We start from the raw sequence: 576,716 nt of genomic DNA on the forward strand, positions 1-576,716 counted from the left end.
ATATGGAAAGAATATTTACCTTATGTAATTAATGTGAGATTATATGAGAGAAGAAGGTAAAACCCCTTAGCATAGTGCTCAGGATATAATGTATACTAAATAATGATACCTGTTATTAAAATAGCGTTCACAAGATTAACAAATAAATACACTACGATACTTTTTTTCATTTCTCATCCCCTAATAAGAATTTTTAAATAATATAGTTAAACTAATTTTTAAAACAAACAAAAACCCCAAAGCCTAACCATTAAGTCTCAGACCTCAAGTTGTAGCTGATTTCATGGCCTTTTAATTTCATAATTAAGACGACTTACGTGACATAAAATAGGGTTTCCTTTCTAAGAACATAAAGCCACTGTTGAAATATTGATTTATACATCAGGACAGCAAGTTCTAAGGTGTAAATTGTGAAATGTTCAAAGGCCATTTAGGAAATAGGAGCATTTTTTATTTTGTGATTCATACACATGTGCTTTGTAGGGTGAGGATGATAGCTCTATAGAAAGAATTCATCTGCTCGCTCTTTTATTTTTCCTAAAGAGCAGTGGTTATTTTTCTGAAATGACCAGTTTTTGCATCTCCAACTCTTTAACTGCTCAAAGAAGAGGCTTCAAACTGAACTTGATGGCTCTTTCAGAATTCTGGCCGGAAAATGAAGAAAGGACTGCTTGTCTGGAGAGAGGCCTGCCCAAGGATGGAGAGAACTTCAGGGAAAGAATTTTGCATTAACTGTCCACCTCGCATGTCACCTGCCCGCTCCCTTGGCTCCCTCACCTTTCCTCTGTGTCAGCCCTGCTACACCCAGCCAGTGGCTGTGTGTACCTTCCTTCAGCTCCAACCTACCTTACTGCCTAGGCACATTAACAGGGAGCTTGTTCAGAAACGGAGCAGTTAGGACTCAAACTGGCACCCATAGGGATTCCAGCATTGCAAATGGCAACCTAAACCACTACACCATAACACCAGCCCCTCAAACAAAATTTTATTGAAGGAGCCAGTGCTGTGGCGCAGCAGATAAAGCCACTGCCTGTAGTGCTGGCATCCCATATGGGCGCCAGTTCAAGTCTCAGCTGCTACATTTCCAATCCAGCTCTCTGCTATGGAAAGCAATAGAAGATGGCCCAAGTTCTTGGGCCCCTGCTCCCACATGGGAGACCTGGAAGAAGCTCCTGACTCCTGGCTTCCGATCAGCACAGCTCTGGCCATTGCTGCCAACTGGGGAGTGAACCATCGGATAGAAGACGCCCCATCCCCACCTCTCCTCTCTGTGTAATTCTGACTTTCAAATAAATAAATAAATCTTTTTAAAATTTTTTATTAAAAAAAGGAAAAATATATCTTAAAAAGCTCTTAAATTTTACTTTATGTATTTAAATTTAATAAATTTATTTAAAATTTAATTTTAAAATTAATTTTGTAGTGATTGACCATTAGGAAAATAATACTGCAAATCTAAAACCAGGATTCCTTTAAGAAATCTCAATAGTGGTGGCCGGTGCTGTGGTGCAGCGGGTTAACACTCTGGCCTGAAGTACCAGCATTCCATTTGAGCGCCGGTTCTAGTCCTGGCTGCTCCTCTTCCAGTCCAGCTCTCTGCAATGGCCTGGGAAGGTGGTGGAGGATAGCCCAAGTGCTTGGGCCGCTGACATGGGAGGCCAGGAAGAAGCACCTGCCTCCCCAGGGCAGCAGCTGGATAGCAAGCAGAGCCAGGATTCAAACCTAGGCGCTCCTGGGACTAGGGGATGTTAGTATCCTTGCAGATTTTTACTTGCTACACCCAATGCCCCGCCTTGGTAAACTGGTTTTTGAACATGTTCTTTTCCTTCCACTGTATCTGTTTCATCCTTCACTTCTTTACCATTTTTCTATTTTTTAATGTGTCATCTTTTTAATTAAATATTTATATATGTATTTATTGGGAATGTAGATAGAGAAAAAGAGACAGAGAGAGAAAGAGATATTCTATCTGCTGGTTTACTCCCCAAATGCCTGCAACAGCTGGTACTGGACCAAGCCAAACCCAGAAGCCCAGAACACAACCTAGGTCTTGGGTCTTCCACATGGGTGGCAGGGACCCAAGGACTTAGGTCATCATCCTTCCAGGTGTATTAACAGGAAACTGAAACAAGCTGAGTAGCCGGGATTCAAACAGGCGCTCCTATGTGGGATGACGGTATTCCAATTGGCAGCTTAATCCCCTGCACCACAACACCCGCTGCCTCCACTCGTTTTCTGTTTTGAAATCTCTAATGAATGAAAGCTCTACTCACCAAATTGTTGTTTCCTTTTCACAACTAAGATGTCCCCATTTTCTAAGCTAGGAACTGAAGTGCAAATAATTAATGTAATCTTCAGAGTATAAAAATAACCATGTGTGTGTAAGAACATTTTTTAAAAAGATTTATTTATTTATTTGAAAGTCAGAGTTACACAGAGCGATGACAGGCAGAGAGAGAGAGGTCTTCCATCCGATGGCTCACTTCCCAGATGGCCGCAACAGTCAGAGCTGTGCTGATCCAAAGCCAGGAGCCAGGAACTTCCTCTGGGTTTCCCACTTGCGAGCAAGGGCCCAAGGACTTGGGTCATCTTCTACGGCCTTCCAAGGCCATAGCAGAGATCTGGATTGGAAGAGGAGCAGCTGGGACTAGAATCGGCACCCATATGGTATGCTGAGGCTTCAGGCATGGGCGTTAACCCACTGAGCCACAGTGCCAGCTCCTGTAAGAACGTTTTTAGGCCAGCACTCACTAGGCTAATCCTCTGCCTGCGTTGCCAGCACCCTGAGTTCTAGTCCCAGTCAGGGTGCTGGATTCTGTCCCGGTTGCTCCTCTTCCAGGCCAGCTCTCTGCTATGGCCCAGGAGTGCAGTGGAGAATGGCCCGAGTCCTTGGGCCATGCACCCCATGGGAGACCAGGAGAAGCACCTGGCTCCTGACTTCGGATCAGCACGGTGCGCTGGCCACAGTGCACCGACCACGGCGGCCATTGGAGGGTGAACCACTCTCACTGTCCACTCTGCCTGTCAAAAAAAAAAAAAAAGTTTTTATAAGCTAGCTATTCCTGCCGACTGTGCAACTGAGACACATTAAATACCCAATCTTCATTTAGGTTTGAGTTGCTCAGAATAGCACATCCTCCCCAAATTCCCACCTGGTATTCTTAAGCCATCAATTTAGTTGGCCCTCAAAAGAATTACAGAGAGGTGTATATATTTTTTGTTTTTCACAGACTTAAGAGTGGAAAAATCTAGGCATTGTGCCAGGAAAAAAATGAATGAAGCTAAAGATGTTCAGTACATTTTTAATCTTTGAAAATATATGCTTTTTCTCCTATTCCTTACAACAGGATTGAACCTGTTTTGCATGTACTACATTTCTCTCCCTCTACTCTGCAAGCCCTCAATATGCTACTCTTGTTGACTGCGTGTTAATTATAGTCCATGCAGTTGTTCTCTGGGATGGAAAATTCTACCATTATCTATGTTATCTCCTTTCCCAGATTTCCCCTCAGTGGCAGGACATGAAGCAACAAGGGTAGGAGGGCAGGAGTGGCTTGAATGAGGTTCACATACACATTCACATGAATTCATATTATCTAACACTAAGCCGATTGTATTCAAGTTTATACAGCTCATACTCACAAATTCATTATATCAAAAAGGGAAGAGCAAACTGATATGGTATGATATGGCATAGGGCAATAACTGAACTAATGCCACAGTATTTTTATTAGAAGGTAATCAGATTAAAACATAAAAGGCAACAGGGGTGTTGTGGCACAGCAGGTTAAGCTGCTACTTGCAATATCAGAGTGTCCCACATCAGAGTGTCAGTGCGAGTCCCGGCTGCTCTGCTTCTGGTACAGCTCTCTGCCAATGTGCCTGGGAAGGGAGTGGAGGATGGCCAACATACTTGGGCCCCTGTCACCCATATGAGAGACTCAGATGAGGCCCTGGGCTAGTGGCTTCAGCCTGGATGAGCCATGACTGTAAAAGACTTTTGGGGACCAAACCAAAACTCTCTATCTCCACACCCCTTCTTAAAATAAATAAAACTTAAAAAAAAAAGACACAGTGTATTTGATTTGTTGAAAGAAGTACAACGTGGGTGGCACATAAAGAGCAAAACTAAAGTAATAATTATTATTTTTATAACTGATAATTCTTGAGCCTTTACTCAAGAAAGTAGTGCATTTTGCATGCATTAATTAAATTGTTGTAATGCCCCTATAATATACAGACTAACCTTATCTTCATTTGACAGACAAGAACAATACTATAGGCACTGGCATGAAATAGTGAGGGGGTGAGGGAGGCAGGGTCGGATTATTAAGCAGGGCTTTCAGAATCACATCAAGAAATTGCTCTTGATGTTAAGGCAACCATCTGAGAAGTTTTCAACAGGGGCTCCTTTCATTTCCTGAAGGCAAATATATATTTTTAGCAAACATTTCTAAATTCTTTTCTAAGGGCCAGGCATTATTTCAGGGCCCTTTGCCAGCATTTGCTCATTTCATCCAGAGCTACTCTGAGACAGATATTGCAAGCCTCATCTTACAGATGCAGAAACTGACGTAAAAGAGGAAAAGTGACTTGCCCAAGGTTACACAGGTTGTAAATGACAGAACCAAATTCTAACCTAGGCAGTCCAACCCTACCATCTTACACTCTTAACCGCTTTGCTAGGCACATGCTCCTCTGTTGACAATGGAGCTACATTCCAATATGCATATTAAATTGGAAATGCTGTAATTTCAAAGTGCATTTAATACACCTAACCTATCAAACACCCCCGCATGGCAACACAGTACACAGTAGGCTGTCAGCTGTTTCCCCTCGTGATTTCTGGGCATGACTAGCAGCCATGGCCACTGCTCAGCACTGCAAAGAAGGATTGGACCATGTGTTGTCAGTCTGGGGAAAAGATCAAAATCTAAAATTTGGAGTAGTTTTTACCAAATGCTTATTGCTTTTGCACCCTTGGAAAGTCCCAAGAATTCTAAGTTGAACCATTGGACATCAAGGACCATCTCTCCTGCAAATGAATATGATCACTTGGGCTGAGGTAGTAACAATTGCAAAAAAGACACATGGAAGAATGTGATAAGATATTGAGCAGACTTGGTGATGAACTAAATACAGTGAGAGAGAATGTGAGGATTGTCAGGGGTGATACCAACCAAGGTTAATGGCTTAAGGAAGAGGATAAGATAGTTGGCGTGCTGATGGGGGAGATTATGGGTTAAAAAGCATGTTTAGATAAGAAGGTGAAGAGTTTATTTTAAATTAATTGAGTTTGAGGACTGACATACTCAATGAGTAGGTAGTTACATAAGCAAATCAGAAGATCAGAGAAGCAAAGGCTCCACACAGCTCCTCCTATTCTCAGTCACATCATACATCATACCAATCCTTCCTAGTTGTCACAATCTGTGATCACTTTATTATGTCTGTCTCTAAGTAGAACGTAAGCCTAACATGACAGATTCTTTGCTTGACTATTCACTATTATATTGCCAATGCCTGACATATATGAGAGGTCTTTAAAATGCCATGAACAATGTACATAATATAAAAAAAAACTATGCATGGATTTCAACATTTTTGCAACAAAATTAACTTGATTTTAATTCAATTTTCCATAAATCTTTAATGCATTCTTTTTTTTTTTTACTTTTTTTTTGACAGGCAGAATTAGACAGTGAGAGAGAGAGACAGAGAGAGAAAGATCTTCCTTTAAGTGGTTCACCCCCCAAATGGCTGCTACGGCCAGCGCGCTGCGCCGATCCGAAGCCAGGAGCCAGGTGCTTCCTCCTGGTCTCCCATGGGGTGCAGGGCCCAAGCACTTGGGCCATCCTCCACTGCACTCCCGGGCCACAGCAGAGAGCTGGCCTGGAAGAGGGGCAACCGGGATAGAATCCAGCACCCCAACCGGGACTAGAACCCGGGTGCCAGCGCTGCAGGAGGAGGATTAGCCTAGTGAGATGCGGCTCCAGCTAAGGTATTCTTGTAGTGGAGGTTGTATAAATTAATTGTTCAATGAATGAATAAATGACAGCATTAGAGGATAGGCATTATGACATCCTGGGAGGCATAGGCATCCTGGGAGGCAGCAGATGATGCCTTAAGTGCTTTGGCCCCTGCCACCCTCGTGAGAGTTCCTGGCTCCAGGTTTCAGCCTGGTCCAGACCTGGCTATTGTGGGCATTTGAGAAGTTAATCAGTAGATGAATGATCTCTCTCTGTCACTTTTTTTTTTTTTTTTTGGACAGGCAGAGTAGACAATGAGAGAGAGAGACAGACAGAGAGGAAGGTCTTCCTTCCGTTGGTTCACTCCCTGGGCCACAGCAGAGAGCTGGACTGGAAGAGGAGCAACCAGGACAGAATCCGGCACCCCAACCGGGACTAGAACCTGGAGCGCTGGCGCTGCAGGTGGAGGATTAGCCTAGTGAGCCGCAGCGCCAGCCTCTATCACTCTTTCCAGTAGAAGAAAATAAATATTTTTAAAAATATACAGCATTAGAGAATCATATTACAAAATGTTTGACAAGCAGGAATTCAAGTTCTCCTTCTACATGTCCAGTGTCAAGGAATGCAGAATCAAAGGCTGCTGTTTTATTTATTTTAACAACTTTCTTATAAGGCTTTCTTTCACGTTCATTTGCCAACCACTTACTTTAAATGTTGACCTGTTGTTGCAGGTGGGCTGTCTGTTCTTCCCACCTAAAGACTGCTGATCATGTGGCCTTCTTCGCATCCAGTTCCTCTGGCTCACTGGGCTTGGATGCCTATCAGTTGTCCTTGCCCTTGATATGATGTACCCAAATCTGAGCCTCCGATCCCTCTTCTACATGTACACACATTGGGGTCACAGTGCATATAGCAGGACCATAATTTTCCTGTTTTAAATAGTGTACTTTCCCTTTAAAAAATCTACATTGCATTAAGCATTTATATTAAGCAATAAGAAGCTAGCTTCTTAATGGACTTTTTTTTTTTTTTTTTTTTTTTTTGGACAGGCAGAGTGGACAGTGAGAGAGAGAAACAGAGAGAAAGGTCTTCCTTTTTGCTGTTGGTTCACCCTCCAATGGCCCCCAAGGCCGGTGTGTTGCGGCCGGCGCACCGCGCTGATCCAAAGGCAGGAGCCAGGTGCTTTTCCTGGTCTCCCATGGGGTGCAGGGCCCAAGCACTTGGGCCATCCTCCACTGCACTCCCGGGCCACAGCAGAGAGCTAGCCTGGAAGAGGGGCAACCGGGACAGAATCCGGCGCCCCGACCAGGACTAGAACCCGGGGTGCCAGCGCTGCTAGGCAGAGGATTAGCCTGTTGAGCTGCGGCGCCGGCCTCTTAATGGACTTTATAATCAACTCAATGACACTTAAAAATATGTTTAGGTATATCAAATTGTGGAGTTTTAAGAGCTCTCCTAGCCATTTTCTTGGAATTTGGGAAACAATGACCTGGTTTCATTTTCAATTCTGTTCACTCCAAAAAGAATCACTTGCTAAGATTTAGCAATCTGTAACAAAACTCAGACCTGTTGTATTTTTTAAAACCTCTTTAGGAAAACTATTTCAAGGTAATCATCTACAAAGTTTCATTTTTTGTAAGATTTAGTTACTTATTTGAAAGGCAGAGTTAGAGAGAGAGAGATCGATCCTCCATCTGCTGGTTCACTCCCCAAGCAGCTGCAACAGCCTGAGCTGGGTCAATCTGAAGCTAGGAGCCAGGAGCCTCTTTTGGGTCTCCCACGTCGTGCAGGGGCCCAAGCACTTGGACCATCTTGTGTTGCTTTCCCAGGCACATTAGCAGGGAGCTGAGCTGGAAATGGAACAGCTGGGACTCAAACCTGCACCCATGTAGAATGCTGGTGACACAGTCAGCAGCTTAACCCACTACCACAGCACTGGCCCCTGAAGTTTCATTTTAAAAATTCAAATGCAATGTTATTTATCAAAATGTAAAAACTGGAAATAGTACTCATGTATAGGGTAATAGCCAAATTAATAATCGTACAATCACTATTAAGTGGATATTTTAAAACTGGTAGTTATTAGGGGTCAGCATTGTGGCATAGCAGGAAAAACCACTACCTACAGTGTTGCCATCCCATATGGGTACAAGTTCGAGTCCCAGTTGTTCCACTTCTGATAGCGCTCCCTGCTAATGGCCTATGAAGAGCAGTGGAGGATGGCCCAAGTGTTTGGGTCCCTGCTATCCATGTGGGAGACTGGGACAAAGCTCCTGGATTAGGCCAGTCCCAGTGCTGGCTTTTGTGGCCATTTGGGTAGTGAAGCAGCAGAGGGAAGATTTCTGTCTTTCCTTCTCTCTGTAACTCTTTCAAATTACATAAATATATAAAAAGAAAGGAAGAAAGAAAGAAAATGACCATTACTAAAGGTATCTCATATCCCGATTTGAGTAACAGGATGGGAAAATGCTTATAAAATAAATGGAGGAAAGCAGGATACAACATCCTCTGTGTAGAATGATTACAGCTATGGGAAAAGGGACTAAAATATCCACATTAATTTAGTCTGAGTGTTGAATTGTAATTTTCCCAAAATATTAATGAATGCAGATTTTATTATTAAAATCCATTAACTCAGGGCAAGGTACAAAAATGACTTTCCTTTTCCCTCTGACTCTACTTGTACACTCAGAGATTAAAAGCTTCTTTTTTTATTGCTTGACAAATAAAAAGAAGTATTTTCATCTTGTTGGAAATAAATTGCAAAGAAGAGATTTAAAGGGGCCGGCACTGTGGCGTAGCAGGAAAAGCCACCGCTTACAGAGCCTGCATCCCTTATGGGCACTGGTTTGAGTCTAGGCTGCTCCACTACTACTAGGAAAGCTGTAGAAGATGGCTCAAGTGTTTAGTCTGGTGCACCCATGAGAGACCTGGAAGAAGCTCCTGGCTCCTGGCTTTGGATTGGCCCAACTGTAGCTGTTGCCACCATTTGGGGAGCGAACCAGCAGATGAAAGACCTCTATTTCTCTCTTCCTCTGCCTGTTTTTTTTTGTTGTTGTTGTTTTTTTTGTTTTGTTTTGTTTTTTACAGGCAGAGTGGATAGTGAGAGAGAGAGACAGAGAGAAAGGTCTTCCTTTGCCATTGGTTCACCCTCCAATGGCTGCCGCGGCCGGCGCACCGCGCTGATCCGAAGCCAGGAGCCAGGTGCTTCTCCTGGTCTCCCATGGGGTGCAGGGCCCAAGCATTTGGGCCATCCTCCACTGCACTCCTGGGCCACAGCAGAGAGCTGGACTGGAAGAGGAGCAACCAGGACAGAATCCGGCACCCGGACCGGGACTAGAACCCAGGGTGCCGGCGCCGGATTAGCCTGTTGAGCCACGGCGCCGGCCCTGCCTCACTGTTAACTCTACCTTTCAAATAAATAAATAAATAAATATTCAAAAAATATATTTAAAGTAGAATCAATTATTAACTTTTACAAGTCCATGGATTCCACTTAAACTTCCAGATTATTTGATTAGAATTGAAAGTAAAGGTGAAAAAGGGAACAGAGAAGTATATGTATAAGTGAAAAGCAACGCCTGAAATAGAAACTCATGAGTTCCAAAGACAAAAAGAATTGTGGACCTGGGACAAAGGCTGTGAAAAAAATCCCTTAAAGGAAAAGTTTGAGATACTTATTCATACATTCTTGATTTTCACATATTTGTTTAGTGATAGCACCAAACACTTAGTTGAGGATAACTTTTCTAAATTATGATTACAATGAGAAATTCTTGCTTAAGTGTGTTAAGTTCACAAGTAATAATTTCGTAAACATCTAGATATAACTAGAGTTCATAATTATTAAAAATAAGGCATCTATGGGCCGCTGGTGCTATGGCATAGTGGGTAAAGCAGCTGCCTGAAGGGCTGGCATCCCATATGGGCGCCAGTACAAGTGCTGGCTGCTCCACTTCCAATCCAGCTCTGCACTATGGCCTGAGAAAGCAGGAGAAGATGGCCCAAGTCCTTGGGCCCCTGCACCCACGTGTGAGACCTGGAAGAAGCTCCTGGCTCCTGGCTTTGGATTGGCACAACTCCGGCTGTTGTGGCCATTTGGGGAGTAAACCAGTAGATGGAAGACCTCTCTCTCTCTGCCTCTGCTTCTCTGTAACTCTGCCTTTCAAAAAATAATCTTTCTTTTCTGACATCAACCTAAAAATTCCAATTAAGAATGAAGCAAATGTGAGGCACTATACTGCACACAAAAAATTTGACAGTTGGGCTAATTATATCTATCATTTGGTGTTGTTTGCATAAAAAGAAATAACAGATATAAAGTGTCTTGCACAGTTCCTGGCACACAAGAGAATGTCATCTCTTATTCAACAATTTACAGTATTTTATCTTCTGTGTCTGGTCTGTATTTTATACTGTCACTCTGATAGCAATTTTACATACATTTAAAAACAACTGATTAGACTAAATAATATTATATGCCAATATTAAAGGACCAAAGATTCACACATGATAAAAATAAGCAGGATAACTATAGATGTATGTACTTTATAGATGTGTGAACAACTAGAGAGAGAATATCTACTAAGTTTTTCTCATTTTATAGATGAGGAAATAGAAGTTCCAAAGAGTGAGGCTGTCTTAAGTTCTATCTGTTGTTTGTAGAAGAACCTATTTAGAGCAAGGACACCTGAGTTCAGAGCTGACTTTTCTCTGACTAAATTGATAACTCAAATGTATCATATTGATTATTCTAAAGAGCACTTGGAAAGCAAACAGAAGATACTTTATTTTTTGTAGTATTAAAACTACTTAGATAATGCTTCAAAAACAATCTACTGGCTATAATGGTGTTTTTCCTTTTACCTTCATGATACTGAATGTTTATAACCAAGTAAATATGATTATTTAGTTTGAGAAAAATCTCATGGGTTGGGAAGTTAAACAAACATATACAAAATTTCAAACATCTTCCTTTTATGGATACACTCAGAAACTAGAAGTTGTCGATAGATTAGAAGGATTCAAAGAAAGTATTAAGGACATACTGAGAGGGAAAGAGGGAGGGAGAGGAGGAAAGGAGAACCTTTGCTAACGTCTGACACAATATTCAGTCAAGAGGGAAATGATGGGGAAAGCCTTGGAGGTACCAAGAACAGCACTTTGTGTTTCTGTGTGGGTGCAAACTGTTGAAATCTTAATATATGCTAAATTGATCTTCTGTATATAAAGATAATTGAAAATGAATCTTGATGTGAATGGAATGGGAGAGGGAGCGGGAGATGGGAGGGTTGTGGGTGGGAGGGAAGTTATGGGGGGGAAAGCCACTGTAATCCATAAGCTGTACGTTGGGAATTTATATTTATTAAATAAAAGTTAAAAAAAATAATAGCTAGTTACAAAGGGCTACATATTTTATGATCTCATTTATACAAAATGGCAGTGATAAGAAAAACTGTAGAGATAAAAAGCAGATTAGCAGCAGCCTACACAAAGGGTGGGAGGTGGAAATACAACGATTGTATAATGATAGCTGAAGGGAATGGAGTTTCCTTTTGGGATAATGAACACGTGCAAGATTGAGGTGGTGACAGTTCACTTCTCTGTGAATTTATTATTGAATTGTACACTATAAATGAGTGACCTGCATAGCATGTGAATTGGATCTTAACAAAGTCATTAATGAAAATGAAAACAGGGGCTGACACTGAGGCATGATGGGTAAAGCCACCTGCAGTGCCAGCATCCCCATGGGTCCCAGCTGCTCCACTTTCGATCGCCCAAGAACTTGGGCCATCCTAAATCCATGTGGGATGCCCAGAAGAAGCTCCTGGATCCTGGCTTCAGACAGGCCCAGTTTGGGGAGTAAACCAGCAGACTGAAGATCCTGCTCTCTCTTTCTGTAACTTTGCCTTTCAAATAAACAAATAGATCTTAATACAATAAAAAATTTTAAAAAATGAAAACAAAAAACCCCAGTAACTCTGGAAACCCAAGTCACTAATGAAAGATCCTGTAGAAATAAATGTTAGTGAGAAAATAGGTAAGAGAAAGTCTCTATTTGAGGTATCTAAAACACTAAGGAAGAAAAACAATATTTTAGCTACTGATTGGCACAGGTATGTGAGTAAATAAACAGCAGGTTGCAGGTGACAGTTATACAAGTTTGAATGTTCAGAAAAATAATCTGTTTTTAATGATACAGTCTATGTTACAGTCTGGTAAAATTTGGTGTTTAAAATTTGCTAAATGCTGTGGTAAATATTCCTTTTTCTACTACCTATTTGCTGTGGTATATAAGCATTGCATGAGAGAATGGGATAACTATAATTATGACTAATTCATTTTTGTATCCCCTGCAGCATTGAGCTTGATGCCTTATACACGGTAGGCATTCAATAAATATTTGATGAACAAAATTAACCATCACAGCCAGACTTGAGGCTGTGTAATTACAAAATATAACTGAGGCTATTAAAAAAAAAGCAGAACATTATATAACACTTGAAACATTTTAATGGAGCTATAAATGAGAATTTTGTTAACAACTAAAATATACACAAGCATAATTTAGTAATTTAATACGAAAGTAAAAACATCCATCAGAAAGATAAGGACAGTTGGGGAAATGCTTACAAAATGTGATTTTATTCATAGTATATACACCACAAAACAGATACTTCCCATATTTTGCAATTTATTTCAAAATTTAAAACCTACTTGTTTTTCAGCTGAAATTTTTTCATGACAGATGCTGAAGCTTGACTTATATTCCCTAACAATATCTACAGGCTGCCCAACAACATGATAGAATTATGTTTTTAGAATTTAAAAGACCATGGCTCAGGGTTTAAAAAATAAATTAATAAAAGAGAAACATTATTAGAATAAAAATGAAAACATATTCACTACATGATAAAAATTCATTCCTTAAAAATCAGTATGTGGGGTGAGCATTATTTCACTTAACCTATTCGGAAGCACTATAACACCAATATACAAATAAAACAGAACCCGCAGCCTGAAATGATACAGTGGCTAACACTACTTAGGTGCTAGCTCACAATATAAATAAACATGAATGGAAGAGCAAGTTTAAAAAAAGCTCGTTTTCAGCTTAATAGTCGGTGCAGAATGTATGGCAGGGGCCGGCTGCCTGGCAGCTGCTTTGGCTTTGCTAGCCTGGCTTGCTCGAACAGCAGTTTCTAGACGTACTTTCAATTCAGGAGCAGCCCCCATTACTGTCTTGAAGGCAAGAGGATACAGAGGTCCGATATGCATTAAATTCTGGAGTGCAAACTCATGAAGATCTTTGGAAGCTGCATTTGCTGAGGCAAAAGAATTTTCATCCAGCAGGTAAGAGATTAAAGTGGGAACTAAGAGAGCAAGTAACTGGACTCCTGTAAAACACAGAGAGAAAGGATGATGAATCTGAGGATTCTGATAAACTTTCATCTAAAACCTAGGCAATTACGACTGAAGAGTAAATTAAAAGTAAATAACATGTAACCTATTTTAGACCTCAATGATAACTTATAATTAATGTTAAATATTTACTTAATGCCCAAGTCACATGGTAGGGTTGGAGAGCAGGTAGGTTAAGTTTCTGAACTTTACTTTTCATTTGCTTTATAAAACATTGCTGGCTATAAAGTTAAAAAGGAAGAAAATGCTTTATAATTACCATTTGGTACAATGTATTTTGAGTAAGATTATCAAGTGTTTAAGGTTAGAATCAAGACGCTGGAATAGGGGACAGGAACCAGAAAAACATTTGTTTGCCAATATTTGAAATTACTTGTTGCTTTCTTTCTTAGGTAGAAATATAATACAAATGTTATACTATTTGATTGCCTCCCAAACTCCAAGTAAGTGAGGAGAAATTCCTCAGATATATGGAAATATATAAACCTTAGGGTTAAGCAACAAGAACTCATGTCTGATGACACAAATTCTAAGCCCTTTCAAATGAATTTATTTGGAGGCTTAATCTACTTTGCTAATCTCTTTTTCTTTTTAAATCATCAACTCCACTCTGGTATATACATTTTTATATTTTCATTAAAGGTGATATTGTTTTTTTTTTTTTTTTTTGACAGGCAGAGTGGATAGTGAGAGAGAGAGACAGAGAGAAAGGTCTTCCTTTTTGCCATTGCGGCCGGCGCATCTCGCTGATTTGAAGCCAGGAGTCAGGTGCTTCTCCTGGTCTCCCATGGGGTGCAGGGCCCAAGGACTTGGGCCATCCTCCACTGCCTTCCCGGGCCATAGCAGAGAGCTGGCCTGGAAGAGAGGCAACCGGGATAGAATCCGGCGCCCCAACCGGGACTAGAACCGGGTGTGCTGGTGCCGCAAGGCGGAGGATTAGCCTGTTAAGCCACGGCGCTGGCCGGTCTTTTTTTTTTTTTTTCTAAGATTTATTTATTTACTTGAAAGGCAGTTACAGAGAGAGAGAGAGAGAGACAGACAGACAGACAGACATCTTCCTTAGGCTAGTTCACTTGTCAAATGGCCACAATGGCTGGGGTTGGGCTAAGCAGAAACCAGGAGACCAGAGCTCCATCCAGGATTCCCACATGAGTGACAGGGGTCCAAGTAGTTGGCTATTCTCTGCTGCCTTCCCAGCCACATCAGCAGGCAGCTGGATCAGAAGTGGAGCAGTTGGGGCTCATGTGTATGGGTGTCAGCAGGCAGCTGCTTAAGCCACAAGGCCACAATGCCAGCCACAAAGGTGGTATTTTTCTAAAAAATTACCTTTCATGTATAATCATCTGTGTGTGTTTGAATCTCTTATTTATGTAACATGTATATATCTATATAAAGATGCAGAGGCTTTCATGAAAAATGGAAATCAAAGATAAGTTTGTTTTTGGTATAAACAAATTTAGAACTCTGCAGTTTAGGTATATATACATTTTCCATGGACTTTCTGAAGATTCCCCCTGTAGATCAAATAGATACAGATATAGCTGGGAGGGGTGCATTGTTTATGTATATCTGTGTTTTCTTACATGATGTAAGTTTCATAAAAGTAGGTACCTTTGTATGTTTTATTTCAAACTGAATCTTCAATGCCTCAAACACTGGCTGGCATATGGTAGGCATTCAATAAATATTTTTGAATGAATAAACTTATATACATTCTTTCCATTGGAAACACCCCATTAGTTTTTAACTAATTAGGTTTTTTCCATATTAAACTTTCAGAAGAAGGTAATAAAATAGTATTTCCTCTCCAATCTACTAGTTAGCTAAATTCCTCATTCCTTTATTTATGTGATGGTATCATTTTAATAAATGCTGTATTTCATCAACATAATTTGCATATCTTTGGTTTTTGCATAGCATTTAGTTTTATATTTAGTTTTAATTTTTCAACTAAACCAGCTACTTATTCCACTTATTGAAAGTCTTGCTATATTGGGGCTGGTGCTGGGGTGCAGTGGGTTAAGCCTCCATCTGCCTTGCCAGCAACAGTTTGAATCTCAGCTACTCCACTTCCGATCCAGTTCCCTGTGAATGGCCTGGGAAAGCAGCGGAGGATGGCTCAAGTGTTTGGGCCCGAGCACTCAAGTGAGAGGCCTGGAAGAAGCTCCTGGCTTTGGTCTAGCTGTTACAGACATCTGGGGAGTGAACCAGGGGATAGAAGATCTCTCTCTCTCCTTCTTTCTCTCTGCAACCGTCTTTCAAATAAATAAATAAATAAATAACTCTTAAAATTAAAAAAAGTCTTGTTGTAGTACAAAAAAATTTGTTATCAGAGTGAAATAGTCCACCAAACAGTGAAAAAACTGAAGTGGGCATTTAGCCTAGTTGGTAAGACACTGGATTAGACACCTGGGGCCCACATGGGAGTGCCTGGGTTCAATAACCACCTTCAGTTTGTGATTCCATTTCTTGCAACTGTGCACCCTGGGAGGCAACATTGACAGCTCAAGTAATTGGGTTCCTGCTACCCAAGTGGGAGGCCTAGATTGTGATCTATCATCCCAGTTTCAGACTGGCCCAGTTTTAGCCACTGCCCATTTGAAGAGTGACCCGGAGGACAGGCACTCTCTCTGTGTCCCTGGCTCTCAAGAGGAAGGAAGGAAGGACTCATAATGCTACTTACTGACACATATCACTAACAATACTATAACTTGATCTAGTTGAGAGCTGAAATGACAGTGCTTGGTTATTTTATACCTTAAAGTAATTAATTCTTATTTAGCAAGTGTCATTTATTTCAGGGACATGGCTGAAGACTAGTTTTAGACTATATTAAATTATACAAATAATACATACATACTTTTTTTTTTTTTTTTTGACAAGCAGAGTAGACAGTGAGAGAGAGAGAGACAGACAGACAGAGAGAAAGGTCTTCCTTTGCTGTTGGTTCACCCTCCAATGGCCACTGCAGCTGGCGCACCGCGCTCCTGGCTTCCCATGTGGGTGCAGGGCCATCCTCTACTGCAATCCTGGGCCACAGCAGAAAGCTGGACTGGAAGAGGAGCAACCAGGACAGAATCCGGCACCTCAACTGGAACTAGAACCCAGGGTGCTGGCAACGCAGGCGGAGGATTAGCCTATTGAGCTGCGGCACCAGCCAATACATTCTTATTTTTAAAAAGCTCAAACAAGATAATTTTTATTTTAAGGCATAAGATTCCCTTCCCTACCTGTCCTTATGTTAACTTTGAAACTAAATGAGAATCTGCTCAGGAATCAATTCTGATTTTGAGTCAACTCAAAAACAAATTATTTATTTATTTGAAAGTTAGTGGTACGGGAAGAGAAGGAGAGACAGAGAAGGAGGTCTTCCACCTGCTAGTTCACTCTCCAAATGGCCACAATGGCTAGGGTTGGGCTAGGCCAAAACCAGGAGCCAGGAGCTTCATTCAGGTCTCTCACATGGGTAGCAGGGGCCCAAGCACTTGGGCCATCTTCCACTGCTTTTCCCAGGCCATTAGCAGGTAGCTGGATCAGAAGTGGAGTAGCCAGGACTTGAACCAGTATGCATATGGGATGCTGTCCCAACTCAAAAATATTTTAAATTCTAAATGGTAAAGAGAGGGAGGAGATGTATAGTTCGGCACACATTCCCTTGGACTAACCCCTAACGGTAAAGCTAAAAACTTGACATGGAACTCCAAATCCCATTAAGTTGGCAGGTACCAATGTCCTCTTACTAGTTAAAGTGATCAGTTTAAGTTCATAATTTATCATAAAGATAGGTTTAAGTATCAAAGGGATCACATAAATAAGACTAGTGTTTGCTAATAATAATAGAATTGAAAAGGAGAGAACAACCCAACATGGGAAGCAGACCACACAGCAGACTCAGAATGACAAATGCACTCTGGCCTCAGAACCAGCCCTTAAGGCATCCAGATCTGGTTAAAAAGCCTATGAGAGCATTTCAGGCATGGAAAGCCAAGACACTGTGGCAAAAAATGACCTAAATGAAAGATCTCTGCGAGCAAGATCCCAGTGGAAAGAACGGGCCATCAAAGGAGGAGGTACCTTTCTCTGAAGGGAGGAGAGAACTTCCACTTTGATTATGGCCTTGTCTAAATAATGTCAGAGTTTGTGGACTCAAAAGGCTTGGCAGCTCATGACAAGAGCCTCGGGTGATCACTGACATCATAAAAGAGAGTCAGTTGTTAAATCAATAACAGGAGTCACTGTGCACTTGCTGCCCATGTTGTACTATGAGAATTACTGGTAAAACTAGTCTTCAAACAGTAGTTTATACTTTGTGTGTCTGTATGGGTGCAAACTGTTGAAATCTTTACTTAGTATAGAGTTGATCTTCTGTACATAAAGATAATTAAAAATGAATCTTAAGAATTGGATGGAAGAGATAGTAGGAGGTAAGATGGTTTGGGGATATAAGGACGGGTATGGGGTAAGAACCACTATAATCAAAAGTTGTACTTTTGAAATTTATATTTATTAAATAAAAGCTTTCTATAAAAAATACTAAATGGTGATATGCTCAGTGCTAGACTTATAAAATGAGAAAGACTTAGTTTCATCTTACTAAAATAAAAATATAAATAAAATATGTAATATATTTTAATAAAATAGTAAAATAAGGCCAGTGCCACGGCTCACTTGGCTAATCCTCTGCCTGAAGCACCGGCATCCCGGGTTCTAGTCCTGGTTGCTCCTCTTCTAGTCCAGCTCTCTGCTGTGGCCTGGGAAGGCAGTGGAGGATGGCTCAAATGCTTGGGCCCTGCACCCACATGGGAGACCAGGAGGAAGCACCTGGCTTCTGGCCATTTGGGGGGTGAACCAACGGAAGGAAGACCTTTCTCTCTTTCTCTCTCTCACTGTCTAACTCTGCCTGTCAAAAAAAAAAAAAAAAAAAAAGTAAAATAAAATTATGTTGAGTTGTCAAATACAGCCAATGACATAAAATTTAGACTCAAATAATCCGTATATTATTAGTAATTTTAGTTTTCATTAATATTAATAATTTCAACTAATTTCATTAACTTCTAATAACAGTCATTTCTTCATGATTTTCCCAGTTTTGATAGCACTTCCATGTAACACAGTAATATTGACCTTTTTTTCTTCTCTTTAAACAGTTAATCATTAAATAAATTTTCTGTCACATTCATCTCTGTGTTCTTCCATTATCATAGTTCTGCATTATAATTTTTGGAGAGCCATTATAATAGCTTTTCAAATGCCTCTCTTACTTATCCTAACTTTTTCAAGAGAAGAAGAAAGAGGTTATAAAAATTGATACTTTTTTTATCTGGAAGGCAATTTGGCAACACATAGTAAAGGTCCTAAAAATATACATTTCCTTCATTCCCAGTAATTTCACTTTCAGAAATTTATCTGAAAGAAATTTTTAAAAATGAATGCACAGATAATATATACCAGGATGTTCATCTCATTAAGATCCTTAAAACTGGAAAAAATATAACAATCATAAAATACTAGTGTAAAAAGTATAGTCTTACTATGTGAAAAGACCCCAGTGGAAAGAAGTAGTCATCAAAGAAGGATGTACTTTTCTCTGAAGGGAGTAGAGAACTTTCACTTTGCTTATGGCCTTGTCTAAATACTGACAGAATTTGTGGATTCAAAAGGCTTCCATAGCCTTGGCAGCTCATTGTCAGGGGCCTCAGGTGATCACTGAAGTCATACATAAGAGTGTTAAATGTTAAATTAACAATAGGAATCACTGTGCACTAACTTCTCATGTAGAACCTCTGTACTCAAAGAGTTGTATTATGAGAGTTAATAGTAAAACTTGTTCTCAAAGATTTACTTCGTTTTAGTGTATTAAGTAGAGGATATTCTTATGTCTCATAAGTTATACTATGTCTAAGTGCTCGCCAAAGATGTATCATTCTTGGGTTCTTCTTTAAAGTTAATCAAGTTTCTCAAAAAAAAAAAAAAAAGAATGCTTAAAAATATTTAAAAAAAGAAGTGGAAAAAAGTATAGTCTTACTACAATTATAATATTATACTTAAAGGTAAATATTTAATTATGATGAAATCAAGACTTAAGCATTAAGGAAATAAAGTACATATGAAACTACATAAGTTCGGTTAAGTAGATGGATATGTATAGTTTTTCATGTTACAAACATTAATAATTTAAAGTATCAAATGAGGTATTTTAATAATGTTTGATATTAATATCACTCTGGCTATATTTGTAATAAAGCTTTTGTACCTCTATTATAAAGACTAGAATATGATTTTTAACCTTTATTAAATATCCATATATTTCCTAGTTCTTAAAAGGACATAGTGTTGAAATGCCATCAATAATTCACTTACTTCCTGCTCATAAAAAATAAATATAAATCAACTCATACATTATGTTAGTAACATAAGCAAGTACATTATGTTTTCAGATATTAAGTGCTCTTTAGTAATGTTTATGTTATAAAAGCCTGTGTCTAATATCAAAAAGATGTAATACAGATCTTCATTTTTGGACTTAGTGGCCTTTTATAAGGAAATACTTACTGTTCTGTTCTTCACCAAGAGCAACCAATGTTTCAAGAACTTTTATTCCTTCTTGAACAGCTAAAAGTTCTGTGTTACTGGCCGGTCTGTTTCTTTCAACAGCTTTTAGCTTTTCAACCACTATTGGAGCTAATGAATGGATATAGGGAGTAGAAAGGGCACGATTGGAATGCTGAAAGACGGAGAGGAGCAGCTGGTAACATTTGGCTTGAACCTATATAAGAAGATCATTTTATCAATTAATATGTGATGGTTCTTATTTACTCTAAATCACACTGCATCTTAATAGGCATTGAAAAGAAGTGAAACAGCAGGATGAAAACAGAATGTCATTTTTGCCTTAAAGAAATGTAGAAAAATAGAACTTTCAATAAGCTAAGTAAATAAAATTGTAAAGAAATTAATAAGAAAAACACTTTGGGTAAATTACCAAATCACCACACTTATATAATTTATATATTTCTACAATGTGTAAGAAAACAGGAACCAGGAATTCCAATTTGTTTTAAATTTTTCTTTTAATGTATAATTGTCCCTCCCAAAATTAGGCTTCAAAAAGTTAGTGAAAAAAAATAGAATAAAAAGAGAATGTACATGTCTCACGAACTTTCCGAGTCCCCCTAGTATTTAGGAAGGAAGGCTAATTATTTGAATGATCTGAAATAAAGCTATAAAAGTACACTGCTTAGATACTTCGAACCCATTTGATTTGATTTCCTGGAAATGACTGCTTGTACCAACTTAGTCTAAAAAGAAAAGTATATCTGGTTATTAGAGAAAGACTTCATAACAATTTTTTTTTAAAGGAAGGAAGGTCCATCAATACATGGAACAAATGACAGAACAAAAATTGCTTCAGTGCTTTGGTAGAATACAAGTTGCCAAACCTTGCTGGACTTCAGATATATCCAGGAAATAGTATAGAAATAGAGATCCTTGAGGCACAAATCTGGAGACTGATTCAGGAAAATAGTGGTAGAGTTCAGAAATATTTATAAACTGCTTTTCTTACTTTTGTACAGAAGGTCTAAGAATCATCAGTTTAGACACTGACACTGTGAAGCAACAAAACTTATTTTCTAGACAAACTAGTTTCTAAGAGGTACATTAAAACACAAACTAATATATCTATTAATGCCCTTGATGTCACTTCAATAAACATTAGAAAACATAATCACAGACTCATGTAAAGTCTTTAGCAATGTGACCTCAGGCTAATTAAATACTCGAGTGATGGAGAATTTCTGCATATGTGAATAAACATACTGTCTCTCCTAGTGTTTAACCTCATGGACCTTTTCCAGCTTTTCCATTTAAAAGCCATACCACAAATACTTGAGCTTTCATTACATCACGCATTTTAATGATTTAATCTGAAATTTTCTTAATAAAATAGAATATCTGTGTTAAGTATAACTTACCCATGGGTCACATGAATTTAATGCATTTTTAAATCTGTTCATACAGCCATTCTGTAATGACTGGACTCCTATTATTTCACTACTAGCAGACCACAGGAAGAGTGCAATGGCTGTTAGCATGCTTACTTCATCAGGCGGAGGCATTGAATCTTCTGAAAAGGAAAAATGAAAGCAGTGTGTTGTTTCTAAAGCATTTTGGAATTTTAATCTTGAAAAACAACTCTCTCTCTTCAACATTTATAGCAATGTGTGTACAATCTAATACAGTTCACAAATAACTGTATGAAAAGAAGTCGTCTACTACTGAGGAAACAGGGAATGTTTTACCAGAAGTTCTCCTTAGTATTCTAGAAGATACAATATTACTGGAAAAAAATTCCAGGCAAAAATCCTAATAAGAACAATAATATGGAAAAAAATTAAAATATAAAAGATCACATGGAAACATAACATTACAATAAAAGTCACTTAACTTCTGTGGAGTGCAAGTGGATCAAAAATTTTCATTCTCCTTGCAACAAGGTAAATTATAACTTAAAAATTCAAGGTAGACTTTCTTAGTGATATCTTTCCATTTAATAGATATGAAAAACTGTAAATCTCATACAATCATTAAAGAAAAAAATTTTGTACAATATCTTGAAGACAGTGTTCTAACAATTTTAAAGAATTTATTGGGGCCAGCAACAGCGGCATCCCATATGAGCATGGGTTCAAGCCTGAGTCTGCTCTACTTCTCATCTAGCTCCTTGCTAATGTGCCTGGAAAACAGTGGAAGATGGCCCAAGCACTTGGGCTCCTGCCATCCATATGGAAGACCTGGATGGTATTCCAGGCTCCTGGCTCAGTCCTGGCCCAGTCCTGGCTGTTGCAGCGATTTAGGGAGAAAACCAGCAAATGGAAGATCTCTCTCTATCTATGCCTCTCTCTAACTCTGCCTTTCAAATAAAAAAATTTTTAAAAAAGCAGGAAACTAAACTCTACCTTTTAAATAAATAAATAAATCTCTAAAATAAACAGGAAAAATAACATTGCTGTTACAATAATTTATTCAAGAATGGATACAACTTCAACTTAAAAGAAATATAGTATGTAATTAGGAATACAGGAAATATGGACATTTATTCTAAAGAACAATACCATCAAACATATAAAATAAGAGACCCAAAGTATTTTGTGATTCTCATTGCTTCAACAATTGAACTTATCAGCATTTTATGTAATAATCTGGGTTAATCTGACAACTCTAGACACCCAATAATAATTAATACTTTATTAGGATTATGAACATAGTTGATATATTATGTTTTCCTGAAGTAAAAAGTTCTAAGAAACAGTCTAGAAGTTCATTAACATAAAGCAAAAAAGTTAAGGAAATAAAGAGATGTAAAATTTGATGGATTTAACTAATTTATAATAACCTGAGTCATAAATGCAAAAAATCTGAGAACTACATAGTAGAAATACTATTCTAGGTAGAACGAGAACAATCTCTTATTTAGAGTTTGTGATATCTCAAGCAATCTTTAGTCAGAAAATTATCATATCATTTTAAAATTGTCATTTTAAGATGAAGCATCTAAATATGATTCTCTACTACAAGGAACTAGGAGTTTTTGGAGAAGTAACTGATTCTAGAATAAAAACAGAGAAAACAAAAGATGTTTGCTATTAATTAGGACATATTGAAATAACAGTAATGGACCAACTTAAGTAAAAAAAAAACATCATCAATCTCCACTGCTGATAGTAAATATTACAACAGTAAAGGGAAAGTGAAAAGAAAGCTCCTCCTTTTAGTAGAATGCTAGCTAATAAGTTTAAAAGGAATAAATTACAGATTACAAAATTAATAATTTGAAGCTATCATAGTAATACATAATTCAGGCAAAATGGATGCTAGAAATACTATGTAAAAGTTGGCTGGGGAATAGACAATTGAGATACTCTCAGATTATCTCCCCACACGTAACTTATTAATCATAAAAGGAAGAAATGGCAACTTTATATGGAGAAACATGGTAAAAACCATCTTAAAAAAGTAATTAAAATTAAGGTTCCCATTAATTGGACAAAGCAACATTATATGTCTCCTTACATGATGCACTGGTAAAGAATGTAACTTTTACAGTGTTCTGGTCAAAAATGCATAAACTGAATCTAATCTAAGATGAAAAACATTCTATAAAATATATGGCCTATACTCTTAAACAAAAACAAAAACAAAACACCGATGTCATGAAAGATAAAGGCTGAGAAACTGTCCCAGATTAAAGGAGACCAAATGGGTTGGCATTTATCCTACTAGTTAAGAGGCTGATGTCTCCTATCAGAGTGCCTTCATTCAATGTCTGGCTCTGGCTCCTAAATTCAATTTTCTGCTAAAGCAAATCTTGGGAGACAGTTGTGAGGGCTTAAGCAATTGGGTTCCTGCCACCCATATGGAAAAAATGGATTGGGTTCCTGGCTCCCAGATTCTAGTCAGCCCAATCTCAGCTGTTGTGAGCATTTAGGGCGTGGATCAGCAGATAGTCATGCTCTTTCTCTCTCTTCTGCTCAAATAAATTAAGAATTTGAAGGGGCCAGTGCTGTGGCACAGCAGGTTAAAGCCCCAGCCTGCAGCACCGGCATCCCATATGGGTGCTGGTTCGAATCCCAGCTGCTCTTCTTCTGATCCAGCTCTCTGCTATGGTTTGGGAATACAGTGGAACATGGCCCAAGTCCTTGGGCCCCTGTACCCACATGGGAGACCTAGAAGAAGCTCTTGGCTCCTGGCTTTGGATCAGCTCAGCTCTGGCTGTTGCAGTCATTTGGGTAGTGAACCAGCAGAATGGAAGACCTCTCTCTCTCTGGCTCTACTTCTCTCTGTAACCCTCTGTCTTTCAAATAAATAAAATAATTACTTTTAAAAAAATTAAAAAAAAAGAATTTTAAATAAATAATCTTCATTGTCAAAAAAGGACACTAAAGCAATGAAATGACTGAAGAAAAAAATGTTCTATGAAGTTCATTAGGACAACTGGAGAAACTTGCATATGAACAATAAAAGCACTGCATCCAAGCTAAATTGCATAAATTTGATAATCCTGTGGTTATGTAAAAGCATGTCATGTTCTTAGGATATCCATGAAATATTTAAGAGTAAAGAGTCATGAAGACTTCAACATATTCTCAAAGAGATCAGAAAAATTAATAATGATAAGATTAGCAATAATGACAGCCAGATTATTCTTGTCTGTTTTCAGTTCTTTTCTATTTTTTTTTACAACAGACAGCAAACAGGAGAAAAAGCCAAATACCGAAGAAACATGTGTTAAGTATTTCCCCTAATAATAAACATGAAAAATGCTTAAATTCACCAGGAAAATGAGAACTGCAAATTATAGTATGATGGGGCCAGCACCATGGCACAGCAGATTAAAGCCTTGGGCTGTAGCACCAGCATCCCATATGGGCATCAATTTGAATTCCGGCTGCTCCACTTCTGATCCAGCGCCCTGCTAATGCACCTGGGAAAGCAGCGAAAAATGGCCCAACTCCTTGGGCTCCTGCATCCATGTGGGAGACCCAGAAGAACTCCTAATTCCTGGTTTCGGATTGATTCTGTTCCAGCCATTGCGGCCATATGGGGAGTGAATCAGTGGATGGAAGACCTGTGTCTACCTCTCTCTATAACTTTGTGCTTCAAATAAATAAAATAAATCTTTTAAAAAGAGCTTAATTTTTTTTAAAAAAAAGTATGATAGCAAAATTTAAGTCTGACGATACCAGGTATTACTGAGGATGTGTGGAAACAGAGATTATCATATGCTGTCAATGGGAGTATAAATTCACATAGCTATGTTGGAGAGCCATTTGGCAATGTTTGATAAAATAAAAACTGAAAACACCTTCAAATTCCCTTCTAGGTGTATGTCCTAGGAATGTCTTATAGCAAGTGTACATGATGAATTTACAAAAAAACCTCTCTGCAGCCAGCACTGTGGTGCAGTGGGTTAAGCCACCACTTGCAACACCAGCATTCCATAAGTGTGCCGGTTCAAGTCTTAGCTGTTCTACTTCCAATCCAGCTTCCTGATAATGTGTCTGAGAAAGCAGCAGAAAATGGCCCAAGTAGTTGGATCTCTGCCACATATGTGGGAGATCCAGATGAAACTCTTGCCTCCTAGCTTCAGTCTTGCCCAGCCATTGTGGCCATTTGGGGAGTGAACCAGAGGATGGAATGGAATCGCTCTCTCTCTCTCTCTACCTCTGTCTTTCAAATAAATAAATAAACCTTAAAAAAAAAAAAAAGAATGCTCTCTGAAGCAATGTTTGTAACTGGATAAATGATAGATTGCAAAAATATCCTTTAATAGGACAATGGATAATTGTTGACAATACATGTGCTAGAAAACTATATGAGTTAAAAGAAAGTCTTATATATGTCCATATTAATAAATCTTAATACTATATATTGCTCCTAGTTACTTATTACACTCTCTATATAATGCATAAACATATTAAAATATATGTGTACTTATTAACATAGGTGATAACTATTAATAGTGTCTCTATATTTAGATATTCCTAGAAAGAAATATATCAATATCCAGATTGTAGTTCCACTTGGTGAAACGTGAGGGTAAGGACAAGTACTTCACTTTACTCTTTTTTCTATATCTTTTATTGAAACAACTTGAAGTAAACATAAATATATCAGAGCTTGTCAATTCTGGGTCTTTTTATTTGTACCTAAATTCTAAGAAAAGTACATTAAGTTAACAATGCAGAAAGGGATATTAAAGTTAATATCTGAAAGATGTGACTAAAACATTTAAGATGATTCGGCTATTTTCTGACAAGTTTATTCAAATAATTAATTAGCCAACAGATATCCTAAAAGCTTAAATTTTACAACTCCATTAGATTACCTGGTTGAGAATATTCCAGGATGCACGCAAGAGTGCTACGAATCAGAGCTGTCCACTGTTTTTGGGTTTCCTCAGTTTTGGCCAATGAAAGTGTCACAATACTTTTAATTCCCTGAAGAGCTGCACTGACTGGTGGAGGAACCTGATTATCTGCAGACTTTATTGCTGTGTCTTTCAATATTCTTGCAATCAAAAACAGAACTGTGGGCAGGATTGTCATACATCCTGAAACAAAAACAAATCAGATTACCTCGTAACTATTGCAGTTCCAATATTGTAATTTTTTCCATTGTTCATATTTTGTGGCTTAGTATTACTTTTCCTTGTTTTCATATAAAATTTACTGCATTACTACTACTATAATTCAGTGTTTGAAAAAGAAAATATGAAAGATTCATGTTATAGAGCTGGTGCTGTGGCATAGTAGGCTAGACCTCCACCTGCTAGCATCCCATGTGGGTGCCAGTTTGTGTTCCAGTTGCTCCTTTTCCCATTCAGCTCTGCCTGTGGCCTGGGAAAGCAGTGGAGGATGGCCTAAGTGCTTGGGTCCCTGCACCTGTGTGGTGGACTGAGAAGAAGCTCCTGGCTCCCGACTTCAGATCAGCTCAGCTCTGGCCACTGCAGTCATTTAGGGAGTGAACCAGCAGACAGAAGAGCTCGCTCGCTCTCTCTAACTCTACCTCTAAAATAAATAGATAAAATCTTTAAAAACAAACAAGAAAGAAAGTGTCATACTATTTTAAAGAAGACACAGTTAATATTTTCTTTTTACACCAGCCTTGTTTGTATAACCTCCATTATTTCATTTATTTAATACTGCATGCCCTTAATAAAGAAAATGAGAAAGGAAGATAGAAAAATAGAAGCAGCCAACTGCAATATACTTTGAGAATCATCTGAGTAACTTAAGGGCTTTTACAGCAATTCTAAGACATGCAATCAACCCTCAGTGACTAAAGTCAGACTAATAAGCCAGGTAAATGAAAAGACTACTGGGTGGGGGTGGGGGGGTGGAATAAAAGGCCCCCAGCCTTGTGGCTTAACGAGTTAAGCCACCTCTGGCAATATTGTCATTCCATGTGGGTGCCAGTTCATGTCCCAGCTGCTCTACTTCTAATCCAGCTCCCAGTTAATATGCCTGGGAAAGCAGTAGAGGATGGATTAAGTCCTTGGTCCTCTGTACTCATGTGGGAGATCCAGATGTAGCTCCTGGTTTCGGCCTGGCCCAGCACCAGCCATGGTAGCCATTTGGGAATTGAACCAGAGGATGGAAGATTTCTTTTTCTTTTTCTTTTTTTTTTTTTTTTATTTTTGACAGGCAGAGTGGACAGTGAGAGAGAGGGACAGAGAGAAAGGTCTTCCTTTTGCCGTTGGTTCACCCTCCAATGGCCGCCGCGGTAGTGTGCTGCGGCCGGCGCACCACGCTGATCCGATGGCAGGAGCCAGGTGCTTCTCCTGGTCTCCCATGCGGGTGCAGGGCCCAAGGACTTGGGCCATCCTCCACTGCCCTCCTGGTCCACAGCAGAGAGCTGGCCTGGAAGAGGGGCAACCGGGACAGGATTGGTGCCCCGACCGGGACTAGAACCCGGTGTGCCGGCACCACAAGGCGGAGGATTAGCCTAGTGAGCCACGGTGCCGGCCTGTTTTTTTTTTTTTTTTTAAGATTTATTTATTTATTTAAAATTCAGAATTACACACAGAGAGAAGTTAGAGGCAGAGAGAGAGGTCTTCCATCCACTGGTTCACTCCCCGATTGGCCACAATGACCAGAGCTGTGCCGATCTGAAGCCAGGAGCTTCTGGGTCTTCCACTTGGGTGCAGGGGTCCAAAGACTTGGGCCATCTTTCACTGCTTTCCCAGGCCATAGCAGAGAGCTGGATAGGAAGTGGAGCAGCCAGGATCCGAATCGGCACCCATATGGGATGCCAGCCCTGTGGGCGGTGGCTTTATCTGCCACAGCACTGGCCCCAGGATGGAAGATTTCTTTCTCTCCCTCCCTTTCTCTCTGTTCTAGGCCTTTCAAAAAATAAAATAAATCTTTAGAAAAAAAGACTTCTGGGTTAGCCAAAGAAGAAATGAAAGGACCCTAAAATTTGTAGCTGAAAAAACTTTTAGGGGTCCAGCATTATCTATCTCTCCTTTTCTCTGTGTAATTCTGTCAAACAAATAAATCTAAAACAAAAACCAACCTTCTAGGTTATCAAAATCAATGAGAAAATCCCTTCCCTATTCTCAGATGCAGTCATTGTAGCCTCTGCCTGCAAAACTTTAATAATGGAAAATTTATCATTTTCCCATACATAGGGTACCTCTAAGAGTTAGAAAGGTATTCATTGTGTTGAGCTGAAATTTGCCTATATAACAATTGATGCTGATTTTACCTTCCTGGTAAGATATGAGAAAAGAATACTTTTCCCTACAATAACTTTTCAGTCCCCGCAGAGAGCTACTATCTTTAAGAATTACACATAATTTTCTTAGTTACTCATAAGAATTGGCTGTCACTCTGCTTTGACATTCGGTTTTTCAGTGATGCTCAAGAGTGGCACGAGATTAGGAATAAAGAGGTTGGTAATTCCACCTTACAGCCACCTGCTGACAGTCAATGTCTTTCTCCAATCTGCAGTTCTCTCTCGTTTGAAACTTATCTGAAAAGAGGACTTCAGATTCCTGAGTTTTCTGAATCTTTAATCTTTATAGGCTCCTAAAGGTAAACAAACCCTTAAGACCAACTTCTCATTTCACACTTGAGATCGAAGAGAAGAATAAATTATAACCATGCTTAAAATCATAGGCAAGCTTATCTTTGTCTACTGTAATATTTCTAAATACTGTACCAGCAGGTGAACAAAGGGATGGTAAATCAGAGAGTATGGTAACTGTGGCTGCAACCAAACGAGCACTTTCTTCTGAGAGTCGCGTTTTAACGGCTACATGACTGGGAGAGTCCGACATCTTGGTACTGAGATGTGGCATATGACGTACTAAAATGAACATCAACAGCTCCATAGTTGCAAACACAAGAGATTTTCCAGGAACAAGACCACCGCTGTCACCTCCTTCTCCTAATATAGCACAGGACTCTTTTTCCATATCATCTTCATCTTAGATAAGAGAGAATTTGGTGAAATTCCCAGCAGAAAAACAAATAGCACACACTATGTAAAACAACACAATAAAGTATATTTAATAAATTATTTCAAAATTATTTACAAGTAAATGTCTAACTGATGCCACATATTTTTATTAGTATAATTATCTGCCTTACTAGAATTTTGTACTGACTATTCCTTAAAAATAATTTATTTTTTATTTGGAAAATCATCATTAGGTATACATTTAATAATAGGGATAACATATATGCTAGGTTGAATCATATGAAATTGGCATGTTTGAAGATGAAAAACAGTTGATTTGGTACTTTGGCAATTTCATTTGATACTTTCTAACAAAAGCAAAATCAATTTCCAATCATCTCCATGTAGGAAATAACTTCAAAAGTTCATGGAAAATGCCTATTATGAAACAACCATGTTATATTTCAAAATATCTTTGTACCAAAATAAACATCATTTAATTCCATTTTTCCATAAATGTTCTGAAGTCTCCTCATATGATTTTATTTTTCATTATTAAAAACTTACTGTCATTACTATTGAAAAACGTAGAGTGTAGCCAAGACACTTTGGCAAAAAAAAAAAAAAAGGCCTAAATGAAAGATCTCTGCGAGCAAGATCCCAGTGGAAAGAACGGGCCACCAAAGAAGGAGGTGCCTTTCTCTGAAGGGAGGAGGGAGGAGAGAAATTCCACTTCGATTATGACCTTGTCTAAATAAGATCAGAGTTGGCGAACTCAAAATGCTTCTATAGCCTTGGCAACTCATGACAAGAGTCTAGGGAAATTACTGACCCCATAAATAAGAGGGTCAATTGTTAAGTCAACGATGGGAGTCACTGTGCACTTACTCCCCATGTAGGATCTCTGTCCTTAATGTGTTGTACAATGTGAATTAATGCTATAACTAGTACTCAAACAGTACTTTATACTTTGTCTGTATGGGTGCAAACTGTTGAAATCTTTACTTAATATATACTAAATTGATCTTCTGTATATAAAGATAATTGAAAATGAATCTTGATGTGAATGGAATGGGAGAAGGAGCAGGAGATGGGAGGGTTGAGGGTGGGAGAGGAGTTATGGGGGGGGGAAAGCCACTGTAATCCAAAAGTTGTACTTTGGAAATTTATATTTATTAAATAAAAGTTAAAAAAAAAAAAGATAAGCTGACAAACCCATTTAGAAGCCAACATTTACTAAAAAAAAAAAAAAAAGAAAAAAAAAGATTTTTTACATGGCTGAAAACCATTGCATTGTGCAAATAAATCATGTTTGTTCATCCAAAAAAAACAAACAAAAAAAAGAAAAAATTAGAGTGCAAATAAGATTTATTTTAAGTTAGTGTAATTTCCAATGCTTACTTAGAGTGTTTCTTTTTTCTTCCAAATAATCCTGGGCAGCTCTTACTATTTGTTGTACAACTCCAGTAACCAAGAGCTGAACAGATGACGGATTCCAGGTCAACAGGAGGCGGTGTAGAACACTCAGCAACTCCACACCAATCAGCTATCATAAAGTAACACAAATATAATTAATTTTCAGTTCAAAGGACAAACACACATGTAAAAATAAAGAAATATGGTGGTGGGGCCAGCGTTGTGGCACAGCAGGTTAAGCTGCTGCCTGAGATGCAGGCATCCCATATGGGCACCAGTTCAAGTACCAGCTGCTCCACTTCAGATCCAGCTCCGGCCACTGTGGCCATTTGGGGAATGAACCAGTGGATGGAAAACTTGTCTTTCTGTCTCTTCTTCTCCTGTGTAAATCTGACTTTCAAATAAATACACAAATCTTTAAAAAAGAAAAAAAAAAAGCCGGCGCCGTGGCTTAACAGGCTAATCCTCCGCCTTGTGGCGCCAGCACACCGGGTTCTAGTCCCGGTCGGGGCACCAATCCTGTCCTGGTTGCTCCTCTTCCAGTCCAGCTCTCTGCTATAGCCCGGGAAGGCAGTGGAGGATGGCCCAAGTGCTTGGGCCCTGCACCTGCAAGGGAGACCAGGAGAAGCACCTGGCTCCTGGCTTCGGATCAGCGAGATGCGCCAACCGCGGTGGCCATTGGAGGGTGAACCAACGGCAAAAAGGAAGACCTTCCTCTCTGTCTCTCTCACTAATCACTCTGCATGTCAAAAAAAAAAAAAAAAGAAATTTGGTGGTAAAAACTAATACATGGGACTATCTAACAAGAATATTATGACAATCTTGAGAAATGATCATATTTTATTCCAACAGATTTTCAAGCAAAAACAACTATTATTTATTTAAATAAGTTTTATTATCAAAGATGATCATTCTCCTATTGGAAGGAAACACTTGGGCTAAACAGTACTGCTAGAATTTTGTGCCACTAAGATTTATAATTTCCAACCCAAGAATTTCTGTTAAGTCCCTCTATCATTCACCTTAGTACCTATCACAAACTCTTACCACAGACTTCAACCTCTAAGTCACAATCTTCCACATTAAAATCCACCCAATGAATCTGCCTCAGATTTCAAAGAGGGGAAAAAAACTTAACTGCAGTCAAAGCCAGCTTTACCTCTTACCTTAAGTAAGTGTCCAGCCTCAGCTAAGGCTGATTAATCTTTCTGCAGGTACTCCCTATCTCATCCTGTTTGGCTTTCCAGGGATTCTTCAAGATCCTGAATCATATCTTATCTTATCACGTCTATTAGGCTACTCTCCTTAGTACAAGGAGAAAAAGTTAGACTTTGTTATTCAATGTCCACACACCCTGCCAAGCTCTCTGAGTCGTCATGCCCTCTTCCATCAGTCTTGCTCGCTGCTATCCTTCCTATGATGCTCTTACTTCCTCCACTCTCTCATCCTAGCTTTATTTCCTACAATGCGGCTTCTACCCACCTAGGAAAATCCTCTGCAGGAGGTCACTTATAATATCTGCTGGACGCTTTCCTTATTTTCTGCCTTCCTTCTTTCGATATTATCGTCCTACTTCAATCCATAACTGCTATTAATCTCCATTCTTGATTCTTGGTTCCATTCTTGACTCTCTTTTTCCTTTGTTTGGTTCTCCCAGGCTAGTTCATTTGTAATTCTTAAGGAACTATGAAAAGAGCCTTATAAATAGCCTCCCTTCTCATCTCATTCAAACCAATCTCTATAAGGTTAACAGAATGACCCTTTGAAATATAAAGCTAATTATGCCATTCCTCTATTTAAACATTTTAATCATCTCCTATCATTTAAAGAACAGACTTCGAATTTCTTTACATGGCATAAAGAAATCTTTACCCTCAGCCCCACTTCATCTCTAGATGCTCCATTCACATCAGCCATGGTAAATGACTGCAGCAACCTTGAACTTATCATGTTCTCCCATCCGCCAAGCTCGGCTTGGTATTGAGTGCTCCTTCTGGGAGGTAAATGTGAGGCTTCTGTTCTGCTTCAATACTGCCTCTGCAAGGTTTGATTCTTCTGAGAAGCCATCCTTTATGTCCCCATCATAATGCTGGTGTCCCTACTCTCCAATCTCATTGTGTTCTGACCACACAGCACTTCTCATTCTTTACTTATCTCCTAATCCAGGTACTGTAACACTGTTTCTGGCTTCTATAGTTTCAAATGTGTCACAGGCAGACAGACACACAGCAAAAGCAGTTGGGTGAATGAATGAATACAATACCAGTCAGTGCACTCTGACAATGCTGAAATCAGAGCATTCAAAACAATCTATTTTTCCATTTTAAAGCAATATTTGAATAAATATTACTAAATCAAAAAAGCAGCTAGCCATATGGATCAAAACCAAAATAACTGATTTTAAATATACTAGGCCATTTTCTTTCACAGCTTATTTATTTGAAAACAATCTGGAAGATTCTTGAAGTAAAATATGAGTTTCTAGCTAAAACATAAGCTTCAGGCTACAAGGTTGCGGTACAAAAAGAGTTAACCAGTGAGTGATTCTTATATTAAGAATACATTTTTGTTTATAAAAAATTTGATATTTTTAAAAATTATTTCTTTTTTTATTTTCATTTTATTGAGAGGCAGAGAGAGAGACGGATATCTTCCATCAATTGATTCATTCCCCAAATACCCAAAACAGCCAGCTCTGTGCCAGGCCAGGGACAAGAAGGGCTTCAAATCCAGGTCTCTCACATGATGGCAAGTACTTGAGCCATCCCTGTTGCCTCTCAGTGTGTGCATTAGCAGAGCCAGGAATCCAACTCAGGTACTCTGAAATGCAATGTGGGTGTCCCAGGTGGCATCTAACTACTACAACAAACACCTGCTCCTGTGTTGGTTTTGGTTAACATAAGGTGTAAAACTAATTTTGATGCACTAAAATGATATTAACTTTGCATTTTATCTGCTTGTGTTTTATTTATGGAAAACTTATGGAAAATTACCCCAACTGATACTATGTGATAGCAGCCACATCTAAAGAGATGGCTGGGGTCAGCACTGTGGTGAATCGGGTAAAGCTGCCGCCTGCAGTGCCGGCATCCCATATGGTTCAAGTCCCAGCTGCTCTACTTCCCATCCAGCTCTCTACTATGTCCTGGGAAAGCAGTAGAAGATGGCCCAAGTCCTTGGCCCCTGCACTCACATGGGAGACCTGGAAGAAGCTCCTGGCTCCTGGCTTCGGATCAGTGCTGCTCTGGCCATTGCAGCCATCTGGGGAATGAATCAAGTAGAGGGAAGACCTCTCTCGCTATGCCTCTGCCTCTCTGTAACTCTGCCTTTAAATCAATCTTTGAAAAAAGAAAATAAAATAAAGAGATGGTTCTGGGGCCAGCGCTGTGGCACAGTGGGTTAAACAGCTGCCTGTGATGCTGGCATCCCATATGGGTGCTGGTTCAAAACCTGGTTATTCCACTTCCAAATCAGTTCCCCACTAATGTGCCAGGAAAGCAGTGGAAGATGGCCCAAGAATCTAGGACTTTGCTACCCATATGGAAAACCTGGATGGAGTTCCAGGCTCCTGGCTTTGGCCTGGCACAGCCCTGGCAGTTATGGTCATTTATGGAGTGAATCAGTGGATTGAAGATTCCTTCTCTCTTTCTAACTCTGCCTTTCAAATAAATAAAAAGCTAAATCTTAAAAAAGAGAAAGAGAGAGAGAGACGGTTCTTACTTTGAAAATTTAAAAATTCCTAATTAAAAAATAACAAATGTAGAAGTAGCTTTGTTCTGTAATACAAATAAAATCAACTAAATATTCCATAATGAAATTAGAAAAAGTAATTCATAAAACCTTACTTGAGTGTTTGAGACAATGTAAGAAAACATTTATTAAATGTGAGATGAAATTTTACCAAACTTTGGGCTGGCGTTGTGGCCTGGAAAAGCAGTAGAAGATGGCCAAGTGTTTGGGCCCCTGCACTCACGTGGGAGACCAAGATGGAGTTTCAGACTCCAGGCTCCAAGCCTCTGCCACTGTGGCCATTAGGGCAGTGAATCAGCAGACAGAAGATCTCTCTTTCTCTCTCGTTATCTCTCATTCTCTCTATGTAACTCTTTCAAATAAAATAAATAATTAAAACAAAAATGCTGTCAAATCATTTGGGCCCACATTGTTGCAGTGGGTTAAGCAGCCTTTTGTGATGCCAACATTCTGTATCAGAGCACCAGTTTGATTCGCAGCTGCTCTGCTTCTGGCCAGCAATTGGGAAAGCAGGTAATGATGGCCCAAGTACTTGGGTCCCTACCATTCATGTGGGAGACTAGGATTTAGTTCCTGGCTCCTGACTTCGGCCTGGCCCAGACATGGCTATTGTGGCCATTTGAGGAATGAACCAATGAATGGAAGGTTTCTCTCTCTCTGTCTCTGTCCTGTTTGTTGCTCTTTCAAATAAATAAACAAATATCTTTTTAAAACTTTATCAAACATTTAAAATTGGCATAATTTATTTAATGGCCTTGTAAGCTACTTTAGCTTTTAACAGTAGAATCACTAACTGGAACTAAAGATATCCCCTAAGTTTTACATGACTGTCGATGAACAAAATCAAAGGTATAATGACATTCTCTAGTCTAGTTGTGTCTGATCTTCCAAGGTTCAGCAGAACCACAATCCTGAGTAATTATAGAGTATATTGTCATTAATAAAGTAAAACACTACAGCATATCATGTATAAAATAATATATATATAGGAACTGGCACCGCCTGTAGTGCTGGCATCCCATTGGTTCAAGTCCCAGCTGCTCCACTTCCAATCCAGCTCTCTGCTGGTGGCCTGCGAAAGCAGCAGAAGATGGCTCCAGTCCTTGGGCTCCTACACCCACATGGGAGACCCGGAAGAAGCTCCTAGCTTTGGTTTGGCCCAGCTTTGGCCATTGAAGCCATTTTGGGGAGTGAATCAGCAGATGGAAGACCTCTCTCTCTGCTTCTCTGTAACTATGCCTTTCAAAATACATTAATAAATCTTTATGATAAAAAATATATAAAATAATAAAATTATCTCACATAGGAACTGATATTAAGGTAAATATGATTAAAACAAAACATACAATTAGTTATCTACTATAGAAATATACTGTACCTGATCTTCTGCAATATGGATTCGGGCATAAGGAGAATCTAGCAAAGTATGCAAGGCTTGTAGACATGCTGTAACATGCTCAACAGGCTCTTCAGGTCTAGGGGAACAAAGAAACTGTATACTCACACCTAAAATGTACAAAATAAAAACATGAGGTTTTCAATACAAAATATTCTATGCTGCTTTGACTCACTTCTTCTCTGATTTTTTTAGATTACTTTAACATAGATTTATTAATGCACTAGAGTTCAAAATGTTTCCCACCTAAGCAGCCAAACTCAGCATAAGGTTGTAGCTGTGCAATTGGATTAATATTCTAATTAGGTTGTGAGAAGGAAGGCATTCTCATGCTATCAGGCTGATATGAAGATATTCAGTATTTTATTTCTAGGACTTTAAAAATAATATATTAAGAATAAATTGATGAACACTATAAAAATTCATTAAATGGTTACAAAACAAGTTTGTATACACAGTTTTTTACACAGCAAGGTATAGAACCAAAATGGATATGAATGGAGAAACAGCTCTTAATTTTAACAAGGGTAGCGTCATTGCTCTGAAAACTTTTCACATTTTATAAGATCTACAGAGGAATTCTATAATTATGACTTATCATGTGTATTCCTTCTAACCCTCAGAAAACACAAAATCACTACAGCTTCTTTAGAATGGACAAATCTTTAGATGTTAAATGAACACCTATTTTTTAAAAAATATTTTAATTATTTATTTGAGATAGAGTTACAGAAAGAGGTGGATAAAGAGAGAAAGCTCTTCCATCTGCTGGTTCACATGCCAAATGGCCGAAACCACTGGAGCTGAGCCAATCCGAAGCCAGGAGCTAGGACCTTTTTCCAGGTCTCCCATACGGGGATGAAGAGGCCCAAGTACTTGGGCCTTCTTGTACTGCCTTCTCAAGCCATAAGCAGAGAGCTGGATGGAAAGAGGAGCAGCCAGGACAGGAACCAGCACCTATATGCTGGCGCCACAGGCAGAGGCTTAACCTACTGCACCACAGTGTCAGCCCCTAAGAGAATATCTGTTAATCTATGAAGGCTTACATATGGTTTGTCCCACAAGAATTTGTGTGTGGGAGGCTTGGTTCTCAGTGTGGCAGACAGGAGGTGGTGAGACCATTGGAGTTGCAGCTTAGTGGAAGTCTGCAACACTGATCCCTTCCCCTGGCTCTGGCTCCCTGTCTCACCAGATGTTCTCTCCCTTTTACTTGTGCTCCTGCCTTGGTAGAGCTATCCACCATGAGGTGCTGTGGCCCAGGGGTCCTCAGCAGAACCAGCACCATGCTGTTTTGCCTCTCAGTCTCCAAAACTGTGAATTAAATAAACCTCATTTATTTTTAAGTACCCAGCCTCAGGTACATAGTAACAAAAGACAAGACTAATACAAAAGCAATTATAAACTAGGATGCATTTAGATTTCTTTGTGGCACAATCTATTAAGTGCCAAGTAAAAAGAAAACCTGCTGTTAAATAAAAATATATTAAAATTTTTCCTTGAATATCATTCAGTATTGCTCTGTGAGTAAATAACAGCTAAAATTTTCAGAGTAATTTCTTAATAATTTAATTTAGATAATATTCAGTTAATAGTTTATAACATGAGCTGTCATTTTACTATTTCTTCTGAGTTATGCTAAACCAGACTTTGCTATAACATTAAAACGAAAGATGAATTTTCAGAAGTGAGACATCTTGAAACACACGAACATGACACACCTACCTAAAATCAGATGCATTCTGTCCTTGTTGACTTCTGGCAAAGATTTAGCACAAGCCGTTGTTCCTGATGCCTGGTTTAAACTGGCAGATGTAGAACGTTTTTGCAACCCAGATATTGTTGCTGCTTCTGTGGACTCTGAACATGTAAACCCTGTGCTATTTAACCAAAGTGCTACCGCATGGAGAATTGGGGCCCAGGAATTCCTATAGTGAAGTCTGGCTGTATCAATAGTCTCAGGAGTGTAAAATGCTCCACCTATGAAATGACCAATCAATTAAAAGCATTACTTTTCATTATAAATATCCACTCATTTAAGAAGAATTAACTAAAACATCTGTTACATACAAAATGAACAATCTGGCCATAAAGTTGCTCCTCTTTACAGGCCACTAACACTAACCACTTCCCGGTAGCAGCCTTTCTCGTCCTTACTAATGCTATGTTTCCAGCCTTCTGCTGCTGCTGCTGCGAGATTTCCTTACCCTTTCCTATCCTTTGTCACAGGATTTACCTCTTCATTGTCGCCAGTGACTCCTAAAACCCCTATTGTCTCCTTCTCTTTCTACATTTTCTTTTTTCTCTTCTGCATCTCCTCCCCCTCCCATTCGACCAATATACAGGACTTTCGTATCTCTTCTTGCTGTCATGATGGTTGAAAGAAGGGGAAAAAAATTGGGGCACTCTATTATCATTATCACTAATATATGGGAAGACGAATGGATTTTTTGAGTAGGATGTGATAGTACCTTTACTAAATATGAAAAACATTAGGAAAACTCTACAGGAGAAGAAAAAAGTTTTCCCAATGACCACCTTTTCCCAAGCTTTGCCTTCCAGAAATTTTCCCTCCCAAGATGATACTCTCTTTCACACAGATTAATTATGGTGTTTGCCTTTTAAATGTGCTTTGGCATCAAAATGTTTGTTTGGAAAATTGTTAGTGTTGAGCTGATTCTGAGAAGAAATATGTACATAGTTCCACATGAAGTTTCCTAAATACTAAGTTTAGTTATAAAATTGTACATGTAAAAATTAAAAAAAAAGAAAAACATTAATGATTCCTACATTTATTTTAATAGGAAAACTAAGTAGAATATAAACAATTTGCATAAGACTTTAGGAACACAATTCATGGGCTGACTAGGGAAATGCATACAATGACTACAACAGCTGTAAACTTCATCATGGTTGTTATGGTTTGGAAGTGTCTCCCAAAGGTTCATGCACTAGAACTCTGGTTCTCAGTGTGGCACTGTCAACATGGTAGAACCTTTAAGAGGTGGGGCTTAGTGGAAAGAATTAGGTCATGAGGGGCCGGCACACTGGCGCAACCAAGTGCTTGGGCCCCTGCACCCACATGGGAGACCCAGAAGAAGCTCCTGGCTCCTGGCTTTGGATCAGCCCAGTTCTGGCCACTGTGGCCATTTAGGGAGTGAACCAGTGAATGGAAGACTTCTCTCTCTGTCTCTCCCTTTCACTGTCTGTAACTCTATCTGTTAAATAAATAAATAAAAATCTTAAAAAAAAAAACAAAAAACAAAACGAAAAACTAGGTCATGAGGATTCCAACCTGATAAATGAATTAATGCTATCTCTTAGGAGTGGACCAAGTTTCATGGAACTGAGTTAGTTCTCCTGAGAACTGGTTGTTACGAAGTGAATTAGACTTTATTGGCTCGCTCTCTTGCATCCTATCTCATCTCTGATAATCTCTATTACACACGATTGTGCCATGTGATACTATCAGCCACGAGGTCTTCATTAGAAGTCAATGCTAGTTCCATGCTCCTGGGCCTCCAAAACCATGTGTAATACCCAGCCTCACGTATCTTGTCATAGCAACACAAAATAGACCAAGACAATGCTTATGAATAATGACTTGTTATCCTGTTATTTTAAGCATCCTAGGTTATACAGCTATTACTATAACAGTGTAAACATTTTTGCTTTAGCTAACAAAAAAGTTTTGTGCTATATGATCATGAATCCAAAATCCAACATGGAGAACATGCTCTTATCTCATGTTGAAGTCTACAGAAATTTAGGATGTTTTACATATATATATATATATATATATATATTTATATATTTAATATTTATTTATTTGAAAGGCAGAGATACAGCGAGGAGGAGAGAGAGATCTTTTCTCTGCTGATTCACTCCCCAAATGGCCACAACAGCTGGGACTGGGCCAGGCCAAAATCAGTACCCAGGAGCTTGTTCTGGGTCTCCCACATGGGTGCAGAGGCCCAACCACTTGAGCAATTTTCCACTGCTTTCCCAGGCTCATTAGCAGGGAGTTGGATCAGAAGTGGAGCAGCCAGGACTTGAACTGGTGCCCATATGGGATTCTGACACTCTAAACGGAGGCTTAACCTTTTATGAGTTGACTCCATAAGATGTTATATTATTACTACTGCTGTTAGTCTCCACTAAGTCCATTTTGTTTAACTGCCACTTTGGACTCCATAAAATAAAACTCTGTGGGCCAGCGTTGTGGTGTAGTGAATTAAGCCAGCGCCTGTGATACCAGCACCTATGAGTGCCCGTTCAAGTCCCTGCTACTCCATTTCTGATCCAGTTCCCTGCTAATGTGCCTGGGAAAGCAACAGAAGATAATCCAAGTATCTAGGCCTCTGCCATCCATGTGGGCGAAGCTCTTAGCTCTTGGCTTCAGAGCAGGCCCAGTCCTGGTCATTGTGGCCTTTTGGGGGAGTGCCCCAGAGGATGAAAGAGCTCTCTCTCTAATTCTACCTTTCAAATAAATAAATAAATCTTTAAATAAATAAGTAAAAAAGTAAAACTTTGAGTATACTACTTACCATCTGGGGGGAGCTGACTAGCGAATTCAGCTGGCAAAGTTAAAAGTGCATAGTCTTTCAATGCTGCCAACCACAGGCGGCTCAGTGTTGGCAGTTCAGGTTGTACCAGTGTTATTAAACTATCTGGTGGGAGTTCATCTATCGTCCCATAGTCATCCTCATCATCATCAGTATTTTTAATTGTTCTTTTTGGTTTGGACTCAGCTTCCTTTTTAATATTCATAGCAACCACATATACCTAACGAGATATTTAGGAAGTGAAAATAACAAGACATTACATTAGACAGAAAATTAGACATTTTAATTCTTTATAATCAAACAACTGAGTCATCAAAGGTAACTGAGTGGAGAAGTTAGAAAACATACAATTTAATGATTTGCTGATAACTACAAGAGAGTATTTTCACTTGCTTTGGAGGCCACTCTCTTTTTTAATCAACCTGACTTGTGACTATTCCTCTCACAGCATATTCCTTGAGTAAAACTTATCGGAGACTTTGCTGGCTTCCCTCGTTCTGCTTCACAAAGCCCCTCTTTTGGTTTTCATTTTTGCCACAGGGTATAACTTCCTGTTTACTGCCCTCACTTTTCTGGACTTACTAGACACAATCAGACAGCATTCAAAGAAAAAAAAAAAGGTTGAGATGAGAGGAGGGAGGTGGCCAGAGAAAGGATTTCTATAAATATCATTCCAAACCCCTTCTTACAAAGCCCTTAAATGATATTTGGCAATCTAGTGTTTACAACAGAGAGATGAGCCAAGAATACAATTTTTGAGTCACACACATGATCTCTATCTTTTCCTCTCTAGTTCGTGAACCAAAAAGACTTTCCTAAAACACGATTTTAAAGACTCTTCTTTACTGAGTTATATTTGTTCATTTTCCTCTGTTTTTGTATACACATTTAGGCTTTGGCAACTTGCATGTACAAAGCTGAAATACATACTAATGTAAAAACTAAATAAAGAAAGAAATAAAATTGGGGTCGGCACTGTGGCACAGTGGGTTACAGCCCCAGCCTGCAGCGCTGGCATCCCATATGGTCACCAGTTCGAGTCCCAGCTGCTCCTCTTCCAATCCAGCTCTCTGCTATGGCCTGGGAAAGCAGTGAAAGATGGCCCAAGTCCTTGGGCCCCTGTACCCACGGGGGAGACCCAGAAGAAGCTCCTGGCTCCTGGCTTTGGATCAGCTCAGCTCTGGCCATTGCAGTCATTTGGGGAGTGAACCAACAGAATGGAAGACCTCTCTCTGGTGCTACCTCTCTCTGTAACTCTCTTTCAAATAAATAAAATAATTCTTAAAAAAAAAAAAAAAAAGAAAGAAAGAAAATCAACAAAGAAAAAACTGCACCAGATAAAAATCTTGAGAAAACTGCTTTCCCTGCACAGTGTTGTTCCCATTTTATCTTCAGAGGAAGCTATGCATCTGTACAGGTACACTGTAGACTTCCTGATGGGAGCGACCCGTCTTCCCTCTACCCCTACACTGAGCACACAGCACAGAGAAAGTATACTGTAAGTGACTACATTCTAAAGTAGGGACTATGGATCTGAAGTTATAAATATGCCACATACATATTTTCTAGTGGTAATAAGCTTGTATTGGACCGGCGCTGTGGCATAGTGTGTAAAGCATCAGTATTCCATTTGGGTGCTGGTTCAAGTCCCAACTGCTCCTGTTCTGATCCAGCTCTCTACTATGGCTTGGGAAAGCAGACAATGACCCAAGTCTCTAGTCTAATCTAGTCACTGTGTGGGAGATCGGGAAGAAGCTCCTGGCTCCTGGCTTCAGATCAGCCCAGCTCCGGCACTGAGGCCATTTGGGGAGTGAACCAGCAGATAGAAGATCTTTCTCTCTGTCTTTCCCTCTTTCTCTAACTCTACCTCTCAAATAAATAACTCAAAAACAAAATAAGCTGTCTTTCCTTCTAAACTTGTTATTACACTGATATTTTAAGAAAATGCCTCAATAAGCACTATATTTAGCCATTCACTCCTCAGCTCCTTACTAGGCACTTTTTGCCTTGCTTCTGTTATTATGCAAAGCTCTGGAGCCAAAAACACAAATAATACATGATTTTTTTCTTTCCATGAAACTCACAGACTAATGTAAATAGAGTGGAGCAGGAAAGTGCTGAGAAAAGGAATTTTAAAAAATTATTATTATTATTTTTTTTTTTAATTTTTGACAGGCAGAGTGGACAGTGAGAGAGAGACAGAGAGAAAGGTCTTCCTTTTGCCGTTGGTTCACCCTCCAATGGCCGCCGCGGTAGCGCGCTGCGGCCGGCGCACCGCGCTGTTCCGATGGCAGGAGCCAGGTGCTTCTCCTGGTCTCCCATGGGGTGCAGGGCCCAAGGACTTAGGCCATCCTCCACTGCACTACCTGGCCACAGCAGAGAGCTGGCCTGGAAGAGGGGCAACCGGGACAGGATCGGTGCCCCGACCGGGACTAGAACCCGGTGTGCCGGCGCCGCAAGGCGGAGGATTAGCCTGTTGAGCCACGGCGCCGGCCTTAAAAAATTATTTCTAATAATTTATCTTCCTTACTCCACTTCATTAATGCCAATGTAGTGTCAGGCACCTAACAAGCATCCCAAATTTTGTATAGTGAAGGAATGAATCAAGGCCGGCGCTGCAGCTCAATAGGCTAATCCTCTGCCCGCGGTGCCGGCACACCAGGTTCTAGTCCCAGTCGGGGCGCCGGATTTTGTCCCGGTTGCCCCTCTTCCAGGCCAGCTCTCTGCTGTGGCCCGGGAGTGCAGTGGAGGATGGCCCAAGTGCTTGAGCCCTGCACCCGCATGGGAGACCAGGATAAGCACCTGGCTCCTGGCTTCGGATCAGTGCGGTGTGCTGGCAGTGGCGGCCACTGGAGGGTGAACCAACGGCAAAACGAAGACCCTTCTCTCTGTCTCTCTCTCTCTCTGTCCACTCTGCCTGTCCAAAAACAAACAAACAAACAACAACAAACAAACAACAACAAAAAAAAGGAATGAATCAAAGGGAACACCGAGGACAGACAGGTCTCAACCTTGAGAGCTAGAAATAGGTAAGATGGAGTTAACCTGCTCGGGGCTGGTGCTGTGGTGTAGCAGATAAAACCATCGCCTGCAACACCGGAATCCAGTGCCAGTTTGAGTTAGCTGCTCCACTTCTGATCCAGCTCCCTGCTAATGAGCCTGGGAAAGGAGTGGAAGATAGTACAAGTATACTTGGAAGACCAGGAGGTGGCTCCTGGCTTAGGTCTGGCTCACATTAGCTGTTGTAGCCATTTGAATATTTAACCAGTGAAAGGAAGCTCTCTCTCTCTCTCTCTCTCTACCTCTCTCTGCTAAGTGGGCCTTTCAAGTAAATAAAATAAATCTTAAAAAAAAAAAAAAAGAATTCACTTGCTCACAGTCAAAGATGGAAAGGAGGATGGTTATCAGAGGGGATAGCAAGAGCAAGATCATAAAAACAGGAACTGGCTCTTTGAACAAATGGCAAGTTTTGAGGATAGCTCAAACATAGGATATAAGCTGGAAGTAGCTGACACTTTTATTCTGCAGACAATGGGGGAAAGGGGAAGTATCACTGCAGGATTTCCTCTTTAAAATTTTTATTTATTTATTTGAGCGAGAAAGAGAGAGAAAGAGAGAGAGAGAGATACAAAGACAAAGACAAAGCCAAACAGAAAGACAGCAAACTCTCATCTGCCAGTTCATTCCCCAAAGGCCACTGATGGTCAGGGCACATGGCAGTGCTGGGCCTAACCTGGGGGACAGGAGTATAATTGAGGTCTCCCATGACAGTAGCAGGAACTCAGTTAGTTGAGCCATCACAGCTGTTTCCTAGGGTACGCTTTGTAGGAGGCTAGAATCAGGAGCCAGAACTGGGAATTAAACATAAATAGTCTAATGTGGGAAGCAGGCAACTTAATCAGTAGGCTAAATGTCTGCCCCAACTACAAGATTTTAAGGGCACACATATACATTTTCTCCACCTCTTTTATCTGAATAACTGTGCTATATAAATTTCTGAAAATAAAAGCTTAAAAATGACTAATAATTCCAGTTTCTAGGTTTTCAAATTCTGTCTTTGATGCTGTACAGAGAATTTTGTATTGGTTTTATTGACTGAAATATCATGAAGTTTTCCCATGTAAATATATTTCATAACCATTATTCTAATGGCTGCAGTGAATGACCCACAATTTATCTAATAATTTCCCTACAGTTAAAATCTTACATTTACTTCTTTATTTAACTTGGGAAATCTTAGATAAGATACATTTTTCAAAAACAAAAGGTATTCACTTATTCACATATTAATGTAGCAAAACAAATTTTCATAAGCTTATCTTTTCCCTGTTTTAGACATTTCTCCTACAATAATGGCCCAGAAATAGAATTACAAGGTCAGTTATTATAAATATTTTTATGGCTCTGACTAGCCACTGCCAGATGTTTTATAAAAGGCTTCTATATTTTATATCATTACCTGCAATAAATGGAACATATTTTTAGACTAGTTTTTACACAAAATTTTTAGGCTGTTTCCTTATTAGGTATAAGAAAAACCAGAAGCATAAGCAAAACAAAGAATAGAAAAACTACACCCAATCCTACTACTCAGACACACCACTGTGAAGATTCTAGACGTTTTCTATATGTATATGCAGACTTCTAAATATTGCGTATGAATGATTCACTTATAATGGAATTTTCTATTCCCTTAATACCACCATCTTTCATGATCAAGAACTATATTTAGGCTATCTCTACTTCTCTAGAAAAATATAAAAAATACCTCAATAAACATCCTTGTGGCAGAATCTTGCTGCACATCCTTTAATATTCCTTAGGATAAAACAGTCAACCAATGTGTAAAGTTTTAAAAAGTGTTTAAAGACATACTACCATTGGAAAAGTTTTACTAACACTGTCATTTTAAAAATTAGGTTAATTTAGCTGGGGAATATTTTTATACTTCTCTTTCTCCTAACTGTTTATTTGTAGGTTGGTTTTCACTTTGTGAATTGTCAATTCATGCTCTTTGCCAAGAGTCTGCATTTTAGAAGGACTGTTTTGAGAAACTGTTGGCTGGAGGATAAAACTGCATAGTCTAGATAAGAGGTAATGACGACTCAAACTAAGGCAGTGAGGAGAGAGAAAGTATTTATAGGTATGGAAAAGGTATACAGGAGCTATTACCTAGCTTAAAAACCAGTTGCCATGTTGAATAGAACTCCATTTTTATTTTGAAACTATAGATACATAGGTACACACACACACATATATGTACAGCATATAGACATATACAGAGCACAGTGATATATATGAAAATTTTACCAGTGACTATCTTTAGGTGATAATACTACAGATGAGTTTCATTTTCATTTTTATACCTTTTCTCTATATTCTGAACTTGTATAGAAAGCACAGACATTGGGGCTGGCACTATGGCACAGAGCGTAAAACTGCCACCCGTGGTGCCAGCATTCTGTATGGGGGTTAGTTGGAGTGCCAGCTGCTCCACTTCCAATTCAGCTCCCTGCTAATGTACCTGGAAAAGCAGCAGAAGATGATCCAAGTTCCTAGGCCCCTCACCCACATGAGAGACCTGGAAGAAGCTTCTGACTCCTGGCTTCAGATTGGCCCAGCTCTGGCTGTTGTGGCCATTCTGGGTAATGAACCAGAAGATGGAAGATCTCTCTCTCTCTCTCTCTTTCAAATAAATAAATAAATAAATAAATCTTAAAAAAAAGAAAAGGACAGATATATCTATCTTTGAAGATAATCATTAAGTAAAAGAAACAGTAATTACTTATTATATATAAGGTGATGAGGTTAAGCAAAGGAAGGAGTCCGGACTCATATTCTGGCTTTGATCTAAAGCTGGGGTAAAACCATTTGTCGGAGGAAAGAGAAAACAGACTTATTTAGATATGCTGAATCTACAGTTCATCCAAATGGAAATTATTTTTTTTAAAAAACATTTATTTACTTATTTGAAAGGAACGTTACAGAGAGAGAGAGGCAGAGGCAGAGGCAGAGGCAGAGGCGCAGAGAGAGAGAGAGAGAGAGAGAGGAGAGAGAGGTCTTCCATCCACTGGTTCACTCCCCAGATGACCACAACGGCCGGAGTTGTGCTGATCTGAAGCCAGGAGCTTCTTCTGGGTCTCCCTCATGGGTGCAGGAGAGCAATCACTGGGGCCAACTTCTACTGCTTTCCCAGGTCATAGCAGAGAGCTGGATTGGAAGTAGAGCAGATAGGACTTGAACTGGTGCCCGTATGGGATGCTGGTACTGCAGGCGACAGCTTTACATGCTAAGCCACAGCACAGTCCCCCTAAATGGATATTGTAACAACTAAAACTACGGGATTTAAGTTTGGGACAGAGATACAGGTGGAAATATATTTTAAATCTTTCAATGTACAAGTAAAAGCTATAAGCTATGGGTGTGGATGAGGCTGTCCATAAAGTATGAGAACTAAAAAAAAAAAAGTGTGTGTGGGGGGGACAAGAAAAATACCAACATTTAAAGAGGAGGCCATTTAAACAGAAGCTAGCAAATGACACTGAGAATGAAGAATGAAAAAAGGGGCTGCCGCTGTGGCTCAGTGGGTTAACGCACTGGCCTTAAGCACCAGCATCCCATATGGTTTGAGTCCCGGCTGCTCCTCTTCCAATTCCAGCTCTCTGCTATGGCCTGGGAAAGCACTAGAAGATGGCCCAAGTCCTTGGCCCCTGCACCCATGTGGGAGACCCAGAAGAAGCTCCTGGCTCCTGACTTCGGATTGGTGCAGCTTGGGCCATTGCGGCCAACTGGGGAGTGAACCAGCGGATGGAAGGCCTCTCTCTCTCTGCCTCTCCTCTCTCTGTGTAACTCTTTCCAGTAAATAAATAAATCTTAAAAAAAAAAAAAAAAAAGAATGAAAAGGAAAGAGGAAAACCAAAAGAGATTAGTGTCATAGAAGTCACAAAAAGCAAAAAGTTTCTATAGGACACAATAGCCAACGCTGTAGAGAAGCCAAGTAAGACAAGGATTAGAAAGTGTCCATTGATTTGAATAATTATGTAATTAGTAATTTTAATCAAAGTAATCTCAATGGAGTGAGAGTAACACACATTGTAGGCAACTGAAACATGAATGATTCAATAGTTGAGGTAGTGAAGATAATGGAACAACTTCAATAAATACAGATGTGAAGAGAAACGATGCTAAGACAGGAGAATATGGGCACAGAGAAGACACTGAAGAGCCAGGATGGGGGAAACCAACAGCACATAACTTTAACCAGTCTCTTCCTCTTCCTCCAAGTTTTGGTTTAATTGTCACTTTCCCCAGGAAGCCTACCCTGAGTCTTCTATTTCAAGTGCCTCTGTCCTGGGCTTCATAACACTCCATTTCTCCTATGATACCACGCCTTACATTTTGTTACATCTACTTGTTGACTAGTTTGTCTTGCTCAGAAAATAGTACATCTATCTTGTTCACCAGTGAATTCTCAACTGCCAACCTAGCACAGAACTGATGCTTAATAACATTTTGTTGAGTGGATCACAAAATGGAATGAGAAGACTCATATTTGAGATTTTTGAAATAATAACATGAATAACAGCAAGTGACATTCATTGTGCATGTAAAATGTGAAAGTCCTTTACATTGATTTATCTCATTTAATTCACAATATAATCCAGTCATCCTTACTTTTAGAGAAAAGAGGCTTTTAACAGGCAGTTAAATAATTCATCCAATACCAGATAGGTAAAAGGACAGTTAATGATTCATACAAATTGAAGGATTTAAAGGTAACCATCTGAGGAGCTGGAAAACTTACAGCCTCAATTTTCTAAATGAAAAAGTAGAAGCATAGATAGATCTTAAGTAAATAAAAGTAGGATGTGCTGGGCATTTGAGAATGTTGGGAGAAAGGAAGCTAAGCAGGGAGAATTCCTAAGCAACATTAAAAGCTGGGCTTGAGGTGCAGTCACTAAATAGTACATAATTACCCTCAAAATAAGAACAGGATTCCAAATAAAAACATACACATTGATTTAGTTGTGATCTAAATTTTAAAAGCAATGATCTTCCATTTAGTGACAGACACAATGCCTGACCCTTCTGTGTATGTATGTATGTATGTGTGTATGTATGTACATTTGTATGTAGTCTTAGAAGTAGAAATTATTTCCATCCTGTAATAAGAAAACTGGGGTTCACAGAGATCAGATCACTTGACTAAGTACACAGATGGTGAACTGTAGAAACAGAACTTGTTCTAGGGCCTCTGATTCAACATTTAATGTTTTATATACTTAACTGTGCCAAATTTTCTAGTAAATGAATCAAACACATTACATAAGTGAGCAAAGATCCAACAGATAACTGATCTAATGATTTATAAAGTAGATGATAATCTTTATATTTGGAGAAATGAATAAATGTGTTGGAGAATTAAGGACAATCTTGAGGATTTTTTTTTATAAAAGCACTAAATCAGACACAATGTAATTTCCTCAGAAACGAAAAGTAGGAGAAAATTCCAGTTAAAAATTTAGGTACTTAAAGATTAACAAAGAATTTGAATTAATTTCAAAGTGAAATAACAAAATCATATTTTCCATCTAAAATTTAATCAGTAAAAATACTGTATGAATGCAAGAGAAAATGCTATTTTACTTGTCCAAGCCCAAAATGGCAGTAGAATAAAATAAAGGGAACTGCAGGAATACTCTAGAGCTTAACCTATAATCTAAAAATCAGAGAGAAAACTAATTCCTCTGCTATCTTACTGAGATCTACATTTTCCCATTTTTTAAACATCCCTCCAGCAACTGCCTATCTGGTGGTCATAGGATGCTGATGCCATGGAAAAAGGGAAGTGAGACTGGGCAGGGCTGGTTGAGGAAGGAATTAGTTACATGAAATATGGGAGGGCAGATGATAAGAATTCTAAAGCAAATGAGGCCGGCGCAGTGGCTTAACAGGCTAATCCTCCACCTTGCGGCGCCGGCACACCGGGTTCTAGTCCCGGTTGGGGTGCCGGATTCTAGCCCGGTTGTCCCTCTTCCAGGCCAGCTCTCTGCTATGGCCCGGGAAGGCAGTGGAGGATGGCCCAAGTGCTTGGGCCCTGCACCTGCATGGGAGACCAGGAGAAGTACCTGGCTCCTGGCTTCGGATCAGCGAGATGCGCCGGCCGCAGCGGCCATTGGAGGGTGAACCAACGGCAAAAAGGAAGACCTTTCTCTCTGTTTCTCTCTCTCTCACTATCCACTCTGCCTGTCAAAAAAAAAAAAAAAAAAAAAAAAAAGCAAATGGAGGAGGAATTTAGAAAAGTGAATTTAAAACAATATAGTTACACATTTTTTAAAAGGGGATTGTGGGAGTCAAAAAAATAAAGCCAATGATTACAAAAACAGAACTGCAGTTTTGATACCAAGTAGGTAAGTCTTCAGAAATTTAATCAGATAAGAGTATTTCTGGGTTTTCCTTGTCTACCTTGCCCACATTAAATAAGGAAAGCCCTTCCTCACTATGAATTTTTTAAAAAACTAATTAACAGATATTCAAAAAGCATTCCAATGACAAGAGTTGTTTTTTTTCAACCAATGGGAGTTGGGAAACTTTTTATTGCAATGGAGAAATGGTTCAAAACAACAGACCATGGTTACCTCTGCCCATGCTTTGAGAACAGCAAGTTTTTCCATGGTTGTGGCACTCTCCCGGTATAGTTGGCTTGAAGATCCTTTTCCAGCCTGAACTTTGTCCAGAGAAGAAACAAGAAGATTGTGTACTCGACGGAGATCATTGAGGTCACTGACCACTCCACTTCCAATCCATGCACTACACACCTAACCAAAGAGATATAAAAATTTTTGTGGACACAAAAAAAGCTTAATACTGTATATATGAAAATGGAATAATTATGATTTTTCTTTCTTGGAGGAAAAACACAAAACAAAAGAAAAAACAGAAACTACACAATACTATGTTTTAAAATTATTATTTATAACAAATTAACAGCAAGAATAGATTTTATAGTACTCTTATAAATAAAACAGTAAGTATTTACTTATCAGGTTGCCATTGTCTAATTTAATAGCACTCATTTTCCACCCAAAGTAGTACAATCTTGAATAATTCTTCAATAAAATTTCTGCTTACTGTAGGCAAAAGGTTATCCTGGCTGCTATGGAAGATTTTAAAAAAAATATGTAAAAGGGGAAAACTTAGTCTCTACTCTGAAGTAAGAAAACACAGATTGAGTGAACATATGGGAACATTTTATGACTGTGATATTTCACTTAAAAACAGAGAGGAAGAGATTAATTCTAGCAGGAGAAATGGGGGTGTTTAGGTATCAAGAAGGCGTGTGTGTATAGACATAGAGGAGCTACATGAGGAAGAGATGTAATTAGGAACGATAATTGGGATCAGATTATGGTAATAGGTAAATTCCATGTGAACTGAATTCAGATTTCATTCTATAGGCAGTCATGAGTTCCTATGGCTTCTGAGCTGGGAGATGATATTATTGGAACTGTACTTCAGGAAAGTTGTGTCAGTGCTTATGCAGAGGAAGTAGTGTGTATAGGTAGTAAGCAGTACATTCAGTAAGTCCTATTACAATACTTGGAATGTATGGCAGATCTGGAGGTAGAAGTTAAAAAGATTTGGAAATCAATTAGACACTTTTAGGGGGCTGAGGCAGAGAGATGCAAAACAAGTAAGGAGGGGCCAGCATTGTGGCATAAAAAGTAAAGCTGCCACCTGCTATGCTGGCACCCACTATGGGGGCCAGTTCGAATCCCAGCTGCTCCACTTCTGATCCAGCACCATGCTATCACCTGGGAAGGCAGCGGAAGATGGCCCAAGTCCTTGGGACTCTGCACCCATGAGGGAGACTCAGAAGAAGTTCCTGACTCCTGGCTTCAGATCCGCCCAGCTCTAGTCATTGTGGCCGTATGGAGAGTGAAGCAGCAGATGGAAGATCTCTTTCTTTCTCCCTCTCTATAAAACTCTGCCTTTCAAATAAACAAACAAATCTTAAAAAAAAGAAAACAAGTGAGGAACCAAAGATTGCCCAATTTGTATTGTCAAAGTGTTTGAACTTGGATGAATGAAAGTGCTGCCACTGCTAAAGAGAGATAATAGAGAAAAACAGGGAAGCTTAGTGGAGAAGTCAGCATGATTTTGATTCCAAACATTTTTACATGCTGAAGTCCAAGTGCCACTTAAGGGACTTGTGGAAAGATATTCAGCAGCCCTCAGTAAACTTGAGTCTGGATTTCAGGAACAAAGTCAAGGGTGTCCAAATAAACCTGGAGATTTCTGCACAAAGGTGATACTAAAGTCACGTTACTAAGTAAACTTTGTTCCAGGACAATTTTCCCCCAAACAGCCTTAAAGCCATACCACAGGGAAAATATTTATACTTAAGGGGCCAGTGAAACAAGTATAAAAAAAGAAAGCAATTGAAAGGAACACCCCCAAAAAACGAGAGAGCAAGCAAGTATAGTGGTAATGGAGCCAAGGGAAGAATTTCAGGAAGGAAGGAGGGTCTGATAGTCACCTTTCTCAACAACAGTTACAAGTTTCCACACTCTTATCTGAAATCCCTGGGCCTAGATATGTGTCACAACTCACAAACTTTGGGTAACAGATAATAAGGTACCTGAATCTCATTGAAGAATATACCTGGCAATATGTGTGACAGCACCTCATAATTACTATAGGTATTTCTGGAGTGGAACAGATTATGAATCACGCTAAGAGACATTAATCAATATGGATAGCCTCCCTCAGCTTCATGTCAGAGCCAAATGAACACAAGTCAGTTCAGCTTCTGCTACCAAATAAATCATGAAGACAGTTTTTTAGTTTTCAGAGCATTTGGCTTTTGAATCACGGAGACAGAACATGTGTTCACGTATTTAATACTTTTTAAAAGTGGAGAACAAACATTTATGTAAATGATTTTATTCTCCCAAAATCTATTCTCAAAGAAGTAAAAACTAAATTTTAAAAAATTAATAAGGGAATTTTAAAAAGTATCAATTAAGGATGTAATGAGATCAAAATAAAAATGGTTGTGGCCAGCACTGTGGCTTAGCAGGTAAAGCCGCTGCCTGAGATGCAGCATCCCATATGGGTACCGGTTTGAGTCCCGGCTGCCCCACCCCTGATCCAGCTCTCTGCTATGGCCTGGGAAAGCAGCAGCAGATGACTCCAGTCCTTGGGCCCCTGCACCTGCATGGGAGGCCCAAGCAGAGGAAGCTGCTGGCTCCTGCCTTTGGATCAGTGCAGCTCTGGCCATTAAGGTCAGTTGGGGAGTGAACCAGCGGATGGAAGACTCTTTCTCTCTCTCTCTGCCTCTCCTTCTCTCTCTGGGTAACTCTGACTTTCAAATAAATAAATCTTTAAAAAAATAAAATAATGTTTGTATGTCAGTTTCCCAAACCAAATAACCTACTTTAATCCCAAGCTTTGTTATATGATCCAGAGATCTATCTCTTTTATTTAAATTTTTTTTTTTTTTTTTTTGGACAGGCAGAGTGGATAGTGAGAGAGAGAGAGACAGAGAGAAGGGTCTTCCTTTTTGCTATTGGTTCACCCTCTAATGGCCGCTGCGGCCGGCGCATCTCGCTGATCCGAAGCCAGGAGCCAGGTGCTTCTCCTGGTCTCCCATGCGGGTGCAGGGCCCAAGCACTTGGGCCATCCTCCACTGCACTCCCGGGCCATAGCAGAGAGCTGGCCTGGAAGAGGGGCAACCGGGACAGAATCCGGCGCCCCAACCGGGACTAGAACCCGGTGTGCCAGCACCGCAAGGCGGAGGATTAGCCTGTTAAGCCACGGCACCGGCCAAGATCTATCTCTTATAAATAAATAATATTTCCTCTTCTCTCTCAGTAGAAAGAGTTCATTTTCTCTGAAGGCCACTGTTAATTAAGGCAGAAGGCTTCATAGAAACATCTTAATAATGGAAAGAGGAAGCAAAACTACACATCCACAAAGAAAGCAGAATTTCAAACCTATCACTGAAGATAGCAGAATCTTCTCTGAAAAAATGATGGGCCACAGCCTTGTACTGCAGAAAGTGGGAAAGAGCTGCTTCTCCTCTATTCTTAGGTAAGCAGATAAAGCATCTGACTTTTGGGGCCAGCGCTGTGGTGCAGTGGGTTAAAGCTCTAGCCTGAAGAGCCGGCATCCCATATGGAAGCTAGTTCTAGTCCAGGCTGCTCCTCTTCCGACCCAGCTCTTGGCTATGGCCTGGGGAAGCAGTAGAAGATGGCCCAAGTCCTTGGTCCCCTGCAACCACATGGGAGACCTAGAAGAGGTTCCTGGCTCCTGACTTCAGATTGGTTCAGCTCTGGCTGTTGTGGCCAACTGGGGAGTGAACCAGCGGATAGAAGACCTCTCTGTCTGTCTCTACCTCTCTCTGTAACTCTTTCAAATAAATAAAATAAAACTTAAAAAAAAAGCAAAAAAACAGAAGCTGATTTTTTGGAGAGGGCAGAGCTTAATGCATGAATCCTTTTTCAGGATGAGGTATATAAAAAAGAGGAATTTAAATGAAAAGTATAGGAACACATGTGTGTGTGGTGGTTTTGTGACTCATTAAAGATACAATAATGTAAGAATAGCCTCCGGGGGCCAGCACCATGGCATAGTGGGTAAAGCCGCCACATGCAGTGCTGGCATCCCAGATGCTCCACTTCCGATCCAGCTCTCTGCTATAGTCTGGGAAAATAGTAGAAGATGGCTCAAGTCCTTGGGCCCCTGCTCCTGCGTGGGGTCAGTTCCTGGCTCCTGGCTTCGGATGGGCACAGCTCTGGCCATTGCAGCCATTTGGGGAGTTAACCAGTGGATGGAAGACCTCTCTCTCTGCGCCTCTACTTCTCTGAAATTCCACCTTTCAAATAAATAAATAGATCTTTAAAAAACATCTCCCACAAAATAAATTAGGAAACTCACACTGTTGTATTTCCAAGATAAAATTAAATATTGCTTTCTGTTTTTTCCTGGTACAGAAATTCAAAGATATCTACAAATTTACAGAAGACAATTATAGCGAGCCCTGTTTTTCCTCTTACCTGGCAAGCTTTTGCTATTATATCAGATGGTGTATCTTGTGAAAAGGCTGGTCTCAAGGCAGCTCCCACCTAGAAAAATGAATAAAGCATTTTATTTTTAGAGATAAGTAGTAAAAAAAAAAAAAAGAAGCTTCTTGTAACTTTAGAGGTGAAAAAGCACCAAACACATCTTCGTTCCTTTCCTTTTTATCTCCCTTATCTCTCTACAGTTACAATAAACTAAACCCAAACAACCTTTCCTTTGCTTTCTGGCAGGTTATCATTATCAAATCTATATGAGTGCTATATCAAATAGACAATCTTGTCAATTATTCCTTTGTTTTTTAAATTAATAATAAGCAGGATTCTGTGTCAAAGTCACACATTATCAGAGAAAAGAAAAAAACTGCTATTCTGTATATTTTTTTGTTTGCATTTTTCTAAACATATTTCTAACTATACTTTTGCCATGGGTAAATCTCAAATAACTGGATCAATTTCTTTAAAAAACTGAATAGTACTAAAAATTCACATTGTCACTTAAAGACCTTAAAGATGACTTGGACTCAACAAGAGATGCTTTAAAACACTACTCAATATTTATATTTGGGCCAGCCTATGATGTAGCAGGTAAAGGTGCTGCCTGATCCAGCTCCCTACTGTGGCCTGGGAAAGCAGAAGTTGGCCCAAGTCCTTGGGCCCCTGCACCCACGTGGGAGACCCTGAGGAAGCTCCTGACTCCTGGCTTCGGATTGGCTCAGCTCTGGCCATTGTGGTGAATTGGGGAGATGGGGAGTGAATAAACAGAAGGAAGACCTCTCTCTCTCTCTCTCTGTAACTCTGATGTTCAAAGAAATAAAAAATAATAAATAAATAAGACTACTCAAAATTATTAATATAGGGTTTGATGATGTATCAATAAGGAGGCAAAGGAATATGAGCTTTGATTTTAAATAAAAAAATCAGTCACAGAATCTCAGATTAGTAGATTTAATATGTATGAGCTGAATAAAAGGCATAACAACAGTAGCTGGCAAATGGATCTCTGTGATAAAGATACATAATAACTAACTGTAATATGTAAACTGGTATAGAATCCTGTCTTGGAGGACAAAAAATACCATAGAAGAAGCTATAGGGTCAACTGACACAAGTGGAATATGATAAATTATATAAAATAATAATCTCAATGTTGAATTTCCTGAAGTCAGGAAATGTTCTGTGACCACATAAGACAAGGTTTGTAGAATGAAATGTTCAAGGAGAAAAGTATATACTTTAAATACTTTTAAATGGCTTAGGAAAAATTTTTATGTGTGCTGAGAGAGGGAGAGGGTGGGAAGAGGGAAAGAGATAGGGTTGGGAGGGAGAATATCATAGTTAAAGCAAATGAGGCAAAATTAGTAACTGTCAAATATCAATAAAGGGGGGGCTGGCACTGTGGCATAGCAGATAAAGCCGCCACCTGCAGTACTGGCATCCCAAATGGGTGCCTGTTCATGTCCCAGCTGCTCTTCTTCCAATCCAGTTCTCTGTTATGGCCTGGGAAAGCAGCAGCAGATGGCCCAAGTCCTTGGGCCCCTGCATCCACATGGGAGACCTGGAAGAAGCTCCTGGCTCCTGGCTTCAGATCAGCTCAGCTCTGGCCATTGCGGCCATCTGGGAGGTGAACCAGTGGATGGAAGACCTCTCTCACTCTATCTTTCAAATAAAATAAATAAATCTTTAAAAAATATTAATAAAGAGAATGAAAGACTTTTTGTGCTATTCTTTCAACTTTTCTGTAAATTTGAAGTTATTTCTAAATAAAAGTTTTTTAAAAGATCCTTATTCTGGAGCTGGTGCTGTGGTGCAGTAGTTTAATCCTCCACCTGCAGCACCAGCATCCCATATGGGCGCCAGTTCAAGACCCAGCTGCTCCTTTTCCAATCCAGCTCTCTGCTGTGGCCTGGGAAAGCAGTAGAAGCTTGCCCAAGTCCTTGGGCCCCTGCATCCACATGGGAGACCTGGAAGAAGCACCTGGCTCCTGGCTTCGGATTGGCTCAGCTCTGGCCATTGCAGCCATTTGGGGAATGAACCAACGGGTGTAAGATCTTTATCTCTGTCTCTCCCTCTCACTCTCTGTAACTCTACCTCTCAAATAAATAAATACAATCTTAAAAAAAAAAAAATCTTATTCTAATAGACTTGGTATGTGGGAGTAAATAACTACTTCCAGGTTTTCTAGAGCCAGTTGGGCTAGAAGCTGTAACTTTCTCATCTGTAGTTATAAAAAAAAAGAATTATACATTTTTCATGTTTTAAATTTTTGTACATTTAAGAACAATTTTTAGATGATGTATGGTGACCTGGAATCAAGATTTTGGCATAATTACAATAAAAACAATTTATTTTTTCCTTGTTAATATAATTTTAATTTTTTACCCAAACATAGCCTCTGTTGCTAGGATTAGTTTATTGTGTTTCATTTGAAGGACATAATTAAGGGTATAAATCTGAAGAAAAACAAGTATGTATGTTTGGAATGCAATAAAAATTCTATTAAGAGTTTCTAATTCCTTCCATATTAGGTTGTTTTGTTTTGTTTTTTGTTTTTTTTTTTGTTTTGTTTTGTTTTGACAGGCAGAGTGGACAGTGAGAGAGAGAGACAGAGAGAAAGGTCTTCTTTGGCCGTTGGTTCACCCTCCAATGGCTGCTGCAGCCGGCGTGCTGTGGCCGGCGCACCGCGCTGATCCGATGGCAGGAGCCAGGTACTTCTCCTGGTCTCCCATGGGGTGCAGGGCCCAAGGACCTGGGCCATCCTCCACTGCACTCCCGGGCCACAGCAGAGAGCTGGCCTGGAAGAGGGGCAACCAGGACAGAATCTAGTGCCCCAACCGGGACTAGAACCCAGTGTGCCTGCGCTGCAAGGCGGAGGATTAGCCTATTGAGCCGTGGCGCTGGCCCCTTCCATATTAGTTTTAACAGTTATTTTTAAAAATATTTATTTGTTTATTTGAAAGGCAGAGAGAGAGAGAGAGAGAGATCTTTCACCTGCTGGTTCATTGCCCAAATATCTACAACAGTATGAACTGGGACAGGCAGAAGCCAAGAGGCTGGATCTCTGTACAGGTCCTCCCATGTGGGTACAGGGGCCCAAGTATTTGAGCCATCTTCTGCTGCTTTTCCAGGCACACATTAACAGGAAGCTGGATCAGAAGTGGAGCAGCCAGAATTTGAACCTAGCACTCATACGGGATGCCAGCATCACAGGCCATGGCTTAATCAACTACAGCAAAATGTTGGCCCAAAACTGCTGTCATTAAGAGTTAATTTATCCTGGGGCCAGTGTTGTGGCTTAGCTGGTAAAGCCGTCACTTGCAGCAGCTCCATTTTTGATCCAGCTCACTGCTATGGCCTGGGAAAGAAGTGGAAGATGGCCCAAGTGCTTGGGCCCTGTACCCACATGGGCGATCTGGAAGAAGCTCCTAGCTCCTGGCTTTGGCCTGGCCCAGTCCTGACCAATGTGGCCAATTGGGGAGTGAACCAGTGTATGGAAAATCTGTCTCTCTGCCTCTGCCTCTCCTTTTCTTTAACTCTTTCAAATAAACAAACGAATAAATATTTTTAAAAAGGGTTAATTTATCCTTCAGTATAGAAGGAGCAATTGCTTTTTTTTATTTCTAAAAATGCTTATCAAGCCTTGACATATAAATAATGGCAGCAAATCCACAACATCCTTTTGAAAAATGTTCCTTTTATCTTGTACATGGCATGGCTAAATATTTCAATGCAAGACTGGGAAGTCAGGAGTTTCTATTCTAGTTTTATCACTAATATGCTATCACAACTTGAAAAGAGTGACAACAGTTTAACATTATTTTTTCTTTCATTGTGGGTTGACTGAAACAATGTTAGAGACAATGGAAGCAAAAGTATGCATTCTACATGCAAAAACTAGTTGCACTCCCAATACATTTCTCCAGGGAGTCTTCACTCCTTCACAGGTTACTCAAAAGATTGATGTCAGTTTCCAAATAAATAGAAAAAAATCTCACATTAGCTTGATACTGCTCCAGAATCACATGACCTGGAAATTCTGGCTCAGGGACAGATGCAAATTTCTTGATAATGTCTTCAAGTGCCTGGAGCCCAGCCATTCGCAGTTGGTTACTATGATCAGTTGCAGCCATAAATGCCATGCGAATCAGGTCAGAGAGATGAAGTACCAAAAGGTCATCTAAAAATAAAAATAGAGTGTATAAAGGAAAACTTCTCCAAAAATAAAGATAATAACATAAATACATGAAATAATTTCTGAAAAAGCACTTATGAAGTTTTAATATAACAATATTTAAAAAATAACAATATTCTTTCAAGAGAACTTTTATATCACTCTTTATTTTTTTTTAACATTTCTGGTTTTTTTTTTTTTTTTTTTTAAATTTTTGACAGGCAGAGGGGACAGTGAGAGAGAGACAGAGAGAAAGGTCTTCCTTTTGCCGTTGGTTCACCCTCCAATGGCCGCCGCGGTTGGTGCGCTGCGGCCGGCGCACCGCGCTGATCCGATGGCAGGAGCCAGGTGCTTCTCCTGGTCTCCCATGCAGGTGCAGGGCCCAAGCACTTGGGCCATCCTCCAGGGCACTCCCGGGCCACAGCAGAGAGCTGGCCCTTGGAAGAGGGGCAACCGGGACAGGATCGGTGCCCCGACCGGGACTAGAACCCGGTGTGCCGGCGCCGCAAGGCGGAGGATTAGCCTAGTGAGCCGCGGCGCCGGCCTATATCACTCTTTAAAAAACAGAAATAAACAGTAATATTGATGATTGAAGGATGCAAAATGACCCCTGGAACAGAACTTTCCCCAAACAAGTCTGTACTTCTTTTAAAACTTTTAAAAACGTTGGCAGACTTTTTCTGCAAAGGACTAGATAATAATCATTTTTGGCTTTGTAAGCTATGTGGTCTCTAGTGCAACTACTCAATTCTGCTGTTATACTACAAAATCAACCACATACAATATGTATACAATATGTGTGTGCTGTGCCCAAATAAAACCTTATTTACAAAAACAGGCTGTGGGTTGGATTTGGACTGCAGGCTGCAGTCTGCCAATCCCTAACCTTAAAAAACTCAGATTTGGGCCAGCGCCGTGGCTCAATAGGCTAATCCTCTGCCTTGCAGCACCGGCACAACGGGTTCTAGTCCCAGTCGGGACGCCGGATTCTGTCCTGGTTGCCCCTCTTCCAGGGCAGCTCTCTGCTGTGGCCCGGGAGTGCAGTGGAGGATGGCCCAAGTGCTTGGGCCCTGCACCCCATGGGAGACCAGGAGAAGCACCTGGCTCCTGGCTTTGGATCAGCGCGGTGCGCCAGCTGCAGGGCGCCGGCTGCAGGGCGCCGGCTGCAGCGCGCTCGCCACAGCGGCCATTGGAGGGTGAACCAACGGCCAAAGAAGACCTTTCTCTCTGTCTCTCTCTCTCACTGTCCACTCTGCCTGTAAAACAAACAAACAAACAAAGAAACAAAAAAAACACAAAACTCAGATTTGTAGTCAGGAAAATTAAATCCACAAAATAAGATGAAAAAGATTTTAATAAGAACAAAATGGGGGAAAGCCATGTGGGTTGCTTTAGATATTTTCTAACAAAATGTGAAAGCAAACCTTGAAAGAATTCAAAGGATACCAAGTAATTTACCTAAATCCCAGAACAAAGTCCAACACTATTTAAGGGAACATAGCAAAATCCAGCATTAGCACCATAAAAGTAGCAGTGTCTGTCATCTAATAAAAAGTTATGAAGCATGCAAAGTAGGGGAATATGTCGAAAGAGAGAGTGAGAGAGAGAAGGAAAATCAATAAACAGAAAAAGGTCCAGAAATGAAAGCATATTAGCAGATAAGGACTTTAAACAGCTTCTATAAATATGTTTTCTATACTTAACAAGGGAAAGAAAAGCAAGAGCATGATCAAGACAGAATGAAATGAAGGGAGGGAAAAACACAAAAGGGGTGTTTAGATATATAAAATGTCTGAAATGAAAAACATACTATATTAAATAGATTAGACACTAAACAGTAGTGAACTTAAAAAGACACCAACAGAAATTATCAAAAGAATTTATCAACTTCAAGTACTTAAAGTTCTTCAGGAAGCTGCAAGATTCTCAGAGTCTTTTGATACAGTAGCAATTCTGTGGCTCCATCTGATCCACAATCAGCTTCAACTTAAATAGGTTTCTATTGTTGGCACTGTTGTCCTCAAGGTTATAATGTGAGTATCTTCACATTTGCTCATGTTCCTACCTAGAATACCACTTTCAAATCTTCAGCCTGAGAGGGGAAAGCATTTGGCTAGAGCTTTCTCATCTAAAGGAGGCAAAACCACACATAAGGCATTGTGGTGTAGTGGATAAAGCCACTGCCTGCAGTGCTGGCATCCCATATGGACGCCAGTTCAAGACCCAGCTGCTCTACTTTCAATCCAGCGCTCTGCTGTGGCCTGGGAAAGCAGTAGAAGATGGTCCAAGTCCTTGGGCCCCTGCACTCGTGCGGGAGACCTGGAAGAAGCTCTGGCTCCTGGCTTTGGATCGGCACAGCTCCGGCCATTAAGGCCAATTGGGGAGTGAACCAGTGGATGGAAGATCCCACCCCCTCCCCTGCCTCTCTTCTCTGTGTAACTCATTCAAATAAATAAATAAATCTTTTAAAAAAAAATACAACCCATAAGAAAAATCAAGGTACAATATAGACCAGGATTTGGGGAGAAATTTCCAAGGCAGAAGTTGGATTAAAATGAGTCTAATCATATTATACCAACCTAATAATAAATAAAAAGACCTATTACTCCTCTTGGATTTTCAGTTACCTAATTCACAAAGTCTAAGACTACATCAGCCTACCAAGTCCAGACCTAAGCAACTGTCCTTGGAATGCTGCTTTCCCCAACAATCTGAATCCTTCTCTTCATATCTCTACTTCCAACAGTCTTCCTCTTAAAATCCAAGGAGATGAACTTCCAGAGTTGCGAGTGAGAAGAGAGACTGCATAGAAACTCACAAAAGGAGGTTGAAGGAACTAGTACAAAAATTATTTATTCTGGAAGTAGTCATTCCCTACGACTAAAGCACATTAGATAGGGAGGTAGGGAGATGAGGGTGAAATAAAATTTTTGTATACTTTTCCACGACTGTTTAGAATCAGAACAGTAGGCAGTGACACTAGAAAGGATCCTGTTTCAGTTACAAAAACTAGAACATGCCAAACCCTGGCCTCTGGGTGAGGAACTATTATAGCAGGGTACCATTCACCAACAGATATAAAGTGCTCAGGAAGCAAAGATAGAGAACATGGGCAAACCCTCACTCACACAGCACACTGTTAGCAAATTCCAAATACACAGAACATTCTTCTTTTTCAAGGATTTACAAATAAAGCTATGAAAAAACACAACCAGGAAAAAAGATTCTCAAGATTCAAAATACAGCTAACGTCTGAATATCCTTTATTTTAGTTTTTGTATTAAGGTAATACAAGTTATGAGTTATGAAATGAGATCATTCTGAATTACCTAGATGAGCCCAATCTAATAACATGAGTCCTGGTCACATCAACTAATTCTTTTCAGCATCTACACATGGGAAAGAGCATGTGGTATTTGTCTTTCTTGTCTGGCCATTTCACCTAACAGACTAACCCTTTGTTCTATCCATTGTGCTGCACATGTCAGGACTCTTGTTCTTTTTTATTGGCTGAATAATATTACACAACGTAAGACATTCTCTTTATCCATTCATCCATTGATGGGGCTATTGTGAATATTGCTTCAATAAACATGGGAGTGGAGGTATCACTTTTTTTTTTTTAGATTTATTTATTTGAAAAGCAGATTTACAGAGAGGCAGAGGCAGAGACAGAGGTAGAGAGAGAGAGGAAGATAGAGAGAGAAAGGTCTTCCATCTGATGGTTCACTCCCCAAATAGCTGCAATGGCCAGAGCTGGGCCAGGCCGAAGCCAGGAGCCAGGAGCTTCTTTCATGTCTCCCACCCTGGTGCAGGGGCCCAATCACTTGGCCCATCTTCCACTGCTTTCCCAGGCCATAGCAGCGAGCTGGATCAGAAGTGGAGCAGCTGGGACTCGAACCAGCGCTCATATGGGATGCCGGCACTGCAGGCAGTGGCTGCACAGCACTGACCCCAAGAGACCACTTTCATGTGCAGATTTCCTTTAGAAATTTACCCAGAAGTAGGATAACTGTCATACAGTAGTTCTATTTTTAATTTTTTTGAAGAATTTCCATAGTGGCTATAACTAATTTGCATTCCCATCCAACAAATATGTAAGGATTCCCTTTTCTCTACATCCTTGCCAGCATTTGTTACTTTGTCTTTTTGATAATGGTCCTTAAAACTTTAATGAGATGTTATCCCAATATGATTTTGATTTACATTTCCCTGATGACTAGTGACACTGAGCAATTTTTCAAGAACTGAGAATAGTGATTACTAGGGGGTTGGCATTGTAGTGTAGTGGGTAACACCACGGCCTGAGACACACTGCTCCACTTCCAAGCCAGCTCTGTGCTAATGGGCCTGGGAAAGCGGTGGACGGTGGCCCAAGTGCTTGAGTCCCTAGTACCCACGTGCAAGACCTAGAAGAAACTCCTGGCTCCTGGCTTCAGCCTGGCCCAGTTCCTGCCATTGCAGTCATTTGGGGAGTGAACCAGCGGATGGAAGATCTATGACTCCCTGCGACCCCTCTCTGTAAACTCTGCCTTTCAAAAAGCAAATAAATCTTAAAAAAAAAAAAAAAATGAGATTACTAAAGTATGGGCAGGGTAGTGTGAAGGGGTATAGAGGGAGATTAGATAATGGCTATCAAAACAGAATCAGATAAAAGTAACAAGTTCTAGTGTTCCATAGCTCAGCGGAACAGCTATTGTTCACAATCATGTATTAGCTTCTCTCCCTGTGTATAGTATACTGAACTGGACAGAGGAGAGGAGCTTAACTTAAAGATAAGGAATTGGAAATTTTAATTGCCTCATTTGATCAGTTTACACTGTGTGTAAGTGTTGAAATACTGCACTGTACCCCATAAAAATGTGCAAGTATTACATAGTAATTGACAAATTAAACAAATAATTGCTAAAAATCAGAGCACCATTCCAGGCTGTAGTCAAGGAGAGAGGTTTTAAGTCTAAACAGACATCACAGAGTGATTCAATACTGCTGGCTTTGAAAACAGACAAAGCCATGAGTACAAGAATGTAGACAATGGGCTAAAGCTGGGAAACAAAAGGAAACGGATTTCCCCACAGTGTCCGGAAAGGAAGACAGACCTGTTGGGCCTTGCTTTTAGTCCACTGACACTCATGTTGGACTTTAGACCTATGGAGTTGTAAGATAATAACTTGAGGGGCCGGCGCTGTGGAGCAGTGGGTTAACGCCCTGGCCTGAAGCACCGGCATCCCATGTGGTCGCCATTTCTAGTCCCGGCTGCTCCACTTCCGATCCAGCTCTCTGCTATGGCCTGGGAAAGAAGTAGAAGATGGCCCAGGTCCTTCGGCCCCTGCACTCGCATAGGAGACCCGGAAGAAGCTCTGGTTCCTGGCTCCGGATCAGCACAGCTCCAGTTTTTGAGGCCAATTGGGGAGTGAACCATCAGATAGAAGACCTCTCTCTCTGCCTCTCTTCTCTCTCTGTGTAACTCTTTCAAATAAATAAATACAAATCTTTAAAAAAATAAATAAACTTGAGGGGTTTTTGTTTTAAAAAGCAAAAAGATCCTAACAATAATTGAATGGAAAAATGACCATTTACCCATATACATTAAATTTTAAAGTAATCACAGATAACGTTCTTAACCACTGGTTTGAAAAAAGTATAGAACAAAGTTTTACAAAACTATATTTGCAGCAATACTGATATACACAGGCATTTATTTCTTCCTTTTTTAAATATTAGCTCCGATGTCTAAGGGAAAATATGCGGTATTTGTCTTTCTGTGTTTGGCTTATTTTATTCAACATAATGTCCTCCAGTTGTATCCATTTTAACTGTATTGTCTTGAATCAAATTTTGCAGTCATTTGTTACAACAGCAACAGCAAACTAACATGTCCGTGCAGGTTTGAGTCCCAGCTGCTCTACTTCCAATCCAGCTCCCTGTTTTTTTTTTTTTTTTTTTTTACACTGGCAGAGAGAAAGGTCTTTCTTTTTCCGTTGGTTCACCCCCCAAGTGGCTGCTACAGCTGGTGTGTTGCAGCTGGCGCGCTGTGCTGATCCAAAGCCAGGAGCCAGGTGCCCCCTCCTGTACTCCCATGCGGGTGCAGGGCCCAAGGACCTGGGCCATCCTCCACTGCCTTCCCGGGCAGTAGCAGAGAGCTGGATTGGAAGAGGGGCAACTGGGACAGAATCCGGCGCCCCAACCGGGACTAGAGCCTGTTGTTCCAGCACCACAGGCAGAGGATTAACCTAGTGAACCGTGGAGCCGGCCCCAGCTCCCTGCTAATGCACCTGGGAAAGCAGAGGAGGATGGCCCAAGTGGTTAGGACCTTGCACCAAAGTGGAAGACCAAGATGAGACTCCTGGCTTCGGCCTGGCTCAGCCCTGGCTGTTGCGGCCACTTCTGGAGTGAACCAGCAGATGGAAGATCTCTCTGTCTCTCCCTCTCTGTAACCCTGCCTTTCAAATAAAAAACTAAATCTTTAACAAAAAGCAAACAAACAAAAAAACCCAGCTTCAAAATATCTTCTGGGAAGTCTTTCCTGTCTCTTCAGGAAATGAATACTCTCTTCAAAATATTCCCAAAGTGTTCTATTATACTACTACTGAGGCAAATCATAATTATTGGACAGATAAGTCTTTTTTCTGTCTTCTAGACGTAACATTCTCCCAGGCTAGAACCATGGTTTTTACCTTCTTTGTATTTCCAATATATAGCCAAAAATAGGATTCTGTAAATATTTGCTAAATAATGACATGTTGGGCCAGAGCAGTGGCATAGCAGGTAAAGCCTCTGCCTGTAGTGCCAGCATCTCATATGGGCACCAGTTCGAAATCCGGCTGCTCCACTTCCCATCCAGCTTTCTGCTGTAGCCTGGGAAAGCAGTAGGAGATGGCCCAAGTCCTTGGGCCCCTGCACCAGCGTGGGAGACCCAGAAGAAGCTCCTGCTCCAGCCGTTGCAGTCAATTGGGAAGTAAACCAGCAGATGAAGTCCTCTCTCTCTCGCTCTCTCTGCCTCTCCATCTCTCTGTGTAACTCTGACTCTCAAGTAAAATAAATAAATCCTTTAAAAATAATAGTAATGACATGTAAAAATGACATGGTGTGCTTTACTGAATTCTATATTTAGAGTCACATTTTATACATGGTATACTCCTGTTTTAATTTTGTTTTTAAATCTAGTTGTGAGCTCTGCTGCTTCCAGACACAGTAACATAACTTAACAAGCATGTTTAGTTGATAGACTTCAGTAATGTTCATTCACACACTTGTCTTCAGATATTTAACAGATGGCAAGGCAAGGGAAAGACAACAAAGTACAGGATAGGGAGCCTATGCACTTGTCTACCTCTCTTAGCTCCTCAGGGCCTCCTCAACCATACTAAGATGACACTGGGCTTGATGGTCTCTTTGCAAATTCCCTATGATATCTGAACCAGGGAAATATGTGCTAGAAAAAACTTACGAAAGATAAAGAACAGTGAGGATTTCCAATAATAAATAATTTCTAGCTTTTCAAAAATACCCAGTGGCATTTCTAAAATCTGAGAGTTTGAAAATCTACCATGGCACTCATGAAATCTGACATTTTCCATGGCTGGGGACCACAAAGCTCATTTTATTTATGCACCTTGAAAATTTATGATCTCTTATACTGAAGTTCCAAAACTAGGACAACACGCTGAGAAGTTACTGCCACTGTCACGCTTAGGGGAAGTTATATACCCATGGCTCTGGACTACTTTCTGCAACTTATGTTCCAAATAAGGACTAGAAGACAGTAGGGAGAGGGGATGGAAAACTAAGGCAGAAGGCAAGGAAACTTACAATAAATGAAAGGCACAGACTGAAGCAGGCTACTTAATAGTAGAATAGCTCAAATCTATAAAAAATACTTGGGGAAAAGAAGTACTGATTTAAATTTACTTGTAGGGTTTCGTAGTTTAGCAGAACGTGCCATGGCTAGATCAAAGTGAGCCTGGTCTGCATTCTCACACAAATTGATGATTCGACACAGGCAATCAGCAGCAAATACCCGAGTGGCCCAGCGCGGTGCCACAAAGGGCTTTGATTTATCTTCTTCACCTAGGGTGGTAAACATGGTATCATCGTCCATCTCATCTTTCTTTTCAGATTCTTCATCTTTTCCACTACTTAAAGGAGTTGCGGTACTCATATCTATTAAAAAAAATAACAAATATTATAACCTCACATAAGGCAAAAATGATGCTTTAGAAAAAACGTTGTAAGATTTCAAATTTTTCAAAAACACTAAATTCTTATTCTCTGGAAAACAGTAGAACTGACAAGCTTTTATTTTAACAATCAAAAACCAGGAAGGGTAATATAAATTACTATTTATGTAAAATACACTCACATATTATGATAGTTTTACATGCTATGGTGTACTAGAGAATAATTTAGGATTTTTACATATGAAAATTCAGTTTTATTTTCCAAAAAAGTTTACAATACATATTCTAAATAATACAGATGGATTACTGTTTATAATATGATTTAACCATCAACATTTATAAAAAATTAGTAGTTTATATGTACACTCACATTTATATGGATGTATATTTGTCCATAGTTAGGCTGCATTGACATTTCAGTCAACTATGGGCCACATGTACAACTGTGATGCCATTCGATTACAATGGAGCTAAAAAGTTCCTGCTGCCTAGTGTGGTGATAGCCATAAAAATGTCCTAGCAGTGATGCTGGTGTAATCAAACCTACTATGCTGTCAGACATAGAAAAGTATAGCAAATACAATTACATAAAATACATGATATTTGATAATGATAAAAATTATATTACTGGTTTACATAGTTACTATGCAGTGTATTTGTCATTATTTTAGCGTGTAATACTACTTACAAAAAAAGTTTACTATAGAACAGTCTGCCATTTATGCTGGCAAGAACTGCAAACATCTCACGCTCAGTGCTTTTCATCACACCATTTTCTCTTGTGCTTTATTTGATTTTGTGTTTTGTTCATCATGACTCTAAGAGAAATGAGCTACACTGTAAACACACACACATACATCCTTTAGCTTGGGTGTGTAGTAGGTTATACGACCTAGCTTTGTCTGAGTACATTCTAGGTTTGCATAATGACAAAAATGCCCAATGATACATTTCTTAGAAAATATTCTTGCTGTTAAGTGACGTCTGATTGTACATCTGTATCCGTATCAGAGGTAAAACAATTTTCATGATTTTAAAAACATACATTAAATACATACCACTAGAAGCTGCCAGGACATCCTTACAAAGCATTAGCCAATGAGAAAGTTTTTCGACTGCTAGTGATGAAAGCATATGTCCCAAAGTGTCATGAATATCGGAACATAATTTTCGATCTGTCTCCCGGTCTAGCATTCCAAAAAGCAGTCCCTCAAGACCAGTTTCTGTTATATTCACACCTTGGTGCCGGCAATGGATATCACTCCGAGAACTAACCCCAGGTGCAAAAGGATTGACATCTGAAAAGTAATTTTTGTAAAATAAACTTGAATGGGATTTTGCTGTATGTTTTATGTAACAATTTTATTAAAGACCAAGTCTTACATGCAAATTCACAATAACAACAAAATCAACTAACTACATATACTATTTAACTATTATCTTTAGGATTAGAATTTAATTTACAACAAGTATACAACTTTCATTTTTTTAATACTAATTTTTCTGAGATATTGAAAACAAATCTCCAGGAGATGCACACTATTTCTAATAAGAAAAAGTATGGAAGGTACCAACACTGTTGGGTAGCAGATTAAGCCTCTGCCTGTGATGCCAGCATCCCATATCAACACCAGTTTGAGGACCGGCTGCTACACTTATGATTCAGCTCCCTGCTAATGCACTTGGGAGAGCAGCAGAGGATGGCCCAAGTCCTTGGGTCCTTGTATCCATGTGGGAGACCTGCAGGAAGCTCCAGGCTCCTGGCTTTGGTCTGGCTCAGGCCTGGCCATTGCAGCCACTTGGGGGGTGACCAGCAGATGGAGATCTCAGTCTCTCTCTGTCTGTCTCTCCTCCTCTCTAACTCTTTCAAGTAAATAAAAAAATAAATCTTTACAAAAAAAAAAAAAGTATGGGAAAGAGACGTACTTCTAAATATACTTAATGGGCTTTAAAAATTGCTGTATTTGATAGGAGAAAAAAATTGAAACTTAGTCTTATAGCTGAGTTTACAAATACATCTACAAATCTAAAACACAAACTGTAAGTAAATTGTATCTTGAAAGTTCATTTAAAAATTAAAGTCTCTGGCACAGTTATTAAGATATCGCTTGGCTGGGGCTGGCACCGTGGCACAGGTTAATCCTCCACCTGTGGCACCAGCATCCCATATGGGCGCCGGTTCTAGTTCTGGCTGCTCCTCTTCCAATCTAGCTCTCTGCTGTGGCCTAGGAAAGCTGTAGAGGATGGCCCGAGTGCTTGGGCCCCTGCACCCACAAGGGAGACCAGGAAGAAGCACCTGGCTCCTGGCTTTGGATTGGTGCAGCTCCAGCCATGCGGCCATTTGGGGGGTGAACCAATGGATGGAAGACCTTTCTCTCTGTTTCTCCCTCTCACTGTCTATAACTCTACCTCTCAAATAAATAAATAAAATCTTAAAAAAAAAAAAAAGATACCGCTTGGGACAATTAGACAATTAGACAATTAGAGTGTCTAGATTTGAGTCCTAGTTCCATTTCTGATTCCAGCTTGCTGCTAATGCATATCCTGGAAGGAAGCAAGTGATGGCTCAAGTACTACTTAGGTAGGAAACCCAGATTGAGTTTTGGGATTTTTTTTTTTAAACATTTATTTTATTTATTTGAAAGAGAGAGTTACAGAGAGAGGTAGAGACAGAGAGAGAGGTCTTCCACCTGCTGGTTCATTCCCCAATAGGCTGCAAAAGCCAAAGCTGGGCTGATCTGAAGCCAGGAGCCAGGAGCCTCCTCCAGGTCTCCCACGTGGGTGCAAGGGCCCAAGGACCTGGGCCATCTTGCACTGCTTTTCAGGCAATAGCAGGGAGCTAGATTGGAAGTAGAGCAGCCAGGACTAGAACCAGTGCCCACATAGGATTCTAGCGCTGCAGGCCAGGGCTTTAACCCGATACACCACAGCGTCAGCCCCGAATTTTGGGATCTTGGCTTTAGCTTGGTCCAAGCCCAGATGTTGCAGGCATTTGAGAAGTGAACCAACAGATGGAAAATCTTTGTTTCTGTCTCTCGCTGCCTTTCAAATAAATAAATAAAATTGAAAAGCAAAAGCCTGGAAGCTTTCAGTTTTCCCAAACTAATTCATCCTAGAAATCCTCCATGGTTGACAGAAGTATTCTGGTACTTAATGCTATTCATTTTAAACTCCAAAACTTTTAAAATAGTAAAAATGTAAAATAACCAAGAAAGTTACACTGGAATTTTTAAAATGATAATTGTTTTATTTAAAGAATACGAAATGTGGCCACATTTCAACACACATAAAATGCTATTTATTAAATAATATTCATTCAAAACATGAAAGTATTAAAACAAAAAGTATTGACCAATAAGTGAACTTACTGGCACCACTGCTCTCTTTATCCCCGGCATTTTTTGCTAGGCTCATGGCATATTCACATACTTCAGCTGCTTCTCTCTGCGCAAGTTGCCGGAGACATGCCACAGCTGCTCGTCGAAGTAACAAATGGGAACTACATAAGTGAACCTGTAAAGCACAACAATTTTAAGCATGTTTTAAAAAGTTATAATCCTTTACTTCTACTTGCCTAATGAATATATATTTACATCTTACTCCTGAAGAGACTCTTCATTTAACAACTTTACTTGTTTAAGATATAATCAAATAATGACCTTTTGGGAAAACATGCTTGCCAATAAGTATACAAAAAAAGTGCTAGCAGCCAAAATTACTGTCTCAGCTATAAATCAAAACTTATACAGTATACTCAGATGGAAATACAGATGATCTTTTGAATATTCTATTTTACACATGGTTCTATAAACTTTGTCATTGAAATCTTTCAAGAACATAGAAATCAAATGTAATGAATGAAAAATTAGAGAGCAGAGCACACAAATAGAAAGCAAAGGGAAGTATTTATTTTTTATTATTATTTTTTTTGACAGGCAGAGTGGACAGTGAGAGAGAGACAGAGAGAAAGGTCTTCCTTTACCGTTGGTTCCCCTCCAATGGCCGCTGTGGCCAGTGCGCTGCAGTGGGCGCACCGCACTGATCCGAAGCCAGGAGCCAGGTGCTTCTCCTGGTCTCCCATGTGGGTGCAGGGCCCACTTGGGCCATCCTCCACTGCCTTCCCGGGCCACAGCAGAGAGCTGGACAGGAAGAGGGGCATCCGGGACAGAATCCGGCGCCCTGACCGGGACTAGAATCTGGTGTGCCGGCGCCGCAGGAGGAGGATTAGCCTATTGAGCCGCGGCGCCGGCCTAAGGGAAGTATTTATTAAAAAGAAAAATAAAATTAAGCAACATAAACAGAAAAGAATTATAAAACGAGGCTTTGGGGTATAGTATTTTTGTTTTTTTATCTCAATAGTTCCTAAAAGAATCAATATACTGGGGTCGGCATTGTGGTGCAGGGGTTAAGCTGTCATTTGGGATGCCCACATTCCCTATCAGCCCATAAAATTTACATTAAGTATATAAATAAATAAATAAGGGGAGAAAAATCTGGTATTTTTAATCAACAAAATGTTTTACTGACTTCTCTTCCTGAAAGTGAAGACATTTGGTACTTTACAATACCATATAGTTAAAAAGTTTAAGCAGGTCACATCAAATGGAAAGAACAAGTCCCTGAGTCTCTTGGAGTTTCTTTTTATCTATACAGTGTCCACTCTGCCTTACACAACTGTAAGAATGAAATGATAAAATATAAGTGAAGCAGAACACATGGACATTTTATTTAGTAACAACTACAGAGAAGTGTAACTAAGAAAACACATTGAACAAACGCTGACTGGCTGAGCCAAAGTGAAAGAAATAAAAGTTTCTAAATTGTTTTCAAAAGCTTAATTTCAGTGAATCTGTGGTATACTTTTCTTTCCTTTTTTACATGTAAGTTGTAATTTGTATAAGGTGTACAAATTTCGTATATTTCATATAAAATGATTTAGGAGCACAGTGCCCCTCTTCCACCCACATTGCCACTCTCCCCCTCCTTCCTTATTTTAATTTTTTAAAAGATTCTATTTATTTATTTGAGAGGCAGAGTTACAGATAGGAGAGACAGAGATAAAGGTCTTCCTTCCGTTGGTTCACTCCCCAAATGGACGCAACGGCCAGAGCTGCGCCCATCCAAAGCCAGGAGCCAGGTGCTTCTTTCCGGTCTCCCACATGGGTGAGACTCTAAGCACTTGGGCCATTTCCTACTGCTTTCCCAGGCCATAGCAGAGAGCTGGATTAGAAGAGAGCAGCCGGAATTTACCCAAAGGAAATCAAATTGGCAAACAAAAAAGCTGTCTTCACCTTAATGTTTATTGCAGCTCAATTCACAATAGCTAAGACCTGGAACCAACCCAAATGCCCATCAACAGTAGACTGGATAAAGAAATTATGGGACATGTACTCTATAGAATAGTATACAGCAGTAAAAAACAATGAAATCCGGTCATTTACAACAAAATGTAGGAATCTGGAAAACATCATGTTGAGTGAAATAAGCCAGTCCCAGAGGGACAAATAACATGTTCTCCCTGATCGGTGACAACTAACCAAGCATCAAAAAGGAAACCTGGTGAAGTGAAATGGACACTATGAGAAACAGTGACTTGATCAGCCCTTGTCATCACTGTTGATGTACAATTTAATACTGTATCCCTTTTAGTATTTTTTTGTTCTACTTAATACTATTGGTTGAACTCTGTAATTAACACACAATTATTCTTAGGTGTTTAAAGTTAACTGAAAAGTGATCTCTGTTAAATGTAAGAGTGGGAATAAGAGAGGGAGGGGATGTACAATTGGGGACATGCTCAATTGGACTTGCCCCAAGTGGTGGAGTTAGAAATGTGCCAGGGGATTCCAATACAATCCCACCAAGGTTGCATGTACCAATGCCATCTCACTAATCCAAGTGAACAATTTCAGGTCACAATAGATCATAATGATAGGTCTAAGAGTCAAAGGGATCAAATATTTGAGCAATATTTCATAGTTTTCAGAACAAATTTCTAGAAATCTTTGGTTGGATAGATATTTGATTATTTTTGGTACTAATGTTAATGATATTTAAAAATTTTTCATTTTTAATAGTTTGGTGCATTCATACTTGTGACCTTTAGCTCATTATAAATATAATCTTGGGGCCGGCCTGAAGCGCTGGCATCCCATATGGGCACCAGTTGGAGACCCGGTTGCTCCACTTCCGATCCAGCTCTCTGCTATGGCCTGAGAAAGCAGCAGAAGATGGCCCAAGTTCTTGGGCCCCTGCACTCATGTGGGAGACCCAAAAGAAGCTCCCAGCTCCTGGTTCCTGGCTTTCTCGATCAACGCAGCTCCAGCCATTGTGGCCATCTGGGGAGTGAACCAGCAGATGGAAGACCTCTCTCTCTCTGCCTTTCCTTCGCTCTCTGTGTAACTCTGACCTTCAAATAAATAAATAAACCTAAAAAATTTAAAAAACAAACAAGCAAATAAAAAAGAATATTTCTGGGGCCAGCACTGTGGTGTAGCAGGTAAAGCTGCCACCTGTAGTGCCAGCATCCCATATGGATGCCAGTTCAAGTCCTAAATGCTCCACTTCCAATCCAGCTCTCTGCTACAGCCTGAGAAAGCGTAGAAGATGGCCCAAGCCCTTGGGCCCCTGCACCAGTGTGGGACACCTGGAAGAAGCTTCTGGCTCCTGGCTTCAGATTGTCCTAGCTCCGGCCATTGCAGCCATTTGGGGAGTTAATCAGTAGAGGGAAGATCTCCCTCTCTGTCTTTCCCTTTGTCTCTAACTCGGCTTCTCAAATAAATACATACATACATAAATCGGTTTTTTTTTTTTTTTTTACTTTAACAAGTTTGAGGGAACGGAGTATTCTGATGTCAGTGTATAAATATCTTGAAATCCAGTTCAAGTTGTCTTTTCATTTGATGCCAGTAAGAGCTAAAGATGACTAATTCATACAGATACTTAGCAGCAAATGGCATCAGAACACCCAGGGCTTGCTTTGTCAAGATATTTTATTTCCTTTTCTTTAAGTAAATGAAGTCATCTTTGGCAAAGTTTGCCTTCTAGAAGGAAAAGGGATTAGGAATCTAGGTACTACGCTTGTAATCAGGAATTCTTTGATGGTATTAGATTGAATACATGATGAAACTGAAGACAATCTGTTTTATCAAGCCGTGCGCTGAAGGAAAATAACATCTCCACTATTTCCTCCAAGAGTGATTCCAAATCGCTAACAGAAATGTCCATAACTTCAATTTATCTGCAAAGGTGCTCTTCAGTGTTCTTCCTTTCTTCACAAATCAACTCCACCATTTCCTTATGGCACATGGTTTCACCAATGTATCAATGATTGGGGGTAGAATTTTTTGGCAACAATTTTGTAGGATGCTTTAAGACAGGAATTTGTAACGACACAAATGCAAGTGTTGACATAGGCTCAATTATGGAATCTCTGTCAAAAAGTTCACTGCAGCTACTGTATTTTTAGGACAAAAATGTGAGAAAATCCTGCTTCTCGTTCAGGAGGATTTCAAAAGCGAATGCTTTGTGATGCTTTTCTGTCTAGGGCTTTTTGTTTAATTATGTTGTTCAATAAAAACAAAAATAAACAATATATAACTTTGTATATATGTACATATTTCATATATATGTACTTGTGTGTACACATGTATATGTATATATGTAAACGCACACATATATTACATTTTTAGCCTAAGCTATGAATGAAATAATAAAAAAGTTTGTAATTATAATGGTAAAGTCTATTTGCTCTCATTTATGTCAATGGGAAACCAGTAGCATTGACAACTGTATGTTCCCTGGCCATATATAGTAGCGTTCTGTGCAACCTTGTATTTATTTGGAATGGCGTGGTACCAAAAAATTTTGGCAGGAAAAAAGAGAAGCATTTTTTTTAATGAAAAAGATAACATTTATTGTCAGTATGTCTTACTGCCAACTCCTAAAATTATCCCAGATGATATAAATGCCTATGTGCAGAAGTACTTCTGTCAGGACAGAAGAGACCTGTGGTGACATGACAGGAAGAGCAATTGCCTGCCAGGACTCAAATTTCATAAATTCAAAGTAGTGGATATTTTTTAAAAAATACATTTTGAACAGTTCCATTGTCACAGAAATTTTAATTTTTTGTATCATTTAAAAAGATTACCATGGTAAAACTTATCTCTCAACAATCTACTGAAAAAAATGTCATTTGTGTTAGGTATTAACACTTAATATATCTGAATTCATTTTACTAATTTGGATGAACCCATGCATAGACTGTTTTTCAGAGTGTCCAAAGATCTGGTTAAGAAGAAGGCCTGAGAGGCTTTGGCAATGTGACAACAAGACAACCATTTGTAAACATTTCTTATACATTTGGATTTTGCCCTATAGCTCACTAAAATTCCTTGATGGTCTGGGATTGATTTAGTTCTCTTAAGTCTGTGGTAAAATATTTGTAAATCTTGTTGCATAAAGCAAAACATACTGCAGCAGATATAATATCTAATAAGTTCAGTTCCTTTACTTCATCCTGGATAATCTACCTTCACTTCAATAATATCTTCCCATTGAAGGACCCTTATGGGGGAGAGGGACAAGAAATTAGGCCTGGGCAAATATCAGGGGCTTCTTAAGAGGTTAGATGTTCCCCAGAGTCTAGCGGGCAGGACGTTCTCTGGGAAGGAAAAGTCAATCCCCTTCAGAGAACCTCTAGGCACGCCCAGAGCAGAAATGCCCCTCCCCTCCAGGAAACCTCTGGGCGCGCCCAGAGCAGAGCTGCCCCTCCCTTCGGAGGGTCTCTAGGCGCACACTTATGATGTCACTGCGACCGGCCAATCCTGTAACACCTCAGCACTCTCGCTTAGCACTCTCCCTCAGCATTCTCCGGTATGCTAATTGTCCCTCCGAACCAACCAATCCCGTGCCACCTCTGCATTTTATACCAGCACTCTCCACCAGCATTCTTCGCCAGCATTCTCCCATATGCTAACGGTCCCTCTGAACTGACCAATCCTATGCATGCGTTAGGAATATGCTAATTCGTTGCCTATATAACCTGTGTGAAACTGCCGCTCAGGGCTCCTCACTGCCTGAGGTGGGGGCCCGTTTGCGCAAACGTACAATAAATACCTCATGCTTTTTGCATCAACTGGTTTGGAGTCTGGATTTTTGGGCGTCCTCTCGAGCAAGTGGGCATCTCTACTACTGAGAGGTCCAACACCATGGTTACCTCTAGAGTATCTTTCTCCCTAAATATCAATTTCTTCACCACTACCCAAAATTCCACAGTCTATCAATTCAGCCTTGTCTTATTAACAACCTTAGTTCTGTCATTTTATTGTCACTGAATCTGCTTGGCCAAAGTCCAACTCTGAATGTATCAAAGTCTCTTTACTGACTGTCAATGGGTGTTGTAGAAAACTCAAAATCAGGCAAACTAATCCCATCATAAATCACACAATGGTGCCCAAGAGGATCAACAACCTCTCCTGTACCTCTTGTACTACCACAGACGATAGTATTTCTGCAGGCAGCTCAATCTCCACTGTCCTCAAATTCAGATCTTGTTCTTTGTCCCTTCATTCACAGAACTTGACTTTCCCTTTTACTTAAGAACAAATTAGCCCATAACTAACAATTCCCTTAACATCCAGCCACCAAATCTCTAAACCCACCCATATCTACACTGATCCTCTCCTCTCTTCACATTGCACTTGAAGCAATTTCTCCTTCCTTATGTCCTGGGAATTCTATCCTGCTAGGAATCCTAAATTCTTAATTACTCCCTCTCTGCCCCATATCTTTAATATATCCACTCTCCTAGCTCCATCCCCTTAATATTTAAACCTGCTCATGTCTCATTCTCGCAGAGAAAAAAGACTGTGCTAATCTGTCACCCCTTGAACTACTGTCCCCTGTGCTGTCCTTTACAGTCAAAACTTCTGGAAAGGAGTTTCTGTTCCTATTTCATCATTGACCCAATATCCTCAGGGTTCCACTTGCACAACTCTATCAGATGAACTCTTGCTAAGGATATCACGTGACAAAGGTCAAGGGTCACATTATACCTCCCATCTCACTTGATCTTGACAATATTTGAATCAGCTGATCATCACTCCTCTATTCTATTTGGCTTCTGTGAACAACGACAGCTCTTATTCTTCCTTTTACGTCCCTGACTGCTTCTTCATGTTTTTTTCTTTCCTAAATTTCTTATGATGGGTTCAGCATTCTCTTCCTGTTGATCTCATCTACTCCAAAGTCTTCATTTGCTGTATAATTGTTTGTTTATGCCTCACAAATTTACCTCTCTAAACAGTTCTATCTTTTCTGAACTCCAGGCCCATGTAATTAAATATCCACATGCCTAAAACAGAGGTAATGATATCCAGTTTTCCCAACCTTCTCCTCCCTCTACATTTCCAGTATCAGGAAATGATCACTTAAGTCAGAAATCTAGGGCCACTCTATCTCCTCCTTCCCCAAGAGCGAAATAATCAACAATTAATCTTTCCTCCTAAATATCACTCAAATTCACTTATTTCCCCCAATTCCACAGCAACCAACTCAGAGCAAATCATTATGATATTCCTCCTAGAACATCATAATCTTATACTGTATAGTTCATTTTCCATCACACACCAAGAATGAAAAACAAATTTCATCACGTTACTCTGCTGTGGAATACCCTCTATTGGCTATCCCATTGCTTGTAGAATAAAGTTCAAAGTTTGATTAAATCTAAAAATTTTGCATGATCTTTCACCTGGTTATCTGTCCAGCCTCATCTTGTACTCCTCTCTACCAGTACTGCTCTCTTTCCTCTTGCCTTAAACACACAAATTAGGGGCTGGTGCTGTGGCGCAGCAGGTTAAAGCCCTGGCCTGAAGCGCCGGCATCCCATATGGGCGCCAGTTCTAGTCTCGGCTGCTCCATTTCCGATCCAGCTCTCTGCTATGGCCTGGGAAAGCAGTAGAAGATGGCCCAAGTCCGTGGGCCCCTGCACCTGTGTGGGAGACCCAGAGGAAGCTCCTAGTTCCTGGCTTCGAATCCGCACAGCTACGCCCATTGCAGCCACTGGGGAAATGAACCAGCAGATGGAAGATCTCTCTCTAATTCTTTCAAATAAATAAAATAAATCTTAAACTGACTACTAAAGCTGAAATCCTATAATTCAAAATCCAGGAAATTTATTTGTTTTGGTCCAGTTTGGTCTTTCAGGAAAGAAATTTGGGAGATTCCCAAAAAAATCAATGAATCAAACAGCTCTATACTTACACAAAGGCTAGGAACGAGACTAGACAGGTTGACGTGTCGTGGTGCAAACATGTGAAGCTGCTGCAGGCAAGAAATGGCAGCTGCCTGCACCAGAGAATCTGAGTGGTCCTGGGTTATTGCACATCCCACCAAACAAGAGGAACGAATTGTAGAAATCGTTGCTCCATTCCCTTGTACACAAATATGCAAAATAAGGTGTCTTAGATCATTAAAAAGATTCCTAGACAATAAATATATTCTAAATCACCCTTCCTTCTAGTTATTACTGTTTGAAAAACACAATCTGCAAAATCCATGGAAATGATTCCAAAACATGACCGCATTTGGATGACAATAATGCATTTAGATACTTATTATGTATTTCCTCATGAATAATAACTGTCTTTCAAAACCATCATTGTTTTATTTAAAACAGCAGAAGATTTCTGTTCTTTCTTTCAACCAGTATTATCACTTCTATTATACAGTAACTTCAAATCCTGTTTTCCTAATAAGATTAATGACAATTTTTTTTAGAGACAAGTAAGGAAAATAGATTACAATATTACATACTGTCAATAGTAATTTGTCAAACATGTCACTTAAAATATTTTGTTACTATAAAATATATAAATAATGAACAAATAAGGAAATCCCAGCCACATAATCATTATGTTCTACTTCTATACACATTGCCTTATCATCATCATTTCAGAAAACAGTTGGTAAACAAGTATGCTTAATCAAAGCCATATTTTCCTATGTCTTTCCCAAAGTGCACACTGGGTTCAAGGAAGAAATCCATCTAAATCACATATTTTTCAATTACCAGCATTCTTAAGATCTTTTCTTTTTTAACTTTTTTCTTATGGTACAATTTCCAAATGGAGGCACAAAGCAGAGGGGTTAAGAATGCAGGCATAGGTAATAGAACTGGGCTTTACCTTTTGACTCCAACCACTCACTAACAGCAAACAAGCATATATAACCTTGGGAGCAGTCTTAAACCTCTCCTATCCCCAGTGTTTCATCTGTAAAATGGACATAACATCTACCTACGAATTGCTATCAGAATTAAATGAGGTAAAGAATATAAAAGCTTGATCCATTGAAAGCATTTAACATATGATAGAGGGAGAACTAGAGAACTGGAAGTGGTTTGTATCTTCAGGACACATTCACAATAATCTGCTGACTTAAATATTTATTGTAACCATTAGTAGAAATAGTTCAACAGAATCGAGTGTTAAGAACATAGGCTTTAGGGTCATAACTGTGTCCATAGAGTGAGCAAGTTCAGCAAGTTACTATCTTCTATATTAGTTACCTAATGCAAGTGGTTTTCATCCTATGTTCCTAATTCTTAAGAGTTAAAAAGTAAAGCAAAAGTCCATGAGTAGTAGTGGATGCACTCCAGGCCAAAGGAACTCCATCATACTTGTTTTCAAGTAAAATTTTATTGAGAAATTATTTCTTTGCTCAAAACTTGGAAAAATACAGGTCATAGTTTGTGTAAGGATTAAGATAGCACATGTGAAATGCTGAGTTCCAGGTCTTCAGTACATAGTAACTATTATTATTACTACAAAATTTCTTTAAGCAGTCTAATGGTGACACTAGAAACTAGAAGATAGTAATTATTTGTCTAGATTATTTAAGATAAAATTTACTTACCCTGTAGTTCAGGGCCAACAGTAGTTATGATAGCACCCAAGCATCTACCCAAACACTGATGAACTTCTGTATGTGAAGGTGGAACTGTCAACAGCAAGGTAAGCACTAGAGATAACGTTGGTTCCACATACCCACGATACATTGGGCCACTAGAATCCACTATCAAAGCAAGTGAGTGAAGAGACCAAGTCTAGAATAAAATATAACTGAATTTTAGTTGAAAGAAATGATCACAGTATACTGAATTGGGTATACTGAATTGTTCCAGGCATATAGCCTTAACAATTTTTTTGCAAATCAGTGTGAGTTTGTAAATCAAGATCATAGGATATTTTCATACACCTTTGTCCCTTACTGTGGTTATATTTATTTATGTATAAAACATTTAAGAAGTAGCAAAACAAAATTTCAAAAACTAAAGATTCAGCCAATGTCCCAGGACCTCAGTTAGGGTTTTAGAGGGAGAAAGGCAGATGTAATACAAAATAAAACAAAACAAAACAAAATGGGAAAACAGGTTCAATGAAAATAAATAATAAAAAGAAAATATATTTGAAGTAATGTATGTGAATGGGTTAAATTCCCAGAATAAGATAGACTATAAGAATTGGTTGGATAACAAAATCTTGTTATATATATATTATTAAAAATAAGGCTCATCAAACAAAATGACAAAGACCTTCATATATTTTTCCTAACAATTTATGAGAGTTCTCATTTTATTTTATAGAACAAATGGTTTCCCTAAAAATATCACTTTAAACTCTCATCACTTTAAAAATCAGTAATAGCATACCTGGACTTCAGGCGATGTTCCATCTTGTGCTAGAGCCAGTAAAATGCTGACACTGGTCTTCAGATGCTGTCCCGAGCCTATGCCCCCAACATAACGATGCAGACATCCAAGAGCCAATGAATGGCCAGTCCTAGATACAACGTCTCGAGCTGATTTCAACCTGAAAAGATCATTATGCTTAAGGGACTGATATCTCTATTTTCCTATGGTGATTACAAGCTTACATGTCACAAAATAGAAAGGATTTATTCTGGAAACCAGGGAAGATTAGAATCGTGATTACATCTTTCTTCACTCCTTAGCAAAAGTTAGAGCTAGAATTTAAAGTAATTAGTCATTAGATAAAAGAAATTTAAAGTATCTAGTCATTAAATACAAGCTACTTTGAGAGAAAAATGACAACTTCCACATTTTTAATATTACTCATTGAAAAGCCAAGAGCCATTTGAAACTTTTATAATTCTTTTTAAAATAAAATAATAGCATTTTAATTGGTTTAGAAAATATACTTTAAAACTATCTGCATACACATAATTTCATAAAATAATTTATCTTTCACTTAAGAAATTCACTATAATTATGTTTTGAAACTCTTTAAAATGAGCCAATTCTTTTTCTTCATGAAATATGTTTTTAAAGAATTTAGAAACATATAAAAGGAAATGTTACATATCAGAGCACATCAAAAGGTTCGTTGAAAATGTGTATTATGAAAAAAATGCCTATATTTCAGAATTTTTTGCACCAAATAAACTTAATTCCATTTTCTATTAACTTTATTAAGTATTCTCATACTACTTTTTAAAATAAGCTCAATTGAGATGTATTTATATATAAAATGAATAAATTTTATGTATAATTAAATTTTAAGTGTCCATTAAAGTATATAATTTAATATTTTGATAACTGTATAGATTATGTAACTATCACATACTCATAGAACAGAGATGTCCAATAGGAATATAACGTTAAATTACAAACATAATTTTAAATATTTTACTTACGGCATTACAGAGAGAGAAAGGGTTTGATTCTTTTAAGACTTGCTTTTACGCTTTTGTAGGGTAGCTCCCACTAACAGGCCACATCCTTCTGAGGACTCCTGCTCAGGTCTCCCCATTCTGAATATGGACATACCCATTCTCAACTCTGTGTAAACTCTGGGGATTGTTTCACCCACTCCTTTCTGATGGTTCTTCCCCTGGCCCTGGGCAGTTTTCATCTACTCCTGTGCGGATTCAAACACTTTACATGACCCCTCTGCTCATAGCTTTCTCCCTGTACAGTTCCTCTCTGGTTTTCTTCTTTACACATTTTAGCTACCTTGGTCTTTTGAGATTCCAAATTCTTGCTCAATGTTAGGTTGAGCTGGGTTTACTATTCTTTCACTTTAGCTTGGAATCATCCTCCAAGCAATAATACAGAACAACAGTATGGCTTCCCTTGCATGTTCCCCATTTCTCAGGGATCACAGTCCTGAACTGGCTGACCTCTAATGCCTTAAGACCATTGTTTCATCTGTATATCTAGTTTTCCAGATGTTTAGATAGACAGTGTTATCTATTTCTTATTATTCTACCATGAATGGCAGGCACCACAATGTCGGCCATATCATTCTTCTCTCGTTTCTCAAAACTACTGCTATGTGGGACTAATGAAAATGTCCATTAAATAGGTAGACAAACTGAAGCATAGGTTAAAAAAAAAAAAATCACATGATGGGGCCTGTGTTGTGACACAGCAGGTTGAACTTCTGTCTATGGTGCTGGCATCCAATAATAGCACCAATTCAAGTCCTAGCTGCTCCACTTCCAATCTATCTCTCTGCTAATAAGCTGGAAAAACAGAAGATGGCCCAACTACTTGGGCCCCTGCTACCCACATGGGAGACCAGAGTTCCAGACTCCTGGCTTCGGCCTGGCCCCACCCTGGTTGTTGTGGCCATCTAGGGAGTGAACCAGCGGATGGAAGATCTCTCTCTTTCTCTCCCCCGTAACTCTGTGTTCCAAATAAATAAAATAAATCTTTTTTTTTTTAAATCATGTCATTTGTGTCAGGCATTAACACATGCCATTGTATTCAAAGGCCATTTTTAGAGGGAAGGACTAAGTAGACTTAAACATGAAATTTTTAAGTATCTAGTATTTTTTTTTTTTGACAGGTAGAGTTATAGACAGTAAGAGAGAGAGAGAGAGAGAGAGAAAGGTCTTCCTGTTCCATTGGTTCACCCCACAAATGGCCGCTACAGCCGACACTGCGCCGATCCGAAGCCAGGAGCCAGGTGCTTCCTCCTGGTCTCCCATGCGGGTGCAGGGACCCAAGCATTTGGGCCATCCTCCACTGCCCTCTTGGGCCACAGCAGAGAGCTGGACTGGAAGAGGAGCAACCGGGACTAGAACCCGGCGCCCATATGGGATGCCGGTGCCGCAGGCGGAGGATTAACCAAGTGAACCACAGCACCAGCCCCAGTATCTAGGTTAATTTAGATAAATCCACGTATAGACTTTTTCAGAGTGTTAAAAATCTGGTTAAGGAGCAAATACTGTGGCACAAATCGGTTAAGCTGCTGTCTGCAATGCTGGCATCCCTTATGATTACTGGTTAGAGTCCCGGCTATTCCACTTCTGATCCAGCTCCCTCCTGCCTGGAGGAAAGTGCCTGGGAAAGCAGTGGAAGATGACCCAGGACTTGGCCCTCACAACCCATGTGGAAGAACCAGATGGAGTTACAGGCTCCTGGTTTTGGACTGGCCCAGCCCAAGCCATTGCTGTCATTTGGAGGTGTGAACCAGAGGTGTAAGATCTCTGTCTCTCTCCCTCTCTCTCAGTAACTCCTTCAAATAAATAAATAAATCTTAAAAAGAAAGAAGAATGAGGCCAGTGCTGTGGCTCAACAGGCTAATCCTCCGCCTAGCGGCGCCAGCACACCGGGTTCTGGTCCCGGTCGGGGCGCCGGATTCTGTCCCGGTTGCCCCTCTTCCAAGCCAGCTCTCTGCTGTGGCCAGGGAGTGCAGTGGAGGATGGCCCAAGTGCTTGGGCCCTGCACCCCATGGAGACCAGGAGAAGCACCTGGCTCCTGGCTTCGGATCAGTGTGGTGCACCGGCCGCAGTGTGCCGGCCGCGGCGGCCATTGGAGGGTGAACCAACGGCAAAGGAAGACCTTTCTCTCTGTCTCTCTCTCACTGTCCACTCTGCCTGTCAAAAATTAAAAAAAAAAAAAGAAAAGAAAAAGAAAGAAGAATGAATGCAATCTGTGAATTCTAAAGCATTATGCAGATTAGGAAGATACCTTAACGTCATTTCTCAAAAAGTAAGTTTAGTGAGCTAAAAAGCATGGTCAGTTTTCTCAGTGATAAATCATATATTCAATAAAGTAAATAATTTAGAATATAAAAAAGTATATTTCCCAGAGATCTCAAAGTGATTTTCAACTTGAATGGAAATAAATTCAACCAGCATAGATTTTTATTTTTATCAGAACTGGGTCTTAAGCAATTGAAGCTATTCTTTATTAATTTACAATGATTTATAAGAATGATTTTTGGCTGGCGCCGCGGCTTAATAGGCTAATCTTCCACCTGCGGCACTGGCACACCGGGTTCTAGTCCCAGTCGGGGTGCTGGTTCTGTCCCGGTTGCCCCTCTTCCAGGCCAGCTCTCTGCTATGGCCCGGGAAGGCAGTGGAGGATGGCATAAGTCCTTGGGCCCTGCACCCGCATGGGAGACCAGGAGAAGCACCTGGTTCCTGGCTTCGGATCAGCGAGATGCACTGGCCGCGGCGGCCATTGGAGGGTGAACCAACGGCAAAAGGAAGACCTTTCTCTCTGTCTCTAAGCCAGGTGCTTATCCTGGTCTCCCATTGGGTGCAGGACCCAAGCACTTGGACCATCCTCCACTGCACTCCCTGGCCACAGCAGAGAGCTGGCCTGGAAGAGGAGCAACTGGGACAGAATCCGGTGCCCCGACCGGGACTAGAACCTGGTGTGCCGGCACCGCAAGGTGGAGGATTAGCCTTTTTTTTTTTTTTTTTGACAGGCAGAGTGGACAGTGAGAGAGAGAGAGAGAGAGAGAGAGAGAGAAAGGTCTTCCTTTGCCATTGATTCACCCTCCAATGGCCGCCGCGGCCGGCGCACTGCGCTGTTCCGATGGCAGGAGCCAGGTGCTTCTCCTGGTCTCCCATGGGGTGTAGGGCCCAAGGACTTGGGCCATCCTCCACTGTACTCCCGGGCCATAGCAGAGAGATGGCCTGGAAGAGGGGCAACCGGGACAGAATCCGGCGCCCCAACCGGGACTAGAACCCAGTGTGCCAGCGCCACAAGGCGGAGGATTAGCCTGTTGAGCCACGGTGCCGGCCGAGGATTAGCCTATTGAGCCGCGGCGCCGGCCCCCAATCTTTTTCTTTAATACTGTTACATCATATTGGTACTTAAAAAAAAAAAAAAAAAGCTATGACAGGGCTGCAGTTGTGGCATAGTTGGTTAAGCTACTGCCTGCAACACTGGCATCCCATATGGGCTCCAGTTCAAATCCTGGCTGATTCCACTTCTGATTCAGCTCCCTGCTAAGGCACCTGGGAAAGCAGTGGAAGTTTGCCCCAATACTTGGGTCCTTGCCACCCATGTGGGAGACCTGAATGAAGCTCCTGGCTTTGGCCCAACATTGCCCTCGTCATTGTGGCCATTTGGGGAATGAATCAACAGATGAAAACTCTCTCTCCTTCTCTCTGTCTCTCCTCTCTGTAACTCTTTTAAATGAATAAATAAAATCTTTTTTAAAAAAGAAAAAAAAAAGATGCAGCCAAATAATTATGAGAATTTATAATGGTTTATTCCAAAACCTGGATAAACAACAGAAATAATAATTGGGGGCAGGAGAAGGCAGGGAGAAGAGAAAATGACCAGAGCATCTCTTACATGGATACACAAAACTGAGAGAGTTACTTATTAACATTCTTGCTGATTCCATATATAACTTTTCTTGATTATAGTCTAACCAATTATCAAACTAAAAACTGAGATCATTACGAAAAATACCCCACAACATTTCACATGCTATACCATGTGGAAAACAGTTAATTTTTTTTTAAAGATTTATCTTTATTTATTTGACAGTTGCAGAGAGAGGTAGAGACAGAAAGAGAGGTCTTCCATCTGCTGGTTCACACCTGAAATGGCCACAATGGCCAGAGCTGAGCCAATGAAAACAGTTAGTAATTATTAACTTAAAAGAAACTTACTGGTTAGTAAGGAGGCACACTTACTTGTCAAAGCTATACTGGGCCATTCTAGCAATAAAAGTTGCTTCTCCAACCACCTGAGCCATTCTTCCAAGAGCTTCCCCTGCAGCGCATCGTAAGATGGGGTTGGGGTTGTCGAGAGCACCCATAACCAGTGTCAGGGCAGATTTACGAACTTCCTCAGGTCCCAGAGTACTTTTATTTTCAGCTAAACCCTACATTTATTAAAATACAAATAATACTGATTATGATAACTCATAATCCATGTTAAATTAAAAGAACAGGTATTCTGTAATATTGGAAACATACATATATCTTCACACATTTGTTTCTCTAGTCAATTTCCACATGCATATATCATATCTAAAACCAGCATCTATTAAACTGATAGTAATCACTTTAATCTTAAATATGATTTCAGAACATGATATCTAATATAGTCAAAGTCTGATTAGCTCTAAAACCAACAAGGCCCGGGAGCATTTATATACAAAGACAAATACTTAAAGGTTGCTTTTACATATAAGGGATATTGTGCTATTAAATTAACCACTCTACCAGTTGGATTTTATCAGTCTAACTTTGAGGGAAAAAAAGGCCTCATGAGCATGAAATTTTGAATCATTTATAAAAAATTCCAAAGAAGATATAATCAATATATATTTAAAGACAAAATGAAGTAAAAATAATCAGCAAGTGAATGTGGATATAGTTTGTTCATCACACTAAATGTTAACATCTCTGTTCTAACTATACTTACTGTCCTGAAACTTAATTTTTTTTACTTGACACCAAAAATCCAAGTCATGGTGCTTTATAAAAAACGTGCAGTACAACAGAAGAATCAGCATGTCCATGAGGAAAAGTACAGTCTGTGCAGCAAAGTTAGAGATGGCTCACTCTTCTCCCAGCCCCTGAGGGAGACCGCGACCTCCTCACTCTTCCTTCAGAAACTCAGACGTTAGTCCTGCTGGATGACCTCTAAATGGGGCATACACTAATGATTGTATGAACAGTGCAAACCTGTATTTCTGTAAACAATGCCTATATTCCTTTTTCCTGAGGTTCCCAAACCATGATTTCAAGACATGCTCATTCAACCACTTGTATCTGCTACCACCTTGTTTTAAAAACACCTCACAGAGCTTAGTGCTGAGGAACATAAACAGTTCTAAAGTACATTACGAGAGGCTGCATAGTAGGGTGCGTGAACTCTGTGAGACAGCAAAATATCTGCTACTCCACTTCATGCCAGATGGAAACCGTACTTCAAAACAGGTAGAAGGAGTTACGCTACCTAAACACACAGCCTAGCAAGTAACTAAACCAGAACACAATCTGTGAATGGAACATTCTTTCAACTTTGTAATGCAGCCTCTCAGGATTTATGGTTTAAACCATAAAATCGAACTTAAATTTTATTTTTAACTTTCTGCAGAGTATCAGATTTCATCATTCAGACATCATTAAAAATCCTTAACATACTTACTGGCACTTATAAAATCTGAGGTTGAAAGTGAAACATGAAGTGTAACATTGCTAGTATATAAAACACTAAGTAAATTATGATGAGTCTAATACAAAGTTTCTAGCAATTTTATTAACCTAATATAAAAGACATAGTTATCAAGTCATATATATATAACTTCATAATGATCTCAATATGAATGGTTTATTAAATGCATCAACATTTTATTACAGAATGGTTATTATGTTTTAAAAGTAAATACCTTCAGTGCACTAAGAACAGCAGTAAATATATTAAGCTGTACGGCCTGCTGGCGGACACCTTTGGCTTGTTTCACACATTCAGCAAAGTGATCCAACATTTGTAATCTATTGTATTAGAACAAAGATCACATAAATGATACTCCTTATTCAAATATGGGTCAATAAACACAGATAAGAAGAGCGCAAATGAAATGTTTGGAAAGTAATGCCCCATGCTGCCTTTTTTTCTATTTCATTCATACAGCTTGTTCAAACCAGATCTCCTTCTCCTAAATTAATATATGTGGACACATGGTTATTAAATGGAACAAAACACTATTAAGTCTCAATTTATGAAATAAGGTTATAACTGAAGTGATCTTCTTCAACATTAGCATCAGCATCCAACACAGTGCTTGGCATAGAAGTCCTGCTGGTTTCTTAAAACGAATAACAATCATTAATTATGTTTATCTGTGGAAGGCTTTAGGTTAGAAATTTTAAAATGTGACTTAATTTTTTATCCTTGATCTTACAAAACAGTACCTCATACCCTGTGTTTGGAAGGCCTCAAGATGTTTTAAAAAGGGTTTAGTTTTGGTCAGTCTTCTTAAATGTAAAAAACCACAGTGAATTTTTTTATATTATTTCAAAATTTTAAATGAGACGGTTTACAAAAAAAAAAAAAGCCATTTGAGATTTCTGATAAAAGAGAGTGACATCATTCTTTCAAAAAGGAGTGTGATGGAGGGGCTGGTGCTGTGGCACAGTAAGTTAATCCTCCGCCTGTGGCGCCGGCATCCCATGTGGGTGCTGGTTCTAGTCCTGGCTGCTCCTCTTCCAATCCAGCTCTCTGCTGTGGCCTGGGAAAGCAGTAGAAGATGGCCCAATTCCTTGGGCCCTTGCACCCACATGGGTGGCCAGGAAGAAGCACTTGGCTTCTGGCTTCAGATCGGCGCAGCTCTGGCCATTGCGGCCATTTGGGGAGTGAACCAATGGGTGGAAGAGCTTTCTCTCTGTCTCTCCCTCTCACTGTCTGTAACTCTGCTTCTCAAATAGATAAATAAAATCTTAAAAAGGGCCGGCACCGCGGCTCACTAGGCTAATCCTCCGCCTTGCGGCGCCGGCACACGGGGTTCTAGTCCCGGTCGGGGCACTGATCCTGTCCCGGTTGCCCCTCTTCCAGGCCAGCTCTCTGCCGTGGCCAGGGAGTGCAGTGGAGGATGGCCCAAGTCCTTGGCCCTGCACCCGCATGGGAGACCAGGAGAAGCACCTGGCTCCTGCCATCGGAACAGCGCGGTGCACCGGCCGCAGCGCGCCTACCGCGGCGGCCATTGGAGGGTGAACCAACGGCAAAAAGGAAGACCTTTCTCTCTGTCTCTCTCTCTACTGTCCACTCTGCCTGTCAAAAAAAAAAAAAAAAAAAAAAAAAAAAAAAAAAAAAGTGTGATAGAGCAAAGGAATCCATGAAAGTTGGATGCAGAACCATACTAGCGTAATTATGATCTAAAGGAAGAAATCAAAATCTCATTGAGGTCACTAAAAAGGATTTAAGTCCAATTTATAAAGGGCCATCCAGTCTCAGGTCAAATTATTTTTCAAAATCTCAAAGGAAAAAACAATCTAGCCGTCAGCGTGAATTTCAGCCAGAGTGCCTGCAGTTAAAGCTGATGGCTTCTAACTTGCTTTCGTTCATCATAGATTCACATCTTCTATGCTTGAGGAAGCAGGGCCTTATTTACATTGTTAAAACAAGCACATGGATGGGCAATATGGCACAGCAGGCACTAGAGACACCTCCATTTCATATCAGAGTTTGAGTCCTGGCTACTCTGCTTCTGACCCAGCTCCCTGCTAATGTGCCTGGGAAGGCAGCGGAAGATGGCCCGAGTACTTGGGCCCCTGTTACCCATGTGGGAGACTAGGATGGGGTTCCCAACTCCCGCTTTCTCAGCACTCTCTCCCCACTTCAAATAAACAAATAAGTAAATCTTAAAAAAATAAATAAATAGGGGCTGGTGATGTGGCATAGCAGGTAAAGCCGCTGCCTATGGTACTGACATCCCATATGGGTGCTGGTTCACGTCCCAGCTGCTCCATTTCTGATCCAGCTTCCTGCTAATACACTTGGGAAAGCAGGGGAGGATGGCCCAAGTACTTGGCCCTTGCACTCACATGGGAGACCCAGAAGAAGCTCCTGGCTCCTGGCTTCAGGTTAGCCTAATTTCAGCTGTTGTGGCCATTTGGGGAATAAACCAGTAGATTAAATTTCTCTCTCTTGCTCTTTCTTTCTGTAACTCTTTCATTAAATAAATCTTTTTTTTTTTTTTTTTTTTTTTTTTTTTTTTTTGACAGGCAGAGTGGATAGTGAGAGAGAGAGAGACAGAGAGAAAGGTCTTCCTTTTGCCGTTGGTTCACCCTCCAATGGCTGCTGCGGCCGGCGCATCTCGCTGAGCCGAAGCCAGGAACCAGGTGCTTCTCCTGGTCTCCCATGCGGGTGCAGGGCCCAAGCACTTGGGCCATCCTCCACTGCCTTCCTGGGCCACAGCAGAGAGCCGGCCTGGAAGAGGGGCAACCGGGATAGATCCAGCACCCCAAGCGGGACTAGAACCTGGTGTGCCGGCGCCGCAAGGCGGAGGATTAGCCTGTTAAGCCACGGTGCCGGCCTCATTAAATAAATCTTTAAAAATAAATAAATAGGGCTGACGCTGTGGCACAGCGGGTTAACACCCTGGCCTGAAGTGCTGGCATCCCATATTGGCTCCGGTTCGAGACCCGGCTGCTCCTCTTCCAATCCAGCTCTCTTCTATGGCCTGGGAAAGCAACAGAAGATGGCCCAAGTCCTTGGGCCCCTATGCCCACATGGGAGACACGGAAGAAGCTCCTGGCTCCTGGCTTTAGATCAGCACAGCTCCGGCCGTTGCAGCCCATTGCAGAGTGAACCATCAGATGGAAGACTTTGCTCTCTCTCTTTCTCTGCCTCTGCTCTTCTCTGTGTAACTCTGACTTTCAAATAAATAAATAAATCTTAAAAAAAAAAAAAAAAAGTAAGTCCCAGAGAGGAAGCCATGTTTAGAGTTTCCTGATCCTAGAACACCAGTCTTTAAAATAAATCAATAAATAATAAATAAATTTAAAAAAAAAACAGTATTATACATGGCACCAACACTACCACTGTCATTTGCTTATATCTGACCTCAAATACATAAAAAGCTTATTTAGCCACAAAACTTTGTTCCTTATTATAAAAACATTTATTTTGCTTAATTTGAAAAGTACTAGCAAAAAGCAATTACCCAGAAATAACCACTAAACCTCTGGTACATTTTCCTTTAGGCTTCATGTCATGTATACACATATACACAGGCACATTTTCACATTATTATGTGCTTTAAAAAATGGGACTGGGATGGCTTCTTGCCTTTTATTTTGATTTTTAATCTAACATTGTATCATGAGCATTTTCTGATATCAAAACGACATCTCTATAAAAATGTATTCTGGCCTAAGGACTTCTCCTTATTTATTTACTCATTTACTCATTCCTCCAGTGCTGGATACTTGTATTATTTATTATATTTTAATAGAAATTAAGTACTTATACTTCTTCTAGTTCCATAAAAGTGATCATATAGAGTTAAAACAATCTTGGATTTTAGTTACAGCTCTCATACCTAGCTGTATAAATTTGGACAAACCACAAACTCATATATCTGAATTTTCTTAGATCTAAAAAATAAGGATGATAAAGCAGAGGCTCTGAAAGATTTTCATCTTTATGTTCTTTAACATTTATGTGGTGACTGAATGCTCTTAACAGTATCTGGGTAAAGTAAAATTTCATATTTAAAGTTGAAATATATTTAACTTGAAGCAAATTTAAAAAGCAATTAATCAAATAATTTACATATATAACTATATACTACTTTTTAGATACAAACATAATAATCTTTTCAGGTATAGTTTGCAAAATCTGTTTAGGTCTTACATTAATTCATTATTGCTTTTCCTTTTGGGAAAATCACTATAAAATCACAAAATGCCTACTGAAGTCACAGATAGTATCTGCAGATATAGAATACAAAAGCTAAAATGATTCTGCTACAAAAAGAACCAGTTACCTTAGGTTCCCAAATTCCAGACTTGAACCATCTCACAGACAAATGTTAACAAGGAGTAGACTTCTCATTTATTTACTTCTTCAGTAACAAAAACAAGCCTTAACAACTGGATGCTCCTTATTAGAGAGATGGTCAAACTCACTTATGAACTGAGTCAAACTACTGTCATGAAAATTCTGTTGTCCAAGACAGAGTCCACGATACAGTGGATCTAGTGCCAAATCTTAAATAATTTCAAGCTAGTGGAATTTGCATGCAATTTATTTTATTGTGAATGTGTCTTATGTGAGTAAATTAATGAATATGGTTAAAGTAGTAATTATATTATGGAGTTAACTGGGATGGAAAAAAATCTATTGTTTGAACATAATTAACTAAAATTACCTGATTGGCTTTATACTAACCGGTGTTTATAAGAGACATGAGGAAACACGACACCAAAAAGAGCCACTGAGGCATCAATGACTGAGACTCCCAGAGGCAGAGGACCAGGCACAGCTTCCCCAGCAGGAATTCGTAAGTAAATGGAGGAGGGATCGTGCTCCAGAGCCCCGCTTCCAGAGGCACTGTTTGGCTGGAGCTACAAGACAGTGACATAAAAATTACTCTACCATAAGAAATTCACTTAATAACTGTATATAAAGAATACAGCAGGGGAACGAAAAAAAGAATGATTGGATCTGAAAATTGCAAAGCAAAAATATAATTTGGCTATTTAAAAAGTCACCAGTAACTCCTTACACAATGTGAAGTCTCATGCATTCTAAAACATCACTATACTATCCTCTTTAACATGTGAGCAAGACAATATTCGCAATCACTAAATCCACAAAACTCTGAGCAAAATAATATTTGCAATCACTAAAGCCACAAAGAGTTTTTAAAAAGCAAACTTCATTCACTCTTTTTTAAAAGTAATAAATAATGTATTCAGTTGGCAAAAGAAGTTCTAAATCTTTTTCCTACTAACTCTTATTCCTCTCCCACCTGTCACAACTGTTACAACACAGTAAAAAGAACATCAATAACCTCAAAGTCATTTAGAACTGATTTTTGCCAGTCACCCTGGAGCACGTAAATTTAAAGACTATTGAGTAAAGACAACTGGCCAAATTCTAACTATTGCTTTTTTCCTTTTTGACTCTTTATCCACCACCAAGATGCTATCTTTCAGTGTCCAAGACAGCTAGAAGAAAATTAAATCTCAGTCTATATTAAACCTCAGCCTATACTATTTTCTTTTTAAGTAACAATACATAATAGGACCACTGTTTCAGATTAAGCTGGTATTTCATTTCCCTGCATGGTTTATTACCTGGTCTTCAATTGACTTATGATCAGTTTCTTGAAGCCAGGAGCCAAGAAGAACACTATCATCATAATGGCAGAGGGATCTGAGAAGGGAAGTGGTTGTGTTGGCGGAGTTGTCAGTCAAAGTGAATTCTGCTACCAGTTCTCTAAGAAGTGCATTGAAAGATCCTATAAAACAAAACTCTAAATCAGATTACAAAATAATTTTTACAAAAATTATAATCACTGTCCACAAAGAGTGGCAACATGTTTAATAAGAATAAAATAATTAAGTTCATGTTCCTTTTTAAAAATCTATATTAAAATATTTTTAATATACAGTAATGGTACTTTCTTTTTCATTATTATGGTAGTTCTTTTGTCGCAAATTATTTAAAGTAACCAAAAAACTCTAACAGAGGAAAGGTGCATTATAATGACATGATTATTTATTAATCATTGCCCAATAATGTGCAAATACTATACCGGAACATACCAAAATTCTTGAACATGGCTGTATTGGAAACAAATCAACAGTTGGTTTAATATTAATATTTTATATAGTGTTTGATTTCTGCAAAGTACATTATTATTGACCCTTTATTTACCTAAATTATTGGCTGCATTACAGTGTCTATGAAGCACTTTTAAAGCACAGATTTTTTAAGATAAACCCACTGGGTTTGAACTCAAGCTCTGCTATTTACTAGCTCTAAGACCAGCAAGTTGCTTTACCTCTCTGCCCATCGTTCTTCATCTACAAAAAGAGTAAGTACCCTCTTAAGCTGGGTTAGGGTCACAGCAGCTAACATATGTAGAGGGCTAAAACACAGAAGTAGTGTCAACTTCCTTCTATGAATGGTCACCTTCCTGTGCTAGTCAGTGGGAACGTCTTATCAGAACTCTGTGACGCTGTGAAGAACTAGAAAGGCATCACGAGGAACTTTTGTCAGACACTGAAATTTTTATTTACCTTCGTAAGTTTTTGGAGGTAACAAAGCCAAGATATCATAAAGCCTTAAACGGACCATTGCAGCACTGGCTTTCAGATGAGCGCCATGAGCTTTAATTACAGATGGAATGCTAAAATAAGAAAAGCACAGTTGGTATCAGCTTACTAGAATAAGTATTACTTACAAACTTTTAGCAATGTATTTTTCAGCAATGTATTAATGTTCTGCCAAAGAACATTGATAAATATTACACCTTTGTTTTAGTTTGTTAGGGGACCATAACAGTTAGAAGTAGAACACTTCAAAATACAGTTGTGTTTCACCCATATTACTACTGCAATTTTTAAGGTCATCTTACAAAAATAAAGTTTTTATGTTTCCCCCATGATTCCAGAAGGAAGTACAAAATATAGCCGAGAAATATATAAATAAATATTTATTTCTATACAAAATAGGATGTTAACTTATCTTAATTGTTCACTTACTGTGACATCATAGTCATGGCACATTCAATTGGGGTCATTAATTTTCTAATCACATCTTCAGTTAGGAGTTCAGGACAATGTGCAACAAAACTTCTCATAGCTGGACAAAAATGGTTGAAGGACAGATTTAGAGCAGCTTTTGTGAGCAAGGAATAAAGTTATAAAATTACATAAAGGCATTTGCAGTTCTCAATTACTATAAAATACAAGGTTCTGAAACCATGTCTTATCAAAAACTAACCCAGCAAGAACTACAGAGAAAAATGCCCAGAAAAGACGAGGAGGGAGGTGGACAGCAGAAAAAGAAGGAAAGAAGGAAGCTATTTGTTAAGGAGGTTTCTCTGAGTGGGAACTGAGAAGACTATAACTCTACAGAACTCAGATGATCACAAAGAAAGCAGTGTTAAGACAAAGAAGTGAACAAAGTGGTCCAGTGAAAAGCAGCATCTTCACTCATTATTTTAGCGAGAGAGTGAAGACTAAAACACCTCTTAATGTACAGAAGCAAAACTGACCCCTTGCCCTGCCACTGTTATGGTTAAACATACATCTCTTTCCCTCTTGAAAAAAGCAGCGTTTTTACTCTGACATAAAACAAGAACAGGGACACCCAATGTGATTCTACTTTCCTAAATTAAACAACACTTAAGTCTTTCTGGTAAGTTGCTGACTCCCAGACAAAAACAACTGTATCCATCATTTTTGTTAACACTGATGTCTGAAAAATGTGTCAATCTTGCAGCCTTGATAATTATGTAAAAAAAATAGCTGTTTTGTCCACTAAGGACAGACTAATGGTAAACTTCATAACCTTGACAATCCAGAGCTTCTTTTTCCTATAAATATGCACAGTTTTTTAATGTGGTGACTCAGTGCTTCTTTTAAAGATGTAAAATGTAACAACTGGGAACAAGAGGCCCCCAGTTCTAGCTACTGTTTTATCACCAACTCTAGCCTCTTTCTCAGAGTCCCAGCTTCATTTCTACTACAAAATCAGCACACTACAGTTATATAACGTTTCTAAATCTGAAAGTCTACAAATTTATCATTTAAATAATAGAGTAAAACACAATGAAACTGATTTTTTTTTTTACTTTACAAACATTTTAAAAATGCAATAATATTTTTAAGTACAACGCTTTTGGTTCTTACCACATAAAGCTCCAGCACGACCTTCCAAAGTTACCTGCCAGGTAAAGGAATCTCCTCGGGCCTTCTCAGCCTCCAATTCCTTTAAAGAACGAGGGAAAACATTTCGCCACAATAACAGCATCTTGGGCAGATGGTAACGAACAACTGATGGTCCTAACCAAGAAAACGAGAATACAGAACAATGTATATATACAGATGTAATTATATCATACGTTACAAATGAAGGTAAATGGGTCCCAAACAAGCTTTGACATTGTCACTTCACTCCTCCAAAGTTAACATTATTTTCAAAATGTTTTTATCCAGTGAATAAAACATGTATTCTATTAAAGCACAAAAGGTATTATAAAGGCATTAATATTTTTAGCATCCAAACATAAAAGGCAATTTAAAAATCTTCACTATATTCAGAATGGCAGGTCATACATATTCTCAATGGTGAAAATATCCGGGACAAGTCACATGAAGTCCTTACCATAAATACACATGTTCATAAACATATACACCCACTCCCATTCACATACATGTATGTATATACCACCATTTGAGGGACAATTTATATGATTAATTCCATGTTATGTAACAGCACTATATTCAAAACTAGGAACCTATATTTACATTGCCAAGGAATTCATTTAACAACATACTTAACATAAATTTCTAGAAAAGAGTTATCATTTATTTCCTTTAGAAAAGAAAACCAAGTCACCTATTCAATAGACAGAAGCTTAATATGGTGAGTAGTTTTGTGGTACACACACACACACACACACTTCTCATAGTAGCATCTAAACACAGGAACTAAAAAGTGGACACAGCTCATCATAATGATACTATGTGTTTCTGTACTACCTAACCTTTGCCTATATCTCAGATTTGTCATATCACTTATGAAAGTAAAGCAAATTAAGGGTGGGCCCCACAAATGCAGCACCAGCGATACTGTTTAAGCATGGTTTTTTTTTTTTTTTTTTTTTTTTTTTTTTCTCATTAAACTTTGTTTTAATGGGTCTCAAAATTCTGTGACAGATTTTTGGTCAAGTTGTTTCCATTAAAAAGTAGATTTTAAAAACTAATAACTTAAAACTGCCACGCACAAAAAAAATGGTCCACACAACATTCTCCTTTCCTTCTGAAGGTTTTACGATGCATTGTTATCATTAACCAGTCTTTCACTATTAAACTTAAATGGCCAATTGAGACAAACAGTTCTGAGACCGTTCTTCCACCACTGATTAAGACTGGGGTGGCAGGTATTAGGGATAATATTCATTTAGCCTTCTGAGCTTTCTGGGCAGACTTGGTGACCTTGCCAGCTCCAGCAGCCTTCTTGTCCACTGCTTTGATCACACCCACAGCAACCGTCTGTCTCATATCACGGACAGCGAAACGACCCAGAGGAGGATAGTCAGAGAAGCTCTCGACACACATGGGCTTGCCAGGAACCATATCAACAATGGCAGCATCACCAGATTTCAAGAATTTAGGGCCACCTTCCAACTTCTTTCCAGAACGACGATCAATCTTTTCCTTCAGCTCAGCAAACTTGCAAGCAATGTGAGCTGTGTGACAATCCAGCACAGGGGCATACCCAGCACTGATCTGACCTGGATGGTTCAGGATGATCACCTGAGCAGTGAAGCCAGCTGCTTCCATTGGCGGGTCATTTTTGCTGTCCCCAGCAACGTTGCCACGACGAACATCTTTGACAGACACGTTCTTGACGTTGAAGCCCACATTGTCCCCAGGAAGAGCTTCACTCAAAGCTTCGTGGTGCATTTCGACGGACTTGACTTCAGTTGTGACGTTGACTGGAGCAAAAGTTACCACCATGCCAGGTTTGAGAACACCAGTCTCCACTCGGCCCACAGGTACAGTGCCAATACCACCAATTTTGTAGACGTCCTGTAGCGGCAGACGCAGAGGCTTGTCAGTTGGTCTAGTTGGTGGAAGGATGCAATCCAGGGCTTCAAGCAGTGTGGTTCCACTGGCATTGCCATCTTTGCGGGTGACTTTCCATCCCTTGAACCAAGGCATATTAGCACTTGGCTCCAGCATGTTGTCACCGTTCCAACCAGAAATTGGCACAAATGCTACTGTGTCAGGGTTGTAGCCAATTTTCTTAATGTAGGTGCTGACTTCCTTAACGATTTCCTCGTATCTCTTCTGGCTGTAGGGTGGCTCAGTGGAATCCATCTTGTTAACACCAACAATTAGTTGTTTCACACCCAGCGTGTAAGCCAGAAGGGCATGCTCACGGGTCTGCCCGTTCTTGGAGATACCAGCTTCAAATTCCCCGACACCAGCAGCAACAATCAGGACAGCACAGTCAGCCTGAGATGTGCCTGTAATCATGTTTTTGATGAAGTCTCTGTGTCCTGGGGCATCAATGATAGTCACGTAATACTTGCTGGTCTCAAATTTCCACAGGGAGATGTCAATGGTGATACCACGCTCACGCTCGGCTTTCAGTTTATCCAAGACCCAGGCATACTTGAAGGAGCCCTTTCCCATCTCGGCAGCCTCCTTCTCAAATTTTTCAATGGTTCTTTTGTCGATGCCACCACATTTGTAGATCAGATGGCCAGTGGTGGTGGACTTGCCCGAATCTACGTGGCCAATGACGACGATGTTGATGTGAGTCTTTTCCTTTCCCATTTTGGCTTTGATTTAGCGGTGGTTTTCACGACACCTGTGTTCTGGCGGCAAACCCGTTGCGAAAAAGCTAAGCATGGTTTTATCACGCTACTAAAATCACATAGTTGTCTTCACTTTGAGGATGGAATTTGACCTCCCACATTCTCATCTGTTTAGAGTAACACTAAGCTAAACAGATAGACAATAGTTATTCTGATGGTAATGGCAAAAATTTTAACAACATTCTCATTAAATGTACTTAATCACAAATTACCAAAAAGAGAAATTTAGCACCAAATGGTGAAGAAAAACAGCTTAATCATTTTACAACTTCATTTAAAGTCTAAAATGTAAAATTTAATACTGTAAATTAAATTTGCTTGAGAATCTCCTGACAGTTACAGAATAAGACAAAAATCCCATTCAAATATAATTATACCTAAAGTCATAAGTGCTCCCAGTAAAAGCCATCCAGCTTGGGTGCGTTGCAAAGACAGCCTGCTATTTTGGGCAGCAGTTCTCAGAAGATCTTCAGCAATGCTAACAACCATCTGCAAGAGAAGTTTCAAATTAGATTTTAATTTGAACAGCCAACTAGTATACTTTATTTTAAAAGAAGTTGTCCTTTGGAGATGTTGCTGTTAACAGGTTTGCAGAGAGGTAACCTTAAGACCTATTCAGCCTTGATTTTCCTGATGACTCTGACAAGACCCCAGCTCAAGAATCTGACTGCCTGTATTCACATACCAACTCTTCCATTTGCTAACTTTCTAACTGGGGACAACTTAACCTCCCTGCCTTAAAGCCCTCAATGATAAGACAGGATCACCAATTTCCACTCTTGCAAGGGTTAACACAGTACTCAGAACAATGCTAGCTCATGTATGTAACCATTTAATAAACACTATTATTATGGGACTACTATCCTATGTTCAAAGACTTAGTAAACTCCCATACACACCTACTGTTAAACTAATCATACAAAGCTTACAGTCCAGAGAGAAAAGACATAAGAAAATGAGAAGTAAAAACAGCACATGATTAAATGATAAAATAGCAGCACAGATGTAGTAGTTATCAGCAAAAGGAAAGGCTTTTATACATTGAGTGGTTTTTAAAAAACTTCAGAAAAGAAACAGACTTTGAAATTGGGCCTCTAAAAACAAAACCAAAAAAAAACCCTTAAAACCTGAAGTTTGGTACAAGTGAATAAAAGAAGGGGATAAAAATTCTAATGCCAAATGGTTAGTATTGCTACAGACTGAAAACAAGGCACAAGAAGAAAGCAAGATGATGAATCTGAGTAGAACCTGAGAATAAGGAGAAGGAGTAAAAGCAAATTATGAGACCAGTGTACCAAACAGAGGAAATTATATTCTATTCTCTGAGTACTAGGCAGTCCCTAAAGTTCTCTGAACTGTGAAATACAAACGAGGCATGAGAAAGACAGGAGAAAAAAACTTTAAGAAAGGTAATTTATGAGAAAGCAATCAAGACAAAGGAAAATGGAAACCTGGACTAGTGTCATAGCTTTGGGACTCAGAAGAATGAATGGACCCAGGACTAACATTCCAGAAAAAAATAAGGATTTAAAAAGCTATCCCAAATCTGCCTATATAAAGTTTCAAATAATATTTACAAAAACACTTAAGATTCCCAAGAAGAAACCATAAGTGTAGCACATAACAGAAAGCCTACTTTTATCAGCAAAATGCTAAATATGGCAATAGCATATTCTCAATACAAGCATGTGATTTTGTATTTCTAAAAGTTGAAAGAAAAACTAATTTTTTAAGATCAGTCATGCATTGCTTAATGATGGTTTATACAGAGAAATGGCTCCTTACAAGATTCTATTATTGTGCAAATATCATAGAGTATGCTTTCACAAACCTAAATAGTAGAGTTTACTATATACTAAGGCTATCTGGTATATACTGTCATACATGCAGTGCAATGATGGCCAAAAGGTCATTATGCAGTATACAACTGTAATTACAATGAGGTTTTTTCAGCTAAAACAAATTATAAAATGATACCACACCCAGACAAGAAGTGTTATTCCTGTATCAGAATTAAATATCAAACTTAATTTAAAATGCTCACAGAAAACTATACTTAATATTACCAAAGAAAAACTATTGTGATTTAATCATTCATTTCAATATTAAACACAGCAGTGTTACAATAATGACCAAAGTCCACAGGATAATGTTCACAAATCTTGGATCTCCCTCATACCTTTCCTTTAGCATGAGGAATGCCCAAAGGACACTGATGAACACCACCTAATAGAGCAGCCATTGCAAAGCTGTATCCACTAACAGCTTCTGGAGAAGTCTTCAAGTTGTTGAGTCGCTCTGCACACCTGTCTAGAAATGGTGTCAACTGGAAAGGTAATGCCACAGCCACACAGCGCAAACACCATGCAGCGGCGAGTCGAGCAGCCATACTTGGATGAAGAAGCACTGAAGTTACAATCTCCAAAAGTCCTAGAAAAGAAATACTCAGAAATTGACTCTGAAATAAAGTCAAACAGCTTCAGAAACCCAAGGGTTGTGTATAAAACAATTAAAATCATGATGACCACAATTTCACACAGGTAGTTTCATACCTTTGCCAAGAACACATGGACAAAGGTATTAATAGTTTATTCTGGTGCAAAAAGTTTTGAAATCCATGAATAGTTTTTTTCATCATACTCAGTTTGCATGAATTTTTGAAATTCTTGCATTAGTCATTAACAGAGTGCTTTAAAAGAATGGCTTCTAAAATATAGTACAATTATATCCAACAAAACAAAAATGCTGATGTAAAATTAAGGTCTTCAACAAATTTTGTCTATAATTATAAACAACTATCATGACTGTTTTTGATTTCTCTCCCAACTTTATTTCACTATTTAGTTCAATATTCCCTAGTGAAAATTAAATACAACCCAATGATCTAAATTGCTAACTAAAATAATAAGAAACTTAATCCAGAGTTAAATACCAATCACACTTATCACCCTGAAAAACAATGAGAAAACATCCCAGCAAGTAACTGAATGCCATACCTATAGAGGCCTCCTGAATCAGAGGGGAGGCAGTGGCATTGAGGCTCTGCACTAGGCTCCCGAGCTCCTGGAGGGCACAGACCATCACATGCTGGCTTGCTGCAATGTCTGCAGCCCCAGATTTGTTTTCACCACTGGTATCATTCACTACTGCTTCTGTAGACACAAAATCACATATTTGACATGGGTGAACTGAGTTGTAATGCAATTTTCTTAGTCTATACAATTTCTTTTCAGTCATTCCAGTTGATCCTTGAATGCTAAAAATCCTAAGCAGTTATTTCTCAGCAAGAACCTTGTATAAGTAAACACTGGATTGACTTACAAATACTGTTTAATGACCTAATGGCAATACAAAAAAATATACACAATGATATATATTTGACTGCTTCTAGGAATACAACTGAATTTTAGTAAGCAGCAGCAATCCATGCTATCTTATGAAAGCACAGATTCTGGACAAAGAAGACTTGGGTTCAAATCCCAATTCCACATGTCATACTAGCTATGTAAGACTAGGCAAAACATTCAACTTTTCTATCTTAACTTTCTCATCAGTTAAAGGGCTTAAACATGCCTTTCTCAAGGGGTACTATAATTGATTAAGAAAGCAGTGCATACATAAAGAATCTAACACAATGCTGCCCCCAGTACACATCCAATAAATTTTAAGCAAATACTACTGTTGCTTTATTTTTTAAAAAAGATTTTGCTTATTTATTTGAGAGGTAAAGTTAGAGTCAGAAACAGAGAGAAAGGTCTTCCATCTGCTGGTTCACTCAGCAGAGCTGGCTGACCCAAAGCTAGGAGCCAGGAGCTTCTTCCGAGTCTCCCATGCGGGTACATGGGCCTAACCAAGCACTTGGGCCATCTTCCATGGCTTTCCCAGGCCATAGCAGAGAGCTGGATCGGAAGAGGGGTAGCCGGGACATGACACAAACCATGCCCACATGCGATGCTGGTGCTGCAGGCAGAGGCTTAGCCCACTATGCCACAGCGCAGGCCCCTACTGTTGCTTTACTACTATTACTATCTCAAGCACTCCAATATACTAGAGGCATCATTGTCAAATTACTGACCAAAAAGTAAATCAACAGGAAACTGGCTTTAGAGCTTCTTACTGAAATGTCCCTCAAAGTTATTAGCATTGATCTTTCTCACCCTCTTTTTTTTCTCTTGAGTGAAAGAGACAGAGAGAACGAGCAAGGGAGTGAGCTCCTATTCACTGGTTCATTCCCCACATGCCCTCAAAGGTTGGGGGTTGGACCATGGCTGAAGCTGGGAGCCAGGCACTCAATCTAGGTCTTTCATGTGCATGGCAAGAACCTAATTACTAAGATGAGTCATCACTGCTGTCTTCCAAGACCTGTATTGGTAGGATGCTGTAGTCTGGAGCCAGGAATAGAATCCAAGCCTTCCAATGTAGGACACAGACATCTAAACTGCTAGAATTAAAATATATTTAATATGAACAAACTAGAGATCTCTTGTCAACTAACTGGAAAGATACTCTGGTCCATAAAATCTCAAAATACATCACTGCATTTAATTCTGCTGTTATGATTTTATAAAATCAAGCAGCTAATCTATGACCATAACATTATTAACCTTTAAATGACAGTAAAACTTTTGCACTTTTTGCATTCATTTTGAATAAACTATAGAAATACATAATGCAGGGGCTAGCCCTGGGATACAGTGGGTTAAGCCATAGTCTACAGTGCCAGCATCCCATATAGGCACCGGTTCAAGTCCCAGTTGGTCCACTTTCAATCCGGCTCCCTGCGAATAAGCCTGGGAAAGCAGCGGAAGATGGCCCAATGCTCGAGCCCCTGCACCTACTTGGGAGACTTGGAAGAAGCTCCTAGCACCAGGTTTTGGCCTGGCCTAGTCCTGATCACTGCAGCCATTTGGGGAGTGAACCAGTGGATGGAAGATCTCTCCTCTCTCTCTCTGTCTCTACCTGTCTCACTATTAACTCTTTCAAATAAATAAATCTTTTAAAAAAATGATTTATTTGTTTAAAAGGCAGAGTTACAGAGAAAGAGGGAGAGACAGAGACAGAGATCTTCCATCTGCTGCTTCATTCCCCAAATGGCTGCATAGCTGGATTGGAACTGGCCTAAGCTGAAGCCAGGAGCTTCTTCCAGGTCTCCCACATGGGTGCAGAGGCTCAAACACTGGGGCCACCTTCTATTGCTTACCCAGGAGCATTAGCAGAAAGCTGAACAGGAAGAATAGCCAGGACATGAGCCATAACTCACACTGGATGCTGGCGCCAGTTAATCCACTATGCCACTAAGCTGGCCCCTTTTCGCTATTAAAGTCTAAACTCTCTCAACACAGGTGTTACCTGGATCTGGCTTACTATTTCACTCCTACTATTTGGCACAGTGCTCGTGGCATCCCAACAATTTTTCAACAAATCCATGTAAAAATCTTTTTCAAGCTGTGAATCTAGAAGAGATTAATATTTTAGCATTACCAAATAGATATATCTCATTAACTTAAACATTCTTTAGTTCATAATTTTCAATTAGCTTTATGCATTTAAAAATGATATTCTGGGGCAGGTGCTGTGGTGCAGCAGGTTAAGCCATTGTCTGCAGCGCCAGCATCCCATATGGATGTGGTTGAGTCCTAGCTGCTCCACTTCCAATTCAGCTGTCTGCAAATGTACTTAGGAGGCAACAGAGCCCGAGTGCAAGTCCCTGCACCCAGAAGAAGCGCCTGACTCCTGGCTTCGGATCAGCCCAGCTCCAGCCATTGCAGCCATTTGGAGAGTGAACCAGCGGATGGAAGACCGTTCTCCCTCTCTCTGTAACTCCACCTCTCAAATAAATTTGGAAAAAAAAAAAAAAAAAAAAAGATAAACTGTTACCTGAGATGCCTGTATCCTATATAGGAGCTCTGGTTTGAGTCCCAGTTGCTCCATTTATGATCTAGCTCCCTATTAATTGCCTGGGAAAGCAGTAGATGATGGCCCAAGTACTTGGGCTCTTGCCCACCCATTTGGGAGACCAGGATGGAATTTCTGGCTCCTAGCCTCAGCATGGAGCAGCCCTAGCCTTTGGAAAGTGAACCAGCAGATATAATCTCGGGCTCTGTCATTCTTTTGAATAAAATAAATAAATCTTTTTAAAAGGATGTCTTTATATTGAATTGATTTGTAAGTGGAGTAAGAGAGGGGCATATATCCAGCAGATTTTCATACAAAATAATTCATACACTTTGTGTATATATGTTTGGTTTTAAAGACTTAACTTGATTTGAAAATTCAATTTTGCTTTTTATATTATGTGAGCAAATTGTAAGATGCCTATATTATATATTTTTAAGATCACTGTTCAATTGCATGACAAAATAAGCAATATTTTGTATGATAATTCCATATGAGTATTGAAACTGACAATGATCATGTTACAATAATCATTATATAATGATATATGGCCTTCATGTTGTTTGCTTTATTTGGTTTTGTTTATACTTGTGTTTACTTTATTAGGACATGTTAAGGTAATAAATTAGTTGTGACTTTTCTAGGCATTAATAAAGAAAACAAGTTTCCAAGTGAAAAAAAAAAAAGGATTACTGAGGCTTCAAAATATATCCTACAGGTGGCTAATAACCACCTGCAATTATTCCTCATAAATATTCATATTAAGCATTTTAGGGGAGAGAAAAACAACAGCAATATGTTTATAAAACAATATACACAAAGCAGAAAAAATGACAACTGACTATTCCTTGAAGACAGGAAGGTACACTGCTGCATAGCAAAAGGGTTGTAAAATCAGTATGGGGACTAAGAATAAACAGAAAATGTAATCTTAGAAATGTGCTAACCAAATCTTGACCTATCTCATTGTCATTGTACATTGTTTTAATATTAAATAAAAATATTCAACAAAAATGACCATGGAAATGCAGTCCAGGAAGATATAAACTAGCCAGATCTGAGTAAATAGAGAAATAGATAACTGAGGTCATCAGCAACACACTTTTATGACATCATTTCTTACCCACTGCTTTCATTTGTTTTCCTATAGCTTGGCATATTTCCTTGGCAGCTGCAATCTGGGCTTTCTCACCCAGCAAACTTCCCACAGTAGCTCTCAGGATAAAGGAGACACATCGTCTAGAGTACACAGCCTCAACATGTGTTTGTGTTGCTCGAGGATGGGAAACCAGATCGAGAACGTGGGACAAAAATGTAGCAAAGCTACGCTCCAACCACTGACCACCCAGTGTTGTTACAAAAACAACATATGCCTAGAAACAGATTAGCATACAATTTCAGATAAATTTATGTACATGAACAGAAATTATAGATAAAGCAACTATAGAAAAAAACAAAAATAAATTATGTTTGAGATTAAAATAGAGAAAATTTGAGTTTTGTTTTCTGTTTTTTTTTTTTTTTAATACTTCTAGCACAGGAATTACTGGTAAAGTATCTTCGACTAAAATGAGGTCTTAGGATAATGGCTTCGTGAAGAACATAGAGAATGGGAAGGGAGGGAAGGCAAGCTGAATTCACCCAGTGATCAATGTAACACATTACAGAAATAAGAAAACCTTAACAAGCAAAACAAACACTGACTACAGCTACAAAACACTTTCCTATGACTTCCTCTGCATGGTAAAAGTGGTTTACTTCTACACTGAATTTGTTTCAGGGATGAGGTACAGTTGTTGTGATTTTCACTATGATCATGAAGAACTACAACATCTTATTAGGAGTTAATTATTATTAGATCATTAGCCATAAATATTTGGTGCTAATTATTACTTTGAAATCATAATTCTAAGTCACAATTAATTGCTTAATTCACTGGTAACTAATTATTATAGTAAATCCAGTCAGGGCAATAACCAATATGTTTAGCTATAGAGTCACTGGAGAACAATGCTGTGGTGTAGTAGGCTAAGCTTTGCCTGCGGTTCTAGTATCCCATATGGGCACTGATTCGAGTCCCAGCTGCTCTTCTTCTGACCTAGCTCTCTGCTATGGTCTCAGAAATCAGTGAACAATGGCCCAAATGCTTGGGCTCCTACACCCATGTGGGAGACCCAGAAGAAGCTCCTGGCTTCAGATTAGCCCAGCTCCAGCCATTGCAGCCATTTGGGGAGTGAATCAGTGGGTGGAAGACCTTTCTGTCCATCTCTCCCTCTCTCTGTAACTCTTACCTCTCAAACAAAATAAATAAATCTTTGAAAAAAAAAAAAAAAGATTAACTATCTTGGGGCTGGTGTTGTGCATAGCCGGTTGAGCCGCTGCCTACAGTACCCGCATCCCATATGGGTGCTGGTTCGAGTCCTGGCTGCTCTGCATCCTGTCTAGCTCCCTGCTAATATACCTGGGAAAGCATGGGGGGATGGCCTAAGTGCTTGGGTCCCTGCACCCATGGAGGAGACCTACAGGAATTTCTGTGCTCCTGGCTTCAGCCTGGCCCAGCCTCGGCCATTGTGGTCATTAGGGGAGTGAACCAGCAGATGGAAGATCTCTCTCTCTCCTTCTGTTTCTTCTTCTAACTCCACCTCTCAAATAAATAAATCTTAAAAAAAAAAGAGGTTAAATGTTTCAAGCTACCTGAGTACAGTTCCATTTAAAACTAAATTATTTTCATCCAAGGAGAATTTGGGCAAAAAAATTTTTAATGTTTATATAAATATAGTAGATACATGTTTATTTACATATCATAAAGTATCCACCATGTAGTTACAATAAGCATATCATTTGGAATTTGGATGTTATTTATCCACTTGGTAAAAGAAGAGTTTTAAAAGAAGCCAGACAACATGAAAAATCTGTATGTACTGTTACTTAGTCTTCTGTAAACTTTCACAAGGAGATATGAAAACAATTGTATTATACATCCATAACACAAACCTGTGTAACTCCAACTCTCACTTCACGATTAACAGATCCTCCGACTTTTAACATTTCTCCACCACTCTTTAAGAAACCTGATCCTCCACGGAGAAATCCTGTGGCCATGAGCTCTAAGACTTCATCAAATGTCGCTCGCTTCACATTTTGACGCATTACTTTCAAGAAGAAAAGTAAATTTATAAACAAATATATTTCTGAATTAGTTTTTTTTTTACTACTTAAATCAAATTTCTGATGTCTCTAAAATTCAAGCAATTATTTTTAGGGAAAAAATTTACTACAATGGGGATATCATCATTTAGTTTTCTTATAATCCTAAAATTTACAATGTGCTTGTAAACCTGAATTTACTCTTGAGACAAAAAAAAAAAAAAAAAAAGCTAAGAAAAATGGAATGAGCTAGAAAATCAAAGCAATTCAATAAATCTATACCAAAATAGTCTAATAAGGATAAATATACTAAGCGTAACACAACAAGGATAAAGTACACTCATAGCAGTTACTGCTAATTGATCACAGCTCTCATTCCCAGCTGAGGTGGATGCAAAGAAATTTTCTTAACATAGTGCTTTCTTCCTTTTTTTTTCTTCCTTTTTAAAACAGATTTCATGTATTTGAAAGGCAGAGTGACAAAAAGAGGGAAAGACAGAAAGGTCTTCCATCTGCTGGTTCACTCTCCAAACGGCTGCAAATGGCCAGGGCTGAGCCAGGCCGAAGCCAGAAGCCTGGAACTCCATGTGGGTCTCTCACAGAGTGGCAGGGCCCCAAGCACTTGAGCCATCTTCCACTGCCCTCCAAGGCACATTAGCAGGGAACTGAATTAGAAGGAGAGCAGCTGGGACTCAAACTGGTGCTCCAATATAGGAGTTACACACAGTGGCTTAACCCACTGCTCCACAATGCCGGCCCTCAACACAGTGCTTTCTATTAGCAATTACAGATGGATTAATTCGCCACCCCTGATACAGAACTTCACATTTTATAAAATCCTTGCACATATAAAGGTTGGCTGAGTCAGGCCAAAGCCAGGAACCAGACGCTTCATCGTGGTCTCCCACATGGGTGGCAGGAGTCCAAACACTTGCACTATCTTCTACCATGGAGCAAGCCAGGATGCTACCACCTGGACTCCATATGGAACGCTGGCATCACAGGCAGGGCTTTACTGGCCAGGCCAAACGACTGACCCCTATGAAACACTTTTGGTTCCAAGCGTTTCAGGTAAGAGATTACCCACCACAGTCCCAAGAATTCTATGGGAATTATTGTTTGTGTTTGAATTTCAGTTCTGACACTCAACAGAACACTTTTCTTTAAACCTTTTTCTTTTTCTTTTCTTTTTTTTTTTTTTTTTTTTTTTTGAGACAGAAAAGTTTCCATCTCCTGGTTCACTCCCAAAAAGCCCACAACAGTTCTCAGCTGGGGCCAGCGCCAGGAGATGGGAACTCAATCTAGGTCTCCCACACGGGTGGTAGGACCCCAATCGGCTGAGGCATCACAGCTGCCTCCTGGGGTCTGCATTAGCAGTATCTGGAGTCAGGAGTCAAGGCTGGGCTTCAAAAAAAAAACCCAGGCACTCCAAATTGGGACACATGTCTTTAACTGCCTGGCCAAATGTCCATCCCTAGAACACCTTTTAAAACACAAACTATAGGCCAGCTCTCTGCCGTGGCCAGGGAGTGCAGTGGAGGATGGCCCAAGTGCTTGGGCCCTGCACCCCATGGGAGACCAGGAGAAGCACCTGGCTCCTGCCATCGGAACAGCGCGGTGCGCCGGCCGCAGCACGCCTACCACGGCGGCCATTGGAGGGTGAACCAACGGCAAAAAGGAAGACCTTTCTCTCTGTCTCTCTCACTGTCCACTCTGCCTGTCAAAAAAACAAAACAAAACAAAACAAAACAAAAACCCCACAAACTACACAATCTTTCTAAGCTTCGACTTCCTCATCTATAAAATGGAAAAAACAATACTTGTAATTCAGAAGGCTTTTGTGAAGATTATTTAACATGCTTAATTTGATGATTGGAACACAGTACTCAGAAAACATTACATCATCATCATCATCATCAATTAAATAGTTATCATTAAAGATCAACTATCTGGGGCTGATGTTGTGGCACAGCAGGTTAAGCTGCTGCTTGAAATGCCAGCATCCTATAGCAGAGTACCAAATAAAGTCCTAGCTGCTCCGTTTCCCATACAACTCCCTGCTAATGGGCCTGGAGAGGCAGGGGAAGATGCCTCCACCACCCACACAGGAGACCTGGATGTTGTTCCAGGCTCCTGGTTTTGACCCTGCCCAGCCCTCACTGTTGTGGCTACTTAGGGAGTGCACCATGGGACTGAAGATCAGTCTCTCTGTCTCTCAGTCTCTCTCCGTCACTCTGCTTTTCAAATAAATAAATCTTTTTTTAAAAAAATCTATTGGCCGGCGCCATGGCTCAACAGGCTAATCCTCTGCCTTGCGGCGCCGGCACACCGGGTTCTAGTCCCGGTTGGGGCGCCGGATTCTATCCCGGTTGCCCCTCTTCCAGGCCAGCTCTCTGCTATGGCCCGGGAAGGCAGTGGAGGATGGCCCAAGTCCTTGGGCCCTGCACCCGCATGGGAGACCAGGAGGAAGCACCTGGCTCCTGGCTTCAGATCAGCGCAATGCACCAGCCACAGTGGCCATTGGAGGGTGAACTGACGGCAAAAAGGAAAACCTTTCTCTCTGTCTCTCTCTCTCTCTCTCACTATCCACTCTGCCTGTCCAAAAAAAAAAAAATCTATTAAATAATGGTCATAAAAGTTTTATTTATCATTAAAAGAAACTGACCCTGTAACATCTACTACTGTTTGGATGTGGTTTTTTTGGAACTTGTTCCCCAGTGTGGCAGTGGAAGATGGTGTGGAACCTTTACTAAGTGGGGCCTCAGGGCCGGTGTTGTAGTGTAGCAGGTAAAGCTGCCACCTGTGATGCTGGCATCCTATGTGGATGCCAGTTCATGTCTGGGGTGCTCCACTTTTGATCCAGTTCCCTGTCTGAAGGCCTGGGAAAAGCAGTGGAAGATGGCCCAATTGCCTGGGCCCCTGCCACTCACATAGGAGATTCAGATGAAGCTCCTGGATCCTGACTTCCGCCTGGCCCAGCCCTGGCTAATGCAACCATCTGGAGGGTGAACCAGCAGATGGAGGATCTCTCACCCTCTCTCTTTGTAACCCTTTCAAATAAATAAATAAATATTTTAAAAAAACAAAAACAAAACAACAACAAAAATACAACAGTGGGGCCTAATAGGAGAGCCTTGGGTCATAGGGGGTACTGCCCTTGGAGGGGAATGCTGGTCTCCTAGAGTGAGTTCTCACAAGAGTGAGTTGCTACAAAAGCCTCAGCCTGACTTCTGAGTCTCTCTGGCTTCCTGTATTAGATATGATCCCTTGTTTCCACACACATACCCACCACTGCCATCAGCTATTAAATAACATAGTTGAGGGGGCCTTCATCAGAGATGAGCTGAGGCCAGTGCCCTGTCATTCATACTCCAGCTTCCAAAACTCTTATCTAAATAACTCATAGTATTTGTTAAATATTCTGCCTCAGGTATTTCACTGTGGTAACACAAAACTCACTAATACAACTGATTGTCTTTCTACTATATAAAGGTGGGACAGACCTGTAAACTAAAGAGAAGCTGGGTTTACTCAGCATCTACTCACAACCATCCCTGAGACATCTCTATGAAACTCTTAAGCAAAGCAGAAGTCACTTAAAAAACCAATGCTGGGGGCACTTTGTGGCAAAGTGCATTAAGCTGCTGCCTGCAGTGCCATCATCCCATATGGGCATGGGTTCAAGTCTTGGCTGCTTCACTTCTGATCCAGTTCCCTGCTAATAAGTTTGGGAAAGCAGCAAAGGACAGCCCAAGTCCTTGGGCCCCTATACCCACAGGGGATACCTGAGAGAAGCTCTTGGTTCCAGGTTTCAGACTGGCGCAGCTCGGACTGTTACGGCCATTTGGACATTGAACCAGTGGTTGGAAGACCTTGCTCTGTCTCTCTTTCTCTCTCTCTGTAACTCTGCCTTTCAAATAAATAAAAAATCTGAGAGCGAGAGAGAGAGAGAGAGACAAAGGAAGGAAGGAAGGAAGGAGAAAGAAAGATAGATCAATGCTGTCTTTGATTATGCTTACAATAATGGTCAAGAAAAATCTAAAATTAATACTGAAATGGGAACATTCTCATCAGAGACTGAAAGTAAGAAATGTGCACATGAGGTGCCAGATTCCAATGCTTTGAATATTACAAAAACCATCTTATAAATCTTGCTTGCTTACATACCCAGCATAATTGCTAGATATTATTTTATACCTCTATTTTCACACAAAAAAAATCTTGAATCTATCAAGGAAAATTTCATTTGAATTCTTTCATTTTATTTAAAAAATAGACAAAGATACCTAACAATTTAAATCCTTTAAAGTGACTTGCCTCTATGTAGTAATTAATTTAGAAAGTAGCATTCCATAAATCTTCAAATGTCTGTGATAATCTAAAACAGGGGTTGGCAAACAACAGTACCTGTTGCCTGTTTTGGCATCAATGCTGTAGCCATGACTGTTCCTAAGAGTTTCGACACTGCCACTCGTACTCCATAATTTGAGTTTTCCAAAGCCTTAAAGCAAAGAGTGGCTATGTTTTCCAGTTCAGCAGTCCACATGAATACAGCTTCATTCTGTAGTTCCAGCAGACACTGGAATTAAAAATGAAAAAGTAAATTAAACCTAAAACTTCTTCCAGAGATAGATTAAGAACAAGATTTGCCCTCTTTCCTGAAATAGGCAAAATTCTGGACAAAATGTATGAAAAAGTTTTCAAGACAAGTGACATCAGGCAATGAAGGATGGTTATATCTTTAAGAAATGGGAAAGAACAAGTTGAAGCCTACGACTGCCTCAGTTTGTTGCACTGAAGGAACTTCCAGTACTTAAGGAAACCGTGAAACACTAAATCCTGTATCAGAGAAGATGATGGTCTCAAATCAATAACCTTAGCCTCCACTTGAAGAAACTAGAGGAAAGGGGGCAAATTAAACACAAAACAGGAACAGGAAAGAATAAAGATAAAGGAAATCAATGAACCAGAGTAATGAACAGAAATGAAACCAAAAGCTGCTTCTTTGAGAAGCCAAATAAATTTGATAACTCTCCAGTCAAACTGATCAGGAAAAATAGAGGCAACACTATCAAAATCAAGACTGGGGGCATTCAAATCATAATAGATTCAATAAATATTAAAAGAATAAAAAGAATATATAAGCAATCTTATGCTAATAAATGTGAATTTAGATGAAATAAACTACTTGCTCAAGAAGAAACAGAAAAACTGAATAGCCCAAAATCTACAAAGATATTCCCCAAAAGTTCTAAAAATGGGATTATATTTAATTATTTTGGTGTAAAAGATTAAAATTAATGCATAGCTTTTTCATAATACATAATATCCATGAATCTTCTGAAGACCTCTTGCATTTGAAAATTTGATTTTGGGTGCCAGCATTGTTTTGTAGCGAATTAAGCCCCCCCCCATGACACTGGCATTCCATCTGGGTGCCAGGTTTTATCATGACTGCTCCACTTCTGATCCAAATCCCTGCTAATGCTCCTGGGAAAGCAGCAGAGGATGGCTCAAGTACTCGGGCCCCTGCACCCATGTGGGAGACCCGAATGAGGCTTCTGGGTCCTTGCTTCAGCCTAGTCCAGCCCTAGTCAGTGTGGCCATTGGAGTGAACCAGTAGATGGAAGATCTCTCTCTGTCTCTCCCTCTAACTCTGCCTTTCAAATAAATAAATAAATCTTTCTAAAATATTTTTTATTTGGGGGGCAGACATTTAACATAGTGGTTAGGGTGCCAGTTGAAATACATACATCCCATATCAGAATGCCAGCAATCAAGTCTCAACTCTGCTTCTGATTCCAACTTCCTGCTAATGCCTACCATGGGAGGGAAGAGGGATGGGTCCAGTAGTTGGGTCACTGCCACCCTTGTAGGAAACACAGACTGAGTTTTAGGCTTCCACTTCAGATTGGCCTATTCTTAGAGGTTGCAGGTACTTGGGAAATGAATCATCAGATAGAAGCTATCTCTCTGCCTCTATATATTTATTTATTTATTTATTTGAAAGGCAGAGTTACAGAGAGGCAGAGGCAGAGAGACAGAGAGAGGTCTTCCATCTGCTGGTTCACTCTCCAGATGGCTGCAACAGCAGGAGCTGCGCCAATCCAAAGCCAGGAGCCAGGAGTTTCCTCCGGGACTCCCACATGGGTGCCGGGGCCAAGGACTTGGACCATCTTCTACTGCTTTCCCAGGTCACAGCAGAGAGATGGATCAGAAGTGGAGCAGCCAGGACTCAAACCGGAGCCCATATGGGATGCTGGCATTGTAGGCAGCAGCATTATCCACTACGCCACAGTGCCAGCCCCTCTCTCTGCCTTTCAAGAAATAAAAAAGCATGTTTAAAAACACTAAATATGGAGCCAGTGCTGTAGCATAGCAGGTAAAGCTGCCGCCTGCAGTTCCACCATCCCACATGGGCGCCAGTTCGAGTCCCAGCTGCTCCACTCCCAATCCAGCTCTCTGCTATGGCCTGGGAAAGTAGTAGAAGATGGCCCAAGTTTTTGGGCCCCTGTATCCATGTGGGAGACTTGGAAGAAACTTCTGGCTCTTGGCTTCGGATCATCCCAGCTCCGGCTGTTGTGGCCATATGGGGAGTGAACCAGCGAATGGAAGACATCTCTCTCTCTCTCTCTCTCTCTCTCTCTCTCTCTCTCTCTGCCTCTTCTTCTCTTTCTATGTAACTCTGACTTTCAAATAAGCAAATAAATCTTTTTTTAAAAAAATACTAAATAAAAACACAAATCAATTTTATAGTTCAAAAATCTTCCCTCAAAGAAAACTTTAGGTCCAGATGGTTGCACTGGTGAATTCAACCAAATATTTAAGTAAGGAATAATACCAATGCTCTCAAAAAAAAAAAAAAAAATCCAAAAAATTGAAGAGCTTTCCAATTCATCCTACTAGGTTAGTGTATACTAATAATGAAACCTAACAAATGGGGGCTAGTGCTGTGGCGTAGCAGGTAAAGCCACCACCTGCAGTGCTGGCATCTCATATGAGCACCAGTTCGAGTCCCAGCTGCTCCTCTTCCAATCCAGCTCTCTGCTGTGGCCTGGGAAAGCAGTAAAAGATGGCCCAAGTTCTTGGGCCCCTGTATCCATGTGGGAGACCTGGAAGAAGCTCCTGGCTCCGGATTGGCGCAGCTCTGACCATTGCGGTCATCTGGGAAGTGAACCAGCAGATGGAAGATCTCTCTCTCTCTGCCTCTCCCTCTCTCTGTGTGTAACTCTTTCAAGTGAATAAATAAATCCTTAGAAAAAAAAAATAAACCTAACAAAGATACAGAGAATAAAACTATGTACTGATATTCTTCATGAACACAGACACAAAAATTGGCAGTTCTATTATAATAATATATGTAATATAAAAAGAATAATACATCATGACCTAGTAGGGTAATGCAGGATTGGTGAATATTAAAAAATATATATAACATAAAAATATAATTAATCACATTAGCAAACTAAAAAGGAAAAATCATATGATCAGCTCAAAAGATGCTGAGAAAGATTTAACAGAATTACATGTAAAACTGGGGAAATTGGAACAAGACCTGCAGATTATGTCAATATCAATATCCTGTTTATTACTCTCTACTATCCTTTTACAAGGTATTATCACTGGAGGAAGTGATAAAAACTTATAAAGATTTACATTCATTTCTTACAATTGTTTGTGAACCTCCAATTGTCTTAAAATAAAAAGTTTAAGTAGAAAACAGCAACAACACAAGAAATCAAATTTGAAACAAAAGGCATGTGATAAAATCGAACACATTTCCAACAAAAACTCTTAGCAGGCTCAACCTGATGATAAAGGGTATCTACAAAACACCTACAGTTAACATCATATTTAATGAAGAGGGAATGGACATTTTCCCTCTTGGAATATAGAACAAGACAAAGATGTCTGCTCTCAAGTTTTCTATGCAACACTGTACTGAGGACTAGCTAGTACAATTAAGTTAAGCAAAAAAAGAAGAAATAAAAGGCACTAAGATTGGGAAAGTAAAATCGTCTTTTTATATAGGCAAAATGATTGTCTACATAGAATATAAAATGGAAGCTGCCAAAAGAAATTGGTAGAACTTTTTCTAAAGATCAGACAAGCTTCTGGGGCCAGTGTTGTTGTGCATCAGATTAAGCTACCACTCACAATCCATATCAGCATCCCACATCAGAAGGTTAGTTCTAAATGTCAGCTGCTCCACTTCTGATCCAGCTCCCTGCTAATGCTTCTAAGAAAGTAGCTAGAATTAAAAAGTCAATTTAGCAAGGCTGGTAGATATAACATCACTGTACAAAAATATTACTAGTATATAATATTACTATATACTAGTAATGAACAGTTTAGAAACTGAAATTGTTTAAAAAGCCAATATTATTTAAATAGCCACTAAAGTAAGATAAATCTGAAAAAAGATATGCAAGATCTATACACTGAACACCACAATTTTTCTGAAAAATGATCAACCCAACTAAGTGAAGAGATACATGATGTTCTTACAGGACTTAATATTGTTAAGACATCAATTCTCTCCAACCAATATTTAATTTAACTTGAATCAAAACCCTAGCATACTGTATTTGTAAACATCAAAAGCTAGTTCTAAAGTTTAACTGAAAATGCAAAGGACCAAGCATAGGCAAAAGAATTTTGAAAAAGAACAAGTTGAAGGGTAAACACTATTTGATTTCAAGACTTATTATAAAGATACAGTAATCAAGAAAACTGTTGGTGGTATCAAGACGATCAAATAGATCAGTGAAAAAGAAGAGGGTCCAAAAATAAACTTATACATATGAGGGAACTTCAAAAAGGTAGTGGAAAATATATATTATGAAAAAACTATGTAAGGATTTCAAAAAAATTTTGCACCAAAGTAAGCTTAACTTTTGATTCCATTTTTTCATGAACTTTTTGAAGTTCCCTCATATATGAACAATGAATTTTCAACAAAGGCAACTTAGTGAAGGTCAAACAGGCTTTGTGATGTAAGAACAAGCAAACAGCCATATTTAAAAAAGGATTTTGATTCATACCCTGTACCATATATAAAAATGAACTCAAATTGGATCATATATCTAAGTGTAAAACCATAGATCTTTAAGAAGGAAACAGGAAAAAGTTTGGGAAAATTTTTTTAGATATAACACTAAAAAACAAAATCCACATAAGAAGAAAAATTAAAATTGAGCTTTGACAACACTCAAAACTTCTCTTCTTCTTCTTTTTTTTTTTTTTTATTTGACAGGCAGAGTTATAGACAGTGAGAGAGAGAGACAGAGAGAAAGGTCTTCCTTCTGTTGATTCACCCCCCAAATGGCTGCTATGGCCGGCCGGCACACCGCTCCACGCGATCTGAAGCCAGGAGCCAGGTGCCTCCTCCTGGTCTCCCGAGCGGGTGCAGGGGCCCAAGCACTTGGGCCATCCTCCACTGCCCTCCTGGGCCACAGCAGAGAGCTGGACTGGAAGAGGAGCAATCAGGACTAGAACCCAGCGCTCATATGGGATGCTGGCACCGCAGGCAGCGGATTAACCAAGTGCCAGCCCCAAAACTTCTCTTCTAAAAAGGCTACATTTCAGAGATGAAATATGGGTCAAGATCAGGAGAAAGTTTTTGCAAACCATATATCTAATAAATGAATATATAAAGAGCATAAAAAGCACTCTCAAAACTCAATTTAAGATGAAACAATAAGGCCGGCTCCATGGCTCACTTGGCTAATCCTCCGCCTGTGGCGCCGGCACTCCGGGTTCTAGTCCCCAGTTGGGGTGCCAGGTACTAGTCCCGGTTGCTCCTCTTCTAGTCCAGCTTTCTGCTGTGGCCCAGGAGGGCAGAGGAGGATGGCAGAGGAGGATGGCCCAAGTGCTTGGGCCCTGCACCCGCATGGGAGACCGGGAGGAAGTACCCAGCTCCTGGCTTCGGATCGGCGAGGCACCAGCCGTAGCGGCCACTGGGGGAGTGAACCAACGGAAGGAAGACCTTTCTCTCTGTCTCTCTCTCTCACTGTCTAACTCTGCCTGGCAAAAAAGAAAAAAAAAAGAAAAAACAATAAAACATGGAGTAAAAGATCCGTATAAACTTTCCTTCAAAGAAGATACAGATGACAAACATCTGAAAATGTATTCATTGCTAGGCATTAGAGAAATGGAAATTAAAGTCAGAATAAGATAACTGTATATATCTACTATAATAACTAAAATACAAAGATCTAAGTAAAAATTGTTGGTAAAGATATAAATCTACCCTATAATCCAGTCATTCCATATCTAGGTATTTACCCAAGTGAAACGAAGTGTATTTCAATGCAAAACTTTGGACATTGGTGTTCAAAGCAGCTTTTTTTGTTTGTGTGATAGACAAAACTTGGTACAACACAAATGTTCAGTGAGGGAACAAATAAATGTGGTTTATCCACACAATGAAATACCATTCACTAATAAAAGGAATGAACTACTGACATATCATAATATAGATGAATCTCAATGAGAAACAGAAGCCAGAACACACATTCATATCACATGATTCCACTTACATACAATTATAGAAAACAAAGCTAACCCATGCTAACAAAAACATGGAATCATAATCTAAAACTTTCAAAGAAAAACTACATTGACTATTTAAGTGCAGGAAGGATAAGGAGCAGCATTGTAAACTGGGTGAATACTAACCTTAGCCACTGCACATCGAACAGCCATTGACCTATCAGTCAAGAGGGACCTGGCATTTTTGTAAATATCACGATGAGAGGAAGCTGCGGCACCACCCAGTCCATTTAGAACTTTCTGCAGACTCATTAAGATTTCACTTCTTCCTTGAGACTAGATGTGTACATAAAGCAAAACTTTAAAGTTACATTAAAAAAACAAATCCCACATATGAACAAGAATGTACCAAGGCACAAAACTTCTGGGCCTATTGATGTTACCTCCAAATGGTAAACAGTACAATAAAGTTAAAATTAATTATTCTAGAAAATCCCTGAAAGGTAAAAATAATTAACTCCAACTAAACAGTAAATTTCTGAAATTAAGTAAACATAGTCCAGTGTTTCCATCACATATGCATACTATAAGAACAGAAAGATTCAAAAGCTTCAATGTCATTTTCTGGGGTCCAAACTCTTCAAACACAAAAGATTAAGTAAGAAGTGATTAAGAAATAACAAGACATCCAAAACAGGAAGAAACCAAGCCATTTAAAACACCCATCACAGAGATAAAGCAACCCTCATCTAAGTGACTCAAACTCTTATTTCTATACTTTGTTCCTATATATATGTTTCTTACTCTTATTTCTGATAGTATTCATGCATAGCTAAATTGTAGCTTTTCAAGGTCACAAATTATGTTTCAATCATCTTGTATGCCTAATCCCTGATAAGCAATATATCATCAATTCTTATTTAATGATTGAATAAATAGTTCCCAGAAATATTATCCAATAAATATTTAGCTTTCCTGGACACAGGAATTAGACCGTGAGAATCTAGGACTTATTTATATTTTGTTAATCCCAACTGACCAGGAATTTATGAAGGTTACACTGAACTAACATGACAAAACAGCTATTTTTACTTTAGTATAGCTGTTATGGGTTGAGTTATGTCCCCAAAAAGGATACGTTCAAGTTGTAAACTGTATAATCTTATTTGGAAATAGGGTCTTTACGGATGAAGTCACATAATGATGGACCCTAACCCAGTGACTGGGATCCTCATAAGAGAAGAATGCAGACAGCACATAAATACACAAGGAGAAGGACATGTGGCAAAAGTGGCCGATATTGGAGAGACGCATCTACAAGCCAAGCAAGGCTGAAGGTTCCCAGCAACTGCTGGAGGCTAGGAAGGAAAGATTCTTCTCTAGAGCCTTCAGAGGTAGCATGGCCCTGCTGACACTTGATTGATATTCATAAGCTACAAGCCAGTGAGTGCCTGTTATTTAAAACCACCCAGTCAACAGTAATTTATTATAGCGGTCATAGGAAACATATTAGCTATGGCACCAAAAGAAAAATGCCAATCAAAAATTGTCCATACAGTTAAATAAAAACTAGTAAGTAAACCTATTCCTTATCAGGGAAATAAATTCTTTCCCCTTTCCCGGAAACAGAAGGCAACATGTATTAAAAGAAGGGATAGGTAATAATTTGAAGTCTACCTTCCTAAACAATGTAAGTACTACAGTAACAGGAAAAAAAACAAACATTTTTAACTGGTCTAACTCTAGCCACAAGCAAAACATTCAAATAACACATGTTATAAAACTTACCTCTGCACTTTTCAAAGATTTCAGAAGATTATTAACTGTTTCTGGAAATGCACTGCCTAACATTCTCCCCATTTTTTCATAAAATGCTCCAACACAAGCCACTGCAGCCCTGTAGGAAATGGTTATTGTTCAGGTTAGTAATATAATTTCACTGTATTCTCATTTTCAGGGGCAAATAAGCACCCCACCATCACTCATGTCAACCATGAGTGAATAGCTGTGGGTTTATCTTGGAGGCAAGAGGAGCTAGACACTTTGGTTATGACTATATGCTTTAGATGCTGGCACACCTGTACCTAAAAAACTAAAATAAACTAAAATCTGCCACCTAATAGCTATGTGATCTGACAAGTTATTTCTTGACTGAGAGAGGTGAAGTAAATATGGCTCAGAATCAAACATGTAATAAGTAGCAAAATCAGGCCATCAAAGTCCCTCTGACTCTAAATTCCATGCTTTCTAAAATGTTCTACAGGTTGATAACAAAGTTAAAAATGACTGAGGCTACATTCCAGGATGTATCAGGAAATTTCTAAACAGAACCCATGAATCCACTGGAGATACGTATGAACAATCAGTAATATGAAACAAATATTATTTATCCAGAACTACAAAATTATATGTGCATTTGCCAAGCAATGGAGAACTATATCATCAAAGTATTAGCACAGTTTTCAAACTCAAAAATAAACTAGAAAGCATGAGTACTCTCCACTGTCCTCTAAAACTTCTGAGATCCACATCTATGTCAAACACAAAATCTGCAGCCGGCACTGTGGCTTTGCATGTAAAGCTTCCATCTGTAGCGCCAGCATTCTATATGCACGCCAGTCCCAGCTGCTCCTCTTTAGATCCAGCTCTCTGCTATGGCCTGGAAAGCAGAAGATGGCCCAAGTTCTTGGACCCCTACACCCATGTGGAAGACCCGGAAGACCCAGAAGAAGCTCCTGGCTCCTGGCTTTGGATCAGCTTAGCTGCTGCTGCCATTTGGGGAGTGAACCAGCAGATGGAAGATTTCTCTGTCTCTCCCTTGCTAGATTTGTAACTCCCTCTCAAATAAATAAATATTTTTTTAAAATATGAAGAAGTTTTCTTTACCTAGAAAACTGGCTGGCAAACTATAGCCAGTGACCAAATATGGCCCACCATCTAGCCTGCCACCTGTCTTTGGAAATAAAATTTTAGTGGAACACAACCAAACTTACTAATTTACATAACTGTCTATGGCAGAGGTAAGTAGTTGCTACGAAGATGAAAATACCATCTGGCCCTTTCCAGAAAGTTTACTGATCCCCAGCCTATCATATCTACCTTTTCTCCTTCTATCTTAACCCCTTACTAACTAATGTCCAAGTATCTTTGATAGTTTTTTGTTTGTTTTTTTTTTTTGGGCTAATGCTGCTTTGAGAAGCTTTCTCTGACACTGCTCTACCCCCACATCAAAACTAAGTTTATTTAGGCCGGCGCCGTGGCTCAACAGGCTAATCCTCCGCCTTGCGGCGCCGGCACACAGGGTTCTAGTCCCGGTTGGGGCACCGATCCTGTCCTGGTTGCGCCTCTTCCAGGCCAGCTCTCTGCTGTGGCCAGGGAGTGCAGTGGAGGATGGCCCAAGTGCTTGGGTCCTGCACCCCATGGGAGACCAGGAGAAGCACCTGGCTCCTGCCATCAGATCAGCGCGGTGCGCCGGCCGCAGCGTGCTACCGCGGCGACCATTGGAGGGTGAACCAACGGCAAAAGGAAGACTTTTCTCTCTGTCTCTCTCTCACTGTCCACTCTGCCTGTCAAAAATTAAAAAAAAAAAAAAAAAAAAAAAAACAAAAAAACAACTAAGTTTATTTAGGTGTTATTTTCCCTCCCATAGCACTCTTTTTTTTTTTTTTTTGACAGGCAGAGTGGATAGTGAGAGAGAGACAGAGAAAGGTCTTCCTTTTGCCGTTGGTTCACCCTCCAATGGCCGCTGCATCTCGCTGATCCAAAGCCAGGAGCCAGGCGCTTCTCCCGGTCTCCCATGCTGGTGCAGGGCCCAAGGACTTGGGCCATCCTCCACTGCACTCCTGGGCCATAGCAGATAGCTGGCCTGGAAGAGGGGCAACCGGGATAGAATCCGGCGCCCCAACCGGGACTAGAACCCGGTGTGCCGGCGCTGCAAGGCGGAGAATTAGCCTGTTAAGCCACGGCGCCGGCCCCCATAGCACTCTTAGGTGCTGTAACTAGAGATTTTCCTATTGACTCATACATAGGACAGTTCAATAGCTGTTACTCTCAGCACTTATACCAAAAACATCTCTTTGATCCAAATCACAAATATAGCCTAAAGAGTTGGGTGAAACCCTTAATGTAAGGGTCAAAAAACTTGCAGGTAATATGGGCTGCATCTCAGCTGCTCAACTCTATCATTATAGTGTGAAATCAACTATGTCCTGAAAGCAACTAGTACCTAAATGAATAGGCATGCTATATTCTAATAAAACTTTATTTACAAAACAGGAAGCATGCTAGATTTGTCCTGTGGGCCATAATTTTTGCCTATTCTGCCTAAATTCCATTATCTAGAAACACTTTTTCTGTTCCAGACTAGAATATTATCTCCCTCCAAATTTACCCAAAGACCCATGTGCACATTACTGAAACCATATCAATTCCCTGTAGGATGCTCAAAGTATCACTGGCAATGGAGATGAGGAGAGCCCCTTCTGCAGGTATACTCAGAGTTTTTATTATCAGTAACATTACGCAGGTTCCATCCACCTGGAAGTCTTTGTGGTCAGCAGTCCCTTACTAGATTACTTTGGAGGTACAAAACAACTTCAAGGGTCCCTGTCAAAGTAAGTACTTACAATTTTGTTGGTAGGTAAGCTGCAGTGTCATCTTTATTTCTGATAATATCATTACATTTATCAAGTGTTTGAAAAACTGTAAAGGTATCCCCAATGCTATACAAGGCTGCAAGATTTTTAGCTAATAATTTTCGTGTCGGCGGTCCAGGTGAACTACTTATTAATCCAGTTAACTGTTCAACAAGTTTTTTCTGTTTTTCCTTTACATCAGTCTGTTAAAAAAAAAAAAATCATTGGTTTTTTTCTTAAATATACTTTTGTTGCCTTTTAATCAACATTAAAAATACTTAACAATATAGGCACTCTATAATTATTTAACTCTGAATTACACTAAGTATAAACTATAAATGAGAATTTTTAAGATAAGGCAAAGCTCAGTAAGAAATGAACCAATCTTTCCTAAATTCTCCTTTATTCTTCTCCAGTGCTAAAAAAGTTAGCCTCCGAGGTAAGTGACTACTCCAGGAGCTGGAGTGGTGGCACAGCAGGTAAGCAGCTGCTTGCCAACACTAGCCTCTCACATTAGGGTGCTGGTTTGCATTCTAGCTACTCCAGATGCAGCTCCCTGCTAATGTGTCTGGAAAGGCAGCAAAAAAATAGCCCAAGTTACTCGGATGTTGGCCCACATCTGGCTACTGCAGTTCACTTGGAGAGTGAACTAGCAGATGGGAGCTTTCTCTCTCTCTCTCTCTCTCTGCCTTTCAAATAAATAAATAAAAAGTTTTTAGAAGTGAAGTACTCTGATCCAAAACATTTCCAGGCTGACTTACTAGAAAATAAATCAATATTCAAAAGATACAAAATATTGGGTATGTGGACAATTTATCCATTAAAAAACCTAGACTGGGGTTGGCATTGTGGCACAGCAGGTTAATCCACCACATGTGAGTCCAGCATTCCATATTGGTGCTGGTTTGATACCCGGCTGCTCCACTTCCAATCCAGCTCCCTGCTAATATGCCTGGGAAAGTAGTGAAGATGGCCTAAGTGCTTGGGGCCCTGAGCCCACATGGGAGACCTGGAAGAACCTCCAGGCTCCTGGCTTCTGCCTGGCATAGCCTTGGTTGTTTTGCCACCTAGGGAATGAACCAACGAGTGCAAAATCTCTCTCCTCCCCCCCATAACTCTGCCTTTCAAATAAATAAAAAATAAATCTTAAATTAAAAAAAGAAAAACAGATATGTTTCCCCTGTTTAAAGCAGGTAAATACGCTGTAAAGTTACAGGTCAGTAAAAGAAACCAACAGAAACAGTGAAGAATCCTAGCTAACATTTAACAAATTCTAGACCTACCCATAATCAATACCTAGAATTTATTCATTCCTTCCACAAATACCCATTGTGCACTTATTGGATGCTATACACTATTCTAGGCAACACACTGCCAATAGCGATCAAAATAAACAAAGTCACTGCCCTCATGAAGTCTACATTCTAAGGAGGAAGACAGAGTTTATCACATAAACAAATGAATAACATGAGTGCTTACTGTTTTACATGCATTAGTTGGAAAAGGATTCTCTAGGAGTAGGCATTTGGCATGGTAGTTAGGCTGCCCACTAGGACACCTGCATCCCATATCGGAAGGCCTGGGTCTGATACCTGCCTCTGGCTCCTGATTCCACCTTCTTGCTAACGTGGACCATGGAGGGCAGTGGTGATGGCTCAGTAACTGGGTTCCTGCCACCTACATAGGAGACCTAGATTGTATTCTCTGCTGCTGTCTTCAACCCAGCTCAGTCCTGTACCATGGCAGGCATTTAGGGGGATGAACTAGCAGAAGGGAAGCCTTTGCTTCCTTCCTTCTCCTCTCTCAAATAAATTTAAACAAATTTAAATTTGAAAACACCCTTTGAAAAAAGTGAAGAGTCTGGCTGGTGCTGTGGCTTAGCAGATAAAGCCACCGCCTGCAGTGCTGGCATCCCACATGGGTGCCAGTTGGAGTCTACGCTGCTCCACTTCCCATCCAGCTCCTTGCTATGGCCTGGGAAATCAGTAGAAGATGGCCTAAGTCCTTGGCTCCTGCACCCATATGGGAGATCCAGAGGAGGCTCCCGGCTCCTGGTTTTGGATCGGCCCAGTTCCAGCCACTGCAGACATTTGGGGAGTGAATCAGTGGATGGAAGAAATCTCTCTCTGCCCCTGCCACTCTTTAACTCTGCCTTTCAAGTAAATAAATAAATCTTAAAAAAAAAAAAAAAAAAAAGAGAAGAGTTAACTTATGAAGGAGTGAGCTACGGAAAAACATTCCAGGCAGAGAACAAAGGCCTTGAGGTTGAAATAAGCTTAGCATACTTGAGGACAGAAAGAAGGAGTAAGAAAGCAGTAGAAGCTGAAGTTATAACCGTAGAAGGGACTAATCACGTAGAATCATATATACCACTGTAAGAATTGTGTATTTTATTCTAAATAGGAATTTGAGGGAGAGGAAAGCCGTACTAACGTTTGTAACATGCCCGCTCTAATTGCTGAGCTAATACTGCTACACAGTACACGGACGGAAGCATGGTGAGCAATCAGGAAGCTGCCACAAGAATGCAGATGAGATTTAATGGTGTTAACAATGCAGATGATAAGAAGGAAATGAAATCTGGATAAATTCATGTGAAAAACCATAAGTTGTGCTAATAATTACGATGAGAGGTTTGAGGAAAAAAAAGGTCAAGAATGACTGGAAGGATTTTGGCCTGAGCAATGAGAAGGCTGAAAATATTATTTTCTGGGGGCTGGCACTGTGGCCTAACAGGTAAATCTGCCATATGCCAGTGCTACCATCCCATATGTGGAGACCCAGCTGCTCCACTTCCAATCCAGGTCCCTGCTATTGTGCTTGGGATACCACTGGAGGATGGCCCAAGTGCTTGGGCCCCTGCACACTCGTGGGATCCAGAAGAAGCTTCTAACTCCTGGCTTCAGCCTGGCCCAGCCCCAGCCACTGAGGCACTTTGGGGAGTGAATCAGTAGATGGAAGATATCTATCTCTAGTACGCTGTCACTCTCTCCCCCGCACTACCCCGTCTCTTCCTCTCTCCATATTACTCTGACTTGTAAACAAATAAATAAATCTTTACAAAAGAAAAAAAAAAAAAGAAAAGGTTATTTCCTGTGATGGAGAACACTGGGGAAAGGGAATGTCTGGGAGAGGAAATCAAGAATTTGGTTTGAAGATGTTAACTGTGAGATACTGTTTAGAAAAGAAAGAGGTAGAGTAAGCAGATGGAGACCTGGGAGTCATTGTTAGATTGTAGTGGAGGTAAAATTCCTAAGATCAGAGTTAGAAACAAACAGTATGTTTCACTTTGTGTTTCTATGTGGGTGCAAACTGTTGAAATCTTTACTTAATATATACTAAATTGATCTTCTGTATATAAAGAGATTGAAAACGAATCTTGATGTGAATGGAAGGGGAGAGGGAGCGGGAGAGGGGAGGGTTGCGGGTGGGAGGGAAGTTATGGGGAGGGGGGAGCCATTGTAATCCATAAGCTGTACATTGGAAATTTATATTCATTAAATAAAAGTTAAAAATAAATAAATATGTTTTCAAACAAAAAAATTCCTAAGATCAAGTGTATCACTGAAGGGCTAAGTACAGATTAAAAACAATGCCCAGGGCTGAGAAAGAGCCAACAAAAGAGAATGAGAAGGAGTATCTGGTGAAGTAGGAGGATAACTACAAGCGAATGGTCTTTGGGAAGCCACAAATAGGTGGAACTTCACAGAAAATGTGCAAACTTTTTAAATTTGGGAGGGCAGACATTTACATTACTATACTTCTAATTTAGATATGTTTTATATACTCTTGTATTTATCAATTTCACAACAAAGTAAAAGTGTTGTGAAATAAAGTAAAAGTGGCAGAGCAAGACAGCAGCCCATGCCCATCTCCCCAAGGAGAAATCAACTTGGCTACACATTCATTCATGAAGTCACCATCACAAGAGCCGCAGAAGCCAACTGAGAGACTGCAGTGCCTGGTTTCAAGAAAAAAAAAAAAAAGAAAAAAGTTTCCATTGAAGAAAACAAGGATGAAAGAGCTACCTATGTCACCTATCTCCAAGTTCCAGGGAAAACAGCTTGAAGAGAGATACTCATCTCGGAGTGAGATGGGAAAAGAAGAGGGAATCAAGTTCAGTTCTTAGACTTCAATCCCAGCACCAGGCCCACAGCAATAAGATTCAGCATAAGACAGGGTCCCATGTCCCTTGCCCCCAGGCTCACACCTGCAGATTGAATATTTGGATGTTCCATAGCTGGATGGCCAGGGGACCGTCTCTACCACTCCTACCCAACTGCCATCAAAAAGTGGAGCAAGACTCTAGCTGTGTAGAACAGGGTAGGAGAAGGCCGGTGCCGCGGCTCAGTAGGCTAATCCTCCGCCTAGCGCCAGCCAGCGGTTCTAGTCTCGGTCGGGGCTCCGGATTCTGTCCCGGTTGCCCCTCTTCCAGGCCAGCTCTCTGCTATGGCCCGGGTGTGCAGTGGAGGATGGCCCAGGTCCTTGGCCCTGCACCCCATGGGAGACCAGGAGAAGCACCTGGCTCCTGCCTTCAGATCAGCACGGTGTGGCGGCTGCGGTGGCCATTGGAGGGTGAACCAACGGCAAAAGGAAGACCTTTCTCTCTGTCTCTTTCTCTCACTGTCCACTCTGCCTGTCAAAAAAAAAAAAAAAAAAAGAATAGGGTAGGAGAGAGGGCTTAAAACTTTGCCTTGGGCCGGCACTGCGGCTCAATGGGCTAATCCTCTGCCTTGTGGCGCCAGCACACCGGGTTCTAGTCCCGGTTGGGGCACTGATCCTGTCCCGGTTGCCCCTCTTCCAGGCCAGCTCTCTGCTGTGGCCTGGGAGTGCAGTGGAGGATGGCCCAAGTCCTTGGGCCCTGCACCCCATGGGAGACCAGCACCTGGCTCCTGCCATCGGATCAGCGCGGTGCACCGGCCGCAGCACGCCTACCGCGGCGGCCACTGGAGGGTGAACCAACGGCAAAAGGAAGACCTTTCTCTCTGTCTCTCTCTCACTGTCCACTCTGCCTGTCAAAACAAACAAACAAACAAACAAAAAACTTTGCCCTGGAGCTCATAACAGATCTGCTATCCTGAGTCCTAGTACTGGACAAAGCCCAGTGACCTCTACCTTCAGGCCAATGCTTGCAAACAGAATGTCTAGACTTTCCCAGGCATCAGGCAAATACTTGTACTCTGGTGGGACAGACCTGTTTTGGCCTGTGTCACTGCCAGGCTCAGATGAGCCTAGTTTGTACTCCCAGGGACTTTGTAGGCTCCAATGCCTCTGATCAGGATAGTGCCAGGATAGGTGGCTAAGGGGCTGCCTTTATCACTCTTCCTGCAGCCTTAAACAGACAGCAAGGACCAAAGGACTATACTGGGGCTCAGTGCCACAGTAGTAAAATCCAACACTGAACAGATCCTAATGGTCTTTGTCCCTAGGTCAGTGCCTGTGGAAAGTCTCTTGACTTGCCCCAGCATCAGACAGAGACCTGAAACTTGGTGGGAAAGATATATTTTGGTGTGTACCACCACCAGCCTCATATGGCCCTGGCATGTATCCCCCAAGACTGCATAGCACCTAATGCCCACGGGACCCACATGTGACTCAAACAGTGCCTGCCTGGCTAGCTGAGGGGCCGCTTCTATCACTTCTCCACCCGCCTTTGACAGACACCAAGAAACTTTAGGACTGTACTGGGGCTCAGTGTGAGAAAGGTTAAAAAAAAACACGTCGAAGGCTGGCACTGTGGCTTACCAGGCTAATCCTCCGCCTTGCGGCGCTGGCACACAGGGTTCTAGTCCCGGTTGGGGCGCCGGATTCTATCCCGGTTGCCCCTCTTCCAGGCCAGCTCTCTGCTATGGCCCAGGAAGGCAGAGGAGGTTGGCCCAAGTCCTTGGGCCCTGCACCCGCTTGGGAGACCAGGAGAAGCACCTGGCTCCTGGCTTCGGATCAGTGTGATGCACCAGCCACAGTGCGCCGACCGCAGTGGTCATTGGAGGATGAACCAATGGCAAAAAGGAAGACCTTTCTCTCTGTCTCTCTCACTAGTCACTCTGTCAACAACAACAACAAAAAAACAACACATCGAGCAGATCTGAATGGTTTTTGTCCCTAGGCCAGTGTTTGCAGACAGAGCCTCTGACTTGCTTCAGTGCACAGTGGAGTTCTGTGGCTTCAGCTGATCACTCTTACATCCCTCCAGCCATCTCCAGTATATGACAGGAGCATCATCAGGCAGCTAGTCTAACTCAACAGCAGACAGACCACACTAGGGTGGGCTTCAGTCCTACCCTTGGGCTTCACTGATCTCAGCAGGCTGTAGGCTCCAGGTTTGACCCAGTAACCTGGTATAGGAGGCCACAGGGACCAGTCATCTAGGCCTACTCAAGCCCGGGAAGAAGTTTATAGGCACCTCCCAGTTCATTCTGAATAACACACCAACTACTGTTTCAGACAAATCTGAACTTGGGAAGTAATAGAGGACTGAAACAGTGAAAGCATACCAACAGAAGATATGTGGAAAGCCTTGACTTAAGAGTGTCACCTACTGCTGACACAGCATGTGTCCAAATGCTCAGAAAAAACTAAAAGGCTACTTAGAATTTCCAGAAGCACAGCCACAGATGAAGCCAAACTACTCTAAGTAATCCTTCTGTGCTCAATGTTGTACACCACCAAGTATCAAGAACTTTGAGGGAGGGTCCGGCATTGTGGCACAGCAGGTGAAGCCACCACCTGCATCCTAGTATCCCATATTGGTGCCAATTCAAGTCCCAGCTGCTCCACTTCTGATCTAGCTCCCTGCTACTGTGCCTGGGAAAGCAGTACAGGATGATCCAAGTGCTGAGGCCACCGCACACGTGAGGGAGACTGGGAAGAAGTTCCTGGTTCCTAGCTTCAGCCTGGCTCAGTCCCAGCCATTGTGGGCATCTGGAGAATGACCAGCAGTTGGAAGATCTCTCTCTGTCTCTCTCTCTCTCTGTGTGTCACTCTAGCAATCAAATAAAAATGAAATAAATCTTAAAAAAAAAAAAAAAGATTTGCAAGTGAACCATGATTTCACCCAACAAACAGAAATAGATGGCAGAAACCAATCATCTAGGAATAGAAACTTGCAAAGGTTGGTATGAAAATTAAACTATTTCAAGGAAACTCAACAAACTTCAAAAGAACACAAAGAAAAGATTTAATACTTTAACTTGACGAAAAATGGAAGTAGTTAAAATAAATCAAACAAAAATCCTCCAACTGAAAAGTATACGAAGTGAAATTAAAAGCAGTGGAAGGCAGAAAAGGCAGCACAGATCAAACTGAATCAATGAACTCAAAGACAGGTCATAAATACACAGGTGGAAGAAAAACAAGAATCATGGAGAATGAAGAAAGCTTGTAAGAATCTGTGGCATAGTGAATAAAGCCACCGCCTCCAGTGTCAGCATCCCATATGTATGCTGGTTCGAGTCCCAGCTGCTCCACTTCCAATCCAGCTCTTTACTATGGCCGGGGAAAGCAGCAGCAGATGGCCCAAATCCTTGGGCCCCTGCACCTGCCTGGGAGACTTGGAAGAAGCTACTGGCTTTGGATCAGCACAGCCCCAACATTGCAGCCAATTGGGGAGTGAACCAACGGATGGAAGATCGATCTCTCTCTCTCCCTCCCCCTCTCCCTCTCCTTCTCTCTCTGTGTAACTCTTTCAAATAAACAAATAAGTCTTTTTAAAAAAATCTGTGGATGGAATAAAACAGTAAATATCCAAGTTATTGGGACCCAAGAGGGACATGAGAATTTCAAAAGGGGTAGAAAGCATATACAAAAAGTTGATACCAGAAAACATTCCAAATCTACAGAAAGTTAAAACTATCTAGTAAAAGATCATTAGTCAGATTCGATACAACCAAGTCTACACCAAGACATAATCCAAAGAATTCTCAAAGCTGCAAAAGAAAAGAAGCAAAGAACACATCTGACTGCAGACTTCTCAGCAGGAACCTTACAGGTCAGGAGGGAATGGAATAAGACTTTTAAAGTACTGATAGAGGAAAAAAAAAAAAAAAATCCCAGCCAAAAATTCACACCCAGCGAAACCACCCTTCAGATATAAGGGGAAAGTCATTCCCAGACAAACAAAATCTGAGAGAATTTATCATCACCAAACCTGTCTTACAAGAAATGCTAACACAAGTTATTCAAAGAGAAGTTCATGAGTAAGAAAAAAATATCAGAAGACAGAAAACTCACTGATTAACTGTATAAATTCAGAACATTCTAATATTGTAATATGTAGGTAAACCACTCATATATTTAGTGTGAAGAGTGAAAAACAAATAAAAATGATAACTACATTAAAATGTTAATATGCAGGCAACACAGAAAGAGATAAGATGGACATAAAAAATTCAAATGTAGGGAAAAGTACACATATAGAGTTGTTTTAGTACTTCTTATCTCTATCTCAGAAAATTTGTTTTTTTGTATTTTTATGCTAACTTGCTATCATTTCAAACTAGCTTATTATAACTAAAAGAGTTTCTCTATAAGTCTCCTGGAAATTACAAAGCAAAAATCTATGATAGACTTACAAAAAATAACAAGCAAGGAATCAAAGCATTACTAAACAAAATCATTTAATCATAAAGGCCGTTTATAAGGGAGGAAGAAAAAAGAACTCTGATAAAACTGGAAAACAAGTGCCAAAACAGCAATAGTAAGACCTTACCTATCAAAAAATAACTTAAATGTAAATGGATTAAACTTTCCAATTAAAACACACAGTGACTAAATGGTTAAAACAATTTTACCTCTTGGGATTTGCATAGATTGAAAGTGAAAGGATGGAAAAAGACATTCCATGCAAATGGAACCCAAAAGAAGGCAAGAGTAGTCATACTCCTATCAGACAAAATCTATTTTAAATAAAAAGCAATAAAAAGAGAAGGAGCTCATTATATAATGATGAAGTATTCAACCCAGGAAGAGGAAATAACAACTGTAAATACTGGAGTACCCAAATATATAAAGCAAATATAAACAGACCTAAAGGAGAGACAGATAACCATACAATAAGAGTAGAGGACTTTAACACCCCACCTTCAGAAATGGACAGATCATCCAGACAGAAAATCAACAAGAAAACAACACAGTTAAGCTGTACCTTAGATCAACTGGACTTAACATACATCGAGAGAAAAGTCCATCTAGCAGCTGCAGAATACACATTTTTCTCAACAGCACACAGAACATTCTCCAGGAAAGATCACATGCTAGGTCATAAAACAAGTCACACACACACACACACACACAAAATCATATTGAGCGTCTTTTATGACCAATAATGAAATACAACTAGAAAGCATTAACAAGAAAAACTATGGAAACTACATAAATACATGGAAATGAGAAAACTCAATCAGTAATAAAAAGAAAAACCAGGACAAGATGGTTTCACTACTGAATTCCACCAAATATAAAGAATTAACATCAATCCTTCTTAAACTCTTTCAAAAAATAGAAGAGGAAGGAATTTTTCAAAACTACCAAAACCATAAACAGACATAACAAAAATACAAAGCTTACAGGTCAATATTCTTGATGAGCACAGATGCTAAAATCGTCCACAAAACACTAGCAAACCAAATCCTACAGCGTATTTAAAAAATTATTTACCAGGATCAACTGGGATTCATCCCAGGGGTGCAAGGATGGTTTAATATATGCAAATACAATACACCACATCAACAGAATGAAGAATAAAATGCATATGATCATCTCAATAAATGCAGAAAAATAATAATAATGAATGCAGAAAACTCAACATCCTTCATGATAAAAATCTAAAAAAATAAAAGAAGTGTAGAAGAATATAGCTCAGAATATTAAAAGCCATTTATAACAAGCCAACAACTAACATCATATTGAATGGGGGAAAAGCTGAAGGTTTTTCTCTTTGTCTTAGAACACGACAAGGATGTTCACTTTAAAAAGAAAAAAAAATTATTTATTTTGAAAATCAGAATTAGAGACAGAGAGAGAGGGAGAGACAGAGAGATCTTCCATCTGCCGGTTCACTTCCCAGATGGCCACAACAGCCAGTGCTGGGCCAGTCTAAAGCCAGGAAGCCAGAGCCAGGAACTTCATCCAAGTCTCCCAAGTGAGTGGCAGGGACCCAAACACTTGGGCCATCTTTCACTGGTCTTCCCTGGCCATTAGCAAGGAGCTGGATTGGAAGTATAGCAGCTGGGACTCAAACTGGTGCCCCTATGGGATGCCAGTGTTGTAGACAGAGGCTTTATCTACTATGCCACAGTGCTGGCCCCAGAATGCTCACTTTCACTTTTATTTCACACAGTACTGGAAGTCCTAGCCAGAGCAATTAGGCAAGAGAAAGAAATAAATAGCATTTGAAAGGGAAAGGGAAAAAACAGAATTGTCACTGTCTAAAGATGCCATTATCTCATATACTGAAAGCCCCAAAGGCTCCACCAAAAAACTATTAATACTAAAGAACAAATTCAGCAAAGTTGCAGGATACAAAATCAATGTACAAAATCTGTAGCAATGTTATAAACTAATAGTGAATTATCTGAAAAATAAATCAACAAAGTAATCCTATATCCAACAGCTAAAAAAGCAAAAAAAATAATTAGGAATAAATTTAATCAAAGAAGTGGAACATCTCTACAATGAAAACTATACATCATTTATGAAAGAAATTGAAAAGGACACAAAGAAATGAAAAGACACCTCATATTGATGGATTGGAAGAATCAATATCTTTAAAAAGTCTATACTACCCAGAGCTGCTTACAGATCCATCGCAATCCCTATTAAAATATCACTGATATTTTTCACAAAACTAGAAAAAGAAGCTATTAAGTTTGCCTGGAATCACAAAAAAACCCTGAATAGTGAAAGCAATCTTGAACAAAAAGAAACGAAGCAGGATATGTTACATGACCTGACTTTAAAATACATTACAAAGCCACAGTAGTTAAAACAGCATGGTATTATCATAAAAACAGATGCCTGGACCAATGGAACAGAATAGAGACCCTAAAAGTAAATCTATACATCTATAGTCAACTGATTTTCCACAAAGGTGCAAGGAACTTACACTGGAAAAAAGGAGTCTTTTCAACAAACAGTGTTGGGGAAATTGGATATCTACATTCCTAAAAGTGAAATTACACTCCCCTCTAAAAATATCTTAAAAGACGTTTCTCAGAGGAAGACATACAAATGGTCAACATATGTAAGAAAAAAAAGTCAACATCACTAATATTGAGGGAAATGCGAATCAAAATAACAATGAGAAATCACCTATTATTGGAAAGACTAACGATAACAAATGTGGGTGAAGGCGTGGAGAATAGGCTACTCTTGCACACAGTTGGTGAAAATGTAAATTAGTACAGAAACTGGAAAATCATATGGAGGTTCCTCAAAAACCTAAAGATAGAACTACCATATGATCCAGTTATCCCACTACTGAGTATATACCTCTCTGCTTCTGCCTCTCTGTAATTCTGCCTTTCAAATAAATTAATTAGTTAAAAAAATAAAGAAACTGTAATACTTTTTTTTTTTTTAAGATTTATTTATTTGAAAGGCAGAGAGAAGGAGAGAGAGAGAGGTCTTCCATCTGCTGATTCATTCCCCAAATGGTTGCAATGGCCAGAGCTGGGCTTATCTGAAGCCAGGAGCCAGGAGCTTCTTCCAGGTCTCCTACATGGGTGCAGGGGCCCAAGGTCTTGGGCTATTTTCTACTGCTTTCCCAGGCCATAGCAGAGAGCTGGATCAGAAGTGGAGCAGCCGGGACTCAAACTGGCACCCATGTGGGATGCTGGCACTGCAGGTGGCAGCTTTACCCGCTACACTATAGCGCAGGCCCTGAAACTGTGATACTTTTTAAAAATATTTATTTATTTGAAAGGCAAAGAGACAGAGATATCCCAACTGCTAATTCACTCCCCCAAAAGGCTGCTGTAGCCAGGGCTGGGCCAGACTGAAGCTGGGAGCTGGGAATCGAAGTTAGGTCTTCCACATAACCAACCAGGATCCAATTAGTTAAACCATTATTTGCTGTCTCCCAAGGTACTCATCAGCGGGAAGTTAGAAATGAGCAGAGCTGGAACTAGAACCCAGGTACTCCAATACAGAATGCTGGTATCACAAGCAACATCCTAAACACTGTGTGAAACACTGCTCCCCCACCCCCATGACTCTTCTATCCTACATTCTGGAAAACTGGAGGTTCATTCTCTGGAAAGAATAAAATATTGTACACTGGGAGAACCCAAGCACAGCTGTGGGCTGGGAAAACTGCACTGGAAACAGAAGGATTAAATGAAAATTCACATACTGAGTGATGACATTCTTAGTCTTTTCCCTCAATTCCTAGGGCCTAGGCAGCTAGCCATATACCCTTCAGACACTACATTAGAACAGTCTCTTTTGGGAAATGGCCAGCCTAGAGGAACTTCAGAGTAAAGTCAGGAACTGGACTAACCTACAATGGTATTCAGTTAACAAAGCTTACCTGCCCAGGAAGTTTTTCACTATCCACCCTTGAATTTGAGCAGACAAAGGTAAAGATGCCCAGATTCCATACTGGAGTCTCTGGATTTGATACCCAGCTTGGCTGCCAATTCCCTCCTGCCAATGCAGGTCCTGGAAGGAGGCAAGAGGTGGCTCAAGTAGTTGGTTCCCTGCCACCCACATGGGAGACCTGGATTGAGTTCCTGGCTCCTGGCTTCAGCCTGGCCCAGTCCCAACTGTTAGAGGCATTTGGGAAGTGAACCAGCACATGAGAGTTAACTTGCTCTCTGTCTCTTGAATAAATTTTAATCACCATTTTTGTGCAAAGGTCATCAGACATCTGAGAAAAGTTATCTAGTTTTAAATACAAAAGAAAACATATAGACAATAAAAGACCAACTGAATAGATTATACAGCAAGAAAACAAAACAAAAAAAAGCATACTATTAACTCCTCAGAGTTAAGTGCAAATATAGATTGCTACAAAGCAAATCACTTGAAGTGGACGATGATGAATTTAAAGTGACACTGGTCACACTCAGATGCCAGGGAGACAAGAAGTAGATAATGAGCTGAATCTAAGTGATCTCTGGGTTTTGCCACAGAACAGAGAAAGGCTAGATTAGAAATTCCATTTGTGTAATAGTCTCCAGTTGCACAAGGTACCCACAACCTTTCCAAAACATTCGTTTTTTAAATCATGAACACATGATTATGTTAATTCAACTGGAAAGAAAGCAATACCATACCTTATTGGCAGCAACCAGGACTTTATCAAGGAACCGCAACCACTCAAAGATAAAAACTGGTCTCTTGGCTTCGGTGATTTGAGCCAAAGCTTCCTCATTTAGCAATAAACTGTGTGCTAACTCCATTAGTGACGTTGTTAATTCACACCTTAAATTAACAGATTGGAAAACACACTGTCAGGGCCCTGTAATGTGAAAAGTCACGCTCAATGGTGAAAAGCATCGTTTTGCTTCCCATTCCATTTGGGGGGAAAAAGCCTAACTTCTTCGAGGCAAAATCTGAGACTTGGAAGGGACAATGGTACGACACACAAAAAAACAAGATAACTGGGCTTGGTGAGGAAGAATGAAGCACGGGGCAAGGGGGAAATTACAATCAACATTGCAGAAAAGGCACTGTTCCCGACGAGGGAGACCTCGCAAAACAGGTCGTTAGCCCACTTGGAACACGGAAGCACCAGGGTCGGCCCCGCGGCGGCCCCACCGCGCGTCCTCTTCGCGGCCCTGCCCACAGCTCGGGGTGCTGCACCCGGACCAGCAGGGCGCCCAAACGCCCCAGCACGAAGCTCCCCACGTCCTTCCCGCGGGTTCGCGCGGCAGCGGCCTCGCGCACGGGGTCTGGGGTCAGCGGGCCACGCCGCCGCCGCCGCGCAGCCCTCCTCGGGCGGCCAAGCCCTCATCGCAGGGTTCTTCGAGCTGTCAACCCCAGGAGGCGGAGGCTCGGAACACCGCGCCGGGCCGGGACACGGGAAATGTTCACAAGGAACTCGAGTTTCCGCCCCACCCCCTCTGAGAGCGTACCAGGGGCCAACGCGGGGTGTGCAAGTTAATGTGCACGCTTTAGCTGTGGATGCGGACGACCTCACCTCCTGGTGCGGCTGAAGCCGATCAGCTGAGCTCCGGAGGCAGAGGCGGCCGCCAAGGGACCCGGATGCCCCGCCTCCCGCACGCCTGCCAGCAGGAAACAAGGGGACAGCGCGTGCGCGGAAAGCTGGCCTTGCGCAAGCGCACTCGCCCCGTCCTCCTAGCCCCGCCGGCAAGCTCCCCCAATCGGCTAGAGCGCAGGTTCGGCCCGCTTGCGCAGGTTGGTGAGCGCATGCGCGGGGCGCGCTCTCCGGCGCCGGTCCGAGACGAGGAGAGCGCACCAGGTAAGGGGTTTGGGGCTGCGGGTTAGAATGATGAAGGGCATTGTGCGCCAGCTGCGACTGCGCTGTCGCACTGTCAGCCACATTCTCACCCTTAGGTGGCGGTGTCTGGGGGACGGAGGAGGGCCGGATCGGCAGGGAAGAGTTGGGACCTGATGCGTTTCTTGTCCCCACATCCAACTACTCCGTTCGTGGCTCCCCTGGGATGGGCAGTGGGATTCCTCATCTGCACGAAAACGCAGTTTTGTGGCCATCTGCTTCCCCTCTCTCTGCCGAAAAATTAACAAAAAACAGAAACAAACCTCCTGGGGTTTTCCCACTCAAAACATGTGAACTCCATTCTTCCAGGTATTCAAGCCGGAAGCCTGGCATAATCTTGCCGTCATTATTTCACACACCACCTCCCATCCAAACCTACCTTCAGATAGACCCTGAGGGGTTGCCACTCCCGGCTGCTCCACTTCTGATCCGGCTCCCTGCTAATGAGGCTGGCAAAGCCGCTGAAGAGGGCCCAAGCCGTTGCCGCTTGGGTGGAAGACCTGCGGCTGGAAGACCTCTCTTTATGCCTCCCTTTCTCTCTGTCACTCTGCCTTTCAAATAAATAAATCTTTACAAAAATATGTACCCAGAGCCTGACCACTAACAACACTGTAGTCACTCTGGGCAAGCCGACCATGGCCTGGTGAAGCTTCTGTTTTATGTTTCATGGGAATGGATGATGCTAAGGGTACATCATACGATGCTACCGTACATCATTACCAACAGAAAGGGAGCTTTACAAAGGACCATAGCCCCCATTCAGATCTGCCTAGCACTTTGGAGACCCTTATAATCTAATCCTATTTGCAGTGACAAGACCACTGAAACCTGGATCCTTTGCACTTTTGAGCAAGTCATATAGCCGTATCAGCCTTAATTTCTCCAACTGGAAATTGGGACTAACTCTTCCTGTCTTAATGTGTTGTCAGGGATGATTTTGCGAAGATGTGTGCTATCCTACTTAAATGCTAAGGAATTATGTGTAAAAAAAAAACACTATTATCACAAAGAATCAGGTTTAGAGATAGTGGGTAAATTACCACAAATGCTGTAATTTTGGACACATTTTTAATTTGTTGTGTTATAAAATAGGCAAATTAAATAAGGATGCACACATGAAAAACAAAACTAAAAAGAAAAGGCCAGAAGTTATTGCCATAAAAGACAGAATAGTGTCTACTCCTAGAATTGCAGGAGGGGTGTGACTGGGTAGGGAACAGAGAGCCCCCAGGTGCCTGACAAGTTGCTGTCACCTCATGAGAATGACAGTTTATTTTGCCTTATGACAAATTATCCCAAAATTTAGACATCTCAGTTAACTGTAATCATATATTCTCATAGTTTTTGTGAGTCAGGAATTTGATAGCAGCTTAGCTTAGCTTGGACTCTCTTAAGAAGCTGTAGTGGGGGCTGGTGTTGTGGTGCAGCGGGTTAACGCCCTGGCCTGAAGCGCTGGCATCCCATATGGACACCGGATCGAGTCCGGGTTGCTCCTCTTCCAATCCCGCTCTCTGCTGTGGCCTGGGAAAGCAGTGGAGGATGGCCCAAGTGCTTGGGCCCCAGCACCCACGTGGGAGACCCGGAGGAAGTTCCTGGCTCCTGGCTTCAGATTTGTGCAGTTCTGGCCATTGCAGCTATCTGGGGAAGACCTCTCTCTGTAAATCTGTCTTTCGAATAAATAAAAATAAATTAAAAAAAAAAAAAAGTTGTAGTGAAGATAGCAGGCCAGGCTGAGTCATCGGAAGGCTTCACGGGGGCTAGAGGATCCATCTGCAAAGTCGCCCGCTCCTGGGACTCCCACGTTTGCCCTGGTAGTTGACAGGAAGGCTCAGTTCCTCCCACGCAGACTTCTCCATTAGCTTCCTAGACATCCTCAGACCATCGTAGTGAATTACTTCAAGTGAGTCATCTAACTACCTTCAGCGTCAGAGTGATCTACCTAAGAGCTGTTATGACCAAAAAGGCATAGCCCTTCATTTCCACATCTTATTGGTTATATAGGTCAATCCTGTTTAGTGGGAGAAGAGACTATATACAAGGATGTTAAAAACCTAGAAGCCATCTTAGAGGGTACCACATGGTTATAAGAGTATTTGTTTTGGGGCCAGAGTGGTGTGATGAGATAAGCTGCCACCTACGATGTCACTATCCCTATGGGTGCCAGTTAACATCCCAGCTGCTTCACTTCTGATCCAGCCCCCTACTAATGTGTCTGGGAGGACAGCGGTAGATGGCCCAAATGTTTGGTTCCCTGCCACCCATTTGGGAGACCTGGATGCAGTTCCTGGCTCCTGGCTTCAACCCGGCTCAGCCCTGGCTGTTGTAGCTGGAGAGAACCAGCATATAGAAGACCTTTCTCTGTCTCTCCTCTCTTTCTCTCTTTCTCTACCTTTCAAATAATGAAAATAAATTGAAGAAATAAGACATTTATATAGGAAAAAGCATTCTTTTATTATTACAAAATCACAGCTGTTAAAGACCTTTCTTGTCTTCATCACAGTTAAACATTTATTAAGAATTGATGGTACGCTCCCTAAGTAGTTATAACTATTTCAATAAAAGTTTTTAAATATTTATTTATCTATTTTTTTAATTTGACAGAGTTAGCAGTGAGAGAGAGAGAAAGGTCTTCCTTCTGTTGGTTCACCTCCCAAATGGCCGCTATGGCCGGAGCTACGCTGATCCAAAGCCAGGAGCCAGGTGCTTCCTCCTGGTCTCCCATACGGGTGCAGGCGCCCAAGCACTTAGGCCATCCTCCACTGCTTTCCCGGGCCACAGCAGAGAGCTGGACTGGAAGAGAAGCAACCGGGACTAGAACCTGGCACCCATGTGGGATGCCGGCACTGCAGGCGGAGGAGGATTAACCAAGTGAGCCATGGCACTGGCCCCAGATTTATTTATTCTAAAATGCAGAGATACAAAGAGAGAGAGACAGAGAGATAGAATGAGATCTTCCATCCGCTGGTCCACTTCCCAAATGGCTGCAATATCCAGAGCTGGGCCAATCTGAAGCCAGGAGCCTCTTCCGGGTCTACCACGTGGGTGCAGGGGCCTAAGCACTTGGGCCATCTTCTGGTTTCTCAGGCCATAGCAGAGAGCTGGATTGGAAGTGGAAAGACGGGACTCAAACCAGTGCCCATATGGGATGCTGTTGTCCAGGCAGCAGCTTTACCTGCTATACCACAGTGACGGGCCCAATAGAAGTTTTTGTAAAAAAGAATTTATGATGTTTGAGACACAGTAATAAATAGGATTTGGGGGACTTATCTTTGTGCTTTATAGCCTAGTTAGGAAGATATGTATTTAAAATACTAAAAACAATTACTTATGTTATCCAGTGTAACTGTCCAGTCTCTTAATTGTAGTTGACTGAACCCTTACCTCAAGTAAGTTTAAATAGTGGAGAAATTTATTGGTTAATATATCTAGGAAGAATGGTAGGCTACAACATCAAAGAAATAATGGAACTAGGATTAGTGACTCATTGCTTTTAAATCTACTTTTGTCCATTTTCTCTGTCTAGCTTCATTGTACAGACAGATTATCTTCATCTAGCAAAGAAAATGGCTTTCTACAGCCCAGTTTCACACATTCCCTGTTCAGAAACCCTAGTGAAAAGAGCTTCTTTCCCCCACCACCCATTTGTTCATATCATGTAAGAAGAGATATTAATTGGCTTTGATTGAGTCCCCTCCCCAGTTGCTGAGACATAGGAAACTATAACTGGCCATGTTTGTGCCCAAGGCACTATGGATTACTGACATTGCCACCATCCACAGTACCTACCATGTGGAAGGCAAAAAGGACTGGGTCCCAAGAGGAGAATGGTGGGCAGGAAAAAGCACCTATGTTCCCTGCAGTAAATGACTACATTTCATATCTGACAACTAGACTGGCAGCATTAACATTGCCTGGAAACCGGTTAGAATGCAGACCCTCATGTACTGGTCCCAAAACCAGATTCTGCATTTTAAAATATCCCAGGACGATTTGTATACATAGTAAAGTTTGGGAATAACTTCTAGTTAAGTATTTTAACCCTTAATGGGCTAATAGTTACATGATTTTAACTACATTAGGTGGAAACCATCACCCAAAATATTTTCATGTAAGTTAGTGAAGTACAAAGTATATCAAGTTTCAGATGAAGATTTTGAACATGAAGTGCTGTAGAGAGAGCCTCGAGTGGTCAGGGCAGTTTTTATGAATGAGGGTAGCTTTGGCCTAAGAGGGAAGAAATGTCTGCAGTATGTTCAGTGGGCGATGAAAATCTCATGTGGCTTGAATAATGAGTCATAAGGGAGAGTCCAGGTCAGGTTGTGAAAGATGACACTTCATGCATTGCATTGACTACTCCTTCCCTGCCTACATGGTCAAGTTTATTGAAAATTTTTGATTTAGGAAAACAGCCTGGCCTGACTTGTATTTTAAAAACAAAAACGCTGGAGGGGATGTAGAGTATAGATCAGAGAAGGAGAGGCTAAAGGCAGTGAGACCATTTAGGAAGCTGTTGTAATATTTCAGGTGAGGGGAAAAAAAAATGCCTGAATTAAAGCAGTGATCACAACTATAGGGAAAAAAAGTCTGGGAGGAAAATTATGGAGGAGGAATTGATAAAGTTTGTAAGAGGTCAGGAAGGGGGAGATAGAGGTGATATTAATATGGAAATACAGGGGATAAAAGAAAATTCTGAGAGGAAGATAGTGAGCAGTTTGGATTATTGAATATGAGAACTCCACAGAGAGAGATGTCCGAAGTACTTGAATAAGTAATTGAGCTCTGGATAAAGCTCATGGCTAGTGATGCATAAAGTGATTCATTTTGGTAAACTAAAAAAAAAAAATACTGATTGTTATTTATTCTATTTGATTTGTAGATACTGTTGTCATATGAAGTTGAACATGGCAGAAGAAGAGGACTACATGTCAGATTCCTTCATTAATGTCCAGTAAGTAAATGTATACATTGAGTGTGATGATATATTCTAGACAGGTAGAATAATAAGCAATGACACTGATTTTATTTTATTTTATTTTTTTATTATTATTTTTTTATTTTTTATTTTTGACAGGCAGAGTGGATAGTGAGAGAGAGAGACAGAGAGAAAGGTCTTCCTTTTTGCCGTTGGTTCACCCTCCAATGGCCGCTGCGGCCGGCGCATCTCGCTGATCCGAAGCCAGGAGCCAGGCGCTTCTCCTGGTCTCCCATGCGGGTGCAGGGCCCAAGCACTTGGGCCATCCTCCACTGCACTCCCGGGCCACAGCAGAGAGCTGGCCTGGAAGAGGGGCAACCGGGATAGAATCCGGTGCCCCAACCGGGACTAGAACCCGGTGTGCCGGCGCCGCAAGGCGGAGGATTAGCCTGTTAAGCCACGGCGCCGGCCTGACACTGATTTTAATAATTTTTATTTATGTATTTGAAAGGCAGACAGAAAGAGAATGAAACAGACAGAGATCTTCCATCTGCTGTTCCACTCCCTAAATGCCCATAGCCGCCAAGGCTGGGCCAGGCTGAAGCCAGAATCCGAACTCCACCTGGCTCTCCCGGGGCTGGCAGGGACCCAAGGACTCGAGCTATCCCCTGCTGCCTCCCAGGGTACATATTAGCAGGAAGCTGGATGAGAATCAGTGGAGCTGGAACTCCGGTCAGGCACTCTGATATGAGATGTGGGCATCCCAAGCAGTGACACAACTGCCGCACCAAACACCTCCATTAGCAATGACATTGATTTTAAATATTGTTCTTGCTGCTCTGTGGAAGGATTATGTATCCATGAAAAGATACTAGGAGCACCTTTCTCCTTTAAATGCTAACCATTTTCCTTCAGCTTTTGGTTCTTTCTTATTGCTCTCTTCCAAGAAAACTTACTCCTTTTTTCTTTATTTAATCATATTTTCTCATCTAGCTACTGTTGAGCTTTGTTCTTTATCATTGCCACCCTCATATCAAAATTAGTCTAAACATGCTACTTCTAATTTTTTGAACTCTATACTTTCTTTAGTTTCCTACAATCTGGCACCAGCCTTCATTGTTTCTACTGAAATAACTATTCTTAGAGACCACTGATGATGTTATCCATGGTAACAAAGATGGTCATTAAGAGTAGTGCTGTGGCTGGAGCCGAGCTCAACAGGCTAATCCTCCGCCTAGCGGCGCCTGCACACCGGGTTCTAGTCCCGGTCAGGACGCCGGATTCTGTCCCGGTTGCCCCTCTTCCAGGCCAGCTCTCTGCTATGGCCCGGGAGTGCAGTGGAGGATGGCCCAAGTGCTTGGGCCTGCACCCCACGGGAGACCAGGAGAAGCACCTGGCTCCTGCCTTCGGATCAGCGCGGTGCGCTGGCCGCAGCAGCCATTGGAGGGTGAACCAACGGCAAAGGAAGACCTTTCTCTCTGTCTCTCTCTCTCTCACTGTCCACTCTGCCTGTCAAAAAGAAAAAAAAAGAAAAGAAAAGAAAAGAAAAGAGTAGTGCTGCATGCTCAATCGGACTTACCCCTAATAGTAGAGTTAGAAACGTGCCAGAGGATTCCAATTCAACCCCATCAAGGTGGCATGTACCAATGCCATCTCACTAGTCAAAGTGATCAGTTTCAGTTCATAATTGGTTATAATGATAGGATTAAGAGTCAAAGGGATCTGGCCAGCGCTGCGGCTCAATTGGCTAATCCTCTGCCTGCGGCACCGGCACTCCAGGTTCTAGTTCCGGTTGGGGCGCCAGATTCTGTCCTGGTTGCTCCTCTTCCATTCCAGCTCTCTCCTGTGGCCCGGGAGGGCAGTGGAGGATGGCCCAAGTGCGTGGGCCCCTGCACCCACATAGGAGACCAGGAGAAAGCACCTGGCTCCTGGCTTGGGATCGGCATAGCTCCAGCCGCAGCGGCCATTTGGGGGGTAAACCAACGGAAGGAAGTCCTTTCTCTCTCTCTCTAACTCTGCCTGTCAAAAAAAAAAAAAGTCAAAGGGATCACATAAACAAGACTAGTGTCTGCTAATACTATCTGATAGAATTAAAAAGGCGAGAACAGTCCAACATGGGAAGCAGGATACACAGCAGACTCATAGAATGGCAGATGTCCTAAACAGCACTCTGGCCTCAGAATCAGCCCTTAAGGCATTTGGATCCAGCTGAAAAGCCCATGAGAGTATTTCAGGCATGGAAAGCCAAGACATTGTGAGGAAAAAAAAAAAACCTAAATGAAAGATCTCTGTGAGTGAGATCCCAGTGGAAAGAACAGGCCATCAAAGAAGGAGGTACCTTTCTCTGAAGGGAGGAGAGAACTTCCACTTTGACCATGACCTTGTCTAAATAAGATCGGAGTTGGGGAACTCAAGAGGCTTCCATAGCCTTGGCAACTCATGACGAGCCTCGGGTGATTACTGACGCCATAAATAAGAGTGTCGGTTGTTAAATCAACAAGAGTAGTCACTGTGTTCTTACTCCCCATGTTAAGATCTCTATCCTTAATGTGTTGTGCAATGTGAATTAATGGTATAACTAGTACTCAAACAGTACTTTACACTTTGTGTTTTGGTGTGGGTGCAAACTGTTGAAATCTTTACTTAATATATACTAAATTGATCTTCTGTATATAAAGATAATTGAAAATGAATCTTGATGTGAATGGGATGGGAGAGGGAGTGGGAGATGGGATGGCTGCAGGTGGGAGTGAGGTAATGGGGGAAAAAGCTGCTATAATCCAAAAGTTGTACTTTGGAAATTTATATTTATTAAATAAAAGTTTAAAAAAAAGAGTAGTGCTGAAATACTGAGGTATTAACTCATGTCATGTAGCATTGTTATGAGAAAATGTCATATACTTGTCTAAAATAACCCCTCCCCCCTTATTGTTCAGAGAAGATATCAGACCAGGATTGCCAATGCTAAGACAAATCCGAGAAGCTCGTCGAAAAGAAGAAAAACAACAGGAAGCTAATTTGAAAAATAGGCAGAAGAGTCTAAAACAAGAAGAACAAGAAAGACGTGACATTGGGTTGAAGAATGCACTAGGCTGTGAAAACAAAGGGTTTGCCTTGCTCCAAAAGATGGGGTATAAAAGTGGTCAGGCTCTTGGCAAAAGTGGTAAGTCACGTTCAGAAATAGAGAGGTATTCCTAACCGCTCAATTGTCAGCTACTGATGAAGGCCAGAGCAGATACTTGAGTCTTTATCCATCTGTGCAAATGAAAACTTAGCTTCTTAATCTCTCATGTACTAACAAGGCTTACAGAGAATTTTCATCTTCCCGTATCTATTTTAAAAACTACAGGTGCCTTCAAGAGCTACTTACAGTCCAGCTTAGCTTTCAAGGCTCTAACGGAGAGTGGATGTGGCTTACAGTGGAAGCCGCAAAGAATGGTGCCAAGTGATGGGTTGAGAAGAGCAGAGGTCAGAGGACAGCAAAACAATATTGAGGGGGACGGCGGGTCACTCTCTGAGTGACCATGTGGTTAGAGAAGCCCAGTCCCACCTCCCTTTTTAGGAAGTGAAACTGCGTAACAAATGCAGGGGCTATAGATGTTTAGTAGCTTCTTGAAACTGTTTTCTTCTCTCCTTTTTTCTAATTACTTTGGTCTTCACATAACAAGACTTTGCCTTCTTTTGGGACTTTCATTCCCTTGGACTTAACACCACTAGTGTCGTCTCTTCTTAACATTTTTTTCTTGTTTTTCTACTTTAGAGGCAGAGACAGACAGAGAGTGCTTAACTACTGGTTTGCTTCCCCAAATACCCAAAATGGCTGGGGCTGGCCCAGGACCTGAGCCAGGAGTCATTAATACAATTCAGCTTTCCTGTGTGGGTACCTGGAACCCAGTTCACAGCCATTACCTGCTGCCTCAGAGGGTCTGCATTGGTCGGAAGCTAAAGTCAGGAGCTAGAGCCAGGAATCAAACCCAGGCACTCAGATGTGGGAGGTAGGCTTCTTATCTCCTAGGCTAAATGCCCATTCCTGCTGTTGCCATTTTTTAGGGTAACATAGGAAGCTGTGAGTTAGCCTTATTGATGGATGAGGAATTCAAAATTAAGACAGGTAATCTGTTTTATATATACAAGGATAATTTTAAAAGTTCATGGAGGGGCTGGTGCTGTGGTGCAGTGGGTTATAACCCCAGCTTGCAGCACCGGCATCCCATATTGGCGCTGGTTCAAGTCCCAGCTGTTCCTCTTCCGATTCAGCTCTCTGCTGTGTCCCGAGAAAATCAGTAGAAGATGGCCCAGCACCTGCACCCACGTGGGGGACCTGGAGGAGGCTCCTGGCTCCTGGCTTCAGATTGGCTCAGCTCTGGCCATTGCGGTCATTAGGGGAGTGAACCAGTGGAATGGAAGACCTTTCTTTCTCTCTTGCTCTACCTCTCTCTGTAACTCTTTCAAATAAAAAATAGTAATTCTTTTAAAAAAAGTTCATGGAAAATAGAATTAAAAGATAAATGTATGGGCTGGTGCTGTGGCATAGTAGGCTAAGGCTCTGCCTGCAGCGCCAGCATCCCATGTGGGTTCCTGTCCTGGCTGCTCCTCTTCTGATCGAGCTCTCTGCTTATGGCCTGGGAAAGCAGTGGAAGATGCCCAAGTGCTTGGACCCCTGCACCCACATGGGAGACCTGGAGGAGACTCCTGGCTTCTGGCTTCAGATTGGCCTAGCTCCAGCCATTTGGGGAATGAACCAGAGGATGGAAGACCTTTCTCTCTGTCTCTCCCTATCTGTAAATCTGACTCTCAAATAAATAAATAAAATCTTTAAAAAAATAAAGATATTTAGTTTGATGCAAAACAATTCAAATCTATGCATAGCTTTTTCATAATACATGTCTTCCATGAATTTTTTTAATTCCTCTTAATAGATTGCAGTTTTGAATATCATTTTAACTGGGGGGGGGGAGTATGTACAAAAGAGTTGGGGGCTTGAAAAAGTTCATGCACATTTTTCCACAATTTTTAAAAAGTATATTTATTTTTATATATTTGAAAGGTAAAAGAGAAAAGACATAAAGATCTCCCATCAGCTGGTTCATTCCCCCAAATGCTTGTAATAGCTAGGGTTGGGTTGGGACAAACTCTGGAGCATAGAACTCATTCTGGTCTCCCCTGTGAGTGTCAGAGCCCCAAGTACTTGAGCTATCACCTGCTACCTCCCAGAGTGCACTTTAGCAGGAAACTGGATGGGCAGCTTAGTAAGTCAGGACCAAAACTAGTCACTCCAATATGGGATGCAAGCAACCATGCAGCATCTTAACCATTCTACCAAACGCCTACCCTTCCATGAACTATTTGAAGCCCTCTGATAAAAACATTGGAAAGGGCTGGTGCCGTGGCTCACTAGGCTAATCCTCCGCCTGTGGCACCGGTACTCCAGGTTCTAGTCCCGGTTCAGGCACCTGTTCTGTCCCTGTTGCTCCTCTTCCAGTCCAGCTCTCTGCTGTGGCCCGGGAAGGCAGTGGAGGATGGCCCTGCACCCGAATGGGAGACCAGGAGGAAGCACCTAGCTCCTGGCTTGGGATCGGCACAGCACGCCAGCTGTAGCAGCCATTTGGGGGGTGAACCAACAGAAGGAAGTCCTTTCTCTCTCTCTTTCACTGTCTAATTCTGCCTGTAAAAAAACAAAAACAAAAAACATTGGAAAGTTCCATGCTATACTGACCTGTAATGTAGGGAAGAATTTCTAAAGTACTCTGTATTTTGTTCTCTGTTTTAGGAGATGGTATTGTTGAACCTATTCCTCTCAATGTCAAAACAGGTATGTAATTATTTTTGTCCATTTTTATCAGTAATAATAACTTACTTAGATCTACTACAAATATTTGCTTTAACAAATGCTTTTATGATGGCACTGTTAAAGTTCTTTTTATTTTTATTAATATAAAAAGAACAGATTTCATGTATCTCATAGGTACGGTTCTAAGATAACTGTACTTCCCTCCCTCCACCTCCCCCTTCCTTAATCCCCCTACTTCCCTTCCTTCTTGTCATTGATTTTTGTAAAGATATGATTTTAACCACTTTATAATCACAGGCTCAATTCACCACTAACCGTAATATTCAACAAGTTAAAAGTAGGAAGACCATGTTCCACAGGAGTATAAACAAGGGCTAAAACAAACAATCAAATCATTAGATGTCTATTTCATTTCTATACATTTTTTTTGTATTTTATATTAACTGCTACACATCAGAGAAAACATATGATATTCATCTTTTCAAGACTGGCTTATTTCACTAGCATAATGGTTTCTAGTTGCATTACTTTTGTTGAAAAAGAGAGGATTTCATTCTCTTTTATGGCTAAGTAGTACTCCATAGTGTATATATATCATATTTTCTGTATCTAGTCATCAGTTGATGAACATTCTGGGTTGATTCTGTATCTTAGCTATTGTGAAATCAGCTGCAGTGAACATAGGGGAACAGAAACTCTTTCATAGTATGATTTCATTTCATTTGGTAAATTTTCAGGAATGGGATGGCTAGATCATATGGATTTATTTTCATATTTCTGAGGAATCTCCATAGTGTCTTCCATCATGGTTGTATGAGTTTACATTCCCACTAACAGTATATTAAGGTATCTTTTCCTCACATCTTGACCAGCATTTATTGTTTTTTGATTTTTGGATGACACCCATTCTAACTGGGGTGAGGTGAAACCTCATTGTGGTTTTTATTTGCATTTCCCTGATGGCTAGTGATCCTGAGTATTCTTTCATGCGTCTGTTGGGCATTTGAATTTCATTCTATGAGAACTGCCTGTTCACGTCCTTTTGCCCATTTCTTAACTATATTGTTGTTTTGTTGTTGAGTTTCTTGAGCTCTTTACAGATCTTGTATATTAATCACTTATTACTTGCATAACTTAAAATTCTGATCACAGGAAACCCTCACTGAAATGTTTTTTAAACTTCTAACTTATAAAAATATGGGTAAAAATTGGTATAACTGAAAGCACAATGCTATTTTTTAAAATATTTATTTACATATTTAAAAGTGAGAGTTACAAAGAGTGAAAGAGAGAGATATTCCATGTCCTGGTTTATTCCCCGAGATGTGCACAATGGCCAAAGCTGGGCCAGGCCAAAGCCAGAAGCTTCATCTAAGGCTCCCACGTGGGTGGTAGGGGCCCAGACATTTGGGCCATCTTCTGCTGCATTTCTCAGGCTATTATCAGGGAGCCAGAATAGAAGTCAAGCTGCTAGGACATGAACCGGTGCCCATATGGGATGCTGGTCTCACAGGTGGTAGCTTTACATGCAGTGCCACAATGCCAGCCCCACAATGCTATTTTTGTACATTGAAATGTCCTAAAAGTGCTCTGAGGCAGATCTATCCATTAAATGTTTTGCATAATACTTTGGATCAATTCAAGAGAAAAGGTATATTTTATTCATTAGGTATTCATGGAAGTATGACAGTTGATAGTTTTCCTACTTTAACAGAATATTATGTATAATATTACTGTCTTACAAGATAAAACTGTCTTTATAAAAATCACATCGTGTGTTTGCACTTTTAAAAAAGCCTAGTTTTTTCCTTCTGGCAATTGTAAACATTTAAAATGTCATGTTTTAAAGTACCAAGTCAGTATGTTCATTAATACTTTTTGTGTCAACAGGGAAAGGTGGCCTTGGTCATGAGGCACTATTAAAACGGAAAGCAGAGGCAAAACTAGAAAGCTACAGAAGAAAGGTCCACGTGAAAAACCAAGCTGAAGAGAAAGCTGCAGAACAGTTCCGGTAACACTTTGTATTGAGCTGGTTTGCTTTTCATCTCCTCTTTACCATGGGATGTTTTCTGGTACTTGGACATACAAAATGGTTAAATAGACAGTCAGTATACAATGTTGTCTTCCAATTAGAATGCGACTTAAAAATAAGCAAGATGAGATGAAGCTAGAAGGCGATCTGAGAAGAAGCCAGCGAGCCTGCCAACAGCTGGATTCCCAGAAGGTGAGCTTTTTACTTCTTGGTGCATGTTTTGGTACCCAATGTGATCTGCCACATATTTTATATAAAAAAGAAAAACAAAACAGAAAGAACTCTAAGTATGGTTTATCTAACCTTCTACCTACTACAGCTTTCATTTATTGCATACTGTTAACCTGTGATAATGGATGCAATAATGATTTATATACTGCAGGCACCTGAGTTGTCTGCATTATCCCTCCAGGAAGGGTTAAATGGTATTTTTCATTAGTTGCTGTCTGCTTACTTGGCTATCGATTACCCAGAACTGGAATGCCAGGGTGGGCACTGTGGTGCAGCAGATTAAGCTGTTGCTTGGAACAACTCAGTCCCATGTCAGAGTACCTGGTTTAAGTCCCAGCTACTGCATGCCTCCAATCCAACTTCCAGCTAATGCACTTGGGAGGCAACAGCTGGTAACCCAAGTACTTAGGTTCCTGCCACTCACATGGGAGACCTGGATGGAGTTCCTGGCTCATGGCTTCTGCCTGGCATGACTGTTGCAGGCATTTGGGGGAGTGAACCAACAGGTAAAAGATCTCTCTCCCTCCTTCTCTGTGCGTCCTTCTGCCTTTTGTACAAATAAATAAATCTTAAAAAAAAAAAAAAAAAAGAGAAAGTAGGGGTGGGCATTGTAGCACAGAGGGTTAAGCCACCTCTTAGAAAGCCCACATCCCACAATGGAATACTGGTTTGAGTCCCAGCTATCCTGCTTCTGATCTAGCTTCCGGCTAATGTATTCTCGAGGCAGTGGATTCTGGCTCAAGTGCCTGTGCTCCTATCACCCATATGGGATACCCAGATGGAGTTCTGGCTCCTACCTTTGGCCTGGCCCAGTCCTGGCTCTTGGGGGCATGTGGAGAGTGAACCAACAAATGGGAGAATGGAAGATCTCTGTCTACCTCTCTCTCTCTCACTCTCTCTCTCTCTGCCTTTCAAGTAGTAGAAAATAAATAAAAGAAACTGGAGGCCGGCGCCATAGCTTAACAGGCTAATCCTCCACCTTGCAGCACCAGCACACCGGGTTCTAGTCCCAGTTGGGGCGCCGGATTCTATCCCGGTTGCCCCCTTCCAGGCCAGCCCTCTGCTCTGGCCTGGGAGTGCAGTGGAGGATGGCCAAAGTCCTTGGGCCCTGCACCCCATGGGAGACCAGGATATGCACCTGGCTCTGGCCTTCGGTGCACTGGCTGCGGCAGCCATTGGAGGGTGAACCAACGGCAAAAAGGAAGACCTTTCTCTCTGTCTCTCTCTCTCTCACTGTCCACTCAGCCTGTCAAAAAAAAAAAAAAAAAAAAAAGAAATTTCCCTCACATATAGACTGCTGGAAGCAATCTCCCACTTTTCTGTATTTCCATAGTTCTTTATTTTGAATGTGTTTTTGCAGCACTTTGATTTGCTAGCTTACATGTATTGTTTTGTACCCACCGTGTGTCTTTCCTGCTAGACTGTCAGCAGCAGCTTGGAGACAGTATTCTGATTGGACTTTGTATCCCCATAGCTCACGTTATGAGAGTCCCTGTTAGAGCAGCTCTCAGTAAATACATGTTAACAGGAATACATGTTAAAGTGAATACATGTTAACAGGAGTGCACTTAGGGGAGGGCTCATGCTTAGCCATGTTTAATGAGAACAATTCTGCATTTTCAGAATATTCAAGTTCCCAGGGAGGCATGGTACTGGTTGAGGCCAGAAGAGGAGACTAAAGAAGAGGAAGAGGATGAAAAAGAAGAGGATGAAGATGAATATAAGAGTGAAGATTTAAGTGTATGTTGTGGCACCATTTCCTTTGTAGCAGGTGTCTCAGGCTTAGCACTACTAACACTTAGAGCTGGGGAACTCTGTTGTGGAGGTTGTTTTGTGTGTTATACTTGTTTATTGGCATCCTAGGCCTCAACCTACCAGATCCCATTTAGTCCTAAATTTTCCCTAAGGGAAAAATAACTGATTGAGAATTGCTGCACTGCAGGATTATTTTATTTGCCCCAAACCAAAATCTTCGTGTCATTTTCCCTTCTAGTTTCAGATTACTCTCTCACCTCAGCTTTAGTTTTGATGATGGATTGGCTGCAAATGTAAATTATTTTCATTAAGACCTTGTTTCCTTTTAAACTTTTGGAAGAGGTTCTAACATGTACTTCTTTCACCAAAAAAGTCAATCAAAAGGGAATGGAGATTATTCAAGAAAAGAAGATAACACTCCTATGGTTATTTGTGTATAAGAAATTTGTAGAAAACATTCACAATTTCCAAAGCCTATGTTCCACTTATCCTAGGAATCCACTGATGAGAACTTTCATGCCAGAGGAGGCAGTGTTAACCTTCATTTCATCTAAAGGAGGCAGACCTTGAAAGTAGAAGGGTCTTTTAAGAGTACTAATTATAACAGAGCCGGCCCAAAACTGTTTTCTCAGTGTTAACAAATAGTGCCTGTTGTATCTGTTAGACCTGTGAAAATCTCAGGGTGGCTCGTAAACTGAGGCGTGTTCTGACCTTACTGTTGGAGACTTTAGCAGAAGATTTAAGGCATTGGGCTAATTTAGCATAATCTAAGGGCCAGCAAATCAAGGTTCTATTCAATGTAAACTACTAATATACTTGTGTTTTATATCTAGGTACTAGAAAAATTACAGATACTGACAAGTTACTTAAGAGAACAACATCTGTATTGTATTTGGTGTGGAACAGCCTATGAAGGTAAGATGTTTTTAATAAATACTGAATACGAATGCTCTTTGATTTTCCAGAAGTCAGATTTCACACACACACAAATACACATGGAAATTTCTTTTTTACTCAGGTGGCAATGTGTGACGAATGTTTTAAAGAAACAGTGGATGGGGTGGGATTTATAGCATAGTAGGTGGCTATATCCTATAACAAAGTGTATGGGAGCAAATCCTGCCTTTGCTTCCAATCCAGCTTCTGCTAATGTGCCTGGGACACAGCAGATGATGGCTCAAGTTTTGTGTCTGTGCCACCCCTGTGGAAGACCATAATGGAAACCAGGCTTCAGCCTGGCCCAGCCCCAATGGTTAGGGGCATTTGGCAGGTGAACCAGCAGGTAGAAGATCTCTTTCTGGGTCTCCCTCTGTCACTCTGCCTTTCAGATAAAGAAAGAAAGAAAAGCAATAGTGGACATAGAAATAATTGAGGCCTTACTAAAATTCCTTTTAACCTTTTAGAAAATAATGTGTAGAAGGAAATTTTTGGTTTTTGTTTCAAAAGAAATAATTTTAGAATAACTTGAGAATCAAAGAAAAATGAATGAGTTCATTCTCAAGAACTTGAGAAAACATGAATTTTCTCATGCTTTTTTTAAAGGATTCTTTGTTATGCTACAGATATTTGAAAGATACTTATATTAAGTTTTAGAACTTTTTAAAAAAAGATTTATTTATTTGAAAGGCAGAGTTACAGAGAAGCAAAGGCAGTGAGAGAGAAAGAGAGAGAGAGAGAGAGAAAGAGAGATCTTCCATCTGATAGTTCACTCCCCAAATGGCTGCAGTGGCTGGAGCTGAGCCAATCCGAAGCCAGGAGCCAGGAGATTCTTCCAGGTCTCCCATGTGGGTGCAGAGATGCAAACACTTGGGCCATGTTCTACTGCTTTCTCAGGCCATAGCAGAGAGCTGGATCAGAAGTGGAACAGCTAGGACTCGAACCGGCACCCGTATGTGATGCCAGCACTGCAGGTGGCGGCTTTACCCACTGTGCCACAGCACCAGCCCCCATAGAACTAGTTTTTATGTACTTACATATAGAATATTGTTCCTGAACCATTAAAGACAGATACATTGAAATCCACTCCAATTTTTTTTTCTTTATGAAGAAAGAAATTACTTAAAACTTGCCAATGTCTCATTGAGCCATATGCATCCCCTTCTAACACATTTGCACAACTTGCCTTTACTATCTTGTATTTAAGGATTTTGTACTTGACAGTGTGGAATTTTTCTTTATTGCTGCTTTTATCTTTAACTGATTTGTTTAGCAGAGTAAATACGAGATAAATCCAGTCACAAATAAATGTTATACTGAAACAATTTTTTAGACTTTTTTGCTATAAAAGTTGCATTGATCTTTTATTTCCCTCACATAAATTACAGACAAAGAAGACCTGTCTTCAAATTGCCCAGGACCAACTTCTGCAGATCATGACTAAGATTATTCTCAATAAAGTGGAAATTTTTTATATTGGTAATGAAAGAGGATCTTTATATAATGCTTTGTTCTTTTTGTACTTTGGAAGTACTTTGTGCTTTGGAATAGAATGGTTTTATTAACTTGAAAAAAATAATGCAGTGCTATATCACAGACATGGACAATTACAGTGTATGCTATTATCGTGATACTTGTGGGGGTTAAAGGATCCCAACAGGTAACTGTCTTACTCCTCTGTCCACTTGGGAAGACATGGGAGTCAGAAAGAAGTCAGAGTATCAGCTCAGTCAGTGAAAAAGCTAAACTACAGAACAAAGTTGACGTTTTTCCTCCAGTCATATTCCCTAATATTTCTCTGTGATGGGAGAGAAGTGCAGACCTCTGCCTTCTGGGGGCAGAGTCCCTCTTTATATTCTGGGTCCTCTTAGTTCTCAGTTTGGGATCCCACCAGAGACTGCTCCACACGTGGTCAGATAGGACACTTCCTTGTTGAGAAGGAATGAATGAGGGTTCAGAGAGCTTATTCCCACACTTCTCTCTTAGGGAGCAAGATGTTCCGTTCCCTTTACCCAAGCAGGAGGAGGAAGGGAGTATTCCCCTCAGTGAGACTGGCATCAGAGGCAGCGTGCCATGAAGACTACTAAATTCTAACCAGTTTTAGAGACTGGTCATGAAGTTTTCACAGCTATGTTGTATATCCATCGTAAGTGATCTGTCCTAAGTTTTGGCTAAAGAAACTTGAGAATTGGGAGGAACCTTAAATGTCATGGGATCCAAGGACTTAATGAATTTGGAAGTCCCTTGACAACATTCTCAGCAGGTGATCATTCAACTTCTGCTTTTATTCTTTGAGCCTCAGAGAGCTCACTGCTATAAAGCCATCCCAGGGACCCAGCACTGTGGGTAGCGGATAAAGCTGCTGCCTACAGCACCAGCATTCCATATGGGCACCAGGTTAAGATGCAGCTGCTCCACTTCCAATCCAGCTCCCAGCCTGGGAAAGCAATGGAAGATGGTGCAAGTGCTTGAACTCCTGTACCCACATGGGAGACCAAGAAGAAGCTCCTGACTCCTGGCTTTGGACCAGCCCAGCTCCAGCCATTGTGGCTATCTGGGGAGTGAACCAGCAGATGGAAGGTCTCCCTCTTCTCTTTAAAAAAAATAAAAGAAGAAGAAGAAAGAAAAAACCATCCCATTACTGGGTAATAGTTCTAAATTACTTTTAAAACTGTTTTGGCTCTTAAACTGGTACCTGTCTGCCTATAATTTAACTGAAATTTAACCGAATGTAGCTATCGGCATACATGTGATCCTCTGGCCCAGTCCATGCAGTGTAATATGTCAAAATCATGATCCCTGTTAAAAATGTGTATGCTTTAGGCCAGCTTTGGGGCATGGTGGTAAAGCTGCCACCTGCAATGCCATCATCCATATCAGAGCACCCATTTAAGTCCCAGCTGCTCCACTCACAATCCAGCTCCCTGCTAATGCACCCAAGAAAGCAACAGAAGGGCTGGCACTGTGCCGCAGTAGGTTAATCCTCCACTGTGGAGCCACATCCCAGCCGGCGCTGGTTCTAGACCCGGCTGCACCTCTTCTGATCCAGCTCTCTGCTATGGCCTGGGAAAGCATGGAAGATGGCCCAAGCACCTGGGACCCTGTACCCATGTGGGAGACCTGGAAGAAGTTCCTGGCTTCTGGCTTCGGATCAGCTCAGCTATCGCCATTGTGGCTATTTAGGGAGTGAACCAGCAGATGGAAGATCTCTCTTTCTCTGTCTCTGCCACTCTGTAACTCTGCCTTTCAAATAAATTAATCTTTAAAGAAAAAAGAAAGAAAAAGCAACAGAAGATGGCCCAAGTACTTGGGCCTCACCACTCTATTGGGAGACCCAGATGGAGTTCCAGTTTCCTGGCTTTAGCCTGACCCAGCCTCAGCTGTTGCGGCCATCTGGAGAGTGAACCAGCATACGGATGATCTCTCTCTCCCTTTCTCTGTCTGCTTTTCAGATAAGCTTTTAAGAAAAAAAAAAAAAAAAAAAAAAAAGGCAAAATTTGCATGGGTTAAGTAAGAGTACAATTTGTATTAATGCTGCCCAAATAGTGCGCCTGCCCTTTGAGAGTCTAATGTAATTAGTCACTATGGTCTTGGATATCAGTACTCTCAATTCTAAGAAGCAGCAGGGCCTGAGAACCACTGTTGTAGTTAACTTCTGGGCCTTAGGTTCTCCATCCAGAACACTAACCATTTTGTGGATGTAATTTATATATATATATATATATATATATATACACATATATATTGCATATATAATCACATATATGTATAATTGACTTTATGTGACTATATACTATGATTTAATATTTTTTGTAAAAATAATAAAGTATCAATAGCTAAAACAATGGAGTACATCTTACCCTTGGGATTACAATAAAATCGTTTCCTGTCATTTCTGCCAATATGGTAACATTTAGTCAGTCCTAAAGCTAAGTGGATAGTTTCAGATAAAATGCAGTTAGACAGGAACTGGCTTCCTCCCATTCTCCTCTGTGACTATGGGGACACTTCACAGCTCCCCACTGGCCTAGGATATTATGAATATGCCCATGAACAATTATGCTGAATATGGGAACAACTTCGATGGAACCCATGTCTGCATCAGGGTTGTCTACATTTACTGGCCTGGGGCTAGCACTAGACCAGCTTTAGAGAATGGGAAATACCTCTCAATTATTATCTATCTTAGGTTAAAAAATGCATGCCTTCAAAAGAAGTAAATTCTTATATTTATCATATAAGTCTTTCATGACTTCATAACTAGAGAGTAATGAAAATGAGGAAAGCAAAACATTGAAAAGATTTTTTTTTTTTTTTTGCTTTAGAACGTCTGTGTGAAACTGGAAACAGTTTTAACATCTCATGTAGTCACTCACTTTTGTTAAAGTCCTATCTAGAATTTCTGAAATGTTTCATTTTTCTTAATTAGTGCAAAATAGTAGCTTCTGAAATTCAGAATAAAAATAGTAATCACACCTGTTTACCTTATACTTTATATGCTTTACATATTATTTGCCAAATATTAAATTACCAAAATTTGAGAATAAATATTATTTAATATTAGACATATTTTATAGGATCAAACATACAAACCTCAGATTTTTATTCCATACCAAGCACATAGAGTTTCTACTTTCTGCAGGGCAGTGCACTCACTGCCTGGGAATATACAAGAATCAGAGAGTACACCCAGCTTTCCAAAAATCACAGCATACTGAGAACAGCCTTGCAGGAATAACCAAACTCCAGGGCAAATTGGTAAGCACAAGAGTGAGCTACTAAACAACGGGAGTAGTAGCAAGATGACTGATTTTAGTTGGGAGTTAATGCAATACTATGGATGCAGTGCCAAATTTGGGTTTGAAAAGAACATAACTGAGAACGCAGTTATGGGAAAGCAGTTACTAAGTGACCAAGCAGTTCTCTTCCTATGAACACATTCAAGAGAAATGAAAACACATCTACATAAAACTTGCACACAAATATGCATGGTAATATTATTCATAATAGCCAAAAAGTGGAAACAGTCTAAATGTCCATCAGTTGGTGAATGAACACATTTATCATCAAGTGATGTATCCATACAGGAGAATATAATTTGGCAATAAAAAGGAAGTATCAATGCAACATGGGTGAACCTTGAAAACACTGTACTAAGTGAACAAAAAGCTACATGTGATAAAAGAGAGTGGAAGGGAATTTCAGGTAGAAACCATAGGAGAGCCACTGAGTGCAAAAATCTGTTCAGGTAAAATTGGGCAGAGCTATGTGGGTGAGGCTTAGTCAGGTAACACTGAACATGAGATTCCTAAAGGGACTCTTCAGAGGGGTATGACTCTGCTGATGACCCCGTTGAAGCTCACTTTACACTACTGGCCTGCGGAGCAGTAGGAGAGAAAATGTAGGGTAGCTTTAAACCACGAAGTCTGTGGTGATTTGTTGCTGCAACCATAAGAAGCTAATACAGGTACTCAGTAAACCCCAAATGGACCACACATATTTCACAAACATTAAATATGCCTCACAGTTTTGCCTCTTACACAGTTTTTAGTTAGTTAGAATTTAAGCCAATAGTGGTGTCATCACACATCACACATCCCACTGGCCATTTTGAGGCAATGTAGGTCATCATCAGATACAGACTTGCAGACATTAAGGACTTGGGTACTTCAAAACGTTCTTGGAGAAGTGGAATTAAAAGATGAGTTTATTTTGGTGCAAAAAAAATGTTGGAATTCGTGCAGTTTTTTGTTTTTTTTTTTTAAAAATGGGCATTTTCCACAAACTTTGAAGACCCCCTCGTGTATAGATTTCAACAATGTTTTTTTGCACCAAGATAAACTCATCTTTTAATTCCATCTTTCCACAGACGTTTTGAAGTACCCTGATATAGGTAAAGAATAGACATCTAAGTGGAGATGTTCTCTATCGTGCATTTCCTACAGCCTCTTCTACATCTCCAGCTGAAACAGCTCTCCAAACAGGAACTGACATATTACCTCTGAACATGCTGCACCTCACTGTGTTGATGGACATACGGTGACCTCACTACTGGCTCATATTCTAAATTACTAAAAACCGTATCAGAAGTTAAACGTGAGACAAATACCTCTCAAATGTATCCAGCTCTCTATGGGTTAATCTGATGGAGCCTTGTATTCCCTTTAATGCCATCAGAATCCTGCCACTAGCTTTGAGACAACCCAGGAGGTAATCTTCAATGTGTACCTTTTCTTTAATCCTCCTATCAGTTGCCAGCTCCTCTTTGTTCTGCCCCCTCCTGTGTCGTTCAGATCCTTTCAGTCTTTCAGCCTTCTGATCTAATAATTTCTTCCTGCTTTAAACCATTCTAGACACACTGCTCCAGAATTCTAGTTGGGCCATACCACTGCTTTAAAAACAATACTCATTTGTCACATTTTAGAGGTTGCTAGGGCAATAATTCATTCTAAAAAGTGATGAATGTTTATCTCATCTTTCCCATTCAGCCTTAGAGATAGTTCATTATGGAAGAATCAAAGAGATAAGTGCTAAAGGTTTGATAGGATCAAAAAGTCACTATTTGGCAACTTCTAAAATGAAATAATAGATCAAGGCAACAATCATCAATGGCTGCTAAAACCATTAGATGAAAGATCGATGGGAAGCTGTATAGTGGGTATCTCCAGCACCCACAAATCAATCTTAAAATCACCAAAAATGAAACAATCAGGCATCATGTTCCTCCTAAAGTAATGTAAAAGTATACAGCATCACCTATGAAGTGTTCCTGGGGGAGAAGAGTTGAACCAGAATGGAATCATCTGAATCTAATGCACACCATGGGGATACCATCAGTCACATCTTGAATGTAGGAAACTCCACAAGACAGATGATTCAGTTCCTTCCTCAATTAAATAGCAAGAGGAAAGAAAACAAGCACCAAAAGTTGCAGAGTAAAAGAAATACAGGGCTGTAGCCTAGCAGGCTGGGCCTCCACCTGCAGCACCAGCATCCTATATGGGTGTGGGTTCATGTCCCAGCTGCTCCTCTTCCGATCCAGCTCTCTGCTATGGCCTAGTCCTTGGCCCAAGTCCTTGGGCTCCTGCACCCATGTGGGAAACCTGGAAGAAGCTCCTGGCTCTTGGCTTCAGATCAGCCCAGATCCAGCTATTGCAGCCATTTGGGTAGTGAACCAGTGGCTGGAAGACCTCTCTCTCTCTCTCTCTCTCTCTCTCTCTCTCTGTAACTCTACCTCTCAAATAAAAATAAATTTCAAAAAATTTTAAAAAGAAAAGAAATATAGCAACCAAATGTAATGTTGGGTCCTGATTTTTTTTGTTGACTGTGACAATATTGTGGTTTTGTTTAAATTAGAAAGGCTTTATGTTAGAGACACATTTTTAAGTATTTACAAGTAAATGCCTCTTGTTTACTTAAAATTCTCCAGCAAAAGAAACAAAACAAAAAATATGGGGGGTATGTGTAGCAAGAAAGGCAAAATATCGATATTTGTTGAAGCAGTATGATGAGTACATAGTTTCATTATTCTATTTTTGTATAGGTTTCAACATGAAAATAAATATGAACAATGAAATTATTCAATATTCCATAGTGAAAAGTTAACATGGGATCCTAAGGTGAGGAATGTATATTGTAAATTTTTTTTAAAAATTTATTTACTTGAGAGGAAAAATTAGAGAAAGAGAGAGAGAGAAAGAGAAAGGTCTTCCATCTGCTGGTTCACTCCCCAAATGACCGCGATGACCAGAGTTGAGCCCATCCAAAGCCAAGTCAGGAGCTTCTTTCAGGTTTCCCACACATGCGCAGGGGCCCAAGCACTTGGGCCATCTTCCACCATCAACAGGGAGCTGGATCAGAAGTAGGGCAGCCGGGACTCAAACCAGTGACCATATGAGATGCCAGCACTGCAAGCGGATGCTTAACCTACTACGCCACAGCACCAGCCCCTGATAAAAGTTTATCCAGGAAGTCTACCAGATAGTAGAAGCTTAGAAAAGCTTATATTTAGACTTTTATCTATTTCTTCTCTGATACATATATAAATATACACATATATATGTATACATGCAGGAATAGTTTCATGGATATACAAACTGTGCAGTCACATAGACAAGGCTTAGAAGTATACCCCCGGGGCTGGCACTGTGCCATAGTGGGTTAGGCCACTGCCTGCAGTGCCAACATCCCATATGGGCACCGGTTTGAGACCCGGCTGCTCCACTTCCGATCCAGCTCTCCGCTATGGCCTGGGAAAGCAGTAGAAGATGGCCCAAGGACCCTCCTGGGAGACCCAGAAGAGGATCCTGGCTCCTGGCTTCGGATCGGCACAGCTCTGGCTGTTGTGGCCAATTGGGGAGTGAACCAGTGGATGGAAGACCTCTCTCTCTCTCTGCCTCTGCCTCTCTCTGTGTGTAACTCTGACTTTCAAATAAATAAGTAAATCTTTAAAAAAAAAAAGTATACCCCATTTCATCTTTTAACAAGGATCCTGCATTTACATTTTGCAGCAGCTCCACAATCATGTAGTTGGCCACACACACACATGAATATATGTATACACATATGTGTGCATGGATGCTAAATATATGTAACATATAACAGGCAGGTTAAGTGTACATGTGTACATTATGTCTATATTTATGTTAATGTGCATATTCAGTATGAATAATATATACGTTTAGTGATAAAATTTTCTGTAAGATGTGTTTACAGTAAAACTAGATCCAAATGGCTCTTTCAAAACTGTATGTCTCCATATACTTTAATTAACAAATAAGGTCCCTGACTCTTGCCCCTCTCCTCTAATTAAAAAGAAACTTTTTTACTTACTACACTTTTGAAGCTGAGAAAATACCTATTCACAAATAGATAAGAGCTAACAGGTGCTATTTGCTTCATAAGACTGGAAATGTTAAAATGAGACAAGGTAAAAAGTAATCTCACTAACTGGCCACATTGTTTAGTTTTTCTTTCTTTAAAAGACTTCTCTGCATCCAGAAAATTTTCAAACCTATAGAAAAGCTCAAATAATAATACAACAAACACCTAAATACTCTCAACCTGGATTTACCAGTTGTCCAGTTGTTAGCATTTTGTCATTTTCTCCCCATCCCGTATACACACACTGACTCCTACTGAACCTCAGAAAGTGGCAGACCTCTCAATATGTCTACATGCACTGCCCAAGGATAAAACCTTGAACACAATGCTACTCGCACACCTAAGAAAATTAAAATTATTCAAATTGTTATATATAGTCTATATTTAAGTATTCTCATTTATCCCCAGATGTCTTTTATAACTGTTTGCTGGGGTTTTTTTTAATAATATCCAAGATACAATAAAGATTTAAGCAATGCATTTTGGTCACTATATTTCTTTTATCACTTTATTTAGAATAGTTCCCATGCTTTTTTTTTTTTCATAATTTTGATTGTTTTGAAAAGCCCAAAGTTATAGAATAACTACATTCAGGATTTCTATAACAATCTCATAATTAAAATGTTAGACACTTCTAACATGAAAACCCAATAGGTGATGTTGTATAATTCACATTTCAGGAGGGGAAAAATGTTAAGCTGTTCTACCCTGGGTGATGCTACTTGGTGACTGTGGTGACAACAGGCTCTCTCCATTGTAAAAGTACATCTTCCTCTTTTTGACTCAGAAATCATCTGTGGATATTTAAAACCTTGTAATGATTCTGTTTCCCAACACCTTTTCAGCTAATAGTTTGAGCATCCATTGATGAACCTTGCCTTAATCAAATACTGCACTGGGAGTTGAAAAATATAGACTGCTTTGTAACATGTATTTTAAAAAAAGCCATAAGCCTTTATAAAAAATTTCCTCTTCCTGTTTGAATTTATAAAAATATTTCTTTTCACTATTTGAGTTTCCTCATTTTCTGCTTAGCCAAAATTCAGCTCATTTTAAAACTTGTACAATTACATGGCAGTTTCAGAATGGCAGCTGGTTACTCTGAAGTATAAATTAACCCTCAGGAGCTTCCAAGATGTATTCCAAATTATCTTCCAGTATTCCCTATGGCAATTCAGGGCAACAAATCAGTATATCCAGTGTCCCTCAAATACACCTTCTCCAGAACTCACACCATGCCCCTTGACCGGGCTGCCCAGGTCTCCTCTCTACTCTTCTAAGAGCCTCACCTGCTGGGAAGTCTCACCAGAATGTCACGTCTGAGCCCTGGGCTCCGGAGAAGTGGTCTTGCTCTTCTAGACTGTTGTCTTAGCCATGGCCTCATAGCTTTTCCTTGAAGCCTTGACCATAATAGATACAAAGCATATTTCAAGGAACAACTATGCAGCAAACGCTAGTGGACTCAAGATCCTGTTTAAGAAAGTAACCAATGCCTCTGCAATCCACTTCCCCAATGATACTCCCCCCATCCTTCAGATAATCACTCCAGAATCTACTCTCTCATTCTCTGCCTTCCCTCTATTGTTTTACCATATCTGTCAGAATTCCTTAACAAAATGAATGGAATTATTTTATTTATATATGTATTTTATATATATATATACATATATATATATATATATATATATATACACACACACACTTTTTTCTGAAACCTGATTTTTCTTAGCACTATGTTCCTGGGAAAGGAACTGTGCTATGTCACTGCATTGCTCTGTAATTCACTCATTTTCAATGCTATGCAGCACTTCAGTGTGTGAATATAATTTTTTTAATCCATTCTCCTTTTGATGGGCATTACAGTCGTTTCCTGCTCTTTTGGCTATCATAAACAAGGTTTCTGTGAACATTCTGCTAGGCACGTGTGTGGGAATGGAATTGATAGTTTGAGCTTAGATTTTACTAGATAACGTCAAATTGTTTTCCAATTTGATTATTTATAACATCTTTTTATAAGGATCATATTTCTCCAACTGGCTTGTAAGCTATTTAAGGAAATATATTTTTGGCTAAAAAGCAGTAGACATTTAATACATGTGTATTAACTGATTCATTAATTAATATAAAGAAGAAATTTTGAAGCCTTTTCACCATCAGGAAAAAGTCAATAAAGGGTAAGTGTAAGAATGTTTTTGAGGTAAAAATAAAAATGTCTCTACAAACGTCGTAAACATTTAAGGGGGGAAATGAAAATAAAAGGTAAGTACCTAGCAATATTCCCCAGTAGATTTTAGATAACTACAGAAAAATCACTTATTGGAAGCCAGCTACTTTCTCCGAGGGTCCCTAACACGTGTTTCTTTCCTTTTTGTCTGAGACATTCTTCCACTCAGCCAAGGTCTTCAGTATTTCAGATGTGTCAGGTCGTTTCTCAGGCTCCACTGACAGTAATCTCTGTAGCAGAGTTTTCTGTAACGATAGTGAGAGTCAACACTAGGAAATAAAACACTGAAATAAAAGTAAATGTCTTGATTACGTTCAAAGGCTTACTTCTTTCATGTCAAATACATCTGGGAAAATGCCACTCCTTAGCTCTGTGAAAATCTGAGAATAAAACATACATATTTATTAAAAAATTATTAACTTGAGAGAAAAAAGAAATAGAAAACACCGAAGGCTGAGGACATCCTAAATCTAGGACGTTTCCAGATCTCAGGGAAAGTCTCTTTGGCCAAGAAGCAAGCAGGACTCCCCCTCCCGCCTACCTACCCCTAATCCAATACCACCCTTAACACTGCAACGTGTTCAGGTGTTGAGTGCAATCGTATTCAGGATCTGCCTTCATGCCTTTGAAGCCCTCTGCGATGGGCACTTTGATTACCCTTGTTACACAGAGGAGATGCCGGCTGACTCAGGCCAGCCCTCTCTCCTGAGCTGCAGGCTGGAATGCCCAGCTGCATACTGCCTTCAGCGCCCCCAGGGCCTACACAAGCTCCCTATTCTTTTCTAAGCCTGGCCCCAAATGAACTTCCTAATCCCAACAACCACCACTTCCCTATAATTCATCTACACCGGTATAACTACACCATCTACTGTTCTCAAAACACTCCACACATTCCTGTCTCCAAGCTGTCTTCCACCATGGACTCTTAGAAGCCAGCTGAGCCCTCAGGGAAGAGCTGACAGCCTCTGTGAAACCTGAATCCTCATAGCTGGAAAGACCCTCCTAGCTGCTTCCTTCTCCTAAAATGCTTGCGGAATTCTCTGAGAGCATCTTCCCTTGACATTGACAACAAGATGTGTTTACTTTTCTAACTCTCATGGTACTTGGCAGTGCTTCGTGCAAAGTCTGGACACCAAGCAGGTAATCGATGAAAGTTCACTGGCTGATTGAAATGGGGGTCTCGGGAGATCATACACATCTTCCCAAGGCAGATCCAAATTTCTGGTTTTCAACAGAATGGCTGTCAAAAATTTTAAAGGAAGAAAACTCCTATTTCCTTGGCAGTTGGGCACTCATGCGCTCAGCCTGTCCACAGGAGAGGACGACTGTCCGCCCAGCTCTGGGAAGATGGACGGCCAGTCCCTGGAGTTGGCTCAGTTCTTTCCTGGACACAATTTACCTTCACTGTTTCTGCAACTGTGGTGCATATGTGAAGAAGTTCAGCAAGAATGAGCCCCAGAGCATAGATGTCCACTTCCTTCCCATAGTTGTGGGAAGAAATCTGAAGAGACCAAAATAGAGTTATCTTGGTTACACACTTGTTATTAATATGTATGCCCTCTGTAGCCCACCAAGCTCTTTGATCAATATATCTTCCATCACACAGCAGCATCTCTCTAGGAGTGGGGTGTCCAAGTCCCATCTCTACTACTGAATAACTAAATCCCCAGTATAAATTCACCACCCACTGGGAAACTACCTTAGCTGTAAAATGGGGATAATTATAGGTGGTCCTCACGGTGTGAATGTGGGGTTGAGACGCAGAGAGTAAAGTGATTAAAAGAGTGCCCAGTGATGCCTTATATGTTCATGGCACATTTTTTCATACTATCATAATCTAAACATCAATCAGTAGAAGCAAGGATAAACACACCGTAGTTACTACACAGTGGAACACTACTCAGCAACAAAAAAGAATTATCACTGGTACAAGCAACAACTAAAGGATCTATGACAGACATTATAGGAACACTATATGAAAGAAGAAATTAAATACAAAAGAGTACACACTGTAGGGGCCAGTGCTGTGTCATAGCGGGTGAAGCTGTCGCCTGCAGCACCAGCATCCCATATGGGCACCAGTTTGAGTCCTGGCTACTCCACTTCCGATCCAGCTCTATGCTATGGCTTGAGAAAGCAGTGGAGGATGGCCCAAGTCCTTGGGCCCCTACACTCTGATGGGAGACCTGGAGGAAGCTTCAGGCTCCTGGCTTCAGGTCGGCCCAGCTCCTGCCATTGCAGCCATTTGGGGAGTGAACCAGCGGATGGAAGACATCTCTTTCTCTTCCTCTGCCTCTACCTCTCTGTAACTCGGCCTTTCAACTTTTTTTTTAAAGTACACTGTAGAATTCCATTCTCATGAAGTTCAAGAACAAGATAACCAGGCTATAAGGACAGAAAGCACAGCACTGGTTGTGTCTGGGCAGTGGAGAGGAGGGAGTGACCAGAAAGGAGCCTAGAGGATTTTCTTGGGTAAATGCAGTGTTCTACATCTTCAAAGCTTGCAGGTTATGCAGGTGTGCACATGCATCAGAACTAAAACATGTAGATTAAAGATCTGTGTGCTGGGGACCAGCACTGTAGTGAAGCAGGTTAAGTCTCCGCCTCTAGTGGGGCATTCCATTAGGGTGCCAGTTCAAATCCAGGCTACTCCATTTCCCATCCAGCTCCCTGCTAATGCACCTAGAAAGCTGTGGAAGATGGCCCAAGTCCCTGGACCCCTGGACCCATGTGGGAGTCCCAGAAGAAGCTCCTGACTCCTGGCTTCAGCCTGGCCCAGCCCCCGACATTGTAGCCATTTAGGGTGTGAACCAGCAGATGGAATCAATCAATCTCTCTCTCTCTCTCTTCTGTCTCTGTGTAACTCTTTCAAATAAATAAATCTTTTTTTAAAAAGATCTGTGCAAGTAGTTGGGTCCCTGCCACTCAAATGGAAGATCTGGATTGAGTTCCTAGCTCCTAGCTTAGACCAGCCTGCTCCAGCCATTGCAGGCACCTGAGGAGTGAACCAGCAGTTAGAAGATCTTTCTCTCTCTCCCTCTAGTCCCCACCTCCATCACTCTGATTTTCAATAAATAAATAAAAATTTTAAAGCCAATTGGGTTGTGATGCAGCAGACAGAAAATCTCTTTCAAATAAAATGAAAATAATTTTTAAAAAGAATTTAAATATGGCAGTTATTTGTAGTGATATGAAAATATTATGAAATATTGTTGAGTAAAAATACACAAAATAATATATTATTCTCACAAGAATGTAAGTGTGTATGTTTATGTAAAAAAGTCTGTTGTGCATATGTTTCATGTTTGTATGTTTATAAATCATAGAAAATGACTAAAAAAGATAAAGAACAAACTTTGCTGAGAATAGGAGTGGACAGGAAGAATAAGGGGAATTTTCAATTTTTTTTTTTTTGTTTTAGATTTTATTTATTTACTTAAGAGGTAGAGTTACAGAGAGGGAGAGACAGAGAAAGGTCTTCCTTTGCTGGTTCACTCCCCAGATGGCTGCAACGGCCAGAGCTGGGCCAACCTGAAGCCAGGAGCCAGGAGCTTCTTCCTAGTCTCCTACATGGGTACAGGGGCCCAACACTTGGACTATCTTCCACTGCTTTCCCCGGCCATAAGCAGAAAGCTGGATCAGAAGAGGAGCAGCTGGCGCCACGGCTCAATAGGCTAATCCTCCGCCTGCAGTGCCGGCACACCAGGTTTTAGTCTCAGTCGGGGCGCCGGATTCTGTCCCAGTTACCCCTCTTCCAGGCCAGCTCTCTGCTGTGGCACTCCTGCACCCGCATGTGAGACCAGGAGAGGCACCTGGCTCCTGGCTTCGGATCAGCGAGGTGCGCCGGCCGCAGTGGCCATTGGAGGGTGAACCAACAGAAAAGGAAGACCTTTCTCTCTGTCTCCTCTCTCACTGTCCAAAAAAAAAAAAAAAGAAGAGGAGCAGCTGGGATGTGAATTGGCGCCTACGCAGAGGGTTTCCTACTAAGCCACAGCACTGGCCCCTAAAAATATTTTTTAAATATTTGAGAGGCAAGGAGACAGAGATAAGACAGAGTTTCTATCTATTAGTTCATTCCCCCAAATGCCTGTGATGGCCAGGACTGGGCCAGGACAAAAGCTGAGGGCTGGGAACTCAAACCAGGTCTCTCGTGTGAGTAGCAGGAACTCAAGTACTTGAGCCATCACAACTACCTCTCAGGTCTACCTTGGCAGAAAGCTGCAGTCAGAAGCTGGAGCTAAGTATCCAACCCAGATTCCGACATGGAAAACGGGCATCTCAATGAACATTTTAACTGCAGGGCCACTCACTCACCCATTCAATTCTCATTCTGTATACTTCTATACTATTTTTATAACTGAAAAATGATTTAAAGTAAACTATATACAGACACAGGGTAGGTGTTTGGTCTAATGGTTGGGCGCTCGCTCTCAATCTGTCGCTCAAATAAATAAAAATTTTATAAAACACACACAAACACACACATATATACATATATACATATGAGATAGAAAGGAAAGAGATCTTACCTGTTCTGGACTCATATATCGGAAAGTTCCCTTATTAACTGTTCGCTTTTCATTATTTTGGAGGGATGTTACAAGTCCAAAGTCTCCAATTTTTATTTGGTTATTAGCCACTAAAAATATGTTATTTGGCTATGGAAAAAAAATTTGATTTATATGTTCAAATTTGACAGACTAACCACATAATCATCTTTGGCAATGGCTATTTTTATATTTACTTATAGGACATCAACCTTTACACAGGTAGCCCTAATCAGAGAATTTCATATCAAAGGTCTTTGAAATGCCAGCTAAAAGAACTCTGTAGCTGACAACAGAAGTAGCTTGGGGCATAGCTGCCTCCAAATATCTGAAGGGCCATCAGGTGAAGGTAGATTAACGCCAGAGGATCCCAGGGGGGTTGTTCCAGAACTAGACAGTGGAAAAGACCAAAAGACACGCTTTACTAAATCTTAATATACCAATAGTCTGGTTCAAACTATGGGAGCTGGAGAGTTCCCTATCCCAGGATGAGGCTGGACATCCACTTGAGGAAATATTGCAAATACGAACTCAGAATCTGATGGCGATTGAAGTAGATACCCTTAAGCTCCCTTCCAGCTTCAAGATTCTCTGAATGGGTCCAGTCCCACCCTTGCTGCAGAGTATCCTGTGCACAATTCTTCCTGGGGGCTCCCTTATGTCAATTTCTCCAAGCCTTTGACACCTTCTTAATCAACATCCCCTCCCCCTTGAAAGCATACCAAGTGAACTGGAGGCTCATCACTAGCACTGAAATACTTTTCCCATGCAATTCCTTAGGCAGATTCTTAAAAATAAATAAAAGAGCAGAGTGAGGGATGCTCACCCCTGTTCTACTCGTTGTACAGGTGTTCACCAATATTCTAAAGACCATAAAAAAGGAAGATGGTTGATGAGGAAATTACTATTTTGCCATTCCTGAAAAGGTCAGACCTTTAATACAATGTTAGGCTATCTACAAACAGGCCTTATGGGACAACACCTGTGAGAGGCCCTGCTGAAGGCACTGAGAGATCATAAACCCAGGGAAGACAGAAACAGGAGCTTACAAGAAGCCAGCCTGAAAAGGTCCGTGTAGAAGTTAGCAGAGGGATTAGGACACAATTAGCAGATGGGAACCTAATGCCAATAACATGTGAGAAAGGCTACAGATACGAGGGGAGGGTGGCCGGGATGGAGACTAATGTTCCTCTGCTATGCGCGAGCTATAACGTAGGAATGTGCTGGGTTCACCGGTGCAACTGCTGGGCCCACCTACAGCTAGAACCCGACTCTGAGAAACAGGAAGCTCAATGTATGATGCTGTCTCAATATCTATTCTCGATGAGCCTATTAGTATCAGATCACTTCTTACAGGTCATTTGAAAGAACAGTTATAGTAGGGTTACAGAAAATTTTGGATGACAGAAGCACACAGAAACCATGCTTCTGCCCAGACCTGAAAAGGGTGGATCCAGAGTGATCCTAAGAGGATTAACAAAGGAACCGGGCCCATAGGGCGCAGCAGTTCTCCATGAGAGAACTGGAAGTAGAGGTTCTGGGCTGGGACTCAGCAGGGCTAGGACGTGATGGAATTAAGTAAATTCAGGGGGTAGGTACAGAGGTTAGGCGGTGAAAAGTTCTTTCCTCTTCTCCTTATGTATGATGAGAAGGAAAAATGGGAAAACTGCTTATCCGGACCAGGAAAGCCAGAAGAAAATGAAAAGACTAAGGGATCATGTATGTCCCAAGTTTTGGATTACCGCAATTTTCCAATAATGGGGTTGAAATTTCTAACCTGGAAAATACTAGAGCGAACGCAGGTGCTCTGAGAGAACTCAGGAATAAGGACCTAAGTAGGGAATCATGTTCTCAAAGCCACAGTCAACAGGGTCCCTCCGCCTTAGCAGCAGCAGGGCAGCCCGCTGCTGTGCTGGCCACAGTACCCGCCTGCATGGAAACGGTCAATACACAAAAGCTACCAAGAGTTTATAACTGGGGCATGACTACCTGTCAGATAGGGCTGTCTGCCTTCCTGGAGAGCTCCCATGTTAGTGTATAGGATGGTACCTGGGGCAAGTTCTAGACCTACTCTAACCTGGAAGACTAGAGATCATTAATTCATCGTGTCAATCAATCATAATTTTAAACCAGAAAAGGCAGATTTTAAAATTACCAAATGATACTTATCGGCCGGCGCCATGGCTCAACAGGCTAATCCTCCGCCTAGTGGTGCCGGCACACCGGGTTCTAGTCCCGGTTGGGGCGCCGGATTCTGTCCCGGTTGCCACTCTTCCAGGCCAGCTCTCTGCTGTGGCCTGGGAGTGCAGTGGAGGATGGCCCAAGTGCTTGGGCCCTGCACCCCATAGGAGACCAGGATAAGCACCTGGCTCCTGCCTTCGGAACAGCGCGGTGCGCCGGCCGCAGTGCGCCAGCCGCAGCGGCCATTGGAGGGTGAACCAACGGCAAAGGAAGACCTTTTTCTCTGTCTCTCTCTCTCACTAGCCACTCTGCCTGTCAAAAAGTAAAAAAAAATGATACTTATCAACCAACAAAGTACTTTCCACTCACCTTCAGGTCTCTATGAATTAACTCTTTAGAATGTATATATTTCAGTCCTGTTGTTATTTGCTGAAAAAACTCCAAAGCCAAAGCTTTGTCTGATTTGTTTTGTCTTCTGTTTTCAATCCATTGTTCCAATGTCCCTCGGTCACAGAATTCCATTTGTATCAAAAGGCACCTAGTCTTCACTCTGGATATAAAATGCACAGTATGTTAAAAATAGCAACGCAGGGCCAGTATTGTGGTGTGGCCTGGAAAGCTGCTGCCTGTGTCTCCAGCATCCCACATGGGGGCCAGTTGTCCCAGCTACTCCACTTCTAATCCAGCTCCCTGCTAATGGCCTGGGAAGAGCAGCAGAGGATGGCCTAAGTGCTTGGGCCTCTGCTATCCAAAACACCTGGCTCCTGGCTTCACCTTGGCCCAGCCCTGGTCATTGCAGCCATCTGGGGCATGAATCAACAGATGGAAGATCTCTGTCTCTACTGCTCTCTGTAGTTCTGACTTTCAAATAAATAAATCTTAAAAAAAAAAAAAAAGCAACAAACAAATTTAGAGAGTGGCTGTTTGGCACAATGGTTAAGCTGCCACATGGAATGCCCATATCCCATATCAGAGTGCCTGGGTTCAAGTCCTGATTGCATTCTCCATTCCAGTGTCCTGCTAAGGTGCACCCTGGGGGGCAGCAGGTGGTAGCTCAAGAACTTGGATTCCCACCACCCACACAGGAGATCAGATTGAGCTCCCAGCTCCCGGCTTCAACCTGGGCCATCCCTGACTGCTGGTGCCATTCGAGGACTGAACAACTGATACAGTTTCATTCCCTCTCTCTCTCTTCTCTCCCTTCTTTCTCTCTCTCTCTCTTTCAAACAAATTTTTAAAACATATATATATTTTTGAAAGGCAAAGTTACAGAGATAGAGAAGGAGAGAGGCAGAGACAGAGAAAGAGGTCTTCCTTCTGCTGGTTCACTCCCTAAATGGCCACAACGGCCAGAGCTGGGCTGTTCTGAGCCAGGAGCCAGGAGCTTCTTCAGGGTCTTTCAAGTGGGTGCAGGGGCCCAAGCACTTGGGCCATTTTCCACTGCTTTCCCACGCATATTAGCAGCGAGCTGGATTGGAAGTGGAACAGCTGGGACTCAAACCGGTGCCCATATGGGATATTAGTCCAACAGGCAATGGCTTTATCAGCTATGCCACAGCACCTGTTCCCAGATAAAATTTTTAAAAATAATACTTATTTTAAAAATAATTTATTTTAAAAAATTATACTGTACCTTCTCAAGAACCTCGAAACATGTCTTAAAAGAGAAACCTATATATAATAATTTTAAGTCAAAATATAATAAGGCATTTTTATTTAAATCCTAGGTTTCCAAATGTCATGTGCTCTGTGTAGATGATTTATGAAGTATGAACCTGGCCATTATTTAATGCTGAAGACCCTTGCTAGGAAAAGGAGCATTAATACAATAGAATTACAAGAAAACAAATTTCATCATTACATAAAGTGATTTTTGAAACATTTTCATTCATAATTGATATACTAAGCATCTAATTTGTGAAAGGAACAGAACTGGCACACAGAGATAAGAAAATGAGACACTGTCATTACTTTGTGAAGATTACAGCCTAATAGGAGAGAGGTAAAGGAAAAACAAACCTAAAATGACAGTGCAGACATAGTTTCTCTAAGAGAAGCACCAACAAACTGCTCGCTCTTAGATACAAGTTAGCTGATTTTGCTAACCAGGTTTTTATATTTTTTCTGAACTGAGTTGGCCTCAGTATTGATTTATATTCTTTGAACACATTTGGGCTAGAAAACAGGATGAGGTAACAAAGAATCTGCTTAAAGTTGATGAAGTCCCTTGTTGGCTGGGGCTGGCGCTGTGGCATAGCAGGTTAAGCAGCAGTTTGCAGTGCCAGCATCCCATATGGGTGCCAGTTCGAGTCCCGGCTGCTCCACTTCCAATCCGGCTCCCTGATAATGTGCCTGGGAAAGTAGTAGAAAATGTCCCAAGTTCTCAGGCCCCTGCCCCACAGGAGAGACTCAGATGAAGCTACTGGCTCCTAGCTTTGGCCTGGCCCAGCCATGGCTGTTGCAGCCATTTAGGGACTGAACCAACAAATGGAAGAATTCTCTCTGCCTGTCTCTACCTATCTCTCTGTAACTCTGCCTTTCCAAGAAATAAAATAAATCTTTTTTAAAAAGTTGATGAAGTCCCACACGACAATAACTCCTCAAACTAAAGATGAAGTTCTCAATTACATAAGGTGATGAATAGGCCAATGGCTTCAGGTTTTCAGTGAGAGAAAGGATGAAGAATGTCAAAGGCAGTTGACAGCTGTCTAGAATCTCCAGCGGCTTAATGAGATAAAATGTAAAATGCTGCCAGCTGGGGGCGCCCTCGTCACAGCTTTTGCTGCCCACTGTAAGCAACACAGCTGCACTCCCACTGTGACAGCACATCCCACCAAAGAGAGGCTGGAGCCAAATGGGAAACTGTTGACAGCTGAGGAGAGAGCCCCTGGGCACAGCATCTGCACATGAAAATGTTCTTCACAACACTGCGTTCACGCCCAGGGCTGCAGCCAAGGTGCAGGTGTAACAATGCAGTCTGGGAAAGCTACACCTGACATTTCTAAAAACAGCTGAGCAGTTAAAAGGTTTTGAAAAGCAAGTTTCTGATGAGATCTTAGTATATACTGAATCGATCTTCTGTATATAAAGATAATTGGAAATGAAAAAAAAAAAAAAAAACCAAAAAAACCCTGGTGTTAAATTGGAAATGGCATAGAAAATTAATTAAAAAAATATATTATGTAGCGGCAAGATGGCGGAATAGGAAGGGAGCACATTGATAGTTCGTCAAGACACACGTTAATATAAGTGGAGATACTGCAGGGTCAAGGAAGAGTAGGGGAAGAAACAGCAGAGGAAACTCTTCCGGAACTAGTGATTCACAGTGGACCTGCGTGGAGAGCGTGGGAGCCCAAGTTCGGGACACCAGCGGCAGACTCAACGCACCAGCGCTGGAACGCGAGGTGAGCCGAACCTCCATAGCCCGAGATACCAGCAGGCAAGCGGAAAGAGGAGACTAGAGGGAACGAGGCTTGAAACTCCATGGGGAAAAGTTCACCAGGCTAACTAGAAGAGAGAGAGGGAAAAAAAAAAAGTGACCAATACGGACACTAGTTTCTCTCTCTCCGTTCACCCCTCAAAGGCGAGCAAGACAAAGAGCAGGCGCCATTTTGGAGATATGTCATAAGCAGGGTGACCTCAGGTCTGCACCGGCCCTGAGCCTAGCAGAAAAACCTGACTCTGGGGAGAGGGGTGAAATAATAGGAGATTAGGATCTAACTTGGCAACCCAGTGGGAGACTGCAGGAGAATTGGAGCCCACACTGAGGGCAGCAGAGATTCCCTGTGTGGTCCTAGGGAAAGAGCTTCCAATCTCTGGCTCCTGTGGGTATATCATTTGTCTGCTAACTACCTCCAAGTATGTTCAGCTGTGTGGAATTACTTCCCTTTTGAATCAAAAAAAAAAAAAAAAGAAAGAAAGAAAAAGAAAGAGAGATTTACCACGCCTAACCTGGGAGTGTCATCTTTGACACACCCTCAGCCCTGAGGAACCAAACACAGCTCTCAGTCCACACTCATCTCAAGCCTCTAAGGCTCCACCGAAAGCAGACAGTCCACTTAATATAGAGCCATAGTGTAACAAGAAAAAACACCACAGTGAAGAAACCAAATATCTCCAACATGCCAAACAACAAATGCAAAAATCGAGGTAACAAGAACAAGGAAGACACTATGACGCCCCCAAATGAAAAAGACACCCCAATGCAAGATTATGAAGATGATGAAATAGAAGAAATGCAAGAAGCGGATCTCAAAAAATTGATAAGAACATTAAGAAGTTCTCAAAAACAAATTCTTGAATTACAGAAATCCTTAATGGACAAGATAGAAAATCTCTCTCGTGAAAATGAAATATTAAGGAGGAATCAAAATGAAATGAAACAACTAGTGGAACAAGAAACTGAGATAGTGACGAGAAATCATAATGAAATGAAGAATTCAATAGATCAAATGACAAACACATTAGAGAGCCTTAAAAACAGAATGGGCGAAGCAGAAGAGAGAATATCGGACTTAGAAGACAGAGAACAGGAAAGGAAACAGGCAAAGCAAAGAAAAGAAGAAGAAATCAGAAATCTAAAAAATATTGTCGGGAATCTACAGGATACTATTAAAAAACCCAACATTCGGGTTCTAGGAGTTCCTGAAGGCATGGAGAGGGAGAAAGGATTAGAAGGCATTTTCAGTGAGATACTAGCAGAAAATTTCCCAGGTTTGGAGAAGGACAGAGGCATCTTAGTACAGGAAGCTTATAGAACCCCTAATAAACATGACCAAAAGAGATCCTCACCACGACACATTGTAATCAAACTCACCACAGTGAAACATAAAGAAAAGATTCTAAAAGGTGCAAGAGAGAAACGTCAGATTACTCTTAGAGGATCTCCAATTAGACTCACAGCAGACTTCTCATCAGAAACCCTACAAGCTAGAAGGGAATGGCGAGACATAGCCCAGGTACTAAGAGAGAAAAACTGCCAGCCCAGAATATTATATCCTGCAAAGCTCTCATTTGTGAATGAAGGTGAAATTAAGACTTTTCATAGCAAACAGAAACTGAAAGAATTTGTTGCCACTCATCCTGCCCTGCAAAAGATGCTTAAAGATGTGTTACACACAGAAACACAGAAACATGGTCACCAATATGGAAGAAGGTAAAGGAAGGAAACCTCACAGCAAAAGATCACAGGAAGCTCAATTTCTCTTTGACATAGAATTAAACTCTGATGCTCTGTTAAAGCAATGTGTTAAAGTAATCTATTATGTTCTCTTGATGTCTGTTAAATTCTAATTGTTCAAAAACAGCTGAATTTTTATTAAGAGCTATGGGTTATGTAAATATGTGCTTATTTTCAAAGATTTGAATAATCACCTTGTAACAAGATCAAATTTGGTCTATGAGTTTATAATTTTAAACATGGCGACTTAAAGTCTTTTGTCATCCACAGTTATATATGATTTGCTGCTCATAAAACTAAAGCGTTGTTGGTTCTGTGTGTAGCTGTCCTCCTATAGGTTCCTATGGACTTTTTCCAGCCACTTCCATTGTATTCAGTACTTTGGGATGGCTCTGTAAACAGATGAAGCCAATAATGTATTAACAGTACCAACTGAGAGAAAGTATGGTTAACTGAGGTTACTAAAAAAGCAATTCAAATCAATTGGCAATCTACAAAAAGAGTTAAAGATTTTAAAAGCTATTATTAAAATTGCTATATTGGTCTATTATGCTATGTTATATGTGTGTACATATTGTATGTCCACATGGGGAAATTTTATTAAGAGTTTTATTTTAAATGGCTTATAGATAAGATTGTCCATAAATTTAAGCTGCTAAAATCAATCAAAGATGCATTTTAATTTGTGTGACCTGAATCTGTGTATCATATGTTTTAAACTTGTTGGTAGAAAGAAACTAAAAACATTTTATATGGTTGTGCTTAAGTTTACTGGTTAAACAAACTACACCATGTTAGATATTTAAGAGGTGTTTTCAAATACATGATTCTTAAAATTTATAGACGGCATTGGACCTTCTGGTAAATGTTTTCTTAAGTTGTTATCTAATGGTTGAAACTGTTTGCTAAGTATTCATGTGATATTGCTATTGTCAGCAAGCGATCTAGGACTTGCTCCCTCATTTCTCTATTCTAAGCCCAACTTGTTCTTTCATTTCTCTATTCTCTTCAAGCTAGGAAACGAATTCTATTATGAAGGAATCTGTAGGACGCACAATTTAATCTTTAGACCTTATAAAAGAGATGGCTAACATTTTTCTGTAATAGCATAGCCAAAATAAGAGGTTAAATAATAATCTCATAGCTAGATTCACTTCGCCATCAGCAAAGTATACAGTAAGTAGAAAAAACCTCCCTTTCAGACCAAAGGGAAAGAAAGTTTTAAAGTGAGAATATAATTTTCCTCATAGGCATTGTCTACCTTAGAAAAACTACTACAGAACATGCCTGTGACTATAGACTTGTAGTTCAGGCCACCGAAGATTAGAGATGGGACACGGGCACTCCCTTGACTTGCATCCTCTGGTCTGCTTTAACACAAACCAGGAGGAAAAGAAAGCTAGGCATCAGAAGCAATGGGTGGCAGGCCTATTAATGGCTGATCTGTACAGTGAGCTGCCCTCAAGGAGACCCAACAGGCCAGTCCACTGCAGTGGCTTTCAATGTGGTAAGCCTGGGCTTCAGCAGAAGTCAGCTTGTGAAGAGCCCTGGCAGCTCTGCCAGGAGTTGGATCACTGGAAATGGACCTGCCCTGGAGTCGAAGGATGCCCAGGTCAGAGCCACAGATCTTATTGGCTCTAAGCTGAAAAGCCCTTCACTCAGCCCAACTTCCAAAGTGACCACTGCAGCTGAGGGGATGGCCAAGTAGGGTCAGCAACATTGCAGGCAGAACTGTAAATTTCTTGTTAGAGATGCCCCCTGCCTTTACCTGGCCAGCTCTCCTCCCAGGCCAGCCAAGTAATGAAAGTCAACAGAGTGCCTTCCCCTAGGAGGTTCACACCTCCCTTAGGATATACCCCATGTGAAGAGATCGATAGGTCTGGGCCTCTTAACTTACAAGGCCTAAAGCCCACCAGATTATTATCAAGCCACTTCTGACAGGTTCTATTTGCCTCTCAATCAGAAAACTTAATTGTAGCTTAGACAGCACCTTTCTTAGCTCCTCTAATAATGACTCTGTCCTTTGTTCTAGACCCTGTCTAGCACACTTGGGCCTCATTCCTTTGTAATCATAACCTCTACTCTACCACCAATGGCTCTACTCCCAACCTGTGTGTACTGATGGTCCTCTTCCCCATTTAATGCTGTATAATTGTTCAAACCTGGATAATGCCACTCTTAGGATCATTGGTTACTATCCTCACCCTGTCTTTTATGACCTTGTCTAAATATGATCAGAGTCGGCAAACTTGGAAGGCTTCCATAGCCTTGGCAACTCATGACGACAGCCTAGGGTGGTTACTGGTGCCATAAACTAGAGTGTCAATTTGTTGGGTCAACAACAGGAGCCACTGTGCACTTGCTCCTCATGTGGGATCTCTGTCCTTAATGTGCTGTACATTTTGATTTAATGCTATAACTAGTACTCAAACAGTATGTTTCACTTTGTGTGTCTATGTGAGTGCAAACTGTTGAAACCTTTATACTAAATTGATCTTCTGTATATAAAGAGAATTGAAAATGAATCTTGATGCAAATGGAAGGGGAGAGGGAGCGGGAGAGGGGAGGGTTGCGGGTGGGAGGGAAGTTATGGGAGGGGGAAGCCACTGTAATCCATAAGCTGTACACTGGAAATTTATATTCATTAAATAAAAGTTTTAAAAAAAAAAGAAAAAAAATATATTATGTAGGATCTCTGCCTTTAATGTGCTGTACACTCTTATTTAATGCTATAACTAGTACTCCAACAGTATTTTTTTCACTTTGTGTTGCTATATGGGGGCAAACTGTTGAAATCTTTACCTAATATATACTAAACTGATCTTCTGTATATAAAGAGAATTGAAAATGAATCTTGATGTGATTGGAAGGGGAGAGGGAGCGGGAAAGGGGAGGGTTGCGGGTGGGAGGGAAGTTATGGGAGGGGGGAAGCCAGTGTAACCCATAGCTGTACTTTGGAAATTTATATTCATTAAATAAAAGTTTAATAAATAAAAAAAAAAAAGAAAAGCAAGTTTCAAGCAAAGGAAAAAAAAAACCTGTTCATTGCCCCCTTATGTGCATAATGGAGACAGAACGTTGTCTGTCAGGTGGTGGTGACTTAAATGTGTACCTCGTGGTCTGACCAAGTGGCTCCCACACACTAAATGACAGTTTCCTGCCATCCAATTATGGTTATGAGGATCTCTTTCTACTTACCCTAAATTCATGTTCATGCTGTTTTCAGTATCCGAATTACTGCTCTCAGGATCATAATCATACCCGTCCCAACAACCGTAGTAGTGAACAATATTGGGATGAGTGAGTGCTGCTAATGCTTTGACTTCACGCTCTGCCTTCCTAGTAAAGAGGAACAGAGAACATGAGCCTGTCAGTCAGCATCCCTGACAGTAACTGGGAACCACCTCAAGTCACAGCGGACAGCTCTCCCCACTCCCCCAGAAACAATCGTGCTGATTCCCACGACAAGTCTTAGAGAGAGGACAGGAGAGCTTGAGAAGAAATAAACAACCATACAGGGAATTTATGTATTATATCAAAGACAAAGCAATGACTAAATTCCAAATATCAGACAACTTAAAAATAGTATGTGTAGTCTTGGAAATGCCAGCACTGCCATTTTTTATGGCTAAACCACACATTATATTTTGTTTAGGCTTGTGTTAAAGTCGTAAGATTTCACAAGCAAGCCCCATTTGGACAGCAAGGGCAGGTGATCCACACAGCATGAAAAACCTAATTCAGAATTTTCTATGTGTAGAGAAACACACAAAGGACATGATTTGTGTAGAGTAGAAACTTGGCTGCACACTGTGGGAGCTGTAGAAGAGAATACTGTCAAAAGCCAAGATGCTTCCAGAAGCTAAATGTGGCCAATAAACTTGAGATTCCAAAAATGAGGTAGGATAAATATCGTACAACTTTAATTTTTAACTTAAAAAAGTTCTATGTGACATAAAATTTGTAAAATTCAAGAGAAAATTGCTGATACCTCAACATTCCTAAAATAATGTCATTGCTTTGGATTACTTATATTTTTCTACATCTGGTATATATTTGTAATTATAGTATATAATTTTCTTTTTTCACATAACATGCTATCTTTATAGTTTTCCTTGTAAAAATAAATGTTACTTATAATCTTTAAATGTGAGATTTCAAAAACACAAAAAAGTAGGGCAAATACTCTAGGAAATTGTTATCGACTCCTGGCCAATCTTCTTTCTTCTGCACTCATACCCTCTTGCTCACCCTCCCCTGGATTATTCTGAAGCAACTTCCAACAGTATATCATCTCAAGTGAAAACACTACAGTATGCAATATTAACTTTTAGGCTGCCATATAATCATTGATCGGGCTAGGAATCAAAACAATGTAATCATTTCTTTTTTTATTTTTTATTTTATTTATTTTTTTATTTTTGACAGGCAGAATGGATAGTGAGAGAGAGAGACAGAGAGGAAGGTCTTCCTTTTTGCCGTTGGTTCACCCTCCAATGGCCGCTGTGGCCGGCGCATCGCGCTGATCCGAAGCCAGGAGCCAGGTGCTTCTCCTGGTCTCCCATGCGGGTGCAGGGCCCAAGCATTTGGGCCATCCTCCACTGCCTTCCCGGGCCATAGCAGAGAGCTGGCCTGGAAGAGGGGCAACCGGGATAGAATCCGGCGCCCCAACCGGGACTAGAACCCGGTGTGCCGGCACCACAGGGTGGAGGATTAGCCTGTTAAGCCACAGCGCCGGCCTATAATCATTTCTTTATAACTATTTTGCTCATTCTCATTTTTCACTATTATGAATGAAACTTATTTATATCTTCTTGTAGCTAGACATAATTTGGATAATATTACTACAGCATGTCCTCAGACTGAAAATTCTTGGGTCAAAGTACATAAATATTTTTATGACTCTGAATTTATATGAGGGTACTTCAAAAAGTTCATGAAAAATGGAATTTAAAAAATGAGTTTACTTTGGTGAAAAAATAAAGATTTTAAAACCTAGTTTTTTCACAATACACACTGTTCACAAACTTCTTGAAGATCTTTCATATTTTAAGTATATTTTTAAAATGCTTAAAATTTATAGGCCACTAGCAGTGCCTAAAATACTACTGCACCTTCATCAACATTTTTAATTACCATTTTTAAAAATTGCCTTTTAATAGAATGAGCAACAGGAAGCCGGTGCTGTGGCGCAGCGGTTTTTAACACCCTGGCCTGAAGCGCCAGCATCCCATGAGTGCCAATGTGAGACCTGGCTGCTCCACTTCTGATCCAACTCTGTGCTATGGCTGGGAAAGCAGTAGAAGATGGCCCAAGTCCTTGGGCCCCTGCACCCATGTGGGAGACCCAGAAGAAGCTCCTGGCTCTTGGCTTCGGATCAGCGCAGCTCCAGCCGTTGTGGCCAATTGGGGAGTGAACCAGCGGATGGAAGACCTGTCTCCCTCTCTGCCTCTCCTCTCTCTGTGTAGCTCTGACTTTCAAATAAGTAAATAAATCTTAAAAAAAAAAAATAGAATGAACAACAGTACTTCACTCCTGTAACCTAAAACAATGAAGAAAAAGCCTCATTTTGATGTTGAGTAGGTAGGAGAGTATTTCAAATGCAAGGGATAGTCCACAGACAGGAAGTGGGTTTGACTGCAATAAAGAAGTAGGACTCTATGCCTACTTCTCCTTTGCTCTTGTCACTTTACTTAGCCCAGATCCCTTTTCTATCTCTTCCTCTAGTATTTGAGAGACTGGTCTGGCCAAGTTACATACAGTAACAGGTGACAGAGAGCAACAAGCAAGACTGGTGTCTTCTTTCCTATGTGTTTTCCTTTCTGAAGACGTGTGCTACCTAATGGGCATGGGAGGGGCAGACACATCATAAACATAGCAACATAAAACATAGAGAAAACATGTAAGCAATTGGTTATAGTGGGAACACAGTGGATTGGCACCCCAGAGAAAGCATTCTAAATCTCCATTTTGTTATATGCTAAATAGTGTCCAAAGATCGTTCTCATCAATTCCTTCCCTTCACACACACACACACACACACACATCCGCTGCTAGAAATGAAGAAGCAGACCCTGTCTGTCCTCCCCTTGAATCTCAGTTGGCCTTAGTGACTTGTGTAACCAACATAATGTGGTAGAAGTGACATTCTAGAACTTTCAAAAGAAGCCTCGACACTCTCCTGGTCTCTTGCAAGACTGGTTCTGGGAACAAATCCTTCTTGAAACATGGCCTTTAAGTGGTGAATTTAAGGTGAGAAGCCCAGGTCACCTGAGGAGGCCATTAGGAGGTGCTCTGCTTGACAGTCCCAGCTGAACTCCCAGCCCACAGACAGCACCACCTGCTGCCCATCTTGGATATCCAACCTGACCAAAAACAAGGCTGGGAGAAGCCATGCAAGAACTGCCCAACCCACAGGACCAGAGGAGACAACAAATTGCTCTTTTTAAGTCACTGCATCTTGGGAGGGTTGTATTATGTAATGGTAGATAACCAGAACAACTATCAACTAGCATTTACCTTGGGCAAATCAGTTCACATCTTTGGATGTCAGTCTCCTCTATAAAATGAGACTAGAAAATCTCAAAAAGTCACCTTAAATCCAATAATTCCATAGCTTCAGCTTCCAAGGCAGCCTCAAAGGGATGATCAATAGTAGATCCATTTTTTAGAACTGAAATACCTACACTAAAGTGAGATCATTTCAGAGTAAGCCACACTCCTCTGGGTAGAAGGAAGTGTTTAAGGGTGATCAGGAAGAAGAAAATGACATGCTGCTGAAGAAGAGAAACACAAAAAAGAATAGTGACGTTTCAACAGGCCTTCTCACTTAAAAAACTATGACATTCACTACTTACTCACTATTATATTTAACACGTTTGATAACATAAGTCTTTCCATCAATTCTGTGCTTTGCTTTGAAAACTTGGCCAAATCCACCTGCGCCAATTGGTTCTATTTCTTTAAAATCTTTGGCGAACCTTGAAGATAAAAACCATAATTATTCTGAGATCGTGCAGTTCATCCCTTCCTCTCTAGTTTTCCCCTTAATGCCACTTGTGAAATGGTCTGTATAACGAACACAGTTCTCCCCTTCCAAAAAAGAGTCTTATTTTGCAGATTGACTCACAAAGGGTAATTTCTCCCATGGAGAAGCCAACATCACGGATCACCCCTGTGAGTCACAGTCAACTCATGCCTGTACAAAAGCCATGACAAAGGCTCAAATCACAAGTAATAAAACTTTAGAAAGAACCACCATATAGTGTTGCACAGACAACACCAAGCTGTTAGAACAGACACAAACAGATACATTGAGCCTGTCTTAGTTTATCATTACTTTGTTTTCTCTTCTCTCTCATGCCCTACATCCCATCATTAAGTCTTGCCAACTCTACTTCCAAAAAATAACACTGGCAGGGAGACCATTGGGCATAGCATTTGGTTAGGATGCCCAAATCCCACACAGGAGTGCCTGGTTCAAGTCCCAGATCCTCTGCTTCTAATCCAGTTTTCTAATGTGCACCCTGGGAGGCAGCAGGTTATGGCTCAAGTGTTTGGGTCCCTACCACCCAGGTAAGAGGCTCAGATTGAGTTCTGGGCTCCTGGCTTCAGCCCAGTGCCCAGACCTTGGTGTTGTAGGTATTTGCTTTCAATATTAAAAACTTCCATAGATTTCAAAGAGATTCACCAAAGCATCACATTTTCCACATTCCAAGTGGAATCACATAAACTTTGTTTTTCCAAAAGACAATGGTCCTTTGTGGGCCTGCTTATGCTACAATTAAATTGTTTGGGTGGAAATATAATTTAAACTTAGAATAAGCCCTTACAAAATTTTGTCAAATGAACAAAAAAATTTTTTTAAAAATTCTACTTCACCATCTTACCCTACCTGTGGTTCGCAGTATACTTGCTTGCTTCTTTATCAGGTGGGTTAAATACAGGCGCCAAATTCCTAAAAATTCAGAAAAGACTTTAAAACAAATCATACTGCAAACAAATATAACTTGTTTTATGCCTTTTACTGGGCTTTTTACATTTTGAGTCAACTATTATAACAGGGTAGCAACTATTAGCCTTTTTCATTACAAAACTATATACACATATGGTTGCTCTCTAGTAATTTTTCACCCCTTTCCTGGCTGCTGCTTTCATTTAACACCCTCATTACTGGCATGCCGCTAGTCTCTCCTTTTCTTTCTCCTAACTCAAGACCTCAGAAGCACAGGTCCTGCACCTTCATCCAGGTCGTTACGCCTTACCGGTAATGAGTTGCTGCAATTGGAGGTTCAAACACCACCTAAAACTAAACTTACCCAAATTGCTACGAACCCCTCAAGTCTTCAGCTTCTGGAACACCACCAGTACCATGACTCTTGTCTGCATCCTGTCCAAAATGGAGTGATCTTGAAAACTCTTCCCCTTTGCTTTTTCTTCTACCTCTCGCCAAGCTACTGGAACTCGATTTCTTCAAGCCACGTTCACTCTTCCTTTATAGCCATTCTCAAAAATTCTCTTCATCCCTCCCCACTGCCAGACTAACTGTGGCTACAGGCCTAATTATCTCACAAGCACAGCTCTCTTCCTTCCATCCAAACTTCCATATCAGCAATCATTTTTCCTCTCTGCTGCTCAGGGTGGAGTGGTGGCTCATGATGGCACCTGTTACCAGCTCATGCTCATTTCTGACAACATGTACAACCTTGCTTCTATCTTCAGGTAAAGAAACCAACCCAACAAAATTTATCTAACATTTAATCAGATTGACCAGAGTTATCATACTAATTTTACTCTACCAACTTGTCTGCAAAATAATGCACTTCTCTTGAAAAGTCTTGCTTCCCTGTCAACTCGTCCACAGACCATCCTTAACTGATCACTAGCAATATGCCAAAATGGATTTAGGTCTACAGCATAGTATAGGCCTATATTCAATTATTTCTCTCCATATTTAAATGGTTTGTAAATTTAAAGCTTTTTGTGAACCTCTAGCATGCTTTCTACTTTTGAAACTCAAGTAAGAGTGTACACTACAAACACTGAAGACTTGATAAAGTCCATAGACCAAGACAGAAATAAAACTTCCAAATATTTTCAATACATGATGATACTAACCTTTTTATCTTCTTATGATTATTTCCGAAGACATTCTATAATAAAAAAAAAAATAGGAAAAGTTTCAGAGGATTAAATCAATCATCTAGCTCTCTCTTGCTATTCCCCTTTTACTTCTAGCTGGCTCTCTGCCACATTTCTTAGCTCGTAGGTTAACAGCTTTGGGGCAAGCATTTGGCCTACAGGTTCAGACATCACATTCCATCAGAGTGCCTGGGTTCAATACCTAGCTCCAGCTCCTGACTCCTCCTTCCTGCTAATGTAGAGCCTGGGAGGCAGCAGTTATTGCATTCCTGCTACCCATGTGGAAAACTAGGATTGAGTTCCTGGCTCCTGACTTCTGACCTGGCCAACTCAGCCACTGTGAACATTTGGGGAGTGAGAGAGGATGGGTTCGTGTGTGCTCTCACTCTCTCTCTTTTATTATCTCTCTTAGACTCTCAAGTAAAAGAATAAATGAATATTTTTTCAAAAAAAAAAAAAGTTAATACCCTCACCAATATTTGTATTCTCACCAAGCACTGGTATCTAACTGTTGGTTTGATTTGTATTTTTTGACTCTTAGTAAAGAAAAGCATCTTTCCATGGGTGTTCCCCTCTGAGCATTTCTTCTCTAAATTGTTTGTTAGAGACATTTTATATTTTCCTCTTGAGTTGCTTTTTCCTATGTAGTTATTTATCAAAATAGTTATTTGACATTGAACCTCACTGTAAAAATGACCTGATTTTTGAGAAACTCACTGAGTTTTGGAGGAACCTATTGAGGTTCCTTCTGATTTTTTTTTTAAACATTTATTTATTTATTTAAAAGGCAGAGTTATAGGGAGGCAGAGACTGAGAGAGTTAGGGAGATCTTCCATCTGCTGGTCCACTCCCCAAATGGCCCCAACAGCTGGAGCTGGGCAGTTCCAAAGCCAGGAGCCAGGAGCCAGGAGCTTCCTCCAGGTCCCCCATGCAGGTGCAGGGGCCCAAGGACCCGGGCTATCTTCCACTGCTTTCCCAAGCCATAGCAGGAAGCTAGATTGGAAGTGGAGCAGCCAGGACATGAACAGCGCCCACATGGGATGCTGATACTGCATGTGGTGGCTTTACCCACTATGCCACAGTGCCAGCCCCTCTTCTGATTTTTTAAAACAAGAGCAGATCTATAGTAGAATACAAACCTCAAATATTGTCCATTTGGTAGGAAAGAAAAAAAGATCACAGAAAGATATATATATATATATATATATATATATATATACACAGAGGGAGTAGGGAAAGTTGGGAAGGAGGTATAGAATTTTGCATGTGAGTAGGGGTTAATAAAATGAGACACAGCGAAAAGCTGTCTGAAATACATACTATTATGTTGTAAGAGTACATAAGATAAAAATATAAAAATTACAGTGGGATGCAAAGGTCACTTTTAAATGAGGAAACGAACAGGAAAACAAGATGAAGTAGGAATCTTGGAGACTAATACTGTACCATAGAAGATGACGAAGAATTGTTTAAACAGTCATCGTTATAACTTTCTGGTGCAGTTGCTGAAAAGTCATTTTCAGATGGTGATTCAGAACCCCTAAAGAAAGGGGAAGAGCTGTTAGTTTATGAAGCATTTTATCAGTAATTTCTTTCTCTAAATTTCCTTTAACCACTAAATATTTTCATAAAAATTACTTTTTCCAAGAGCAGTTTGAGTATGTTAAATATCACAATGGTCTGTCCTAACTTACCATGTGTGTGATACCAAAGCGATGTTTCTGAAGTCATTAGTTGTAGTAGCAACAGAACCAGGAGAAGTAAAGTTAGCTGCCTGAAATGAAGAGTAGTCCTCAATAGGTATAAATGCAATTACATTACTTCCCTACCATGGCTTAGTCTCTGGGCCCTAACTACCACATTTACTTTTCCACAGACCAAATCTACGATCATCAGCAATGACAATATTAACATACTTTTTAATGGATGTTGAATCTGTATTTTAAAAACAACCCTGGGTGGCCAGTAGAACTTGCTACCCTCCGGGAGCTTCCTGCCCCCATGGCTCCTGGCTCCCTGATGAAACACAGAATAGAACAACCATTTTCCTATGCAACTGGCTGCTCCAGCCTTATGTAAACAATTCTAACTTCAAATCAACATCAGAGGAAATTGGAAAATACGAAAAGTGAAATCTAGAGGCAGTTCCTACATACCATTAAGGTTCCTTCCGATAGTATCTTATGATATGCAAATTTAGCAGCCAACTGTTTTGCCTCCTGTTTAGTAGAACCAATACCGGTACCATATTCTTTCAGCCCAATTTGGCATTTATACTGAAATCTAGGAGAAATCATGATAAATATTCAAATATCAAAAATACAGTAACTCTAACTTACGATTTGAAAAAAATTACATTAATAAAGGGATCAAGATAATACTAATCTACTATGTAGATTTAGATTTCTTATATAAGTTAAACCCCTCAGGAAGATGGCTGACCAATTTGTCTAAATAACCAAGATTGGCCATATGTCAGCTTGCATTTTCCAGGCAACTGTTTTAACTCTTTGTTGCCTCACTGAAAAGACCTGCACAAAGGTCCTAAACAGTGATTTTTAAAAAAACTTCCCAAAGGTCGATAGAGATGGAAATAGAGAAGAAAGGGGCAGAGATACAGTGAATTTCTCAGACATGTTCAAACAGTAAAGAAAATGCCAATAGACAAAGGAGGGGTTCTACAAGAGAAGAGAGGTTATAGTACTATAGCCTTGTTAGAGTAAAAGTGATGATGGATTTTGCTCTAACTTCAGTATTTTCTGATATTTGCTTATGCATACAAAATTCTAAGAAACTCCCCACAGTACAGGACCCTTGTCCCTACTCTATCTTCATATTAAGTCATATTAATCCACTCTCTCTTCATATTAAAAGTGGTTAGGCAGGTAATCTTGGACAATTATATAATACCTATTTCTAAGGGCCAAAGCAATGGATATGGACATTTATGTCAAGGAGTCACTATATCTTATCACAAAATTATTATTTTATTTCATGTTTCATTGGAGACTATAGAGAACTACCCACTCAACCAGAGTGATCTTCCCCACACAAGACTCTGAATTAAAGAGCTAACATAAGAAACCAAACTCTTTTTATAGCTCCTAACTTGTTCAGACACCACCAAATAGACTTCTCTCTTTTAGGAACCTAATGTTAGAGTGTTTAGTTCAAAGGAATCAAAAAGATGAGCTATGGAGACAGAAAATTATGCTTGACTGATTGAGACCAACCCACAGAATTCACCTTTAATTATTTCAACATAGTGAATATTATCACGTTTTTCTCTCTCTGGTCTGGCCTAAAAACCACCAGAGTTAAAGTAAACAGCTGTGTCACTTCACAGGACAGTGCCCTAAGGTGACAATTTGAACTATTCACCATTTACATTTTTTTTTCCTTCTTCCTCATTTCACTGGTTGGTTGCAGCTGAGAAACAATCTCCCTCATGCTCATTTGCTTTCTGCCATTTTTCAGCTGCAGTCCATTCTCCCCCATAGCCATGAGTCTTGGCTCACTGGCACTATTCTCAGTTATTCTCAAGCTCTATTTCGTCCCTCTCATCAAATGCCTTAAATCCTGGTCCCTTCAGAGTCTAGGGCTAATCCCATTCTTACAGAAACATGGTATTTTCTGTTTATCATTGCTGGGGACAAATAGCTCCTAAATCTGGCCATAGTGGAGAATCATCCTGTAAGTGCAGTAGAGTGATTATCACACAGCAACCGCCATTGTTTTTTTTTTTTAACTTTTATTTAATGAATATAAATTTCCAATGTACAGCTTATGGATTACAATGGCTTCCCCCTGCCATAACTTCCCTCCCACCCGCAACCCTCCCCTTTCCCACTCCCTCTCCCCTTCCATTCACATCGATTCATTTTCAATTCTCTTTATATACAGAAGATCAGTTTAGTTTATATTAAGTAAAGATTTCAACAGTTTGGCCTCACATAGCAACACCAAGTGAAAAATACTTTTGGAGTACTAGTTATAGCATGAGTGAATTAAGCCAGTCCCAAAGACACAAATATCATTTGTTTTCCCTGATTGGCGACAACTAACTGAGCACCAAAGGGGAAACCTGTTGAAGTGAAATGGGCACTATGAGAAACAGTGACTTGATCAGCCCTTGTCCTGACTGTTGATGTACAATGTAAATCTTTATCCATTTTAGTATTTTTTTTGTTCTAGTACTAGTGGTTGAACTCTGTAATTAACACACAATTATTCTTAGGTGTTTAAATTTTAACTGAAAAGTGATCCCTGTTAAATATAAGAGTGGGAAAAAGAGAGGGAGGAGATGTACAATTTGGGGCATGCTCAATCGGACTTGCCCCAAATGATGGAGTTAGAAACGTGCCAGGGGATTCCAATTCAATCCCATCAAGGTGGCATGTACCAATGCCATCTCACTAGTCCAAGTGATCATCTTCAGTTCACAATTGATCACACTGACAGGTCTAAGAGTCAAAGGGATCACACAAACAAGACTAGTGTCTGCTAATACTAACTGATAGAACCAAAAAGGGAGAGAACGATCCAACATGGGAAACAGGGTACACAGCAGACTCATAGAATGGCAGATGTCCTAAAAACACTCTGGCCTCAGAATCAGCCCTTAAGGCATTCAGATCTGGCTGAAGAGCCCATGAGAGTATTTTAGGCATGGAAAGCCAAGACACTCTGAAAAAAAAAAAAAAAAAACCCTAAATGAAAGATCTCTGCGAGTGAGATCCCAGTGGAAAGAACGGGGCCAATCAAAGAAGGAAGTACCTTTCTCTGAAGGGAGGAGAGAACTTCCACTTTGACTATGACCCTGTCGGAATAAGATCGAAGTCGGCAAACCCTAAAGGCTTCCATAGCCTCGGCAACTCATGACTAGAGCCTAGGGAGATTACTGACGCCATAAACAAGAGTGTCAAATTGTTAAATCAACAACAGGAGTCACTGTGTACTTACGTCTCATGTGGGATATGTCCTTAATGTGTTGTCCAATGTGAAGTAATGTTATAACTAGTACTGGGCTGGCGCCGCGGCTCACTAAGCTAATCCTCCGCCTTGCGGCGCCGGCACACTGGGTTCTAGTCCCAGTCGGGGCACCGGATTCTGTCCCAGTTGCCCCTCTTCCAGGCCAGCTCTCTGCTGTGGCCAGGGAGTGCAGTGGAGGATGGCCCAAGTGCTTGGGCCCTGCACCCCATGGGAGACCAGGAGAAGCACCTGGCTCCTGCCATCGGATCAGCGCAGTGCGCCGGCCACAGCGCGCCAACCGCAGCGGCCATTGGAGGGTGAACCAACAGCAAAGGAAGACCTTTCTCTCTGTCTCTCTCTCTCACTGTCCACTCTGCCTTTCAAAAACAAAACAAAACAAACAAACAAAAAAATAACTAGTACTGAAACAGTATTTTTACACCTTGTGTTTCTGTGTGGGTGCAAACTGTTGAAATCTTTACTTAGTATATACTGAATCGATCTTCTGTATATAAAGATAATTGAAAATGAAAAAAAAACTTGGTGTTAAATTGGAAATTGCATAGAAAATTAATCAATTCTTAAAAAAATATCATGTAGGATCTCTGTCCTTAATGTGCTGTACATTGTGTTTTAATGCTATAACTAGTACTCCAACAGCAACCGCCATTGTGACTTCAGCGATAGGGTTATCTCCACACCCTCTGGCAGGGGCACTGTACTCTCTCAGGTGTTCAATAGACTAAACCAGCCAGGTATACCTCAGGAGTATAGTGGATTCCCCCTTATCTATGGGAATCTGTTCCAAGACCCTCCTCAGATGCTTAAAAAGTGCTGAACCTCATATTTGCAATATTTTTCCTGCATACATTCCTACAGTAAAGTTAAATTGATAAATTAGGCACACTTAGAGATTAATGACAGCTAATAATAGAAGAATTATAAAAATATACTGTCATAAGAACTCTATGGGCTTCCTCCAAGATGGTGGAATAGGGAGGGAGCACATTGATAGTCCAGGAAAAGATAGTTTAATAAAAGTGGAGATACTGTAGTTTCAGGGAAGAGTTAGGAAAAAAACTGCAGAGGAAACTACTCTTCCGGAACTAGTGGGACACGGTGGACCTATGTGGAGGGCATGGGCGCCCAGGGCTTGGACCCCAGCCACCAAGTCTATGCTCCAGCGCTGGAAAGGGAGGGGCTTGAGCTCAGAGCTCAGTACTGCCTTCAACTCTGCTCAGCTGTGCGGATTTACTTCCCTTCTGAATAAAAAAAAAAAAAAGAGAGAGAGAGAGAGAATTTACCACACCTAACCTGGGTGTGTCACCGTTGGCACACCCTTAACCCTGAAGAATTGAACAGAGCTCACTGGCCACACCCATCACAAGCCTCTAAGGATCCATCAAAAGCAGACAGTCCACTTAATCTAGGGTCATAGTATACCGAGAAAACCCACCGCAGCAAGGGAAAAAAAAAGAAGAAACAAAACAATATCTCCACAATGCCAAGCAACAAACACAGAAACCGAGGAAACAAGAACAAGGAAGACATTATGATACCCCCAAATGAACAAGACACCCCAATTCAAGATTATGAAGATGATGAGATAGAAGAAATGCAAGATACCGATTTCAAAAAAAATTATGATAAGAACATCTAGAAGTTCTCAAAAACAAATTCTTGAACTACAGAAAGCCTTACTGGACATGATAGAAAATCCCTCTCGTGAAAATGAAATCTTAAGAAGGAATCAAAAAGAAATGAAGAAACTAGTAGAACATGAAATTGTGATAGTGAAGAGAAATCAAAATGAAATGAAGAATTCAATAGATCAAATGACAAATGCATTAGAGAGCCTTAAAAACAGAATGAGTGAAGCAGAAGAGAGAATATTGGACTTAGAAGACAGAACACAGGAAAGTATACAGTCAAACCAAAGAAAAGAAGAGGAAATTAGAAATCTAAAAAATATTGTCAGGAATTTACAGGATTCTATTAAAAAAACCAACATTCAGGTTCTAGGAGTTCCTGAAGGCATGGAGAGAGAGAAAGGATTAGAAGGCCTTTTTAGTGAGATACTAGCAGAAAACTTCCCAGGTTTAGAGAAGGATAGAGACATGCTAGTACAGGAAGCTCATAGAACCCCTAATAAACATGACCAAAAGAGATCCTCACCACGACATGTTGTAATCAAACTCACCACAGTGAAACATAAAAAAAAGATCTTAAAATGTGCAAGAGAGCCGGCGCCGCGGCTCACTAGGCTAATCCTCCGCCTTGCAGCGCCGGCACACTGGGTTCTAGTCCCGGTCAGGGCACCGATCCTGTCCCGGTTGCCCCTCTTCCAGGCCAGCTCTCTGCTGTGGCCCGGGAGTGCAGTGGAGGATGGCCCAAGTGCTTGGGCCCTGCACCCCATGGGAGACCAGGAGAAGCACCTGGCTCCTGCCATCGGATCAGCGCGGTGCGCCGGCCGCAGCGCGCTACTGTGGCGGCCATTGGAGGGTGAACCAACGGCAAAAGGAAGACCTTTCTCTCTGTCTCTCTCTCACTGTCCACTCTGCCTGTCAAAAAAAATTTAAAAAAAATTTTAAAAAATGCGCAAGAGAGAAACATCAGATTACTCTCAGAGGATCTCCAATTAGACTCACAGCAGACTTCTCAGCAGAAACCCTACAGGCTAGGAGGGAATGGCAAGATATAGCCCAGGTACTAAGAGAGAAAAACTGCCAGCCCAGAATATTATATCCTGAAAAGCTCTCATTTGTGAATGAAGGTGAAATAAAGACCTTTCATAGCAAACAGAAATTGAAAGAATTTGTCGCCACTCGTCCAGCCCTCAAAAGATGCTTAAAGATGTGTTACATACAGAAACACAGAAACACGGTCACCAATATGAAAGGAGGTAAAGGAAGAAAACCTTCCAGTAAAAGATCACAGGAAGTTCAAAGCATATATTAGAAAATATCTTCAGGAAAATGGCAGAGCAAAGTTACTACTTATCAATAGTCATATTGAATGTTAATGGCCTCAACTCTCCAGTTAAAAGACACAGACTGTCCGAATGGATTAAGGAACAAAACCCATCTTTTTGCTGCTTACAAGAAACACACCTTTCCAACAAAGATGCATGCAGACTGAAAGTGAAAGGTTGGAAAAAGATATACCATGCCAACAGAAACCCAAAAAAAGCTGGCGTAGCCATCTTAATATCAGACAAAATAAACTTTAACACAAAAATTGTTAAGAGAGACAAAGAGGGGCACTATATAATGATTAAGGGATCAATTCAACAGGAAGACATAACTATTATAAATGTATATGCACCTAATTACAGGGTACCGGTTTATTTAAAAGATATGTTAAGGGACTTAAAGGGAGACTTAGACTCCAATACAATAGTACTGGGGGACTTCAATACTCCACTCTCAGAAACAGACAGATCAACCGGACAGATCAACAAGGAAACAGCATATTTAATCGACACTATTGTCCAAATGGATCTAACAGATATCTACAGAACATTTCTTCCTACATCTAAAGAATTTACATTCTTCTCAGCAGTGCATGGAACCTACTCTAGGATTGACCACATGCTAGGCCATAAAGCAAGTCTCAGCAAATTCAAAAGAATCAGAATCATACCATGCAGCTTCTCAGACCACAGTGGAATGAAGCTGAAAATTAGCAACTCAGGAATCCCTAGAGCATATGCAAATACATGGAGACTGAACAACATGCTTCTGAATGAACAATGGGTCATAGAAGAAATCAAAAGAGAAATCAAACACTTTCTGGAAGTAAATGAGGATAACAACACAACATATCAAAACTTATGGGATACGGCAAAAGCAGTGTTGAGAGGAAAGTCTACAGCAATAGGTGCCTACATCAAGAAATTGGAAAGGCACCAAATAAATGAGCTTTCAAGTCATCTCAAGGATCTAGAAAATCAGCAGCAAACCAGACCCAAAGCTAGTAGGAGAAGAGAAATAATTAAAATTAGAGAAGAAATCAATAGGATTGAATAAAAAAAAATCAGCCAAATAAAGAGCTGTTTTTTTGTTTGTTTGTTTGTTTGTTTTTTGACAGGCAGAGTGGACAGTGAGAGAGAGAGACAGAGAGAAAGGTCTTCCTTTGCCATTGGTTCACCCTCCAATGGCCACCATGGCTGGCGCGCTGCGGCCGGCACACCGCGCTGATCCGATGGCAGGAGCCAGGTGCTTCTCCTGGTCTCCCATGGGGTGCAGGGCCCAAGCACTTGGACCATCCTCCACTGCACTCCCTGGCCATAGCAGAGAGCTGGCCTGGAAGAAGGGCAACTGGGACAGAATCCGGTGCCCCAACCGGGACTAGAACCCGGTGTGCCGGTGCCACAAGGCGGAGGATTAGCCTATTGAGCCGTGGCGCCTGCCAAAGAGCTGGTTTTTTGAAAAAATAAACAAAATTGACACCCCATTGGCCGAACTAACTAAAAAAAAGAAAAGACTCAAATCAATAAAATCAGAGATGAAAAAGGAAACATAACAGCAGATACCATAGAAATAAAAAGAATCATCAGAAATTACTATAAGGACTTGTATGCCAGTAAACAGGAAAATCTATCAGAAATGGATAGATTCCTGGACACATGCAACCTACCTAAATTGAACCAGGAAGACATAGAAAACCTAAACAGACCCATAACTAAGAAAGAAATTGAAACAGTAATAAAGGCCCTCCCAACAAAGAAAAGCCCAGGACCAGATGGATTCACTGCTGAATTCTACCAGACATTTAAAGAAGAACTAACTCCAATTCTTCTCAAACTATTCAGAACAATTGAAAGAGAGGAAATCCTCCCAAATGCTTTCTATGAAGCCAGCATCACCGTAATTCCTAAGCCGGAAAAAGATGCAGCATTGAAAGAGAATTACAGACCAATATCCCTGATGAACATAGATGCAAAAATCCTCAATAAAATTCTCGCCAATAGAATACAACAACACATCAGAAAAATCATCCACCCAGACCAAGTGGGATTTATCCCTAGTAAACAGGGATGGTTCAGTGTTTGCAAACCAATCAACGTGATACACCACATTAACAGACTGCAGAAGAAAAACCATACGATTATCTCCTTAGATGCAGAGAAAGCATTTGATAAAATACAACACCCTTTCATGATGAAAACTCTAAGCAAACTGGGTATAGAAGGAACATTCCTCAATACAATCAAAGCAATTTATGAAAAACCCACGGCCAGCATCCTATTGAATGGGGAAAAGTTGGAAGCATTTCCTCTGAGATCTGGTACCAGACAGGGATGCCCACTCTCACCACTGCTATTCAACACAGTTCTGGAAGTTTTAGCCAGAGCCATCAGGCAAGAAAAAGAAATTAAAGGGATACAAATTGGGAAGGAAGAACTCAAACTATCCCTCTTTGCAGATGATATGATTCTTTATTTAGGGGATCCAAAGAACTCTACTAAGAGACTATTGGAACTCATAGAAGAGTTTGGCAAAGTAGCAGGATACAAAATCAATGCACAAAAATCAACAGCCTTTGTATACACAGGCAATGCCTCGGTGGAGAAAGAACTTCTAAGATCAATCCCATTCACAATAGCCACAAAAACAATCAAATACCTTGGAATAAACTTAACCAAGGACATTAAAGATCTCTACAATGAGAATTACAAAATCTTAAAGAAAGAAGTAAAAGAGGATACCAAAAAAAATGGAAAAATCTTCCATGCTCATGGATTGGAAGAATCAATCTCATCAAAATGTCCATTCTCCCAAAAGCAATTTATAGATTCAATGCAATACCAATCAAAATACCAAAGGCATTCTTCTCAGATCTGGAAAAAATGATGCTGAAATTCATTTGGAGACACAGGAGACCTCGAATAGCTAAAGCAATCTTGTACAACAAAAACAAAGCCGGAGGCATCACAATACCAGATTTCAGGACATACTACAGGGCAGTTGCTATCAAAACAGCATGGTACTGGGACAGAAACAGATGGATAGACCAATGGAACAGAAAAGAAACACCAGAAATCAATCCAAACATCTACAGCCAACTTATATTTGATCAAGGATCTAAAACCAATTCCTGGAGTAAGGACAGTCTGTTCAACAAATGGTGCTGGGAAAACTGGATTTCCACATGCAGAATCATGAAGTAAGACCCCTACCTTACACCTTACACAAAAATCCACTCAATATGGATTAAGATCTAAATCTACAACCCAACACCATCAAATTATTAGAAAATATTGGAGGCCGGCGCAGTGGCTTAACAGGCTAATCCTCCGCCTTGCAGCGCCGGCACACTGGGTTCTAGTCCCGGTTGGGGCACCAGATTCTGTCCCGGTTGCCCCTCTTCCAGGCCAGCTCTCTGCTGTGGCCCGGGAAGGCAGTGGAGGATGGCCCGGGTCCTTGGGCCCTGCACCCGCATGGGAGACCGGGGGAGGCACCTGGCTCCTGGCTTCGGATCAGCACGATGCGCCGGCCGAAGCAGCCATTGGAGGGTGAACCAACGGCAAAAAGGAAGACCTTTCTCTCTGTCTCTCTCTCACTATCCACTCTGCCTGTCAAAAAAAAAAAAAAAGAATGTTGGAGAAACCCTGCAAGATATAGGCACAGGCAAAGACTTCTTGGAAAGGACCCCAGAAGCACAGGCAGTCAAAGCCAAAATTAACTATTGGGATTTTATCAAATTGAGAAGTTTCTGTACGGCAAAAGAAACAGGAAAGTGAAGAGGTAACCAACAGAATGGGAAAAAATACTTGCAAACTATGTAACAGATAAAGGTTTAATAATCAGAATCTACAAAGAGATCAAGAAACTCCACAACAAAACAAACAACCCACTTAAGAGATGGGCCAAGGACCTCAATAGACATTTTTCAAAAGAGGAAATCCAAATGGCCAACAGGCACATGAAAAAATGTTCAGGATCACTAGCAATCAGGGAAATGCAAATCAAAACCACAATGAGGTTTCACCTCACCCTGGTTAGAATGGCTCACATACAGAAATTTACCAACAACAGATGCTGGAGAGGATGTGGGGAAAAAGGGACACTAACCCACTGTTGGTGGGAATGCAAACTGGTAAAGCCACTATGGAAGTCAGTCTGGAGATTCCTCAGAAACCTGAATATAACCCTACCATACAACCCAGCCATCCCACTCCTTGGAATTTACCCAAAGGAAATTAAATTGGCAAACCAAAAAGCAGTCTGCACCTTAATGTTTATTGCAGCTCAATTCACAATACCTAAGACCTGGAATCAACCTAAATGCCCATCAACAGTAGACTGGATAAAGAAATTATGGGACATGTACTCTATAGAATACTATACAGCAGTAAAACAAACAAACAAACAAACAAACAAACAAAAAAACAATGAAATCCGGTCATTTACAACAAAATGTAGGAATCTGGAAAACATCATGCTGAGTGAAATAAGCCAGTCCCAAAGGGACAAATATCATATGTTCTCCCTGATCGGTGACAACTAACCAAGCACAAAAAAGGAAACCTGTTGAAGTGAAATGGATGCTATGAGAAACAGTGACTTGATCAGCCCTTGTCCTGACTGTTGATGAACAACTTAATACTTTATCCCTTTTAGCATTTTTTTTGTTCTACTTAATACTATTGGTTGAACTCTGTAATTAACACACAATTATTCTTAGGTGTTTAAATTTTAACTGAAAAGTGATCTCTGTTAAATATAAGAGTGGGAAAAAGAGAGAGAGGAGATGTACAATTTGGGGCATGCTCAATCAGACTTGCCCCAAATGATGGAGTTAGAAACGTGCCAGGGGATTCCAATTCAATCCCATCAAGGTGGCATGTACCAATGCCATCTCACTAGTCCAAGTGATCATCTTCAGTTCACAATTGATCACACTGACAGGTCTAAGAGTCAAAGGGATCACACAAACAAGACTAGTGTCTGCTAATACTAACTGATAGAACCAAAAAGGGAGAGAACAATCCAACATGGGAAACAGGGTACACAGCAGACTCATAGAATGGCGGATGTCCTAAACAGCACTCTGGCCTCAGAATTAGCCCTTAAGGCATTCAGATCTGGCTGAAGAGCCCATGAGCGTATTTTAGGCATGGAAAGCCAAGACACTCTGGCAAAAAAAAAAAAAAAAAAAAAAAAAACCCTAAATGAAAGATCTCCATGAGTGAGTTTCCAGTGGAAAGAATGGGCCATCAAAGAAGGAGGTACCTTTCTCTGAAGGGAGGAGAGAACTTCCACTTTGACTATGACCTTGTCTAAATAAGATTGAAGTCAGCGAACCCTAAATGCTTCCATAGCCTTGGCAACTCATGAGAAGAGCCTAGGGTGATTACTGACGCCATAAACAAGAGTGTCAAATTGTTAAATCAACAACAGGAGTCACTGTGCACTTACTCCTCATGTAGGATCTCTATCCTTAATGTGTTATGCTATGTGAATTAACGGTATAACTAGTACTCAAACAGTATTTTACACTTTGTGTTTCTGTGTGGGTGAAAACTGTTGAAATCTTTAGTTAATATATACTAAATTGATCTTCTGTATATAAAGATAATTGAAAATGAATCTTCATGCGAATGCAATGGGAGAGGGAGTGGGAGATGGGAGAGTTGTGGGTGGGAAGAAAGTTATGGGGGGGGGGGGAGGAGCCACTGTAATCCATAAGCTGTACTTTGGAAATTTATATTTCTTAAATAAAAGTTTAAAAAATCTCCATGAACATGGTCTCTGCCCTCTCAATATGTCTCATTGTTGCAATTCCCTCCCCTCTTCTTGGTGTTGACCATAGGTAACTAAACTGCAGAAACCAAACCTGCAAATAAGGAAAACTGCTGTAGGCCAGCGCCATGGCTTAACAGGCTAATCCTCTGCCTGGCGGCACTGGCACACTGGGTTCTAGTCCCGGTCGGGGCGCTGGATTCTGTCCCGGTTGCCCTTCTTCCAGGCCAGCTCTCTGCTGTGGCCAGGGAGTGCAGTGGAGGATGGCCTAAGTGCTTGGGCCCTGCACCCCATGGGAGACCAGGAGAAGCACCTGGCTCCTGGCTTCGGATCAGCGCAGTGCGCCAGCCTTGGCAGCCATTGGAGGGTGAACCAATGGCAAAGGAAGACCTTTCTCTCTGTCTCTCTCTCTCTCTCACTGTCCACTCTGCCTGTCAAAAATTAAAAAAAAAAAAAAAAAGAGTGGTCTTTCTAAAAAAGAAAACTGCTGTAATGGATTACCCCATTATTTTCCAGTTATAATCGCTTATAAGTCACATAAAACCTTCCATATAGTATGTATAAAAATGACAAATACTTTCAGAAAATCAAACGTGAAAATAAGCCTACTTTATTGCTTAGATATGAGGAAATCAAAGGAGAAACCAAACTACAGCTCACCTTTTGGGCCCCTGCTCCCTCAATTCACATTGTTGATAATTTACAGTTAGTTTTGCCTTCTGAGCAACCCTATTGATAAGGCCGATGTAATTCCCAATGGATGACCCCTCTGAAGTGTCCGTTGTTTCCAGCGATAAAGAACTAACTTCCTACAAAGAAAAAAAAAATCGTATTTAATATAAATGACAACAATGATTTAACCTTTATTTCAGTTTTCTAATAAAATCACTATATGAGGGGCCGGCCCTGTGGTGTAGCGGGTAAAGCCACTGCCTGTAGTGTGCTAGCATCCAATATAGGCACCGGTTCGAGTCCCAGCTGCTCCACTTCCAATCCAGCTCTCTGCCATGGCCTGGGAAACCAAAAGATGGCCCAAGCCCTTGGGCCCCTGCACCCATGTGGGAGACCCAGAGGAAGCTCCTGGCTCCTGGCTTTGGATCGGCCCCGCTGCGGCCATTGCAGCCAACTGGGGAATGAACCAGCAAATGGAAGACCTCTGTCTCTCTGTAACTCTCCCTTTCAAATAAATTAATAGATAAAAATAAATAAAAAATAGATTAAAAAAATCTTCTTTAAAAATACCAATATGAGCATTATGAAAGGCTACTTAAATGTTATGTATTTTCCAATTATATTATCTTGAAAAAAATTGTAAATATATACCTTTCTCTATCAGAAAAAAACCACAAAAATGAATTTTAGCAACAAGAAAGAAAACACCCATTTGTCTTTTAGTTTCAAAAGGAAAAACAAAATACTAGTCCATTTTCTTATTTTTCCATGAAAAGTATTATATAATATTTTCTAACTTGCTAAGTCTCAAAAAACAGGGTAACAGATACTAAAGTAAACCATAGTACTGTACTTTTTTCTTTAATCTGACAAAATCTGATCTCAAGTTTTTCTACTTTATTATTGTTGTCTTTGATTTCGTTGATCCTCTTCAGAATTTCTTTGTATCTTTTACATTAATTTCTGCCACTGTTATTGTTTTCTTTTTTCTGCTTTTTTGGGGGAAGATACTCTATTGTGTTTTTTTCCCCTAGCTTCTCAACTCAGTTTTGTAATTTATCAATAATTTGAGTTGATTTTGCTTGATGTTTTTCTTCAGTTTTGGTTAGAAGAGTGACTTTTTTTTTTTTTTTTGACAGGCAGAGTAGACAGTGAGAGAGAGATACAAAGAGAAAGGTCTTCCTTTTCCATTGGTACACTCCACAATGGCCGCTGCGGCCAGCGCACCACGCTTATCTGAAGCCAGGAACCAGGTGCTTCTCCTGGTCTCCCATGGGGTGCAGGGCCCAAGCACTTGGGCCATCCTCCACTGCCTTCCCGGGCCATAGCAAAGAGCTGGCCTGGAAGAGGGGCAACCAGGACAGAATCCGGTGCCCCGACCAGGACTAGAACCCCATGTGCCGGTGCCGCAGGCAGTGGATTAGCCTAGTGAGCCGTGGCGCCGGCCAAAGAGTGACATTTTTAATTAAAGTTTTTCAGAACTGTCTCTTGATAGTGAAATTTTTCCATAACTTTTAATTTAATGAGTGATCCTCCGTAAATGACTTCATGTCTCCCATTACAACCATTGCTCAAATATCTCCAGGTTTTAAGGTTGCTGTGGACACCATAAATTTTTTTACATATTTTTCTTCTGCTGCTTAGATGCCAGAATTCTTTATCCTTGGAACTCAGTATTTTCACAAGGCTCAGTGCTGTTCTGGGTAGTGCTCTATTTTCCAATATATATCAACTTGTTCCAGTCTGCACTCGGGTCTTTATTTGATAAGCATCTTCTGCTGAAATCTCATCAGATTTTTCTTTCTATACTGTTTACCCAGGCTCATCTTCTGAGATACCAAGCACGTTCACATCAGTTCTCTACATTCTTCCTTCTCCCTAGAATCACTTTCACCTTTTTCTTTTTCCATTGTGGTTTCCTCAATAAGGTGGAGGGAACCTCCCCTCCTGGAGCCTGGAGTTCATTTCTCACTGAACATTGCTCGCTATTCCACTGTAGAGAACTGAACTGCTGCTGACGCTCTAAATAGGCAAAATAATACCTGGGTAGCTTTGCCCACCATTGCCTAGGTCAGCTTCCTGTCCAGCATTCTACACAAACGGAGACAAGGAAAAATGACTGACCTCAACTCCAAAACATAAGCGGACCTGGGAGTGTCTTTACTGTACCTGTATTTGCTTATAGAAATATATATATATATATATATATATATATATATATAAACTGCAAGTTCCCTTTTACTAGGAAAAAGGCAATAACTCACCTTATTTTCTTTATTAAGTATATCAACAGCTATTTTGGCTGCAGCATTTTTTGCTTCCTTCTTTGATTTACCTTCAGCTTCTGGAAATTCTCTTTCATTTATTATAACTTTAAAGGTAAACCTGATTAGAGAGAGAATATTTGAAAAATATTATGCAATTCATGCATTATCTAAGGACGAGTGCTCCAATCACCACTACCTCCTAGGACCACCACGAGGGTTTGAACCTACATACTATGTAGAATTTCAGCAGCCACCCCAACAGCATATCTTCTTGAAGCACAAAAAAGCTTATATCCTTGTTTGCCCCTGGAGTCATCTGAGGTTTCCATTTTATCCCACGGGGACTCTTATGGAACTCTCTGGAAAGTTTGCTCTAGAGCTAAAGTATTGACCTCAAAGTTATGCCAGAGCTACCATTCCCCAAGTGGACATTTATAGGGACACACCCTTTTGTACAGCAACTTACGTCGCAGCATGCGGGGGCCCCGACTGAGGCAGTTCATGATACTTAAGTACAATGTTGTGCTTCTGACGGTATTTGTTAAGTTCTTCTATGAAGAAACCTGGTGAAAGATCATTGGCCATTTCTTCCTCCAGTAACCTACCACAAAAGACATGTTCAAATGAGTGAACTCAGGGAACATATTTAATCTGATCTTCCAATCAAGCTTATGACACAAACAGGGGTAGGAAGACTCTCCTTAATAAAATTCATCTCAGCCCGATACAAATTCAGGGAAAACCTTTTTTCTTTTTTTTCCTTGACAGGCAAAGTGGACAGTGAGAGAGAAACAGAGAGAAACGTCTTCCTTTTCCGTTGGTTCATCCCACAATGGCCACTGTGGCCAGTGTACCGCACTAATCTGAAGCCAGGAGCCAGGTGCTTCTCCTGGTCTCCCATGGGGTGCAGGGCCCAACACTTGGGCCATCCTCCACTGCACTCCCGGACCACAGCAGAGAGCTGGACTGGAAGAGGAGCAACAAGGACTAGAACCTGGAGTGCCGGCGCTGCAGGCAGAGGATTAGCCTATTGAGCCGCGGCGCCAGCCAGAAAACCTTCTTTCAAAACCTTTCTTTGGGGCCGGCGCTGTGGCTTAACAGGCTAATCCTCCGCCTTGCGGCGCCAGCACACCGGGTTCTAGTCCCGGTTGGGGTGCCGGATTCTATCCCGGTTGCCTCTCTTCCAGGCCAGCTCTCTGCTATGGCCTGGGAAGGCAGTGGAGGATGGCCCAAGTCCTTGGGCCCTGCACCTGCATGGGAGACCAGGAGGAAGCACCTGGCTCCTGGCTTCGGATCAGCGCGATGGGCCGGCCACAGTGGCCATTGGAGGGTGAACCAACGGCAAAAAGGAAGACCTTTCTCTCTGTCTCTCTCTCACTATCCACCACTCTTGCCTGTCAAAAAAAAAAAGAAAAAAATTTAAAAAAACCTTTCTTTGGAGCTTGTGCTGTGGCGTAGTGGGCAAAATCTCCACCTGTGGGGCCAGCACCCCACATGGGCGCCTGTTTTTATCCCAGCTGCTCCGTTTCTAGTCCAGCTCTCTGCTGTGGCCTGGGAAAGCAGCAGAGGATGGCCCAAGTGCTTGGGCCCCTGCACCTGTTTGGGAGACCAGGAAGAAGCCTCTGGCTCTGGATCAGCCCAGCTCTGGCTGTTGTGGGCATTTGGAGAGTGAACCAGTGTATGGAAGATTTCTCCCTCTCTCTGTAACTCTACCTCTCAAGCGAAAAAAGAAAAACAAAAGAAAACAATAACAAAAAAAATCTTTCTTTTTCTCCCGTGGGCTGCACAACCAAGTGAATTTTCCCAGAGCTTTTTAAAAACCCAACTAACCAGAAAAAGATGGGAGTCCTCTGTAACTCTGCTCTTCAACTCCACTGAGTGTGGAGTGCAAATTTGTCCATCTGCTTGAGAAGTTAAAAAGGCTGTGAGGAGTAGAATTAGACTTTTTTAGGTTGAGAAGAATAAGATTTAGCACAGGTATAATAAGTGAAGTTTATGAAATCATGAAAGACTTTGCTATATGGAAATAAATAAATAAATAAAATTTAGAAAATTGTCCCTTTGAAATGTGCCAAAATCAATTTTAGGATAATTTAACTGTAGGTGAATGAAGATCTTAGTTTACAGTTCTCAATGGATCAAGATGATAACAATGAAAAACAAAATTTAAAGGAAATAGGATCTATATGTAAGAATCAAAACTATAAAATGCTTAGAAGGAAAAATAAGGATGAATCTTCATGACATTAGATTTGTTAATAGAATCTTAGCTATAATAGCAAAAATCAAAAACAACAAAGAAAACAGAAAAAAAATGGCTTCATCAGAATCCCAAACTTTTGTGTATATGAAAATACAATATGAAGAAAATGAAAAGACAATTTATAGGACAGAATATATGTAAATCATATATTGATAAAGGTTTGGTATATAGAACACATTTTAAATGCTTTTGGGGCCAGTGCTGTGGCGTAGTGGGTAAAGCCACTGCCTGCAGTGCCAGCATCCCATATGGGTGCTGGTTCAAGTCCCGGCTGCTCCATTTCTGATACAGCTCTCTGCTATGGCCTGGGAAAGTCGTAGAGGATGGCTCAAGTCCTTGGGCCCTTGCATCCACGTGGGAAGACCCAGAGAAAGCTCCTGGTTCCTGGCTCGGATCAATGCAGCTCCAGCCATTGCAGTCAATTGAGAATTGGGGAGTGAACCAGCAGATGGAAGACCTCTCTCTCTTTCTCTCTCTCTCTCTCTCTGCCTCTCCTTCTCTCTCTGTTTAACTCTTTCAAATAAATAAAATAAATCTTTTTTTTTTTTTTGACAGGATAACAGACAGAGTGGACAGTGAGAGAGATAAAGGTCTTCCTTTGCCGTTGGTTCACCCTCCAATGGCCGCTGCGGCCAGCGCACTGCGCTGATCCGAAGCCAGGAGCCAGGTGCTTCTCCTGGTCTCCCATGCAGGTGCAGGGCCCAAGCACTTGGGCCATCCTCCACTGCACTCCCGGGCCATAGCAGAGAGCTGGCCTGGAAGAGGGGCAACCGGAACAGAATCCAGCACCCCGATCGGGACCAGAACCCAGTGTGCCGGCGCCGCAAGGCAGACGATTAGCCCGTTGAGCCACGGCGCCAGCCAAATAAAATAAATCTTAAAAAAAAAAATTTAAAAAAACTCTTATAACACAACAACAGAAGTCAAACTGCCCAATTTAAAAAAAAAAAAAATCAAAGGACATGAACAGACACTTCTTCAAAAAAGACACAACAACCAATAAGTACATGACAAGATACCCAGCATCATTCATCAACACTACAATTAGGGGTCCATGTCGTGGTAAAGTGGGTTAAGCCTATGCCAACATCCCATATCTGAGTGACTGTTTGAGTCCCATTTGCTCTGCTTCTGATCCAGCTCCCTGCTAATGCACCTGGGAAGGCAGTGGAAGACGACCCTAGTACTTGAATCTCTGATACCCACTTGGAAGACCTGAAAGGAGTTCCTGGCTCCTGGCTCCAGCATGGCCCAGTCCTGTCTATTGTGGCCATTTGAAAAGCGAACCAGCAGATGGAAGATTTCTCTTTCTGTGTCTCTCCCTCTCACTCTCTGCTATGCTGCTTTTCAAATAAATAAATAACCCTTAAGAAATGCACCTAGCTACTACTTCACACCTAGTAGAATGAGAAGTAAGAGGAGGAGGTGGAAGAGGAAGAGGAGAAGGAGACAATAAAAGTGTTGGTGAAGATGTGGAGCCTGGAGATGTTGCTAATGGAAATGTAGAGTGCTACAGCTGAGGTGGAAAACAGCTTGGGGGAGGTCCTCAACAATGAAACTTAGAACCACCCTATCATCCAGCAATTCTACTTCTAGGAATTTCAAAGAATTGAAAAACAGGTTTTCATGAAAATGCTTATATAGAAATGTTTATGGCAGCACTGTTCACAAGAGTCAAGAAATGGAAATAAGCCAAATGTCCATCAGCTGAAGAAAAGTGAAGAAAGGGGGCTGGCATTGTGTTGTAGAAGGCCAAGTTGCTGCCTGCAGTGCCAGCATCCCATATGGTGCCAGTTCAAGTCCTGCTGCTCCACTTCTGATCCAGTTCCCTGCTAATGGCCTGGGAAAAGAAGCAGAAGATGGCTCAAGCGCTTGGGCCCCTGTACCCCTGTGGGAGACAAAGAAGCTCCTGGATCCTGGTTTTTGGCTTCAGCCTGGCCCAGCCCTGGCTGTTGCAGCCATCTGGGGAGTGAATCAGCATATGGAAGATCTCTCCTAGTCTCCCCACTCCCTCTGTAACTCTTTCAAATAAATAAGAGAATGTTTTCCAAAAAGAAAAGAACGAAAGAAGAATGTTCTTTAAAAAAAGAAAAGTGAAAAAAATGTGGGATGGACTTTAAAAACATGCTAAGTGAAAATAAAAAGATACCAAAGGTATATTGTTTGATTCCATTTATATGAAAACATTCAGAACAATTAAATCCATAGAAACAGAAAACAGATCCAGTGAACTTCTTATTACTTGTTGCAAAGCTCTTTTGATGTTCCTTCTTCCATGGTCATTCTTTCTAACACACATTAATCCTTGCAGCTCTAAATACTGTCATGGGGACTGGTGCTGTGTCATAGCAGGTAAAGCCACCACCTGCAGTGCTGGCATCCCATATGGGCAGTGTTTCAAGTCCCGGCTACTCCACTTCCAATCCAGCTCCCTGCTAATGCACCTGAGAAAGCAGTAGATGCCCCTGCACCCATGTGGGAGACCCGGAAGAAGCTCCAGGCTTCTGGCTTTGTATCAGCTCAGCTCCAGCCATTGCGGCCACTGGGGGAATGAACCAGTGGATGGAAGACTTCTTTCTTTCTGCCTCTGCCTCTGCCTCTCTGTAACTCTGCCTTTCAAATAAATAAACAAATCTTTAAAAAAAATACCAGCATAGTCCAAAGACCCTATTCTCTTCATTCTAGACATTCTCATTGAGGTAATTTCTTTCATGTTCATGGCATCAATGATCATCTATTTGCCATTAACTCTAATATGTACATATCCTCTATGAACCTGTCTCAGAACTTCTGAACTCTCTATCCAACATCTCCACTTGAGCATTTTGAATGAATTTCAAACTCAAGATATCCCCAAACTGCCTTTATGATGTTGCCCCAAGCTGGTCTGAAGTCTCTTTCCTTAGAAAATGACTCCACCATCCATGCAAGTCTGAATCTGGGAAACAGGTTTCTTCTTCCTACATTCTTCTAGTCCCTAACTCCATTCTGTCTACAAAATCCTACTTCTCCAGATGTCAAGCCATCACCATCTCCCTCCTGGGCTATCACTGCATGAACCTCACAACCAGTTCCGACAGCCACCTCCATTCCTTCTCTACCTTGCAGCCATCATAAACTTTGGTTTTTTTTTTCCCCCTATGGTTTTATTTACATAAATATACACGAAATTTATCCTCCTTGAATGATTTTCAGTGTCCAATTCACTGACATTATGTACAACCACAGTGTTGTTGTTTTTTTTTTTTTTTTTTTTTGACAGGCAGAGTGGATAGTGAGAGAGAGAGACAGAGAGAAAGGTCTTCCTTTTTGCCGTTGGTTTACCCTGCAATGGCAGCTGCGGCCGAAGCCAGGAGCCAGGTGCTTCTCCTGGTCTCCCATGCGGGTGCAGGGCCCAAGCACTTGGGCCATCCTCCACTGCCTTCCTGGGCCATAGCAGAGAGCTGGCCTGGAAGAGGGGCAACCAGGACTAGAATCCAGTGTGCCAGCGCCGCAAGGCGGAGGATTAGCCTGTTAAGCCACGGCACCGGCCACAACCACAGTGTTTTGAAGTGATTACCAGCTTCCACTTCCTGACCACTTCCATCATCCCAAACAGAAAGTCAGTACCCATCAAACAATAATTCCCCTTCCTCCCCACACCCCACCTCAGTCCCTGCTAACTTCAAGTCTACCGCCTATCTTTATGCCTATTCTAGGCACCTTATATAACTGGAAGCAGTCAGTATCTGTCCTTTTATGTCTAGCTATTTCTTCTAGCGTAGTGTCTTCAAGGTTCATCTATGTAGTAATGGGTCAGAATTTCCTCCCTTTATAAGGCTGAATAATACCCCATTGTATGTGTATACCGCATTTTATGTATCCATTCATCTGCTGATGGCCACAGGTTATTCTAACCCTTTGACAAATGTGCATGTGATTAATGGTGCGATCAACACCGGTGAATAAACATCTACTTGAGTCCCTACTTGCAAATCTTTTGGGTAAATATTTAGAAGAGGATGAATCGTGGTATTTCTGTGTAACTTTCTGAGGAACCACCGACTTGTTTTCCACAGTGGCCCACCATTTTACACTCTTTCCAACAAAGTACAAGGGTTCCAATTTCTCCACATCCTCACCAACATTTGTTATCCCCTCCTTTTAAAAAAAATAGTAGCCACATCGTATTTTTCAAGCATCAGTCCAATCAGGCAGCCACCACAGCTATCCTTGTCACGGTTACCAACAGCTTCCCAGTTGAGAAATGCAGCCGTGAGTTTTCAGACGTGGTCCACTCGGCCTTTCCCCGGCATTTCACACTGTTACTCCTCTGCCTTTGGCTCCTGCTGCCTTTCTTAGCCTGGACTTCTTGGACACCCACCCTCCTTCTCAGTCTCCTTGTTACCTTCCTTTCTTGTAAATGTCGTCCTGTCATGTAAATGACCCAGCCCTCAGACCTCCTCTCCTCTCCTCTCACTTCCCTGAGCATCACCTCCAGGTATGTCTCCATCACCTCTTTCCTGAACTCCCAGCTGCCTCCATCTAATTCTCTTCCTCCTGACAGGCTCCGTGCCTTTGCCTGCTTAACTCCTACTTCTTACAGATCTTAGCTCAAATCTGAGACCCCTTTTCACACTCTTTCATAGCCCCGGTTCCCTTTGTTACAACTGTAAAACAGACCATGAAAACAAGAAAGAAGAGGCCAAATCTGAGTGAATGGGTAACTAGAGCATTTCCAGGTCCTCACACCCACGGCTTTTTCTACACCAGGAATACAGCCTCAGTATCCTCCATATACTAGAAAGTTCCTACACACCTATCAGGATCCACGGTCTTGAAGCCGGAGGGGCAGCAGGACCTCTCCACGGGCCTGCCAATCCACCTCGCCCAAACCTCATCACAGCCCTGGCTGCTTGGTTTTTTTGTTTTTGTTTGTTTGTTTGTTTAAGACTTTATTTATTTATTTGAAAGAGTTACAGAAAAAGAGAGATCCTCCATCTGCTGGTTCACTCCCCAAATGAATGCAACAGCATGGCTGGGCCAGGCTGAAGCCAGGAGCTTTTTCCAGGTCTCCCATGAGGGTGCATGCTGCTTTCCCAGGCTCACTAGCAGGGAGCTGGATTGGAAGAGGAGCAGCTGGGATTCAAACCAGTGCTCATATGGGATGTGGCATGGCAGGCGGCGGCTTTACCCACTAAGCCACAGCACCAGCCTCTCCCCCCACCCCTTTTTAAACTCATCAATAAGCTCTGTGGGCACCAGGTTCTATACCTTACTGGTCCACCTAAAATAAATCTCCATCACAATCACACCCTAATGCTATCTGTCCATCTTCTGCCAGAGCATAAGTGACTTCAGCTGTGACTTCAGGCCAATCCCCGCCCCGTACTTGTTCAGTAGTTTAAACTTCTAGTTTACTGTTTGGGATCATCAGGTTCAAATAAGAGAATTTATAAATTATCATGTATTTAACAAATATTCAATAAGCACTTATGTTCTGGGTGCTGGGGTTCTACCAGTGAACAAAAGTCTGCTCTTGTGAACTCACGGACAAACCCACTCACAGAGTCCCAAAGTAGGGGGGACAGCAGGGCAGAGTGGGATTCCTTTTCAGGGAGGGCTGCTCTAAGAAGCTGGCGTTGAAAGAAGTGTAAGATAAATCTGAATCGCCAGCGCAAGTGTAGCGGAACAGCTTTCCAGGAAGGGCAAAGACGCTGTGCAAAGGCCCAGAGGCTGGAGGCTGGGAGGCCAGTGCGGCCCGAGGAGAGGGCGCAAGGGGCCTGGCCAGTGGCCGGCCTGGGAAGCTGGGAGGGCGGTCCGGCGCGGTGCTGAGAGGGACACCGCCGGCTGCGGGGGTGTAGAGAGGTGGCCGAGAGGACTGGATGGTGCGGGGACCGAGGCCGCGCGCCTAGAAAGCTCTAACGCTTCAGGTAGGACATTGCTAGCCAGGGATCATCTCGCCTATCTGGAGTAAATTCAGGCCTCCCTGTTTCCCACCCGCCAGTCAAGTCATGGGGCCTGTCCGTATTCCCCTGAGACCCTCGCCCCCCAGTCACTGCCTGGCAGGTACTTGTTACTTGCCTCGATTCGATACTCTTCGCCGGATATGGTTCTCAGCTCGGACCGCGCCCCGCGAGCCTTTCCCCTTCAGGTGGGCTGCTGAACCTGGCAGGCCGCCTGGGGCTTCTGGACCGCGCCCAGGTCCGAGGTCGGAGGTCGGAGGCGCGGGCTGGGCTCTCCCCGGAACGCTGGCGAGCGCCCCGCTAGCGCTGCACCTGCCGCTCCCAGGAGCCTGCCGGGAGCCCGGAGCCCGGAGCCCGGAGCCCGGAGCCGGGAACCCGGAGCCTGGAGCCCGCCGCGCAGCCGGTGCGCCCCGCGCCGCCGCCGCAGTCGGCCGCAGTCCGGCCCAGTCTCTGCAGTTCCCTCTGGTTTCGTTTTCTCCGCGAACTCCGCCTCTTCCTACCACCGCCAGCCCCTCTCGCCAAGCCCACACCCGCTCCGGGATCCTGGAAAATTGGCGCCTCCCCCGGCCTGGGCGCTGGAGACCCGGGCTGCCGCCCCGGCACTCCTCGGCCCCTGCCGGGCTCTTTGGGGCGGCCCCTGGCCCGCTGCGGGAAGAGTCCTCGGGAAGGGAGGAAGAGGTCTCCCGCACTTGCCGAGCGCTCGCTGGACTCAGCTGGGCGCCGGGACCAAAGATTTCATTTCTTCTTCAAAGCAGATTTGCAGTGTGGGGTTGAAACTGAGTAAACTAACTTGCCTAGGGTCCTGCCACCGGCGGAGGCAGAAGCAGGATTCAATCCAAGCCAAGGCTTATAAACTACTCAAGCCCCCGGCCCTGTCAAAGCTGGGCCTGGCTGGGGCTGGGGTCCTTGTAGCCCTTCGATCCGTGCTTCCCCATCCATTCATTAACGGACACTTGCCAGCACCGCCCAGCCCAGCAGGTCTGGGGTTAGGGGGCTGCTCCCTCAAAGGCCTCAGGAAGTGAGCTATCAGAAGCCAGTCCCAGTAGTCCACCGTGTGTAAGAACCGCTAGCTGGCGCTGTGGCTAGTAGGCTGAGTCTTGGCCTGTAAGAACCGCATCCCATGGGGACAAGGGTGTGTGTCCCAGTTGCTGCTCTTCCATCCAGTTCTCTACTGTGGCCAGGAAAAGCAGAAGATGGCCCAGGTGCTTTGGGCCCCTGCACCCCCCTGGAAGACCTGGAGGAAGTTCCTGGCTCCTGTCTTCCTATGGCCCAGCTCCAGCTATTGCGGCCATTTGGGGAGTGAACCAATGGATGGAGGAGTTTTCTTTCTGTCTCTCACTCTCTCTCTAGCTCTGCCTCTCAAATAAATAAATACTGCCACTTGCCTGTGACACTCTCCGAGGGTCACACTGGCTCAGGGGCACTCGACTGAAGAGTGTTGGGCACTTAGCTTGTGTCGTACACCGTTCAATGCACAGTCTTCACGCTACCGCGATGTAGATGCCATCACTATCCCCATTCAACAGATGAGAAAACTGAGGAAGTTAGGAGAGTGGGGAAGCAAATTTAGAACCAGATTCAAGAATCTCAGCATCTCACCAAGGGGGAGGGAGGGTGGTGGTGCTAAGGTAGACTTCAAATATACATGAAATACTGTACCCTAAGCGGTCGCCCCCTCCCCCCACTTCCGCATTCCCCCTGTGTTGCAGGGTATCAACAACTAACATCTACACTTTTATTTGGCGTGGTTTAAGTTCCCCGAACATGACACACTGGTGGGAGGGTTGGATGGTGGATGGGAGACAGAGCCATCTTCTCTGGCATTTCCGGATGCAAAAAGACTGTCAGTGGTAGATGTTTTCTGGAGACCACTTGTCAGCTCCGTGGGTGTGGAGTGGCTCTGACAGCAACAGTGGCAGTAACAGGAACAAGTTTTTTGACTTGTCCCTGAACTGCCCAAGCCAGTTTGAGAAAAGTGACCAACTAAAGCACCGTCACAGGACCTCTTGTTTCATGTGGCCTCAGGGCTAAGGTTGCAAAAAGCAGGAGTAGGGTCTGATGCTGTAGAGATCAGAATTACAATATGCCGGCGCCGCGGCTTCCTAGGCTAATCCTCCGCCTTGCGGCGCCGGCACACCGGGTTCTAGTCCCGGTCGGGGCACCGATCCTGTCCCGGTTGACCCTCTTCCAGGCCAGCTCTCTGCTGTGGCCAGGGAGTGCAGTGGAGGATGGCCCAAGTGCTTGGGCCCTGCACCCGTATGGGAGACCAGGAGGAAACGTCTGGCTCCTGGCTTCGGATAGGCACAGATCCAGCCGTTGCGGCCATCTGGGGAGTGAACCAATGGAAGGAAGACCTTTCTCTCTGTCTCTCCCTCTCACTGTCTGTAACTCTACCTCTCAAATAAATAAATAATTAAAAAAAAAAAAAAAAGAACCAAAGTCTGGGATTTGGGGTAGATTTGAATGAGTGCGAGTACCACTGCCCTCCCAAATTCTGCTGAATTTCCACACACTTCCCACCATCGTCTGATTGTTGGATTAGCTTGAAGAACCTGAGCAGTCACCTGGCAAGGAGGTACTGATTTGCTAACAGTCCATTCCTTCCTCATGCCTTCAATCCTATAATTGGAATCAGATGCCACCTGCCCCAAGGGGACAGGGACAAGATCTTCTCAAAGGGACCTCATTCACACAACCATAGACTTGCAAGACTTCACTAGTTTGCATCATGAAAAACCCAGGAAATGTGCATGGACGTGATTCTAAAGAGGACGTGAAGAGAGACTTGTGCTAGCTCCAGCAGCTACCAGTGGCTCTCCCCGTCTGCTCAGTTGCTTTCCCACAACCTGGGGTAACGGTGGCCCCCATTTAAATGGAGTTGGAATGTCAAGTAATGCAGCTGAAGGAATCAAAAATACTCAGGATAGCTGGGATACTGGAGTAGATTTACAGTGTGCAAACTATTTACTCTCACAAAGAGCCAAATGCCCCTGCTTCATTGGCCTGTACAGAGCCAGGGGCTAACAATTTTGCTGGATGTTTCCAGATTGCAAAAGCATGAGATCAGAGGATTGGTGATCAGGAGGTCCAGAGGAAGTGATGTGGGTGGGCCACTTGAATGGGCAGAGTGGAAGGGTGGGGGTCAGCACTGTGGCATAGTAGTCTAAGCCTCTGCCTGCCATGCTCCCATCCTCTGTGAGTGCTGGTTTGTGTCCTGGCTGCTCTGCTTCCAATCCAGCTCTCTGTTACAGCCTGGAAAGCAGTAGAAAATGACGCAAGTCCTTGGGCCCCTGCGCCAATGTGGGAGACCCAGAGGAAGCCCCTGGCTCCTGGCTCTGGATTGGCTCAGCTCCAGCAGTTGTGGCTGTCTGGGGAGTGAACCAGTGGATGGAAGATCTCTTTTTTTTTTTTTTTTTTTGTCTCTCTCTCTCTCTCTCTCTCTCTCTGTAACTCTGCCTCTAAAATAAATAATAAATAAAATATTTTAAACAAAAGAGTGAGCACATTGGATTCACTTGAGAATGTTCACCTGTGGCACCCACTTCTGAGGAAGCTCTTGCGAAGCAGGTGAGTGAGAAGGCTTCTGTCAGACTTTCCCCTGCCTGCCTTTGGCAGCACAAATGGAACGCGTGGGTGAGTTCACCCGTGTGAACTTCTCAAGGCGGATCTGGCTGCTGGGCACCGAACGTGCAACCGCAGAGACCAGCACTGAGCGCCCTTATAGAGCTCCACACTGGACACCCCAGGAAGCAATAGTTTGGATGTTGAATGTCCCCCACCCCGAGGTCCATGGGAAGGCTTGGTCCCCCAAGTCTCATGTTAATGGTACTAAGAGGGTGGGAACTTCATCCAAGTACAATGTTTGGAGGCGGGGCCTTTAGGAGGTGATTGTTTTGGATTGGTCATTAAATGGTTCAATCCTGGTGGCTTGATAGGAGATCATAGACATAGATGTAGACAGAGGCACTCCCCCTTGGCCACATGAGGCTCTGCACCACCTCAGGACTCCACCAGCGAGAGTGCCATCACCAGAGGTGGCATCTCCAAATCCATGAGCCAAAATAAAGCTATCTCCATAAACACGGTGCCCCGGGCACTTTGTAGTAGTGTTGAAAAGCTGACTAACTGAAAGGGAGACCAGACAGACAACACGGGTGGCTCACCGCTACCTGGGAGTCCTTGCCCCGTGCAGGGGCAGGGATGCTGCCCTCTTTTGAGTAAACACGTACTCCGTTTGCTTGGTTTTGCTTTGCTTTCCTGCAGTGCTTCTGCCAGCATAGCCTTGTTGGACATGCTTTCGTAGACAGTACACTGACTAGCATGAGATCCAGCGGCTTATCACCTGCAAGCGGCTGGCCTTGCAGGACAGTGGGATGCAGTGCCAAAGACTCCGCTTCAGCCTCTGGGGGGAGACAGCACCTAGCAAGCTGGGCAGCCTGTCCTTCAGGCGCAGGAAGTGTACCCACTACCTTGCTGAGCCCAGGAAGTGGTAGAAGTGGAAGGATTGCCTTTCACAATTAAATCTGATTGCACGCTTGCCAAGTAAGTGACTTCCGCTGCCATGATCTTGATCTCTGTTTCTACCAAGGGACCCCATAGTTCTTTGGAGGGGAGTGTGAAAGTGCATGTGGCCATTGCAAGCTCTTCATGCTATCAAGTCAAGGGGAAGGAGGGGCCCCTGAGCTGCTGGGATGACGGCTACGACTTACCGGGGAGCAGTGGTGCTGCAGCACTGCAGAGGAGTCAGCTCGTCCCGCCACGGAGGGATGCCCTCGTCCTCCTGCCGCCTTCCAGATCACGCGCCGCTGCTCATCGGTCACTGGCCGGCTCCAGATTACGTGCAGATTTTAACTCCACAGAAATCCGGAAAACGTGGGTTTAACTGTTCATACTTTAGGAGACAGATGGGGAGAGCAGAAGCAAAGAAAATTAACTCTCTGGAACAGTCTATTTCTTTTACCAATGGAGACCTGGATAGATCCCAGCTCCTAGCAGCCTGAGCCCTGGCTGATACAGGCATTCAGGGAGTGAACCAGTGGATGAACAATCTCTCCCTGTGTCTCTGTCTCTGCCTCTCAAACCAAATTTTTGAAGTTCATGGGAAATGGAATTAAAATATACATTTATTAAGAATCAGATCCTGGGGGCCGGAGCTGTGAGCAGGTTAACGCCCTGGCCTGAAGCGCAGGCATCCCATAAGGGCGCCGGTTCTGGTCCTGGCTACTTCTCTTCCAATCCAGCTTTCTGCTATGGCCTAGGAAATCGGTGGAAGATGGCTCAAGTCCTTGGGCTCCTGCACCTGCGTGGGAGATCCAGGGGAAGCTCCTGGCTCCTGGCTTTGGATCAGCACAGCTCCGACCATTGTGGCCATCTGGGAAGTGAACCAGCGGATGGAAGATGTTTATCTCTCTATCTCTACCTCTCTCTGTAACTTTCAAATAAATAAAATAAATCTTTAAAAAAAGAATCAGATCTTGGGGATGAGTGCTTGATATAGCAGCCAAAATGCCAGTTGGTATGCCTGTATCCCACACTGGAATGCCTGGTTCAAGTCCAGACTCCACTCCTGACTACAGCTTCCTGCTACTGTGTACTCTGGGAGACAGCAGATGATTGATAGTTCAGTTACTTGAGTCCCTGCCACTCACATGGGAGATCCAAATTGAGTTTGTGGCTCCCAGATCCAGCTTGGCCCAGCCTCCTAGCAACTGGGAGCATTCTCTCTCTCGCTTGCTCTCTCGCTTTTTCTCTCGCTCTTGCTCTCACTCTCGCTCTTCTCTCCCTGCTCTCTCTGCCCCTGCTCTGGTCTCCTCTGTCTTTCAAAAAAGAAGACAAAGGAGAATAAAAATCAGGTCTTTGATTGCGATCAGGTCTTTAATTGAGAACTGGATAAATCTTCCCTGAAGCCTGACCCACCATGGTTCTTTGGTTGTAACAGCTCTCCTCTTTTCCTTCCTCGTATAAACCAATTTGTTTGATTTTCTGTTTTACATCAAAATCATTCCAATTGATGTTATATTCTAAAAAAAAAAAAAAAACTACTTGGAAAAAATTCATTCAGATATTCATTTATTTAAGAAATATTGATATCTACTATATGTAGCATTATGCTGGAAATACAATGATAATAAAGTAACATTGTAACTTCAAAGTTTTTGTCTAGAAATGATTTTTCAAAGGATGGAGTGTTTGTAGGAAGGGAAGTGACTGGTGTTTGGGAAAGTAGATGGGTAGACAGATGATAGGTAGATAGGTAATTGATAACCTTTGTAAATTGTCAAATATGACCTTACTTAATATGTAACTCTTTGTGAATACCAATAGTGTACTGACCTATACTTGATCCCATAGGCCTTTTAACAGCGACTTTGAGATCACAGTGTACAACAGAAAAGCAAATAGATAGAGATAAAAAAATGTTGTGTGGGGCCAGTGCTGTGGTGCAGTGTGTTAAGCCACTGTCTGGCTTAACACCCATATGGGTGCCAGTTCAAGTCCAGGCTGCTCCACTTCCAGTCCAGCTCCCTGCTAATTCACCTGGGTAAATAGCGGAGGATGGCCCCAGTCCTTGTAGAAGCTCTTGGCTCCTGGCTTCAGCCTGGCCCAGTCCTGACCTATGTGGCCACTTGGGGATTGAACCAGTGGATGGAAGATCTGTCTTTCCCCTCTCTGTCTGTAATTCTTTCAAATAAATAAATAATTTTTTTAAAAAATAGAAAGTTGTGTGTATCAAGTATTTTTAGTTCCCTTTCTACTAGCAGAGGAAAAGTAACAATTGTTTTTCCGGCCTGGAAATTGCAGAGTGGTCGGTATTTAGGTTGTACCACGTCTCTGGCAGCTCTTACCCTCAGAGTTGTTGTTCTACTACTTTATTCAGCGTATTTCTAAAATTCTCTTATCAGTCGTCCACAAATGCACATGAGTCTGTCATTGCTGTGGTCTGGATAAGTGTGTCCTCCCCCAGATTCGTATGATTACGCCTAATCACTGCAGTGATATTAGAAGGAGGGGCTGTTAGAAGGTGGGGCCTTTGGGAGGCACTAATTCCAGCCCCACAAAGCTGCCTTATGCCCTCTGTCATGTGAGATGCAGCAACCAGAAGCCATCCGTGAACCAGGCAATGTGGAAATTAGCCCTCAACAGACACTGGATCTGCAAGCACTCAAACTTGGACACTTCCCCAAGTGTGGAAAGGAAATTGTTTAAAAGCCACAGGGGTGGGGAGTGCAACGCTGTGGCATAAACAGGTAAAGCTGCTCCCTGCAGTGCCGGCATCCCATATGGGCACTGGTTTATGTCCCAGCTGCTCTCTGCTATGGCCTGGGAAAGCAGTAGAGGATGGCCCAAGTCCTTGGGCCCCTGCACCCAAGTGGAAGACCTGGAGGAAGCTCCTGGCTTGATCCCATAGGCCTTTTTTTTTTTTTTTTTGACAGGCAGAGTGGACAGTGAGAGGAAGAGACAGAGAGAAAGGTCTTCCTTTTTTCTGTTGGTTCACCCTCCAATGGCCGCCACGGCCGGCACACTGTGCTGATCTGAAGCCAGGAGCCAGGTGCTTCCTCCTGGTCTCCCATGCGGGTGCAGGGCCCAAGCACTTGGGCCATCCTCCACTGCACTCCCGGGCCACAGCAGAGAGTTGGACTAGAAGAGGGGCAACCAGGACAGAATCCGGCGCCCCGACCGGGACTAGAACCCGGTGTGCCAGCGCCACAGGCAGAGGATTAGCCTATTGAGGCGCGGCGCCGGCTTTCAATTGCATTTTAAAGTGTTGAGTTTTTCCTAGTATTTTTCTTTTTCCCTCCTTTTTCTAAAGATTATTTATTTGAAAGGCAGAGTGATACACATGCATACACACACACATACATTTTCTACCTGCTGGTTTACTCCCCAAATGCCCACAACAGCTAGAGTTAGGCTAGGCTGAAGCCAGGAGCTTTGTCCTGTTCTCCCACATGGGAGACAGGAACCCAGGTACGTGGGCCATCTTCTGCTGCCTTCCAGGCACAGTAGTCACAAGCTGGATCAGAAGTATGGGATAGACAGACACTCTGATAGCAATGTGATGGAGGCAACCTGAAGGGCAGCTGAACCCGCTACACCACATTTCTGCCTCAAGGGGGCAAACAGTGAAGTTACTTTATTACTTCAATCCTTTCAAGGCTTAGCTTTTGTCTTGGTTATGACAAGTCCAGGGCTATCTTACACTAGTGCCACCTTAGCTCCACTACTAAGGTCTGACACTTCTGAGGAATCTATCCAGTGCAGTGGGTGTTAAGGTCTCTCCAGGCCGGCTGGTGGAACACAAACCAGGCCCACATCTGAATGAGATCTAGGAGAACGTTTTGGTTTTCTGTGTTCCAGTGGTCCTTTTTTGGCTTCGTAGAGATTTACACTGTCCTTGTGGAGTTTTATTCTATGCTTGCACATCTCTGTGCTCAGTTAGACTGACAGGATCCCCTCCGCAGACCCCTGAGGCTGTCTCTGTGCAGCTCCTTTTTCTCCATGACCCTGCCCTGCTCCCAAAATCCTAGCATTCAGTGTGACTTAAAAAAAAAAAAAAAAAAAAAAAAAAAAAGATTTACTTATTTACTTGAGAGGCTGAGTTACAGAAAGAGAAAAGGAGAGAGAGAGAGAGGTCTTCCATTCATTGGTTCACCCCCCAGATGGCTGCAATGGCTGGAGCTGGGGTGATCCAAAGCCAGGAGCCCGGAGCTTCTTCCCATCTCTCACACAGATGCAGGGACCCAAACACTTGGGCCATCTTCTATTGCTTTCCCAGGTGCATTAGTAGGGAGCTGGATTGGAAGTGGAGCAGCTGGGTCTTGAAACAGTGCCCATATGAGATGCCAGTGCTGTAGGCGTTAGCTTAATCTGCTATGCTAGAGTGCCAGCCCCACATCTATTGATTTTTTAAAAAAAGATTTATTTATTTATGTGAGAGGCAGAGTTACAAACAGAGAGAGGGAGAGAAAGAGAGGTCTTCCATTCACTGGTTCACTCCCCAAATGGCTGTAATGGCCGGAGCTGGGCCAACCCAAAGCCAGGAGCCAGAAGCTTCCTCTGGGTCTCCCACATGGGTGCAGGGGCCCAAGCACTGGGCCATCTTCTACTACTTTCCTAGGTATATTAAGAGAGAACTGGATTGGAAGAGGAGCAGCTGGGACATGAACAGGCACCATTTGGGATGCTGGCACCACAGGCTGAGTCTGAGCCTACTACGCCATAGTGCCAGTCCCTGATTTTAATTCTTCTTTATATACTCTAGGTATTAGCCTTTTATTTAACAAATATTGTCTCCTAATTTGTTGTGCCTCTTTAGTTTTTGGAGGGATTCATTTTCTTAAATATGCCTGTTTTACAGAGGTTTTAAATTTCAGCCAAAACATAAATTGTTTCCTTTTTGATTATGCTTATTGTTTCTTGTTTAAGCAATTCTACTCTGTGGACATAAAACTATTATTTCATATTTGATTATAAATAAATACTTAAGGATTTAAAATCGTTCAAGGTCGACACTGTGGTATAACAGGTAGGGCCGCTGCCTGAAGTGCTGGCATCCCATAAGAGTGCCGGTTAGAGTCCCAGCTACTCCTCTTCCCAACCAGCTCTCTGCTATGGCCTGGGAAAGCAGTAGAAAGTGGCCTAAGTCCTTGAGCCCCTGCACCCACATGGGAGACCTGAAAAAGCTCCTGGATCCTAGCTGATGCGGCCAATTAAGGAGTAAACCAGCAGATGGAAGACTCTCTCCGCCTCTTCTCTCTCTGTGTCACTCTTTCAAATAAATAAATAATCTTTACAATAAATAAATAAATAAAATAAAATCTTTTGAAACATTCAGATATTTCATTTGGAAGGAGCTTATTTATGCGAGTGATGTACCAAGGATCTGATTTGGTTTCCTCTATATCACAACCAAATGTCTTAGCATCTAATGCTGAAGAGTTTAATTTTGTCCTATGATATACAATGCTTCCTCTGTCATATATGAAGTCCCCCTAGAGGCATGAGTTGGCTTGGTGGCTTTATTTTATTCCACTGGTTGTTTTGTTGATTCTTGCACCAAGCATGCAGGCTTGGGTATTAAAAGGCAAGGTTCTTTACTACTGACAAGTCCTGAGGAGCAGCTCAATGGCTGCTTCTCTTGCCGTCTGTTTCTTCTTTGCTGTTGGTCACTGATGAATTTGTTTATTTTACCGGGAGCGGAGCTATGTTTCTAAAAGAATTTTTATCCAGCACTTCTTGGTGTTTCAAGGGGAAGATTTTTAGTTGATCTAATTCACCATATTCCCATTTACAGCAGTCCTAAAAATTTTTCTCAAATCAATTTTTTTTTTTTTTTTTGACAGGCAGAGTGGACAGTGAGAGAGAGACAGAGAGAAAGGGCTTCCTTTTTGCCGTTGGTTCACCCTCCAATGGCCGCCGCGGTAGCGCGCTGCGGCCGGCGCACCGCGCTGATCCGATGGCGGGAGCCAGGTGCTTCTCCTGGTCTCCCATGGGGTGCAGGGCCCAAGCACTTGGGCCATCCTCCACTGCACTCCCTAGCCACAGCAGAGAGCTGGCCTGGAAGAGGGGCAACCGGGACATCTCCATTATGCACTCTACCTTAGCAGCACATAACTTAATCTTAGAGACTAGAACTAGCTACAGTGTAAATAGTAAGGATCATTAAGAGTTTGAGAGGTGCCAGACTGAAAGATTCTTTCTAGAACATTCTCGACCTTCTCTTGCTAGTTTCACAAAACTACTTTGGGCTCTGTGGTAGAAAAACCTTTAAGTAGAATAACACAATCCCTTACCTTTAGGTTGGAATTAAAGATTGTATTATATAGAAACATAAAGTCCCCTGAGACTGGAGCCTCCCATGACCTACTACAATGGCATACACAGAACAGAAGGACAGCGCATTTTTCTCGAATCAGATTAGAATACAATTTATTAATCTTTTGTTAGCATAGGTAGGTTGGAATTGAATTTCTCCCAACAGTAAGTCTGAGAGAGCCACAGGTGCTTTGGTCCAAGGTGAGAAGGGAGTTATTATGAGGAGAGAAGAAGAAACTGACCTTTATTTGGAGTCTGCTTCATCTACGGTAGCAACTGCTCATGCTCTAATGTGAGCCTACGGCATGAAAGAGGTTACCACAGGACGGCACATTCACAGTAGTGTCCCTTGTAGTCAGCTAAAAGTCCTCTACTTAAAAAGTGAAAACACTTAGATTCATGCTTAAAAACTTCATGATTATGAAATTTGTTATTTATCATTATTTGATTATTTGTTGAGACTAATTTATTTAAATTCAGTTCTTATTGAGGATAAGAAAATATCCATTCCTGCTAAATGAACCAGAATCAAGTGTGGCAATATAATTCATATTTCAACTTTGTTCCCAGGGGAGTGCCTGCCAAACAGGTTTTGAATTTTTCATCCATTTCCTGGCTCTGAGTTTCACTGAACAAATTTTTCCAATCACCAACTTCACCTATAACAAAGAACATGAGACCCAAATAGCTGTTAAAATATTTCACCATGATTTTTACCATTTTTGACTGCAATATTTCACTGTGTAATGTGAAAATGATTGAATAAGAATTTAGTCTTAAAAACTAACATAATTTCTCTCATAAAATTAACAGTACTCACTGGGGCTCTTCCTGTCTGTGTTGTGGTAATGACAATCTGTCTTCGCCTCAGTGATCCCCTACCCCAACATCTAGGACTTAAAATCCACTTTTTGAGATTGATTTCTGTCCCACTCCCTCTCTCTAAAGTCTTTTAAATAATACATTAAGTACCCTTTGAAAAGTTAACATTTTATGGTAGGTTTGGGTTAAAACCTCAGATATTGAACTTTTTTTAAGATTTATTTTATTTATTTGAAAGAGTTATAGAGAGAAGTAGAGACAGAGAGAAAGGTCTTCCATCTGCTGGTTCACTCCCTAGATGGCCGCAACTGCCAGAGCTGCGCCGATCTGAAGCCAGGAGCCTCTTCCGGGTCTCCCACATGGACGCAGGGGCCCAAGGACTTGGGCCATCTTTCACTGCTTTCCCAGGCCATAGCAGAGAGCCGGATCGGAAGAGGAGCAGCCAGGAATAGAACCAGCACCCATATGGGATGTTGGCGCCTCAGGCCAGGGCTTTAACCTGCTGCACCAAGATATTGAACATTTAAAAAAAAATACATTATTTTGGGGCCGGCAATGTGGCCTAGCAGGTAAAGCTGCTGTCTGTAGTACCTGCATCCCATATCGGTGCTGGTTAGAGACCAGGCTGTTCCACTTCTGATCCAGCTCTCTGCTGTGGCCTGAGGAAGCAGTGGAAGATAGTCCAGGTCCTTGGGCCCCTGCACCCACATGGGAAGACCTGGAAGAAGTTCCTGGCTCCTGGCTTTGGATCAGCGCAGCTCCAGCCTTTTTTTTTTTTTTTTTTTTGCGGCCATCTGGGGAGTAAATCAAGCAGATAAGCGACCTCTCTCTCTGCCTCTGCTTCTCTGTAACTCTGCCTTTCAAATAAATAAATATTTATAAAACATACATTATTTTGCCTAAGATTAGGATACTTTACTTCTTACTTGGACTTAAAAGTAAAGGAGTTACTTCTTTCTAAAAAATCTTTTGATGATTTGGGTTGAAGTCCTAAGCTCTATGTTGTAGAGCCATTGCAAGGTACTTTAATAAGGGTTTAACAACGTGAGAAAATGCTTACTATGTGCAAAGGGAATAAAGCTAAACACAAAACTGTTTACAAATGTAATCAGCTATGAAAACCACCACAGAATAATACTGGACAGAAACACACCTGTTAAACCCGCTCTGCTTGGAGAAATCCAGACAGTTGTGATGCTTTTCTACATTTTTCCTGTGCTTTCTGAATTTTCTATAAGCAATGTTATAAATTTTTTTAAATAATTACCACTTTTTCCCACAGATTTTTTATTTTTATTTTTGACAGGCAGAGTGGACAGTAGAGGGAGACAGAGAGAAAGGTCTTCCTTTTTGCTGTTGGTTCACCCTCCAATGGCCGCCGCCGCGGTAGGCGCGCTGCGGCCGGCACACCGTGCTGTTCCGATGGCAGGAGCCAGGTGCTTCTCCTGGTCTCCCATGGGGTGCAGGGCCCAAGAACTTGGGCCATCCTCCACTGCACTCCCTGGCTACAGCAGAGAGCTGGCCTGGAAGAAGGGCAACCGGGACAGGATCGGTGCCCCGACTGGGACTAGAACCCGGTGTGCCGGCACCGCAAGGCGATTTTTCTCACAGATTTTTTTCTATTCTGAATAGTACTTGATTAAATTTTAATGACAGGTTCTTTATCCCCGTCCTTCACAAAGCATACAAATCAGAGCTACTCAAGAATCAAACCGAAGCCAGACTTAGAATCGATGCTCCATTCACAGTGGATTTTCAAAATGGATCTTCACTGGAAAAAGGACAGTAGACCCAAGTAGACCTAGGCTCAAATGCTGACTCAGTTGTCTGTCAGCTAGATGACAATGGAAATATAATATTTCTAAGCTTTGGCTCCTACATTTATAAAAGTACGGATTTAATATACTTTTTGTTGGGGTTGGCACTGTGGCTTAGCAGGAAAAGCCACTGTCTGCAGCTCCAGCATCCCATATGGGTGCCAATTTGAGTCCCGGTTTCTCCATTTCCTATCCAACACCCTCCTAATGTGCTTGGGAAACCAGCGGAGGATGACCCAATGCGTGGGTCCTTGTACCCATGTGGGAGATCTGAAAGAAGCTCTTGGAAATGGATCAGCCTAGCTCTGGCCATTGTGGCCATTTGGAGGGTGAACCAACAGTGGGAGATCTCTCTGTTATCTCTCTCTCTCTAAATGTGCCTTTCAAATAAATAAATAAATAAATATATTTTTTATTTGACAGGTAGAGTTACAGACAGTGAGAGAGAGGAGACAGAGAGAAAGGTCTTCCTTGTGTTGGTTCATTCCCCAAATGGCCGCCACGGCCAGCACTGCACCTATCTGAAGCCAGGGGCCAGGTGCTTCTTCCTGGTCTCCCACACAGGTGCAGGGGCCCAAGCACTTGGGCCATCTTCTACTGCTCTCCCAAGCCACAGCAGAGAGCTGGACTGGAAGAGGAGCAACTGGGACCAGAACTGGTGCCCATATGGGATGCCAGCGCCGCAGGCAGAGGATCAACCAAGTGAGCCACAGTGCTGGCACCCATCAAATAAATAAATAAATAAATCTTTAAATTTTTTTTATAAGATGTAAACCCTATTAAGTTTTTAATACATGATGCCTGATAAATATTACCTCTTGTTGCCCTTGCTTGTTACATGTACAAGTACATGAATGCCTCCTAAATTTTCATTTTTTTTAGGATTCATTTATTTGAAAGGCAGAGTTATGGAGAGAGAAAGATGGAGAAACAGAGAGAGATCTCCCATCCACTGGGTCATTCCCCAAATGGATGCAACGGCTGGAGCTAGGCCGATCCAAAGCCAGCAGCTTCTTTCAGGTCTCCCACGTGGGTGCAGGGGTCCAAGCACCTAGGCCATCCTCTGCTACTTTCCCAGGCACATTAGCAGGGAGCTGGATCAGAAGTGGAGTAGCCTAGACACAAACTGGTACCCATATGGGATGCTGGCACTGCAGTCCATGGCTTAACTCACTATGCCACAGTGCCAGGCCTTGCCTCCTAAATCTTGTTATTATTTTCATTATATATGGAATTAAATAAAAATGTCAACCCCTAACCTATATAATCATAAATTTCCATAAGAATTTAGCATATTTAATGAAATTTAGTAACATTATCTGTGTCAGAAAGCTAGTTGCATCTCCAATAATTCATTTTCTCCTTCTTCCTTATTAACAAATTTTTGATTTTAATTGGGTAGTTATGTGCCCAACTTTAAAAAGAATCATATTTCCCAGCTACTGCTGGAGGGACAGGTGGCCAATGCCGAAGTCATTGAGTGGGGCTTCCAGGAATTTTTTTTTAAAGATTTATTTTATTTATTTGTTGACAGAGTTACAGAGAGAGGTAGATCCAGGGAGAGAGGTCTTCCATTCCGCTGGTTCACTCCCTAATTGGCCACAATGGCCACAGCTGAGCTGATCTGAAGCCAGGAGTCAGGAGACTCTTCCAGGTCTCCCATTCGGTTGTAGGGGCCCAAGAACTTGAGCCATCTTCCACTGCTTTCCCACACCATAGCAAGGAGCTGGATCAGAAGAGGAGCAGCCAGGATTCGAACCAGTGCCCATATGGGATGCCAGTGCTGTAGGCTGGGGCTTTAACCTGCTGTGCCACAGTGCTGGCCCTCCAGGAATGGTCTTTAAAGGGCACCAGGGCGGTGCTGGCATCTCATATGGTACTGGTTCGAGAGCCAGCTGTTCCACTTCCGATCCAGCTCTTTGCTGTGGCTTTGGAAAGCAGCAGAAGATGGCTCAGGTCCTTGGGCCCCTGCACCCACATGGGAGACCTGGAAGAAACTCCTGGCTCCTGGCTTCAGATCAGCCTAGTGCTGGCTGTTGCAGCCATTTGGTAGTGAACCAGCAGATGGAAGACCTCTCTCTCTCTCTCTTTGCCTCTGTCTCTCTGTAACTCTGCCTTACAAATAAATAAATCTTTAAATTGGGGGGTGAGGTCCTCAGGGCCAGAGTTGTGGTTAAGTCACTGCTCACCAAGCCAGCATCCCACTTGGGCACTGGTTCAAGTTGCTGCCATTTGGGGACTGAACCAATGAACGGGAAGATTTCTCCCTCTCTCACTGTAACTCTGCATTTCAAATAAATGAATAAATCTTTAAACAATTAAAAGAGGGGAGGCTCAGAGAGCTAACATACACAATTCTGTTCTTTGCTCATTTCCTTTTCCCACCTGGAATTTGAACATAATGATTGAGCTCCAGCTGCTATCTTGTTTTCACAAGGTGACAAGCAGACAAAGACAGAAGGAATGTAGTCTTCTAAAAGACCGTATGGAACTCTGTTGCAGCTCTGGACTGCCTGTGTCCATACTTCTTTTTGAAGGAGAGAAAGAAAACCTTTTCTATTTACAATAAAGTCATCTGGATTGCCTGCTGTGTGATAAGTTATTCCCTAACTGAGCCAAAACCCCAGAAACCAACATACACTTACCTTTGCGGAACAGGAAGGGGCCAACAGCACCGTGCGTTTCCTGAGACTTGGCTTGCATTGCTTGGAAGGTGCTCTGAGCTGAGATAGTTTGAATCTGCTCCCCGGCGAGACAGAATCCTAAGAACTCAGCAATTTGTTTTATTCCAGTGGCCAGATTCTGAAAACAAAATTTTATTTTCTTTTTAAAAATGTATTTACTTATTGAATGTATTTGAAAGGCAGAGAGGTAGACAAACAGATAGAGATCTTCCACCCACAGGTTCAGCCCTCAACGCCTACAACAGCTAGGGCTGGGTCAGGCCAAGCCAGGAGCTGGGAACTCAATAAAGGTCACCCACATGGGTGGCAGACTCTTGAGCCATGACCTTGCAGCTTCCAAAGGTGCAGATTAGCAGGAAGCTGGAATTGGGGGAGTGGAGCCAGGGCTTGATCCTAGGCACTCTGGTATGTGACACTAGCATCCTAACCACTTCCCCCATGCCTGCACCCTGAAAACAAAATTGTATTTATTTATTTGTTTGTTTGAAAGTCAGAATTTCAGAGAGAGGGAGAAACAGAGACAGACGGATCTTCCATCTCTGGTTTACTCCCCAGATGGTTGCAAACGTCAGGACTGGCCAGGCCAAAGCCAAGAGCTTCTTCCGGTCTCCCACATGGATGTAGGGGCCCAGGTACTTGGGCCATCTTCTGCTGCTTTTCCAAGCCATTAGCAAGGAGCTGGGTTGGAAATGGAGCAGTCAGCATATGAACTGGTGCTCAAGTGGGATACTGGCATTGTAAACAGTGGCTCTACCTTCTATGCCACAATGCCAGCCCCCAAATTTTAAAGGATAAACTTCTTTCTGTGGGAGCTGTGCAGAGAGCAGAGGCTCTTAAGCCCGAGTGGATTTAAGCCTAACTCCTTAGTTCCTTTGCTTATCTCTCTTTGCAGACTGACTTTAATACTCCTATACAGATATTACAGTCATCTCTGTTGAAGATATTCTATATTGATTATAATTTGTAGTTTCAATTTATGACACTTGTTGAGCTTTCAGATAATACTAAGTATTTATGATATAAAAATGATATGTTAGTAGGTTAGAATTTTATCACAGATGACATTCATTGCATTAAAAAGCCTAGACCAGCCAAAGGAATTAATGTATGAGTTAATTCTAATTCTCTTTTTAAAAGACTTATTTCTTGATTTCGAAGGCAAAATGATAGAGAAAGGGAGAGAGAGAGATCTTCCATCTGTTGGTTCACTCCCCAAATTATGGCAACTCCCCAGATGGCTGGGGCTGGGCCAGGACATAGCCAGGAGCCAGGAGCTCCATCTGAGTCTCCCACATGGGTAGCAGGATCCTACATACTTGGGCCACCATTCACTTTCTTCCCAGGCACATTAACAGGAAGCAGAATTGGAAGTGGGGCAGCCAGGACTTAAACTAGCACTCTAATATGGGATGCCAATGTCACAAGCAGCTGCTTAACCCACTGTGCCACAATGCTGGCCCCTCTAATTCTCTCTTTTTTTTTTTATACCATTTATAACTAATGCTTAAATTCTATAAAGCTTAGACTTACAGTCATAGAAACTTGAAGAAGTCTTGAAATTTACCTTGTCTAATTACCCAACCACCCACAAACCACCACAGTGCCTCTTCAACGGAGATTCATATGTCTTCTAGAGCAGTTTTTTTTTTTCTTTAATTGTATTCTATAAAACACTAGGATACCCTAAGATGGTTATAGATGTTACATGGCGGGGGAGGGAAAGGTTGAGATCAAATAAATTTAGAATCCTTTAAATGAAAGTAAGATGTTTGTTTTGTTTTGTTTTGTTTCTTGCTGCAGATTCTAATACCAATGTACAATGTGAATGCCAAAGGATCTGGCTATGTAATGCAGTAGCCTCTATATCTATTCAAATAAGTAACTTCCTCTCCACCCCCAGGCAAGAATTATAAATGTCTGGGATGACACTGGCATTCTAAGGAGCACAGATTTTGGAAACATTATTCTAGTCTAGAGGGAGAAAAAGCTAAATTAAAACATTCTTTCATGTTAGACAAATGCATCCTATAACAAGGATGTGGACCATCCAGCCCATGGCCATAGGAGACCTGCAAAATCATTTGGTTTGGCTCTGCCAAAGCCACTACAGGTGGGACTAGCAATTCAGTAACTCTATAGGAGGCTACTTTTTAGGTGGATAATTCTGAGAATGATGTTGTAAATATCCAAATGGCCCTTGACATAAAAAAGGTTCTCCTCCCCTGAGACAGACAGGGTTATTAAATTGCACTTGCACTTAATGTCACTGGAGACTGGAGTTAAAATTCAATTAAGGGGTGCAGTAGGTTAAACCTCAGGTCTGCAGTGCTGGCATCCAATGTGGGTGCTGGTTCAAGTCCCAGCTACTCCATTTCCAATCCAGCTCTCTGCTGTGGCCTGGGAAAGCAGAAGATGGCTCAAGTGTTTGGGTCCCTGCACCTATGTGGGAGACCTGGAGGAAGCTCCTGGCTCTTGATTGGCACAGCACCGGCCATTGTGGCCAACTTGGGGGGGTGGGGTGAACCAGTGGATGGAAGACCTCTCTCTCTCTCTCTCTCTCTCTGCCTATGCCTCTTTGTAACTCTGCCTTTCAAATAAATAAGTAAATCTTTTAAAAAAAATACTTCATCAAGGGGCCAGGTGCTATGGCACAGCAGGTGATGCCAGCCTACAGTGCTGGCATCCTGTATGGACGCTGGTTCCAGTCCGGCTGCTCCACTTCCAATCTAGCTCTCTGCTATGGCCTGGGAAAGCAGTGGAGGATGGCCCAAGTACTTGGGCCCCTGAACCCGCCTGGGAGACCTGGAAGAATCTCCTGGTTCCTGGCTTTGGATAGGCATTGCAGCCATTTGGAGAGTGAACTAGTGGATGGAAGACTGCCCTTCCAACCCATATCTGCCTCTCTGTAATTCTGTCTTTCTAAATAAATAAATAACTCAATTAGGTTGGAAGTGGCATTGTGGCATAGCAGGTAAAGCTGCTGCCTATGATGCTGAGATCCCATATGGATGCCTGTTTGTGTCCTGGCTGCTCCACTGCTGATTCAGCTCCCTGCTAATGGCCTGGGAGAAGCAACAAAAGATGGTCCAAGTGCTTGGGCCCCTGACACCCATGCAGGAGACCTGGATGAAGCTCCTAGCTTTAGCCTGGCTCAGCTCTGGCTGTTGCAGCCACTTGGGGAGTGAACCAACGGATGGAAGACCTCTCTCTCTCTCTCTCTCTCTCTAACTCTGCCTTTCAAACAAACAAACATTTAAACATGCAATTCAGTTATAGAGTATCTGACACAGCCCCTGCTCTTTAGTATATTTTCTTCATTGGGGTTCCAGGACTCTGCTTTCTCTCCTACCTCATTTGCTAGTTCTCTCAGTCTCCTCCCCTTTGCCCCAAACCCTTCACATTGAAGGACTCCATGGCTTAATTCTTGATCATTTGCTCTTGTCTACCTGCATACCCAGGTATGAAAATTCAAATTCATTGTGCTTATTACTTGTTCTTCCTCCCAGCCTTGTCTAGCTAGAATGTAAGTTTCTCCAGGGCAGTGAACTTTGCCTGATCTATTCCTTGATGCATCACCAGGGCCCAAAGCAATGCTGCATAATCACTCACTAGATAGTGAATAAAAACTTCTTAAAAAGTACATTAACTGCAGAAATCAATTCACAGCCAAATGTGTGTTCCATCAAATCAAACAGGACCTATTTATCTTTTTTCTGTGACCCATTATTTTATTTCTGTTAAATATATAATCTAAGCATTTACACAAGGTTTGACTTTTTTTCTAGCACTGTACCACATACCTAGAATTTTTAAAAATTAAATACCATATTTGTTCATACAAATGCAAGTAAGTGATCTACCTTGTAGTTTATAATAAGTCTTGCTCTAGAATATCAATAATCATAGTCTTACCTCTTTTAGGTCTTCGTATAATATGAACTTAATATTTGCATCATCAAGATGCTTGTTCCAATTAATTGCAAAATCAAAATAGCTTCCCCAAGAAACTAAGAACACAGGAAAAAAAACTTCTGAAGAAATCTTAAATAATAAAGATTAAAATCATAGGCTGTTGGTATATGCTGTAAAATATAAACTATCCATATGTGTTTAGGCTCAGACAAAGAAAGTTATATTGATGTTATTACAAATATCTGTCCAAAAGGGCTGGCGTAAATCACTTCCATTTTCTAATTTCTGTCAATTTTCTTATCTTTTTGAACATTTTCCATAAATTAGAATAAAACTAAGCAAGCTGTAACATTGATTTAATAAAACTATAAGACATTAATGAATATTTAGATGATTAAAATAACTCAGGAATGTGAATGACACATGGAATCTGACCGAGATAATGCCAGAGAGAATAAAATGCTGAGAAAGATATTTAGACGGAAACATAATCTAAACCATATATGTAATTTAAAAAACCAAAAAGAAACAGGTGAAGTCAATTCTAATGCTTTACTTTATTTAATTCAATATATTTAATAATATCATTCTGACAAGTGCTCAACATGAAAAATGATTAATGAAACCTTAAACATTATTATTTACATTCTAAGTCTTTAGGACTCAGTGGGTATTTTACACACAGAAAATTTCAATTTGGATGCTAAATTTTATTAGAAATACATTATATATATTCAGATTTTATAAAACTTACATTTGAAAAATTATATTCATACACCCAAATTATTACAACCTGACTTAAAAGCTTTCTAATAACTGAATTGAATATCTATTTATAGTTTAAATTCAATTAAAATTAAGTGAAATGAAATGGTTAGCTCAATTATACTGGTCACATTTTAAGTGCTCAATTGCCACACATGGCCACTGGCTACACAATGGACAGTACAGATCTAGACATTGTTTAGTTGTGCTTTTTACTTGCTGTGTGACTTCCAGCAATTTCCTAAACCTCTCTGTACCTTGGTTTCCTCATTTATAAGATAGGGCTGTTGTGACGTTTAAATGGATTAGCAGATGTCAAATGTTTAAAGCAGTGTCTAATTCATACCAGCATCATCATCATGCCCTGGTTTGCAGCCAGTTTGGTGTATTTGATCTGTTGGGGCAATTGCTGTAGGTTGCCCACTCAATGTCTAATACACCCCTACTTTCATGATTATCTGGGCCTAAGCCAATCATGAAAAAAAGTCCCCATTTTTCTGCCCCTCCTCAAGCTATGATGTCCACATGACATGGTTCCGCTCAATGAGACACGAGGAAGGTTCTGGCAAAATGATTGCTTCATGTGTTAAGAGACATTGAGCTGGCGCGATTCTTCCTTCTTTCTTCCCAACCTGAAGGTGGCGCTTGGAGGGGCTGTACCCACCTTGCGGGCATATGGCAAAAAGCAGTAAGCAAAGGGACAACATCAACAAGATGTGACAAAACTTACTGCCTCTGTGCCAAACAAATGTCTTAGGTGTAGCTGCCACTTCACCATTTGGTTTTAATCATTTTTGGTTTTCATCATTGTGTTAAACAGTGAATTAAGGGGAATTTAATACAAATGCATTTCTGTGTGATTTTTTTAGCGAACGCCTCTTTGTTCCATGCCTGTTTGCCACTAGAACAGACAGTGCCACGTCAACATGAATTGTCCAACCTATTTTTAAAAACAGTAATGCTCTTTAATTGTTTAATATGCTATAAACATGTTATAAGGTGGGGCTATAAACCTTCATTTAAATGCAACTATTTGGTTCCTGGATCAACCTAAATCTTATTTCTTTCTCTACCCTAAAATACATTTGGATTTCTGTATTTGTGCGGTCATTGAAGTAAGAAGAATTGATTGCCAACAGCCATACCTTGTCCTTTCATGAAGTGTCTGAAGAAGTCATCCCAAGAGCCATAGCTTGGAATATCAGGGACATCATTGTGGAAATGAAAAAAAGATACTGCCGTATCTTTAGGGTTTCAAAATATCACCAAAATCTAGGAAGTGAGAACTAAGTGAGTTTAGTTAGGCCTATGTTTTGAACTTTGGAAAAGTGAAGACTGAGCAAAACGATGTGCCTGCTTGTGTATTACACAGTTGTGATCATCTGTAGAGAAAGCGTATGAAATGGAGCAAGAGGAAGCAGTAGATGGGGAAGTGTGGTGAGAGGGGAGGCAGGAAGTAGGAAAGGAGATGGATGGAGCAGAGGACTTTTGTTAATGAGTTTAGGTACCCCAAAGGCACATGAAGAAGATGTAGAAAAGGAAAAATGAGCAAGCTCACAAGCACGTCAGGGGAGCATGATCTGAACCGTCCACTCCATAAATCAAATTAAAATTGCAAACTAATGGTAAGGACAGTGGAAATAATATTTACACTAGGTGGGAAAGAAAATCGAACAATGGCAAGGCCCGCTCCCTAGGGCCTGAGGTGTGAGGTTTTGGGTGGACATAGGCAGAACGGAGCCTCTGGATTCCTGTGTCTGCCTGTCTTCTCTGATAACTGAACGGTTCCTTTGCATGAGAAGTGGGAAATAAACGGAACGTCCAGAGGACTCGAAGATCGTAGATCACTTGGCTGCTCCAAGGCTTGAAGACTGCATTCCAAGAACGGAGGATGTTGGAAGATACATTATTTGGCATATTAGTGAACTCCGAGGTCAGGTGACTGGAAATAGAAGTCACCTCACTTTTGGACAGGAGGCAGATGTGGAATTTGCAAAGTACAGATTTGTAATCTTGACTGAATAATTTGAAGCCATACAGAGGAGGAAGTAGTTAGCCAGCAGGGGGCAACAGGAGTCCACTGATAGCAAGTTGCTGCTGACTAACGGGGATTTTTTTTTGTTTTGTACATCATTTCTAGATTAATTGAGTTGCTTTCTATTTCTTCTGGAAAAAAGAAAGGATGTGAGCTGGAAGCAGGAGCAATTAAGTCTATGAATGTAGCCAGGTACTCACTTGCAAAGGAGGCTAAGTAAAGCCCTGTCTGCAGGTTTTTATCCTGACACGGCCGTGGTTAACACTGTAATGAGTGATTTAGGTAACTACACAGAAGCTTCTGTTTATCAGATTTGTAGATGATGTGAAACTCAGAGAATGAGATCTCAAACCAAGTTATCTGCTTAATGTAGCTAACACAAAGCAAATAAAATTGAATGGAGATGAGTAGGTCTGGGTCTTGTCCTTGGAGCCAAAACTCATCCCTGCCCCAATTCGAATACATTACATTTGTGTCGTTTGAAGGTTTTAATATTTGAAGCCTTAACTACTTCTCATTAGTAGCTCTGGCTTGCAGCAATTTACAATTTGACAAAGACTTAAATGTGAACTGTGAGGGCCAGTTAGCTGGCATGAAGACGAATCCCCAGCATCAGTCTCGGCTCTGTTGCTCTTTCCTCTGTATTCTGTGTTCTCATGAAACTGAAAGTGACCTGGGGCCGCTGTTGTGTCTTAATGGGTTAAGCTGCTCTGTTGTGTCTTAATGGGTTAAGCTGCTGAGTGCCAGTTCGAGTCCTGGCTGCTCCATTCTGATCCAGCTCTCTGCTAATGGCCTGGGAAAGCAGAGGATGGCCCAAGTGTTTAGGTCCCAGCATCCATGCGGGAGACCCAGGTAAAGCTCCTAGCTCCTGGCTTCAGCCTGGCCCAACCCTGACCGTCGCAGCCATTTGTGGTGTGAGCCGGCTGATGGAAGATCTCTTTCTGTCTCCCTCTCTGTAACTCTGCCTTTCTAATAAATAAAATAAATCTTAAACAAATAAAATACTGTAGGTCTCAGTCTAAGCATACGTTTTACATCTTAGTTGAAAACACATTTGAGGGGGCCCCAGTGCTATGGCGTGGTGGGTAAAGCTGCCACCTGCATTGCCAGCATCCCCTGTGGGCACTGGTTCGAGTTCTAATCCAGCTCCCTGCTAATGTGCTTGGGAAAGCAGTAAAAGATGGCCCAAGTTCTGCACCTGCATGGGAGACCCAGAAGAAGCTCCTGGCTCCTGGCTTCTGATTGGCCCAGCTCCAGCCATTGCAGCCATTTGGGAAGTGAACCAGCAGATAGAAGATCTCTCTTTCTCCCTCCTCCCTGGCTGCTTCTGCATCTCTGTAACTCTACCTTTCAAATAAATAAATAAATCTTTAAAAAAAGAAATGCACCTGACTCAAATGCAACTGTAGCCAATATACCTTAAGAAAGAAGTGCAATCTTACACTTCACTTGTAAAAATTCTGTGATGAGGAACAAATTCATCAGACACCTCAAAGAACCAGTCTGCATACACAAAAATTTCAAGTTACAATATCAGTAGGAAGGGACACTCACCTTGGCTTTACTCTTGATGATGGAACCAGGTAATTTGTCATAATGGAGGTGAGTTGTCATAATCCTTGGAGATGGAAACAGCTTCATTCTCTTAAAAACACACACATCAAAGTTAAAGTGGTACATGCTGGGTGCACATGTGTGTGTGTGTGTGTGTGTGTGTGGTGGACTACTCCTAAATTTGGTACCTAAATAGCTGTTTCAAGCACTGCTGTCACAGTATCTCCTCTTTCTCCTTGAGAAATGAAGAGTCATAAATAAATAATTAAAATCTTCCTCTTGAACTTCCTCATTGGATCCTGCTTACCATTTCCTAATCTCTTTTTGTCATATAAGAAAACAATGACTTTTGGGGTAGGCACTGTGGTATAGTGGGTAAAGCTGCTGCCTGCAGCGTTGGCATCCCATGTGGGTGCTGGTTCAAGTTTGGGCTGCTCCACTTCCAATCCAACTCCCTGCTGATGGCCTGGGAGGGCAGTGAAAGTTGGCTCAAGAGCTTAGGCCTCTGCACTTGCATGGGAGACCCAGAAGAAGCTCTTGGCTCCTGGCTTTGGATCAGTCCAGCTCTGGTGGTTGCAGCCATTTGGAGAGTGAACTAGCGGAAGGAAGATCTTTCTGTCTCTCCCTCTCTGTGTCTGTAACTCTGCCTCTCAAATAAATATTTTTTAAAAATTTAGATCTATTTTTCTTACCAACTAAGACTCCATGCAATCAGACATCCCACCGGAATCTGAAAGCACAGTCACTTAACCATCTCAGAAATAGTCCATGAAAGAAATTCTTAGCAGTATAGGCCCTATGGGGAGAGGCTTTCCTTTTGCAAGTGCAGGGTGATTGATTCTTCTTCTGTAATCTATTTCTACTGCCCATTCTAAAAACAAAGTTACCTATTTCATCTGCCAGGAGTAAGGGTTTCAGCACTTAGTATATGCTACATAGGGAACTGCAGTGTCAAGTTTTCAGTTCCACATCTGTAGAAGTCACAGACTGCTTGGTCATGGCTACAACACACTCACTCATTTCAAGTCATAACACAGTATTTAGACACTTCGCAAGTGTTCTATAAAATCTTAGTGGAGGTCCCACCCCAAGCAAGGAGGCGAAATGAGGCTTTAAAAACAGATCACAGGGGCTGGCGTTGTGGCACAGTAGGTTAAGCCACTGCTTGTGACACCAACATCCGGTAAACTCTGCTTCCCATCCAGCTCCCTGCTAATGCACCTGGAAAGTGGTGAATAATGGCTCATGTATTTGGGCCCAGCCAACCACATGGGAGACTGGATAGAGTTCCTGGCTTCTGGCTTCAGCATGACCCAGTCCCAGCTGTCGCAGCCATCTGGGCAGTGAACCAGTAGGTGGAAGATATGTCTCTCTCTCTCTCTCTCTCTCTCTCTCTCTAACCTTGCCTTTCAAATAAATAATATTTTTTAAAATGCAATTTAAATAAATGATATGGGTCCAAGTGGTGATTAGTAGTGATAATATCTATATCCAATTCTACTTTTTAGTATTTGAAGTACTTTTACATTAATTCATGACAATCCTCTCAGGCAGATATTGTAAGCAACATTTTAGAGATTAAGAACAGGCTTTGAGGTTTTAAATGCTTTGTATAAAAGTACACAGGTGGTAATTTTCAGATTAAGATATGGGGTGCCGTTTCCATTAAACCACATGGTCAAAAACCACATAAAGTCACAGGAGAGAGGCTAGCAGTCAGAGTGCTGGTTCAAAACCTGACTACTCTGCTTCTTTTTCGGCTGGTGCCATGGCTCAATAGGCTTATCTTCTGCCTGCGGCGCTGGCACACTGGGTTCTAGTCCCAGTTGGGGTGCCGGATTCTTGTCCTGGTTGCTCCCCTTCCAGTCCAGCTCTCTGCCGTGGCCCAGGAATGCAGTGGAGGATGGCCCAAGTGCTTGGGCCCTGCACCTGCATGGGAAACCAGGGGAAGCATCTGGCTCCTGGCTTCAGATCAGCGCTGGCCGCAACGGCCATTGGGGGGTAAACCAACGATAAAGGAAGACCTTTGTCTCTCTCTCTCTCACTGTCCACTCTGCCTGTCAAAAACAAAAACAAAAAAACAAAAAACAAAACCTGGCTACTCTGCTTCTTTTTTAAAATTTATTTATTTATTTATTTGAAAGCCAGAGTTACTCAGAGAGAGGAGAGGCAGAGAGAGAGAGAGAAAGAGAGAGGTCTCCCATCCTCTGGTTCACTCCCCAGATGGCTGCAACAGCCGGAGCTGTACCAATCCAAAGTCTGGAGTCAGGAGCTTCTTCTGGGTCTCCCATGTGGGTGCAGGGGCCCAAGGACTTGATCCATTTTCTACTGCTTTCCCAGGCCATAGCAGAGAGCTGGATCGGAAGTGGAGCAGCCGGGACTCGAGCCGGCACCCATATGGGATGCCGGTGCTTCAGACCAAGGTATTAACCCACTGCACCACAGTGCTGACCCCTTCTTTTTTTTTTTTTAATAAAATATTTATTTATTTATTTATTTGAAAGTCATACTTACACACACACACACAGAGAGAGAGAGAGAGAGAGAGAGAGAGAGAGGTCTTCCATCCATTGGTTCACTTCCCAATTGGCTGCAACGGCTGGAGCTGTGCTGATTCAAAGCCAGGAGCCAGGAGCTTCCTCTGAGTCTTCCCACACAGGTACAGGGCCCAAGCACTTGGGTCATCTTCTACTGCTTTCCTGGGCCATAGAAGAGAGCTAGATTTGGAACAGCCAAGACTAGAACCGGTGCCCATATGGGATGCCGACACTGCAGGCAGCGGCTTTACCCGCTACACCACAGCGCCAGCCCCTACTATGCTTCTGATCCAGCTCCCTGCTAATGTGCCTGGGAAGGCAGCAGAAGATGGCCCAAGTACTTTGGCCCCTGCCACCCATGTAGGAGATCCAGATGTAGTTCCTGGTCCCTGGCTTCAGCCTGGGCTAGGCCTGGCTATTTTGGACACTTAGGGAGTGACCCAATGGATGGAAGAACGTGCTCTTTTGCTCTCTCTCATCCTTTCTCTCTGTCACTCTGTCTTTCAAATAAACAAATTTTTAAAAAAAGACACATGAGAAAGGGTAAAGTTACTAAAAGAATTAGAAAAACATCCAGGGGACTGGGAGCTGATGCTGTGGCATAGCGGGTAAAGCTGCTGCCTGCAGCGCCAGCATCCCATATGGACACCTGTTGGAGTCCCGGCTGCTCAACTTCCAATCCAGTTCTCTGCTAATGCGCCTGAGAAAGCAGCACAAATGTGTACATTTTCCAAGTCCCTGGGCCCCTGCATCCACGTGGAAGACCTGGAAGAAGCTTCTGGCTCCTGGCTTCAGCCTGGTCCAGCCCCAGGTAGTTGCAGCATTTAGGGAGGTGAACCAGCAGATAGATCTCTCTCTGTCTCTGTCTTTGTCTCTCTCTCTCTTCTTTGTAACTCTGCTTTTCAAATAAATAAATAAATATTTTAAAATATCTTTGGTCATAGATGTAATGAATTTACAATAAAATCACCAAAAATCCTTTAAAATATGTGAAGAAAAAAATAAACATTTTAAAAGATTTATTTTTGTTTGTTTGTTTAAAGAAAGGCAGGGGGGCATGGAGAAAGAAACACAAGAGAGATCTTCCATCTGCTGGTTCACTCCTCAAATGGCCACAATAGCTGGGGCTGGACCTGGGCAAAGCCAGGAGTCTGGAACTCCATCCTGGTCTCCTTCATGGGTAGCAGGTTCCTAGAACTTGGGTCATCATCTGATGTTCTTCCAGATGCTTTAGCAGGGAGCTGGATTAGAACTGGAGCAGTCTGGACCCAAACGAGCACTCTGATACAGGATGCGAGTGGCAGCTTAACCTGATGTGCCACAAAAAAGGCCCCAAATAAACACTTTTGATAAAGTATGGGCATCAAGACACAAAGTACTATATTGAGTGAAAATATTTTCCAGAAACCCTGGAGGTAGGATCCTATTCCCGACTCACTTTGTACAACATTTTAATGTTAATTTAGATGATTCCTTGCCTTCTTATTTAGTTGGAAATTCTTTTAACAGGATATAAGTGCAACTCTCTTTCATAAATAGAGCCAAGATTTAGAATGCAAGGACCAGAAGATGGCAAGGCTTGGCTTTATATTCCCACTGAAGTTGTTGGGCCAACAGGGGGCCATTTAGTCTAACAAAGACACCTGAGCTCCACATGGCAAGGCTTGAGTTCCATGCCTGACTCCAGCTTCCTGCTAATACAGACCTTGGGAGGCAGTTGTATTTGAGTTCCCGCCACCCAGGTGGGAGACCCGGGCTGGGTTTCCGGTTGTCAGTTTCAGCCCTCCTTCAGCCCCAGTTGTTGTACGCACTTGGAGAGTAAACCAGCAGATGGGAGCTCCCTGTCCGCCTGTATTTCTCTGCTCAAATAGATAAATAAAATAAAGTAGTTGGTGAAACAGAAAGAACCCTGGCTTGTGAACAAGGACACCAGGCTTCCCTGGAGGACAAAGAGAGTTCCTGAGGCTCCTGGGTGTTTAAGTCAGGGCTGCCTCCTGCTCTGCCCAACTCTTATCAAGAACAAAAGCTTGTCCAGGATCAGTGAGCAATAGCACAGGAAGCTAAGTTTTGTTTGATGTTACTGGTTTAGAAATAAACTTCCCTGCAAAATAATCTTACAAATAATGCAAAAGGGGCCGGCGCTGTGGCGCAGCGGGTTAAAGCCCTGGCCTGAAGCGCCGGCATCCCATATGGGCGCCGGTTTGAGTTCTGGCTGCTCCACTTCTGATCCAGCTCTCTGCTATGGCCTGGGAAAGCAATAGAAGATGGCCCAAGTCCTTGGGCCCCTGCACCAGCGTGGGCAAGAAGCTCCTGTCTCCTGGCTTCGGATTCGTACAGCTCCAGCCATTGTGGCCATCTGGGGAGTGAACCAGAGGATGGAAGCCCTGTCTCTCCGTCTCTACCTCTCTCTGTAACTCTGTCTTTCAAATAAATAAATCTTTAAAAGAAAACCAAATAATACAAAAACTTATATATTAGCCTCCTAAACCCAATTGCAATCATGAGAAAAACCTGCTTATCTCAGTGATCGTTAACGACACAGGTGAATTTGTGGCCATCATGCAGCAAGTTTTTAAGAGAAGGTGGGAAGCTGGACAAATGTTAGCAACTCTTCAGGTGCTGTTAAGCACTCTTGTTAGGGAAAAGGTTGTTCAAAGGCCAGACAGGAGAAATATCAGTTCTCCCATTTCTTACCCAGGGGAAAGCTTTGCAAAGCCCGCGTCCACCATCCTGTCTGTATTCCTGAGCCTGTCCTGACCGAGCCTCAAACCAACACGCCTTAGTATCAGCGAATCTCGCAGGTCTGGGAGCCGAGACCCTGAGGTGGCTGCTGGCCTGTCTCGGGTCGCCTGAGGTCCCGGGGCTGCAAACCAGACCCAGGATTCAGCAGCAACCCCACTCGCTGCCATCAATCCCTGAACACCTACCTCACCGACAATGTGTTTTTGTGCAACTTTGGTCTAATCCATGGAGATGGGCTTCCTCGCACCTAGGTTCCAGATTTCGTGTTTGTCATCATACCCACTGTCTCAGTCCCCTTCCAGAAACCGTTCCCTAAATCCCAGTCCAGTGCCTCGCCAGTAACTGGGTTCTGTCTGCCTGTTGGTGGCCATGTCTGAAGTTTCGTTGAGGCTGCCGCTGCCCACTGAACACAGCCTTACCTTCCCAGTGCATTCTGCTGTGTCAGCAGTCAGGAGAGGATGGTCCTCCTCCCGCCGCTGCCCTGTCCAGGCACAAACGGCCTGAGGCAGATCCTTCCTTCTCACCTCCCAGGGGTGGGGGCAGAACATTCTGTCCCCTACCCAGCTCCCAATTAGTGAGATTGACAAGGTGAGTAATGACAGCTGGGGTGACTTGTCACTCCCTTCACATGCGGAAGTAGTTCACACTCTTAGGTACTACTGGATTGTTTTCCATCCGTCACACGCACACCAAAGTCCTAACTGCAACAGGAAAATCAAAATGGAAGTCTCATTAAGAAAGGACTGAGGGGACCAGCACGGTGGCATAGTAGGTTAAGCCCCGCCTGTGGCACCAGCATCCCACATAGCTGTGGGTTTGTGTCCTGGCTGCTCCTCTTCCAGCCAGCTCTCTGCTATGGCCTGGGAAAGCAGTGGAAGATGGTCCAGGTCCTTGGGCCCCTGCACCTGTGTGGAAGATCTGCAGGAGGCTCCTGGCTCCTGGCTTTGTGGCCATCTGGGGAGTGAACCAGAGGATGGAAGACCTCTCTCTCTGTCTCTCCTTCTGTAACTCTATCTCTCAAATAATTAGAATCCTTAAAAAGGAAAAAAAGAAAAAAGAAAAAAGATTGGGGTTTCCCATTAGCATCCTGTCCATTTCTTTGTCTTCAGAAATAAAAGTGTTTTTTTTTTTTAAATTTCAATTCATTTCTAAGGTTTCTGAGCTTATTTTTCTTTCTACTTAAAAATAATAATATAATAGTGATAATATGGCTGGTTGCATGATGTAGTCATTAACAATTTAAAATAGGAAGCCTGGGTTCAAATCTCTACTCTGCCATTTCTTAGCCATGTGACCTTGGGCAAGTGTGTAACAGTCTTACCTTTTGTGAAATGCTAATAAGATCATTGTGCTGTAAAAAAAGATAATACTTGAAAAGTACTGAGAATATAATAATCACACAATAAACTGCTATTAAGTGCTGCACTTTCTGAACCTCAAACTAAAGTATCTCTAAAATGGAAGAACTCTTCCAATGAGGATTTGCTGTAAGTTTAAAGGCTGCTTGTACTAACCTGATATTTTTCTGAGTCCCCACATTCAAGAACAGGGAATTCTGAATATTCATATTTTTTTTCGGAAACCACAGACAGTAATTCACGGACAATGTGTAGAATCCAGTTTGAACCTATAAGAAAAATCACACAATAAAAGCTCTTTAAGGAGTCTTGATATTATAAAAGCATACTACTTTAGCATAAACCTAGCAAAAATTAAAATCTACTATCCCTGGTATGCATATGTAATGATTCTGTGTTTGAGATAACCTGGGCTACAGAAAGAAATAGTTTTTTAGAAAACAGCATTCACTCACATCAGTATGAAATTCAACTTATCTTATTTCTCATAGATCATTTAATGCTTGTTTTTGAATCTAGAATATGTTCCTTATAGAACAATGTTAAATTATAGACATGATTGCTTACATCTATATATTATTTTACTTTAAATTAATTAACATTTTCTACAAGAGTATATAATTTTGATTTTATAAAAACCCAGCATTGGGCCAGTGCTGTGGTGCAGTGGGTTAAAGCCCCAGCCTATGGTGCCAGCAACCCATATGGGCGCTGGTTTGAGTCCTGTGTGCTCTACTTCTGATCCACCTCTCTGCTATGGCCTGGGAAAATAGTATAAGACGGCCCAAGCCCTTGAGCTCCTGCACCTGTGTGGGAGACCCGGAAGAAGCTCCTGGCTCCTGGCTTCGGATCAGCGCTGCTCCTGCTGTTGTGGCCATCTGGGGAGCGAACCAGCGGATGGAGGACCTCTCTCTCTCTCTCTCTGTTTCTCCCTCTCTCTATAACTCTGTCTTTCAAACAAATAAACTAAATCTTTATTTAAAAAAACTAGCATCAGTTAGAAGAAAAATATTAAATGAAGCTGACTTTAATAAACATTTAGAGATGAAATAGCAGTTGAGAGACTCAAAAGTAGCAGTTGTAAACTAGGGTAGTTTACGCTCTTAATGTCTTGTCTTTCACTGATGAGAGACTTTTGTAAAAATGATTTGATGTTTCATCCTGCAAAATAATCTATAACATAGAAATCATCATATGGTAGAAGTAGCCATGCTTTTGTCTGAAGTCAAAAATTAAGATGAAAAGCTCTACCACTGTCAGTACTCCATGGCAATTGGACTTCCTCACCTTCATAGCTCTTCTTTCCAGTTCCACCTTCCACCATCCCTCATGCCCATTCCACAGAGACTCTTCCCTCCGACACTGACAGTTTTAAGTCAAGCAGTTGTACTTCTCCATTTTACAAGTTTTACGCTCAAGCATCCTGTCCATCCTGCTTACTCATCTCCAGCCAGCTTCATGCAGAGGTGAGCTGCCTTCATCCCACCTTTGTCTTGAACCTTCTCTAATTTATTCATTATTTAAAAAAAAATGCACTAGTAGATTGAGATCATTTACCACACTTTGGATAAGATGCTAGCACAATGTCATCGCTTCTGGCTTCAAAGGCGTCCAGGGCTTTGAAAGTTTCTAAGGCACACATGGTGACTGGATAAGGAATCTGCTGATAGGTGAAAAATAAGTGAGAAAGTGCAGTTTCTTTGGATTTTTCCAAAGCTTCATCAATGTACTCAATAAATTTGGACTTTTCAGCCATGCTGGCTTCCTGCTGATGAATTTGTTCTGTGGTTTTCTGGGGGCAGTGGCTGCTTTTTATGCAGTTTTTCAGAAGCTGGAATGGCTCCTCCCATTCACAAGAAAAAGAAATCATTGAATTCTCATCCGCCCCCCTCCACCCTTGTATATCCTCCTCTGACAATAGGTAAAGCACAGGTGCAACCCAGGCTGAGGATCAGGGAATATTAGCCCAAGGACTGATTACATTACCACTTTGGCAACCTCCCGATGGAAGCAAGAATGGAGTCTCCTGATAGAAGATAATAGATATTAAATATCTAACAAACAGGTACATAATTGAATTAGGCATACAACTTTCACATTCACAGAATGAGACTTCAGTTCTCTCCTGGGTCGATAGCTTTCCACACACATCCTACGTGCTGTGACAATGGGATTGTGAGACAATTTAGTTGAGTAGGAAACAGCCAGGATTTGGGGGCAATCCTGGGCACTAGCCTCAGATTTGCCACTTATTGGCTTAATAGATTTCAAAGTCTACAAAACTGTGTTTGAATCTTGACTCTGTTATTCTATGCTAATAATACTGTGGCTCCAAAGTTGATGTAAAAGGGGGATAGTGATTGCTGCCCTTCTATACCTATTTAACAATGGAATTCTGTGGTTTGTAGAAGAGATCCATGTTGTAAGGGGGAACCCAATGCAATGGTGTCTACAGGCTTCTGAGCTCAGTTCCCTGCTGGTTCAAGTCGGGTTGGGTGTGGGAGGCAGTCTTTCACCAGCAGCCACTCTGCTGTTTTTCCTTGGGCAAGTTGGCCTACAATTCCCGTCTCCCTTGTAGCACAGTGAGGCCCTGTGGCTAGCAGAGAGTGAGCAGAAGTGATTTGTGAAAATTCTGGATCATGTGTGTCCTAAAACAAAATGTTGATGACTCTAATTCTTCTCCATCCCCTTTTCCACAGCTGGGTGGCAGACAGGATAGGATGTTGACACACCAGACTTGCTAATTTGGAGGGAAATAGCTAATGGAATGGAGGAAGCCTGACTATTGGAGTTCCTCCAGACATGAAGCCTCCCTCCCACAACCTACCCTGAAGACAACTGAACTATAAGTGAAAGAGCACAGCTGTGTTTCTTGTTGGAGCTCCTGAAGCGTTGGAGCCCCTTTGTTATAGGAGTTTAGCCTATGTCCTGCTTTGTGCCTATTCTGGGTTAAAATTTACTCTTTCAGGGTGGGTGCTGTAGTGTGGTGGGCTAAGTCACCACCTGCAGTGCTGGCATCCCATATGGGTGCCAGTTCTAGTCCTGGCTGCTCATCTTTTGGTCCAACTCTCTGCTATGGCCTAGGAAAGCAGTAGAAGATGGCCCAAGTCCTTGGGTCCCTGCACCTGCATGGGAGACCCGGAAGAAGCTCCTGGCTTCGGATCAGTGCAGCTCCAGCTGTTGCACCATCTAGGGAGTGAACCAGCAGATGGAAGACCTCTCTCTCTGTCTCTACCGCTCTCTGTAACTCTGTCTTTCAAATAAATAAAATAAATCTTTAAAAAAAAAAAACTTCTGGAGGTTGGGAGTCAGCCTTGGGAAGAGCTGGCAAAAAGATAGTTACAGGGGCCAACATTGTGATGTAGTGGTTAAAGCTGCTGCCTGCAGTGCCAGCATCCCATATGGGTGCTGGTTCGATTCCTGGCTGCTCCACTTCCAATCCAGCTCCCTGCTAATGGCCTAGGAAAGCAGTAGAAGATGACCCAAGTGTTTGGGCCCTTGCCCTTATGTGGGAGATCCAAAGAAGTTCCTGGCTCATTGCTTCAGTCTGGCTCAGTCCCAGCCACTGCAGTCATTTTGGGAGTGAACCAGCGGATTAAATCTCTCTCTCTTTCTCTGCCTCTGCTTCTCTGTAACTCTGCTTTAAAATAAATAAATCTTTTTTTTTTTTTTTTAAAAAGGACAGTTACAGTGAGATCACATAGATTATGGGTTTAGTTGTTAGTGCCAAGGAGTTCTTTGGTTCTTCTTTACCTGCTGCAAGAAAACAAGACCATGGATTTTTCATTGGAAAAAAAAAGAAATCTTATCTTCTGAGATCACACACACACACACACAAATGCACAGGGAGAGAGAGAGAGTGAGAGACAGCAAGAATGCACAGAGCTCCCATCTGCTGGTTCACTCCCAAATTCTCACAACAGCCAAGGAGAAACCATGCCAAAGTCAGGAGCCAAGAACTCAATCCTCGTCTCTCAAATGGGTGTAGGGGACTGAAGTACTTGAGCCATCACTTACTGCCTTCAAGGGTACACATTAGCAGGAAGCTGGAATTGGAAGTGGAGCTGGGGACTCAAACCTAGGCACTCTGGTAAGGGATGAGGGCGCCCCAACAGCATCTTAACTACTGTCCCGAATGCCTGTCCCAAGAGAAGAGATATTTTTATGATCACAATGGATATATTAAACTTCCTGGGTTCTAGAAGATTGTGTTTCATAACAGCATTTTGTACAAAAACTACATACATATGCATCACAGAAGTGTAAGTATCTAGAAAAATCTACATCTTAGAACTGAGGAAATTTTCTACATCAACAGAAAGCATCTTGCTGAAGCAGTGAACGTGGGAGAGCAGCTTCCTGTTTCCATTTTACAATGGGGGAAGAATTGACCAGAGAAGGTCGCTAGCTAAGAATAGGTGTCTGGGTTTGGTTATATTTGGGAATATGTATTAAGGGGAGAAACAAAAACCAGCTTGTGAAAGAGGTAAAATCAGAATATCTAGCTGTCTTAGTATTCTTACAGTTTCATGTACCACTCCCCCTCGAAGGCACTATTACCTTACATAATAATAGGATAACATTCACTGGAGTTGGGAAGGTATTTTAGAATCTCCCTTCCAAAAAAGAAAAGAGGAGCTGGACTGTACTCACTGCCAATCTACTTAGTGGGATTAGCCCTTACATTACAAAGAGTCTTTGTTTCCCCCAGGTAAGATAGAATTTAAGACATTCATTCAACCTTGGTTGTTTGCTTGCTTCTTGGCAAGCAGGACAATGGGCTGGACCTTGTTCTGGCACCAGTGCCTGTAATTACAGGAGGCTTTGGGGGCTCTTTGGGGTTGGTAATGTGAGCTCTGATTCTTGCTTAGGTCAATGTGTCACCCTTATGATTCTACATTCTCCACTCTGAATTGTCTGGCATGCATGATGGAGGGACACAGCACGGATGGCTCCAAAATAACCATTAATAACACGATGCATTTGCAATGGTCTGCCTGTGAGTGCAGCTGGGTCTCCTGTTGTATGAAACCCCAGTTTCCCATTCGCTCTTTGTGTCCCTGTTTAGGATAAATGGCCAAAAACTCCAATACTTCCTCTGCCATGGCCTGCCTCATGCTTTGGGAAGCAGCTGTATTAGATAAAGTTTATTTCCTAGCTATTAAAAATATCATTCCTGGGCCAGTGCCGCGGCTCAATAGGCTAATCCTCCGCCTTGCGGCGCCGGCACACCAAGTTCTAGTCCCAGTCAGGGCGCCAGATTTTGTCCCGGTTGCCCCTCTTCCAGGCCAGCTCTCTGCTATGGTCTGGGAAGGCAGTGGAGGATGGCCCAAGTTCTGCACCCACATGGGAGACCAGGAGAAGCACCTGGCTCCTGGCTTCGGATCAGCGTGATGCGCTGGCCGCAGCACGCCAGCCATGGCGGCCATTGGAGGGTGAACCAACGGCAAAGGAAGACCTTTCTCTCTCACTGTCCACTTTGCCTGTCAAAAAAAAAAAATATATATATATATATATATATATCATTCCCTCTTACCTCTTCTTTTTCCTTCTTTCTCTTTCTCCTTTCTTTTCTCTCCTTTTTTCTTCTTTCAGGGTAAAGATTTATTCCTCTCATCCAAAATGAGAAAACAGATGTAAAAATATCTCTAGGGTGGTTGAAATCAGGTGAGATTAGCAAGTCTGTAGCCTGGGGCACAGTAACATAGGGCTCCTGAGAGCCAATTGGCCATGGCTGGTTTTCAGGGGCTGCCAGGCAGCCTGTCTTGTGCTCTTTCCTCCTTACAAAGCACGGTTCCCTCGTGATAAAGTTGTACTTTCTTCTCTTCTTTACTGGAGAAATGCTACTTTCCAGTGCAGTTGGGGAGTGAAATTTACTTGTGGAGGGAGGGGAGTGTAACCTCTTTGCATTTCCAGAGTTTACGACAAACTGGCTCATACTTCAGAGTTAAAACTTATGAGAAGGCAGGGATGGAGTCCATGAGACAGTGGGTGCTGGAAGCATTTAGGATTCATGATGGTTATTCTGGCAATACTTTGGCTTCTGCAGGGAGGAGAAAAGTCCCTTCTTCACCCTCCTATATTCATGCCCAAGGCCTCTATGGCAAAAAACAGATTAACAAGAGAACAGCATAAAAATGCATTTTACTTGTTGTAGGAGCTTTCACAAGGAAATGAAACTCCAAAATAAAGTTAAACTTGCATCTTTTGTGCTATTGGACTACCCACTTAGTCTAATTGTGTTTCTTCATGATTGTCCAAAGTGGGTAATAAGTTTTGGGGAACTTTTTTTTTTTTAATAAAAAGGCACTTACTTCACCTGGCAATGACAGAGATATCTTTAACCTCCCCCCCCCCTTTTTTTTTTTTTAAAGATTTATTTATTTGAAAGATAGAGTTACAGAGAGGCAGAGAGAGGTCTTCCACCACTGGTTCACTCCCCACGTGGCCAAAACGGCCAGAGCTGGGCTGAAGCCAGGAGCCAGGAGCTTCTCCCGGGTGTCCCTTGTGGGTGCAGGGCCCAAGCACTTGGGGCATCTTCCGTTGCCTTCCCAGGCCATAGCAGAGAGCTGGATTGGAAGTGGTGCAGCGGGGACTAGAACCGGCTCCCATATGTGATGCCAGAGCTTCAGGCCAGGGCGTTAACCCGCTGCGCCACAGCGCCGGCCCCTGCCAGTTCTTTAAAACCTCCATGGAGCCCTCGGATCCGAGGCACGCCTCAGTACTGCGTACTTCTCCTCGACTGTTTGTCTATATATTCTACCCTCAGGAGGCTACAACTTCAGCGAAGGCTGACGTGTGTCTAACTCCTCAGGGTACCGTAGGCTTGGCTCTGCACGCGGTGCCTTAGCGGACCTCGATATTCCGGATCTCCCCTCCTCCTCCTCTCCTCCCCCTCCCCCTCCCCCTCCCGTTGGCCTCGCTCTCCTCTTCCTCTTCGTGCCTAGCGGGCAGCAGGGCAGCGTTTCTTCCATTTTCATCTGCAAACGGACTGTCCAGGGATCCGGCTCAAATGCGGATTTCATTCGGGAGGTCTGCCTTCCTAACTGTTCCCCAGCGACGCCCATGTGGCTGACGCTCTGAGACGATCTCGTTCCGGCTTTGGGGAGCAGAAAAGGATCAGGGACAGTCTTTCGAGTCGGTGTTCTGGGTTCAGATCGGAGTTCTTTCTCCCTCCGGTTGTGTGACTGCCGGCCAAGGTAAACCTCTCGCCTTCCCTGGAAAAGGAACTACTCACAGCACCCATTACCTGAGACGCGGGGCGGACGGCGAGCAGTAGCGCGCGCAGCCCTCTGTCAGGCGTGCTGGACCGAGGGGGCGGAGCCGGCGCGGGGGGCGGGCGCTGCACCCCTCGCGCATGCGCAGCCCCTCGGACGCGCGCTGCAGGTGAGGCCCCGGCGCTTGGCGCCTTTGGGGCGTGCGACGTGGGCTCCTCGGCGGAGCCTGAGGGGTGCGTGTTTTTGGTGGGTCTGTTGGGGGGAAGCCACGCTACGGTTCTGGGGTCAAGCGGAGCATACTTGGGTGTCTCTGGCTTCAGGTCGCCGGAAGGAGTGCGGCGCGGGCAGAGCTGTTTCCGGGTCGCTGGGCGGCCTGGGCCCGGCAGCCTGGGCCGCGCTGCCCGCCGGGCGCCGGCGTCCTGGGGTCTCCGGGGCGGGGGCAGCGCCAGGGACAGCCGGGAGCGGGGTGCGGGCCAGGGTAGGACGCGGGGCTGGTTGCTTGGCCCCCGCCCGCCGGCTCCTGGAAGACTTGTTCGTCAGAGCCAGGGCCGTGGTGCTGGGGAACGTGGTTCTCCACGTCCGGACTGTGCGATTTGGCTGTGAGCATAGCCAGCGCCAAGCAGGCCGTGTCCGCGCGGAGAGGGCCCGTGGCCGGTCGTGGCGACCAGCGCGCACCCGGCTGGAGCTGCACGTCTGCCCGCCAGCCAGCCCCGCTGGCTCTGAGCCTGCTGGAGAGCGCGTCATTTCCAAGGTCACCCCCACCCCGCAGTCCTGCCTGTCCTGTGTGGAGAAGACAGTCTTCGGTGTTTGCTTCCCACGGTTCACAAACCTGACTTTGTCGTGAACTTGTGTGCCCTGATGGTTTTTACTAAGTGGGCTTTATCCTTTGTTAAAACACATGGCCTGAGGCTGGCGCTGCTGCGTAGCGGGGAGTGACAGCATCCCATATGGGCACCGGTTCAAGACTCGGCTGCTCCACTTCTGATCCAGCTCCCTGCTATGGCCTGGGAAAGCAGTGGAAGATGGCTCAAGTCCTTGGGCCCCTGCACTCGTGTGGGAGACCTGGAAGAAGCTCCTGGCTCCTGGCTTTGGATCAGCGCAGCTCCAGCCGTTGCAGCCATCTAGGGAGTGAACCAGTGGATTAAAGACCTCTCTCTGTCTCTGCCTCTCCTTTTCTCTCTCTGTAACTCTTTGAAGTAAAAATAAATAAATCTTTAAAAAGAAACACATGTCCTGAAGCTGAGGGACTTGGAAGGTGAAACATCTATATTTGATCTATAAATATATCCTTTTAAGAAAGATAAATCTGTATTATACAGTACTTTTGAGCTTTTTCTTTTAAAAAAAAAAATATTTACTTGAAAGGCAGAGTGACAAAGATCTTCCACCCACTGGTTCACTCCCCCAAATACCTGCAACAGCTGAGGCTGGGCCAGGGCAAGGTTAGGAGCCAGGAACTCCGTTCTGGTCTCCTATGTGAGTGGCAGGGGCTCAGCCACTTGGGCTGTGTTGACTCTGGTACTATGGAAGGCTGGAGGCGCTGTAAAAAGCAGTGGTTTAACCTGCTGTGGACAGCATCTGCTCTGAGCTTTATTTCTTGGAACACTTAGCACTGCTTTCTCCCAAGAAAACCAGTATTGTGCTTGGATTCCTGAAACGGGAACTTTTGGTGTAGTGCCCCTGACCTGTCTCTTGATTATATGTAAGCTCTTTTGTATGGGTCTTTTGCTTTATTTAAGAACAGTAAGGATTTCATATTTGGTCCCCAGGGTAATCACTATAAAATGAGAAAAGGGGTTTTTGGGGAGAGGAACACCTAGTAATGATTAGCAGATAATCCTTCAAAAGGATTATATTTAATTACCTCCACCCTCAGGCATGAAAAGGGATCAGAATAGACTAAGTGGCCACCAGTGAGCAGAGTGCTGGAGTTGTAGAGTATTAGAGAATGAACCACCTCTTGACAGAGAATACATAACTGACAGAACACACAGAGGAAAGTATCAAAATTAGATGAAAAACTAGTGGTCCTCCTGTTCTTGACTTTGGTTTACAAAGCCACAGAGTAAAAACTCAAATTTACACACTTCATATATTCAGTGAGTCCTGTATTCTGTTTTCTTGTTATGCAAGAAAGGGGTGGGAGTAAAGAGAAACGGCAGGAAAAACGAGACCCTTTCTCTTTTTTCTTGTTTAGTTTTAGAAAAATACACAAAATATTTTAAATATTTTTTAAAAATTTATTGATTTATTTATTTGAAAGGCAGAGTAAGAGAAGAGGAAGAAAATCTTCCATCTCCTAGTTCAGTCACCAAGTGGCCACAATGGCCAGATGGACTGGACTAGGCTGTAACCAGGAGCCGGGAGCTCCATCTGGGTCTCCCACGTGTGTGGTAGGTACTCAAGTACTTGAGCCATCATCCGCTGCTTCCCCGGGGCATTAGGAAGCGGAGTGGCTGGGACTCAAACTGGCACTCCGATGTGGGGTATATGCATCCCAAGCTGGGGCTTAACCTGCTGCACCACAGCACCTGCCCCAAAATACTTTTTGGCTAGCACAGGAAGAGAATCACGATCTAAGTTTTGACCCTTAATGGGTCATTGTTCTCAGTCTCCCCGACTGGCCTATGGGGCTCTTGCATAAAAGTTATTTGGAGTGCCAGTTTTCAGGTAGATTACTGGGGTTCCAATCCTACATTTCCTAAGTCAGAATTTGAAGGTTGGGGAGTGGAGAATTGAAAGCTTCAGGAGCGCATTTTAAAAAGATGTGTTTTAAAAATGAATTAAGTACACCAAAAACAACCTAGAGACTTTCCATCACAAATTCACTCCCCAAATGGCCACAATGGCTTGGGCTGGGCCAGGCTGAAGCCAGGAGTCTGGAACCCCATCCGGGTTTTCCATATGGGTGGCAGGGTCTCAAGTACTCAAGCCATCATCCACTGCCTCTCAGGATGCATTAGCAGGAAGCTGGATGGGAACTGTTAGTGGAGATGAGTGGTGGGCTTCTTGTCTGTGCAAGAAAGAATTCAGGCCCCAGAGAGCAACGTAGCAAGTTTTACTGGGGACAGGGCATCCTTCAGAATGGAAGGGACAGAGAGAGTGCCCACTCAGACTGCGGAAAGCGAGGTTACATGGGTAAATGCAGAGAATACACCTGGCAGGCCGGGCGGGTGGCTCAGGAGAGCTGAGTGAGCACGCAGTCTTTGTTCAGACTGTGGCTTCTAAGAGAAAGGGTCTCGTTTTTCCTGCTGTTTCTCTTTACTCCCACCCCTTTCTCCTCCAAGACAAAGGGTTTGCTGAGTGTAAATTAGGAAAATTCCCCCCCAGGTTTGGGGAGCTCTCCTGGCCCAGAGCAGAGGAGCGTCCCCTAGGGGCCTGCCTTGGAGGAAGGCTGTGAAGGTTCCATTGCTCCATGTAATCAGGACAGGTACCATTTGGTCCTGAGGAGAGAGGAGTGTCCTGGGGAGCTTTCCTCTGGAGAGGGCTGATACCACCTGGCAAGTTATCTGAGTCTGGGCGGGACTTTGAAGTGTACATACTGGGCTTTCTTTTCTGAAGAAACTATTCACTTCAGGCGCCTCACACACACACAGGCTAATTTCTAACTTCCTACCAGAACCAGAGTAGCCAGGACTTGAACTGGCTCTCGGATATGGGATACCAGTGTCACAAATGGTATGTTAACCACTGTGCCACAGTCCACAGTGTTGGCTCCCAAATGTGCACTTTTTCACAAGGCTCTTGGGTGATGCAATTAAAGTTATAAACAGCTCAGAACAGTCAGGAACAGAACCAATTAGTTTGTTGCTCAACTTTCTAATCAGCTCTAGCAAAATGCTTGCATGGCACATAGTATGATAGATGCATTATTGAAGAACTTCAGCCCAAAACATCTAGACTCCCTATGTAATACCATTACTTTTGTAGGCCACTTTACAAAGAGCTTTCCCGTTAGATAATCATCTCTTAGTTTCTAGTTCAGCTAAAAAAGTTGATTTGACCTAACTTGCACCATTCTGTGTTTATAGACAATTTGAGAAACTTCGTTTCATAAATAGTTTTCTTTTTACAGTGCTTTCTTGAATTTCCTTTCTGTACTTTACCCAATCTTGTATCTTTGGTTTATTATACCCATTAGGCATAGAGATTGAAAAATTAGGGGCCGGCGCTGTGGCTTAACAGGCTAATCCTCCGCCTTGCGGTGCCGGCACAGCGGGTTCTAGTCCCGGTTGGGGCAGTGGATTCTGTTCCGGTTGCCCCTCTTCCAGGCCAGCTCTCTGCTGTGGCCCGGGAAGGCAGTGGAGGATGGCCCAAGTCCTTGGGCCCTGCACCCGAATGGGAGACCAGGAGAAGCACCTGGCTCCTGGCTTCAGATCAGCGAGATGCGCCGGCCCCAGCAGCCATTGGAGGGTGAACCAGCGGCAAAAAGGAAGACCTTTCTCTCTGTCTCTCTCTCACTATCCACTCTGCCTGTCAAAAAAAAAAAAAAAAAATTAGGTACAGGGGCTGGTGTTGTGGCATAGTGGGTAAAGCCATTGCATGTGATGCTCACATCCCATGTAGGCACTGGTTCGGGACCTGGCTGCTCCACTTCTGAGCCAGTTCCCTGATAATGGCCTGGGAAAAGCAACAGAGTATGGCCCAACTGTTTGGGGCCCTGCTACTAACGTGGGAGACCTGGATAAAACCTCTTGTGCCTGGCTTCAGCCCAGTGCTGGCCATTGTGGCCATCTAGTGACCCAGTGGGTGAAAGGTATCTCTGTAACTGTTTCAAATAAGTATGTAAATCTTAAAAAAAGGATAAAGTATAGGTTCTTGGAACACATCTAAAACAAATATGTTGTGACTTTGGGGTCTTATTCCTATACAAATGAACTGATAGTGAACTGGTTATTTTTATAGAACTGGCAATGGAGTTTAAATATACTCATTCAGTTTTATACCTATTTATTAAATTTAGGATGGCCCGTTCAATGGAACCACTGGCAAAGAAGATCTTTAAAGGAGTTTTAGTAGCTGAACTTATCGGTATTTTTGGAGCATATTTTTTGTTTACAAAGATGAACACAAGCCAAGGTAATGATAATTCAGAAATTAATGCTTTCCAGAGGGGTATACAGTTAGTTAATTCATTTTAGGTGCTAAATGGCAGTGCTATTTTTGGAGAAATTGCTTCTTCAGATTCTTTGCTTTTTTATGGTCAAAAGGGAGAAAGCCAGGTCTTATTGTAGACCAGATCGTTGTTACTTCTCCCTTAAGAGTTCAGTTTCACATCTCCAACGTTCTTCTGTTGGGATAGGTAGAGCAGGTAGCCTTGTCTTGGCTGTGTTTGGGAGCAGAATGGGGAAATTTACACTTCATTGTTCAGAAGACTGAGAAACAGGTGGCACTGCTATACTCTTAGAGTAACCAGTTTTCTCTGGCAAGCTACAGTAGTCTTCCTCTGCATCAATAGTGGGTACCAAAAACCTTTCCCATGCTACTACTAAAAGTACTTTTAACATTTTGTAGGTAGAAATTGTCTTTTATAGTCCTCAACTTTTTTTTTTCTTTTTGACAGGCAGAGTGGATAGTGAGAGAGAGAGAGAGACAGACAGAAAGGTCTTCCTTTTTGCCGCTGGTTCACCCTCCAATGGCTGCTGGGGCCGGTGCATCTCGCTGATCTGAAGCCAGGAGCCAGGTGCTTCTCCTGGTCTCCCATTCGGGTGCAGGGCCCAAGGACTTGGGCCATCCTCCACTGCCTTCCCGGGCCATAGCAGAGAGCTGGCCTGGAAGAGGGGCAACCGGGATAGAATCCACTGTCCCAACCGGGACTAGAACCCGGTGTGCCGGCACCGCAAGGCGGAGGATTAGCCTGTTAAGCCACAATGCCGGCCAAGTCCTCAACTTTTTAATTAGGGAATGCTGCTTTTTCTTTTCCTAAAGCAGGGAATAGTCATGGAGTGGTGTCCACTCTTGAAACTTGTCACTTGTCTTCTTCAGAGTACTTCACTCTAACATTGTATTAGGTAGGGTGCTATTGGATGTTCATAAAGTCTACACTTTTCAACTCTAAGGATATAAAGAAAACACTAACAGTATTTAAAAGCAAAGTTGGAATCAATTTCAAAATATGGGTATGATCTTATTTCTAACCCCTTCTCAAGGTAAAATGGTATAAAAACAATTCATACACTTACATAGGGAATTATAAATTAACACTGAAGATTTACTTTCAAATATGCTCTAAATAAATCATATGATATATATATATGTGCCAGATTTTAAAAAGTCCAAAATATAAGGCAGTTACCTACTAAGGCAAGTGCAAATGCGATCTTACCCAAAAAGGTAGAGTTCCTAGATTACCAGAAGGCCCTTAAATTTCTGACCTATTATCATATAGATCCTAAAATGCTAATTTATGTGTTAATATAATGAGTTTCTGATCATGTCTAATTTCAGGACTTTCTTTTTTTTCATCAGATTTCAGGCAAACAATGAGCAAGAAATTTCCCTTTATCCTGGAAGGTATGTTTTTCCTTTAAACATAAGAGCACAAAACAACTTTTTCAGGTAATCTATAAATTAACTTTTTTATTACTAAGGAGTAAATGACCTTGAGATACATAAATATCCAATAATTCTATTCATCCCCATTTTAGTTCCTTTTGAGACTACAGACTGGAGAAAACTGCCACCTAGAGTTACCTGGATGAGAGCATTAATTAGTTAGTGGGCTAGATTCTTAATTCTTCTGGTGGTTTAAGACTGTAGACTTTGGAATAAGATACAACTGTGGTGGTAATAAAACCTTTGGTTTTAAGACTGGTTTTATCTAAAGTTCGCTAACTTCTCAGAGCTGTTTCTCTACCAAGCAGAGTTAATCCCTACTTCAAAGAAATGTTCAAGGACCTAATAAGGTGACATTATGTTAGTGCCTGGCATAATGTAATGCTTAATAGTGCTCATTACAATTAGTGGAGATGCAGGAAATATGTAATTCTATCCTCTCGTCTTATTATGCAGCAACATGGGGAAAGATCGATTTTCCTCAATATAAGTCTAATTTTGTTTTACATAATTTTATAAATGACAATTATTTTTATTTGTAGTTTATTACAAATCCATTGAACAGTCTGGAATGTATGGGATCAGAGAACAAGATCAAGAAAAATGGTTTAACAGCAAAAATTAGGAGTAAGTAGAATTTTTAATTGATAATTTAATAACCCTCATTTCCTTTGCTTTTTAGCTTTCTGATTGAGTTTCAGCCTCTTCTTTTTGAAGTTTTTCTTTTTCTTGATGATACTTTTCACATCTCTGTTGTGCAGCCAGTTATCGCGCTCAGCCTCCCACCTCAGTTGTTTGAGACCTTTGGGAGGAGAAGAAAGATGAGCCCACCACTTAGACTCCAGATTCCCAGAGCATCCTGCTGAGTGACAGGGACTTCTGGTCTGCCAAGGCTGCAACTTCCCATCTCCTATGCAAACCCACTGCTTGTGCTCAGTTTTTTTTTTTTTTTTTGTCAAAGACTAATGTTTTACCAATAAAAGATAAGGGAAGGAAAAGGAACAATTGCCTTAAAGACTTTCTTTTCCTGGAACACTTTTATTTGTAATAGAACAGAAACCAGTAACAGTCGGAATCAGAAACACTTATCAAACTCATATTAAAAAAAAAAAAAAACTAAGAAAAATGTGTTTGGTAGTTTCTTTTCTATGGTCCAAATACTTTTTAATTCTTCATGCTCTCCAGAAGGAGAGATGAAAAAACTATTCCTTCTAGATTCTAAAATATTATTAAAAAGGTCCTCCAAAAATACTCATATTCTTGTTCTAATTCCAGGCTATTTTTAAAACATTGGTAAAAAATTCAAGGTACTTACTTGCATTATCTTTGTTAGCCATGGCATTCAATCCGATGTTATCAAACTTGGACCCCATATTTTCATCCAATAGGTGGCCAAACTTCAAAATAAAAGGATAAATTTATTATAAAACTTCAAATAACTCAGAATAGTTAATTTATTAAAGCAGCATGTTAACCCTACCTCTTCAGCAGATACAAATAGGCTGGAATCACTGACGTTTGTTTTCTTTTTTTTCCTTGGTCCTAAAAAAATGTAGGTCTAGGTTATTCAAATGCAAACAATGATTTTGGAATGCAAATTTTTCAACATAATTTTTATTAAAAATTACACTTCTATAAAAACATGATTACTGTTATCTTGTCACTGTTAGGTAGCTGGTGTTGAAAGAAAAATAACAGTATACCTATTTTTTTAAAAACCAATATACTAGTAAATTGTTTAGATGAAATTGTGTATTCCTGTTTTTCAGATCTGACTACTATTCAAAGAATAATCTTAAACGAAATACCATAATATCAGGCAATATTAACATTTCAAAGTTGTGAAAGATAGATTTTGAAATATGCATCTTTGACATCAATGTCTCTAACAGTAGTAGAAACACTTTTTTTTTTAAAAGATTTATCTGAAAGGCATCATAATAGAGAAGAGGGGGAGGGGGAGAGAAAGAAAGAGAGAATATGAATATCTTCTATCTGCTGGTTCACTCCCCAAATGGCCAATGCCAGGAGTTCGGAGCTTTGAAGTTCCTTCCAGCTCTCCCACATAGGTAGCAGGTACTTGTGCCATCTTCCACTGCTCTTCCCATGTGCATTAGCGGGGAACCAGATGGGAAACAGAGCAGCCGGGACTTGAACTGGTGCTCTGAAATGGGATGCTGGCACCAAAGGTTGAAGTCTAGTTAATTGCTACAACACTGGTCCCAAAACACTTTTGAAAAACAGCTTTACTAAGAATTACAAACCATAAAATTTAGCTATTTCAAGTGTATTAATCCAGTATGCTTTGCTAATTTACAGTTGTTCATGACCACAATCCAATGTCAGAACATTTCCATCAGCTCTTTAGATCCTTGGTGTCCTCTGTAGTCATACCCTCATGGCACCTCTCATCCCCCATAACTGCCTGGGTCTTTTCTGGCTATGTTATATAATAGCCCATTCTATGGCCACATTTTGTTTATCTGTCGGTTAATGGGCATTCAGGTTATATCCACTTTTTGGCAGCAATAGATAGTACTGCTATGAAAAATAGTGAACAAATCTTTGTGTAGACATATTAGAGCTGCAAGGTTTATTTATTTGAAAGCAGAAGAAAAAAGAAAGAAAGAAGAGAGTAGAAAGAAGTAAAGCAGCCAGGACAGGAGCCAGGGCCCACGGAGTGCCAGCATCACAGATGGTGGCTTAACCTGCAATGCCACAATGCTGGTCCCTGAAGCTACTTTTGATACAGTATTTTCTAAAGCATTTCATCTTAATTTTTATTAAGGTGAAATGTTACCTAAGAACTGTATAAATAGCCATTGTACTGTATTGCCTTCTTTCTTTTTTTTTTTTTGACAGGCAGAGTTATACAGTGAGAGAGAGACAGAGAGAGAGGTCTTCCTTCCATTGGTTCACCCCCAAGATGGCCGCCATGGCCGGCGCTGTGCCGATCTGAAGCCAGGAGCCAGGTGCTTCTCTTGGTCTCCCATGCGGGTGCAGGGCCCAAGCACTTGGGCCATCCTCCACTGCACTCCCGGGCCACAGCAGAGAGCTGGCCTGGAAGAGGAGCAACTGGGACAGAATCTGGTGCCCTAACCTGGACTAGAACCAGGAGTACCGGCGCCACAGGCGGAGAATTAGCCTAGTGAGCTGCGGTGCCAGCCTGTACTGCTTTCTTAAGATTTGTTAATTCTTAATGATATCCAACACTTGCAAAAATAGAATGATAACCTGCCTCTGCCTCCTTTTAGTACTTTACCTTTTTTCTTTTTTGTTTCAATCAGTTTTGTCAAGCATCCTTTAATCTACATCCAAAACTATTACTGACTGCATTTTTAGCAAAAACTTAATACTGTCATCTTTTACCAGCTCCCTACAAGTGTTACACTGCACAGCCTAATCTTACATAATTTAAACAATGTTAGTGAACAGATTGAGAGAAAGAATTTATATCTCTTTTATGTTAGATGTGGTGAGATCAGAATTGCTTTGTCATGGTAGCAAAATAAAATCTCATTAAAGAAAAGAAAATGAAATTAAAAGGGGACATGGATTTTTACAAGAGTCAAATGGCAAAAATTAATGATTGAGAAAAGGAGTAAGACAACAGGTGAGTGGAAAACTCAGGGCTTACATAAAATTCAAAGGTTTAAAGATGAAAAAAAAGGCGATCTAGAAATAAAATCTGAGAAGGAACTTAAGAGAAATTGAAGGTATATATGTGTGAAATGACAGTTTTTACATATTAAAAATAAATTATAAAAACAACTGCATTGTATTACACAATTTAGAGAAACTTATTTCACAAAATGATAATGAATATCTTTCACGTGCATGCTTCACAGGGCTTTAGAGATATTAAATACATTTTTCATACCTTGAAATGACCCAGTGAAATCAAAATCATCTGTGTCTTTTCTCTTGCTTTTCTTAGTACTGATGTTGGAACTGACTTCTTCAAGTTCTGTTAAGCAAAAAATTTTGTGATTAAGTAATTTAAAAACAGTACAACTGGAAAATCATTCAAGAGATATGCTGGAATCTGCAATCCAATGGTAAGGTACTATACCGCTATTCTATGTGGGTTCCAGAATTCCATTTGTACTGGCTTGGAAGACAGAGATCAAGACTAAGAATAACTGGTATGGTTGCATATTTTGTGCAGTTATTTTTACCAGACAGTTTTATTATTGAGACCAAATAATATAAAACTCCTTAAAATAAGAAACTTCTGCTATGGTCCAGAGTAAGTAGCAAGATGTTAGACAGGTGTGTGAGTGTACACTGGAAGTATGCGAGAGGACAGGCCAAAGAGACAACCTTTGGCACTTTTCAGTAGTTTACAATGATAAAATATTCATCCATGTTATAGGACTCTGATGAATACTAAGTTTTATAAACTGCTAATTACTATTCTAACATTTAAGAAAGACAACATAACAGCTCAACTGATATCATACAGCAAAGCCAAGTGTTGATTAAAATGAAAGTCTAGAACTCAAAATTCAGCTGCTTAAAAGAAACAAATAAAAACTAACCCATAAAATCTTAAGTTCCAAATGGAAAAGGTTCTTCTTAAATTTCTAGCTGATACATGAGTATTAGTTAATACAATGAGTATTAATACAAGGCTTTATTTTAAAAGTTGACAGATTGAGGAAGAAAGGAAGTTGGAAACTCTTATTTAAAAACAAACAAACAAAAAATGCTGGGGTCAGCACTGTGGCATAGTGGGTAAAGCTGCTGGCTTTGGTGCCAGCGTCCCATAGGGGTGCTGGTTCGAGTCAGGCTGCTCCACTTCTGAGCCAGCTCCCTGCCAATTGAAGAAGCTCCTGGCTCCAGGCTTTGGATTGGCCCAGCTCCATTGTGGCCATATGGGGAGTGAACCAGCAGATCAAAGATCTCTCTGTCTCCTCCTCTATCCCCCTCTGTAACTCTGCCTTTCGGGTAAATAAATGAATCTTAAAAAAAGAAAAATGCTTACCTGGAACATCCTCACTTTCATCATCCAACACATCCATGAATGTTCCTCCATCTTCATCAAGTTCGGCAAATTCTTCATTCATACTTCCTAAAGAAACTTCGTCATCATCCAGGTTATCGAGTTCATCATCACTGTCCTCTGAATCATCGTCTGCTGTGTTACCCTTAGCTCTTCTTTTTTTTTTCATGTTGCTAGAGGAAAAACAAAACAAACTTGTAAGAGGGCAGCATTTTTCAAAGTGTATTTTAGGGACTACTTGGATACTGGGTTGTTAAATGACATAAAGGAGACCTATGACCACTTGGTAAATACACTAATGTACATGTATCATAAACATCCAATATTAAAGTGCTGTGCCTACTCCCTAAACTTACTGAATACATTTCCCCTGTACATCATATAGTTTAGTAGTCTACTGTTCTGAAGGGAAAGATGGGAAATGCTAGGAACAGAATAGAGAGAAGACTGAAGAAAGTACTTTACCTAGCAAAATCAAGATCATCTTTTCCAGGAGTAAAACAGTTATCATCTTCAAATGTGTCTGCCAGAGAACAATATCCAAATTGTGAGAAATAACAAACAACAAGGTTGAAACATATATTATATCTGAATTATTGTTATCATACAATAATGATTTGTTTATGATGAATAAACACCAAAATAATCCAAATGTGATTCACTGGTGTGTTTTGTTAATGTTTATGAACCTGTGAAATACTGATCTTAAACCCCTAAACCAAAGTGAATTCTAGTTACTTTCAGCTTATTTCTATATTTATAATTTCTATATTATTTCTAAGATTTACTTATTTATTTGAAAGTCAGAGTTACACACAGAGAGAAAGAGAGGTAGAGAGAGAGAGGTCTCCCACCCGCTGGTTCATTCCCCAATTGGCCGTAACGGCTGAAGCTGCACTGATCTGAAGCCAGGAGCCTCTTCTCGGTCTCCCACATGGGTGCAGAGGCCCAAGGACTCGGGCCATCTTCTACTGCTTTCCCAGGCCATAGCAGAGAGCTGGATGGAAAGTGGAGCAACTTGAACCAGCACCCGTATGGTGCCTAGCTGGCATTGCTAGGCAGCAGCTTTACCCACTACACCACAGTGCCGGCCCCTCTTTCTGCAGTTCTTAGTGGAATAAGGGCAAATATAAAATAAAATGATATTCAGTAATTGTAGTTATTTTTACCCCATTGAAACTGATTTCTGGGGCCAGCGCTGTGGTGTAGCAGGTAAACCCAACATCAGTAGTGCCGGCATCTCATACGGGTGCCAGTTTGAATCCCGGCTGTTATACTTCCAATCCAGATCCCTGCCAATGTGCCTGGGAAAGCATTGGAAGATGGCCCAAGTTTTTGGGCCCCTGAATCCACATAGGAGACCCAGAAGAAGCTCCAGTCTCCTGGCTTTGGATTGCCGCTGCTCCAGCCATTTGGGGAGTGAACCAGTGGATGGAAGACACTGTCTGTCTCTCTGTGTAACTCTGCCTTTCAAATAAGTAAATAAATCTTTAAAAAAAAAAAATTATTATTTTAAGAAACCCCGATTTCTAGTAGGTATAATGCAATGTATAATAAAACTGGAATTATGTAAGCCTTTCCAATTTTTCATCTATTAAGTTTTGATTAAAATTCTTCTAGCTCAGTGGATTGTAAAGATAAGAGACTATTGATAGAACAGTACAAGGAGACTATAAACAGTAAAGTGTTTTCTATTTTATAAAATATTTGACCTTAAGCGTGAATACATAGATGTAAATGATTTTTTTCTCACACAGACTATATAAAAGTACATTCACATCCTCTTTTCTGGAGCACATGTGAATGAATTACTATATGCCAGCAAAATGTTTACTCCTCCATTGATTGGCATGATATTCTTTGTTAGATTGGTTTTTAAAAACTAAGCTCACTTCTACTACTGATGTTCCATGTTCTATTAATAGTAAGAGGATCTTAAAAACTGAAGTCAGTACAAACTAGTTACCAATCATCTTTTCAAATTCTTCATCATCCACATCTTCTATACTGTCTTCATCTGCATTTCGTTTCTGTTTCTCTTTAACAACAGCAAATTTTTTGTAATACCTAAAATAAACACATGTTATATAACTGGTAATTTCATGAAAAATCCCATCAGTATGATCATAGCACCTAGAACCAGTGACAAGACAAAATTGTAAAAGCTTAAGGATTCTCAATTAGATATAAATGAGCAAAATTTGTATATAATATACAAATGATCTGAATTCAACAAAATAGTTGGAAATTTCTGAAATGTGAAGTATAATAAATTTCAATGATTTTTAAAGTTTCCTAAAGGTACTCACTTCATCTTAATCAAAATAGCATAGTAAAAGGCTACTTCAACTTCATACTAATGATTTAAGAACATAAAATGTGGCTATAAATGACCTCAAATCACAATATTTGAACGTTAGCCCTATTCTGGTTAACACACAGTAAAGTTTCGCATTTGCAGATGGAATCATATGTACAACATTATTCACATTAAATGTTTTAGAAAAGCAAATCAAATCAAACCTAATTAACCAACCAACCAGATTAACAGGTACATTACTACTTCAAGGCATTAGTAGTAATACTAGTGGATTTAGGACTTATTTCTATACTAGCTCAATGAATTTTGCTGATTCTGCTGTAAGGTCATTGGACAAATTACAAGTTATTTCATTAAAGTAATATGAGTGTTAAATAATTTTTTATACCAAAAAAATTAAAACTCAAATTCCATTCAGATTCAGAAAGCAGCATTTATGTAAAAACAAAATCCCAAAATTTACTTTTAACTTCACTAAGACTCAAAATGATTCATATATAAATTCACAAAAATGGATACTGACATATCCTCTAGTCTTTAAAATGTGCCAATATTTGTGAAGCATTTTAAGAAAGCTAATAATCTGAATTTTAACAGTTCCCCAAATGAAACTATATTACCTGTGGAAAAACACTTCATCGACTGGTATTTGGCTTTCTTCTTTTGCAAGGAATTCCTTACTGTTCACTAGAAAAATTTAAGCATTTTATTATCTTTATGTTACTCTGGCACCCAAGATTACATATGGCACATCTACAATCTTAAAATCTGAAAATGTAAGGGAGGTGGATAGAAGAGATCTTAACAGTGCAAAGCACAAATGCTGGAAAAGCACATGGAGAAGACCCAACATTTTAAATTATTCAGTGGCTACAGTGAACTGTTAAAATCAAATAGGGCTCTCACATGTCTTCCACTTGCTTATAAACATTCTCCTATCTTCTTGGTTTCAGCTGTCTCAATGTTATACTTACCAGCAAGACTACGAATATCATTTATAAAATGTTTCCTTTTTGGCTGCATCACAACACTGTCTGTGTTTTCTGAAATGCAAAATCATGATACTATAATGTAAAACTTAGTTACATGTCCATATTGTTCATTATGTTTTTCAATAATGAAAACCAAGTAAGTCATTTAAAAGAAATATACCTTTTCCTTTATGTGGTTTTGGATTTCGGTACACAAATCGATCCAAGAATCTCATTAGTGTGAAATCTTGCAGTGGGTCCCCTGAATAGTGAATATAATTTCCCTGAAAAGGGATTGAGAGGAATTGTTTAAGAATTCAGCTCAAAGGCATAAGTATACAATAATGACACTTCTAATCTCCTTCTCATGCACATTTGAAAACATTAACACTGCTGATTTTATGGATAGGTAACTAGTAATAATGTAGGCCATCTAGCCATTAACCAGCAGCCAAACCTTGAAAACAGCAAATGGGAAGGGGAAAGAGGCAATCCTTTTCTAGGAGGGCTAGAATGTAATGAATAACTGTTGTGATTTTCTTATTCTTGTCTGAATATTTTACTTTACTTACCTGAAGGATGGTTTTTGCAAAAAGGGATACAGAAGGATGAAAATGCTCAGATAACTAAAAAGAAAAATGTGAATAATGTCAATATTTCTAAGGTTAACTCTTGCTATAATTTAAGAGAACCCAAAACATTGAACTTAAACCAATAAATACATTAGAAAAGTGATCTTACAACATCTTGCTCTCAATACCATTTTATACATTTAAAGATTAAGGAATCCAAGATCTTGTATTTAAATGAGTTATAAGATTGATACCATATTTTACATTACAACAAAATAATTAAGTACTTAACAGTTCATTTCAAACAATGATAAACCCACTGTGTATTAATATAAATAGCACATTTATGAAAAATAATCCAAGCAAAAATATAGTGAGAAGAGTAGCATTATTTTACAGTGTTGCAAATCTCTTTAATGTCTGGCTTTCTTTTTTTTTTTTTTTTTTTGACAGGCAGAGTGGACAGTGAGAGAGAGACAGAGAGAAAGGGCTTCCTTTTGCCGTTGGTTCACCCTCCAATGGCCGCCGCGGTAGCGCGCTGCGGCCGGCGCACCGCGCTGTTCCGATGGCAGGAGCCAGGTGCTTATCCTGGTCTCCCCTGGGGTGCAGAGCCCAAACACTTGGGCCATCCTCCACTGCACTCCCTGGCCACAGCAGAGAGCTGGCCTGGAAGAGGGGCAACCGGGACAGGATCGGTGCCCCGACCGGGACTAGAACCTGGTGTGCCGGCGCCGCAAGGCAGAGGATTAGCCTGTTGAGCCACGGCGCCGGCCTTTAATGTCTGGCTTTCTAGAACACAGTAGATTCTTTTTCTGTTCCTACACTGTCATTTTATTTGGAATATATGAAGAAAGTCTGGCCTCACACAGATGTGTAGCTGGAAAAAGGAAGATGTATTAATAGTGCATACTTTTAGATTACACCAAAACAAGGTTAGTTTATGATACAGAATCTGAAACAATACTCAATTGGGTTTTTGCACTAGCCACTTGCATTTCATTATACATTACCATGAAGACTGCACTGTTAGTATCACCACTCATATTAGAAAAGGTTTTTACATACTGAGAAACAATCAAGTTCAAGGCAGTGGTTACAAGATTTCTAAATTTTAAATATTTCCTTGAAAGCTTGAATTTATTCATTGCAAGAAAGAAGTGTCAGTTATTTTGCCTGAAATAACAGGTTCAATTTATTAGTTTTCAAAAATTTACCTCCCAAATACCCAGTTCAGAATAACTGGGTTCTGTATTTCATGCGAAAGCTCATGGCTGAGCTTCTAACAACCACACTATTTTGCCACCTGAGGGCAGGACATAGCCTTCACATTTCCGTGTGTAGTAGCAGTGTGGTATCGTCCTTGTTATACATGCACACAGCATACTAAAAAGATGTACTTCAAACATTAAGATAATAAAATCAGTAAATTTCCCTGCTTTGTCACTCAAGTGATAGGAACTTTTTTTTTTAAACTGCAGTTATGTGCCAATGAAGAATATAGTGGCTTCCAGTGTAGCTTGGTGCTAGTTTATTTCTTTAAATCATTTATGCTGATGTCATCAGGGACAAAATGACATTCTGGTGTTACTAGGTCTGTAGCTCTGACCCTGCAGACTCATGAAAGTGTGTCAGGCACCTTTAGGTGTATGGCCACACTTTGAGAACAGCTGCACAGAAAAAAATTTGCTGGGTTACAAAAGAAAGAAAGGTCTTTTTTTTTTTTTTAATTTATTTATTCATCTGAAAGGCAGAGTTACAGAGAGGCAGAGAGAGAGGGATAGAGAAGAGAGGTCTTCCATCCACTGGTTCATTCCCCAAATGGCCACGACGGCCAGAGCTAGGTAGATCCGAAGCCAGGAACCAGGAGCTTCCTCTGGGTCCCCCATGCAGGTGCAGAGGCCCAAGTACTTGAACCATCTTCCACTCCATTCCCAGGCCATAGCAGAGAGCTGGATCAGAAGTGGAGCAGCCGAGGCTCGAACCAGCACCCATATGGGATGCCAGTACTGCAGGTGGCAGCTTTACCCGCTACACCACAAGAAAAGTCTTCAGAAAAATGGATTCTACTTATGCATTTAAATACTAACTACATTTGCAAAGAACTTATGTCATCACAGAATGTCTCTTGAGATATCTAATGCATTAACAAAATTTAGTCATTTGAGCTGTTATATACAATAATCTACCAACAAAACACTTATGGGGCCAGTGCTGTGGTGGAGCGGGTAAAGCTGTCGCCTGTAGTGCCGGCATGCCATGTGGGTGCCGGCTGAGTCCCGGCTGTTCCACTTCCAATCCTGCTTTCTGCTATGGCCTGGGAAAACAGTAGAAGATGGCTCTGAATGGGAAGACCCAGAGGAAGCTCCTGGCTCCTGGATTTGGATGGACACAGCTCTGGCTGTTTGGCCAATTGGGGAGTAAACCAGCGGATGGAAGAACTATCTTTCTCTCTCCCTCTCTCTCTCTCTCTGCCTCTCCTTCTCTCTCTCTGTAACTCTTAACTTCAAATAAATAAATAAATCTTAAAAAAAAAGAACACTTATTTATAAACCATGTACAGCATCTTAATTTTACATGCATATAAGTTAAGATTTTCTACAAGATGAACACCTCACAAGGAATCTTCCCCCAAGTGTGGAAATATTTAACTCCTATATTTATAATTTGTAAGAAAAATGAAGACTTCAAGGTGTTAAGTTCATGAAGGCCAAAAATGTACACACAAATGGATTAAAAGATAATGTGAAATTACTTTACCTTTTTGAGTTCCCAAAGACTTGTATTTTCAGCTCCACAGAACAAAGGGTTTCTACTGCATGGGTCATATGTATTTAACTGTTTGCCACCTACGAACAAAGATTAGTATTTCTAAAATGCTTCACTGCAAGCCCAAGAAGTCATTAAAACCAATACTATTAGAGCCGGCACTGTGGCACAGGTTAATCCTCCACCTGCAGCACTGACATCCCATATGGGCCCCAATTCTAGTCCCAGCTGCTCCTCCTCTGATCCGGCTTTCTGCTATGGCCTGGGAAAGCAGGAGAAGGTGGCCCAAGTCCCTGGGCCCCTGCACCCGCATAGGAGACCCAGAAGAAGCTCCTGGCTCCTGATTGGCCCAACTCCGGCCATTGTGACCATTTGGGGAGTGAACCAGCAGATAGAAGACCTTTCTCTCAGTCTCTAAGTCTACCTCTCAAATAAATAAATAAAATTAAAAAAAAAAAAAAAAAAAACCCGAAAAAAAAAAATACCTAACACTATTAATGTTCTCAGATACATCTAATTTTCAACATTTTTAGGCATCCTAGATTACAAACTCCAAGACCCTTCAAGAATTTATCCTGACATCCAAGCTAGCCTTTATTGTTGAATTAAGTCAATAGGATGTTTATCTGAAGTCCTAAAAGTACCCTTCAAAACTTCTTCCTTTTCCAGCAGTAAAAAAGGTACCTATTTCTGGGTCAAAGGGTCATAAATACTAAGATGGAAATAAACTGAAGATGGAAGAGGCTGAAAGTCTTTTGGAACTTTACAGTGTTCCAAATATTTATTGCTAAAGTGTGCTCATAAACTATTCTCACTCGGAACAGATTTTATATACCTTCATGTTTTCAGAAACTCAGAATAAAAGAAAATCAAAAGATTCTGAAGCCCATTAGGAGCTGTCTACCACACAGTGCATATGCTAGCTATCCTAGCAAGCATTCTCAGCTTTGTCTTCGGGCATCCAGTGAACTCTACTACAACTTTTTTGGCAGCTCTCAGACTTCTCTTCTGTACTTCACAGACAAACTGAAACTTGGAGATGAAATGGGTCTATTCCACATTTCTTGATTCTCAAGGCTGGTGTTCTTTATAGCCTCATATGAGGACGCTGCATTTTGAAGATGTCTTTTGGCTCTAAAGTTGACACAAATCACAATATATAACCAAATATTTCTGTTTAGAAATCAAATGTTGGCCAGCACCGTGGCTTAACAGGCTAATCCTCCACCTTGCGGCACCGGCACACCGGGTTCTAGTCCCGGTTGGGGCGCTGGATTCTATCCCGGTTGCCCCTCTTCCAGGCCAGCTCTCTGCTGTGGCCTGGGAAGGCAGTGGAGGATGGCCCAAGTCCTTGGGCCCTGCACCCGCATGGGAGACCAGGAGAAGCACCTGGCTCCTGGCTTCGGATCAGCGAGATGCGCCGGCCGCTGCAGCCATTGGAGGGTGAACCAACGGCAAAAAGTAAGACCTTTCTCTCTGTCTCTTTCTCACTATCCACTCTTCCTGTAAAAAAAAAAAAAAAAAAAAAAAAAAGAAATCAAATGTTGGTGTACACTATGTTTGGACATCTTCAGGTATTCCATGTTTGAGGTCTTACATTTAGAGGTAAAGACCAAGAAACCAAAATTGGTTCAAAGGTGTAAACTTTTATTTAGGGGCTGGCACTGTAGTGTAGCAGATAAAGCCAGATAGCACCAGCATCCCATATGGGTGCTGGTTTGAGTACTGGCTGCTCCATTTCCAATCCAGCTTCCTGCTAATGGCCTGGGAAAAGCAGTGGAGTATGGCCTAAGTGTTTGGGCCCCTACAACCCACATGGGATATCTGGTTAAAGCTCCTGGTCCCTGGCTTCAGAGACCCAGTGCTTAGCTGTCGCAACCATCTGCAGAGTGCACCAGCAGATGGAAGATCTCTTTTTCTGTCTCTCTCCATCTCTCTAAATCTTTCAAAATAAGTAAATTTTTAAAAAAAATTTCCTTCTGAGGTCTTTTTGATGAGAGCTCTCATTTTTAAGAAAACAGTGATTTTAAAAATGGAATAGTTTTAACTTGTATGATGATCAAAGAAGAAACAAATTCACTGGTTTAAAAATGCAACAGGATAATTTAAAGACTTAAACAAATAAACAAACAAACAAAACAAACCCTCACCTTTCAAATTATCAATGTGTACCCAGGAAGCAACTGCTGGTTTTTTGGTCTCTGTGTCACTTTCATACATATTTTCCTCTGTCTCAGCTTTCTTCACTGTATCTGCTTCTGTTTGTCTGTCTGCATCAGTGAATTTTTCTACGTCATCTTCATCTCTGATGTCAATAAAATTTTCTTCATCATCAGACTCCTAACAGAAAATGGTTTAATAAACCCCTGTTAAGCAGTTGGAAGTTGCAAAAAAGGTCTATATTCAATTTTGTGTTGCAAAGTTTCAAAGGCAATTAGATTTTTGCCAATTCTGGTGAAACATCAATAGATTATATTTAGCACGAGAGAAGATCACAAGCTTATTTCTAAACATGACAGGTTTTGAGTCAAGAAGCCCTGACTTATTACTTGAAACAATTAGCCCTCAAATTAATTTCTGATGTACTGTAAATAGACAGATACTATTTCCAGACAGATAGTTTCCATTTCACAATTGAGGAAACAGGCCTACCAGACCTACTACTCTGTAATCCTCCATAACTGTCTCATGTAACTTCAGTTCCTATTGTAGTAAAGTTCATTATCATTAGATGGGTCAAGTGCCATGTCCACCTAGTAAAACTGTATACCTGATACTAGGCTCCAAGCCTGTCTAACTCCAGAACTCAAATTCCTATATGTCCCAGTGATCTAAGCTATTGTCACTGAAGAAAAAACAAAAACAATCAGTATCTTTCAGCTAGTATAAGATATACTGGAGAGCCAGCACTGTGGCATAGTAGGTTAAGCCTCTGCCTGTGGCACCAGCATCCCATATGGGCACCAGTTTGAGTCCTAGTGCTCCATTCTTGATCCAGCTCCCTGCTGATGGTCTGGGAAAGCAGTAGAAGATGGCCAAGTGCTTGGGCCCCTGCACCTGCATGGGAGACCCAGAAGAAGTTCCTGGCTCTTGAATTCAGATCGGCTCAGCTCTAGCCATTGCAGCCATTTGGGGAGTGAACCATCGAATGGAAGACCTCTCTGTCTGTAACTATGCCTCTCAAATAAATAAATAAATCTGCTGGCGCCGTGGCTTAACAGGCTAAACCTCTGCCTTGCGGCGCCAGCACACGGGGTTCTAGTCCTGGTTGGGGCGCCAGATTCTATCCCAGTTGCCCCTCTTCCAGGCCAGCTCTCTGCTATGGCCCGGGAAGGCAGTGGAGGATGGCCCAAGTCCTTGGGCCCTGCACCCGCATGGGAGACCAGGAGAAGTACCTGGCTCCTGCCTTCAGATCAGCGAGATGCGCCAGCTGCAGCGGCCATTGGAGGGTGAACCAGCGGCAAAAAGGAAGACCTTTTTCTCTGTCTCTCTCTCTCACTAGCCACTCTGCCTGTCAAAATAAAATAAATAAATAAATCTTAAACAAACAAACATACCGGAGAATCATCTAGTTGACTTCTTAAACCTGGTTTTGCTTTGAGGATTTCAGATACAAGATATAAAGCTCCACATATGAATGGTGGCATCTGTGCACAGGTAATCTGAAGCAACCTCTTCACAAAAGCCTTTACCCGGCGCAACATGATGTCAGCTTTCAGAGATTTGTAGATCAGGTTAAGAAACATAGCTTGCTTGGAACACATCCTCAACCCTGGATCCAACATCTTCCTAATAAGGCAAAATCAAGATCGAATGTTTATTCATGAAATGTCTCTACAGCCAACAGTCACTACAAACTTCATCTTAGGGATAACTTTCCTGCTTGTTTTACAAAAGACCATTTCTACCCTAAGAGGTAAAAGGAGAGTCAATGATGAGAACAGAATAAATGCTGATGGTATGGGTGTTGGTAGGGTATGAAGAAGTGCCTCTTGCATGGTATGGTTTTTTTTCTCTTTACCAAGTGGTATTCTCTTCTCTAAACCCACAGGGCACAAACCTAATGGTCTAATTGTGAAACACATGCAGACCACCACCTGAAAAGTCACTCTAAAACTAAATAATGACAACAGACCTCTGAAAGCAGTGACCTTGATCTGGGCTTTTGTCTTTAATTACCTATTACTTGGATGAGCAGAGGCAGCCCTCACAAGCTCAAGTGAAGACCATATATGAATAGTAGAAAACTGTGAGGACTTCAGAGAATTTCTAATTCAACATACTCACTGGACAGCATTTCTTCCTACACGCATTACTTTCTGCCCAGAATGTTCTTCCCCAACTCTCTGCATGTCCACCATATCTAAAATTAACATTTCTACATTCCTGTCACTCCCATGTTTAGGTTCTTCAGTTTCCTACACGATTCCCTGCCTTTTCTCCCAAGAGCCAACAAAACAGGTGCTGTGCCTGTTATTTACTGTTGTAACCCAAGTGCTTGGCACTTAACAAGTGCTTATTACCCGTTAAATGAATAAATTAAATTTCCACAGTAAGTTGTTGGGTATTGCTCACTCTTAGTAGGAATCCAAACCAAATTTTGGATTACGTGTCTTGCAGGAAAATTCCTTCCTTATCCCCATTTCTCCCCATTAATTCTACCATTGACCTCTGAAGAACACAAAATAACCTAACTTCTACATGACAGTCTTTTGAATACTTGAATGTATATAACTATTATGTGTCCTCTTCTCCCCAAATCTTTCTTCTATAGACTGCTCAACTGTCATCTCATATAATTTCTATCCCAGATGCTGAATCTTAGAGATGTCTGAAGTGGTCTGAACCACCTTAGAATTGACAAAATCCTCCAGATTATTCTAATAACATGTGGAACCATTACTCCTTTTGTCCCAAGAACTTCCATGAACTGTTTCCCAATAATGCAGGTTGAATACTGAAATCCAAAACATTAAAAAAAATTATTTACTTATTTGAAAGGAAGAGAGAGAGAGAGAGGGAGTGAGTGAGGCCAGCGCCGCAGCTCAATAGGCTAATCCTCTGCCTTGCGGTTGGGGCGCTGGATTCTGTCCCGGTTGCCCCTCTTCCTGTCCAGCTCTCTGCTGTGGCCCGGGAGTGCAGTGGAGGATGGCCCAGGTCCTTGGGCCCTGCACCCGCATGGGAGACCAGGAGAGGCACCTGGCTCCTGGCTTCGGATCAGCGCGGTGCGCCAGCTGCAGCGTCCATTGGAGGGTGAATTAACAGAAAAGGAAGACCTTTCTCTCTGTCTCTCTCTCTCCCTCTCACTGTCTTATTTAACTCTGCCTCTCAAGTAAATAAATAAAATCTTTAAAAAAAAAAAAAAATCAGTAGCTTCCAAGACTCTCAAAAGTTAAACAAAAACAAACAAGGATTCCCAAGCTTCTATATTTTCAGCCTTGGAACTTTTCCAAACTTAAAAATGTCAAGTACCTATTACTTCAAAAACTCTGCAGACTCTTCAGAGTTGTGGAAATGCTCCTGAAGTTCTTTTTAGTGTCCCAGAGCAATCAATGCCACCAAACATCATGAACTCCAAAGCTAGTCTACCTGGATTTGGCTCCTCGCTTAATCTCTTAATATCTGTATCACCCTGCACAAATCACTGTACCTCAAACCAGACAGCTGTTGAGAGGATTAAATGAAAGAAATATGCACAAGTATAGCTGTCAGCATTTACACAGCATTTACTGTGTTAGGCACTGTTAAACACTGAACATACATAGGAAGATTATATAGGTTAACATGTACATTAACTCATCATTCATTACGGTCCCAATTTTGTCATTTACTAGCTGCATAGCCTTAGACAATTTTCATATTAACTATAAGAGGTGCTTTCCTTTCCATTTTACAAATACATTGAGGCACAATAAAATGCAATTAACTATATCTATGAATAGGTTTTTTTTTTTAAGGATTTATTTATTTACTTGAAATGCAGAGTTACAGAGAAAAGGAAGGCAGAGACAGAGAGAGAAAGAGGGAGACAGAGAGATCTTCTATCTACTGGTTCACTCCCCGAATGGCTCTAATGGTCAGGGCTGGGCTAGTCCGAAGCCAGGAGTCAGGAGCTTCTTCCACGTCTCCCTTGTAGGTGCAGGGGCCCAAACACTTGGACCACCTTCTGCTGCTTTCCCAGGTACATTAGCAGATAGCTGGATTGGAAGTGGAACAGCTGGGACGTGAACTGGTGCCCATATGGGATGCTGGTGCTACAGGGGGCAGTTTACCTGCTACACCACAATGCCCGCCTCTACCAATAGGTTTTTTTTTTTTTTTATATAAGATTATTTATTTGACAGGCAGAGTTACAGACAGTGAGAGAGAGAGAGAGAGAGAGAGAGAGGTCTTCCCTCTGTTGGTTCACTCCCCAAATGGCCGCTATGGCCGGCGCTGTGCTGATCCGAAGCCAGGAGCCAGGCACTTCCTCCTGGTCTCCCATGCAGGTGCAGGGCCCAAGCACTTGGGCCATCCTCCACTGCCTTCCTGGGGCCACAGCAGAGAGCTGGACTGGAAGAGGAGCAACCGGGACTAAAACCTGGTGCCCATATGGGATGCCGGCACCGCAGGAGGAGGATTAGCCAAGTGAGCCACAGCGCCGGGCCCTACCAATAGGGTTTTTAAAGAGGATTAAGTAACTTGCTCAAAGCTACATAGCAAACTCATGGCCAGGACTCAAACCAAGCTGATGGTTTAAGTCTAAGATACTATCTACTACTTTACATTTTCTCACATGCTACAGATATGTACATTATATAAGTGAATTACAAGGAAATAAATTCTTGAACATAACTTGTTGGTGTACTTGAATAGTTCTGAAGGGTTTGCACATTGCTCAAAAATATCATACTTCAATGGCTGAGTTACTACTGCCATGTTCAGCAAATAAAATCTTAACCTCCCTGTTAAACTGCAACCTCCAACACTCTGCATCTGACATAACTGGTAAATGCTTCGAGGGGGTGGGACTTTTGTTCAGCTGTCACATCCTGAGCATGTGGCACATGGGCAGCCCAGGGAAGCATCAAAATATGCTTGCTGAATGAATTACTAAATGGCTGTGTGAAGGACAGGAGGGAGGAGATACAGAAATGAGGATACAGAAGCTTCACTTACACCTGCACATCTATTTTACTTAGCATTCCAGAAGATTTAAAATAGAGCAAGAAGTTAACTTTGAATATTAGGTGGCATGGATACTTTTTGGAATTTCAACAGCTTCTCAAAATAGAAAACAATGTATTCAAACCATCTAATATAGTTTGTGTTCATCAAGGAAACAAAGATCAAGTTACTTAATGTTGGTGAGTAGCAAGTTGCTAAGAAGGGTCTGAAATCAGTTTTCAAGCTTTTTCTCTTGCCCCACAGAGGGTCACTGCATGTCCTATACTCGATTAAGTTTTCCTTCACATTCATATATTGGAATGCTTAGTGCTTACCTGTATAATGCTGTGTAATATCGATCTGATATTGTCTGCTGAGAGTTCATCACTTGGAAAAGCAGCATTAAAGCCTGCACACTGGTGTTAAAATTCACAACATGCAGCACTTTAAACAGCGTGTCAATCTGCTCCCTCACTTTATCATCACCAGCCTGGGCATAAGGGTATGCCCTATTCACACCTGTTAAAAGGGCACTAAGCATCTTTGACTCAATATCTTTTTTCTTGACATAAGTCCGAAAAAAACAAAAATAAAGAGTTATTAATTTGCTAGCCAAATCACTTTCTTCATGGGAGAGGGCCATTTGATTTAAAAAACAAATTGCGTAATATTGAGCTTTGGTGCTGATATTTGAGCGAAACAGTAGCCTTTCTACTTCACCACACACAACTCCTTTCATATTGGGATGTTTACAAAGTAAAGTCTCTAACAGATGGGAGGCTTTTGTGGCTATTCTGTTCTGAGGATCTCCCAGTTTATTTACCACCTGCACAAGTAGAGCCTTTTCTTCCTCCGGCTTGTTACAAAGCAGCTCATGTGCTGCTAGAAGGGCTCGAGTTTTAGTGGTTACTAAGGAATCGTGACTTAAAGTTTCTAAAACCTGCACAAATTCAGCTACTAAGTGTTTCAGCTGGTGTTCAAAATACCATAATATCAGTCTTCTATCTCTTGAGTCCTTGTTGCCACTGGACAGCAGTTCTAGTTTGCTGAAAGGACGCTGGCTGAAAATGCGGAGCTTCCGACTGTCCGGTAAAAGGTCTGTAATGAGTAGCTCTTTGAACGTATCCAAAGCCATGAGGCATTGCTGTTTGCTGCCCTTCTTCTTAACAAGGTTCACCAGAGTTTCTACAAACTCTAGCGTGTGAACAGCATCCTCCTGAATAAGGAGAATCATGGCTGCCATTCTGTCACCTAGCGTCCCTGATGACACAATTACCTTCATCCAGGTAGAAGAGCCTCCCTTTTGATTATTTGTTTTACTTTTGAATAAGTTGATTTCATGCTCATACAGCTTCTGAGCCAGGGTTTTGTACTTGGACACAACATCCCGAGGCTGGGGTTCCAAAGAATATTCATTGCTATACTCCAGATCATACCACTTGCCTTCAGGCTTAATTAACAATGTCTGTCTCTCAGAAAACTCAAAGATGTCCTGTTGTTTTTCTTTCTTTACTTTTGGTGTGGTACTTTTGTTCTCATGAGAACATTCTGGTTTATTCTTATTTTTTACCTTACTGATGGATGTCTTTTCACTTTGGGTTGGATTTTGCTTTTTATTATCAACTTTAGATACTTTCACTTCTCTTTTGCTGGTACTTTCTTTTTCAACTGGTGCATCTTCTTCAATGAAAGATTTTGCATACTTGGCCAAACTAAGATTTTGAATAAATGCTTCCAATTCACCCTGCTGAAGGTCATCAATTGTTCCTTTTTTGCCTCCATCCACCACTTCTTCATTCTCATCCAAAGTAGCCAGCATAAGGTAATCTTGCTGCACAAAAACATAAAGTTAAAACTATATTTTAAGAAAACCCAACAGTTTCTTTTAAATCAATGAAATTGAATTATGGTAATACTTGGGCTGCCGCTCTACTCCCAAACAAATACTTCATGGATGAAAGGTTTAAATGCAAAAATAAAGCCATAAAATAAAGGAAGAAAGCACCACATAACTAACAAAATAATTTCAGTACAGGGAAAGCATTTTCATATTTGACATGAGGGCCCACAAAGCAAAGGATCTATATGTTCATCATTTTCTCACACACAAAAGGGACAGAAAAATCAAAAGGTAAATATAAAAAATACTAGCTACTCCTATCAAATTTGGCTTAACATGAAAGTTCCTAAACATCAATAAGAAAGTGAGAAACAGAGGCAAGTGTTATGGTACAGGGCATAAAGCAGCTGTCTGAGATGCCTATTTCCCAAACCGGAGTGCCTGGGATCAAACCCTGCCTCCTATTCTGATCCAGCTTCAAGCTAATGCACCTGGGATAAGCAGTTGATGTCCCAAGTCACCCACCTGGGAGACCTGGCTTGCATTCCGGCTCCTTGCTCAAGCTTGGCCTAACTCTGGCTATCATGGGCATTTGGGGACTGAACCAGGAGATGCAAGATCTCTTTCTGTCTCTCACTTTCCATTTGTCATTGTCTTTCTAATAAACATTTCTTAAAAAAAAAAAAAAAGTGACAACCCAATGGAAAAATATATAGAGATGAACAGTTCGTAGGAAAAAACTGTTCTAAAAAACTACAAAAAATTTCCAGTTATCCAATTGAAACAATGCTACATAAAAATTATGACAGGTGGTTAGGGGGAGGGGGTGGGAGGAAAGGGTACTTTCATACATGGATGATATGAGTGTAAACTGGTACAACCTCTAAAGAGGTCAGTTTACCAACTTCAGAGCATACACATCCTTTGATCCAGTGGTTTCATTTCTACAAATTTAGATCACACATACCCCTAGAAATGGGGGGAAATATGCTTAACATTATTCACTATAGTATTACTTAAAATAACAAAAAGACTGGCAACAACTTAAAATCCACAATAAATGGCTGGTTAGATGCAAAATATGGGTAGCTCTATGCACCATGGTACTATCTGTGTAAAAGACAACACATATATATATTACATATGTAACTGTGTATTTGCTTGGAGAGGTATAGAATATCCATAGAAGATAAAAAATGCACTTGCAGAAATAAGTGTTCCCCAGAAGGGAATTGCCTATTTAGAGATAAGTGGGAAAGGAGGCTTTTCACCACATAACTCTTTCCTCCTATAATTTTTGTTTCCTGTTTCTATATCACCTACTAAAACATTATATATAACCCAAGTCCACAGCACACTGTGTAGGCTGCATTGGTCCTGCCTCTAACCTGCCTTCACTCACAAGAGTATAAAAAAAAAAAAGGCCAAATCTTATCATGTATTTGCTTAAACATCTCGAAAAGATTTCGCAGCAAATTTACAGCAAAAGCCGGCCCTCTTACTCCTGAGCCTATTTGTTGCTACTCTCCTTACCTCACCCTGCTTCAGCTAAGCGCATCTGCACCGCTCAGGGGTCAGGTCAGGCAGTCCCGCCTCCCTGCATTCGCTGTGCCACCTGACTAGACTGCACGCTACTTCTCCTTTAGGTTCTTGCTAAAACACCTCGGTGATGCGGCCCCGATCAAGTCATTTCAAACGGTACCGTCCGTCCTCTCTCATCCTTCTGGTTCACTCTTAAGAGGGCACGAGCACGAACAGAAACGACCATCCCTGGCGTTGAAAACATGCCGCGAGGTCAGGACCGGGGGAAGTCCGTTCTCTCCGACCAGATGAAGTGACGGATGTTTCACGTCAACAGAATGGGAGGATAGTCCACTACCCGAAAAAGGCGTAAAAGATCAACCTGAAGGTTTCGATTTGTAAAAGGCAGTGGAGAGAAGTGTTGGGAATGCGACAAGCACATTCCGCGGCTGGGTGGTCCAGGATTCCTTTCCCTCTCGGCGCGAGCGGTGGGCTTTCCCCGGCCCCAGTCCCCCTTCCCCTGGGGCCCTCCGGCCCTTACTTTGGTGCCTCCGAGCCGTAACACCTCCTCCAGGGTGAACCCATCCTCGGCTTCTCCGCTATCATCCTCCTCCTCTTCGTCAGGATCGGCCACTGCTTCCTCCCGGCGCCACGGCCGCTTGGCATGGAACTCCAAACGCGCCTTGGGGGCGGCCATCACCAACGCGCCGCGCACGCAAGCGCCACAGCTCACTTCCGCTTGTCTCGTGACGTACTTCCGGCAGGGGCGTATCCTCCCCCGGAAATGGCTGCAATCCCCACCCCCCGGGGCGGTGCGTCCCTGGGTAGCCGAGCTCGGCATGGGCGTCCTGGTGCGGTCCGGCCGGGCTTGGCTGTGCTCCGCGGCGCGCGGGGGTAAGTGTCAGTGCTGCAGAACCCGTACTACTTGGGGTTCTGTCCCAGTTCTTCAGCTGGGGGCTTCTGGGGTCCGGACGCTCACATCCAGCTTGAGGCACTCTGGGTGGAGAGGAGTCTGGCCGCAGACGCAAGGGGGCTGCGTGGTGGTGGGAAAAGTCTACGCGCTTGGGCGTCCTCCGCACGGGAGTCAGCCTGTGGGGTAAGGATTAACGAAGTTGGTTTGAAAGCTGCTTGCTTGTGTGAAGACTAAGATTTGCAATGGACCCGTTTAATCTGTTTCCTTCCCCAGTCTTTCCCTGTCTTTGGAGAGGGAACTACTTCGGCACTGGCAATGAGCGGGCAGAAAAGAACCCGGCGACGCCGATGCTGCGGCATCTGGTGTACAAAATAAAGTCCACTGGCCCCATCACTGTGGCCGAGTACATGAAGGAGGTGTTGACCAATCCAGCCAAGGTATGGGTCGGGGAGCCCAAGGATCGGCCCGTGCCGACAGGTGTATAGTGGGGTCAAGGCAGGGAGGCCCGAAGGTCCGCAGCCGCGCTCGGGGGTACCTTCCTAGGGAAGAGCCATCCCCGAAGACGTGGGAATGGGTAAATCTGTCAGTCCGTCAGGGCTGGGTCACGTCAGTGGCAGTGCCGGAGAGCAGAGGGCAAGCTCCAAGGGTGTCTCAGAGGCAGAGTGAAGCCGTTCGCGTTTCTGTAGGGAGGGGCGGATGACTTTCCTGCAGTGCTGCTAGTGCAAGGTGCAGTGGTCGCTGTTGGAGAAGGAAGCGCGGAGGGGGAGACCAGCTGCCTGGAGTGCGGCCTGTGTCGGGATTCCGAAGCCTGTTGTATTCTGGTTTTCCTGAGAGAGGGGGGTCAGGGTCGTTAGTGTTCTAGGGTGAAGCAGAGTCGCAGCTTTCTGAGCTGCATGCCCTACGGAGGCATTTGGGGAAAGCGTGTAGCCCTTTAGTTTGGAATATCTCACGTTTTGCTGGGTTGAGATGTGACATGCGGCATTCTGGGGTTGGGTTGGCCTATTGCAGTTGAATGTGGTGGAGTGACTCGTGCGCGTCCAGAGGTGTGTTAAAGGCAGGGGTCTTTAATGCCTGTGGGCAATGGCTGTGAGGGGGAGGCCTCACCTAGTGTGGTGATAGTGGAAATGGGGTGAAAAGTGGGTGATGGCATTTGCTAGTGGATTGATGTGGCAGGGTGAAGGAAAAGGTAGATTCATGACTGATTTCTGGGTTTTTAGCTTGAGTAATTGATTGGGTGATGGTGGTGTTTTTGGTGTTGAGATTGAGACAAGAGGATTACGTTTGTAGGAGTCCTGAGAAAAGGATCCATATCAGGTGCTGAGTCTTACGCATACTGTGATGGCAATGATATGCAGGTGGAGATAGTAAGGGGGCAATTGGCTGTTAAGAGTGGAATTCAGGGGCCAGCTCTGTGGCCTAGCAGGTAAAGCTGCCGCCTGCTGGCTTCCCATTTGGGTACCAGTTCCAGTTCTGGCTGCTCTGCTTCTGATCCAGCTCCCTGCTGATGTGCCTGGGAAAGCAGAGGAGGATGGCCCAAGTGCTTGGGCCCCTGCACCCATGTAGGAGATCCGGAAGAAACTCATGACTTCAGACCAGTCTAGCTCTGGCCTTTGTGGCTCTTTGGGAAATGAACCAGCAGATGGAAGACTTCTCTCTCTCTCTCCCTTTCCTTCTCTCTCTCTGTAACTCTGCCTTTCAAATAAATAAATAGATCAAGGGGCCGGCGCTATGGCGCAGTGGGTTAAAGCCCTGGCTTGAAGCACCAGCATCCCATATGGACACCAGTTCTAGTCCCGGCTGCTCCTCTTCCTATCCAGCTCTCTGCTATGGCCTAGGAAAGCAGTAGAAGATGGCCCAATACCTTGGGCCCCTGCACCCACATGGGAGACACGGAAGAAGCTCCTGGCTTTGGATAGGCACATCTCTGGCTGTTGCGGCCAATTAGGGAGTGAACCATCAGATGGAAGACTTCTCTGTCTCCTACCTCTCTCTGTAACTCTGTCTTTCAAATAAATAAAATAAAATTAAAAAACAACCACATAAATAGATCTTTAAAAAAGAGTGGAGTCCAGAGGAAAGATTGGGGATGAGTAAATTTGGTTGTCATCAGTATGTACATGGTGTTAAATGGCAGAGAACCAGGGAGAAAGAACTTAACAAAAAGGAAGGCCTCCCAGTAGTAAGATTTGGAATAACTCAAATTCACAATTGAGGTCTGACAAAGATTTATTTATTTGAAAGGCAAGGTGTGAGAGGGAGAGAGAGAGAGATCGACTGATCGATCTGATCCAACTTCCATCTGCTGGTTACTTCCTAAGTGATCTCACTGCTAAGGCTGGGGCTGAGGCTGAGCCAGGAACCTGGAACTCCATCAGCATCTCCCACACGGCTGCCGGGGCCCAAACACTGGGGTCATCTTCCACTGTTTTCCCAGGTGCGTTAGCAGGGAACTGGATTAGCAGTGGAGCAGCTGGGGCTGGATCTGGCACTCCTGTGGGATGCCAGAATCACATTCAGTGGCTTAACCCATTGTGCCACAGTGCTGTCCCTAGAGTTGGGATCCTTACCCAAGAGACTCTTGATAGAAATGATTGGCCTCATGAACTCGGATGGGAGAAAAATTATGCCTTTATTTTTATTGGCTTGCAACTGAAATTTAGCATTTCTTCAGTTATGAACCCAGGTAACAACCAGTAGCACCAGCAATATCTGTGACTTTGTCATCAGTGAAAATTGCTGATACTATTGCAGTACATCTGATATTGTCACAATACGGTGGTCATCACAGTCTTCTCAAAGTACCACTGTGCTCATTTCTACTTCAAAAACCTCATTAATCATTAGGTCGTTAGCTTGATTTTGTTTTTTAAAATATTTGTAAAGAAGTACATATATAACATTTCATTATATCATACCTTTAATCACTTGATAATATTCAGTTGATTTCTTTTGTCATTCTGTGTGTTTTAAGTTCTGTGCATATAAAAACATTTTATGAAAGGATCTACTGTAGGCTTCACTAAGCTACTACAGTGGTTTGTACCACACAGAAAAGTTGGACACTCCTGAAATGCTGACCTATGAAGGAAAAGAGGACAACTAGAAGGGAGATGCTGTGTGGAGTGGAAAGCAATATTTTTAAGATAGGAATGAGTTGATTTCTTTTTTTAAAGATTTATTTATTTATTTGAAAGGCAGAGTTAGAAAGAGAAGTCTTCCATCTGCTGGCCCACTCTCCAAATGGCTGCAACGGCTGGAGCTGGGCTAATCCGAAGCCAGGAGCCTGGGGTTTTTTCCGCGTCTCCCACGCAGATGCAGGGGCCCAAGGACTTGGGCCATCTTCTATTGCTTTCCCAGGCCACAGCAGAGAGCTGGATCAGAAGTGGAACAGCTGGGACTCAAACTGGTGCCCATATGGGATGCTAGCACTGCAGGCAGTGGCTTTACCCACTGCACCAGAGCACTGGCCCCTTGGTTTGTTTTAATGCTGAGGGGGAAATGTTGAAGCTGTCACAGAAGAGAGATGGTAAGAATGAGATGATAAGATGTTGAATGAAGATGGCAACTCAGCACAGTGCAGGGGTTAGGACTGGGTCAGAAGGGAAGGTGAAGGGATTTCACCCTGGTGAGTCCCTCGGCGAGAACAGGGGCAGGTGTGAAGGCCGGGTGGGGCTGGGAAGCGGAGGAAGTAGTGTTGTATAACATTCTTCATTCCTGCCTGGGAACTGGAGCCTGTGTCACAGCGAAGAGTGAGGTGCTGGAATAAGGGGCTTGTTTAACAGAAGAGTTTTCAGTGCTTTTTGGAGATTTGACAAAAATTCAAGCCAGGATGGTAAGTAATACATAGTCCTGTCCCCCAGGTACCTGTTCTTTCTGGTGAAGAACATAGCTGCATGAGTCCGGTCAGGAAGGAAGCGCTGGAGCAGGCGGGAGGACTGGAGGAGGAACTTGGCGGAAGTGGATTTGAGTAGATTCAAAGGATGTGTGTAAAATTGCCAGGGAGAAACGAAGGGAGAAGGGTGCGACTTTTAATAACCTGTGTGTGTGGACAAGTGGAGCTTATTTGAAAAAGAAAAGCTTTTAAATTGTGACACACGCTTACATAGAAAACTGTATAACTTGCAAGCATGCAGCTCGAGGAACTTTCATCAAGTGGAGACTCTCGTGTAACCAGCTCCCAGGGCAGAAGGCAGAACCTTACCAGTAGGCAAGGCTAGTTTGAAATGGAAAGTCAGGGTTGTGGAAAGGAGGCTGGAGAGGCAGGCAGGGTGTTACTGTGTTAGGTTGTGGGAGCAGGGAGAGGAGGAAGGATGTGGAGGGTAGGCATAGAGTGCAGCACTCCCACCTTTAGTCAGAGTAATGTAATTTTTTTTTAAAACCAGATCTGCAAGATAATGATTGTTTTGCAAAATTTAAGTAAAGACACTGTATTTATCCTTCTCAGCAGTATTTAGAGAAAGAAGTTCCCTGCTAAGCAATTATTTTATTATATACATTATTGTAAGAATTTGGAGGGTGGTCTGAAAAGCCTTCTTTGAAATTAATTTGTTTTCTCTTTCTACTCAGGGATATTATGTGTACCGTGACATGCTAGGAGAAAAAGGAGATTTCATTACTTCACCTGAAATAAGTCAGATCTTTGGGGAGGTAATATCCAGTGTAAATTATGAAAGAAACTCATACCATAGCTTGAGAGCAGAGCAAATTGTATTTCTATCACTGTCCTATAGACTGTTTTGATTGATCACAGTTTTGACTCTTTAGCATATACAGAGGAAATGTAAAGGCGGTAGAGCAAGGCACATGGTGTTGAGGACATTTGAGAAGTTGATAGCTCACTCTGGAAAGGTAGCGGAGAGGTGAGAGGGGCAGGTGAAGGGAAGAAGCAGAAGTAAGGACGCTGGGAAAGAGGAGAACGATGCAGTGTGAGAGTGGAAGAAGGAAGAGAGAGAAGGTGAAGAAGACCACTGCAGTGGCATCAAGACGAAGCTCCAAGCCCCCGACAATGAATTAATTACAGTTACAATGGAAGTCTGCCTTTAAGAAACAGAACGTGAGCTCATGTGTTTCCGTATAAGTACCTTTGATGAATTTAGAAACAGGTAGTGCACAAGATGCATTAGAACCTAGGTGTTAAAAAACTAAGTCTACCTAAGAGCCACTTGATTATTTAAATCAGGTGAATATGAAGAAATGGCATAATAACATTTCATATATATATATATATATTTGCTTTCAAATACTAGTACCTTTCCATAAGTGGTATCCTCTTACCTGTGTCCTGGGACTTTTATATCCCTTTATTAAGCTTCTAATGGTGTGTATTGTCACATAGCCCCTGTGAAGTTCCTATGTGTGTATCCAAGTATGTCCATGTTAAATAACCTAGATATGGTTGTTTGTAAATTGGGGGGGGGGGCAGAGTGTGCGTATTTATTTGGAATCTTGTGGTATGCTTTTATACTTTGTATTTTAATTTTTTTTTTTTTCTGTGTCACAGCTGCTAGGGATATGGTTCATTAGTGAGTGGATGGCCACTGGAAAAAGTGCAGCTTTCCAGCTGGTGGAACTGGGCCCTGGTAGGGGAACCCTCGCAGGGGATATTTTAAGGGTGAGTAATAAGAGTGTGTCTCTAAGTCCAGTGTACGTTGTATTAGATTTTGGTTACTACAGCAAAATCCCTCAGGTGACTAACTTTGTAAACAGAAAAAGAATTTAGGCTTACAAATTCGGGGGTGCACGTCCAAGATTGGGCAGCTGGTGAAGGCCAGCCGGAAGATAATTGCAGAGCTTCTGTGGAGGACGGGTTGCCCGGCAGGCCACGAAGCAGGGGGGTGGGCTCGAACTCGGGCTTTGACAGTGATCCTCTTGTGTGAAGTCAGGATGTCACATGAAGACCACCTTCATGGAACACAGCCCCACTGACCTCACTCCAGGGTCTCCCGTGAGGCCCCACCTCCTAAGGATTCCACCACCTGCCAGTAGCACTACCCTAGGGACCAAATCTTATTTTTTTATTTGTCTGAAAGGCAAAGAGACACAGAGAGACTGGGACAGCACAGATGCCCACAATGGCCAAGGCTGAGTCAGGCCAAAGCTAGATGGTGGGAACTCAATCCAGGTTCCTCCACAGCTATCTGAGCCATCACCTGTTGTCTCTGAGGCTGTGTGTTAGCAGGAAGCTGGCGTTGGGGGTGGAGCAGAGATTTGAGCCCAAGCTCTTTGAATCAGCCTTCAGGCATCCCAGCTCTGCCAGATGCCTGCCACTGTTTGTATTTGGGTTTTACTTTTGAGGGATTTTTCTGGTGGGACATTTTTCCCAGTTTCATCTCAAAACTCAATTTGGGGGGCCGGTGTTGTGGCGTAGCAAGTAAAGCCTCTGCCTGCAGCGCTGGCCATCCCATATGGGCACTGATTCGAGACCAAGATGCTCCACTCTGATCCAGCTCTCTGCTAATGGCCTGGGAAAGCAGCGGAGGATGGCCAAACGCTTAGGCCCTTGCACCCACTTGAAAAATCTGGAAGCAGCTCCTGGCTTCGGCTTCACCCAGCCTTGGCTGATGTAGCCATTTGGGGAGGGAACCAGTGGGTGGTAGATCTCTCTCTGTCTCTCCCTCTCTGTGTAACTCTTTCAAATAAATAAATATATATATTTTTAAAGATTTATTTATTTATTTGAAAGGCAGAGTTGCAGAGAGAGAGAGAGAGAGAGAGAGAGAGAGAGAGAGGTCTTCCATCTGCTGGTTTACTTCCCAAACAGCCACAACAGCCAGAGCTGGGCTGATCTGAAGCCAGGAGCCTGGAGCTTCTTCTGGGTGTCTCACATAGGTGCAAGGGCCCAAGGACTTGGGCCATCTTCCACTGCTTTCCCAGGCCATTAGCAGGGAGCTGGATTGGAAGTGGAGCAGCCAGGACTCAAACTGGCCACCCAAATGTGATGCCAGAACTGAAGGTGGAGGCTTTACCTGCTACACCACAGCACCAGCCCCAATAAATTTTTTTTTGTTTTTAAAAAACCCTCAGATTTGGAGAAATCATTCTGTATTTACATATTCATACCTTAAAAGTAAGAGGCAAATGACCAATGAGAATTAAATTCAGATGAAGAATAGAGATGTACTTTTTTCTTTTTGGCATTAAATTTTAGCTTTAAATATTGGCAAAACACTGTATTTTTCTCCCCTGTATGTTTACAACAGTAAATATATATTGTGTAGCTAAGAAAAATTAAAATGTGATAGGATTGTGGAGCTAACTTTTTGAGTTATTGCTTCCATTAACTTTCCCTTTAAAGATTTATTTATTTGAAAGGCAGATTTATAGCAAGAGAGAGGGAGACAGCTCTTCCATTGCTGGGACACTCCCCAGATGGCGGCAATGGTCGGGGCTGAAGCCAGGAGCTGCTTCTTGTGTCTCCCCTGTGGGTACTGAGGCCCAAGCACTTGGGCCATCCTCCACTGCTTTCCCAGTGCATTAGCAGGGAGCTGGATTGGAAGAAGAGAAGCTGGAATTCAAAGTGGTGCCCATAGAAGCTGGCACTGCAGGTGGTGGCTTTTCCTGGTATGCCACAACACTGGCCCCTGTTGTTAACATTTAATTCCCTGAGAACATCTCATCTCAAAGATAAGATTATTTCAGAGATATGGAGGCTTTGTTAAAGCTATGTACATTTTATTTCTGTGTCTTTTTTTTTTTTTAAGATTGTTTATTTATTTATTTCAAAGGCAGAGAGTTACAGAGAGAGGAGGAGAGACAGATCTTCCATCTGCTGGTTCACTCCCCAAATGGCTGCAATGGTCAGGACTGGGCCAGGCCAAAGCCAGGAACTTCATCCAGGTCTCCAGGGCCGAAGTACTGGAGCCATTCACACTGCTTCCCCAGGTGCATTAGAAGGAAGCTGGACTCTCTGCTGTGGCCTGGGAGAGCAGTGGAAAATGGCTCAAGTCCTTGGGCCCCTGCACCCACGTGGGAGACCTGGAAGAAGCTCCTGGCTCCTGGCTTCAGATTGGCACAGCTCTGGCCATTGTGGCCATTTGGGGAATGAACCAGTGGATGAAAGACCTCTCTCTCTGTTTCTCCCTCTCACTGTCTGTAACTCTACCTCTCAAATAAATAAATAAAATCTTAAAAAAAAAAAAAAAAAAAAGAGGGAGCTGAATCAGAATAGAAACAGCTGGGACTTGAATGGTGAGCATATGGGATGGCAGCATCACAGGCAGTGGCTTAACCTGCTTTGCCACAGTGCCAGCGCCCATGGAAGTTTTTTTTTTTTTTTTTGACAGGCAGAGTGGACAGTGAGAGAGAGACAGAGAGAAAGGTCTTCCTTTTTGCCGTTGGTTCACCCTCCAATGGCCGCTGTGGTCGGCGCATCGCGCTGATCTGAAGCCAGGAGCCAGGTGCTTCTCCTGGTCTCCCAAGCGGGTGCAGGGCCCAAGGAGTTGGGTCATCCTCCACTGCCTTCCCGGGCCATGGCAGAGAGCTGGCCTGGAAGAGGGGCAACCAGGATAGAATCCAGCGCCCCGACCGGGACTAGAACCCGGTGTGCCGGCGCCGCAAGGTGGAGGATTAGCCTGTTAAGCCACGGCACCGGCCTATGGAAGTATTTTTAAAACAATATAATCTAGGCTGGCGCCGTGGCTCACTTGGCTAACTCTCTGCTTGCGGCGCCGGCACCCCAGGTTGTAGTCCTGGTCAGGGCGCCAGATTCTATCCCGGTTGCTCCTCTTCCAGTCCAGTTCTCTACTGTGACCTGGGAAGGCAGTGGAGGATGGCCCAAGTGCTTGGGCCCTGCACCCTCATGGGAGACCAGGAAGAAGCACCTGGCTCCTGGCTTCGGATCGGTGCAGCTCAGGCCGTAATGGCCATTTTGGGGGGGTGAACCAATGGAAGGAAGACCTTTCTCTCTGTCTCTCTCTCTCTCACTATCCACTCTGCCTGTCAAAAAAAAAAAAATATATATATATATATATATATAATCTAAACCATTGTTTGTTATTGGATCTAATCTTGTATTTTCATTTGTTAATCAGAATTTATCATTAGGAAGCCAAATTATGCATCATTCACTTCTTACACAGATTATGCTTAAGAACTCTAGTAGGTTCTGATTCTTATAAACTCCTGAAAAGCAGCTCGGGTAAAGGAACAGATCATTTTGCTACTAAATATTTCTAAGTTACTAAGTAAATGGTTAGAAAATTTAAAATCTACTTATCAATTTTTTTTTCCTTTTGTAACTAGGTGTTTAGTCAGCTTGGGTCTGTGCTGAAGAACTGTGACATTTCCATACATCTGGTGGAGGTGAGCCAAAAACTGAGTGAGATTCAAGCAGTGACACTGACTGAAGAGAAGGTCCCGTTAGAGCGGAATGCTGACTCCCCAGTGTATATGAAAGGTGTTTCTAAGACTGGGATTCCAGTTTGCTGGTACCGAAATCTGCAAGATGTCCCAAAAGGTAATTACATTGACTAGTGGGAGAATTTTAATCATAGCCCCTAACGGTAGTGATAGATAACCATAACCTTTAACTTTGGGTTACTGTTGCCAATTCTCTCATCCTAGAGTAATTGTTTTTCTAGAAACAGCATTGTAGTAGAAGCTAGCCTAGCCTGACGTGCAGGTGCAGTGTGTTTCGTGTGGATCTCCACTATAGGTGCCAGTATTTCCCTCGGGCCGAGGTGGTCCTGATGGTGAGGCAGCTCAACGCAGCTGGGGCTGAATGCAGGGCGTTAGTTGACAGGCATACTTTAATCATTTAATCTTCAAAGTCCTTTCTCACCTAAAGGCTACCAGGGTGTGGTGATAAAATCGTGCACTGATGTGCGTCTCATTTTAAAGAGGCCTGGCTGAAACTTTTTTTTTTTTTTTTTTTAAAGATTCATGTTAATGTATTTGAAAGGCTGAGTTAGAGAAAAAGAGAGAGGTCTTCTATCTGCTGGTGGACTCAAGCACTTAGGCCATCTTCCACTGCTTTCCCAGGGCATTGCATTAGAGGGAGCTGGATCGGAAGTGGAGCAGTTGGAACCGGCGCCCATGTGGGATGCTGGCGCTGCAGATGGCAGCTTTACCCGCTATGCCACAGCGCCAGCCCCCCTGGCTGAGACTTAAAGTGGAGATATGATCTGCAGCAAGGCACCCAAAGCTTTCTAGATAATTTTAAGACATTCAGATTCTCTTGCAGGTAACAAATTTGAGTTCTGATTTTTTTTCAGTTAGCACTGACTAAAAGATTTAACTGATACTCCAGTATTTCAGTTCTCTGTTACATGAAGAATGAGAACAATAATAACTCATCATGTGCTCTACAGAGTAGGTTTTCCACAAAGAAGAGAATTCTGTGGTAGTGATGATGATGGAAGCATCACAGGTTACAATATTGATCTAGGCAATTTATTTTTTATAGTTCAAAAGAATTTTAAGATGCTGAAACATTGATTATTTTCTTCTCTTTTTAAATAGGATACAGCTTTTATCTTGCACATGAATTCTTCGATGTTCTTCCTGTGCATAAGTTTCAGGTATTGGAGAAAAACCTTAAGTATTTTTTTTTTTAAAGATTTATTTTATTTATTTGAAAGAGTTAACAGAGAAAGGTAGAGACAGAGTAGTCTTCCATCCACTAGTTCACTTCCCAGATGGTCACAACGCCCGGAGCTGTGCTATCCAAAACCAGGAGCCAAGAACTTCTTCTGGGTCTCCCACGTGGGTGCAGGGGCCCAAGGACTTGGGCCATCTTCTACTGCTTCCCCAGGCCAGAGCAGAGAGCTGGATCGGAAGAGGGGCAGCCGGAACTAGAACCGGCACCTGTAGAGAATGCCGATGCCTTAGGCCAGGGCTTTAACACGCTGTGCCACAGCACCGGCCCCTCAAGTTTTTAATTGAATAACAAAAGGCCTGCAGTTGCAACAATGAACATGTACTTACTTGGTCTGTGAACATTGCTTATTAAGATTATTTTTAACCTTTATTTGATTAACTTAAAAGATTGAAAAACAAAAATGAAATATTAAATTGTTAATGTTTCTGGGGGAATTATTTAGAATAAAAGAAAAATTTGAGAGAGAGACACACACACACACACATCTCCCATCTGCTGATTCACTCTCCAATTTCCTGCAGCAGCCAAAGCTGGAAGCTGGGAGTTCAATCTAGACCTTCCATGTGGGTGTGTCAGGGACCCAGTTACTTTAACCATCACCTCTCCCCAGGGTCAATGTGAGCAGGAAGGTGGGGTCAGGAGCCAAAGCCTGGACTGAGCCCAGGTAGTCCAATGTGGGATGCATATGTCTCAAGGCTCGGCTAGATCACCCTGATGGTTAAGAATTCTTAGTTCTTCTGGGATGAAGTGGGGGAATGGAAGGTGCTAAGGGGTTGTAAGGGTAGTAAAGGATTCCTTTTAAGATTCCAAAGATCGGCCGGTGCCATGGCTTAACAGGCTAATCCTCAGCCTTGCGGCGCCGGCACACCAGGTTCTAGTCCCAGTTAGGGCGCCGGATTCTATCCCGGTTGCCCCTCTTCCAGGCCAGTTCTCTGCTATGGCCCGGGAGTGCAGTGGAGGATGGTCCAAGTCCTTGGGCCCTGCACCTGCATGGGAGACCAGGAGAAGCACCTGGCTCCTGGCTTCGGATCAGCGCGATGCGCCGGCCACAGCAGCCATTGGAGGGTGAACCAACAGCAAAAAGGAAGACCTTTCTCTCTGTCTCTCTCTCTCTCTCTCACTATCCACTCTGCCTGTCCAAAAAAAAAAAAAAAAAAAAGATTCCAAAGATCAAAATTTTTCTTTGTTCTTTGTGAGAGGAAATTTAAGGTTTGGTGGCAGTGTATTTCTGCCTACTGTTTTTTTTTTTTTTTTTTTTTTTTGACAGGCAGAGTTAGTTAGAGAGAGACAGAGAGAAAGGTCTTCCTTTTTTCCTTTGGTTCACCCCCCAAAATGGCCGCTAAGGCCGGTGCTGCGCCAACCCAAAGCCAGGAGCCAGGTGCTTCCTCCTGGTCTCCCATGCGGGCGCAAGGCCCAAGCACTTGGGCCATCCTCCTCTGCCCTCCCGGGCCACAGCAGAGAGCTGGCCTGGAAGAGGGGCAACCGGGACAGAATCCGGCACCCCGACCGGGACTAGAACCCGGGGTGCCGGCGCCGCAGGTGGAGGATTAGCCAAGTGAGCCGCAGCGCCGGCCTCTGCCTACTGTGAACTCCCGCGGCGCTGAGCAGTGCTCACGAAGGTGCACTCGTGTGTTCACAAGCATGTGGCAGTCAGCTCCTGAGTTCATTTTCCGTTTGGGAGGCACTGCCTGTGCTCCTTGCTTTTTCTCATCGCCTCCTCCTCTACTGTTTCTCATACATGAGCAGTGCACACCTGCAGTGTGCTCAGAGTTGTTCAAAGGAAATGCAGTAATGCACGTGAAGTTTTACACAGTGAGGTGTTCTTCTGAATGTATCTGTTGTGGATTTCTGAGGAGAAAGCTAATAGTTATTTTTGGTAGAGGCAATTTTGAGAACTTACAAAAATGTGTTTTGTGTTGTTTAGAAAACACCACAAGGATGGCGAGAAGTGCTCATCGATATTGATCCACAAGTTTCTGATAAACTGAGGTTTGTCTTGGCGCCTTGTGCCACCCCAGCAGAAGCCTTCATACACGTAGGAATACAGTTTTTTTCCTATGTTTCTTTTATCGCTAATAATCTTCCAAGTCTGCTTTTCTGAGTTACTGTTTTACAGTCCCCTTACAGACAGAGTTGCTAGGAACAGATGAGTGGTTTTATTTATTTTTTAAAAGATTTATTTATTTATTAGAAAGGCAGGGTTATAGAGGCAGAGCCAGAGAGGTGTTTCATCTGCTGGTTCACTCCCCAAATTGCCACAATAGCTGAAGCTGGACTGATCTGAAGCCAGGAGCTTCTTCTGGGTCTCCCACACGGTGCAGTGGCCCAAGGACTTGGGCCATCTTCTGCTTTCCAAGGCCACAGCAGAGAGCTGGGTTGGAAGAGGAGCAGCCGGGACTTGAACCGGTGCCCACATGGGACGCTGGCACTGCAAGCGGTGGCCCCAAGAAGTTTTTATTGATAGTGAAAAGTGCAGAGGATCTAGAGCGAAGAAAATGGGTTACAATCATGTCTTAAGTGTGTGGCCTTGATGTCATGTAACGAGGGAAAATCAGTGAGCTCCCACTCAGCAGAGTCTGGTGCCTGCTCTGCTTCCAGACTGTCAGGTGGCGGTAATGTTGTCCACTTGGTAGGAAGAGTGTGATGTCTGTGGGAGCAGTGTAGCACAGACTGTAGTAAAGTAACGCTGGCAGCTAGAAATAGTTTGCATGTGTTACTCTGTATTTTATCATTCTCAAAACAACTAATAAGTGTTATCACATTGCTGCCCTTGGGCTGGAGTGTGCCTTCTTTCCCATGCTTCCACCCAGATCTAAATTTGATTCTTGACTGCTTTCTATGGATTTCGAGGAATAATCACAAGAGCCTGTCTACTTTGGTGTTGTATTTATTACTTATTTGAAAGACACAGAGACAGAGATCTTCTATGTGCAGGTCTATTCCCCAGATGCCTCCAATAGCCAGGGCTGGGCCAGGTTGAAGCCAGGAGCATTGAACCTGATCATGTGGGTGCCAATAACCGGTTATTTGAGCTGTCACTACTGTCTTTTAGAGTCTTCATTAGTAGGAAGCTGGAATTGGAAGCGGGACCAGGACTTGAACCCAGGCACTCCAGTATGTGAGGCAAGGGTCCCAAGGGGTGCCTAACCTGTTGCACCAGATGCCCATCCTGGTTGTTTAAAGATTCAGGAAAAAATGTTGTTTCTCAGGAATGTTTGGGCCTTGGATTGCCTCCTTTTTATACTGTGTTTTTAAAAGTATTTAAGTGTAGTGAGCATTTTTTTGTTTGTTTTCAATTAAAACTTTGTAAAGGATGGTTAAGATGGAAGTGATACTAGTCCTTTTTAAAGAATATTTATTTATGTGGACGGCAGAGTTAGATAGAGTGAGGGAGAGAAAGAGAGGTCTTCCATCTTCTGTTTTCACTTGCAAATGGCTGCAATGGCAGGGGCTGGGCTGGTCCAAAGCCAGGAGCCAGGAGCTTCCTCTAGGTCTCCCACATGGGTACAGGGGCCCAAGCACTTGGGCCATCCTCTGCTGCTTTCCCTGGTGCATTAGCAGGGAGCTGGATCAGAAGTGGAGCAGCCGGGACTTGAACCAGGGCCTATGTAGGATGCCAGTGCTGTGGTACCTGCCTCTATACCTTTTTTTTTTTTTTTTCCAGCTCAAAGATTTCTACTTTTTGAGCTGTAACTTGCGACGCCTATGCATTAATTTTTTTCTGCAAAGTATAAGTTATCAGGTTAAAAACATCAATGCTTTTATTTTGTCATATTCTCAATACCTAATTGAGAAATTCGTAGTGCTACGAAGAGCTGAGTGCCTGGGCCTGGGAGTTAGGGTGCTTTGTAAACTCGGATGTGATGAGCACTGACGTGGGAGGGAGGGACGTCCCCCTTTCTGTGGGTGGGGCGAGTGGTAGCACAGCCTGGCACCTCGCTGAAGAGCAGGCTGCGATGGGAGGGAGCCTGGCCTCAGGAAGCGGACTTCATGGTTCTCATGTGAAACCACAGTCGTTTGTTTATAACAGCACTAGAGGTTAAGTGCTTATTCCTTTATTTAATCCTCACAATCGACCTATGTAAGTATAAAGAAACAGCCAGGAAGGTTAAGTGACTTCACCTCCTACTAAGCCAAGATCCGACTCGGACTCGGACTCTGCACCTGTTGTATGAGTCTGTGCCGTGCTGGGCAGAAACATGGGGGCAAGTCATTACTTCATGTTAGTAGAGGGGTAAGAGGGACCAGAAGTACACCAGTCAAGTTGACACGTATTGGCATTTTACATTTTACTTCATAGTTGAACATATTGGCTAATAAAGCTCTCAGGTACATTGGCACCTGTTTGTTAGCTGATGTTTCTGGATACACGTCCTGTTGCTGGGAGACTTTGTGTCCCAACAGATGGCTTCATAATATACTTAATAGGGTCTGTTTTGTTATGTTGGATTTATATCACTTAGTCTTTCAGCATAATTTTTTAGAAGTCTATTTTTTTTTTTTTTAATTTATTTACTTGAAAGAGTTACACACAGAGAGAAGGAGAGGCAGAGAGATAGGTCTTCCATCCGCTGGTTCACCCCCACCTGGCCACAAAGGCCTGAGCTGTGCCGACTTGAAGCCAGGAGCCAGGACTTGGGCCATCTTCCACTGCTTTTCCAGGCCATAGCAGAGAGCTGGATCCGAAGTGGAACGGCCAGGTCTTGAACTTGTGCCCATATGGGATGCCAGCACCGCAGGCGGCAGCTCTACCCACTGCACCACAATGTTGGCCCCCAAATCTGTTTCTTTTTAAAGTGTTCATTTTATTTGAAAGGCAGGGTAGGGGTGGGGAGATCTTTCGTCTGCTAGTTCACTAAGTGCCTGCAACAGCTGGGGCTGGGCCAGGCTGCGGCTTGGACTCCGGATTTGGATGCAGACCTCCGTGTGTGTGGCAGGGACCCGAGTTCTTGAGCCGTCATCTGCTGCCTTCCAGGGCACACATTAGCAGGAAGCTGTGATAAAGCGCAGAGCTGACTCAGTATGCGATGTGGGTATCCCAATGACGTGCTAGCCACTGCACCAGATGCTGCTTCTCAGCACTCTTTCTGGTTTGTTGATAGAGGGACAGAGCGAGACAGATTTTCCATCTGCTTGTTCACTTCCCAGATGGCTTCAGCAGCCAGGGCTTGGCCAGACTGAAGCCAAGAAGCAGGTATTCCATAAAGATCTCCTGCGTGGGAGGTAGGAACTAAAAAACTACTTGGGCCATTATACGCTGCTTGCCAGGCACATTAGCAGGGACCTGGCCTGAAAGTAGGGCAACTGGAACTCGAACTGATGCTTAGATATGGGACACCAGCTGCTTAGTCCCCTGCATCAGAGTGCTGGCCCTCTTAGCACCATTTCTTTTTTTAAAGATTTATTTGGAAGAGAGAGAGAGGGAGAGATAGTGTCCATCTGTTGGTTCACTTCCCAAATGGCTACAATGGCCAGGGCTGGACCAGGCTGAAGCCAGGAGCCTGGAACTCTGACAGTTTTAAAAGTGCCTGTTATGTGCCAGGCACTGTTCTTGGCGAAAAAAAAATTTCTTTTCCATGTTTTTAACCCAGTGGCATGTATTTATAAGACTTACCATAACTAAGTAATTTTACATAAATGATAATGTTCTTAGGTTTCTGGGGTTTCGGAAGGCATGCATCTTTTTTATTAAAGAGAGCAACATGTCTGTAAATTTAGTGAACGGCGTCAAATGACCCAGGAGTTCTGTATCATAAAACGATGTCCATGAGTCTAGAGAACATGATTATGTTGAGAAGGCATTTATTTTTATTGTCAGAAATGCTTATTGTAGACAGAGCTAAGAATCCCTGAAGTAGCATTTCTTTCACAGGATTTGTTTTGACTCTTTCAACTATTCCTTTACCAGCATGATGAAAAAAGGGATCACGTTGAAGTGTGTCCCGACGCCGGTGTTGTCATTCAGGAACTTTCTCAACGTATTGCACTGACTGGCGGTGCTGCGCTGATCGCTGATTATGGCCATGATGGAACAAAGACAGATACCTTCAGAGTATGTATAATTCAGTAACCTGGTTTATAAGGATTTCATTGTTAGATGTGAATCTCATTGAGGATTTAAAAAAAAAAAACAACTTATTTTATTTGAAAGGCAGAGGGACAGAGAAGGGGGGTGGTGTAGAAAGACACGTCTTCATCTGCTGACTCATTCGCCAGATGGCTGCAACAGCCAGGACTGGGCCAGGCCGAAGCCAGGAGCCTGGAGTCCATCCCAGTCATGCATGTGAGTGGCAGGGGCCCACATTTTTGGGCCATCTTCCACGGCTCTCCCAAGTGCATTAGCAGGGAGCTGGATTAGAAGTGGATGTAACTGGCACTCTGATATGGAATGCTGGCATCCCAAGTGGAGGCTGAACCTATGCCAAAACGCCCGCCCCTCATTGAAGAAATATCAGAATAATACAAAGGGAAAGAGCTCTTCAGTTTCTTAAACTTTTCTGCATTGTCTACATTCAGAGCTTTTTTTTTTTTTGATACTTCTCTGCAGATTTAACCTAGCTATAGTAATCACTTTTAAATCACATTTTTGATATATCTTTCTTTCGCTTGAAATGTATTTTACCTTTCCTAAACATTGATTCTTAATGTTCTTCGATCAGTTCTGTTCAGTTATACAGCTGCTTGACTGAAATGCATTTAGGCCAGCGCCGCGGCTCAATAGGCTGATCCTCCGCCTTGTGGCGCCGGCACACCGGGTTCTAGTCCTGGTTTCGGGGCACCAGATTCTGTCCTGGTTGCCCCTCTTCCAGGCCAGCTCTCTGCTGTGGCCAGGGAGTGCAGTGGAGGATGGCCCAAGTGCTTGGGCCCTGCACCCCATGGGAGACCAGGAGAAGCACCTGGCTCCTGCCATCAGAACAGCGCGGTGCGCCGGCCGCAGCGGCCATTGGAGGGTGAACCAAGGGCAAAGGAAGACCTTTCTCTCTGTCTCTTTCTCTCACTGTCCACTCTGCCTGTCAAAATAAATAAATAAATAAATAAATAAATAAATAAATAAATGCATTTAACTATTTGCTACTAGTCATTTTCTGCATGTGGTGGTTCTGAATTTCCGAGTTTATTGTATCTCAAAGCAACCTGGAGAGTTTGTTATATGCTGATTCCCTAGCTCACCTCCAGGATTTTGACTGATCATGTCTGGGTGGAGTCCAGTAACACCAGGCGATTCAGATACACATGGTTGATGGACATACTTTGTAAAACACGGCTGAGATTCTGATAACCTATCCATCTGAGAATAAGGTCTGTCATTCAGCACCACAATCTTTAGTGGAAATGTTAAGTAATGTTAAGGGCAGTATCTGTTGCCACTCCCAACTGTCTACTTTATATCTGATTTTCCACATAGCCTCTTGAAGAAAAGGTGCTCCTCTGTAGCGTCTTTTGTGAATCACAGAGTTAGGCCATGTTTTCCTTGTTAGGAGCTGCCGTGTAAAGATGTGCTAACGCGATAGTGTGTGTTTAACCTTGCGAGTGGTAACCAGAAAAGGGTAGAAATGCCTTTCTCTGTGTTGCAGGGATTCTGTGGCCACAAGCTGCATGATGTGTTGATCGCCCCAGGAATGGCAGACCTAACAGCTGACGTGGACTTCAGTTACCTGCGCAGAATGGCACAAGGACAAGTAGCCTCGCTGGGCCCAATAACACAACAAACATTTTTAAAAAATATGGGCATTGATGTTCGGCTGAAGGTATATGTCACTCTCATTAGTATTTTTCATAGTGTTTTGAAAATGACTCTAAATAGTAAGGTCAGCTGGCCTTAAGGCTCCTTTGACTGGCCAGATGCTTTGTGCTCCAAGCTTTTCAGTCAGTAGCGCAGGATTTTGTAACCAGACAGCTGGAGGGTGGCACAGCCTGGCGATTCTCCATGAGAGAGAATTAAGACTTCAGATAGTGTTCCTGTTTACTAAGAAAATCATACTCATGGCTATGAATTTTCTAAGGCTCTTCCAAAAATACTTAAACCTTCTTGGACATCAAACCATTTGGGGCTATTGGTTAAAAATGGAAATCGCAGCAACCTGCAGTGTCCAGTAAGTACCCCTGATCCTTAGGTAGGTAAGCAGGAATCATTGTGAGCACTGCGTCACTGGGCTACCGGACTCCCCTGCACTGCTGCATGTAACTGGGACTCTCTTCTACTCAATCTTTTCAGATTCTTGCAGATAAATCACACGAACCTTCAGTTAGGCAACAGTTACTCCAGGGATATGATATGCTCATGAACCCTAAGAAGATGGGAGAAAGATTTCACTTTTTTGCGCTGCTGCCTCATCAGAGACTCTGTGGTGGAAGTCACCAGACAGAAGCACGGCTGTCAAGGCCCTCTGTGGCGCCTGTGGCTGGCTTTGCTGACCTTGCGTGGAGGTGATGCTTCAGATTGGCGTTGTTACCCCTCCGTCTGCCCAAGAACTCAGAATAAAGGGAGCACATTTCCTACACTGCAGGTGACACAGTGGGGTTTGACCTCTTCACTGCCAATAAAAGTATCCCATGTTATGTGTAATACGAAGTTATAGAAGTTTTAGGGTTGTGACCAAGTCTTCATACAAATATGTGTTCTCGATTAAATGCAATAATTGTGAAAACGAGTTTCCTTTAGTAAAGCTAGTTGCTGTATTTCTTGTATTTTTAAAAACATCTACGAGCTGAGAATGATTTAACAAAAATTAGAAATGACTTAAATGGAGGCTGGCGCCGTGGTTAACCCTCCGCCTGCGGTGCCGGCATCCCATATGGGCACTGGATTCTGTCCCGGTTGCCACTCTTCCAGGCCAGCTCTCTGCTGTGGCCTGGGAGGGCAGTGGAGGATGGCCCAAGTGCTTGGGCCCTGCACCTGCATGGGAGACCAGGAGGAAACACCTGGCTCTTGGCTTCAGATCGGCGCAGCGTTGGCCATAGCAGCCATTTGGGGGGTGAACCAACAGAAGGAAGACCTTTATCTCTCTCTATATATAACTCTACCTGTCAAATAAAAAAAAAGAAAAAGAAATGACCTAAATGGCTGTTTAGAGGGGACTGATTTGAAGGATCTATACTTGATTAAAGATTGAGTAGTTTATTCTGATATAGAAGGATCTCTGAGATTTAATAAGTAAAATGAAGATCAGAGATTTCTAGTTAGCATTCCATTTTTGTTGAGGGAGGAAGGCTACATTTCAATAAATATGATTTCCTAGAAACCAGTACTCCACTGCGTAATGGTAGTTCTTCTGTTCTATGATACATACTTGTATACAAAAAGTAAGGAAAAGCCGCCACATAATCACTATCCAATTCTCAATGTGGGGATTTTTAACCCAATACTTTTGTGAATTTTACAAGTAAAAATTAGATTTAAAAACTTGCTATAAAAGTCACAATTAAAAAAAACCACATCATGGACATGACATGTACTCAACATAGGAAAAGTTAAGTGTAGACTATCTAGGAAGAATAATTTAAAAAAAAAAATATTTGAGAGTCAGAGAGCATATTCCCATCCACTGGGTTCACTCCCCAAATGCCTCAGTAGCCTTGGAACAGAGGCTGGAGCAGGAAGCTGGGAGCCAGGAACTCAGCGCAGGTTTCCCATGTGGGTGCAGAAACACAATTATTGAACCATCACTGTTGCCTCTCAAGGTTGTCATTAGCAGAAGATGGGACCAGGAGCCTGAGCCAAGAAGCAAACGCAGGTACTCTGCTATTGAACCACGGTTCCTTACTGCTAGGCAAATGCCCGGACATTAGAAATAACTTTCTAAATTGAGCTAGTACCCTTATTTTTAGATGAAGGTAAAATGTTCTATTTTTTTTTCTTTTGGTTTCTTAGAACTTTTATATTAATAGTGAAAACATGGACTTTCTGAGAAATTGTTAATTAGCAGCATACATTTAAAAAGGAGAGGCAGGTATTTGGCATAGCAGTAAGGACCACTTGGAACGGTCACATTCCCTATCAGAGTGCCTGTGCTCCAGTCCCAGCTCTGCTTTTTTCTTCTTTTTAGCAGCAAATGGGCAGCGTTGTGGCACACTGGGCTAAGATGCCACTTCCAGAGCTGCACCGATCTGAAGCCAGGAGCTTCTTCTGGGTCTTCCATGTAGGGGCCCAGGGACTTGGGCCATATTCTACTGCTTTCCCAGGTCATAGTGGAGAGCTGGATCGGAAGTGGAGCAGCCAGGACTTGAACCGGTGCCCATATGGGATGCCGGTACTGCAGGTGGTGGCTTTACTTGCTGTGCCACAGCACCAGCCCCTCAGGTCTGCTTCTAATTCCAGTGTTCTGCTCATATGCACTTTGGGAGGCAGCAGGTGATGGCTCTGGTATTCGGATCCCTGGCAGACAACTGGGAGACCCAGATTGAGTTCTCAGTGCCCAGCTTCAGCCCAGCCCAGCCCCAGCTACTGGGGGCATCTGAGGAATGAGCCAGCAGATAAGAGAGCTCAAATTTATTAAATAAAAATGAAAATCACAAGGGATGTTAAAGAAAAAAATACTAGCCAAGTATTTTGAATTTATGTCAACTATATTGGAGACTCATAGGCAGAGTGATAAACCATTGCTTTTTATTGCTGCTCTGCTTCACTGAGAACAGGATTAGCGTTCCGATCCTCACTCTGAAGAAAAGGACAGAGGCCTACAGTTCTGATGCTGCCCAGTTTGAGACTGTCTCTCGGCACTTTTACTGTTTCTGTCTGTCTGTCTTTTTATTTGACAGGTAGAGTCAGAGACAGAAAGATCTTCCTTCTTCTGTTGGTTCACACCCCCCCCCCCCCGCAAATGGCTGCCACGGCTGGCGCTGCACCGATCCGAAGCCAGGAGCCAGGTGCTTCTCCTGGTCTCCCATGCAGGTGCAGGGGCCCAAGCACTTGGGCCATCCTCCACTGCCTTCCTGGGCCACAGCAGAGAGCTGGACTGGAAGAGGAGCAACCTGGACTAGAACCTGGTGCCCACATGGGATGCTGGCACCGCAGGCGGAGAATTAACCAAATGAGCCATAGCGCCAGCCCCAATATTTCCTTCTTTCAAGACTTAATGTGCAGAATTTCTGAAAGATAAAAATGCCCACAGTTGGCCCCTTTCTAATGCATAATAGTTTTTAAAATTGAGAAGGCAGTACCTTATTTCTTAAAATCTGGAAGATTTAACTATCTTGTTGTAGTTTTTTTTTTTCTTTTCTTTTTTTATAAACACCATATCCCAGGTGACTTAGACAGTAGGCATTTGCTGCTTCTTTTTTTTTTTTTTTTTTCTTTGACAGGCAGAGTGGATAGAGAGAGAGAGAGACAGAGAAAGGTCTTCCTTTGCCGTTGGTTCACCCTGCAATGGCTGCTGCGGCCGGCGCATCTCGCTGATCCGAAGCCAGGAGCCAGGTGCTTCTCCTGGTCTCCCATGGGGTGCAGGGCCCAAGGACTTGGGCCATCCTCCACTGCCTTCCTGGGCCATAGCAGAGAGCTGGCCTGGAAGAGGGGCAACCAGGATAGAATCCGGCGCCCCAACCGGGACTAGAACCCGGTGTGCCGGTGCCGCAAGGCGGAGGATTAGCCTGTTGAGCCACGGCGCTGGCCTATCTTGTTGTAGTTCTAAAAAATGTGTAGTCATAATTATTCTAACTTTCATTCTGAGAAATAAGACCTCCAGATAATCACTTCAAATTTAATATAAAACTATAATAAAATTTCAAAGTTTTTTGATAGGTTAAAAAAAATCAGTGTTCTTAAATACAGCATTAGTTCCATTTACAAATATTATTTCAGAAATAGTTCTGTTACTAGGGCCTGGAAAAATAACCAACTAACCAGAATTTTCTTCGGATACCTCTACTAGAGAAAGGCTCAGGTTTTCACATGGACAAGTATGGTGATACAGAAATACATTTTATTATCAAGCTTCTTTGAGGATATTTACAAAAAGTGGGGTGTAACAAAAAATATAAATGTACTGGACAGTGTCACTTTAGACTACTTTGTACATTATTAAATGTTTCTAGCAAACAATTATTTCTTATACAAACACAATTTGACTTCAAGACAAAAGGTTATGCAGGTTATACAGCATCTAGAGTCATTATTCAACTCCAAATTGACAGTGCCTTTACAAAATTTTTTAGAAAACTTCTTAGGTATTCAACAAGAATAAAAATAAAAAAGAGTGCAATTTAACTTCATGGCTTTAAGTTTGATTACATAAGTATAGCAAATGAACATCATTCCAGTTAGTTTTTTCCTTATGCAGTAAGACCACAGTAGGTTGCCTAGTAACTCAGAATTACTTCACTTTGGGCACACTGACATAAACTTACATTGCAGAAACTTGGGGAAGTTTTCTCTAACAAAGGAAGAATACATTTCCATTTTTTTTTTCCAAAATTAATTTGGTTAATCTTCTCTATGAGGACAGATTACCTAGATATGTAGAATGTCTCTGGGAAATGTTTCTGGGTAGACAGTACAGCAGAATGATTAGGAGAGTAAAGAGAGCCTTGGAAGCCATCCTGCCTGGTTTCCAATCCATATCCGAACTATGATCTCCAGCTAATCTCCCTATCTCTTCATTTCCTTATGTTTAGGATAAGGTTCATAATGTAATTCCCACGTGACTGTTGTGAAATGAAGATCTGACTTTCATGACTACACTGAGAGAAACGGTAGAATTATGATCTTCATTTTACAGACTGAAAACTAGAGACTCAGACTCATCTGCCCAGGCCAGTGTAGACTTCAACTCAGATTTTCTGATTCTGAATTTCTGCTCTTTGAGGTTGGGGAAGGAAGAAAAAGGGTTTATAATGATTATTGAGGAATAAAGAAACAAAAAGCCCTAGTTTTCTTACAAGTGGACAGTCCTAGATCTTAAATTTTCCTTGGGGGAAAATGCAGTTTGAGAATCCCTAATCTGAAAATCTGAAAGTGCCATGGCCCTTAAAATGTTAGGGAGTTTGGATTTTCACATCAGGGATGCTCAAATGGCAGTCTGGAAATATTCCACAATTATATAAACTCCAAAATTTGAACCACTTCTGTTCCCAAGCACTTCAGAGGGATCCTCAAACTATATTAGTAATAACCGTGTTTAAAACAGCTGGCTATTGGAGCTGAGATGTAAGATGCAACACTTACTTGCTATACTCATAATATTCATAAATAGCCCCTACCCTTAGAGCCTGTTTCATATTCATCCCTACTCATTCCCCCCAACTGCTTAAAATAATTGAAACATTCCAGATATCTGGAAAGCCCTCCAGTAGGCTAAGGGAAGAAAAAAAGATACAATTTGCTATACAGTAACCATAACATTGACCCTGTACAAGCCTTCCTTTTAGTACATATTTTTACTCTCAAATTGTTTAACACTGGGTAAAGATGAATTGTGTAATTCACGTTTAGATCTGTACCCACTAAATGTTGGAAATCAGTTGTGGCATCCTGACACTATCAGTTGACAATATGAGCGTTAGAGTTGAGCCATCAAAAGAGACACATTAAAAACTCAGCATTCGGACCAGCAGTTAGTTCCTCCTCCAAGTTTTGGACTATCACTTGTCCCAGATTACCATGGTGGCTACTGCAACACACTCACAAAAGGTAACAATCTTACTCCACAGAGAGCATTTCAGAGTTGCAGCTCCAAAAAGGTTAGGAATCACTGTTTCAGGGTTTTGATTGACCTAAAGAAAAAAAAGGCAGAATAATCCAGCACTTTCTTACTAGGTAGCCAGGAAAAACCTTCATTTTCTCTAAGGTTGGTTACACAATGAGTCCTTATAGTCAGTCACAATTGGTAGCCTCACAGTTATTGCTTAAATACAAACCTGCTTAGTTATAATAAACCTTACAACTCTGTGTGATTTGGTCAAACTATGTAATAACTGGATGCCAGCTTGCCTTTATTAAAAAAAATGACAGGAAAGGGAAGATAAATTAAGTGGCATTATTATATTAAAGTGAAGAATTAGAAAAAAATACAAAACCAGTTATTGCTTATGCTACAAAAGTTTATAAAAAGCTTCATCTTAATTCCATTATATGTTTTTATTACTTAGTTCCCCTCCTGTACCTCTTCATTATGAACTAAAGCCCTGTTGTCACCAGTTCCTTATCCTGTGTCTGCATGTCTTTGCATTCTTGCACATTGACAGCCTACAAAGAACAACAGTTAGGAAGCAATGTATTAGTCCATAAAATGAAATGTTGCTTTACTGAAGTTGGCTCACTGGTAGTTAGGGATCTTCTTCCATATCATCTGGATTGGGAGCCATAATGAAGTGCTTGGGGTATACAAGGTTGTGAGTGTATGCATGTATTTCCCAGCGAGCATCATCACTTTCATGTGTGATATATCGCTCGCCAATGCGTGTTTCAAATTCTCTAAGGTCAAGCCAAGTCTGATAGTCCTAGGAAAAAAAAGAAATAATTACAAACCATAAAAGAATATTGGCAACTTTTTTTTTTTCACTTAGCACTCTAATCAAATAACTGAAAACTTCTAGATTTTAGTATACAGTAAGTTGTAATTAGCAATATTAAAGGTTATCACTTCAACACAAAAATAAACCTTAATGTGAACATTTAAAATAATATATAACTAGCAAAGTAATATGCCAATCTCACCAAAAGCTGCCATGAACACATTAAAGCTCTATGAAAGGCAAGGCACGGCTTTCAGGTGAGGGCAGATGCTCTGCCTGTCAGTACTGATTTGAATGAGGTGCTGTGCTACTTTGAGATTCGGCTCCATCACAAGTTAATCAATCATGGAAAGGCATGTACATTATTTGAAGAAATGTATACACTCTGTTATCATTAGGAAAATACCATCGTGAACTGTTCAAATGAGGAAGGCTAAAAAAATTTAAATATTTCCTTACCTGTAGCCAAGGATGACTAAGAGATTTGTCAACACTATAACGTTTTCTCATCTTTACTTGAAGCAGGTTGTTTATCAAATCGATTGCTAAGGAAAGAGACAAAATCAGATATGTGCGTTTCTGTATATAAACTATCCTAAACCTAAGACTCTGCCTAGAAGGCAGTTCAATCCACAGAAAATAAGGTTGAGGGGTTTTTATTTCTCAATGATATGGGCTTTAAGCTAACACACACAGTGATCCATAAATGTTTCCTGAAATAAGTGTACCTGTCAGATTTTCACTTTATTAAGGCAATATGGAGTACAGGTTAAATATAGACACTTCAGAGCCAGACTGCCCAGGCTGAAATGTGGTTCTGAGGCTGCCTAACTGCTTGATATGGGATCAGTTACTAAATTTCGTTTTCTCATATGTGAAATGAAATTAAAAAGATGCAATCAGGGAGTTGGAGTTGTGGCGTAGAGGTTTGGGCCACTGCCTATGATGCTGGCATCCCATATGGGTACCAGTTTGTGTCCTGGCTAATCCACTTATGATCTGTCTAGCTCCCTGGTAATGGCCTGGGAAGGCAGGGGAAAATGGTGCAGGTAGCTGCTATGATCAGGCTCAACACTTCTGGAGAAACAAAAAGGCCTACTTGTTCTAAAGGCTGGCTAATTCTAGGCTGGAGTATTCCCCAGCATTGGCTCTATTGGGTTCTATGACACTGTTAAATAATGTTTTTTTTTTTTGGACAGGCAGAGTGGACAGTGAGAGAGAGACAAAGGTCTTCCTTGTGCCGTTGGTTCACCCTCCAATGGCCACCGCGCTGTGACCGGCGCACCATGCTGATCCTAAGGCAGGAGCCAGGTGCTTCTCCTGGTCTCCCATGGGGTGCAGGGCCCAAGCACTTGGGCCATCCTCCTCTGCACTCCCAGGCCATAGCAGAGAGCTGGCCTGGAAGAGGGGCAACCGGGACAGAATCCGGCACCCCGACCAGGACTAGAACCTGGTTTGCCGGCGCCACAAGGTGGAGGATTAGCCTACTGAGCCATGGCGCCAGCCCTAAATAATGTTTTAAGTGGTGTACAATTCCTTCCTATCAGTAAACTAAAGAGGACCAGCCAATCATTCTTGGTGGGCGCAGAATGAGGAGTTGGAACTCAAAAGCCTTTACCAGCCAGGGGAAACAAATGTATGAAGCTTCCCAGTAGAGTCCACATGAGAGATGGAAACAAAATGAGGTGTCTGTTAGGTACAGAATTGATTCCAACGGTAAAGAACCTGAGCTACAGGACTGCAAGGAACTTACTATCTTGTCCTGAAGATTAGAAAAGTCAGTTATCAAAAAATAGAACACCTAAAGAAAAATGGTAGCATAAGTATATCCTGCTCAGTTTAGAGGAGTGGTCAGTGAAGACTTCCCAAGTTCAGGAGTCGCTGAAAATTAGAAAGATTTCAGTATTGAGGAGGAGGGATTATGAACTGAGGAAAAGGCCTGAGCCAGACGCAGAAAGCAGTTCAGAACAGAGAACACAACTAGGTTTATGTAGGGGAGCACTGGGAGATGAGGGGCTATGGAATCTCACTTTGGACTGCAGCAGACATCCATAGCTGCAGTGGTTGGAGGCTAGCCCAATGTTTGGGTACAAAATAAAAGCAGTGCTTCCTGAAGATGGACTTGGCATTAGCAACTGGAAAGGACCGAAAAGAATCTAATGGATAGGATAGTTAAAAAGATTTTAGTAGTTGCAGAATGAGGCAGCTGGGGCCTAGATTAGTGTTATGGATTACACCTGGGGACTGTAAGGAAGATAATGATTGAAAAGACAATAGAAAAGAGTGTTCAACAACTGGGTAACTAGCTGAATGTGGAAGATGAGTGGGAGAACTTAACAAGAGAAATCAGAAGAGACAGGCTGATTTGGGATCACAAGGCTTTTTTTAGACTGAAGAGCACAGAGCCAAAACAAATTTTTTTCTTACCTTCACTAGAAATTTCTTTCCATGGATTTGGTGGGTACATAAACGCAGCATTTTGGATTTGGTCATTTATGTCTTCATCCTCATTGAAAGGAAATGTTCCACTGAGGCTCACATAGACAATAACTCCCACTGACCACATATCTAGGGAACGGTTATAGCCCTTGCTCCTGAGGACTTCAGGGGCTAGGTACGCTGGCGTTCCCACCACGGATCTCCTAAATGACTTTTCACCAATGATGCGGGCAAATCCAAAGTCACATAGCTTCACCTGGAAATCAAAGGACAATGTTATTTTTGTTATTTCTATAAAGCCATATATTACACACATATCCATCTTGCCCTTTGCCAGCTGTATTATGAATCTCATACACTTGTAGGTAATGAAACTGCACGATGACCCCAGGAGAGAAATGCTGGAGAATGCTCCAAGAAAGAAGGGTGGAACAAATTAGTGCAGGGGACCAAAGAATTGGGCCATTTTGTACTGCTTTCCCAGGCCATAGCAGAGAGCTGGATCGAAAGTGGAGTGAACTGGTGCCCATATGGGATGCCAGTCCTTCAGTCCAGGGCGTTAACCTGCTGTGCCACGGTGCTGGCGCCTGCTACTTTTTTTTTTAAAGATTTATTGAAGCTGGTGCTGTATTGTAGTAAGTGAAGCCTCCGCCTGCAGTGCCGGCATCCCATATGGCCACTTGTTCCTGTCCTGGCTGCTCTTCTTCTGATCTAGCTCTCTACTACGGCCTGGGAAAGCAGCAGAATGGCCCGAGTGCTTGGGCCTCTGCACCCACGTGGGAGACCCAGAAGAAGCTCCTGGCTCCTGGCTTCGGATCAGTCCAGCTCCAGCTGTTGCAGCCATTTAGGGAGTGAACCAGAGGATGGAAGATCTCTCTATAACTTTACCTCTCATATAAATGAATCCTTAAAAAAAGGTACTATTAAAAATTTATTTATTTGAAAGGTGGAGAAGGAGTGAGCCATAGAAAGAGACTGATTAATTGTCTACCCACTGGTTCATTCTTTAAAATGACCACAATAGCTGGAGCGAGGCTAGGCTGAGGCCAGGTACCAGGAACTCCATCCAGGTTTCCCTCATGGAAGATGGCATCTGGGCTACCTTCTACTGTCTTCCCAGGCTCATTAGCAGGAAGCTGGATTGGAAGCAGAGCAGTGGCAAAAGGAACTGGCAAAATGAATTCCAATATACGAATACTGTTGACACAGAGGGCAGCTTTAACTGCTGTACACAATACTGGCCCTATCTTGCTACCCTTTTATAAAAGTTAAGGTTTTGGTGACAAATTGATCCATACTGAAAAGCAAATGCCAAATACTTTCCATAGGAAATGTTATGATTCAAAAAATGTCTTCTGTAAAAACTTTAAGATAAATTAAGGAATTTGGCTTCTAGAAAATAGTATAGTGAGGGGCTGGTGCTGTGGCATAGTGGGTTAAAGCCGTCGCCTACAATATCAACATCCCATATGGGTGCTGGTTCAAGTCCTGGCTACTCTACTTCCAATCTTGCTCTGTCATGGCCTGGGAAAGCAGCAGAAGATGGCCCAAGTACTTGAGCCCCTGCACCCGCGTGGGAAGACCTGGAGGAAGCTCCTGGCTCCTGGCTCCTGGCTCCGGATCGGTGCAGCTCCGGCCATTGTGGCCAGTTGCGGAGTGAACCAGTAGATGGAGGACCCCTCTACTCTCTCTCTCTCTCTCTCTCTCTGCCCCTCATTCTCTCTCTGTATAACTCTGACTTTCAAATAAAAATAAATAAATCTTTTAAAAAATAGCACAGTGAGTGGAGAACAAAGAAGCACAAGGTGTATTCAGATGCTGCTTGCTATTTTGGTGACATGCACTGTGACATCCTTTCCTGAATGTCTGCTCTAGGCCATCAGTAAATCTGGCTGCTTCTCTATTTCAAATAGTCTTTGAAGAGTAGAAGCACAGACTTAAGCTAACATATTAAAAAGTAAAGATGGTGTTGGCATAGTGGGTTAAGCAGCTGTGTACGGTGCTAGCATCCCATAGGGTGCCCGTTCAAGCCCTGGCTGCCCCACTTCCGATCCAGCCCCCTGCTAATGTGCCTGGGAATGCAGTTGAGGATGGCCCAAGAGCTTGGTCCCCACCAGCGATGTGGGAGACCTGGATGGTTAGTTATTAATCCTCATAGGCAGCTGCAGGCTGTAAACTCTATCTCGTAAGATGGTGCACATTTTGAAGCCAAAGTTCCATGGGTGGATACTTTATAAATGTTGTCAGATAATTATATTGATTCTTCATGAGTCAGCATTATGGCACGGCAGATTAAGCTGCCGCTTCGCTTTAATGCTGGCATCCCATTTCAGGGCCTCAGTTTCAATCATGGCTGCTTGGCTTCCTATCCAGTTGCCTGCTAGTGCACCTGGGAAGGCAGCAGAACACAGCCCAAGTGTTTGGGTCCCTGCAACCTACGTGGGAGACCACGATGGAATTCCGAGGTCCTGGCTTCAACCTGGCCTGACTCTGGCCATTGTGGCCATTTAGGAACTGAACCAGAGGATGAAAATCACACTCTGTCTCTCTCCCCTTACTTCCTCTGTCACTCTGCCTTCAAATAAGTAAAAGTAAAGATTTAGACAAAAGTGATTCTTCAAAAGGTTCTCAAGGATATCTCACCTGAGGAAATGGCTCTGCAGATGCAAGCAGCACATTTTCTGGCTTTAAATCACAGTGCACAATATTCTTAAAATGTAGATTCCTCAAAGCAACAAGTATCTGTCATTAAAGAAAGATTTTTCAATGGCTAGAAGAATCATAGTTAAACCCCAGTGCGACTACATGTGAGCGTTGCAGCAATCTGAAAATTCCACCACGATTCATCAGGATTCAGCTGCAGGTGCTCATTTATTTTCAGGGTTCACAATTCCCACAATCTCCCAGGTTGTGAAAGCACAACTGCTTAATTCTCTCAGATTCTAGTTCAAAAAAAGAATTAAAATACCTGTGTGACCATGAATTTAGTGATTCGTTCTGGAAGCCGACTTTTCTCACTGGATAGAATCATTTCCAGCATATCTCCATGCAGCTTTTCCATTACCACAAAGACTCGTTCTGGGGTTTCAAACATACATTCCAGGTTTACAATCCCAGGGTGGTGTAAATTCTGAAAGAGTTTGCAGGGTATTTAAATGACCCAACTTATGTAGAGAAATAGTTTGACAATGCAAATATCCAACAGTGTGCTATTAATATATGAAATAGATGGCACCGAGAGGAAACCAGCTTAGAAAAATAACTTACAAAGTCAGAATTACAACCAACAAAAAGGATCACTCTGATTTCCAAGTTGCAAACTGGAGAGTGGATGCAGAGAGAGCAGAGAATATTCCTCTCCCCGATTCACAGTTATCTCTCCAAAATCTCTTAGTATTTTCTTCTTTTTTTGCTTAGGTTGGCTACTTATTTTTATATACCTTCCCCATTTCCCACCTAGACAAGCAGCTTTTGGATTTAGTATTTCCTGTATTTATTAATCTGCACTTTAATATTTTTAAAAAAATTTATTTATGTGCAAGTTAAAGAGAAGGGGAGAGACAGAGATCTTCCATCCACTTGGTCTCTCTCCAGATGGCTGCCACAGCAGGGGCTGGGCCAGGCCTCAGCCAAGAGCCAGGAGCCTCATCTATGTCTCCCACATGAGCGGCAGGGGCCAAAGCACTTGCGCCATTTTCCACTGCTTTCCCAGGCCGTTAGCAGGGAGCTGGAGAGCAAGTGGAGCAGCTGGGACAGAAACCAGTGCCAATAGGGAATGCTGGCATTGCAGGCAGTGTTTACCCACTATGCCACAATGCTGGTCCCTTAATCTCCATTTTAAGTTCTTGTTAATACCTTGAGTTTTCCTTAGGTTTATTTTATTGTTCATTCTGCTACTACTTTTTTTTTTTTTTAAGATTTATTTATTTTGAAAGAGAAGGAAGGAGGGAGGGGAGGAGGGAAGGAGGGAGAGGGAGAGAGAGAGAGATCTTTCTTCCACTGGTTCACTCCCCAATTGGCCGCAATAGCCAGGGTTAGGCTAGGCCTGAGCCAGGTGCTTCCCCTGGATCTCCCCTGTGTGGCAGGAGCCCAAACAATGCCATTTCCCAAGTTGGATTTTTTAAAAAACATTATTTATTTGAGAGGTGGTGAGAGACTTCAAAGGCAGGGAAGAGCTGCCATCTGCTTATTCATTCCACACTTGCACAGGAGCCAGGGATCCAACTACATGAGCCACCACATGCTGCCTCCCAGGGTGTGCATTAGCAGGAAGCTGAAATCAGGAGTAGAGTTGGGATTGGAACCCAGGGACTTCAACATGGGATGTTGGCATCCTAGCCACTGCACTACACACCCAGCCTTTTCAGTTGGATTTATCTGAATGGCAGTTACAGAGAACCTGAGACAGAGAGAGAATCTCTCCCATCTGCTAGTTTACTCCCTAAACAGCTGAGGATGGGCCAAGCTAAAGCCAAGAGCCAGGAGCCTCATCTGGGTTTCCCATGTGGGTGGCAGGGCCCAAGCACCTGAACCATCTTCCACTGCCTTCCCAGGCACATTAGCAGGGAGCTGGATGAAGTGGGAAAGCCGGGACTTGAACCAGTGCCCTATGGGATGCCAGTGTTGCAGGCAGCAGCTTAACCTACTGTGCCACAACACCAGCCCCTTGAGTTAACCTCTTAATTCATCTATTTTCATTCTTTCTTGCTTAACATTTGAGATTATAAAGCCTTCTCTGAATGACAGCCCAGTGGCTCTCATGTATACAGTATTTTCAACACATTCTGAAATTCTGAATTGGTCTTTTTGATTGAAGAAATAATATCATTTTTCAGTTTGTAGCAGTAGCAGCCTCTTTTCTGAATGTATAATTTGTGTATTTTTATTGTGGTTTTAAGCTAAAGAGTATTTTTTCTAGTATTGCTTTTTTAAAATGAGGTATTCACTGTTTTGAGGGTACAGGGCTCAGTATGAAGTAGTTAGACCCACATTATTCTTTTTAGGCCTTTATATTCTTAGTTCTTAATTGTTTTTATCTGTTCTACCTACCATTGACCATGAGTATGTTTCCCTGTCTCTCCTTGTGTCTTCTCTGGCTTTCCTGTATAAATGTTGATACTATAATTTGTACTCTTCCATTGTTAAATTCCTGATCACATTTTCCAATTTACACAGGTGTCTGTAAGAATGCTATTATTTCTCTCCAACTACTCTACTACTCTTTAGGCAATAGCAAAACAAACATATGACATTACTAAATATCTAGTAAACAGGGGCCGGCACTGTTTCGTAGCAGGTGAAGCTGCCGCCTGCAGCACTAGCATCCCATATGGGCATCGGTTCAAGTCCCGGCTGCTCCATGTCCAACCTAGCTCTCTGCTATGGTCTGTGAAAGCAGTGGAAGATGGCCCAAGTCCTTGGGTCCCTGCACCCTAGGTAGACGTGGAGGAAGCTCCTGGCTCCTGGCTTTGGATTGGCACAGCTCCAGCCACTGCAGCCAATTGGGGAGTGAACCAGTGGATAGAGGACCTCTCTGTCTCTCCTCTTTCTGTGTAACTCTGACTTTCAAATAAATAAATAAATCTTTAAAAAAAATCTAGTAAACAAAAGTTTACTCTCCCACAACCCTATTTCTTTCCTATCCTACACCATGTTCCTTAAATGTGGCCATGTTTATTTAGTTCATATCTAAACACAGATACCTATGATGTGCATATTACTTTAAAGAGTTACACAAGGTAGCCAGCGCTGTGGCGTAGTAGTCTAAGCCTTCACCTATAGCACTGGCTTCCCATATGGGGGCCAGTTTGAGTCCCGGCTGCTCCACTTCTGATCCAATTCCTTTTAATGCACCTGGGAAAGCCGCGGAGGATGGCCCATGCACCTACATGGGAGACATGGAAGAAGCTCCTGGTTCCTGATCGGCTCAGTTCCGGCTGTTGTGACCATTTGGGGAATGAACCAGCAGACGGAAGACCTCTCTGTGTCTCTACCTCTCTCTGTAACTCTTTCAAACAAATAAAATAAATCTTAAAAAAAAAATTCAATGTTTAGTGTGGTATCCACAGTGGAATCTTTCCTGACATTTTGGTTCAGCTAAATAATCGTAAGTGTCCAAAACCAGCATGTGTTGACAGAAAGGCAGAACCTATTACCAGGTACTTAATACGGAGGCTGGATGTTCCTGGGTAAACTGTATAAGGTCATTTCTGAATCGATGATTTGATGATTTCTTCTCTCTGCTACTGGAGAAGCCAAAGCTGTGGCTTTAATAATATGCTCATTGTTTAGCTTTCTTTTCTCTAAATAAAAAATTAATGGGAAAGAGGCCGGTGCCATGGCTCAACAGGCTAATCTTCCGCCTTGAGGCGCCGGCACACCGGGTTCTAGACCCGGTTGGGGCTCTGGATTCTGTCCCGGTTGCCCCTCTTCCAGGCCAGCTCTCTGCTATGGGCCGGGAAGGCAGTGGAGGATGGCCCAAGTGCTTGGGCCCTGCACCTGCATGAGAGACCAGGAGAAGCACCTGGCTCCTGCCATCAGATCAGCGCAGTGCGCTGGCCGCGGCGGCCATTGGAGGGTGAACCAATGGCAAAAGGAAGACCTTTCTCTCTCTCTCTCTCTCTCTCTCTCTCTCTCTCTCACTGTCCACTCTGCCTGTCAAAAATTAAAAAAAAAAATTAATGGGAAAGAAAAACTATGGATGCTACTGGTGCTGCAGGGGAAGATAACAGCATTAGGATCAAGCACAGGAGCTCAGGTGGCCTTTCCCATGAGGACTATGACAAGAAAATACAGGGGAGAACCCTATGCGGCTAAGATGGCAGCACCTGTGCTGCCGCCCATCAGGGCCCAGGGGAGGCAAACCCGGAAGACCTGCTGACCCTGCACTGGCAGTTGGGTCTGTGCCAGGCGGCCAAGCAGTTCACACGGCATGGCACTGCCTCAGGGTTGCCCCCGGTTTGCTCTGGCCTTCGCGGGAGCAACTGCATGAGCTGGAAGGCCAAGGACTACCAATGGTACCTGAGCCTGGCGACCATGCAGGAGTCCCTGAGAAATCAGCAGCTGGCCGAGGAGCAGTGGCGTCCAGGAGAGGGAACAGCTTACTGCAGAGCACACGGCCAAGATGCCACAGATGACTGAGGACTTGCGGCAGCTGCAGCGGGAGCAGGCGGAGGTGGACCAGGAGAGGAGGGCACAGCTGCAGGCCGAGGCCCAGGAGCACCTGGACTAACACATGCACCCAAGGAGCACCTGCTACAGGACCTTGAGAAGCAGTTGTGCAATTGCCTCAAGGAGGAGAAACAAAGAAGGAGGAGGCATGGGTGGCCACCATGGCTGTTGCCACTGTCGCTGCTCCGGCCAGCCCAGGACCCTGCAGCCTCTGGGGCTCCCAGCTCCTGAGTCTTGTGCTTTCCCCAATAAAGCCTGCTACCTGGTGGCCCCTGGGGTGGGGGTGGGGAGGTGGAGAAGAACAATACAGGGGAAAGAAGGGAAAGAGAATGAAGGGGCTGGTGCTGTGGAGCAGTGGGTGAATGCCCTGGCCTGAAGCGCTGGCATCCCATATGGGCGCCAGTTCGAGACCCAGCTGCTTCACATCTAATCCACTATGGCTTGGAGAAGCAGTAGAAGATGGCCCAAGTCCTTGGGCCCTGCACCCACATGGGAGACCCGGAAGAAGCTCCTGGCTCCTGATCGGTGCAGCTCTGGCCGTTGCGGCCAATTGGGGAGTGAACCATTGGATGTAAGACCTCTCTCTCTCTCTATCTCTGCCTCTCTTTTCTCTGTGTAACGCTGACTTTTAAATTAATAAATAAATCTTAAAAAAAAGAAAAAAGACAATGAAGTTGGATGGTGAAGAGGCCAAAGGATGGTGTGAATGTAAGGGTGTACACAAGGGCAGGTGCAGCAGCTTACGTTGCAGCCTGTGATGCCAGCACCCATATGAATGCCAGTTTGCGTCCTGGAAGTTCCAGTTCCAATCCAGAGCTCCCTGCTGATTTGACTGGGAAAGCAGCAGATGATTGCCTAAAGGCTTGGGCTGCCGCTAACCACGTGTGACCCGGATGTTATTCCAGGCTCCTGGCTTCTGTCTGGCCCACCCTGGCCACTGCAGCCAACTAGCAGATCTCTCTCCTGTTGCTTCATCTCTCTCCGAAACTCTAACTTTCAAAACAAGTGTATCTTTTTTTCCCTTAAGATTTATTTGAAAGAATGACAGAGAGAGGAGGAAAGACAGAGCTCTTCCATCTGCTGGTTCACTCCGAAATGGTTACAAAGCCCAGGGTATGGGCGGCAGGGGCCAAAACACTTGGGTCATCTTTCACTACTTTTCCCAGGCCAATAGCAAGGAGCTAGATCACAAGTGGAGTAGCTGGGACATAAATTGGAACCAATATGGGATGCCGGCATTGCAGGCACAGGCTTTACCCTCTATGCCACAATGCTGACCCTTCAAAATAAATTTTTAAATAAGAGGAAAAAGTACATGTAGGTTTGAATCCATGTGAAAAAGTCTAGCTATCATCCTCAAGATTAAATTTTAGAGAACTAACTTCAGTAAGTGATGTATGATTTGTTTCCTTTTGAAAAATATTTATGAATTTAGATTTGAATTAAAATACTGTATATGCAAACTAGGTTCAATTTTATCCTTATAATACACATGTAGATTTTTATTGAGTTTATATACTTCAGAAGAACACTGAAAGTTGCAATTTTACTTGTGTATGCAGCAGACTCAAACAGTGGATTTAATCAGGTAAAAGGAAGGAGTGAGCATGCGGTTTGCAAAGACTTATATTCAAACTTGAGCCTGCCTTCCCTTCTACTGAGTGATGCTGAAAAAAGTACTTCAGTATAGATTTTGGTACAATGCCATTCGCTAAATATTTTATAAACAATCTGAAAAGGCTCTATAAAAAACAGTACTGTATTCAATTGAATATTTGGAGACATACTATATAATCACTTAAATCCATTCTTGGGCAGTACTGGTAAAAATAACCAGAGGAATATAATAATAAAGCTTTTACAATAGTATTATCTGGAAATCCCTAAATTTAGTTGTGATCCACAGCTGAAGATAAGGGAGGAAAAAAAAGCTTCAGTGCTTAGTTCAGAGCTATGTCTGTGATCATCTGATCAAGGAAAAATCAATCCTTACGAATATATTCCTAATTTTTACATGTTTTACATTTCAGTTTGTTAATGGGAAAGATTCCAAAATTAGATTCACAAAAATATGTCTTAAAGACATTCATGTTCTAATACAGAGCCCAAGTGCTATTTAGATTCTATGTAGCCTGCATTAATGTGCCTGCTTCCTGCTGGGAAACACCATCTTGCTAAGAGATGCTAGGAAGAAAGTGCCACAGCTCCTAACACCGGCAGCTTTAACACAGTTTAACACAGTTCCCACTGACTTCCAGTCCAGGCTGGGGAGCTGACAGGGGTCTGAGTGACCACTTTGCTCTGTAAAGGGAAGTTACATTGCCCTGCTCCCACCCTCCTCACCCCTCGACTAAAGTGCCAGACTCAGTTTGCTGTGGTAGAGTTGTCGCTGGACTTCCTTCTGTCTAGGGGCACAGCAAGCAGACCAGGAGCCCCTGGACCCAGAGGCAGGGAAGTTTCCAGGGTGGAGAGCAGACCTGCTTGTGCCCTTGGTTGTGGGAGTTGTGAGAATAAGCCTCAGAACTTGGAAAAGTCATGGTTGTAGCTGGATTCCTGTGGCCCAGCCTGGCCTAAATGTAGAGATTTTGAGTTCCTTGTACAGTGGGATGGAGATCACATTGGGGTCAGAGGATAGACTACAGAAAGAACTGGTACTCTGGATGGGCTGCATGCCTGGTTGGTGCTGTATGCTATACTGATGCAATAGGCTCACTCTGGGCTGTGAAACAGCACAGAGAAAGGTAGGGACTTTGGGCACACTGGTTGGCTCCAATATTCCCTCCCCACACTGACTATAGCCATCTTAGGTATTCCTCTAGACTCTTACCCAACTCAAATGATGGCTGGAGCTCCCTAGCCCCACTCAGCACACATCCGTAGAGCTCAAGTCTAAGTCTTAGGCCCTCCACTGAGCCCAAGAGTTACATCTCCAGGAATAAAGCCTTCAATTAAAAATAAACAAAACAAAACCAAAACAACAACAAAACACCATCCTCCAGAAAAGACAGAAACAAGAGTTGTGGAAAATTCAATTTAGAAACATAAGAAACATGAACAAGGCAGGCAATGACTCCCCAAAAGGAATAATACATTAGCATTGGACTACGAATAAGGGCAGACAGATGAAAAAGAATTCAAAAGAATGATTCTGAGGTTACTCAAAAATACAGAGAAACAATTATATGAAACTAGAAAATCAGTGTCTTGCATGGTTGAGAAATTCAGCAGAAATATTAAAAACATTATAAATGAAATATTCAGTGAGTCAAAAGATACAATGGAAAGCATTAAAAACGGACCTGGGGAGGCAAAAAAGAGTATCTGATCTAGAAGACAGGTGCTTTGAAACCTTTCATTAGACAAAAAGAAGAAATTAGAACAAAGATGTGTTTGGGATCTATGGGGTACTGTCAAATGACCAAATATACAAGTCTTAGATGCTCCTGAAGAAATAGTAAAAGAATGGCTTAGAAAACCTAGTCAATGAAATAGTAGGAAATTTCCGCTAATCTGGAGAAAGATGTGGACATCCAAATAGAGGAAATACATAGAACCTCAAATAGGAATGAACAGAGATGATCCTCAAATGATACATTATAGTTAAATGTTCAAAACTAAGACATAAAGAGAATATTCTTAAATTAAAAAAAAAAAAATTTACAAAAGACAAACACCAGGTCAGATTTCTGAATAGACACTCTATTGGCCAAAAGAGGAAAAAGTCGAAGTTCTCAAAGAAAACAACTGCCAACCCATAATACTTTACCTAGCAAAGTTCTTATTCATGAACAAAAGTGAAATAAAGATCTTCTAAGACTAGCAAAAATAAAAAGAAATGTTACCACCCAGCCAGCTTTACAAATGATACTTAAGGATGTACCATATTAAGAAATAGAGAAAGACAATCAGCATTATGAAAAAATGGCAGAACTAACATTACTTTTCAATTACAACCTTGAATGTAAATAGACTAAATCCCCAATTAAAAGATACAGACTGGTTGAACTGATTAAAAAAAAAAGACCCAACTCTATGCTGCCTATAAGAAATACACTTCAATAAAGATACATGCGGACTGAAAGTGAAATGATGGAAAAAAACATTCCATGCAAATGGAAATCAAAAGCCAAGAGTAGCTATAACTCACAGTAGACAAAATAGATTTCAAGACAAAAACTGTTAGACAAAGAAGGTCATTATGTCATAATTAAGGGAATAATTCAAGAAGAAAATGTGACTAGTAAATGTCTATGCACCAAATGCTTAGGGACCCAGTTTTATAAAACAAATGTTAATGGCCTTAAAGGAAGACATATGCTCCAATACAATAATACTGAGGAACTTCAATACCCCACTTTCATCAATGGACAGATCAACCAGAAAGAAAAAGCAACAAACAACAGAGCTAATCTACATGATAGGCCAGATGGACCTAACAGATAGCTACAGAACATTCCATCCCACAGGTGCAGAATGCACATTCTTTTCATCAGTATATGGAGCATTCTTTAGGATAGACCATATGATAGGCTATAAAACATATTTCAACAAATTCAAAAGAATTGAAATCATATCTTTCTGACCACAATGGAATGAAGCTGGAAACTAACAACAAAAATTCTAGAAAATACACAAACACATGGAGACAGAAGAACATGCTCCTGAATGAACAGGTCATGGATGTAATCAAACAGAAATAAAAAAAAACTGTCTTGAAACAAATGAAAATGAAAATATGATGTATCAAAACTTATGGGATACAGCAAAAGTAGTTTTAATAGGAAACTATATAGCAATGAGTGCCTACATCAAAAAAATTGGAAAGGTATCAAATAAATGACTTAACAATATATCTCAAAGACCCAGAAAAGCAAGAACCAAACCCAAAATTAACACAAACAAAAATCAGAGAATAAACAAAACAGAAATAAAACTGTGGTAAGCCTGAGCTTCAGCAGAAATCAGCTTGTGAAGAGCCCTGGAAGCTCTGCCAAGAGTTGGATCACTGGAAATGGACCTGCCCTGGAGTCGAAGGATGCCCAGGTCAGAGCCACAGATCTTATTGGCTCTAAGCTGAAAAGCCCTTCACTCAGCCCAACTTCCAAAGTGACCACTGCAGCTGAGGGGATGGTCAAGTAGGGTCAGCAACATTGAAGGCAGAACTGTAAATTTCCTGTTAGAGATGCCCCCTGCCTTTACCTGGCCAGCTCTCCTCCCAGGCCAGCCAAGTCATGAAAGTCAACAGAGTGCCTTCCCCTAGGAGGTTCACACCTCCCTTAGGATATACCCCAAGTGAAGAGATAGATAGGTCTGGGCCTCTTAACTTACAAGGCCTAAAGCCCAACAGATTATTATCAAGCCCCTTCTATCAGGTTCTACTTGCCTCTCAATCAGAAAACTTAATTGTAGCTTAGACAGCACCTTTCTTAGCTCCTCTAATAATGACTCTGTCCTTTGTTCTAGACCCTGTCTAGTGCACTTGGGCCTCATTCCTTTGTAATCATAACCTCTACTCTACCACCAATGGCTCTACTCCCAACCTGTGTGTACTGATGGTCCTCTTCCACACTTAATGCTGTATAATTGTTCAGACCTGGTTAATGCCTCTCTTAGGATCATTGGTTACTATCCTCACCCTGTCTTTTATGACCTTGTCTAAATATGATCAGAGTCGGCAAACTTGGAAGGCTTCCATAGCCTTGGCAACTCATGACGACAGCCTAGGGTGGTTACTGGCACCATAAACTAGAGTGTCAATTTGTTGGGTTAACAACAGGAGCCACTGTGCACTTGCTCCTCATGTGGGATCTCTGTCCATAATGTGCTGTACATTTTGATTTAATGCTATAACTAGTTCTCAAACAGTATGTTTCACTTTGTGTTTCTATGTGGGTGCAAACTGTTGAAATCTTTATACTAAATTGATCTTCTGTATATAAAGAGAATTGCAAATGAATCTTGATGTGAATGGAAGGGGAGAGGGAGCGGGAGAGGGGAGGGTTGCGGGTGGGAGGGAAGTTATGGGAGGGGGAAGCCATTGTAATCCATAAACTGTACACTGGAAATTTATATTCATTAAATAAAAGTTAAAAAAAAAAAGAACAGAAAAAAAAAACTGTACAAAAGATCAAAGAAATGAAGAGCTTTTTTTTTTTTAAAGAAATGAACAAAACTGATAAACCACTGGTCCACCTAACCAAGAAAAAAAGGGAGAAGACTCAAATTAATAAAATCAGAAATGAAAAAGGAGATGTTAAAATATTTCACAGAAACACAAATAATCATTAGAAAACATTACAAACAGCTATATGCCAACAAACTGGAAAATCTAGAAGAAATAGATTTCTGGATACATAATTTATCAAAATTGAGGCACAAAGATATCGAAAACCTGAATAAGCCAATAATCAAAGCTGAGATTGACTCAGTAATTGAAAACCTCCCAAAAAAGAACAGTCCAGGACCAGCTGGCTTCACTGCTGAGTTCTATCAAACTTTGATACCAGTTCTTCTCAAACAATGCAAAACAACTGAAAGCAAGGGAACCATTCCAAACTCATTCTATGAGGCCAGCATTACCTTAATTCCAAAACCAGAGAAATATAAAACAAGAAAAAAAAAGAAAAAAGAACTATAGACCAATATCCCTGATAAACACAGATGCAAAAATCCTCAAAAAAATACTAGTAAATCTAATCCAAAAGACATCAGAAAGATCCACCCTGACCAAGCAGGATTTATCTCAGGGATGCAGGGATGGTTCAACATATACTAATCAGTAAACATGATATATAACATCAACAAAATGAAGTATAAAAACCATGTGGTGGCAGTGCCGCGGCTCAATAGGCTAATCCTCCGCCTACAGCGCCGGCACACCGGGTTCTAGTTCCAGTCGGGGCTCCGGATTCTGTCCTGGTTGCCCCTCTTCCAGGCCAGCTCTCTGCTGTGGCCCAGGAATGCAGTGGAGGATGGCCCAAGTGCTTGGGCCCTGCACACACACCCCACCCCCCCCCCCCGTATGGGAGACCAGGAGAAGCACCTGGCTCCTGCCTTCGGATCAGCGCGGTGCGCCGGCTGCAGCACCCCAGCTGCGGCGGCCTCTGGAGGGTGAACCAACAGCAAAGGAAGACCTTTCTCTCTCTCTCTCTCTCTGTCCACTTTGCCTGTCAAAACAAAAACATGTGGTTGGGGCCGGCGCCGTGGCGCAGTAGGTTAATCCTCCGCCTGTGGTGCCAGCATCCCATTTGGGCGCCAGTTCTACTCCTGGCTGCTCCTCTTCCAATCCAGCTCTCTGCTGTGGCCTGTGAAAGCAGTAGGAGATGGCTCATGTCCTTGGCCCCCTGCACCCACATGGGAGACCGGGAAGAAGCACCTGGCTCCTGGCTTCAGATCGACGCAGCTCCAACCATTGCGGCCACCTGGGGAGTGATCTAACAGATGGAAGATCCTTCTCTCTGTCTCTCCCGCTCACTGTCTGTTAACTCTCTCAAATAAATAAATAAAATCTTTAAAAAAATATATGGTTATTCTCAGTGGATACATAGAAAGGATTCAATGCAACATTCTTTCCTGATTAAAACCCTTAAAAAATTATATATAAAAGGAACATATCTCAACATAATAAAATATTAAGAAACCCACAGTTGGCATAATCTTGACCTGAGAAAAGCCAGAAGCATTTTCACTAAGAGTAAGCATTTTCACTAAGATCCGGAACTAGACAACGATGTCCACTAACCACTATTATCCAATACAGTTTTTGAAGTTTTAGCCAGAGCCATTAGAAAAAGAAATCAAAGGTATACAGATGTGAAAGGAGGAAGTCAATTTATCCATTTGCAGATGGAACAATGCTTTATATAAAGGATTTCCATTAGTAGACTATTAGAACTCAGAATTTAGCAAAGTTCTAGAATATAAAATCAATACACAGCCGGCGCCGTGGTTTAACAGGCTAATCCTCTGCCTTGCGGCGGCCAGCACACCGGGTTCTAATCCCGGTTGGGGCACCGGATTATATCCCGGTTGCCCCTCTTCCAGGCCAGCTCTCTGCTATGGCCCGGGAAGGCAGTGGAGGATGGCCCAAGTGCTTGGGCCCTGCACCCCATGGGAGACCAGGAGAAGCACCTGGCTCCTGGCTTCGGATCAGCGTGATGTGTCGGCCGCAGCAGCCACTGGAGGGTGAACCAACGGCAAAAAGGAAGACCTTTCTATCTGTCTCCCTCTCTCACTGTCCACTCTGCCTGTCAAAATAAATAAATAAAATAAAATCAACACACAAAAATCAATAGCATTCTTATATACCAACAAGTTTTGGCTGAGAAAGAGCTTAAAAGATCAGTCCCATTCACAATAGGTACAAAAAATTTTACATATTTGGGATAAATTTAACTAGGGAGTCTAGGAGAAGACAGTCTAAAAAAAAAGTGGAGAAAGTGCAGTCTCAAGTAAGAAAACAGAGGAAACTCCACATAAATGAGAGGGACACAGCGGACTCCACACAGTGGAGGGTGTGGACACAAATCAGGATGCCAGCGGCCGACAGCCTCCACAGCAGCTTTGCAGAGTGAGCTGAAACAGCAGCAGCTCAAGGCACTGGCGATAAATCTGAGGAAAAGCCTGGAGGGAATCCGGCTTGGTGTCCTGTGGGGGATCCTGTACCTGCTTAACTAGAGGAGAAAACAAAGAGGGGGACGGCCTATTTCTCTCTCCCAGATCACCTTACAATGGCATCCTGTATCAAGCTGATAGAGGGAGGGTGCCATTTTGGACAAGCGTACAGCAGTACCAGCTCGTGTCCAAGCCAGCAACCAGCTGAGCAGAGACTTCTGAGTCTGGCAGTGAGAACTAATGGGGGGTTGGGTGCTCATGATGGTGGGAAGCCTGTGTGCCAAGACTGTGAAAACACTGAGACTGTGTGGGAAGGCTCAGGGTGTGGCTCAGACTTTGGGCAGTCACTGTGTGAGGCTCTACACACTCACGGCTCCCTGGTTCACTGGTGAGGGACATTGCTGGGTAATCTGCTTACACCGAGGACTGCACAGATGCTTTGTGTGGTCCTTGTGGAAGTGTGGATGAATAGTGTACCCACTGAGGCTAGTCTCAGGCACGGGTCTCCTTTGAAGAGAGGAAATGAGCTGAGTCTATGCCAACAGAACCGAGAACCCTCAACTCTGATAGGAGAGAGTTATCATGCCCAACATAGGTGTCACCTTAACACTCACTTCACCCTGGAGTTCTGAACAGAGCTCCCTGAACACACCCACCACATGCCTCTAGGTATTCCCTGAAAGTAGACACTCCACTAATCCACACATAGTCCAAAGATAAAAGGCACCACAGCAAAAACGACCCAAAACAAACAAACAAAAACACACAAAGAAACCAATGGATATCTCCACAAATGCCGAATAATAAATGCACCAATTCAAGAAACAGGGATAAGGAAGACAACATGACATGCCCAAAAGAATACAACATTTCGGTACTAGATTGTGAAGATGAAGAGTCTAAATAAATGCCAGAAGTGTTGGTCATAGGATTACTTAGAAGTAATCAGAAGAAGCAAATTCATGAACTAATGAAATCCGTACATGACATGAAAGAAAATTTCTCCCACGAAATTTCAATCTTAAATAGAAAGCAAAATAAAATCTTAGAAATGAAGAATTCATTAGAACAAACAAAAAATTCAGTGGAAAGCCTTAACAACAGAATCAGAGAAGCAGAAGAAAGAATATCTGACTTAGAAGACAAGTTGCAGGAAATTTCAGTCAGACAAAAAACAAGAACAGAAAATCTGAAAACTAAAAAACACTGTTGGGAATCTACAGGATATTATGAAATGACCCAACATATGGGTTCTAGGAGTTCCTGAAAGCATGGAAAGAGAGAAGGGATTAGTGAAATAATAAAAGGAAAACTTTCCTAAATTGGAGAAAGAAAGGGACATCCAAGTACAGGAAACACACAGAACTCCTAATAGACATGACCACAAAATAGCTTCACCATGACACACTACAATCAAACTCTCCACAGTAAAACAAAAAGATTCTAAAATGTGCATGAGAAAATCACCAGATTACTTTCAGAGGATTTCCAATTAGACTCACTGTGAACTTCTCATCAGAAACACTATAGACTAGGAGAAAATGGTGAGATATATTCCAAGTCTTAAGGAACAAAAATGTCAACCCAGAACACTACCCTGCAAAGCTCTTATTCATGAATGAAGGTGAAATGAAGTCCTTCCACAACAAACAGAAATTGAAATAATTTGTCACTACCCGGCCAGCCCTGCAAAAGGTGTTTAAGGATGTACTGCACACAGAAACACAGATCATGGTCTTCACTATCGAAGAAGGTGAAGGAAGAAAATCTCCCAGTAAAAGTACAAAGAAAAATCCAAGTAAAAAATAGGAATATTTATGGGAAAATGGCAGGGCAAAGTGGTTACATATCAGTAGTTACTTTGAATGTAAATGGCCTCAACTCTCCAGTTAAAAGACAAAGACTGGCTGAATGGATTAAAAGACAAAACCCATCTATTTGCTGCCTACAACAAACACATCTCAACAACAAAGATACAGACTGAAAGTGAAAGGAAGGAAAAATATATTCCATGCAAATAGAAATCAAATGAGAGCTGGTGTAGCCACCCAAATATCAGACAAACTAGACTTTAAGACAAAAACTGCTAAAAGAGACAAAGAAAGGCACTATGTAATGATTAAAGGATCGATTCAGCAGGAAGATGTGACTATTTTAAATGTATGTGCACCTAATTACAAGACACCTGGCTATTTTAATTAAAAGAAATGCTGATGGATTTAAAGGGAGACATAGACCCAAACGTAATAGTATTGGGACTTCAATACCCCACTTTCATCAATGGACAGATCAGCCAGACAGAAAATCAACAAGGACACAACAGAGTTAATCAACATTATAGACCAAATGGACCTAACAGATATCTACAGAACCTTCCATCCTATAGTTACAGAATACACATTCTTCTCTCCAGTGCATGGAACTTTCTCTAGGATTGACTACATGCTAGGCCATAAAGCAAGTCTCAGCAAATTCAAAAAAATAGAAATCATACCATGCATCTTCTTGGACCACAATGGAATGAAGCTGGAAATCAGCAACTCAGGAATCTCTAGAACATATGCAAACACATTGAGACTGAACAACATGCTCCTGAATGAACAGTGGGTCATAGAAGAAATCAAGAAAAATCAAAAACTTTCTGGAAGCAAATGAAGATAACAATACAACATATCAAAACTCATAGGATATAGCAAAAGTAGTGTTAGGAGGAAAGTTTATAGCATTTGGTGCCTACATCAAAAAATTAAAAAGGCACCACATACATGAGCTCAATGCATCTCAAGGATCAAGAATAAAAATAGCAAACCAAACTCAAAGCTAGTAGGAGAAAAGAAATAATTAAAGTTAGGGAATAAACAAACAAAATTGAAACAAAAAATACAAAAGATCAGCAAAACAAAGAGCTGGTTTTTTGAAAACAAAAAAAAAAGGCAAAATCGACACACCATTGGCCCAACTAAAAAAAAAAAAAAAAAAAAAGGAGCGAGAAGACCAAATTAATAAGATTAGAGATGAAAATGGAAATGTAACAACAGATACCACCAAAATAAAAAGAATCATCAGAAATTACTACAAAGAGCTGTATGCCAAGAAACTGGGAAACCTAGGAGAAATGAATAGATTCTTGAACACATAAGACCCACCTAAATCGAGCCATGAAGACATAGAAAACCTAAACAGACCCATAACCAAGACAGAAGTTGAATCACTCATAAAAATCCTCCCAACAAAGAAAAGCCAAGGACTGGATAGCTTCATTGCTGAATTCTACCAAACATTTAAAGAACTACAATTCTTCTCAAGCTATTCAAAACAACTGAAAGGGAGGGACTTCTCCAAAATTCTTTCTATGAAGCCATCATCACCTGAATTCCTAAACCTGAAAAAGATGAAACTGAGAAAGAGGACTACAGACCAATTTCCCTGATGAACACAGATGCAAAAAATTCTCAACAAAATTCTAGCCAATTGAATCTAACAATACATCAGAAAGATCATTCACCCAGACCAAGTGGGATTTATCCCTGGTATGTAGGGATGGTTCAACATTTGCAAATCAATAAATGTGATACACCACATTAACAAACCGAAGAACAAAAATCATATGATTATCTCAATAGATGCAGAGAAAGTATTTATTTGATAAAATACAACAATCTTTTCATGATGAAAATTCTAAGCAAATTGGGGATAGAAGGAACATTCCTCAACATAGTCAAGGCAATTTATGACAAACTCATGGCTAGCATCCTATTGATGGGGAAAAGTTGGAAGCATTCCCACTAAGATCTGAAACCAGATAACAATGCCCACTCTTGCCACTGCTATTCAATATAGTCCCGGAAGTTTTAGCCAGAGCCATTAGGCAAGAAAAAGAAATCAAAGGGATATAAATTGGGAAGGAGGAAGTCAAACAATTTCTATTTGCAGATGACATGATTCTATATATTGAGTATCCAAAAGACACCACTAAGAGACTTCGGGAACTCATAGAAAAGTTTAGTAAAGTAGCAGGATATAAAATCAACACACAAAAATTCACAGCCTTTGTATATACAGACCATGCCATGGCTGAGAAAGAATTTCTAGGATCAATTCCATTCACAATAGCTACAAAAATAAATCAAATACTTTCAAATAAATTTAACCAAGGATGTCAAAGATCTCTATGATGAGAATTACAAAATGTTAAAAAAGAAATAGAAGAAGATACAAAAAAAATGGAAAAATCTTCCATGCTCACAGATTGGCCAATGAATATCATCAAAATGTCCATACTTCCAAAAAAGTAATTTATAGGTTCAATGTGATACCAATCAAAATGCCAAGGACATTCTCAGATATAGAAAAAATGATGCTGAAATTCATATGGAAACACAGGAGACCCCAAACAACTAAAGCAATCTTATACAATAAAAACAAAGCAAACAGGCACTACAATACCAGATTTCAAGACATACTACAGAGCAGTTATAAACAAAACAGCCTGGTAATGTTTCAAAAACAGATGGATATACCAATGGAACAGAAAAGAAATGGCAGAAATCAATCCAAGCATCTACAACCAACTTATATTTGACAAAGGAATTAAGTCAATCCCTGGAGCAAGGACAGTCTCTTCAACAAATGGTGCTGGGAAAACTGGTTTTCCATATGCATAAGTATGAAACAAGACCTCTACCTTACACAAAAATCCACTCAAAATGGATTAAAGACCTAAATCTATGACCCGATACCATCAAATTATCAGAGAACATTGGGGAAACCCTACAAGACATTGGCATAGGCAAAGGCTTCTTGGAAAAGACCCCAGAGGCACAAGCAATCAAAGCCAAAATTAACAAATGGGATTACATGAATTTGAGAAGTTTCTGTACTGCAAAAGAAACACTAAAGAAAGTGAAGTGGCAACTGACACAATGGGAGAAATTATTTGCAAACTTTTCATTTGATAAAGGATTAATAACCAGAATATATAAAAAGATCAAGAAACTCAGCAACAACAAAACAAACAATCCAGTTAAGAAATAGGCATTTAGGCCGGCGCCGTGGCTCACTAGGCTAATCCTCCGCCTTGCGGCGCCGGCACACCGGGTTCTAGTCCCGGTCGGGGCACCGATCCTGTCCCGGTTGCCCCTCTTCCAGGCCAGCTCTCTGCTGTGGCCAGGGAGTGCAATGGAGGATGGCCCAAGTCCTTGGGCCCTGCACCCCATGGGAGACCAGTAGAAGCACCTGGCTCCTGCCATCGGATCTGCACGGTGTGCCGGCCGCAGCGCGCTACCGTGGCGGCCATTGGAGGGTGAACCAACGGCAAAAGGAAGACCTTTCTCTCTGTCTCTCTCTCTCACTGTCCACTCTGCCTGTCAAATAAATAAATAAATAAATAAATAAAATAAATTAAAAAAAAAAAAAAGAAATAGGCATTTAGACATTTTTCAAAAGAGGAAATCCAAATGGCAAACAGACACATGACAAAATGCTGAGGATCACTAGCCCTCAGGAAAATGCAAATCAAAACCACAATGAGGTTTCACCTCCCCCTAGTCAGAATGGCTTTCACACAGAAATCAACAAACAACAAATGCTGGCAAGGATGTGGGGAAAAAGGTACCCTACTACACTGTTGGTGGGAATATATCCTGGTAAAGCTACTATGGAACACAGTATGGAGGTAACTCAGAAATCTGAATATAGACCTAACAGATGACCCAGCCATCCCACGCCTCGGATTTACCCTAGGGAAATGAAATCAATATACGAAAGAGTTATCTGCATCTCGATGTTTACTGCAGCTCAATTCACAATAGCTAAGACATGGAATCAACCCAAACGGCCATCAACTGAAGACTGGATAAAGAAATTATGGGATATGTACACTACGGAATACTATACAGTGGTAAAAAAAAAATCCAGTCATTTGCAACAAAATGGATGAATCTGGAAAACATCATACTTAGTGAAATAAGCCAGTCCCAAAGGGACAAATACCATATTTTCTCCTTGATCTCTGATAACTAATAGAGCACCTAAAAGTAAATCTGTAGAAGTGAAACTGACACTTTAAGAAGCAATGACTTGAACAGCCCTTGTCTTGACTGTTGAGGAACAGTTTTTTTTATACTATTTGTGGAACTCTCTATTTAGCATAGAGTTAAACATACGTGCATAAAGTCAATTGAAAATAGATCTCAGTAAAAATAAAGAGTGGGAGTAAGAGAGGGAGGAGGAAGAGGGAATGGGAGTATGGGTGGGAGGGTGGGCACGGTGGGAGGAATCGCCATATTCCTAAAGTTGTAATTACGGAGTGAATGAAGTCTGTAACTGTAAAGCTTTATAGTTCTGCATACATTCCTACAGACTTACTTCTAAGGTACAGTTTAAAAACTTGCCATGGGACCCCAAATCCCCTTAAGCTGGGTGGTAAAAATACCATCTTTTTTTTTTTGACAGGCAGAATTAGAGAGAAAGAGAGAGACAGAGAGAAAGGTCTTCTTCCTTTTTGCCGTTGGTTCACCCCACAAGTGGACACAATGGCCACATGTTGCGGCCGGCATGCTGCGCTGATCCAAAGCCAGGAGCCAGGTGCTTCTCCTGGTCTCCCACGCGGATGCAGGACCCAAGGACCTGGGCCATCCTCCACTGCCTTCCTGGGCCACAGCAGAGAGCTGGCCTGGAAAAGGAGCAACCGGGACAGAATCCAGCGCCACAACCGGGACTAGAACCCCGGGTGCCAGCGCCGCAGGCGGAAGATTAGCCTAGTGAGCCGTGGCACCGGCCCAAAAATACCATCTTAAGTATTAAAGTGATCATAGGAATAGGATTAAGGATCTGATAATAATAACTGATAGAATTAAAAATGAGTGGGCCGGCGCAGAGGCTCAATAGGCTAATCCTCTGCATTGCGGCGCCAGCACACCAGATTCTAGTCCCGGTTGGGGCACCGGATTCTGTCCCAGTTGCCCCTCTTCCAGGCCAGCTCTCTGCTGTGGCCCGGGAGTGCAGTGGAGGATGGCCCAAGTCCTTGGGCCTTGCACCCCATGGGAGACCAGGAGAAGCACCTGGATCCTGTCTTTGGATCAGTGCGGTGCGCCGGCCACATCGCGCCAGCGGTGGCGGCCACTGGAGGGTGAACCAATGGCAAAGGAAGACCTTTCTCTGTCTCTCTCTCTCACTGTCCACTCTGCCTGTCAAAAAAAAAAAATAATAATAATAATTAAAAAGGAGTGAATGCTCCAACACTGGAAGCAGTCCACACAGCAGACTCATAGAAAGACAATCACTTTAAATAGTACTCTGGCCAAAAATCAACCCTTAAGACATTCTGGTCTGGCTGAAAAGTCTATGAGAGCATTTCAGGCATGGAAAGCCAAGACATTGCGGCAAAAAATGTCCTACATGAATGACCTTGGTGGGTGAGACCCCAGTAGAAGGAAGTGGTCATCAAAGAAGGAGCTACTTTTCTCTGAATGGAAAAGCTTATGGCCTTGTCTAAATACTGACAGAGTTTGTGGATGCAAAAGGCTTCCATAGCCTAAGCAGTTCATGTCAAGAGCTTCAGGTGATCAATGACGTCAAACATAAGAGTGTTAATTGTTAAACTGCAACAAGGGTCACTGTGCACTAACTTCCCATGCAGGACCTCCGTCCTCAAAGAGTTGTATTACAATTATGTCTAAGCGCTTACAAAAGATGTATCATTCTTGGTGCTTCTTCAGAGTTAATTAAGTTTCTAAAAGAAAAAAAAAAGTGAAATTAACTTCAAGATGCAATGACTTTGAACAGCCTGTGTCTTGACTGCTGAGGAACAGTTTTGTTTTGTTTTCTGTGCATATTTGTGAACTCTTTAGTTAGTACAGAGTTGGTCTTCTGTGCATAAGATTATTCAAAAATGGATCTTAGGGGAGAGTGGGACTGGGAATGGGAGAGGGAGGATGAAAACGGGTTGGGAAAGTACATGGCAGGGCGGGTATGATGGGAAGAATCACTATATTCCTAAAGTTGTATTTATGAAGTGCATGAAGTCTGTATTCCTTAAATAAAAGGTTCCTTTTGGGGGGAAAATAAACAAAAAAATTAAAGTTTATATATAAAAAATTTAACCAATGATGTGAAAGATCTAAACAATGAAAATTACAAAACATTAAGGAAAGAAATAGAAGACACAAAAATGTATAGTCTTCCATGTTCATGGATTTGAAGAATTAACATAATCAACATGTCCATATTACTCATACCAATTTATACAATCAATGTAGTCCCAATCAAAGTATCAAGGATATTCTTTACAGCACTTAAAAAAAAAAATCCTAAAATTCATATGAAAACACAAAAGGCCCTGAAAAGCCAAAGCAATCTTCAACAAATAACAAAACAAAAAAACAAATATAGAGGCATCACAATACCAGATTTCAAGACATATTACAGAGTTCTTATTAAAGCAGTCTGGTACTGGCACAAAAATATAGATATGTAGACTAATGGAACAGAATAAAAACCCTAGAAATTAATACATCTACAACCAACTAATCTCAAATCATTCTCCAGATAAAAGAATGTCCTTTTTTTTTTTTTTTTTTTTTTCTTGACAGGCAGAGTGGATAGTGCGAGAGAGAGACAGAGAGAAAGGTCTACCTTTGCCGTTGGTTCACCCTCCAATGGCCGCCGCGGCCGGCTCATTTCGCTGATCCGAAGCCAGGAGCCAGGTGCTTCTCCTGGTCTCCCATGCGGGTGCAGGGCCCAAGCACTTGGGCCATCCTCCACTGCCTTCCCGGGCCATAGCAGAGAGCTGGCCTGGAAGAAGGGCAACCGGGATAGAATCCAGCGCCCCAACCGGGACTAGAACCCGGTGTGCCGGCGCCGCAAGGTGGAGGATTAGCCTGTTAAGCCACGGCGCCGGCCAAAAGAATGTCTTTTTAACAGATGGTGTTGGGAAAATTGGATTTCTACATGCAGAAGTCTGAAACAAGATGCCTACTTTATATCCTATATAAAAATAACTACAGTGAATCAACAATCTGAACTCATGACCTGAAACCATCAAATTACTACAGAAAAACACAGGGGAAATGCTACAAGACACTGGCCTAGGGAAAGGCTTCTTGGGCAAGACTGCAGAAGCCCAGGCAAAAAGCAAAAAATAGACAAATGGGATTATATTAAGCTAAGATGTTTCTCCAGAGCAAAGGAAATGAACAAAGTAAAGAAGCAACTGACAGAATGGGAGAAAATAGTTGCAAACTATGCATCCAATAAAAGATCAATAAGAATATATAAAGAATATATAAAACTTCAATATATAAAGAAACTTCAGAACAACAAAACAAACCAGTTAAGAAATGGGCCAAAGATATGATCAAGCATTTTTCAAAGGATTAAGTACAAATGTCTAACAAATGCATGAAAGAAATGCTCAGGATCACTGACCATCAGGGAAATGCAAATAAAAATCAAAAGTCATTGTGATTTTGCTTTTCACTCCATTTAGAATGACTGTTATCCAAAAATCAAAATATAACAAATGCTGGTGAGGTTGTGGATAAAAAGGTACACTAATACACTGCTGGTGGGAATACAAATTGGTTCAAGCATTATAGAAAATGATATGGAGATTCCTCAGAAAACTAAAAGTACATCTACCACATGAGCCAGCTATTCCACTCCTGGGAATATATCCAAAGGAAACGAAATCAGCATATGAAAGAGATATCTGCACTCTCATGTTTATAGAAGCTCTCACAATGGCAAAGATATGGACTCAACCTTGACGGCCACCAACTGATGACTGGATAAAGAAAATGTGGTATATATACACAATGGGTTACTCGGCCCTAAAAAAAGAAATCCTTGTATTTCTAACAAAATGGATAGAACATTAAGTGAAATACACCAAACCCAGAAAGACAAATAGCACGTTTTTTCTTATCTGTGGAATATGTATACAGTATAAAAACTGCGTGACTATTACTAAGTATTTAATCATAAATCTTACTTTACTGAATCATACCATGTAAATGACAATATATTCTTTTTCCACATTATAATCACTGACACGAATCCCCCCCCCATGTGACATTAATATCTGTTTTCTGGAAAAAAATAGTATACATATGTATGAAAGTATGTCTATATTTGAAGTCAAAGTGGCAAAACATTGAAAAAACTAAAAAAATACAGACAAAAAAATAAAAAAAGAGATTCTATTTAAAAGTCGCATTGTAGGCAGCAATCTTGATATGATTACAAGTAATTACTGACCATAATCTTTTGATGAACATTCCTCTGAAAAATGAGGCAAATGTCATTAGTAACCAATAATGTAATAAATAGAAGATTAATCATTTGTCTGTTAGTTTTTTTGCCTTCTTGAAGGCAGCCTAAGATCAGTTGGTTGTCCTCTTGATTTCATCCCCAACAATGGGGTTCTAGCAGCATGAGCTATTATATAACTATGATTTTTAAAACGACATGCAAAAGCTACACAGTATATTCACATTTGCATATTACTTATTCATATGACATACAAAAAGTGATCCAATGTTCCAGCTCAAGTTTCCTCTTCCCGATGACCCACAAAGTAATAAAAATTATTAGATGAAAAGAAAAACGCATAGTAATTCATTTTATGGGATTTACATCACTGCCAATGTTTCTTTAAAATACACCTAGTCAGACTCAGGCATTACAAAATTAAATATTTAAGAGTTTTGATAGTAACTGCTACAATTATCAAGATATCTACAATGTGAGGATTGGATGGGTGCAATACTGACATTCTAATGAAATGTGGTGGGAGAAGTGTCAAAGTATATTGAGCTCAAATGTTGAATTAAGAATGAAATTTTATTTATGAACATGTCTTCTCAAAAAAAGTATTACCATGGAGCAAAATAACATCTGTTAACTCTGTTAGTGTAATCTAATTTTGCCACCTTAATAAAAAAAGATTTGAAGATGCTAATTCAGTTTGTCACCAGCCTCTTACTTAGACACATTCTGTAAGGTCAAAACAAGATGAAAGACAAATCTTATTCTTACTTGCTTACTAAATAGGCTTTGTATCAAAAACTGATAAATCAAAAATTAAAACCTATAAATAATTTTTTTTACCTGTAAAATAGCCACTTCATTCCGGAGTTGACTTTCCTGTTTTGTGGGGAATCTCATCTTATCAATTACTTTAATTGCCACATCTCTTCCAGTCTTTCTATGTTTTCCTATTTAAAAAAAAAAAAAAAAAGTAAATGATGGCTCACAATGATATAAAAATTGTCCACAATTGAAATTTGTATGTATTTACTCATATTTTCTTTAGTTCATTTTTACTCCATATTCCTTTATTTATTTGTTTTTATTTTAAAGATTTCTTTAAAAGTGAGTCAGAGAGAGGAGAGGCAGAGAAAGAGAGAGGTCTTCCTCTTTGAAAGTGAGTCACACAGAGAGAGGAGAGGCAGAGAGAAAGAAGTCTTCCATCCGCTGGTGCACTCCCCAGTTGGCCACAATGGCTGGAGCTGCACCAATCTGAAGCCAGGAGCCAGGAGCTTCCTCTGGGTCTCCCACGTGAGTGCAGGGGCCCAAGGAGTTGGGCCATCTTCTACTGCTTTCCCAGGCTGTAGCAGAGAGCTGGACTGGAAGTAGAGCAGCCAGCACTTGAACTAGTGCCCACATGGGATGCTGGCACTACAGGCAGCAACCTTACCCACTATACCATAGCACTGGTACCTTTTTCATTTATTTTTAAGTAATCTGTTTTTCCTCTCTAGTATCTGTCCCTAATAAATGGGGTAGTTTCATTATCTGAAATAACAGAAAATCTGAATGAACTTTTTTGCTCAAAAGTAATCTACTTTTTAAGATAAACAATGGTTAACTACCTTGACCTAGTCTTCAGAGACTCTGTCAACATGGAAATATCATAGTAATGGATTAATTTTATTCTAGGTTCACTTAATCAGCAGAGTGCTTTAGCTACATATTATACTCCAAAGACAGAATCCTTGTATTCAAGAATCTTCCTTGATAAAATTTATCAGGTGGAAATGTACAACCAAAACCATTCCTTCCTTCCTTCATACAAACTAATGAGTTATCTTGCACCTATTATGCACTAGACAATGTTTCAGACACTATGGATTAAGTGGTAAAAATGATAGGTCTATTTTTTGGTGTTTGTTCTTTTAATTGGTTTGTGACTTGCATTCTCCACATAGCTTTTATTTGAAAATAACTCATAACCTGTCTCATGGGCACAATCCTAAAAGTTTGATTATTTGGTAAATCTGTACATATTTAGGAAGCCAAAGGTATCAGACAGTTTCAGTCCGTTCAATGAGAACAGGTTCTCCAAAGAAGTCACTGATCTTAACTGACAAATCTGAAGATGTAAACCATGGATATTGTATATGCATGTTAAATCAAAACAATTTTCTGGGTTATTGTTGTGTAAACACAATGACAGCTGCTAAGAATACAAAGAAAACCCACAATCTCTCATCTTATCCTCAAGGAAAGTTCAACAGGATGATAATATTACAAGCTGAAAATGTTACAAATAGCATGACAGAAGTTTGTACTATATGTAGCAGGTACACCTAGGAGGAATGGTAACTTTTAAGACTGGAGACAAGAATATTTACATAGAGGCAGCCCTTCAGTTGAGCCCTGTGGTCTGAATAAATGTTCACTGAAGGGACAAACTGATCCGGCATCCCATATGGGTGCAGGTTCCAGTCCTGGCTGTTCCATTTCCAATCCAGCTTCTTGCTAATGCGCGTGGGAGGGCAGTATAAGATGGCCCAAGTGTTTGAGCCCCTTCCACAATGTGGAAGACCCAAAGGTATCTACTGGCTCCTGGCTTCAGCTTGGCCCAGCCCTCAATGGGTGAAAGCTCACTCTCTCTGTATTTCTGCCTTTCAAATAAACAATAGATCTTAGGGGGGAAAAAGCCCAAACAGGTGGGAAAGGAGCAGATGCAAAAGTATGAAGGCATTTAAGTATGAATGGAAGACAAAAGGCAATTAGATAGGAGTACAAAAAGTATAGTTAGCTAAGAAGTGGCAGAAGCTGGGAGAAATCTTAGCAGTCTTACATACCTCTGCTAAGAAAACTGGCCATGAATTTACAGAAAACAGTGAGCCTCTTAAGGGTTCTATGTGAGGTAATACTAGTATCATATATAAGTTTTCTCAAAGAAAAAGACTGGTGTGCAAAAAGGGCAAGACTGGAAGCATAAAGGCCTACCAGAGAGTATTTTTAATAGTATTGGCAAGTGATGACAAGTTTAACATGACTTGTTTTGTAATTTTGATCCTAGCTTATAAAGTACTTTTATATACATTAGTTTTAATAAATATTAACAACTCTGTGAGCTATGTTTAGTTCGACTAAACAGATGAAAACACTAATCCACAGTCTCTGTCATTAAATGATTTTACCAATATCACAGCTGGTTAAAACTTCTGATAAAACATTTATGCCAACAGTAGACAAATGGCACCATTTATGTTGGAAAACTACTAGGGAACATACTTCAATTAACAAGCCCACATGGTTCAATATAAGCTTTTTTTTTTTTTTTTTTGACAGGCAGAGAGTGAGAGAGAGTGAGTGAGTGAGAGTGGGGGGGGGGGTCCTTCCTTCCGCTAGTTCACCCCCACAATGGCTGCTACGGCCGGAGCTACACCGATCCAAAGCCAGGAGCCAGCTGCTTCCTCCTGGACTCCCACACGGGTGCAGGGCCCAACCACTTGGTCCACAGCAGCGAGCTGGACTGGAAGAGGAGCAACCGGGACTAGAACCCGGTGTCCATATGGGATGCCGGTGCTGCAGGTGGAGGATTAACCAAGTGAGCCAACACGCCGGCCCCTCAATATAAACTTAAATCACTGTCTTCTCCCCAAAATCTGTATGTATGAGCCATAAGAAAAGATTTAAAGACTGTTCTGGAACTAATTTTCTGATTCTGTTACTTCTTCACAGTTGAAATGAAGGAACGAGTACTCAGTTACAGTAAAAGGGACTTAGCTGAAAGGATAAACGTCACCCTCTCAGAAAAGACCACTCGACAAAACTGTCAAGTAACAAAACAGATGCTTTACAGCTTCACTATTTTTCTACATTATGCACAATATGCAAGACTGTAGTTGCTTACCTCCATAAACAATGCCAAACTGGCCTGAACCAAGCACCTCATCTGCGAAGATCTGGTACACAGTACTGATGTCCTGTTGGGAAATGCAATCAGCATTATTTATCTCTATAAAACAATGTCAGCATTTCTTTTCATTCAAACACTGAAATTTTTGTTCTTATGTTAGAGGCAACTAATTTTCATTGGGTACAAAATATTTTTTGAAACACAGGATATATTCTAAAAAAAGTTAAGCTCAAATTCTGTACTATGACTTAATGTGTAAGTATTCTTATATTCTGTAGGCAGGCCTTCTGGATAAAATGCATTTAATAAAAAAAAATCTTACATTTACTAAATAGAGGTCTATAAAAATAAACAAACAATTAAAAGTAAAATTTTACCTATTTTAAGCATTAAAGAGATTTACTCTTTGATTTGAAAGAAAAACTTTAAAGTTTCTATTATTAGGATTAGATAACTCAAATTCACTCCTCAGTCTGTCTCCCTTGCTATTCTCCCTCATCTCCAAGCCACGGGACAAAAGCTAGTGAATGTGTGAAGTCATAATGAAAATTTTAAGTTTTATAATAACCATTTTTATATTCTTCCCAACTTTAATCAACTTTCTGTTTAACCAAATTTTGGTTCTTAGTAGATAAGGGGGCAGCCAATGTAAAATCAATACAGTACTACTAGATAAGTTTCTTTAACAAAGACCAGTTTTGAAATACTTTTTCCCATAGCCACAAATGTATATATCCTCAAGTTCCTGCGGGAATCACTCAAAGTTTGTGCTCTCATGTTTCTGGTATCCCCTCTTCTCTCCAGAAGAATATGCTATGTATTCTAACCTATTGCCAGGACAAGAGACACACATATTTAATCTTGAAATTCTGCACCTCCTATAACATTGCTAAATGTTCAGTCTTGATTGCAATTTTGGAAATTAGAAACAACATCTATATATTAGACAGCTGTAACACCTGGAAGTCAGAGAAATGGAAGAAAGAGTTTTTTTTTTATTTTTTTTATTTCAATGAAGTTATATAGAGCAAATGACCAGTTTTCTGACTCTACCTTTTTCTATTCTAATGTAGGGGTTTGCTAATTATGGCTTGTGGGCCAAATCTAGCTTGCTGCCTCTTTTTGTATGGCCCTAACTAAGAATGGTCTTTAAGTTTTTCTTTCTTTCTTTTTCATTTGCTAGAAATCAGAGTGACAGAGGGAGAGAGGGAGAGAGGGAGAGAGGGAGAAAAGGAGAGGGAGAGAGGTTGATTCTCCATCTGCTCATTCACTCCCCAAGTGCCGATAGCCTGTGCTGGGCCAGGTTGAAACCGGGAGTCAGGAATACCACCTGGGTCTCTCATCTTGGTAGCAGGGGCCCAAACACTGCAGCCATCACCCGCTGCCTCCAAAACAGTGTGCATCAGCAGGAAACTGGATCGGAAGCAGAGGTGCCAGGATGTGAACTGTCACTGTGACATGTGACATAGGTGTCCCAAGTGGCAGCTTAACCTGCTCTGACACAAGGCCTGGCCCTAAATTTCTTTAAGTTTTATTTTTTATTTCTCTGAAAGGCAGAGCTACAGGGTGGGGGGGAGGGGAGAAAGAGATCTTCTATCTGCTGGTTCACGCCATAATAGCCTCAATGGCCGGGGCTGGGCCAGGCCAAAGCCAGCAGCCAGGAGCCAGGAGCTTCTTCTGAATCTCCCATTTGGGTAATGGGGCCCAAGCACTTGGACCATCTTCCACTGCTTTCCCGGGTGCATTAGCAGGAAGCTAAATTGGAAGTGGAGCAGCCAGGTCTCAAACCAGCACCCGTATGTGATTCCAGCATTGTAAGCAGAGGCTTAACTTGCTGCACCACAATGCCGGCCTTGGCCGTAAGTTTTTAAATGACTGAATAAGCCAAAATAATTATTTGTGATGAAATATTAATATGAAACTCAAATTCTAGTGTCCACAATAAACTTTATCTTTTTGTTTTTTTTATTTGACAGGTAGAAATATAGATAGTGAGAGAGACAGAGAGAAAGGTCTTCCTTCCATTGGTTCAACCCCCAAATGGCCAATACGGCCGCGCGCTGCGCCAATCCGAAGCCAGGAACCAGATGCTTCTTCCTGGTCTCCCATGCAGGTGCAGGGCCCAAGGACTTGGGCCATCCTCCACTGCCCTCTCAGGCCACAGCAGAGAGCTGGACTGGAAGAGGAGCAACCGGGACTAGAACCCGGCACCCATATGGGATGCTGGCGCCGCAGGCGGAGGATTAACCAAGTGAGCCATGGCGCTGGCCCCCACAGTAAACTTTTAATGGAACGTAGTTATGTATTTAAGTATTGCCTATGGGTGCTTTCTTGCTACAATGGCAGAGCTGAGTAGTTATAGAAGGTACACAAAGCCAAAAATATTTACTAGGGGTGAGAGTCATGGTGCAGTAGGTTAGGCTGTCACTTGGGACATCGACATCCCCTATCTGAGTTTGAGACTGCATTCCACTTGTGATCCAGCTTCCTGCTGATGTACACTCTGGGAGGCAGAAGATGTTGGCTTAAGTACTTTACTTTAGTTCCTCCCATCCACATGGGAGACCCAGATGGAGTTCCTGGCTCCTGGCTTCAGCCTGGCTCAGCCCTGGCTGTTGTAGGCATTTGGGAAGTGAACCAGCAGATGGAAGACCGATCTCCACTTGACTTTTTTTCTCTCCTTGTTGCTCTCCCTTTCAAATAAATAAAAAAATCTTAACACCAGATGCCACAATTAAATAAAATACCTACTATGTGGCCTTTTATCAAAGAGTTACAACAACCAACCTTAAACCTAGTCACCATCCCTTGAAAGTCCTGCAGTTCCTACTTTCCTCTATTTGCCTGTTCTGTTTCTTATACTTGCATGAACTATTGTTCTACCAACCTCAGGCCCTTTAGGTACAGCTAAAGTTGCAGTGTTCCCTGATAAGTCCTTAAGTAACTTCTCTCTCCCATTTTTTTTTTTTTTAAGATTTATTTATTTATTTTGAAAGTCATCAGTTAGAGAGTGAGATCTTTCATCTGTTGGTTCACTTCCCAGATGGGTCAACAGTTAGTACTGGGTCAGGCTGAAGCCAGGAGCTTTTTTCTTCTGGGTCTCCCACGTGAGTTGCAAGGACCCAAATATTTGGGCGATCATCTGTTGTTCAGGCCATCAGCATGAAGCTAATCGAAGGTGGAGCACTGGGACATGAACTGGTGCCCAAGTGGGATGCCGGTGTCATAGGTGGCAGCTAAACCCACTAAGCACAACACTGAGCTCTTTCTTCCCTTTGAATTAGGGTATCACTTCATGTCCCTTTTCCTAATGCAAAAGTTAAGTTTATTTTCATAATCTTAAAAAACTACCTTACTTTCTTCTCTAAATTAGGAATATTAAAGACCCACCAGCTTTGTCTTTAGGAATATCACTCAATACTTTGAGCTATGGACCCCTTTTTCTAGTAACATTTTCATTTTCTTTTCCTTATTTTATTCTCTGAATTTGCACACGGTAACTATAATTATTACTTACCACATTCTCCTGGATCTGACAGTTCGATACAGAGATACTGGTAGACAAATCTTCTGTAAAATATAAGAGGGAATATGGCTGAGAAAAGACCAAAAATTTCAGTATACATCTTAACAATATTAATATATAACAATGTGAACATCCATGGCATATCAAAATTCTAAACAGGTTAACACAGTTAATATAATTATGTACGTTAAAAATATCTACATTTACAATATTAACTCATCAATAAAAAGCTGGTTAAACACAAAGGAATAGTATATAAACATGTAATACATGATGTAGCACCATATAGTGATGATATATCATTGAGTTAAAAAGGTAAGTAAGAGGGGCGGGTGCTGTAGTTTAATGGGCTAAGCCTCCTCCTGCAGCGCCAGAATTCCATATGGGAGCCAGTTCATATCCTGGCTACTTTTCTTCCAATCTAGCCCTCTGCTGTGGCCTGGGAAGGCAGTGGAAAATGGTCCAAGTATCTGGGCCCCTGCACCCATGTGAGGGACCTGGAAGAAGCTCCTGGCTCCTGACTTTGGATCAGCATAGCTCCGGCCATTGAGGCCACTGGGGGAGTGAACCAGCGGATGGAAAACTTTCTCTCTCTGCCTCTCTCTCTAATTCTACCGCTTAAATAAATAAATAAAATCATTAAAAAAAAAAAAAAGGTAACAGGGTAGCATGTGAATTAAAAACAAAAATATTATCTCTAGAAAGTAGAGGAAATGAGGTTCGCATACTTCTGATTTAAGTTTATTGGTTTTTCTTACTTTTTATTTGAGAGTGAGGGAGCAAGTGAGAGAAAAGATCAGAGTGTGCACACTCCCATCTGTTAGGTTCCCAAATGTCTGTAATGGCTGGGGCTGGGTTGGGCTGAAGCTGAGAGCTGGGAATACAATCCAGGTGTACAACATGGGTAGCCAGAATCTGGAGTCAGGAGGAGATGAGAACTGAACACAGTTACTCCAAGGTGGAACATCTTAAGCACTAGGCTAATTGCCAGCTCCAGAACATTAGTTTTTTTACTTCTTGACGTCTTATATATTTTTTAAAATAAAAAAGTTAGGCAAACCTACATACTAACATTGAAATATGTCTGCTATGTATTAAATAGTTTATAAAAGAAAGTTATAAAAAAAAAGCGTATGTTCATTTTTTGTAAAAAAAAAAAAAAGATAAAACAATATAGCAGATGATAAAAAGGTTCTCCTTTTTTCAAGTCCTTTCCAAATCAAGAGATACACTCCAAAACATTAATAATGGTTTACAGAGAGGGTGATACAGGATTGGGGGTAGGGACGGGCATTATATGTGTATATAGAGGGCTCTCTCATTTAATATCAGATTATTTCTATGAAGTTTAAATGTCTGTATTACTTTGGTAAAGAAAAGAAAGTAACTGACAGGAAAAAGTGAAAAGGGAAACACGGAACTAAACAAGACAATAGGCATCAAACATCTAGAATCATGAAGACAAAGTAGGTTTCTTTTATAATACCAAATATAAAAACATAAAGCTTCATCAATAAGGAAATGTAAGCAAATTATATAAAAATAAGTAACATGACTTTTAAAAACTCCATTTTAAAAATATTCAGTTAATTTTTAAATAATTCTAATCTTAAGTATTAATGACCAAGAAAAGTCTTAGCACCAACAAAATATATCTAAAACTCTGCTTTTCAGGAATTCCAGTTTCCTAGTTTAAGTCTAATGTTTTCTTTCTAAGGCCTCCCCCCTCTACTGTTTCCAGGTAAGTTGTTGTAAGGACAGCGACAACAGCGACACAGTACCAGGAGCACTTATGTGTTAGGCATGGCTAATTGCTTATCTGTGGTCATTACTCCTCCCACTTTATATTGGAAATCTGTAGGGTCTAAGAATCATTCTCCAGAATCCTCATTCTTAATTCTTCTGCAATTCTGCCATTAGAGGCTTTTAACCCTAGGGGGAGAGATCCACGATGGATTTGCGAGGCTCAGAAACCCTTGGAAAGTACACATAAAATGTGCATGTGTCTGCACGGTTTCCTGGGGAAAGGGTCCTTGGTTCTCAAGTTTCAGAGTTCTGTCTAAAACTTCCCGAAACTAATGAACCACTGTGAAATATCTATCCATCCTCTCCACTCAATGTTAAACACCAAACATGTACATGATTTTGACTCTTGTGCCTCTGATCATCCTGTCTCTCAACCAGAGTAATATTACCCCTCTACTTCTCCCATTTAATGCTGCTTATCCTATTCCTATCTGAAGCACAAGGTCCAAATCATGCTAAGAAGTCTTTGCTTGGGGCTGGTGTTGTGGTGTAGCAGGTAAAGCCACTGCCTGCAGTGCTGGCATCCCATATGGGTGCTGGTTTGAGTCCAACTGCTCTGCTTCAGGTCCAGATCCCTGCTAATGTACCTGGGAAGGCAGCGGAAGATAGCCCAAGTCCTTGGGTCCCTGCACATGGGAGACCCAGAAGCAGCTCTGGACTCCTGGCTTTGGATGGGCACAGCTCCAGCTGTTGCGTTCATTTGGGAAGTGAACCAGCGGATGGAAGACCTCTCATCTCTCTCTCTCTCTCTCTGCCTTTGTATAACTCTGCATTTCAAATAAATAAATCTTTAAAAAAAAAGTCTTTGCTTACTTTCCTATTCACATCTGAGTTCCTTGAATTCATTTTTGCTCTTTGATTTATGCTACCACATAACATTCACTTGTGCATGTCATGTCTCCTCATATAGCTTTAATGATCTCTAATATTTCCTTTGTATTCTAGCACAGTGCCTAGCATTATATTAAGAGCTACCGTACAAAATAATACAGCTAAACTGAAATAAACTGTATTTGGAAAGTGGATGATACTTATTTCAACTTAAATATAGTTGCCTAATGAATGATGTTTGCCCATAAATAACATAACGTCAATAGGGGAAAAGCATTATGTTATGACTTTTTGATTATTAACTGTTCACTTGAATCTTTATCAAATTTAGGCTTAATCTGATAAATTTTGTTAGTGCAAAATATAGATTTCAACAACTGATCTTTCTGAATGATTTAATTCAGAATTTAAATTCAGCATTTCTGAATTCACAGATTTCATAAGTATGATGTAAACTTCAATATTTTATATATCCCACCATGCAGCAAATACTAACAGATGCCAACCATAACCATGTTTTGTACCTCGTATGTTCTCTTTCACTTGATACTAACAACTCATTGAGGTATATACTGTTATAGAGAGGAACTTGCTTAATATCACACAGCAGGTTGGTAGAGCCAGGATTTAATGTGGGGAGTACTGACTCCGAAATCTACCTAATTTTTTTTTTTTTTTAATTTGACAGATAGAGTTAGACAGTGAGAGAGAGAGACAGAGAGAAAGGTCTTCCTTCCGTTGGTTCACCCTCACAATGGCCACTACGGCCAGAACTATGCCTATCTGAAGCGGGGAGCCAGGTGCTTCCTCCTGGTCTCACAAGCAGGTGCAAGGGCCCAGGCACTTGGGCCATCCTCCACTGCCTTCCCGGGCCACAGCAGAGAGCTGGACTGGAAGAGGAGCAACCGGGACTAGAACCCAGCAGGCGGAGGATTAACCAAGTGAGCCATGGCGCCAGCCCCAAAACCTACCTAATTCTGGGCATTAGGCGTGTGTATACTATTTCTAACATAATTTTATAAAAGAATTAACTAACAATACTTATTACTAAAGATAAAGCTTTAGATGAGCATTAAAAGTACACAAAGGCACACAATCACACCACACAACACTTAAGACCCAAAGAAGAGAAAAACTCATCAACAAGCTTATTGCTTACTGTGATCATTCCCTTGCCCTGGAGAAGTGCAAACACTTGCTTGAGGTGTAACAGGCATGAGGGCTTGGCGAATTGCTTTTTCCCAGCTCTGTGCTACATCAAGCCCAACTCCAGTGGCAGCAAGAACGGGATTGTGAGAGCTGTCCCCGTTATTCTCACCAACAAAGTATACCATAGTATCAGTGATGATTTCAAAACAGTGTGGATTGCTGCCTTGTGAAATGTTTGTGAAATCTTGTGGAGAAGATACACGGAGAATTTCTGAAAGTGGAATTTCCTGAAGTAGAAAAATTAAAGCATTGGAAAAAATGAACACATCCTTGCTTTTACTTTTAAATACACACTAGAGAATCAAAAACATGTATTTCTATGAATACCTTCAGACAAACACAAGTAGGTGGCAGATGGAACACAGTCTGCCTGCCCATCAATGTGAGAGGAAAAGCGTGGAGTATGACAGCTAAGGCAGTGATTCAGGTCTGTAGCTGGTCAGTAGGAGGCAAGGCAGGAGGGGATTCAGGAAGGTCATTTGCCACTATATTCAACTCTTGTCACTTTCCGTTTGTCATTAAATCAACTCAACAATTTGCTGTGCTAGTGGCTGCTATCTATAAGATATAGTCCCCGAAGAAATGTCACAGAAATCATGGCAGAATACACAGAATCCTGCTTCTGTATAAGATGCTTGCACACTCCCTCCTGGTTCTGCCTTCTGAGGAAACTGTAACAATCACTTATGTTTGGTCTACTTCAACGACAAAAAACTCAGGCTAAATAAAAGCCAACCAGGGGATGGCACTGTGGTGTCGTGGCTAAAGCCTATGACACCAATGGGTGTTAGTTTGAGTCCCGGCTGCTCCACTTCTGATCCAGCTCCCTGCTAATGGCCTGAGAAAAGCAACAGAAAATGGCCCAAGTGTGTGGGCCCCCACCACCCATGCAGGAGAACCCAATGAAGCTCCTGGCTTCATCCCCAGCTCTTGCAGCCATTTGGGGAGTGAACCAGTGGACGGAAGATCTATCTCACCTTCTCTCTCCATAGCTCTTTCAAATAAATAATCTTAACCCCTCCCCCAAAAGAAACCAAAGCCAAATTAGCTCAAAGCCAGTCATTAGTTCCCATTCTCTTTCTTCCTGACCAAACTGCTATACTTACAATCTTGTCTGCTGTTAATCTGTGACATGGCAAGAAGTGAGGCAAGCCAATCAAGGGTGACTATATAGCAGAGACGAAAAAGTGATTTCCATATACTAGCCAAGGGTTGTAAAAGGTATGCTCAAATATAACAATGAATGAGGCTATTTATATATATTTGAACATACAGTATTTTAATGTGAAAATCTTACCTTGTAATACTTTGATCCAGATTCATTCTGAAATAATGTCAGACATTTGCTGTCAAGTCTCCAGTAATGCCTCTTTCTCTATAAAATAAACATAAGAAAGCTTGTGAGGTTAAAAAATGATGATTCCTCCAAAGTTCTTGTGCTTTCCTTCCATTTGTAAATTTGCATTTTTTAATAGTTTTGAAACTTATGAGGTTCAAAATAATCAAAATACAAGCATAAAGAGGATATACAGTGAAAGTATCATTCCCACAATCACTTATTCCATTTCCTATCCTTACTCTGAGCAAGCAATGTTACCTTAGTAGATTTGGGGAATCTTTTCAGATTCCATTAACTTTATGAAGACTCCTTTATAATGCACAGGCTTCAAATTTTTTTGTACCAAAATAAAGTTTTTGAAAATTCCATTTTCCTAAGAACATTTAAGTGTTCTACATAAATTATACACACATATGCATATAGACATGTAATTTACCTACAGGATAAATGTCTACAGGTTGATTTGCTGTGTCAGAAGAAACACACACATGTAATTTTGCTTGACTGTATTATTCTACACAATATTTGACAGTATAGTCTTATCAGCAACACATGAGAATACCTATGCATTAATCTTTCAATAATGCAGTACATTTTTATTTTTTCTTTAAATTTATTCAAAGGCAGAGTTAGACAAGGGGGGAGAGAGACAGAGGGACAGAGACAGAGAGAGAGAGAGAGAGATTTTCCATGGCGGGTTCACTCCCCAAATGGCCACAATGGCCAGGACTGTGCCAGGCTGAAGCCAGGAGCTTCTTCTGAGTCTCCCACATGGTTGCAGAGGCCAAAGCATCTTCCGCATCTTCCAGTGCTTTCTTGGGCACCTTAGCAAGGAGCTGGATAGGAAGTGGAGCGGCCAGGACTCATACCAGCACCTTTATTGAATGTTGGTGTCACATGTGGTGGCTTGACTTACTATACCACAACACCAGCCCCTTCAGTATGCTTTGAACCTTTTCATCTTTACTATGCAGAAAATGAAAGCTTAAACTGCTATTTATTATAAATGAAATCAAGTTCTTATATGCAAGTTATTTGTATTTCCTTTCATTGTGAACCTTGTTCATACTCTCTACCGATTTCTCTATTGTGTTGTGGTATTTTTCTTAAAATTTTATTGGCATTCTTCACATTTTATGTAATTAACCCTTGTTTAGAATATGAGCTGGGGCTGGTACTGAGGTGCAGATGGTAAAGCTGCTGCAAGTGATGTCAACATCCCAAATGGGCACCAGTTTGTATCCTGGCTGCTCTAGCAAGCTCCCTGCCAATGCACCTGGGAAAGCTTGGAAGATGGCCCAAATGTTTGGCCCTTGTCACCCACATGGTAGATGGGGATGAAACTCCTGGCTTGTGGCTATGGCCTGGTCCAGTGCTGGCTGTTGTGGTCATCTGAGGAGTTAACCAGTGGATGTAAGTATCCACATGCTTTCCCCTCCCGCATTCTCGCCTCACTATAACTCTTCCAAATAAATAAATCTTAAAAAAATAATGAGTTGAAAATCTTTGCTTTGGGTTTTTGTCTCACAAATCTTTCTTTCTCTCTCTCTCTTTCTAACAAAATATTGAAATTATCTTTTATTGGTCCTCATTGGAAGTTCATAAAATAATCTTTCAAGCAGAAGATGGCCCAAGTCTTTGGGCCCCTGCACCCATGTGGGAAACCTGGAAGAAGCTCCTGGCTCTTGACTGCAGATCCGTCTAGCTCTGGCTTTTGAGGCCATTTGGAGAGTGAACCAGCGAATGGAAGCCCCTCGCCCCGCCTCTGCCTCTCTGTAACTCTGCCTTTCAAAAAGCAAATCTTTAATTCTTTAATTCTTCCAAAGTTCCCTCTACTGGTTTAACTTGTTTACTTTTCTGAATAATTTATTATATGCGGGGCCAGCGCTGTGGCGCAGCAGGTTAATGCCCTGGCCTGAAGTGCTGGCAACCCATATGGGCCCCAGTTTGAGACCTGGCTGCTCCACTTCCAATCCAGCTCTCTGCAGTGGAGGATGGTCCAAGTCCTTGGGCTCCTGCACCTGTGTGGGAGACCAGGAAGAAGCTCCTGGCTCTTGGCTTCAGATCAGCGCAGTTCCGGCCGTTGCAGCCAACTCGGAAACGAACCATTGGATGGAAGAACTCTTTATCTCTTTCTCTGCTTCTCCTCTCTCTCTGTGTAACTCTGACTTTCAAATAAATAAATAAATCTTTAAAAAAAATTTATTATATGCAAATTGCAGGGGATATATGCAACTATTTCCCCCGCCCAAAAGTCTATATGGTTGTACCAATATTACTTATTGAATTTCCTCTCTCTCCCTCTGCTCATTCGACATAGCATCTTTGATATACTACTAAATTCTTAATACATGTATACCACTTCAAGTTACATTTCTAAGAATGTGGATTATACATAAAAGAAAAAACACACAATCTCAGTCTATACTGTTGCCAAAAGTTTACTTGAGCCAACTAAATGTACAAGGTATTTCATTTTATTATTAAAGGCTTTCCCAGAAAATCTTTCAGCAATCCTGTCAGCAAAAAAAAAAAAAAAAAAAAAAAGAGGGAGTGCAGTGGAGGACGGCCCAAGTACTTGGGTCCTGCACCCTATGGGAGACCAGGAGAAGCACCTGGCTCCTGCCATCGGATCAGCGCGGTGCGCCGGCCGCAGTGCGCCAACCGCGGCGGCCATTGGAGGGTGAACCAACGGCCAAGGAAGACCTTTCTCTCTGTCTCTCTCTCTCACTGTCCACTCTGCCTGTCAAAAAAAAAAAAAAAAAAAAAAAAAGAAAAAAATTAAAGAATAAAATAATCATTGTGCTACTAGCATTTACTGAGTGCTTACTGTGCCAAACACTGTTCTAGCTCTTCTTATATATTAATGTTTGAATTTATTAAGTACTCTTATCATGCCAATTTTAGATAAGAAAACTAATACATAAAAATAACTTTTTGAAGTTCACAGTTTTAGCAGGCTATGGAAGCTTAGGCAATCTAATTCTAGAGCCTGTGTTCTCAACGACTACACTATACTGACTCTTCATATCTGTCTTTGCACTACAACTTCACCATTCTTCTTCGTTATATCTAAAAAAAAAAAGGTATATATTTATACTAAGTTAAAGCAACATAAAAACAAATGCTTCCTATCTTTGTTGATAATCACTCAACATGTAAGTTCTAGTTCCTTCTATCTTATATGTAGCTTATTATATTCGGAGTTATTGCTTTTTATTGTGGCACAATCCCAGGTTTTTGAATCTTGACCACTCTACTAGTTTGTAAAGAAAATACGTTAAATAGTCTGCCTTTAAAGAATTCTTTACCAGGGCAGGGCTAGTGGTTACCATGCCCAAGTACCACATGGGAACACCTGGGGTTCAGTTCCCCAGTGCCAGCTCAACCCCCGCTTCCCGCTGAAGCCTGCCCTGGAAGGCGGTGGTGATGACTCCAAGAGCTGCGTTTCTGCCACCATGTGGAGATCTGAACTGAGCTTCCACTGTGGGCATCTGGGAAGTAAGTCAGTGGGTGACTCACTCTTTACCTTTACCTTTCAAATAAATAGATGAGTATTTCAAAAATTTAAAAATAATAAAACAAAAATTCTTTACAAATGTTAATTATAATCCCAGTGTAACTTTCAGTTTTGTAGTACACATAATATCTTTATCTCATCCTCATATTGATTTTTAAAAATGCATAAAATAAAACTCATAACAAAAGTTTATTAGCATATTAAGATGTATGGGATTACTAACCAGGTTATCCTTGCTGGTGTAATGGACCATCCATCCTTCCTTCACCATTGTGCTGCTCTTCCTCTTTGTGTGCTTGATGGACTGGACAACTCTCATTAGAGGAATGTTATTGCTTGTTGATGGACTAAAAAATAGTTAAAATTTATTATAAATAGTTGATGTGATTTTTCAAAAGTCATATAAATACTACAGTCTCATGAACCTTTTTAAAGATAACTGAGCTAAATTTTTCCAAACTATATTAGAAAGACAAACAGTGTCTTAAGAAGAAAATAAATTTATCTTGTTATCATGATATACAGTTGATTTACCAAAGACTAAGGTAGTATTGTAAATCCTCTTTATTTGTCATGAATGTTTTCTGGAGGATCCCAAAAGAATAAGAAAATGAATCTTCTCCCATTGGAAGACATGGACTCTCAGAGAGGGTCTTATTTGGGTTTGCTATTGAGTTTTCCTATCTGAGGCAGCATAAATATGTAACAAAGCAAAATGAAGTATGAGAGTAATTCAGAAATTTCATAGAAAATGGAATTAAAAGATAACAAGCATTTCCCACAAACTTTCTCAAGACCCACTGTGTGTGTGTGTGTTTTTCTGTGTGTGAGTGTGTATATATATATATATTTTTATTTTCACAAGGCTTGAATGTTAAATAGTTGGTCATGTTATTAGCAAAAAGTACTTCTGGTAGAAGATATTTAAAGGGAAAATGATTTATAGATACTAATAAAATAAAAAATAATGTAACAAGTTAAATCAGGTAATAGTGAAATATAGATCCTTAACAGTAGCCAGAGAAAAAGCAATTTGGGGTGTGTGTGTGTAAAATACATGGTTTTGCAATTTCAGCCCCAAATAGTTTAATACTTTCTCTTAAACTATGAAGTACCATGATTAGGACAAGGTTTAGTAATAATGTCCAAACTAGGTTTAAAAAAGTTTTAATTAAATTAAACTTCCACAAACATAGAAACATTTTATATTCCAATAACATTTTTATGAAGTGATAAGTCACATTCAATATGATGCTATGAAAATGTCCCCAAATTCCTCACCATCATTTTTGTGCAACATTCTCAGAAGTATATTCTTTACTACTGTTTGTAACATCAGGTAATCTGCCTATGTGAAGCCAACTGGTGGATTTACCTGGTGGGTCAATACTGGCACCTTGTGGTGGCTGCTCAATAGCTGTGTATTATATCTAGACTAAATCTAAATAAAGGCTTTTTCTTTTTAAGAAAAATCGTACTTTCTCATCATGAGAGGGTAGAAACAGCAATATAATTTATTTTAGAAATACTGCAGTGCATGTAAAAGAATTAGCCACATTTAGTAAGACTTTAGAAAATGTTTAAGGTTATACTTATAGAGATATAACTTATTCTTAATCAAGATCCTTGAAATGACCTTGTATTTATAAGTAGCTTGCAACACCTACACATGTGTTACCTGATTGTTTTAACAGCTTCTTCATCTCTTTCCACGTCAAGATCAGATGGATCCAGGAAGAACATTTTATCTTCTGGGGGAGATGGTTCTTCTGTGTCATCCAGGCCCCGATTACCATCATTATTCATGTCATTATTGTCAATGTCCATTGGTATATCTGTATCTGTTCCCAAACTAGAAGGTTCTAACAACATTTTAAATGAATTTCAGAGTTTTACATTAATGGATATCAATACATCTAAACAGTCTATTAGATATGAAAAGAAGTTTTACAACTTTAAATTGTTAGAGTTGCCACATGACTCAACGTTTTCACTACTAGCTAACCAAGGGAAAGGAAAACCTATTTCTAATGAGAAAGTATATTCTGGTGTTCACAGTAGCATTATTCACTGACAGACCCATCAAACTGCAGTGACTGGTAAGTGGATCATAAAAAGCAGTATATCCCTGCAGAGGAATATTGCTTGTCCATAAAAAAAGACTGAAGTGTTCAAATGTGCTACAATATGGATGAACCCTGAAAATACTATGCTACGTGTAAGAAACCCCAGTCACCCTAGATGACATCTTGTATAATTCCACTTACAAAATTTCAGAAATAGAAAAACACACAGAAATACAAAGGATTAGCGGTTGCCAAAGACTAGTGGGGAGGAAAGAATAGGGAGTCACTACTAATGGGTACTGAATTTCTTTTAGGGTGATGAAAATATTCTCACATTAGATTGTAGTGATGGATATATAACTTTGTGATCATTTGAAACAGGTGAATTGTAAGGTATGCAAATTTTATCTCAAGAAAGTTGTTAAAAATTAGTGCCCTTGAAAGTAGGCCCAATCAAATTTCTGTGCCCATACCACCATGTGAGAAAGCAACTAGAAGGCACCATCTATGAATTAGGAGACAAACCCTCAACTAGACATAGAATTTGTTGGCTCCTTGGGATGCCTCAGTCTTCAAAACTATGAGAAATAGATTTTTATGCATAAAGGTGTAATTAGACATGTAGCACCACTGATTGTATCAGATTATAAAGTAGGAGGTGGCTAGAGGAAAGATGGGAAGGCATAATTACTGGTAAATGTATACCATCCCCGATCTCTGTATTTTGTTATTAAATCAGAAAAACACAGTAAAAAATGTTAAAATATAAAATATAACTCATGCAAAGATAAGACACAGAAGAATAGTGAATTATACCTCCATTGAAAGTAACTTCTCCAAAGCAGTCTCTTGGTACTTTTGATGCACAGCGTTTATGGCAGTTAAATTTGCAATCTAAAATAAGAATATTTGACTTATTAATTTATGTAAAAAGTCTGATAATATCAGCTATTTTTAGACTTTCTTTAAATTACTCACAGATGGAATATTAGTAAGCGATGATGAGATGATAAGATAATAAAGTCTTCCTCTACTAAGAACTCAAATCTTGGACTAAAGGTCTGGCTTCACACTCTGATAATTCTTCTTAATTTCAATTAATTAATTAATTGAGAGTCAAAGAGAGAGAGAGAGAGAGAGAGAGAGAGCGCGCTCCCATCTACTGGTTTACTCCCCAAATGCTACAGCAGCTGGGGCTGACTCCAAGAGACAACTCAATCCCAGGTTTTCCAATGGTTGGCCAGAACCCATTTACTTGAGGCATCATCAGTGCTTCCCAGGGTGTACTCTAACAGGAAGTTGGAGTCAAGAGGCAGGACTGGGTTTCAAACTCAGGCAGTTTGATTTGTCTTAACCAGCATCTTAACCATTACTCTAAAGCACACAACCCAAGCTTTCCATCTCAACTAAATTATTTCTTTTCTTCTTTCTTAGTTGGTGAATGAAAATGTGACTATTTTACATTTTAAGTATCTTAATTCATATTATAATAATGTAAGAACCATGGAATTAAAATTATTTTCATTGTAACTGAAACAGTTTAGCTATTCGGAAGTACAACCTGCCACTTTCCAAACTAATATAAGCACAAAACATTATTCTTCTAGAATCTTGAAAAGTTAAACTAGCAACTCAGTAGCAGTTAACAGACTCTATTAAAATATTCTTCAATATACATATCTATTTTAGTTTTCTATAAAATATTGTACTTTTCTGCATATGATTTTATGGCTTCTGTTCTTCTTAGCATAGTAACACTATTAACTATCTTTACTAAAATTATCTGTTGGCTAGAATTTTGTACATCTGTTACTAATGTTCTTTCTCAAAACATTTCTCAGTGGCTGCTTGCCAGTACACTTTTGTGCTTATATTCTAAAGTATTAATTTATGTATTAACTCATATTCAAAGCAAGCTGCTGAAATAAAATTTCAACCTTTAATTACGACTGCCTGACAACAAACAGGAAACGTGTTTTCTATTTGGTATTCTCATATACTGTCATACATTATCAAGAAAACTTTTTCTTACATCCAAGTTAAATTTACATATAATTATTCTGTGTTGAAAGTAACGATTTATTATTGCAAAAACTTTAGTGTTTTATCACTTGAAAATTCACCTGCACAAGTATTTCTACCATATTAAAAAAATGATTCCAAAAATTGTTAGATTAATGGGAAAAAGTACCTAAGATTATACGGGGCCATCAGGTACCTAAGATTATTAACGGGGCCATCAAGGTAGGAGGTACCTTTCTCTGAAGGGAGGAGAGAACTTCCACTTTGACTATGACCCTATCGGAATAAGATCAAGGTTGGCGAACCCTAAACGCTTCCATAGCCTCGGCAACTCATGACTAGAGCCTAGGGAGATTACTGACGCCATAAACAAGAGTGTTAAATTGTTAAATCAACATTAAGATTATAGACTACTTCTACCCTATAATAGCTCAATGACTAAGACATTTAGGTTAAGGAACAATTTTGAGAAGATCCAAGAGAAAAGGATAAAATCATCTTTAGAAAACATAAAAGTATCATGTAACTATAAGAAAAAGTATTCTATTATTCTATTAAAAATCTTACTTCTGAGAATATTTTGGGAATAGTGTGCTAGGTTAGTATCCAAATAAGGGTCCTTATTTTAATTTCAGTGGTTTCCACTATAGCCTGCCTACTTCAGTATGATTGCTCCAAGGATTTATAGTGTTTGTACAGTTTCCTAGCTACATGATCAAAAAAACTTACATATTTATGTTTCTGAGTTTGAAAAACATTATTTTTAAAGTATTATTTCTTTGAGTGGTGTCTTGCTCTAGAATCAAAAGATATACACTTGGCCGGTGCCATGGCTCACTAGGCTAATCCTCCGCCTGCGGCGCTGGCACCCCAGGTTCTAGTGCCGGTTGGGGCGCTGGATTCTGTCCCGGTTGCTCCTCTTCCAGTCCAGCTCTCTGCTGTGGCCCAGGAAGGCAGTGGAGGATGGCCCAAATGCTTGGGCCCTGCACCCGCATGGGAAGCACCTGGCTCCTGGCTTCGGATCGGTGCAGTGTGCCGGCCGTAGCAGCCATTTGGGGAGTGAACCAACGGAAGGAAGACTTTCTCTCAGTCTCCCTCTCTGTCTAACTCTGCCTGTCAAAAAAAAAAAAAAAGTACACTCAACTAACACCTTTGCTGCTTTGCTGCTTACTAACACATAATGACAAGTGTTAAGTTAGGCTTTGCCTCACAGATCCAACTTCTAATTTTTCTGTTTACTGTTATGTGATCAAAAGCAAGTTATTCAGTCTACGTTTATAAAATGGAAAATTAATTACCATTACTAACAAAAGCATATTTCACATATAGGTGCTTTCAAGATTGCGTATTAGGGGGCCAGTGTGGTGACATAGTGGGTAAAGCTGCCGCCTGCAGTGCAGGCATCTCATATGAGCACCTGTTTGAGATCTGGCTGCTCCACTTCCAATCTAGCTCTCTGCTATGACCTGGGAAAACAGTAGAAGATGGACCAGGTCTCTGGGCCCCTGCACCCACGTGGTAAACCTGGAGGAAGCTCCTGGCTTCTGGCTTCAGATTGGCACATCTATGGCCATTGGGGCCATCTGGGGAGTGAACTCGTGGATGGAAGACCTCTCTCTCTAACTCTGCCTCTCTGTAACTCTGCCTTTCACATAATAAACAAACAAACAAACAAAAAAAGATTGTATATGGAAAAATTCTTTATTTAACATGTTTGGGACACAGTACACACATTACAGATAGTAGTAGTTGTTAATATACACATACACTTTATTATGCTTTTCCTTTCTTTTCTAAGTTAACCACAAGAGAAATTTCTCTGGGGCCGGTGCTGTGGCGTCCCTGGTTAAGCCCTGGCCTGAAGCGCCGGCCTCCCATATGGGCATCAGTTTGAGACCCGGCTGCTCCACTTCTGATCCAGCTCTCTGTTATGGCCTGGGAAAGCAGTAGAAGATGGCCCAAGTCCTTGGGCCCCTGCATCCGCGCGGGAGAGCTGGAAGAGGCTCCTGGCTCCTGATCGGTACAGTTCCAGCCATTGCGACCAGCTGGGGAGTAAATCAGCAGATGGAAGACTTTCTCTCTCTCTCTCTCTCTCTCTCTCTCTCTCTTTCTCTCCCCCTCTCTCCCTCTCTGCCTCTCTGCCTCTCCTCTCTCTATGTAACTCTTTCAAATAAATACACAAATCTTTATAAAAAAAAGAAAGATTTCTCTGGCAAATGCTTTTGATGTATAAATATTTTAAACATGTATTTGCTAACAAAAACGGACATGAAATGTACTTAAGCAAAACACCCAATCCTACCTTTACACTGCATTCCTTGGCGAAAGAGGCCTTTGAGTAAGCGCTTGCAGTACTGACATATTGTGGGGCGGCCATAAGAGTGGACAGCAAATGTGTGTGGCACTTTCACTCTGCACATCACCATCTTCTCCATCCAGATTGGGCGACCACTCCAAGAAGGAATCCTCTTACTTGGTTCTTGGTGAAGATGTGACTAGAATGTAAGTTATTTCCATATGTCAATATTAAACATAAAGTAGTCGGGAGCAAAGCTTAACCACAATAGACATTTCTGTGGAACGCTAAGCCCAGAGTCTAAAAATGTGGATCTCAGCAGCTTCCTTTGGAAAGCTTAATTCAACAGTTCTTCTGTGAGAAAAGTAGAGGTTGTTACTACTTACGCTAAGAAAAAACCACTAAGATATGCCCAATCTCCTATACATTTATATATTCACTGATTAACTATTATTTGCCAGGCACATTCAACATTTACAAATAAAAAACAAAAGCATTAAAATTAATTTATAACATGTTCAAATCCCTTCAAAATCTGAGGAAATTAATCACAAGAAATGTAAACAAATTCAGGAAGTATTACTGCTCATGTTGCATTTTTGAACACATCTGAAAATATTTTAAAACAAATCTTAGGTCTTCCAATTTATCTTAACAAATAATAAATATATATGTAAAACGTGGCCGGCGCCGCGGCTCACTAGGCTAATCCTCCGCCTTGCGGCGCTGGCACACCGGGTTCTAGTCCCGGTCGGGGCACCGATCCTGTCCCGGTTGCCCCTCTTCCAGGCCAGCTCTCTGCTGTGGCCAGGGAGTGCAGTGGAGGATGGCCCAAGTCCTTGGGCCCTGCACCCCATGGGAGACCAGGAGAAGCACCTGACTCCTGCCATCGGATCAGTGCGGTGCGCCGGCCGCAGCGTGCCAACCACAGCGGCCATTGGAGGGTGAACCAACGGCAAAAGGAAGACCTTTCTCTCTGTCTCTCTCTCACTGTCCACTCTGCCTGTCAAAAAATAAAAATAAAATAAAAATAAAAAATATATATGTAAAACTGAACTCTAATTATGATGATACAAATAAATTACAGATGATAATTTTTATGATATAAATAAATTACAGATACAAAGCTAATTAAAATAACACAAAGGCCTAGTTCCTTGATACTTCTAGTCTCCCCCAACCCTGCCAAAGTGAACAAGAAGCAAAATTAAAGAAAGACAAATTAAAAATTTCCATGTAACCTGAGGGGTAAGTAGCTTTTTATAACTATGGCCCTTTCTATATAAAAGGACTAATCAAACTAAATTATAGGTTAGCTGAAGTGGCTCATTCCATTCCTTCAATAAACATTCAGAGGTTAATACATGCCAATATACTATAAACTGAGGACATAAAAATGAGTAATATCTAAACCATGTCCTCAAGTGCAAAATTCATTACCTAACTACCACCCAGATATTTTAACAGATTCATTGCATTTACTTATATCTTACTTATATCTTCACTGCTAGAATTGAAATCCTTGGATCTTTTTTTTTTTTTTTTTTTTCCAGGCAGAGTGGAAGAGAGAGAGAAGACAGAAAGGTCTTCCTTTTCCATTGGTTCACCCCCCAATGGCCGCTCTGATCACCGCGCTGATCCGAAGCCAGGAGCCAGGTGCTTCTCCTGGTCTCCCATGCGGGTGCAGGGCCCAAACACTTGGGCCATCCTCCACTGCACTCCTGGGCCACAGCAGAGAGCTGGACTGGAAGAGGAGCAACTGGGACTAGAAACCAGTGTGCCGGCACCGCAGGTGGAGGATTAGCCTAGTGAGCCGCGGCGCCGGCCAAAATCCTTGGATCTTTTAGATGCCTTCTATAACTAGTTATGTTTATAGCTCTGAGAAGTTGAGTCATTCTACACTGATATATTCAATCAATTAAAACAAAGAGGGGTCAGAAGAAACCAAGAGACAGAAACAGAACGTACAGTCAAGAGGAGGAGAAGAACAAGTAGGAGGAGGGCCGGCGCCGTGGTATAGTGGGTGAAGCTGTTGCCTGCACTGCAGGCATCCCAGGTAGGCAATAGTTTGAGTCCCGGCTGCTCTACTTCTGGTCCAGCTCTCTGCTATATCCTGGGAAAGCAGTGAAAGATGGTCCAAGCCATTAGGTCCCTGTATCTGCATGGGAGACCCAGAAAAGGCTCCTGGCTCCTGGCTTTGGATTAGCACAGCTCCAGCCCTGGCAGTCATTTGGGGAATGAGCCAACTAAGACCTCTCTCTCTCTCTCTTTCTGCCTCTGCCTCTCTGTAACTCTGCCTTTCAAATAAATGAATAAATAAATAAAACAAATCTTCCAAAAAATAAATTTAAAAAATTTAAAAAGAAAATGTAGGAGGAAGAAAAAGATATAACAATACAGAATGCTACAAAAATAGCATACATGTAAATTTAAATGAACTCTTTTACTAATGTGTAACCACAAATTTCCTAAATGATTTTGTGATAGTTTAATTCAGGAAAAGTACAAAGAGAATATTAAAACCCAAACCACACTTGCATACTTAGGCTGTCCAAGATGAGTCTGTCTCACCCTCTCCATTCTGCATGAGTAGACCACCTTCAGTCAAGGCAACAACACAGTGAGTCTGCGAGACTAATAAAGAAGCCAGCAGGCACTAGAAACAGATGTTTTAGGCCCTTGTTCACCCTGACTCCCCACTCTAGTAGTGAATCAACAATATGCTTATCTCACTTCTGCTTCTACTCCTTTTGGATTATCTCAAGTTCAAAACACAGAAGATAGAATAAAACTGATTTAGCCATATATAAAATATACAAGGTAACAGTGTAATAAAGAGATTTCATAACAGATCCCTTCATAGGCCAATGGTCAGTTTGTAACTAACTGCCTTGTCCTCAGGTCCTCAAAAGATTAATATACTAGGGACACAGTGCACAGTATGTGTGCCAGGAAATATTCAAAAGACTGTGACTGTGGCAACCACCTGTTATGTTCTATACAAGCAGTTATTTACGTTATTCACCCTACTTGAAACATGAAAAAAATCAACTCAAAGGGATTAGTACTACCAGGGTGTATTAGAATCAACCTGAACTTAAACTTAGGCCTTTCATACCACACAGTCTAATGATTCTTAACATTTTTCCCACCCCCAAATATCTGGGTTTATAATACAGTAAACAGTGGTTGCCACTGTACTGGGTGAGGAAGGCAGAAATAGCATGTCAGACTTAATCAGAATCTGGGGAAGGGTATGTTGGTAGAAGTACATAGAGAATTTAGTTAAAATGGAAACCCTCTGAGAAATCAGAGAAACTAGAAAAAAGTCAAAGTTCTTTTCTTACCTTGCTTTAATGCTACAAATCAAGGTTTAGCTTTAAAATTATTATTCTTCCTTAACAGTGTGCAAATTTTTTTCTAAAAGAAATCTGATTATTTCCACACTCATGTTGAAGTCAACACTTGCCAAAGTATTCACTAACCAAAAACGCTGTAGCAGTATCACTGATTCAGGCATACACAATAATAAAAATAAAAGCATTTTAAAAACTGGTAATTCCTCAATTACAAATATTTAATCAGTCTACTGTATTATTTAGTAAAAGTAGTACCTCCATTTGGCATATACATTTAGTCCTAGTTTGATTCTGTCTTGTCCTGGCCCCTCAGGAAGTTTCTCAGCAGCACCAAATGGAATATTTATGTCTCATCCTCAAATAGCAACACTCAAAAAAATTCTAGTTTCTGTAATCTTAGTGATTCCATTCCAACCAAATTCAATGAACAATCTACCTTCTTCTGTTTTTCCATTTCTGTACTCAATTCCCTTTAGACTGACTTCTGACATTTTAACAGAAACTGCCTTCTTACACGCGATCAATCACAACCTCAGGGGCAGATTCAAAATTTCTACTCCTGGCCAGCGCCGTGGCTCAATAGGCTAATCCTCTGCCTTGCGGCGCCGGCACACCGGGTTCTAGTCCCGGTCGGGGTGCTGGATTCTGTCCCGGTTGCCCCTCTTCCAGGCCAGCTCTCTGCTGTGGCCCGGGAGTGCAGTGGAGGATGGCCCAAGTGCTTGGGCCCTGCACCCCATGGGAGACCAGAAGAAGCACCTGGCTCCTGGCTTCGGATCAGTGCCGTGCGCCGGCCGCAGCGCACCGGCCGCAGCGTACTGGCCGCGGTGGCCATTGGAGGGTGAACCAATGGCAAAGAAAGACCTTTCTCTCTGTCTCTCTCTCTCACTGTCCACTCTGCCTGTCAAAAAAAAAAAAAAAAAAAGTTTCTACTCCCGATGGCCTACTTTCAGTATTGAAAGTATTATCTTAGTATTCAGTGAGGTTTCATATCTTGGTTGCACAGCTTCTCCGTTTTCCCTATCTTTCACATTAGGATAATATCTGTACTTCCCAGCAATGTAGTAAGAATTACATTAAAAAAAAAAAAAAAAAAAGTAAAGCATCCAGCATAAAACTGAGTATATGGCAGGTTAAGAGGCTTTTTGTTTTTAATAAAAGATTTATTTATTTGAAAGTTACACAGAGAGAGGAAAGGTAGAGAGAGTCTTCTATCTGCTGGTTCACTCCCAAACTGGACAGAATGGCCAGATCTGTGGTGATCTGAAGCCAGGAGCCAGGAGCTTCCTCTGGGCCTCTCACACAGCAACAGCGGCCCAAGGACTTGGGCTATCTTCTAGAGCTTTCCTAGGCCATAGCAGAGAGGTGGATTGGAAGTGGAGCAGCAGGACTTGAACTGGTACCCATATGGGATGCGGAAACTGAAAGTGGCGGCTTTACTGGCTACACCACAACGCCGATCCCCAGGAGGCTTTTAATGTATAGCCAACTCCCAGTAAGTTCTTCTCTAACCTTTGTTGAGCATTGGGGTTACTCTTGTTTCTTAATTTCTTAATTGCTATCTCCATCATTTCTTTTTTTTTTTTTAAAGATTTATTTATTTATTTGAAAGAGTTATGCAGAGAAGAGGGAGGGAGGGAAGGAGGAAGAGAGAGAGAGAGAGAGAGAGAGAGAGAGAGAGAGAGAGAGAGAGAGAGTCTTCCATCCATGGGTTCACTCCTCAGATGGCCAAAATGGCTGGAGCTGCGCCAATCCGAAGCCAGGAGCCAGGAGCCTCCTCTGGGTCTCCCACATGGGTGCAGGGGCCCAAGGACTTGAGCCTTCTTCTACTGCTTTCCCAGGCCACAGCAGAGAGCTGTAGATGGGAAGTGGAGCAGTCGGGACCCGAACCAGTGCCCATATGGGATGCTGGCACTGCAGGCCAGGGCATTAATCTGCTGTGCCACAGCACCAGCCCCCCTACCCCCCGCCCCCGATCTCCATCATTTCTTTTTTTTTGCGACAGGCAGAGTGGCTAGTGAGAGAGAGACAGAGAGAAAGGTCTTCCTTTTTGCCGTTGGTTCACCCTCCAGTGGCCGCTGTGGCCGGTGCATCTCGCTGATCCAAAGCCAGGAGCCAGGTGCTTCTCCTGGTCTCCTATGCGGGTGCAGGGCCCAAGGACTTGGGCCATCCTCCACTGCCTTCCCGGGCCATAGCAGAGAGCTGGCCTGGAAGAGGGGCAACCAGGATAGAATCCGGCGCCCTAACCGGGACTAGAACCCAGTGTGCCGGCGCCGCAAGGCGGAGGATTAGCCTGTTAAGCCACGGCGCCGGCCCTCCATCATTTCTTTAGAGTGCCTTCTCTTCCCACTCTTCCATTCCCTGGGTTTCTTCCCATGAGCTCTTCTCTTATTCTTCCTGCTTCTTTCTGACACTACATCTGTGGAAAGCCATTTTGAGAGACCTGCCACTCTACAAATTCTACTTGCTTTAAAATATTCTATAAACAATCTAGTCAACTTAAATGTGACACTCTACTTATTATACTCCCTTAAGGAGTTTTCACCTGGAGGATACAATATAAATGAATGAATTAAAACATAACTGGACAGCCCTCCATATCTGCGGGTCCCCACACCCACAGATTCAATCAAGTGTGAACTGAAAATATAGTTGCAGGGGTTGGCACCATGGCACAGTGGGTAGGGCAGCCGCCTACAGTGCTGGCATCCCATATGGGCGTCAGTTCAAGTTCCAGTTGCTCCTCTTCCTACCCAGCTCTCTGGTTTGACCTGGGACAGCAGTAGAAGATGGCCCAATCCTTGGGCCTCTGCAAGTATGTGGGAGACTGGGAAGACGCTCCTGGCTACTGGCTTTGGATCAGATCAGTTCCGGTCATTGCAGCCATTGGGGAGTGAACCAGTAGAGAGAATAATGCTTTCTCTTTCAAATAAAAAAAAAATGAATAAATAAAAAATTTCAAAAAATCATATATAAAAACATGTACTTTTACATATGTATACATAAAATATAAATGTATATGTCTGTACACATATGTATACACACATTTATAAAACATAAACACACACACACACAAAGAAAATGCAGCCAGGCAGGGCTAGCACTGTGGTGTAGAAGGTTAAGCTTCTGCCTGCAGTGCTGGCATTCCATATGGGAGCCGGTTCAAGTCCTGGCTGCTCCACTTCCAATCCAGCTCCCTGTTTATGTGCCTGGGAAAGCAGCAGAAGATGACTCAAGTCCTTGGGCCCCTGTACCCATGTGGGAGACCTGAAGGAAGTTCCAGCCTCCTTGCTTTGGCCTGGCCTGTTGCAGCCATTTGGGGAGAGAACTAGCAAATGGAAGAACTTTCTCTCTTTCTCCTCCTCTATCTCTGCCTTTCAATTAATAAATAGATTTAAAAAAAAAAAATGTAGTCAGGCCTGTGATGGCTTCATCTGCAGCAAACATGTACAGCTTTCTTTTTGTTCCTTGTTTTTATTCCCTAAACATTACCTAACTACAACTATTTACATAGCACCTACATAGTATTAGGTATTATAAGTAAGCTAGAGATGATTTAAAGTATACATATGAGAGGCCGGTGCTGCGGCTCACTTGGCTAATCCTCTGCCTGTGGCGCTGGCACACCAGGTTCTAGTCCCAGTTGGGGCACTGGATTCTGTCCCGGTTGCTCCTCTTCCAGGCCAGCTCTCTGCTGTGGCCTGGGAAGGCAGTGGAGGATGGCCCAAGTGCTTGGGCCCTGCACCCGCATGGGAGATCAGGAGAAGCACCTGGCTCCTGGCTTTGGATTGGCGCAGCGCACTGGCTGTAGCAGCCATTTGGGGAGTGATCCAACGGAAGGAAGACCTTTCTCTCTGTCTCTCTCTCTAACTCTGCCTCTCAAAAAATAAAAAGAAAAAATTAAAAAAAAAGTATACATGGGCCGGTGCCGTGGCTCAACAGGCTAATCCTCTGCCTAGTGGCGCCGGCACACCGGGTTCTAGTCCCGATCGGGGCGCCGGATTCTGTCCCGGTTGCCCCTCTTCCAGGCCAGCTCTCTGCTGTGGCCAGGGAGTGCAGTGGAGGATGGCCCAAATGGTTGGGTCCTGCACCCCATGGGAGATCAGGATAAGCAACTGGCTCCTGCCTTTGGAACAGCGCGGTGCGCCAGCCGCGGCGGCCATTGGAGGGTGAACCAACGGCAAAAGGAAGACCTTTCTCTCTGTCTCTCTCTCTCACTGTCCACTCTGCCTGTAAAAAAAAAAAAAAAAAAAAAAAAAGTATACATATGAGAAATGTGTGATGGTTACAAGCAAATACCACATCATTTTTATTAATTTTTTTTAAAAGATTTTATTTATTTAAGTGGCAGAGTTACAGAGAGAGAGAGAAAGGTCTTCCATCCACTGGTTCACTCCCCAAAATGGCCACAATGGCTGGAGTTGGGTGGATCTGAAGCCAGGAGCTTCTTTCAGGTCTCCCACATGGGTGCAGGGACCCAAGCACTTGGATGATCTTCCACTGCTTTCCCAGGCCATAGGTAGAGAGCCTGACCACAGGAGGAGAAGCTGGGATACAAACTGGCACTCCGATATAGGATGCCAGCATAGCAAGCAATGACTTAACCCACTGTGCCACAAGACTGGCACCTTATTTTACTTTTTAAATGTTTATTTATTTTCATCTCCTTGGAAAACAGAGCAACAAAGAGAGTGAGAGGCCTTCCATGCGTTGTTTACTCCTTAAATGCCTGTAATACCAGGGCTGAGCCAGACTGAAGTCTGGAACTACATCTAGGTCTCCCACCTGGGTGGCAGAGGGCCAATTACTTGGATCATCTATGCTAATTTCCAGGTACAGGAGCTGGATTTGAAGTGGAGCAGCTGGGATTCAAACCAGGGTCTATATGGCATGTTGGCCTTGTGTGTGGCGGCTTAATCATCTGTGTTACACTACTGGCCCCAAGAAATTATTTCTTTACCCTTTACCCTTGAGAAGTCCAACATATTTAGGAAAAAAAAATCATCAATTTCAGAAGAATGATATCTGGGTTTAATTTTTAATTCCAATATCTTTTTACCAATTTCCTGTGACTCCAGACAAGTCAATTAACCATTCTGCACTGCAATCATCTCTCATGGGTACAGATCTTCTGATGTACCTCATATTGTGAGGCCTGGTAGAGTCATTCATTCATCACTCAGTACCTACAGAGCAGTAGACATTGTGTAGGGTATAATGGGGTACTTTTTTAAAGAACTAAATATTATCTTCTTTAAATAGATTGTAAACTCTTGGGGCAAAATCACACCTGGTAATAGGTTGACTGTTACACATATAATCAAGAATGTCTGAAAAGTGTGATGGCATCCAGTAAATAAAGTAACTGCTAGGTAAGGGTAAAATCAGGAAAGGTGACTTTCAAACCAGGAAAAACCATGTAGGATGGACAACAGAAACAAAGGTCGAAAAGCAAGGGTGTGTTCGGGGAACACTGAATAGTGCAGATTGTCAGAAATAAAATACATACAGGTTTCTTAGTAGGGAATAATATATAATCAAAGTTGTGTATTAGGAAACTTTGTCAAGTATAAGACAAAATACAGTTTGGAAACTAGAAGCCAGGATGTTAAGCACTAATGCAATGGTCCATGTGATAAATAAGGCAATCCAAAGTATAAACTGCAATTCATTGCTACTGCCAAGCCCTCTTTCCCTTATCACACTTTAAGTTCCTTAAGTGTACAAATAAATAATATTATTTAGTATATAACGTGTTTTTAAGATGCTGTCATAAACTCTGCATAAACACAGGAAGAACTAGTAAAATGTCCTTCTGTTATCTTAGAACACATACCTCTTCACTAAGAAGTGGTACACATTCAGATTGCAGGGGTCTTGGAACCGAGAGGCCAGGTCCTGGTAGAGATACATTGGACAGACGTCTTTTTCTCACTCCACTGCAGTTATTTGGAATCTTGAAGGCACATCGTTTATGATAATTTAATCCACAGCCTAAATACATTTTAAAAGGTCAAAAAATATTAAAATGACTTTACTATTTAAGTGTAATAAATAAAATCACTGCTTCTTTAACTCTTGCTCTGGCAGCAATACTTAATTAGCAAGATGACAGGCAAACAATTTAAAAAAGAACAGGAAAGATACAGAATGATTTATTCAGAAAGATTAAGCTAGCTAATACAGTGGTGTTTGAAATGTTGTATCTAAGGCAATCATCTGGGAATTTATTAGAAATGCAATTCTTGCCCTCTAACCCATAGAGCTATAAATTGGGAATCTTGGGGATAAGGCCCAGCAAGGTATGGTTTATGATGCCAGGTAAAGTTTGAGAAACACTGGATTAAAGCACAGGTCAGCAAATTGTGGCTTGCATACCAAATTCTTCCTGTGATACAAAAATTATATGAAATATAAATTTCAACATTCATAAATATGAATATGGGAATATAAAATGAACTGGGACTATGGCCATTCCCATTTGTTTCCATACATGTAAGGTTGACATCACACTCCAACAGCAGAGTTCAGTCAGTCACAACAGAGATCATATGGCCAGTAAAGCCTAAAATACTTATCCTCTGGCCCTATAGACATAGTTTATTGACTTTCCTTCTCAGAGAAGTGCTTCTTAATCAAAATGTGTACTTATGTGCTCCCCCTAATAATTGTAATTCAGAAAAAGTAAGGAAATTAATATTTACTGAATCACTACTTTGAGCCAAATATTTTGCCCATTTTACCTTACTGAGTCATTATGAAACCAATGGAGTAGATATATTTTACAGAGAAACTGATCCTCAGAGTGAATAAGTACGTGGCAGAATTAAGACCATGCCCTCAATCTCTCCAATTCTAAAGGCTAGTTACTATTCAGTAACCAACTTGATCTTGTTTTTTCATCAACAATAAAAGAATGTACATGTAAAATCCTACAAAGGAGTAAAAATTTTTAGGGCACATACCTTCACATTTCAGTCCCTGGCGTACCAATCCCCAGAGCATTTCACCACAATAATCACAAAAAGTAGGAGCTTTGTAAGAATGTACATAGAGGGTATGTGGACGAATCTGGAAGTCTTCTACTGTGGCCAAAGCTTTCAAAAAAGAAAAGCATTTAAATAAACCCTGTATTTGTAATTGTTATTATGAGCTTAGGAATGCTCACCATACTCAATTATGTCAAAGTACACAGAATCATTGTTTTATCTGCAAGTTTCACCTTACCATAAAAATAAATTTGATTTAGCATTTAATGCTTTGATTTTTAGACACTAGTTTAGGGAGCAGGTATCTGGCCTAGTGGTTATGATGTTCATATCCTACATCAGAGTACCTGGATTGGTCTCCCAGCTCCAATTCAGTATTTCACCAGTGCAGACACTGAGAGGCAGCAGGGAAGGTTGCTGCCATCTGTGTGAGAGACCTCGACTGAGTTCCTGGCTTTGGCCCTGGCCCACTCTGGGCCATTGTGGGCATTTAGGGGAGTGAACCAGAGGATGGGACCTTTCCCTCAGTGTCTAAATAAATAAATAAATAAATTTTAACTGGTTTAGGAAGCATACCAGTTTCAAACAACGTGAGCTCCAAAAGCATTTGTGTAGGTTAAGTATGAGGGAACGTCAAAAAGTTCATGGAAAACACACATTAATTTTTTTTTTAAAGAATGATTTTTGGGGCCAGTGCTGTGGCGCACCAGGTTAATGCCCTGGCCTGAAGTGCCGGCATCCAAGTGCCGGCATCCCATATGGGTGCCAGTTCGAGTCCTGGCTGCTCCAATTTTTTTTTTTTTCCCCCGACAGGCAGAGTTAGACAGTGAGAGAAAGAGAGAGAAAGGTCTTCCCTCCGTTGGTTCACCCCCTAATTGGCTGCTATGGCCATTGCTGTGCTGATCCGAAGCCAGGAGCCAGGTGCTTCTCCTGGTCTCCCATGTGGATGCAGGGCCCAAGCACTTGGGCCATCCTCCACTGCCTTCCCAGGCCACAGCAGAGAGCTGGCCTGGAAGAGGAGCAACCGGGACAGAATCCAGCGCTCCCACTGGGACTAGAACCTGGTGTGCTGGCACCGCAGGCAGAGGATTAGCCTAGTGAGCTGCGGTGCTGGCCCTGGCTGCTCCATTTCTGATTCAGCTCTCTGCTATGGCCTGGGAAAGCAGTGGAAGATGGTCCAAGTCCTTGGGCCCTTGCACCTATGTGGGAGACCCAGAAGCAGCTCCTGGCTTCTGGGTTCGAATTGGCACAGCTCCAGCCCTGGCGGACAATTTGGGGAGTGAACCAGCGGATGGAAGATCTTTCTCTCTCTGCTTCTCTCTCTCCGAAACTCTGACTTTCAAATAAATAAATAAATATTTTTTTAAAATGACTTTTTGTGCCCAAATAAACTTTAATTCCATTTTCCATAAATTTTTTAAGTGCCTTTGTTTTCTAAAAGCATTTTCTCATACTGACAAGATAACAAACAGCTGTTAGGTCTATTTTATCCAATTAAAAAAAGTTTAGGAGGTGGGTCACTTGATACACTGGAGTGCCTAGGTTCAAGTCCTGGCTCTACTGCCCTGGTTCCAGCTTCCTGCTAATGTACAACAGGGAGGCAGCAGGTAACAGCTCAAGTACTTGAGTCCTTACCACTCTGGTGGGAGAGCTGGACTGAATTCTGGATTCCTGGTTTTGGCCCAATCTAGCCCTACCTGTCACATGCATTTGGAGAGTGAACCAGCATAAGGAGATCCCTGTCTGACTGTCTCTGTCTCTCTGCCTTTCAAACAAACAAAAGGATATTTTAATGGGTTAATTTATAATACGCTGGAAAATAGAATATTAAAAAATACTGTGAAATTTTACTTCAATTTATAAGCACCGTTTGCGGGAACAGAAAAGTTCTAACTCCAATACACATTCTCTTGTCTTTTCTCCACAGTCCTAATGGTTAAAAAAAAAAGAGATTCATTTCTCCTAAATGAGCAATTGCAATAGTAAAGATTTTCTTCTCACCTCAAACTGCAAGTCATTAGTAGATAGTTCTGTGTTTTGATGAAGGGTCCATAGCAAAGGAACAGATGTGAGCATGACCTCCAAGGAGGACAGAGTGAAGCCCAGTAGGATTACAAAGGAAAAAGAGACTGGGAAGCATACAGATGGTTTGTGGTTGTGATGTAAAAGATGAGTGATGAGGTGGATAGGTCAATGGGAGGACCAGAAATACCAAAGGAGTGGAGACTAACAAGAAAAGGTGATAGAAAGGATCTCAAAAAAATCGGCTCAAAGGTGAATTTGAGAAGAGGCAAAAGTGTAGCAGGACTCTGGGTCACTGGCCAGCCAGCTTGTTTCTTTTCTTTTCTCATCCAACAAAAAATGCTGCAGATCTGCTATCTACATTATTACTATGGCATTTTTTCTTCCTTTATACTACTCCCTAACAATCCTGCCACATGCTGTCAGATGAGATCAGAAATAGAGCTAAGGAAGGAGTGGCAAAAATGAGTGAGGTGGAGAAAGAGAGAAAGAGAAAAATGGGGAAAGAGCATTTATTCAAAGCCACGAAAACTCTATCCAGTATTGTAGTTTCCTCTTCCATATCTTCATTGTTTCTCCTTTTTTCCTGAATCTCTTTTCTGAACCTGAATTTTCTTCTTCTATGCTCTTTACAGAAATGGGGAAAAGGGAACAAAATTTCAGTATAATTGTTTTATTTCTTCAACTCAGAGAAAAGAATATATTTCCCTTTCAGTTCAATTGCTCTTTCCCTAAGCTGAGTAACTCTCAAATAATTCAGTTTATTTTCCTACTTTTTTTCATTTGTGATATAACCTTCCTGAAAATAAAAATCACACAGTAACTATTATTATAAATGAAATAAGCAATTCTAATACCCAGACTAAGTATGATTGAATATAGCATTTTGTACAGAAAAAGACTCTTTGGGAAAAAAGAAAAGCTACTTACTTACCTGAAAGAACAACTTCTACTAGGTCTCCTTCATGTATTTCATCTGCTGAGGTAATCAGCTGCAAAATATTTTCTGAGTTCATGTCATGGCGAAAGAGAAGAATTTTATCATACATGCCAAAGAATCCACATTCTGGAAACTGTGGGAAAATGATGTTGTATCAGTTTATCCATGGCTTTCTATTTTTATAAGTAAATGACTTAAATCTTATAAAAAGGCTTTTAATAGAATATTTTATTCTAACACAATACTTGCAAAAAACTGTTAAAATAAAAAGGAGAGTACATACTCAAGTATTCTTGTTAATTTTAAAGGTCAAAAAGGTAAATTTACAATTAAATAATCATTATCTTAAAACATTTCTCTTAGAAATACAGGATTTCTTTTTTTAAAGGATTTATTTATTTATCTGAAAGGCAGAGTTAGAGCGGTAAAGACAAAGATCCTTCATCTGCATGGTCACTCCCCAAAGGGCTGCCATGGCTAGAACAGGGCCAGGAGCCAGGAGCCAGGAGTTTCTTTTGGGTCTCCCACCTTGTTGGCAGCAGTCCAAGAACCTGGACCATCATCTATTGTTTTCCTAGGCTCATCAGCAGGGAGCTGGGTTGGCAGTAGACTAGCGAGACCACAAAGTGGTACACATATGAGATGTTTGTGTCATAGGCAGTGGCTTAACCTGCTACACCACAATGCTGTTGGCCCCAGAAATATAGGATTTTTATATTCAGCTCTTGATGGAGACTATAGTCCTACTGCTACTCTATTCTTACATAGCCTGAATGATAAAGTCTTTCCCATTCTCTATATCTGCATTGTTCAATACATGGTTATCTTCTACTCACATGCAGGTATTTAAATTTGAAATAATTAAAATTAAATGAAGTTTTTCAGTCACTCTGGTCATATTACAGACACCCAACTGCCACCTTGGCTACCAGCTACAATTCTGTACAACACACATACAAAGCACTTCCATCTTTCCATTAAGGTCTACTGAACCTGTGCAGGTAGAAGCCCAATAATTCACAAGGCTATTAATTCCAATTTTTCTACCAAATGTACCTAGAGCCTCCAGTGTTGATCTAGTATCTCTTCTTTAAGTCTATTCTCTGTAATTACAATACATGATTCATTATAGTATCTTCCTTTGGAGGATTATGATATGGATTAAATTTGAAGGTATGCGTTCCAAAATTTTTATGATTAATAATGAGTGTATTTTAAAGTACCTGTTTTATATAAGTAAGTTCAATTTTTAAATCCATTTTTAAAATATTTATTTATTTATTTGAAAGGCAGAGTTACAGAGGCAGAGAGAGAGAGAGAGAGGGAGAGGGAGAGAGAGAGTCCATCCGCTGGTTCACTCCCAAGATGGCTACAACAGCTGGTGCCAATTTGAAGCCAGGAGCCAGGAGCCTCTTTTGGGTCTCCTACATGAGTGAAGGGGCCCAAGGACTTGGGTCATCTTCTACTGCTTTCCCAGGCCATAGCAGAGAGCTGGATTGGAAGTGGAGCAGCCGTGATTAGAACCAGCAGCCATATGGGATGCTGGCACTGCAGGCAGTGGCTTTACCATCTATGCCCAGCACTAGCCTGAATACATTTTTAAAAATGAGACTACGCTCTCAATTACCAGCACCTTAGGACATAATACTCTACAAAATTCTTTAGATCTCAGGAAAAAATGCCCATTAAAAACTCTGCAGCTGGCCAGCACCGTGGCTCACTTGGCTAATCCTCCACCTGCAGCGCTGGCACACTGGGTTCTAGTCCCGGTTGCGGCGCCAGATTCTGTCCCGGTTGCTCCTCTCCCAGTCCAGCTCTCTGCTGTGGCCTGGGAGGGCAGTGGAGGATGGCCCAAGTGCTTGGGCCCTGCACCGCATGGGAAACCAGGAGGAAGCACCTGGCTCCTGGCTTCGGATCGGCGCAGCGTGCCAGCCGTAGCGGCCATTTGGGGAGTGAACCAACAGAAGGAAGACCTTTCTCTCTCATTGTCTAACTCTGCCTGTTAAAAAAACAAAACAAAACAAAAAAAAAACCAAACACCTCTGCAGCACGGCCTGCCAGGGATCAGCCACACCATACCATCCTGCAAGTGCATTCACTGGAGGGACGTCGCTGAGGACATGCTTCACCTACTTCATTTGAAGACCCTTCTTTGTGAGGATCCACAAAAGAAATCTCTCTGGTTTTATAACATGAACAATCGATCACAGAACTAATCATGTTCTTGTGTTTGCTTTGCCCAGTGAAAAGGCACAACCATGTCTGTAGTCTACTTATGTTTTATATGCAGATACTAACCAAGCTTCATCTTATTTTCTGACATTTAATTGTCTTTTTGGAGAAACCTTTTCTATATCTCTAAAATTTCTCGTATTTTTTTTTTGGGGGGGTGGTGTGCATTTCTGTGGCATAGACTAAGTCTCTGCCTGCAGTGCTGGGATTTCATATGGGCGCCTGTTCAAGTTGTGGCTGCTCCACTTCCAATCCGGCTTCCTGCTAATGGCCAAGGAAAGGCAGCAGAAGATGGACAAATATTTGGGCCCCTGTACCCACGTGGGAGACTGCGATGAAGCTCCTGGCTCCAGCCTCCTGACTTCGGCCTGGCCCGGCCCCAGCCAGTGTGCCCATTTGGGGAGTGACCAGAGGATGGGAGATCTCTTTCTCTCCCCCCTTCTCTCTCTGTAAACTCTACCTTTCAAATAAATCAATCTTTTTTTTTTTTCTAAAGTTAAGTTTTTTAAAAGTTGAAAACAATGACTTAGATACACCTAACTAATAAGAGTTCTCAACTGAAAAGTAAAAATCAGGATCACAAATTATATTTTAAAATTAAAATTTTACAGAATTTTATTACATTATTGGACTGAATAAAATATTCTCATAACTTGGTTGTAATTATTCTTAAGAACTTATTTTAAAAAGATTAGACATTCCATCCTCATAAAAATAAAACATTTAATAAAATGTTTCTATGAATGAAATGGTTTTTACAAAGTCACATTTCTTGCATGTCTCCTAAGTACAAGGTATTGGTCCCATAGTTTGTAGGGATAAAACATGCTTTATTCTCAGGAGCTTATAATCTAACAGGAAAACAGAAATAAAAATAAGTTTTATACAACATGACAAAGCAAATGCCAAAAATGAAATACAAACAAAATCCTAGACTAAAAAAAACAAACAGTTCAATTGGGAAGGTGAGTACAGGCATCCAGCATGGTATTTGAGCAAAGCTGTAAAAAGGAGAAGCAGAGCTTACACAGGCTGAAAGTGAAAATGTGTCATTGCTGAGAAAGTACATGGGAAACAGAAGAAGGTGAAGTGAAGCCTTATGACTGAAGAATGAGGTGGGGACAAGTTGGGCAGAAATGCACATGGGGCCTGACTGGGGACATACTAACAGAAAAATCTGCAATCAGCAGTCAGTCCAAGTTTTATCTTCCACTAACTATAGCACTTAGGATAAGCTATTTGACCTCTCTTGTTATGTTTTTGGTTTTTTAGATTTATTTACTTTTTTTTTCATTTATTAAATTTTTATTTAATGAATATAAATTTCCAAAGTACAGCTTATGGATTACAATGGCTTCCCCCCTCCCATAGCTTCCCTCCCACCCGCAACCCTCCCCTTTCCCACTCCCTCTCCCCTTCCATTCACATCAAGATTCATTTTCAATTCTCTTTATATGCAGAAGATCAGTTTAGTGTATATTAAGTAAAGATTTCAACAGTTTGCCCCCATATAGCAACACAAAGTGAAAAAAATACTGTTGGAGTACTAGTTATAGCATTAAATAACAGTGTACAGCACATTAAAGACAGAGATCCGGCCAGCGCCGTGGCTTGACAGGCTAATCCTCCACCTTGCGGCGCCAGCACACCGGGTTCTAGTCCCGGTCGGAGCGCCGGATTCTGTCCCGGTGGCCCCTCTTCCAGGCCAGCTCTCTGCTATGGCCCGGGAAGGCAGTGGAGGATGGCCCAAGTCCTTGGGCCCTGCACCCGCATGGGAGACCAGGAGAAGCACCTGCCTCCTGGCTTCGGATCAGCGCAGTGCGCCGGCCGCAGCGGCCATTGGAGGGTGAACCAACGGCAAAAAGGAGGAGCTTTCTCTCTGTCTCTCTCTCTCACTATCCACTCTGCCTGTCAAAAAAAAAAAAAAAAAAAAAAGAGATCCTACATAATATTTTTTTAAAAATTAATTAATTTTCTATGCCATTTCCAATTAACACCAGGTTTTTTTTTTCATTTCCAATTATCTTTATATACAGAAGATCGATTCAGTATATAATTAGTAAAGATTTCATCAGTTTGCACCCACACAGAAACACAGAGTGTAAAAATACTGTTTCAGTACTAGTTATAGCATCACTGCACATTAGACAACACATTAAGGACAGATCCCACATGAGATGCAAGTACACAGTGACTCCTGTTGTTGACTTAACAATTTGACACTCTTGTTTATGGCGTCAGTAATCTCCCTAGGCTCTAGTCATGAGTTGCCAAGGCTATGGAAGCCTTTAGAGTTCGCTGACTTTGATCTTATTCCGATAGGGTCATAGTCAAAGTGGAAGTTCTCTCCTCCCTTCAGAGAAAGGTACCTCCTTCTTTGATGGCCCCGTTCTTTCCCTTAAGGAATTTGGATCTGGCTGAAGAGCCCATGAAAGTATTTTAGGCATGGAAAGCCAAGATACCATGGAAAAGAAAAAAAAGAAGACCTAAATGAAAGATCTCTGGGAGTGAGATCCCAGTGATTTATTTATTTACTTTTAAGGCAGAGCAAGAGAGACAGATACACACAGACAGGGAGAGACGCACAGAGATCTTCCATCCACTGATTCACTCCTTAAATGGCTGCAACAAACTGGGACAGACTGAAATCAGGAGCCAAGAACTCCACCTGGGTCTCCCAACGTGGGTGGCAGGGGCCCAAGTAGTTGGGCCATCTTTCATTGCATTCCCAGATGCATTGGTAAAGAGTGAGAACTGAAGTGGAGCAGCCAGGACTCAAATTGGTGCTCTGATATGTGATGCTGGCGTTGCAAGCAGGTAGCTTAATCAGTTGTACCACAACACTGGTCCTGCATCGATTTCTTATTTATAAGGTAGAGATAACAAAAGTACTGGCTTTCTAGGGTTCTTACCAAATTACTCGGTAGGCATAAAATCTCCAGCACTATAATCAGTATGACTGTTCTATAATAATAATCCAAGAGAGACATTGGGTCCACAGTAAGGACCCAATATTTTATATTTTAAAATATAAAAATATTTTAAAAAGGTAATACTGGGGGTGAACCAACGGAAAAGGAAGACCTTTCTCTCTGTCTCCCTCTTTCTCATTGTCCACTCTGCCTGTCCCCCCCCCCCCCAAAAAAAAAGGTAATAATGAAAACTGCCGTGTGCAGGAACTAAAGCAGGAAGAAACTAGAGCAAGCTCTTGAAGAAAGGCTGAAGCTGTCAGGAAGAGGTATCAGGGTCTGGATTACATAGTAAGAAAATGGACAGAGAAAACTTTCCCTAAAAGCTATCTTTGTTAAATCATATGGATCAACACTGTTTCACTCAAACTCAAAGTCCTAAAGAATGGTAACTGAATAACTGAATAATAAACACACCAATGAAAGAAGGAGAACATTGAATTTCTGACTTGGAAAAAAATAAATGCAAAATTACTTTCTTAATAAACACATAATACCAATATAAAATTGGAATTATTAAGAGACCCAAGAGAAAGTAAACAAATTATGAGGAATATTAACAATATAAACATTTATATATCAGAGGGTAGAAAGCTGTCGGTAAAGATAGGAATAGAGTTATTTTCTAGGCCAGCAAATGTTTCATACTACACTCATCTCCATTAATGACAGACTGCAGAGCTCCCAGGAGGAAAACTGTAATAACTAGCCTGTAAATAACAGACTTTCACTGTTTACAATTACAAATTATAGGTGTGTTTGGTAAGATATTAAGGAATTATCTGAATGTGAGATAGAACTAAAGGCAATAACAGAAAATGTGGCCTGAAAAAGCAAGAAAAGAACAAATACTGTCTATGAACATTAGGGTTAACATTGTGAGCAAACTTTAAAAACAGCAGAAGTCTTAAGGCACAGATACATTAAATATTTAAAAAGAAAAGGGAAATAAGTGACAAGAACACACTGTGAAATATCTGTGGTGCAGCGGGTTAACTCCCTGGCCTAAAGCGCTGGCATCCCATATAGGCGCCAGTTCTAGTCCCGGCTGCTCCTCTTTCCATCCAGCTCTCTGCTATGGCCTGGGAGAGCAGCAGAAGATGGCCCAAGTCCTTGGGCACTTGCACCCACGTGGGAGACCCGGAAGAAGCTCGTGGCTCCTGGCTTTGGATCGGCGCAGCTCCAGCCATTGCGGCCATCTGGGGAGTGAACCAGCAGATGGAAGACCTCTCTCTCTGTAACTGTCTTTCAAATAAATAAAATAAATCTTTAAAAAAATTTTTTTTAAATATCTAAAACAATTAAAGAAACAAAAAACAATCTGTTAATGAACTGAATATACAGGAATTTACTGTTCATGATTTTTTAAAATTCAGACATTGGGTCTTCAGTCAGGAGTGAATCCCTAAAACAATGTTTCAAATCTGGACACACACTCAAACCACCTGTGAAGTTTCAAACAAACCAAAGATGCTCAGGCTTTCATGGACACCTGATTTTTAAATGGACTTTAAAAATACTATTTAATGTATTTATTATATACACATTTAAAAACATTCTTTCAGAAAATGAAGATAATAGTATAGTTTCCATATAGTCAGCTTGCTCTATTTTTAATGTTTTTTTTATTAGTTTGGGTATTTATTATATACACATTTAAAAACATTCTTTCAGAAAATGAAGATAATAGTATAGTTTCCATATAGTCAACTTGCTCTATTTTTAATGTTTTTTATTAGTTTGGTACATTACAATGGATGACTCAATACTGATACATATAATTAGAACTTAATTTTATTCAGATTTCTTTTTTCAAAAAAATATTTATTTATTTGAAAGTCAGAATTATGGAGAGAGAGGGACAGAGAAATATCTTCCATTTGCTGGTTTACCCCTCAGATGGCCACCACGGCAGGGGCTGGGGCCAGGCCAAAACCAGGAGCCAGGAGCTTCACCTGGGTCTCCCATGTGGGTTCAGGGATCCAAGTACATGGGCCCTCTTCTGCAGCTTTTTTCAGGCTACTAGCAGGGAGGTGGATCCCAAGAGGGCAGCTGGGACATGAACTGGCACCCATATGGGATGCCAGTGTTGCAGAAGGTGGCTTTACCTGTGACACTGTAATACTAGCTCCAGATTTCCAGGATCCCATCTATGGTATCACATTACCTTCACTGTATCAGGTGTTGTTAGGCTCCTTCTGGCTAGAACAATTTCTTATGACTTGGCTGGTTTTTAATGATTTTTAAAAATATTTATTTTAAAAAGATTTGAAAGGAAGAGTTAGAGGGAGACACACAAAGAGAGATTTTCCCATCTGCTGGTTCATTCTCCAAATGGCTACAATGAAGCCAGGAGCCAGAAGCTTCATCCAGATCTCTCTTGGAGATGGCAGTGGCCTAAGCACTTGAGCCATCTTCCACTGCTTTCCCAGGCCATTTAGCAGAGAGCTGGATCAGGAAGTAGAGCAGCCAGGACATGAACTGGTGTCCATATGAGATGCCTATATCACAGGCAGTGGCTTAACCTACTGCACCACAAGGCTGGACCCATGGTTTTTAATGATCTCACCAGTTTTAAGGAGTATTGGTCAGAATTTCGTAGGATACCTCGTTACTGGAATGTGCTGCTGTTTTTCCCATGACTAGACTGGGGTTATGGGTTTGGGGGAAGCCAACCACAAGGGTAAAGTGCCAATCCAATCACAACATTATCAAGAGTATTTACCACTACTGATGCTGACTGAGGCTGTGTTTGCCAAGTTTCTCCATTGCAAAACTACTCTATACTCCCCTTTCTTTCTTTGAGAGGCAAAGAGAGGTCTTCCATCTGTTGGTTCACTCCCCAGATGGCAACAATGGCTGGAGCTGGCTGATCTGAAACCAGGAGTCAGGAGCTTCTTTCAGGTCTCTCATGTAGGTGCAGAGGCCCCATCACCTGGCCATCTTCTACTGTTTTCCCAGGCCATTAATAGGGAGCTGGATGGGAAGTTGAGCACCTGGGACTCAATCTGGCACCCATATTGGATGCTGGCACCACCGGTGGAGGCTTAACATACTATGCCACAGTGCTGACTCCCTCCCCTCTTTCTATACCACAATCTTTTAAAGGGGGGGGGGTTATGTTGCTTTTCCTTGAAGGCAATTATTTGAAATTCTAGGTGGAAGATTTATCCTTTTTTTCCATTTATTTATTCAATTACTTATATATATCCATATGGATTCATTGGTATTATTTTATACTTTGGATATAAAATACATTCTTTCAAGGATTGGCATAGTGGCAGAACGGTCAAGCCACTTGCAGCGCTGGTATCCCATATGGGCACTGGTTTGAGTCCTGGCTGCTCCACTTCCGATCCAGCTCCCTGCTACTGCACCTGGGAAAGCAGCAGAGGATGGCTCAGGTACTAGAGCCCCTGCACCCATGTGAGAGACCCATAGGAAGAACCTGGCTTTGGATCAGCCCAACTCCGGCAGTGCGGATATTTGGGGAGTGGACCAGTGAATGGAAGATCTCTCTGTCTCCCTCTCCCCACCTCTGTACTCTTTCAAAGAAATAAATCTTTTAAAAAATAAATCTTTTAAAAAATACTTTTTTAAAAATATAATTTTACTTAGCTTTGAATAGGCAGTTTATTAATATGAATAAAAATTCAAAAGTTAAAAAATACAGAGTAAAATCTATTGCTTAGCTGTTCAGTTGTCTGTTTGGCAGTCAAAAATGTTACCAACTTTCTGAGAAACTCTCTGAAAATATTTTATATTTCATCAACTAAAAATGGGTGTAACTATTCCCCATCTTACACAAATAGCAACCACTATTAACACTGTTATGCACGTTACTTTTTTTTTTTGACAGGCAGAGTGGACAGTGAGAGAGATAGACAGAGAGAAAGGTCTTCCTTTTGCCGTTGGTTCACCCTCCAATGGCCGCCGCGGTAGTGCGCTGCGGCCGGCGCACCGCGCTGATCCGATGGCAGGAGCCAGGGGCTTCTCCTGGTCTCCCATGGGGTGCAGGGCCCAAGGACCTGGGCCATCCTCCACTGCACTCCCTGGCCACAGCAGAGAGCTGGCCTGGAAGAGGGGCAACCGGGACAGGATCGGTGCCCTGACCGGGACTAGAACCCGGTGTGCCGGCGCCGCAAGGCGGAGGATTAGCCTAGTGAGCCGTGGCGCCGGCTTATGCACGTTACTTTTTTCACTTGGCTATATATTTTCGAGATCACTCCATTAACAAAGATAATTCTGCCCCTCCCATCATCCCCGGTTGCACAATTTGCAAGATATGTGGTGAGGAAAAAAAAAAATAAATAAAGCCAAACTCCCTTCAGTTTATAAATCATGGTCTATCTTAGTAACATTAAGAGTACTTCTTTTCTTTACACCCTCTTTTATAGTGTATTATCAAACTTGCTGATATTAGATGAAAAATGGTATTTACGAATAGTTTTTTCTTTTTTAAAAATTTTATTTTCACTTTATTTCAAAGACAGAAGGAGAGACAGAGTTATCTGCTCATTCACTTCCCAAATGTCCACAACAGCTGGGTCTGGACCAAGGCTCAAGTCAGGAGCTAGAACTCAAACCAGGTCTCCCATGTGGATTGCAGAGACCCAACTACTTGATCCATCACCTGCTGCTTCCCAGGGTGTGTATCAGCAGGAAACCAGAATCAGAAGAGCCATAACCTGAACCAGGCACCCCAAAATGAGATGCTAGGGTCCCAAGAGGCCTTTTAACCCTTGGGCTAAAAGCCTAACCTCCAAAACTTGAACCTAGGCACTCTAATGTGGGATGTAGGCATCCCAGGTGTTGTCTTAGCCACTGTGCCAAATGTGCCTGCTCCTAAAAACTAATTCTTGATTACATTTGCTATATTCATTGGCAGAGCAGAAAGAAGGTGGGGTGGGGTAGGGTTAGAGGTTAGAAATTGCTGAACTATTTGCCTATTTTCTATTTATTTTTCTAAAATAAAAGTCTTACCTAATGATGCACATTCTTTTTTAAAGATTTACTTATTTATTTGAAAGTCGAGTGTAACAGAGAGAAAGGAGAGACAGAGAAAGAGGTTTTCCATTTATTGCTTCACTCTCCAAGTGGCCACAATGGCCAGGGCTGAGCCAGGCCAGGGGCAGGATCTTTATCTGGGTCTCCCACGTGGGTAGCTGGGACCCAAACAGTTGGGCCATTTTCCACTGCTTTTCCCAGGCCATTAGCCGGGAGCTGGATCAGAAGTAAACAGCCAAGACATGAACCAGTGTCCAAACGGGATACCACTGTCGTGGGTGGCAGCTTTACTTGCTAAGCCACACACTGGCCCTTACATACATGCTTTCTAAACATTGTATTTTCACGGTCGGGAATGCCACTTGCGACAAAGAGCAAGATTAGAAGAGAAGCAGAGGTGGTAACACTGTCACTGGTTATTATTTAAGTTATTCCTCTAGGTCAATGGTTCTCAACTAGGATAATTTATTTCCCCTTAGAATATGTATGGCAATATTTCCAGGCCATTTTTTTTTTAAAGATTTATTTTATTTATTTGAAAGTCAGAGTTATACAGAGAGAGGACAGGCAGATAGAGAGAGATTTTCCATCTGATGGTTCATTCCCCAATTGGCTGCAACGGCCGAACGGGCTGATCCGAAGCCAGGAGCCAGGAGCTTCTTCTAGGTCTCCCAAGCGGGTGCAGGGGCCCAGGGACTTGGACCATCTTCTACTGCTTTCCCAGGACACAGCAGAGAGCTGGATCAGAAGTAGAGCAGCTGGGTCTTGAACTGGCGCCCACATGGGATGCTGGCGCTTTAGGCCAGGGCGTTAACCTACTGAGCCACAGCACCGGCCCCATCTAGGCATTTTTGTTTTTTCACAACCTGAGCTACTAGCATTTAACAGGGAGAACACTATAGAATGCAATGACAGCTGCACAACAAAGATTTATTTGGCCCAAAATGTTGACAGTCCTGAAGCTGAGACACTTTGCTGTAGGAAATAAAAATCAAGAGTATAGAAAGGCTGGGAAATGTGAAGGATGCTGACAACCCTCTGAAAACTAGACACACTCATGCTTCCTCTTCTAGTGTACCTCAGCCTTCTTTAAAAGAAAGAGGAAATGAAAGGAACAGTGAAAGAACTAGCCAGGCAAAAGCAAAATAAATCTTTAATTTGGCATCCCCAGTTCCCACCCTTGCAGGCATTTCTAGATTTTCTTCAGAATATGCCAATGATCCCTCTTGATTGTGCAAAATGAAGACTTTCCCCAGTCCATAAAGGAAAGTAACAATTTCATCATAAAGTTACCAAATTTCCACTCTCAGCTAACTTTTAGGCTATCTTTGCTTTTGCCTTAAAAATAGCTTCAAGAATTAAAAAAGAAAAAAAATCATCTTTCTATAGCCACTTTATAAAAGTTAGTTTTTATAGTATTAACTTATTTATTTATTTATTTTTTGATAGGCAGAGTAGACAGTGAGAGAGAGAGACAGAGAGAAAGCTCTTCCTTTTTCCATTGGTTCACCCCACAATAGCCGCTGTGACCGGCATGCTGCGTCCGGCACACTACGCTGATCTGAAGCCAGGAGCCAGGTGCTTCCTCCTGGTCTCCCATGCGGATGCAGGGCCCAAGCACTTGGGCCATCCTCCACTGCACTCCTGGGCCACAGCAGAGAGCTGGACTGGAAGAAGAGCAACCGGGACAGAATCTGGCGCCCCGACTGGGACTAGAACCTGGGGTGCTGGTGCCGCAGGCGGAGGATTAGCCTAGTGAGATGTGGCGCAGGCCTATAGTATTAACTTACTACAAGATTCTTTTTTTTTTTTTTTGACAGGCAGAGTAAGACAGTGAGAAAGAGAGAGAGAGAGAGAGAGAGAGAAGTCTTCCTTTTTTCCATTGGTTCACCCCCCAAATGGCCGCTAAGGCCGGCGCTGCGCCGATCTGAAGCCAGGAGTCAGGTGCTTCCTCCTGGTCTCCCAATCCCGCAAAATGTTAAAAGGGAATTCTTCGTCCAGTTCAAACCTTCAGATTAGCAATGCTGTCTGACACTGTTTAGCCTACATAAAAAATGTAGGGCTAAAGAGAAGGATGTCACAAGCTGCTGAAACAAAGTTGTAGAACAGGGTGGGGAAAACAACACAGAATGAAAGCTGATTTCTAGGAAACAAAAGATACAGCTGGGTTTTCCCTTGACTTTGACAGAATCTGAAAATTATACCCAATACAAAGATAACGTATTCAGTTAAAGAACAGACTAAAATCACTCTCCGTATATAAGCAAAGGGTATTTAGGTCTAGAATCATGTAAACAGTCAAAACTAAAACCAATGTTTTTAAATCACTAGAGCAGTTAGCTTTAGTCAGAATAATTTTAATTTCAGTAAACACCATTACAACTTAAAATGAACTATCAATTTCTTTTCTCAGTCCAATTACATCTACTGTGTTCATTTCATTAGCACAGTAGCAGTAGCATTATAGTGGCATCTTCTAAGCCTCCTAGCAATGTGAAAGAGTAAGAAGTTACCATTCACTGATGTTGTCAATACAAATCAGAAATTATACAGAGCTCCTCATTGGCCGGCGCCGTGGCTCAATAGGCTAATCCTCTGCCTGTGGTGCCAGCACACCGGGTTCTAGTCCCGATTGGGGCGCCGGATTCTGTCCCGGTTGCCCCTCTTCCAGTACAGCTCTCTGCTATGGCCCGGGAGTGCAGTGGAGGATGGCCCAAGTCCTTGGGCCCTGCACCCGCATAGGAGACCAGGAGAAGCACCTGGCTCCTGGCTTCGGATCAGCGCGGTGCGCCAGCTGCAGCGGCCATTGGAGGGCGAACCAATGGAAAAAGGAAGAGCTTTCTCTCTGTCTCTCTCTCTCACTGTCCACTCTGCCTGTCCAAAAACAAAACAAAAAACTCCTCACACAGGCAACCTTATATAATTTCCTCTCAAAATTCTTAAAACTAGTAATCCTAGACCTTTAATAAAATAAACAATCTCTACTTTTTAAAAAGTTTTTGTCACATTTCAAATAATAAAACTTAAAGGCAAGATCAAACCAATGTAAGGGTGTTGGCAAGATGATATATATACTGTGATATTAACTAAAAATTTAAGGTCTCTCTGCTGGAACAATAATCTTTCCAGATTTAAAAAGACTTTAAAATTTTGAGTATTATTATTTTTGAACACTAATTATATGCCATATATTAAAAGCTTTATATTTAACCACCCTAATTTTTAATGGAGGTATGATCTTAGCTTCAAGGATAAGAAAACCAAGGATCAGAAATTCAATGACTTAAAAATAAGAAAATGGTATAACAAAATTTTATAATCTCAGTTTGCCTCCTTAATATCAAAAATTCTGTTCTGGGGTGACATACTCCACTATCTAATTGGATTCCTCCCGCCCCCCAAACATGCACCAATAATAAAATCAATTTGATTTCATGCATGAACAATGACTGTAAGACAGGCAAGGTCTTGGGCCTATTCCCTTTGTATTGATTTGTTCACTTATAATCTCTCTTGTACATGGCCTGTGATCTGATCAGCAATTTCTGTTTGGCTCAATTCCAGTTCCACCCACTGCTCACATTTGTCTGCCTTCCTGGTTCTCCTGGTTGCCAGTCCCACTATTTCTTTGTTTTTTAATCACTAAATACACACTCTCCTCAGTTTACAAACCTCTAGAAGGCAGAGACTTTTTTTTGTGCTGATTTTGCTTTACAAATATGAAGATGTAAGAATCTAATATATATATGTATGTATACATTAGAAATGCATATTAACTATATCCACACTCTGTAAACTATGTACTCTTCTTAAGTAAAAATGCCCAAGCCAAACTAGAAATATTATTTGAAAAAGCTCAAGCTACAAGTCACATTTAGAATATTTTAATCTAGGAGATACTTATATTCTTATGATTTACTGAGACCCTACAATTGTACTAAAGAAGTTTTAGTCTCTTCAAAAAAAAAAAAAAAAAAATCAGGGTAGAGGTAGGAGAACAAGGGGCCATGGTTGGGGCAAACAGGGTTAAGCTACTGCCTGTGTTGCGATGCCAGCATCCCATATTGGGGAGTGGAGGATGACCCAAGTGCTTGGGTCCCTGCACCCTCATGGGAGACCTGGCAGAAGCTCCTGACTTCTGGCTTTGGCCTGGCCTTGCCCCAGCCTTTGCAGCCATCTGGGGGGTGAACCAGGTGATGGAAGATCTCTATTGCCCCCCCCCATCCTGTAACTCTTTCAAATAAATTAATAAATCAAATTTTTTTAAAATAAAGAAGTTTTAGCTTTTAATAAAGAAGTTTTAACTTTAGAAATTCTATTTCTCCATCAATTTAATTCATGATTTCTTAACCTTAGAATTATTAACACTTAGGGCCAGACCATTCTTTGTTGTTGGGTGGCTGTTCTGTATGTTATGGTAGCATTCCTGCCCTGTCTCCACCAAATACCAGTACCATCACGCAACCTCTCAAATGTCCCCTTGGGGGGTCAAAATCTCTCTGGAATGAGAATCATAACTTGATCTTAAACATTAAATTTAGACACCAACACTGTAATATTTACTAATAAAACAGTACAAGTCCTAATCCACATTCTCATATGGAATGGGAAAGAGTTCACTGGCATCCCCAGGGAGTAACTAAAGCATTCCAGAGCATTCTAAAGGAATGTGGCCATTTTCACAATCCCAGGAAGAAAAAGCTCTATTAACTAATTATCTGGCAATCTAAACTAGTGGGAACAAATTAGGCACAACTAAGGCACTGATACATGAAACAGGAAGGAAAAGAATATTGCTACTTATCTGCTCACTTCTTTTTTCCACTCTGACAACCATAAATCATTTTATCAATAAAAGTAATTCCACCAAAAATTATTTACAGCACCAAGTTTTCAGTAATAAAAGTAGGTAAAATGTGTCCTGCACAAAAAGCTTACTGCTCATTAGGCATTTCTGATGATATGTAAAAATAAGGCAGCACCAGTCTCAATGTATCATAAATGTTGGAAGAATTTCAAAGCTTAGAAAAAAGGAAGCTAAGTTATGGTTTGTGCCAAGAACAACAAAAGAAACTCCACCCCACTCCACCCTGGGGATGTGTCATGAAATCAGATGAAACTCTTTTGGTCATATCCAATTTTCAAGCAAAGCCCAACTAAAAATGATCTGTTAATTGGAGAGAGATTTTCTTTGGGGAGGAAAAAAACTCAGCGTGTATGTTTTATATTATTTGTTAGAATTTGTTTTTAACTCATAAGCCTTGAATCATTCATTTTTCTCTGTTTCTGTATGATTTGATCATACTTTCCCTTATACTGAGAATACTGGCTTCATTTTTCCCTAACTGAATGCATGATACCTAATCTATATATATATATATATATATATATTTTTTTTTTTGGACAGGCAGAGTGGACAGTAGAGGGAGACAGAGAGAAAGGTCTTCCTTTTTTCTGTTGGTTCACCCTCCAATGGCCGCCGCGGTAGGCACGCTGCGGCCGGCGCACCGCGCTATTCCGAAGGCAGGAGCCAGGTGCTTCTCCTGGTCTCCCATGGGGTGCAAGGCCCAAGCACTTGGGCCATCCTCCACTGCACTCCCTGGCCACAGCAGAGAGCTGGCCTGGAAGAGGGGCAACCGGGACAGGATCGGTGCCCCGACCGGGACTAGAACCCGGTGTGCCGGCGCCGCAAGGTGGAGGATTAGCCTGTTAAGCCACGGCGCCGGCCTCCTAATCTATATTTTTAAAAACTATTCCGAACAGCTTGCTTACTAATATATTTAATCTTTTGGTGAAATATACTTTGTATCATTTAAACACGTTTATTAAGACCACAGTGTGTTTTTCCTACCAAAACATGAGCTCTTTATAGAAGATGCTAATTTTCCATAATGCTTGCTGTAATAGTTCACCAATCTTCTTTCTGCTTTTATATACTGATAGGTAATAATGGTAAGCCATTCTTTTCCCTTGTGTTTCTTTTACTTATCTGAAATTGATCTATCCCACACTTTAGGAATTTTATAATCAATTTAATGTCATGATAACGTTTGTGTTTTCATAATATCTAGCCTTTAATTCCTCTGGAATTTATCTCAGTGTCAGGTATTAAGTCAATGTCTATGTTAATACCCCTTCAACTGCTTAAAACTTTTTTCTAAACTCTGTTTCTTCGGCGAGAATGATTCCTTTTTATTCTCATGCGTTGTTTGGTATATTCCTAAAATGTATGATGTCTTGTCTACTCCTGTTACAGTAGTATGTAACTGCAATTATTGCAGCTTCTTTCTTCTCCCCTCTCTTATTTCCTGATTTTAAAAGTATGCTTTTGACTATTTTTTCTCCCAGATACAGTTTAGAGTAACACGTTCAATGTAAAAAGAATCCTGGTAAGATCTTTAACGGAAAGGATAATTTCGGAAAAATTTTATATTCTCTCAGTCTTCCTATTTCAGGAACATGATAAGTCATATTAACTTTAACCTTTCAAAAATATTTCAAAAGGTTTTAAGTTTTATTTACATTTGTGTTTATCTACTTCTTAAGGTAATTAGTACTACTTTTTTCCTAATGGAAATATTTATGTACTCTAGTTTTAGTTTTCCTGTTAAACATCATTTAACTGTCCTTTCCCTTTATAGTTCTACAGGTTCTTTCTGGAAAGGAAAATCTTCATTCTGTTTTATTTGGTGTAACAGTCTAAGAGTACAGAAATACAGGAAATTGTGCTTATTAACAACAGTAATTACCTGACTTAAATCAACTGAACTCAAAATTGCATGATTTTGAAATCACATACAATCATCATCTAAAGAAACACATTATATCCTGAGGAAAATAATATACCACACTATAATATTCTTTGTTAAGATTTATTTATTTATTTGAGAGGCAGAGTTACAGAGAGAGAGACAAAGAGAGAGGGAGAGAGAGAGAGAGAGGTCTTCCACCTGCTGGTTCACTCCTCAAATGGCTGCAATGGTCTGAGCTGGGCCAATCTGCAGCCAGGAGCCAAGAGCTTCTTCCAGGTCTCCTATGTGAGTGCAGGGACCCAAACATATGGGCCATCTTCTACTGCTTTCCCATGCCACAGCAGAGAACTGGATCAGAAGTGGAGCAGCTGAGAATCGAACTGGCATCCATATGGGATGTCTGCACTGCAGGCAGTGGCTTTACCCACTTTGCCAAAGTGCAGGCCCCAATACTACAATGTTCTTATACAGAAATCACAGGTTTTCACATGCATTAAATAAATCACAGAATTAATGCATCATTCATTTCCAATTTTTGGCATTAAAAAGAACATTCACAGAACTAAGAAAATATTGTGAATAATTTACTCAAATGGGTCAAGGAGGGAATAAAAGTTGTCTTTTACACAGAACATACTTTGACATTATGTATATATTCCATAAAGCACACAAAAAAAAGATAACATAAACTTAACTAGTAGTAGCATTCAGTCACTTGTAAATCACAAATTCTCATATAGTACAGTGGTTGAGGTTTTTGTGGTCCCAGTTTTGATACCGCTAAGATCAGATAAATAAATAATATTACTGATAAGCTAACATTTATTGTGTGATTATTAAGTACTAGGAAATAGGTTAAGCATTTTAGCAAAAAATACACATACATGTACAAATACAAAAGCATGATAGAGGAATACTATTTTTAACCTCATTTTTCAGATAAGAAGCCAAGTATACACCACTAATAAGTATAAAGAAAAACCCATTTGTCTGTGACCCCAAAACTCATGTTATTTATTTATTTATTTATTGACAGGCAGAGTGGACAGTGAGAGAGAGAGATAGAGAGAAAGGTCTTCCTTTTTGCCGTAGGTTCACCCTCCAATGGCCGCCGCGGTAGGTGCGAGGCTGCCAGCGCACCGCGCTGATCCGAAGGCAGGAGCCAGGTGTTTCTCCTGGTCTCCCATGCGGGTGCAGGGCCCAAGTACTTGGGCCATCCTCCACTGCACTCTCAGGCCACAGCAGAGAGCTGGCCTGGAAGAGGGGCAACCGGGACAGGATCGGTGCCCCGACCGGGACTAGAACCCGGTGTGCCGGCGCCGCAAGGCGGAGGATTAGCCTATTGAGCCGCGGCGCCGGCCATCATGTTTTTAATTACAACATTATCCTAGTTCTTATGAATTCCTTCTTTTATTCAAAGAAATATTAGTTGAGTACCCACTGTGGCCACATCTGGCCTCACAGAGCAGTTATATTCAAGTAAAAGGAAAATTACAATTAGTATGATGAATGTTAAAATACAATGGGTTGGACAAGATGCTAGCACCTATAGAGACAACAACTTGCTGGAGGTCTAAGCAGAAGATGTGGCACTCAAAGAGTCTTCAAACCCGAGGAACTATAGGCATAAAGCCTAGCTAAGAGACAGAATGTGGCATATTTGAAGCTTAAGAAAGCAATCTGGACCAAAGATTTGCCTTTAAGAGTAATCAGTGTATTTTGTTAGTCTTGCAATAACACATAGGTAGTTACGTAATTCTGTCACCTTCTCATTGCTAACAAATGTTTTCCTAACAAATGCTCACCTAGCTAACTGCAAAGGGAGTAAGGACAGAAATCATTGAATTTCTAGTTCTATATCACATTGCATTTAGAGCACTACGAGAAAGCAGAATCATAAAGCTTTATTCATTTGACCCTGAAAAAGGGAATCCCTGTGCGCACAGACTGGTTTTTTCTGCTCTCTTACTAGACTACCAAAGATATTAAAGGCAGTCTTGGTTTAGGCATGCTACATATGAAAATATTCTGTAGAAGAAAGGCACTGTACCAGAAGCTGAGGTTTACTTCCCCAGGTAAAATATTACAGATGGTGATGGCAAAAGCAAAAACTATTGTTTAAAATAGGTCTTTATACCTGTTGATTACTAATGAGCTAATAGCTCTACCTCTCACTGTAACTCTTTCAAATAAAAAATCTTAAAAAAAATAATAATTACAGAAAACTGCCCCAATTTGGAGAAAGAAAGGGACAGGAAGCACAAGGAACTCTGAATAGACATGACCAGAAAAGATCTCTACCATGACACATTGTAGTCAAACTTTGAACAGTAAACATAAAGACAAGACTCTAAAATGTTCACAAGAGAAATGCTAGATCACTTTCAGAGGATCTCCATTAGACTCACAGCTGATTTCTCATTAGAAATTGTACTAAGCTAGGAGAAAAACGGAGACATAGTTCAAATCTTAAGAAAAAAATCTAGGGGCCGGCGCTGTGGTACAGTGGGTTAAAGCCCTGGCCTGAGGCGCCAGCATCCCATATGGGCGCTGGTTCTAGTCTCGGCTGCTCCTCTTCCGATCCAGCTCTCCGCTATGTCCTGGGATAGCATTAGAAGATGGCCCAAGTCCTTGGGCCCCTGCACCCACGTGGGAGACCTGGAAGAAGCTCCTGGCTCTGGCTGGCTTTGGATTGGCACAGCTCCAGCCGTTGAGGCCATCTAGGGAGTGAACTATCGGATGGAAGACCTCTCTCTCTGTCTCTACCTCTCTGTGTAACTCTGTCTTTCAAATAAAGAAAAATAAATCTTTAAAAAAATTTTTATAACAAAAAAGAAAAAAAAAAACTATCAACCCAGAATACTGTACCCTGCAAAGCTCTCATTTGTGAGTGAAGGTGAAATAACTTCCATAACAAACAGAAATTGAAAGAAATGTCAATACCCATCCAGCCTTGCAAAAGATGCCTAAGGATGTGCTATACACAGAAACACAGAAAAAGAAAGTCATCATTATGAAAGAATGTGAAAGCATAAACTCTCCCAGTAAAAGTTCAAAGGAAACCTAAAGTAAACAACAGGAATATTTATGGCAAAATGGCAGGGCCAAGCTGTTACTTAACAGTAACCTTGAATGTAAATTGCTTCAATTCTCTAGTTAAAAGATACAGACTGGCTGAATGGAGTAAAAGCCAAAATCCATCTATTTGTTGTCTACAAGAAACACATCTCGCCAACAAAGATACACAAAGACTAAAAGTGAAAGGATGGAAAAAAAGATATTCCATGCTAATGGAAAGAAAAAAAGGCAGCTGTAGCCATCCTAATATCAGACAAAATAGACTTTAACACAAACACTGTTCAAAGAGATGAAGAAGGGCACTATGTATTGATTAAGGGTTCAATTCAATAGGAAGATATGACTATAATAAATGTATATATACCTAATTACAGGGTAGCTGGCTATTTAGAAGAAATTTAATGGATCTAAATGGAGACAGACTTCAATATAATAGTAACGGGGGACTTCAACACCCTATTTTCATCAATGGTCAGATCACCTAGACAGAAAATCAACAAATAAACAACAGAGCTAATCGATGCTGTGGACCAAATGGACCTGATATCTACAGAACTTTTCACCCCACAGTTGCAAAATATAATTCTTCTCATCAGCGCATGGAACCTTCTCTAGGATAGACTCTATTGCTAGGCCATACAGCAAGTCTCATCAAATTAAAAAAAAAATCAAAATCATACCATGCATCTTCTCTGACCACAATGGAATGAAGCTGGAAATCAACAACTCAAGTATCTCTAGATCATATGCAAATACGTAGAGACTGAACATTATGCTCCTGAATGAACAGTGGATCATAAAAGAAATTAAAAGAGAAATCCAACCATTTCTGGAAATGAACAAAGATGACAACAGATGTCAAAACTTATGGACTACTGGCCAGTGCCGTGGCTCAATAGGCTAATCCTCCGCATAGCGGCGCCGGCACACCAGGTTCTGTCCCGGTTGCCCCTCTTCCAGGCCAGCTCTCTGCTGTGGCCCGGGAGTGCAGTGGAGGATGGCCCAAGTGCTTGGGCCCTGCACCCCATGGGAGACCAGGAGAAGCACCTGGCTCCTGCCTTCGGATCAGCGTGGTGCACCGGCCACAGCGCGCTGGCCGCAGCGGCCACTGGAGGGTGAACCAATGGCAAAGGAAGCCCTTTCTCTCTGTCTCTCTCTCTCACTGTCTACTCTGCCTGTCAAAAACAAAACAAAACAAAACAAAAAAACAACTTATGGACTATAGCAAAAACAGTGTTAAGAGCTAAATTTATACCAATCGGTGCCTACATGAAAAAAATTGGAAAAGTACCAAATAATGAGCTATCAATGCATCTCAAGGACCCAGAAAAACAACAAACCAAACCCCAAATTAGTAGGAAAAAAGACATAATTAAAATTAGAGAATAAACAAAATTGAAACAATAACAAAAAAGCAATACTAAACATCAGTGAAATGAAGAACTGGTTTTATGAGAAAATAAACAAAATTGATACACCATTGGCACAAAAAATTAAAAAAGGGAGAGACTCAAATCAATAAAATCAGAGACAAAAAAGGAAATGCAACAGATAACACAGAAAAAAAATGAATCATTAGGAATTAATACAAAGAGCTCTATGCCAACAAACAGAAAAAAAATGGATAGAATCCTGGATACATACAATTTACCAAAATTGAGTCATGAAGACACAGAAAACCTAAACAGACCAATAATTAAGTCACAGATTGAATTAATAATAAAGACACTCCCAACAAAGAAAAGTCCAGGACAGGATGGCTTCACTGTTGAATTCTACCAGATATTTAAATAAGAACTAATTCCAATTCTTCTCAAGCTATTCAAAACAATTGAAAGGGAAGAAATCCTCCCAAACTCCTTCTATGAAGCCTATATCGCCTTAATTCCTAAACCTGAAAAAGATATAACAGAGAAAGAGAACTACAGACCAATATCCCTGATGAACATAGATGCAAAAATCCTCAACAAATTATTCAAATCCAACAATGTATCAGAAAGATCACTCACACAGACCAAGTAGGATGGGGTCAGAAGTATCACTATATTCCTGGAACTGTATATATGGAATACATGAAACTTGTACAACTTAAATTACATTTTAAAAATTAAAAAATAAAAATATTTTCCAATATAAAACAAGAAAAAGACACCTAGTTGAATTAATAAATGGCTTTAGCAGATCACAGGACACAAAATGAGTTTTAAAAAGTATATATACTAGATGGGGCCAGCATTGTGGCGCAGCGGGTAAAGCTGCCACCTACAGTGTTGGCCCCCCATATGGGCACCAGTTTGAGTCCCACTTTGCTCCACTTACAATCCAGCTCTCTGCTATGGCCTGGGAAAGCAGTAGAAGATGGCTCAACTCCTTGGGTCCCGCTTTCTGCATGGGAGACCTGGAAGAAGCTCCTGGCTTCTGGCTTCGGATTGGTGCAGCTCCAGCCATTGCAGTCATCTGGAGTGTGAACCCAGTGGATGGAAGACCTCTCTCCCTCCCTCTCTTTCTCTCTGCCTCTGCTTCTCTGTAACTCTGCCTCTCAAATAAATAAATAAATCTTTTTTTTAAAAAGTATATATACTAGAAAGGTAGAATTAGAAATTGAAATTTATTATATTTTAAGGATTTATTTATTTGAAAGGTCGAGTCACAGAGAAGGAGAGACAGAAAGAGATCTTCCACCTGCTGGTTCACTTCCCAAATGGCTACAACAGGTGGGACTAGGCTGGGCTGAAGCTATGAGCCAGTAACTTCTTCCAGGTCTTTCACATGGGTGCACGGGCCCAAGTACTTGGGTCATCTTCCTCTGCTTTCCCAGGCATTAGCAGGGAGCTGTCTCAGAAGTGGATGAATCAAGACTCAAACCAGCATCCCAGCTGGTAGCTTAACTTGCTATGTCACAATGCTGGTCCCAGAAATTGAAATTTAAATAATTTATAATACCATCAAAATCATGAAATACTGAATTATATGAAGTACAAAGTTCCAGGAGCCTTTTCTTTTTTGCAGAAATTGGTAAACTGATTCTAAGAATTATATGGCTAAAATTATTTTGATAAAAAGGACAAAGATGAAGACTTAGGCACCTGAATTCATGTCTTTTTAAAATTAATTCAGGATAATGTGGGATTGGCATAAGGATATATAGCTTAATGAAGCAGAACATTGTTCAGAAACAGACCAAAGTCTATATGTCAATTCATTGACAACAAAAGTACTAAAGTAATCCAATGAGGGAAAAACAGCATTTTGAACAAACTGTCCTAAAAACACTTCAGTTTCACACATAAAGAAATGGACCTTGACCCTTACCTCACAACATATACAAAAAATAATTTGAAACCGATTATAGTGAGTTGAACTGTGTCCTCGCCATCCTTTCTCCTACCTCCCCACCCTCTCTGTAACCACCCCACCACCAAAGCTATTGTGAATAGGAACTGCAAGGAACATTGGGGTGTCAACAGCTCAGCTCTCAGCATACGGACCTCAAATCTTTCAAGTAAAGACCCAATAAATTAAGATCAGGTCATTAAAGTGGGCTCTAACCCAGTATGACTGTGCCCTTATAAATAGGGGAAATTTACATATAAAGACAGACATACATAAAGGGAGGACAATGTGAAAACAGGGAGAACATGGTCAAAAAGCCAAGGAATGCCTGAGGCTACCAGTAGCTAGGAAAAGACACATAGAACAGATTCTCTCTTACAAGAACATCCCTACCAAAATCTTGATCTTAGATGTCTAGTCTCCAGAACTGCAAGAAGACAAACTCCTATTGTTTAACTCACATGGTTTATTGTGGCAGGTCACAGATATAAAAGGTAAGAGCTGAAATTATGAAATTTCCAAAACAAAACATGGAGTGAAATCTTTGTTATGTTCATTTAGGAAGAGATTTTAGATATGACACAAAAGTACCATCCATAAAAAAATTACATTGAATTATATCAAAATCACAAAGTGTCATTCCAAAAGACACTTAGGAGAATGAAATCATACACTAGAAGAAAATATCTGAATATATATAATAAGAACTTATATGCACAACAAAGGGAACAATTAACTTAGTTAAGAGATAGCCTAGGGGAGCAGCTTTTCGGTGTAACAAGTAAAGCTGCCACCTGCAGTGCCGGCATCCCATAAGGGTGTCAGTTCAAGTCCTGGCTGCTCTACTTCTGATCCAGCACTCTGCTATGGCCTGGGAAAGTAACAGAAGATGGCCCAAGTCCTTGGGCCCCTGTACTCCCATGGGAGACCTAGAAGAAGCTCCTGGCTCCTGGCTTTAGATCAGCCTACTTCCAGCCAATGTGGCCATTTGGGGAATGAACCAGTGGACAGAAGACTCTCTCTGTCTCTGTCTTTCAAATAAATAATTAAATCTTTGGGCAAAAAAAGAGAGACAACCTATGGACTGGGAGAAAATATCTGCAAGACATACATCTGATAAAGGATTAATATACAAAATATGTGAGGAACTCAAACAACTCTATAATGAAAATAATCCGATTTAAAAATGGGCAAGGTGGCTAATCCTCTGCCTGCGGCGCCGGCACTCCGGGTTCTAGTCCCGGTTGGGGCGCCGGTTCTGTCCTGGTTGCTCCTCTTCCAGTCCAGCTCTTTGCTGTGGCCCAGGAGGGCAGTGGAGGATGGCCCAAGTGCTTGTACTCTGTCTCTGCACCCGCATGGGAGACCAGGAGGAAGCACCTGGCTTCGGATCGGCACAATGCCGGCAGTAGCGGCCATTTGGGGGGTGAAGCAATGGAGGAAGACCTTTCTCTAGTCTCTCTCTGTGCCTGTCAAAAAAAAAAAAAAAAAAAAAAAAAAAAAAGGCAAGGTGGAAGTTCCTAGCTCCTGGCTTCAGATTTGGCCCAGTTCCAGCCGTTGCAGCCATCTGGGGAGTGATCCAGCAGTTGGAAGACTCTCTCTGTCCTTAACTCTCTGTAATTCTGCCTTTCAAATAAATAAATAAATCTTTAAAAAGAAAATGGGCAAGGACCTGAACAAACATTTCTCAAAAGATGACATACAAATGTCAAACAGATAAAATGAAAAAAGTTGCTCAACATCACTTATCATTACGGAGATCCAAATTAAAACACTTCTTAGAATGGTTATTATCATTGCTTCTTAGTCTTTTGGCTAAGATCAAGTGTAGAATGGTTATTATCAACAAGATTAAAGGTAAGTGTCAGCAAGGATATGAATAAAAGGAACCCCTTGTTAACAGTTTTGGTGGGAATGTAAACTAGTATAGCCATTATGGACAGGAGTATGGAGGATGCAGCAATTTCTCTAGTGGTTACTTATATGAAAGATCTGAAACCAGTACGTTAAAGAGGTATTTATATTCCCATGTTTACTGTAGCCACTACTAACAACAGCCAGGTTATGGAAGAAACTCAAACCAGTGCCCATATGGGATGCTGGTGCTGTCGGCAGCTGCTGTACTGGCTACACCAAAGCGCCAGCCCTCCTTTTTTTTTGGATTTTCCATTTTGGTCGAAGTAACCACGCATCCAGTCACTCTGACTGGTTATCTTTAACCTTTTGCTCTTCTCTTATACTAAACAGGATATCAAGTTTTACCAACTGTACTTTTCTAATCCACTTTGAATATGTCATCACTTCTTCTTCTTTTTTTTTTTTGGACAGGCAGAGTTAGAGAGAGAGAGAGAGAAAAGCCTTCCTCTTCTGTTGGTTCACCCCCCAAATGGCCGCAAGGGCTGGAGTTACGCTGATCTGAAGCCAGGAGCCAGGTGCCTCTTCCTGGTCTCCCGTGCGGGTGCAGGGCACAGCAGAGAGCTGGACTGGAAGAGGAGCAACTGGGACAGAATCTGGCGCCCCAACCAGGACTAGAACCCGGGGTGCTGGCGCCACAGGCGGAAGACCAGCCAAGTGAGCCGCGGCACTGGCCTGTCATCACTTCTCAACTTCCTCAGTTCAGGTCTTTATTACTACAATGGCTTCATAGCTTCATAGCTAACCTCCCTACTTTATCTCATGTTCTGCTGCCAAATATTTTTTGTTGTTGTTGTTGTTTTTTTTTTTTGACAGGCAGAGTGGACAGTGAGAGAGAGAGACAGAGAGAAAGGTCTTCCTTTGCTGTTGATTCACCCTCCAATGGCCGCCGCGGCCGGCGCTGATCCTAAGGCAGGAGCCAGGTGCCTCTCCTGGTCTCCCATGGGGTGCAGGGCCCAAGCACTTGGGCCATCCTCCACTGCACTCCCGGGCCACAGCAGACAGCTGGCCTGGAAGAGGGGCAACCGGGACAGGATCTGGAGCCCCGACCGGGACTAGAACCTGGTGTGCCGGCGCCGCAGGCGGAGGATTAGCCTATTGAGCCGCAGCGCCGGCTCTGTTGCCATATTTAATAATTAAACTTTACAAAACAGATCTGATCATCTCACTATGCTACACAAAGCCCTTAGTTAAATTTCTCTACTCTTGAGAAAATCAAGTGTGAAACTTCTCTGGCATAGGGAAGTGGCATGGTACAGTTTTTGAGTTAAGACAGACCTATGGGGGTTGGCACTCTGGCACAGCAGGTAAAGCCGCTGCCTGCAGTGCTGGCATCCCATATGGGTGCCAGTTCGAGTCCTCACTGCTCCACTTCCAATTCAGCTCTCTGTTATGGCCTGGAAAGCAGTAGAAGATGGCCCAAGTCCTTGGACCCTGCACCCCCGTGGGAGACCCAGAAGACCCAGATCGGCACAGCTCCTATGGCTGCCACCACCTGGAGAATGAACCAGTGGATGGAAGACCTCTCTCTGTCTCTGCCTCTGCCTCTCTGTCACTCTGCCTTTCAAATAAAACAGATAAATCTTTAAAAAAAAAAAAAAAATCTGTGTTTGAAACCTGACATTCAGCAAATCATTTAAATATCTCTGAAGTCAGTTTCCTCTTATTGAAAGTAGGTTCTATCACCTACACCCTTTCAGCTCAATGTGTTCTATGACAATGGAGCATCCACATCACCTGGAAGCACCTAAGAAATGCACACCCACTCCAAACCTCCTGATTAAAAATCTACCTTTTAGTAAAAGTCCCAGATGAATCACATGCATGTTAAAGTTTGAGAAGTTCCACAGACTGGCGTGAGGATTAAGGGGAATGTGTTATCACCAGTTATCCTTTCACCCTCTTCCATATCTTTGCTCATCCTGATTTTTCTGCCTAGAATGTACTTCTCATATCCCATTTATTTAAATCTTGCTCATTTATTTTAACCAGATCAAATGTTACTTTCTGTTTGTGGGTTTTTTTTTGTTTTTTTTTTGTTTTTTTTTTTTTGACAGGTAGAGCTAGACAGTGAGAGAGACAGAGGGAAAGGTCTTCCTTTTGTTGGTTCACTCCCCAAATGGCTGCTACGGCCGGCGCTGTGCCGATCTGAAGACAGGAGCCAGGCACTTCCTCCTGGTCTCCCATGAGGGTGCAGGGCCCAAGCACTTGGGCCATCTTCCACTGTCTTCCTGGGCCACAGCAGAGAGCTGGACTGGAAGAGGGGCAGCCGGGACTAAAATCTGGTGCCCATATGGGATGTGGAGGTAAAATCATTTGCTCAAAATCATACAGTAAATAAGTAACTGAGCTGACGTGGTACCCAGATCAATTTCCTTTTCACTATACTTAAACTAAGTTAGGATTCTAGCACATGTCAAAAATAATATGTAATATGTTTATATATTATGCATGTATGCTTTTGCCAAATACATATATAATTATAATATTGATTCACATTCAGTTTACTATTTTATGTTGATATACCCATAATCGACAAATATTTTATGTGTATAAAGTTTAACCTAAGTTTTTATTTTGTGAGCTATTTCCTATTTCCTTGATCTCACCCTGTTTTATGGATTATAATTTTTCTTTTCTATTATACTTAATCCACTTCCCTAGGAGTTTACCCTGTTACTCAATTCTCACATTTATATTAGTAAAGTAAAACTAATTCTCAAATAATCCTCTGTATACATATAAAAAGTAAATGAGTTCATCTCAGCAAGTAAATAATAAGCAAATCAAGTTAATTGACTTGATTAAGCCATAAACTATACAATGTATACACAGTTTAAGACAACATGAAATATTTGATAAATATAAACAACTTTTTGTCACTTAAAATTTTTGTTTTAAAAAAAGAGTAAAAGGAGCTGGGGCACTGTGGTGTAGTGGGTAAAGCTGCTGCCTGCAACATCAGCATCCCATATGGGTACTGGTCCAAGTACCAGCTGCTCCACTTTCAATCCAGCTCCCTGCCATGGCCTGAGAAAAGCAGCAGAAGATGGCCCAATGGCTTGCCCCTCTGCACCTACTTGGGAGGCCGGGAAGAAGTTCCTAACTCCTGGCTTTGGTCTGGCCCTGCCTTGGCTGTTGTGGCCTTCTGGGGAGTGAACCAGTGGATGGAAGATCTCTCTCTCTCCCTTTCCCTCTTTCTCTATCTCTCTCTCTCTTTTTTTTTTTTTTATTTTTTTATTTTTTGGACAGGCAGAGTTAGACAGTGAGAGTGAGAGAGAGAGAGAGACAGACAGACAGAGAGAAAGGTCTTCCTTCTGTTGGTTCACCCCCCAAATGGCCGCTACGGCCAGCACTGTGCTAATCCAAAGGCAGGAGCCAGGTGCTTCCACCTGGTTTCCCAGGCGGGTGCAGGGCCATCCTCCACTGCCTTCCCGGGCCACAGCAGAGAGCTAAACTGGAAGAGGAGCAACCGGGACAGAACCGGCGCCCCAACCGGGACTAGAACCCGGAGTGCCGGCGCCGCAGGCAGAGGATTAGCCTAGTGAGCTGTGGCGCCGCCCTGTATCTCTGCCTTTCAAATAAATAAAGTAAACCTTAAAAAAAAAAAGTATTAATTAAAATTGCCAAAGACTGAAAATCGAGTAGCAGATTTGCAGAAACATTTGGTTATAAATTCCTGTAGTCTCACATAAAAAGGGATCACTAAAGTTACAAATTGTATTTAAGTTTAAATATTATCTTTATATAAAAGCTTACAACATCATTGCAAACGTTTTTGTGAAAAACCTCTCTGTAATGTACAATTAAAGAAACTAACAGGAGAGATACATTGCTCTACAGATCTACAAAACTGACCTTATTCTTATTTTAGGCCCTATTTACATAAATAAATCACTGTTAAACAACACAGGAGATATGTCATTTTCACATACTAACATTTGTGGATTGCTAAGTACTATCAGAATATAATGACGGGGCTGGTGCTGTGGCATAGCAGGTAAAGCCTCCACCTTCAGTGCTGACATCCCATAAGGGCATCGGTTAGGTTCCAGCAAGCTCCACTTCCGATACAGCTCATTGCTACAGTCTGGGAAAGCACTGAAAGATGGCCCAACTGCTTGAGCTCCTGCACCAACAAGGGAGACAGGGAGGAGGCTCCTGGCTCCTGGCTCCAGGCTTCGAATCAGCACAGCTCTGGCCATTGCAGCCATTTGGGGAGTGAAACCAACAGATAGAAAACCTCTCTGTCTCTCCCTCTGTCTGGAACTCTGTCTCTCAAATAAATAAATCAATCTTTTAAAAAAAAGATAATGACAAACCATTCACAACAATTAAAACAAAAAAAAGATGAAGAGTCTGAATCCACGTTAATATCACAGAAATGATTTTTACAAACAGAAAGCTTACACATTTGTCTGAAACAAATTTGAAACACATGCTTACTCTATTAAAAATAAAATGTACGGCCGGCGCCGTGGCTCAACAGGCTAATCCTCCGCCTTGCGGCGCCGGCACACCGGGTTCTAGTCCCGGTCGGGGCACCGATCCTGTCCCGGTTGCCCCTCTTCCAGGCCAGCTCTCTGCTGTGGCCAGGGAGTGCAGTGGAGGATGGCCCAAGCCCTTGGGCCCTGCACCCCATGGGAGACCAGGAGAAGCACCTGGCTCCTGCCATCGGAACAGCGCGGTGCGCCGGCCGCAGCGCGCTACCGCGGCGGCCATTGGAGGGTGAACCAACGGCAAAAGGAAGACCTTTCTCTCTGTCTCTCTCTCTCTCACTGTCCACTCTGCCTGTCAAAAAAAAAAAAAAAATAAAAAAAAAATAAAATGTAACCAATTCATATAACCTATAAAAATGGCCTTATAATAAACAGAAAACATACTAGTTCATCCAGTGAGCCAAGATCAAAGACATTTAAACATTTAACTAAAGTTACTTAAAAAAAATTGGCAGTGGTACAGGGTGGCAGGTGGTGGATAGGAAATAAAATAAAACTAACCTGAATTCTCAAATATTTTGTCACATATTCAAAACTGATTTTACCTATTCTTTACGAAACAGAGTGTGGTCCTATAACAACAGTTTACACAGATTCTTAACACCCTCTCTGAAAAATATGTAGGATTTACAGGGAAGGAAAGGATATAAGATAAAGGGCAGAACCCCTAGAAAGAATGAAGTATAGACCTAGGACTTGGCTGCTGCTGTGTCCCATATCTTTTCGTTACCAGCTCAATGACTGGTGTTCTCCACCTCCTGACCTAAACGAAATTTATGTGCCCTTGACTTTGTACAGATTTTCCTATGCTTAAGAGACAAATGAAATAGCACTATTTTAAAGATGGGGTACGTGGCATTTAAATCCTCTTAAATTCTGATATTTAGGTTCCTTGTCTGTAGACTTTCAAAAACGCGCTCAGAATTGAAGGATTCATGTGTTCACTCACTAGTAGTGCATGTATCATTCACAGAGAGGCATTAGAAACAGTATTAATTAGAAAAACTGCTGGCACAAATAGCATGCACAGTACCTTTTGATAAACGATGGAGCATACAAGATCCTTGACAGCAGATAAAGACAGCTCCTGGGCTTCAATGGTAACATTCTCTCGTGTAAGGCCAATCTGCAATAGAAACGAAACTGTGTGCACTGAGCCTCTGGAGTTGGTGAGCGATGGTGCACTGAAGCTTCCATTGGAGAGTCGGGTAGACAGTCCCGTCTTAGGACTTGAACATGGAGAAGGAGCTGGAAGCACAGCAGGAACAGGTGCAGGTAATACAGACTTCTGCGCTGATGGAGGGGAATTATTTGCAGACATCTGCCTTTCTTTAATCGTTTAAAATACTTGTCAATTCTTTTTTAACTGGTTATGAAGAGGTTATTAAAATAACAGCAGTAAAAAAAAATGACTGCACTTTTGAATTTAGTTGAAAGCTTCTTTACTTCCTCTTTTAAACCACTCATGCCTATGATTACAAGTTCTATCTTTGTGAGTTTGATGCACAAAAGGTCCGACTTCTCTTCATAGCAGTCCCATCAAAAGAGTCTTGTCTTTAGGACCACAACCAAGGATCTGTAAAGGATTTTACATCACTAAGTTGTCTTCATGAGAAGAGAGTTGATGTTGCTTATTTACTAAACATCTTTACCTATTTCAAGTCCATTCTTATTGCTCTCTTTTCATTTCACAAAGACAATACAAAAAAAAAAAAAAAGTTGATTTTCTGTCAAGATGAAATCCTCCTGGCTTCAAAAACAGTATGGTTTGGAATCATCTATTGAGTACTTATCCTTGAGTTCACTGACTTGATGGGATACTTTAATATTCACACCTTAAATCACCTTCTCACACATCATTTTAATCTTGTGGAGTGAGCTTTCCTTTGAAGTACAAAGCTTTCAACTGTAGTACAGGCATATTTCATTCGATGACTGGGTCCATCAAGAAAAGTTGATGCTTTGTGAAATAGCCTAGAAGGAATTTTTAAAAAGGTTTTAACATTTTATACTTGATCTTATTTTAAAAATAATTCCAATAATTTTAAACATGATAAATATTTGGTCATATGTTCATAATTCACCAATAAAGTCTACAGAAGTATTTTTTTGTCTAGTCATTAGAGTCATATTTTACTGCAAGCATAATTTCAGAGAGCCTCCTGCCCAAGAAAACAACCCTAGGACTCCCCTATTACCTGAAACGTGAAGATCAAACTTTTTTCTAAGTTATTTTATTTTATATTGATGAAGATTAAGACTTTTATTCCACAATTATACAACCAAGTTATAACAAAAACAAAGAAAAACAAAAAGTGCAAAAAAGAAGAGCAATATTGACACTGTCATTGACATCAAATACACACAACCCAGCATATAAATGAGGTATAATTTCCTAACAGATAAATCAAGCATTAATATAAAAGTCTAATTCTGCCAGAATATGACTTCTGACTTGCTTTGTTGACAAATTCCTTTCAGCAGGCTAAGGAGGCAAGAAGCAATATATTAGACACAGTTATATGACCAACAAAGAAGTATGGAAGTTGATACACTTTAAACAGAAACATAGGAGAAAGTGATCTTATCATAAGGGATTTCTTTTTTTAAAAGATTTTATTTTTATTTATTTATTTGAAAGTCAGAAATAGAGAGAGAGAGAGAGAGACAGACAGAGATCGATCTATCTTTCATCCTCTGGTTAACTCCCTAAATGGCCGCAATGGCCAATGGCCAGGCTGAAGCTAGGAGGCAGGAGCTTCTTTTTGCTCTCCTGGGGATGGGGTGTACTTGGGCCATCTTCCACTGGTTTCCCAGGCACATTAGCAGGGAGCTGGATCAGAAGTGGAGCAGCCAGGAATCAAGCTGGTGCCCATATGGGATGCAGGCACTGCAGGCAGAGGCTTAACCCTCTATGCCACAGTGCTGGCCCTGTAAGAGATTTCAAACAGTAGGAAAGAGAACACTAGGTACACGGTTAGTATGTATCATAATTTTTAAGAAACCACGATTATAAAGTAATATTTAAAAAGTAGGACCTATGCCGGCACCATGGCTCAATAGGCTAATCCTCTGCCTTGCGGCGCCGGCACACCGGGTTCTAGTCCCGGTTGGGGCACCAGATTCTGTCCCAGTTGCTCCTCTTCCAGGCCAGCTCTCTGCTGTGGCCCGGGAGTGCAGTGGAGGATGGCCCAAGTGCTTGGGCCCTGCACCCCATGGGAGACCAGGAGAAGCACCTGGCTCCTGCCTTTGGATTGGCGCGGTGCACCAGCCGCAGCGCACTGGCCGCGGTGGCCATTGGAGGGTGAATCAACGGCACAAGGAAGACCTTTCTCTCTGTCTCTCTCTTACTGTCCACTCTGCCTGTCAAAAAAAGAAAAAAAAAAAAAAGTAGGACCTCCACATGGCTGAAAGAAATGGCTCATTAGAGATGAATCTTTCTAAATTTCATCCAAAATCTTTCTAATTTCATCTAAATGTATATCCATAACAATTCCAGTGGTGAGAATAAATGAAGCACCCAATGTGGTTGCCAAGTAATTCCGCAGAGTAATTTATGGGGCTTAATTAGGATGCCTATGACAGAAAAGAAAGAAACATACAGATAGCATAATAAGAATGAGAAAGCTGAGATAAAACTGAGACTCAGGAAAAAAAAAACTGCTTAAAGACAAAGGCTTAAAAAGTCACATTCAAGTAAATGATTACCATTCCATTTTATATTGTACAGCATTTGATGTATGTTCCATACTTTATCTACGTGATACTCTTTAAAGTTGATGTGGAAATTATTCTTAGGTGTTTAAATTTTAACTGAAAAGTGATCTCTGTTAAATATAAGAGTGGGAATAAGAGAGGGAGAAGATGTACAATTTGGGACATGCTCAATCGGACTTGCCCCAAATGGTGGAGTTAGAATTGTGCCAGGGGATTCCAATTCAATCCCATCAAGGTGGCAGGTACCAATGCCATCTCACTAGTCCAAGTGATCAATTTCAGTTCACAATTGATCACACTGATAGGTCTAAGAGTCAAAGGGATCACACAAACAAGACTAGTGTCTGCTAATACTAACTGATAGAATCAAAAAGGGAGAGAATGATCCATCATGGGAAGTAGGATACACAGCAGACTCATAGAATGGCAGATGTCCTTAATAGCACTCTGGCCTCAGAATCAGCCCTTAAGGCATTCGGATCTGGCTGAGGAGCCCATGAGAGTATTTTAGGCATGGAAAGCCAAGACACTCTGAGGAAAAAAAAAGAAGAAGAAGAAGAAGACCTAAATGAAAGATCTCTGCGAGTGAGATCCTAGTGGAAAGAATGGGGCCATCAAAGAAGGAGGTACCTTTCTCTGAAGGGAGGAGAGAACTTCCACTTTGACTATGACCCTGTTGGAATAAGACTGAAGCTGGCAAACTCAAAAGGCTTCCATAGCCTTGGCAACTCATGACTAGAGCCTAGGGAGATTACTGACGCCATAAACAAGAGTGTCAAATTGTTAAGTCAACAACAGGAGTCACTGTGTACTTACTTCTCATGTGGGATCTGTCCTTAATGTGTTGTTCAATGTGAAGTAATGCTATAACTAGTACTGAAACAGTATTTTACACTTTGTGTTTCTGTGTGGGTACAAACTGATGAAATCTTTACTTAATATACACTAAATCAATCTTCTGTATATAAAGATAATTGAAAATGAATCTTGATGTGAATGGAATGGGAGAGGGAGCGGGAGATGGGAGGGGTGCGAGTGGGAGGGAAATTATGGGGCAGGGGAGCCATTGTAATCCATAAACTGTACTTTGGAAATTTATATTTAATAAAGAAAAAAAAGAAAAAAAAAGTTGATGTGGAGACATTACCACTTTTGCAGATGAGCAAACTTAAAATTAACAAGGATAAGTGTAAAGCTTTACATTCAGTTTCAGAAAACTCAGTGTGCAAAACAGAAATGGGGAAATGATGACTGGGAAGTTATTCATGTGAGAGGAGGTTACCAACTAAAAAGCTAAATATCAGCTGCTAATAGAACAGACTAGGAGAGATAATGTAAACCTAAACCCCATGACACTTAGGAGGCACCAGCATCAATCTGTATACTCACTGCCGATCAGCCTATGTATGCTTGTTTCTATGGTCTACATTTTTAGAGAAATACTGACTTCAGGGGGAAAAATCCTCATAAAGGTGAAAACAATGCCATGTGATAATATATGCTTAACATAATAGAATAAATGGTCCCCAAATATTCTAAGAGGTGTTAATAGCGATTAATTAGTTTTATTCAGTATCACTGCAGAGGACAGAAGTAAAAACAAGCATTGTGGCGTAACAGTAAGCCCACGGCCTGCAATGTTAGCATCCCATGTTTGCCTGTTCGAGTTCCAACTGCTCCACTCTCAATCCAGCTTCCTACTAATGTGCCTTGAAAAGCAGTGGAAGATGGCTCAAGTCTTTGGGCCCTTGTACCCATGTGGAAGACCTGGATGAAGCTCCTGGTTCTTGGCTTTGGCCTGGCTCAGCCCTGGGTATTGTGGCCATTTGGGGAATGAAACAGCGGACAGAGTTTTCCTCAATCTTTCCCCCTCCTCTCTCTCTAACTCTGCCTTTTAGATAGATAAAATAAATCTTAAAAAAAAAAAAAAAGTAAAATGAAGACTGTAAGGACCAACCTACTTCATGTGAAGTACCCAGGTAAGTGCCTGGCTTACAGTAAGTGTTCAACTGCTCAGGAAGTTTCAGCAATTTTCAGTTATTAAAGGAATTAACAATTATGCCTGTACTTTATACAAATACTACAAAAGAAATACGATACTTCATTAAATCCTTGTGACATTCCTAGGAGGTTTAACTCCATTTTATAGAAAAAGAACCAGCATTTCAGCAAAGTTGTCCTTTGCCCTCACCTACACAGCTAACTGGTAATGAAACTGAGATTCAAACTAGTCTCCCTAACTCTTAATGCCTCTGTTCTTTCTACTATTTCATTCCACATCCAACAATCTAATAAAGGCACAGGACGTTTCATGAGGTAATCAGTTCTATAATGTAAGTGTCTCAAGTAGTTTTAAAAAGCAAAACATGAGGCTGGGAGGAAGGCTGGATAATGTGTACTAAGTCAGCTAGAAAGAATAAGCTCTTAGTTCAATACAGCATAGTGGGTTAACTATAGTTAATCTATTATATATTTTCTGAGTGTCAAGAGAGGAGATCCAAGGCTTCAATCATAAAGAAATGACAAAGAGGAGGAATATTAAAAAAACGACTTGATCAGCATGCACTATATACATGTATTGAGATGTCAGTGTTTTCCATAAATATGTACAATTATTATTGTTTTAAAAAGTAAAACAGCTGAACAACTACCACAAATCAGGTAGTAAAATATCCATAAAAATACTATATGCAAGTTTACTTCAATACCACTGTGTTAAATAATGATTTATTCTGTAGTAGGCATTTAGCCCTGTGGTTAAGATGCCCACATCCTGAGCTGGAGTATCTGGGTTCAATTCTGAGCTCCAGCTCCTGACTCTAGTCTCCTGCCTATGTAAACCCTGGGAGGCAGCAATGATGGTTCAAATAATTCAGTTTCTTCACTCACTTGGGAGACCTGGATTAAGATCCAGGCTCCTGACTTTGGTCCTTGCCCAGCCTTGACAGGCATCTGGGGAATGAACCACTGTATGGGAGCTCTGTCTCTCAAATAAGTGAAATTTAAAATTAAAAAATATATTTTAATGAATGTCTTCCCACTGAATTTTAATTTTATTATACCTATTAATATCAAATAATAGTAGCTGCCTAACAGAAATGTCTAATTTACCAGAATAACCATTCATAGTAAACTGTTATAATTTTGTATGAAATTATTTTTTAAAGTTTCAGCATGAACACAAACAGAAGAGACCAGAGGCTGTCATAATAGCTCCTCATTTTGTTTTTGGAACCCCTATTAGTTCTGTAATATGCAACAAGAGGTATGGTGCAAAACACTAAGACTAAATACCAAGAGAAATCCATTAATTCTAATTTATGTGAACCTTGGTACGTTTCTTAATTTTCTTTCTTTATGCTTCAATTAGAAAACTGAAATGGTACATATTAATTTATAAATTGAGTATCAATTAGAGATGTTTCTAGTATATTCTAACAGCTATAAAAAAGCTATAAATAATATTATCTAGTTGGCAAGCATGTCTAATATGTTTATGTGGAATATCTCAAATATTCCTTTGAGGAGTTAGATGTCATATATTCCATTCAAATGAGCTTATATAATGTCACCACTGTTGAATGGAATCAAAATACAGAATATTAAAGATTCCTTGAGCCCAGGCTGCTGTTACAAGGTGAAACAAAGGCCCTGAGGTTTAAGGGACTAACTTGAGGGTTACTTCAAGGTAACATCACTAGTGGACCTTCCTTCTGCTCTTCCTCCCTTACTTCTCCCCTACACATGCATTATTTTACATCTTGACAAAATCTCTAGGAAAAGTTCTAACAGCAGCATTTCATTCAGCGATTATTTCATTCAGCGAGTACTTAATGTTAACTCGATTATTTTGAGATGATAAAGCTATACAGTGGTGACCAAAACAGATGTGGTCACTGCTCTCTGAAGCTTACAGGCATTAAACAAGCATTCGCGTAAGTAATTAGACAACTTCAAACTATGAGAAGCAACATGAGAGTATACCAAGGGTACCTAATTTCAGCTGGGGTCTCAGGGAAGGACCATTTAAGGAAATATTTAAGCAGGACTTCTGCATAAGTCGCAGTCAGGGAAGCAAAGACAGAGGATTCCAGGAAGACAAAACATGTCTAGTTATTAAATATTTCAAAAGGAAGTCTGTTACTTAGTGTAGCCAGTGTTCTTCTTGTACTCAAAAAGCTAAAGTGAAGAGGTAAGAATGCCCTTTCTACTCAGCAAGCAGAATATTTACCATGACTCTGTAACAGTAAAGAGTTTTCCAGGTTCAATTTAATTTTGAGTGTTAATAATGCTAAATGAAGTGGAAGGTTGTCCATGTTTTGGACCATGTCCATATCTACCCTGATGCAGGCTTGACTTTGCTCAATAATCCTGATGTTAATTTTGAATTACATTACTACATAAAAACTCAAATCTCCTTGCTGCTTTTCTAAAAATCGTATTATGTAGCAACCTCTGCATCTACTATCATGTATTTTCTAAAACACTGACTGCTGCCTTAGATTAACATAATTCTCTCCTTCAGAGCTCAGCATCTGAGTGAACTCTTTCCTCTAACATTCTGCTCATCTGGATCTGCGGTAGCCGAATCTCAGCGCTCTCGCTCGCTGTCACTGGGGTTTAAGAGGGCGCACCATGTGTCCTCCTGCTCAGGCACTGAAAGTTTATCCAATAATAAGATTACTGACAGGCGAGCAACATGAAATCTATGGTGAGCCTCATGTGTCTTCATCTTTGCACCAGTTAATAGCTGAGAAATGTAACTGGCTAAGTCAATGAGCAGTTTCTCACATACTGCCACTATAATCAGACCAGTGGAGAAAACGTTTTTTCTACATTAAATTTGAAACACTTTCCGAGTACATTATCTCAAGTTTTTGGAGAGGAATGCTCCAGAGACACATGTATAACAAGCTTAATCTGAATTACATAACCAGAGACTTAAAGTACAATCAGCACAGGAGATCCTAAATCATAAACATCATTATTAAAACTTGTACTAGTAAATAATTTCCTCATATACCAAATTCTGAACAAGTAGTAGTTACCTTTTAGAAAATGCATTTAAATGATCATCTATTCATTTTTTCCCTGTATAAAATGTTTTCAATTCTCACATCATCTTACAAATTTAGCATCTATAAAGCCCAATTTATGAAGTTCCTTTTCTGTGTGCAGTATTGAAATGAAAAACTCAGTAAAACAAAGAAATGTCTATGTTAAAGAGTCGTCTGAAGAAACAAAGCTTATAAAATTTGTATAATTAAAGACCAATTATTATGTGATAATTTCAAAATTAATTTAAATTTAGACCTGTCAACTTTCTTGAATCCCAGTGATCCTGATATGTGAAATGCTTTACAACTAGCTCGTCAAATAGGAACACTCCAAGCTCATCTGATCAGGCCTAGTACATTAATATCATTACCATATGAAGCGAAAGTTCCTGAGACATGTTTTAAATACTACTTTTACTAAAACGTGCACTTTCCTTTTGTCTGAATTCAAATGCTTGATCTCAACTGAGACTCTAACAGGGGAGAGGGAAAGGGTTCCTTTTTACACGGAACCTCACGGAAGCCTTCTTGCAACAAATCCCTAAGGTATTCCTCACTCTCCCTGCATTAAAAGTTTGTAAACTTGACCTAAGCAAAAGCAAAATCGCTCAAAATCTAAGAATCACAACATTAAACACAAAGTAAAAACACCCTAAGAGTAATAAAACAGGGTGCGAAGTGAAACATTTGGAAGCTTTTGCTTCCCTTGTGGCTACAACCCCTCAAAGCAGCGTCGTCCAAAGTAGTAGTTCAGGGTGTAACTCAGCCTCCCTAATCAGAGATGACACCGATAGTCTGATTTCCTGTGGGGATGGGTGTGGCTGAAAAAGACAGTTAGGTGCAAGGCATCAATCTGCGTGTGGGGACAAGTCTGCGGGTCGCACATCGCCCGAGTTAGGTTCGCGCTTGCAGACGGCGGGGCCTAGGCTTCGGGGTGCGAGGAACTGAAATAGAGTAGCCAGCAGGCAATCAGGTGGTACGCGCTTATTTTTCACACTCGGAGAAGCAGTGGCAGTCCGCAGCGTTTCGTCCTAAGAGACGCGTCCCCGGGGGTGAGAGCCACTCCGGCCAATGCTGCGACTTGCAATCGGGAAATCGGGGTGCGGGCTTCCAGCCCCCCTCCCCACCCAGCGTCGCTTACCCCTCTGAGACGGGCACCACGCAAAGAGCTGAGAACGAAAAGGCTCAGCCCAAACCCGGCGTGGTGAGCGCCGCCGCCAGTCCGGCGTCGGGCACTAGTTTGGCCAGAGGGGCCCCCGAGGGCCGGGCGCGGGGGTCACCCGTCGAACGCGAACCCGAAGTGGCCGCGGCGCGGTCGCCGGAACTTGGCCCCATCTGGCGGCCGCCCCGGCGCCGGCGCCCCCGCTCCCCGCCGGCCGCCCCCCGCCCGCCGCGCGCTCCCCCAACTTCCCGCCCAGCCCGGCGGCCGCCGCCCAGCCCCGCACGCCGTCCGGGTCCCGCGGCCGCCGCCGCCGCGTGCGGGGGGTGGGGGAAGGGCCGCCGCCGCCTCGGCCCGTCGGGCCGGGAGAACAAAGCGGCGGCGGCGGCGGCGGCGCGAACTTTTTCGGTGTCTGCTCCGCGCTCCCTGGGGCGATTACTTACTGAGGCGGGCTCGGCCGGTCCTGAGAAACTCCGCGCCCGCCAGCGTCCGGGTCCCCGACCAGGCGCCAGCGAGGCTTCACACGCCTCACAGGATCCCGCCCGCCGCCGGCGCCCCTTCCTCCCTCCCTCCCCGTCCCGTCCTGAGGCCCGAGGGCGGGGGGCCGGGGCGCGCGGGGCGGGGGCGCGCGGCCGGCGCGGGGCCTGCCGGGAGCTGTAGTTTCCCCGGCGCGCCCGCCCGGGCGGTGGCCGCGGGGAGGCGGCGGGAGCTCCGCGTGCTCTCGGGCTTGTCCCTCGGCCCCTCGAGGTCCGCGCGTGTCAGTGGCTGCGGGGAAGCCGGGCGGGGGCTCTGCTCAAGACGCGACTGCGGGTCTCCACCGGCTGCACGCCATCCTCTGGCATCCGCTCTGGTGGTGGCGACGGCCGCCAGGGCTAAGAAGAGGTGACAAGAGTTGAACTCCGGACTTGCAGGGTTCCCGGGGCAGAGAGCAGCGGAACACCAGCTCCGTCCACCTCACATCCCGTCCGCCAGGCGCCCAGGTGGCCTCTGGGCGCTGCAACCCCGAGCCCCCCGCACCGCGGCGGCACCTCCGGAGCGCTTCAGCGAGCGCCAGTAAACTGGAGTGGCGACGGTCACTGTGTGTGTGTGCGTGGCCTCGACTGGGACCCCGCCACCGGGGCCCTGGGCGACTGCAGAGAAACCACAGTGTTTGCCACACAACGTGTTGTCCCCAAGGTGCTTAAAGAAAATGTATTGAAACAGTCGAGGGGGCTATGGTGCAACAGCTACAGTCAGCCGCGATCCCCATGCGGAGTGGACAGGGCCGGCTTTGGCCAACACAAAAAACTAAACTCAAGTGGGCCGCTACTGTTGATACCAAATCTTCAGTCTTAACGGTTGCCTCTGGATTTAAGGTTAGAAATGGGAATTTTGAAAGTTTATGTTAAAGTTGAGCCAAGTAAAATTGTATGTAACCCTGATTATTATTTACGTTTTAAAGACCTCTCTGACCCATTCTGGGGAATTGGAAACTGCTGAATGTCTCCCATCCGATATCATCTATCTAATTCAATCTAATTATATTTTACTTAAAGTCTTATTTTGCCCCCCCCCTCTCTTTCTTTCTTCTTTCTTAAGTTTATTTATTCAGGAAGGCAGAGAGCTACAGAGGCACAGGGAGAGAGAGAAGTCCTCCATCTGCTGGTTCATTCCCCAATGAAGCCAGGAGCCAGAAGCTTCTTTCGGGTCTCCCAAGTGGGTGAAGGGGCCCAACGACTTGGGACATCCTCTGCTGCCCTCCCAGGCCACAGTAGAGAGCAGCCAGGACTCAAACCAGCGCCCATACAGTGGTTCTGCCCACTGTGCCACAGTGCCAGCCCTTATTCTGCCTTTCTTTTATTTTAATGCCCACATCCCATTTTGGAGTGCCCAAGTGCCTGGACTCCCTACCTGAGTCCAGCTTCCTGCCAGGGCATACCCTGGAAGGCAGCAGCTAATGACTCAAGTAGTTGGAGTCCCACCACCCTCCTGGGAGACCAGAACTCTGGTCTCCTGGCTTTGGTGGTCCCAGCAATTGTGGCATTTGGGAGAATGAACCAGCAGATGGAAGATTGTGTGTGTATGTGTGTGTGTGCCTTTCAAACAAATAAGATTTTGCAGAAGAAATGGAAGTCAAGTCATTCATTCATTACCTTCTTTTTAAAGAACTCTCTTGCCTAACTGCCTTTTTCCACCTTTCAACAGACATTTTAGTGCTGCCCCCAATATCCTTTCTCAGCAAAATTCCTAGGACCTTGTCCTTGGAGCAATTTGCAGGTGGTCTCATCTCACTGTTGACTTCCATTTTCAGTTGTGGCCCTTAAAAATGCAGAAGTTACTCTTCCTAGAAGTAGCTTTTCTAAACAAGGCCAACCTCTGTTATACAGAGATTTAAATATTTATTTCCATGTGTGAGGATTGATACTTCAAAAATTTCAGACAAATGGCATTAAAAGATATATCTATTTTAGCACAAAAAATTTCTAGAATTCATACATAATTTCTTTGTAGTATGCATTGTAGTGAACTTTTTGCAGACCTCTTGTATGCATGAATTTCAAAAAATTCTGGACCAAATAAAATTTTCTTTTAATTCCACTTTCCACGAATTTTTTGAAGTGCCCTCACACTGTACATGCTACACATGTATATTTCATTTCATTTCACTATTTTGCTTCTCATCTCAAAAATAACATTTTCTCCTCTACGTTAGATGGGTTCCTCAAACACATTTAGGCAAAGTACTGCTTTTCTACTTGTAATTCTTGTGCTTGACATGAACTACATTTTCATCAAGGCATTCCAATCCCATTCTAAGAATTACGAAGATAAAGGTTGTATTTAGTCAAAGTATTTTATCCTAAAGAGAAAATGTAATTAAATGATCAAAGCAGAAAGGATTTTTCTTCTTAGTGGTGTACATGAAAACAGGAGCTTATGATCATCTTCTGTGGCTTCATTTGCAAATCTTGTCTCATATTTAATGGCCTCTCCCTATGCTCAATGACACCAACCTAACTCTTCACATGTGTTAGGTGACACAAGCAAAAAGGTCAACTTTTGATAGAACCGATTCTAATTCAATTTAGAATCCTAAATGCAGAAAAACATGTTTTGCCAAAGATCAGGTAACAAAAATAGTCATTATTTTAAATCTTCTTTGGGGGTTATTTTATAGAATTTGGTTACCGGAAAATCACTGTGTGTGTGTGTATGTGTGTGTCTGTGTATGTGTATCCTTTTTTATAACCTTGAGACTTAGCTGAAATTTTTAATAAGTATATAGATGCCAACATAGAGTTAGTAAAATAGGGGAGGAAGTGCTTTAGAATGTGTTTATTTTTCAGCAGAGATGCCCTTGACAGTTTCCAAGGTGTCCTTCTTCAGTTTCCACCATCATTGCCCTAATCCATACTTCACATCTGGCTTACTGCATGTGCTTTAGTTGGTCTCCTTCTAGGCTAGCTTGAACTATTACACCCTTAGAACTGTCAGCTCTGGTGTGCAGGCACTCAGTAATTGTTCTGTGCTCACTTGATAGATAATTCTCTTTGTCACTTTTGACATTTCACTGTGGACTGAGTTTACATTAGATCCTCCTGGGCTCCCCGTGGGCCCTTACTCCTACTAAACTGATAGAAGTCTCATTTTTGTTTACTCATCACAAGTGCTCAATTAATGCTAGTGAATTTTTCCAGTATGTCCTGATTATATTAGCTAGCATAATAGTCCTAAAGTATCACATGATAGCCTTTTCAATAGTCTCCTATTATCTACCTTATCAGGTCTGAATTCTTATGCTTGGATTTAAAGGCTATTAGTAATAGCTGTAGGCCAGGTGCATTCATGCATTTTTATATGGCTTTCTCTCTTTATTCTACATAACTCCATCCTTTTATTTCTTAAAGAGTATTTATTTCAGAGAGAGAGAAGGAGAGAGAGAGAATCTCCCACCCACTGGTTCACCTCTCAAAATGGCTGCAGTGGCTTTGGCTGGGCGGCTATAGTCAGGAGCCTGTAACTCCATTTGGGTCTCCTGCATGGCTGGCAGGTGCACATCCTTCGCTGACCTCCCAGGTGTATAGGCAGGGAGCTTGATCAGAAGCAGACGGGTGCTCTGGTAAGGGTGAAGGATGCCAGTGTTGCAGGCAGCGGCTTAGCTCACTGCACCACAGCACTGGCACCTCTGTTCTTTTCTTTTTTTCACTGATACCCTTACATCTGCACACATTCCTACATGTATGACATAGTATAATCCAAAGGAGATGTGGTAAGGATGGTTGACTAAAATGATGATTAGAGAAATTTGGTATAAAGAGAGAGGCTATTGCATATGCTTCCCCTGGAATTTCATATGGTGTCCTTAAAAGTGAATATTCTTGTAATTTGCAATAATAATTAAAAAAAGAAAACCTGGCCACTTCACTGATTCCTGTTTATATTTGCTATTGCACAATAAGTTTCTCCAGGAAAAAGCAGGTAATGCATAAATATGCTCATGAATTTTAAAATGGAATTAACATTCAATTCCCTTGGAGGATGCAGTATTCTATTCTAGATTTCATTTAATTGAGTATTAATGAATAACTTTTCTTTTGAAGTACTGTAAACAGCTTATAATGTATTTTCAAAGCCAGATGAGAAATAGAAACAAGGTACTGCAGACCTGAATAAGAAGCCAGGATCAAAGTTCATTATCCCACTGGGACAGACCAAAACAGGGGATCTGTGCTCCCTCTTTCACAGGCTGGAAACTGCACCAGCCCAGAAGAGCCAACTAGAAGGGAAGGGTTGGGCTGGCACTTTGAACACAGAGTCCAAACTAGTCTCCGTCATTTGGTGGCTTTGTGCTCCTCAATCTCACCAAGAATCAATTTCCTTCTATTTGAAATAGGGGCTATAATTACTTACCACATAGGGTTGTTGTAAGAATTAAAAGGCCAAAACCCACTTAATGCATATATGTAATCTGCCTTGGTGTGAATCAAGAGTCTACCACTTAACAGGCTGAGTGACCAGGCAGGTTAATCTATGTGCTTCAGTCTTCTCATGGTTGGTTAACTGGGATGATAGTAATCCTCACCCCACGAGTTGTTGCAAGCAGTAGAAGACAAAATATATGGGCCGGTGCCGTGGCTCACTAGGCTAATCCTCCGCCTTGCGGCGCTGACACACCAGGTTCTAGTCCCGGTCGGGGCACCGGATTCTGTCCTGGTTGCCCCTCTTCCAGGCCAGCTCTCTGCTGTGGCCCAGGAGTGCAGTGGAGGCTGGCCCAAGTGCTTGGGCCCTGCCCCCCACGGGAGACCAGGAGAAGCACCTGGCTCCTGCCATCGGATCGGCGCGGTGCCCCGGTGGCAGCGCGCAGGCCGCGGCGGCCATTGGAGGGTGAACCAATGGCAAAGGAAGACCTTTCTCTCTGTCTCTCTCTCTCTCACTGTCCACTCTGCCTGTCTATATATATATATATGTATATATATATATAGAAGGCACTTTTTAAAAAAAATGCCTGGCACATAAAGACTCCATAATGAATATATTTGTTACTTATTCTAATTACTATATTATTACTGTTATTATTCATATTCTGTTACTCACTTTTGTATCCCTGAAGCTTCTCCTGTGCTTTGGCAGCATAGAAAACAAAAGCCACTAAACTTTAGTCTAAGGAGGGAAATCCAAAGTGATAAAAAGCTGAAAAGGGACAGAAATCCCTATGGCCTTGGAGTGAGTTCTTTTTTACTTCCTCAAAGAAAGATCTCCTGCATATGTTTTCAAGTGAACAGAAGCCATCATTTTCTACACTACCAGCTTGAAGTGTTCCAGTGCAGGCTACAAATCACTAAATAGAGCTTTGGCGTACTGATTAAGACGCTTCTTAAGATCCCATGTCCCACACTGGAGTACCTAGATTTGACTCAAGTCTTCACTGCCAATTCCAGCTAATACTACTCTGGGAAGCAGTGGTGTTGGCTAAAGTAGTTGGGTCTCTACTACCCACATGGGGAGACCTGGATTGAATTCTCAACTCCTACCTTCACATTGGCCCAGTACCTTCTGTTGCAGGCATTTGGGAAGTGAATCAGAAGATGCTGAGCTCTCTGTTTGCTTCTCAAAAAATATAAAAAATTTAAGTAAAATCTTTTAAAAAATCACTAAGTAATTTTATGTTTGTTGGTTTTATTTTTAATATAGTTAGAATATAATGACGTGAACATTTTACTATAATATGTACTCTCATCATGATGCCTTAAATAATTTCAAAACCTCAAGTATCTCCAGAAAGAATTGTGACTACATAACTTTAGATATGTAGTTCCTTAAATGATGATAGCTAATTTAGCTGAAGGCAGATTTTTTAATTTAGTTTTTTTGTCTTTTTTTTCTAGATTCACATTGAGACTTTACAGTCTTTGATATCTTGATTCACTAGACATTTTTGAGAGGCATTTGTGCCTCTTAAACATTTGTGCAAAGCATTTGATAGGACTATACCTGGGCCCAGGATCTTGAAAAATTTTAATCAATATATGGGAAAATCTGCAATACAGGGAAGAGTTAAAAAAATAGGTAGAGGAAAAATAAAGAGTCAAAAGGTGTCAGAGAAGTATATCTTCTCTGTAATAGAATTGGCATAGACAAACCCACTGCTCTGCCAGTCATGTAAAAGCATAGCACAGGGGTGGGACTTTGGCACAGCAGCTTACGCTGCCACTTGGGACACCTGCATCCTCTGTTGGAGTGCCTGGTTCCTCTCCTGGCTCCATTACTTCTGATTCAGCTTCCTGCTAACATACACCTTGGGAGGCAGCAGGCTCAACTCGTTTGATCCCTGCCACCCATGTGGGAGACTAGCATTGTGTTCTGAGCTCCTTTTGTCAGAGTGACCTAATTCTGGTTGTGGTGGGTGTTGGGGAATAAACCAACAGATGGAAGACCTCTTTCTCTCTCTGCTTTTCAAATTAAAAAAATCAATAAATAAACATTTAAAAATAAAGTATAACCCATATAATCATGTACAGCATATAATACTTGGTAAGATAAGAAGTGACTATGTTTCTTGTTTGTGTATGTACTATACTATACTTTTTATATTTTAGAGTGTACTCCTTCTACTTAAAAAGAAAAAGTTTGGGCTAGCATTGTGGCATAGCAGGTTAATCCATTGCCTGCAGCACTGGCATCCCATATGTGTACCTCTTTGAGTCCCAGCTGCTCCATTTCCCATCCAACTCCCTGTTAATATGCCTGGGAAGGCAGTGGAACATAGCCTAAGTGCTTGGGCCCTTACAACCCATGTGAGAGACCTGGATGAAGTTCCTGGATCCTTGCTTCAGCCTGGCCCAGTCCCCGGCGTTGCAGTCGTTTGGGGAGTGAACCTGCAGATGGAAGATGTTTCTCTGTCTCCCCTTCTCTCTGCAACTCTGCCTTTCAGATAAACAAAATAAATATTAAAAAAAGAAAAGAAAAGAAAAAGTTTATGGTAAAATAGCATGACTTATTACACCAGCAGCAGCCTCACACATCTTGTGTTTACTGTCTCTTCATTACATCATTTTCTCTTGTGCTTTGTTTGATTTTATGTTGTTTTGTTCATCATGTCCCTAGCAGCTATAGGCCATACAAAACACATACACACACCCACACACCATACAGCCTGTATGTGTAGTAGGCCATGCCATCTAGGTTTGTGTAAGTACACTCTGTGATTGCACAGTATGAAATCGTCTCACATTTCTCAGAACCATGCCCACCACTAGGTGACACATGACTGCATATATATGCTAAACATGTGTGTGTACTGCAGAATGGCAGTGTTCTGTAACTTACTGCATGAATTAATAAAGACAAGCTTACAGTGGCTGCACACGAAAACATGTGTAGTAAGACGGCTGCTTATCTACTACACCACATTTTCCTCCTATTTCTGTCTCTAAACATCCCAGATGGCAACTGTTACTGCATCCTATACCTGTAGGGCTTTGTCCTGAATGTCATGTTTAGACATTCCCTTGTTTTCTCGTTGTTGTGCATTTTCTCTAACCCGAGAGGGGAATTGAAAGGAAATGATTTTGCCTTAGAGTGGAATGAAGATGTACAGTTCTTCCCCAGCTGTTCCATTTTGTTCATGAAATTTCCTCCCGTCCGCTTTCTAAAATTACTACTTTGCTTCTTCCTAACTAGCAATATGGATCTGCCTCTGTTAGAAGGATTTTTTTGGAGAGCTAAACTAATCTATTATAAATCTATTATAAAAGGCTCTTTTGCTTGGTCACAGATTTCAAATTCAAACCTTGATGTTCCCCATAAAAGATATGTGACTACTAAAGTGAGAACTATAAAAGATCAGAATTGGCCAGTAACAGAAAGAGATTAATCTTTCTAAAATTGTAGACTGAAATTTAAGCTTCATTTTTAGGGAAACTTAGGTGTTTTCTTGCTGCTGCTGAGCTCTGTTGAAATGCTTTTCAAAATTAAAATTGAAGATGGATTCGTTTATCTAATTGATTCTAGTCTGAACAGTAGGAAAATATGTAAACTGCAGTGTTGAAAGAATTTTTTATGACCACAATCTGTGCTGTCTTGGTGTTACTAAAACACTCAAAATAGTTTGCTAATATTTTCAGATATGTAAATAAGACCAACAGGATAAACCCATCCTAAGTTTAAGCAAAACTAAGCTATATATAGGAAGGTATGTGGTCGAAAGGCAGAATTTAAGTCATGGCATTATTTTACAACTTTCTGTTATTATTATTAATAGCTATAAGTGGCATAGCCAACTTTTTTTAATGACTGCTGCTATTTTCTGTGAATTTGTGTCACTCCTATTTATTTTCTTAATGCTCTATTTTTGTACCCTGTGATTTAAAGCTTTTCTTCCTCTTTCCCTTGAGATGCTGGGCCTAACCTGAGTCTTAAAAACAGGGACATTTCTTTGGGTATATCTTGCATATTACTCTTAGAATAATTGTTATTTCATAAAAAATACCATTAATAATCACCATTAAGATTGCTCCAAAATTACAAGACTGAAAGATAGGACACATTCTTAGTTAAGTCTGATTTTATTCTATGCTATCTGATCAATAGAAAAGCCTTAAAATGTCATGCTATGAAAGTGGAGATTAATAGAATGTAACACTTTGCAAAATCTACAAATGACCTCAAAGCAAGAGACAATTGAGTGCCTCAGTGGACTTCAAGGAATTTTAATTTGCATTTTGTATATATATTTTTTTGAAAATGGATTTCCTTTTCACCCTTCCTCCCTTCAAATAGCTATGATAGACATCTGATAAGGGAGAAAGCACAATATAAAAATAAGTATTATTCTTAACATATGAAAGTAAAATAATTGCAAAGGTGTTTTACCTTTGACAAAAGCTTACCTCAGCGTATTAAAATTAGATTTTTGTTTTAAAATGTTTTAATTAATTAAATTAAAGATTAATTTATTTTTATTTATTTTAAAGTCAGAGAGAGAGAGAGAGAGATCAATCGATCTTCTATTCAGTTATTCACTCCTCAAATGTCTACAACAGCCAGGGCTGGGCCAGGCTGGAGTTAGTAGCCTGGAACTCAAACTTGGGGCTACCACCAGTTGCTTCCCAGAGTACACATATGCAGGGATTGAAAGTGGAGCTGTAACAGGAACTGAAGCACCCCTATGTGAAATATAGACATCCCAAGTGGTGTCTCAACCACTGCACAAACACCCTCCCTCAATAGCACATGTTAATTGCCACTTAGATTTTCTCCTATGGAATTGAAAATGCCTGTAGGGTTGCTATGGTTTGGATGTGGTTTATCCCAGAGGCTCATGGGTTGTGCACGAGTGTAGTGATATGAGAGGCTATCTGTCTGTCTCTGTCTCTCTGTCTCTCTGCCTTTCAAATAAATATAAATATATAAGATGTAAAAGGTTAGGGTGAAACTTTTAAGAAATAGAGCCCAGGGGAAGATGATAAAGGAGAGACTGCTCTGGGAAGAAATGAACGTAGTTCTCATGAGACTTTAGTGAGTTCTTGGGAGAAAGTTGTTACCGAAGAGCAAGGTGGCCTCCGCCTGCCCTCTGGCTCATGGTCTCACCACACGACCTTTCCCCATCATGATGCAATCTGCCATGATGTGATGCAGCCAGGGTGCCTCACTGAAGCCAGAGCCATACTGTTTGGACTTCCGGACTCCAAAACTGTGAGCGAAATAAACTTTACTTTGCAAATTCCCCAGCCTCAGGTATTTTGTGATAACAATAGGAAACAGACTAAGGCAAGGTCAGAGTCAAAGTGTGCTGGCTACCGCTGAACCTGCTTCTCCTGGCTCTAGACAGATTATGACCTTCTCTATGCCTTAATTTTTCTTATCATTAACAAGGAAAATAAGCCGGCGCCGCGGCTCACTAGGCTAATCCTCCGCCTAGTGGCGCCGGCACACCGGGTTCTAGTCCCGGTCGGGGCACCGGATTCTGTCCCGGTTGCCCCTCTTCCAGGCCAGCTCTCTGCTATGGCCAGGGAGTGCAGTGGAGGATGGCCCAAGTCCTTGGGTCCTGCACCCCATGGGAGATCAGGATAAGCACCTGGCTCCTGCCATCGGATCAGTGCGGTGCGCCGGCCGCAGCACACCGGCCTTGGGGGCCATTGGAGGGCGAACCAACGGCAAAGGAAGACCTTTCTCTCTGTCTCTCTCTCACTGTCCACTCTGCCTGTCAAAAAAAAAAAAAAAAACACACACACACACAATGAAAATAATAATAATATCACTAATCATGCTAATTTACAGAATTGGAAGATCTTTGAAAGCATATTATTGACACACCCAATGTCCCTGATCATCTTTTTAGTTTATACTATAAAAATTCAGCTCCTAACTCTGAATGGAAACAAGTTTTTGAGGTAACCACTTTTCATGTTTCATGTGTTGTCATTAATATTGCAGAAATTGGTGCTTTGGTACTTTGATCCTACAGGATGCACCAAACCATTTAACATAGATGGAATTTTTTAATAAGAAGTCAACTTGCACATATCCATACATATACAAACATATACCACATGGCCAGTTGATTGCAGCTTAGTGTCAGTCTTGATACTGCATAGCTTGGAGTTCTGTGAACTGTAAAGGGCAAAGTCTCTCTTAGGTTCTTCATCTTTGATTTCTCTATTCTCTCTTCCTGGGCGCACTGGAATTCCTAAATAGACTTTCATTTATTTAGATCTCCAACACTTATGGTTTTCAGAGCCCTCAGAGAAAAACTGATTAAAAAAAAAAAACTTGAAAAATGTAGGGAAGAGGTGGGGCAGATTAGTGTTGGTGAAAGGAGTAAGGGTTTATGGGCACAGTTCTCCATCCATGAGAGGAGACAGAACATTATTCTAAATTGTCCGGGAAGGAGAGGCCAGAAAATCAGAGGACTCTCTTTTCCTAACGTTTATTGCCACCTTGACCTGACCTCTGATCTGGTGGAAGGAGTTGGGAAAATTTACAGGAAATCTGGATTCCTGAGATTTCTAAAGAACAGCCAAAAAAAAAAAAAAAAAAAATCTGACTCCGGACTGCAGAAGCAAATATTTTAATTTTCCACTCCATTACCGAAAGCAGAGGTGGAGAGATTTGGGCAGGGATAAAATGCGGGCCTCTTTAATTTTCCATGGTTAGTAAAGCAACAAAAGGCAGGGGCTACAGTTTGAGGTTCATGCAGAGGCCAAAAAGTAGAGGCGAAGTTGGGGTTTTGAATTTAGGCTGTGCACTTCATAATTTGGTTAGAGTTGATCCACTTTCCCTGTCTTCTTCAATTACCTCTGAGGCCTTATGAAACAATCACTTTGCAACATGTTGGCTAATGTTATCATTAATCTGATTACAGATGGTACCTGATTTGCAATTGTTTTGCTTATAATTTTTTAGGTTGACAGTGATGTGAAAGTGATAGCCATTCGATAGAAATGGAGTTATGATGGTTGTGTTTTGATCCTCCAGCATATGCGATACGATGCTGTGCAGCGGCGGTGACTGAAGCTCCAAGGCAGCCCCAGAATCACCAGGGTGAACACCCAACATTCTGCAGTGAGCTGTGTTGCTAAGCTGGGATGTTCGGTAGGTCAGGTGTATTAAATGCATTTTTAGCTTATGATATTTTCAGTTTAAGATGGATTTGTTGGGATGTATCCCTGTTGGAAGTTGAGGAACGTGTGTATATAGTTTTTTGCTAATGTATTTCTCAAAGTATGGGGTTTAATACGGTGGTTCTCAGTTTGGCTGCCTATCAGAATATCTGAGCAGTGTACCCAGACATCACTATTTTAAAAAGCCACTTTCTAGATAATCCCAGTGTGTTCCTACAATTTGAACAATTGGCTTAATGTGTCACCTTTCCTGTGTCAAATAAGTTTAGCACAGTGATTCTCAAATGCTTTTGTCTCAGGACCCTTTATGTTAGTAACAATTATTGAGGACCACAAGTAGTTTGTGAATTATGTCAGTCATTTATTGCACTGAACATGACATTTATTTTATAAATATTTAATTATGGATTTATTATAAAGCAATTAAGGTATTATATGTTAAATAGCACATTTTATGAAAAAACTTTTCTAAAACAAAAAGATTGGTATGGTTTAATATTTTTTAAAACAACTCTTTACTTTCTTAAGAGACAACTGGATCCTCATATTTGCTTTTTTTTTTTTTTGGACAGGCAGAGTTAGATAGTGAGAGAGAGATGAGAGAAAGGTCTTCCTTCTGTTGGTTCACCCCACAAATGGCTGCGCCAATCTGAAGCCAGGAGCCAGGTGCTTCTTCCTGGTCTCCCATGCGGATGCAGGGCCCAAGGACCTGGGCCATCCTCCACTGCCTTCCCGGGCCATAGCAGAGATCTGGACTGGAAGAGGAGCAACTGGGACAGAACCGGTGCCCCAACCGGGACTAGAACCCAGAGTGCTGGCGCTGCAGGCGGAGGATTAGCCTAGTGAGCTGCGGCGCCAGCCTCATATTTGCTAATACATTCAACCTGTTGTGATATGTTGTTTTGACTAAAGCATATAAAGAAAATTCATACTCTCACATACATGTAGTAAGAAAAGGGAGGGAAACTTTAATTGGCTTTTTCAGATAATTGTGGATATTATTTTTTGTTATTAATCAAAATATGACAAATGGTAGTATAATAAAAGTTACTTGCAATTTGGAATCTGAAAACATGTAAATATACTTTTTTACTTCATTATATTGAAATTCGTGGGTCTCTCTTATACTCTAAAAGGAGCTTTTCTTTGTCATCTTGTAAGCTGGCAAATTGAACATCCAGAAAACATTGCTTCACTGAGTTATACAGATCTTCTGAACGTTAAATGTGTCATTACATATTATAAATAATCACATTTGTTAAAATCACCAATTTTGTCAGAAAAGTTATTATACATCAGGAAACTGCCAAGCTTATGGTAGCAGATACAAGTTTTCCAAAATTCTAATCTTCATTTGCGAGAATCAATTTTATCATGAGATACACACTGTCAGTTCTTTTCCTTGGAGGGATAGGCACACTTTATTTATTTTCAGAGATGTCCCAAATATCAAGCCTGAATCATCAAAATTTATTATCATTCTTCTTTCAGTTGAAAGAAGAATTTCATGGAACAACTGATAGTTTGCCGTGCATCTCAAACAATGGTACATGTGCTTTTCCTTGAGACAATTGTGTTTCAACATGCGGCAGAAGTGCCTTATTTGTATCTCCTGTTTAGTCCTGCAGAATATTAAAATAAGCATGTTCTCAACTTATACTTCCAATCAAGATGGGGACTAGATTTATCAACTCATCTTGTAAAAGATAATCTAAAAACTAACATTCAAGTATTGGAAAATAGGCATCACAAGAGAGAATTGAATGAAGGGAGAGAAATGAAAATAGTCCAATGTTTTCCCTAATTTACTGCCTTGTGGGACATTCCAGAACGTGGTGCAGGTAGGGAGAATCCAGGCAGAGCTGAGTGGTCTCCTTGAGATGAAAAGGCAGAGTTGAGAACATGGGAAGGTCAGGCAGTTAGATTTTGTAGAACAGAAGGGAGAACAGCTTACTTCATGGAGAGAGAGCTTCAGAGATCAGTAATGATGTCTCCCCAAGTTTTCAGCTGGGTCCTAATTAGCACATACATGTGAGGACACCACTTAGGTAGGAGAGTTACCATAAAGAAGCAGGCATAACAAGCCTCTGGTGCACATGGGGTCAGGAATATTTCATGTTTCTGGCATTCAGAGTAGAAAAACCTCTAAGTCAAAGGTACAATAGAATTCTCCAGAGAGTATTGCCTCAATAGTAGATCAAATTAGCCTTGTGTCATAGACTGGGTTACTATAGCCAAACAAAAGTTAATAACAAGTTACCAAAGGATCAAACTATTTCCAACTCAACTTTGCCCCAAAGCAAAGGTCAAGAATACTGAAAGGAATAATAAAGTGCCCATGACCTCTAAAAGCAAAATTCACAATATCTGGTGTCTATTAAAAACTACCACTCATGCAAAGAAACAGGATCATACATCCCACCCCATGATGAAGACAGAGACTAATCAGTAGAAGCAGACATAGGAGTGACCCAGGTAGGGAGAAGATGGGGAATGTAAAACCATCATCATAACAATATCCCATGCATTTGGAAGGCAGAGGAAAAGATGTGCTTGCAAGGGCAGACACATGGTATAAGCCAGAACTAAATCAAATATCTAGAGATGGAAAAAAAATATTGGTTGGGACTAACAGCGGATTAAGCACTGCAAAATAAAAGACTAGTGCATTGGAATACAGCTAATTGTGGTTCTCAATAATTGTTACTAATGAAAGGGACCCTGGGACTAAAACATTTGAGAACCACTCAAAGTAATTTTTACTGGGAGACATAATCCATTAAGCCACTTGTTCTGTTGCTATAAATTGGAATTACCTAGAAATGTGGGGGGCTTTTAGTCTTTTTCTTTGTCTCAGAAAGGCAAAGTAGGCAAACTCACAATTACAGTCAGAGATTTCAACATCATTCTCTCAGTGATCAATAGAACAAACACAGACAGAAAGTCAGTCACTATATGGACGATTTGGGCAACAGGATCAACAACTTGACCTAAATGACGTTTATACAACACTCCACCATTTCCATCACATGACAACAGAATACGCATTCATTTTACATGCATAAGGAACATTTACCAAGATGGATCATATTTTAGCTTATGAAATAATTTTCAAAAAACGTAAAAGGATTCATTTATCTGTTTTTCAGCCATGATGGGATTAAATTTATATGTTATATATATTATGGTCAGAGATTTCAACATCATTCTCTCAGTGATCAATAGAACAGAGACAGAAAGTCAGCCATTATATGGATGATTATTATAATTAAATAATATGCACATCTTTTAATTATAATTTAATAATTATATATATTACAGTCTTTTATTTTGCAGTGCTTAATCCTCTGTTAGTCCCAATCAAGATTTTTTTCCATCTCCAGATATTTGATTTAGTTCTGGTTTATACCATGTGTCTGTCTTTGCATGCACATCTTATTATAATTTTATATCTTATATATATTATGTTTGGATACTATATAACAATTAAAATAATCTGAGTAAAAGAAGAAATCAAAAGGAAAGTAGAAAGTATTTTGAAGTAGATGAAAACAAAAACTCAACACATCAAAATTTGTACAATGCGGATGAAGTAGTACTTAGGGGAGAAACACAATGACTAAACATTGTTTATCCAAAAAAATTAAATGCTATAAATTAATAATTTAAACTTCCATTTTATGAAACTTAAATAGAATGGGGAGTGTTGGGGGAATAGTATAAAAATAAACCCAAAGTAAACAGACCAGAGGAGGCAATAAAGGTCAGGTAGACATTAGAAATAGAAAGTAGAGCAGAAATACAGTTGAGAAAGTTAATGAAATCAATCCTCTATTTTAATGATTAAAATTAAAAACTGATATCAAATATTGATGATGGTATTAGAGGAATGAAATCTCTCACACACTGCCTGTGGTGATACCAAAGCATGTAGCAATTTTGGAAGACAGTGTGACTTGTGGTTGGTTGTTTGGGCTTGTGGGGGGGAGCAATTATAAAGAAACAGGAAGAAAGTGGAGAGTGATAAATTAGTTCACTCTCTTGATTGTTGTGTAGTTCCTCAGGTATGGACATAGGTTAAAACTCACCATATAATTTGCTTTAGATTTGTATGGTTTGATGTATTAAAATTCTATTTCAATAAAACTGTTAAAATATATAACTATATGAGCTCTGGGGTTGAGATTTAATTAAAAAACAGCAATTTTTAATGCTTCATCAATTACTTTTTTTTTTAAGATTTTATTTATGGGGCAGGCGCTGTGGCATAGTGGGTTAAGGCTCCGCCTGCAGTGCTGGCATCCCATATGGCTGCTGGTTCTAGTCCCAGCTGCTCTACTTCCAATCCAGCTCTCTGCTATGGGAAAGCAGTCAAAGATGGCCCAAGTCCTTGGGTCCTTGCCTGTCAGAAACTTCTGGCTCCTGGCTTCAGCTTGGCTCAGTTCCGGCCGTTGTGGCCATTTGGGGAGTGAACCAGTGGATGGTATTCCCCCTCTCTCTCTCTCTCCCTTTCTCTCTCTTTCCCCCTCTCTGCCTCTGGCTCTCTGTAATTCTACCTTTTAAATAAAATACATAAATCTTTAAAAAATTAATAAATAGATTTTACTTATTTGAGAGGTGGAATTACAGAGAGAGAGAGGGAAAGACAGAGAAAGGTCTTCAATCTGCTGGTTCACCCCCTAAAGCCAGAGTTGGGCACAGCTGAAGCCAGGAGCCAGGAGCTTCTTCCAGGTCTCCCACATGGGTGCAGGGGCCCAAGGATTTGGGCCATTTTCTACTGCTTTCCCAGGACATTATCAAGGAGCTGGGATTGAAAGAGGAGCAGCCGGGACACATACGGTTGTCCCTATGGGATACCAGAGCCACAGGTGGAGGCTTAGCCTAATACTCCACAGTGCTGGCCCTATGACACTCTTAAGTAAGACTGGCTCTTTGTCTTTCTCTTTGTCTTGGTCTTCTTTTTTTTCATTCTGTGGGTGGCAGTGAAAATCACAATGACTTCAAGGTTTTTTGTTGTTGTTGTTGTTTTGTTTTTGGATATTAGTTTTGCGTTGCATTTTTATAAATGCAGAAGTACAAAGAGTTTTACCTACCATCACCTTTGCAGCATCAGTGCAATAGTCAATTCAGTAAAAAAAGACAAAGCCTGTTTTGGTCTTATTATAAAAATTGATTTGATTCCGGAGATATTCAAAGGGGTCTTGGAGAATTCCCGGAGGCCCAGAGAACACACGTTGGGTACTATTTTACTAGAGCCAACTGGTCATTACTGCCTTACTGCAATGGTGTCACCTTAAAGACTAGGTGTCTAGAAGTGTTGCCATGGCAGCTTCATGGGGAAGATTGTTTCCCTCAAATCATGGTATAGAATCTCTACTGTATTGAAGATGATAACCACTTCACCTGTGAACAGTCTTGCTACTAAGTAAACTCACTTGTTTTCCATAATGAAGAACAAGACCTGGAGCTTTGATTATAATTTGGAAGTCATTGTTTATCTTCCATAGGAAGAATCTGAGGAAAGGAAAATTTGCAGTAGGGGAAAAATATGGTAAATATAATGGAGTTTAAAAAAGTTTCCAGAATGAAAGAGAGAAAAAAAGAATAAGTGAAGGAATGGGGAAGAAAGATATTTAGTGTACAAGACATAAGAAAAGATATGGGGCTGATGCTGTGGCATAGTAGGTTAAGCCTCTGCCTTCAGTGCCAGCAACCCATAAGAACACCTGTTCAAGCCTCCACTGCTCCACTTCTACTCCAGCTCCCTGCTGATAGCCTGGGAAAGCAGTGCTTGGGCTCCTGCACCCCTGTGGGAGACCCGGAAGAAGCTCTTGTTCCAGATCTGCCCATGGTGGTTGAAGCTATCTGAGAATTGAACCAGCAGATGGAAGACCTTTCTCTCTCCCTCTTTCTGTCTGTAACTCTGCCTCGCAAATAAATGAATAAATATTTTTAAAAATTAAAAAAATAAAAGATATGACTAAGAATGGTAGTCATACTTGGGTTGGATTTCTAGATTTGAGAAAAGTTGTCTGGAAAGCACATATGCATAAAAAACAACTGATTGGCCGGCGCCGTGGCTCAATAGGCTAATCCTCCGCCTTGCCGCGCCAGCACACTGGGTTCTAGTCCTGGTCGGGGCACTGGATTCTGTCCCGGTTGCCCCTCTTCCAGGCCAGCTCTCTGCTATGGCCCGAGAGTGCAGTGGAGGATGGCCCAAGTCCTTGGGCCCTGCACCCCATGGGAGACCAGGATAAGCACCTGGCTCCTGCCTCCGGATCGGTGCGGTGCGCCGGCCGCAGCGGCCAATGGAGGGTGAACCAATGGCAAAGGAAGACCTTTCTTTCTGTTTCTTTCTCTCTCACTGTCCACTCTGCCTGTCAAAAAAATAAAAAAATAAAACAACTGATTAAAATCAGCCTCACTTACTATGTGAAATGTTTTGGATTTGTATGAGATTCCTTTTTAGTGGGTACGGATGAACTGTTCAAATCTCCCTTCCTGGAGAAACTCTGCCCCAGCTGTTGGAATGCTGCTGGCAGAACGCCTCGGGGTTGCAGGAAGTCACTCCAGCGAGGCAGAGAGGCAAAGCTCCAGATCTTTCAGACCACAGAGGACAGCTCTAACGGGCTATTTCAGCTCCAGGGATCCCCATATGGTTGAGTGAGGCTGTCGGGGCCACTTGACCACCAACTTCTCCTTCTGCCATGTCCTGTTCCTCCTTCTTCCTCCCACAGGCGCTTGTCCCAAAGGGCACTCCCTAATACACATCCTGCATGCTATACTATCTCATAGCCTGCTTCCTGTAGATCTCAAACTGCAAGAGCGTCTTGCTTACTTATATCTAACCCCAAGTTGAGTACCCTAAGGAATAGAAAGTCCTCATCAATAGTGTGTTAACATTTTCAATCAAGTGTTCTCATGTTTCTTCTTTTGGATTTTTTTTTTTTAAATTTTTTTTGACAGGCAGAGTGGACAGTGAGAGAGAGAGATAGAGAGAAAGGTCTTCCTTTTGCCATTGGTTCACCCTCCAATGGCCGCCGCGGTAGCGCGCTGCGGCCGGCGCACCGCGCTGTTCCGATGGCAGGAGCCAGGTGCTTCTCCTGGTCTCCCATGGGGTGCAGGGCCCAAGAACTTGGGCCATCCTCCACTGCACTCCCTGGCCACAGCAGAGAGCTGGCCTGGAAGAGGGGCAACCGGGACAGGATCAGTGCCCCGACCAGGACTAGAACCCGGTGTGCCGGCGCCACAAGGTGGAGGATTAGCCTAGTGAGCCGCGGCGCCGGCCTCTTTTGGATTTTTTTTATATTATCTTTCACATAGGTTTGTGATTCATCTAGGTTTGCTATTTCCACCCCGCCACCTTTCCTATAGGAATTATGTTGTGGAAAGGAGAAAGGAGAGGGATAGAACAAGAGAAACAGGCTCTTCATTGTGCAGCCACCGAGGAAACCCACTGTTTCAAGACTGGCCTAGGCAGCAGTGGAGGAAATATAGAGGGAAATGTGATAGTGCTTTTGTTCTGCATATTCAACGATGGAAAGTTCTGAAGGGGTCCGACTACCAGAAAACTGTCCATGGGTGTCATCAAAAGCTACTTTTATTTAGGCCTGGAATTTTAAATTGTCACTCAAAACTGTCAGACAGTGGGGCGAGCATTTGGCACAGTGGTCTACTCCCACAACCTACCTGGTAGTGCCTGGGTTTCATTCCTGCTTCCTACTAATGCAGATCTTGGGAGGTAGCTGTGATGCCTCAAGTCATTGGGTTCAGCCCACCCACCTGGGGGACTTGGCGTGCATTCTCATTTGCAGGTATTAGGGAATGAGCCCAGTGAATGGGATCCTCCTCCCCATCTCTGTCCCTGTCTCCTTTCCCCACCTTCGCTCTCTCTTCCTCTTGCTCTGTCTCCCTGCCTCTGAAATAAATTAATTAATTAAAATTTAAGGTGCTGGTGCCATGGCACAGTAGGTTAATCCTCCGCTTGTGGAGCCAGCATCCCGTATGGGCGCTGGTTCTAGTCCCGGTTGCTCCTCTTCCAGTCCAGCTCTCTGCTGTGGCCTGGGATAACAGAGAAGATGGCCCAAGTGCTTGGGCCTCTGTACCCACATGGGAGACCACGAAGAAGCTCCTGGCTCCTGCCTTCATTTCGGCACAGTTCCATCCATTGCGACCATTTAGGGAGTGAACCAGCAGACAGAAGACCTTTCTCTCTGTCTCTCCCTCTCACTGTCTGTAACTCTACCTCTCAAATAAATAAATAAAATCTTTAAAAAATTTTCAAAAACAAAAGCCCAACAAATGCATTGGGTTAGCAACTCTGATCATCAGAAAAGGGGAGACTTCATCCTGTCTTCCTTTGTAGCTCCAGAGCAGGGCAGAACAGTATATTTCCAGCAGCCCACACTTGTAAGAGCCTCAGCCTTGTAGCTGAGCCAAGAAAGAGAGTGAGTGGGCCTTGTGGCAGACTTCATTACCTTCGAACTTTTGCTCCTTGGAAATAGTGTTTTAGTGTCCTTGTTTTGATTTTTCTGGGAACTATACGTTCCTGGGAGATGACTCAGGGCAGAGAGCAAGGCTGGTCTTCACTGTGGCAGAGAAAGAGGGGGAGGAATTGCTCTGACAATTGTAGACCAGAAACCTACAGTTGAAATGGTGTGTGTGTGTGTGTGTGTGTGTTAGTTATAGGATTGCTTGAATAACAGTGACCTTGGATGCTACAGAGCAGTCATTTCTTGGTATTGCTCTGAACCTTGTCCCAGGACCACTCTCCCCATCCCCAGATTGGAGGATGCTCAAGTCCCTTATGTAAAATGGTGCAGTATTTGCATATAACCTATGCAACCCTCCTCCCACTTTAGATCACCTCTGGATTGCTTACCATATCTAGCACAAATGCTTTGTAAATGGTTGTTAGACTATATTGTCTATATAATATCTATATAATGACAAGCAAAGAATGTGCTACCAGTGAAAAATATTGAACCTGTGGTTGTTTAAATCCGAGAGTGGGGAGCCTGTGGCTATGGAGGGTTGCTTTTGGCTTTTCCTTCTGGGGATCTGCATTGGAGGTGACTGTCCTCAGGCCACTGTGAATGTTTTACTTCTCATTGATTTCAGATAATCACTTCAATGGGAGTTTGCACGTAGTTGAGTATGATGCTCTTTCCTGTAAGACAAAGCAACCACTTGTGGGGAGGAAAAAAAAAAAAAAGGAACAGATAAGAAAAAGATGCGTGATTAGAGAGGAAATACTTTTCCCTGAGGATTCCAGCCCAGACTGTCTGTAGGGGGTCTCAGGTTTTCCGTCTGTAAGTGGGATTCGTGGTTAAATAAGGGAACGCGAGGAAACCCCCGAGGACAGTGCCTGGTGCGGAGCGTTCTGTAGATGTGGATTCTCTGTCCGCCCCTCGTTAAAGGGCTGGGGGCAAACTCTTCCTGACCTCCGGGTCTGACGGACCCTTCCTCCCCTTTCTATTCCATTGGAGATCATGAAAAAGCTCTCCCCTGTCTCTTCCTTCCTTCCGTTCTCTCCAAGACAAGGAAGCGGCCGTCTTTGTTCCTTTGGATTCGGAAGCCTGTGTCACCGGGGCAGCCCGGCCCGGTGCTTGGCTAAGGTCCGGGGGAGGAGGGCTGGGCTACGGCCTGCGCGGCGCAGCGCGGCGGGAGGCTACCGGAGGCGATGGGGAGGCGGGCGCAGTCGACCCAAGGGTGGAGAAGGGGGAAGGCTAAGGACGCGCGTTCCCGGGCTCGTGACCGCCGGCAGTCCGGAGAACCCGCGCCCAGCCAGCCTTGGGGAGATGGCAGGCGGCGTGGACCTGCGAGTCGGGGGACCCCTCCACCTGCTGCTGCTGGTGGCCGTCCTGACCCTGGCCGCCACGGGGGTCAGTCGAGGCGCCGCAGCCTGGACCGAGGAGAAGGTGAGGGACTGCTTTTGCGTGACTGTACCTGCGCGGCTCTGGCTCGGAGCGGGGACCCCGGGCCCACTCAGCGCCACCGAGGCAGAGCGGGAGGCGGGGCAGGGCTGCGGTTCGCGCCCCCGGCTCTGCGCACGGAGGAGTCGGGGCTCTGCGTCCTTGCCACGGCGGCGCCGGGGCCGGCCTCGGGGTTGTGTCGGAGACGTCAGGGGGACCGGGTGATGTCACGGCCTCCCCTCGGCGGGCGGCGGGCTGACTGGGTTGCTGATGCTCGCAGGAAGCGTTCTCGCCGGCGCCGGCCAAGCCGGGAGGTGAGGGCGCACCGAGGCGTCGCCGCGCACCGAAGCCGGGCGAGGCCAGCGCTCTCTGCGCTCCCGCACGCCGGGGTGCGGGGTGCCCTGGGGGGTGTGCCCCCAGCTTCCCGGCTGTGGCGTGCAAGGATGCTCTTGGGGCGTGCAAGTTTCCCTGGAATCCCAGGATGGGTGCAAGGGATTAGTCTGATGTTTAAGGGGAGCAACTCAAGGAAGGGCTTTTACTGAAGTCCTGCTTTACTTTAAAATTCTTGTTTTTCTTAAAAAAAAAAAAAAAAGGCATATGCTGTTTTCAGAGAAATGTTACCTGGTTGCAGATCGAAATCTCATGTAACACGCTTAAAGAAACAGACATTTCCAAGTTCCCTCTGCGTGAGGTAAATAGGTTCACAAATGTTTCCTTTTCTTGTTGAACAGTTTTGAAATCACCTAATTGCCCAGGGCTTTGGGGAATGTGAATGCTCTTAGAATAAAATGGTTTAAAAGGAACCAAGAAAAGCAGCAAAGTCAAGGGTATACACTTGGACAATGTTATCGAACAGATCTCTGCAAGGCTCACTGGATGCCTGTATTTACTCACTCACTGAAACACAGGGCACACCGGGGAAAGTCCACTCCCACCCAGCCAGTCTGTGTAGGTGAGTAGCCAACCTGAGTTCTCTGGAGCCATCCTTAATTAGCTCTACCCTTAAGGGCTCACTCACGCCCCTCATCAGGAAGTCTGGGCCAGGGAAAGTCAACTCAAGACTGACTTCATTATAGGAAAAACATCTTCCCAGGGGTCCACTGGGGGTAACATCCATGAAGAAAGACATTGAGTTCGTGCACAAATGCTCTCCTTCTTCACTCTACCTTTCTGGTTGGAAATAGGCGAGGGAGTATAGAAAACCAGAATATGGAGCCACTTCAAAACGTGTCTTTAGTGTGCCTGGCAAGGAGGGGAATAAACAATATGGAGACAGACCAAGCAGCTCTGAAGGGCACATTTGTAGGCAGGTGTAGGCGGGGCACTTGTAGGTGGGAGAAAGTGCTGTGATTCCTAAAATGTGTTAAACTCATGACAGTTTGACTGTGGAGAAATGCTTTTTAAAGCATGAATCCCCCTTTGTATTTATTTTTAGAAGCTTTGAATCTTTGTTCCATTGAGAAACTGAATACTTGGAAATGGTACAAACAAAGAAAATGGTGTAAGTAAATGCTGACTGGCTGTGACATTTCCTGATTTTGAGCACCCTCCCCCCTTATTCTGTAGTCTTTCATAAAGTCTTCTGGGTGGCTAGCAAGCAGCCTGGGAGGTGGATCAATCCACATTAAAAGACATGCTTTCCTGCTTTTGATGAGTTTGACTGTTTTAATACCGTGAGATGTGCCCACGGTGCACTGGTCTGCCAACAGGTGAGGTGTGGCAAAGAAAGCATTGATTTTGAAATCCATTTCTTTTGTTTTGAAATAAAGGCGTGCCTCTTTCAGTGGTGTGTAATATGCAAAAACAGATCAACCTTGGTTCATGGCTGTGCTCAGAAGACTATGGTGTGATTATTATATTTGAAACCTGCCAATAATTTTTCCATAGAAGCAATATTATAAACTGTTAGACTTCCAGGTGGGCTGACAGATGGATATTGAGGGGCATTGTCATCTGGGCACCATGAGTCTTACATATTTGAATAAGACCATCTCACTTGAACTCCACAGTCCCCCTGTGCGGAGACTATGCTCATCCCCAGATGAGGAAACTTGACCACCAGCCCACAGATGAGGAAACTTGACCACTATTACAACAGCAAGTTGAAGAACTAGGACTTGGTTTCATCCCTGATCTTTCCTTTCCTCTTCTACTCTCTTTCTAAGGTAACAGTGCCCAGTTAGTGCTGGGGTGTGGGACTGGAGGAAGGCTGGAGGGTCAGAGGAGCTTACTTTTCTCTTAAGGGTCAGGGTGGCCCCAAATGGCATCCCAAAGCAGGTCATTTGTTTTCAGTCACTTCGCCTTTCTCATGCTCTGGTTTCCTCTTTCCTCCATCTCTTTCCATATCCCAAAATTAATTCTCTTGGATCCTGCCCCCACTCCATTCCCAGCCCTGTTCCTCCAGGACAGGCCCATTCCTTGGGTGCGCATTGTCAACCGGCTGCCGAAGGGAATCTCACGAAATCTGTCCTCCCTTAGGTGTGAGTGACTGAGGGCTTTTAAAGGGTTTTGTATGTCTTTAAGAGGACATTAGCTCCCATAAACTAAAAATCCTGCTTCTATTCCAGCTTCCTAATTATAAAGTTAACACGTGCTCTCTTTGAAAATACAGCAAAGAATACTAAAAGGAAAACTAATGTCATCCACTATACTCTCGTGTGTATCTACATTTATAGGGAAAGATCTCATCAGTTTTCATGAGGTATTAATGAGTTAGTCCATGTGAAGCACACAGCAACAATGCCTGGCTTATGGTAAATGCTCAGCAAATGGCAATTATTTTAAAATAAAAATACATGAATATTTATTTCCTACTAGAGATCTGCAGCATATTCAGTGTTATGTCTTGCTGTATTGCTCAGTAGTACGAGTATTACCTTATGCCAATACATAAATTTATACAATACATACATATACATATACAATACAATACATACATACAATTCATTGCAAGCATCATTTGGTGATTGCAAATTCATCTCATTCTGTAATTTATTTCTTTATTCTTGAACGTTTTGGTTATTTCCAAATGCTCTTTACTCTAGAGCGAATACCCAGTGTATTTTAATGGGAAGTCTCTGACTTCATTGTGATGAAAGTGGGGGTGCAAGGGCAGAGGTTTTGAAGAGATGAGCCACATCCGGGAGTGCTGGCTTCACTGAGGGGTCATTCTCCAGGGTGGGCACTGGCAAGCTGTCCACTGCTCTCTCTAGCACTTCCCATTCTTTTGCTTCTTAAAGCCATGTGTACTCTAAAAGTCCTCAGGGTTTCCCACCTTCATGGCTTGAAGGGTCCATAACCATCTACTCTTCTACCCTGCCTGATTCTTACGGAGACCCCAAGGCTTGGACAAGGAGATCAGAATGGGCTGGGTGTTAGTGGAAAGAGAAACACAAATGTCGTTTTGGGGCCTCTTCCATCTGGTAGTAAATATTGTGACATGCATTTCACAAATGAGGAATCTGTTCTTTTCTTTTAAGATTTATTTATTTATTTGAAAGTCAGAGCTACAGAGAGAGAGGGAGAGACAGACAGAAATCTTCTATCTGCTGATTCACTTCCCAAATAGCCACAAGGACCAGGGCCGGGCCAGGCCTAGGCCAGAAGTCAGGAGCTTCATCCAGGTCTCCCACATGGGTGGCAGGGGCCTACACACTTGGGCCATCTTATGCTGCTTTCCTCAGCCCATTAACAGGGAGCTGAATTGAAACTGGAGTGGTACCCATATGAGATGCCGCTGTCACAGGTGGTGGTGGCTTTACCCGCTACGCCAGCCCCGAGGAACCTTTTCTTAGACACAACTAATAACAGAGAAAGCTGTGATTTGACCCTAAATGATTGTGTTTCAAGCCTGCATTGTTCTGTTTTTAAGCAGAGGGTCGTTGGGTTTTAAAAAGACAGACGTTATCTTACTCAGTTCCCAACTCTTTCCCAGTGGCTTTCGTAATGTCAGTGGCTGAGCTGAATTTGTAGGTGGGCAGAGGTGTTAACCCGAAGGCTCTCAGGGAAGCAGTCGTTTGTGTGGAAGCCAGACCTGATTTGGCTGCGCTCCTGTAATGATCTCTCTTTCATTCAATGGTTTGGAGCCTCAAATCCCCCTGCAAGGTGGGCCAGTTCACAAATTATGTAATTAAAACCCCCTTTTGTCTGGCACCATGAGCTAAGCCTAGAAGAGAGGCTTCAGTTCACACCTTTTTAGCTGAAAGATTCTTGTCACCCTGAGCAGACTGATTGTCCTTTTCTGCCTGGATAAAAAGAGGAGGCAGGGGCTGTAACAGAGCCTCATTCCTCTGAGACTGCCCGCGCCAGTAGAAAATTGTCAACAAGATGATCGAGGTTTCGCTGAAATTATCCTAGAATAAACAAGAGTTCCCATTGACCACCGGGCTCAACACTTTGCCTTCATTACTTTCTTCCTACTGAGTCCACAGGTTCTTCCCAACTTTCTCCTCTTGTTCATCGGTCGCATCTCCACATAGCTCTTTATATTTATTGAGTTCTGAGAAAAAGACTCCTTAATAACTGAAGGCAGTTATGGGCATTTGGAAGCCCACATCCTAATACTGGAGTACTTGGGTTCAAACCCTGACTCTGCTTCTGTTCCACCCTGGGAGGCAGCAGTGATGGCTGAGTCATTGCAACCCTTGCAGGAGGCCTGGATTGGGTTTCCAAATCCTGGCTTCTGCTTTGCCCAGTCCCAGCTCTTGTGGGCATTTTAGGAATGATCACAGATGGGATTTCTCTGTGTGACTGTCTCTAGGCCACTCAAATAAATAAATGGAATGTGTGCTAATGAGATTGAGAAAGTCAGATGCTTTTCCATGTAAAGTTTTAGTGAATGAAAGGGCCTAAGTGATGAACTGAGGGGGTTGTTTCCTGTTCTCTGTGCTTTACCAGTGGGAAAGCATTTTAAAAAATATTTTATTTATTTATTTGAGAGTTAGAGTTATAGACAGAGATGAGGAGAGACGGAGATAAAGGTCTTCTATCTGCTGGTTCACTCCCCCAATGCCTGCAATGGCTGGAGCTGGGCTGATCAGAAGCCAGGAGCCAGGAGCTTCTTCCAGGTCTACCACATGGTGCAGGGGATGAAACATTTGAGCAATTTTCTGTGCTTTCCAAGGCCATAACAGAGAGCTGGGTCAGAAGTGGAGCAGGGGCCAGTGCTGTGGCACAGCAGGTAAAGCTGCTGCCTGCATTGCCGGCATCCCTTATGGGTGCCGGTTCTAGTCCCAGCTGCTCCACTTGCAATCCAGATCTCTGCTATGGCCTGGGAAAGCAGTAGAGGATGGCCCAAGTCCTTGGGCTCCTGCATCTCCATGGGAGACCCAGTAAAAGCTCTTGGCTCTTGGCTTCTGGTCGGCTCAGCTCTGACCATTGTGGCCATTTGGGAAGTGAATCAGTGGATGGAAGATCTCTCTTTCTCTGCCTCTCTGTAACTCTGCCTTTCAAATAAATCCATAAAATCTTTAAAAAAAATAGCAAAAAACAAAAAACAAAGAAGTGGAGCAGCCAGGACACAAACTGGTACCCATATGGGATACCAGTACTACAGGCAGAGACTTAGTCCACTATGCCACAGCACTGGCCCCTATAGGGAAGCATTTATCTCTGTGACTACAAGGACATCTTTGCTCCCAGAGAGGGAGGGAGGGAGGGAGGGAGCAATTTACTGACGTATGTTTATGAGATGGTTGAGCCCAGGAGGTAGGAGCAACACTTGTCTGCTGAAATCACCCTTTATTCATCCTCAAAGCATTTTTTGGTGCTAGTTGTCAGCCAGGTTTCATCCATAATATCTCTTAGTTAGAGATGCTGAAGGGCTATTTATTTTGTTTATTTTTTCTTCAATTTTTTTAAAAGTTTTAAGGATTTTATTCAGTGAGAGAAATGCATAGGAGAGTGAGGGTTTTATCTAAGGGAGAGAGAAAAGCCTAGAAATTAAGCTGGGATCCTTATCAAGCAGAGAGCAGGCCAGGAACCAGCCATGTGCAGCAAGTGTGCAGGTAGGGAGCAAGTGGCCCCAAGGCCAGCAAGAGCAACAAAGACAATAAGAGCAGAAAAAAAAAAAAAAAAAAAAAAAGGCTGGGCCCACCGTGTCCCAGGCCTTTTATCCACATCCAAAGGGGAGTGGTTATGTAGCCTGATTGGCAGGTGGGCATACAGATGGGGTCAGGTAGGGGCATGAGATCACACAGGAGCATGGTGAAGGCATGGCCTTCCAGTCTTCAGTCTTTTAAGAACCCTTTCCAGCTTCTATAAGTCACCTATTTAAACATGACCTTGATTTGCTCACTGTGAGCCTGAAGAGAGTGTCCGAAGTGGCCAGGTAGACTCCAGGGTGGAGTAACGGACAGCAAATACAAAAGGAGCCACTGGTCAAATGGCCCTTGACACAGGAGTTCTTGATTGTCATAGTGACTACCCTGGGCCGACCCAGTTCCAAGTCATCAAAAGTATCAACTCTCAGAACTTCAAAAAGAACAAAACCCACTAACATTGAACTACAGTACTTCCTGGCCCATTGCTATACATAGCAACCCTTCTCTTCCATCTTTATACTTGTGCATTTGATTTGGTATTTAAGACAGAAAAAATATGCCCACTTTGCTTTATTATTATGTAAACAGTCTTAGAGAAGACAGTTTTAGAAGGATATAGCTTTCCTTAGTTGACGAGTTTGCCTAACATTATTGAACGTTCAATGTTAAATCAAGACCTGTGTAGCTCTGGGGGTGAGCAAGTAGAAAACAAGACAGATAGTTCTAGCCCTGTGACAGCTTGTCTGAAATATAGACAGCAGACAAGTAAATACACAAATAAATGGTCTCCAAGCTACAACTAAAATGAGTAGCGGTTGGCCAGATAAAGAGGAAGAGAAACATCCTGTAAAGCAAAAGGCACTGCAGATGCCAAGGCCCATGGGGGCGGGGCTTCAGAGTGCTTTGTACCTGGCCGGTCAGCTGCCAGGGTGACCGAAGCCTGGGAGAGAAGGGGCCAGCATGTACTGACTGAGGCGGCAGAAGAGACCAGACAGGCTCCTGTTGGGTGGTTAAGTAATAATTAACCATGGCAGCCTTCTGAGCACTTGCCTCTGTTGTCTACTTTCCCTTCTCCCATTTCTTCTTTTTTTTTTTTTTTGCCAGTCTTATTTTTTTTATTTAATAAATGTAAATTTACAAAGTGCAACTTTTGCATTGTTGTGGCCTTTTCCCCTATAACCTCCCTCCCACCCGCAGCCATCCCATCTCCCACTCCCTCTCCCATCCCATGCTTCATCAAGATTCATTTTCAATTATCTTTATATACAGAAGATCAACTTAGTATATATTAAGCAAAGATTTCAACAGACTGCACCCACACAACCGCACAAGATATAGGGTACTGTTCGACTAGTAGTTTTACTGTTAATTCTCATAGTAAAACACTTTAAGGACAGAGATCCTACGTGGGGAGCAGGTGCACAGTGACTCCCATTGTTGATTTAACGATTGACACTTATTTATGAAGTCAATAATCACCCGAGGCTCTTGACATAAGCTGTCAAGGCTATGAAGACTCTAGAGTTCACCAACTCTGAACTTGTTTAGTTAAGGCCCGTATCACAGTGGAGGTTCCTTCCTCCCTTCAGTGAAAGGTGCCTCCTTCTCTGATGGCCCGTTCTTTCTGCTGGGATCTTGTTCACCGAGATCTTTCATTCAGGTTGTTTTTGCCACAGTGTCTTGGCTTTCCATGCCTGCGAGACTCTCATGGGCCTCTTAGCCAGATCTGAATGCCCCAAGGGTTGATTCTGAGGCCGGAGTGCTGTTTAGGGCATTTGCCATTCTATGAGTTTGCTGTGTATCCTGCTTCCCCACAGGATCATTCTCTCCCTTTTAATTCTGTCCTTCATTATTTGCAGACACTGGTCTTATTTGTGAAATCTCTTCGACACTTAACCTATCTTTTTGACCAATTATGTACTTAAACTTATCACTTTAACAAGTGAGATGGCATTGGTACATGCCTCCTTGATAAGACTGAATTGGAATCCCCTGGCACATTTCTAGCTCTACCAACGGAGGTAAGTCCGAGTGAGCATGTGTTGACCTGTATATCTCCTCCTTCTCTTATTCCCACTCTTATATTTAACAAAGATCACTTTTCTGTTAATTTTAAATGCCTAAGAATAATTGTGTATTAATTACAGAGTTCAACCAATGGTATTAAGTAGAACAAAACAACAACAACAAAAAATATTAAAAGGAATAAAATAGTAAGTTGTTCCTCAACAGTCAAGACAAGGGTTGATCAAGTCATTGTTTTTCATAGTGTCCATTTCACTTCAACAGGTTTCCTTTTAGATGCTCGGTTAGTTGTCATTGATCAGGAGTAAAAACCAATGAAATCCGGTCATTTGCAACAAAATGGAGGAATCTGGAAAACATCATGCTGAGTGAAATAAGCCAGTCCCAAAGGGACAAATATCATATGTTCTCCCTGATCGATGACAACTAACTGAGCTCCCATTTCTTTTGTCTTCTAGCTTCAGCTTTATTTATTACGTCAGGACTTAGACCCTGGACATACCAATGAATTTAAAGGCTGTGGTGACAAACCATGAAGGAAATCGATCTGTAAGGTGTATTACTGGTAAACAAACAGACACTGTCAAATATTCAGGCACAGCATCAATATTCAGGAGTACACCGGAAATACATAATTGAGGTAGAGGAGAGCAAGCATAGGGTTGGGAATCTAAAGGGAAGGGTGGTTTCATGAATTTACCTGTAACTTTCCTGAAACTTTGGAAAATCAGCTGGTTTCCATGAACCTCAGTTTCCATTGAAATAAATCAAGGAGGCTGGACTAGGTCATCCCTAAGTGGCTTTTTTGGCTCTAACATTCTGTACCTCTCTAGTGATTGATAGCAAGGAATAATAGAACCAACACCTATTTACTATGGCAGTTTACATGTATTAGCACACTTAGGTATAATTGCACTAGGATGTAGGTGTTATTTCCTCTACTCTGAAGATGAGGAAATTGAGCATTAATTGAGCATCCTGGTCAGGATCACAGCTAGTCAGTGGCAGGGTGCTGAGTTGAAAGCCGAGTTGAGAGGGTATGTCTGATTCAACAGCCGATGGATGCTCTTTGTATGATCAGTGCTTGACTATGACACTGAGGCATCTCAAAGTGCAGATAAGTATAAGTAATTAGGCAATAGGCATTCTCTAATTCCAGTTTCTCATCAGCCACATGGAGTGGTTCACATGGAGTGAAAACACCCGCATGATTAAACATATTCAACTAAGGCTGGCCCTGAACGAAGCTGTAAAATAGTTAAGCCACTTTCAATTTCTGGCTTTCATTCCAAAGAATGCAATATTCTTATGTGACCCTCATCATTCCCCGTAGGGAAGAAATCATCTGATGAACCACTCACTTCCCTTTGAGGAGGAGTAACACATTCTTTCATTGAGTGTCTGATAAACATGTGATAAATGAATGATTCATCAATGCTAGTGTCATAAGAAAATGCAGCATGTGTTAAGTCATATCCAAGATATATCCTGTTTATTTAGTTTTTTGATTGACATGAAGCTATTAATGTATATTTATGGGGTAAAAATGTAATGTTCTGATAGGTGCCCACTTGGTGGAATCATTGAATTAGAGTAACTAGCACAACCATCACCTGGAAGATTTATCATGCCTTTGTGGTAAAAAACATCCAAACTCTCTCCTATTTTGCACTGTACAGTACATTATTATAACCTGTAGCCATCCTGCTCTGCCGTAGAACACCAGATCTGATTCCTCCTGTCTAACATTGTGCCCACTGACTGACCTCTGTCCATTCCATCAACCCCTACCCCCTCCCTATCTTCTGGTAACCACTGTTCTACTCTGAACCTCTACGAGCTCAGTTGTTTAGAGTCCACATATAAGTGGGATCATGTGGTATTTGCCTTTCTGTGCATGACTTATTTCATTGAACATAATGCCCTTTGGTCCATTTAAACTTTTTTTTTAATGGTTGAATAGTATTACATTATGTGCTATATACCACATTTTCTTTATCCATTCATGTGTTGGTGGACATTTAGGCTGATTGCACATATTGACTATTGTGAATAGTGCTACAGTAAACATGGGAGTATAGATGTTTCTTTGCCAGACATTGTCTCAATGATTTAATTTTCTTTGGATATGTACCTAATAAAAGATTAGCTCTATTTTTAATTTTTAAAAGGATGTTAATCAACTTTATGACAACAATTTTGGCAACTTATGTGGAATATACATATTTCTTCAAAAATAAAAATTCAGGGACTGACATCATGGCATAAGGAGTTATGCTGCTGCCTGTGATGCTGGTAGCCCATATGGGTGCCCGTTTGAGTCCCAGCTGCTTCACTACTGATCTAGCTCCCTGCCAAAGCACCTGGGAAGGCAGCAGAAGATACTCCAAGTAGCTGGACCCCTGTACCCACATGGGAGACCTGGATGAAACTCTTGGCTCCTGGCTTCGACCTGGCCCAGCCCGAGCCATTGAGGCCATCTGGGGAATGAACCAGCAGATGGATTACCTGTGTCTCTGTCTCTTCCTGTCTCTCTCTCTGTAACTCTGCCTTTCAAATAAATAAAATAAATCTTAAAAAAAAAAAAAAAAAAACCATTGGCCGGCGCCACGGCTCACTAGGCTAATCCTCCGCCTTGCGGCGCCGGCACACCGATTTCTAGTCCCGGTCGGGGCACCGATCCTGTCCCGGTTGCCCCTCTTCCAGGCCAGCTCTCTGCTGTGGCCAGGGAGTGCAGTGGAGGATGGCCCAAGTGCTTGGGCCCTGCACCCCATAGGAGACCAGGAGAAGCACCTGGCTCCTGCCATCGGATCAGCGCAGTGCGCCGGCCGCAGCGCGCCTACCGCGGTGGCCATTGGAGGGTGAACCAACAGCAAAAGGAAGACCTTTCTCTCTGTCTCTCTCTCTCACTGTCCACTCTGCCTGTCAAAAATAAAAAAAAATAAAAACCCATAAATTCAGAAAACGGACGTGGAAAGAAGTTTTCATAGCTTATATATCTTCAAGAAATTAAATTTATTTTAAAAATCTTTTTAGAGACAACTAAAGATGTAATTAGTTTAACTGATGAAATCTGCTAAACATTTATTTTTATTTTTTTTTAAACTTTTATTTAATGAATATAAATTTCCAGTGTACAGCTTATGGATTACAATGGCTTCCCCCTCCCATAACTTCCCTCCCACCCACAACCCTCCCCTCTCCCGCTCCCTCTCCCCTTCCATTTGCATCAAGATTCATTTTCAATTATCTTTATATACAGAAGATCAATTTAGTATAAAGATTTCAACAGTTTGCACCCACATAGAAACACAAAGTGAAACATACTGTTTGAGTACTAGTTATAGCATTAAATCACAATGTACAGCACATTAAGGACAGAGATCCCACATGAGGAGCAAGTGCACAGTGGCTCCTGTTGTTGACCCAACAAATTGACACTCTAGTTTATGGTGCCAGTAACCTTCCTAGGCTGTCGTCATGAGTTGCCAAGGCTATGGAAGCCTTCCAAGATTACCGACTCTGATCATATTTAGACAAGGTCATAAAAGACAGAGTGAGGATAGTAACCAATGATCCTAAGAGTGGCATTTACCAGGTTTGAACAATTATACAGCATTAAGTGGGGAAGAGGACCATCAGTACACACAGGTTGGGAGTAGAGCCATTGGTGGTAGAGTAGAGGTTATGATTACAAAGGAATGAGGCCCAAGTGCATTAGACAGGGCCTAGAACAAAGGACAGAGTCATTATTAGAGGAGCTAAGAAAGGTGCTGTCTAAGCTACAATTAAGTTTTCTGATTGAGAGGCAAATAGAACCTGATAGAAGGGGCTTGATAATAATCTGGTGGGCTTTAGGCCTTGTAAATTCAGAGGCCCAGACCTATCTATCTCTTCACATGGGGTATATCCTAAGGGAGGTGTGAACCTCCTAGGGGAAGGCACTCTGTTGACTTTCATTACTTGGCTGGCCTGGGAGGAGAGCTGGCCAGGTAAAGGCAGGGGGCATCTCTAACAAGAAATTTACAGTTCTGCCTGCAATGTTGCTGACCCTACTTGACCATCCCCTCAGCTGCAGTGGTCACTTTGGAAGTTGGGCTGAGTGAAGGGCTTTTCAGCTTAGAGCCAATAAGATCTGTGGCTCTGACCTGGGCATCCTTCGACTCCAGGGCAGGTCCATTTCCAGTGATCCCACTCTTGGCAGAGCTGCCAGGGCTCTTCACAAGCTGACTTCTGCTGAAGCCCAGGCTTACCACATTGAAAGCCACTGCAGTGGACTGGCCTGTTGGGTCTCCTTGAGGGCAGCTCACTGTACAGATCAGCCATTAATAGGCCTGCCACCCATTGCTTCTGATGCCGAGCTTTCTTTTCCTCCTGGTTTGTGTTAAAGCAGACCAGAGGATGCAAGTCAAGGGAGTGCCCAAGTCCCATCTCTAATCTTCAGTGACCTGAACTACAAGTCTATAGTCACAGGCATGTTCTGTAGTAGTTTTTCTAAGGTAGACAATGCCCATGAGGAAAATTATATTCTCACTTTAAAACTTTCTTTCCCTTTGGTCTGAAAGGGAGGTTTTTTCTACTTACTGTATACTTCGCTGATGGCGAAGTGAATCTAGCTATGAAATTATTATTTAAGTTCTTATTTTGGCTATGCTATTACAGAAAAATGTTAGCCATCTCTTTTATAAGGTCTAAAGATTAAATTGTGCATCCTACAGATTCCTTTATAATAGAATTAGTTTCCTACCTTGAAGAGAATAGAGAAATGAAAGAACAAGTTGGGCTTAGAATAGAGAAATGAGGGAGCAAGTCCTAGATCGCTTGCTGACAATAGAAATCTGCTAAACATTTAAAGAAGAAATAGTAGCATAATAATGTGTTCTTTTCAAAAATAGAGAAGGTGCAACTATTTTGAAAGACAAACCTAACCCTCATATAAAAATTTAAGGAATCAAAAAATGAAAAAAAATGCTTAAATAAATACATAGTTAATTCAATCCACAGTAAAATGTGAATCATTCGTTTTTTTTCTCTTTCTCTTTTGTATATTTGCTCTACTAATGAGATATGTACTTTCATGTGCTTTCATAGTGATAGTTACCATCATTTCTCTGTTTCAAAAGATTTATTTCTTTACTTGAAAGGGAAGTTACAGAGAGAGAAAGGGAGAGACCAAGAGAAAGATCTTCCATCCAGTGGGTCACTTCCTAATGATTGCAATGCCTGAAGCTGGGCTAGTCCAAAGTTAGGAGCCAGGAGCCTCTTCTGGGTCTCCCACATGGGTGGCAAGAGCCCAAACACTTGGGTCTTCTTTTGCTGCTTTCCCAGGCACATTAGGAGGGAGCTCGATTAGAATTAGAGCAGCTGGGAACTAACCAGCACCCATATGGGATTCTGGTGTCGCAGGCTGTTTCTTAACCTACTATGCCACAATGCTGGCCTCCCATCATTTCACTTCTAATGTAGGATTCCCTTAAGCATTTCTTATAGGGCCAGTCTGGTAGTGATGAATTCCTTCAATTTTAGCTTGTCATTGAAAGCCTTTGTTTCTCCTTCAATTCTGAAGGATAGCTTTACTTGATATATTATTCTTGGCTGGAATTTTTTTTATTGAGGACTTTGAATGTTTTATTCCATTGTCGCCTGGTCTGTAATGTTTCTGCTGAGAAGTCTGCCATTAACCTAGCGGGGAATCCCTTATAAATGACTTGTTCCTTTTAGAACCCTCTTTTTGTCTTGTGTTTTTGACAGTTTGATTCTACCAAGACTCAGAGAGGATTTATTGTTGTTGTTGAATCCATTGAGGATCCTTTGGACTTCCTTGTCCTAAATGTCCATGTTGTTACTAAGATTTGGAAACTTCTCTGCTATTATTTATTGAATAGGTTTTCTATGACTTTCTACTTTTTCTTCTCCTGAAGCACCCGTTTGTGAATGCTTGCTTACTAATGGTGTCTCTTGAGTCTTGAAGGCTTACCTTTAAAATTTTTTCTTTTTAAAAATTGTCCAAAAAAGCATTATTTCCAAAGGCTGTATTCAAGCCCAGAAGTTTCTTCTTATGCTTGCCCAAGTCTTCTGTTAAAGTTCTTAGTTGTATTTTTAATTTAATTTGTTGAGTTCTTTAGCCCCAGAATTCTGATTTTTTAAAAATCTCTTTGCTAAATTTCTCATTCATATCATGAATTATTTTCCTAATGTCATTAAACTGCCTGTATTATCTTGTATTTACTCAGCTTACTTAAAATTATTCCTTTGTATTCTTTTCAAAAGATTTATTTATTTATTTGAAAGGCAGAGTTACAGGGGGAGTGGGGAGAAACAGAGAGAGGGACAGAGATATCTTCCATCCACTGGTTCAGTCCCCAAATGGCCATAATGGCTGGAGCTGGGCTGGTTCAAAGTCAGGAGCCAGGAACTTCTTCTGGGTCTCCCATGTGGGTGCAGGGGCCCAAGTACTTGGGCCATTCTCTGCTACTTTCCTATGCACATTAATAGGGAGCTGGATCAGAAGTGAAGCAGCCAGGCACCAAATCAACACCTAAATGGGTTACTGGTGCTACAGGTGGCAGCTTTACCTGCTATGCCATAGCACTTTCCTGTGAATTCTTTTTTTTATTATTTCAACTAAGTTTTATTTACCGAATATAAATTTCTGCAAAAAGATATGTTCCAAAAACCTTATTAAACAGAAACAAAGCCTAAATATCCTCACTTATATTTAAACAGAAATACCGATCATTCAAAGTATATGAACATAGAACACAAAATGTAGTTTTTTACTTAAGCAGTTACATGAATGAGACTGTTTTTAAGTTTCTTCATTGACAACTCCATTTTAACAATTGAACAAATTGTAGTTGAATTAACAGTAGTAAAAATGTGAAAAATTCAAATTTAAACATGAAAATATGGAACAATAAAGAAATAGCATGAAGTATTTCATTACCAAACAGATGAAAAATTTGTAAGCATTCAGATACTTTCTGAGGCATATCAAAACACCTACATGAAAGTTGCATTCATTTGAGAGATATCAATATATGTTCAGTGCCGAGACTATTTGTAGCACTTACAGCATATACAAAACAGCACTAGACTATGGTCCACATTTGAGAAGCACAGATTTATGGTTTATGCTACAATTTGCCAATTTAACATTATAGCCAATGCTGTGACAAATATTTCATATTTTTCTTCAGAAACTCAATAAGCAAGTTATCATTTAAGTATATGAAATATTTGCCATGTCTTCTTCCTTACAATATTAAATTCTAAAATTCAATACTTTGTATCATGGAAACTTTACCTGGCTGTACAAAGGCTCCCAAATACAGTATAGTCATAACATTTCTTCTTTGTAAATTCCATTAATTTATAGTTATTTTAGTACAGATAAATGCAGAACACTGCTCCAGATTATTATTCCCTTCAAAGACAGGGAAAAGTTCATTTAAAATTATTGATACACTCTTCTTCTAACACTGGGGCCAGTGCCGTGGCTCACTTGGTTAATCCTCCACCTGCGGTGCCGGCATCCCAAATGGGTGCTGGGTTCTAGTCCCAGTTGCTCTTCTTCCAGTCCGGCACCTCGGGTTCTAGTCCCAGTTGGGGCACCGGTTCTGTCCCGGTTGCTCCTCTTCCAGGCCAGCTCTCTGCTGTGGCCCGGGAGTGCAGTGGAGGATGGCCCAGGTGGTTGGGTCCTTGTACCGGCATGGGAGACCAGAAAGAAGCACCTGGCTCCTGGCTTCGGATCGGCGCAATGCTGGCCATAGCGGCCATTTGGAGAGTGAACCAATGGAAGGAAGACCTTTCTCTCTGTCTCTCTCACTGTCTATAACTCTACCTGTCAAAAAACAAAAACAAACAAACAAAAAAACCTAAGACTTAACACTATAATCACACAAATGGTATGTAATGAGAAGAAAAAAAAAAGAGATGGTTCATTATAATCAATGTCTTCTTTTTAAAAAGTTTCAAAAACAGATTGCCTTAATATGTGGCTAGATTCCCAGTAACAAGATATTCTGAAATCTAAGGAACTAAAGAAGAAAAACCAGAGTAAGTTCAATTTCCTTGCCGTTTTCCCATAAATGTTCCTATTGTTTACTTTGGATTTCCTTTGTACTTTTACTGGGAGGGAGATTTTCTGCCTTCACCTTCTTTCACAGTGATGATCATGTTTCTCTGTGTGCACATCCTTAAGCATCTTTTGTAAGGCCGATAAGTGGTGACAAATTCTTTCAATTTCTGTTTGTTATGGAAGGTCTTTATTTCACCTTCATTCATAAATGAGAGCTTTGCAAGATACCGTATTCCGGGTTGACAGTTATTTTTTCTCTTAAGACTTGGACTTTGTCTCTCCATTCTCTCCTAGCCTGTAGGGTTTCTGATGAGAAGTCAGCTGTGAGTCTATTTGGAGATCCTCTGAAAGTAATCTGGCATTTCTCTTGTGCACATTTTAGAATATTTTATTTATTTATTTTTAAAAATTCATTCATTCATTTGAAAGTCAGAGTTACACAAAGAGAGAAGGAGAGGCAGAGAGAGAGAGAGAGGTCCTCCATCTGCCGGTTCACTCCCCAGTTGGCCACAACAGCTGGAGCTGCGCTGATCCGAAGCCAGGCAGCAGGAGTTCCCTCTGGGTCTCCCTCGTGGGTGCAGGGGTCCAAGGACTTGGGCCATCCTCTACTGTTTTCCCAGGCCACAGCAGAGAGCTGGATCAGAAGTAGAGCAGTTGGGTCTCCAACCAGCTCCCATATGGGGTGCTGGCACTGCAGGTGGCGGCCTTACCTGCTATGCCACAGCACTGGCCCCTCTTTATGTTTTACTGTGGAGAGTTTTACTACAATGTGTCATGGGGGAAGATCTTTTCTGGCCATGTCTATTAGGAGTTCTATGTGCTTCCTGTACTTGGATGTACCTTTCTCCAAATTAGAGAAGTTTTTTTTTTCTCTGTAATTATTTCACTACAAAGGACTTCTAATCCATTCTCTCTTTCCATGCCTTCAGGAACTCGTAAGATCTGTATGTTGGGTTGTTTGATAGTAACCCATAAATCTCCAACACTGTTTTATAGTCTTCTGGTTTCTTCTTCTTCTTCTTCTTCTTCTTCTTCTTCTTCTTCTTCTTCTTCTTCTTTTTTTTTTTTTTTTTTGGTCTGCCTTGCTGAGTCTGTTGTTAAGGCTTTCCAACACATTTTTTTTTATTTGATCTATTGAATTTTTCAGTGTCAATATTTCATTTTGATTTCTCTTTTAAATCTCAATTTCATGGGAAAATGTTTATTCATCTCATGTATGGATTTCTTTAATTTGTGGATTTGTTTCTGATTATTTCTAAGTAATACTATGATCAATTTTTTGAATTCAGTTTCCAGCATTTCTTCAATCTCTTCATTTTCACATTCTAGTACTGAAGTGTTGTGTTCCTTTGTTGACATCATGCTGTCTTCCTTATTCTTGTTTCTTGAGTTGCTGCATTTATGAAGATGCTTTTTCTCCCCCCCGTGATAGCTTTTATCACGGGACAATGTCTCTGTGGATTAGTAGAGTGTCTGCTCTTTCAGTGTATACCCTGAGGTGTGTGCTGGGTATGGCCAGGGAACTCTATTCAGTGCTCCAGGTCGAAGGAAGTGTCCAAGGTGATACCCAAATTGGGCATGATAAATCTCTCTTTTTTTCAATTTTCAATCAGAGGGCAGGATTAATCTGCTCTGTTGGGTGTAGTCTCACACTCACCTTCTCTCCTCTAAAGAGACCAATGTCTGATTGCTAGCCCCAGTGGGTGTAATATTCATTAGCACTGCCACAAGAACCACATGAAGGATCCTTAGTCCTTGAACTGGTACCAAGGACAGTGCTTGGTGTGAGCGTGGATCCTGCAGCAATGATTGCCCCCCACCCTGGGAATCGGGGAGCCCACAGTGACTTCCCAAAGTCCACGCAGCCACAGTGTTTTCATAGGACTCCCACAGTCACCAGCACACAGCCCCCTGTCAATTCTCCTGGCCAGACTCTGGCGTCTCTGCTTGGCTGATTGCTAGGCGTGCGAACATGAGCTGGCTCTGCTGTTACATATGTCCAAAATGGGACCTGCCCTCTCTTGGCTGGTTACAGGACTCTGGTGCTGGGTGATTGGGGAGAGAGGAATGTGCTCCCATTGGGAAGTACACTGTCCCCCATAGGGCTCCAAGCTGGACTCACACCAGGATCTTCCTGCAGCTTTATTGCCAGGGTCTTGAGCTGCTGCAGTCTGGTCTCACCTCATTGTCCAAAGCTGGTGCTGAGGCTCTTGGCTACTGGAGTCCCGAGTTGTGCACTTTCACACCCTCCATGTAGATCCACAGTGTCTCTCTAATTTACATGGGGTTTCCTTTGCCATTTTCCCCCTGACTCTTCCCTGAGATTGGACTCTCTCCAGGTTTTTTTTTTTTTTTTAAAACTATATTCCCCTAGACTCCTGAATTATTATTTATTTAGTTATTTTTTTGACAGGCAGAGTGGACAGTGAGAGACAGAGAGAAAGGTCTTCCTTTGCCGTTGGTTCACCCTCCAATGGCCGCCGTGGCCGGCGCACCGCGCTGATCTGAAGCCAGGAGCCAGGTGCTTATCCTGGTCTCCCATGTGGGTGCAGGGCCCAAGCATTTGGGCCATCCTCCACTGCCTTCCTGGGCCACAGCAGAAAGCTGGCCTGGAAGAGGGGCAACCGGGATAGAATCCGGCGCCCCAACCGGGACTAGAACCCGGTGTGCTAGCCCCGCAGGCGGAGGATTAGCCTATTGAGCCGCGGCGCTGGCCTGAATTATTTTTTTAAAGTTTATTTTTTTTTTATTTGGAAGAGTCACACACACACACACACACACAGAGTCAGAGAGAGAAATCTCTTTCATGTGCTGGTTCATGTCTCAAATGCCCATGACAGCCAGGGCTGAACAAAGCCAGTAACATGGAAACTTGGAGCTCCATTTGGATCTCCCACACGGGTAGCAGGGACCCAGGTACTTGAGCCATTATCTTTTCCTTCTCAAGGTACACAATATCAGGAAGCTAGAGCAGAAGTAGAGGCAGGACTTCCCCCAGGCACTCATCTGGAATGCTGATGTCTTGAGCTGCATCTTGGCCTGCTGTACCACAATGCCCACCCCTCTTTGGAACTCTGTATCAGGAAATCATCATCAATTTCCATTTCTTTGTAGTCTGTTGCTGGAGAATTATTGTTTTCTTTTGGAGGCATTATGTTACCTTGTTTTTCCTGCTTCTTGGGTCCCTCCATTAGTTTTTGTGCACCTGGTGGATCAGTTGCTTCTAACAATTGACATTCATAGTAAAGACTTTCCACTAATGATATGGCCTAGGAGGTTGGTTGGGTGTGTCATGTTGGTTTTGGTTCCAGGTGAGTGCTTTAGTGTAGTAATCATGTAGCTTCTTCAACTGTAATCAGTGTTGGAGATGTCTGTGGGTGTGTCAGTGACCTAGGCTGAGGGGTTGTGGGATGTGACTCCCTTAGTTGGGGCAGGTTCGCTGGCAGTTCTGTGCATGGTGTACCTAGCTACAAGTGTGCAATTCATGTCAGTTACTGTGGGTCATGAAATTATGGGGCCATCCCTGTGGGCCCAGGTGAGTGTGGAAGAGAACACCTGGTAGTAGGATAGGTTACTTATCAGTGAGCGCTGCACATGGGATGGGCTGCAACAGTGTGCCCAGATGGGTCACTCATCAATGTCTGAGGACTGCAGAGGTAACCTCTGGGGATCAACCTGTTCTGGTTGCTTCCCAGGAATGAGGGTACATGGGTGGGGCCACCCCACTGTATCCTCAGCAGCAGGAGGGTAGGTGGGGGCTGCCCAACTGTTTTGTGTGGGCTTCTGAGGGCTGGACATCTCAGGGTGTATCGCTCAAATTCTTCCTGGGGCTTAGGGAGGGTGGGTAAAGCCTCTTGGCTGGCTCATAGGGATGGATCTATGGAACTATTGGGAGCAGCTGCCTCATAGGATGCTGGGTCAGTGGGATCTCAGGATGGATCCATACAGCAAGAGCCTGGGTAGCTATGGGTACACCATGGGCTGGCTTATTTCTTGGGGGCAGTGCTGTTGTGTGGAACCTAACAGCTCCCAAGCTGGGCTCAAGGCCTGTGAGGACTGCAGGGTTTTCCCACAGTAAATGCCTCAGCTGTTTATGGCATGAGTGGGTACTGCCAGGAACCTTCTTCTTCCCCTTTCCAGTCCAGCAAAGTCCCTCTTGGTTCAAGATTCGTCTTGAGAGACAGAATGGCAGGTGCTATGTGCTTGGTTCCCTTCTTTTAAAATGTCTAGCCCCCCGCTTGCCTTCCTACCTCACTCCCCAATGGGTGGGGTCTTCTTCCTTGATTTGTTGACTGAGGTTGGGGCTGAGGAGCTAAAGGCAATCCTTACACCATGTGGGGATCCCTACACTAATGTGGTTCCACAGGCACAGTCTGCAGGTACTAGCTTGAGGGTAGGGGACATAGGGTTCTGCCTAGTACTGGGTTTCAACTGGCAGATCTGGTACCAGGCCTGGTACCAAAGACTGGACTTAATTTCCCCTCTCTCCTCAAGGTGAGAGGTGTCCCTCTTCATACTAGGCTGCTTGGAGTTGAAGAGAGGTGATGTGGACGGCTGTTTCCTTCTGTCTTCTTCCATGTATCTTTTCCTGTCACTGTACTAAAGCCAGGCACTATGGTCTCTCATTGGGCTTTCCCAGCTCAGTAAAGTTAGATTGGTGTGTGAATAGCTGTGGGAAGATGATGGGTGGAGGATCTCACTCAGCCGCCATCTTGCTCTTGACTATCTTAGTTAGGTTTTTGGGCTTCATTTTAATATGTAAGTGTAGCTAGGAGTGTGAACATTAATAAAATATTTAAGTAATTGAAACTAAAGAATTAAAAAATTTTTTGTTTAGGAGGTTAAAGAATCATCAAGTGTGGCTTAAAAGAATTACAGTGATCATCTGAGTCAATGCTGTCCAGCAGAAATACGTAATGAGATGCACACATGAAGTTTTAAATTTTCTAATAGCTAAACAAGTTATAAACAAAATCAACTTTAACAGTATACTTTGTATTATTACTGTGTATTATATACTTTGCATGTTTCAAAAGTTACCATTTCAACATGTAGTCACTGTAAAAATTATGAATGAGATAGTTAGCTTTTTTTCATGTTAAGTCTTTGAAATCCAGAGTGTATATCACACTTAAACACTTGAACATCTCTGTTCAACTAGCTACATTTCAAGCCCTGGATAGTCATATGTGTATCCCGACTACCATATTGGATAATGTTGATCTAAATCAAATTCAAGTTTTTCCAGGGGAATGAGAAGGTAAGGGCCTTGGCCATGGTCGTACAACCTACAGGGGCAATCATGAAGCTTTGAGTCCAGCTTCTCTGACTGCTTTGCAGTGCTTGTTGTATCACACCACACAGCTGTTGTGAAGCAATTATGCTAACAAAGCATGTTGTTTTGTTGGCTGCAGGTTTTTAAATGTTGATTTTTTTTAAGAGTAGGGGACCAATACTTTTTAATTATTTTATAAAGCAGCGGTACAGAAAATCACTAAAAGTATAAAGGTAATAAGTATAAAATAGTAGGGGACATAGGGTTCTGCCTAGTACTGGGTTTCAACTGGCAGATCTGGTACTAGGCCTGGTACCAAAGACTGGACTTAATTTCCCCTCTCTCCTCAAGGTGAGAGGTGTCCCTCTCCATACTAGGCTGCTCGGAGTTGAGGAGAAGTGACGCGGGCAGCCGTTTCCTTCTGTCTTCTTCCACGTATCTTTTCCTGTCACCGTACTAAAGCCAGGCACTATGGTCTGTCATCTGGCTTTCCCAGCTCAGTAAAGTTAGATTGGTGTGTGAATAGCTGTGGGAAGATGATTAGATTTAAAGCATTATGCTAATTTTGCTTTCCAAATAAGTCACTGAATATTTTGCTTACCTTTCTAGATGTAAGGGATCAATTTTAAGGTTGAGCAGTTTGATTTACCTTGTGTAACATAAAATTGCTTCTTTTATTTTGAGGTTTAAAGTAATTAATTGCAAACATATTGGGGTAAGTCTTAAACATGTTATGAAATAAGTGGTTAAACAGTTTTATTTCATTCTCAGAATTATCACCAGCCAGCTATTTTGAATTCATCGACTCTTCGGCAAATTGCAGAAGGCACAAGTATTTCTGAAATGTGGCAAAATGACTTACGGCCGCTGCTGATAGAGCGATATCCAGGATCCCCTGGAAGCTATGCTGCTCGGCAGGTGAGAGCAAGCACACAGATCTAAAGGTCCCGGAATACTTGGCCTTCTCACAGTGGATGCTATTATAGCTGAAGTTCTGAGTTGTCTAAAGAAGAGATGTCCTCTTATGTGCCAAAAGAAGCAATCAAGAAAATCAAATGATATTTTGAGAGTAAATGTCTATTCTGAATTTAGTGATACATGTTCATCTACTTGAGTTTATGCATGAAATCTCTGTCTAGGCTGCATTAGACAGTGTATGAGGTCCTGAGACCTTGACTATTCCCACAACACACCCCCTGGCTCCCAACCAAATTTTGTTGGATCCTAAACACCAAACATCAACAACCTTGAATAGTTCTTTGCTGATGGTTTGGGGCCAAGAGTGAGTCATTGTTTTGTCAGGCCTTTTTTCCCTTCAGGGAAATCATTTTTTTTTTCCTTTTTAAGATTAAAAAATTATTTTTATTTATTTGAGAGGCAGAAAGACAGAGAGGGACTGATATAGATAGAGCTCTCTGAGCCACTGGCTCATTGTCCACATACTCACAAGAGCCAGGTCTGGGCCAGGCTGAAGCTTGGAGCTGGCAACTCATTCCAGGTCTCCCAGGTGGGAGAGAGCAAACCACTTATTTGACCCATTACTGTTGCTTGCTAGGGGCTGCATTAGCAGATGCTAGACTCAGGAGCTGGAGCCGAGTATTGGACACTGAAACGCTGATATGAAACATAGGCATCATCACTGTGAGGCCAAACATCCACTCTTAAGGAAATCATTTTCTCCCCAGCGGGCGAGTTAAAGCCAGAGATAAGCTGCTTTCCCCGGAGCAGTACTTCTCTGAATTCTGATTCTGAGTCACAGTAAAGATATTTCTTTTTTACATTTTGTACACAAAAATATCAACATATTTAAATCAAACAGTTTCATGAAAAAATACTCAGTACCTGCAATATACTAGGATCTTGTTAATAATTTTATCTTACTTCTTTGTTTTTAAATGCCTGCTATGACCCACTAGACTGATTTCAAGACCCACTGATTTTACTACTACAATTTAGAAGACATTGCTGTAGAGGGTTGAATAAGACATAAACTGGAAAAAAAAAAAGGCATAATCTGGGCTAGACCCTCAGTGTCTCTTTGCCTCCTATATGTCAGTCTTCCTAAGCAATCTGAAACCCTACTTCTGTATATCAGTTTTCAAACCAGCCCTATTTTCAAGGGGCAGCTTAGGAAGGAATGGCTCTGTCCCTTCATATCCTTCTCTGAGACTACTCCATCCGCTAGACAATTCAGGCAAAAGACCAGGGCACCCGCTGCTGTGCCCGGAGTGACACCTGCAAGGCCCAACTGCCCAACTCTTGGGAGTTTTCTCCTCTACCCACTGTGTGACTTCCGCCTGTCGAGTCTGGCCTAGAAAGCCATGTGTCTTTTGCCCAATTAGACTTTTATCTTCCATTTGTGTAGCTCTTGGGAATTAGATGGGGACCCTAAGACTACCTTAGTTCTTCTAAGGGTGAATGATGATGATGGTGGTAGCTGAATTCGACTGAGCACTTTTTCCAGGTTCCTTTTATTGAGTTCCTTGTGAGGATCATTTCATTCAGCATGACCACAAGACTACCCATGTGGGTACTATTATTACCCCAATCTTATGGATTAAAAAAAGAGTGGAGCTTTAGGTATCTAAATTGAGTTCCTCAAGGTTCTACCTACATGTTCTAATAAGGAAGCCAAAATCTAGACCCAAATAGATCTCTAACCTATCACTGTAGAGCTGTGGGATGTGTGCTCACTCGTCTCCAGCTGTTGATTTGCTGGTGTCCAAGTTGGAGAGTGAGGCACATTCATTTCAACAATATTGCCTGGGGCTGGCACTGTGGCACAGAAGGTTAAGCCTCTGCCTGCGGTGCTGGCATCCCATATGGGTGCTGGTTTGAGTCCTGGTTGCTCCACTTCTGATCCAGCTCCCTGCTAATGTACCTGTGAAATCAGAAGAAGATAGCCCAAGTCATGGGCCCCTGCACCCATGTGGGAGACCTGGAAGAAGCTCCTGGCTCCTGGCTTTGGCCTGGAACAGCCCTGGCCATTGTGGTCATTTGGAGAGTGAACCAGTGGATGGAAGATTAATCTCTCTGTCTCTCCTTCTCTCCATAACTCTGCCTTTCAAGTAAATCTTTATTTTAAAAGATACATATTCTTTTAAAAATTTTACTTTTTAAAATTTCCGCAATAATATTTTCCACTGCTACGTGGAAGTAGAAACAAATGAGAAATTTGTTGAGGGACTAAAGCTGGACTGCTTGAGCACACCCGGCTGATGTAGCACTAAATCCTAAAGGATGTTGACAATCTCACCTAAGAGATTCAGTTTTATAATTTTATTTAATTATTCTGCTTTTATTCAAATGTCAGAGAGTCGAAGAAACAGAGAGACGGAGAGAAATATGGAGAAAAATCTTCCATATGCTGCTTTACTCCCTAAATATCCCCAACAACCAGAGCTGAACCTAGGCAAATCCAGGGCCCCAGAACTCATTCTGGGTCTCTCATGTGTGTGACAGGGACCAAAACTACTTGAGCCATCATTACCTGCTGTCTCCTGGGGTGCAATCATCAGGAAGTTGGAATTGGGGTACAGCTGGCATTTAAATTCAGACATTCCAGTAGGGGATACAGGCACCCCAAGTGTGTCTCAACTACTACAGCAAACACCTGTCCCATCTTGGCCTCATTTTAAAGCACAGGTGCATAGTCATTGTTGATGCACAGTAACACCTAGTAATTTTAGCAGGCCTGGAGGGCCTGGCCTTTTGCTGATTAAGTCAAGGAAGCACAGTTGCCTTGGACTCCATGCCTCACGGAACATCTCCTTCCCAGGGGTGTGCTGAGAGGAGGGAGTCATTCAGGAGCCTTAGCTAGACTTGTGGTGGGAATTGATGACTAAGTTTGAAAGCCAAAAGCACAGCGATGAGAACTATTGATTTGTGACCTAGTTGGATTTTGCAGCCAATTTGATTGTTTGTAGAAGTAATTTATCTTAGTTGCTAAGATAAATAAGAAAATATTTACACTGAATTAAAAGTGCTATTTCAGGGAGAACTCTGGGGAGCATTTGCTGATTATTTTGTGGGTTTTGGTTTCAATGTAGACATCAGGAATTATGTTCAAGAACTGGTGAGTAGCTGAGAAATGAGTTTCTGTGTGTTTGTGTCTGAGCCATGCTAACAGATAACATTTTAAAAATCCCAATTCATTTGTAAGCTTGCAAGCTGCTATTGGCGTTGAAGAAGGCATTTTATGGAGTAGTTAGCTCGTCATCTGGATACCAGATGTTCTTGAGTATAAGAGAATATGCTTTTTTTTAGATGACCTTTTTTATGGAAAGATTTTTTAACAAAGTCTAGAGATAATTCATTTTCATATTCTGTAGAAATGTCTATATCTTAGATGTACAGTGATTGCTCTTCATTCAAATTACTAATGTTCTGTTACATCATTTTATACGGCCTCATTGAATCAACCCGTATTTGCTCTTGCCATCAACCCATAGTCACTGATGGCCTTCTGAGAGCAAAGCCCGGCACTAAGAGTTGTGGAGAATAATGAAACAGGAGATACAAATGTGGATTTCAAAGGGGTTGTAAGCATTTCTTCTGGAGATGTTCAAAGACAACACATGGAGGCTTTTAACCGAAAAGGAAGGGAAAAGTGCTCTGTAGGCCGAAGTCTAGTCACCACAAACTGCAAGGACTCACTAGCTGGGGATTTTTTTTTTTGGCTTTTGCAGAATTGACTGTAGAATGGGTGTTCACCCCCTGGTTAAGTTCCTCTCTCCTTGGAAGCTTCCTGCTGCAGTGTTTCCAAGGCCCTTGCCTACGTGTCATGTCACAGCTGTGAGCTGCAGGCCACACGAGACTTGGCTAGGACTGAAAATCCTGTGTTTCCTTGGGGTGAGGGGATGGGAATCTCCCATTCATTTCCACTTATTGTAAGTGATTCATTTATCATTTCAAGGTCCATCCCTTCTCAATGTTAATTGTGGGACAGTCAGTTATTTGTCATTTGACTTAAAAAACTAATTTATTAAAAAGCTCTTAAGGCAACTTACAAAGATATATACAATCTTTTTACTTTATTTTTAAAAAAGGACTATACTGAGAAAAATGAGGCTAAGGGACAACACGATGGGAAAGGATATGTGCCGCAACAGTGAATTCACCCCATGACTTCTCACACAGCAATTTTCAACTTCCTTTTTTTCCCTCTTAAAAAAAAAAAAAAACCCTTTACTTATTTGAAAGGTAGAGATAAAGACAGAGAAACAGAGATCTTCTATCCATTGGTTCACTCCCCAAATGCCCATAACAGCAAGATTAGCTATTATCACACAGGCAGGCTGAAGCTGGGATGCAGGTCCCAGTCTCTGGGTCTCCCATGTGTGCGGCAGTAATTGAAGCAACTTTAGCACTAGCAGGGTGCACGTTAGTAGGAGGCTGGAAATGCAAGCATAACTGAAACTTGAACCCAGGCTTGAACTCAAAGTAGTTTGTGGGTGTCCCAAGCAGGGTCTGAACCATTGCACCAAATGCTCACCTCCTAATTCTAGATTCTTAAAGAAGACTCTTGTAGTCCCCGAAGTGGTAGTCCTTTCTCTCTCTGCTATTTTCTTTTTTTTTTATAAAGGTTTATTTTATTTTTATTTGAAAGGCAGTTATAGACAGAAAGGGAGAGACAGAGAGGTTTTCCATCCTCTGGTTCACTCTCCAAATGGCCACAAAGGCTGGAGTTGGGCAGACCCGAAACCAGGAGCCAGGAGCTTCTTCTAGGCCTCCCACGTGGCTATAGGGGCTCAAGCACCTGGGGCATCTTCTACTGTTTTCCCAGGGCATGGCAGAGAGCCAGATCAGAAGAGGAGCAGCTGGGACACAAACCAGCCATGCTGGTGCTGCAGGTAGAGGCTTAGCCTACCATGCCACAGCGCCAGCCTCTCTATCTGCTATTTGCTCCTATATTGTGTTGCCCTTAAGACCCGAGGTAGTCAGGAGAAATAGGCAAAGAGATTCTTTTTTATTTTTCCAGCATTTCCACTGGGTATGACCCCATCTTGGATGCAGAGGGAAACCGACTTGATTTGTCATAATGGCTCAAATTTGCTAATTGATTCCTACAGCAGGCAGGGACCTCAACCACCCCATTTTTATGGAATCTTTCTGCATTACCCTTAGCAGGTAGGCACCAGGATCTTTTGTTAGTGTTCATTCCTTAGAAAGCGTTTGCAGGACGTGGGCACAGCTATGTACTTGGAACAAAAGGAGCTATCTTTTGCAATTCTCTCCCTCGAAGAGCTTTAAGTAGAGACCTGAGAACTCAGGTGGATCTGCTTTCTCAGTCATATCTTCTTAGCCTCCTAGAGATATTGAAAGTGGAATTTAATGCTTCTAAACTGGGTATCTATCTCCTGACTTGCAGACATGTCTACAGTATATTGTACGGTAGAAAAAACAAGGGACAGAGTAATGCATAAAGTGGGATTCTTTTCCTACTAAAAACTGAACATCCTTCTGCTAAATATATGTGTTTGTGTGCTAGTGTAAATTTGTACAAGCAAGGTGAAGGTACATGGAAAGAGCTACACCAAACTATTAATGTTGCTTAATATTGACAATTGGTTGGGGTTGATTGGTCGGGATAAGCTTAGGTGAGAGAAATGATTAGCTTGTCCTTTAAATGGGGAAATTGCTATTAATTAGAGTAGTAATTAGTAGCAATATTATAGCTGTTAATACAATAAACATATATTGAAATTATAACTTAAAGTCTTCACATACATTTTAAAAACCTGGTTAACAAATGAAAACTGTTGCCTTAGATGTGATTTTTTTTTTTTTTTTTTGGGCCAGCACATCATGCAGCGAATTCAGAGACTTCAGGCTGACTGGGTCTTGGAAGTGGACACCTTCTTGAGTAACACGCCCTATGGGATCCGGTCTTTCTCAAATATCATCAGCACCCTGAATCCCACTATTAAGCGACACTTGGTCCTCGCCTGCCACTATGACTCCAAGTATTTTCCCCGCTGGGACAACAGAGTGTTTGTGGGAGCCACGGATTCAGCCGTGCCGTGCGCGATGATGCTGGAACTTGCCCGTGCCTTAGACAAACAACTCCTTTCCTTGAAGGTATCTCTTTTCCCCCTGTTGATTCCTAGAATAACATAGATTAGCAGTAACTCAAAGTGAATTCTAGAATCCTTGAGGGGAGTGAGAAGGGCACTTAGAAATGGAAACTTAGGGTACATTTTTGCTCTAATTTGTTGCAAATGGCATGAGATTGATTGAATATGAATTGGAATACTGTTCAATTTGAATGTGAGCCATGGGCAACAAACCTAAGACACATGTATTACCTTCACCAATTGGAACCTGGCTTTTCAGCCTTGGGTACAAATTAAAATAAATGCAAACTTTCTTTGCAAAAGATGAAGAAGGAGGAAGGTTGCATGGACATAAATATGAAAACTGTGCTTTATAATAAACTATGTTTATTTTTTCTTGTTTATACAGCCATGAAACATCACAGTCTTCTGATGTGAGAAGTGGTGGTGTTGGCTCTTGGGTGGGAGGAAGGAGGGAGCTGCAGCGAAGTGGAGAGTGGGTAATTCAGACATATCTAGATGGAAAGCATGAAGCAGAAATGCACTATTGTTATTATCTGTGAATCTCGGCTCAATTCATGTAGCAGAGCAGAGCTTTTGTTGTGCTCTCAGCTCAAAATACTTTTGGGACTCTCAGATGTTATTTCAGCCTGCGTTCTTAAGAGTATATTGGAAAAAAGTGCTAAACCAGATGAAGACATTTTGTTCTGATATCACTCAGAACCAAGTAAACACAACCAAGCCAAAAAAAAAAAAAAAATTGTTCACAGGCCAAAAAAAAAAAAAAAAAAAAAAAGCCTTATCTCCTGGTTTGGAGCTTTATGAAGGGTCCAGCTTTTGATACAATGTGAGTAAAGAAGTAAAAGATAAATCTTGTAATGGAAGGAATAGAGATATTTGGTTCCATTTTTGCTGGATATTCGGAACCTGAAGATAGCAAGAGTTGTTTATCCCCTCTCAGTATCCGTTTTGCTGTTTTTGCTTTTGTTTTGCTTTCTGAACCTACTATAACGCTTTGTCCCATGCCCTGTCCTGCTTTTAACTTGCACTCTTTCCCAACAATGGGGTGAGAGTGAGGAAGCTGATATAAAAGTTTGATTTTTCAAATTTGTATTTCTGGTCTAAGGACTTGAACTGCAATGGTGTGTAATGTAATGGCACAGTTCTCTGTAGTGAGTCTGATTTCTTTGTGAATTCCTGTCCTTTTTCCATATAGCTCATGCCTACTTTTGGTAACCAGGAATAGAAAAGGCAGAATGAGTTGTTGGATAGGGCTCCTCATGAAAAATTTGAGTCAGCATATTCAAGGGTATGTCAAACAATTTATGGAAAATATAATTAAAAGAGAAGTTTATTTTGGTGCAAGAAGATTTTTAAATTCATGCATAGTTTTTTTCATAATATGAATTTCCCACTCACATTTTGAAGACCACTTGTAGGCAACAAACCAAAATAAACTTGTCTTTTTAATTCCATTTTTCCACCATCTTTTTGAAGTTCCATGGTATATTCTCTGAATTACCTTTTTCTAATAGAGGTAAGTGGTGGAGTTTTTAAAAAGAGCTGTGTTTAATGCAAGCTGTGAAGGTATCATATTGATTCTTCCAGTTCTGTTTTTATCTAAATCTATATGAAGGTGTTGTTTTACGTCCTTCAGCGGTCATAGATTGTATAAGTGGTGGCGGGGAGTAGCCTGGGAGAAGGCTGGGTGGCCAGCTGTATCATTGGTCTAACTCTTGGTCCTCTCTCTGATAATAGCTTTAGAGTTACACATCCACCTCCTTGGCCTCGTAACTGCTGTGGCCGTCCACCGTGGCCAGGTGTACTTCCTTATCCCTTGAGTCTGAAGTCCCTTTGCCCAGGTGTGTTAGTAGTGACATGAGCAGAGGCTGCAAGTATGCTTCCTGTCTTATGTCTTTGTCGACACCGTGAGAAGGGCACGCCCCGGCTGGCTTGCCAGTCCCGGAGGAGGGTAAGAGATGTGGAGCAGAGTCAGCCTTGCTGACTTCAGGGTGAAGGAAAACCAGTCCAGCCATCTGGAGGCCACATACATTATTGCTGTTTTAAGTCACTGAGTTTGGGGTGGTTTGTTATACCTCCTTACTTGTGGCGTCAGCTAACTAATACAACGGAAGCTAATCCATTGACTTGTGACCTTGGTAACTGGGCTTTTATAGCATGAAGACCTTCACAAATCAGGCTACACAGACTCCTTGTTCTTTTTTTTTTTTTTTTAAGATTATTTATTTATTTATTTATAAGGCATAGTTACAGAAAGGCAGAGGCAGAGAGAGAGGGAGAGAGACAGAGACAGAGAGAGGTCTTCCATCTGCTGGTTCACTCTCCAGATGGCTACAATGGCTGGAGCTGTGATCTGAAGCCAGGAGCCAGGAGCTTCTTCCAGGTCTCCCTTGGGTACAGGGGCCCAAGGACTTGGGTCATCTTCTACTGCTTTCCCAGGTCATAGCAGAGAGCTGGATCAGAAGTATAGTAGCCGAGACTCAAACCAGGACTCATATGGGATGCCAGCACTGTAGGCAGTGGCTTAACCTGCTACACCACTGTGCCAGCCCTCACAGACTCTTCTAACTCCCAGGTAAGAGTCTGAGTTACTAGAAACTAAATGCCATGGTTATTTTTCTGCCAGTGATGAAAAGCAGAAAAGAGAGGAGTTTGCCCCTTGGGACTCTCAGGATTAGTGTCCACAATACTCCACTTCTCGAAAATGAAGTAGCATGAAGAATATTGAATGAAAATAGGTTAGTGTACCAATCATTGGGGTCACTAAGCTGTGGAAATTTCAGTAAGTCTCTCGAATCTTCAAGCCTGCCGACGATGAACACTATTTCTTTTTGCTGTGCTCTGAGCTTGAGCAGAGTGCCTTGGTCTCAAGCAGTCTTATTCTGCCCTTGTGTGTGTGTGTGGTTATGCTGTCTGATTTGGAGCCAGAAATTTGGAGCTAGTCAAAGCCCTTCAAACAACTAGAAGTTAGAATGTCTCTGCTTAAGTATGTACCTTAAACCTTTTGCTAAAGAGATCTATTTAATTACTCAAGGCTTATTAAGCTCTGAGTATATATATATATATATATATATATATATATATATTGCACAAACACATCATTTGCTTAATGCTATCAGGAGTTATGGTAGATTCAGAGTAAAATAAATTTTTTCTTGTGTCTGATTAAGCAGCAATATATATTTTTAAATATTTATGTATTTATTTGAAAGTCAGAGTTACAAAGAGCAGGGAAGAGAGAGGGAGAGAGACAGAGAGATTTTCCACCTGCTGGTTCACTCCCTAGATGGCTGTAATGGCCAGGGCTGGGCCAGGCCAAAGTCAGGCGCCTGGGGCTTCACATGGGTTGCAGTGGTCCATGTACTTGGACCATTTTCTTCTGCTTTCCCTGCACTAGCAGGGAGCTGGATCAGAAGTGTAGCAGCTGGGACTCAAACTGGCCACCCATATGGAATGCTGGAGTCATGAGCAGTGGCTTTAACCACTATGCCACACCGACCCCAGGAATATATTTTTTTAAAAAAGATTTATTTATGTATTTGAAAGGCAGAGTGACAGAAACTCTGAGAGAGGGAGAGACAGAAATAGAGATCTTCAATCTTCTGGTCCATTCCCCATATGGCTGCAATAGCTAGGGCTGGGCCAGGTTGAAGCCAGGAGTTTGGAACTCCATTCGAGTCTCCTACATGAGCCGCAGGGCCCAAATACTTGGGCCATCTTCCCCTGCTTTTCCAGGTGCATTAGCTGGGAGTTCGGTGGGAAGTGGAACAACTGGGACTTGAACTGATGCTCATATGGGATGCGGGTATCACAGGCAGTGGCTGAACCTGCTGCACCAAAACACGAGCCTAAGCATCAATATTAAGACAATTGAAATGATTGGCATACAAAAATAACTTAGTTTTCAGACAATAAAGGCATTTTTCACTTTCTTATAAAACCAGTCTAATCACAAAAATTCCATCTTTGAACAATCTAGGGAACATTTGTTAATGGGAACCACAAATGAAGACACAGATGGATGGAGACACGGAAAATGACGTCAGGAGGGGAGAAGTCATATATCCCTGAGAGGGAAAGGAAGTGGAAGAAGCCATCTAGTCCTCTGAGAAAATCCTGGCAAGGCTCAAGATTGGCATATGCTATGCTTAGGAAGGCAGAGGTGAGGTAGAGAGCTGGACCAGAGAGTGTAGGTCTGTAGTAGGAGCTCTTAGATACAGATTCCCACCCCACACCTGGCAGGTAGGCTAGTGTGCCAACTGTACCTCACCAGGAGGTGAGAGGGCATTTTCCTAGGGAAACTGAACCAGGGAGTTTCTGGACTTGGGGATGTCAGTTGTCAGGAGGGCAGTAATGAAGTGCCCTCCACGTCCCCATTTCCAGCACCAGAAAGCCAGCAGCCAACGTCCGCTCATGTGATAGAAAACTTGAGGATCCGGGACAGGATCGGTGTCCCGGTTGCCCCTCTTCCAGGCCAGCTCTCTGCTGTGGCCAGGGAGTGCAGTGGAGGATGGCCCAAGTGTTTGGGCTCTGCACCCCAGGGGAGACCAGGATAAGCACCTGGCTCCTGCCATCGGAACAGCGCGGTGCGCCGGCCGCAGCGCGCTACCGCGGCGGCCATTGGAGGGTGAACCAACGGCAAAAGGAAGACCTTTCTCTCTGTCTCTCTCTCACTGTCCACTCTGCCTGTCAAAAAAAAAAAAATTTAATAAAAAAAAAAAAAAAGAAAAGAAAACTTGAGGATCCTTCTCCGGAGAATGTGGACTGTCCCTCAAGAAGAAAACAACACACCAACAGTGGCACTGGGGGATTCTCAAGCTAAACACTGACTTGGCACCAGATTTCTCTATTAAAGCTAGAATTTGCATCTCTAAAACCATGTTTTAGTGCCTCATTCTTTAACTTGAATGAGTACAAGGACCAGACATTTGAGGACAGTCTCCAGTATGAAAGAAAGAAAGCAAAATAAATAAAATAGATTGAAAAATGAAGTTGGAGAAGATAGAGTCCTAGGGGTACATGAAGGGCACTATTTTTTAAATATCCTTTTATTTATTTATTTTGACAGGTAGAGTTATAGACAGTGAGAGAGAGAGACAGAGAGAAAGGTCTTCCTTCCATTGGTTCACTCCCCAAATGGCCGCTATGGCCGGCGCTGCACCAGTCTGAAGCCAGGAGCCAGGAACCTCTTCCTGGTCTCCCATGCGGGTGCAGGGCCCAAGCACTTGGGCCATCCTCCACTGCCCTCCCGGGCCACAGCAGAGAGCTGGACTGGAAGAGGGGCAGCCGGGACTAGAACCCGGTGCCCATATGGGGTGCTGGCGCTGCAGGCGGAGGAATAACCAAGTGAGCCACGGCGCCGGCCCCTAATATCCTTAAAAGGAGTTATAAACATGAAACAAACCAGAATGCTGCAACAGAGTAATCATAGAATAAGAGAGAGCTCTTGGAAATAAAAGCAAATATTAGTAAAATATAACTTGTACTAAAGCAGGAGAAATATATTTTTTAGAAAGAGGAAAACAAACAAACAAACAAAGAGAAATGATTATTGCTTCTGGTAAGTAGATCATCCCAGGAACTGTAATAGTCATGTAAGGAGGACTAAAACTGAGAATGGCCTTAGACTTCTCAGCACAAACCTTGGGGGCTAGAAAACAAGGAGACTGTACCTTCAACACTGAAGAAATTTACAACCCAGGATCCTCATTCTCAGTCTAGTTGAATTTGGGAACAGAATGAAGATGTTATCCGATGTGTGAAGTCCCAACAGGATTCATTCTTATATGCTGTTTCTTTTTTAGAAGTCACCTGAAGACATGCTCCAGAAAAATCAAGGAATAAACCAAGGGAGGGGAAGTCAGGGGGTTCTGGCCACTGGAGACCCCATATAGGAGAGGCAGAGGGAGTCCCCAGGTGACGGTGAGGGGGGCCTTTGGATGGCAGGTAGGTAGCAGGCCTCATTGGCAGCCAGACTGGGCTGGAGCAAATCTAAGGACAGCACTCTGGGAGGGGTTCATAAGTACACAAGAAACTGAAGTGCTGTTGTCTCTGGAATGTTTGAGCAGATGTTTGTGTAGATGTACTAAACTCAAAGAAGCCAATGAAAAAGAGAGGGAGATAGGGGGGAACAGTGGGAAATAGGTTTGCAGAGGCAGGATAGCCTGGACTCTGTGTGTGTGTGTGTGTGTGTAGAGGGGGGTGGAGGGGAGGAGAAGGAGAGGAAGAGGGACGCATATAGGGAGAAGGTTTTTGGTTTGAGTAACTGCAAGGGTGGTGTAGCCATCAATGTAGTTGGGGAATGCTGTTGGTAATGCAGATCTCAGGAGGAACATCACTAGTTGGCTTTAACACTTTATGTGTGAGATGTCTATTAAACATTTGTGTGGAGATAATCATCTGGTAATTGAGTATACAGGACTGGAGATCTGATGTGAAGTCTGGGCTGGAGATACACTGTTTGGAATTGCTGATAAATATGTGTGTGTGTTGGGGCTGGCGCTGTGGCACAGTGTGTTAACACCCTGGCCTTAAGTGCCGGCATCCCATATGGGCGTCGGTTCGAGTCCCGACTGCTCCACTTCCAATCCAGCTCTCTGCTATGGCCTGGGAAAGCAGTGGAAGATGGCCCAAGTCCTTGGGCCCCTGCACCCGCGTGGGAGACCTGGAGGAAGCTCCTGGCTCCTGGCTTTGGATCGGCGCAGCTCTGGCAGTTGTGGCCCACTGGGACCAATCAAGTGACCAGAGGATGGAAGACCTTTCTCTCTCTCTGCTTCTCCTTTCTCTGTGTAACTCTGACTTTCAAGTAAATAAATAAATCTTAAAAAAATGTGTGTGTGTATTATATATGTGTGTGTGTGTATTATGTGTGGATATTTGAAGATGCTTCAAAAAATTTCATGAGAAATGGAATCAAAGATATGTTTATTTTTATGAAACTATTTTAAATGCATGCCTGTAAGGAATCTTTAAAAATTCGTGAAAAATGCATATAACTAGGGAAACTATGTATGGTTATGTATAAATCTATAAAATATATGCATGTATATACTTCAAAGCCACAATAATGAATACCAAGGGAGCAAATGTAGACAGAAAAGAAACGAGAACCAAGGAGCAAGCCCTGGACTCTCTAGCCTTAAGAGAAATGAAGAGAGCCATCAGTGTTGACTGAGGTAGAGGAATATAGGATCCTGGGAGCCAAACACAGCAAATGTATCTGGGAGGGAGTGATCAACTACATGAAGTGTTGTCAAGGAGTCAAGAATGTTGAAGACTGAGAGTTGACCTTTGGACTTGGCAATGTAGAAGTTGTTGTCCTTGACAAGAACGGCTTCGGTAGGTGGTGGAGATAAAACCTGACTGGCATGGATTTAAGAAGAAGAATTGTGAGAACAGACAACTCTTTCAAAGAATGCAGCTGTTAATGAGACAAGCAAAATGGGACAGTAACTGGTCAAACACTTTGCGATGAGAGAAGCAACAGCATGTTTGTAGGCTGATGGGAATTACCCAGCAAAGGTGGAAAAATTGATGATGTAGGAGAGAAATGATTTCTGCTGGAGTGGTAGCCCTAAATAGATGAAAAGAGATAAGATTTAGGGTGGAAATATTAGCATCTAATGTGAGCATTGCAAGAAGAAATCAAGGTCATCAGTTGGGAGTGTGGATGGGTGAGTTGTGTTGCAAGTTGGGAAGAGGAGGAATGTGGAATCCTAGAAGAGTAGGAGGGTAAATGAACTAAGAAAATACAGCTGGACTGTCAGTCAACATGAAAGGCCAATGCAAGGTTTGTGGTCATGAATTTCAAGCAAGACCTAATAGTGTGGTTGCATAGTTTTCTATTCAGCTGCATGAGTGTTGGCACCAAGTAGGCAGAGAGTTGGACTTAACGTCATGTTTTTGTCATGAGAGTTTGACCAAGGTGGAGAGAGGCAGGAGAGTGGTAGGTGTTTGCTAGGAAGTGATTAGAATTATTGACTGGAATTTAAAATGAATCTGGAATGAAGTGAGAACATTATGAGGGTGAAGGACATAGCAAGATGAAAGATTCAATGGATTGGAGATTCCAGTGGGGTTGAACAATTGCAGGTATTAGAGTACCAGAATCTGAAAGGTGAGGGTTGCTCTCAGACAGTGGTAAGATATAAAGCCAATCAGAATTCTGATAGTCTTCCTAGTTCTGCTCAAATATAGTCTTTTTCATGAACAAATCATTCCTTGACACCCCAAGGTATCTACATCTCAACCCATCGAATTTCCAGAGGACTTTCATGTTACCTCTGTGGCCTTTGGCACTTTTTGCTATGCTCATGTGTTTGTTTTTCTCTCTCCAACCTAACTTAAATGTAAGTTTTTTGAAGGGAAAGGTCATTGATATTATTCTTGCAGTCACTGTAGCATCCCTAAAGCAGATTCTTGAACATAAACTCTAAAAAAAAAAATTGCAGCTTTATGTAAGTTGAGAGGTAAGCAAGTGCTTCAGTTGTTTTAGGTTGACTTCCCCAGGGAGCACACTCAGAGAGGAAGTTCAGCATTTAGGTCATTCAGTAGGGAGTGGCCTTGGATCCACACAGGCAGCAGGGAGGGGAAAGAAATTGGATTGGGCAGAGGGGAAGTTGAGCTGCGGTGCAGCTTCAACAGCTTCAGCCAACCTCTGGGGAGCTCTGGAGATGCAGTGGTGCTTTCGAGAGCCCCCAGTACCTGAAGAGGCCAATCGTTGGGGTAGGACACACCTAGGAGGGGCAACTGAGGCAGTCATTAAAGTGGCTGCCAATCCTGCCAGCAGCTGGGGTAACAGTCTCTTGAAGAGGAACTGGGTGGCGTGTCACAGAGCTCATCAATGTAGTTCCATTACTTTAAAGTTCTCTGAAGACTAAGAATATTTTCAGAGGGAGTGGGAGAAGGTGATACTGGTACGGGTGAAGATTGTGCCAGATGTGATGATTTTCAGAGAGAAAGTGGTGTGCAATACATTTTGGCACTGTTTTACTTGCTTCGGTATCTTGTGTTTTTCACGGCGCAGTGAAAAAGGAAAGTGTGTGATTTTTAAGTCTATACAGCACGTTTGCCATCTCTTTATTGTTCTTTTTGCCAGAATGTGTCAGACTCCAGGACAGCTGTCTCACTCCAGCTAATTTTCTTCGATGGAGAAGAAGCTTTTCTCCACTGGTCGCCTCAGGATTCTCTGTACGGGTCCCGGCACCTAGCTTCGAAGATGGCATCGACCCCGCACCCACCTGGAGCGAGAGGCACCAACCAACTGCATGGCATGGTTAGTCGGTGTGGTTTCCATGGTGCTGCATCTGCAGGCTCTGCTTGCAAGGAAAAGACTGCCAAGGCCAAGTAAAGACCTCAAAGCACCGTGGCACCCTTGGAGCAGAGTGTTTATAACAGAGCATTCCTTGGCAGGCATTGGGTGTTTGAGGAATCCCAGAGCTAAAAAGAATGACTCTGGGTTCGGAGCCATGTTTGACTGAGTTTAATTAAAATGATGCAAAGATCAGATGAAGGAAACATCAGTTCCACTTTGATCCAGTGGGAGCACATGCCCCTAGTACTGAATTGCGATGGAGGTGCAAATTTCCTCATTGAGACCTTTATAAAGGCAGAGGAGCCTGGGGTCCTAGGGATGGGAATGAAGTCTTTCTTTGGTGACTCTGAAGCATCACAGTGATGCCAATGTGTATGTGACATTTTGGTGTGTTGGTTTTGATGTGGCATTTTTGATATGGAAAGAGGCACCTTTTGATGCTGCTACTAGCACTAAGAATAGTTGCAACATGCAGCCCTATTCCATCCTCTTCCTGGGCCCTACACTGCATTCTAAATCACATACCCTGCCCCTGTGACCCTAAAGACTCCCTTCCCAGTGTCTTCATCCGTGCCTGACCATCATCCCCTCTGTGTACTGCCAGCCCCTCCATTTGTCCTTGGTTCTGCCACTGACCTTCACCCTGTGGGTCCAGATGGCCACCTTGAATGCCTTCTAGGATTCTAACATACTTCACATTGGCATTGTCTCCAACCCCCTGTTGTCTGGTAGAAGCTCACACTGGATCAAGGGGACATGATCAGCACCTCATTTATTCACTTGTGCCAGGGTAGATAAGATGGATTCTGAGAAGGAGGGGAGACCTGGCTGATCAGTGGTAGAAACAAAATCATTTCTATATCAGTCCAAATAGAAGACTCCACAGTGGTGCTTAAGACTGTTTTGCAGAAACAAAATCTTAGTAGCTTATTCAACTTTGGTATTTTTTTTTCCTATTCCAAACACACCATTTTTTTTTTTTACAATGAATACATTTAATTACCATTCATGGGTTTATTCATACCATGTCTTTAGAAACATAAACTGAGAATATTTATCTACTCTGTGTCAGGACCTGTGATAAATATTTACCTACATGCTATGTCACTTCTATTAATCAGGTGATCTTAATCTAGGGGTAGTCTTGAGAGATTCCTTAAGTCTGCTGTTGTTTTACGGCGCCAGCAAGTGAAGGAACGCTGGTTTAATTATAGAGCCTTATAACCAGACAGGGCCTTTTCAGATCAGCTCATTTGAACTCCTTGTTTGATACTCAAGGAAACAGAGATCCAGAAACACGATGTCATGTAGCTCTTGTGTACCAAGTTTTTCTTATCTGCTGTTTGATTAATAAATAATTACCATTCTAGTGCTCTCCTATAGACAGAGCACAAATTAATGGTAAAATGTCTACTTTTTTAAAAAAGATTTATTTGAAAGTCAGGGGGAAAGAGAGGGAGAAACACACACACACACATGCACAGAGAGAGAGAGAGAATCTTCTATCCACTGGTTCGATTCCCAGATGGCTGCAATGTTCCGGGCTGGGCCAGGCTGAAGCCAGGAGCTAGGAGCTTCTTCCAGTGTCCCACGGAGGGTAACAGGGGTCCAAACACTTGGGCCATCATCCACTGCTTTTCCGGGACCATTAGCAGGGAATTGGATCAGAAGTCTAACAGCTGGAAAACAAACTGGCACCCACATGGGATGCCGGCATTGCAGGCAACAGCTTTATCTGCTATGCCACAATGCTGGCTCCAAAATGACTACTTCTAAATGGGATAGAAGATCAGACTAGCATGGACTCCCATCTGAAAATCAAGTAAATGTGTTTTTTTCAATCTATGAAATATTTATCCAAATGTTCTTGTTGTAAATTATCTTTGGTGATATTCTTTTGGGATTGCTCACAGAAAGAATCAACACTTTGCCATTTGTTCACATTGCAAAATCAAGATTTAACAATTCTCCAAAATAATTAGCACACAATGTTATTAAACCTTTGTTATTTATGTAACTCTCATATTATTCTCAATTACAAAAGTGCAGCTAGTTTTGATTGATTGTTTTTCATTATTGATGAATATTAAGTGTGTTTTGATGACAGTGATTGAATAATACATTTTTTTCTACCTTAGGATTTATTGGTCTTAATGGATTTAATTGGAGCTTCGAATCCAACATTCCCCAATTTTTTTTCAAACACTGCCAGATGGTTTAATAGATTCAAAGCAATTGGTAAGCATCATTTTTAAAAGTCGTTATTTGTTTTATTTATTATTCAAAAAAGCAGAGTGACAAAAAGGGAGGGAGAAACTGAGAGCAAGATCTCCCACCTACTGGTTCACTCCCCAAAATGCCTGCAACAGCCAGGGCTGGGTCAGGCCAAAGCCAGGAGTCCAGAACTCAGTCTGGATCTCTCATGTGGGTGGCAGGGACTCAACTACTTGAGGCATCACGTGCTGCCTGCTTATGCTCACTAGCAGGAAGCTGGAATGGAAGTGGAGCTGGGACTTAAACCCAGGCATTCCAATACGGGATGTGAGCATTCCAAGCCATGTTTTAACTGCAATGCTGAATGCCTGCCCCACCACAGCTATTTTTAAAGGCTTAAACATAATTTCTTCCTACTGACAAATGCTGAATTTAAAATGTAAGAATTTGTGATTTAAATATGTAATAAACTTTTTTCTGCTTTTTTCCTATCTTCATTGATTATTTTATTATTCCTGTTCATATCTGTTAGTAAGTCTCATTTATTTTGTTGCAGGAAACTGTATTTTGAATTTAAACCATAAAATACCACATTTCACGTTTGCATACCCTTAGAAACGAATTGATGATATTTCCCCAGAGTTTTCTTTGAAACCTATGAAATGTATTTCTAGGAAAAATTTTACTCAGCAAGGCCTGTTGGCTAATGATGAATGTCATGTCCTTCTAATGATACCAAAAGATTTTCCTTTCCACCACTGTCTTTGTCATCTCCGATATTTTTTACCTTATGTGGACATCATTTTCCTTTAAATCTAGTGCAATCTCTGCCAGTTTTCCAAAGATGTAAGAGATCAGGACACAAAAGAAATCCAGATTCTTCCAGAACCATTAAAAAGGGGATTTAGAGTTAGGTAAATGAGAGGAGAGCAGGCCAGATCAGGCCAGCCCAACAAATCAGCATCTGTGGCGAAGGCATTGGCTTGGGTGCTGGAGGAAGGAAAAGAGTAACTTCTCCCCTTCATTCTTCCACCTCCTCTCCCAGAACAAAGCAAAACAAAACAAACCTGTCAGATAGCAGAGAAAGCTGTAAATGAAATAGACCCTCATTGAAGAATCTAGTCCAGGAAGCCACTTCTGAGGCAAGAACTTCATGCTAGAAATTCCTTCTAGCCACACACACTTCTTGGAACAAGATAGAATAATATTACTTCTGAGCAGTAATTCTTAATTCATGCTTTTGCTGTGAGTTAAGAATTGGTCAATATCCAGATCTAGAATCGAATAAAAAACCTTCTCGCTGAACCTCAGATGCTCCTCTTCGGCGAGTTTCAATTCCTGGTCTGAAAGAATTGTTCTTCTGGTGCTGTGCATGTGCACCAGTGGATCTATTCCTTGCAGCGTGTTTTCCTTAGTTTGATGGTAACCTCAAGTTTGGCTTTCCTTAGAGGACTTTATATGCTTTTCCTGTTTCCTGTAACAGATTGAACTTATATCAGTCACTGGTAGTTAAATGAAACTTTAACCCATTGTGCTACCCCTCCTAGAGGTATTTATACTTCAAACTATATCTCTAATTATATAAGGAAAAGTTGTATACAATGGTAAAGGAATTCTAGATATTAACAAACTGAAAAGAATATTGTTTTTGTGGTGATCAAGGCTTTCTCGGTGTTCCTAAAATCATATTACATGTTTTCTTACCAGCTGGTCTGCTTTAACCTTTAGATTTAGCAATTAAAAACCCCAGATACCCTAGGAAGTTTCATTTGGTTATCTTCTAATCTTGTGATCTCTTGGGTTATACACATATGTTACAAGATGACAAGGGTGATGGGACGCAGGCCAGTGGTTCTCAAATTTTCTTGTGCCTCAGCATCACCTAAAGGGCTTTTTTGCAACACTAGGTTCCACCTCCAGGCTTTCTGACTCAGTAAATAATTATCTGAGTGCCTAGATAATTTGCCTTCCTAACAAGTTCCCAGGTGATGCTGCTGGTCAGGCGCCACACTTTGAGAAGCATCGCTGTAGATCGCTATCCTTTTCCCATAGAGCGATCGTTTGATATATTTCATCCCCATTCTGTTTGACTATTCAAACACATGACAGCCTCTCCTCCTAAGGCATACTTCAGAAGCATCTCCACTTGTGTTTCCCCATTCTCCATTAGTTTTCTCACTTTCCATTTCCTCATTGTTCTTAGTTCTACCTCTAAAAGCAGTCTCCCCTATAAGGTTAGAGCCATGTGTGACTCTTCTCTGGCACACTCAAGTTTGACCCCAAAATGTATTGTCATGGGTGTAGTCATACTCAGTGCTCTATAGTATATTTTTTTAACTGTTTGTTGTTGTTTAAGGTCTTTTTTAGTTTTTTTAAATCATTTATTTGAAAGAGAGATCTTCCACCTGCTAGTTCACTCCCCAGTTGGCTGCAATGGCCGCAGCTGGGCTGATCCAAAGCCAGGAGTCAGGAGCCAGGAGCTTATTCTGGGTCTCCCCCGTGGGTGCAGGGGCCCAAGCATTTGGGCCATCTTCCACTGCTTTCCCAGGCACGTTAACAGGGAGCTGGATCCGAAGTAGAGCAGCTGGGACTCAAACCAGTGTCCATATGGGATACTGGCATTGCAGGCAGAGGTGTAACCTGCTATGCCACAGTGCCAGCCACTCTACAATGTTTTTAAATGATGGCCATAAGCACTGAGATTTCAAACTCCTTGAATAAGGATGTATTCCGCGTCTTGATCAGATAAAATATTCATGTATCTGATTACTTATCATTTGCAGAACAAGAACTTCACGAATTGGGTTTGCTCAAGGACCACTCTTTGGAGAGGCAGTATTTCCAGAACTTTGGTTATGGAGGTCTGATTCAGGATGACCATATTCCATTTTTAAGAAAAGGTAATGTGTGTGTGTATGTGTGTTCATGTCTGTTTTTTTCTACTTATTTTACTTATTCTACTTTATGTGCATTTTGAAATTCCAAGACTACTTATCACTTACCTGCTCTTAAGAGTAGAACGATATCAGATTTCAGCCATGACTCCTTCCTAAACCTTGTCTAGCTTCCTGGTGTGGTGACATAGCTTTTTCTAGCAGTGAAACTCCTCAGGGGTCTACTTACTGCTTACCTTTGACAAATTAAACATAAAGAGTAATTGGTGCCTTTTGAATCACTAAGACCATCCTTAAACAGCGACTGTACTAAATTTTTCCCTACTTCCCTGTGTTTTTGCTTAGGAGTTAGAGTTTTCCTTTAAAAATGTGAATCGAGGGGCCTATGCTGTGGCATAGAAGGCCAAGCCTCTACCTGTAGTGCCAGCATCCCATGTGGATGCTGGTTCGAGTCCTGGCTGCTCTACTTCTAAACATTTCTTTTTTTTTTTTTTTTTTTTTAATTTTTGACAGGCAGAGTGGACAGTGAGAGAGAGACAGAGAGAAAGGTCTTCCTTTGCCGTTGGTTCACCCTCCAATGGCCGCCGCGGTAGTGCACTGCGGCCGGCGCACCGCGCTGTTCCGATGGCAGGAGCCAGGTGCTTCTCCTGGTCTCCCATGGGGTGCAGGGCCCAAGGAGTTGGGCCATCCTCCACTGCACTCCCTGGCCACAGCAGAGAGCTGGCCTGGAAGAGGGGCAACCGGGACAGGATCGGTGCCCTGACCGGGACTAGAACCCGGTGTGCCGGCGCCGCAAGGCGGAGGATTAGCCTGTTGAGCCACGGCGCCGGCCCTGGCTGCTCTACTTCTGATCCAGCTCCCTGCTAATGCACTTGGGAAAGCAGGGGAAGATGGCCCAAGTGCTGGAGCCCCTGCACCTATGTGGGAGACCTGGAAGAAGCTCCTGGCCTAACCCAAGCTGTTGCTGCCATTTGGGGAGTGAAGCAGTAGATGGAAGATATTCTCTCTCTCTCTCTCTCTCTCTCTCTCTCTCTCTCTCCCTCTCTCCCTCCTTCTCTCTCTGTAGCTCTGCCTTTCAAATATGTCTAAGAAATGTAAATCAAACCACTTTCCTGTTGTAGAGCTCTACTGGCTTGTCGTTTGGAATCAGACCCAAAGTGTTTCCCATGACCTACAAGGGTCTCCATCTTCTGACTCCATTCCCTCTCTTCAGCATCACCTCCTGTCTCCAGCTGTTGCTCTGATCCAGCCACACTGGCTTCTTGCTGTTCTTCAGACAGGCCAAGCACATTTCTGCCTTAGGATCCTCGCACTTGCTGATACTGCTGCTTGGAATGTGCATCCTTAGTCCTCTGCCTTCCCCTGGGTGCTTCTCTCAATTTAAATACTGGGTTCTCAGGAGGTCTTCTCTGACCTTAAACATCCTCTTTGTTGGTTCTGCTGCTGGCTGCTCACTTTACATTCCTCTACTTTCTTTTATTATTCTTAATAAGCCCTTATCAAATCCAAACATTACATGTTTTTAAAAAATTAGCTCTATATCTGAGAGATATCTCCCATCCATTGATTCACTCTCCAAGTGCTTGCAACACCTGGGACTGGGCCAGGCCAAATCTAGGAACCCAGAATTCAATTCAGGTCTCCCACATGGGTAGCAGGAACCTAACTACTTGAGCCGTCACCTGCTACCTAGGAAGTTGGTACTGACGCAGAGCTGGGACTTGAACCCAGGCACTTTGATATGGGATGTGGGCATGCCAAGTGCCACACAGCTGCCCCCAAACATTATGTTCTAGATGTTTTACCTGCTGCTTTCCTCACTGGAATGAAAGCTCCAGGTGGGAGGGGTTTTACCTTTTCACTAATGAAGCCTCAACACATTGAACAGGAACTGATGTGTAGTAGGTACTGTGTAGTTATTTGTTTCATGAGTGAATGACTCTGGAGTACCAGGGCAGGATATCAAGTCAGCGGGAGGTGATGAATTGTCAGGCTTGTTTCTGTGGTAGAGCTCCCTCTGCTTGCAGAATAACACTTTCTGGTTCCCTCCTGGAAGCTTGCTCTTGATTACAAGTCTGTTCCTTGTTCCCAGGCGTTCCAGTTCTGCATCTGATACCCTCTCCTTTCCCTGAAGTCTGGCACTCCATGGATGACAACGAAGAAAATCTGGATGAATCAACCATTGACAATCTAAACAAAATCCTACAAGCTTTTGTGGCAGAATATCTGCATTTGTCATTCTGATATAGTTTATGGTAATTGCTTCTAGTACTGAATTCAAAAGTCAAGATTTTTAGTAATCTGATTCCAAACATACGCTGTGTGAAATTTGTATCCTGTAGATTCATTCCGTAGGTGGCTTTGAAGATGTGATCAATGAATCCTAGACTTATATTGTGTCCTAAATTGCTCATTAATTTTCATTAAAGATTAAAGAGAACATATGAAGGAAACAGAAAAGAAATATCTTTTAAAAACTTCTTTAGTTGAAATGATTAAGTGAGGTTAGATTCATTTATTCAATAGGATTGTCTTCTAAACAGTATTTAAAAATGATGATATTATTCAATATGTAGCCTTAATTTTATGACTTTTCATATTTGGAAATCTACATATAATACAAAATGGAAATATAGTTTGAAGGCTTTCACATTGCTTTGCAAAATCTTTGTGGGATTAATTTAATGGAAATAAAAATAAGAATTAAATACCATGTTGTGAATTTTTACTTTTTATATGAATGAATAATTATACAATATAATGCCATCCAGTTTTTACAGTTTTATAGATTTAACATTTTTATTTTAAAAATAATGTAGTGGACCGGTGCCGTGGCTTAACAGGCGCCGGCACACCGGGTTCTAGTCCCGGTTGGGGCACCGGACTCTATCCCGGTTGCCCCTCTTCCAGGCCAGCTCTCTGCTATGGCCCGGGAGTGCAGTGGAGGATGGCCCAAGTGCTTGGGCCCTGCACCCGCATGGGAGACCAGGAGAGGCACCTGGCTCCTGGCTTCGGATCAGTGAGATGCGTCGGCCGCAGCAGCCATTGGAGAGTGAACCAACGGCAAAAAGGAAGACCTTTCTCTCTGTCTCTCTCTCACTATCCACTCTGCCTGTCAAAAAAAAAAATTAAAAAAAAATAATGTAGTAAATAATGAAAACTTTGGGAAATGGATAAAAGGAGAAAAGTACAAAAAAAAGTTACATTAACAATCACGATTACCTCTTTAGTTTTTCCTCACTTTTTTTTTTTTAAAGATTTATTGTAGGTATTTTAAAGACAGAGTTGTGGAGAAAGAGAGAAAGAGAGAGTGGGAGAGAGAGAGATCATCCATCCTCTGGTTCACTCCCCAGATGGCCTCAATGACTGGGGCTGGACCATGCCGAAGCCAGGAGTCAGGAGCTTCATCCTGGTCTCCCCTGTGGGTGCAGGGACCCAAGGACTTGGGCCATTTTCTGCTGCTTTCTCAGGTGCATTATCAGGGAGGTGGATCTTAAGTGGAGCAGCCAGGACTTGAACCAGTGCCCATATGGACTGCCGGCATTGCAGGCGGCAGCTTGACCCATTGTGCCATAATGCCCAACCCCCTCACATTTTTTAAATGCAGATTTTCCTTAGGCATAATCAAACTGTGTCTATAAATTTTTCCATATAATTGTATAAATTGTATCTATAATTCTTTTTTTTCTGCGAAACTATGTAATTGCCAAATATGTATTGGTGTTTTGGTTTGACATGAAGGCAGAAAAAACTTGTGCAGTGTATGCTTTCCAGTCAACATCAAGGTAGCATCATGGCAGCAGAGTGTTGATGATCTTTGTGTAGCTAAATTCTGTGGTTCTCAGGTTTGGTTAATTGCCTGTGGCATTTTTCCCCCTGCAAACACATAGGCATTCACAGATTGTCTTCAGCTGTGGGGAATAGTTACCTAGAAGCACAAACTTGGTCAATTAAACCATTAGGAAATGGAAGCTGCCACACAGATGAAGTTAGTTGGAGCCTCTGTCCGCTGTGTGTTCCCTGTTCAGAGCAAACATTTAGCAAACTATTACTAACGTACTGGGGCCAACTGGAGGGTGGGACGGACGAGCCGAGTCGGGGAGCGCAGGCAGCTTCAAATTCAATGACAACAGAAGTCCCTGGGACGGTAATTGACTTGCTGGAAGATACTTTCCAGGTAAGAAAAAGTTAAATCCAATTTTATATGAGTATCTATAATTATACATATTATTTTATACATGTAACACTGTCATTTTCTGCTTGTTAATTTTATAGAATTCCACTTTTCTAGGATTTCTCTTTATTTTACAAATCTGCTTCTAAAATTATAAAAGGAATGCTGTGCCTTTGTGAGTTGATAATACTAAGAATTCTTATTTTTTGAGTGCTAATTCTGTGCTGGGTAGTATCAAGAGAGGTTTATGTTTTTAAGATTTATTTATTTGAGAGGCAGAATTACAGACAGAGAGAGGGAGAGACAAAGAGAGGTATTCCATCCACTGGTTCACTCCCCAAATGGCTGCAATGGCCGGAGTTAGGCCAATCCGAAGCCAGGAGCCAGGAGCTTCTTCCGCGTTTCCCACACAGGTGCAGGGGCCCAATTACTTGGGCCATCCTCTGTTGCTTTCTCAGGCCTTTAACAGAGCTGAATCAGAAGAGGAGCAGCTGGGACTCAAACTGGTGCTCATTTGGAATGCTGTCATCGCAGGGGGAGGCTTAACCTACTAAGGCACAGTGTCAGCCCCGATTTACATGTTTTTGACACTCAGTCCTCACCACAGTCCCATAAGGTAGGTGGTACTGTAACCCCATTTTATATGCTTAGAGTAGTTACATGTATTCAAAATCAAGTGACTTGAAAGTGGTAATAGGGATTTGAACTGAAGAGTATGGCTCTAAAGCTCATGCTCTGAACTACTATAAAGTATTGCAGTTTTTTTTAAAAAAAAATTTATTTATTTGAAAGGCAGAGTTACAGAGAGGTGGAGGCAGAGAGAGAAAGAAGTCTCCCATCCACTGGTTCACTCCCAAAATAGCCACAATGGCTAGAGCTGGGCTGATCCAAAGCCTGGAGCTTGGAGCTTCCTCTGGGTCCCCTACACAGACGAGTACAGAGGTCCAAGGACTTGTGCCATCCTCCACTGCTTTCCCAGGCCATCACAAAGAGCTGGGTTGGAAGTGAAGCAGCCAGGACCTGAACCGGCATCCAGGTGGGATGCCAGCACTGCAGGCTGCGGCTTTACCTGCTATGCCACAGCACCGGATCTGAGTATTGCATTTTTATGTGAAAAGAACTTTGTAGAATATTGTTAATACAAAATGCAAAGTAACAGTTTTATCTTGACATTTTTTATGTTATGGGCTGGCGTTGTGATACAGAGGATTAAGCTGCTTACTGCAATGCCAGCATCGCATATGGGCTCTGGTTTGTCCCAGCTGCTCCATTTCTGAGTCAGCTCCCTGTGTGCCTGGGAAAGCAATGGAAGATGGACCACGTAGTTGAGCCCCTGCCATTGAGAGTGGAAGACCAGGATGGAGTTCCAGGCTCCTGGCTCCACCTGGCCCAGCCCTGGCCACTGTCACCATTTGGGGTGTGAACCAGCCAATGAAAGACCTCTCTCTCTCTCTCTTTCCCTTTCTCTCTGTAACTCTCCCTTTCAAATAAATAAATACATCTTAATATAAAAATTTGTCTTTTTATTATCTTAATCTGGGAAAGTATTCCCCTTAGGAAATTATATATATATGCATACATAATCTTTTTATTTTAAAAAATAGAATTTGTTTTTGAGCAGGAGAGAGGAAAGGAGTGGCAGAGAGAGGGAGAGACAGAGTGAGATCTCCCATGTGCTGGTTCACTCCCCAAATGCCAGGTCTCCCCTGTGGCTGGCAGGGACCCAACCACTTGAGCTATTGCTGCTCCCTGCAGGGCCTGCATTGGCAGGAAGCTGAAGCCACAGCTGAGCTGGGCATCAAACCAGGCACTCTGATGTGGGAGGTGGGTGTCTTAACTACTAGGGCAAACGCTTGCCCCTGGGGAAGCAGTCTTAAATCACTGTTGCCATGATTTATCTCTTAGGTTCAGAAGCAGATCATTTCCATGTAGGATTATTCTCTGCCATGGGAGAGGCTATTTTTGCATTAGCAGGGGCTTGCGGAAACCAACATGAGTGGTTCAAACAGCTGAAGAATCTAAGCCACAAAGCAGGATTAAAGGGAGCTGATTTCTGGATTAATTTTTGGATGACAGAAAACATTTGAAAGGGGCTCTCTTAAAAAAAAAAAAAACCCAAGCTATGTTATAACTGATCATATTAAAACAGAATGAAATGAAGTTTAAATATGAAACCTAAATATTAGTTGACAGTACTGTATGTATAAGACTACATGATAAAGTTGTTTTGACACAAAATGCAATTAATAAGAGATCTACTCTAATATGTTGAGATGGTGTTAGTTGAATTATTTTTATAGGAGGTTGAAGGATATGTTGAAATGGGATGAAAGGAAAAATAAAAACATAAGCAGCTTAATGCAATGAAGATTTCCTTTCTTCAAAAAGGCACATTGTAAATTTCTATTCATTAGTTTCACTAATATGGGAAAAGCAATCATGATGTCGTAAAGGGAGACATTTTAAGGTATTAACCTTGATATTAATCTCTGAAATATAATTCATGCCAGTCAGAAATATTGCTTTTTAAAAATTATAGTGGCAAAGGCAGTGCTTCATAAACATGATGTTGCATTTGGAATTTTTCCGTGTGCATTTTGGAATGTTTTACTGCCCCTGTGAGAACAATTTGTATGTTTTGTCTATTACTGTCAACCCTGCAATACATAGGGCTATTTTTCTTCTTCGAGAGAAATGAGTTCAAAGGAAAATTCATAAAAGCGTATTCATAACCTTGGCATCTAAAAAAAAAAAAATCATGAGCCTGTTATTGTAGCTTGAGGGTTGTGGCTGGAAGAGAAAAGACAGATCCTTCAAAGTGGAGAAATGGTTCAGATAGTGAAGCAGTTGTCGAAAGAACAAAGCAACCCATGTTTCCAGTTCCAACTCCAAACCCTTAGACAGTTTATTTCACGAAGCTTATTTCTTCCATCAAAGAAATACATTCATGATGGTGCTGCAACACAATCATGTGAAAACCGAACATTTGCGCCCTCAACTTGGCCCAGCTGGAGGTGATTACTTTGCAGGAAGGAGGACAGAGAAGACTCGGGACACTTCCAGTTCTTGAATGGACAGGCCTGATCATGGTGTGTTCTGCTGAAAAAAAGTCAACTTCTTGGGGGAGACCTAGACCTGAGGAATAGAGGTCTAGGGATCCAGGAAATAAAGACAAGAGGAGGAGACGATCTGAAGCAGGCGTGGCATTCTAAGGCAAAGCTAACAGAGGAAACTTGGGGAGGATGCTCAACTTCATTATTCATGATGGCATGAGACCATGTTTTCAGAGCCAGCCTACCCACCGACTTTGGGTTTCAAAGATGACTGTAGGAGAGATTGAGGTTTTATCCTCAGTTTCAGGGCCATTTCTACGCAGCCTGAAATTCTGAAAGTCATTTTGAAGTGGTTTAACTGCCTGCCCTTACTTCCCCTCTGTCTCACTTCTCTGGCTGCTTGGTGCCTCTTTTTCAGCCTTCAAAGAGCGCAATGACTGCTTGGTTGTGAGGGGGCAGATGGGGTTGTGTGAAGCCACTGCCTTGTTTCGTGGAAGGCTGAAGTGGAGAGGAAAGGTTGTTGGCTGGTGGAGCCAGTGGGGTGGTATGGGATACCCCTCAAGTCCTCCTCAGCATGAAAATTGGCCCCAGACTCCTGGCAATGCATTCAGCGGCAATAAATTATGACGGTTCTGAAGAGAGCTGGGATGAAAGGGCTGTCTGTGTCGTGGCTGCATCGCTCGGCCTGAGGTTGGTTGGCGTGCTCACGCGATGTGAAGTCATCTTATTGTGCTCATATTTCAAAGGCAACACATGGAACGTGGCCCACTCTCCCAACATATCCAAATTTGTCAGTGCACAGTTTCAACCATGAGTATGAGGATAAATGCTAAGAGCACAAAATGGCCAAGAAGGGAAAACAACACAGCTCGAAGCAAACAAAAAGAAAACCCAAATTTGCCAAGATTACAAAGGTAGCATAAAAAATAGATTTAAAAACTGATAAAATATAAACAGTACTGGAAACTTGATTCTCTTACACTCACTTAGCACTATGTGGTACCCGAGGGCCTTGGCAGCTGTGGATTTAACATTTGTGGTTTTGGCTAACAAAGAATGAATGACATGTAGTAAATTATATGAACCGGGAGATTGGCGGGGAGAAGTGAATGAGCATAGTTGACTGTCAGCCATCAAGTTCACTGTTGTTCTCTAGTAGTCTTTGCAGTTCCACTTGGGAAGTAATAAAACCCATTTCTCTGTTAAAAAAAAAAAAAATGAATCCCTCACTTCCTGCTTCCTAAGCCAGAACTGCTTTTGCTGGAGATGTAATTAAAGAAGTCTAGAAAAATGTTGGCTGTAGAAAGTAGCTTTATAAGTGATCTTAATCCTATATTGGTAGGAGGCTGCAGACTATGAAAAGATTACTTTAAAAGTTCAGTTCTTTTTTTCCCCCTTGCTTTCTTTTTCATAGGGAAAATTATATGCAACAATGGCATTCAGACGCATTTAGGATATTTCCCTTGGGAAGGTTAAGCACCCCTTTTAGGTTATGCTAGAGTAATTTCATACCGAGTAATGTATCACAATAACTCTGATAGGTTTACTCACATAGCTATAGGCTAGTATCCTCATTTTACAAAGAAATGAACACAGAGATTAGATGATTCTTAGCTGATGCTAAGACTAGACTCTAGGGAACTTAATTTCTGATGACATGGCTGATTTTAGTGCAATTAAAAGAGGCCCTAGAGATTTTCTGGTTTATTAGTTCTCAGCTGGTAGTAGCATCATCACCCCAGGAGGCGTTTGGAAACTGTGTGTGTATTTACAGTGGAGCGGATAGTGAATGTTTGGTTGTCATAAAGGCTGAGGCTGGGGTGTGCTTCTTGCATTTAGTATGCAGAAGCAAAAATAAATATTTACAACAGTTTATGCAGTAAGGAATTGTCCCCCTCCAAATGCCAATGCGGCCTCCACTGAAAACCGTTGACTAGTTTTCAACAGACTTGTTTAAAAAAGTCAGATATCTAAGATCTAGAGAATTTAGGTAATTCATAATTCTTATAGCTGCAAGTGACAGACAACCCAATTCCAACTTACTTGAGCCATAACGGAAATTTATTTAATTTCTCTGGCTCCAGCACAGCTGAATCTAGAACCCAATATTTTCTTATGTCTGCTCTGTCCTCCTATAGGTAGGCTCTGAACTTAGGTAAAGCACTTCCTCCTAGATGGATCATAGTAGCCATGGGGTCATAACCCCATGACCCCAGTGCTAGTGAAAGGAGAGTATCTAGTCCCTGTGTACCAATTCCACAAAGTCCTAACCAGACTGCTCTTGGCCCAAGTTGGGTTCTGGGATCTTTGCTGATGTAGACTCCGGACTGGTGGGTAGAAGGCACTGGCTTTGGATTGTGGCTCATAAACACCTTTGTACTGGGGGAGGGATCTGTCCTACTGAACTATAGGGTTAAAACTGAGATGGGGATGGTTCCTCAAAGGAAGCCTGCCATACAAGGGTAGCAAATGGCCATGACACTTGACTGACATGAAGACTTGGTACTACATGGCCTTTCTCTTCTCTTACCGTGGGGCAGCATAATGTTCTCATGGCTGGAGAGGCACTGATCCTTCACCCAGGATCATAAAATACAGAGTTAAAGGCTTGGCAGAATAGCACAGGAGTTATCAGGGTAGACTGTGTGCTAGGCTTCCCAAATATGGATTAGGGGAATCCCAAGTTCAGCTGCTCAAGTTTTGTTTCCTTGCAGGGGGTCCCCAGTGTTGGAAAGGAGTTTGTCACAGGAAACCCAGAGTGGCTTCTCCTAAGCTCAGCTCTTCCTCAGGATCACAGCACTTCCTCGCCAGGCCTATGGGCAAGTTGCTCGAGCCTTGAAAGTTTTGTCCAAGGGAAGAAAGGCATCTTTGGAGAACCTCGTTAACATTTCATCTTGACAGAAGTCAGATTAGAGTGTGTAATAAACAGAGGAGAACTTGGGATACTTTGGAATGGACCAGGAAAGTCAAACAACTGCTAGCAGAGGTTGGCAGTTGAGGACGAGACTTTGTCCAGACACTGCCCGTGGCCAGCAGACGGTGGAGCTGCTGGGGATCCGGGCCAGTCAGAGAAGGAAGAGTTTGCTGATTGGGTAAGAACTTCTCCGTCTGGCGCTGCTCTTCAAAACCAAAGCATTCAAGGCAGTGCTTTGATCAAATGGTTGCTGCTTACATCACTCCCCAGAAGCCGGTAAATGTTATCAGGTTGATAGATGAGAGCCAAAACAGGGCATAGGTCTCCCTCAAGGTCACCATCAGACCACAGCACAGGTGGAGTCCGACCTGAGGTTATTGTTTGAGAGCTGGGACTCAAAGAGTAGAATCTAAGAGCTGCAACAGGCCTTAGGGATCAACTCCTCCACTGGGTTCCTGTTCCACTTTAGACTTTCCCCTCATCCAATGGTAGAATTTGCTGAAAAAGGCATCAAAGAGTTGTATTTTAAGTAGTACAGCCCTTTCTTTGAAGGAATTCTCCCACAGAGACCCCCAAAGATATACATGGACCAGATCTGGTTAGCATATAAAAATAACAATGTATCTCCTGCCTTAGGCCCTTTGATCTTGGTGAGACATTTGGTGTCCTCAGTTTAGGTCTTCAATATTCTGTAAGAACATGGCTTGTCCTCTGCCTATTGGCTCTGCTGGTTTCCTTGGGTATTGAGCTCACCTAGCTCCAGCCCTCAGGATCCCTGTCTTCATACGAGGCCTGCCCCATGCCAGAGAAGATGGAACAAACTGACACACAGAGGGCTTAAGTAATTTGTTCGAGTTTACACAATAATTAAGATTTGGGGGATCAGAAATCACGTTTTGGGATTTCTACCCAGTTCAATGATTTTTTACTGTGTCATACTAACCCTTTAACTCCATTTCAAATACAGATGACTCATTTGGGGTTTTAGATGGGTACCTCAAGGGTTATGGAATACATGGCTGATCAGAGTGATGAAAAGAAAACGAGAATTCAGGCTTCTGAGTAGACAAACTTTGACAGCTGCCAAGGATTAATCTGTGCAGAGCTAAAATTAGGGAGCTAGGGAGCAGTCACAGCAACAGGTTGAGCCCACATCCAGAACTGGATGCTGGGCTCTAAGTTCAAGGGTGTGGACCTGGCTTCAGTTTCCTGTAGGTTCTGAGATGGATCCCCCTCTGAGAAGTGACTGATTCAGAAACAGAACAGCAACCATGTTCAGTGGATCTAGACAATTCTTTACGTCTACTTCTTACCTCTGCCTACCTCTCTTTTTCCAATGAAATTTAATAAGATCCCAAGGAAAAGAGAAGAGACATACAGATGTGAAATAAAACAGAAAGAAGAACCCCCGTACTGGGTGTTTTTCAGCACTGGCTAACACTTTTGGTGGTATGTAGATTGCATAGGTAGTGAAAGGCCAGAAGTTGGTGGAGGATGGAAGAGGAGGTGGGGAAGTGGAGGCTCCCCTCACACCCGCAGAATGGTCACAGTGATCCTCTTTTGGTCTTTATGTGCAGCAAGGTCTTTGGGTTTATGCCATTTCCTCTGTGGTAACAGAGAACAGCCTAGAAAATTTGCATAGGCGGCTCTGAAACCTCAACCAAGGAGCTTCTGACTCATCCCTGTGAGCACCTCCTACGTCCGGTAGAAGGGGAAGCTCCAGGTGGGGAGGTGACATTTCTCACCTCCCTCTTCTGGGCCATTTTCCTCTGTGGGAGGCGAGGTGGAAGTGGAGGGGCTCTCTCCGTCCTCATTATCCCATGCCCTCTTCCTTCTTGCTGTTCCTCTTTGTCAAATGCTGTGCTCCCAGAATGAGCTGAGGATGAGGGATGGCAGGGCTTATTATTATTATTGTTATTATTATTATTATTGACAGGCAGAGTGGACAGTGAGAGAGAGAGAGAGACAGAGAGAAAGGTCTTCCTTTGCCATTGGTTCACCCTCCAATGGCTGCTGCGGCCGGCGCATCGTGCTGATCTGATGGCAGGAGTCAGGTGCTTCTCCTGGTCTCCCATGGGGTGCAGGGCTCAAGCACTTGGGCCATCCTCCACTGCCCTCCCGGGCCATAGCAGAGAGCTGGCCTGGAAGAGGGGCAACCGGGACAGAATCCGGCGCCCCGACTGGGACTAGAACCTGTTGTGCCGGCGCTGCAGGCAGAGGATTAGCCTAGTGAGCCGCGACGCCGGCTTATTATTATTTTTTAAAATGAAGAGATTAGGCTTTAATCATTGTGGAATTTCATTGTATAAATCAGACTGTAGAGTTAATGTTTGAAGATGTTTCTGTGTTCTTAAAGCATAAGAAATGAATTACTAGACGTGGCTTCTTCCTCAGGACAACCTCAGCAGGAGGTCCTGAAGGGTATAGGGCAGGACCCTTATGGGGACACCTGATCTACCAGCTCTGTCTTCTTCCCCAGGTTCTGTCCATCATCTTTTACCTGCTGCTGAGCTCCCCCAGGCTGTGGGACTGCCCTGACAGTTTATCTCAAGCCGCTTGCTTGAGCATTCTCTCATTCTGTTTTGAGAGTATTAGGTAGCGTCTATGGCCACATCATCCTAAATGTGCCAAATCTCATCTGATAGTTTTGGGTAAGGCACAATCTGGTTTCTGCTTTGATTTATGGTTGTCTCCGAATCTTTGTCCTATCAAAACAGCAAACATCTGAGCCATTTTCTTGATATCAAGGTTTTGCTCTGGCTGCTACCAGACTGTAACCATAGTTGCAGGGAGGGAGGGAGCCTTGGCATTGTTGGGTAATATGTGCAAAGGAAAAGCACTCACAGATATGGGATTTCTTCACTTTGACTCAGGGAACCAAAACAAAAAATATTATTGGAGAATAGAATGCCTTGGTTCTCGTTGAATTAGAGTCTTACTGTGCGTTTCCGGTTCTCCTTCAACTCTTGAGGCTATTTCCCAACCTCTTGCTGATTCTTTCTTGTTCATCTCCAGGCTGATTAATGTTGAAGGGACCTAGGGCCCAGTTCTGTGTTCTCTTCATTTCTCTATCTCACTTAGTCCATCGTTGAGCTCATCTAGGTTCACGTCTTGAAATACAACCTAGACTGGATGTTGATAACTACCAGAGCTCTCAGCTGTCTTCTAGATTTTTATATCCAGCTGGATGCTGAACACCTCCACTTAGAGGTCAAGCTCCACATACCTTCATGGAACCCCTCAGCTCCCCCTCCCCTAACCTGCTCCACTGATGGCCGCCTCCATCTCCGCTGACTGTAGCTCCATTCTTTCCCTGCTCAGCCAAAAACACTGAAGTGATTCTTCATGCCTCTTTTTCACACCCTACACCCAATTAGTCAGGATGTAAGCAAGCCAGGTGGGTTTGAAAATAGATCTACAATCCAATCACCTTTATTCCCCCATTGCTACCACACTGGTCTAAGCCACCATTATTATCTCTTGCTTTGATAAAAAAAAAGCCTGTATCAAGTCTTCCTTCTTCCACCCTAGCTCCTTTTAGTCTATTCTTAATGCCACAGGAAGAGTGATCCTTTAATAAAGTAGCTCAGATCATGTCACTCCTCCTCTCAAAACCCTGCAGTAGCCCCTTATTGCAGTCAGAGTAAATGCCAGTGTTCTTAGGTGGCCCCTCTCTGTCTGTGATCTGTCCACCACCACTACTCTGACTTCCTGCTTGACCAGTCTTCCTGTTGCTCATCCTGCTCTAGCCACATTGTCCTGCTTGCTGTTTCTTGAGCCTGTCAGTCTCGGTCCTCCCTAAGGACCTTTGCACAAACTGCTCCTTCTGCCCATGGTAGTTTTCCCCTAGGTACTGTCCTGAATTCCAGTCATTGCTAGAATGTAATTGTTCAGTGGAGTCCACCTAAAGCCTTCTATTAAAAGTTTTAATTTAATCTATTATTAAGTTCTATTTTCTTTTAAAAATATTTATTTATTAGAAAGGAAGAGAGAGTGATTGATTGATTTTCCATCTGCTAGTTCATTCCTCAAATGGTCGTAACAGCTGATGCCAGGAATAAGAAATTTCATCCTGATCTTACACGTGAGTGGCAGGGGCCCAAGTGCATCAACAGGAAGCTGGATTGGAAGTGGAGCAGCCAGGACTCAAACATTGCCAGCCCCCAATCTCTTTGACTATCCTCTAACTTACTGTACAGTTTATTTTTTTAATGCATTTGCTTTTGTATTTCCTACCTTTGCCTTTCAGAATATAAGCTCCCCAAGGACAGTGGGTTTATTAGATAAATGAATGAATAGCAGTGGGTTCTGGACCACTTTCAAGGGAGTCAGGGGAAATGTGGGCCACAGAGTCCACAGAGCATAAAAGTTTATGTTATAGGCAGTTATGATCGAAGGCCAGAGAGATTCTGGGTTGTAATCAGAGTTAACACGGGGGTCCAGAGTGATCCGTTCTGTAGCCCTCTGGGATGCGTTCCATGGTCATTGAAAATTAGCCAATCTGATTGAAAGAAAAAAATCAGTCATTCTACTCCATGAATAGGTGGCATCTAGATGATTTTCTTTTCTTTGCCTTGGTTTTTGGAAGGCTATGTTATAATTAATGATGCAAAAAGAAATGAATATTTGATGATGTTTCTCCTCTTTCACACAGACATAAGAAATAGATGAAAAGTGCAATATCTCAGGGAAATACTTTATTCATAGAACTGGAACCAGAGTGAGAAGTGGAGTGACAGTGAATGAAATGAGGACAAGCTTTCTGGTGAATTCTATGCTTGTCCATACTTGGCGTGTAGGCTGATTTTAGAATCTTTGTGATCCTTGCATGTACTCCAGCCACTCCTATCACTTCCTATGGGCACAGCACCGGAGAGGGGACACGTAGGTATTGGTGAAGAGAAAGACTGTTTCGGGACTGCAACCTGCAGGACACTCAACTCCAGCCTCATCTTTCTGCTTCTAATCTCAGACCCTCAGACTCAGGCTCTGGTTCATCTGTCCCTTGCTAGCTTCTCCTTCAACATGGTGCTTCTGACAGTAGCCTTACAGTGGTTATAATAATTAGAGGCCTATGGTTTCACTCTTGAGTATCCCAGGTAAGGTGGCAAATTTTGGGGGCATCCTGTTTCTAGGGCTCAGCTTGTCTGGTGATCTTGGACCTATCCAACTTATGACATCTCTGTCCCCACCACTTTGCTCTCTCCCATTGGCTCTGGTGGTAGTGAAACCTTGATTGTGTGGAAGTTTACTTTCCCCAGAAATTCAAAGGTTTAGCCAGTACCACTTGGAATATGTAATTTGGCCATTGAATAACAGGGTGGACCCAAAAGTTTCTGGTTACCAGCAATAGAGAAGTGGTGCAAAATGAGAACAGAAACCCCAGCTCACTCCCTGGGCTTTGAGTGATTGGGAACCACATTGGCTGGAGGATTGTGCAATGAAGTGAGTGTGGTGTTTCTTGTTGAGTGCATGGGCAAGTCATGTCCTCTCTGTGGTCTTGTGTCCTCATCTGCAAGCTACAGGGATTCAACCGGAAAGTCTGTCCATTTCTTTGGGGCAGTAAGAGTCTATGTAGTAGTACAGCATATTGCTTGAAAGTCTTCTTATTTGTTGTTAGAACTGATTTCTAATCCTGGCCCTGTAATGAAAGCATATTTGATTTTGACCAGGTTACAAATTCAGTTTTTTTTCATGTGTAAGTGGGAATTATACTCACTTAGAGGTTTGTAATGATGATTAATTAAATGGGATAATATGTAAGAAAACACCCTACAAGGTGTCTGGCACCTAATAACCCAATGAAGGATGTTGGTTACTATGCCTTTGTCATTTGAGACACCAGTCTTAAGAGACGACCAATGCTAACATTTCCTACATTTATTCTAGATTTCTATGACTCTGTACATATATCAATTTTATTTAGTTGTTATTCTATTCAGGTTTTTAGAAAAGATTTATTTTATTTATTTGAAAGACAGAGTTACAGAGAGGTAGAGACAGAGAGAGAGGTCTTCCATCTGATGGTTCACTCCCCAGATGGCCGCAATGGCCAGAGCTGCGCTGATCCAAAGCCAGGAGCCAGGAGCTTCTTCCGGGTCTCCCATGTGGGCGCAGGGGCCCAAGGACTTGGGCCATCTTCCACTGCTATCCCAGGCCATAGCAGAGAGCTAGATCAGAAGAGGAGCAGATGGGACTAGAACCGGCACCCATATGGGATGGCTTCAAGCCAGGGCGTTAACCCTCTACGCCACAGCGCTGGCCCCAGTTTTGTTTTTATAGCCAGCTTTTTGTACTTATTATACTATGAATATTTCTTTGGATAAAAGCTAAAAATGTAGCTTTTAATAGCTGCTTGAATGACCATTGTAACGTTGTATTAAATTTTATTTGACCCATTGCTCACAATTGAACACCAAGTCTTTCTAATACCTCACTCATTTTCACAAACAATGCTTGATGGGAAGCTTTGCTGAGAAGCCAGGGTCTGTATCATTGATCGTTTCCTTGACCATGGGGTTTGCACACAAGAAGGCAATGGGTAGAGTACTTCAAAGGCTGATTCAGGCTGCGGCAGCTCACAAGAGCCTTTTGCAGGGCCTCAGGCTGCCAGTAGGTGGCACCTTTGCCTTGTGGTTTCTCTCACCTTTTTTTTTTCCCCAGAATCATTTTTGAAGGCCAAAGATAGAATAAATTTGTGAGTGAATAATGTTCAGCTCCAAATATTAAAATTTCTTACAAAGGATGTAAATCAGCAGTGCCTGAGGGCCTGGGCTACTTTGCTTTCCCTGTCGGGCTGGTTTTGTCCAACCTAGCAGCTTGTTTACTGCTGACCTGATTGTGAGAAAAAGCACAAGATCTGATCTCCTGGTGAAACAGCCTGTCAGCCTCTCCAGGAACCACACACACACACACACACACACGTGAATAAAAGCGGCTGCTTATTGAATGCTTTCTTAGAGCATGTAGTAATTAAAAAATTTGTAGCAATTTCAAGAGATGGTTATTATGAACAACTTTTTACCTAACTGGGGTTCAGAGGTGCTGACGTGGCAAGATATCACACCTGCTTAATGCCTAAAGGCAGTCTTCAGACCCATGTCCATTTATCTTTGAAATCTGGGATTTTTAACAATTTTCCTTGGTTTGTTAACAAATGCATCTTCTGAGGTTCCGCCCAGGGCCTGTTGGACCAGACTGTCTGGGCATGCGGCTCTATACTTTGCATCAAAATGACTTTCTTGGGAGGTCTGTATATTCTCTAAGTGGAGACCTCTATTTTATCTGTTCTATGACCAGCTGAACCAACCGGAAGTCCTGATTAGAGAGGCTAGATGACCCTGGGCCATCGGAATCCTTAAGTCACTTGTTCAGCCTCCATTTTATGTCGGCACAAAGCCTAGGAATACTCTACGACTTCACTTGCAGACAGCATGCGATATGTTTTGACATTGAGAGTTTGGTTGCCTGGGCAACCACGCTTCTTTCTTTGGCTAAGAAAAGATGCTCTGAAACTCTTTTCCCTCCTCAGCAGCCAGCAGTGTGACTTAGGGACTAAGCCTGTGCTTCGAAGTCGGGAAGACCTGGGTTTGAATTCCAGCTCTGTCCCTTTCTGAACTCCCTGATTCTGGTCAAGTTACTTACAGCGCATGTGCATCTTGCTATCTTCCTCTGAAAAATGGGTGCAATTACACCTGCTTTAAAGGGTTGAGTATAAATAACACACTAACAGCAAATGTGTCATATCCAGCACCTGTCCCAGAAAAAGTGTTTAGGAAATGACAGAAAAACAGTAACAATTTTAAATAATATATTTTAAAACAATTGAATGTAATTTAAACCTAGAGAACTGCCTACTATTTTAAAACAGCTTTACTGAATGTCTGTTTATGTATATCCCATCAAAGTAACGCATTGTGAGTGTAACACTGGATGATTTTTAGTATATTTAGTGAGCTGTGCAACCATTGCCGTAAAGAGGTTTTAGAACATTTCCATCACTCTAGGGGATTCCTTCTTGCCCGTCTGCAGTCAATCATCATTTAACCCAGACAGCCACTGCTTTGCTTTCTGCCTCCATAAATGTTCTATTTCTAGATATTTCACATGCATGAGGTGATAAAATATGCAGTCTTTACTCTCATGCTTTTTTTACTAAGTGTAATGTTTTTGAGATTCATCCGTATTGTAGCAAGTATGATGGTACTTCAAAATGTTTGTAAAAAACAGGATTAAGGGGCTGGTGCTGTAGTGCAGCAGGTTGAGCCTTCCCTGCAGTGCCAGCATCCCATATGGACTCTGGTTCGGGTCCCGGCTGCTCCGCTTCTGATTCAGCTCTCAGCTGGTGGCCTGGGCAAGCAGGGGAAGATGGCTGAAATGCTTGGACCCCTGCACCCACTTAGGAGACCCAAAGGAACCTTCTGGCTTGTGGCTTTGGATTGGCCCAGCTCCAGCCGTTGTGGCCATTTGGGGAATGAACCAGCGGATAGAAGCCCTCCCTCTCTCTGTCTCACCCTCTCTCTGTCTGTAACTCTGCCTCTCAAATAAACAAGTAAATCTTTAAAAATAGGATTAAAAGATAAATTTATTGTGTTCCAAAACATTTTGAAATATTTGCTTTTTTTTTGCATGTCCATGAACTGTTTGAAGACCCCTTTCCTTTTGTTGTTGAATAATATTCCATTGCACAGGTGTACTACATTTTGGTTATCTATTCATCAGCTGATAGACATTTGAATTGTTTTAAGTTTTTGTCGTGAATAATGCTGTTATGAGAATTCAGGAACAAGTTTTTGTGTGTATTTTTATTTTTAATTCTCTCTGGTGTATATCAAGGAGTAGAACTGATAACATGGTAACGACATGTAATCTTTTGAGTAATTACAAAACTGTTTTCCAAAGCAGCTGCACTAGTTTTCATTCCCACCAGAAATACACAAGAGCTCCAGTTTCTTCAAACTTTTACCAACAGATGTTATTATCCATCTTTTTGATGGTAGTCATTCTTTTAGGTGAGAAATAGTATCTCATGGTATTGATTTGCATTCTACTAACAACTAACAGTGTTAAGCATTCTCATAGGTTTACTATCTATTTTTAAGAGATATAAGATGATCTGTAAATTTATTTTTAAAGATTATTTATTTGTTTGGAAGGCAGAGCATCAGGGAGAGAGAGCGCACATGCAAGAGTATATGAGAGAGAACTTTAATTTGCCGATTCATTTTTTCCCAAATGACTCTAACAGCTAGGGTTAGACCAGGCAGAAGCCGGGAGCTAGGAACTCCATCCTGATCCTCCACGTGAGTGGCAGGGGCCCACATCTGCTGCTTCCCAGGCTTATTAGCAGGATGGTGGATTGGAAGTGGAGCAGCTGGGACTTGAATTGGTAGTCTGATATGGATACCAGCATTGCTGGCAGTGGTGTAACTTTCTGAGCCACAATACCAGGAATTTTGTTCAAGCCAAAGCTAGAAATCAAGAATTCCATCTGGCTCTCCCAGGTGGACGACAGGGACCTAATAGTGTGCTCCCAGGGTACACACTAGCAGGAAGCTGAGATCAAGGGCAGATCCAGGACTTGAATTGCTGTATTCAGATATGAGATGTAGGCATCCCAAGGGAGCATCTTAACTGCTAAAACTAATGCCTGCCTCTTAAGTAATATTTTTAAGTTTGTTGTAAGAAGACTTGAGGCCATATACATATGTATGTCTTTTTTGGAAAAATGTCTCTTCAGCTTTTTTTGCCCACTTTTTAATTGGGCTATGTGTCTTTTTATTATAGAGTTATAAGAATTACTTGTACTGAATACAAGTCCCCTAATGCATATATGATCTGCAAATATGTCCCCCATTTGGTGAGTTGTCTTTTTTTTTGCTAAAGATTTTATTTATTTATTTGAGAGGTGGAGTTACAGACAGAGAGGGAAAGACAGAGAAAGAAGTCTTCCATCCTCTGGTTTACTCCCCAAATGGCCCCAATGACTGGAGCTGGGCTGATCTGAAGCCAGGACCCAGGAGCTTCCTCCACATCTCCCATGTGGGTGCAGGGGCCCAAGCACTAGGGCCATCTTCTACTGCTTTCCCAGGCCATAGCAGAGAGTTGGATTGGAAGAGGAGCAGCCGGGACATGAACTGGCACCCAAATATGAGATGCCAGCACCACGGGCCAGGGCTTAGCATACTATGCCACAGCACCAGCCTGTGAGTTGTCTTTTTACCTTCTTGATAATATCCTTTGAATTAGAGAGGTTTTTAATTTTGGTGAATTTCAATTTATCTAATTTTTCTTTTGTTGTCATGTTAATGTCATAGCTAAGAATCCATTGCCCATTGCTTCTTGGCCTTTTGGCTAAGATCAAGTGTAGAATCCATTGCCAAATCCATGGTAATGAAGGTGTGAAGCTGCCCTCCTATGTTTTATTCTAAGAGTTTTATTATTTTCACCATTACTATTAGGTCTTTAGTACATTTGAATTCATGTATATATACATATATTTATATAAATATTTATATATATGTATATACATACATATGCATGTGTTAGTGTGAGGTTGAAGATCCAAAATTATTGTTTTGCTTGTGGACATTCAGTTATCACCATTTGTTAAACAGACTTTCTTCAATGAACTGTCTGGGAACCCTTGTTGAAAACCAATTGACCATGGTATAAAGTTTATTTTTGAATTCTTAATTGTGTCCATTGACCTATATGTCTTCATGCTAGCCCTATAGTTTATTCTTTCTTAAATATTTTTTTGGCCATTCTAGCTCACACAGATATCCATATGAATTTTATGTTCAGTTTGTAAATTTCTGTAAAAATTCCTGGTAGGATTTTTATAGGGTGTATTGAATTTGTACTTCAGTTTGGGGTGTATTGCCCAATATTACAACATCAAGTCTTCTGATTCACTAGTATAGGGTATTTTTCCATTTTTTTAGGCCTCCTTAATTTCTCAAAATGATATTTCATAGTTTTAAATGTTAAATCTGTTCCTAAGTATTTTATTCTTTTTGATGTATTCCAGGTGAAATTATTTTCTTAGTTTCATTTTTGGATTGTTCATTGCTTGTGTATACAACTGACTTTTGTGTATTAATCTTGTATCCTATAACCTTACTGACTTTACTAGTTCTAAGAATTTCAAAAATGAATTCTTTAAGATATTCTATACAAGAGATTACTTCAAAGAGTTAATAGAAAATATAATAAAAGGTAAGTTTATTTTGTTGCAAAGTTTTTAAACCCATGCATTGTTCTTTCATATTACATGTTTCTATGAGGTTTTTGAAGCCTACCTCATATAAGATGGAGTTAGCTGTACTTCTTCCTTTCCAACATGTATGCTTTGTAATTCTTTTTCTTGTCCAATTGCCCTGATTAGAAACTCCAGCATAATGTTGAATAGAAATGTTGATAGCACACATGATTCTTTTTCCTGGCACTGGGGGAAAGCGTCCAGTCTTTCATTATTAAGTGTAATGTTAGCTGTGATTTTTTTTTCAAAGATGCTCTTTATCACATTGAGAAAGTTCCTTTTGATCCCTAGTTTACTGAGTGTTTTTAAAAATGAAAGTGTGATGTATTTTATTGAGTGCATCTTTATGCTTATTAAGATGATAACATGTGTTTATCTTTTTAAAGTATTAAATTTTTTGAAAGGGGGGAGAGAGAGAGAGAGGGAGAGGAGTGGGTTCACTTGTTCACTCCCCATATGATTGGCTGGGACAGGCCAAAGCTATGAGCCAGAAATTCACTCTGAGTCTCCTATATGGATGGCAGGGACCTGGTTACATAAACCATCACCTACTGCCTTCCAGGGTGCACATTATCAGGGAGCTGGAACCAGGAACAGATCCCGGATTTGAACTTACGCACTCAGATATGAGATGTAGGTATCCCAATGGGCATCTTAGCTGCAAGAACAAAGGCCTGTCCCTTAAGTAATACTCTTTTTTTTTTTTTTTTGACAGACAGAGTGGACAGTGAGAGAGAGAGACAGCGAGAAAGGTCTTCCTTTTGCCGTTGGTTCACCCTCCAATGGCCGCTGCAGCTGGCGCGCTGTGGCCAGTGCACCGCGCTGATCCGATGGCAGGAGCCAGGTGCTTCTCCTGGTCTCCCATGGGGTTGCAGGGCCCAAGCACTTGGGCCATCCTCCACTGCACTCCCGGGCCACAGCAGAGAGCTGGCCTGGAAGAGGGGCAACCGGGACTAGAACCCGGTGTGCTTGCGGCGCCGGATTAGCCTAGTGAGCCGTGGCGCAGGCCAAGTAATACTCTTGAGTTTGTTGAAAGCAAATGCTTGGAAACCATAAGATTTGTAAAAGGATGTCTTACTCAGTCGCTAGATGATTCACCTTCTAAATTTCTGTGAAGTAATAAAAATCTTTACCAAGACTTATTAAATGACTGAATTACAGCTGATTCTCTTCCACCCTGTTTAACTCAATACAGTCAAAAGAGTTTAGAAAATATAAACACTGTTAATATAAATGTATCTTTCCAGTACAAAATTTTGATAAATATTTTGTAATCAAAATTATGGCACTGAACACAGAAGTCATTTAAATTTTGGAAAATATCTGTCACATAACCTAAATGACAAAGCCAGCCCAAAGTGTCAAATTCTTCTAACAAACTTAGTTACTTTTAAAAAATATGTCTGCTTTCACTTTTAAATGAATAATCACAGTGTGTTCCTGGATGGTCCACAGAAACTGTCACTTCTTAGGGAGCAATCACTGGATTTGAGTTGATTGCATGTCCTTACAAAAGTTCAAAAATGTAAGTTTAATACCCAAGAATTAATAATATTTACATTTGAACAACAACTAAAGCTCTGTCAGCATTAGGATTCAAGTTTTGGCAACTAAGGCATTTTTGAACATGATGGCATCAAATTAACATGATGCCTAAAGCAAGGATGTGAGTGGTAAGGCTGCTGTCTCTTTCCGCTGCAGAAACTCCACCTGGAGAAACACCCACACATACTTTGAAACTCAAACTCTAATCCACTATCAATAAAAAGTTTGAAAATCTCTTTCATGTTGTATCCTAAGGAGCTTTGGATGCCATCATCTTACCAGTATGCCATTTTCCTTCCTGTAGTAGTAGAAAAATTACTTACAATGTCTATTAATCTGTTAGGTATATCCCCTATCTACCACATATTTTGCTACAATCTGAAAAATGTCTTCTGCTGTTTTAAGCATGTTATTAAAGAAAGAATTTGCTGCTATAATGTAATGTATATGTTCCTGAAAAGCTTGTCTATTTTAAAAGTTACACATAGAAATAAAGGGAATTATGGGGAAACCAGGTTTGGGGCATAGCCCTCTAACTTTTGCAGAATTTTAAATGGCACATTGTAAAACACAGTAATTGGTACCTGGGGAAATAATCTGTTCTGTCTATGCAGGCTGCCACAGAAGATAGAACAAAGCATAGAAGGGCAGGCATTTAGCCTGGTGATTAAGACACGAGTCAGGCTGCCCATGTCCCATACTGGAGCGCCCAGGTTTGAAATCCCAACCCAGCTCCCAACTCCAGCTTCCTGAACATGCAAATCTTAGGAGGCAGCAAGTGATAGCTCAAGGAATTGGGTCCCTGCCACTCATGTGGGAGACCTGGATTGAATTCCTGGCTCCCAGCTTCAGCCTGGGTCCAACCCCAGCTGTTGCAGGCATTTTGGGGGTGGTGGTGGTGGGGGAGTGATTCAGTAGATGGGAACTCTGTGTGTCTGGCTGCCCCTCAAATAAAAAAAAAAAGCATAAGAAAAAGGATGGAAATAATAGCTACCCTTTAATTAAAGCAGGGTTGGCTCCAGCTGTAAGTAGAGCTGGGATCAGCGGGGTCGAGGCTGCGGTGATGGTGGGGCCTGGGAGGCAGCGTCACCTTCCACCCGCTGAGGCTCACAGAAGGCTGGGTGTGTTCTCAGCAGAGGGGGCCCTTGGAAAAGGAGCTTATTTGAAGATGGCTTAAAATATAGCACAGCCAATACCGCTCGAGAACTGAGGGCCTTTTATTCTTTACTGAGGGTTATAATTTTACTTCTACTATACTGTGAATCTCTCCTTGCCTAGGAATCCATGCAAACCAACAGGGCTAGCACATGTTAGCCTGAAACTTAGAAATAACGCGAAGGGAGGGCAGCAGAATCTTTTGAGATCAAACTGGCTAGGGATTATTTCATTCTCTAGAGGACCGCACCTTCATTTAACTTGCTATTCACCATGGGTGAATAGCCCCGATTTTGTGAAGTTATGTGTTAATTTGTAGATTCTTATCCATTACAGAAGGAAACTCTCAAAATTATGATTTTATTGCCCTATAGGTCATGCACTAGTTTTGTGTCTAGTCTAGCAATCTTATTGTAATATTCCTTTAAAAAAACTTATACATGCCTTTAGAGCCAACTTCACCACATTCTAAGTTGTACTTTTTAACACACGTTAACACATGTTGAAACTGAAATTTGTTGAGTTTTGCTTTATATAGAATATGGTCAGTTTTCAGTAATGCTTGAAAATGAAGTGTATTCTCTGATTATTGTGGCAGGGTTTTAGACAGGTTGAGAATCTCGTATCTAAAATGTTCGGGACCAAAGGTGTCTTAGATGTCTTATTTTTTGGATTTAGGAATATATGCTTATACACAATGGGCTATCTTGGGAATGAAATCCAAGTCTAACTGTAATATTAATTTTTTATATATACCTTTTATAGCTTGATGGCAATTTCATACAATGTCTTTAAGAATTTTCTGTGTGAAACATTTCATGGTATTTCATAGAATGGAATTTTCCGACAGTGGCATCATGTCCACAACTCAAAATGTTTTGAATTTTGGAGCATTTTGGATTTTGAATCTTTAGATTAAGGTTGCTCAATCTGTCTGTTTGAGTCATTTGCTTATTATGTATTTCTTTTTTTTAAAAAAATTATTTATTTATTTAAAAGTCAGAGTTACACAAAGAGGAGAGGCAGAGAGAGAGAGAGAGAGAGAGGTCTTCTATCCTCTGGTTCACTCCCCAGTTGGCTGCAATGGCTGGAGCTGCGCTGATCCGAAGTCAGGAACCAGGAGCTTCTTCCGGGTCTCCCACGTGGGTGCGGGGGCCCAAGGACTTGGCCAACTTCTACTGCTTTAGGCCATAGTAGAGAGCTGGATTGGAAGTGGAGCAGCTGGGTCTCTAGCCAGCACCCATATGGGATGCTGGCGATTCAGGCCAGGGCGTTAACCCACTGTGTCACAGTGCCAGCCCCATATTATGTATTTCAAATGTCCTATAACCCTGCTGCTTTTTTGTGTTTATATTGGATTTATTACTTACTGAGAGGTATGCTCAAATTTCCCACTATTTGGGCTAAATTTTGTGGTGTTGGAATCACTGCTCTCTGCTTCCAATCCAGCTTCTTGCTAACGTGTTCTGGGAGGTAGCAGATGATAGCCTGAATGCTTGGGCTCCTGCCCCACATAGGGGAGATCTAGATGGAGTTCTGGACTTCTGGCTTTGACCTGACCCCACCTTGCTTCTGCAGGCATTTGAGAACTGAACCAGTCTCTGCTTCTGTCTCTGTCTCTGTCTTTCCCTATTTCAAGTAAAATAAGTAAGTAAACGTAAGAAAATTTCCCACTATCCAGTGGGTTGATTGACTTCTCTTTTCAGTACTATCAATTTCTAATCAGTGTATTTTCTCTTTACTCTGAATAACCCTTTTGCTCTATGTTAGGTATGTCTTTACTAAAGAGCATAACAGGAGATTCTGTTTCTGGAGTCAGTCTTGTGGTCTTTGTCTTTTAACTTGGGTGCTTAGCCTATTTACATTAATTGTGATGTCTTCTCATTTGGAGTATTTCTGCCATCTAATTCTTCCCCTTCTATGTGTCTACTATTCACCCCCCCACCTCTTGTGTTAGGTTAATTACTCTCATTTTTGTCACCCTGTCCCCTGCTCTAGTTAGAAATTATACACTCCATTTCTAATATTTTATTGGCTCACAATGAACTTGCATACATTTTTATGTATATGCTATCTGTCTACTATTTTAGTCTTACTTAATTTTTTAACTCAGCAAATTAGGCATTCCTTTTGGCATTTGATTCAGTCAGTTTGTGTAGATTTTCTCACATATATAACAATTTCTTTATTTCATATATTTTCTTGAATCTCAGATCTTATATCCAGAATCATTTTCCTTCTTCCTGAAGTACATCCTTTAGAAATTGATTTGGTTTTGCTGGTAGAAAACTTGTTTTCCTGGACATGCCTTTAGATAGTTTTTCTGGCTATAACATATATAGGTTAACAATTACTTTCTTTCAGCCCTTTGAAAAAATATCCTGCTATCTTCCATTGAGAAGCCTATTGCTCATTTCTTGGTTGGTAATGTCTATTTTTAAGAACTCCTGTTTTCTTTTTACTTGTGTCATCATATATGTGTGCAAATGTTTCAGATTTCTTTAATTTCACTATAGTATACCTACGTGAATTTAAATAATACTAATGAATATTTCTTCTATGAATTTATCTTATTTACTAGTCATTGAACTCTTTGATTCTAAAGATTTATGTTTTCCTCAATTTTAAAAAATTCTCAGCTGATTTTTCTCTAATTTTGTTTCCCTCCATTCTCCTCCCTTCTCTCCTCTGGACCTTTGAATAGACATCCAAGTGTACTGATTGCCTGCTGTTCAAATTATGGTCAGAAATTAGCAATATTGACTTGCTCTGGAAGTTGGCTAGGAATGCAGGATAAGTCAGAATCTTCACTTCAATAAAGTCCCCAAGAGCCTCATGTGCTCACGAAAGACGGACATGCACTTGATTTGGCAAGGAGGAGATGAGGTCACCAGCCGCTCCTGAAAACCCCGCCTGCCTCACTCACTGGGAGCCTTCCTGCCCCCAGCCTCCATGCTGCAGAGAACCAGCATCCCTGAAATTGCTGCTCACAACTGGCACTTCCTGAGAATGACCAGCATGGGATGGACGGCTCCCCTGTGATGACCTGTAGCTAATTGTAATGTTGTTATAATAAAATTACCACGGCTGACATGCCTACTCCTACCACTCATCTGGTGCCATGACACTTCTGAGATATCCAAAAATGGGCAAGGAAATGGGTGGTACCCAAGCATAGCCCCCTATGAACATTCAATTAAACCCTACCCCAGACATCACCCTGAGTGCCTCCAGATTGTATAATGGGAAGACCCCAAACATCGTTGGGCACAGTTCACTCTCAAGAAGGCCCACATTCCCTGTCCAGCGTGTGCTTTGCCTTGGATGCAAACATCGTTTTCCTTTGCCAACCTTACCTATGTCTTGTTCTAGAATCCCTTCTTGTATTGGGGATGAGTGGCTGGACCTGTCATCCCGTGACACACTGAATTAGACCTTCTTATGCTGTTCTCCATATTCTCTTATCGTTTGCCTTCCTGTGATCCATCATGGATATAAAGCCTTCAGATGTTTTAGTATATATGTTTAATCTGATGTATTGATATTTAGTCACAAGTCTCTAATTTAGATTATTTTATTTTTAATTAAAAATTGAATTTTAAATTTTCAAAGCCTGCACAGATTTTTTTATTTTATCAGAATTTCACCTTGCTCATCCCAATGATCTTATTTAATGTAATTTATATTTTGTATCTGATCATTCTAACATATGTACTAAGTAAGGATATGATTTTATCATTTTTTCTATTGACTCAGTCATACTGGCTTGTTTTCTTGGTTCCATTTACTTTATGGATAAAAATTCTCAGAGCATATGTTTTTTTCTCTCTTGATGCATAAGAGTCAAGTTTCCTCATGGTTGTATCTATAGTGTTATTGGGTTTTTTTCTTTCTCTGAGATGTTATATTTGGGTATAAGGCTTTATCAGGGTGCTCCCTTCGGAATCTCCTCCTCCTCAGGACATAAGCAGTGCTGCTCACGACTCACTGAAACCCAAGTTCTAGGCTATCGGAGATCAGAGTATTCCTGGGGGTAGCTGTTGGCTTTAATGTTTTAGTTATCATGCTGGGTTTTACTTATTTATCTTAACTTTTGACCATGATTGCTTTTTGTTACTCTCTTGCTGCTTAACTTTTTAAGCATTTAAAAATGCTTTGTTTATGTTTCAGCATTATTAAATATGCTTTATTAGGAAAGGTTTTCATGACACTTAACTGTATTGCCAGAAATACAGATTTTAGAAGATTTTTTTAGATTTTAATATATGTATATATAAAGTGAATTTGATTTTAGGCTTGAATCTCATTGAAAGTTCCATTTCCAAGACTTAAATTTGTAAAGGGATTTTATTTGAGGATTTTAATTTCTCTCAAGGAACTTCACACACAGTAGGCTTAAATTTATACCTAGGGTATCTAGTATATTATTATTGGAGTGCTTTTATGATGTTATTTTTGCCTTTTGCAGAATCAATGCTATTTGATATAGAAATAGAATTTGAAGAAATTTTCAAACTTGGATGAAGAGTGGCTTTGAGACAAATTTTATGAACTCTTAGGACTTATTAAATAAATAAAAATAAATAGACCTTTATTAATAATAGAAGTACTAATATGCTCTCCCTTTGCTCTACTCCCTTGTCTCTCTCAATAAATTTAGAAGCCTGGCACAGGAGAGGCTGTGATTTATTGCGCTCTGTCAAACTCCAATAATAGACAGCTAAGGCTGTTAAGGAAAAGAGGCAAGCATGGAACAGCACATTGCTTGGTGCTTTCTGCCTGCTCTGATTTGCCAAGTAAGAAAGAAGATTTAATGGAGTAACTGGTTGTTGAAAAGGCCAGTTGATGTAATTTCTTTGGTCAGGTGGAAAGAGGAGGCCTTTGTTTTTCCGTTTGTATAGGACTGGTGAAGCCTGTTGAAGTCTGACTGCCTTGCCTGAAGTCTTGTCTCTGACACCTAATTCTATAATCCTAGATGAGGTAGTTATCATAATAACCATACTGATCAGAGAGGAGGAAATAGGAGAGACAAGGTACTTATCAAGTATACAGAAAAAAGGAAGCTGCAATAAAACCTTGTAACTCTAGCTTGTAAACTCTCGGGGAGTAAGTCGGTAGTCTCAATGGTATCTAGAAAGATTCACACCAGATCCAGAGAGAGGGACCTAGAGGTATTTACAGATGATTGTGTGGCATACTTCAACATCACATGAACCCACTGCATGTGTGGATTTAGAATGACTCAACACTCTTGACTTACGTCTCTTTCATAACCTTGCCTATTTAACACCAGAGCATGAACCATTATACTCTATTTCCTCTCAACATTGCTCTCTTTCTATCATTTCAATTTGCTATGATCCATTCTGTTTCTAAGGTTTGCTCTTCTTCAACATCACTGGCTACAACTACTTATGATCTGTTGATGAGGTCTCTGTTCTACCCATTTCTACACTTTGGAAATGTGCTAATGTACAACAGTGAGCCTGAAAGGATTCCCTATAAACCAGCGCTGTGGCGCTTCTTGAACACGTCCAGTCACACGTATTACCTGCTGATGTAACCTGGGATTTTATTCTTCATCACTGGTAGGTAAGCTAGTGGTATCCAAAGAAACATTCTCAAACGGTATGAGTGAAAACAAAAGAACTAGCTATTATGTTTAGTTTTAATTTCATCCTTTATTTTTCTTAGCGATTATGTCAAATGCCTGCCCCTGTTACTTAAATTTAAAATTTTTGCTTTTGTAAAATCATGCCCATAACATGGCTAAACTGTATGGTGACAATATTGAACAAAACACGAGTAGAAACAAGATAGGACTAACTCTCCTCAGAAGCATTAGTGTTGCATTTCTTAAGGCAGAATTCTAGCACTCGGCTTGTTAATACTTGCTTTCTCAATACAGAATCCCATTGTGGAGGAAATGTGTTTCTAACAGGTTCATATAGAACTTTCAAGTATGTCAAAAATAGACTTTCATTTAAGAATTTCTCTTGGTTTTCAAAAGAGAGAAGACTCCATCAGGGAGGTTTTAGTTAGGGATGAGGTGCTCTAAGGTAGACTGGAGTTGGGTCTCTGGGAGGGAACAGGTAACACATCAGGATTGGGAGGAAGGAGTCAGCTGCAAGCAGAAGGAAAAGAACTTAGGTTCAACCTTTCTCGTGACCTCTCCAAGGGTTCTGCAAGTGAGCTGAGGTATGGACTCAAGATGGCGGCCATGTTAGCTCCTTGGAGCTGCCATAACAAGGTAGCACAACTAGGTGTTTTAAAACAACAGGAATCTGTTCTGTCACAAGTGTGAGGGCTAGAGGTCTGAGATAAGGGACTGAGGCTGTGCCTCTCTGGGGAGCGACTATCTTTTCATGCCTTTCACAGCTTCTGGTAGGTAGCACAGGTCATCCTTGGCTCCTGACAACATCACCCCAAGCCTTGCTCATGTTTTCTGGAGGTCATCTTCTCTATGTCTCAGTCCAGATTTCCCTATTCTTGTAAGGAACCAGTCACACTGGATGGGGGGGTGGGGCTCACTTTACTTCAGTATGATCTTATCTTAACTAATTACATCTGCAAGGACCCTATTGTCAAATAAGGTCATATTCGGAGGTACCGGGCATTAGGACTTCAACACATCCTTTCGGAGGGCATAATTCCACCTGTAACAACTGCTAAGTGGCTTGATTTTTTTTTTGGAGAGAGATGAAGTGATTCAGCTGAGAATCTGGGTTTCAGGCCTGTGAGTGGGAGCTATGACAATGGAGTGAGGATGACCATCCTTAGACATTCTATGTCAGAACAAGAACTTGAGGACCTGAAGAAAGCTGTGGGATAGAAGGGGCAGGAGATTTTCCAGCATCTTAGGCTTATATCAAATTGCATATTTGGTTGAGTAACCTGGTGGAGGGGGTGAGTGGGTGATGGGGGCTGCTGTCCACTGGTGCTCCCATGTTGGCCTCCATGGGTGCTGCCTGTCTGAGGCATACTCCTGTCCGATTGATTGCATTTCAGTCACTGAATCTTTGAGTGCCACCCGTGGGCATAGTGATTTAAACCAATCAAGTCTCTAAATAGCGAGAAGGAGGAGGAGTTAGACAAAGTTTGAAAATTTTGGTGGTAAAAGAAGGTTACAGTAGCTTGATGGGAGAGCAAGGTTGAGGGAGTGCATTTTATTTTGTTTTGCTTTATTTTTATAAGGGTTATTTATTTCTTAGAGAGAGGCATTAGTTCTTGCCTCAAATGCCTGCAACAACTGAAGCTGGGCCAGGCTGCAGCCTGGAGCTTGTAGCTCTATGCAGGCCTCCCCCATGGGTGGCAGGGATGCAAGTACAGAGACCATCATCTGCTGCTTTCCAGGATGCTCATTATCAGGACTGGCAGTGAAGCGAGGACTCAAACCCAGGCAGTCTGACATGGGGTGCAAGCATCCCAAGCAGGATTTTAACTGCTGGGTCAAACAGTAGCCCCTTTGTTTTATTTTTAAATATGGATGTCATTTAAATGTGTTTGTTGTCAAACAAGAGGGCTCGAGGTCCTGCTGTGGGCAGGAGAGCTTAGGATCAAGCACATTGGTGCTGAGTTGGTATTGGAAGGAAGCCAAGTGTTCCTAGTGGGTAATTATTTCATTTCAGGTCTGACCTTTCTCTGAAGTCCGGGTCTCTGGGATGTGTGCCCTAATGCGTGGATGCTTTTACAGTTTGGAATCCATCCTGGCTATCTGGCAGAGGATGGAGCTGTTTTCTCCTCTTGGGGACCATGGCACTTAGGCACACATGTGCACACCATTGCCAGAGGCAAGCAATTCAGGGGAAGGAGGGGCGGGGCCATTCTTGATTTTCTTTCCCCACTCCCTTTTTTCCTTGTCTGTTAGTGGCCAACTGACCTACTTTTTGATGGGAATAAAGACCTACTGACCTGCTTTCATAATATTCTTACTAGCATCATTTCATCCAAGATCTTTGTGCTGCTGAGTTATATAATTTATTTGAAAGTTACGTTTTGGGGGCTGGTGTTGTGGTGCAGCAGGGTAAGATGCTGCTGTTAACACTGGCGTCACATCCCAGAGCGCCGGTTCAAGCACTGCTTCCTGTGTCTCTGTTCCAGCTTCCTGCCAATGTACCAAGGAAGGCAGTAGAAGATGGCCCCTGCCACCTATGTGGGAGACAGGAGACCAGGATAGAGTCCTGTCTCCTAACTTTGGCCTGGCCCAGCTCTGGCTGTTGTCTCCGTTTGGGGGGTGAACAAGTGGATAGAAGATTCCCCCCTCTCTCTGTCACTGTGTCTTTTAAATAAATAAGGAAATAAATAAATATTTAAAAATTACATTTTAAAAAGAATAATAGAGAAGTGTATAGTGAGAGCCAGAGTTGTTAAGACTTTTAATAAGATATTTGCTTCTCATAGGCATCTTAAAGGTCTAATTTGGTGACCGGGGTTAAGCAGCCCTTATTGGGAAGGCATATTATTGGGCCTTATGTATTCTTTTTCTTAAAAAATTCATTTATTTATTTGAAAGTCTTAGTTACACACAGAGAGAAGGAGAGGCAGAGAGAGAGGGGGAATCTTCTATCCACTGGTTTACTCCCCAGTTGGCTGCAACAGCCAGAGCTGTGCTGATTGGAAGCCAGGAGCCAGGAGTTTCTTCCAGGTTGGCCATGCAGGTGCAGGGGCCCAAGGACTTGGGCCATCTTCTACTGCTTTCCCAGGCCACAGCAGAGAGCTGGATTGGAAGTAGAGCATCTGGGACTTGAACCGGCACCCACATGGGATGCCAGCCCTGCAGGTGGTGCCTTTACCTGCTAAACCACAGTGCCAGCCCTGGGGTCTCATGTATTCTTTTTGCAGCCCAGAGCATTGACTTCGACAAGCACTGTGATACCATCAAGGTGGTTGAGAGCCTAGACAGCAACAGGCTTCTAGGGGCAGGAGGAGGTCCTGGTGGGGTCTGGCTTCTCCTTAGAGTAAAGCTTCCGAGACTGTTAACTTTCCTTACGGTTTAGTTGCTAGGCACCAGGGATAAGAGGGATCAGACATGGCGTTTCTGCTTGCAGAGCGGACAGTCAAATGGGGAACACAGAGCAAACGGTGACTAACGCTGCCTACAGCCGTTCAGGAAGACATAAAGCAGATGATATTTTGCTGGATTTAATGGGGAAGTAGTAGCTTTCCAAATAGAGGAAGAATGAAGGGTGGAGCCGGGGGCAGTAGGACACTTAAGGGAGATAGAGATGTGTATTCAACTGCACAGAAGTGTAGATATTCATTGTATGCCAGAGAAAAGCCTGCCACATGGGTGTTTCTGTGTCTCTGCCACTTGGCCTATGGGCAGGGATGGTAATAGAAGGACTGGTAGCAATGAAGTTGGACAAGAAGTGGAATTGACTTAGATGATAAAAGGCCTTATATGTCTTGCCAAATTATTCAGACTTTGTTATAAGCTACAAGTTGGAAGTACTAAAAAGAATTCTGAATTGGTGTTTTAGAAAGAACTTAGAATGATAATTGCACTCTGCCAAGCTCTCTCTCGTTATCTGTGTTAGGCCCCTGATTTCAGACTTGTTATCCAATGGGATTCTTTTGTCTTGGGTATTCTCTGCTGTGCCTCAGTTCCTTTTCCATTTATTGGGTGACATCTGTTGCTTAGTGGGGGGGAGTGGCATTGTAAAGTTGGACTTCAATGATTGGCTTTTTGTTTCAAAAGCACAGGAATTAGGGATTAAATAATATATTTGCAAAAAATATGAGGTCTATTGGAGGGTTCTTTTTTTCTGCTACCTCTCTATCTCCATCCATTTCACCCAGTAAACAGAGATTTCACAAGCTAGAGGAAGAAGGTGAGGCTGGGAAGGAGAGGAGTGTCAGATGCTGGATAATTCTGGAAGTAGGAATTAGTGAAGCTAATTAGGCCAAGCTCAATTTGGCACCAGGTCCCAGTTCCCCACATGCAGCTGATGCTGGAACTGGCCCCGGGGTCTGGCAGAGAGGGCTTGAGACGGGTTCCCTACATCTCCTGTGGTCTGGAGAGAGGCAGTTGCAGACTAATATTATATATGCACCTGGGAAAGGCATGAAAGCGCTAGAAAGAAGAGTAGATGGCCTGAGGAAGTAAGGCTTATGGCCAGGATAGGTAGATTGGTGGTCTAAGAGGGAGCTATAATACCATTGATCTTAATAATATAAATTGGGTTTCTTAATCTCTGAAAAGCAGAATTTTAAAGGATATTTTGGTTAAGTCCCTCAGTTGGAAAAAAATAGGCAATAAATAAAAAGAAGCATTAGAGCTAATTCCATGAAACCTTCTATGAAGAAGCAAACCCTGTTCTAGGATCTTGGTATCACCTACTGCCAGCCATGGCGGGGAGTGGGCTGTATATTCATAGAAGTCTGCAGGATAGGGGAGCTTACTGGGGGGAGGTTTTGTGCCCTAGAGAGATCCCTGGGCTTTCTGCTTCTCCTCCCATGTCCTCTCAGATCCCAAGCCATGCAACCCTAAGAGAGCTGTCTGAGAGATGGGGTGACTGAGAGAAAGCAAGACTAAGACCTCATATCCGGTTGGGTTTTTCTTATTTGAGCTGAGGGAGAATGAATTGAAGAAACTGTGGGAGTGAAGAGAGATGAGCCCCAGCAAGACAGCCTGGAGACCTACATTTTTATTGAGTCAGGGGTTCTTGAATTCCCTGCAGGCCAAATGGATGCTGAGCTTGGGCTTGTGCGTCCTTGTGGACAACCCACTCAGGAGGACCTGTTGCTGGCCAAGGGCTTCAGGGCTAAGAGACCATGGTGGGGAGGGCCAGGGACAGGAGGGAGTGACCAGGAGAGGTCCTTATGGGAGCCTGAGCCCCGTAAGGGCACCAGCTTGCCAACATCTGCTTCTGGGAAACCTAGCAAGACAAGGCAGCAGAGCTAAGTGAACAGAGCTGCTTGTCTGCTCTTTCCTACAGCGTAGGGGCAGAAGCAGGGACACAGCAAGGAAAAGGGAGTGCATGGTGCTCCCTCCCTTGATATCCCCTGGGCCAGGAATTAGGGCTGAATGAGGGGAGACAAAGACCTTTTAATGGACAAGAAGGCTGACTTTTTATACTGCAGTGCCCTGAACTAAACTTTTTAAAATCTAAAAGATACAGGAAAGCTAAAGAATGTATCCAAGATGTCATCCAGGAACAGGGAAGGGAAATCTGACAGAACGTGAATGAAGGCAGAGGACGGGAAAAAAGGTTTATGCTTGTGTTTCACTGAGTGCCTATGGTTTCCTGGATATGAGGGAGATAGAGAGAGAGAGAATGAGATAGAGACAGACAGAGATATAGCATGCCCTGTGAAGTATAGGCCAAGCCTTGCAGTCGAGGGGAGCAGGTGCAACAGTTGTCTGTGTGCATCGATGACTCAGGTGGACAGGCACGAGAGTCTGTCTGGGACACCTGTACTGCTGCATGAGACCAAGGTGGCAGCCGATTCTTGACCTTGCCCCTGCCCCTACCTCTTCCCTTTCTCTACCTTCAGATGTGGCTTTGGCCTGACTGTGCCTCTGGGAATTTAGATGAGATGCAAGAGAAAAGGTGGCTACCACTTGGGTATAATTGAGAGGTGATTTGAATCAGGAATCCAACTGTTGTAAAGAAATGAAGTAAGCATTGCACAGTTTCTTGCTCAAGTGTCAGATGGAAGCACTTGCTCTTTGCACTCGCGAGTGGAATGTTCCCCAGTAAGCCAGTGGCGCACATTCTTCCCAAACAGCACTGAAAATTTGCAGACTGTCCCCACACCCTCCCATCAGTGGTTCTGCTAATTCTGTGAATTAAAACTCAGCACATTTTACTTTATTATTTTTTGGTTAAGAAATTAGTATGTTGTGGGGTCAGTGCTGTGGCTAGTAGGCTATGCCTCCACCTGAGGCGCCGACATCCCAAATGGGTGCCAGTTCGAGCCCCAGCTGTTCCACTTCCAACCCAGCTCTCTGCTTATGGCCTGAGAAAGCAGTGGAAGATGGTCCAAGTGCTTGAGTTCCTTCACCCGCTTGGGAGACCCAGATGAAGCTTCTGGCTCCTGGTTTCAGATTGGTCCAGTTTTGGCCGTTGTAGCCATTTAGGAAGTAAACCAAGAGATGGAAGACCTTTCTCTCTGTCTCTCCCTCTCTGCAACCACCTCTCAAATAAATAAATAAAATTTAAAAGAAGAAATTAATATGTCGTAATTAGAGAATTTGTTGAAAATTCAAAATATATAGAAAAAATTACCCCAAGTACTACCACTCAGAGAAAACTACAGTCCTAGTTGGGCATATTTCTTGCCATACTCTCCTTTTTGCATAGTTAGCATGGTTGCAATTATGGACACATCTACTCCTCCTCTTTTCTAAACTTTGTTATAGCATAAACACTGTCCATGTTGTAGCACATTTTTAATAAACACTTCAATGATTGTATGATAGTCCATCATGTGAATTTATGGTAATTTATATAATCACTCACTTATCATCTGCAAACAAAGCTGCTGGCAGTGCCAGGGACACTATAGCTAGAGAACCTGAGGGGACTATATATGTCTATGCTTAGAGACAACGCCCTCTAAGGTTATTCCAGCCCCACCATGTTGAAGACTGGTTCCTTAACTCTTTCAGAACCAATGCCTCAAGGGCTCGGTCATGTGTGGGAAGGAAATGGGACGGAGCATATTAGTTGAGAACTTGTCATACAGCTGACAGGGGTTAGGCCATTTAATGAACACACTTGTGCTCTCCTTAAAGCCACCCCAAAATTGGGTGGTATCCCCGTTTTTGGAGGAGGCTGAGGCTTGGAAATACAGGTTGAAGATCCCTTATGTGAAATACTTGGAGTCAGAAGTGTTTCAGATTTGGGATTTTTTTCCTTCTGGAATATCTGCATATATATAATGAGCTATCTTGGGGAGGGGATCCAAGTCTAAACATGAAATTTACTTATGTTTCGTAGATATCTCACATCGCCTGAAGGTAATTTCATACAATATTTTTGTGCACCCATATTTTGACTGTGACCTGTCACATGATGTCATGCATGGAATTTTCCATTTGTGGCATCATCTTGGTACTCTAACAGTTTTGGATTTTGGAGCATTTGGGATTTTCATATTAGGAACAGTCGACCTGCATTAAACAACTTTCCCAAGGTCGCAGTTACTGAGCAGCAGTCTGGAATACCCCGGAGGTCTGGCTGATCCCAAAGCCTGGGTTCTCCACGTGACCTTCATTTTGCTGCATCCTCTTTTGTACTCTGTGGGACACTCTTAAAAGGCAAAGGAACTCAGGGGTCCTGGGAAGGGGTGGGAGAGCAATAGCTCTGTTTCTCAGCTGCTTCCTCCTCTCAGGCTGGAGAAGAGGTGGGGAAGAGGCACTGGTTGGTAGCTCATGACATTTTCTTACAGTTTTGCCTTGGGGCCACACACAACACAGCATGTCTTATGGTTCTTGTGCTCAGAAGGGTGGAGGTGAGCACTACCGGCTCTTAATTTTCTTGATTCCTCTTTAGGGAGAAGCGAGTGTATGGTCTGTCCCTTTAATTAGTGAAGTTGTGTCTTGGTGTGTGGACCCAGACGACGTTAGAACTCTGATGCACTCTTCGATTTTCCTCCTCCTCTGTGTGAAGAATGAGCTCTCAGAGTTATTCTGAAAGATGACCACTAGGAGATGCACAAGATTCAAGGAAATTAGAATGAGCTGCTCTGGGTGATTTCTGTTCCTTGCTTCTCTGGGCTTTGCTGGTTTCTTTTGTTCTCAATTCACGGAGACTCAAGGGCAAAATGACTGTTTCTCAGATATCATTCGCTCCCCAAAGTGGAAAAAGAATGGTTTTGCCCTTAGTTTTACTTATGGAAATAGGCTGAAGGAAATGACCAATCAGGTTATGTATGAGATGGATGATGCTAGATGTAGCACTTGATTCCTTTGGTAGAGGATGGTGATGATGGCAATGCTAATGGTTAACACTTATTGTGTTTCACTTTGCACAGGCATCAAGCAAGCAATGGTATACTCTTTTACTGATGTACTATGCCAATAGTATCAATTCATTGATGTGACAACACGGTTTCCCAGCTTTGCACTGAGAAGTCTGAACTCTGCAAAGGTCAAGCAACTTATCCAAGGTTATCCACTGACTCAGTGGCTGACCTCCTATTTGAACTCAAGGTCTCTGACCCCAGAGCTGTCCTCTTAACTGGTTCACTATCTGCTTCCTCTAAGTTATTACCCCAATTTGACAGGTGAGGAACCTGCTGATAGAGGTCAGACCAGCTGAGGACCTTATCCTGAACCTCAGATGATTGGGGAAGAAGGCTTGGCTGGTACTTTTTTCTCCTGGTCCAGAGCATTTTCCTCCTTATCTTGCAGGTGCAGCATCTGCAGAAAGGCTATGGAAGAAGAGGAATTGGGAAGCACATTGGGGGTGGGGTGCTAAGTCAAGGGAATGCCAGCAGCGGGAACAGTGGAAGGCTGCTAGTTGGTAAACCTTGTTACCAATGGAAACTTGGGAGCTGCAGTCACCTTGACCCCAGGTTGGGTCATGGGAGAATCCCTGTGTTCTGGGTGCAGGGTAAGATAAGCCTGGGCTGGATGGGGAAGCTTGGACGAAAGCACTACACAAGGCTCTTCGAGTCATTGTCACTTCAGAGCCTGATTACTCTGCCAACAGTGGGTATAAGCAATCCCTTGCTGTGGGGCACAGGTGCCACTCTGGCTTCATTCTGCCCATGGCAGTGTTGGAATCCGAAGTTGACTGATCTTAGAATCCCGTGCTTACATGGATTTGTTTTTTCTCTGTTCAGGCTGTTACCCACCCCTTTACCAGTTACCCTCAAGAGAGAAGGGCTCACAGTTGCCACTCAATGAGCCTTTATGCTTATTCACACACCCCACGCCATCCTTGTCACCACTGGCAGCTGCCTTTGCGTGGAGTCGCCACTGTCACAGGGACTCAGGACTTCAAAGCTCGGCAGGCAGTGGAGGCCTCTCCCTGCTGTGGGTTAGGACGCTGTCCCCAGGAGTTCCTTTGTGCAATGCACAGAGCTAACTACAGAGAAGGATGGCACATTTGGCTCTCTAGCAGAGGATGAGGGCTCAGATCAGCTAGTTGAAATCCTCAGAAATTGCAGATGAATAGATAGATGCTTGCTGATAGAGGGGAGAGGGTTGGGAGTAGGGGTGGGGCCTCCCACCACCTCTATCCAAAAGACACACTATAAATGTTGAATGAAAAATCAGCCTTCAAATCTACCTCCCTTTCTTTCTTCCTTCGTGCCCCCACCCATTCTTCCTTTCTTTTCTTTCTTCCTTGTAGGTATGTCTTTCAGTTGCAGACAACAATAGTTTTAGTGATTACTTATTGTAATCTAGGCTAAAAAACACTGTACTAGGAGTCAATAGTAAAGTGAGATTTAGAATAACTCTGGCTGAACTGGTACCAGTTTCTTCTAAGAATTGTAACACGAACAAGAACTTTTGGAAGTTTTAAGATTTGTTCATTTGGATACTCTATTTTTGTGAAAAAAGAGGGACTGTCAAACTGATGCTTTGAGTAAGACAATGATTTAACACTTTCAGGGCACGATATGGGGCAGGGTGTTGGGTTGGCTTTTTAGCCTCCTAGGTTGTGATGGTTGCAAACACTGAGACTCTTGTCAAGGCCACCTACATGCTGTGACCCACCATAGGGTTTCTAAATTGTATTCACGTAGAACACACTTCAGGCTTATGTGGTAACTGCACAAAGCTGACCATTTATAGCCTGCTGGGGCTTGCTTGTGTATCTTAAATGCTCTTAAGACAAATAAATTTTCCCAGTGGTCTATATTTGGTGCCCATTTTTTTCATCCCTGTGTACAGAGCTGAACTGAGCTGGCTGCTTGCTCTTGGTGCAAATATAATGGTCCAATTGTCCCCTTGTGCCAGCGGGGGAGAGCTGTGGAGCACACCCAGAGCCCTGTGGGAACCCACAGGAGGGAGGTGGCTATTTGGACGCGTAGTCTATAGTGGAGACAAGTTAACAGCCTAGCCTGGGGCATTCCAGAGTTTATTTAATGATAAAATTGGCCCCAAACTCTCTGCTGGGGCTTGTAAGTCCTGTGCAGTGCATGATGGGGTGAGAATGTAGTTAAACACACATCCTAAAGGCATTTTAGCTTGTGAGGAAATGATAAATCCCCTCTGTGATTTGAAAATACTATTTAAAAAATTGTGCCAAAAGATTTTTTCCCCGCTAACCTGGCTTCTATAAAGCAGAAAAACAAAGTGGTAGTTTAATCTGTGATTACACTTGCCAAAGAAACTGATAGGAGAGTCAAAAATCCATCACTGGTGTCATGTGAGTAAAGAAAATAGCTATCCGGTTGAATTAAGTGCAAATACACTGAACCCAGGCAAACCGACTGGCACGGATGCAGCCCAAATATGCCATTGGCCTGCAACTCATTGCCAGTAAAATGGATGTGAAAGTCTTTAATGAAGCGGTGTGCATTCCCCAAATACCAGCTTCCTAAAGTTCTGACTGTGATGGGTACTAGGTTTCTAGTTTTGTTGGAGTTGCCAAGGGGATGGGTCATAGCTAGGGCATCTCTGAGCCAGAGGGGAGACTCCAGGGCTGTTAGTAGCTTGGATGATAGGGAAGCCGGGCAGAAAAGAAATGCGTATTTCTCATGACAGCACGGCCTCGAACATCTTGCATTGATGGGCGTTTCCTTCCCAGTCTAAGGAATTTTGCAGATATTCTCTCATTAAGTAATTAGTTAAGTTAATTATGGTGGCCCTGGGAAGAAAGTAAATGGGAGGAATAGGCTCTTGGTGTTAATTTTATTTTCTAATGAGGACAGGAGTGGTAGTGGATATAAGTGGTTAGGGAGAGCACAGCTCAGGGCAGAATGAGACCAGCTGTGTATTGAACCATTGAATCCTCTCTTGTGGATCCTTGACTTGGCCAAGCATGGGTAAACTGGCTCAAACTGGAGGATGGGCTCTGCAGAGGGGAAAATACTCTACGAGGGAAGACGGCACAGGTCTTGCCAGGGAAGTCTCTTGCTAAATGTACACGTGGACAGCTATATTTTAACGAACTCTTTTAAAATGTAGCGCTTGCTTTGAAAACAAGGATTGTAGTTTGAAGCTAAGGAGGGGGTTATGCAAAGACATCCATAACTTGGCTATAGCTTGGACCTGTGACAGACAGGGCAGGCCTTCAAATAAAAGGGAGGTTGGGACAGGATACAGGGAGACCCATGGGAGGAACGGCTGAAAAAGAGGTGAGAGAAGAATGTACGACACAAAGGCTCATCCCTAATGGAAACCAGGAGCTTTACTTAATGACAATGCATCAATAGTGCCAGCTCTGTCATGGCAGGTGCTCCGGACTAATTCCGAGTTTATTTATAGGGGAAACCCCCTGTATTAAGGGAGTTCAGGGGAAAACATAGACATTTCCTGCACTTTCTGCTCCTTACGTTTTCTGTAAACCTAAAACTGCCTCTCCCCTCCTCCAGTAAGTCCCATTAATAATCATAATGATGATGATGATGATGATAATGATAAGAGATGAGAGAAAAATGGGGGAAAGATGAGCAAAGAGACACGGCATCAGAGCTAACAAGTCGCTGGCTGAGTTGAAGGCAGAAAAGAAGATGAAAGCATCAGAATGCTTTGAAGAGAGAGAGAGAGAGAGAGTGTGGGATCTAGCGTGGAGGTCAGGAGAGAAAACACAAGGTATCAGAATTTCCTTAGGGTGGAGGAAGGCAGAAACACATCAGTGTAGGCGTGCATAGAAGAGAGAACGTGGGTGTGGCGTGGAGAAGGACTGTGGTGCTCTGTGGTCAGGGTGGAACCAGCCCTATGAGGAGAGTAAAGGGGCACATGTGGGAAGGGCTAGTTAATAACAATAATGATGGCCGGTGCCATGGCTCACTAGGCTAATCCTCCGCCTGCGGTGCTGGCAGCCCGGGTTCTAGTCCCGGTTGGGGCGCCGGATTCTGTCCTGGTTGCCCCTCTTCCAGTCCAGCTCTCTGCTGTGGCCTGGGAAGGCAGTGGAGGATGGCCCAAGTGCTTGGGCCCTACACCCGCATGGGAGACCAGGAGGAAGCACTTGGTTCCTGGCTTCAGATCGGCGCAGTGCGCTGGCCGCAGCAGCCATTGGGAGGTGAACCAACGGAAAAAGGAAGACCTTTTTTTTTCTCTCTCTCTCTCACTGTCTAACTCTGCCTGTCCAAAAAAAAAAAAAAAAAAAAAAAAACTGATGCTAATACTCCCACTCATAAGGCTCTCATTGCAGATGGGCACTGCACTAAGTAAACGCTGCTTCCTTTGCTCTTCCTGGCAACCCACTCCAGTGGGCACCAGTGTTATCTCCACTTCTGAGAAGGAGAAGCTGAGGTTCGGAGGTTAACTTTAACCTTTAACCTTGACCCATTAACCTTGACCCCAGGGTCAAGGTAATGCTATAGGCAGATTCCTAACCCTGTGCTTTCTTCCCTGAATCATTTCGTTCATGAGATGTAGTACTTCTAAAACTCTCAAAAACTGTCATGATAGATGGCTATCATGACACTGTACTTTTAATATTTTGCTTCTGTAATTCATTTCCACCATACCACATACTTCCTTGCTCTCTAAAATCCCTCTAGCTGTCTGATGGCATTTGTCTGTGGAACTGGAGAGAAACACAGAGGCTGAGCCCAGCTGAGGGTCCCTGACTGAGCAAAAGGCAGGGGCAGCGAATTTCATGTTTTCTTCTTTATAAAAATGATTTCCTAATTGCTGCAACTAATTTAGAAAAGATAAGCACAACGAACAGACACAAGATTACTGTTCCTAATTGCCAATGGAGAACAGGAATCTTCCCGAGAGCCATGTGCAGCAGATCTATGGAGCAACATCTCGTGCCAGGCACCAGAGCAGGTGCTGGAGAAGGAAAGACAAAGCAGACACAGTCCCTGTTCTGAGGGAGGCTATGATCGTAACCTCTGTGAAAACAAACTGCTCTGCTCTGCCTGGTGAATAAATTTGACACTCTGTTTATTACACATACCCGATCCAGATCACACCACCTCTGACTCCAGAAACCTCCCAAGGCTGGAGCTAACACCTCTCCTAGGAGACATTGGCTCTCAGTGGCTGAGTATTCAGCCGGAGCCAATATCTCGCCAGAGCTGATACACTGTGGCAAGATGGGCCAGATGAGAAATCAAAGATGCATGCAAAACCAAGCCCACACATACTCGCAGCATCACACAAAGCTCACACCACATTCTTGGCTGCCTCCGCTCTCGGAGAGACACAGAGAAGAAAGATCCTCGATTATTGATGGGTCCAACCTCAAGTAACTCTGGCTCCAGAGTCCCTGTAGTGTGCCAGATATGATGATGACAGGCTAGGTCCCTGGGGAACCAATGGCTCTCCCTGCTCTGGAATTCCCGGATGAGCGGGGCTTGGTTTATCCGCTGTCCCTTCCGTAGAAGCTTAGCTGCATTACCAAAGATCCATGGTGAGTGATCACAGAGATCAGGGAGTGGTGCCCCTCGCCGGCTTTGCTGGTGTGAACAGCACCTTTCTTTCAGCATGCACAGAGACTATCAGCCAGCTGGGCCGATGAAATCTGTATCAATCTACAGCAAGGCGCCCAGCTACCACGCACGTGTTGTGTGCGAGCAAGAAGACAGTGGGAGTTTACACTGAGCACGCATGCTGTTAAGAGATTTGCATGGTTATTGACTCCTTCCCTACAGTTCCGAAGTGTGCTGTTTGTCTCTCTAATTTCATGGTTCATTTATTTGGTGAATATCGTATACTCCCCAGGTGTCAGGCACTGTTCTGTGTATTGGAGGTACAGCCCTGGGTAAGCCTTCATGGAGCTTACATCTGTGTGTTTATGCATGTGTGAGTGCCAACAAATGAATAAATACAGGAGTCCCCCGTTATCTATGGGTGACATCTTCCCAAACCTCCAGTGGATGGCTATATATACTGTTTTTTTTTCTTCTATGCAAGCTACCTGTGATAAACTTTAGTTTTAAAATGAGACACAATGAAAGATAACAAGACAGGCCGGCGCCGTGGCTTAACAGGCTAATCCTCCACCTTGCGGCGCCGGCACACCGGGTTCTAGTCCTAGTTGGGGCGCCGGATTCTATCCCGGTTGCCCCTCTTCCAGGCCAGCTCTCTGCTATGGCCCGGGAGTGCAGTGGAGGATGGCCCAAGTGCTTGGGCCCTGCACCCGCATGGGAGACCAGGAGAAGCACCTGGCTCCTGGCTTCGGATCAGCACAATGCGCCGGCCGCAGCGGCCACTGGAGGGTGAACCAACGGCAAAGGAAGACCTTTCTCTCTGTCTCTCTCTCTCACTATCCACTCTGCCTGTCAAAAAAAAAAAAAAAAAAAAAAAAAAAAAAAAAAAAAAAAGGAAGTGGATTAAAGGCGTGAAGCACGGTGGGCCCGTTCTCTTTTGAAAAAAAAAAAAAAAAAGATAACAAGACAAAATGAGTATAGCAATATACTGTAATTTAAGTTCATGTGAGGGATCGGTGTCGTGGCCTAATGGGTTAAGCTGCTGCCCATCATGCCTGCATCTCATATGGGTACCAGTTCAAGCCCCGGCTGCTCTGCTTCTGATCCCACTCCCTGCTAATGTGGCTGGGAAAGCAGTGGAAGATGGCCCAAGTCCTTGGGCCCATGTGTCCATGTGGAAGCCCTAAATTAAAAAAAAAAAAAAAAAGCTTATGTGAACGTGATCTCTTAGTGTGCTGTATTCACCTGTCTTTGTGATGATGTGAGAGCATTCTCAAAGGTAGCACTTTATAGCCTTTTTTTTTTTTTTTTTTTTGGTATGCCAGAATTGCCAGCGTCATGACCCTTGTGCTTTGGGGCCTTTGTTAAATGAGATGAGGGTTGCTTGAATGCAAGAGCTGCAATATTGTGAAGTTGGCTTGCTAACTGCAATGGCTACGAAGTGACTACAGGGAGCAGTACGTGTCGAGTGGCTATGCTGGACAAAGAGCGAGCCACATCCTGAGTGGGACGGAGAAGGACAGTGGGAGGGTCCATCAAGCCACTCAGCACAGTGTGCAACTCAAAACCTATCAGCTGGATACTTTTGGGATGTCCCATTTGATATTTCTGGACTATGGTTGACTGTGGGTAATTAAAATCACATAAAGCAAAACCGTGCTAAGTGAGGACTACTGTAAATAAACAATTGCTGAGTAAGATATGTAGCATGTCACATGAGAAGTGTGACAGAGGAAATTAAGGGCAGCAGGGGAAGATGACTGCTCGGGCTTGCAAGGAGATTGCAATTTCCTTTATTTTTTAAAAAAAGATGTATGTATTTATTTATTTGAAAGGCAGAGTGACAGAGAGCAAGAGTGAGAGAGAGACCTTCCATCTGTCAGTTCACTTCCCCAAATGACTGCAATGGCCAGGGCTGGGCTGGCCCAAAGCCAGGAGCCAAGAAACTCCATCTGGATATTCCACATGGGTAACAGGGACTCAATGACTTGAGTCACTTTTCTGCTTCCCAGGCACATTAGGAGGGACCTGGATTAGAAGTGGAGTAGCCAGGACTCGAACCGGTGCTCTAATATGGGATTCAGACATCCCAAGTAGTGGCTTAATCTGCTGCATCACAATGCCTACCATGGTCGCAATTTTCTATAGGGAGTTACCTAATGCAGGTGATGGAGTGAGCTATATAGTGATTTGGAGGAGGCCATTCTAGGCAGAGGGGAAAAGTAAAGTGCAAAGGCCCTGAGGCAGGGGGCATGCTTAGCACGTTCAAGAAACATCCAGGAGGGCGATGCATACAGGCAGAGTGAGGGAGGTGGCAATGGAGGGGGAAGAGGTAGAGTGAAGTCAGGTTGATCTTGGCCTTTTCTCTGAGGGAGAAGGGCGAGCACAGGCAAGGTCTGGGCTGAACAAAGATGACTTTTGTCTAAGAGGAACATTCTGCCTACTCTGCTGAGAAGATCAGATATACAGCATTACAGGAAGGGAGAGGGCCAGTACTGGAGCTACAGAAAGAAAGAAATTGCCATTAACTGAAATGGGGTCGAACGGGGAGCAGCAGATTTGAGGGCGACCACCAGAAGCTTAGTTTAGGACATGTAGCTATCCAAGTGGAGCTGACTATGTTATGCAAGTCTGGAGTTTAGGGGACAGGTCTGGGCTGCAGATACCTATGCTGTGCCAGGGATAGGGGATAGTTGCAGTCACAGAAGCATAGAAGAAACCACCATGAGTGCAAGTAGAAGAGGCCAGAGCAGAGTTCTGGGCCTCTCTCTTCACTGTAGCCAGTGGGGACCTGTGAGTAGGTCCAGGTTGTTATATAGCTGCGTACTTGTTCCATAGGTATACGAATTAATCTGGCTTTTATGATCTGCTTGGAAGAATCGATGTTTCAGCATGGAATGTCAGGATTGGCTGAGACAATAGGGATCATTTCAAGTAGAATCACCTTATTTTAGTGATGAATTGTTCCTGGCAGATAAGCTATTTAGTGGCTCCCAGCTGTGATTTGTATATATCTGTGTGCACGTTTGTGTGTGTCGGCTGTGGTACAGATCAAGGTCCTCCATGTGTGTTGGGCGCCATCTCCCATTCACTAAGCCACCAGTGACCCTGTCTTCCTGATGTGGAAACCTCTAGAACTGTAGGATCTGAAAGTGGAGCTAAGAAGGGATACAATTTTAGAATCTATTTTCATCCCTCCTCTTTCCTCTGAGGTGCTGGTGCTCTGAACCTCTTTTTTTTTTTTTTTTTTTTTGACAGGCAGAGTGGACAGTAAGAGAGAGAGACAGAGAGAAAGGTCTTCCTTTGCTGTTGGTTCGCCCTCCAATGGCCACTGCGGCTGGCGCGCTGCGGCTGGCACACCACGCTGATCTGAAGGCAGGAGCCAGGTGCTTCTCCTGGTCTCCCATGCAGGTGCAGGACCCAAGCACTTGGGCCATCCTCCACTGCACTCCCGGGCCACAGCAGAGAGCTGGCCTGGAAGAGGGACAACCGGGACAGAATCTGGCGCCCTGACCTGGACTAGAACCCGGTGTGCCGGTGCCGCAAGGCAGAGGATTAGCCTAGTGAGCCACGGCGCTGGCCCTCTGAACCTCTTTGACAAGTTCCCCTTCACCGATCATAATCTTAAATACTTAACTGTGGAATTACTGTGTTTTCTATGCTGACTCTCCCAGGGTTACTTTGTACTTCAGGCCCTGTGTCTTCCATGGGGGGGGGAACAAAGGCTTTGTGATGATGGGGCGGGGGGTGGGGAGGTGGTTGGTAGAGTTGTGAAATGCAGTGAGGCCTTGTTCTTTCCCCCATGCTTCCCTGAGCGAGGGAAGGTACAAGAGCATACGAATGGGGTCTTCTCCAGCAAACATCATGAATGACAGTATGGAGATTCTGGGCACCCACAACTGGAAGGTGGAAACTTGAATCAAGAACGAAAACAATAATGGAGCTTCTAATCAAGACAATGCATTTTTTTACATGTATTAAGTCATTTACACTTTATAATATCCCATGGAAGAAGGTGCCATTTTCTTCACTTTACAGATGGGGAGATAGAGGTTTAGAAGGAACCAGACAGCAAACGACTAAGAGAAAAACAAGCAGGTTGAGAACTTTGGTCTCTATGATCCCAAAGCCACACCAAGAAACAGGTTCAAGGGCACTCCATCTATTAGATTTCATGGAGATCAAAAGGCCGGGCTTTGTGGCGCCGCGGCTCACTAGGCTAATCCTCCGCCTTGCGGCGCCGGCACACTGGGTTCTAGTCCCGGTCGGGGCACCGATCCTGTCCCGGTTGCCCCTCTTCCAGGCCAGCTCTCTGCTGTGGCCAGGGAGTGCAGTGGAGGATGGCCCAAGTGCCTGGGCCCTGCACCCCATGGGAGACCAGGAGAAGCACCTGGCTCCTGCCATCGGATCAACGCGGTGCGCTGGCCGCAGCGCGCCTACTGCGGCGGCCATTGGAGGGTGAACCAACGGCAAAAGGAAGACCTTTCTCTCTGTCTCTCTCTCACTGTCCACTCTGCCTGTCAAAAAAAAAAAAAAAAAAAGGGCCGGGAGTTGGTTGTAAATTCTGGCTCTGCTATTTACCAGCTGGATGACTTTGGGCAGATTGTATAACCACGAATCTGAATTTCCTAGGAAGAGCTGTTGGGAAGATTAAATGAGATAGTACATTTAAAAGACAGTGCCAGGCGCCTTATATGTGATGAGTTGGTGGTGGAAATGAGTGAGTTCCTGGCTGCCAGGAGGCTGCTCCATGCATCAGAGTAGACACACTACAGGTAAGGGCTGGCCCCTATGGGGACTGACTGATGCCCATGCCCTCCCAATTTTTGAATATTCTATCTCTCCTGTCCTGGGGTACCAGGGAGGACTCCCACCACCCTATAGACCAGGTCATAAAGGCTTAAGCCCAGCCAATTGTGGAAGACTGGGTATTCAGGGTTATGGAGGAGCACCAAGAGAACTGAGTACAATGGAGGTGCTCAGGGCACTATCCAATTTGCATACACACAATGAGTGCTCAAATAGCATCAACCAGAGTGTCCTTCAAAGCAGGCCTCCTGCATGCAGTCAGGGCTCTGCCTGATTTTCAAGCATGAAATGTGGCTGAATCCAGAGGTGCACCAGAAGTGGAGCTAATGATGCACTTTGCTAAGTTAGAAATCTATAGCCATTGGCCGGCGCCGTGGCTTAATAAGCTAATCCTCCGCCTGCGGTGCCGGCACACCGGGTTCTAGTCCTAGTTGGGGCACCGGATTCTAACCCGGTTGCCCCTCTTCCAGGCCAGCTCTCTGCTATGGCCCGGGAAGGCAGTGGAGGATGGCCCAAGTCCTTGGGCCCTGCACCCGCATGGGAGACCAGGAGAAGCACTTGGCTCCTGGCTTCGGATCAGCGAGATGCGCCGCCCGCAGCGGCCATTGGAGGGTGAACCAGCGGCAAAAAGGAAGACCTTTCTCTCTGTCTCTCTCTCTCACTATCCACTCTGCCTGTCAAAAAAAAAAAAAAAAAAAAAAAAAAAAAAAAAAAAAAGAAAAAAAAAAAAAAAGAAATCTATAGCCATGGAAGTGTAGGTGAACTTCACCTCATCTTCCTCTTGCAGTCAGCATCGAGCATGGGAAGGCTCATCCAGAGCCCACATCACACATCTGAAAACTGTTTACCAGCGTGCAGCTAGAACAAAGAATGCTGAATTTATTAAAGAACCTGCCCTTCGGGCTGTATCACCTTGCAAGGCTGTATTTGAAGGTGGGAGGTATTCTGTCTGGATAACTCGTGTCACCCTTTGGGACCTGAGCTCCTTTTCTCTTGGACAGGAGATCTGCTGAGGAAGTCATTGCTATCAAATAAAACGTTGACCAAAAGACAATAATCATGTTTGAATTCCTTTTAGATTTCTTGATGAAATTTGAGTTAACCTATATACTTTCCTGAGAGTTATAGAAGATTTAATCAGTATATTTGCTACCCACCTCTTACAGTAAATTATAGATGATTGAGACTGATAGATAAATGTCCAAATAGTATTAAAATAAACAGAGTAGACAAAAAGTGGTATAAAAGTTCAGGGGAGGGGCAATGAATGTGGAGTCGAGTGATCTGGAGGGTTCGGGAAACGTGTTCTAACCTAGGGTCTTCAAAGATGGGTGAAATTATTCTTTCACAGGGAATTAGAAACCTATGAAAAAAGTTTAAAATCAAATCATGCATGTCTTAGTGATCAGTTCATTTTGAAAAATGTGTATTAGCAAGAAAACTAGTTTAAAACAATTTTTATTTGAACTAGCTATTCATTGTGATGAATCTTTAAATAGAAAATATTTGGACCATATTTTTCACAGAAGCTCTAAAACTGTAAGCCATTAATTTAGATCTTTCTCTGACGGAGGGTTTCAAGGAAGGAGAAGCACTTTGCTTGATTTATTATTTTATATAGCTTTAGTTGAGAAATAAAAATGGGCTTTTGATCTATTTACTGGTCTCTTTAGAATTTCTAGCTCCAAGGATTTTCATGAGGAATTTATTCCTCCAATTTTATCAATCGGTTGTAAAACAAAAATATTTAAATAGCGAAAGGGTTCCTGAACCCTGTAAACCCATCAGGCTTATAGGGCTGGGACCATGACACTGGAATTAAATATGTCAAAATGGTTGCAAACACAAAGTGAATTTTTTCCTTTGGAGAGTTCACAGCTGGTTTATTTCGAGTTTACTGAGGTTTCAAACCATCTGTTGAAATCAATTTAAATCTCTCTTATTTGTTTTTCCTAAGTGTGTCTGTTTGTCTTTGTGGTTGGCATCAGTGCTAAGATTCATAGTTTATCCCATCGCCAGCATTATTGGAGGCCTCAGTTCTGTGTCTTTGAGGTTATCACAAGTACTGCAGACATAAAAAGAGTAAGGAGAGAATGTTGTGAACAAATTTATGCAACAAATATGGTAACTTTGATAAAATAGACAAATTCCTTGCAAAATACAACTAAAATTGATATAAGATGAAAAAGAAAATCTGAATAGCTCTCTATCAAATAATGAAATTGAAGATTTTGCAAATCAAAATCACACAACATAAAAAGGGTAACACAACAAAGTTTTTGTAGAAACTGAAATTGTTTCTAAAATTTACATAGAAATGCAAATTCCCTAAGATAATCAAAGTTATTTAATTAACTTATTTATATATAAAAATAAATAATAATAATAAATAAAACACAGAGGGAGGGAGGGATAGGGAGAAGGAGATCTTCCATCACCTAGTTCATTCCCCAAATGGCACCAGTGGCCAGGGGTGGCCAGGCTGAAGAGTAAGAACTCCATCCCATTCTCCCAGGGACCCAAATGCTTCACCATCTTCTGCTGTTTTCCTAGGTGCATTAGCAGGCAGGTGGGTCAGAGGCTGAGCAGCTGGGACTCAAATTGGTGTTCTGATATGGGATGCCAGCGAAGCAGTCAGCAGCTTAACCCACTGCACTACAACACTGATTACTCAAAGTGATTTAAAAAAGCAACAAAGTTAAAGGACTTATATTGTCTGGTTTTATAATATACTATAAAGTTAGAGTAAATAAGAGTGATATTTGTGAAAAGATAGACATATAGATCTACAGAAGTGACATAGATTAAAAGAAGAGAGTCTAGAAACAAAACTATATAAATAGCCAATTGATTTTTCATCCATTTGGAACATATGAAAGTTAGAGACCCTGCAATGGCTTTTTGCAGAGAACTGTTTCCAAATAATGGTTGAAAATCTTCTCTCATTATATCTTATAAAAACCAAACAAGTTTTAATATACATTGTTTAATTTTTTTAAAACGAAGTAAAAGTTTGTTAAACCTTAAGTTACCCTAGTTTTTTTTTTTAATGCCAGGATACACAGTTAAATTTAGTCTATAGTTTCATAAATTCTCAAGCTGTAATTCAAGCATGGCATTAGTCTTTTCAAAATCTATTTGTTAAGAAATCATATTTTACATTATATAATTAACCTAAACATTCTGTTACTCTTTAAATAATGAAAGTATGGATGTTTCCTTGATTGCTATACATATTAAAGACAGTAACAAAATAATCTAATCTACTTGACTGGCTTTGCTAATATACTGATGTGAATGAACAATACTAATCTGTCCTAAACAATTTGGCTGGTCTTTGTCTCTCTGATTCCTTGGAGGCAGTCTCTAAGGCCCTGGAATTTTCCAAGTGAAAGGAGCGTCTTTTCTATCCCTAGTGCATCCCTCAGACCACACCTGTTCCTTAAGGCTGAGGAGATGACCTTAGAAAGACGGCCATAGGAAGACCAAGCACATGACAGAAGGTTGAGGCTTTGAGCCGCCTGTATCAGCTCCACCTCTGGGGCGGGAGGGGATCTTCTCCAGGTACTGAGTCACATGGCAATGATTGGCTCAGACAGGGCTCTGGAACGCAACACCAGTAAAAGCTCTAGCTACTGACGTGGGGGTGAGACTCCTTGGTTGAAAGTTCCCTTTCTAAGGTAGACAATGCCCATGAGGAAAATTAAATTATAAAACTACTACAGAACATGCCTGTGACTATAGAATTGTAGTTCAGGCCACTGAAGATTAGAGATGGGACTTGGGCACTCCCTTGACTTGCATCCTCTGGTCTGCATTAACAAAAACCAGGAGGAAAAGAAAGCTAGGCATCAGAAGCAATGGGTGGCAGGCCTATTAATGGCTGATCTGTACAGTGATCTGCCCTCAAGGAGACCCAACAGGCCAGTCCACTGCAGTGGCTTTCAATGTGGTAAGCCTGGGCTTCAGCAGAAGTCAGCTTGTGAAGAGCCCTGGCAGCTCTGCCAAGAGTTGGATCACTGGAAATGGACCTGCCCTGGAGTCGAAGGATGCCCAGGTCAGAGCCACAGATCTTATTGGCTCTAAGCTGAAAAGCCCTTCACTCAGCCCAACTTCCAAAGTGACAACTGCAGCTGAGGGGACGGCCACGTAGGGTCAGCAACATTGCAGGCAGAACTGTAAATTTCTTGTTAGAGATGCCACCTGCCTTTACCTGGCCAGCTCTCCTCCCAGGCCAGCCAAGTAATGAAAGTCAACAGAGTGCCTTCCCCTAGGAGGTTCACACCTCCCTTAGGATGTACCCCATGTGAAGAGATAGATAGGTCTGGGACTCTTAACTTACAAGGCCTAAAGCCCACCAGATTATTATCAAGCCCCTTCTATCAGGTTCTATTTGCCTCTCAATCAGGAAAATTACTTGTAGCTTAGACAGCACCTTTCTTAGCTCCTCTAATAATGACTCTGTCCTTTGTTCTAGACCCTGTCTAGCACACTTGGGCCTCATTCCTTCGTAAGCATAACCTCTACTCTACCACCAATGACTCTACTCCCAACCTGTGTGTACTGATGGTCCTCTTCCCCACTTAATGCTGTATAATTGTCCAGACCTGGTTAATGCCACTCTTAGGATCATTGGTTACTATCTTCACCCTGTCTTTTATGACCTTGTCTAAATATGATCAGAGTTGGCGAACTTGGAAGGCTTCCATAGCCTTGGCAACTCATGACAAGAACCTAGGGTGGTTACTGGTGCCATAAACTAGAGTGTCAATTTGTTGGGTCAACAACAGGAGTCACTGTGCACTTGCTCCTCATGTGGGATCTCTGTCCTTAATGTGCTGTTCATTGTGATTTAATGCTATAACTAGTACTCAAACAGTATGTTTCACTTTGTGTTTCTATGTGGGTGCAAACTGTTGAAATTTTTACTTAATGTATACTAAATTGATCTTCTGTATATAAAGAGAATTGAAAATGAATCTTGATGTGAATGGAAGGGGAGAGGGAGTGGGAAAGGGGGGGGGTTGCGGGTGGGAGGGAAGTTATGGGAGGGGGAAGCCATTTTTAATCCATAAGTTGGACACTGGAAATTTATACTCATTAAATAAAAGTTAAAAAAAAATAAAAACAAAAAAATAAAAAAAAATAAAGAAAGTTCCCTTTCGATATTGTCACTTTTCAATGCCGGGAGGTTAGGCATCCCAGAGCGGGAAGCCAGCTTCCTGTGTGAACCTCCCACACCCATTCCTGTGCATCTCTTCCTTTGGCTGGTTCTGATTTGTCTCCTTTTGCCATTTGAAAGCTGTGACTCTAGCATCCCCTAAATCCTGTGAGCCATTCTAGGGAATAACCAAACCTGGGTGGGGGGACAGTGGCGATGCCCCAGTTTGTAGCCAGCTGATGTGACAAGAGGGAGGCCGTGGGCCCCCAACCTACGTCTTCAGTGAGGGCCGAAGTCTTTCCCCGGACCACAGGGATTGACTCTTGTGACCCTTTTTCGGCTCAGTGAGTAGTGGAGAGACATTTTCCACGGGCTTCTGAGAAAGGAATTTTCTGGAAGTTTCAACAACTCTCCAGACACCGTAGTCTGCTCGTGCTGGATGTCGTGGAGAAAGTATGGGGTTTCAGGATCCAGGGGCGGTCATCTTCCACTCGCAAGATGGAATCCTGGGGTTGTGAGACCGGAACCCTCGAGACCGAGGATCGCTTACAGAAAAGGGTTCTATGAGCTGGTGCAGACGCTGGCCAGGAAAGGACCCGGTTCTGGGGCGCACGGAAGCTACTGGCGGCGGGGCTGGAAAGTCTGTCAGCCGCAGGAGCCACGGGTGCTTTATAAGAATACTCGAGGGACGGAAAGTGTACCTAGGTTACTCTGATCTTAAATTGGTCGTAGGTGAGCGGGAGCGGGATCATGTGAGGCCAAGGAGCCTTTGGGATGGGAGGCTGGTCCGTAGGGGGCATTGTGGGTTGGTTGGGTTAGTAGTCTGGAGGGTGGGTGGGTAAGGGAGGAGGCACCATGCCTGGGGCTTGGTGCCAGGGGCTTTAAGTGAGGTCCCAACTTGCATTCGGGAATGCGGAAGCGTCTTCTGCCGATTCCACCCCTGCCTGTTAAGTTTTCCTATCTCTTACGCCGTCCGTTCCCTGGCCTTTGTAGTTTAACTGGGGACATCTCAGACAATTTCTTTTATGCAAATGGGGAGGACCACGCAGAGGGCAGTCATTGGTCTCTGAAATGCTCAGTTACCTGGATCAATACACTGCCTTTACTTTACCAGCCACTTTCTGATATTTGTTTCCAAAACCATTCTGAGACAATGATTTTAATAATAAGATGATAATGATGGTTTTGATAGGGAATAAAAGTCAAACGTAAAATAGCATTCTTCTCACAAGAGATACAAAGTGTGTTACAACGGGTTTATTGTAGTGTTTAGGGACATTTGACCAACTCTGCTCCTTTAAGACCCTTGAAATGAAAGAAAATATGTATTCATGAAAGACTAAACGTCCACTTTCATGGGGAATCAGATCGGACAACATCAACATATCAGAAATAGTGAGAAATTTCCTAGTGGGATTGACTTAGTAAGGGTTGAGAAAATGCACAGAGGGAACTTCCGGGTAGATAAGAGCAGATTTGGAGAAATTTCAAGAGAACGAAGAACAGAGGGCTCATTTGATAATAAGTGGGGTCATTATTATAAGCAGGGGTCAAAAAGTTCCTAAAGCCTCTAAAATGAGCCACAGGCTACAGGGGGCAGGGTTGGGCGAGTGGGGCATAGACTTAGGTTAAAAGATCAGCGTTCTGGGGCTGGTGTAGGTGCTGATGCCTGCAGTGTTGGCATCCCATATGGGCACTGGTTTGAGACCCAGCTGTTCCACTTCTGACCCAGCTCTCTGCTAATGTACCTGGGAAAGCAGTGGAAGATGGCCCAAGTGCTTGGGCCCCTGCACCTGCATGGGAGACCTTGATAGCTCCTGGCTCCTGGCTTTGGATTTTTCAAATAAATAAATCTAAAAAAAAAAAAAAAAAAAAAAAAAGGCTTCCTAGGCAGAGTTTCCCTTCCAGAAAGCAGAATCAGGCCTCTGATTTCAGTAATTTGAGGTGGGGTGGGGGGAGAGATGAAAGAAAAATCCAGAAGTACTAGTCCTGTGTGAAAACCAACAGCAAAAAGGAGGAGGGTCAAGCTGAATGCAAAGACTGGTGGACACTAGACAAGTTAGAATACTCAGAGAACAAAAAACATAAGGAACTCCATTTTCAGTCTTTAAAAATTTCTTTAAAGGTTTATTTTATTTATTTGAAAGTCAGAGTTATGGAGAGAAGGAGAGACAGAGTAAGTGAGATCATCCATCTGCTGGTTCACTCCCCAAATGGCCACAGTGACTGAGGCTGGGCCAGGTTGAAGCCAGGAACCAGGAACTTCCTCTGGGTCTCCCATGTGGTTGTAGGGGCCCAAACACTTGGGCCGTCCTCTGCTGCTTTCCCAAGTGCGTTAGCAAGGAGCTGGATTGGAAGTGGAGAAGCCAGCACTCCAACCGGCATTGCAGGCACAACTATGACACAACGCCAGTCCCTATTTTTAGTCTTTGAATAAAAACAACAACAACTTCTAGACAGTGCATTCATAAAACAAGAATAGGCAGGTACAAGAAAGCTATTATGGGAAAATGAGAGGGTTTTTTAAAAATTGAAAGCATTAGTGTCAAATTAAAAAAAGTAATACAAAGGAATAAATAATTAATTGAACTCAAGACTGAAGTAGCAATCCAGTGATGAGAATGAGACCAGGTTGGGAGAAAGGGGCACCTGTCTTTTTGTTCTATGTATTTCTTTACTGTTTGAATTTTTTTAGAAAGAAAGAATTAGTTGAGTAAAAAAGAAGAAAGTTTAAAAATTGGTCTCTGACCCAATAATTCTACTCTAGGTAATTACTTCTTTCTCATTATTTTGGTAGTTACTAACAAAATCAATCCTGATACAGACAGAAATATGCATGCCTTGGTATTTAACACATCTTTGCATTTATAATAGTAAAACATTGGTAGTAACCTGAATATTAACAGGAAAGTGATTTAATAAATTACTGAACATCTGTAGGATAATACATTATGTGGTTATTTTAAAAATCATGTTTTCGGCCGGCGCTGTGGCTCACTAGGCTAATCCTCCGCCTTGCAGCGCCGGCACACCAGGTTCTAGTCCCGGTCGGGGCGCCGGATTCTGTCCCAGTTGCCCCTCTTCCAGGCCAGCTCTCTGCTGTGCCCAGGGAGTGCAGTGGAGGATGGCCCAAGTCTTTGGGCCCTGCACCCCATGGGAGACCAGGAGAAGTACCTGGCTCCTGCCATCGGATCAGCGTGGTGCGCCGGCCGCAGCGCGCCAACCGTGGCGGCCACTGGAGGGTGAACCAACGGCAAAGGAAGACCTTTCTCTCTCTCTCTCTTACTGTCCACTCTGCCTGTCAAAAAAAAAAATCATGTTTTCAAAGAATGTATCTAAATATATTTCTAAATATATATCTAATATATAAAATATATCTAAATAATGTGGAGGAAGCATCTAAGATATAAGCGGTCAAAATAGAATTAAAACTATACTTAGTGTATTCAAATGAGAAACTGCCACCAAATGTTCACTGAGATTACTTATGAGTGATTTTGGCCTTATATATTCTCTAAAATTCATTAATTTACTTAGAAAATACTCTTATATAAGGAAAAGGAAAAAAAAGTGGTAGCAAGGAGCATAGAGGTGAGTCCATATTGTTCTCCTCTCTCTCTCTCTCTTTCTCTCTCTCTCTCTCTGTAGATTTCACTGAATTTCAGTAGATTTCACTGAATCTATGTGCTGGGCTGGAGAGAGACCCTAGATGGAAGAAAATTCTCCTGTTTCTGGAACACAAGCTGTGCCTACTGTTTTGTACTTTTTTGGGTTTGTTTTGTTTTCATTCAGAGCAACATCGACATGCACCCACTCAAATAAATCATATTTATTTCAACCAACTCATGTAGTGCAAACAAAATCTTTATATACTCACTGTGGAATCACACACACACAACCTCTACACACGTGTACCTGCACACACATTCCCTCAAATCTACGCTTGTGTGTTATGGCCAGCAAGTGTTGGGAGCTACTAAGCTTGTCTCCATTTTTTTGGGAACATTTTGCAAAAAATATGGTAATCTTTCCTTGGTCTAAATTTATAAAATTACAATTAATTTGTGCTTTCTTACCTGGTAGTTGTTTTTAGGAATTAAAGGAGATTATTTATCCATTGATTAAAAAGCTGTTTTATTTGCATTTATGCCCTTGCAACACATAGGCCTTGCACTGTTTCTTCCCTCAGGGTTGTTTGATTAGGGTAATGCTAGTCCCCACACCAGTGCTCTGGCCATTCTTCCATGTCATCGAGGAAGAGGTCACAGCAGTTCTGAGAACTTACTTGGAACTGATTTTTAACGTGAGGACCCGAAACCACTCGATTCATTTATATACTTTTATTTTCTTCCACTTGGAGCTAACTACCGTCAACTTGGTATACATTTTTATAGTTTCCTTTTTTAAACCATATTTATTCCTTCAACAAATATTGAGCCTATTTTACTTACAAAAATGTTCAGATTATTTTGCAACGTGCATTTTCACTCAACAACACATCTTAATGATTTTCCATGGATAGACTTAAAATCGTTCCTCAGCTGGGTCTTTCAATTTGCCTGGCACTTCTTTGGGATAGTCTCTTTAATTAAACTGAAGCTCCATATTCAGATCTTTTCCTTCCCTCTCTCCACTTGCTTATTCCAAGAAGTCCATTTGTTAAAAATTACCAACAGAAGGATGGAAAGAAGAGAAATCTTTCTTTCCATTTAAGAAGCACATAAAAATGCGCTGAATGTATATCTGACTTGATCATCTGCTTCGCAGATTTCTCTGGCTGGTATCCATTTTAATTGTTGCATCCTCCGCCACGTAGGCGCTAAGAAGCCATTAGTTGGCTTTTGCTGCAGAAATGTGATAGGAAAGAGCTGAGCAGTAGTGGAAGGTGGGAGTTGGGGACAAAGGGGACTGTTGAGAGTGACCAACACTTGTTCCTCATCCAGGGACTGGGGTTCACACAAATGTCAGCATTACTCTAGTGAGGAATCATACATCGAGAAGATTTTCTTTAGAGGCCAATTTGCCTTTCGTTTCAAACCAAACAGAATCCAAACAGCAAAATGCATGCTTTTTTTTTTGGGGGGGGGGCAATGTTTTCTGCAGAATATTAATAGGTGTTACTCAGGAACAAGAAAAGGTTCTGTGGTCAAACCAATTTGGGAAATGCTGTATTTCCGACAGGACTTTCCAGAAACGTTCACGTGCCAACATGCACCGTGACACTTCCAGAGGCCGAGACAGTCAACTTTTCTCAAACTCACACACTCTCTTTATTTTTGGTGTGCACATATTGACAAGTTTGGAAAATGCCGGTCTTAGAAGCATGGTCCTCTACTGATATTGAAGGCAGGAAAAAAAAACTGCGTGGTTCATTTGTTCTACTTAGGGTTGAGATATTGTTCTACTGTAACTGCCTTTCTAGGGGTACTTCAGCCAAAAGATACCTTCTAATTGGGAGGTGGGGGTGGGGTGGGGTGACTGAAGTCATGCTTGAGGACCGGAAGTGGGAAACTCTGCACTGAGATGCTCTTCTGGGCATTCTTGGAATAGGCTTGGTTTTCTCCTTACCCTGCTTGGAAAGTTTGCAAACTAACAGGTGCTGCCTGGGAGAGCAAATGTGTGTTTATGGGTCTCTGTATCTTTCCTCTTGTATTCCGCAAACATTTCTCCTTTGCAGGGGCTGTCATCCTGGAATGGGACCCAAGCAGCCTGCCTTCCCAAAGCCAGCTGGCCGGCTCTCCAGTTGACCTCCACGCCCCACCCACCTTTCTTGGAGCCAGTGATTTACGGCTGCCGACTGAGAGTTGGGGAATGTTCTTAATGAGTCTTAGAGCCTGGGGCTGTGCTTAGAGCTGCCTCTAACCACAACCTTTTCTTAGCAAAAAAAAAAAAAAAAAAAAAAAAGGAAGGAAAATGAAAGAAAACTAAGACCCCAGAAGAGGACCTCTGGTGGATGAGAGGTAGGTGTGTAAAAAAAAGGAGGCAGGGCAGCATTCCTGGTCGTCCATAAATTAAAACAAACAAAGGAAAATCACATCCAACTGTAGGCAATTGCTCCTGTAAGAGAGAAGGAGTGTAATTCAAAGAGGTTTATGTATTTTGGCGGAGGATCGTGAGTATGTGGGAGTTTTAAAGCGTAGAATAACATGACCAGGAACCAGCTCCAGTGGCCGGGCAGCTCGTGCTTCCTCACCCTGGCCAGCTAAGGTACCTTGCGCCAAGGTTTCCCCCTTCTTTCTTTATCCCTGTTTGATCTCGCCCATGTCTGAGGTAGCAGGAGTGTTGAAAGAGGGCTGCGTGTGTCTGAGATAACATTTTAAATTTTCACAAATAACGGACCATTTCAGAACACAATTGGACAGTGTATTCTGTCTTGTTCTGACGCCTGTGTGCAAGCCTCGGGCTGATCTCCATTTTACAGATGGCCAATGGACACATGGAGACATGAAGGTTTCCTATCTGAATTATAAAGTAGGTCAATGGCAGAGCAGGAGGGGACTCTGGTTTCCCAGGCAAGGGTCCAGGCTGATCTTTGGGAAACTCTCACTTGCCTCAGTGGCTTCCAGCTTTAGCATCTCAAAGGGAAAAAGACTTTTAATCACGGTGGTCTCCTCACTGCAGATTGAATCAAAAATCATGAAGTTTGTTTATTCTAAAGTTTTTTTGACTCGCTCTCAGCACCAGGGCTTGAGTCAGGAGGGTGGAATTAAGTGAAGACCACCCACATGAGAACAATTAAAGACTACTTGTTCAGAGCTTGCTATTGCAAGAAAGTCAGTTACCCCCACCTGCAGAGACCCCCAAGGCAGGCAAAGGAGTGGGAAGCTTTCTAGTGGATTCTATTTTTTTATTTTATTTTTATTTTTTAAAAAATTCTAAAAGATTTATTTATTTATTTGAAAGACAGAGTTAGAGAGAGGTAGAGGCAGAGAGAGAAAGTCTTCCATCGGCTGGTTCACTCCCCAGATGGCTGCAACAGCTGGAGCTGTGACGATCTGAAGCCAGGAACCAGGTGCTTCTTCCTGGTATCCCATGCAGGCACAGGGGCCCAAGGACCCGAGCCATGTTCCACTGCCTTCCCGGCCACAGCAGAGAGCCGGATCGGAAGTGGAGCAGCCAGAACTCTAGCGGATTCTATTTTAACTGAAGGAGTAGGGAAGATCTCATAGGGGAAGTGATGTGGGAAATAAACTTCTAAACAATGGGTAGTTTTTTGAGCAACTGAAACGTGCTCTTGCAAACAGAAAGAATAGGGACATAGGAGCAGAATGGGCCAATGTATAGAGGAGAAACATCGTGTGTTCACAGCATGTCAAAGGCCTGATACAGGAGTGAGGCTGGTGAGCAGAGAGACTGGAGGGACTGTGAACATCTTTTGTATGGATCTGGATTTTATTGTTCTAGGAAGGCTTGCTGTTTTTGAACAGGAGCCAAAATGACCAAAGCTGTGTATTTAGGAAGCTTACGAAGGCAGAAGGGTGGTGTGTGTTGACTTTGAAGAGTAAGACAAGTTTTCAAGCAGGGAAACTAGACTAAGAAAAAAATTTAAATAGAAGTCCACCTGTCTCTTGGAAGGCAGCTGTCAATACACTCCAAATGAAGGTTTTTGGGAAATCCAACTTTCATATGGGTATGAATCATGAACACCCCAGATGTTACACAGTGTTTCTAGACTCGGGCTCAGCTGTGAGCCCGGGCAAAGTCATCAACAGCTAAGTCTAAGCTGCAGCTGGTAACAGGAAAGAACCAGGGGAGCAGTCACAGTGGGTGATGGCAGGAAGGACCAATTCAGTAGCAAGGAAAGCTTAGTAGCAGGGTACAGAATGGATTGTTACACAGCAAACTGAAGGAAGAGCCAAAGTTATTCTATCATAATGTGTCCTTGAAAACCCTGAATTATTATCTAAACAAATTTTAACTGTGTCAATATTTGACTTACTTTTTTGTTGACCTGAAGTACTGCTTTTGGGGAAATATGCCCAATATTAGTTTTATTTTTACTTGTAGATGTTCTAATGAACCTTAAATAAATATGTCATCTCTAAAGTAGCCCATGAATTAATCCTACCGAAACAATCATACAATTTTTCAAAGAAGGGTGCATGAGGATGTTTTTCCCAATGCTATTTAAAATGGTGGAAAATGGACACAAAAAGGAAGTGATTACATGCATTAGGATGTATTTAAGCAATGGCATATTATACACCCGTAGGAATGTTGATATAATTGTATGTTGACTTGGAGGGATATTCATGGCTTGCTGTGAAGTTTTAAAGAAAGGTGGGAATCCTAACACGTTATCACACACACATATATTCTTACTTATAAACCTCTGGAAGACTGCCTAGGACATGCCAACAGTGGTTTTATCTAGGTTGTTTGGTATGGCCTTTGTTTCCTTCTTTAAACTTTCTTGTATTATCTGAAAAACACTCTTTTTGGAAAGAAGAAAATAGAAATTCCTTGAAAAGTTTACTTCTATAGAAAAATGAAATGATTTGGTCCTCTTTGAACTTTTTTAGAATAAAGAGAAATGGTATTTAGCCTCTAATGAATATATAATTATTTAGGAATCATATAATTTTTATATAATACCTGTTTGCTTGGGTTCCAGTAGCTAAATGTACATATCTATTTATATAAAGGCTATATGTGCATAGCCTAGGGAACCTAGAAAGTATACTTTTCTGATGTGGTTCAATTTCCTTTCGTGCGAAGATTGAGTGACTCTGCATAATGGTGTGTTTTTCCCCTTAGAAATTATAGTCCTTTCCAGGTGGCAACAATCACTGCCTTGGCCCTGGATCTTTCAAGCAAGCCTGGGAGGGTGGTTGCATAGCAACTACTGTTGGTGTAAATGACTAGTTTTGGTTCTCTGGGGGTTGATATTGATTTGTACAATAAAATGGTGCATTCAGATCCTTTGCTTTTATAATAGGATGAAAGAGCTGCACGAGCTGGGACCTTTTGGGAGCTCTTTGACAAAGGACTCGGGGAGATGAAGGTTATTTAGTTTGTTCCATTGAAGATGGTGGGTTGAATACAGGGCAGCTGTGAATACTGAAATTGAATGATGTAAATTCCTCAAGAAATGAATCATTTTCCTTCTTTTCATCAATTTCCACTGAGTTCCCACCAAGGGCCAGGCACTGAACAGACACTAGGGATTCAGTAATGATACTGTGTCATCTCTACCAGCTGGATGTTTACACTCCAGTAAGGGAAGGAAAATACAGGAGTTAATACCTTCAACACCTGAGCTAAGTGATGGACATATGCACAAGGGTGCTATGGGACACAGGGTAGCTTATTTAATGCTCTCTGGGAATTGTTTCATAATCCTTTCTAGAACAGTCACTGTGTGTCTTGGCATTGGGGATACAAAAATGACAGACTTGGCTCTTGGCTGTAGGGATTTTACAGTATGACAGGGGAGACAGATATAAACAATTCAGTCTAACGCACTGTGGCAAATTCTTGGTTAGCACACAGATTCAAGTGTGAGAGCACAGAGGTGGAGATTAATGAATGACTTCATGCCTGTTTAATACTCTATTTGCACAGCCCTTGAAATAGACGTGACCTCATTAGAAGTTTATGAACAGGTAGGATTTCGCTCTCTTGTCTAGATGAGGAAACCAAAGCTCAGAGATGTGGTTGGTTTTATGTTGGTGTCTTAATCTGCTTTGGCTGTCATAATAAAATACCATAGACTGAGTGGCTTAAACAACAGAAATTTATTTTCTCACAGTTCTAGAGCCTGGATCAAGGTCTCATAGAATTGGTTTCTGGTGAGGGCTCCCTTCCTGGCTGTAGATGGCCATTTTCTTGCTTTGTCCTTATATGCTGGAAAAGGAGTGAGCCAGCTCTCTGGTATCTCCTCCTCCTCCTCCTCCTCTTCTTTTTTAAGATTTATTTATGTATTTGAAAGGAGAGAGGCAGAGGTCTTCCATCCAATGGTTCACTCCCCACATGGCTGCACGCCCTGAGCTGGACTGATCTAAAGGCAGGAGCCAGGATCTTCTGCAGATGCAGGGGCCCTAGGACTTGAGCCATCTTCTACTGCTTTCCCAGGCCATAGCAGAGAGCTGGATCAGAAGTAGAATAGCTGGGACTCGAACCGGTGCCCATATGGGATGCTGGCACTGCAGGTGGCAGCTTTATGCACTATGCCACGGCACCTGCCCCTGGTATTGATATTCTGAGTCTCTGGCCACTCCCCTCCCTCCTTCCTTTCTCTTCTCACCTAGTTTACGTTTAGGATTTACTAAGATGCCGTTCTTCCCACAGTACTCTCCGTGGGCTTGGGATAGTCTATGTATCCATTTGGGGCTTGTCACTTGAAATCTCCAGTTTTATGGAAGCGGTGGGAAATTAGAGACAGCAGAGTCCTTGTGAAGACTGGAGCTGGGATAGTGGACAGATACCAGGACTTGGCGCTAGCTGCCCGGGGCGGGTTCCCATTGTCCCATCCAGGATAGACCAAAGGCTGCTCCAGGACTAGATGAGGAGGGAGAGGGGGGTGGAGCCAAGGCAGCAGCAAGGACTGCAGGACTGGGGAGGGCATCATGCCCAGTAGCAGTAGATCCTCCATACTGGGCTTCTGGTTTTTCCCTCCCCTCCTAGGAGAGCAAGATGCTTTCTCCTGCTTGCTTGGGGCTGATGGACCTTCTTCCTGGTCTCTTTGGGCCTTGGTGGAACCTTCAAATTCCTAGGGGATATTGATTAGCGTTAAGTGCTCATTCCCAGATATTATTATTGAACTAAATGGGCCTTAGACCTCTATATTTTTAAAGCTCCCTAAGTGATTTCAAGATGAAAATCTGAAATGCTCCTTCTATCCCACTTTTGAAGGCATGGGACACACCCTGTGACATCCAGCCTCCTGACAGCCACATCCTGCTCGGTTCTCTCAAGCCTTGTGCGGAAGACAGGAATTGTGATCTTACAGATGAAAACCTGAGGTTGTATTTTATTGGCGACTTGAGGGTTTCAACCTGTAAGCAGGAAACTAAGCAAGAAAAAGTCTGGCTTGGTATGAGGAAATCAGAAGGGAGTGATTTTGTTTCCTTGTTTTGAACAGACACGGTTTAATTCGTTTATTCATTGGGCAAATATTCAATGAACAGTCACTTTGTGCCAGGTGCTAAATGAAGTGCTGGGTTTAGAGCTAGTCTGGGGACCTGCACTGTGGCGTAGTGGGTAAAGCCGCCGCCTGCGGAGCCGGCATCCCATATGGGCACCGATTTGAGTCCCAGCTGCTCCTCTTCTGATCCAGCTCTCTGCTATGTCCTGGGAAAGCAGTGGAAGATGGCCCAAGTCCTTGGGCCCCTGCACCTGTGTGGGAGACCTAGAAGAAGCTCCTGGCTCCTAGCTTCAGATCAACTCAGTTCTGGCTATTGCGGCCATTTGGGGAGGGAACCAGCAGATGGAAAACCTCTCTCTCTCTCTCTCTCTCTCTTTCTGCCTCTCTCTGTAACTCTGCCTTTCAAATAAATAAATAAATCTTTCAAAAAAAAAAAAAAGAAAACAAAAATAGAGCCAGCCTGTGGCAGGTGGAAGGGACTGGTAGTGGCGGCATAGCCAGAAGGCTGTCTTCTCTGGGGCTCAGCCTCAGGTAGTGGCTTTTTGAGAAGAGTGCATTGTCAGAGCATCATTGGATTAGAACAGACATCATTAAGCACAGTTTTCATTGCCTACATGACTTGCATGCTGAAAGAATGAAACTAATTTGTTTTTCCATTTAAAATGAGGCTGAGTCAGTAGCTGTGATCCTGTTGGGATGACGGTTTACAAACTGGAGGAGAGCGTAATTGCAGTAGATTAAACTATGACGTGGTGACCAGAAAGAGAGAACACATAGCTTTAGACACATGAATTCCACTCGAGCACTACTGGCCTCCCTGACACCCACAGGCATCCAGCCCTCTCTGTGCAAGGACATTCCACTGAACAAAGCCGGTTGATATCTCACATTCTGGAGATTTCTCAAATATTATTACTAAGGCATTTTCCATTGTTTTGTTTTAATTCAAGTGGATTTTTATTTAAGATTTAGAGGTCATAAGTTTTATATCCTCAGGCTTGATTTAAAAACTAGCCATGACAGATAGTAAACAGTGGCCTTATTTTCTTGTAACAATAGTTCACGGCATTGTGGTAAGAAACTAAACTTGGCAGCTGCACATAATGGAAAGTGCACAGTCTTTGGAGTAGAATGGGCCCGATATGAATATATATATATATAATATATATATACTTATCTATGAATACTGCTTCTGTCATTTACTTCATTGGGATCTAGGGCAAGTTATTTAACCACTTGAAGTTCTGTTTCTCTTCTTTAAAGATTTTATTTAGAGAGGCAGAGTTAGAGAGAGGGAGGGACAGAGAGAGAGGTCTTTCATTTGCTGGTTTACTCCCCAGATGGCTGCAAAGGTCGGAACTGGGCCAAAAAGCCAGGAGCCAGGAGCTTGTTCTGGGTTTCCCACATGGATGCAGGGGTCCAAGCACTTGGACCATCTTCCACTGCTTTCCCAGGCCATCGGCAGAGAGCTAGATCAGAAGAGGAGCAGCCGGGATGCAAACCGGTGCCCGTATGGGATGTAGGCACTGCAGGCAGAGGCTTGGCCTACTATGCCACAGCACTGGCCCCAGCTTCTGTTTCTTCATCTTTAAAATGAGAATAGCACCATGAAAGCATCTATACAGGTATATGCCTTGGACAGAGTCTGGTATGCAGTTGGTTTCTGATGAGTGTCTGTTTCTCCTTTTGTAATGACACATCCATCCACAATTTCAGGACCCAGGCTCAAGGAGGTGTACAGCACACAAAAGGTCTTAGTTGGAATTCCACTTTGGAAAAGGAGATCTCATAATTTCTACCATGAATTAAATATCTAAGGAAGAAACATATCGTATTTCCTATGTAAAAATTATATTTGATTTTGTGTGTTTGTGAATAGTTGAATGGTAGGCAGATACAATAGTTCCATGCCCAAGCAACAAGAAAAATAATACCTGCCAACAGAGCCTAGCCTATGTGCCAGGTACTCCATACACTCATGTGTTATTTTATCCTCATGGTAACTCTAAAAGAGAGGTATTATTATCTCTACTGACAGCTAAGGAGTAGACATTGATTTTCCTTCCTGAAGTTGTAGAACTAGTGGCAAAGCTGGGACTCCAAGCCAAGAGTTGAGTCTACAGTTGAGGAGACTGGCTCTCAAGTGAAGAATATTATTTTTTGATTAAACTCAATCATGAGATTAGCATTCCAGCAGCAATATGTTAAATAAATAATAGAATCAGTGCCTGGAAATAGGAGTGGTTAGCTGTCTAGAGGATTATTTCTGGAAGGCGACCTTGAGCCAAGTGAATGGGGTAATGTCTCCTCAAGAATCCAGGACCTTTTGTGCCAGACCTTTTGTGACAGCTACAAAGCACTGGTGTCATGCTAATAATTTTAGTGTTTCCTTAGAATTCACTGAATGGCTAAAAAATTGTTTCATTAATTGTTTCGCCTTTGTTGGAGATTTTGATTGAACATAATTTTTCCTTATCATCTTGCATATCCTTTCTTGCATACTTTCTTATTTTGGTTTGTTTAACAGTCTTTGCAAGTGTGTCTTTTGGGTGACATGTATGGTGTTTTGACATTTATGTTCTAGTGATGCATAAAGGTTTCAAGATTTATAGTAAGGTTAGGATTCATCTCCAGGGAACAAAAACAAAATACATGTACTTTGTAGTAATAAAAATTATTACTTTGTCTGTGGTCAGCCTAATGATTTCAACAACAGATATTGAATATGCACGAGCTTAAATTCCTGTTAAGAGCAAAAAGTTTAAATTATTTTTAGGTCTCCTTCCATACTTATCTTCAATAATTTAAGCTTTTTATGAGCATGAGTCTGTGGTTGGTCATGTTCTCTCCATTTATATGCATTTATCCAGGTCAAAATGTGGTTAGAGTGATGACATACGAAGGAAATTCAGGCCTCTTGACTCAGAGCCAGAGGCCTGTGTAAACATTCCTGTGTCTGAGATTTTGGGGTTGGGGAAGGTCTCTGGATCTGTCCCCTCCAAATGTCACAAGCTCACGGAATTTTCACAAAGGATCGTGCCTAGGAAATGTAGACTCTGGTGATAAAAAATACACAGTGATCATTACATTGACATTTGAAATATCTGGCTCTCTTTGAATTACACAGATAATGTTAAAAGGTCATTGGCGATGTTGATGAAAGAAAATGGTTGGTGAGTAGGATCTTAATAATAGTTCTTTATTGAGTTAAGCAAACAAAAGCTTAGAAAACAACATATGGGCAAGTGCAGTTTAAAGCACAGTAACACAGAATGCCACAGCAATACAACCAAGACCAAGCTCCAGCCTCCTGGCTTCCATAATTCCAGAAAAAAAAATCCAGTAAATGTCTGAATAAAATGTCCATGGCCAAGAGGAACTGACAAGGTCAAACCTGCAGGAGTACTCACATTTCTGGTTTACCCATTAGATTTTATCTCTTATCAAGCAGTGGGATCTGGCAAGAGGGATAGAAAAGATTTTTAATTTGACTTTCAGAAGAACTGGAGGAAGAAGCAAGGCCATGGGAGTCCTCTCTCCATGGGACCACAGTGTAAGAATTTGGCGGTGTGAGGGCAAACGGAGGTTGAAGCAGGAATCTTGGTCTGGAATCAGTTTTAGGGAGTTTTACATAAAGGTTTTTACTTTTGGAAGATAATATTAGCTCCATTATTTCCCATGGAAACTGGAAAATAAACAGCTACTTTAAGCTAAACACATGTACATGCTTAACTTCTATTTGTACCCTTTCCTTACAAGTGAGTGAAAAAGGCCCGGGTATGGCGAGTGGGTGGGTGTACGAGTGTAAATACTTCTTTGTGGCTATGTTTTTGGGTTTATTTCAGCTCATTTTCTGCATGCTGACTAGCTGACAAGGATGGATGGATTTTGATTGGTGTAAAGGCAGCTTGCCCATTATCTGCCACAGTGGGGCTTTTGCCTTCCAGAAGGTAGGCCTCCCTGAAGCTCACTGCGTCCCGTCAGTATGCCAGTGCGGCAAGATTGATGTGTCTTGAGCTGGAATTATTTTTCAAAGTCTTGTTTGGGTCAGTTTCTGGTCTAGTGCCATGCCTTACATAATGTGTATTGTGAGCCTTTACTTAGAAAGAAACAAGCCTGGATTTAAGTCAACATTGTCCATATATGTTTAGTAAAATTCTTTTTCCAGTAGCTTCAGAGTGAGTCCCAGCCCCCCCCCCCCCCCCAAAAAAAAAAGCAGTTATTGTGGGTTTAACAGTTTAACACCAGTCTGTTTCCCTGGAGATTAATTCAATGCCACTCTTCCAGGGTAACAAGATGTCACTTAACGCACGTGTTTATTCAGTCTCTGGAAGAAAAAGAAGGTGTGCTGATTTCTACATAGCAGCAGTGAGCCCAAAAGGAGTAGAATGGTTCTGGGTTAATGACAGAGTGGTGGTGTTCCATTTCCTACTTCTGTGGGTTTTGAGCACTGCATCAGTATGGCATTGTTGGAGGCATTGTTCCAGTCGTCTTATCGGATCCCTCTGTAGTCTGCATAGGGCAGACATCTGGGAAGGGAGGTGAGGAGTAGTTCTGAAGAGCGGTCTTTCATGTGGCTGTGTCTGTAGCACACACAGGAAGAGCAGGTGTCTGTAGGAGCTAGGGTCTGACGGGGCATCTTCCTCTCTCTGCGTCAAGCCTCGGGGCTTCTCCATTTGGGCTTCCTCACAGCATGGTGGCTTCAGGAGTTGGGCTGTGTACATGGTAACTCAGAGTTCTAATGCTGGTGCTCCAGGGAGGCAAGGGGAAGCATTGTCTTTTATCATATTTTTATTTGAGAGCGAGTGAGAGAGAGGGATTGATACTACCCACAAGCTCACTCCCTAAATGCCAATAGCCATCAGGGCCAGACCCAGATCTAGAGCCAAGAGCCAGGAACTCAATCCAGGTCTCCCACATAGGTGGCAAAAACTCAACTACCAAAGCCTTTACTGCTACTTCCCAGGGTCTGCATTGGCAGGAACCTGGAATCAGAAGTGAGAGTCAGAACTTGAACCCAGGCACTCCAACACAGGATGCAGACATCCTAAACAATGTCTTAACCACCAGGTTAAATGCCCACTCCAAGTGGCACCTTTTAAAACTTAATCTTGGAAATCATACAGTGTTATTTTTATTGTATTTCTGTCGGTTCTGAGAAAGTTACACCCCCTCCTTTTTTGATGGGAGAAGTGTGACTATCATACTGTGGTATAGCAGATAGGATGCTCTTATCTTTGGAGCATACAGTTTGTCATAAGTACAACCAGTGTTCATCACAAAAGGATCACAGTTTGGATAGTCCAGCTGGAGTTGGGCCTTTCAGGACACTCCATGATCTCAAAGTCTTGTGTGCTGATTTGAACCCCAAACAATCATTGGTCCTGCTGTAAAAATCTATCTTTTACCTTTGAATAAGTTTTATTGTGGCATAATTTATATTCTGTAAAATTCACTCATTTACAATGTGTAGCTTACTAACTTTTGATGAATTTGTACACCTGTCTAACAATCACCTTAGTCAAGACACAGAATACTTCTATCATTCAAAAGATTCCTCTGTGCTCTTATGCAGTAAACTCTTGCAACTCTTAGCCTCAGGCAACCACTGCATTGCTTTCTGTTACTATTGATTAATTTTGCCTTCTTAAAAATTTTCCTGAAATCTTACAGGATTCGCTATTTTATCAGGGTAATATTTTAGAAATTCATCTGTTTTGTTGTACACATTAATGTTATTGCTGAGTAGTCTTATGCTGTTTGGATACAATGTAATTTTCTTAACCATTCTCATGTTGATAGGAACTCAGGTTGTTTACAGTTTTAGGTTTCTATGAATACAGCTGGTTGAGTGTTCATGTACAATTGTTTGTATGGATATACTTTTTCATTTCTCCTAAGTAAGTACCTAGGAGTGGGATTGCTGGATCATACGGAAAGTTTATGTTGAACTTTATAAGGAATCATCATTCTGCTTTCCAAAGTTGTTTTTCCATTTTACAACTTCATCAACTATCTTTGAAAGCTCCAGTAGCTTTGTATCTGACCACACTTGGGGCCACCAGTCTTCAGAATTATCAGTTCAATGTGTACATGGTGATTGAAATATATATTTTTTTCTGATGATCAATAATTGAGTATCTTTTCATGTTTATTGGATGTTTGTATATTTTCTTTTCTGAAGTATGTTTTCAAATCTTCTGCTCATCAAATTTATTTTTTTTTTGTTGAATTGTAGTTCTTTAAATATTTTCAATACAAGACTCTTACTAGGTACATGTATTGTGAGTAGTTTTCTCCTAGTCTGTGGATTGCCTTTTTATTCCTTAATGCAATCTTTGATTTAGAAGTTTTAAATTTTGATAATGTTAAATTTATAATTTTTTCTTCTATGTGATTTTAAAATGTTTTATCTAAATTTTTTTTACCTACAAATAAGCCTCAAATATTTTCTCTCATATTTTTCTGGAAGTTTTTTAAAAACTTCTATTTCTATGAATGATGTAATTTTCGTTTATAGTATGAGGTAAGGGTTAAAATTTATTTTGTAAAATATGATTATCTTTTGTTTATAATTACATTGAAGATACTGTCTTTTACTTATTGGACTATCTTGGCACACGGTTAAAAATTAATTGACCATTGTGTAGTTCTATTTCTGGATGATCTATTGTATTCCATTTATTTATATGACTAGCCTTATGTAAATGCCAACTGTCTTATTTTTCTGTAGCTTTATAAAAAGTCTTAAATTCATATAGCTTAAGTTCTCCTAAGTTGTCATTTCTTTCCAAAATTGCATTAATCATTGTTATTGATTATATCATTATAAGTGTTTTTAAATACACTGTTAATTTCTTTAAAATGTTTTCTGGGATTTTTATGGGAAATTGAATTGATCCTAAAGATTATTTTAGGGAAAACTGACCTGATTACAATATTGAGTCTTTTGATCCATGAACATAGTATATATCCCCATTTACTTAGGGATTTAAAAATTCCTCTCAGAGAAAGTGTTTGACTTACCAGTTAATACATTAGTTAAGGGGTTAGTGTTATGGCACACTGAATTAAGCTACTACCTGCAATTCTGTCATCCCATATGGGTTCCAGTTCAAGTTCTGGCTGATTCACTTTTGATCCAGCTCCCTGGGAAGGAAGCAGAAGATGGCCCAAGTGCTTGGGCCCTTGCACCCATATAGGAGACCTGGATAAAGCTCCTGGTTCCTGGCTTTGGCCTGACCCAGCCACAATATTGGCCTCCAGATAATGTATTTTTCACCTTTAGAAGTTTCATTTGGTTTTATTTTGTATCTTCAGTTTCTCTTCCTTTTGTTTGTTTTTCTTTAAATCTTTGAATACATATATAACATCACCTTAAAGTCTTTGCCTGCCAATTATTCTCTCTGTCATTTCTGTGTATGTTTCTATTGACTGAATTTTTTCCTGGCTAAAGGTCCCAACTTACTGCTTTTTATCAGAGTTACTTTTTTTTTTGGATAGGAGACTGGACATCATGACTGTCACTTTGTTGAAGCAGATTTTGGAAGTATCTTTTAAAGATAGGTGGACTTTATTTTGGCAGGCAGTTGAATTATTTGCAGATCCTTTTGTGGCTTGCCTTTAGCACAGTTCTGCGGTATGCTTGCTTTGCTATAGTTCGGCCTGAATACTTCTGGGATATATTTTGAATGCCCTGATTGTTCAATGAGATTTCTCCACCAAGATTGGTTAGAACTTGGATGACTCCCAGACTTATGGGAGTTCTGAGAATTGTTCATCTCACAGCTTTTTTGGTGGCTTTTCCAGTCATGATTTTGTTCGCCTGTTTTCATGGTGTCTTACCACACTTATGCAGAAGTGAGTATTCTGCCAAAAACCCAAAAGGCCACCTATGCAGATTGCTGGGGATCTCTTTCTGTGTAACTCTCTTCTCGGGTACTTTGTCTTGCAAATTCAAGCTTCCCTATCCTCTCCAAACCCCAATATGGTCTCTTCAACCCTGTGGGATTCTGAATTCCATCTTCATATGTTCTAGTCTTCAGGCAGAAAGGTGGGGTATTTACAGGTCCTGTTTTATTTATTTTCTTTCTTTCAGCGATCAAGTCCTGAGTAGTCTGCAGCCGATGTTTGAAAAGAGTTTGTCCTTTTGTATGAGTAGCTTAAAGTGGCGAAACAGGTCTAGTACCAGTTACTCTATCATACTGGGAGTGGAAGTTATGAACTAACATTTTAAGCCAAAATGGAATAATCTTTTTCTATTACTCTTTTATATAATTTGGCTGATGACTGGTTAACTGAAAAATCCTTTTAGCTCAATACTGGGAAATTAAGAATTCCAATAAAAGAACTAGACTTTTTAGAGTTGAATTAATTTGATGTGCCTTTTGCCCACTGCACAGAGCTCCAAAATGATTTGGGAGGAAACTTGGCCATAATCTTCCTTAACAAATATCAAAGTATCCTTCATATTCTCACTCACTCTGTTCTTGTCTACAGAAAGTGAATTCAAAACAGCTGCTGGGGAGACACATCAAGTCCGAAGGGATTGTTTTGCCCTAAACTGCCAGTTAAAGAGCACAAAAATATGTCAGATACCTTTTTGCAGAGCCACTAGAGTTATGTGCTAAGAAAGGTCTCTTATTGCTTGGCCAGCATTGTGGTTTTATGTTCCCATGGTTTGGAAGCTGTGACTTTGGAAAAGCCATGGTACCTGGCTGACAAGCCAGCTGACATAAATGTGCTAACCGTATGCTGGCAGGTAGCCTGGTATGCTCACTGGTTTCTGAGAAATGATACACATGGAGCCCTCACAGATAGCTTACCAGTATCTCCAGCCTCTGAAAGTTCTGGAATCTGGAGCAAGTTCATTGCTCTGTTTTCACTGGAGGCAGACCAAAGAAACTACCAAAGGCTCTTTTTGTGTTTAACACCCATCATACAATGCAAAAGAGTTTACCTAGGTGTTAGGTTATTTATCTGGGTGGGCCTATGATGTCTGTCTGTCTATTGGCATCATCGTCTATCTGTATGTATAGATGTATACATTTATGGTTTGTATGATGTTTTAATATACAGGTGAAACTAGTAGTGCGGGTTAGTTTCTGAATCTCTCATTTGTGATAGAGGGATAATATTCATTCCTACTATATAGGGCAGGAAGATCCAATGAACTGATACTTGTAAATAACAGTGTCTAGTACATAGTACCTTAGCTCACTGCATTTTTACTACTTTCATTATTATCACATACTAAATATGCAAGGCAGTCCTCCTTGGTTACTCCAAGACTTATTCTACAGAGTGTGCTGTGAGCTTGTTTTCTCTCTCTGGCCTTGTTTGAGCTTTTTTTGTGGTGTTTTTCTGTGTACTCCATTCAGCATGTACTTTCGGGAACACATTTTGATGGCTGAGGTAAAGGATCCACTTCTGTGTTCAGGTCCATCTGCCAAAAGCAAGAGGAGACCTGAGGTAAGAAAGTTCAGGTGAACGTGGCCACTCGTGGATGTGTGGAGACGCAGACTTCTACAGAGGTGGTTGACTTGGCAGAGCCTGGGATCCAGTGTTCCAGATAAGAATTCAAGTGCAACATGTCGCAAGTGTGATTATGCAACGTTGAGAGGCATTAAGGAAGCCATGAGGCCTTTTGCAAACAGAAGGGCAGGAGGAACATAGGACTTCCTGTGCTAATCGTGTATCCATTGACTCTGAGCCCCAAACCTCCACTTCTCTGCTCTATGATGCTGGGTTTTGTGCTCTGCTGGACTCTTTTTGCCAGCTGGCTTCCTGTTGGGTTCTGCTAATTTCTAATGCTAGAGGGAGACAAGAAGATAGAAGCTGGGGCACAAAAAAAATTCTTATTTTTTGTGACTTTGACAGTGGAAGCTTACTGTCTTATTTGAGCATTGACAAAAGTAGCTTTATCTTCCCTCCTTGAGACCTCATTGGTGGCCAGTTATCACCCCTTTGCAGAGATCTGAACTCCCGCCCAGACCAGGTCCTTCTCTGTGATTTCGAGATTCCATCAGCAGCCTGGATGCACTAGCCACTCAGAGGATAAACCCTAGTTGAAAGGAGTCCCTCTTCTGGGCTTCTAGGTTTTGATAATCCCAACCGCTTTCTGTTTCTTCACCTGGTCCTAAGGGTAGTAGACTCCTTCTGCCGTTCTCCTGCCTCTTGGTGCTCTTCTTTGGTTCTCTCATTTCTACAGCACTCATGAGATGATTTCCTACATTAAATTTTCTCTGTTTAAATCTATGGTATAATTTCCTCTCCACATCCCCCCTCCCTTCTTTCTTCCCTTTTTTCTTCTTTCAAGGGATAGAATCTTTCTAATGGAAATAGTTCTGTTAGACTATAAATGATGAAATTCATGGATTGATTTGGTTATGACCTTGGCCTTCCATGCAGTGCTGAATTCCATTCAGAAGGAAAATAGAATACTCATTTTCTTAAAAGATTTATTTATTTATTTTGAAAGTCAGAGTTAGAGAGAGAGACTCCAAATCCCATTAAGTTGGCATGTACCAATGCCATCTTACTACTTAAAGTGATCAGTTTAAGTTCATAATTGATCATAAATATAGGATTAAGTGTCAAAGGGATCACATAAATAAAACCAGTGTCTACTAATAATAACTGATAGAATTAAAAAGGAGAGAACAACCCAACATGGGAAGCAGGATACACAGCAGACTTATAGAATGGCAAATGCCCTAAACAGCACTCTGGCCTCAGAATCAGCCCTTAAGGCATTCGGATCTGGTTAAAAAGCCCATGAGAGTTTCTCAGGCTTGGAAATCCAAGACACTGTGGCAAAAAATGACCTAAATGAAAGATCTCTATGATTGAGATCCCATTGGGAAGAATGGGGCATCAAAGAAGGAGGTGCCTATCTCTGAAGGGAGGAGAGAACTTCCACTTTGATTATGGCCTTGTCTAAATAAGGTCGGAGTTTGTGAACTCAAGAAGCTTCCATAGCCTTGGCAGCTCATTTCAAGAGCCTCAGGTGATTACTGACGTCATAGATAAGAGTGTCAATTGTTAAATCAACAACAGAGTCACTGTGTGCTCATGCTGCATGTAGAATCTCTGTCCTTAATGTGTTGTACTATGAGAATTAACGGTAAAACTAGTCTTCAAACAGTACTTTGTGTGTCTATGTGGGTGCAGTCTGTTGAAATCTTTACTTAGTATATACTAAGTTGATCTTCTGTATATGAAGATAATTAAAAATGAATCTTAATGAAGAATGGGTTGGGAGAGGGAGTAGGAGATGGGATGGTTTGCAGGTAGGAGGGTGGTTATGGGGGGAAAACTGCTATAATCCAAAAGTTGTACTTTCAAAATTTATATTTATTAAATAAAAGTTTTCTAAAAAAAAACACAAAAAACTATACTGCCTGGAACTTAATGGAGAAAACTGGAGGACCTTGATATAAAGAAAGACATCCAAAGGCCTAGGGGAATATGGGTAATGGACTGGACTTATCTCTGGCAAGCCCTCTCCTCTGCATCTCTACATCCCTGTGTGTGTATAGTCATGGTTCAGCTCCTCGGGTACCAGGCTTCACATCCCTGGGCAGAAAGTGTCTTGTCTCTCCCTCACTGTTTAATTGAGAGGAGAACAATGATCCTCCAAGACTCCTCCTTATCTGCACTCCTGTTCCCATCTGGTACCCTTGGGAGATGGAGGACACACAATTTTTTTTTTCTTTTAGTTTTAGAGTTATTTATTTTATTTATGTGAAATGCAGAGTTACCAAGAGAGAAAGGGAGGGAGAAAGAGAGAGAGAGAGAATCTTCCATCCACAGATTCATGCCTCAAATGGCTACAATGGCCAGGGCTGAGCCAGGCCAAAGCCAAGAGACTGGAACTCCAGCTGGTTTCCCTTGTGGGTAGCAGGGACCATATTCCGGTGCTTTCCCAGGCACAGTAGCAGGGAAAGTAGAGCAGCTGGGACTCCCATGGGATGCTGGTGTCGCAGGAGGCTGCTTAACCCGCTGCAGCACAACACTGGCCTCAGACATAGGATGGTTAAAAAAGGAATGAGCGGGGCTCACGCTGTGGTGCAGCAGGTTAACACCCTGGCCTGAAGTGCCAGCATCCCATATGGGCGCCGGTTCTAGTCCCAGCTGCTCCTCTTCCGATCCAGCACTCTGCTATGGCCTGGGAAAGCAGTAGAAGATGGCCCAAATCCTTGGGCCCCTGCATCCGTGTGGGAGACCTGGAAGAAACTCCTGGCTCCTGGCTTCGGATTGGCACAGCTCTGGCCGTTGTGGCCATCTGGGGAGTGAACCAGCGGATGGAAGCCCTCTCTTTCTCTCTACCTTTCCTCTCTCTGTATAACTCTGACTTTCAAATAAATAAAATAAATCTTTAAAAAAAAAGGAATGAGCCCTGGGTAAGGACTGGCTGACTGTCGGGTCTTTTCTTTCTTTAGATGTGAAGTAGTTTCCTGGAGAACCAAGGGAAGAGAAAAATTAGACATCACTGAGCCATGCTTCAGAACACCTTATTTAGGCTGAGGCAAAGTCCCTAAGATAGAGTTGTATGTGGCTCCACACACCTCCTCAGTCAATCCTCCCTGATTGGGCATTTGGTTTCCATGGTTACTACACACATGGTTTTTCCCCCCCCCCCCCCAGGAGAAATTCTGTTCCTTTTCAAGCCTACCTTTTCCAATTCACAAATTAAAAAAAAAAAAAAAAAAAAAGCAATGTTTGTAGTTCCTGCCACTCCACTGTCAATGAGAGACTCGATTTTATAATGTGTGTGAACTGGCAGATCTCAGAAGTAAAGCCTTGTTGTCAGAATGAAGTCATCTGTTTGGAGAGTAAAGCCTCAAGCATCGTCCGTGGGGCGGGAACCCGGTGCCCTCTGCAAGCTCAGCCCTTTGGTACACAGAGCCATTGTCAAAACCTGTTTCCAGAGCAACTGGAATCTCTCCTGAAATGCCTGGGCAGTTGACAAGCCCCTCCCACAAAGGGTCTGGAGCAGCTCCTATGCAGGTCCTTCATGGAAGGGGGCTTGTCCCTGATGGAAGCAGAGCCCATTGCCGGCCGGTGAATTTGCCAGTACCCTAAGGTGGGCTCACCGAATACACTTGGTAGTATCTGGACGAATGTGTTGGGGTCATTTGGGAGCCTGGCCTCCCCGCATTGTCCCTTTCACCTTAGAAATGTATCAGTGCCAACGTTATGCCTGGTCTTTGGGGCTGTCTGCAGGGTAACGCCATACCTGGCTGCCCATGGATAAGCAAGTGGACAGCTTCTGGGGTGCATTCCTCCCCGAATCAAGTTTGGGGTGAATGGTCTTTAGTGTTGCAGACTCCATTTCCTGGCTGTGGCACAGCGAGTTTTGGGGAAGGAGAAGGCCAGGCCTTCTTTTGACGTTCTAAGTCTTTGCTTTTTTTTTTTTTTTGAGTCTTAAAAAAAAGCTATAAAAACTTAATTTAAAAGCGGATGTCCACAATGAATTGCTGGGTTAAAACTAACAAAAGTGGAATTTAATATAAGTGTAAAAAATCCTGTGATTAGGTTAAACAATCACTTTCCTAAATAACTACCAGGTGGGGAAGTTCTTGATTTTTATGGTCACAGTGAATCTTTTTCTATTAAGGAAAACCAGCTCCCACCACTTTTTCATCCAAGGCCCCAGAAAAGCCTCTCCTAGCCGTGTGCAAACAGAATAATTTAAATCTCATTTTTAAAAAAGATTAAACAGAATCCTTCATTGTTGAATGGTATCCATTAATTAAGGGCAAAAGAGTGAAAGTGTTTTAACTATACAGCTGAACTAACAAAATTTGATATTTAGGCTATTAAAACCTAAAATCCAGGTCAATCATTGCAAATAAAACTGGACACAGACAGAAAGTAAAAACATAACTGAGAAAATACAAGTGGATATACAGAAAGGTATTGAGGTCCTCTGGACAGTCTTCCCTGAGCTGAGCATGTTGGGCAAACCTAGGTCTTCCGATTAAACCCAGGTTGGTTTTGGCATTTGGGCTCTGTTAAGTCACGTGGTGGTGGCCGCAGCCATTAGAGAGGCCGGGGGGCTGGACAGTGTAGAACAGCCCTTTCACGTGCACTGTGCATTACAGTTTCGATGCATCTTCACCATCATATCTCATTTGCTCTTCCAATGCGGTCACCTAGGTTCTACTTTCTTCTATTCATCTGTCCCTCCCCGCCCCCAAGACTGTATCTTTCAAGATTGTCACCTTCTCTTGGAAATAACTTTAATTTGCACCTTGCATTATAATTTGTTGGGAGTGGAGTGAATAGGGGTTAAGTACCTACGTTTTCAGTTCTCTCTCCTCCCCTGAGAGGGTTTGAGAGCCACTTCTTATCATTGGGAGCTCTGAATCTGCTCTCCTTTCTGTGGGGTCTCCAGATAGACTGGGAGTCGGCAGCATTGGCTGGGCTTTGAACTGACGATGCTGTACTGCTCCTTCATGAGCCCACAGAGCCTGGCATATCCTTTGTAGGAAGCAACGGGCTGCACGGAAGCTGGCATTCCTAAGCTCAGTTGCAAATGCCCTTGTCTTTCCAAATAGCGGAGATTCTGATGGGCACTGAAATGGGGGGGAGCTTCTGTCTTTTTCTCTTCCCCTTCCTACTATTTCTTCTTCATGCCCCCTTTTCCTGCTCACATTTCCAGCCTGTGCAGAAGATTCTGTCCTTGCATATATGGCAGCACCATCTCCTTAGCCGGAATCCATTCTCTGGCTTTTTCCATGGGTTTAGGGGTTCTCAGACACATCATCATCAGTCTTGACATGGATTCCCATGATGTCATCTCTGGCCCTGTGGGGGGCCAGTCTCAACCTGGCAAACCAGTCCTGCAGGGTCAGGCTCATTTACTTAATTACTCACTTCAACAGCCTCTCTTTGCACCCACCTTTCCCCAACTTGGGCCATATGTCATGCCACATCTCTGAGTCTCAGACACTTAATTACAAGACTGAAATTGCATGGGTTCAGTTTACTCAATCATTACAATACTAAAAAATATTTATTAAGTGCCTAATTGTGCATGGCTGCTATGAAGACAAGGGGCTGATTAATGATGTGAAAATATTAATAATCCCTTATATTTTATGACAGCAAATGCTATCATAACCATTATCTTCTTTACAACATCAACTCTAGCTATTTATGTCTAACTCATCTGCTCAGGAAATGTGGGATACTTTTGGCAGATACAAGACACTGCTTGCCTGTAGTTTCCCTAAGTCTTATAAGCAAAGGGGCTTTTCAAAGAATTTCAAGCATCAATGTAAAGCCTTTGATGTCCCCTAGGTTAGGATCATGGAGAAGGCGAATTGGAGGAAGAGAAACCAGTGTGACCTTGTTTAAGGTGTCCAATGTTTTAGGGTTGGGTCCTATGTCAAATAGCCTCTGGTTAGATTCTCAACAAACTCAAAAAAGGATTTTGCTCACCATAACTGTTCAATGAGATGTTAATAAATATGACACAGAAAAGGCATCCATGATCAAAGAATCTAGAAGAAGACATCTCAATGTACAGTAGCGTATTCAAGGCTCTGAGAAATCTTTTAGCAAAAAAAAAAAATTTTTTTTTTAAACCTTGCTTAACCTAGAGTTTCCCAAAAGTATTGGGTCATAGCACCATTGTCAGCGGGAGCACCTACAAAGGCATCTGTGCACCCAGAGAAGGGTTCTCTCCAACTCATTCTGGGAAGTGCAGAACTTGCATACGTTTTATAGTAGAGAAGTTGTAAAAGTGAGAGAAGCACAAGGCAGGTAAGAGAGGGCAGAGGACCTGCGAGGAGGTGGTGGTAGAGGTAGCTGCTGGTGGTGCTGGCCTCGAGAGCTGATTGTTCCCCTGTGGGTTGTCTTTTGGGAAGGGTGAATTATTTTCTTCTCATGTCAAAGCACACTTTCCAATAGGGATAAAGTCAGAAGTTTCTAGAACTTGGATCCTGATAGAGTTTGAATTTAGCATGTAGGGATTAAAACTTGTGCATATGGCCTGTAAGCAAGGTGTTCACTAGAAATTACTTTGGTGACCCTTCACCTACTTTGAGAAACCCTTTTCCAACTTTGCAAAAGTTTTTTCCCTAGAGGCTTCCTATCAGGCTGCTGAAAACCGGCCCTAGGGCACACATGCTTGGCTGCTATTTCTGGAAGCTCTTGACCATGTGAGAAATACCAAAAATGTTCTTTTCCTTGTCAAAATAAAAACACTGGGCACATAAGATCTTAATCATAAATTGATTTTGCTTGGGAAGGCCCCAATATTCAGCCTGTTGTATAGGATGGACTTTGAGGTTCAGGTACAAGGATTCAGCATATGATCTTCAACAAATAAATTGATGGATCTGAATGGTGTGCTTAACTTTCTGAAACAGCACTAAAGGATGTTATTTTTTGGTGTGGTTGGGAATAAAAATACACTGTTAAACTTTTGAACCACACATCCCTGTGCCTAGAAGTCAGGCAGATGAGAAGAGAGATTGCTGCTTTGTTTTTGTTTTTGTTTTTATTTTTTTGAAGGGGAGTGTGTACCAAGTAAAGTTATCTCCTGATATAGTTTTGCTTTATTTGAAAAAGTTTATTATACAAGACTGAACTTTAAATAATAATAAATAATAGAGATTCTTTGAGAAGCAAATATTTTTACTTTGAATAAGCTATAGAAATATTTACAAATTTCTGTGATTTTAGCTTAGATATCTTTACCCGTTGTATAGAATTCATGCTTTTTTTGGGGGAACTAACATTTGAGATCATATATGAAATGCAATGGGAGATATTTTTAAACTTAAAAATTATGGAGTAATTTTTCCATTGAGAAAGATTTAGGAACGATGTAAAAGAAACAGACAGTTTTAAACTTTAGGTTTTTGGGATAAGGACACTGGTTGTTTTCATAAATATGATTTATTTGAATTACCTCTGGGACTCCTTGTATGAAGACTAGGACTTTGAGGAAAGGGACTGAACCATTTTATAGCCAAGATCAGTTCCGATTATCTTTGATTTGAATTCATTGCTGTCAGGTTCCCATTTTTTTGCTATTGTCTTTACATGACTGAGTGGAGGGTATTCTGGCTGGCGGTGTTATGACATTTTTATTGGATAAATTGAAAACCACTTACTCATGCCAATTCCATATCCTCTAGAGCTTTACGTGAAAGTATGTGCAGTCTCCTAGCCATGCTGCACCTCAACAGTACTTACAGCTAGCCTTAGAAATGAAGTTTCCCTTGGCGTATGTTTGGCTGTCATACTGCAGGTCTAGCAAGTTGTACAGACAAGCATTTTGAAAGATTATTCCACCAATATAAAAGTGATTATGTAACATCTGTGAACTCAGTGTACATTTCAAGAAAAACGCTGTTGGCTTTATCCTCATCCTCAAGTCATATATTAAACATTGAAGTCCAGAGATATCTTGCAGAGCTGTCATTATTGATTCTTCAACCATCCCTTCTCTTTCATACAGCAGAGTAATGACTGCACATGAATGAAGTTAGAATTTCATTGGGTATTGGTTTTAGGATAAAACTAGTAAAATTCTTCCATCTCTCTCTTTTTGTTCAAAGACTAAGTTCTTTTGCTGTGTTCCTTCAAAACTAGAATTTCTAAGTACAAATGGTGATCACACATTAAAAAGTTGAAAGAAAGAAGGAAAGAAAGAAAGAAAGAAGGAAAGAAAGAAGGAAAGAAAGAAGGAAAGACAGACAGACAAGCTGACCTTAGCTTTTCTCAGAGGATTGGCCTACTTTGGACAGCTCTATGAATGGTCTTGAGCTGTTTTATTTCTATGTAGTGATTTTCTGATCTAGCAGTAATTAGGTAGGATTTCAGGGTTTATAGACCACAGTTGCTGCCAATGCCATAAAAATGGCAATAACAGACAGTTTATACTGGAGATAATTAGAAAAAAATTCTATTAGCTTTTTGAGGTAATCAAATGTGTGTGTGTGTATGTGTTTTAAAGATTTATTTATTTATTTGAAAGTCAGAGTTACACAGTTACACAGAGAGAAGGAGAGGTAGATAGAAGGAGAGAGAGAGAGGTCTTCCATCTACTGGTTGACTTCCCAGTTGGCTGCAACGACTGTAGCTGCGCCGATCCAAAGCCAGAAGCCAGGAGATTCTTCCAGGTCTCCCACACGGGTGCAGGAGCCCAAGGCATTGGGCCATCCTCCACTGCTTTCCCAGGCCATAGCAGAGAGCTGGATTGCAAGAGGAGAAGCTGGGACTAGAACTGGTGCCCATATGGGATGATGGCGCCTCAGGCAGAGGATTAACCTACTGCGCCATGGCGTCGGCCCCTCAAATGTGTTTTTTTTAAAGATTTATTTTATTTTATTTGAAAGACACATAAAGAGAGGAGGTGGGGAGAGAGAGATATCTTCCATCCACTGGTTTATTCCCCAAATGTTCGCAATGGCCAAAGCTGGGCCAGACCAAAGCCAGGAACCAAGAGCTTCCTCTGGGTCTACCATGTGGGTAGCAGGTGCCCAAACACTGGGACCATCTTTTGCTGCATTCCCAGGCACATTAGCAGGGAGCTGGATGGGAAGTGAAGCAGCCAAGACTCGAACTGGTGCCAATATGGGATGCCAGCCCTGGTAACCAAATGTTAAAGCAAAAGTGTGGATCTGGGGTTAACATTGTGGTACAGCTGGCTAAGCTGCTGCTTGTGATGCCAGCATCCCATAATGAGCACTGGTTCGAGTCTTGGCTGCTCTGCTTCCAATCCAGCTCCCTGCTATTGGTGCCTGGGAAGGCAGAAGATGAAGGGCCAATGACTTGGGCCCCTGCTACACATGTGGGAAACTTGAATGGAGTTGTAGACTTTCAGTTTTGTCCTGGACTAGTCCCTGGCTGTAGTGGCCATTTGAGGAGTGAACCATGTATGGAAGATTATCTCTTCTTCTTTTTTCTGTTACTCTGCCTGTTAAATAAATAAATAAATAAATAAGCAAATCAATAAATCCTAAAAAAAAGTATGGATCTGGTCCCCCTTCCTGTAGGAGGAATGAATGAATAAACTACTCAAAGCTTCCCTGTATCCAAGGCAAGCTGTAGAGAAGTTTATGGAGCTGCCATACGTTTGTGAAGAACCACGTGATCAATATGTCATACACAGCATTCAGCTATGGCTCATGTGCAGTTGCACTCTTTGCTGCCCTCCTCTTAATCCAGACCTTCATCATTTTACCCCAAAGCTATGTGGCAACCTGCCTGCTGTCTTCTGGCTACAGCCTCTCATCTCTTCCAGTTCACGCAGGCCTAGTTGGCTGAGAAATCTTTTGGGAGTGTCCTGTTCATCTTGTTAATCCTTCTGCAAGGACCCGTGGTGACTCTCCACTGCTGTCCTTAGCAGGTTGGGATATGTTATTCTATGGAGTGACGTGAGCACATTTGCTCTTCTTTGACCCAACTCACGATGGCCCTGCTCTGGTTTGAATGTGTCCCCTGAAGTTCATGTGTTAGAAACTTAGTCCCCAGTGCAATAGTGTTGAGAGGTGTGTTGTCTAAGAGGTGGTGAGGTCACTAGAGCTCTGCCCTCTTAATGGATTGATGTCATTTTCCTAGGAATGGATTTGTTATCAAGAGTAGATTTGTTGTGATGGTGAGTTTGGCACCTTCCTCTTGGGCTCTGTCACTTGTGTGATGCCTTCTGCCCTGATGCAGTAAGAAGATGTCATTAGGTGCCAGCCCCTTGATCTTGGCTTCCCATCTTCCAGAACCCTGAGAAATAAACGTCTATTGCTTCTGAATCACCCAGTCTGCGGTACCCAGTTATAGCAGCACAACACAGCCTAAGGCAGTCTCTAGCTTTTACTGATGCTCTCCTTTCTCTTTTTGCTTTGGTTAAATGTTTACTTGTACAGAAATTTGACAACATGTACTGGATTTTGAGATGTTTCCTTGAGAAAATATTTCTTAATATAGTACGGAAAAAACAAAATATGAAGATGGTGATTGTCATTATTTATATAATTCAAAGTTGCAATCTATATGTCCAGTAAGAAAGAGTTAATTATTGTACATCTGTAAAACATAGACATTCAAAGTAATGTGCTGGGCCGGCGCTGTGGTGTAGTGGGCTAAGCCTCTACCTGTAGCGCTGGCATCCCATTTGGGTGCTGGTTCTAGTCCTGGCTGTTCCTTTTCCGATCCAGCTCTCTGCTATGGCCAGGGAAAACAGTAGGAGATGGCCCAAGTGCCTGAGCCTCTGCACCCGTGTAGGAGACCTGGAAGAAGCTCTTGGCTCCTCTCCTGGCTTTGGTCTGGCCCAGCTCCAGCTGTTGTGGCCATTTGGAAAGTTTACTAGCAGATGGAAGATCGATCTCTCCCCCGCCCCCCCAACACCTCGGATCAGCCAAGCTCTGGCCTTTGGGGCCATTTGGGGAGTGAACCACTAGATAGAAGACCTTTCTCTCTGTCTCTTCCTCTCTCTCTCTCTCTCTGTAACTCTACCTCTCAAATAAATAAATAAATAAATAAATAAAATCTTCCAAAAAAAAAGAACCCTTATGCATGCAGGGCTGGTGTTGTGCCAAGATGAGTTAAGCCTGCCACTTGTGATGCCCGTATGCTGTATCAGAGGTGGATTCTAGTCCTGGATGCTCTACTTTGGACCCAGCTTTCTATTAGTGCAGCTGGGAAGATGGCAGAAGATAACTCAAGTATTTGGGCTTCTGCTACTTATGTGGGAGACAAGGATAGAGTTCTGGCTTTTGCATGGCCCAGTCTTGGAATTGCAGGTGTTTGAGGAGTGAAGCAGTGGATGGGAGATCTCTCTTCATTGCTCTACCTTAGATAGATAGACAGACAGACAGATGGACAGCTCTTTTTAAAAATGATGCATACAGTGGCAGGTGCTTGGTGGTACAGATAAGATGCTGCTTGGGAAGCCTGCCGCCCATATTGGAGTGCCTGGGTTCTAGTCCCAGCTCTGCACCAGTTCTAGCTTTCTGTTACTGCACGCCTTGGGAAGCAGCAGATGATGGCTCAAGTGGGTGGGTTACTGCCACCCATGTGGGAGATCTGGATTGAGTTCCTGACTCTGAGCTTCAGCCTGGCTGAGCCCTGGATGTCTCAGGCATTTGGGGAGACAAATGGATTGGAATCGCCCACCATCTGTCTGTCTGTCTCTATCTCTCTGCCTTGTAAATAAATAAAAACCTTTTAAAAATTATACACATGATGAATTTGTTAACTTAGGAAAATGTTTGTTTCAGAACAAAGAAAAGAAATTGGCAAACTCTCTATAGACAGTATGAGTTCAACCATTAAAAAAAATCAGATAGAGTAAAACCTCCTAGAAAACCATATTCCCAAATGGAAAGTTTATATATGAATGGTGGGATTATGGGCTACTTTCAGGTTTTTTTCTTTCTTTTCCAAAAAATACTTTTTAGTGTTATTGATTTTTTTATATAATCATGTCTTATTTATATAATCAGAAAAAAAACCCCTAGTTTTCTATCCTTGCTTTTTCCAATAGAGGTAATCTATATTCATTGTTAAAATTTGACTGCAAAAATATATTAGAACGTTTTTCAAAGGTAAAAATCACCCAGTGATGATGAGCGTATTAATTTTTCTCGGTAACAGCAGGCACAGCCTTCGTGGCTTCCCACAACAGGCCTTCTGCCTTCCCTCAGGTGACAGGGGGCTTGGCTGGGGTCGTACTCCAGCTCCTGGGGTGTTCTCAGCCTGCCTCTCAGTCTAAAGGAGGAGCCGTGCCCCGGGGTCGAAGCCTTAGCCTGCGTGCACATACTGCATGTCTGCTCACAGCGTGTTGCTCAAAGCAAGTCACATGGCCAAGCCGAAGATGCCTGCCGGCAGGGAAGCGAACCACCCCATCCTCATCCTCCCCTGGGGGCGGGTTGTCTGCCACGCCCACTAGCAGCTTGTTGCTATACACATCCTCTCAGGCTTCTCAGTATGCACATATTTGTGTACAGACACACATACTTTTGTTTTTTAAAAAAAGATTTATGTATTTGAAAGACAGTTACAGAAAGAGAGGGAGAGACAGAGAGAGGTCTTCCGTCTGCTGATTTCACTCCTCAAACCACTGTAAGGGCCAGGCCAAAGCTAGGAGCCAGGAGCTTTGTCCCAAGTGGGTGCAGGGGCCCAGGCACGTGGGCCATCTCCTACTGCTTTCTTAGGCCACATCAGAGAGCTGGATTGGAAGTGGAGCAACCAGGATACAACCTGGCACCCATGTGGGAGGCTGGCATTGCAGGTGGCAGTTTAACCACTGCACCATAATGTTGGTCCCACACATGCTTACTTTAAAAAAATGAGATGACACATGCTTTAAAATGATTTCCTTAAAATTTGTAATGGATATTTTTCTAGGTTAATATGTATGTGTTTCCATGTTCACTTTAAATTCTTACCTTTTCATTTGAATATATAATATTTTACTTTATAGATATAATTTCCTTATAATGTCCTATTATGGACATTTTCAGTTTTTTTTTTCACTGTTATAAACAGTCTTACCATGAACATCTTTTTGTGTACCTGTCATTGAACATAGTGTTAAGATACATGACTGGAGGTAGAATTGTGAAGCATCCAGAATGCACAGTTTCAAGAATCTGGGTACACGTTGCAAATTGTCCTCCAGAAAGACAATTTACACACTTGCCCAAAGGGACAGATTCCACTTAAACATAAAAATGTATTTACTCTTCAAGACTAAATTTAATTTCCACGTTCCACAACTTGTTTTTAACAGTAACCTCAGCCAGAATCGATTCTTAACATGCCTTGGCTTTCACATCTTGTCATGCATTATTGTCTCTCTGATTCTCTCTCTCTGCATGTCACCATGTCAATGAGAAGTTTCTGGAGGGCAAGCACCATTCTTAGACTGTTTTATTTTCCCACAAGTGAAAGGCACACTCACCTTGCAGGTGGTTCATGCGTGTCTGGAGAGTATTTTGGGTGACTAACTGTTTTTGCCTTGTAGTATTTTCCCCTATCCATCTCAGTACCTGGGCTCTTGTCGCTCTGGTTTCCGACCCTCTACCTGACCGCCTTGAGTCTGGTACTGTAACGCACACTCCCTTAATGGGATTGCAGGGGAGTGCATGGGGATGGGAGCACACTGGCCGGAGCAGAAGGCATTGTTGTTTTTGGAAAGGTTAAAGCTCCTAGATGGGAGGGAATCCCCAGGCACAGACAGCAAGAGAGAGAACAGAACATCTTTCCAATTCTAGGAAATGATTCCCCTGGCCTGAGGAGGGCCAGGGAGTGTCTGAGACGTCGCAGCCCCTTGCTGGTGATACGAAGACCATGGCACCAGAAAGCAGTGCCTGCCGGGAGCAGCAGGCCTGCACCTAACCCAGGCAGCTGCCAGCAGCAATGGCACGCAGGTAGCCTTTGCTTCTTGCACTGCCTTTACATTAAAACAAAGAAAAAAAAAGCATTTATTTTCATTTTATTTGAAAGAAGAGAGAGAGAGAGAGAGAGCGCGCCATCTTCCATCCTCTGATTTACTCTCCCAATGCCCACAACAGCCAGGGCTGGGCCAGGCCTGAGCCAGGAGCCAACAATTTCATTCTGGTCTCCCATGTGGGTGGCAGGGGCCCGAGTACTTGAGCCATCCCCTGTTGCCTCCCAGGCACATTAGCAGGGGGCTGCATCAGAAGTGGAGGGGCCAGGACTTGAATCCAGCTCTTGACATAGATGTGGGCATCCCAGGTGGTGACAAAACCATTAAATCAAACACCCATTGCCATTCTTTTTTTCCTTTATAAAGAAATTTCTATAATTTAAAACTCAAGAGATCTCATAACAAAAGCGTATTTTTATATCCTCTTGGAAGACATGGGACAGCTGGTGCTACTGGGCCACACTGCAGACAGGGGCTGAGGGTTGCTGTTCTTAGTTGGGTGGGGCATGAACGTTCCTAATTCCACAGTGACCCTTCCCTAAACTGTCCTATCCCACTTGCCCTACTCCTCTGCAGCCCTTAGGCCTTGCCTAAGCAGCCTCTCAGAAGCCTACTGGATCCCAAGCATGGGTCAGAAACAGTAGAGTTCCAAGTGGGCAGCTCAGGGTAGCCAAGGTGGACAAGGATCAGGGCCACTCCCTCTGCTGGACCTCTGACATACTCCTCACCTGGGCCCTTCTGGGGGAAGGTGAGAACCTGAAAATGGCTGAGGTTGAGTTTCCTGTCATTACTTTGGGATAAGGAAAAAAAAAAATAGCCTATAGATAAAGAGCTTTTCCATTTCTTGCACAGTTGAGCTTGTAAAGATATCCGGTTCCTATTTTAGAAAAAAAAAATCATTCATTATTTGGGGAGTGCTTACTGTGTGCAGTGCTGTTCTAGGCACTTGGGGGACAGCTATGCATGGGACAAAACTCCTTCCCTCATGTAGCTTTATACCCTCCTGAGAGAGAAGAGTTTGAGGCAGTAAATCATTGCCCCTTTGTTAGAACACTTTCTTTATTTGACTTCCAGGATGCACACACTCCTGACTTTCCTACCTTTTTTTTTTTAAAAAAAATATATATTTATTTATTTGAAAGGCAAAGTTACAGAGAGAGAGAGAGAGAGAGAAAGAGAAAGGTCTTCCATCTGCTGGTTCCCTCCCCAAATGGCTGCAATGGCCAGAGCTGTGCCAATCTGAAGCCAGGAGCCAGGAGCTTCTTCCAGGTCTCTCACATAGGTGCAGGACTTGGGTCATCTTCTACTGCTTTCCCAGGCTATAGCAGGGAGCTGGATCAGAAGTGGAGCAGCCAGGACTTGAACCGGCACCCATATGGGATGCTGGCGCTTCAGGCGGTGGCTTAACCCATTAAACCAGAGCACCAGCCCCCGAGTTTCCTACTTCTTCGTGGCTGGTCTTTCCTGTCGTCTTTGATGCCTCCTAATCTTCATGCTCCCTGAATGTTGGAGGCCACAGGACTTGACTCCCTTCTCTCCTTCCACTTACTCTCTTTGGTTATCATTTAATCTCAGCTTTATTTTAAAACTTAATTAATTTTATTTGAAACACACACACAAAAAGAGAGAGAGAGAGAGAGAGAGAGAGAGAGAGATCTCCTATCTACTGGTTCACTTCCCAAATGCCCTCAACAGCTGAGGCTGGGCCTGGCCAAAGTCAGCAGCCAGGAAGTCAATCTGCATCTCCCACATGGGCGGCCCACACTGGAGTCTTTGAGGCATCCTCTGCTGCCTCCCAAGGTGTGCATTAACAGGAAACTGGAAAAGGGAATGGAGCCGGGACTTGGGACCAGGCGCTCTGATATAGGCTGCAGGTGTCCCACGAGGTCTCTTTACCACTGTACCAAAAGCCTGCCCTTAGCCTCTTCACTTTAACTGGCATCTGTATGCTTGGTGACTTTCCAATTTGTGGCTCTCACCCAGGTGACTCTCTTGAGGTCAAGACCCCAGCTGCTGACCCAGCCTCAGCGCCTGGGTGGCTGAGGTGCCCTTCAACCTGGACGTGGCCCTCATCTCCGGCAGGCCTGCCCGCCCCATTGCAAGTTGCTCAGGCCAAACAACTTGGAGTCATTTTTGAGGTCGTTCTTATGCACCTGTCCGCAGATTCTTTTTCACTCTGTCTTTAAGATATATTCGGAATTCAGCTACATGTTGACATATCCCCTTGCTACCACTCTAGTCCAAACCACTGTTGGCACTCACCTAGATTGTTGCTGTAGCCTTCCTCTGGTCTTCCGGCTTTTCCCTTTGGCTCCCTGTGGCCTGTTCTCAACAGAGCGCTCAGGGCAGTACTATTAACCCACGAGCATACAGTGTCTGAGACTCTCAAGCCCTCAATAGATTCCCACTTCCATCAGATCCGCACTTCTGTGAGAGGTGAACCCGAGGCCCTGGGTTATCCTCTAGCCCCTCATTACCTCTCTGATCTCAGGGCTGGTCGCTGTCCCCTCCCTTCAGTCTGCTCTGCCCCTTCTGGCCCTGTGCCCTTCCCAAGGGACCTGGCATGTGTTGTCTCTGCCTGAAATCCTCTTCATACTTTCGCAGTGAGTCCTTGCCTGCCTAATTGGAGTAACTCATTCCACAAACTGCTTACCTCTGTTCCCCACAGCGCTTACTAATGTCTAACACATTGTGCATTTCACTTATTTAATTAATTGCTATATTCCCTCCACCAAAATGCAAGCTCCCTGAGGATGGGGTGGTTGTGGTTACTGCTGCGTCCTGTCTTGGTTCGCTTTCTGCTGTTATAACAGAATATGGCAGACTGGAGAAACCGTAAACAGAAGTTTGTTTGGCACAGAGTTCTGGAGCTGGGAAGTCCCAGACCCAGATGGAGGGGCTGCACCTGCTGGGGGCCTCCTTGCTGCACATGGCGGAAGCTCTCACATGGTGAGAGGGCGCACTGTGAGAGAGAAGGGGGCCACACGCCCCCCTTCTGTGACTGGCCCACTCCTGTGACAATAGCTCGAGTCTGCTCAGGAGAAGTGTGCCTGCATGACCTACCCACCGCTCTGAGGTCCCACCTCTTACTACTGTTAGAATAGCAATCACGTTTTCACCAAATCATTCAGCCCTTGGCTCCCCAAAACTCACATCCCTCTCACACACAAAATACATCCACTGCGTCCCCAAAGCCCCAGCATCAACTCCGAAGTCTGCGGCTCAGGCTTCTCCTCTGACTCAGACGTGGGTGTGACCGACTGCAGGTGTGATTTGCTCTGAGGCCAATCCTCTCTAGCTGTGAGCCTGTGAGATCTAAACAAGTGAGCTCCTTCCAAATACGGGGGTGGGAGAGACTCAGGGTAGGCATCGCCATTCCAAAGTGGAGCCACAGGGAAGAAGGGAGGGGGAAATGGGTCCCGAATGAGTCCAGACTCAGAGACAGCACAGAGTTTTAAATCTCCAGAATAATCTCCTTTTAATCCGTGTCCTGAATCCTGGGCACAGTGGAATGGGAGTTGGGGCCCCGAGGTCTCAGGCAGCCCCAGCCCCATCCTTTGCTGGGCTAGGCCCACCCAGCAGCTCTTACGTGTAGCAGTCTCATGGCTGGAGCCCCCCAAGGCTGGTGTGCATTCTGGTGGCCCTGCAGTTCCAGGCCTCCCTCCATGCCTCCACTGGGCATTCCTTAGTGGGGTCCCTCTGTGGCATTACCCACACCCTCCTGCTTGGCAGTGCTCTAACAGGGACTCTCTTCAGTGGCTCTGCCTGTGACAAGTCTCTGCTTGAGGCCGAGGCTGTTTGCAGCATTCTTTGAAATCTGGCTGGAGGAAGCCATGGCCCCACAGCTCTTGCTCTGTGCATCTGCAGAATTAGCAACACATGGACACCATCAAGGGCTACCACGTGTGCCTTCTGCAGTGGCCAGTCAAGCTGCACCTGGGCCCGCTTGAGTTGCCACTAGGGTGGCTGAGGAGGGCTGTGCTGGGGGGTGGGGTGAGGGAAGGGGGGCGGGCAGAGTCCTGAGATGGGCTTGGCCAGCAAACATGTGTAGGGTGCCCTGGGCCTGTTCCCCAAATTTTCTGCTTTCCTAGAGACTCTGAAATGCTTTTGGGTGGCTTTCTCCCATCGTCTTAATGAGCTCTTCTATCACTACTGATGTCCACAGCAAAGAGCTGCTTGGCCATGTTCTTGGCTTGCTCTCCTAAGCACTGCTTTTCAATCCTTGGGCAGCCAAGCTCCATGGATGCCTGTATCAGCTGGGGCTGGGCTAAGGGTGAAGCCAGGAGTCAAGAATAGAGCTGAAATTTCCCATGTGGTGTCAGGGACCCAATTACTTGAACCATCACCGCCGCCTTTGAGGTCTGAGTTAGCAGGAAGCTGGAGTCAGGAGCTGCAGCTGGGAATCAAATCCAGGTGATCTGATGCGGGACCCAGGTCTCTTAATCGCTAGGTTAAGTGCCCATTCCCTCAGCACGAGTTTTGGAGGCAACATCCAAGTCCTAGCCACCCCCAGTACCCATGCTTTTGCTTAGTCAGTGGGTGTTGAATTAATGAATTAATGGGTGAATCTCAGAGGACAGTCTACCTGAATTGGTAAAGGGTTTACAGTGTGACGTTTGTCTCACTTACACCCATGTACTGAGCACCTGTTGTGTATTGGGCGGCGTGGCCATTGCTGAGCAAGCAAAAAGCTGAGGCTGTTTCTTCTGCCCTGCAGGTTCCCGTGGTGATAGAGCTGTTCCTTCAGACTCTTCCCGGGAGGTTAGTGCTGCTCTTCGGTGTCAGGTCAGTTCTGTGCTGGGAGCTGTGCAACAATTGGTTCCTTTTTTTTTTTTTTTTAAATCTATGATGCCGGGCGCTTCTGGAAACCCGTTTTAGAAAATAGGATTCATGAAATTTTTCTGCCTCATAGAGCTGGAGGGGATTAGAAATGGGAAGGTAAGCAATTAAGCCAGTTTTGCTACTACAGTGTCATGTAATCGCCTTGGTGGCTAGCTTTAGAAATGAGGCATGGGCCGGCGCCGTGCCTGTGGCGCTGGCACACCGGGTTCTAGTCCTGGTCGGAGTGCTGGGTTCTAGTCCCAGTCGGGGCGCCGGATTCTGTCCTGGTTGCCCCTCTTCCAGTCCAGCTCTCTGCTATGGCCTGGGAAGGCAGTGGAGGATGGCCCAAGTGCTTGGGCCCTCCACCCGCATGGGAGACCAGGATAAGCACCTGGATCCTGGCTTAGGATCAGCGCGATGCGCCAGCCGCAGCGGCCATTGGGGGGGGTGAACCAACGGCAAAGGAAGACCTTTCTCTCTGTCTCTCTCACTGTCTGCTCTGCCTGTCCAAAAAAAAAAAAAAAAAAAAAAAAATGAGGTGTTAGGGTTATTTTTAAACTTGAATATGTCTTTTGGAGCTCATTTCTCTGTCTCTGGGATCACAGACTGTGGCTGGATTTTTTGTAAGGGGCAGGCCCATGTGTATTCAAATTCGAATTTTAAAAGGAACCTTTTACTCTCACTATAGGTGTGGGTCAAACGCAGTTTTGAGCAGCAGTACCATGGTTGCTTAAAACTCATGTTGAAGTATGTTTTTCAAGTGTTATTGTATGGGAACCTAAGAAGAATGCAGGATTTGGTGGGAGTGGAACACCTGTCAGGCATGAACATGGGGCTGCATAATAGGTAAAGTCGACGGTCTCGGACAACAATGAGAGGCCCAGGATATTTATATTAGAGCATATTAATATAGCAGTGCCACAAGGTTCTATTTATTTATTTATATTTTGACAGGCAGAGTGGACAGTGAGAGAGACAGAGAGAAAGGTCTTCCTTTGCCGTTGGTTCACCCTCCAATGGCCGCCGTGGCCAGCATGCTGCGGCCGGCGCACTGCACTGATCCGAAGGCAGGAGCCAGGTGCTTCTCCTGGTCTCCCGTGGGGTGCAGGGCCCAAGCACTTGGGCCATCCTCCACTGCACTCCCTGGCCACAGCAGAGAGCTGGCCTGGAAGAGGGGCAACTGGGACAGAATCCGGCGCCCTGTCCGGAACTAGAACCCGGTGTGCTGGCGCTGCAGGCGGAGGATTAGCCTAGTGAGCTGCGGCGCCGGCCGCCATAGGATTCTACACACACTTCCGGAACATTGAGAGGATCTTGCTGAGTGCATTGACTCCTAGTAGACGGACTGGAAATGGAGAAATGTGCTGTTAGAGGACAGCTATTGCTGGGAAAGCAAAATGAGCCGTGGGAGCTGTGTGCGTCTTTAATGCTAAGGTACTTCTAGATCCTAACGACTTTGCATAACTGTAGCAAGCAAATGGGAAACAAACTGAAGAGAATTTCTACCTCCTTCCCGCCACTCACCCCCTTCTTTCCTTTCTCTGGAAGAGTTACTGGCAGTAGCCTTTTTCCCATAGTTTTCCATGATTAGGTGCCTATACCAAAGAGGCCCTGGCATTTAACCGCAAAACAGAAAACTTCTGAAGAGCCCAGGTAGGGTTTTGGTGGAAAAGACTAACAAGGGTTTTTATCTCAGACCCTGGGAGGTGTCTCGCCTCTGTAAGTAGAAGCAGATTTGAGATCCCTCTTTTAATTAAAACCATCTGCTGCACAAAACCCCTTCTCAGTTGCCCTAAATAACTTATTTTCCGACTCCATCTTCAAGCAGTTTGTGTCTACCAATAAAGCACGTTATCGTTTGTTCAGAAGACTGATAACTCAAGAGTTGTGAATAATGGAAAAATGACAAAACTTGCTATACATAATCAGTTGGCAAAGGCAGGAGAAATAACAGCTGCTTAACTGTTGTAGCGTATATTTTAAAACTGAGCTTGTAACTCCGTATGGCTGCCAAGTCACAGATTTCCCTCAACAATCTCAAGATGGCTAAAGGCCATAGAGATAGCGATTTGTTGGTGGCTTTCTTCTCTCCACGAGCCTGCGACTTCGGAAGGGTATTGGCCGGGGGACAGGGTGCCTTTGGAGCCCCATTTGCTCAGGGTCTCAGACTCTGCAGTGGAAATGCCAATTGGAACCAGACGGTGAGGTCATTACCGACGTGTTATTGTCAGCTGAGCAGCCTCAGCCCTCGTGGACACAGGTAGGCTGGATTTCTGAAACAGATCGATGTCGTCCTGGAAAGCTGATTGGCTGTCACATCAAGACAAATCAAGATAAATGTTCAGGGTAGTAATGGATTTGGTCTTCACAGAATTTTATGCATAACCATTTTGCAAGGCAAGGAATGTTTGGAGGAGCATATTAATTCAGGTGATTTCAGCTGGAATCCCAGCTCTACCCCTATTGTTTTTGTAACAGTTGGTAATGAACTTATGCTTGAGGAGCCAACCTGTCTTCTTGTTTATCAAATTAACACTATAAAATCTTATTTGAGAGGTGCCATTAAAATGAGTTCATGGATGTATAAGTGATTTATTTATTTTTAAAAATGATGAAATTGGAAAATTCTGAGAATAATTTAACAGGTGCTCCGTACCGACCACTAGACTTTAAAATTAGTAACATTTGCCTTACTTTCCCCTTTGCATTTTTAAGAAATAAAATCTTAGCAATACATTTGGTTGTACCTTATCCTCTGTTTTTCCTTTCTTTCATAGCTAACCACTATCCTGAAATCGTGCATATCTTTCCCATCTCTGTCTACTGAATGCGCATGTATTCCTAAACAATGCAGTAGTCTCCTCTTAGCCATCATTTCACCTTCTGTGCTTCCAACTACCTGTGGTTTACCACAGACAAAAAATATTCTAGAAGTCAATTCCCAAGTTTTAAATCATAAGCCATTTTGAGTAGCAGGATACAGTCTCACACCTCTGTACAAGCCCACCTGAGATGTGACTCACTCCTTCATTCAGTGTGTTCACACTGTGTACTCTTACCCTGCTGTGGATCACTTAGTGGCCTTCTTGGTTATCACCTTGACTGCCAGTACAATAGGACTTGTCTTTGAGTAACCTTTATTTTACTTAATAATGGCCCTAAAATGCAAGAGCGCTGATGCTAGCAACTTGGATATTCCAACGAGAAGCTGTAGAGTGCTTCCTTTAAGTGAAAAGGTGGAAGTTTATTATATGTGTAACGGTATAGGAGAAAACATAGTATAAATAGCATTTAATACCATTGAAATTTCAAGTAGCCCTTTGGGGCCTGGGGTGTAGCCCCCATGGGTTGGAGAGGACTACTTTGTATTGTTTTGCTTTTTGAGTTTAATGCATTTACAGAAATGGAATAATTCTAAATCTTTTTGTGATTGCTTTTCATGCAACATCAATTTTGAGATTTAGCCATGTTACATAAAACATTACATTAACAAGTAATATATTAACTTAAATTACAGTCTAGTATCCTATTACATGTAATTATCCATTTCCTCAGTGAAAAACTTTGAGCTTCTAATTTTTTTGCTATTCAAACAAGGCCTTTCTTAAAGATTTATTTATTTATTCAAAAGGGAGAGTTACAGAGACAGAGGGACACACCCCCACCATCCTCCATCTGCTGGTTCACCCCACAAATGCCTATAACAGCTGGAGCTGGGCAGATCAAACCTGGACCCAGGAGCCAGGAACCCAAGTCAGGTCTCCCAAGTGGGCATCAGGGACTCAAATGCTGGAGTCATTAAATGCTGCCTTCCAGGGTGGCATCAGCAGGTAGCTGGAATTGGAAGCAGAGCCGGGACTCAAAGCCAAGCACTCTGACACAGGATGTGGGCACCCCAACTGATGGCTTAACTGCTACACAAAATGCTTGCCCCTTTGTGATTTCTTTCCCCTTGAATTTCTCAAATTGGTTTATTTTATCTCTCTTTGGACAAATCATATTTTAAAAGTAATATTTTAGAACCATATTTAAAAATATAACTGTATTTAAGTCCTGCATATCTTACTCTTCAAATGGTTGTGATTTTTTTGACACTTTTCTTCTCCATGTATTAACTTGCAGACTTCTGAAAAACACCCTGACAATTTGATGGGAATTACATTAAAATTTATAGGTTTTTATCAGAAGAAACTATATCTTAGCATTGAATCATTTTTCCATCATCATTATCCATTTATTTAGTTTTTAAAAAACATCATTCAAGGGGCAGGCGTTGTGGCACAGCAGGTAAAGCCATTGCGTGTGGTGCCGGCATCCCATGTGGGCACCAGTTCCTGTCCCGGCTGTTCCGCTTCTAATCCAGCTCCCTGCTGGCCTGGGAAAAGCAATGTAAGATGGCCTAAGGGCTTGGGCCCCTGCATCCCTGTGGGAGATCTGGATGAAGCTCCTGGCTTTGGCCTGGCCTAGCCCCAGCTGTGGCAGCCATTTGGGGCATGAACCAGTGGGTGGAAGATCTCTCTGTCTGTCCCTCTTTGTCTAACTCTGCCTTTCAGATAAATAAAAATAAATCTTTAAAATAAAAAAATCATTCAGTACATTAAGATTTCTTAATTTTTGAACATCTTCTGTTAGATGTTCTCCCTGTAACAGTGTTTTTTGTCAATGAATTTTTAAAAATTTTAAAATTAAAAAAATTTTTTTTGACAGGCAGAGTTAGACAGTGAGAAAGTGAGAGAGACAGAGAGAAAAGTCTTCCTTTTGCTGTTGGTTCACCCACCCAAATGGCCGCCATGGCTGGCGCGCTGGTCTGATCCGAAGCCAGGAGCCAGGTGCTTCTCCTGCGCTCCCATGCGGGTGCAGGGCCCAAGTACTTGGGCCGTCCTCCACTGCCCTCCAGGGCCACAGCAGAGAGCTGGACTGGAAGAGGGGCAACCGGGACAGAATCCAGTGCCCCAACTGGGACTAGAACCTGGGGTGCTGGCGCTGCAGGCGGAGGATTAGCCTAGTGAGCCACTGCGCCGGCCTGTCAATGAATTTTTAAAATCAAAATTTTTGCCTTGGTTTTTCCTTATAAGAAAGATTATTACTGATTTTTATGTTTTATTATATTTTAATGTAAGTTTGCTTAATTTGATTAAGCTCTAATTATTTGTGTATTTTCTTGGATTTTCTGTGTATTATTAACAAATAATAATTTTATTTATTTTTAATCCTTAATTTCCTATTTATCATATCTTACTGCACTGGCTAGAACTTCCAATATTATGAACACAAAGGGTAAAAACGGACATTTGTTTCAACCTTAAATAAATTGATTCACTATTAAGTATAATATTTGCTACAACCATTTATTAGACTGTTTATTTCCATTACTAGTTTGCTAATAGCATGTTTTTCTTTTTATTTTTTTTAAAAAGATTTATTTATTTATTTGAAAGGTAGAGTTACATAGAGAGAGAAGCAGAGGCAGAGAGAGAGAGATCTTCCTTCGTTGGTTCACTCCCCAGATGGGAGCTGGCCAACCCATAGCCAGGAGCCAGGAACTTCTTCCTAGTCTCCCAAGCGGGTGCAGGGGCCCAAGGACCTGGGCCATCTTCTACTGCTTTCCCAGGCCACAGCAGAGAGCTGGATTGGAAGTGGAGCAGCTGGGACTCATATTGGTGCCCATATGTGTTGCTGGCACTGCAGGCTTTGCCTGCTATGCCACAGCACTGGCCCCCAATGTTTTTCTTTTAATCCTGAGTCCACGCCAAGGCTTATTGGATGTATTTTAAAAGTATTTATAGAGATGATTTTGTGTTTTTTCTTCTTTAACTTATAAACATCAATAAGTTACATGAATAGATTACCAATAATTGAATCATCCTCGCATCATCTGGGATAAACACTACTTGGTTCTAATTTAAACACATTGATGCAAGCACCATTGAATTCAATTTTCTAGCATTTTGTTTAGGATTTTTATATCTATGTAATTAGTGATGTCAGTGATTTTTTTCCCCCCATATAGTACTTATTTAGTTTGGTGTTAGTCATTCCATTCTCATAAAATAAGTAATGAATGTGTCCTTCTTTTTCTAAACTCTGAACTATTTACATAGAATACAAAATATCTGTCTGGAGGCTTGATAAACGTTGCTTTAAGACTTTTAAGACTTTTTTTGTGAACGGATTCTTAATTATTGACCACTTTTAAGCTTCATACAGGGTTATTCTGGTTTTCTACTTTTTTTTTTTTACTCAGTGCTGGAAATTTTTATATTTCCAGAATTTTCATCTTTCTCTTTATTGGTGTAACAATTTACACAATATCGTCATATATTTAAATATTTATTTATTATTTATTTTGAAAGGCATAGAGACAGACAGATAGAGAGATATACAGAGAGACAAAGATCTCCCATCTGCTAGTTCATCCCCAAATGCTGCAGCCATTGGGGCTGGGCCAGGCTGAAGCCAGAAACCAAGAACTCAATCCAGATCTCCTACATGGGTGGCAGGGACCCAAGGACTTCAGCCGTCACCTAATGCCTCCCAGGGTGTGCATTAGCGGGAAGCTGGGAAAAGGAACAGAGCCAGGACTTGAACCCAGGCATTAGGATATGGGATGAAAGTGTCTCAGGAGGCATCTTACCTGCTAGGTCAAATGCCTGCCCCTCTCATCTGTTTTTCAAAAATTCTATCTACAGTTCATCAGTGTTTATTCCTAATGGTGTTTATGTATTTCTTTTCCCCCTTTAACAGTCGTCCAGAACTTTGTGTTTCTTCTATGTGCTTTGTTCTCTACTCATCAGTTCTAGTTTCTCCATTTGCTCTTCTATTGTGTACAGTATTTCCTTTAGGCATACTCTGCTGTCCTCACTTCTTGAACTGTGGGCTGCTTACTATTTTTTTTTTCTTTCCTAATGTATGCATTTAAAGGTGTACACACTTCCTCTTGGAGAATATTTAAGCTTTCCATACATTTTATGTTCTGTTTCAATTGTTATTCAACATCAAGTATTAAACATCACCATTCTGATGTCTTCATGGACTAAGAATGATTTTAGAGGTATGTTTGTACATTTCCAAATGCATCGGCTGTTGGCTTCTGATTTTATTGCGTTTTATAATTATTCTAATGCTGCTAATGTTTGCTCTTCCAGAGCACTCTGTCTTCTATTACCCAGCTCCAGATGCTAGCTGATGCTGTGTGTCGTGTCTGGTGGTTTTCCCTCACTGCAGTGATGGCCAGAATTTGTGCTTCTCCCTGTGAGCTCATCTTCAGTGTGCCTCTCGCACGGCTTTCCTGCACTACTGCTTGTGGACATTTCTGGCTGTTTTATATTTGTTTCTACTGCAAGTCCCAAGGTTTCAAGAATTCAGGATCTTTTTTTTTTCTATTAACTTCACAGCTGCTGTTTCTTTATCACACAGGTTAAGTGTAAATGTGACCCCTGATACCCACCTGTGCAGTAGGTTTGCGATTTTATTTTCCTGTTACATGAACTTGCTTCTGCTTCCAGAGCCTCTGTACATGACAAATCGTCCTCCTGCTGCCAGGGCTGGTGACAGGTGGTCCTTCTGGAGTTCTTGTTTTGCAAGAGAATTGGGGTTAACCTCTGTCCTTTCACAGGATCAACAAATGCTCTGTTTCTGGGAAATGTTGAAACTCCAGCTCCAGCCCGGATCCTTTGGACCACTGAGGCCTCAGCTTGCAATGCTGCCCACTCTAGTTTCAAGTAACTGTTCATTTCTGGAATTTCCTTTTGAGATAGCCATATGTTAAACACAGTTTGTGTTAGGTTTTGGAATTTCTAATTATCTAAGGGTAAAAGGGGACGTATTGTCAGATCAGGCAAACTTGTGTTATAACCAATGTAGATTTTTATAAATGTAAGTTAAAGATATTTCCTTTTTATTTATTTAATGAATGTGAGTTTACAAAGTGCAACTTTTGTATTATTGTGACTTCCCCCTACCCCAACCTCCCTCCCTCCCGTGGCCCTCCCTTCTCCCTCTCCCATCCCTCCCTTTATTGAGTTTCATTTTCAATTACCTTCATATACAGAAGATCAACTTAGTATATACTAAGCAAGGATTTCAACAGGCTGCCCTCACACAACCACACAAGGTATAGGGTATTGTTCCACTAGTAGTGTTTTTAAGTTTCATAGTAAAACACATTAAGGACAGAGATCCTACGTGGGGAGCATGTACCCAGTGACTCCCGTTGTTGATTTAACAATTGGCACTCTTATTTATGACGTCAGCAATCACCCGAGACTCTTGCTATGAGCTGTCTAGGCTATGGAAGCCCCTTGAGTTCACTGACTCTGAACTTGTTTAGTCAAGGCCATATCACAGTGGAGGTTCCTTCCTCCCTTTGGAGAAAGGCGCCTCCCTCCTTGATGGCCTGTTCCTTCCGCTGGGGTCTTGTTCACCAGGATCTTTCATTTAGGTTGTTTTTGCCACCGTGTCATGGCTTTCCATGCTAAAGATTTCTTATCTTGTCCTGCGAGTTTTCATTCTTAAAGTGAACGAGCTGATTTTGTGTATTAGATTTGCTTCAAGCACGCTGGACATTACTTTCAATAAAGTTCCCTTTATTTTTATTTTTTTAATTTTTTTTGACAGGCAGAGTGGACAGTGAGAGAGAGAGACAGAGAGAAAGGTCTTCCTTTACCGTTGGTTCATCCTCCAAAGGCTGCTGCGGCCGGCGCACCGCGCTGATCCGATGGCAGGAGCCAGGTGCTTCTCCTGGTCTCCCATGGGGTGCAGGGCCCAAGCACTTGGGCCATCCTCCACTGCACTCCCTGGCCACAGCATAGAGCTGGCCTGGAAGAGGGGCAACCGGGACAGAATCCAGCGCCCCGACCGGCACTAGAACCCGGTGTGCTGGCGCCACAAGGCGGAGAATTAGCCTAGTGAGTTGTGGCGCCGGCCTAATAAAGTTCCCTTACTACAGAGGAGGAAAGTAAGTATTCACGCAGTTCTGCTCTGAGGTTATCACAGAGTGTTGGAGAAAAAGGACAAGTTCTGGCTTCAGGGAGATAATGCAATTCTACTTACTGCTGATTTATGGGAATGTCTAGATTTACATCCATGTTGATTCTCTGGCCCAAGATCAGTCAGACCCTGTTGGGCAGTGAGAAGCCTAGCTGCTCGCGGTGACGTGTGTCTAAAATGTGTCTAAAATGACGGATGGGTTGATGTGCTTTGTGCTCCTCTGCTTGTGCAGATGAGTTCTAAGCATAGAAGTGGGCTTCTTTCCTCACATGGAGAAGAATCAGAATTGATTTCCTATAGAACAATTTTTTTCCCGTTCTAGGGCTGATTTTCTTTGATGGGATGAACTTTTTGTTGGAGGTGGAGGAGATGTCTTCCATTTGGCCAGAGAGCCTGTCCATGAAAATTCTGAAGTACTGACTGATACGTTCAGTTACGTGACTCCTCCCTGTCGTGAATGGTTTCTTCCTCATCGAGTTTGCTTTGCGCTGGTGCAGAAACTCATTTCGAAAAGCAGGGGACCAGTTAGTAAACACAGCTAATTTCACACCAGCACTGTTTTTTTGGGAAAATAATTTCACAGTTTAGAAAAAAAGGAGTAACCTGATTATGAGTTGATACTTGAAGATGTAGTCTGAGTGTAGGAACACACTATCAAAAGGAATCTACTACAAGTGCAGTTAAAATCTAGAGTTTAGTTAAGTAATTGGTGCAGGAATGATAGGATCCTAACTAATAAATGTCTAGTTTTTCTTCTCAGCTTTTAACAATGGCAAGCTACTGGGTCATCAAAAAGGAATGACTATTGGGTTCAGCTTCTGTCAGAAACTGGTAGATTGAACCAAAGGACTTTAAGGGGCTTGGGGCTAGGGGAAGTGTAAGTCCTTTCCTTGCGTGACCAAGATGTGCTCTCATTTCCTTGTTATCTGTAAGAGGCCAACCCTATAGCATCATCAGATAACTTCAAAATAAACTTTGGGTTGGCAAAAAGGAAGACCTTCCTCTCTGTCTCTCTCTCTCACTATCCACTCTGCCTGTAAAAAACAACAACAACAACAACAACAACAACAACAAAAAACTTTGGGATATGTCAGCAATTGTCGCCTTCAGGAGAAGAATGATCTAGTAATTGGCTGTATTGAATCTTCTTGACACTTTCCATTTATTTCAAGTCTACTTGCGATTTGTGCTGGTCATTTCTCTCCTGAATTTAGTGAATAATAATTTTATTAGCATGACATCGAAGATGTTGTGAAACACTCTGAGTGATCTTTTTGTTATTCAACAGATACAGTTAGACAGTGAGAGAGACAGAGAGAAAGGTCTTCCCTCTGCTGGTTCACCCCCCAAATGGTCGCTACGGCTGGAGCTAAGCCAATATGAAGCCAGGAGCCAGGTGCTTCCTCCTGGTCTCCTATGTGGGTGCAGGTGCCCAAGCACTTGGGCCATCCTCCACTGCACTCCTGGGCCCCAGCAGAGAGCTGGACTGGAAGAGGAGCAACTGGGACTAGAACCCAGTGCCCATATGGGATACCGACACCGCAGGTGGGGGATTGACCAAGTGAGCCACGGCGCTGGCCCCTGAGTGATCTTTCTAACGCAGTGTTTAGGTACAGAAGTAGACTGGGCCCAACCTCAGTCCTACCCTGCTGAATGGTTACCTTTGACAAAGTTGCTTCAGTGCCCCATTTGGTAAAACGGAGATCACAATAGCACCACTCTCATCAGATAACTGGGAGGATTAGAAAATAGATAAATGCATGTGCCCCACGTGCTGAGTGTCTGGTGTTAGCCATCATAGGTAAATGTGCCTTTGTGCTGCATGGAAACACTCCAAACACCTAAACCATATTTCTTACTAACAGATTGAGATGGTATCTACTATCTTTGGAGGGAGTCAAATCTGATTTTTCTCTTATGAAGCAAGCAATCTATCTAGGCTGATGATTCTACAAAAAAAAAAAAAAAAAAAAAAAGTGTGTCCTTTTGGATATTTTAACCTTTTTAGCAGTGAACCCTAGAAAACTAAGTTCAGATTTTTGCTTTAGCTAGCCCTGCTGATTACTCATCTTTCTGATCTGAACTTTAATGAAATAACTCGAATTTCACAACTGAGTAAGGGGAACTTAAACACTAACGGTTTTCACTCACGCTGCCTTGTCTAATTCCCTAAATGTCTTTACCGGGTCATTTACTGTCCCTTCTCTTTGTTGCACTGTTCAGACAGAACTGAGGCTTTTCCAATTGAAACTCTCTTCTTCACGCTAGCCTTCCAGCAGGGAAGTGTGTGTAAACTACAGGCACCTGCACTTGTGAATTTCTGGTTTGCATTAGGCCATGATGGTTTATCGTCCTAAAAGCTCTTGAAGCACAGGGTTCAATCCCATGCCGGGTAACCTTCAAAAGATCGTGTTCACTTGACATTTCTTTAAGGCGATGTTCACTTGACATTCTTGAGTTTAGTGGTCACTTGGGTCAATCTTTAGATACAGCTCATCGCCCTCATGTATCAAATGAGGATAATCTGAATGCCTTGAAAGCATACATAAGATATGTAATTGCCCTTGAAAATGAACACAAATAATTTACTGGTAAATATTTGTTTTTCTAAACCATATACCACTTCCTTGGGTTGCAGTCTGTATTCCACATTCGCCCCTAAACTCACACATTTGTGTGTATGTGTGTGTGTTGTATTTTTAGTGATACACTGTGATCCTAAGTCAGAGGCTACTTCTACATTTTCCTTTACTGAGTCAAAAAATAATAAGGGACAGAGTCAACAATCATATTATTATTATTATTTTTTGACAGGCAGAGTGGACAGTGAGAGAGAGACACAAAGGTCTTCCTTTGCCGTTGGTTCACCCTCCAGTGGCCGCCACGGCCGGCGCACTGCGCTGATCCGATGGCAGGAGCCAGGTGCTTCTCCTGGTTTCCCATGCGGGTGCAGGGCCCAAGCACTTGGGCCATCTTCTGTACTCCCTGGCCACAGCAGAGAGCTGGCCTGGAAGAGAGGCAACCGGGACAGAATCTGGCGCCCTGACTGGGACTAGAACCTGGTGTGCTGGCGCCGCTAGGTGGAGGATTAGCCTGTTGAGCAACGGCACCGGCCTCTTTTTTTTTTTTTTTTTTTTTAAGATTTATTTATTTGAAAGTCAGAGTTACACAGAGAGAGGAGAGGAGCTGCGCCAATCTGAAGCCAGGAGCCTCTTCTGGGTCTCCCACGTGGGTGCAGGGGCCCAAGGACTTGGGCCATCTTCTGCTTTCCCAGGCCACAGCAGAGAGCTCGATCAGAAGTGGAGCAGTCGGATTAGAACCGGCACTCACATGGGATGTGGCACTGCAGGCCAGGGCGTTAACCCGCTGTGCCACAGCGCTGGCCCCAACA

The 576,716-nt window shown here is 42.1% G+C and overlaps 10 protein-coding genes and 1 pseudogene across 24 annotated transcripts; 5 read left to right on the plus strand and 6 right to left on the minus strand.

Annotated features, from left to right (window-relative positions):
* Positions 1-12,471: 12,471 nt before the first annotated feature.
* Positions 12,472-136,679, minus strand: HEATR5B (HEAT repeat containing 5B). Of its 5 annotated transcripts, none has more exons than XM_062209249.1 (36): positions 136,585-136,679; positions 135,719-135,903; positions 122,436-122,647; positions 119,599-119,707; positions 117,997-118,146; positions 111,724-111,895; positions 107,164-107,321; positions 105,293-105,542; positions 101,271-101,426; positions 100,454-100,704; positions 98,652-98,763; positions 95,576-95,728; positions 94,424-94,523; positions 93,959-94,068; positions 93,011-93,174; positions 92,100-92,275; positions 87,595-87,700; positions 85,889-86,079; positions 80,631-80,790; positions 79,835-80,024; positions 78,182-78,351; positions 70,282-70,426; positions 67,972-68,211; positions 66,645-66,896; positions 58,558-58,739; positions 54,542-54,610; positions 50,120-50,299; positions 40,464-40,701; positions 37,642-37,896; positions 35,902-36,029; positions 30,759-30,903; positions 29,118-29,384; positions 26,281-26,505; positions 21,368-21,519; positions 19,947-20,160; positions 12,472-13,369 (listed from the first exon to the last, which is right to left on the minus strand). In XM_062209249.1, the coding sequence occupies exons 2-36, from the start codon at positions 135,842-135,844 to the stop codon at positions 13,065-13,067; spliced, it is 6,213 nt and encodes a 2,070-aa protein (XP_062065233.1). In that variant the 5' UTR covers positions 135,845-135,903; positions 136,585-136,679; the 3' UTR covers positions 12,472-13,064. The 5 variants fall into 5 exon arrangements, with proteins under 5 accessions (XP_062065233.1, XP_062065231.1, XP_062065232.1 ...); XM_062209247.1 differs by having other exon boundaries at positions 135,719-135,866; positions 136,520-136,679; XM_062209248.1 differs by having other exon boundaries at positions 135,719-135,866; positions 136,585-136,678.
* LOC133772591 (elongation factor 1-alpha 1-like) lies at positions 96,727-98,300 on the minus strand. Its single transcript, XM_062209246.1, has one exon. It carries the CDS (start codon positions 98,231-98,233, stop codon positions 96,845-96,847), a length of 1,389 nt encoding a protein of 462 aa, XP_062065230.1. The 5' UTR covers positions 98,234-98,300; the 3' UTR covers positions 96,727-96,844.
* Positions 136,680-136,762: 83 nt separating the features above from the next.
* GPATCH11 (G-patch domain containing 11) lies at positions 136,763-156,271 on the plus strand. The gene is made up of 9 exons (XM_062209262.1): positions 136,763-136,866; positions 141,779-141,850; positions 144,751-144,977; positions 147,585-147,626; positions 149,496-149,616; positions 149,739-149,829; positions 151,492-151,608; positions 152,457-152,538; positions 153,948-156,271. The coding sequence occupies exons 2-9, from the start codon at positions 141,792-141,794 to the stop codon at positions 154,001-154,003; spliced, it is 795 nt and encodes a 264-aa protein (XP_062065246.1). The 5' UTR covers positions 136,763-136,866; positions 141,779-141,791; the 3' UTR covers positions 154,004-156,271.
* Positions 156,272-158,298: 2,027 nt separating this feature from the next.
* Positions 158,299-209,903, minus strand: EIF2AK2 (eukaryotic translation initiation factor 2 alpha kinase 2). 3 transcript variants are annotated; one of them, XM_062209258.1, is made up of 16 exons: positions 209,698-209,903; positions 201,838-201,972; positions 201,369-201,489; positions 199,093-199,241; positions 186,871-186,997; positions 186,409-186,488; positions 186,161-186,254; positions 184,691-184,725; positions 183,468-183,530; positions 182,431-182,553; positions 178,772-178,912; positions 170,764-170,944; positions 168,196-168,324; positions 165,066-165,167; positions 163,993-164,046; positions 158,299-163,911 (listed from the first exon to the last, which is right to left on the minus strand). In XM_062209258.1, exons 2-16 carry the CDS (start codon positions 201,954-201,956, stop codon positions 163,789-163,791), a joined length of 1,641 nt encoding a protein of 546 aa, XP_062065242.1. In that variant the 5' UTR covers positions 201,957-201,972; positions 209,698-209,903; the 3' UTR covers positions 158,299-163,788. The 3 variants fall into 3 exon arrangements, with proteins under 3 accessions (XP_062065242.1, XP_062065241.1, XP_062065243.1); XM_062209257.1 differs by lacking the exon at positions 209,698-209,903 and adding an exon at positions 203,202-203,289; XM_062209259.1 differs by lacking the exons at positions 168,196-168,324; positions 209,698-209,903 and adding an exon at positions 203,202-203,289.
* Positions 209,904-220,500: 10,597 nt separating this feature from the next.
* Positions 220,501-247,542, minus strand: SULT6B1 (sulfotransferase family 6B member 1). Of its 2 annotated transcripts, none has more exons than XM_062209264.1 (6): positions 246,157-247,542; positions 242,178-242,283; positions 240,777-240,889; positions 233,984-234,073; positions 225,679-225,835; positions 220,501-221,053 (listed from the first exon to the last, which is right to left on the minus strand). In XM_062209264.1, the coding sequence occupies exons 1-6, from the start codon at positions 246,556-246,558 to the stop codon at positions 220,923-220,925; spliced, it is 999 nt and encodes a 332-aa protein (XP_062065248.1). In that variant the 5' UTR covers positions 246,559-247,542; the 3' UTR covers positions 220,501-220,922. The 2 variants fall into 2 exon arrangements, with proteins under 2 accessions (XP_062065248.1, XP_062065249.1); XM_062209265.1 differs by lacking the exon at positions 220,501-221,053 and adding an exon at positions 229,630-229,724 and having other exon boundaries at positions 225,751-225,835.
* Positions 247,543-247,958: 416 nt separating this feature from the next.
* Positions 247,959-258,278, plus strand: CEBPZOS (CEBPZ opposite strand). Of its 6 annotated transcripts, none has more exons than XM_062209269.1 (5): positions 247,959-248,006; positions 252,801-252,916; positions 254,306-254,350; positions 254,935-255,019; positions 257,255-258,278. In XM_062209269.1, the coding sequence occupies exons 1-4, from the start codon at positions 247,978-247,980 to the stop codon at positions 255,015-255,017; spliced, it is 273 nt and encodes a 90-aa protein (XP_062065253.1). In that variant the 5' UTR covers positions 247,959-247,977; the 3' UTR covers positions 255,018-255,019; positions 257,255-258,278. The 6 variants fall into 6 exon arrangements, with proteins under 6 accessions (XP_062065253.1, XP_062065254.1, XP_062065252.1 ...); XM_062209270.1 differs by lacking the exon at positions 257,255-258,278 and adding an exon at positions 256,162-257,247; XM_062209268.1 differs by lacking the exon at positions 257,255-258,278 and adding an exon at positions 255,154-255,648.
* On the minus strand, positions 254,957-277,259 carry CEBPZ (CCAAT enhancer binding protein zeta). The gene is made up of 16 exons (XM_062209266.1): positions 277,075-277,259; positions 273,508-275,003; positions 269,584-269,815; positions 268,177-268,366; positions 266,018-266,106; positions 263,261-263,314; positions 262,870-262,972; positions 262,692-262,760; positions 262,338-262,404; positions 261,364-261,464; positions 259,863-259,920; positions 259,380-259,570; positions 258,273-258,359; positions 255,873-255,934; positions 255,708-255,789; positions 254,957-255,194 (listed from the first exon to the last, which is right to left on the minus strand). The coding sequence occupies exons 1-16, from the start codon at positions 277,228-277,230 to the stop codon at positions 255,055-255,057; spliced, it is 3,177 nt and encodes a 1,058-aa protein (XP_062065250.1). The 5' UTR covers positions 277,231-277,259; the 3' UTR covers positions 254,957-255,054.
* A 78-nt stretch (positions 277,260-277,337) lies between these two features.
* On the plus strand, positions 277,338-298,832 carry NDUFAF7 (NADH:ubiquinone oxidoreductase complex assembly factor 7). 2 transcript variants are annotated; one of them, XM_062209276.1, is made up of 10 exons: positions 277,338-277,427; positions 277,720-277,883; positions 282,013-282,093; positions 282,947-283,057; positions 286,687-286,900; positions 287,905-287,963; positions 289,968-290,078; positions 293,952-294,095; positions 295,618-295,791; positions 296,259-298,831. In XM_062209276.1, the coding sequence occupies exons 1-10, from the start codon at positions 277,373-277,375 to the stop codon at positions 296,472-296,474; spliced, it is 1,329 nt and encodes a 442-aa protein (XP_062065260.1). In that variant the 5' UTR covers positions 277,338-277,372; the 3' UTR covers positions 296,475-298,831. The 2 variants fall into 2 exon arrangements, with proteins under 2 accessions (XP_062065260.1, XP_062065261.1); XM_062209277.1 differs by lacking the exons at positions 277,338-277,427; positions 277,720-277,883 and adding an exon at positions 277,916-281,278 and having other exon boundaries at positions 296,259-298,832.
* A 962-nt stretch (positions 298,833-299,794) lies between these two features.
* On the minus strand, positions 299,795-407,071 carry PRKD3 (protein kinase D3). Its single transcript, XM_062209275.1, has 19 exons — positions 406,948-407,071; positions 397,605-398,545; positions 366,785-366,923; positions 363,805-363,936; positions 362,676-362,833; positions 353,490-353,682; positions 349,982-350,059; positions 348,778-348,961; positions 347,323-347,446; positions 343,538-343,615; positions 342,191-342,467; positions 338,386-338,438; positions 334,863-334,935; positions 331,823-331,929; positions 307,899-308,060; positions 307,574-307,672; positions 304,919-305,186; positions 302,951-303,036; positions 299,795-302,476 (listed from the first exon to the last, which is right to left on the minus strand). The coding sequence occupies exons 2-19, from the start codon at positions 397,890-397,892 to the stop codon at positions 302,303-302,305; spliced, it is 2,673 nt and encodes an 890-aa protein (XP_062065259.1). The 5' UTR covers positions 397,893-398,545; positions 406,948-407,071; the 3' UTR covers positions 299,795-302,302.
* Positions 309,988-312,331, plus strand: LOC133772943 (large ribosomal subunit protein mL64-like; annotated as a pseudogene).
* Positions 407,072-418,469: 11,398 nt separating the features above from the next.
* QPCT (glutaminyl-peptide cyclotransferase) lies at positions 418,470-474,150 on the plus strand. 2 transcript variants are annotated; one of them, XM_062209279.1, is made up of 7 exons: positions 418,470-418,576; positions 450,712-450,858; positions 456,742-457,020; positions 466,114-466,290; positions 468,468-468,567; positions 471,327-471,443; positions 473,530-474,150. In XM_062209279.1, exons 2-7 carry the CDS (start codon positions 450,784-450,786, stop codon positions 473,679-473,681), a joined length of 900 nt encoding a protein of 299 aa, XP_062065263.1. In that variant the 5' UTR covers positions 418,470-418,576; positions 450,712-450,783; the 3' UTR covers positions 473,682-474,150. The 2 variants fall into 2 exon arrangements, with proteins under 2 accessions (XP_062065263.1, XP_062065262.1); XM_062209278.1 differs by lacking the exon at positions 418,470-418,576 and adding an exon at positions 428,308-428,525.
* The last annotated feature ends 102,566 nt before the right edge of the window (positions 474,151-576,716 follow it).

The sequence above is a fragment of the Lepus europaeus genome, chromosome 13 (genome assembly GCF_033115175.1).
Source record: "Lepus europaeus isolate LE1 chromosome 13, mLepTim1.pri, whole genome shotgun sequence".
In the NCBI taxonomy this organism is placed as follows: domain Eukaryota; kingdom Metazoa; phylum Chordata; class Mammalia; order Lagomorpha; family Leporidae; genus Lepus; species Lepus europaeus.

Bases quoted from the DNA above. Each gene is read 5' to 3' on its own strand.
- SULT6B1 (XM_062209264.1), bottom strand. From the start codon at position 246,558: ATGAGCCAGTTTGTCGTAAACTCTGGAAATGCAAAGAGGTTACACTCC. The intron at 242,284-246,156 runs GTAAGAGGGAAT...TTCACCTATCAG, and splicing joins GAAAGAAGGAAAAAGAAGAG to CAGATTCCTTATCCAGTCAC. The intron at 225,836-233,983 runs GTGAGTGTCCCT...TTTTGTTTTCAG, and splicing joins TCATCAAGAGTAAAGCCAAG to AATCTGGCCACTGGAATAAA.
- LOC133772591 (XM_062209246.1), bottom strand. From the start codon at position 98,233: ATGGGAAAGGAAAAGACTCACATCAACATCGTCGTCATTGGCCACGTA.
- EIF2AK2 (XM_062209258.1), bottom strand. From the start codon at position 201,956: ATGGCCAATGATCTTTCACCAGGTTTCTTCATAGAAGAACTTAACAAA. The intron at 199,242-201,368 runs GTGAGTTATTGC...TTTTCTTTGTAG, and splicing joins TACTTAATAAAGAAAATAAG to GAAGTTAGTTCTTTATCGCT. The intron at 168,325-170,763 runs GTGAGTGGAAAG...TTTTTTCCATAG, and splicing joins TAATTCATAGAGACCTGAAG to CCAAATAACATATTTTTAGT.
- GPATCH11 (XM_062209262.1), top strand. From the start codon at position 141,792: ATGAAGTTGAACATGGCAGAAGAAGAGGACTACATGTCAGATTCCTTC. The intron at 149,830-151,491 runs GTGAGCTTTTTA...CTGCATTTTCAG, and splicing joins AACAGCTGGATTCCCAGAAG to AATATTCAAGTTCCCAGGGA. The intron at 152,539-153,947 runs GTAAGATGTTTT...CATAAATTACAG, and splicing joins GTGTGGAACAGCCTATGAAG to ACAAAGAAGACCTGTCTTCA.
- PRKD3 (XM_062209275.1), bottom strand. From the start codon at position 397,892: ATGTCTGCAAATAATTCCCCTCCATCAGCGCAGAAGTCTGTATTACCT. The intron at 347,447-348,777 runs GTAACACATGTG...ACTATTTTTTAG, and splicing joins GAAGCTGTTAAAACAATCAG to TCCATCAACAAGCAATAACA. The intron at 338,439-342,190 runs GTAAGCAATAAG...TATATTTTACAG, and splicing joins AGGGCAAGGGAATGATCACA to AAGATTTGTCTACCAGTATC.
- QPCT (XM_062209278.1), top strand. From the start codon at position 428,406: ATGGCAGGCGGCGTGGACCTGCGAGTCGGGGGACCCCTCCACCTGCTG. The intron at 428,526-450,711 runs GTGAGGGACTGC...TTTCATTCTCAG, and splicing joins CAGCCTGGACCGAGGAGAAG to AATTATCACCAGCCAGCTAT. The intron at 471,444-473,529 runs GTAATGTGTGTG...CCTTGTTCCCAG, and splicing joins TATTCCATTTTTAAGAAAAG to GCGTTCCAGTTCTGCATCTG.
- NDUFAF7 (XM_062209276.1), top strand. From the start codon at position 277,373: ATGGGCGTCCTGGTGCGGTCCGGCCGGGCTTGGCTGTGCTCCGCGGCG. The intron at 283,058-286,686 runs GTGAGTAATAAG...TTTTGTAACTAG, and splicing joins TCGCAGGGGATATTTTAAGG to GTGTTTAGTCAGCTTGGGTC. The intron at 287,964-289,967 runs GTATTGGAGAAA...TGTGTTGTTTAG, and splicing joins TTCCTGTGCATAAGTTTCAG to AAAACACCACAAGGATGGCG.
- CEBPZ (XM_062209266.1), bottom strand. From the start codon at position 277,230: ATGGCCGCCCCCAAGGCGCGTTTGGAGTTCCATGCCAAGCGGCCGTGG. The intron at 269,816-273,507 runs GTAAGCACTAAG...TTGCCTTATTAG, and splicing joins TATTACACAGCATTATACAG to GAAGATGTTGGATCCAGGGT. The intron at 263,315-266,017 runs GTAAAGTAATTT...TTTTCTTTTTAG, and splicing joins GTCTTTGGGAACTCAAAAAG to TTATCTGAGCATTTTCATCC.
- HEATR5B (XM_062209249.1), bottom strand. From the start codon at position 135,844: ATGGAGTTAGCACACAGTTTATTGCTAAATGAGGAAGCTTTGGCTCAA. The intron at 118,147-119,598 runs GTAAGTTTTATA...GTACACATCTAG, and splicing joins AATCTTTGAAAAGTGCAGAG to TCTCAAGGAAGAAGTGAAAT. The intron at 68,212-70,281 runs GTAAGTTCACTT...ATTACTTTTCAG, and splicing joins TAAAGAGAGCAGTGGTGCCA to ATGTCAATCCTTTTGCACCT.
- CEBPZOS (XM_062209269.1), top strand. From the start codon at position 247,978: ATGCGCAGCCCCTCGGACGCGCGCTGCAG. The intron at 248,007-252,800 runs GTGAGGCCCCGG...TATTAAATTTAG, and splicing joins CCCTCGGACGCGCGCTGCAG to GATGGCCCGTTCAATGGAAC. The intron at 254,351-254,934 runs GTATGTTTTTCC...TTTTATTTGTAG, and splicing joins ATTTCCCTTTATCCTGGAAG to TTTATTACAAATCCATTGAA.